The following is a 469,594-nucleotide window of genomic DNA, read 5'->3' as shown; positions in this document are numbered from 1 at the left end:
GAAAAATTAGTAAGAGAAAAGGAGATGACATGCTGGGAGAGACAGAGAGAGTTCTGAGTACTTGGTTCAGGTAACAAAATTTCCTGGATTGTCCTGGTTCTTGCTTTCCCTCAGCTGTTCAGTTCTTGCTATAGTTCTATGAGCTACCTCAATAAATTCCATTTTTGCCCATGTTAGTTCAAGTTGGAGTTCTTTTATTTTAGCCAAGAATAGAGTAACTATGGGAACACACACACACACACACAAATATATGTATCTCTTTTTCATCTATATCATCTCATGGAATTCCAATTTTTCGGTCTTGCCAATTTCCAATATTTGGGCAATATATTTTTCCTTCTACCTTCACTGAATTACCTCAGTGGGGATAGCAAAAGGGGCAGAGTCAATTGTCATGTTAAGAGCACTACCTGATTTTTAATGATGGCCATCATTAAAAAATCAGGAAACAACAGGTGCTGGAGAGGATGTGGAGAAATAGGAACACTTTTACACTGTTGGTGGGACTGTAAACTAGTTCAACCATTGTGGAAGTCAGTGTGGCGATTCCTCAGGGATCTCGAACTAGAAATACCATTTGACCCAGCCATCCCATTACTGGGTATATACCCAAAGGACTATAAATCATGCTGCTATAAAGACACATGCACACGTATGTTTATTGCGGCACTATTCACAATAGCAAAGAGTTGGAACCAACCCAAATGTCCAACAACGATAGACTGGATTAAGAAAATGTGGCACATATACACCATGGAATACTATGCAGCCATAAAAAATGATGAGTTCGTGTCCTTTGTAGGGACATGGATGAAACTGGAAAACATCATTCTCAGTAAACTATCACAAGGACAAAAAACCAAACACCGCATGTTCTCACTCATAGGTGGGAATTGAACAATGAGAACTCATGGACACAGGAAGGGGAACATCATGCTCTGGGGACTGTTGTGGGGTGGGGGGAGGGGGGAGGGACAGCATTAGGAGATACACCTAATGCTAAATGACGAGTTAATGGGTGCAGGAAATCAACATGGCACATGGATACATATGTAACAAACCTGCACATTGTGCACATGTACCCTAAAACCCTAAAGTATAATAAAAAAAAAAAAAAAAAAAAAAAAAGAGCACTACCTTGGAGATACACAAACACATATACAAATCTGGATCCATATTTTAATGCTAATTTTCTTTCCTCCTTTCTTTGTGACTCAATTCTCATTGTCTTCTTTCTCTTTCTAAAATATAAACAAAATTCCCCTTAAACCTAAGATTGGGAGATAGTGAAGAAGCTCAGCTTTTATAGTAGGGATGTAATAAGATTTCATTCTGAAACACTATGTAATCAGCCATTACTACCATACAAATGTTATTTTAGAAAAAATGTTGAATGTCTAGTGACTTCAGCAATTTAGTTTTTGGTCTTGGACCAGTCATAAGTACTATATCAGAGCCTGGCATGATCTGGGTTGACATTCACATCCTGAGCTGAACTCCTGAGCAATTCTTGCACTTTGATGCAAGTCAGTTATTTACCCAATCTTTTCCATATACCATTTGACTTTCATTTCAGAATTGCAAAAAGTATTCAATGGTTTTGGAGGCTAGATATTCTCCTTTGCCCCTGCCGGCAAGCAAAAACTATACTATGAAGTGATAAAATTTGAACCACAACCTAAAGTATTATCTTTGTTCTTGATCAAAACAATTTTTTGTTTTCAAAAACCTGTGAGAGGCCGGGCACGGTGACCCACACCTGTAATCCCAGCACTTTGGGAGGCCGAGGCTGGTGGATCACTTGAGGTCGGGAGATCGAGACCAGCCTGGCCAACATGGTAAAACCCCTTTCTACTAAAAATACAAAAAAAAAAAAATCAGGTGGACATGGTGGGGCATGACTGTAATCCCAGCTACTCAGGTGGCTGAGGCAGGAGAATAGCTTGAACCCGGGAGGTGGAGGCTGTAATGAGCCAAGATCTCACCACTGCACTCCAGCCTGGGCAACAGAGTGAGACTGTCTCAAAAAAAAAGAAGAAAAGGAAAAAAAAAACCTGCGAGAAAACACCACAATTAGGATAATCTCTTTTGATTATATATTTGAGCAAATTTTATTGAAACAGAACTTCATTCATTGGCTGTTCTATTGGATGTGCTATTGATAATAGCATCTTCTTTTTAAAGGATAAAATACACACAACTGATGAAGTTGCGGTGAAGTTTAGTCTTTGGGATTAGCTTCACCACCATTAAATACACATCCCTTTCTGACAACATCTACAAACTTCTGCTTTTCCTATAAATAGTCATTGGCCAAAAGAATCTTTCCATTGACTTGCTGTCTCTAGATAGTTGCTGCAAGTCTAAAATAAACTTGAAGTGTACCCATACCAAATCTATCTGAGAGGATTGCTCTAACACGCTGTAAAACTTACATTGGGAGGAAGAAGGCAGGCAGCCTGGGTTTCTCTGCCTTTCCCTTACATCCTAACAATGACCCCCACTCCTGCACCTCAGTGCTTGCACTCACCTCCAGATTTTACATGATACTTTTTTCTTACTTTCAACTCCCTATATTCTTTAGAACTACCACTTCAAGTCCATTCCAATTAATTTCTGAACTCTGAAATTTCACCTCTGTAAAAAAAAAAAAAAAAAAAGTCTTTCCTAATTAACCTCATTTGATTCTGATTTCCTACTTAGCAGCCTTTCGGAAATCTCCAACATGTTACATCTTTGGATGCATCACCTGGTCTTTCACTAACTTCTCCTCTGTGCATTTGGTACAACTCCCAGTTGGCTGCAAACTTCTTTGATGCATCTGCCAAGCCCTTTGGTAGTAATAATACTAATACTAAGAAGCTAACATGCAGGTCTTATTATGCTCCAGACAAAATGCTAAGTAATTTAATAGCAAAGTATTTGAATACTGTCTGGCACATAGTAAGCCATTAATGCAGGTTTGTTATTATTACCATTTATAGCCCAATTAACTTGGCATTATTATTCTCTCCATTTCAAGATAAGAAAACTGTGAGGCACAGAGAATTACATAAATTGCTCAGAGTCACAGAGCTCATTATGTGGCACAAACAAAACTTAGTGCGCATCTGTTTGACAGGAATACCCATCAATGTTCTTAATCATTACAAAAAATTTGCTAAACACACACACACATGCACACACACATACACACACACACAAATCAATCCTTTTTACAATAATACCCTTCCAGTTTTCAGAGCAGTGTAAGTTGTACTCAAGGGAGGTTTTACTTAGGAATTCGTTCCCCTTTTAAAATTTAACTGTCTTAGAGACATAAGAAAAAAGTCACAAGTATTTGTATCTCCCTGGAGATTTTCATTTTAAAATTTAGAGGCCACTGAAGTATGTGTCCTTAGGGAGAACAATGGGTTTTTCAAAACTTCTAAGTTTCTAAGGAGCTGTGTTTTGCTTTTTAACTATGAATATGCTACTTCAGCCAGTCATCAGTACGTCATATTTGCTTCGGTAGAAAGAGCTAGGCCATGTCCAGGGCTGAGCAGTAGAAAAAGTTCATGAGTATATTGCTAATATAAATGATTAATAATACATTACAGGCTGAACCCTGATCATACCGTGCATCTTCTTCCAGTTATTTTGAGTACATTTACATCTGATGCTCACAACTGCTCTCTATTGTAACAGCTTTTCTCCTGGTCATACTGTGAGATTATACAGGGAGAAATGCCCACTTCTGATGTTTTCTTTCCTGAGTTCTAAAGAAGGCTTTCCCTTTCCTCCCATCTCCTTTCCTTTTTCTCTGCCTTCTCCCTCTCATAGGCTGCCCTGCCCTTTTCTTCCTTCGCTGTCTGAGCTTTCTTGAAGGGAACCAAGGGTCCTAGATCCCCCAGGCCTGGGCCCTTCTGAAAGGCTCCAGGGTCTCTGGAGAGCAGTCAGGTGACAGCCTGAACCCAACCAGGCCCAGTGACATAACTTCCCACTTAGGCAGCTGCACAGCGCCCAGATCCCATCCCTGGAAGCTTCAAAACCCAGGGCTCCGCCACAATCAGGCACAACTGCCTCCCTCCAGGTTTCCACTTGGGTGAATGAGTAGGCTTGAAGGCGACTCCAGATGCAGGAGGCGCGTCGAGGAGAAACGTGTCATTTAGGAGAAAGTTTGTTTCCTACAGAGACTGCAGTTGGCAGCTGCAGCCCCAGTCGGTTGCGAGAAAAGCTTCCCACCTGGGGAAGCGAGGCAGCTCCCGTGTGCGCTCGGCGGGGAGGACGCGGTGGCGGGGGGACTCGAACTCGGTCTTCGAAGGGCGCCCTGCAGGGTCCCGTCTGTAGCCCGGACGGCGGGCCCAGGTTGGAGTGGGAGGGAGCCGGCGTGCACAGCTGTCTTTGGTCGGGCTCAGGCTTCCGCTCCCTGCCTGCTCCCCTTTCCAGCCTCCCGCCCCAGAAACGATCTCGAGCGTTGCCAGTTTGATTCCAGAGCCCCACTCGGGTGAGTTCTTTTGTTTCTTTGTTTTAATGACAGTTCTCAGCCCTTCAGCATGTCATGCGCAATTAATTCCCTGGCTCTCACGAAGGCAGCTGGGGTGAAATTTCTTCTGCATCATCCTTTTGGGGATAATTGTTTATGATGTGACGTCAGTCGGATTGATTTTTCTGTCTTGAATGAAGGGTGGGAGGGGAGAGAGAGAGACGCACAGATGTGCACGGAGGCCACAGACACTGACATTTGGAATTCCTTCAGGGTAAAAGGACACCGGAATGGGAGCTTAAAAGTATGTTGCTAAGATTTCAGGCTGCACGGAATTATTAAGTTTTTCTTAAAAAAAAAAAAAAGAAAGAAAGAAAAAGAAAAGAACCCCCTCCGCAGCGAGCCACTTAGGTGCTCCTTTCACGCCAGAGTCCCCTGTTAAGGTGGCAGCCCTTGATAACTAATCTCGGGCACCCAGCCGCTGCTGTAAGCTTAAGGAGACGACGAGGAGGGGCGGGGGAAGTGCGTCACCAGGTGGGGAAGGGGCTGTATATTTGGTGACAAGCGGGAGGCGATGGGGGTGGAGGGGAATGGGGACGGGAAATAGGTTCTGTGTGCTCTCCGGCGGTATTGTGTCAGGAGATGCAGGCTGGCTACCATGTGACGCGGTCCAAAGCTGAAGGGATTGGCCGAGGCAGCGCAGGCGGTGCACTCGGCCGGCTTGCCGTTCCTCTCCCTTTCTCTCAGCATCTTCCTGGTAGCCTGCCTGTAGGTGAAGCAGCACCAGCAGCATCCATGGCCTGTCTTTTGGCTTAACACTTATCTCCTTTGGCTTCGGCAGCGGATGGAATAGACCTCAGCAGCGGCGTGGTGAGGACTTCGCTGGGACCTGGAATCCTATCCTCCTGTGTTTTTTCAGACTCCTTGGAAATTAAGGAATGCAATTCTGCCACCATGATGGAAGGTAGGATGCTTTCTGCTGTGGTTGACTGGCTTCAGGCAAGGTTTGGGCAGGACAGCATTAAAGAATATGTGCAGCCAGTGTATGTGGCGGTTCTAGAACCTGGTTGCCAAGGTTTTGCAAGCAGAAATGCTGCAGTTTGCTTGCAGTGGATCTGGGCTCAGACTAATGGAATCAAACCACAGGGCTGCTGCCTAGCTCAGAACCTACAGAGCTCCCAGCTCCTTTGAGAGAGAAAAGCCTAAAGTGTTTGCAGGCAGCTGAGATGGAGCTAGGAAAGAGCTTGCAGAGCAAATAAGTTGAGCAAGAAGATAAGGTTTTCTGTTCTGGGTTCCTGGGACTACACTGATTAAACATTTACAATGGAAACTTGTTTTCTGAAATTGACATTAGACAGGAGACGTCATTAACAGAGTTATCCATACAGACATTTTCAGTGAACTGTTTAAAATTATAAAAATTCTCATAAGGTATTTTTATCTCTGCTGTTTACATCATATTATTGGGATGGGGAGGGCAGCAAATTTGGTCCATAAACTGTAGTTGTATGAGAATGTCATTGCCACAGAATGAAAAATATAAGGAAAATATCCGGGCCTCTTGCCTCCTGATTCGGGGTCTTATCAGGTTAAAAAAGAATTTTGTGCTCCCTAAATGCTTTCCCTGTCCAATGGTTTTTAGCCAAGTATCAAATGATTATTTGCTGATGATCTTTTTGCATATTCAATATTGAGTGTCAGGAGGAACTTTCCCTGGGGAGATGCTGTTTAAACTATATTTTATTCTGCTAAATTACCCTTCCCAGCCTGAAACTGTGACAGCCAAGATTGTCTCAAAAAACAGCAAGCTGATCAGGAAAGAAGCAAGCAGCTCTATGCAAGCATTGATTTTCTGTTTTCACACTATAGGATGGTGCAAAACTCCTGGCCTTTCCTAAGATGACAGGCAGAAATTTGTCCCCAGCCTGGATTTCACAATGCAGAATTGAGTGCATAATGGGTCTCAAATCAGCCATGAAAATGGCAGAGAGGCCACCTCTTAAAGCCAGGGTTTGTCCTACGGATTTTAACTATTCCTTAGAAATTTACCAAAATGGAATAAGAGGAGGAAGATTTCATAAAAACAGCAGTGTAGCCTGTACTTATTTGGCAGAAATGAATTCTTTTTGCTCCCCCTGTCATCATGTCAAACATTGTTCATGTGATTTGGGGGAGTGAAGAATTCTAGAGTCAAAACCCACAGATTTTCGAAGATAGCCTTAAAAGAGAGATTGGGTAGGATTTTGTTATGGAGCTGAGTCTTGTTTGCAAAAGGCTCTCAAGCTAGCCCTTTAAATCCAGGCCTAAATAAATTGAGATTGCTAACACTCTCAGATTAAATCATTTTCATTAATTCAAATGGATTTAATCTTTGAATAACAAGGCAAGACAAACAGAAAGAGTATTATTTATGCACTTTTCAATTAAAAGCTCATGTGGATTATCTTCTTCAGAAAAAATATCTTGCCTGTAGATGTACTGTATTTCTCCAGCTCAATTTCATATAGCATGTCTTAAAAATGCATCTGCACACATTCTGATTAGATTTCAGTCTTGCATAGAGAATTGGGTGCTCTTTCTTATCACTTCTTGCCTTGCAAACCATGACACTAAAGTATCTTTTTTGAAGGTTGTAACATTTTTTGATGCTCATTAATGATTCTCCTGGTAATATGGCCTATTGTGCCAACCAAGAATGTCAGTTCAAAGCCCTGTGATAAGCTTATCCAGGCTGCCTAAACCAAAATGAGAACTGCAACAAAGACTTGTGCTGGAGCTGAATTAGCACTATTGCTCTGGGTTTGCCAAATTTATCTAATGAAGGATGTTATCTTAGCACTGGTATGAATTAGAGGTTATACTATAGATACAGTTGTCTTTCACCAGCTCTTTTGCAAGAGAAATTGGACAGGTGTTCCCACTGGCTTAAGTAGCTAAATGAAATTAACATTTATTTCTACCCATAGCTCCTACTTAAATGTTCTTAAGCCTTATTATCTTCATAGTTCAGTGACCTTAGAAAACCAAATAGGAGCTTAACCAAAAATCAATTTGCTATCAGTTGCCTTCCAAGTTAGTTGACAGTCTTTTTGGCAATATACATTCATGTTTCTGGTATTGCATGGCAGAATTTCACCTCTGAATTGCTCTTATTCTGAAGGTGTGGTATATAATTATTATTTGCACTTAACTCATCTCTAGAGATTGCCAGGCTCTGTACATCTACCACAATAACCTTGGAAAGATAAGGAACCTCATAAAAGGCACCCCAAATTTGTCATGGCAGCTCTTTGTTGAAACATTAGTGGACTCTGAGAATGTGCCACCAAAACAGCTAGTTAAAATCATATTTCTTCTCAACTAGTGTGTCTCACACAAACACATTTCTGGAAAGGAAGAAAACATATATTTGCACTTGTGTGTATGTACATTTCTATATTGCCAAAGTGTTTTAGTCTGCTGCTCAGAAAAAGCATGGCCATGGCAACTTTTCAAAGGCACTTCTCTACTTTGTGTAAAGCAAGAGTAAACAAATATTCAGCAGAATGGGTCATAGTAAACTACGTTTTGTTTGTGTGGAACAGGATATAGGCTCCATTCATTCAATGCCTATTGGAAGTCCATCCAATCATAGATGATAAATGTTACTACCTCCTCAGTGATCCTAATTTCATGGAAGTCAACGAAATAATTCCCCAGGGACCACAAGCAGGTGATTAGTAGTTTGTGGATCCATGGTTCTTTTAACATATTTTAATTAAAAAACATATTTTAAGGGACTTGATTTGTTGCTTCCTGCATACTTTATCTTTTGGCAGTGGTTGGCATTGAGTTGTTTCTTTTCTGAAGAAAGCCACATTATCTGGAGCCTTCTGTAGTATAAATGTGATGGGAAAGATGATGAGCAAAGGGAATTATTAACTAAGGAGTGTACGTATTGGCTAAGCTTACAATGAAGTCTATGTGGTTAGGGCAACTATTCAAGGACTATTTTTTGATATATTATCATTAAAGTTTGAAAATGGCATTCTTTAGCTATCCTTTCTAAGATAACTGGAACTAAGTCAGAGTTTCTTGGGCTGTCTATTCGTGAGGGTGTCTAGAAAGTACTTTCCTTGTTCACGTAGGCCCAACTGAAGGCGTTTTGTGTTTTTAGTTCCATATTCAGGCTCTTAGGTGCTATACTAGAAAGATAAGTTTCTGGGTGCCAATGGTTTCATTTTATATGATAATTTAAAAAATTAACAAGTAAATATTTTAAGGGCTTACTGGGTTTAATTACAATATTCAGGATAATTTAATATATTTTATTATATTTACTACTCATAATAACCTGAAAATAAGTATATTGTATATACAGTGCTTTTTTCAGTCCCTTTCTACATTTCAAAAGTAAAAATAATGCATTGAGGCAAAAAAATGGTGGAGTGGAATTTGAACCTACATCCGTTTAACCACAAAGCTCATGTTTTTGACCTTCTAGGAACCTCTTAGTTTCGCTTTGCATCAGGCTGGGCATGTTAACCTAATTGAAAAATAGGCTGTAGTGCCTTTTGGTGCATATTCTGTGTGTCTCTGTTTTAAATATGAATATTCACAGAACTATACTCTTTTATTTCTTATTAATGCCTTTTATGTCCAAAATCATTATTTTAAAAATTTTGCATAATTGAAGAGTAACTAAACTTCTGTTGTTGCAATAAACCTTATAAACACTAAGAACTTCTTCTTTTCCTAGCTAGAAATAGAGTTTTACTAAAATAACATTTGGAAAATTCTTTGGTTTGGTCAGAAAAGAGCAAGACACCTTGAAGCTGGAGCTGTTCATTTTGTAGTTAGTTAAGAAGTTTTAAAGGGAATGCTTCTAATTTTCCTACTGATTCTCTTCTTTAAATGATGAAATTACTTTAGAAAATCTAAACATGCAGATATAAGGTTCCAATATATGTTCCATCACTTGTGTAATTTCTCATCTTCTCCAGTGTTCTGTGTCATAAAGAACCTCTTTAGATATATATGTTCCCATCCAAATGTCAGGGGTCAACTTTAAACTTCTAAAAAGAATATGGAGTCTTTAAAAAAATTAAATTAGATAAACCATGCTAGAAGACTCTGGATCATTCTTTCTGTTGGATGGAGCACATACACTATCCATGTTCCAAATAAACAAGGTACAGGAAGTTACCAACTCACAATCTTTATGTTCCTGAAAGTTTGTTTGTGAGTTGGTTACTTGGAGCATGTTTTCCCATTGGAATAATGATACAAATAATAGAGTCTCACACAAGTCCATCAAAGGCTATTAACCCAATATCTAGCTAACATACAAATATTTGCCATAAAATGTGTAAAGAACAGTATGGTTCCCATAGTAATCAAATAGAAGAAAATTATGGCATTAAATGTGTTTTTAATTTTGGATGCTGCTGTTTGAAGGAAAGAAGCTTTAACTGGAGGACAATGAAGAGCTGGAGAAAAAAATTGGATGGTATTTTTAGAATACCGTCAAATACTTTAGGTATTTTCAGAAGTTTTAGATATTCATGACACTGAATTTTTCAATTATGTTCAATTTTACTTTCATACTTGTGGCTTACCTTTTCTCAATTCCATTTTATCATACGAACTGCTTTTAAATTATGAGTAAAGTCATGATGTAAACACACAGACTGAATTAAAAGTGAGAGAGAATTTACTGAGATAATTCTAAAGGAGTTGGAAGAGAGAAAAATGATAAGGGATTATAATGAATTTGGGCTCATATGTCTGAGTAAGTCCCATTTGGAGAAATTAACTGAATAAGAAAGAGGTCATAGGTAGAACAGAATTGAGGAACATAGTAAAAGCAGGAAAAAGTAGGGTGTGAGGCAGAGGTATCGGGTCTTACGGGTTTGTGTGCTAACTACCAAATGTAGGTACGGGCACACAATGGCAAGCTTTCCATGGAAGAGAGACTGGGGAAGTGCATTTAGACTTGGGAAGCGATGGGCATCTATTCTTGGAACTTGTATGTTAGTTAACTACATCTGCAGGATATTAGAAAGATCTGATATTAGAAAGATATTAGGCATCTAGAATTAAATACTTCACATCACACGCCTTCCATGTTTACGAAAACTTCTATATCTTCCCATTTCTCTTAAAATCCATAGGCTACAAGACCCTGCGTGCTCTGACCTGCTGTGCCTTTTCAAGCTCATCAAATACTTCACTCACACTGAAAGCCACACCGCCTGCCTCCTGGTGTTTAGAATAAACACTTTCATGCCTCAGGGCTTTTTCTTTGCCTAAAACACTCCTTTTGCAGGTCATGGAGTTACCAATTCTCTTGTGGTCCCAGCAAAACTGCCACCTCCTCAGGCAGCCTTTGCTATCATCCTTGTCATCTCAAAGGTATATCCTGGGCTACTGAGTCTGTCTCAGCCCGCTCTCTCTCCTCAGAGCTGTTTATGGCTTTGGTTGCTTTCAGTGCATGGGCTGAATCTCTCACTCAAAGGTAAGCTCCACGAGGGCAGAAATCTGGTCTACCATATTCATCTCTGTATCTTTAGCTTTTGGCACACTATAAATACTTAACATGTTTATTAATTGAATAAGTGAACGAAACTAGATATAAATGGCTCAGATAACTGTATACTATTCATTATTAGGTATTATTTTGGGCATTATGATGGACATAAGAAAAAAATGCTCAAATGTGTATTCTCACTGGAGAAATAAAATCAATAAACATGAAACAATTAGGAAATAAGACAATATTCTGCAGTGATAAATTGTGAGAAATAGATAATATATATTGAGATGCAAAAATAAAAGAAATAGTTCATTTGAAAATAGATACTTGGGCTTGAATTGTTTTGGTGATGAGCTCCTAGGAAATGATTTCATAATGAAAAGAGGCACATTGTAGCACCACCATTCAAAGAATTCCCAGAGTCAGTTTTGTCAATATCCTGGATATGCTTTTTTTCTTTTCTCTCTTCCTTTGCCTTCCTTGCATTTCTGCCTTTCCTTTCTCTACTTTTCTCATTCTTCCATCCCACCTTTCCCTTTCTGGGTTCTCACTCCTTTTCTCTGGTTTATGGCCAAGCCTGAAAATGGTGGCTTATAAAGCCAGCAGGTTTGACTTGGAATCTGGGGAAGTATTTTTAAATAAATGAATGAATGTAAATGAGTGTAATGTTGTTCTGTGTATTTGTGTGTACAGTGGCAATGTCATGGTATATGAGATTTTTCAGATGCAAATTACTCCTGATTGAAGAATTTGTTAATCTTAGGAGCTCAATGTGTTAGCTGATTTTATGCAGTTGGGCTTTTAGTAGAAAGAACATGAACCCAGAAGTCAGACTTGAGTTTTGAGTCTAAGTGTTGCGACTGCTTGGCTGTATGCCATGAGAAAGTTACTTTACATTCCTGGGCTCTGTTTCTTTGCACACAAAATGAGATAATTGATCTGCCATACCTCTAGAACTTCCAGCTCTAACAGTCTCTGGCAATGGCTGAATGATTGGGATTCCTCACATCTACTCCCTCCAAGGTTTGAATTCTAATGATTGACTCCTTTTCCTCTCACCTCAAAATATATTCATCCCTGACACACAAATAATTGAAATGCATTACTGTCTGCCTTTTATTAGTTTAATTTTTCTCTATGTTTATTTTGCATCCACAATTTAGTTTTGTCTCTTTGCTGTACTGGAACACAAAAAGTGCATTTATGGCAACCTCTTCTGCAACTCCTAGTCTAGAGCTGTCTATTTAGTCATCCAATATTCTGTATCGAATGCACACTAGGCACTATTCTAGGTGCTATAAGCTCAGTAGTGAACAAAACAGATTAAAATGTCTGCCCATGTAGGCATCCTTTTGCAGAAGTCAGTCAGCATGAGCTTATGTGATCCATGGATCAAGTGACAGGTGAGCATTCAGAAGTCTAGCATTCAGATACCGGTTCTGTGAATGTCTTATGACAGTGCCCCTTGGGCTCATTCTTCTCACACATTTAATAAATGAATGAGTATCATGTCCTTGTCTTAGCTCACCATTCCAAACCCAGAGTTACAGCTGAGAGCTCAGCAGCAACTCTAGGCTTGAACATTTTCACAGAAAAGATGTAAATGCCATGAAAGGGTCATTCCAGGATCAAAATTACTCATCTACTCACGTTTTTTGGTGTATACCAAAAACTTTCATTTTTATTTTTGGTTCATATCCACTTCTGTTATGTGTCAGGACTAGTGTTTTAGGATTTTTGAAAACCTGTGTGGAGTTACCTATGTTTCTTTTCTTTAACAAACAATATAAGGAGGAAAATATTGAGCTCACTTAGGGCGTTGTCAAAGATTATGTGACATTTGCACATGCTTAAAAGTTTTAAAAATGCTTTATTCATCTAACAGATACACCTGGAGTGTTCCTGATATCTCAGTTGCTGTACTAGGCACAATGAAAATGACAGCAAAACACAAGGCAACAATGTCCCTCGTCTTCAGAAGCACAGAGTCTAGTATATGATACCACATTTGCATGTACATATTTTATTCGTGCCATGTCTCTGTGTGGTAGAAAGAATAAGTACAGTAATCCTCCCTTATCTGCAGAGGATATGTTCCAAGATCCCCAGCGGATGCCTGAAACTGCAGATATTACCAAACCCTATATGCATTATGCTTTTTCCTATACATATATATGAGATAAAGTTGATTTATATATACGATTATATATATACCTTCATAGGTATCAATCAATAGGTATCAGCTTTACCTATGATAATTTTACCTTTATCATAGGTAAAAGAAATTTACCTATGATAAAGTTAATTTGTAAATTAGGCACAGTAGGAGATTGGCAACAATAACTAATAATAAAATTTAGAACAGTTATAACAATCTGCTATAATAAAAGTTATGCGAATGCGGTGTCTGTCTCAAAATATTTTGTTATACAGTACGCACCTCTCTTCTGATGATGTGAGATGTTACAGTGCCTACATGGTGAGACGAAGTGGAGTGAATGACGTAGGCATTGTGACACAGTGTTAGGCTGCCATTGACCTTGAACATAAGCACTGTGATATGCAACAATATGATGACTGAGATGACTACTAAGTGACTAAGAACAGGTAGTGTAGACAGCGTGGATACACTGGACAAAGGACTGATTCATGTCCCAGACAGGATGGAGTAGGATGGCACGAGATTTCATTACACTACTCACAATGGTGTGCAATTTAAAACTTATGAATTGGTTATTTCTATAATTTTTCATTTAATATTTTCAGACCACAGTTGACTGTGGGTAACTGAACCCACAGAAAATGAAACCTTGGATAAGGAGAGACTTTTGTATTACTATCCTTATTTTAAACAGAAGGAAACTAGGGCCCACCAAGATTAAGTGACACTCAAGGTGACCACCTTACTAGTGGCAGAAACAGCGCTTATCAGCCAGGCTTGACTCCTAGTTAAGTGCTGTTTATTTGTATAATGGTGTAACTGGAAAATCTTGCTCATACCTAAAGTGTTTGGCCTAGGTCTCTGACTGGCAAGTAAACAGCAGATTGTTTAAATCTGACTGGATGTTTCAAAAGCCTTCTTCAGAACTAAGCAAGTTAATTTTATTATCAGGTCATGATCTTTCAGAACAGTCATCAACTTGAAGAAGGCCACCTCACACAGAAGGGTTTTATCCCAGTGGGCTCTTTTCAGTAGCTCTCCCTGTTTTTCTACAGTTTTCTGAGGGAGAGGGTCATGATGTGATGTCACTAGTCCAGTGGACTCTAAACTTTCACAGCTTACCTTCTACCACACATTTTATCAAAAAGCCTGGTTCCCACCAAGAACAAAAGCCCCTTTTTTCCCCTGAGAAGGACAGCTCGGTGTTCACTGATATTTTATGAAAGCTGTGGCTGTTATCATGAAAACATGATAATGTGTGCCATCATTTGAAGATTAACCAAATGGGTTCAACCTCATTTTATAGTTGCAGAAACCAAGGCCAAATGAAAAGACTTACCTAAGGATTTTTATTCTTTCTGTAACAGGACAAGTCAAAGTTTATTTTAGTAATGATTCCAAAACTGTGAATAGACAAAGACTTGGAGCCCATGGTGTCTTTCACGTTCAAAGGTGCTGAGGCTGGCTGGGTGACTGCCAAAAGACACAAATGAATGTGTCCCCAGGGTCGTCCTTCTACTGAGTACACATACAATGTGACCATTTATAGCTTTCTCCCCTGATTTTCTCAGTGAGTCAGTACAGTGTGGGGGGAAGGGCCAGGACTTGAAGAGGGACTATACCGCCTCTGTGACTGGGTGACCTTGAGTGAGTTCTGGAACGGTTGGCCTCAGCTTCCCCATTTGTAAGGTGAGAATAATGCTGGCTACCTACCTCATCGAGTCATTATGAAGAGCAAATGAAATAATAAATATACATCTGAGAGAGTGTGGTGCAGATGCCAGTTTTTTCTCAGACAATTTTCTCTCAACCTATATACCCATGATAAAGTTTAATTTATAAATTAGGCACAGCAAGAGATTGCCAACAATAACTAATAATAAAATAGAACAGTTTCCATTGTTGTATTGGGTGTTACTTGTGGATTTCTTAGCCTTTGGAGGCTAGACATTACTGCTTGCTGTTTTGCTTTTTCTGTAGATTATTGCTGTACCTCTCCTGAAGACAGGCCTTACAGATTTCTTTCTCCTCTTCACCATACTATTAAGTTACAAGCATACTCTATCATCCTTTATTCTCAATGTCCATGTGCTGGGCCACCCCTTTCTTGAACATGTACAGCATCAGTAATCAATCACAGCCATCTTTCTCCCTAGCTTTAGTATCTATCTCAACATCATATTCCAGGAAGTTCCTGTGAATTGATTGGAATTGGCACATGAGATGATATTACCTTGCATTCCTTACCACAAGCAGTTTCCCAAAGTTGAAATACAGGGAATAAAACTAGAATACAGGCCGGGCGAGGTGGCTCATACCTGTAATTCCAGCCCTTAGGGAGGCCGAGGCAGGTGGATCACTTGAAGCCAGGAGTTACAGACCAGGCTGGCCAACATGGCAAGACCCTGCCTCTACTAAAATTACAAAAAAATTAGCTGGGCATGGTGGTGCACACCTGTACTCCCAGCTAATCAAGAGGCTGTGGTGGGAGAATCACTTGAACCTTGGAAGCGGAGGCTGCAGTGAACTGTGATCATGTCACTGCACTCCAGCCTGGGCCACAGAGGGAGACTCTGTCTCAAAAACAAACAAACACACATACAAAAAACTACTAGAATATAGGTTATCTACCTGTGCACCCACCTTTACACATGCCCTTAGTGAATCACCAAAAATGACATGTCAAAAATTGCTCACAGCAGCAGTTCTGGTAACAATGGCAGGAAATGGTCTCTAAGCCCGATTGTAGGTAGAACCTTACTCCTATGCTATTGACTGTAACCATTGAATTTCTCTTAGCCTCCTTGTGCCCTAATTTGAAGAACTATGTCTACCAGGTAGCCAAGCTAGAGTCACTGCTTGGATTCATTCCTAATTCCTCCTTCCTTCCTGTCCTACATCAGTAGGTCCTTAAGATCTGTAGATTGTCTTTCCTAAGTAGCTCTTGACTCTGTTCTCTGTCTTTCATCCCCTGCTAACACATCTGATCAGACCTTGCTGCTTCCACCTTCCAATGAATCCTCCTCACAGCCACCAAAGACATCAATTTCCTCATCTGCCTTTGATTGTTTACCATGCTTCTAAGATGAAGTCCAAATGCCTTAGTGTGCTGTGCAAAGCTTTCACACACAGGCTGCCTTCAGCCTCATCTCTCACTGGCCCAGCCAGACAGAGCTCCTTGCCATTCTCTTGCCCTTGAACTTGCCATTCCTTTCCTTCTCTATATGGAAACAGTCTGTTCTGACTTTTCAAGTGGACTAAGAAAAGACTGCCTGCCCTCAGTGAAGCCTTCACATATGCAGCAGGTTGAGAATGAGAGCACTAGCTTTGGAGTCAGGCTGATCCAGCTTAAACCTGTGTGTGTGACTCTAGGGAGCTAGTGAACATGTTTCCTTCTCAGGAAAGTGGATGTGATGATAACAGTCTTTCTCATGGGTAATCTAAACATGTAAGTTTGCAAAAATTAAATCAGAAAGTGCACTTGTAGCACTTGGAGTTCTCCAGAGAGACAAAACTGAACAAATTGTGTGTGTGTGTGTGTGTGTGTGTGTACATACACACATACAGAGAGAGAGAGAGAGAGAGAGAGAGGAATTTTTAAATAAGGAATTGGCTCACATGATTGTGGGGACTGGCACAGCAAGTCCAAAATTTGTAGGGAAGGCTGGCAGGCCAGTAACTCAAGCAGGGGTTGATGGTGAAGTCTTAAGATAAAATAGTAAGCTCCCAATAAATCTTAATTACTGTTCTCTTTTAGGCATAGCACATTCTTATACCTGCTTTTTTCCTTGCTCAAAAACCAAGGACTATGCCACAGTAGAGACCACATTTTACTCACTTTAGGATTCCCAATGTGTGGCATGTGTGTAAATGCTCAATAAATACCCAGTTTTAATAAATGAATCCTGTGTAAGGATCACAAACTTTTGGTGAAAAGAGTCAAGCCACCCAGCATATGGTTATTATGAGAATTAAATGAGTTAAAATATGCAAAGCATTTCGAAGAGTATTTGGTCCATAGTAAAAGCTTATTAAATGTTAATGTCATGTGCACATCAAAGGTCCCAGTAAAGTTCCTGGATGCCAGGCAATACCCTGGATTGTGCTTCCTCTGCTCTTCCCAAAGCACCCATCTGCCACGTAGGATCACACTGGCTGAGAGCCACATTCTGGTTCCAGGAGTGTGCAGTTAATATAGTATCTCACACATGTCTGCCTGACTCCTTTAATCATTTCCTCTGATTTTAAGAGGACAGGTTTCATTGCAAAAACTTGCAAAATAAGAAGATACACAGAAGAAAATTAAATTCCCAAATAATCTCATTGTTATGAAAGAACCAACCATTACTACAGTTTGTTGAGTGCAGAACATGAACTTTGGAGACAGACAACCTGAAGTTCCTTAACCCTTGGTGATCTCATCAGCATCATAATTTGTTTTACTATTCCTCTGTCATCAAATATTTAGGCTTGATTTATATATTGAGCAAGAATTGATTAGATTAAGGAGTCTTGTGGTACGGTATGACTTCTTGGCTCCTATTTAGTAAGTTACCCTGATGAGGTGGTAAGAATTCTGCATTGGATTCTAGTCCTGGCATTGCCCCAGCCAGTTGAGTGACTTTAGACAAGGTTTCAAGACTGGGGAAAGAAAGCAAGGTAGTGAAGAGAAATTGATTTTAATTAGAAAAATTCTAATATCTCCTGGCACCTTTCTTTATTAGTTATGAGGATAAGACCAAGAATTTGCTAGGTGGGTAAGAACAGATTTGGAGTGTCCTTTCTGCAAGCCCTGACTGTGTCTATTGGGTTAAGTCATCACCTCTCTATTTTCCCATCTGTAGACTGGTAAATTACATGAGTGTTTCTGACTTTCTTACTGGGTTGAATATTGAAGCATTAAAATATTTTGAAAGCTGCAAAATTTTTATGTAAATATAATGTAGTATTAGAGCATTATTAGTTTCAGTATCTTGGAAATTCTGGAGTTGAAGAGTTGGGTTAGATATTTTGAAGGCACCAACTCATTTTAAAACTCTATGATGATGGTGGCTCACGCTTGTAATCCCAGCACTTTGGGAGGCCAAGGCGAGCGGATCATGAGGTCAGGAGATCGAGACCACGGTGAAACCCCGTCCCTACTAAAAATACAAAAAATTAGCCGGGCGTGGTGGCGGGCGCCTGTAGTCCCAGCTACTCGGAGAGGCTGAGTCAGGAGAATGGCGTGAACCTGGGAGGTGGAGCTTGCAGTGAGCCGAGATTGCGCCACTGAACTCCAGCCTGGGCGACAGAGCGAGACTCCGACTCAAAAAAAAAAAAAAAAAAAAACTCTATGATGAATCCCTGCTACAGGCAACCCCTTTCCACATATCATCAAATTTCCATGTCTACAAATGATTTTTTTTTCATTTTTGGATACCAGAAGATAAGCACCTTTCCAAATTTAATGATTTATTTAAATGGAGAAGGATATACGGAATTTTGTTAAACTGAATAAAAATATTGTTAGCAATAATGGATACATAGTGGGACAATTTAAAATGCAGTTTAAAGTGTGTTCAACTGAAATCTATCTTGGCCTCGTTACAAACCCAAATATAGTTCTGTATACAATTTCAGCAAAGTCTAATCCTCTTCATCTAAATGCCAGATCAAACGATTTCATCTGGATTTCTTCTCTCGAGTTTCCTGCTATCTTCTGTCTTCATGGCAACCCAGTTCAAGCTGGCACAATGAAGAACAGGGCTCGTTGCACTCTTGATCAAATTTTGACTAAGACACATAGGAAGTGTTGTAGTGACAGTGCAGGGCGATGAGCTAGCCAGGGGTCTAGTTGTGAGACACAGGCGAGCAAGACACATAGAGACCTTGCTGTCATGGAGCCTGAGTTCAAGTATGAGGACACAAGATTAACAAACCAAATGAATGAACAAGATCATCTCAGATTACCTGTAAAATCAGTGAAAGAGGCAAAATAGAATCATGTGGAGGAGAATGGGAGGGGTGGTGGTGAAGCCTACTTTACGTGGTAAGGGAAGGTTTTTCTGAGAAGTGGCACTTGAACTGAGACCGCTATATCTTGTGACCCATGAAGCTCTGGAACAGCATCTCAGGAGTGAAAACAGCAGGTGAAGTGCCTAGGCCTTGGTGAACTCAAGGACAAGAGGGAAGCCAGCATGGCCAGAGACCAGTGAGGAAGGGAACAGAGGCAGGAGAGAAGAACAGGAGATTCACATCAGGCATGGCTTTGTGAGCAATGGAGGTGGATCTGGAATGGATTCTGAAGCAATGGAAAGCCACTGGAGAGGGTGAAGGAGAAGGTCATGGTTTTGCTTACATCTTTAGACAATTACTTGGGTTGTCGGATGGACTTTAGTAGCTACAGATGGCATTCTAGCTTTTTTTATGTTTTATTTTTTTTTTGAGGAGGAGGAGGAGGGATTGTCTTGAATCTATGTTTGAGTAATAAATATTCTGATTTTATTTAAATTTTATGTTTATTTGTGGGAAAGCTGATGGAGATTGGAAGGGATGGTGGTGCCCTCCCCCAAGCCACTCATTAGCACCATCACTATTGAGGTCTGCAGGCTCAAAGTGAAGGTTTAATTTAGCTATTGAATAAACTCTTTCTAACCCAAACGATTCTGGCATTAGGCTTTTCCAGAGACGTGCTGACAGCTGAAAAAAATGAAGATATTAGAGATACAAGGGTATCATGCACTTTTTTTATGTACTTATTTTTAAATGGCTTTGAAGCACTTCAGTTATTTGATAGCCGTTCTGATACTGAATCAGTTTGTTTATTAGGGGGGCTTTCATCATTTCATCACTGAGGCTTTTTCTCTCTAGGCCAGATCAGAAAGATAGAAATACTTAAGGGATCTTACTGCTGACAGAGGTTGACCTCTCCATGTTTCATTTTTCTCTCCAAATGTTTCCATTAAAACATTTTGTGTCCTCTCTGAATGTCATCTACTGAGATACCTACTGTTCACCTTAACTAGATTCACCTGCACACTTCTCCAATTCATAGCCGTCTCTTCCTACCTGCAGGTGCCAAAACTTACTATGCCCTAAATTGCATTTTTACCCAAGAGGAAAATATATGCAAGGCTTCCTGTAGGCAGGAATTGTTCCTGGTCTAGTTTCCTTTGGGACAGGAACAGGCCTCTGGTTTTCTTTTATAATTTCTTATATAATATAGCAGCTAAATGCACAGGCTTGGAAGTTAAAAAATACTTGGGTTCAGATCCTAACTCTGAGACTTGCTGGCTGTGCACCCCTGGGCAAGCCTGAGCTTAAGCTCCTTCTGCCTGCCTGCCTGCCTGCCTTCCTCCCTCCCTCCCTCCCTCCCTCGCTTCCTTCCTTCCTTCCTTCCTTCCTTCCTTCCTTCCTTCCTTCCTTCCTTCCTTCCCTTCCTCCTGTCTTCCTTGCTTCCTCTCTTACTCTTTTTTTTTCCTTTTTAAACTATCACAAATTACAAGCTTGTCAGCAACTATTTATTGAGGTTTCAAATATTGTGCTAGGTACTAGATATACATAGTGAGCAAACCTCATGAAACAGACATTGTGAAGCTTACAGTTTAGTGACAATGACATTAAAATAACACAGATAACTAAATGATTATAAGTGAGCAAAGTTATGTGAAGGAAGCATTGAATGGGGTTCTCAAAGAGCTTTTTAAATAAGGACCTAACCTGGTAAGGTGAGAGTAAGTCAAAGTGGCAAGCATTAAATGACACTACGTGTGTGTAGAGTCAAACACATTTCCTGTTACTTTTACATTCAACTGCTCATGTTATTCTTACTATTATCACTGCCATTGGCATTGTTAATATTATCAGCACCCCCATGCTTGTGCACATCCTTGATTCAGTGAACTTCCCCAGAACTTGCTACAAGATGATACCAAAATGTCTTTTTACAATATTCTTGGTCACTTGCCTTGATGTGCTCTACATCTGTGCTTCCCGACCCCTGCCAGCTTGCCTAGTTTCTGACCAGGTATCTGAGCAGTTTCTGGGGCTACACACTCATATTTTGGTTTCCATCCATACATTGACTCCCCAGAATCCTTAGAAGACCTCTGATCTTATTGCTCCATCTCCTAAATAAGTGTCATCTAAACCCAACATCACAGCTGCCCTGTTGCTCTGTTGTTCCAGAAGGAAGCAGGAATCTTTCAGGGAATTTTCCAAAAGAAAAGAAGAGTCCCTCCCAGTATCTTTGAGTTCTTTTGAAGAGCTCATTGCTATACCCACCCTGCTCTCTAAGCACCTGCTCTGGCTGAATTATGAGACAGAGGGATATTCCTTCTCATTATTCTTGAGAAAATCTTTCTTGTTCACCACTGGCCTAGGTCCTAGGCCATAAATCTAATCTTCAGACTTCATCGTTTCTCCACACCAAAGGCTGTGAAATTATGGTTTATTTTTTATTTTTTATATTGTCAGTGCATATGTGTTACATACACCTATGTATGGCGAACGCTTGATTTTCCTAGCAGATTGGTGAGAGGAAGAGCTCTTAATAGCCAAAAGCCCTGAATCACCTCTTCTACTAAAGTTTCTATAACTGGCTTTAGTTTTCCTTTGCTTTTCTTCCCATTCTCTAATTAGACCTCACCAAAAGATAGTTGCCCTGTAACTTACCAAAACACAGCTGCCCCAGAACAGCCCTAGATCTCTGGATATTGCATAATAAAAAAAAAAGACTGAGAATAACATTATCCAAGAAGTGTTGCATAATTTCTCTTAACAAGTAGATACAGCTATTACCACAATTGCATAGATGAATGCCATATGTAAGGCACCTGCCTCCAACGTGTGCAAAAGTCCAAGATTGTAGATTCTGAGATGAAATTAACTCATAGAAGATGACCCAAGGTTGGTAGTAATAATATTCATTATTAATTATTCTGCACAACTTATCAGTGTACCAGGCTCTGAGTGAGGGGCTGTATAAAATGGTGGATCACCTATCTCTCACCATACCTCTATGAGGAGTAGTCTTAATCCCATTTGATGGATGAAGAAACCGAGGCTCAAGATCACATGCACAGCTAGGGAGTAGCAGAGCAGGATGGGACCACCGGGTCCTAGCTGGTGTGATCTCTGAACCACTGCGTTTACCACCAGACGTCATGATGGGCTTGTTAAGAAAGCTGAGTTGGAGAGGTCCTTGTCCCTTGTCATGAGCAGAGACGTCATGCGGAGCCGCTGGATCACCTCTCATCATCTCCTCTGAGTTCTTGGACATGCCCACTTTGTTGGCTATTGGCTATGTATCTTAAAGGGTCTTTACAGACTTCAGAAAATTCATTTAACAACACAATTTCTGGGGCTATGCTACCCTTGGTGCTTCCACCTCACCTTTCTTTTCTGCACCGTGTGCTCGTTTGCGCCATCACACTGCTCCCTCTTTTCTTCTGCTCTTACCTGGTTGGCATAGTGCTGCTGCTGCTTCCTGTGTTCCTCCTGTTCTGTGGTCTCTGCCTTCCTTCTTCCCTCACACAGGCAAGTTTATGTAGCAGCAAAGCATAGATAAGACAGCAGCCTTTTGAGCTAGGCTACTTGACTTTACACCTTAACCCAATTTCACTTACTACTCCACTATTTTGGCTAATTTACTTCTCTTTTCTGTGCCTCTACTTTCTGTTTTCTCAGCTTTGAAATCAATACCTATCTCATGAAGCTATTTTGAGGAATAAATAAGTTAACATATGTAAAGTACATAGCTTAGTGGTTGCCATATAATAATTGCTCGCCTAATTAATCTTCTTTTTTTTGTTTACATTTCCATGATAAGAGGTAATTTACATCAGGAAATCCCATTATTTGGGTGAGAGAGAAAATGACTTCAACCACTATAAGTAAAACGCTTCCTTCAGGAAGAAAAAGCAGATAAGTTTTCCCTTTAAGGTACTTCTCATTCCCTAATTTTCAAGCTCCCCTTGGCCACAGCAGTGAGTTGGCTGACTGCCACTAGGACCTCAGAGACCAATACATCAGCCAAGTTTTGTTTTTCTCTTAACTCTTGCACTTCCCATCTCTCCAACTCCCAGCTGCCCTTATTCACAATGCTGGGACGACAGCTCCATGTTTGGGTCACGGTTGACCTGAGCCTTGCAGTCTTCAGCGGGTAGGCAGAAAGCTGGGGGAATGGTGGCTTCCTGTTCATTTGCACCACAACAGTCAGGCACTGGGGAATAGATGATAACTTTATGTGCATGCAGGGAACAGAAACAGTAAAGAAGAATTCAAAATGACCCTCAAAGCCAGCTGCATACGAAACTTTTCATGAAGCATTTAATTTATGCTCACTGCCTCTTGTTATAGATGGCATTTTTTTTTTTTTCATTTTAAAAATAAAGTCATCGAAAATGAGGCCAACGGCCGGGCGTGGTAGTTCACACCTATAATCCCAGCACTTTGGGAGGCCAAGGTGGGTGGATCATTTGAGGTCAGAAGTTTGAGACCAATCTGGCCAACATGGTGAAACTCCACCTCTACTAAAAATACAAAAATTAGCCGGGTGTGGTGGTGGGCACCCGTAGTCCCAGCTACTCCGGAGGCTGAGGTAGGAGAATTGCTTGAACTTGGGAGGTGGAGGTTGCAGTGAGCCAAGATCGCACCACTGCACTCCAGCCTGGGCGACAGAGCAAGACTCCAGTAAAAAAAAAAAAAAAAAAAAAAAATGAGGCCAAGGAAAGTGAAATAATTTGTTTAAGAGCTACAGGATTTCAATACCTATGCTCTTCATCACCTCATAGTGCTGCTCCCTTCACTTTGCTATGCATCCTTCTTCCTACACTCCCCTCTCCTGGCCTCAGTGACTTCATCTGTAAAATGATATGTTTGTCACAGTGATGTTGGAGTTTCCTTCCAGCTCTGACATTCTGGCACTCTTGGGTTGGCATCCAAGTTTAGAAACACTGTTGCCAGTGGTCACTTTCTGAGTGTCCAGCAGGATGTGTCTGGACAGGCCTCATTTATTCGTTGCTGCTTGGTTTATGCGGCAGTCATCTGTGACTCTCTCACTGAATCACATTACAGCTTACATTATCCTGTCTCCTGTACCAACCAAACGTACTTTGTTCCATTACCACTGAGCAAATCCTCTAAGGAATCTAATACAGCTCCAAGAATTCTCTTCTGGTAGTTGCTTAATGTGTGTTTCCTTCACCCACAAGTCAACACAATTTCAGAACAAGATGCTCCACAAAGTCTAAATGAGGTTGGGGTCAAGTATAGACAGGAAGGAACCCAACAAACATTGAGCTCTACTGAGTTAAAAATCTTTTTCTTTGCTTTTTACAATCTTTTGAGATTAGATGCTTTCTCTAAGGTTCAGACAGAATAAGGTCCTTAGCCAATGCAAATAATGCAATTTTGAGTCTGCCTATATGTTATCCATACTACTGTAACCTTTCCCTTGGTATAACACGTTGGGCATCCCTAATCCTAGAAAATCTGAAATCTAAAATACCTTAAAATGTGAAAATTTTTGAGCAGTAACATGATGCCATAAGTGGAAAAGTCCACACCTAACCTCATATGACAGGCCACAGTCAAAATGCAATCAAAACTTTGTTTCATGGACAAAATTATTTAAAATAGTGTATAAAATTACCTTCAGGCTGTGTTTATAAGGTATGTATATAAAACATAAATGGATTTTGTGTTTAGACTTGGGTCTCATCCCCAAGATACCTCCTAAGGCATATGCAAATACCCAAAAATCTGAAAAAATTCAGAATCTAAAACACTTCTGCGTCCCAAGCATTTTGGATAAGGAATACTCAACCTGTAATAGAAAGAGTCACAAATTGGAAATATCATTCCAACTTTGCTACCGATTTTTAACATATTGTTTTGATTAAGGCACGCATCTATACAATGCGTCTATAAAAGTGATTATCTTTAAACTGAGTAATCTTAGAGATTCTCTATCTGGAGCCAAGTTAATGCTTAAGTCATCTCAACTGATTAGGAGAACATTAAATAATCTTTCATTCTTCTTTCTCCTTTATCTCATAAGTTCAGTCACCAAGTACTATCAGTGCTCTATTCAGAATGCCTCTCTCTATTTTTTTCCCTTTCTGTCACCACCACTGTAAATCTGAACATTATGCTACTCCCAGAATCCTGAAATAGATTTCAAGCTGCACATATTCCCAGGCTCTACCCAACTTCCCTCCTAGTCCTTCATTTGTGCCCTCCTCATATACATAGTGCTCACTTCTTGCTCACATCTTAAACCTCCATTTTTCCTTCTCCATCACTTGTGTTATCAAGTTCTCTGGGTTTCAATAAACAGAACCTACCCAAAATATATTTTCTGTTCTCCCATGTCCACCATCTTTATCTTATATCTGAACCTTTACCAGGGCTGTTTTCTGCAACTCTGTTCATCTAATTCTTCCAAATCTTTCATGGCCCAGCCAAAGTACAGAAAAGAGCCCTGTCCCTCTTGTTCATCAAGAGGGATGTATCCTAAGCACTAGTACAATCCCAGGCTCATAATAAGAGCTTAGTAAATATTGGTTGAATTAACAAATGACTCCCTTCCACAAAGGTTTCCCTGACTAATTCAGCCCAATTCATGTCAGAATTTTCTAAACCCCAATGGCATCGATTTAGCAGCTATATGGTCTTATAGTTTCAGGGAATTGCTTTGTTTTCATCCATTTAAGGAAGACCAAAATCAATGAAACTATAAGAAAGTGTTGAACTGGATGAATCCTAGCTCTGGCCATACCTCTTATAGGGTAGAGGAGAAAAAAGCACTACCTATGTATCAGGCCCAGTTCCAAATGCGTTATCCCTACTGTTCCCATTAAACTTACAACAGTGTGAGGTAAGTGCTAAATTATCCCCAATTTATTGATGTGAAAACTGAGATTCAGAGAGGCTAAGTAACTTGCTTAAGTTAAGAAAGCTAGAACGTGGTTAAGCCAGGATTTGAACCCAGCGATTCTGGCAACAGATGTACAATCATTAGCATTATACTATGCTACCTCTCACATCACTGCAAAACACAGGAAAATATTGAGTATCTCACCAGAGTAATGCCAAGACTAAAACAAACAAACAAACAAAAATAGCTCCTCAGTCAGCCTCTCTGGTCAATGGAGCATAATATAATCATCTTATTAGGAATGGACAGCTCTTTAGATTCAGCTCTTGCTTATTCATAATCCCCGGTAAGATGCTCTCCTGGCTGCTTATAAATAGGTCTGCTCTTGTGTTTTGGCCCTCAGTGATAACAACCTCGCCCTAGCTGGAGCTCTCCTTTTTTCCTTTGAATTCTCGGGCCCTCTGAAATGCCACAAGGCTAACGGCAGGATGTGCCTTCTTTAAGGAAGCCCTACTTCCTGGAGCTTCTCTGGCAAGCTGTCCTAGGCAGCTCTTCACTGCAAGCCTCTGATCAGCTGAATGAAAATGAAGTGGGCATTTGTATTTCCCCACTGATTGAGTTGGCTCAACTTGACGTAGGTTCAAATTCACAAAAGCGTGTGCAGACTTGCTTCCAGGCTTGCAATGGAGCTGGAGGAGGGCAGGCTGTGCGCCCAGCTTTCTTGCAAAGCATGGCCTTGGATATGTGTCACTGGTACCCTCAAAAACCAAGTCTCCAGAATCCCCCACCCCCACCTACAAGTCATGGGATGATTTATGCAAGGTGCCCTACTTCTGATGCCAACTGGACCCTGTTCAAATGAGCGTGGAGATCAGAAAGTATTATTTAAAGGGTGAGTGAACCCATCATGGCTAAAATGATCTGTAAAACAAAATATCTCAAACTGTCCCCCCGTTGGTTATTTAACCTTAATATTTTTGCTTTACTTGAAAGCTTTTCCCTTAGAAAAACCTAGCTCTTGGTCAGTGAATGCCAGTTATTTAAGAGAATGTCAGCCTGGTTAAATTGTTTTCTGAATTCTTGCTTGACAAACAACAATTATAATAGTACCTTGATATTTACAAGTTTAACATTCAGATTTTTTGTATTTGTACAATGCACTTTAGGATCACAACAAGGAGTAATTTGTAGGTGCCCTGAGATGTGACTATAAATCATCCACTTAGGGATGCAGAGGTTGAGGTGAGGGTCAGTCAGAGAATATACCTAGCTGAGCGCCCAGCATCCACATCTCAACAGGTCCGTTATTCTCTAGAGTAGTAATTACAATTTAGGGATTCTTGTCCAAATGTCAAGGGTGAACTCTATTTCTGAATCAGTGAAATAGCTTTAGATTTTTGTACAAATGATTGTGACATAAGGCTTTTGGAATTTTCCCATTCCACACTCAGAGCAGACATTGCTAATAAATCAAGTGCTCTAATCAAATGCAGCCTGAATCAGAATTTTCTGCAAAAGGTTAATTGGATTTGGTGCTTGAAAATGTGAAAATTGCTCAGTATTGCTGGGCTTTGGAAGGTCTAAAGTAAGCTGCCTATTTTTTTCCCTTTAACTCGAGCCTGACATTAAATTCGGATTTCTCTATCCTCTCCTACTCATGTTTGGGTCTCTCAGACAGAACATACCAAGCATTCTCCAAACACATCAGGGAACTGGGTCACTTCATTTGGTCTGCACACCTCTGGCAATGGGATTGGGATAAATGTTTAGGGAGGAGTAGGTAATGAAAAGGAGGAATAATGATCAGATTTCATGTGGAGAAAAATAGCTAAGCACAGGCTAGACAAAATTTCCATTAGGCAAAATAATGTCCCAACCAGAAACTCACCTATTGTTACCAAAAACAGTCTACTTCTTGGCCTAATTTACGAATTGCGCCACACCTGAAATTAACTTTTGTTAGAAGTGGAAGTGTACTAATCTACAGAAGACACTTACACTTTGTGGATTTGTGATTCAATTTTAAATACTTAATACTTATTGAATTCTTCCACTGTAACAATCAGATACCTTATATGGTAGGCCTCTTTGCATGTCAGTTTGCCTGCTGGAGCATGAGCTCTGTGAGGATGGGGAATGGGAAACACTTTTTTTAAAAACTTGCTTCCAGGAAACTATCAGTATGCCTTCGATGTGGTAAGCGTGAATGAATAACTGATATTTAGTATGAGTGGTTTTAATCACAGAGTCTTATTCACCATGGAGCAGTAATAGACCTGTTCCAATGACAACTTCTCTTGATTCCAGGTTTTCCAAAATTGGAGACAATGGCATTCATCTCTCTCTCCTGCTCATTTTACCCTGAGAGTTGGGCTGGCTTCATGGGTCTGTAATCTGCACATAAGGGCCCATGCTTAGAGGGGCCCTACACTTGGTTTAATACTCTGCCGTCACTTTCCTAAAATTTGTGATAATTTTTGACAAGGAGCCCTGCATTTTCATTTTACACCAAGCCCCACAGATTTTGTAGCCAGTCCTGCCTGGCTACATAATCTGAAGACTAAGCTAACCCACAACTGCCCATCTAGCACAGTGAGTATATTAGACTATATATTATATTATATAGTATATAATACTGAAAGTATATAATACTAAACAACCCTGAAAGATTATGTCGTATTGCAAATATCATTAATTAATAATAGCTAACATTAATTGAGCACCTACTATGTGCCAGACACTGTTCTGGCTATCAAACAGGCATTATCTCATTGAAGCCTCAAAACAAGTCACAGAATTAGACTATATTATATAGTCTAATATATTCACTGTGCTAGATGGGCAGTTGTGGGTTAGCTTAGCCTTCAGTTTGTCTTTTCTCACTTCAAGTTGAATTCACAAATAATGTCTGGTTTTGTGGGTGTGTAGTTCTCTTTTTTTAGAAAAAAAAAAAAAAAAACCTTCTACAGCATCCATTTTATCAGAGAGAGACATTCTTTGTCACTTGGGTTCCAGATTAATAATTCTAGAATCCTACCATTCAGGAGTTGTGATTTGGTTTCGAAGAATCAAAGAGAAAAATTTTAAGAGGAGGGAACCCAGAGAGGGGCTAGCAGGTGTAAATAACTTTCAGGCCCTTTCTTTCATCTGGGGTTGAGGGAAAGGAGAAGGATGCTAAGCAAACTTGAAAGCTCCTCAGGAGATCCTTAGGAACCCCGTACTGCTGGGCCTCTTTCTCCTGCTTCCCTTCCAGGGCTCAAGCATCCTTGGACAATGCTTCTTCAACTTTCGTGTGTGCAGAAAACATGTACCAATCTTGCTTAATATATATTCTGATGCAGAAGGTCAGGGGTGGGGTTTGTGATTCTGAATTTCTAACAGGCTTATAGGGGAGGCTGATGGTATTGTTTCATACTTTGGGTAGCAAGCTGACAGGCTTGCCATTTTTCAGATATTACGGCAGATCCTGAATTCCTGTTTTATCTGACTTATGGAGCTACTACTTTTCCTATAAGTAGCCTGGCTTAACCTATCTTATAAATACAAATATCGACACATGCCTATATAAGCACATGCATGAATGCTATGACTTAGAATGTTTAGTGCTTCGAGGAAGAGAAAACTCGAACTCAAACTGCCTTAGGCAAGGAGGACATTTATTATTTTATACAACTGAAAGAGCAGAGGGAGTCAAAAGCAAGCTTGAGGAGCAGTAGAGTACATGACTCCGCAATGTCTTCAAAGACCTGGGCTTTCGTTTCTCTACTCTGCCATCCTCTGCCTTCAGTACCTGGCTGTGACTGTGACGGACATCACTTTCAGATAAAACAATGTCCAGAGGCAGAAAGGAGCTGTCTCTGGTGTCTCTGTTTAGAACCCAGACACATTTCACAGAAGCCCCAAGCAAACATCTCACACTTCATGTCGCTGGTCTGTTTCCAACCTAGTTATTTAGCCGGGGGGTGGATGACTGGGATTGGCTTAGCTTAATGAAGATAATCAGAGTCCACTTGCTGGAGCCAGGGAGGAGGGGGTCAATGTCCCTTTAAACATGTAAATATGCAGAGGAATGTATATCTGAAATAAGTCCAAATTAGGTTGGAAAGAGGAAATTCCTCATAACTGAGGGGAGAGAGAATAGGTGCTAAGTTGGCAAATTACCAACGTAGTGTATGTGTCTACTCACATATACTCCCCAGCAAAGAGGCTTTATTTCAAGAAGAGCAATACACCATCTTATCACAGATCTGCAGCAGAGCGGTCTGGAGGCTCAAACCCTTCTCTTTGCTGTCATTGCATTTTCCCTCCCTGAAGCTGCCCTCTAAATGTTTAGTTTGACTGTGCAAAAATAACCTTTACCGCAGCTTTCTACTGGGAAGCTAATCATTGATGCATAATTACAATGTAGGGCAGAAATAAGTACCCAGTTGATTTTGTTGTTGGCTTGACTTAATTGAAATACTGTATGTTTTTCAGGCCCACCCTCATCAGGCCCACTCTATCCTTGTAGTTCATCCCTAAACAAATAGAGGCAACTCTGATGCCCAATGCTTTCTTGATCCAGTCCTTGAAATCTCATGATTGATTTTTGCCAGCATTGTACGATGTGTTTCCTCTGTTTAGACACTAGATAAATTTTACAGTAAGCAATTATGAATAAATTTTACCATAAGCAATTAAAAAACAACCAGGTTTCATAATCACATTCCTGGGAGACCCAGTGAACTGCCAAAAACTATTTTTAAAAGTGCGTTAAGAGAATTTAATTCTTGACATAAATTCCTATAACAAGAGATGCATTGAGTGAAAATTTTTCCTCATTTACTAATAAACATTGACTAATAAATGTTACTTTAAAGAAAAAAAAAAGCAGGACAACATGGTGGACAAAAACACAGACTCTGAAGCCCAACTACCTGGGTTAAATCTCAGTTATGCCACTAACTGTGTGACCTTAGGCGAGTTCTTAAGCTTTATGCTTTGGTTTCCTTTTCTGTGAAATGAGGATATGAATAGCATTTACCTCTCTTGGCCTTTGTGAATGTTAGGCATGCATATAAAGAAAAGTGCACTTAGCATAGGGTAAGCCCATTGTAAGTGTTAACACATTTATATTTTTATATGCCTGCTTCCTTGAAGTAGCACCTGTATTTACACATATTTTCTCTAATCCCCCAAACAACCCTGAAAGATTAGATAGTATTGCAGCTATTATTAACTCATAATAGCTAACATTAATTGAGCACCTACTATGTGTCAGACACCGTTCTGGCTACCAAACAGGCATTGTCTCATTGAAGCCTCAAAACAAGTCACGGAAATATGATTTTTCTCCTTTTACAGATGACAAAACTGAAGGACAGAAAGATCAATTAAATTGCTCAGTGACATTCACTTTGTTTGGTAGTGGCATTATTGAGACTGGAGCTCAGTCAACTTGACTCTCGCATGCTTAACTTTATGCTACTTTTGATATGGGTGAACATAGACTATGATGTTAAATGACTTGTTCACAATCTTTCCACTACCCCTTGTTCCCTTCTCTCAGTTTGGTCAATAAGCATGGTAAAAAATCTACTCTATGTCAGAAAGTGTGTGGGAAGTCAGAGATTGTGATCCGTAGACCATAGCAGAACTTGAGAAAATGAAGAGACATGTTTAAAAGGGTACTAATAAGTATTCAATCGAAATTAGAGTCTACAGAGCACTCTCATATTGAACTGAACAGAATTAAGGCATTAATTGTCTCATGAGCAGTACCTGCTTTATAGAAGCTTGCTAAACATGGTGCTTGTGGTAGGATGCAAAGTAAAATACTATGTTCATAGCACAAATGAGGAAGACGCTCGGTCCCACCTGTCGGACTCTCTTGCCCCTCAAGTATTACCATGTCATAGTCTTCAACTGACATTGTTACTGCTTTAGATGGCAGAGCCCTTTTATTCAAATGAAATATTATAAGGGAAGGCCAATGTCTGAAACAGATACATGTTTTATTAGTACTCATTTCTACATTCAGCATTATAGAAAAGTTACAATAAAGCCCACAGACAAGACCAGTTAAAATGCACCAGGCTTAAAGTTTGCTTCCCGTTTTCATCATTTTGCTTTTGGTTGCCCATTTCTGATAAAATCTTGAGTCACAGATAGCAGTAGTCATACATCTAACAGCTCCTGACTTCCCATATCGAAGATTTCTTCTGTATCAGTTTAAATAGGTGTGGGAGTTTCTTTTAGCCAAAAAAAAAAAAAAAAAAAAAAAAAAAAAAAAAAAAAAAAAAAAAAATCTGGCTTTCATTCACTGACATATATTAGTGAGCACCTCCTATATGCTAAGCACCCAGCAGAGTGCCAGAGTACATGACAGACAGGGTAGACACAGTCCCTTCCTTTGCACTTTTGGAGAGTGGCAACTTCTAATCTAGACTCTGCACGACAGCTAGTTTTAATTTTTCATTTCATTTTTCCAAATGCAATAGATATTAGAGGAAATTTTAAAAGAAGAATATTTGCTAGATGAGGGTTTCAGGGAGATAAAATTCTCTGCAAAGGTGGGAAATTCTGTATCTGATAGAATTTTAGAAGGGACTAAAACAATAGCAGGGAAGAATTCTGGGGGATGCAAAAGAGGGAGTATATGAACAGTAAAGACTAGAGACTGCAGTGGAAGCACCAAGCTGAGAAAAGACAAAGAGGACTAGTGGGTAGGTTCACCAAGGAGGGGTGGCAAAGTATTTTACCACCAGTGGCAGAATATGCTTAGGACCGAAACTTCTTGCTCAATTTGTTTTTTTGTTTTGTTTTTTTTCTTTAGCAAAAATACTTTGGGCCTTCTTAGATGTGGAAAACTTGCCCCTGGGCAGAGCCAAGGAAAATCAAAGGGAAAGAAAAAGTTGAATTGCTCTACAAAAGGAAGTTGGAAAATTTTAAGTATTTAGGAATCGCCCAGGAGGGGACACGGGAAGGAGGAGCATGAGCGAGATTCTGGAACAAGGTGATGCACAGAGGGGCGAGGCAATTTGGCAGGTGAAAGGTTCTCTGTGATAATAATGGTCTGGATTTTTAAGAATAGAAATGTTTAAAATGTTAGCTGCCTTGCTGTAATGTAATCCTGTTATTCCTTATTTATTGTTGCTGTTGTTAAAATCTATTACCTACACTCTCTTACATGTGGTATTTATGAGAAATTGAAGAAAAAAACAGGGAGGCAAGAGCATTGTCCTGAATTATCGGAAACATTAGTATGAAGTAGAAAGAGAAAAAAAAATCAGCTACAAGAGGAAAACCACAACATCAAGAATTTGGCATAAATAGACAATCTGAACAAGAGATGCCTAAGAGGAATATAACCCACCCAGTAAACCTTGGGATAATAGAGGAGGGTCAGTGTGTCTCAGGGCTGGCACGGGAGGTACTTCTACTTTAGTACTGCAAAGTGTTACATAAGGCCAGAGGACTTGGAGCTGTCCATCTGGCTGACTCCTGGCTTATTTGGAGAAACATGCCATGTTGCAGCAAGAAGAAACTTTCAAGACACAAATCTAGTCCAGAGCCTTCCTTTAACAGATTTGGTCACCAAGACCAGAGAAGAGAGTGACTTGCCCCATTCCACCAAGGTGAAGGGGAAGAAAGACAACTACCAGATCTCCTGACTGTGACCCTGGCTCTCCGTCCACTCGGCTCCTCTCTCTTCACAAGGGAAGACTGTGCTTTGATGGTGTTTTGGGAACGTGCTAGTGATTTAGAGTTCTCCAGCAGGCTGATTGGCTTAGCAGCTGGGAAATTCTGAATCACATCGGATGGAATGTTTTGTTTACTTCCTCCCAGCAGTGCTAAAGGGGAGAAAGAGTTTGTTCCCCCACCCCCCTCCACCCAACTAATTTGCTGGAAGCAGTAAATAATTTCCCAGTTCATCTGATCTCCCTTCTAACCAATGTCTTCCTGTGGTAGTTGAAGAGAAGGAATATCATTTGAAATACTTGACTTCTTTTCAGAAGCTAGCAAAGAGAAAGATGAATGTCTCCTCCTTAACTCTTAGAAAGCTACTATCCCTTACTGTTAGGGGCAAATTGTAACGCAGAAGTCCTATCTAGGGCAGCCAGTACTGCCATGAATAGATGTGTGTCCAGAGATTGTTAAACCCAGACTGTTAGCAATCATATAGTTCAACAGGTCAGAAGCCCTTTCTTAAACCAAATTAAAGTCAACATTCAATAAACAAAAACTGATAAAATTGGAGTGGCTTAGGTTGAAGTTAGGAATTGAAAACTCTTAATCTGCCCCTTACCCTGCTGTAATAGTCTCTGAGACAGAGAAGCAATTTGGAAATGACCAAACTAGTTCAGCTGACTCCCTCTATCAATGGTGATTTCAGAATGATCTTCCCTATGTCCCATGGCTAAGGAGTGGCATACCTGGACTTGCACTCAGGTCTCCTCAGGCTCAGTCCATTGACCCTTCTGTAATTCACTAACATGGTAAAATGCTCTCATGACTTATGCCTCATCTGGAACCAAGATCTCCTTGGAGGCAGAAAGTGACCGGATGAAGTTAGGCAGTATGTTACTGTATCCAGTAACCAGGGAAAATTCAGTGACATCAAGTCAGAGGAAGCTGTGGTTTGACCTGACCAATATAAAGAAATGTACACAAGCAAAGCAGGCATGGAAAAATATATATTTCATGTGGTTCTTGAGATACTTAGGATGTCTGTGTCATCTGCCATTTCCTCTTTACACTGGTCCACATAAACAGCCCAAAGATGCCCTGTAGTCCTGAGCAGACAATACAAGCAGGAAATCATGCTGCATCTGTTATTCTTCTTGTAAAAATGTAATGGTAGGAGGTGTTCACCAGTCCACACAAAGGTAAAGAAATTGACTTTGATCTAGTGGTCACCAAGAATCACACAATCTGCTATCTGGGCTTTTAGGGTAGTTACTTCAGTCCCCTCCTTCCCAAGGAGGAAATTAGAGGGAAATGAGATTTTACACCTAGAGTCCTCAACTTCATGTCTGGGGTATAGTAAGCATGCAATTGTATTAGTGAGTATTTTTGTTACGTAACTAGCATAATAGTAACACTTCTTACAATAACCCTGTAGGGCTTATAATGATCAGTCCTCATGTTCCACGTGAAGAAAAGCTGAGATCTGGAGAGTTTAAGTGCCTTCCCAAAGTCATGCAGTCTGGAAAGGGGCAGACAGTAGACATAAAACCAGGACTACCTGACTCCACTGCCACTTTGCTTTATGCTACAGTGATTCCCCCACTAAATTTCTACTTGATTTCCATGTCAGGGGAAAAACATTTCTGCCAGTGCATTGTCATCTGACATGTAATTTGGGTGTCTCCCTTTTCAGTTTAGTGCTAGAAAACTTGTAACCAAATTTATCGCCCAAGTATAATACTCTAACTAATTCTGAAATAATTTATCCCTTTTCTTTCATTTACGTGGGCTCTTATTTTTGATGGCCTGATTCTCATTTATTTTATGTTTGAAACATCTTACCGTGTCACTCTTGGGATGTCTTTACAAAAACTGTTGACATTATCAGAAATGAGTAGAAATTCAAACTTAATTACGTTAGAGTTGTATTAAGGGGTAAGGGGCATAAACAGGATAAACCAAGGTTTCTGGCATCAAGAAACTTACAGATTAATTGGGGACAATAGAGCTATACATGAAAATGATGAGGCAGTAAAAAAATTCCAAGTGAGAGAGGTATGGGCAGAAAGTACCTCTGAAGAGAGAGAGATTTCTAAAATTGGAGATTGTATTGGAAAAGACTTTCTGAAATTTGGGCTTAGATTTCCAGAAAAAGCTGGTCATGGTGGAATCCAAAAGCTAGAAGACTCTCGCTCCTCTAAGTTAAATAAATCATTTGCTTACACATTTATTCAACACACTTTTGTTCACCTCCCTCTGCTAGACTCTGTGTTGGCACTGGGTAGTGAATACAATAAGAATTGCCTTCACTCTTGTAGAAAATAAAGTGTAGGTTTTCAAGAAAAACATTATTAGTGCTACCATGTTATATTTCTAGAAGAAAGCAGAGAGCAGGAAATACTGAAACCAAGTGTAGTGTGAATTGTAAGCAATCATCTCATTCTCATTTGCCAGCCCATTTAATAGTAAATTTTATTTCAAGTAAAATATTTTAGATCCTTATGGCTTTGGTTAGATTCAACCCAAACTAGCCATTACACTGAATGAAAGATATATTCACTTAATGTCTTACTCTTATTGGGAGAAATTAATCATTCCACTAGAATATGTTGGAACAACCAGAAACCGTAAATCCTGTTTTTAGAGGAAGACCAGGGTGGTTTCCCTAGTGGTAAGCAACCCACCTCGACGCAGTCTGTTGATTTGCAATTTGCATTGTAAGATCTTTTAAAGATCGATGTGAATAATGAGCGAGAGTGATCCCTAGGGGCCATCAACTTTCTTAGGCGCTGATTCTTATTCCATCCATCATTTTTGTTTCAGAGACATTAGGAATAACAACTAATAATTTGGAAAGGATAACTTTTATATATTTGCCTCCAAAACCTTTTATTTTATCCATCAAGAAAAAAATGCACTTTTTCTGTGGGATGAGTTCTTCTATCACTTTTTGAGTAATGAACATTAATCCTCGTATGCAGCAGAATCTAGTCCAATGGAATAACACCACTTAAGAGTGTGTTGACCTGAATTGCAGTCCTAACCATACCACTCGATGGGTCTAGTTTTTCATCTGTCATGTGGGGATTGTAATGAAAACATGATAGCTATGAAAATACAGTATAAGACATAGAGTGTTTTATTGTTTTTGCCTTCCTCAGATGCATTTACTCTTTTTTATTTATTTATTCTACTTTAAGTTCTGGGATACACGTGCAGAAAGTGCAGTTTTGTTACATAGGTATACATGTGCCATGGTGATTTGCTGCACCCATCAACCCATCATCTAGGTTTTAAGCCCCACATGCATTAGGTATTTGTCTTAATGCTCTCCCTCCTCTTGCCCCCCATCCCATAACAGGGCCCAGTGTGTGATGTTCCCCTCCCTGTGTCCATGTGTTCTCATTATTCAACTTTCACTTATGAGTGTGACCATGCGGTGTTTTGTTTTCTGTTCCTGTGTTAGTTTGCTGAGGATGATGGCTCCCAGCTTCATCCATGTCCCTGCAAAGGACATGATCTCATTCTTTTTCATGGTTGCGTAGTATAACATGGTGTATATGTACCACATTTTCTTTATCCAATCTATCATTGATAAGCATTTGGGTAGGTTGCATGTTCCTATTTCTCCACAGCCTCACCAGCATCTATTGTTTCTCGACATTTTAATAATCACCATTCTGACTGGCATGAGATGGTATCTCATTGTGGTTTTGATTTGCATTTCTCTAATGACCAGTGATGATGAGCTTTTTTTCATATGTTTTTTGGCTGCATAAATGTATTCTTTTGAGAAGTGTCTGTTCATATCCTTTGCCCACTTTTTGATGGGGTTGTTTGTTTTTTTCTTGTAAATTTGTTTAAGTTCCTTATAGATTCTGAGTATTAGACCTTTGTCAGATGGGTAGATTGCAAAAATGTTCTCCCATTCTGTAGGTTGCCTGTTCACTCTGATGATAGTTTCTTTTGCTGTGCAGAAGATCTTTAGTTTAATTAGATCCTATTTGTCAATTTTCATTTTTGTCATGAAATCTTTGCCTATGCCCATGTTCTGAATAGTATTGCCTAGGTTTTCTTCTAGGGTTTTTATGGTTTTAGGTTTCACATTTAAGTTTTTAATCCATCTTGAATTAATTTTTGTTTTCTCAACACCATTTATTAAATAGGGAATCCTTTCCCCATTGCTTGTTTTTGTCACGTTTGTCGAAGATCAGATGGTTGTAGATGTGTGGTGTTATTTCTGAGGTCTCTGTTCTGTTCACTTGGTCTGTATGTCTGCTTTGGTACCAGTACCATGCTGTTTTGGTTACTATAGCCTTGTAGTATACTTTGAAGTCAGGTAGCATGATGCCTCCAGCTTTGTTCTTTTTGCTTAGGATTGTCTTGGCTATATGAGCTCTTTTTTGGTTCCATATGAAATTTAAAGTAGTTTTTTCTAATTCTGTGAAGAATGTCAATGGTAGTTTGATGGGAATTGCATTGAATGTATTAATTACTTTGGATAGTATGGCCATTTTCACAATATTAATTCTTCCTATCCATGAGCATGGAATGTTTTTCCATTTGTTTGAGTCCTCTTTTATTTCCTTGAGCAGTGGTTTGTAGTTCTCCCTGAAGAGGTCCTTCATGTCCCTTGTTACTTGTATTCCTAGGTTTTTTATTCTCTTTTTAGCCATTGTGAATGGGAGTTCATTCATGATTTGGCTCTCAGCTTTTCTATTGTTGGTGTTTAGTAATGCTTGTGATTTTTGCACATTGATTTTGTATCCTGAGACTTTGCTGAAGTTGCTTACCAGCATAAGCAGTTTTTGGGCTGAGATGATGGGGTTTTCTAAACAAAGAATCATGTCATCTGCAAAGAGAGACCATTTGACTTATTTTCTTCCTATGTGAATACCCTTTATTTCTTTCTCTTGCCTGATTGCCCTTGCTTGGACTTCCAATACTATGTTGAATAAGAGTGGTGAGAGAGGATGTCCTTGTCCTGTGCCAGTTGTCAAAGGGAATGCTTCCAGCTTTTGCCTACTTGGTATGGTATCAGCCATTGGTTTGTCATAAATAGCTCTTATTATTTTGAGATATCCACCACGATCAAGCAGGCTTCATCCCTGGGATGCAAGGCTGGTTCAACATACGCAAATCAATAAATGTAATCCATCACATAAATAGAACCAATGACAAAAACCACAAGATTATCTCAATAGATGCAGAAAAGGCCTTCGATAAAATTCAACATCCTTTCATGTTATTAACTCTCAATAAACTAAGTATTGAGGGAGCGTTTACTATTTTTTAGTAATACTATCCAAAATTTCTCTTGGGAACTAGCTGCTACCCCATATAGCACAGAGCATGTGGCACAGACCTGGCCAATCAGAATAATAAATGAAGATGCTTATGAAAAAAATAAAAAGATCTCAGCAATTGGCTCAGGAATGCAAGTATTATTCAAACTGGTTAAATAAGAATGAATTATGAGAATTGTATGGGATGAGGTACTTGATCTCTTCTCCTGAGCTTATACCTGGAAGGATACAAGCCTGAGGCTACAGTCTCCAAATGGTGAAACTTGAGAATGAGGTACCCAGAGAGAAAGAGTTTTATTTCTTCCTTTTCAGTGTGTATCTCTTTTATTTCCTTTTTTTGTCTTATTGCATTAGCAAGGGCTTTGGTGCAATGTTGAAAGGGAGTAGTGAGAGAGAACATCCTTGCTTTCTTTCTGATCCTAGTAGAAAAGCTTTGAGTTTCTCCCCATTAAGCATAATGCTTTGTTAGCTGTAGGTTTTTTGTAGATAGTCTTTATCAAATTGAGGTGGTTCTCCTCTATTCCTAGTTTACTGAGATTTTTTTTTTTTAATCAGAAATGGGTGCTGGATTTTGTCAGATGCTTTTTCTGCATCTATTGATTTAAGAATGTGATTTTTCTTCTTTAGCCTGTTGATGTAATGGATTATTTTAGTTTAACATTTATTTAACATATTTCAAATGTTGAACCAGAATTTCCAACCTGGTGTAATTCCCACTCGGTTGTGGTATATAATTTTTTTATACATTGTTGGATTTGATTTTCTAATACTTTATTGAGAATTTTTACATCTATATTCATGAGATATATTGGTCTGTAGTTTTCTTTTCCTGCAGTATTTTTGGTTTTGGCCTCATAAATGAGTTAGCAAATATCCCTTCTTCTATTTTTTTGGAAAATATTATAGAAAATTAGAAAAATTTCTTTTCTAAATATTTGGTAAGACTAATCAATGAATCCATCCAGGCCTGGTGCTTTCTGTTTTAAAAGTTATCAACTATTGATTCAATTTCTATAATAGACATAGACTTATTCAAATTGTCTGTTTCTTCTTATGTGAGGTTTGACAGATTGTGCCATTCAAGAAATTGGTTCATTTGATCTAGGTTATCAAATTGTGGGCATAGAGAAGTTTATCATATTCCTTAATTATCCTTTTAATGTCCATAGAATCTGTAGTAATGTCCTCTCTTTCATTTTTGATATTAGTAATTTACGACATCTCTCTTTTTCTCTTAGCTAGCCTGGCTAGAGGCTTATAGGTTTTATTGATCTTTTCAATAAGACATTTTTTGGTTTTGTTCTATTATTTTTTTTAATGGTCTTAATTTCACTATGTGAAATGCCATCAGTGAGCATGCATAAATTCTGCCATTATCATCCTAGGAACTTTTTGAAACTTCCCCTGTTTGGTTTGGAAGGGGGGTGTAGAGGGAAAGCAAAGTTGATTCCTCCATCGCTATAATCCAGGTATGCATTCCAAAGAGTACACTCAGATTCGTTTGGGTCTTTCTGCACATTCCTGGGCTGTGAACTGTATAAAATACTTTACAACGTTAAGCATTTTCCTGAGGCACTAATAGTCAATAGACAAATATCTTGCAGGTAAGTTAAATTTGAAGGAAGTTTCATATCCTCTCCCCAACTATTTGATCTTTGTTAATAGTGTGATATCCAATAGTTTCCTATTTTAGAAATTTCAGTGCCATCTATCCATCAAATCATTCATTATATATGTATTTAGCAAATGTTTACTGAGTGCCTACTGTATACCAAGCACTGTGCTAAGCACTAAGGATTTAGTATTGAGCAAAACATATGTAGTTCCCTACTGTCATGGAGCTTAGTCTTTTTGTCCTCATCACTTGCTCATCCACCATGATTCCATCCTCCATTTAAACTTGTAGTAAATTTCCAGTCTTCCAATAATTCAATTTGAGAATTATTGCTTGGGTCTGTCATTCTGTTTCTTTGCTATTCCTGTCTCAGGTCATATCCACTTCATCTCCCCTATAAGATGGTAATTCCTGATCTCCCTGCTACCAAAGTAACTTGACCATAGTCCACATCTCATACAGCATTTGTAAAATCGTCCTCTTGGAAATAAATCTGATGATAAGTCTTAGTGTAACTGTGAGTGGGTCAACCAGATAAGTGCCTCCCAATGTGATGCAATATAAAGTACACAGCACCACCTGGGAAGTATTCCTGCCTTTAACAAACTAAAGTTGAATCGGATTAGGCCTTTTAGAGTAAACTACCAGTTATAGGAAACAGAAAAGGTAGAAGAAAATGTTAAATGAAACCAACAAGGAAGCAAACAGACAAATGGAGTATATGAAATAGTCCTAGGACATTACATCAGGTTTCTCCAGTAAGTCAATGTTAAGAGGGTGGAGGGAAGAGAAAGTGATCTCAATTAAGATCTCTAAGAATCATTACAACGTAGTACAACATGAGACAGTGATTGGGGTCTCAATTTGAGCAAACATACTATTAAAAAATATGACACATATGAATGTAGACCTGATTAAATGATGCCAATAAAATATTTTTAATTTAGTTAGCTTAGAAAACTGATTGTGGTTGGATAAGAACAAATTCATATGTACATATCTAGAAATGACATGAGGTGAGAGATTTGCTTTAAAATCATTCATCGTGATAATTGAGTGTTTGATGTACATAGGGTAATTTTTATATTACTCTCCTTCATGTTTGTTTAAAGAGTAAAATTTTTAAAATTGTTCAGTCATGTAACTCTTAAAAATAATCTGCAAGTTCTCTGCTGGCTACAGAACACAATCTAAGCTCATAAGCTTGCCATTCAATTCCATTTATAAACTGGCCCCAAACTAGTTTTTGACCTATTTCTGCATTCCCCATGATTCTTCCTTGCATAACGTTCCTTTTCCTAAACCCACCATATGCCCTTTCATGACTCCAAGTCTTTGTGAATCCCATTCCCACTGTCCAGAATTTCCTTGCCCTTCTTCTCAGATGACAAATGTACTCATCCCTAAAGTCATAGCACAAAATATTTTCCATTGGGACAAACAACTTGAACAGAATTAGTCATTTTCTTCAAGCTGCTTCTTTTTCCATGGCTCACTTAGAGGATTCACTACATTCTGTTGTAATTATCAAGCCAATGTCTCTCTGTCTCTGTACTCCCAGCACCACCACAGTGTCCAACAAACAAGGGGTGCATGATAATCGCTGTCAAATGAATGCCTGCAGAGTGAATCCTTTCTCTGTGCATGTCCTCCTCATGATCCAAAGAGAGAGAAATACAGAAAGACCATTTTTCTACCTTGCAGTGTTTTTCTCCTATTCTGTAAATCTCAGAGATTTGACTTCCCTAAAATGGAAAGACGATCACAGTTCTAAACTCCCAGGTGACAGAAATATGCTAATATTTCACTTGTAAACACCACCAACAAATGGACTCTGTCATTAAGATTTAATGATTTTTATCATAGCTGGGATTTATCTTTAGAAAAACACCGAGACTTGATTCCTTTAATTAACTTTTTTTCCTGACCCAGCAATACCTAATTTCTACCTAATTGCTTTGTGTTGACATTCAGTTTAATTCCTTGGGTTCCTCCCCAAAATATGTCCTTATGGAGGTTGCTCCCAGGCTATTTAGCTGCAATGCATTATTTTGTCCTTAAGTCTTGAATTCAAAAGCCTGAAAACATGCACTTTCCTTTTGTTTTTTTCACTCTTAGGGACTTTGTGTATCATCAACTTATGATAGTAGTTTCAAGCTTTCTGAGTGATTTTAAGTTCATAATTTTCGGTAAAATATAACCCACAAGACTGAATATGCAGCCCCTACATAAAAGGGTCTCCTCTTCAGTGTGGTGCTAGGATATTTTAAAGAGCCTACAACAGAGAGAATAACAATTTGACATGAGTCATCAACTAATGAAAGACAACTACAATGCGATATATCCATAAGATGAAATATTATTCAGCAATTAAAAGGAATGAAGTACTGATACATATACACATTATAACAGGGTAAGCCTTGAAAATATTGTGTCAAGTGAAAGGACCTAGTCACAAAAGATATATTGCATTATTCCATTTATAGTAAATGTCCAGAATAGGCAAATCTATCAAGTAGATTAATGGTTGCCTGGAGCTGGGAGGGTTGGGGGGAAATGGAGAGAGACTTCTAATTGGTTAGGGTTTCTTCATGGAGTGATTAAAATGTTCCAGAATTAGATAGTAGTGATGGTTGCACAAGTCTGTGAATATACTAAAAATCATTGAATTATACACTTACAGGATATGAATAATATCTTAATAAAGCTGGTTTATCAGTCAGAATGGCTATTATTAAAAAGTCTAAAAATAACAGATGTTAGTGAGGTTGCAGAGAGAAAGGAATGCTTATAAACTGTTTGTGGGAGTGTAAATTAGTTCAACCATTGTGGAAGACAGTCTTTCCTCAAAGACTTAAAAACAGAAATACCACTTAACCCAGCAATCCCATTAATGGGTATACACCCAAAGGAATATAAATTATTCTATCATAACGACACATGCACTCATATGTTCATTGCAGCACTATTCACAATAGCAAAGACATGGAATCAACCTAAATGCCCATCAGTGGTAGACTGGATAAAGAAAAGGTGGTACATATACACCATGGAATACTATGCAGCCATAAAAAAGAAAGAGATCATGTCCTTTGCAGGAAACTGAATGGAGCTGGAGACCATTATCCTTCACAAACTAATGCAGGAACAGAAAACCAAGTACTGTATGCTCTCACTTATAAGTGGAAGCTAATGAGAACACATAGACACACAGAGGGGAACAACAGGCACTGGGGCCTATCACTGAGCAGAGGGTTGGAGGAGACAGAGGACCAGGAAAAATAATTAATGAGTTCTAGGCTTAATACCCAGGTGATGAAAAATAATCTGTACAACAAACCCCCATGACAGAAGTTTACCTGTGTAACAAAGCTGCACGTGTACCCCTAAATTTAAAATAAAAGTTAAATTTAAAAACAAAAATAAAGCTGGTCTATTTTTAAGCTTAGGCATGATAATTGGATACAGTATTTTTAGGGTAATGCTTGCTGGTCTATCAAACAACCCCAAACCTTATAGTGGCTTCACACTAGCACATTTGTTTCCTCATTCACATAACAATCCAATGCAGGTATTTCTGGTAGGTGAGGAACCTCCCACACAGTCATTCAGAAACCCAGGTTCTTTCCATCCCTGTATCTCTTAGATCTCAGAGTCCTCTGCAATCATCTGGCAGATGGGGACAGGGAGCGGAAAGAGGCATATCTATTTCTCTAACCTCTCAGCTTGGGAGTACCCCATATCACTTCCACTCAAGTTCCACTGTGTTCCATGGCACACCTAATTGCAAAGGCCTCTTGGAAAAGTAACTTAATTGTGTATCCAGGAAGGAGAGTAAGCTGGTTTGGCAAATGGCTAGCCATTCTCTGCCATGGTGTCCCCATGATCCTCCCTACTTATTGGTGCTTATCTCCAACTCTTTGCCATGTTTTATTCATCACCTAGTATAATTCTGGATTATATACATTCTCATTGTTTAATTCGGCACAGGTGGTATACATCTATGAGAACAATTAGATTGTTTTGGATCCATTAAGGGAAAGGAGAATATGCTTTATATGCAGAACATAGGAGTTATCAACCTGTTCCTTCACTCTCCTTAATTGACTGCCTTTGTCACCAGACATATATTTCTTAAGCAAATCTATCCTTGTTACTTCCCCTTCTCAGGACATTCACTGGCTCCCCCTTTCTTATAGCTGTTGTTTTCACATGTCTGTCTGTGTATTGCTTGAATGTAGAGTAAAATGATAAAAATTAAGACAATGTAGTCTGTTGCATGTGTGTGCACGCACGCACACGTATATGTGTGTATATAGTTGATGTCAGATTGCCAGCTGCGCTTGCTTAAGAAATTTATTTAGAGATTATGTCCCTCTGATATTTTGGAGTGTTAAACTATTATTTTCTTTTATGAAACCATGTTGCTAGCTGATTATTTTTAAATGTTCTTCCATTCCAAAATAGATTTAACCTTATACTTTGTCAAAATATGGGCAAGCATATGACTTGAGAGAAATAGAACTTTTTAAGATGTCTTTTGAGCAAAGAGTTTATAAAGTTGCCACTCACAGAGCATGTGGAAGGCATATCATCTCCATCATCGATCGATCACATGGTGTATAATTTTGTCCTTCTGCTTAGAAGGCTTGGGTATATATGTGTTCATGGAGATAACAGCGAACGGTCTTCCAGGAATTTAGAAAGCATTGCAAAGAGGATGGGAGGATTTATATTAGGTCCTGTGTGAATTTCCAATAAGACTGCTGGTGATAGAACAAATTAAGATCCTAATCACCATCAATAATTTGCATCTACAAGACCCCATTTCATTTGGCCAACTTTTTCACTCTTAAATTTACTTGGCCCTACATTTAGATCCAACTTGGATCTTAAATTTACTTCTAGATGCATCCCCAAATCCTCTCTACCTGCTGTGGTTTTGGAAAGAAGCCATTTTAAAAACCTCAAAATTGGACCTAAGTATTCTGGGCACAAATTTAAATTTAGCAAATATATAACCTATCAAACCTATGTGTATCGACATTCTGTGTGTGGCTCATTGTGGGTCTTCAGGAAAGTCATGCTGGCCCACTGGGGTTCAGTTTTCACCAATAGAAAAATGAGAGTGGTCCAGTCTGACTTCTAAAGCCTCTTTACTTCTAATGCTGTATAGCCTAAATTATTCATGCCTGGCGCACGCATAGTTTGTGGTAATATCATATCAAGGGCTTTATTTTCCATTCACAGTTAGAATCTGACACACTCCAAAGTAAATAAAATGTGTGGTGTGTGTGTATGTTTAAAGCTTAAATAGAAACCACCTGTCATTTGAGTGTCTTGGAAAGACAAGTAGAGGCAGCATTTGCCTTTGTTATCAGTGACTCATGCGCCAACAGATCCAGGCTTCAGTAGCAGTCTCGTCAGTACACTAGGAGCCATGTGCAACATGTCTAGACTGCAGGACCCTTTTTCCTACGAACACATGTGCACTGCACTGAGATTGAAGGTGGAGAGATCCAAAGTGAGCCAGTATTTATTTCTGTATTGCAGCAAGAGGTCAGAAAATAAGAATTCACAGTAATAAGATGCAGATGGGACATGGGATGGAGTCCTAAAGATAAATATTGCTTTAAAGTTGTTAACAAAGAAGGAGGTACTGTGTTAGCATTGGCATTTTTCTTCTTGAAAAGAAGGTGTTAATGTAGTATCAAGTTAAAAATCACTGAAAAGGAGGAAAAAAATTGGAACATCTGTCTTTCCTGTGAAGTGAAATAATTGTAACCATGTAGCTTTCCATTGCTGAGCCCAAGTAGTTGAACATTGTAATGTGGGGTTAGGAGCATGGGCTTCTGGAGTCAGCAGCCTGGGTTCAAAGTCTGGCTGAGCCGCATAAAAGCTTTATGAAACACTTCAAGTCATTTACCTTTGTAAGCCTCAGTGTCCTCACCTACAAAATAAAGATGATAGTACTGGGTCATGGTAAGAATTTATAGAGGTAATAAAACCAATGCACATGTGAACACTCAAGGAATTGATAGCCATTTTTCTTATTACCTCAGCCTTTAATATTAATACATATCTCAAGATCTCCCAGATCAACCCCTTCTATATTTTTACTCCAGAAATCTATCTGTTTAAATTTTCTAGAAAGATTTGCAGTGTGTTTCTTTTCTTCTCCTTCTCCTCTTCCTCTTCTCTTTTTCCTGATCCCTCCTCTCAGAGTAGATAAGAGTGGTACTGGCCACAAGCCAGACTCCTCTTGAAAGAATATGCTTTCAGATTAGCCATGTGTCATCTGAAGTTGTGGATCTGGGGATTAGTCTTCAGTGATTACAAATCAGACAAAGGGTATTATTGTCTTATTTTCCCTCCCAGCTCCTCCCCAAGCAGAGCTGCTGCCTGCTCAGGGTGGCAGCTTCAGCTGTGTCGTGCCTGGTGCTTGGCATGCAGCTGCAGCAGTGAGAGCTGAGGATGCTTCAGGGCGTTTTTGATGTTGTTCTGCTTTGTTTTTGAGAAGGGCAACTTTTAGTTCATTGGAACCCAGTGTCTTGAATAACTACCTGCCTGTTAAATGCTGGCAAGGTATTTTGTCCCAGATGAAGTGCAGGTTGCTACTGAGACCATCCTTCTCTTACTTCTGCCTGTTAAATGTCTTGCTTATTCTTCGAGATTCGTTTCATCCATCTATTCCTCCATGAAGGCCTTTCTTAGTCTCTCTTCTAGACCCCCTTTCACACTCAGTTCATGGCACGTGCTTACAGCCTGGATCCTTAGGTCTCCTTGATTAATCTGGTCAAGTATCCAGGTCTACATCATATAACCTCCTTAAAAGAGTGTTTGTTGTTTATAGACTGACCCTGAACAATTTCTTTTAATTTACCTGTATCTTGGTTTGATAAGCATTTCTGCTTTTAATCTAATCTAACTCTGTTGCTTAACTAATTAATTTCATCCTTCCTGGCTTCTGATTCTGACCACAATGGGGCCTGGTTGCACGTAAATGAAGGACAAAGAGGAAAGAGGTCCATGGGACTATTTTAACTGATGCGTGTTACCTTCATTTATTTGTATTATAGTGACAAGTGTATTTATCCTATTTCTTTCTTGTAAACATGATTCCAGGGATATGTTTTTCTATGTAAAATGGGGCTTTGAACATAGGAGGTGCTCAAATGGTTAATAATTGGAATAGATACGCTAATTATCAGTTTAGAAGAGTGATACTAATGCAGTCCTGTGTGTGTGTGTGTGCACGTGTATTGCATACCCAAAAAGAAGAGGAGGAGGAATAGGACAATGACAGCAGGCTCAACCATAAGTTACATTTTGAAATTTTTCTTTCTTCCCTTCTTTTTCACTTTCCCTTTCTATATGAAGTCAGGATTCAAGACCAGATGTTTAATTTTAGCATCAAGGTTGGTTTCTATGAATCATTGCTCTATTAAAACCTATTCTAACCAAAATATCTCGATGTTATTTAGAAGTTGGTGTGACTTTTTAAAAAATTTACCTCTTGCAGAGATATTTATATTTTAATTTTTTTCCATTTTTAGAAATGCATTCCTGTTACTACTGGTACTGGGCATTATTGGGGGTAGAAAATATCCAATGTCATGTAATAATAGTTCCCCAGTCTGGTCGATCACCAGAGTCACATGGGGGCTCCCATTCCTGAGCCCATCCCTGGAGATTCTTAGTCAGGATATCTGCAGGAACTGGAAATTTGTAACTTTAAAAAGCTTCCAAAGTGGGGCTAATGAGCAATGGATGTAGGAACTGGGGTGAAAAGATTAGGTCCTATCCATTAGGAGTTTATAAGCTGCTCAAGAAGATCAAATCATAAGAAACGCTAACTCACAAGCTTGAATTATACTATGAAATGCCTTACATATTTAGCCTGCTTAGCCATATGTGAAGCATTTCATAAAGGGAAATTTCACATAGCCCATCCCTCCTACAAGGTAGGTAAAGCAATTGTTTTTATTCACTTTTCTCTTAAGGGGGTATTGAGACAAAGACATTAACTGACTCACTTAGAAACTCAAAGTCCTGACTGAACCCAGCTTCAAACAGTACATATCCCATGCCCTTAATTGTACAAATGGACTCACTGGTTCAAGGTATTTTTTTTTCTTTTGAGATGGAGTTTCACTCTTGTTGCCCAGACTGGAGTGCAATGGGGCAATCTCAGCTCACCACAACCTCCGCCTCCCAGGTTCAAGGGATTCTCCTACCTCAGCCTCCCAAGTAGCTGGGATTATGGGCATGCGCCAGCACACCCGACTAATTTTGTATTTTTAGTAGAGATGGGGTATGTCCATGTTGGTCAGGCTGGTTTCAAACTCCCAAACTCAGGTGATCCACCCTCCTCTGCTCCCCAAAGTACATGGTATTTGTAGTGAAGCAAATAGCTAGAACAGCAAGTAGAGAGAATTAAGGGGTATATCTACAAGTCAGATGAGACTGATGATTCAGAGACACATCTGTAACCATATGTTTTCCTCTTCAAGTATCCAGGAAGTGTGGTTTCACTTCTATTTATTTTTGGGTCTGTAAAATTATATACACATTTACTGATAGGAGTAGCCAAGTCTTGTTATTGTTACTGTTTATTTTAATTTTCTTTTAAGAAGCTAAGGTGGAGAGAAGTAACTGCCTATCCTTCCATGTCAGTACCCAACATGCTGTTTCCCAAAGCTACATGTACTCAGCCTCACCAATCTCTCACTGTCCCAGACCTTCATGTTAGTGTCTGTAGAGACACCATTAAGGTTTGAGATGATAGGCGTAAGATGGTAGACATGGGAATGCCTATTATCAGAAGTTTTTATAAGGTTTCATAAGATGATAGACATAGACATTTCATAGGATAGAAAAAGAAACCCACATGAGATTATGGCAGAGGGCAGACTTGAAATGAAAAATTTTTAAAGCTGTGCATCTGGACCATATTTCTTAAATTCTGTGCATGTAGCAAGGCACCTGTAGAATATTGTCCTAGTTCGTTAGATCACATTATTTGGATTCAATCTTAACATGTTCTGTTTCAATTCTAACAGACTGCTTGTAATTCTCACAATATTCTTACTTTTTTGTCCAGCCTTGCCTTGGCTCCTGGTACCTATACTAATGGAAATAATCCTTGTTCATGCTTCTTGGATCACCTTTCCTATCTTTATAATACCTAATGAAGACTTTCCTCAAGCATCATTTATTGTTACAAAACCTTTATGGGCAACATCCCACCCAAATACAACTGGCCATTCTCTCCTCTTCCCCATCTTAGTAAATGCCAACTTTGTCCTTTCAGTTGCTCTAATCAAACTTTTTTTATTCATTCCTGATTTCTCTCCATTTTTCATATTCCAATTTCAATCACCAACTATTCTATGATCTCTACTGTCAGAATATGTCTCAGATATAATCACTCCTCACCTTCTCCAAATCTTTCACTCTGGTTTAAGGCACAATACACACACAGCTGTTTATTTTAATAGACTCCTAATTATCTTCTCTGTTCCCATTTTAGCCCCACTTCTATGAGTTACCTACATGACAAGCAGGGTGACCCTTTCAAAATTTAAGGCAGATCATGTCACATATTTTCAATATACTTGAATGGCTTCCATCACACTCAGAAAAAGACCCAGACTCCTAACCATTGTGTCTGCAAGGCCCTATATAACTTAAGGCCCCACTACAACTCCAATTTCCACTTCTACTTCTCTCCAACCACATGAGGGTTTTGCTGTTTCTTGTACCTTTAAGTATTTTCTTGTCTTAGGGTCTTTGCGCTTACTCTTACCCTTGCCTGAAACCCTCTTCCCCTGATAACTACATAGTAGGTCTCTGCTCAGATATCACCTAAAAAGTCTTTCTTGAGCATACCACCTAAAATAGCAATCACTACCTCAAAATTCCCTATCTACCTGAATCTGCTTTTTCCTATTCGTAATACTTCTCTCCATCCGACACAAGATGTTTATTTGTACATCATCTGTCTTTACATATACAGCAGGAATTTTGTTTGTTACTATGTCTTTAACACTCAGTGTGATGTCTATGTAATCAATAAATTAATAAAAACATCCAATATAGCAATTTACTGTAGATATTTCTTTATATATTTGTTTTATCTTAATTATGCAAGAATTCCTAATTATTTTATCTTCAATATCTGGTACATAGTAGGTACTCAATAAATGTTTTGATTCATGCATGACTACATAGCTCTTTTTATGAAGCACCACGCAATGCTGAAATACTTAATTGCTAGTTTTACTAGCAGAATATATAACTTTATTCATACAGTATAAAATCACAACAGCAAACATACATCACTAAAAAAATGAGCTGTTGTAACTAAGAATCAGCTGTTTCTAAGTGTTTTGCTAAAGCGTATTTATTTCTTCATTTGTTTGGATCTGTGCACTCTAACCTATAGAAAAGCCATCATATATACCAAAAGCTTAAGCAAACGTATGGAAAATTTGGAGAAATTTTGTAACATTTTCTCGTCACAATTACTTATCTTCTTAGTGGTCAAAAACTCAAAATCTCACTCTATTGAAACACTAAGACATGAGAGTATATAATTAAACCTCACTGTTTTAGACCAATAAACCCAGTCTGTTTAAATTGCCACTTGGTTCATTTAAGGCAGCATAGTACAGTGGTTTAAGAGTCCAAACTCTGCATTCAGACTGTATATTTTTAAATTCTAACTTGAAAAATTACTAGTTATGCAAACTCAGGCAAGTTCTCAACCTTTCTCTTCTTGTGTGTAAATAGGGGTAATAATATCCCTAGCTCATGGTGTTAATGAAAGTATTTATGATGTATCCATTAAACCCATAGAATAGTGCCTTATAAATAGTAGGAGCTCAATCTTAGCTATTGTTACTGTTATTATAAAATATAGTTTTTATTACATTTGATTGTACATAATAACTCTTAACAAGGTATTTCCTAATAGGCTCTGCCAATCTTGACTCAAAGAATAAATAAGAACTATTTATTATTAAATCCATTTCTATAAAAATAATTCATGTGTTGAGGTTCATACCTTCTCTTAAGTTTAAAATGCTTTGCCTGGCACACCCTCAGCTCAGCTCAAGATGAGTTGTTGTACATGATTCGTGAGAAAACTTCAAATTAAGTTTTATTTTGTACTCCCTGCTGAAGACTGAAGAGTGATTACCTTAGTAATACATGACATCAAATGTGAGTTAGGTCTTGATTTATTTAACAATTCACCACTAAAAAAGAAGACTGAATACTTTTATCAAATTTTACTTCAACAAATGAAGACAAAGAACACTAATTAGAATTTGCTTCACAAATTGTTACTGTTTATTTTAATTTTCTTTTAAGAAGCTAAGGTGGCACTTTGGCATGAGGAAAATTATACAAAAAGAAAAGGAGAGGCATTGAACTATATCTCTGAGACAAAGATGATGGATTCTAAGTATCTTACCTCACAAAAAGAAGTGACTGCCTAGTTAGTGGTGGTAACAGGATCAGTCAGAATCCATGTCTTCCACAGTCTACTCAACGCACTTTCCATTCTGCCATGCTTTTAGAGGTGGGAAAGAGGTTGGTTGTGGGTTATCTGGAAATTTGGGAAAAGGTCATCTTGATTTTAAAAGGGCTCATGAATTCTGAATGAGACTAAGTGGACTAGAATAGTAATGGGATAGATAATGTAAAACATCGTTTGTATAACGTTGCCTCTGAAAATGAAAACCTTTGCTCGGAAGTATTTGTTCTCAGAGGAAGTGGCCAGATGAACTGGTGAATAAAAGTAGAAGAACCTTACTGTCAGCATCCCTTCCAGGGATACTTTGTATGAAAACAGGTCAGGTCTTAGCACCACAAATATGAATGGAGAGTCATTGCTCTCTGGATGATCTGAGGAAAGCCATTTTGATTAAGGTTTTGATTAAGTGAGAGGAAAATACACTTCAGTGGCTGAAGATTTTTTTTTTTGTAAAGGGCTTTGCCAATTTATGTCAGTGGAAAAGGAGTTAACAGTTTACAGTCAAGGATGTAGGAAGTAATTAGAGTCATCAGTGCATGAAATAAACATCATAATTATATTAGAAATAATTGATAATTGATTCATAAAAATCTGAATTACACATGGCTTTTTAGATGCTGCCTAAAAACTATTTATCAAGGAGAATGTGAGACAAATATGCTTATAAGTATATCAAAGTATATGGTTCTTCAGAAAGATGATCCACCTTGAATAATTTAGGATTTTGTAAAGATAAATTAGCCCCAGTTTCTCATTCTTAAATCCTTAGATCTTTATTTAACAGAGTGGCAACAAGATGCTCTATGCCAGAAAAAAAAAGCAACATAATCTGCAGGCGTATGTTGCTTTTAAAGCAAACTCAACTTAAATTTGGATTTGTACAAAAATTAGATTTTATTTCACACATATTTATAACATTTTTAAATATATCAAATCTCTGATGTGTTTGACATCAATTGATTGATAAATATCTGAATTACACATGGCTTTTTAGATACCACCTACAAAGTATTTCTCAAGGAGAAAGTGAGATATGTCTATGCTATATAAATAAAAAATTCAGCTATAATAGTAAGTCAGAAAAGTATAAGTGGTTTTGATGAGACTGAAAGATGAATTGTGCAAGAGATGAGCCATCAGCTCTTTTCCTACTAGTAGGAAAGTTGGGATACATCTAAAATATTCTCAAAGTGTAGTCTATGTAATGTTTGCACTAGAAAATTTTAAAGTGCTTATTATAAATTCAGATTCACCCCATCCTACTGAGTCTTGGGGAGTAGGCCCCAATAACTGCATTGCACTAACTTCCTTAGTTTGCTCTTATGCACTCTCATTCTTGTCAACTACTGGGATTAACTATTTGCTTAAAGGCTGGTTTCACCTTTGCAAAAATTCATGATCCTAATTTTTATTTTCATAATACAAGTTCCTTAGTTCATAAACATCAAGCACAATCCTTTAAGCCCAAATACCCTTTAATTAGGTAAACTAAAGAGGAAACTCTTTGGCAGCCTCAGCTGTGCTTCATTTTACATCATTGGATAAGGCTTCCTATTCCCCATCTATTTCCCTCCTACATCCCAATTAGTAGTGTCTTTCTTCTGCATACTCCTTAGTCACTTGGTATTGCATTTGTTCACATAGCTTGCTCCTGTCTGCATCACTGATTATGAGCCCCATAAGGGGAGGAATGTTATTCATCTTTGATGCCATCTCTCCTAGTACATTAGTCACACATAATAGCTGCTCAATAAATTTTTGTTGCATGGCTTTAGCTTTGGTTCATAAAGGTTAATGTTTCATCTCTATGGTGAACTAAAAGTTGTACTTGGCTAAACTTGGGACATTTTTGCTGAAGAGTCTAGCTCCAACAGGAAGCCAGTGATCCCAAGAAATGCATTTGAGATAAATTAGTAAGTAGAATCTTCAGAGTCCTGTTTTGTTGTTGTTGTTGCTTTTATTTATCTTTGAAATGGTACCAGAGGCTTGTCTGATTAAAGTGAAGTTGTTGGTTTGATGTCTACTTCCAATTAGACTATAAGCTTCTTGAATTTATGAATTGTATCTCAATAATCTCCATATTTTCAATACCTGTATCTAGTATAGGTGCTAAAAAGAAATAAAGTTTAAATTAAGCTGAATGTTAGTAAGCATCAGCCATAGCCCTTGAAGATAATAAATGCTTATCAGATGCCGTTTAGATTCTCCAACACCTAGATAAATAAATTTATGTTCCTTAAAGAGAAGCAAATCTCTGAATTTTTTTTTTTTTTTTTTGAGATGGAGTCTCGCTCTGTCGCCCGGGCTGGAGTGCAGTGGCGCGATCTCGGCTCACTTCAAGCTCCGCCTCCCGGGTTCACGCCATTCTCCTGCCTCAGCCTCTCTGAGTAGCTGGGACTACAGGCGCCCGCCACCACGCCTGGCTAATTTTTTTGTACTTTTAGTAGAGAAGGGGTTTCACCGTGTTAACCAGGATGGTCTCGATCTCCTGACCATGTGATCCGCCCGCCTTGGCCTCCCAAAGTGCTGGGATTACAGGCTTGAGCCACCGCGCCCCGCCAAATCTCTGAATCTTTAAGTTGGAAAAGACTTCAGAGGTTATCCATTCCATTGCCTAACAGTGCAAATATCTCTTCTGTAGCCCCTGTTAAAATTCCTCTATCCCCTGTTAAAATTTATCTAGCTCCAGGAAGCTCAGTAACACCAAATGCAAACAAGTACATTTAAACTGATCTAAATGTTCACAAGTTGGGTTTTTTCTTCTTTTTTCATGAACTAGAATCACTCAGGTCAATACTGTACTATGTTAGCTTCCTTACCAGGTTGTAATTTTCAAGGATTCCCATATTGGTGTACATCTAGGGATATCTGAAACATGATAGTAATTTTAACAGGTTAACGCACTATGTTTAATTAACAGAGAGCAGCTTTAAGATAGTGGTAGGTATATGAAGCAAGCAAAACCTTCTTCCCTGTGGCCGAATTTTTGTGCTCTTGGGTATTATTCAGCAAATATGATAGATGAACAAGTGGGGATTTCTTTCCTGGTGCTTAGTGTTTTCCTGACACCAATGCTGTGTTGACCTTTCTTCATGCCCTTCTCAAATGTTTCACACAACTATAGACTGGCAGCTAAGTATACCACCCTTCTCCCTCAAAACAAAAAGAAAGAACAAGCATTGTAAATTCTTACTCTTTCCCTTGAACTGAATTCAGGTAACATCTCTACCTGGAAGTCTTCCTTGAACTATGTTCCAATCACATGTGTTTTCTTCCATTATCGTAATTATTTCTTCCCTCTGGGTCTATCTCCCGCTCTGTGCCTTTACCTCTGGTCATAGGATGATTTTCTATCTTGCCCGGAGGCCTTTCCTTATTAATCATTTCACACGTGCCCTTCTCTATGGTGCTTCTTGCATTCTTAGCCATGTTTTAGTTTGTTCTGTTCTGTTTTATTGTTTTTGACAGTCCTCTATAATCTTACATTTGTTTTGTGCTGAACTCTGCATTCCTGAGACTTTGATCCACTGTCTTTGTATCTGCCTTAAGTTTAATGTCTATTAGGCCTTCCCTCATGTAGTCTGAGACTTTACTTTTGTGCATGACATGTCACAACATTTCCTCTGCATGGAATAGATCTAGGATATCAAGTTATGCTAACTTTGGATCTGTAGATTTTAAAGTCTGTGAGAAAGCAGGGTGACTCTTTAAGCACTCCCACTATGGGCAGTGCTATTTTGAGAAAAATTTAAAAGAGCTTTGGAGTGTGTGTGTGTATGTGTGTGTGTGTTTTGTTTTGTTTTGTTTTGTTTTGTTTTTTTACACCCAGCTAATTTTCGTGGTTTTTGTTTTGTTTTGTTTTGTTTTGTTTCAGTAGAAACAGGATTTCATCCTGTTGGCGAGGCTGGTCTTGAGCTCCTGACCTCAGGTGATCCACCCACCTTGGCCTCCCAAAGTGCTGAAATTACAAGCGTGAGACACTGTGCCAGGCCAAGAGCTTTGGAGTTTTCTAAGGAATCCAGTGAATACCAAGTTCTATGCTTATGAAAGAGTATGTGTTAGAGAAATTCCAAGTTTAATGCTGTCTCCAAGTGCTCTGCGAAAATAACTTAGTGATTTTCTGTCTAATTGATTTACCAATTCTTGAGAAAGAGGTCTTAAAGTCTCCAACTACAATTGTGGATTTGTCTTTTTCTTCTTTCAGTTCTATCAATTTTTGTTGCACATATTCTGCAGCTCTCTTGTTTAGTGCCTAAACATTAAGAATTGCTAATGTCTCTTTTATCATTATATAATTTTGCTTTATACCTCCAGCAATTTTTCTTGTTCTGATGTCTACGTTATCTGATACTAAGTTACTCCTGTTTTCCTATGATCAATGTCTTCATAATATATTTTCCCACATTTTGCCTTCAATTTGCCTAGGTTATTATATTTGAAGTGAGTTTCTTGTATACGTTATATAGATGGGTTATATTTTTAAATCCCCTTGGCCAATCTTTATCTTTTAGTTGGTATATTTAGGCCACTTACACTTAATATAATTGATTAGAGTTTAACTATGGCAATTTTTGTTTGTTTTCTGTTTCCTCATTTCTGTTTTCTCTTTCCTGCCTTCCTGAAGGTTACTTGAACATGTTTTTTAGAATTATATAATGTTTTTAAGTGTATCTCATTGTATAGAATTTCTAGTGGCTGCTCTAGATATTACATCATATTTACATAACTTATTACTGTATACCAATGTCATCATTTTACCAATTTGAGTAAAGTATAAAACCTTACTTCCCTTTATGCCCTTTAATCCTTCCCAATTTATAATACAATTGTTTTAAATATTTCCTCTATATGCTTTTAGCACATCAGAAAGTATTATAATTTTTGCATAAACCACCAAAAATAATTTATCAAGCTCAAGAGAAGATGGAAAGCCTGTTATATTTACCCATATTTTTGTTTACTGTGCTATTTTCTTCTTTCCTAATGTTCTACATTTTCTTCTTTTATTTCTTCCTTCTATTTAGAGAATCTCCTTCAGCTATTTTTGAGAGTAGGTCTGCTGGTGATAAATTCTTAGTTTTCTTTCATCAAAGAATGTCTTGATTTTCATTCATTTCTTCAGGATGTGCTCACTGGGTGGTAAGTTCTGAGTTGCTGGTAGTTTTTTGCTGTTGTTTAGTTTGTCTTGGCACTTAAAAGATATTGCCCCGCTTTCCTCTAGTGTCCATAGTGTCTGATAAGAAATCCTCTGTCATTAGAATTGTTTCTTGCCTACAATTGCCATATCATTTTCTTCTGTTTTCTTTTAAGAATTTATTCTTTGTATTTAATTTTCAGAATTTCAATCACAGCATGTATCATTTCTTTGGGTTTATCCTTTTTAGAGTTTGCTCAGTTTCTTGAATCTGTGAGTTTGTGTATCTCGACAAATGTAGAAAATTTTAAGCCCTTACTTCTTCAACTACTTTTTCAGCTGTGCCTTCTTTCTTCTCTCCTTCTGAGACTCCAAGTGATAACTATTTTGTTATAGTCCCACATGTCCTTAAGGCTCTGTTCATTTTTTTTTCTCAGTCTATTTTCTCTATTTTCTGATTTGGTAATTTCTTTTGTTTTATCTTCTGGTTCACTGATTCTTTTCTGTTATTGAGCCATCCACTGAGCTTTTTATTTCAGATTGTATTATTCAGATGAAATAAATCAACTTTCTAAACCAATCCCTGCAGTGTTTATATGACTTCTTTTGGGCCTCTTGTTATGTTGAAAACCTCTGTTCATAACAGATTAGAATTAGGCTTATTATTGCTTAATCCTAACTAGGTTCCTAGACTGCCAGTGCTTATGTGGACATTCTAGGATACTGCTAATTCTAGTTGACATTACCTTAACAAATTCTGGGGAGTCATCTTTCTGACAGTGGAACAAAGATCCTGTTTAATTAACCACATTGCCTCTACCTTAAATAAGCCCGCTTTTTCTAATTTGATCCTCTGTCAATCATCTTCACAAAGGTAAGGAAGACAAAGGCCAGAAAGGGAAAGGAGGAGAAAGAAAGGAAACAACCCTTGTAAAACTTGGTAGTACTAAGTCTTCTCTCTCAATAAAAGCATCTACTGCCTTTAACCTTTACCTGGAATCTCTATTACTTGCACTTTTTGGTTTTTGATCTTCTTTTCATTAAGACAATAACAAGAAGGGCAACAACAACAAAATCATGGGTGTATTACTTCATCTGAATTACAATATTAGCTCTTAAACTCAAAAACAAAATCTTCTGAAGTATTTATGGAAGTATGCTCTGTTTGTTATTTAGACCCTCTTTGTAATAATTTCACTTATTAAACTTCCAGTGGGGCCATGTTTTATTCTGTGATTCGGGAGATTGCCAGATCATCTTTTAGGATCACTAACTAAAGAAAATGGAATAGCTGCGTATATATTTGTCTCCTTGAAAACATGAGAGTATTAAGGCAAGTACTGCTGCTGCCTATAGCCCAAGTTGCCCCTGACTCACTGTAGTATCTCTGGGAAGAGACTTGCCCTCATTTTCCTTCAGCATCTCTATCTGCAAAACAAAAAAATATTAGAACCACCCCTACTTCATTGGACTGTGGAAGAAAAGTAGAGCAACAGTGTTTCAATGTTCTATGAAAGACAGATTTGATCATATGTAATATTTGTCACTATTTGAGACCATGTGCTCCAAGGCAGAGATGTAGTCAGTCTAATAGAGTCTGTCTAAAATTACTCTATAGTAATTTGACTTTTACAGCAAAATAAAAGAAATAATAATTAATTAAAGAAGTTAATTTTTCACTCTTTCTAGTTAGTTCTTTTTTTTTTTTTTTTTGCATTTTTAAAAATTTCACTCCAGACCTGTGATCTACAAAGCTCTAAGTGCAGTTAACCTTCATGATGTCCTATTTGCATTCTTCATTCTTACCACCCTTTTGGTTTCACATTTAGTTTGTGTCTTATTCTTTGCAGATCATTAGCAATATATTCTCAGTTGAATATCTTCTTAGAAGGAACCAAAACTTCATTAGTAGCAGTAGCATTTGAATTTTAAGGTTTTAAATAAGGCAAACATACTGCCTCCTTGGTTTGAGAACTTTAAAGGTAAAATTTGGTAGAAAGGTGATAAGAAAAGAAAAAAAATTCTCTACTTAGCACAAGAAACAAAAACAGAACTCTTATCTTATTTTTTCTTAAATTTTCTCCAACAGTAAAACATGGGATTATTTTAATCAATATTAAATTATATCTTACTTTCTGTTTAGCATCTGAATATGTCATCATAATTTTTTTTCCACTTAGATTCCTAATACCTACATGGTATTAGGTAACTTTTTTTGGTAAGAGTTTATATATATAAATATATATATTGTATATATATAAATATATATTATATATATATAAATATATATTATATATATATAAATATATATATATGTAGGGGTTGGGGTAAAGAGAAGATGAAGGATTCAGAAATTTCTCATGACTAAATGGAAAAAGAATGAATCAATTTAATGTTTGCTGAAGAGGCTAAGACCTGCCTATTTTAGACTTTGTTTTCTTAAATAATTTGGGCACAAAAAAAAAAAGAAATTCTGTTCTTAACCCAAATTTCTCTTCTTTTCTCAAAAACAAACAAAACAAATTCCCTAAATACTCAAGTAGAAGGGCAAGAGTCCCTGAAGAAATTCAAACTGTTGGCTTTTCTGGGCCATAAATTCCAGAAGAATGGATGTTCCCAGGGGCTCTTGAGCTTGTGATGGGACTCTGTGCCTCCCCACCAACCAGCTTCCAAACAATGCCTGTGGTAAAAACCCAAATGCCTGTGAAAAACACTCTCCTGATGCCACATGTGTTTGTATGTAATTACCTCCAACCCCTGAATTCTCAACAAATGAGAGTGTTTGACAGCATATTCCTAAGATATTTTCTTTAAGTAAAGGTTTTTTTACTTAAGGAATCATATTCAGGTGTCATGGAAATATCTAGCTATTTAAACCCTCCATGGCCTATACAAATCTCAAATATTTTTCTGACTACCGAGGTTCTACTCCATCCTTTGGCCTGGCTTAAGTCTCATCTCTTCAATAAAATTATTATCCATTGTCTTGTGAAATTTATGTTGCATTTATAGACAGTGACACACAATTTGTCACATGATGATAGAATACTGCAGATTCTCTCTTTGTTCCCTGTGTGTGAGTTGCCCCATTCCGATGTTAAATTCCTTGAGGCAGGATTAGGCTAAGACCTCAAGTGACTCTAGGTACTAAAGGGATTTTGGCATCCCCTACAACCACCATGTCTAATTCAAAAATCAAAATGATGTCATTCAGTCACATAAGGATAAGAGAGGCTAGCAAATTTCGAAAATTTTCATACTCATTTTGAGAAATGTCATTTTTTAACATTGTTTCCCATTTTTAGTGAGACAAGCAAATGTATACATAAGCCTACTCACTTTGGAGATAAAAACATATGTTATTTTTCTTGTGCATTCCTAGGAACAATTAGAATCTACCCACATCTGTTTGTTTGATTAAGGGAGTCCTTGAGTAAACTGTATGAAATTGGATGACATGTTAGAAAATAATTTTCATCTAATTATTGGTTGTATAAGTGTGGGTTCTGTATATCAGAATTTATTTTATTTTACTTTTTATTTTTACTTTTTACAGAGATGTGGCCCAGTCTGGAGTGCAGTGGTGTGATCCTAGCTCACTGCCACCTTGACTTCCTGGGCTCAAGTGATTCTTCTGCCTCAGCCTCCAAGTAGCTTGCCAAAACCTGGAAGCAACCATGATGTCCTTAGTAGGTAAATGAATAATCCCTGATACATCTAGACAATAGGATATTATTCAGTGCTAAAACGAAATGAGCTATCAAGCCAGGAAAAGACATAGAGGAAGCTTAAGTGCATATTACTAAGTGAAAGAAGCCAATCTGAAAAGGTATGCATCACCACACTTGGCTAATTTTTCAATGTTTTGTAGAAATGGGGTGTCCTTAGTTGTCCAGGCTGGTCTCAAGTGATCCGCCCCCCTCAACCTTCCAAAGTGCTGCGATTACAGGCCTGATCCACTGCACCTGGCATATATCAGAATTTCTTAAAATGAGAAATACATTTTCTTTCTGCAGCCCAGCTGTCAGTGGCTCACTTGTCCTCCTTTTCAAACCGCCCCAACAAAATATCCACTCTTACCAACATTTCCATATTAGTAATCAATGTAAATTTTTTAAGGCAATGGAGGTATTTTTATATCATGCACCCACAGTAAACTTGACATCGTCTGTGTTCATTGACTTTTCCGTACGGTTGAGCACTGACCATCTTATTTCAGGAGTGAGAAGAGGTCTCTGACCCTTCCCTCTACCTACAGCCTTTCTACACTTTCTGAATTTGGTCTGGAAGTATCTTATCAAACCATTTCACCAACAATGCCATATTCCTCCTAACAAGGTATCTTGATCCAATTGTTAACAATACAATTTTCTCAGATAATTGTACCTTGTTTAGGCCAAGAATCTGATTCTTAGCCTCAACATAAGCCAGTTAGAATGATCTAGGTGATGAACACAGATTCTTTCTCATCCCCATTTTGATAAAGTTCCTTCTTTTTCCAGTCCTGCTTACTGTATTTTTTCTTTTTAATAGACTTTTTAGAGCACTTTTAAGTTCACAGCAAAATTGAGCATAAAGTACAGAGTACAGAGATTTCCCATATATCCCCTGCCCCCACACATGCATAGCCTCCCCCATTATCAACGTCCCCCATTACAGTGTGAAGGGGGCCAGCCCCTCCACACCTGTGGGTGTTTCTCATCAGGTGGGACGAGAGACTGAGAAAAGAAATAGGACACAGAGACAAAGTGTAGAGAAAGAACAGTGGGCCCGGGGGACTGGCGCTCAGCATACGGAGGACGGGGGGGGCCACTAGTCTCTGAGTTCCCTCAGTATTTATTGATCACTATCTCTACCATTTAGGTGAGGGGGATGTGGCAGGACTATAGGGTAACGGTGGGGAGACAGTCAGCAGGAAAACATGTGAGCAAAGATCTCTGTGTCATAAATAAGTTTAAGGAAAGGTGCTGTGCCTCGATGGGCACGTAGGCCAGATTTATGTCTGACTTTACACAAACATTTTGGTGCAGTAAAGAGCAGTATTGCCGCCAGCATGTCTCACCTCCAGCCATAAGGTGGTTTTTTCCTATCTCAGTAAATAGAACGCACGATGGGGTTTTACACCGAGACATTCCATTCCCAGGGATGAGCAGGAGACAGATGCCTTCCTCTTATCTCAACTGCAAAGAGGCCTTCCTCTTTCACTAATCCTCCTCAGCACAGACCCTTTACGGATGTCGGGCTGGGGGACGGTCAGGTCTTTCCCTCCCCACGAAGGCCGTATCTCAGGCTATCACATGGGGAGAAACCTTGGACAGTATCTGGCTTTCCTGGACAGAGGTGCCTGTGGCCTTCCGCAGTGTTTGTGTCCCTGGGTACTCGAGATTAGAGAATGGCGATGACTTTTACCAAGCATACTGCCTTCAAACGCATTTCTAACAAAGCACATCCTGCACAGCCCTAAATCCATTAAACCCTTGAGTCAACACAGCACATGTCTCTGAGGGCACAGGGTTGGGGCTAGGGTTACAAATTAACAGCATCTCAAGGCAGAAGAATTTCTCTTAGTACAGAACAAAATGGAGTTTCTTATGTCTACTTCTCTCTACATAGATACCGTAACAGTCTGATCTCTCTTGCTTTTCCCCACGGAGTGATACCTTTGTTACATTTATAAACCTACATAGACACATCATTCTCCCTCAAAGTTCATAGTTTACATTAGGACTGACTCTTAGTGGTGTACATTCTATAGGTTTGGACAAATGTGTAACAACACGTATTCACCATTATAGAATCATACAGAATAGTTTCACTATCCTAAAAAGCTGTGCTCTGATTTCCCTCCCTGACCCTAACCCCTGGAGCTACTGATCTTCCTATTTTCTTCATAGTTTTACTTTTTCTACAATTTCATATAGTTGGAATCATACAGTATGTATGTAGCCTTGCCTTTCCTTCCTTCCTTTCTTTCTTCTTTTTTTTTTTTTTTTTTTTTTTTTTTGAGAAAGGGTTTCACCACATTGCCCAGGCTGATCTCGAACTCCTGGATTCAAACGATCCTCCCACCTTTTCCTCCCAAAGTGCTAAGATTGCAGGCATGAGCCACTGCAACTGGCCTATGTAGCCTTTTCAGATTGGCTTCTTTAACTTAGTAATATGCATTTCAGCTTATTCTATGTGTTTTCCTGGCTTGAAAGCTCATTTCTTTTTAGCACTGAATAATATTCCACGGTCTGGATGTACGATGGCTTATTCATTTATTCACCTACTGAAGGACATCATGGTTGTTTCCAAGTTTGGGCAAATATAAATAAAGCTGCTATAAACGTCCATGTGCAGGTTTTTGTGTGGACAGAGTTTTCAACTCATTTTACTAAATACCAAGGAGCACAATTGCTGGATCATTCAGTAAGAGTATGTTTAGTTTCGTAAGAAACTGCTAGATTGTCTTCCAAAGTGGCTGTACCACTTTGCATTTCTACTAACAATGAATAAGAGTCCCTGTTGCTCTACAATTCTGTTTACCTTTCCCATGGATTGATGGTCAATTGTCTCATAGCACTTACTACAACATGCGGCTGATTTGACACACAGCTCCCTTGTAAGGGTCTATTCTATTCATTTAGAAAACATGGAATACTGGTATGAGCTATAAGGCACAATGAATTTCCCTTGATAGGTCGAAAAGAGACCCAACTTAGCAGGCACAGGGGCTCATGCCTGTAATTCCAGCTACTCAGAAGGCTGGAAGGATTGCTTGAGCCCAGGAAGTGGAGGCTGCAGTGAGCTGTGATCTCCATGCATTCCAGCCTGTGCAACACAGCAGGACCCTGTCTCTAAAAAAGATATAAAAACAAACCCAGCTGCGGCGCATTTCGGGTCCTCATTTGCTCTGTAACTTGCCAAGTTTTTCTTTTTAAAAAATCTCTTATATTTCCTCTTTTCTAAATACGATTAAGAGATTCCAACATAATTGAAAGAATATTTATCTAATATTATTCTTAAAGAATACAACACATATTCTGATTAGCATTGAATGTTTCTCAATGAATAATATTACAAGAAATGAAATAAGGCTATTATTCATGGTTACCCAATAACAATAGTGTGTTTTTCTTTCTTCACAACTTAAAGTTATAAAGTGGAAAGTGAGTATGTGTTTAGAAATTTATAAATATTTTGGTAGCCATAAAATCTAGAAGAACAAAAGTTGTTCATAGACTATTACACTGGGAATAAACAGCTATGTGAAAGGAAAAAAATAGAAACATTTTTTCATTTTAATGTAAAGGTGTGTACCTATCTAAAATTCCTAACACTTATTTAGTCCCCCAAATTATTTCTTTGTATTTCCTTATAGGTCTCCTTGGGAAATTTGTGGCAATTCAACTATTAGACATATTGTTATTAACATTAATTTATTTTCTTACCGTGTAAATGTAACTTTTTTTCAGTAGTTTTATCATCTGTGATGAAGATTTGTTCGGTGGTTTGTTAGTGTGATGAAGAAGAGTGTGGTTTAGGAAGGTTGGTTCACAACTAAGCAAATTGGCTTCAGAAAACTCACTTGGGTCTCTATTTCCCAGGTCTGGCCCTTAGCCCTGGAGATCCAGGTACTTGGTTTTGTCAGTGCTCAGAGATGAGCAGGCTCTGGGAATGTGGGAGCAGTCATGCGGCCCAGACTCACCAGAGATTTGCATATAAAGATTTGAATATAAAGTAAACTCCATTTTATTAACTTGCAATAAGAAAGAAAAGGCCAAGGAGAAAGAGTGGCAGTGGAGACGCACACCGAGAGCATCTCTCTCCTAGCTTGGGTGGGTTGCTGATATTCTCAAGTCCTCAGTCTTCATCTATACATGGGGATAATGATAGGACCCAACCTCACAAGATTGTGGGAGACTTAACGAAGTAATGTACAGAAAATGCATTAACACTCTGCTTGTCACTTTCTAAACATTCAAATATTAGGAGAAGAAAATATTTGTAGCTCCTTTGGTCAGTGCTTTCTCTCTCAGAATAAGATGTTTCCTGAATGTGTGTGGAGTCAGACTAAAATGGAATCAGGAGATTGTAATGAAGGAGTTCCTGGCTCGAGCCATCCTTTCACACTACAGAGATAAATTTGCCAGGGGCATGCTGTTTACTGGGAGCTCCTCACCTGAACCATGCTAAAGACACATTTATCAGATTGGTTTTTCTAAATATTGTTTTCGTATACTTCGTGCTGATCATTGACTTTTCAGCTGGTGTGAACTTTCCTTAGCTCCGTTAACACCACTGTTAACAAACAGCTGGTACAAATGTGGCAATATCTTTGCCAGTGCCTCTGGCAGACATCACGCGTCAACTGGGTTCTCTTCCTGCTAAGTCTGAACTCACCCTCCGAATTCTTCTCATCACTGACCTCCGGGCAGTCACTACCAACGGCTCATAGTTTTTACTGGAAGTAAAACGTATTTGTGATCCGGGGAATAGGCCACAAAGAAGTCATCAGTCCCTACTTATAGCTGAAAACACTTTATTTCTCATCAGTGTGCTGTTTCTATTAATCAAGTTTTCACCACACTAAGGGTGATAACTTTCAAACCTTCCACAACCTCACAAAAAAGCAGATAAAGATAAAAGTTACATTGGTGAACTCCTGAGTTCCACTCTCAGGTTTTGTGCATGTAAGGGAGCTTATGCTTTTAACATTTCCATTTACTAGCTTTTCTAAGCTCTTCATAAAATGTGCATTAAGAGTGATTAATTAAACAAGCCATAATATGGAATCCATATTATGGAATGTTGCTTAGTGATAAAAGGAATGAAATACAGATGTATACAACAAACTGGATCGATCTCAAGGGCATTATGCTGTCTTGAAAAGATGAATCTCAAAATGGTACATACTTTATGAGTCCATTTGTTCATATTCTTGAAATGACAAAATTAGAGAGATGGAAGAGAGATTAGTGGCTTCCAGTGGTTTGAGGAGGGAAAGGAGGAAGGTGGCTTTGACTATTAAAGGGCACCACAAGGAATCCTTGTAATAGAACTATTCTGTAGCTTAACTATGGCAGTGAGCAAAAGAATCTACATGTGTTATAAAATCTCATTTAAAATACAAACCTACACAAGTGCACAAGTGCACATAAAACTGGTGAAATCTGAATAGGTGGGTGTATTGTATTGATGCAGGATTTATCTTCTCAGTCACTTTGCAAGCCAGCTGGCGTGCCCCAGCTAACCAATGTTATAGCTTGTACCCACATTTAGCAGTTCCTGAGTTCTTGTACCATACCCAAGAAGAATGAGGATATGCTGGACATTGAAGTATGAAGAGGGCAGAAAAGAATTTTACTGAGTGATGGAACAGCTCTCGGCACAGAGGGTATGCAGGGTGGGTGGGGTGGTTCCCCTACCAGAAGGCAGGAAAGTCCCCTGTGTGGCTGGGTCTGGGACCTTTTATGGGCTCAGAATGGGGAGTGTGTGCTGATTGGTTTGTGCGTATGCAGAAAAGGTAAAACAAAGACATCACTCAGATGTGGGCACAACAGTGTAGAAAAACCAATTAGGAAAGGGTAGGTATATGTAAAATAGGTGAAAGGTGGAAACAGATCAGAGGAAAGCACGCCAAAGGGGAAGACAAGTTCTCAATCTGGTCCAAGGATTTAACTTGTGGCTTGGCTTTCAGGCTTTAAACGGTCTTCTCCTTGGAGGTGGGATTTCACTGGGAACCTGCCCCTGTCAGCCTAGGCATTTGGCTGCCTTCTGCCGCTCTAAGTATCAATGTCAATTTCCTGATTGTGATATTGTACAAGATGTTAACACTGGAATAGGAAATTGGGTGAAGGGTGTGCGGGGTCTATTATTTCTTACAACTACAATTATCTCAAAATATTTTTAAAAAGATCTGCAATGAGCATTTCAAGAATTGCAATTGCATCTATTTCAATTAAGTATCAAATAAAGGGAATTATTCCTTCAAGATAGGAAAGACTGCTGCTCAAATATTTTCAAACTCAAGGTAGCTGTATTCTTAAAATTTTGTAATATTTTTACTTTGAAGACAGTCCTGAAAGATGTATCTACTCCCTCATCTGGCCTGACTTATCAATATTATAACAGAAAACTGGTTTAAAAAATTTATTTTAGTACATGTGCAGGTTTGTTGTATAGGTAAACTCATATCACCGGGGTTCGTACAGATTATTTCATCACCCAGGTACTAAGCCTAGTACCCAATAGTTATTTTTTCTGCTTCTCTCCCTCCTCCCAACCTCCACCCTGAAGTAGGCCCCAATGTCTATTGTTCCCTTCTTTGTGTTCATGAGTTCTCTTTATTTAGCTTCCACTTATAAGTGAGAACATGCAGTATTTGGTTTTCTATAACAGAAAACTGTTTATCCAACATTCTATTAGCCTGAGCACCTTATTTAAAACTTGACAGAATGTTAGTTTATGCTATTTGTTTCATTTTCTGTTTTAATATGAAATGGTAAAATAACTAAGCAAAAGTGAGATCTGGTGCTTTTGTCCCCTTAAAAATGGGAGGTAGGGGGAGTATTCTACAGTACTATATATTTTCTGCCAGAGATAGCAAACATGCAGCAAGTATGTTTCCACTTAGCCCTGATTCTCCAGTCTATGACAGACATCATTGATTGATCATTGCACAGAATTTTCTGAAGATCTTACTTCCTCAGAATCCTTCTCAACACACACTCAAGGTAGCCATTAACAGTAAGTTGCCATTGACACAAGATGGAGCCCCCGAGTCAGCATTTAGGTACTAATTCTCCTTCTCAGAGCATGGGACTTTCTAGAGTAGTCTATCCCCTGTCCATGCCAAGTAAAAAGGATTTTACGCATTAACATTTTGTTTCCTTTCCCAGTTTCACCTCTTCTAAGCAAGATTCACAGGCTTGCTGAATGTTTTTAGCTTGCATAAATAAAAAGTCAACAAATTGAGTGATTTTGCATTGAAATACAACCGTCCTGAAAAAGTAGTACCATATACAGCTGGTAAACTGTGAACAGATTTTAAAGTCCTATATAGTTCAAGCAGAAACGGAACACAACTGGTCAGCCTGGAGAAAAATAAGTTCTCCTGCGCAAGTATATATTTTTAAAAAGGCATTTGTCCCTTTTTGCAATAATTAAAGTTGCAACCTTAAGTGTCAAAGATTATCAGTATCTAGAGGCTGACACTAGTTACTTGATTTGATAGTAAAGGGGTCTTTTAATCCAGAAGCAAGAGAAATGAGTGATTTTAATTTATTTTCTTTACATGTACTCTATCCAGACTAGTATAAGGAAAGCAATAAAAACTAACACATCATAGAATGGTTTACCTGAAAGAGATAATTCATCTACTTCAGAGCCCCTGAGTACCTACCGTGTTAGAGCCACAGTTTCCAAACTGTGTACCTAATTTAAATTTTAACTTTGGAATGCTTTAAATTTCCAAGGAAAACGAAGTGAAATCTGTCAGATGCTGAATGAGCTTAAGGTACTTCACACTTTCAACCTCTGGCCACGTGTATTAGTTTGTTCTCATGTGCTATAAAGAAATACCTGAGACTGAGTAGTTTATAAAGAAAAGAGATTTAATTGGCCCACGTTCTGCAGGCTGTACAGGAATCATGGTAGCATCTTCTGGGGAAGCCTCAGGAAACTTACTATCATGGCTGAATGTGAAAGGGGAGCCAGCACTTGACACAGCCAAGCAGGAGGAAGAAAGGTGGTGGGGCGGTGCCACACGCTTTTGAACAACCAGATCCCATAATAACTCAGTATCACCAGAACATCACCGAAGGGATGGTGCTAAACCATTCACGAGAACTCTGACCCCACGATCCAATCACCTCCTACCAGGCTCCATCTCCAACACTGGGGATTACAACTGAACATCAGATTTGGGCAGGGACACAGATCCAAACCATATTACCATGGCACATTCCTTTAGGTGACGTCATATCCTTGCAAAGCTGAGTTTTAGAGGCTTACTGGGATGAAATGCAAGCACAGCCCAAAATGTAGAAAAAATGTACAAAAAAATGTAGAACGAGAAATGAAGAAGGCAGTGTTCTACCCAAGGCTCAGCAAGCAACATACCCCTCATCAGTAAATAATTATGGTTAGTTACAAATACAATTCAGTTGTTATTTTTCTTTCCATTTGTGTGTATTTTTTTCAAACAACTACTAAGTTATTAAGGACATAAATCCTCAAGTTATTCGAACCTAACTGCTTAATGAATGAAACTGTTAGGTATTTCTGTTTTATGAAAATATTACTTAAACATCAAGTGAATTTGGGAACCTCTGTCCTAGGGCATAGGGGAACATATTTCATCATGTTATTTCATTTACTCTTCATAAAATCCCATAAGATAGGTATAATCAGCCTAATTTTATACTTGAAGAAATTGAGATTTACAGAGTTTTAGTGGCTTGCCCAAATCTACACCACTGGCAGGTGACTGGGGCTACAGGAGCTAAGTGACATGCCTAAAAATTCACAGAGAGTCAGAGGCAGAAATAAAACAAACAAAATCCTGGTGTCCTGATTCTCCTCCCAGGAGAATCCCTTTCACAAAGCCGGACTCTCTCTCCAAATCCTCACACACCTTCTCTCTTCTGAGTCTGAATGTACAGTATGAAAAGATAGACTTCCATGCTACACGTCTTATTTAACTACAGGGGTATTTATGCTGCCTTAATAGCTGCCCCACCTGATTTTGAGTATGCAAGGAAAATGTACAAAATGCTATGACTGAGGATTTTTGTTCAGTCTGAATAAATGCTAAAACAATATTAAAACAACTTTAGGCTCCTGTAACCAAAGAGACTCTGAGGTCTGACAGAGAATATTACCCTCTCCTCAGGTTTCCTGTGGCTAGATGGCTGATCCAGCCTTTCAGGAAACTGGACACTTGGGATCTATTTTCAACCTGATGAACTCCAATTGAACACTAAAGAGAGTCTAGATTTTCCCTTCAGCCTTCACAGAAATGATCCCTGATACCATCTTTGTAACCCAGAGGGGCGGGCAGTATTAAAACCCAAGGTCCGGTGAATGCTGATAGAACTTTTACAAGATTTGACACATTGGTCTCCATTGTAATGGGTATTTAAAACACAGCTTTCTCAGTGAGTTTTTGCTTTGCCTTTGTTCAGTGGCATTTAACACACAGCCTTATGAACAGCACGTTAAACAGTCAGCCTTTGTGCCTTTGGGCTCATTTCAATAAGTTTATAGAAATTTAACTTTTTAAAGAAGATTCATTACAAAAGTTGTGTTATTATGACTCACATTTAAACAAAAATTTTTATCCAAGGTTGAATCTTTTTTCAATTTGAATAGATTTCATTTGTTCTACCATTCTGCTAGAAACTAGAGATTCAAAGGGGAACTAGCACAGAGACCCCCTCCTAGAAATGGAAGTCATGTCAATGAAAAGTCACACTCATGGTAGATGTCATAATAAGGCATTTACAAGTTCTGATGGTGGCAGCAAGGAAAGAATAACCAGTTCCACCTAAAGGATGCTACCAAGGCAACGTTCATAGAGAAGGCGATGATTATGTTTTATCCCGCAGCACAAGTAGTTTTGCTGGGTGAACATGTGAGAAAGGAATTCAGAGCAGAGAGAAGAGTGTGCTCAGAAACGAGAGGCTGAAACAGTGTGCCGTTAGAAAGGATGCAAGTGGTTGAATGTTACTGGACTATGAAGTGTCAGAGAGAGAGCAACCAGTAAAGCCAGCGGGTACATTAGGTCATGATAATAAGCGGTCCCCTAGGCCATGCAAGCCTGTGGGTTTTACCAGAAAATGTGCTGATTTTAGGCAGGGGCATGACATGACTAGGTTTGCAAACTAGAAAACTCATTCCACCAGTAGTGTGTAGAGTAGCTTGGAACAGGTAAGATACCAAAAACAGGAAGGATGTCTTGGGATGGTGTTTAGTAAACACTGTTTACGTTGTGAAACCTTACTAATTTAGACTCGTTTGTGAAAATTTGTGGTGCTTTAGTGCTCAAACCTTTCCCTACTAGTGAAAACGACTTCTCCACGTGAACACAGATTGTAGTGCTTCACTTTCCAATACACACATGCTGGTCCTACTCAAAAGAAGTAAAGGCCGGGTACGGTGGCTGACGCCTGTAATCCCAGCACTTTGTGAGGCTGAGGCGGGCGGATCACGAGGTTAGGAGATGGAGATCTATACTGGCGAACACGGTGAAACCCCGTCTCTGCTAAAAATACAAAAAATTAGCCGGGCTTGGTGGTGGGCGCCTGTAGTCCCAGCTACTCGGGAGGCTGAGTCAAGAGAATGGCGTCAACCCGGGAGGCGGAGCTTGCAGTGAGCCGAGATCGCACCACTGCACTCCAGCCTGGGCGACAGAGCGAGACTCCGTCCCAAAAACAAACAAGCAAACAAACAAATAAAAATAAAAGAAGTAAAAAGATTCTGCTAAAAGCAACCTTTATAGTGCTTCAGAAAACTTATACAGTTTTCTCTGTCCATTATTTTTGTCAGAGTTGGGGAGGGGTTGTTTGTTTTTGAGTGTGTGCATGTGTGTGTGTGTGTGAGAGAGAGAGAAAAAAGAATAGAATAGAATCCTAACAATCTATAATGGGAAGAAAGCTAAATGATCTGGTCCAGTGTTTTCAAAAATTTCTTTACTTAACCCTCACAGTAATGAAAACATGTTCCACTGGACCCAGAATACAGATATACATATAAAAATCAAAAGTGAAGTATTTTACAAAAAAAAAAAAGCAGAAACAAACTAAAATACCTATTCTTCCTGTATATAAGGAGCCCTACTTTTTACCGCATTCAGTTTCATTTTTAGAATGCTTGTCAAGACCCTGTAAATTGATTTCCTGACTGATTAATGAGTTGCTGCCTGCAGTTTGAAAAATACTAATTTAGTTCAACTTTGATTCTGATTCAGAAAGCTTTTCCTAATAACATATTAGTAAAGCAATATCCCTAAATTAGTACATAGATCCCTTTCTCTGTAGACCTCACCTTTCTGATGCAATGTCCCAAACATATCTGCCTAATTCCTTTGCATACAGACCACGGAGCTGCTAACATCAGGTGTACATAGAAGAGACCTCACTAAGCTGAGAATCAGTGATCTGGAGAAGGCAGAATATTGGCCTCTCAGACCTCAGGGATTTTCTACTGGAAAAGCTTGAAAGTCCAAATAGATCCAAATTTAAAGTCCAAATAATAGATCTGAAAGATTCAAAGTTTAGGTGGGTGACAGAAAGAACCTTGTCATAGGATTTGAGAGACCTGAAACTCGACCCATATGACCTGAGCTTCCCAAATACTGAGCCACGGAGCAGTTGCATCAGAATCATCTGGAGACCTTTTTAATGTGTAAATTCCTGGGCCTCGATCCCAGAATTATGATGGAAATATGAACATTTTAAAAGCTCCCTGCATGATCCACATGTGACCATGACTGGTAACTTCTGATTTGGGCTTTCTGAACCCTGGGAACTTCTTCTCAAGAATGGTCGTGAGATTTGCCTCCCTGCCATGATTGTTATGGAGAACAAATGAAATACAGTATGTATGACGAGTTAATGGGTGCAGCACACCAACATGGCACATGTATACATATGTAACAAACCTGCACATTGTGCACATGTACCCTAGAACTTAAAGTATAATAATAATAAATAAATAAATAAAAAGAAATACTGTATGTAAAAGCCCCAAAACAGTCAAAAGCCCTACAGGTGCAAGATACCAATGTAAAGATATATCTCATGCTCTCTCCTGGCTCACCTTGAAAATTACTAATAATAACTGGATGTCTAAAAAGAGAGATTCTTTTCTTGTAATAAGTTCGCACATTTAGCTCATGGTATTACCAGAAGTTTCGTAGAACTTAGTAAGAATATTTCACATAAATTTTTAGAAATGTTAGAAAATTAAGCCCTCAATTAAAACTTTGGCCTCTCTGAAAGAAAATAACACGCTGTGCTCTAGTTATTACCTGTGGGAAACAATGGAGTTTGTTTTCGTTCTTGTTTTATCTGCCTTACAAATATATATCAGGAGAAAGATATAAGAAAGTTCATCTTATATATCCTGCAAGTAGGTGAAGCCTAAATGAATCAGTCCTAAAATAGATGATAAATGTTAAGCTAATGCTTTTTGACAAGCATTTGTCTTGGAAAAAGAGAAAGAAATAGAATGTTCAGTTTTTGAGGACAAGGTATTAACGGTTTCTCAGGCTATTTATGGAAAAAAACTTATTTCAGTTCTTTCATGGTGCTTATCAAGTAGAGATTTTTATTTAATAAGCATTAGATGTGTACTAGGGTTTATATAGAAATCACATCCTATGTAAGAATTATATATCAAATCCCATACTTTCTGAGTAAGAGAATTTGGACAGTGTCTATGGTTAGTGATCCACAAAGTTAAATTTTCATTTTAAAAATAAGCAAACAGTGCTTTCTCAATGGTTTTATATATTATAAAGAATTTTTTTTTACTGAAACTAAAGGACTAGAATTAGAATATTCACTTGTATTGCTTCTGATAGAGCATCAGAAATATAAATCTAGAACCAATCACACAGACCACACACTGTACTGGAAACACATTAAGAGCTATGAAACACATTGAGAAATGCTTGATTAAAAGTTTAATATAAATTTTCAGGGTAGAAAGCCTAATTTTTTTAAGCAGAATGATTAAAGCAAGGTCTAGAATGGAAGAATAAATTAGTTAGAAAAAGAGACCAATCTTTTGGTTAAGATTATTATCTTTGATAGACCTATGTCTAAACAATTACTTTCCAACTTTCCCCCAATATCTTAATAACAAAAGTTGCTATGGAGTATTTTCATTTTAAATAGCTAGATATAATCAACACCTAGCTGCTTTATCAACTTCAGATGAACTTTGGAATGTGCTAATAGAGGGAATATACTAAGAATCGGAAAGGAGTCCAGAAGATATTGACTACAGTTTTTTGTCTTCCTTCTTTCCTTTTATTCCATAACTGATCAGAGAATAACAATACAGAAATATGTGTTGGGCAGCACATTATAATTTATGAATCCCCGTTATATGTGTTAGCTTATTTTACTTTCATGGTAACCTGGTGAAATAGGTAGCATCTGTCTCTGGAAAAATACCTCTAAGATATGCTAAATATGGTAAGATGTTTAAGAAGAAAAAGTGCTGGGGAAGGAAGGGCATGTTTCTACTGATCAAAGAAGTTACTTAACTTCTCACCCCTTGGTTTTATTACCAGAGTTCTGAGTTTCATCTCATAATGTAGCAAAATATTCCATGCAAGAAACCACTAGAATGCACCAGCAAAAGAAAGATGCCAAAATAATGAATGAAAAAGCATTTCCATCATGGTCGTCTCAGACAATGAGATTCCTCCATAGAGAAACAACATAGCATACTGCCAAGTCAAATAACATGAAAATACCAAAAGAGTCAAAATGGACAATTTATATGGTTTAATTTTTTATAAAGTCATTTTCTACATTAAGCTGTGTAAACTTGAATCTGAACCCTCACTCTACCATTGCTTTGTTATGTGACCTTGATCAAGTCCATTTAACTTTCTCTCAACCCATTTTCCCATCCAATGGTAAATAGACAAAATAATGCTTATCTTGCATGTTCTCACTCATAAGTGGGAATTGAACAATGAGAACTCATGGACACAGGAAGGGGAACATCACACTCCGGGGACTGTTGTGGGGTGGGGGGAGGGGGAGGGACAGCATTAGGAGATATACCTAATGCTAAATGACGAGTTAATGGGTGCAGCACACCAACATGGCACATGGATACATATGTAACAAACCTGCACATTGTGCATATGTACCCTAAAACCTAAAGTATAATAATAATAAAAATAATAATGCTTATCTCATAGGATGGTTGGGATGATGAAATATGTGATGTAATGAATATCCAATTCACAAACTATCACCACTTTGTAAAAATGTGAGTTACTGAATTGGATCAGCAGTGGATTAACTGGTTGTTTGTACACTCTGAGACGTCTCAGTCTTCTCTGGTCAACCTGTAGCCCCTTACTTCTGACTGTGAATCATTTTGAGTTCTTTCCATTCCCTCAACCCAACATCCAATCATTCACTGAGTTTTTCCTACTTTATCTCCTAAATAATTCTTTAATTCGCTATTTTTCTACTTCTCCATTTCTATAGCACCATCCTCTTTTAGGGCTCCCATCGTGTATTTTGACTAAATTATCGCCATGTTCTCTAAACTGGTCTCCTTATGTCTAGTCTTTGCTCTTCACTTCATCTTCCCTGCTACGTACAAATCTAATCCCGTAAATGTTTCACTAAAACATTATATTTGCTTCCCGGTGACTTTCAGATTGAAGTCCAAGCTACTTCCATGGAACAAAGGGATCCCCATGACCTGACCCTTTAGCCCCATCTCCTGTCACTGTTTTCTTCTTATTTAGTGTTATTTACAAATAGCAAATGTTTTTAGTTCTTCATACACAGCATCCATTTCATCCTTCTGTGTATGACTTTGGGAGGCATCCTCTGAGTAGACATTAAAGGCTTTTCATCTGACCAGCCAATTGCTCTATGGCAGTAATTCCCAGATAAAGCCCATTACCTTACCCCAGGTACCTCCCTTAAGGGGTAGAGAAATTAAAAAATGTATAAAGGGGGAGTTGTTAAGGCAGAAAAGAGAGATGTGACACCCCCAAGTCATCTTCCTAAAGAATTGTGATGTGGCTTTCTTTTTAACCTGGATACTTGAATTAAGGAGATTGATGCCACAGTCATTACACCAAACTGTGTTTTAAAGGTATGTGAGAGGAGGCAAACAGTCTGGATGTCACAAAACTACTGTGCTATCTGGTGTGTCTCAGAGCTCTTAACAAACACAGCCCAAACAATGACTCATGACCCCTTTATAGCCCAAAACAAGCTGGTATTTTTGTCATGACAGTTCATCAAGGTTTTTATTTTTGATCTGGAAGGACATGCCGGTGAAGGCTAATTTGGTGTTTGAGGGTGAATGGAAAGAGGATACAATGTTTTAGCATTATTGCTCAATACCACTGATTATGTCTGTGGTTCAATTAGCTGTGTCTTGAGAGAAAAGGCAGTCTGAACGCTCCTGGAATGAGGCCCAGCTTTCCAGGTAAGGTTTCGATTGCTTTGCAGTTCAGCCAAGACCACCTAACCTCAATGTTGGAATTCACCTGAGTATTCTAGAAGGTATAAGTCACCTTTTTTCTCCCTCCATGCACATCTTTTCATCTGGGGAAGATCTGAGGTCTCCCAGAAGTAGATAATTTCAAAATATAGGAAGCATGAACCTAAGTCTCAGATTTTTTAAAAATAGGTATTATGTAGTAGGAAAAAATACTAGGCCTGTAGTCAAGCTCAAATATATTTAAATCTTAGTGCCATTTATTCATCATGGGGCCTTACATGAGTCAGTTAATCTCTCAGAGCCTCTGGCTACCCACATGTAAAAAGCGCATGGATAATACCTATCCATCAGGATTGATAAGGATTAAACAAGATAAGGTGTGTGAGAGGGTTTAGCATTGTATTAAATAATTAGCACACAGTAGGAACTATGTCTGTTTTCTCCTTTATCATCATTGGTAATGACCAAGCTCTTTATTTCTATTTCTGCTTCTGAAATAACTGGTTTGGGTTTTTTTCTCCTTCTATTTAGCTTTGAAAGCTGCAGGCCCAGCAAAAGCACTGTGGCTGTGTAATAGGAACAGACGGATGACTAGACCAGCCAGAGGAAAAATAGGAAGGCTCCATGAGGGAGACATGACAGAGGGCTTGGCTGATTGACTGTAATTTACAGCATCCATCATCATGAGTCCAGGGACAGATACTGTGTATTCTAAGCCTGACTTAGGCTCTGATTCCTTCCAAGGTGTTAAGCAATTCATTTAGTATCTGACAAAGAGTCATCATAATGCTCAGCATAGCTGGGTTGTCTCTGCCAAGATAATTTATCATTCACTGTTTTTACACATTAATGCAAAAACTATATATATTGAGTTCCTACAGAGTGAGGGACTTAAATTGCGGTTTGCGGATACATTTAGGCAGCCTGTAAACTCCCAGGAATGTTATACATGGATTGGAAGACATGTTCTTGCCTGTATTTTATGAGCGGATTTGTAGCTTTTATTAGATTCTCACTGGAGTTTGTGACCAAAAAGAGATTAAGAGTCACTGCTACATGATGTAAGACTTATCATACCATGTTCATGAATACGTTTTTCCTACAATCTTAAAAGACGTACCCTGATGAAAAAGGGATTGGAGCCATGCACTGTTTCTGTGAACTGTACTATGTTGTAATAGGAATTTTACTACATTTGATTCTCAGTAACAGAACTCGAGCAGACATTCCAAGTTGTTTCTTAATTGCTGGTGAAACATGCTTGAGTTTATAGTACTCTTCTCCTAACCATAAACTTTTCCTCACTCTCTCATATTTCAAAAATGAAACACTGTTTAGTTATCTCAAATGAAAAGTGCCTCGAGGACAAAGAACCAGGACTTGGAGTTTTATCACCCACAGTGTTCAGGTAGCCCAGCATCCTTGCATATGCACTATCTATAAATAAAATCTGCTAGATACTGGGGAGTGGCCTCAGGCAGACATGAACAGCAAGCTATGTCAGATGTGGCCCACCATTGGCCACTAGCTGAATGACAGAGGGTGTACCATAGTGGCGGAGTGGGTTTGACTGGAAATTGATGGCTGAAAGTATTTGAAGTGAAAAACCAGAAGTCACCTCTGTCACTCTGTCACTAAAATAAAAACTGACAATTCCGAGATAGAAACAGTACTGCTTTTCCCCTTGCCCCCTGGCTGGATATATTCTGTGACAGGGGATTCCCTGAAAGGTCTAGAGTAATGCCCCGCCCCCATCCACCATCACCGCCAGGGGAAACCCTCCACAAAGATGCCTGACAACTGGCCTCTTCATATGCTTTAGAGGTGAAGCCTACTTAAAAAGCTAGCACTTGGTGGAAAGGGGATATTTGGTTCCCATTTGCCATCACTGACAGTTCTTGCTATTGCTTTTTGTTTTCTCTCTTCATTTAAATTTCTTTCTCTATAACAACCCTAGCAAGAAAACTGAGTAGACCAGAGAGAACAGACCAGATAAAGCGGATGTTCCCAGGAGTGCTGGGAGAGGAGAATAGGGGAAGCATGAGGGGATCACCAAAGATCTTGTGAGCTGAGTTCAGCGTGTACATGTTCAAGGCATTGCGTAGCCCTCATCCACCCATCCAGACAGCGCGAAAATGGGGCAAGAATACTGGCCTTGGGTTTCCATGAGTCCAAATGTGACCCAGGCTCATCACTATCTGTCCATGCCATGTTGGCAAATCGCAGGACTTCTCAGAGAGTTCTTCCTCATCTGCAAAGTAGAGATGATTACACCCACTTCACAGTGTAGTACTGTGAGTTTCATGTGATAATGCATGAAAAGTACATGGCAGGCATTTAATAAATGCTAGCTTACAGTTAGCTCTTCTTATTTCACAGAATCTCATTTTCTGGGAGATTAAGATGTATCCTTTTAAAACTTCTTATCTGATGATAATATTTCTAATCTGTAATATATGTATATATATTCTTGCTAATACATCTCTTAAGCAAAAATAATTGCACATAATTTGACCTATATTTCAATGATGAAAAGTTACACTTTTGTAACTATTTTAAACCATTTTAAAAACACTTTTTACATTGATCATTGTTTAGAATATCAATTAACACACTGTGCTATAATTCAGCAGAGCTACCGGACACCGTTGTTCTGCTTCGGGCTGCTGGCCTGAAGATAAAAGCTCTCTGGTTTTCTGAAGTATATGATGTTTCATTTCCCCTCTGGCAGCTCCCATTAATACTTATGTTTAACTTTGCCCCCTTGGCTCATTCTGATTTTCTGCTGTTTTTCTAGTCTGGAAAAGAGATTAACAAGATTTTCGCTGACGAAACAGGAGGGAGGAGGCACTGAGTGAGAGTGTGAGGGTCTCTTCAGTGTTGTATGGACTCACCATGCCTTATCTCACCTTTCCTTCTTCTTCATTGACTTTGCTGTATTTTTAGGGTGTTCGCTGTATTTATGGTACATGCTCTTTTACAAGTGTAGATTAGCAAGTAAGTATTTAGTCGAGGATTTTTTTCTCAGTAATGGAAAAAGTCTTAATTTAAAAGCTCCTGGTCTGGTCACTTATATCCCACTGGGATGAAGGTCACGTTTGACACTTGAGCCTTTGCTTGGCTTGGAGCCCTCTTCTCAGTATAGTGAATGTTCCATCTGCAGTCAGGACACTGAACTAGGATCACCAATGGGCACAAGATGAATGAGATAAAACAAATACCTTCAACTGGCTTAAAATCTCAAAGAACTAAGACAATGTAAACTGTAATATGAGGCAATATTTGAGAAGTTTTATAATGAAGTCTTAAGTGAAATTTGGAAGAAAGGGAAAAATATCCATTTTGAAATCCAACTTCCAGCAGGTATAGTGGGGCATTTCTGAGTCAGCTTGAGAAGGGGAAGGTTTCTGTGGCCATAGTTTGAAGACAAAGTCATCCAAAGAGAGATTCATCCAAACAGAAGCAAATATGTAGACCACAAATGTGCAGTCTTGTTTAGGGAATAGAAAGAATTTTTGTTTGGTTTCAGAGTGGAGTGCTTAGAGTTACTGTGACAGATAAAACTGGAGAAATATAGCAGACCAGGTCCTAATGCCACACCAAGTAAGGAGTTCTGTGTTCTGGTGACTTCGTAACAGATTGAATTCTGTGAAATCACAGAGGTTTGCACTACTTAAGCCAAATGGTAGAACTGAACAAGATGCGTGGATGTATTTAGATGACTAGCAACTCAACAGAAGGGACTAGAGCTAGCTTCTGGTTTCAGCTGAGTTTCAGAGGAGAAATATCTGGGCAAACCTGACTAGGATGCTAGCAAACTTTTGAATTCAGCATATAATTTATCTTGTAAATGTGACTATTTTAGAAAAAAACAAAATACATTTGTGGAGAGCACCACACAATTAGCTTCATTCAGATTCGGCATTTGGATCTTGGCTTTTCTAGAGACCCCATTTCTAATGATATCTGATTCTGGGGGCTTTTTTTTCACCATTATTAAAGTCACCCTTTACTTTCCTTCTGCCTTTGAAGTTACAATCTCATCAGTTCAACGTCTTTTTAGAGCACTTAACAGAAAATTTAATCAAAACACTAAGCCAAATTTCAGCTAAAAAGTTATTAGCGTCACTGGAAATGTGAGTCAGATTTTCAGATAATGCTATTCAGCCAAATAGGGTTCACCACACTGTTCTAGACATTTAGAAAATAATTAGATATATTTAGTGTAGAAGTAGATACAAAAACCATACTCAAAAAAACTAAAACTACTCTATATGCTGGAGTACTGCAGAAACTAGGTATAAGTTTGTGTTCTCTCTAGGTAAAGATATCAACATTTGTTTTTCTATGTGATTATATATAGTTACTTATTACACATATATACCCACTCATATTTAATGAAGCAAGTTGGTAAAGCATACCAAACTGAAGTAAAGGGATGAAAGTTTGAGACCAGGCTCCTCCAAAATTTTCTGTATGGCTGTGGGCCTGTTGTTTGAATTTCCCTGGAATTCAGTTTTGCTCATCTTACCGAACCAGACATTGATCTCTTCCCTGATTTTATGTAATTTAGCTACCCATTAGTTGTGTCTTATCATTGCCCCTTTCTAATCCTTCAGTGGAAACTGATTAAAAGTCACCATACAAGAACAGGAACTTTTTGCTTAAATTAGGATTTTAGCAGGAAAGAGAAGGAAACAAAACACTTTAAAGTCTTCTTCAACCATCAGCTTTAGGGGAAAAAAAGAATTCAGTAAGTCATAGTAGAGATTTTTTTTTAATCCCATCGATTTTAAGGATTATCATGGGGTCAAATTTTACATTCATATTCAATTTCTCAAAAATATTTATTGCATGAAAAAGAATTAAATAATGGCATTTGTAGTTACCTGGATGGAATTGGAGACCATTATTCTAAGTAAAGTAACTCAGGAATGGAAAATCAAACATTGTATGCCCTCACTCATAAGTGGGAGCTAAGCTACAAGGATGCAAAGGCGTAAGAATGATGCAATGGACTTTGGTAACTCGGTGGGAAAGGGTGGAAGGGGAATGAGGGATAAAGCACTACAAATTGAGTACAGTGTATACTACTTGGGTGATGGATGCACCAAAATCTAAGAAATCAACACTAAAGAATGTATTCATGTAATCAAACACCACCTGTTCCCCAAAAACCTATGGGAATAAAAAATAAAAATTAAAAAACCAAAATATTTATTGTGATAAGTGATTGATTTTGCTAAGTTTCTGAATGCATGATTTATTTAGTCTTCATAGCTAACTGGTGAGATAAGATCCATTTCGTGGGTATGAATACTGAGGCTGAGAGAAGCATAAGTTTTTTCATAGTAACATGAGTAGTAAATGGTAGAACCAGTTAATTATGTGGGACTAGAGCTCAGGGCTGCAGAGAAGGGATAGCGGGGTTTGAAAACAACAGCTAGTTGACTTCCAAAGAGCCAAGCTTCTCTTCTGTGTAGTGCAGAGCTGTTGCTGGGGAGTGGCTTCACAGCCAGGGACTTTGTTTCCAGTGTCTCCCATGTAGGTGAGGCCACATGGTCCATAAGCCAAACTCCTGCTGGCCAACAGTATACAGCACAATTCTGTCTCTTCCTGGCTGAAGTTGTAAAGTATCTGAGGTGACTTCTTCACATTCTCTTCCTTTTCCATGGCAATCTTGGAGGCCATGTATCAAAGGTGATAGCTTCATGCGATGGGAGAAGCCTATGTGAACAGGTTGGATAGACACAAGAAAGAGACCTAAGAGCACTCTCTGATGGTTTGGCTATGAAAAGAAAGAATCAAAGATACTTCTTAGGTTTCTGGATGGAGCATCTCAGAGGATGATGGCACCAGTTTACTTGGAGAGGGAACCCTGGCAAAAGAACTGGCTGGGGAGGAAGATGACAGATTCAGCTTTAGTTTATACACGCCTCATGTGAACACTAGATTGTCTTGATAAATTACTGAAAATTAAAAAAGCTGTTCCAGAATCTTAGAGTCAATGTTATTCAACAGAAGGTGTCCTAGTCCACTTGTGTTGCTGTAAGGAAATACCTGAGACTGGGTAGTTTAGAAGGAGAAGAAGGTTTATTTGGCTTTTGGTTCTGCAAGCTGCACAAGAAGCACGGCACCAGCATCTGCTTCCAGTGAGGACCTCAGGCTGCTTCCACTCCCAGCAGAAGATGAAATGAAGCCAGTGTGTGCAGAGGTCACATGGCAAGAGAAAGCAAGAGAGAGGAGGGGAGAAGGTGCCAGGTTCTTTTTAACAACCAGCTCTCATAGAAATTAACAGAGTGAAAACTCATTCACCACTTTGAGAATGACACCAAATCATTCACGAGGGATCCTCCCCCATGACCCAAACACTTTCCACTAGGCACCACTTCCAACATCAGGGATCAAATGTCAACATGAGATGTGGAAGACAAACATCCAAACTATAACAGAAGGAATCGGAAAGCATACTGTTAGACGCTTTGTGAAGAGATGTGGATTTTCCTCCCCTTTCTGTATTAACAAAGGAAGAGAAAGACCTTACCATTTGAAATGGGTTGGACTCTTTACTTTTATATGATGTGTACTATGACAGTTTACTATTTCTCAACTCTCAACTAAAATGGTAATAATAATTATATCAACAAATGATATTAATTTTTGCTTGGGTAGCACTTTATATATATATCCAAACCCATTTTCCTATTTAATACAATAGTCATGTGAAGAAGGCATAGAAACTGAACTCTTGAGAGATTAAATGATTTTTTTTGATATTACACAGTTAGTGGTAAAACTAAAATCTGATGTCATGTCTGACTGGCAATGTAACAAAACTCTGTGAGGGTTTGAGTTCAGGAATTATGGAGGTTTAAAAAGAAGGCTCTAAATTAGTTTAAATCCCAAATTTACAAGAAAAAAACAAACAACCCCATCAAAAAGTGGGCAAAGGACATGAACAGACACTTCTCAAAAGAAGACATTTATGCAGCCAAAAAACATATGAAAAAATGCTCATCATCACTGGCCATCAGAGAAATGCAAATCAAAACCACAGTGAGATACCATCTCACACCAGTTAGAATGGCAATCATTAAAAAGTCAGGAAACAACAGGTGCTGGAGAGGATGTGGAGAAATAGGAACACTTTTACACTGTTGGTGGGACTGTAAACTAGTTCAACCACTGTGGAAGTCAGTGTGGCGATTCCTCAGGGATCTAGAACCAGAAATACCATTTGACCCAGCCATCCCAGTACTGGGTATATACCCAAAGGACTATAAATCATGCTGCTATAAAGACACATGCACACGTATGTTTATTGTGGCACTATTCACAATAGCAAAGAGTTGGAACCAACCCAAATGTCCAACAACAGCAGACTGGATTAAGAAAATGTGGCACATATACACCATGGAATACTATGCAGCCATAAAATATGATGAGTTCATGTCCTTTGTAGGGACATGGGTGAAGCTGGAAACCATCATTCTCAGTAAACTATCGCAAGGACAAAAAGCCAAACACTGCATGTTCTCACTCATAGGTGGGAACTGAACAATGAGAACTCATGGACACAGGAAGGGGAACATCACACTCCGGGGACTGTTGTGGCGTGGGGGGAGGGGGGAGGGACAGCATTAGGAGATATACCTAATGCTAAATGACGAGTTAATGGGTGCAGCAAAACAACATGGCACATGGATACATATGTAACAAACCTGCACATTGTGCACATGTACCCTAAAGCCTAAAGTATAATAATAAAAAAAAAGAAATAAAAAAAAAAGATTGTCAACATTGGTATATTTACATATTGTCACAACTGGAAAACTCTGAAGTGTTAAAAACTCAGAATTGGCTTATTACTGTCAAAACTAGAAGATTTTTAAGAGTTAAAAACTGTTCAGGTATTCAGCTGTTCTGGTAAATTAAATATTCTAGTTAGGGAGAATTTGCATTTCATAACTTGAATATAGGTCATAATTTAAATGCTAGCTTTTAAACAAGTATACAGCATAGTACTTTTAACACTAAAACAATACTCAATATAATTTTGTCTTTTGGTGTTGTTGAAAACACTCTATCATAGTAAGTATTATAGAAATTAATTACTATTGCCCTAAAGTGTTCTGGCACTAGGTAATAGACATTGCTGATAGAGAAAAAAATCAGAGGATGTCACTTTCTTGTCCTTCTACTTTGTCTACCTCTCTGGTACTTTCAACGACTGCCCATTCCACTTAGAATTTGAGTTTTTTGTATGTTTTGTTTTGTTTTGTTTCTGAGTCAGAGTCTCACTCTGTCGCCCACGATGGAGTGCAGTGGCACAATCTCAACTCACTGCAGCCTCTGCTTCTTGGGCTCAAGGAATACTCCCACCTCAGCCTCCCAAGTAGTTGGGGCTACAGGTGCATACCACTACCTCAGCTATTTTTTGTATTTTTAGTAGAGATGGGGTATTGCCATGTTGGCCAGGCTGGTCTCCAACTCATGAGCTCAAGCGATGTGCCCACCTCAGCCTCCCAAAGTGCTGGGATTACAGGCATGAGCCCTGCACCCAGCCTAAAATCTAAGATCTTTAACTTGACTTTCTAAAACTTGCATAATTGGCTCCTGGCAACCTCATCTCATGTCACTCTTCACCTCAAACACCACGCAATAATGCATATATGCCCCTTTGATGACTAGATGACTACAGTGTGTAACAGTGACCTAATGGAAAGAGTGTTTCAGGTTTTTAGTAACTGGTCTCTGATTGCACATAATTAGAGGGTAATATTAGATGTTGTATCTCTAGTCTAGAAAAGTCTCTGGCACATGATAGATGCTCAACAGGTTCCTTTTCTACTGACCACTGAATGAGAAGATGAAGATATCTTCTGATAGTGATGCCAAATACTCTAGAGCTTGGATGACTCTAAGCATTGAATGAAATGCTAGAGTTATATCCCTGCCCAATACTGGACAATTGGTGAAGAAAATACCAGTGATGAGAAAAATTATCTTCTAATCTTGCCAGGTGAATATGAGGACCTAGGATCTGAGAATCATTAGTAGAGCAACAAATATGTATTTAAATGTTTGAGATAGAAGATCTGTAAGTAAAGACAGAGAATAATGACATGACTGTTTAAAATTCTGAGGGGATGGCTTAATAAACCTGCAAGCCTGCCAAGGGTTAATTTTCCAAGAGAGTTGACTTGAGGAAAGACTAAGGGAGAGCACGTGTTCACTGTAACTTGATGGATTTATGTGATCCAACAGGATGAATTTCATGCAGTGAATTTATGTTACCGATTGTGATTTACAGCCAAAGGATGGATGGATGGAGGACAGATGAATAAATAGATTGATGGTCATTATTATTATAAATCTTGCAAACAGGATCACTCTACATGCATCCTGGTAGCCTTTAAGGCCTCTCCAAAGAATTTAGAGCATATACTGCATATTAATTTTCCTTTAAAACCTTTTATTTCTATGTGTGTTTATCTGATGGCTGATTTTTTCAACAATAACTTCACATTTATATATATAATTTTTAACTTTTTAAACCATTTATATCCCTTTTCAGAAGTAGACTTCATAGATCCTTATCAAATAAGGTTGGCTAATAGCCTGTGGTGTATAGAAAGGGCAGTACCATGTAATCTCCTACTTTATCTACCTCTCTGCCTCCACATATTAGGTTAGAATTAAACAGAAGAATTCTAATGGGGGATATGTTCCAGCTGTCTTTTTTTTTTTTTTTTTTTTTTTTTTTTTGAGATGGAATTTCGCTCTTGTCACCCAGGCTGAAGTGAGTGGTGCGATCTCAGCTCACCACAACCTCCAGCTCCCAGGTTCAAGTGATTCTCCTACCTCAGCCTCTCAAGTAGCTGGGATTACAGGCATGCGCCACCATGCCCGGCTAATTATGTATTTTTTTTAGTAGAGAGGGGGTTTCTCCATGTTGGTCAGGCTGGTCTCGAACTCCTGACCTCAGGTGATCCACCCACCTCCGCCTCCTAAAATACTGGGATTACAGGCATGAGCCTCTGTCCTGGCCTTTTTTTTTTTTTTTTTTTTTTTTTCGAAACGGAGTTTTGCTCTTGTTGCCCAGGCTGGATTGCAATGCTATGAACTTGGCTCACTGCAACCTCCGTCTCCCAGTTTCAAGCTATTCTTCTGCTTCAGCATCCTGAGTAGCTGGGATTACAGGCATGCGCCCCACTCCAGGCTAATTTTCTATTTTTAGCAGAGATAGGGTTTCACCGTTTTGACCAAACTGTTCTTGAACTCCTGACCTCAGCTGATCTGCCCGCCTCAGCCTCCCAAAGTGGTGGAATTACAGATGTGAGCCACTGCACACGTCCACCAGCTTCCTTTTTAAATTGATCTTTGAATAATTTAACTTGAGTGATTAAATGATATATGTAGTAAGAATTTATAGATTTTACCAAAGGACTGGCCCGCTATTCCCTGAATGAAATATAAAAAGGAAGGGGCATATAGAAAAGCATTTCTGGTATTATCCAGTACATTTTCTTTTGAATTCATTTTCTTATGGAAAATGGAGAGTTTTTTAAACCTCATTTAGTTTGGTGAATTACAATTCAATTGATTTTTTCTGTTTATGCCTAAAAAGTCTATCTGAGCAGGACCATTAATTTAAATGCTTTCTACAAGTCATTGTCAGGCCAGGGTGGGACTGGAGATGGAACGATGTGAAGAAAATAAATGACTGTAGTGGGAGAAAATGGAGGAGAGAAAAAGAAAGTAACCTTTTTACAGATGAAGGTTCTAAGGGAACAGGTCAAATTAATTTACCTAGTGTTTAAAGTATGCTCCTTCATGCAGAACTTGTGTGTCTCCCAAATAGGCTAGGCAGGAAACTCCAAATTCTGTGATATCTTTAACCCAAGTAGAAGGAGCACTGACCTACTTTCAGATCACACTGGAAAGACCAACCGATCAATTGAAGTTTGTAACAGACCTGCACAAAGAGAAGGCTTCATCAATGCTGTATTTTCCTGCTGCATGAAAGAGTTATATTTCTTGTTGTGAGTGTTGTAATCCCCACTTATCTTTTATGATAGATGTTAGTCAATGACATCTCTTGAGACTGAGTTTGGTTTTGTTATTATTGCTCTAACAAAGAAAAGCTTGAGGTTTTGAAATTTTGATTATTTTCAAATTTTGATGATTTTCAAATTTTGATGTCATATTTTTATTTCTAAAGGAATAGAGTTATGAGGCTTCTGTAAGTATCATTTAGTGTCTTTTATGTGATCTGTTAAAAGAGCTGATTTCTAGTTGTTTTATAACTATCAAAATTCTAAGAAAAGCAAGAAAAATCTGCATAAAGTGATGCACAATATATTTTAGGTGTTGTACTGGGTTTTTATACTTATTTAAACCTTACAAAAACCTTTTATGATGGATAGCTGAGAAAACTGAGACTCAGAGAAGTCAAGAAACTTGTCCTAGGAAGTAGTCCTAGGAAGTTCCTAGGAACTTGTCCTAGGAAGAAGTTTCCCATCTCAAAGCTCATACTTTACAACTATGTCTGCTTCTCATGGATCTTTGTACAGTTCTTATAGCTTAACAGAAGTTGACCACCTGCTTAAAATTCTTCCCAATTATATTCAACTGCATCATTACATTAATATTGGCACAGCAAACACCTAGTCCTTTTGTAGCAAACCTGTTTCATGACCATTTTCTTTAACATTTTCTTGTATGTCACCAAAAGAAGAAATATTTCTTTTTTAAAGTCATTTTTAGCCCCTTGAAGTTGAGAATTACCCTCTAGAAATCTCCATTTTAGTGTCTCAGCATGAATTTTTATATATCAAATCTGAATTTCAAGTTGTCATTTATATCAGACCCTTTTGCAATCTATTGCTAACGGAGTGTGTCCTTAAGATTTCTCCCAAAAAGTTCAGTGCTCAGCTCAGAATGGTGAGATATTATCTTTTAAAGAGGTTTTGTGCATACTTAGTACAGAGATCACCTGGATTTCCTTTAAGTCAAGCAAAAATGTAGGTGAAGCATTTAGACCAAAACCACATGCCGACCAACTTCAAACAGTTCATTTTGGTTAGAATTGCAAATATGTAGAATGGCTTGTAAACATTTACTGAATGACTACCTTGCACCAGGTACTGCTAGACACTGAACTCTGCATTTTCTGCTTCCTGGCACTTGCCTTTATGAAGCATCTCTTATACCCTAGGCAGTAGTCTATGAACGGGAAATCATAAATATCATTAAAAAAATCATTGGACCAACTGGCCTCCATCTTAACTGGTCTTACGTCTTTCTGTAAGAAATTCTGATGACAAAGAATCTGAATTGGATTACAGTGACTATATTTAAAACCTAGAAGAAAAGCTGATACACAAAGCGCCTTAATCTTTTCTGACAGAAATACAGTGAGCATCGTAATGAAAAGATATAGTCAGTCTAGAGTTGCTGTCAATATGCGGCATTGTGCCCAGGGCAATTAAATTTGCCTGTTTTTTATTACTGAGGCCAAATATTTGGCCTGGGTTCCTGCAGAAAATAAGTAATTCCATTACATGTGATTCACCTTTGAGTAACCCTCCAAGTTAATGAAGACTGAAGCTGAAAATTTATATTTATTACAGAAATAATCCATTTAGCAAATATTTATGGGGTCCCTTTATGCTCACTGGGCAGTATATAAAGATTTAAACATGCAAAATAAAGCCTTTGTGTATTAGAAATGTGCAGCCTAACTTGCCTAAAAATATCTCTCCATTTTTTCAAAAAAATCACATTCTTGTTTTTTGTTTTTTATAAGAAGATAAAATGAATTATGATGACTAACAAAAGATATTCCAAAGTCATGAGGAGCCTGGACTCTGGAGTCAGGCAGAGGGTGTTTTAAATTGTGATCTGCTATTTATCACCTGTGCGACCTGGCATCAGGTGCTTCTCATGCGCCATGATATAGAATCAATTTGATAATAGCTCCCATCTTATTAAATTGTGTTGAACTGAGATAAGAAAATTCCTGATAAATTTCCTGAAACATTGCAACTACTCAGTACATTATGTCTATTAATTTTTTATGATACATGTTTTGAGCTAAATTGAGTTTTTAGTGTATCATTGTGCACATTTCCCTCCTAAAATGTAATGTGGTCTTAGTGCTTCCCTCAATCTAAGTCCCTGCTCTCTGGCCGAAGGCCTGTGTACTCAGGTTGATCCATCTGGTATAGTTTGGGGCTCCTTCTCCTTCTTCCCTAATACATCTATATACACAAATAAATATCAAAAAATTGGACACCAATGGAATGTAGATTGCAAACATTGGCAAAAGTCATTAGTTTTTAAAAAATGATTATATAAACACTAAGCAGCTTTTTAAGAAATTGTTAAACAAACATTGATGACATGTCTTCTGCGCACTAGGTACTGCAATAATCATCATGACCATTCTGAAAGAAGTTGCTTAACTCTGGAGCCAAACAGACCTAGCTCAACATCTTGGTCTTGTTACTCATTTGTTTAGTGACTTTGAAAGAGAAACTTACTCACTTTGAGTCTGTTTCTTAATCCAAAGACAGGGAGTTAGTAATACTTACAGAGGTTGTTGAAAGAATTGGTCTGCATTAAAGTGCTTGACACAGTGCCCGGCACATGCAAGGCTCTCAGTAAACAAGAACTGCCTTTCCCTCACCCCTAGTGATTACAGAGAGATAATTAAGATTGTCCCTCCAAACTGCATATCTTGTGAGAGCACGAAGCTTATATGGAAAGTAGCACAGTATCTCTTACTCTCTATCAGTGTTGCTGCAAATGACAGCTGGAAGGCAGTCAAACTGGGTTTTCAACCCAGATCTTTGGATTCTGAGTATGGTCACATATTTTGTTCCCTTCCACCCTGTCACCCTACTTCAGTTTTTGGAAGCACGCATTTGCATGCTTCTGGGGGAGATACGTGAGGAACAGATTGCATTCCACTATTAACTGGGTTCTACATATTGATCCTGAAGAGCGGTCATTGCCAACTTACCTCCTCTTCTTAAAGCTCCTCTTCTTCTCCAGAGCTCTAGGTCACTCCTAGAGCTGGCTTTGTTCCTAGTCCTTGTCTTGTCCAAGCTCTGTTTAAAAGCACAGTGAGGGATGAGAGGCAGGAGGAGCAAATGCACGCTAGGAACATGATCTCCAAAAGTGGTGCCTTTTCAACAATTTTAAAGACAGTACATTTATATAGAGGTTCTAACACCACAATAAAGAGCTATTAGAGAAAGCAATGTGTAGCAAGACTGTGAGGTGAGTAAGGAAGGTGGGCAAAAAAGAAATGCTTTCAAAGACAGACCGCCCTCTCCCGCAGGCTCCTCCTGCCCCAGTGTTAAAACCTGGCTTTGTCTTTGGCTCTTCTCTGGTTTGTACCTGCCCCACCTCTCTTCCCACCCCAGTCCCTTTAAGTTAGCTTGGGTGATAAGCCCATTTCTGCTAAGATGCTGATAGGAAGGTGACCATTCTACATTTGGCTTCTCCATGTTGTTCTGTTACCAGCTAGCAATGGAATGGTAGGAATACAGGACAAGGAGAGAAAGGAGGGGTTATTGGCAGGACTCTCCACTTACACTTCTAGAAGACAGTATCGTGGGTTAAGGCCAGCAGTGTCTTGAGTCTGGTCCTCAGTTTCTGCCTACAGAATGCAGACACCTCAGTGTCTTCTGTTTGGGACTCAGCTCCAGGAGCGTGACCTCCCCTTGGCGATCTACAGAAACAGTCTTCATTTGTATGGAGAAAAATATTTCAGGTGTGTTTTAAAAATAAAATAAAATAGAAATAAAACTAAACAAGCAAAAACTCTGCAGGTTCTCTGGAGTATCAGACTTTGATGTTTTACCTAAAATTAGTATAGAGTCCAAGTTTCCTTTCTAAAGGTTTTCTCTAAACAATTCTCCTTTCAGTGTAACATTTAAAAGTGGCTCAAATTCAAAATTTGATGTTTACTTAATGAATCCCTACAATTCCTATCAGTTGTACTCAGGAGAAGAGAAAATGGATAAAGATAGTTTATTTTTTCTGCTGTATTGTTTCTTCTTCACCTGCAGGTCTGTATACTCTTAAAGCCAGGAAATTCTAAGGTACTTTGTGGGAGATTTTTTAGTTAGTTTAGGGAAGCTTCAGAGAAAAACAACAGTAAACACACTAATTTTTGTTTCAAGTTAAAAGGGTTATTTTTAAAAAGATTTTTTTTGTTGTTGTTGTTGTTTTTTGAGACGGAGTCTTGCTCTGTCGCCCAGGCTGGAGTGCAGTGGCGCAATCTCGTCTCACTGCAAGCTCCGCCTCCCGGGTTCACGCCATTCTCCTGCCTCAGCCTCTCCGAGTAGCTGGGACCACAGGCGCCCGCCACCACGCCCGGCTAATTTTTTGTATTTTTTAGTAGAGACGGGGTTTCACCGTGGTCTCGATCATCTGATCTCGTGATCCGCCCGCCTCGGCCTCCCAAAGTGCTGGGATTACAAGTGTGAGCCACCGCGCCGGCTTTAAAAAGATTTTTTAAAAAATGTCTTTCAAACTATTTTTGACCTGCAATCTATCATAATGTACTAGCTGTTCTGACACTGTTATAAAGATACTACCCAAGACTGGGTAATTTATAAAGAAAGGAGGTTTAGTTGACTCACAGTTCCACATGGCTGGTGAGGGCTCAGGAAACTCACAATCATGGTGGAAGGTGAAGGGGAAGCAAGGCACGTCTTACATGGCAGCAGAGGAGACGGGGGGGCCAGGGGGATGTGCCACACTTAAAGCATAAGCTCTCATGAGAACTCCCTCACTAGCGTGGGGAAAATTGCCCCCATGATCCAATCACCTCCCATCAGGTCCCTCCCTTGACACGTGGGATTACAATTCCAGATGTGATTTCAGTGGGGACATAAAGCCAAACCATATTACATAAGAAATGTGTTTTATATCACCATCCAATTTGGCCAGGAGTTTCATGAAACAGTATTTATCCTTTCTATAGGCAATGCACGTTTTTCTGTTTCATTTTAAAATTGAGGTTTTGCCCTAACAAACTACCTTCACAAGCTTCCAATGGGGCCTTATTTGCAGTTTGAAAAGGGGATTGAGAAACACTGCCTCTCTTTTAACACAATTGAGCCAATGATTTTAAAGAATGTTCTTTTCATGCGACATGGGGAGGTGAAAATAAACAAGATGCCCACATGGATGGAGCTGCTGACTTCACGGAGTTCACCATCTAGTGGGATTAATATAACATTGTGATTTTAGGAGAACAGATCAAAGGAGCAAGCATCATGACAAAAATGCACTTGCTTATGAAAAGCTTTTTGCAAACATCTGATACATGAGTGAGAAAAGCTGGATGTCTATTGTAATTTCTCATGGAAATATTACTTTCTTGATACTGAAGGTCACTATGAACAGGAATTTGTGATCGTATTGATGTCTTTACTAAATATTTGACAACTTCGGCAAAACAAAACAAAAACCAAAAGCAGTAACATGTGCCACAAACTTTTAAGCCAATCTGCCTTGTTTCTTCCTTTTCTTCCCCACTTGTTCCCATCATTGTCCTCCTTTGTCACAGAATAATCTGGCTTGAACTATTCCATTTCTTTTTTATCATGGTAAAATACATACAAAATAAAATTTTCCATTTTGGCCATTTTACAGTGTAAAACTCAGTGGCATTTAGTACATTCTTAATGTCGTGCAACATAACCACCATCAAGTTCCAGAACTTTATATCACCCCAAAAGGAAATCTGTGCTCATTAAGCAGCCACTCCCCTTTCCCCTCCACTCGGCCTCTGTCAACCTCCAGTCTGCTTTCTGTATTAATGAATTTGCCTACTCTGGAAATTTCATATAAATGAAATCACGTAATATGTGGCTCTTTGCATTTGGCTCCCTTCATTTAGCACAGTATTTTCAAGGTTCATTCACATTGTAGCCTGTATCAGTACTTTTTTCCTTTTTATGGCTGAATAGTATTCCATCGCATAGCTAGGCCACATTTTGCTTATCCATTGTCTGTTGATAGAGAGCCATTTCATCTTAAAAGGAATTTTATTTACAAAATAATTAGAAACTAAATGATTGGGCACATCTTTACAGCTTTTATTACATATGTATTAAAAGTAGGGTCTGAAGGTTTTTGAAGAAATCTGGTGTCTCTGTAGGAGCCTGAGTATGAGAAGTACTCTGTATTCAGAAGCTCATGAGATTGTGCTGGGCCTCACCTATAAATTCAGGATTTATCTGCATACATATGATGAATGAAACCACGTGAGTGGATGAAATCACCCTCAGAAAAGGATATAGAATTGCCTAGGACAAAGCCCTGAAGAACCCCAACATGCTGGGGAGTAGTGGAGTAAGAGTAGCCTCCAGTTTCCTCACTGGGGATGAAGATAATAAAACCTAACTTAGGCAAACTCTCAGGCTCACTACTTTAGGGAAAAATACTACCTACTTTTTCACAAAGTTTATAAGAGATTTAAATGAGGCAACATACGCATCCAGTGCCTGGGCAATAGGTAGGACCTCAGCAGTGGTAGCTGGTAGTATTCCAATGACAAAACTTCTTTCTACTCTGTATTTTTGATGCTATCACTATTATCGATTTCCACATCTGTTACTTTATTTATCTTATCTGGTAAGATATTGATGATATTTGTCTGGTAACATTGTAACCGGGCTGCCTAGTTTGAAATAAGTTTTCAACCTTTTAAAAATCCATCTATATTTAATTGTATGTGTGTGTGTGGTTGTTTCCCACAACACCAAAAGAAGCTAAAGGAATCTGAATTTGGTGGAGAAGTTAGAGGCACAGGCCAGACACACAGTGTGGCAGTTTTGGATCCACATAGGAAAGTGTTCTCAATTCCATAGCTTGGGAGAGAACCATTCTAACCCCAGATTATCAAGACAGTAAACTTCTTTCCCTTTAGATGTTTTTGTTTTGATGTTGGCAAGGGAAGAGTCATCACATTTCTTAAAGCACACTTAGTTTTTGCCCTCCCATTTTTGGTAAAAAATAGTTGACAAAAAGATTTGTGCTCCACCCCAGATGCAATTATATTGTAATCATAACTACCTGAAGTCAAAAATCACTGGATATACTGTTTTTAAAACTTATCAGATTATTGAACATAGTGTCTTAAATTTGTTATTCCTATAAGATCCTTGACTATTGTTGCTCTCTGTTGAAGAGTTTCAATATTTTTTGATGAATTCTCAAAAGACATGAGCACACTTCCCTTCACTCAATTTTAACGCAGCTGGTGTGATTGTTTTCTCCTTGGATCTTCTGAAAGATTCATTAAGATATGAATAACTTACTTTCATAACTTCATTTGCTTTAGTCTTTCAGTTTTCTTCATATTTTTTGTAAACTTCTTAAACCTTTCCACTTTTGAAGAACTAAAAAGTTTTCAACCTTTTTTTTGGAGATGAAGTCTCACTCTGTCACCCAGGCTGGAGTGCAATGGCATGATCTTGGCTCACTGCAACCTCTGCCTCCCAGATTCAAGTGATTCTCCCACCTCAGCCTCCCAAGTAGCTGGGACTAGAGGTGTGCACCACAATGCCAGGCTAACTTTTTTGTATTTTTAGTAGAGATGGGGTTTCACCATGTTGGCCAGGCTGGTCTCGAACTCCTGACCTCAAGTGATCCACCCGCCTCAGCCTCCCAAAGAGCTAGGATTACAGGCATGAGCCACTGCACCTGGCCCAACATTTTTTTCTTATTCAACAATTTGATTAGGGCATTTTTTTTCTAGAATTTCACATCTTGTGGTGTATGCCTATTGACATTCTATGTATAAGTGTATTTCATGTGTTAAAAACATGATTTCCAGTGAAAGTAAAGCTACAGATATAGGCATGGCATTTTGTGAAGGTGTGCAGTTTCTTTTGTCTCTTATCGTTGGCTGATTTGTTATAGGCTGAGAGGTTGAAACATAAAGGTAATGTAACTTGTATTAAGCTATGCAATTAGAACTGTTGCTGGGGAATGGACTCTCTGCCTCCTGGATCCTGATTCAGTGCATTTTTTCCACTGGAAAGTGGACAACTCATGATATTCATGACCTAGTTCATGTTGGCTATTGTCCAAACTTGGTGGTCAAAACAAGCACAGGGTTTATGGAAAACTACTATTTCCTGTTCTGTTACCAATTTAATACAAAAAGTACTGGAATGTGTGTGTATTTTCTGATATATTTGGTAAGGCATGCTATTTTTTATCTCATAGGTCAAGTTACAGGAAATAAAGCACTTGAAACCCTGAGATGATAATAGCATTGGTTTTACAGTCCTGTAAAAACCAGTGGTGATTGCTGAATATGGCATTCATTGTGAGCTCAAAGCTAAAACAGAAGCAAAGAGAAGCCAATTAGGAGACTTGAAACCCAAGGAAAATCGTAGGGATAGACTGATGATTATGTAACTATGATACTTTGTCCTTATAAGGGAAGAAGACAATTAGAGGTGAGAAAGAAGTTTTTAATAAACAAAATTAAAAATAAAAGGGGAGAAGGTGTTTCTAAATATTATGGGTGGGTAGTTTTAAATGTCAATACGTTTTTCTATAAACTCATCATGTGGAGAGTAACAGAAAATAGTTTTATGTGGGAGGAGTTTTAAAAAAAATTGACATTTTAAAGACCTAAATGTCTTAAATGGATGACTATTAAAATACAAAATTAGACAGAACAGAGACATTTTGAAGATTGTATTTGAGTAGTATCCTAAGAGGCAGATAATGAATGACTCAGATAGTCTGAGTGGTTTGGGCTGACTCACATGTTTTGGAAAAACGTATTATCAACTCACTGATTCTGTCATTGTTTTTCCCTTTGTTCCACCTGGTAGTACCAAACAAATCTGAAATATCAGTGACTTTCTCAGCTCCAATTTCTCAAGAAGACTTTCCAAACCACCAATAACAAGTCTAAGGTTTGAATACATAAACATTTAGTATATTTGGATAATACTCACTAACAGAAGCACAAGGCATGTCTGTAACTATGGAACATGTGAGGGATGGGAAACACAAACAGCCTTGACAGGAGAAGTACAGAAGAACCAAGACTGGGCTTGGCTTGTCAGGATGGAAGAAAAGGGCTTTCTTAGCCAGTGCTGCTTGAATGGTGCTTCCTGGAAGATATTTTAAATCACAAATATTATCTGGTCTTATAAATGAGGGAGCCTTGGCCTTTGTTCAAGAAAGGATCACAGCCTACTAGGAAACTGACACAGGGACTAATAGGTGATACCATTTGATCTATCATAATACATATAAGAGCAACATTTTGGGGGGAGCATAGAATAGTCAGTGTCTTACGCCTCTAGGATTAAGAAGCCCTATAGAAGGAGAGACATTTGGCCTGGGCCTTAAAGGATGAATTGAAATTCTAAATGTCCACCAAACAGGGAAAGCATTTCAACTGTAAGTAAGGACCGAACAAGAAAGAAAGAGATACAGGAGTGCAAATTTTGGGGGTGTGTTCAGAGAATGATTAATAATTCAGTGCAGCCACAGACTGGAGGAAGTAGTAAAAGATAAGATGGGAATACGAGACACAAAGATGTGTCAGATCTGTGCAGTTCTCTTGTCATGGGTCACATGATCCATGTCTTGGCATTATCCTAGTCTAAAGAATATGTCTAACCTGAAAATGGCTATTCTTCTAAATCTGTGATTTGGCTTCTTGGCAGAACCCCAATATGGGTGACGAACAACAGTAGTCTAAGAAAATCTTGCAATCTCTTCTATACCCATGTATCCTTATGTTGCTTATAGTGCTAAGAACTTATGGTATGAAGTCCTTGATAAATAACTATTGAAAAATGTAATCATGAATCATATGGACATGCAGACACACATACCTATACATACAACTTCAGAAACTTCGTTGTTTTCTAAACATTTAAGTCTAACTGGTGTGTTACAACTCTCAAAATATGTTTACTTGAATGTTGCTGAGAGAGTTTTTGACCCTTTGCTGTTTTCCTACAGGATTGAAAAAACGTACAAGGAAGGCCTTTGGAATACGGAAGAAAGAAAAGGACACTGATTCTACGTATGTACTTTAGGAGTTTGCCTCCTTGAAGAATCTATTTGCATAAGAGATGTTCTTGTCACAGTCAATATAAGATTGCCACACAATTTTCTCGGATATTGTGTACTATTTGCTTTCCCCATTTCTGAGTAAATTGTAATTATTCAGTATAAACAGTTCTTAGATTTATGCTAAAAAGGTAAAAATTTTTCATCATGTGTTCAGTTTTTATCATGTCTTTCTTTTTCTTTCTCTTTCTTTCTTTCTTTCTCTTTCCTTTTTTCTTCCTTTCTTTCTTTTTTTTTTTTTTTTGATCATTACACTTCCCAGCAGTCTCAGGAGGCAGAAAATGTGACTGTTACTTTTATGAAGGATAAAAAGAATTCATTTCCACATATAGGGTTGACCTTACGATCTGAACTGAAGAAACAATAAAACACCTGTTTGGATAGATTAGTCCTAGCCAGAAACAGAAATGTAGACTAGATAACATCTCAAAGCTCTTACTTGAGATGCCAAGATTTTGTACAAGCCAAATTGTAAACCAACCAACAGAATTCAGGAATTATTGGATATTTAGTAGTGAATAAGAAACAAATGCCAGAAACAACTGTGGGGATGCTTTTACATATTTAAGTGATTATATCCAAGAGAATTAATTGCCCACAGACACTGATAGACCCTGAAAATGTCCAATGACATAACAGTGTCATTCCACTAACTTCCTTCCACTTATCTGACCATCTTGAATTCTCCTGCAGAAGTATTTGGCTCTGAAACAAAATCTCAGTTGCCTTTTGGAGCCAAGCAGGTAACTTATATATGTGAAGTCCACTGGCCAGGAACTTGAGACTCCAGCCCAAGACCAGTGTAGGGAGAGCACAACTATTCAGCTGCAGGTGGTTGTGACCAGGTAGAAATGCAGATCTGATGTAGTTTGCTGTACGTCAGAATCGAGCCCATTATACCCCTCATTTGGCTAGAATCTCTGAAAGAAAGTTAGAAAATGGGAAAAGCAACAGTTGTATGGGCATAGGTGAAAATGAAGAAAGTCACATTTATTCTCACCTTTAGCTTTTCATTCTGTATATTTTTATCATGCGTCAATTTTATCATAAGATCCTGAGTATTTCCCTGGGCCCTTGTCCTTTAAGAATTTCTGATTCATCAGATAAAATATCTACTACATTAATTAAAGTATTGTTTGTACAGCTAATGAGGTAACGTATTTGAAATGACTAATATGGTACCTAATACTTAGTAAATGCTCAGCAAATGGCAGTTGCTGGTACTCTTATTATTACTGACACAAATTAGTATGTGTAAGTTCCTTACAAGCAACTAAGATGGGATTTCATGGGAATTTGAGGGTGAAAAATCTCATATTTGGATTTATGATCAGTGATGCTTCGGGGTGGGGGAGGAGACTTGAGTTTGGCCTTCGAGAAGATGAGGATGTGTATTTCATGCAAAGGGAACAACAAAAGCAAAAGCAGAAAGGTAGAAAAGTCCACTAGGCATTTACTGACAAGACAAATGAGGCAGTTTGTCTACTTGGGGTTACAGGTAAATGTGATAATGGAAGGCAAGACTGGAAAGGAGACCAGGACCAGATAGGAAGGGCCTTCAGTACCAGGCTGGAGTGTGTAGGCTGCTTCCATAGACACTGGGCCACCTTGAAACCTTGAAAGTTTTTAAGCCAAAGAGTGGAAAGGATTGGGCGAACAAAGTTATTTTTTGTCTAGATGCCAAATATTAAGTTCTTATATTTTCTTTTTGCATTTTCTTTTGTAACTATTTATTTCAAGGATATTACATTTACTGTTGTCCTGTAAATTTTTCTAAATAATTAAGTTAGCAATATTTTTCTGAGGATTATGTAATTTACATTGTTTCTTAAGAAGTTTGCCATTTTCCTTTTTTATTTTTTTTTTTATTATACTTTAAGTCCTAGGGTACATGTGCACAACGTGCAGGTTTGGTACATATGTATACATGTGCCTGTTGGTGTGCTGCATCCATTAACTCGTCATTAACATTAGGTATATCTCCTAATGCTATCCTTCCCCCCTGCCCCCACCCCACAACAGGCCCCGGTGTGTGATGTCCCCCTTCCTGTGTCCAAGTGTTCTCATTGTTCAATTTCCACCTATGAATGAGAACATGCAGTGCTTGGTTTTTTGTCCTCATGATAGTTTGCTGAGAATGATGGTTTCCAGCTTCATCCATGTCCCTACAAAGGACATGAACTCATCATTTTTTATGGCTGCATAGTATTCCATGGTGTATATGTGCCACATTTTCTTAATCCAGTCTATCATTGTTAGACATTTGGGTTAATTCCAAGTCTTTGCTATTGTGAATAGTGCCGCAATAAACATACATTGTGCATGTGTCTTTATAGCAGCATGATTTATATTCCCTTGCCATTTTCTAATCATTAACCACCCAGAATATGTGATGATGCCTTCACTAGATCTGAAGACCTGGGCTGTAGTCCCAGCACTGCCAAAACTCCATGGCTTTGGGAATTACCCTTTACTTTGCTTGGCCTCAGTTTCCACACCTGTAAACAACAACAAAGAAATTTACACTAGATGGAATCGAATTTCCCTAAAGGGCCAGACACTATATGAGTCACATAAGGGAAGGCATTATAGGACTCGTATAGTGCCAGGTGTTGTGTGGGACACTATTCGATGGAGCTCAGGAGAACATTGTTAATGGAAACCAAATCCATTTCTGAATGAAGACAATGTCTGTAACTGACTGCACCAGAGATTTCTAGCATGTGAGGAAAGTTAGAATGGAAAAAAGCTTTCTCGAGACAGAAGAGGTTGAACAACCTCTACAGGGCAGGCTGAACTAATTTACATGTAGCCAAAGCACTACTCTTCCATCATCATTTCTAAAGTTATTAAAATAACTGAGTTATTCCTCACAGCTATGGGTAGAGGCCCAATATTTCTCTGAGGTACTCTAACGAAACATTTGTTTAAAGAATCCCAAGTATCCTTCCTTAACTTCTTGTCATTTGAGAGTCCCAAATTACTTATATGATAGCAAAATAGCTGAAGCTGTTTCCACCATCAGTGATGGTCAAAGGACGAGCTGTTCTGTATGTTTAGTATAAGCCTTTGCTTTTCATGAACTCACTAATGCTTTCGTGAACTCTGTAATTGGATCACATATCATTCTCAGAAAAGAAATCATAAATGCAAAGGGGTTGGGAAAGCGCTCTAGCAATTGGCTGTCCCTTCAGCTTTGGTAAATGCTTGTGTTTGTCTGTGATCATTGAAGCCTTGTTGATGCAAACTGTTTTCAGGGCTGCTACAACTCACTATGGGTTGCTCAGCAACCTGCTAGGGTAGACACCATCACCAACTTCAGCTGATTGAACCTCCTTAGATATACAGTAGGTTTAGGACCAGAGTCTCCTGATTTGATCATCATTACAGCAGCTGATAGAGGAAGGGAGAGAGCTTGTGCTAAGTGGCAGGCCCTGTGCAGGACATATGTTGCGCTGATATCCTTTTTAGTCTTCCTAGTAATTAAATAAGGTTAGCAGTAATGCATCAATTTTAAAGAGAAACATCAGTGCCAAAGGGGGTTAAGTAACTTTCTGAAGCCTACCCAGAAAGTAAGACTTGGAGCCCATATTCTAGTCTAAAATCCAGTGTCTGTGCTTTCATCATCCAAAAGAAAAAATACAGTGGGTAGAATTAAAATCCAGACAGATAGGAGGGTAAAAAAAAAAAAAAAGACAGTAGCTACAAAAGGTAACTGAAACTTTAAAACATAGATGCCAAAAGTCCATGGTAGATGATTCTTTTTAAAATAGAAGTCAGCAAATACAATAAGTCTGCCATGAAAAAGAAAAAAATTATTTTAAAATACAATATAAAACCTCATTAGAGGGGGTTAGAAAGTGAAATTAGAACACATGTCCAAGTGTCTGAGGCTGCTAAAACCTCTTCACTCTCTATCCTGGGTCATATTGTATAAAAATTATTATTCTAGAAAACATTTAATGAGTATTTACTGTGTTCTAGGGACTGTTTCAGGTTCTTCACTTATGTTAGTCCACTGAATCCTCTAATAGCCCTATGGGATATATGCTGTTATGATGGCTATTTTATAGATGAAGAAACTGAGAGACAAAGGGGTGAAGTAACTTGCCCAAGCTTCTGCAGCTAGGAAATCGACATTGGTTGATCTCATGCAGTCTGGCACTGGAGCCAGTGCCCTTAGCCACCATGCTCACTGACTCCACAGGACACATGAGCCACGTTTCCATCAGTCGAGAAGACAAAGGATCAGAATAGGACTCCAGTGCTGCTATGTACAGTCACAGTTTCTCTGATTAAAAATTGTGAAAGACCATCCCAACAGCTGCAATAAGCATGAGGTCAAGTGCTTCCCATTTAAGATCCCCTGCTGATATGACCTTTTACCTGGATTCACAGTGGGCAACACCACAGCCAGGCCAGTCGCTGAGCTTTTGCTGCATCTATTTCTTGCTGTTCCCAGAGGCATCCCCGCATGGGTCAGTGCCTCTAAACACATCCTACCCAAAAGTTGATGAAATCACTACTCTCCCAGCTCCATTAGCAGAGGTTGAAGTCCTAGTAAGAATTACTCATATATGGAGATATTAAGTCCTAGTAAGTTGAAGTCCTCAGTATATTGGCCAGGCACCGTGGCTCACACCTGTAATTCCAGCACTTTGGGAAGCTGAGGTAGGTGGATTACCTGAGGTCAAGAGTTCAAGACCAGCCTGGCCAACATGGTGAAACTGCTTCTCTACTAAAAATACAAAATTAGCTGGGCGTAGTGATATGTGCCTGTAATCTCAGCTACTTGGGAGGCTGAGCCAGGAGAATCACTTGAGCCTGGGAGGCAGAGATTGCAGCGAGCTGAGATTGTGCCATTGCACACCAGCCTGGGTGACAAGAGCAAAACTCCATCTAGAAGGAAAAAAGAAAGAGAGAGAAAGAAAGAAAGAGAGAGAGAGAAAGAAAGAAAGAAAAAAGAAAGGAAAGAAAGGAAAGGAAAGAAAGAAAGAAAGAAAAAAAGAAGAAACGAAAGAAAGAAAGAAAGAAAGAAAGAAAGAAAGAAAGAAAGAAAGAAAGAAAGAAAAAGAAAGAAAGAAAAGAAAGAAAGAAGGAAGGAAAGACTAAGTATATAGATACAAAAAGAGAATTGGCTTTGATGAGTATGGATTGGTACCTATCTTCAGTGCTCTCCTACTAGCCTGGGCTTACTATGACCGTGATAACCCACTGGATTTACTCACCCGTTTCATTCTCTCTGTGATTAATATGTTTTCATTATTTTTATCCTTTGGTCCTAACCAATCACCTGGCTCATTACAAGCACTTTTGTCAGCCAAGATTCTTCTTATCATTCTATTTTAAATAAAATTTTTTCAAACTGGTTAATTTCCACATCCAGGTAATGTCCAAAAGTCTCAAGATTTCTATCAATTCCCATGGTCTTTCAATATCAGAATCTTCTCTGTTTCTTGCCCCTGTATCACTGATTCACCACTGCATCTGTGTGGACACAGAACTCACTAGTTATGAAAAACATGCACTCTGTCAAGTGTATTATAATCTAAGTAGAATATTCTGCTAATTTTGAAGGGATATTGGTGGGGAAAGGGAATCACACCTTGGAGTCCAGATGGCATCCCACCAACTCTCTGCATTGCTCGCTGTCTCTCTCTCTCTTCTCACTGGCTCCCTGCCATGAAGCAATAATTTTCTTACCTGATTACACCTTCTGAAGAATGGTTCCAACCCCACACCAAACTCCTCAAGACATCACAGTTCACCTCAAGCACTTATTAAGGTTTTCTTCCAAATAATGCAGCTCCCTTTCCAAGCATAATATGTATCCCTGTATGTTTTAGCCTCTTAAAAACTGAATTAAAATAGGAAGTTATAAAATTACAGTGGCTACCTTCTAGTTTCTCCCTCTGCTCTTCTAATCCAGTTTTCCAAAATACCTCTAATACCTCTCCTACACTGCCCTAAAGTCCAGTGTGGCTGCAAGTGGGCAGTTTTGTGTTCCTAGTGAAGAAACATCTTGGAATAGAAAATAAATTATAATCAATTCACAGTTTTGAATACCATGTGTCAGGAACTATTGTAAGTTCTCTCTATATATTACCTTATTTAAACTGGCTTAAAGAGGTTAAGTGTTCAAGGTCATAGAACTATTTGGACACCCAGCTTCATCTTACTCGAAAGCCCTTGCTCTTGACCACTGCAGCATAGTGCCACCATAGAATAGCTGCCCTGGGCTTTAGTCATCAGAAGGAGACATTTAGCAAAATGTTGCTCTCCATTTCCTGCTCTTCTATAATGGAAGGAGAGGTAAATAGAGAAATATGGAGGAAAGTACCAACTCTCAAAATAAAGTTGAAAAATACCACAGAAGCTTTTTCATCTAGGAGGCAATTCAGGACCATTCGCAGAAGAAAAGATAAAAGGGCTGGGCTCAGTGATGCTCTCCTGCAATCCCAGCTTCTTGGGAGGCTGGAGCAGAGGTTTGCTGGAGCCCAGCAGTTTAAGGCTGGGTAGTATGCTTTTGATTGCACCTGTGAATAGCCACTGCACTCCAGCCTGGGCAACATAGCAAGACCCCATCTCTTAAAAATACATAGATGAGAGAGCAAATTGGTTTACTTGCCTCATGAGAGTTTTAAATGGAGCCAGCTAGAGTGGGACAGTTAGCCAGCTAGAGTGGGATAGTTTTAAATGGAGCCAGCTAGAGTGGAGTCTCTTTAATAAACTCTCCTCTCAAAAATGAACCAAGGCACTACGCTTCCCACATGTGGCTCTGGGCTGCAATTTTTTAATGAGAATTTCCTTCCCACATACACATACCCCACACTTAAATACCACTCAACCAATTTGTTTTGATTTGGTTTTCATTAGCCAGGTTTACTGGGGCAGGAATGCTGGGGAAGGGGAGGATGGTGGTTAATGGTTCTTACTGTTGAACTTTAGTCTATGTGGCAAGAATGATTCCTTATCATAACAGCTATCAATTTCTTTTTGTTACAGAGGTTCACCAGATAGAGATGGAATTGTAAGTATTTAAATAGCCACTTTTACTGAGTTTGTGCTTCAATATATGTTATGTTTAAATTTATCAAAGCCCCATTTTTTTTCCTGTAGGGAAAAAATAGCTTGAATGACTTTTTAGACCTCTCACTATTGTAATTTTATATTAATTTCTATATTAATTGCATGGGACATGAGCGTAGTCTTGGTCAAGCTAGACTTATTTATGGCATTTACCTAAAACCCTGCCCCAGAGCAGGCAGGAAAACAGAGGGTGGGTCACAAGCCAGACAGTTCACGCAGGGGCTGCTCCCATCAACTGTTATTTCATTTCCAATTTAATGATGTAAAAGCTCATTATGGGAGAATGTTTTTCTCCAACAGAGGCCACAAAGTTGTAATGAAGCTGAGATCCAAGAAAATTGAAAGAAGCTTTTCCCCTTTAGTAGTTGTGCTGCAGATACATTTTCTATATTAAATTCAAAAGTAGGAGATGGTCTTGAAAACCACTTAAGCCTGAATTTACAGCCTGAAAGAGGAAAATGTGTCCACTGGGTTTAGATTTAACAGTTAACTCTGACTCCTTGCTGGCCGCCAGAATTCTTGCTTTTTAAAGAAGTCCGTGGTGCATGGGCTTAGATTTATCCAAGTTGTGCTTACGGGAGTCTGCACCGACTCCTAAAATGACTTCCTTCAAATCTAAATCAGATGCCTATTCAGAAGGTTCAAAAGAACAGCTGTTACTGAAAAAAAAAAATGGACTTACATTAGGCTCATTGGGCTGGAGTGGGAACTAAAATAAACCTGATGGTTAAAAAAATTTTTAAATCACCCTTCACAATATTATATATAAACTGGGGTGTTAATTGCAGCTATAGCAGGAATTTTCCTTCCACACTTGACTCAAGGTTCTTAGCTTTGGGGTGCCTTTTGCTTTCATGTGGTTCTCACCATGAAATGTTAAGAAAATAGACTGAAATTGATCAGACATTGGGTAACACTATAATCAAGGCTCTATTCAGCAGGGGAAAAAAAAGACCCAGAAGACTCAGCTTCTCCTCACCTCTTGCTTCTGGCTCAGAGCCCTCTCGTTAACTCTGTCTCAGGTACTCTCTGCTTCTGTGTCTCTTCTTTGCTTCCCGCTCGGTCCCCTCCCTGGGTTCTCTGGTCCCCTCTGACCTTTGCAAAGCTCTGTTAGCTACTCTGCTTTCTATCCTCGCTCTTCCCAGACTGGATTGCTATTCCTTGCGTCTCTACCTCTGCCACTCTCAGTCTTGTCCTTATTTTCTTTCTCCAAACCCCTGCTCATTGTCTCCAAGGCTCCCTTGCTGCCTCACTATTCTCTGTGTTCTGAGCAGCACCAGTTTAAATCTCTGGTAGAATGTGCACCCTGGTACCTGGTATAGCAGCTGACACGTGGCAGGCAATGATGAGTATGTGCTGCATTAATGAACCCAGCAGTCATTCTGGGGATGCATCCCCCCGGGGCAGGGCTTCATGCCTGAGTCCCCCAAGTCCTTCACCATTCCAAATCATATGAAGTTCTTTATTAGAAGTTGTGCCCACTTTGTTACTTAATTAGAAATGCCATAAATGTTACTGATCATGATTATTAGGAAAGATAAATTAGTTAATTTTGATTTCTTAGGAAATAACACAGACCTGTTCTGGAAAAGGCTACATTCAGAATAAATGCACTTCCTCAGAAACAGGCTTTATAGGTAATTGGACATTATTAGCCAGCTGCTGGTTTTACCATTTAGAAATGTTCTCCAAGTTGTCCACGTTTACTATGGTCACTGCATTTTGGAAACCAGTGCTGAGTTTCTGTCTGCATTCAGTTCTCAGAGATACCAACCTGATTTTCCTTCAAACTCAGACTGATTTCCTTCAGCCCTTGTTTCTGTAGACCCAGTCCACTTTTGCCTGGCTGATATAGCTTTCAAATTATTGCCTTTTGAATGTCAAGCGTTGAAATGTGTGGTTTCATTAATGTAGTTCCACAAACTACAGGTGGTGGTGCACCCACCTAATGCTTATAAACTACTTGGTAAACACAAGCTTTAATGTACCGTTGTTTATTTAATGCCAGTTTCTCAAAATCCAACGAAGCTCATCTCTGGTGACAATGCTTCTGAGGTTTAACCTATAGAGGCTTCGCGGCAGGGCTGCATGCATGAAGGTGGGCCTTGCTCCCCACTGGCTGAATGTACCCATCACTGGCAGAGCTGTCTGTCATGGTGTCCGAGTGTGACAATGCATCCTAACCTAGACACAAACTCTAATTTATGCAGGGCAAACTAACTTGTTTCCAAGCAGTTCCAGTTTCCCTCCACACATAGACTTGGAGCATGAGGGTCATAGCCTTTGCTGTGAGAAGGTCATTTTTTATCACCCTGAACAGGTGTGCAGGAAAGGGCACAGATTTGGAGCTATCAGCTCTGTGTGCTGTGTGTATTGGTGACCCGCAGGAAGGCTTTGATCCAGGCTAAACTGAACTTTTCCTACTTAGGTTAGAAATACAAACATTTTTATTCAGTCTCTTCTTGTGTGTCCTCGTGCCTGTTCTTTACGTGTAAATTAAATGCTGGCTGTATGAGAAACAGATCCACATGGTCCCTAGTGCCTGGGACATACCTTCCTCCTCCTCCCTTCTTCTCTTGGCCTAACCAAGCTGGCCTGCTGAATAGAGCCTCATTATGGGCCCCAAAGTCCACTCTTTGCTTAAGGAACCCTGCCAAGATTGGTAGGCCGTACGATTTGGCCTAGAGATGGTTTCTTCTATGGTATGTTTGCTGACTCCATGTAATTCTTTATATGTGTCTTGAAGAACAAGCAGATCTTTTAACCACTTTTTTCTACATGAAAACAATCAATTCCAGCAGCCCAGCCCACACGAACCACCCTACAATAGCAAAGCAGAGTGTGCGCGTGAAGGAGGAAAAAAAGTTTCGGTAAGGAAACAGATTTTAGTTTAAAATTTCCAAAGGGTTATAAAAAACAGTGAGTAAAATCCCAATTTAAAATTTGGAAAACACAGTAGTTTTCATTTACTCCATTTAAGAAAACTCAGGTATTTCCAAATGACTTCTTGACTATCTGGGGCCAATTTTTAAATTAACCATATAGACTTTACGGACTGACATCTGAATATACTTTTAAAGAGTGATCACACATAAAAGATGTGTGTTACCTGTTTCATCGACAAAGGACAGGAATTCAAATTTTAAAAAGAATCTACTATCTATAAAGAAGCCTTTGGCTATAATAGAAATATCACCACATAAATTGAGTAGTCATTTTTTAGGATGAGCACTATCTCAATAACATCAGGCATTTGGCAGAAACTTGATCTATAGGAACCAGTGTATTTGACCAAAGGACATTGAGTCAGGGATGCTGACCCTAGCCCAAACTCTGTTGTACCTATAGCCATGTTGTAAATTATGGTAGCCGCATGTGACTATTTAGTTAAAATTCAGTTCTTCAGTTGCACTTGACACATTTCAAGTACTTCATAGCCACTTGTGGCTAGTAGCTACCATCTTGGATAGCACACAGGTAGAACATTGCCTTCTTCACAGATATTTCTGTTGGGCCGTGCTGTTCTATGGAATTATTTACAAAGTGAGTCAAGTCTACCTCAGTGGAGAAAAGATAATATTTAGGCAGTACATCATGTACCTTTAACACGCCCCACCCAAGGATCATTACCTGGCCATGAGCTGACCTTGAAAACCAGAGGCATTCCCAGTGGAAACTGACAACTTTGATGAATGTATAATTGAACTTAACTGTCACTATATTTATCTATTTAGCCCATCATATTATCTAAGAACAGATAATATACGCTTAACCAAAGTAAAATACCTATGAAGACATGATTAGCATCACTGTGAGCCTCAGTTATCTTTAAATAATAATCATATTCAAGTTATTAAAGTTACTTGTGTTAAGGTGGGATTTTTGAATTTCAAGAAATACAAAAAAAAAAGGAAAGGTAAAAATCTATATAATTACAATTCCAAGAGAAAAATCATTGTTTATATGTTGGTGCCTAACTGATACTTCCTTCAGTCTTAAGCCTGGTTTTTAAGTGGTGTTTCCCCACTTCACTGATATTCTTTCTTGCTTCTTCTTCTTGAAAGTTTTCCATTTGAAAATCAATAGAGTCATTATCTTCACTGTTACTAGTACTGCAGTTGCACCTTTCTCAATGATTAAACCAACAAAGAATTGTTTTTTTCTTGGGTTTGAACCAGAAGAATTCCATCCAGGCTCTGGCCTAGCTTTAACTTGATAATTTTCACTTGGGAAACCAAAGATATTTGTAAGAATCCACTGGCATAACTGAGACCAAATTCCTCTAATAAAGCCATGTATGTGTGTTTGTGTGTGTGTGTGTGTGTGTGTGTTGAATATCTGCCAAAAATGGTGTATTGTTATGATTTGTTGTTTGTTTTTAGTTTTTGTTTTTAAAGTGTCCCTATTTTTGAAGAAAAAATTTCTACAAGTTTTGTTTTCCCTTTATCTCAATCTTCCTTTGGTTTTCATGCAAACTGGGAAATTTTCACGCTGCCTAGATCGCCAAATTTAGAACTCACTTTTCTTTCTACAATATTAGATATATGTTGTCAAGAATGAAAGAAAAATAAATATATATATATCTGTGTGTGTGTGTAGGTATCTGTGTATGTCTATATATGCATGTGTATGTATGTATGTGTGTATGTATATATGTATGTACATATACATACACACATATATACTTACACACATACATACACACACATACATACACACAAATATATATATATATGATATATATATATCATATATATATATATGTATATAAACTGTTTAGCTGAACATATAAGCCATCTTGGTTTTTAAGGGCCTTAGTTACAACGATGAGATTATCATGGGAGCAAACTATAGAACTTTGAAAATTTTAAACTCAGTAATTTATCTAATCTGTGGTTTTGGGTAACAATCCCAGATCACAAAATTCATGAGTTTACTTCTCTGGAATCTGCTTAGTCCTTTTGATCTTCTATTAATATAAATTAAATGTCTATATTGAACTTGTTTATTACATATACTTTCTAAGAAGGAGCGGAGCACTTTGCAAAGAAGTCATATACAAACAGACTGGTAAAGCAGGAATTAAAAGAGAAAGTAAATATGATAAAGAGAAAATAGGAGCCCTGTCTATTCCCAAGTGAGAGGATAATTTTTATTAAGTGATACATTATGTAATGGACCAGTTCTCAACAGTGGCTTCATAAGGTACACACAGGCAGAGTTCATATGACAGGTTTTACAAAGACCATTGTTCAAAGTAGAAAAAGTACCACTGAAGCACTAATTCAATGAAGGCAATTATATGGGAAGATTAAAATGATGTAGTCTGCATACAAATAATCTATGTCAGGAGTGGGACAAAGGGGGAGATGGTCACAGACCTTATGTCCGTGGATGCTGGTCTGTGGAGGCATGGCCCAGTTCTTATATTTGTAAATTCTAGTGCAGTGGTAGTGTATTGGAAGAAAGAGGGGATGAACACATTATCTATTTCTTGTGCATTATTCACCCTTGCCAAAGCCCTGCTAGTCCATAGAATGCCCAGTCAATATTCACTGTTATTCAATGATAATGATTATTCTGGGTTATCTAGCGATCCTATGTGCACACATAAAAATCTAATTTCTCCACCTATTTGTCAAATTGGGTATTAGTTGTTTACATTGCAGTTCAAGTGGCCTTTATTTGTTATTGCAAAATTAGAGGTCCTGTGTCCAAGCCTCGTGCATCCCCATTTGATGTGTGTTGTTCTGAGATCTGCTATGCGCAGTGACATACCCTTGCTCCATGTGCTAAATATAAGAATGTTGAATGAACCCTCCATTACCAGCCTGATTTGTGTTTGTCGTTTGCTCACAAGACATAGAAAATCTTGGCAATATCTATTTGGGTGATGCCACATCTTTGCTCAAGTGCTTGTGGCCATGTGTCATGGTTGTACTAGGGGACAAAGAAAACTTTAAGATAATTAAAAGACAGTAGTGCTGATATCCAGTAAACTTGCAATGACGCGTGCTCATGGAGGCACAGATCACACGGATGATGAAAATCCACCATTAATCCTCAAATTCTATTTTTAAAATTTGATAAGAAAAGCCATTTTAGAAAACATTATTTTTAATAACTAGGAGCTGAATGAACTGATTTGGAGCTGACTTCCTCTATGTTTTATCAAGGGGATAGTTACAAAAAAATTGAGTCAGTGCTAAAATGCTAAAAGATTAGTTAATGACTTGGATGAGTACTCTTTGAATATGTTGTAACTAATTGGATATAATAGCAGCATGGAGGTAAAAATGTTTCCATTTAAAATACATATGTACATGGCAATATCTCCTGTAGATTTAGAGGATTCCATCATAATAAAGGTGCTGCTAATTCTTCAGTAATTGAATAAAATTTGAACAGTGCATCGTTAATATCCCTGTGCCTCAGTATCCTACAATCTTTTGTGAAATAAGTACATAGGCCCTTTTATGCAGTGTCACGGCAGCTAGATTTACCATTCCATTACACAAATGTGCCTCCTTAATAAACTGCTCTAATATGTCTTTCCAGTGCTGGATTTTGATAGCTCTTGCTAAATACAGATAAGAGTTAAATGTTCTTTGTTCCTTTGTTTTTATTCAAATGTTTTCCTTCTAAATTCATTTTCGAATTTATTACAGAAGAAAAGCAATGGGGCACCAAATGGATTTTATGCAGAAATTGATTGGGAAAGATATGTGAGTATCAGAAGAGTGTTTCTCTTTATTAAGTATTTTACAGCTTAAAAATGAGTTGAGGCATTCTTATAATAGGACTTAGAAATAAGCGAAATGTTCTCCATGTCATTAGGAATGCCTGGCATATTTAGGATAGGGCTAAGGGCAATACAGTCTGTCAGAACTGGGTTTAAGATCTTGTCCAAGCTTGTCTACCTTTATGGGGTTTTTTTGTGATTTATTTACTTATTTTAGCTGATCAGCTATGTTAATGTTAGTGTATTTTATGTGTGGCCCAAGATGATTCTTCTTCTTCCAATGTGGCCCAGGGAAGCCAAAAGATTGGACACCCCTGATCTAGCCCCTACACATATTAGCTGTGTGTGGCCTTGGAGTAGTTATTTGCTGGGTAGCAAAAAAGAAGTCAGTAGTTACCGCATGTCATTGTTGCGAAGATTCAAGGAGCTAATTATTTGTAAAACATTTCAGTAACCTGCCTAGCCTGTAGTATTTGTTCAAAGAATGCTTTTCTAATATTAAATCTGGGTGTTTCAGCCCTGGTTCTACTTCTTAGAAGCTTTGAGAATAGAGGCAAGTCAACGTGATTTTGGCAGGAAAGGCTTCAGGGAGGATGTGACCTCTGGGCAAAGGCCTAACATATACATAGAGGCTAACAGGCTGAACCTTTGGGGGAAGAGAATTGCAGGCAGAGGTAACAGCATTGATGAGGTCCCTGAAATGAGACAGTGCATGAAGCACGCAAATCACAAACGTTGGGAAGGAGAGAACATGTGGCTGAGAGGGGATCAATGGAAGATAATTACAAATGCGAGGCTAGAGAGAGGGGCAGGAGCCAGCCCTGCTGGGCCTTACTGGCTACACAGAGGTGCTTGACTTTTGTTCTAAATGCAGTGACAAGCCAGGGACGGGTTTTTAGCAGGTAAGTTACCTCAGTACACTTGTATTGAAAAAAAAAACAAACAAACAAAAAAAAAAACAAAACAAAACAACTCTGAGAACTGAAGAAGGAGGAAAAGAGGAAGAGCACAATAAATGCTCAAAAAAATGGTGAGTTTCAGACATAGAAAGAAAAATACTGTATGATCTTGCTTATATGCAGAATATAAAAAGAAGTCAAATATGGGAGGCTGAGGCAGGAGAATTGCTTGAACCCGGGAGGCAGAGGTTGCAGTGAGCTGAGATCGCACCACTGCACTCCAGCCTGAGTGACACAGAGACTTTGTCTCAAAAAAAAAAAAAAAGCAGTCAAATACATAGAAACAGTAGAAAAGTAGTCAGCAGGGATAGAAAGAGAAAGGAAATGGAAGAAGTAGGTCAAAGAGTACAAACTTGCAGTAAGGTGAGATGAAGTCTAGATATCTAATGTACTAAAAATTTGCTAAGAGTTTAAGTGCTCTTATACACACACACATAAAAAGGGCAACTATGGAAGGTAACAGAAATGTAAATTTAACCGTAGTGGTCATTTTACTATGTATATGCATATCAAAACATGTTGTACACCTTAAATATAGACAATAAAAATGATTTTTTTAATGGGGGCTTTTTCCATGGTATGTAGACCCTCTTCTCTCTCCATGGTTATGGCATTTTTATTGCTTTATTAACTCCCAAAACTAACTCTCCAACTCTGCCTTCTCTCACTGACAGACCTATAACCTCAACTGCAACAGGGCCATCTGCAAATACTTCATTTTCCTCCCCTCTAGGACATAGCGTATAGTCTGAGACACCCGGGGGCAAAACCTAGATCTGACATTTGCTGGGTGTGTTTCCTTGAGAAATGGCGTCTGATTTCTCTTATTTTCCCCCTGATAAATGGGATCATTCTTTTCACATATGCTTGTTACGTGGTTCAGTGAGGTAAAATATGAGTCACAATGCTTACCATATAATAAGAATCCAAATATGATCATTCTAATCCCCACAATGCAAACTGCCTTTTTATGTTTTCTGCTTCTTTCCAAAAAATGTTAGTTGTCTACTGTTAGAATTAGTTCAACTGGGAGTACCAGCACTCTCCCACAATTTGAGGGTAGAAATCTTGGATTCCTCTTTAACCTTCCCTCTGCTTTTTCTCCTATGACTGACGGATCTGTTACCAAGAACCAACAATCCATCCTTTCAAATATCCTTGATTCATCCCATCCCACCAATAACTCGATCCATATCCTTAGCACATCTTGCCTCAATCGATGCACATGTTTTAAATTAGTTTTTCTTTCTCCAGTCCTTCTGCCCCAAGGCTATCCCGGAACATACTTCCAGAACTCCTTAAGATTCTGCTTTCAGTATGCCGCACCCTAGCTGAGAAGCTGCAGTAGCTACCTCAAGTCCAAACTCTTCCCCTGGCCTGTTGGTCTCCATAGTCTCATCTCCCCATCTCCCGCTGTGCAGCTTCTTCTCTAGCCATGTCATCTTTGCTGTTGCCCTCTGTTTCCCCATCTGAGTCACCCAGTGTCCACTCCCATCCTGGTGTCTCTGAACAGGCTCTTCCTTACCACCTAGAAGGAGCTCCTACTCTACCCTCTCCTGTCTGTCCTGAAAGACCCATAAAGACCTCCCTGATTCTTTTAAACCTCACTAATTTCCTTTTCTTTGAACCCTGTCTGACACAGGTGTTTTGTGTTTTGTATTTTCTTTTTAATTTTTACCTACCGAAACACACTTCATTTTCCCTGAGGACAAATAATCTGCATTTCTTATCACCCATGTTGCTTAGCACAGTCCTTGGCTTACAGGAAATGCATGTTAAATTCTGTTTGAATGCTTTCTTTCATTGATAGTTGATTCCTCCTCATTTATTCTCCCAGTAGGAGGACTCTCCAAGTATCCTTGAGTAAATATCTAAACATATTGCTCAGAATTCACTTCCAAAAGTTAAAAGCTTCATCTCCTAAAAGAAAAGACTTTTCTATATCCTTAAATAGAAGACTCTAGAAAAAAAAATAATTTCTTGATCACTGTTAGGGTAATAATTACTTCATGTGCACTTGTGTTTTATAGAACTCACCTGAGCTGGATGAAGAAGGCTACAGTATCAGACCCGAGGAACCCGGTTATATCCTTTCTTTATTTTTTATTTTAATTTTCATTCACTCTCAGGAAACAGTAGGATAAATTCAGGTTTTACAAAAGTAATGAAATAACCTAATCTTCACAAGTTCTGTTATCCCTAATATTAGAGATGAATAAACAGCACTGAGAACACCCTGAGCTCTAGCAAGCAGGCATTTTGCCTTAATCTATTCATAGAAAAGAGAGAGGAGAAAGAGAAAAACGTGCTAAAAAAACAACTGTGGAAATGGTGGGTACCGGGCTGTCTGCTAATCCCTGATACGACTGTCATCTATAGTGACTAGAAAATAGCTCTTACTGTCCTCTCCCTACAGTCCATCTCTGGGCAAAGCATGTCACACTGATGCATTTAAAACTCATCGACGATCATTCATAAAGCAGCCTTCCTCTCTCTGTAGATGAGTAAGCTCACATGTGCTTGTCTGTGTGTGCTGAGTATGACACAACAAACGGTCAACTGCAGCAAAAATGTAGGATATTAGAACCATTGATCATGTTCTGAGGAAAAGTGAATAAGTTCTAACCCTTTCCTCCTTTACTTTTGTATGTTTTGCTTTGATTTTCTGCTATCTAAGGATACTTTTGCTGTCTCTATATGCAATTGCTCTTGTCTTGGGGTCATTGCCTCCCAGTAGAAGAAAGAGTTATGTATCTTTAACTGTGTTCTACCTACCAAAGGAAAGCACTTTTATTCTTCGAGTGAATCAGAAGAAGAAGAAGAATCACATAAGAAATTTAATATCAAGATTAAACCATTGCAATCTAAAGACATTCTTAAGAATGCTGCAACTGTAGATGAATTGAAGGCATCAATAGGCAACATCGCACTTTCCCCATCACCAGTGGTGAGTGTTGTGTGTGTGTGTGTGTGTGTGTGTGTGTGTTAAGCTTTAGTGAGACTGAACAGAGCTATGTTCTGCTTATATGCATTAAGTCCATCAGAAACTCCTTAAATTGAAGCCTGCATATGGTCACCATATCATGAATTCTATAAATCTTAAGAAGCTCATTCTAGCTTGAGAAAATTGTACTTATTTTATATTGCAGTCCTTGTGCTTTTCAAAAAGGTGAAAAATATATGGAATCACATTTTCTTTTGACTTACTTTCCTGCAAGCATTTTAAAAAGAAAAAATAAATAAAAAGATTATCCAGACTTATCTCTCATGCAGACTTAGCAACTAGAAACAACATGAAGTTCACAGATTTGCTAACAGTGATTTTTAAAAACACATCTTAGTTTCCTTTTCTATGATACACCACATGAAAATACATGGAAGGAAACTGGTTATTTTTTGTATTGCTATGCTCTAAAGCCAAAAACTAATCAAAATCATAGTCTAAATCGAATTTAAAACTCATATCCTTCATTCTATTGTATTATCAAATTGACTTAAATAATCTCAACTTAGGCCGGGCGCGGTGGCTCACGCTTGTAATCCCAGCACTTTGGGAGGCCGAGGCGGGCGGATCACGAGGTCAGGAGATCGAGACCATGGTGAAACCCTGTCTCTACTAAAAATACAAAAACTTAGCCGGGCGTGATGGCGGGCGCCTGTAGTCCCAGCTACTCGGAGAGGCTGAGGCAGGAGAATGGCGTGAACCCGGGAGGCGGAGCTTGCAGTGAGCCGAGATTGCGCCACTGCACTCCAGCCTGGGCGACAGAGCGAGACTCTGTCTCAAAAAAAATAATAATAATAATAATAATCTCAACTTTAAGGTACCTCAGATATGAGTACTGTCCTATTTATATTGTTCAAGTAGGTATTTTCCTATAGACAAGCTAAGACTTGGGGTAAAAAAAAAAAAAAAGAGGTATTTTTGCACAATTTGTGCTTTCATTCCCCAATTCCCAGCTATTAAATTTCTTTAATTGCTGAATTCTGGGTTCCAACATTTACAGTCTTTTCTCTGTTTGATAAATGCCACCATTGTTTTCTAAAAATGGTTGTGAGGAACAGATGAAGGCTCTCAAACTGGCAGCTAATATGTTCTTGACATCTTCTTTAGAGAGATGTGATCTCCGTACAGCATTCCCCCGAACAGAGCAGTTAATAAATGCTGAACCATTTTCGAGATGCTTCAGGAAACATCTCAACTAACCTTTCTAAATGAATTGTAATCATCCATCTTTTGAGAATAAACTTTTGCCTCCCTGGGATGAAAAATGTCTATAATGATGCTTTCTTTAGTGTTTAATGCGTATAGTGGACTTGATCGCTACTGTTGGTGACAACCAAAAAGATTGCTAAGAGTAACTAACCACAGTAAATAATATTTAAGGTAATTTTTAATCATATACTCCCCTGCTACATTAAGATGTCTTCTTGAAAAGGGAAGAATGAAATGTATTAGTTTTCTTTTCCTTCTACAATGGAAGGTGCAGATTTTAAAGTTACATATTGGCCTGTAGTTCTAGTAATGGTGGTATTTTAAAAGCACACTCTTTCACTTTTCAGTGGCATCTTTCAAATTATTTTTCACTTACTGAATAACATTTTTTACTAAAAATCTCTTTAAATATCTAAAACCAATTTATAGCCACGTCTGTGCAGTTTATTTTATTCACTCCTCTGAGTTTGTTCTCTGTGTAATAAACTGGCCCTTTGGAAGCTACCTGGGGTAAGTAAAAGAAGGCAAGTTCAGAGGATTAAGTGAACACATTTATGTGAAAGCAAATGTACTGGGCACAGTCCCAGAAACATAGTGGATGTTCGCTGGAATATAGCTGAATCCAGGAAGGAAGAGATTCCCTCTGTTGAATAGAATATGTATGCCTAAATTATCTGGTAGCTATTCCTCCAACCAGATACATTGCTAAGGATGCAGCAAAAAGTGGTGGTTTACTGTGAGCTCTTCTCAACATCTATTTTTAAGGAAATATATTGACATGATGTGGTTAAGATTCTGATGAAAAAATGTTGAGGGAAGCAGAGTGAAAACTAGATGGAGACACCCAGAAAGAGTGACCTCGGAGTTACTCTGTTTCTGCAAACCAACACCACCACAGACCAAGGGACCCTCAGCTCCCGTTCCTAGCACCCACACCCCCAGTTTGTTCCCTGTAATGTGAGAACCTGGATCTCCTATTTCTGCGATTCCTAAATATTTATAATTTTTCATAGTTGGTGTGGAAGGGTGAGCTGTTATTACTTTAGGAAAAGGTGAGCATGTTTCTGGATGTACATGAGTTTAAAGAGAGGTTATAACTGAAAACATATTCTTGGCTTTAGAATCCTTGCCCTCTCCTTCATAACCCATGTGTAAATATAGATAAATATAGATATAGATAGTTTTGTTGTTGTTGTTGTTATTGTTGTTTCGACAGAGTCTTGCTCTGTTGCTCAGGCTGGAGTGCAATGGTACGATCTCGGCTGACTGCAACCTCCACCTCACGGGTTCAAGCGATTCTCTTGCCTCAGCCTCCCAAGTAGCTGGGATTACAGGCACGTGCCACCACGCCTGGCTACTTTTTGTATTTTCAGTAGAGACGGTGTTTTACCACATTGACCAGGCTGGTCTCGAACTCCTGACCTCAAGTGATCCGTCCACCTCAGCCTCCCAAAGTGCTAGGATTACAGGCGTGAGCCACCGCGCCCAGCCATGTACATATATTTTATAAATGACATATGCAGCACTTCCTCTCTAGAACCAGATAAGTAGAAATAACCTAAAATCCAGCTGGTGCCATGACAAAAATGACAATGATTTTGGACTTTCATGTTTCCAGCCAAAAGAGCAGACAATTATACATCTATACTTTCTTCGGGTACTAAAAAAGAAATAGGATCTACACAGTTAATGATATATCAGAATGTTTTATTTAAGCTATGGTTTTTATACTACAAAAGCATCAATCATTACATTAATAGAAATGAGGAAATTTCAAATAATAAGTTATTCATAACAATGGTTTACGTTGGACTTCTGATTTATGTTTCTTTTGAAGTTTTTAAGATAAAGTCGTGCCTCACTTATTCTTTTCATTTATTTGTTAATATGTATCCATGAACTATAACCAATTTAATCTCTTTTATCATGAGTTGGTTTTATTTTACTTGAATAGTTCTGCTATATATATTGGGCGGTCGAATTAATGAATGAAATGCAGTGGGAGGAATGAATGAATCATATAATTATGTGTATATACAATATAAACTTATCTGAAATTTACTTCTCAAGACAAAGTGTCAGCAGCAAGATAAATCAAGATTTTAATTGCTGTCAACAATTCTACAGTATAGTTAGACAAATAAACAAAATTTTAGTCCAGATTTTGCCTTAGCCCTTGATTTTTATATAGAATTAAAATATAATGTGGGCCAAGATAAGGCAGAGCACCAAAAAGGCAGAAGGCTAATGCAAGAGTTAACTCACAGGTAAAGGATAATAATTCTTACTCTTATCATGTTCCAGTCTGCTGATAAGATACCATGCTTATAGGGCAAAGAATGAACATCACCCAGGGTTGAGATGCTGATTTGGCATCTGCGTAAGTTAGAATATTTGTTAAGCTGTTTTAACAGAGACCAAAATAATAATGGCTTAAACAATATAGGTGGCTTCTTTCTCTCCCAAGTAAAAGTCAAAGCTGGCAGACAGTGCACAGGTAGAAGAGTCTTACTCCAGTGGTCATTCAGAAACCCAGGAATTTTCTGCATTATTGCTTCCCCTTTCCTAGAGTAGCACTGCTGCCTTACCACTGCAAGTACTTCCATGTACCAGCCTTGGGATGGAGGAAAGAAGAAATAAAAAGCAAGTGGTTTTCTTTAAGTGTTTAACTCAGAAGTTGCATGCATCACTACCACCCAGATCCCACTACCACAATTTAATCACATGGACACATTCGCTGCAAGGGAGTCTGGAAAATGTAGTGTTTTGCTAGATAAACATGTAGCCAGCTAACATTCGGGATTTTATTACTAAAAGACAAAAGAAAAAATGGCTATTGGTGGACCTTGACAGTTTCTGCCACCGGGTCCTGAATTATATTTTATCTGCATCTTAAGGTTAGAATTAAGTAATCTCAGATTATTTCAGAGAGTTCATTAGGAAATGGGATTTCTTCCCATATATGTTTAAAAATATTCCCAGTACCTATTGAATCCAGAATGTTCTAAAATAATTTTCTAATCACTAATTTATAAATGCTAGTGATACTGTGCTGCTTGTTAGCTAACAGCAGGGTGAACAGAGACACTCCAGTGTCCCTCTGCTTATTCAGGTTCACTGTTTTTTGAGGCAGGCTGTTCCACTGTTGAAAGAAAAGTCTTCCTTTTATTAAACCAAATGTGTAATTTTGTCCTTGATTGTAGTTGTACTCTTTAAGGGATGAACAAAGGGTAAAGCCCCTTCTTTTACCAGTGAGTTTTCCATGAAGCAGAATGACTCTAACTCCAAGTTTAGTGTGCGGGATGTTTATTAAGGAGTGACCTTGGACTTAATACCTGTGGTGTGGGGTGGGCAGAGGGAGAAGTTGAGCTGTTTTACACAACCAACAACAGCCTGAGCTGATCCCAGGGAAACTCAGGAACTAGTAGGAGTCTTCAGAGTTAGTGTGAGTTTGGCTGAGTTGAATAACCTTGATACTGCTCAACCCATCAGTGCTCTGATGTGGACCACACTAGGAAGGGGCATGCCCTTGGGTTAGGTAGCTCTCTGCAGTTGAGGCAGATCCTGAGGTGCTGACAATTGAAGGCTGCAAATAGCCCTCCAGGCAGCTGTTGCAAGGAACCCATCTGAAGAAGATTCTGCATGGCGCATTTTGGTGTCCATCCCAAATTCTCTGTTCTTGACATAAGGCCTAGTATATCATTGCCATTCCATTAATGCTTACAAGTGAGTGAGTGAGTGAGTGAGTGAACAAATACATGAATGGGACCAGGCCAAGGACAGAGAACCATGGCATGCCACCACCCTCCAGTTTTACAACTATCCACTGATAACACCCTTCAGCCTCCTTTGTTCACCACACAATGATTCTCCTAACTGTCCCCTAATCCTGGGCACATATTTTCATTCATTTTTTTCCAAAACAACACTGCATTTGAGAGACCTGGGGTGTCTATGGCATTGCCTGGATCTATCAGGCCACAAACCCTATCAGAGAGAGTGATACGTTCAGTTTGCCCTGTTTCTTTGCGCTGGCACCGAGGGTTATCACCTTCTTTTCCAAGTGCTCTCTGGCTATCTGTTTAAATATTTTGTTCTAGAATTTTGGGTTAATCACAAGCCAGTGTGTAGTAACAGAAAGCACATATCACATGGATTCAGACTGTCCTGGGCCCCAGCCCAGGTTGACCACTTTCTACCTGTGTAACCTTAGACAAGCCCCATAACTGTTCCGATCCTCCATTTCTGCCACTGTAAAGGAAGGATGATAAGAATCCTTAAAGACTTTTTGTGCAGAAGATCCTAATAACAGTACATGACGTGTAATTGGTACTCTGCAATTGTTCATTTCTTCATTACTTAACCTAGATTCTTTTAAAAAAAACCACTTCTCTTTTTTCAGGGGTCATGCTCTGCTTCCCCACGTTCAGCCTTCTGACCTAACAGCATACTGTGTTTTCATGTCCTGGGTTAAAATCTATCTACATCTCGAGGCTAGAATTCCGTTAAAGCAGCTTGGAATTCTCTTGCCTGTCTCAGACTTTAATTCTGAGCCAAATCTGATCCGCCTTTTAGAGGAACTACTTTTAAGTTAGTTTTCTCCATCTTGGACAATTGTGGTTGATTTCTCTTTAAACACAAATAGAAACTTTGTACATACCCACTGAAGGAACTGAGGTACAGTGGGAAAAGTGCCAGCTCTGACCTCAGCCTCTTGCTAGCAGTACTGCTTAGGTAAGGTACTTAAACCTCAGTGACAGTCTCAGTTTCTTTCTGTCTGAAATGGGACAAACAAACAGCTACCTTACAGGGTGGTTGTTGGCATGGTCATCTCTGCTAGTGCAGTGTAAAGACCACTCTCCCTAAAGGAGGAGATAGAGACAGATGCAACATGAACAGTTCTGTGGTTTGCTTGCCTTTACACCACACTCCCTACATTTGGGGTAGAAGCAAACCTCCATTATATCATACAAGAAATGGCTTTGTTCTTAAAGAGTAAAATAATTTTTGAAGGAGGCTAAATAAAATAATCACTGCAGGAATGAATTATAAGGAAATATGACTTCACACACACACACGCACACACACACACACAAAAACCAAAGTCAGAATTCAACATACAATTGAATTGAATTGAATACAATTCCCTTTAAGATAATTTGAGGGAAATAGAAATGACACTTATTCCAATGATGTCCCAATTACTCAAACAAGAGGGTTCTACCTCCTTTTAGTTGATGACCTTTGGTACGCTGCAAACCCAGTGCCTTGGTTTCTTCATCTATTAATGGGGTGACTCTCATACCTACTTCATTGGGCTATTTTGAGGGTTGAATGATTTAATGTATGTAAAGTACTCCTAATAGAAGCTACATGTAAAGATTGTCTCATTGCTATAGAGCCTAGGGCACATTTTAAAGAATATCATTAATAGTGATAAATAACTCAAATTTCCAAAAGTAATTTAGAGCCAAGACCAGTAATTAATTACCCTAAGCATCAAACTGGGAAAATGTGTTTTTTGTGATGCCTTTTGAAGATAATTCCAGAAGGAAGCATCTCTAAATTGTTTTGAGTATTATCAACATCCCCTGAATACATATGGTACTTCTTCGGGAGACTTACTGAAGGCTAACATTCACAATGGCACACTTCATTGTGCCTCATGGATAATTGACTTTGTTTCTAATTCCCCCTTCAAATCATTTCACCAAATATAAGTTGAGCACCCTCCATGTAGCAGGAACTGAGAGCTAATACCAGAAATACTGAATAGACTGAGAAAACCACATCTAGCAGCAACCAGAAGCTGAAATTTGTCTTGTGGTTCAAACCCTTGCCTGTCTTCACTTCAGTCTCCTGATTGGTTTTCTGCAGCCCACATTCTCTCTGGCCTCCATTTCCAGGTCTCCTGGCTTGCTCACCCTTCCTAGGGTCTCAGATACGGACATCTCCATTCCTTCCAAATCCCACACGGAGCACTGTCTGACACATCTGCACCATGTGCTGTGCTCACCAGGTAACTTAAAACCTGTGGCTCCCATGGCTTTTGTGGAAGTGAGAAGACAAATGCTATGGTTTAATCTTTGATGTGATCTTTTCCTTTTATAATGTGCTCCCATGGATTCCTTTATTTTTGTTTTTCAGAGAGCCAATAATCCCTTCTGGCTTACCTTGAGAAGGTGTCTTTTAACTACAAGCATTTTGTTCCTTACTAATTAAGATATCGTGCTCTGGAGTAAGTCAGAACTAAGTTTGCATTCTGGCTTTGCATTTATTATCTGTGTAGCCCTGAGCAAATTGCTTAACTCTTTAAGCCTCAGTCAAGGCTTAATTGGGTATAAAATAAGTTAATAATACTGCCCACTTCAGAGGGTATTTGTAAGAATTAAGGAAGTAGTGCATGTAAGGTGCTTAGTACTTTGTAAATACATTTATGTAAGGTCTAAAAGAGGTGCTTAGTAATGATAGCTATTATTAATCAGGATAACAATAGAATATCAAAGTCATCCTTTAAGATCATTGATGACTTTGAGAACTTATCATGGTGATGAATTTGGTAGTGGCAGCTGTGAACACGAGTGCTGTGTGTCAGATGCTTCACATACATTAATTCATTCATCCTCCCAACAACCCTGTGAAATCAGTACTATTGATATCCCCACTTCGCAGATGAGAAAATTGAGACATTGAGGGATTTATTAACTCACTCAAGGCATCGCAGCTAGTAAGTGAAGTTGCTATTCACTTCACTCAGAAAGTTCAGTTTCTGATTGAGAACTCTTAACCACTATATTATATTTCATCAAAACCACTAGTTTTGATGAAAGCTATTGGCTCTCTTTCTAGAAAAAAAAAGCTCACTAGCTCATTCAAAATATTTTACATACAATTTCTGAATGCTCACATGAAATAAACCCTTTGAAGGATATTGATGGATGCCCAAAGGGCCCAGGATCCCAGCCTAAAGGGCCCACCTCATAGACGTTCTCCCCACTGAGTCCATCCACAAACACTCTCTTCTATGGTACAGCACTTCATATATTGTAACACATGACAGGAGAGCGAGGCTGAGTTGACACCTTGGCAGATCAGGCTTAAATGCTGCTGTGTGATATGTGATTTCTCATTTATTAAAATTACCTTATTATATATGCAGATTGTCTACACTTTTGTTTTAAATGTTAAGGAATGATGTCCATTTTTATATGACTCATTTATTTCAGTTCCCCTAATCAATTAATCAATTGGCAAGCACTTTTTACGTCAATGGCACATTATAATAATGCTGTATGTTTTATAAATGCCCAGTCACGATCAAAAGGATGAAATGAGTAGCAGCACTATTAAGCAATCTGGGAGGTAGTGATGCCCCTATTTTACAGAGAAACCAGCATAGAAAGATCAAGAGACAAGGATAAATAGAATGAACACAGGCTTTTGAGTATATATCTTATTACCTATGTGGTCATAGGCAAGTTCCTCAACTCCAAGCTTCAGATCTCATGGCTGTAAAATGGCAAAAAAAATGTGTCTACCTTCTTATGACATGAGAAAATATTGTAAAATACCCAGTTCAGTGCTGTCTCCCAGAAGAGGTGCCATTAAATATCAGTCACCTTCTCAGCTTTGCTTTCCTTTTCCTTAAGTTCAGAGACTTGTAGGAGGCAGAAGGAAAATAAAAATAGCGAGGGAGGACTTGAGCAAAGTCACAAGGGCTGGGAGAAATGATGTGAGGGCAGGAGCTGACCTACCCTCGCATGTAGGCCAGTGCCTTCTCCCTTCCTCTGGAAAGTAAGTGGTGCAGTGATAAAGAATCTGACACTGAGCCATGAAGGAACAATTAGTTTAATCTTCATCCTGGAGATTTGTGATGCATAACTCTTTAACCAAAAAGACATGAGGAGGGGGAAATAGCTTTGAACTGGAGACAGTCTGGTGTTGTTTGCCTGTTCCATGTGGCCCACCCACCCTTCCACCCCCAAATTAGCCTGCCAGAGAGCAAAATTCATGAATTTGCTGCTGCTTGGTAACACCACCCCCTTTCCTGTACTCACTTCGGCAGAAGGTTCAGCACCCCATTGAGTTCATTGAAAACAAAGAGTCATCAGTGGAGGAGGTGAGCTCCAGTCTCCTACACACCAGTATTCTCTCCTGGTAGAAACAGTGCACGGTGCAAGGAGAGGCTAAAGATTGCATGAGTTCTGGTGCTAGGCACTCAGCCCAGACCTCTTATGCAGTGAATTAGAAGGCAGAGGTTCAGCTTGAGTTCTGCTCACCAAGGAAAGCTTCATAGGGTAAACGTGATTTGGATTGGTCTATACCAGGGATATGAAACTTGGGGCATATAAACTGCCACTTCATCCCCAAATCTTCCACAGACATTGCCACTAAATCCCAGATATGGGCTGAGAAGCCAGCCCCCTCTAGACAGACCTGCAGGCAGCTGGACCAAAATCAGCTAGAGTTAACACATGAGACGCAACTTTTGTTTTCCTGGGCCTTATAGAGGATAGATGGCAAAATAGGTGGAAATTTTCTTTTTCAAAATATATTTTTTTCTTCTCAACATTTTAATAAACCATGGACTGTGTGCAGAAAATTAGTTTTGTATCTGATACATGTATTTTCTTTCCTTCATTACCAATTTTTTTTTCCCTAGGAAATTTTCTGTTGCTTCCATTTCCTGACATTTAAAATCCACACCTTTCATGCCCACCTTACTCTGGTAAAAAGAAATCGCTGAGCTGTATGAATATTTAGTATTCAACCTGGAGTGCCTTTGTCATGATTTCTCCAATTCATCAATTCATGTTGGTTGTACCTTCTCAGTAGATGGTATTTTGCTCTCTTTGTGAAATGTACGGGTTAGATTTTTCTTGCATAAACACAATTCCTACATCGTTTTATACTGTCTAGGCAAGCTGACCTGATTTGGGGGTTCTGGAAACATGATCACCATGGTTGGAGATCACAAACACTGAATTTCTGTAACCAACGCAAAATTTCATTGAATAAGGCTATGTACTCACAATATTGACACATTGTATAAAATGTTAGGATGGCCTCAGTAGAAGTAGCAAATTATTGAATTATATGTTTTTTATTATAATGTTAATTGCAATCAAAAAAGGCTAACTTTTATACCTTTAAGGTCTGCCTTGATTTTAAATGTCAGTAGCATTTAGAATTTAAAACTATTTTGATTAGCTAAGGGCCATAATCAGGGTAGAATGTGCTCTGTAAAGAAGCAATCAATTTTGAAAGTAAGTTTTTAACAGAAGCCTGCTTTGTGAGCAGTTTACTGAATGTTGGATTTCTAACAACTAATCCTGCACCCAGAGCTTGTAGGTTGTCTACTTTTTCTCTAAGGAGGCATTTTCTCCAGGGCCCACAGCAGTGAATGACACATAGTAGGTACTTAGAAAATACTTGTTGATTGTCTGGGTGGATGGATGCACCACAGGACATTATATAAAATGTATGCCGTATCTAGCTCTGCTATAATGCAGCTTACATTACTCGCATTACTTTACAAACAGAGCAAATTTATGGTTCTCAGTTGCTTTGATCTTTTCCTCTTCAACTTAACCAAGTTTCTTTTTCTACTACTTGATGGGTGAACAATAAGAGTAATAATTTCCTGTTTCTTCCTCTACAATGTGTAGGTTCTTTTAAACAGTTTATTAATGTGTTCTTTTCTGTGGGTCCTAGTGCACCACCAGTGAGACTGTTTTCTCATCTAAAGCCTGAGGTTTTCATTTAGTTGTCCTCAACCTTGAGGGTCACGTATCAATGATTATCTTTCTTATACAATTATACTTATTTTTTTTACTAAGGAGTTTCTACAAATATGTGAATAATAGTATAAACAAGCATAACAGTACAAGAAAAAAAAAATCTATCCCTTTGTCCTCTGAAGGAGATTTTGTTTTAGTGGCAGCAGTTTACAGCAGTAAATGTACTTTTTATTGTTTTAGAAAAGAAAATCTTAGAGTGTGAATCACTCACATTAATTATGTCAAAAAATTTTTCCTCAAAGACTGGGGAGAATTTTGTTTCTTTTTTTTTTTTTTTTTTTTTTTTTTTTGAGACGGAGTCTTGCTCTATCACCCAGGCTGGAGTGCAGTGGCCCGATCTCGGCTCACTGCAAGCTCCGCCTCCTGGGTTCACGCCATTCTCCTGCCTCAGCCTCTCCGAGTAGCTGGGACTACAGGCGCCCGCCACCACGCCCGGCTAATTTTTTTTGTATTTTTAGTAGAGACGGGGTTTCACTGTGGTCTCGATCTCCTGACCTCGTGATCCACCCGCCTCGGCCTCCCAAAGTGCTGGGATTACAAGCGTGAGCCACCGCGCCCGGCCCGAGAATTTTGTTTCTAAACAGAATGAAGGTGATATTTCCTTCCGACTTATGTCTGTCTGAAGGACAGCCTCTAACTGCTCATGGGCCTTGGAGCTGTAACTTGAAACAGCGGCCAGCACAGAAGAGGTGCAGAGCTGTGCCTGCCAGCCGAGCTGCCTGTCCCAATGCGGGCAACAGAGACAGAGGGCAGATGGACTGGCCTCAGTGCGTTTTGCCTAACCGAAACTCCTTTCCACTTTGTAACCTATTTGAAGCCCATCTTTATTTCATTATTTTTTAAACACAGCACAGGGAGAATCAAAATGAGTTTCCAAAGAGAAATGACAAATGACAGCACATATCATAACCGGGTATTTTCTGATATTTTTTCACCCAGCCTCTTCTCAACACCAACAGTTACTAAATGTCCACACCTCAGAACTCCTGATAAGTAACAGCAATAAGCTGCATTGGAGCAGAGTAAAGCCAAAATCTTCACGGTGGTCTTCAAGAGCCTCATTGTCAAGATTCCCCCTTCCCTAAACTAATGCCTGCCCTTCTTCCCTCTCCTTCCACTCCTCCCTGGCTCCCTGGGAGCCCTCTTCCCCTAGATAGCTGTATTGTGACCTGCCTCATCAACTCATTTGTTTGCTCAGTCACTTTCTCAAGGAAGCCTACCCTGACCACCTTACATAAAATCGCAAAACCCTTTACCCTGGAATTCCTGAACCCCTTTATTTGCTCTACTTTTTAAAATTGCATTTGTCATCTTCTAAAATACTACTTTCCTTATTTAATTATTACACAGTCGTATGTTGCTTAATTGTTGTTAGGCAATTTTATCGTTGTGTGCACAACACAGAGTGCACTTAGACAAATCTAGATGGTGTAGCCTACCACACACCTAGGCTGTATGGTATATAGCCTGTTGCTCCTAGGCTACAAATAACGTATAGCATGTTACTATATTGAATACCATAGGCAAATGTAACACAATGGTATCTGTGTATCCAAACATAGAAAAAGAACAGTAAAAATATGGTATGAAAGATTTGTTTAAATGGTACGCCTGTATAAGGCATTTACCATGAATGGAGTTTGCAGGGCTCCAAGTTGCTCTGGGTGAGTCAGTGAGTGGATGTGAAGGCCTAGGTCATGACTGGACACTACTGTAGACTTTGTAAACACTGTACAATTAGGTTACCCTAAATTTATAAAATTAGCCTTATAACTCTTTTACTTTGTAAACTTCTAAATTTTTTTTTTTTTTTTTTTTTTTTTTTTGAGACGGAATCTCGCTCTGTCACCCAGGCTGGAGTGCAGTGGCGCGATCTCGGCTCACTGTAAGCTCCGTCTCCCGGGTTCACGCCATTCTCCCGCCTCAGCCTCTCCGAGTAGCTGGGACTACAGGCGCCCGCCACCACGCCTGGCTAATTTTTTGTATTTTTTTTTTAGTAGAGACGGGGTTTCACTGTGGTCTCGATCTCCTGACCTCGTGATACGCCCGCCTCGGCCTCCCAAGGTGCTGGGATTACAAGCGTGAGCCACCGCGCCCGGCCGTAAACTTCTAATTTTTTTAAAACGTATTGACTCTTTTGTTATAACATTTAACGCAAAAACATTATACAGCTGTATGAAAATACTTTATACTCTTTCTTTGTAGTATTTAAGGTATTTTAATACTCTATAATACTTAAAGTAAATACTTTATACTCTATTCTACAAGCTTTTTTCTATTAAAAATTTTTCATTTCACTTTTTAAACTTTTTAGTTAAAAACTGAGACACAAATACAAACATTAACCTAGACCTACACAGGGTCAGGACCAGCAACATCACTGTCTTTCCCCTCCACCTTTTATCTCACTGGAAGGCCTTCAGGGGCAATAACACACATGGAGCTGTCACCTCCTCTGGTAACAATGCCTTCTTCTGAAATACCTCCTGAAGGACCTGCCCAAGGCTGTTTTACAGTTAGTTAACTCGTTTTTTATAACTGGAAGGAGTATACTCAAAAAATAACAATAAATAGTATAGTAAATACATAAACCAGTAACAGCCATTTATTATCAAGTTTTTGTACTTAATGATACAGCAGCACAGGAGGTTTGTTGACACCAGCATCACCACAAGCACGTGGGTAATGCGTTGCACTATGACATCACTAGGCAATAGAAATTTTTCAACTCTATCATAATCTTATGGGACCACCATCGTATATGCGGTCCATCATTGACCAAAGCGTCCATATACAATGCATGACAGTATTTATTACTGATTATCTTTCTCCTTCCCCTACTCCCAGATGTAAACCCATTGGAGCTTTTATTGCCTTTTCTGTTGTTCACTAATGTCCCTAAAATAGTGTCTAGTATTTATTAGGTGCTCAATAAATATCTGTTAATGGCTTAATAAATGAATAATCCTTTTGCTCCTTGTGAATACCCAACTAGTCATAAATAACTGAGACAAAGTGATTATTTTGTAATAGAATCCCATTTATTAAAATATAAAGATTCGGACTGGGCATAGTGGCTCATGCCTATAATCCCAGTGCTTTGGGAAGCCACGTTGGGAGGATTGCTTGAGCCCAGGAGTTTGATACCAGCCTGAGCAACATAGCGAGACCCCGTCTTTACAAAAAATAAAATAAAAATAAAATTAGCCAGGGATGGTGGCATGCACCTGTAATCCCAGCTACTCAGGAGGCTGAGATGGGAGGATCGCTTGAGCCCAGGAGTTCAAGGTTAGAGTGAGCTATGATTACACCACTGCACTTCAGCCTGGGGAATAAAACTAGACCCTATCTCTAAAAATATATCGTATAAATAAAAATAAAAAGAGAAAGATTCAGGATACAGCCATCCTATTTTTAAGGTTCAGTGATTGCAGACTCTTAAAAGGCTTACAGATTCAACCTGACTTTTTATGTCTTGATCCCACTCTATGATGCCTGATGTCAAAAATTCCCATGGCAGCTCAATTCCTTGTTAAGCCAGGAAGCAAGCAGGGATGTAATCAGAGCAGGAAACCTTCATGTAAGTGACCATCAAAACTGGTTTATATTTTCTTCATTCACCTCTATTAGCTTTGATTCTCAAACACAATTCAATTTTGAGTTGGTTTCTAACCCCTCATGCAAAAATGTAGTCCTCAACAAAACCTAACTTGAGTGCATATTTGCATTTTACCATGTTATTTGGAGTAATAACAGCCAGAGAGAGAGAGAGAGAGAGACTCTCCAGCTGCAGAGGACAAGGGTCTATGAGTTCCTTGAAAGCTGTTGATTATAGGATAAGCCACCTTTCAACAAGCCTTGTCGGTCAGAAATTGTGTTTTCTTAGACTATTGGACAAAAAATAATCCCTGTACTTCGTAACCATTCAATGGTTATATTTTAGGTAAATTTATATTTTACTCCAAAAATTCACTTACTCTATTTCTATTTACAAGTAAGCCCAGAGGGATATCGCTCCCATTTCTCTTATTTATCTTTTCTATATTTAAAAATAAACTCTGATGCTATTAGCCCATTTTAAATTGAAAATATCTTTGTTTTTTCCTATCTTTGTTTTTGTTGTTTCTTTCAACATTCTGAAGAAACCTTTAAGCTAAGAGTTCAAGATGATAGCTTAGGTGTTGATAGCTGCTGCCGTAGCAAAACAGCATATTAAATAAAGATGGTTTAATATATGAGGTAGCCTGAGGTGGAGAGGTGGAGAGGAGGGGAGGGGTAACCTTTATCATTTGTGTGTTCGTGTTTAGTCTTCTGATTTTAATTAAATAAGATGCATTTTATTTTTTAAAAGGCTGAGAAATTTACCTTATAAATAAGAGTTTTAGTTCAAGGACTGAAAACTACAAGGATGTAGTCCCTTTCTTGGCCCTTAACTATTCTGAAGCATTAGTTTTTGCTCTAGGAGAAAATTCTGCCCTGGAGATCTGAACACATAATCTACACTAATGTACAAAGCTGTGCCACTTCTTTAGAACATCTGCAACATGTGTAAGCACCTGAGGTCACTAATAGGCAGAGAAATTAACAGTTAAGTAGGAACTAACTGAAATATTTATGGAGCTGGTGAAAGAACCATTACAACTGAGGACACATGGCTTGTGCCATATATAATTCAACCATATTTTAGAGAACAATTTATTTTTTTATATTTCAAAAGGCACTGTGCTTCAAACATTTGTATAATGTTTTAATGGCTCCCCAGAAAGGGAATTTATAAACATGTGTTGAGTGCCTCACTCCGTGTTTGGGGCTAGAGAGAATCCATGCATAGCCATTACTGTGAGCTAATAATCGAGTGGAGACATCTAAATAATACAGAACAAAATAAAAATTGCAGAAATGTACTAGCAATGTGTGTCTTTGTTCCCCTGAGGCTAATAAATGTCAGGCCAATAGAAAGGCCTTCAATATTTATTATTTTGAACAAAAGGAATGGGTCAGGATCAAACCAGAGAAGGGAACAATTTATTTTCGCAGGCAAATCTGGGAAAGGTCTTATGGAAGAAATGTTACTGACTTTGAAGAATGAGTAATTTTGATTGCGGGGAGAGGGAGAAGCAGCATGGGCAGAAGACAGGGAAGCGTGTAAGTGCACGGCACATCCAAGAGAGCCAGGAGAGTGCAGGGAAGTGCAGGCTTCATAGAAAGCCAGTGGGGGAGGATGAGGGTGGGAAGCGAAGCTGGAGCCCATCACCAAAGCATTAAGTTCCGTAGAATGGAGTTGGCATTCTATTTTCTGGATGATAAGGAGGTTTTTTAAGGGCAGAATGATATATTCACTTCACTATTTTTGGAAAATGATTCCGAGGATAGTGTGAAGGATGGATTAGGAGATGAAGCTGGAAATAGGACCATCAACTAGGAAGAACATGTGCTGTCAGTGAGGGATAATGAAGGCCTCATTAAGATAGGTGCTGAGGAAGTAAGAGGGCATTCTGAGGGGCCATTGACCACTCACAGGGGGAGGAATTCATAATTGTCTATGGAGAATAGGGTAAAATTAAGGATGGGATCAAAGAAGAACTGATGGCTCTAGCCATGGTGACTTGGGAGAAGATGATAGGTCCTGGGTTCCCTGGAGAGACTGGGGTTTCTGGAAAGTCTCATGTTTTCATTTCATGACCGTGCCCAGCTACAATGCATGAGTAGTATTCTCCAAATCCTCTCAATATTACAAGGCATAATTTTCTTATTGTCAAGCCACAAATCTGTTTGATAAAAGTAAACCATTCAAAAGAAAGATTAGGCCAGGCACGGTGGTTCACACCTGTAATCCCAGAACTTTGGGAGGCTGAGGTGGGAGGATCACTTGAGGCCAGAAGTTCAAGACTAGCCTGGGCAACATAGCAGGACCCTATCTTTACAAAAATAAAAATAATTAGCCAGAGACTGTTGTACATGCCTGTAGTCCTAGCTACATGGGAGGCTAAGGTGGGAGGACCTCTTGAGACCAGGAGTTGAGGTTTTCAATGAGCTATGATTATGCCACTGCACTCCTCCCGGGGCATAGAGCAAGACAGACTCTGTCAGAAACCGAGAGAGAAAAAGAGAGAAAGAGAGAAAGATGAAGAAAGAAAGAAGGAAGGAAGGAAGGAAGGAAGGAAGAGAGAGAGAGAGAGAGGGAGGGAGGGAGGAAGGAAGAAGGGAGGAAGGAAGAAGGAAGGAAGGAAGGAAGGAAGGAAGGAAGGAAGGAAGGAAGGAAGGAAGGAAGGAAAGAAGGAAGGAAGGAAGGAAGGAAGGAAGGAAGGAAGGAAGGAAGGAAGGAAGGAAGGAAGGAAAAAGCAAGCTTAGAATGTGCTCAGATGCCCAGATGAAGTCCACACCTATGCCCTCTGTAGCTTGAACTAAAGACAGCAGCCTAGGAATGACCATATCAGACCCCCACAGGAAGCATTTATAAAAGCAGTGCCTTCAAGAGCTGCCTTAAGTAAGGTTATCCCAAGCCTTGACCTGTTTCTTCTTGAAAATACATTTCACCTCTCTCATTTTCTCTTTATTCTTCCTCCCCATGCCTACGCTTTTAGAGGAAAAGTCCGGTAAGAAATAAGTCCTTCCCACTTTTGGGGCAAACATTATTTATTCTGTTTATTTTCATTATCTGCATATCTAATAACTGACTGTGTTTAACACCTAAACAAGGTTTTGAACTTTAAAAACAAATCTTTGTGATCCATGACCAGGTCTCATTATGCCACATGGGAAAAAAGGAAGTTGGTTGCTAAGCGATTTTACAACCCCGTTATTAAGGGCCCTGGGGTCATTTTGTAAAGATTCACCTCTGCCTCAATCACAGCCATACGATCAAATATTTTTGGTACTAAGTTTCATTTATTGCAGTTCCCACTGGAATTAGTCAAGCTACTTATACATATTATGAGCTAAGCAAAGGTTTTTTAAGTTAATTTTTGATTAGTGTACTACATGGTAGCATCTGGAATGCCTATGAAGCTGGCCTGGGAATGGGGAGTTGTAGGGAAGCTGGGGGGTTTTATTTTGTTTTTGTTTTAGTAAATCAAAATACTCCTTCCTGGAATTGTCAGAAACTGGAAAAGAGGATCTTTATAAAATGTAAATTACCTCCTGGATGTTAATTTTTAGTAGCAGTGGGTGATTTTTAGTGGCAACACAAGTCTGATATGATGTACCTACATCATTTTATTTTAGAGCAACACAAGGAACAGATTTCAAAAAATAAAATGAATTTGTTCTCTTCTTGGTTGCCTGGTTTGTTGGGAACATGTTCTCAGGATGCTGATGCATGGCTGACAGAGGTGACCTCTCTGCTGGAAAACAGGAAGATATTATGTTCCATGTTCACAGCACCAACAAGTGGCTGGTTTGCTGTTAACGCAGCTAGGTGGATGGTGCAATAAGTGCTTTCACCTCTTATCCTTCCCACCGACCAAATCCTGGCAGCCACTGCACCACATACAGGATACTGTGCTTACAGAAAAGCCATAGGATAGGAGGGAGGCGGAACAAAGACACAGGAAGGACAAAAATATGAGACCAAAACATTAAAATGTCTCAAAATGTGAGCCCAACTCTTTTGGTTTCCAAAAATAAAATAAGCAGCTACAATTATGATTATTACTAAGCTAAATGGCCCGCTTCTGAGTAATTCAGAATCAACTATGCATCGCCTGTTCTGTGGCAGCAAAATATTACTGGTGCTCTTTAACAGCCTCTCCTTACACTTTACCAATTTCATTTATTCTTGTAGACCCTGAATATTTTCCTGAATTAGCCAAATTTGGCCACTTTAAATATCCACAGGACTATGTGGCCTGAAGTTTGCCTATGGTGTTTTAAAAATTCTCTCTTTTTCATTCGCTTTTCTCCTGTTGTCCTTCATGGCAATTTTAACTACAAGAATCTCTCCCCTGTCACTCCCTCACCTCATTTTTCTTTGGAAGCGTCCATCTTGATTCCTCAGCCTGGTCAGCCTGGTCATCTTGGTGGTACCTTGGTTACTAGCAGGTTCTTTGTTTCTCTTCCCAAATGAAGTTTTAGAAGATCATCTCAAATATGTCTGATTGAATATAATGGACAATCTCCGTAATCTAACTTGTAATATGTAGTCGACCCAAGTTTAAATACAGATAAACACCTACAATAGTGTGGCAAATTGATGCTTGCCAAATAGTTTGTCTTCACCCTAAAGCATTTAAAAACAAAGAGGAATCTTCGTAGGAATCTTAGTAATAAATGTAGTGATCATATATTCTAATCCTTTCCTAGAAAATTCTCTAACATTAATCAGTCAATTTGCTAAAACGAGACTATAGAAAAATCGTATTTGTTTAGCGCTTTATAATTTATTGGCCATTTTCATCTTTGTTTCCCCGTAGCACTAAACTTAGCAAATTAGGATGCCATAAAACTTCAAAATCTGGGTTATTTAATGAATCTGACAAGGGGGATCGATTGTTTGGTTAGTTGGAAATGATAAACATATTAAAACACTTTATTCACATTGACTAAGAGTAAGGTATCATAGTTAACTGAATTTAAATTAATTCTATTATGCAAAAGGTAATAAAACAGAACTGCCATGTCACATAAGAACAGTGTGAAGGCTGAGAACATAGGCTGCAGTGTTTTCTTTTAGGTAGACATATTCATTTTGAAAATTATATAAATTTTAGAAATATACCACATTCTAGATCTTCATTCCAGTGACAAAATCATAGATTAGCAGTGTTTATCCACTTTGAAAATAGCCTCCACATATAAAATAAGAGTTATCTGTAAGTTGAACACCAAAATAAAAGAAGGGAAAATAAAATGTTTTCCGCATTGGAAGACCAAGAGAAATCTAGGTATTGAACACAGTATTTAATTAGGAGTGAAGGAAATTTGTTCAGAAAACAAAGTGGACCACTTGCAAAGTCTCTGAGTAATCAGACATAGAAATGAAGCAGTAATAACAGCAGATAGAATTTACTGAGAGCTTATTATGTATGATACAAATGGCTGCAACCAGAGATGAATTAACCTCCTGCAGATTCTGAACAACTGAATAGGTGTTTTGTTTGGTTGTGCAGTTAAAAACAATTTTAGCCCACATTTCAAAACTAGAACATTTCAAATTAAAAACAAAAAATCTGGATGCTCATCATCTCTCTGAAGACCTGGCAGGACTAAGCCCACATTCTCACGTGGCGCACATGGGGTGCACTGAATAGTGGCCAGTTTTCCAGAATCTCATAATGTGTATGTGCCTGACTCCCAGCACCCCCTCCCCATCCCTCACCCACTTTTTACTCCTGCAAGCATTTGGGTTTGCAATTCTGGACATAGATCTCTCAGCTTATAGAATATATCAAGACCAGATACTAACTTCGTTTTCTTCCGCCTTTGAAGAAAATTCTGTACGTTGGTAAACTAAAAATAGAACATTAAAGGCTTTGACATTCTTGGGAAATGATGGGAGAAAGGGTAAAGTAAAATTTTGAATAGGAAAAGACCCTTCCCTCCTGGCTGATAATAATTTCTCTGTCCTTGTCCAGCATAGCCTAAGCCAGTTTTTGGTCTTCAGTGGTGGTAATTGACATATATAAAGCCCTTCCATTTGCTTCTGGAATTATTTTCCTTTTGAAGCTTTCAGATAGCTCTTAATTATAGACCTTGAGGCTTTCTGGGTCTGCACTTCGCACAGCTTCTAGCTGTGTCTTTTGGGTTCTGTTTAATCAGCCTGTGGCTACATGAATTTGAACAGCAATTCCCTGCTGAAGGCATTTTGCAAATGGAGTTTCCAACATGCTATATTACAAGGTTGTCTTTTACTAGAAAAAAAATTAAACCTTGAACTTGTGATTAAAGTATAGGTTTATAACTCACTGGAAATTAAGATATGACTCAGTTTGGGAGGATTAATATATTTGAAATTATTTTGAAAAAGTGTTCTGTATAACCTTAAAAGTAATGGCAAAAAAACACAATTCCTTTTGCACCTACCTTAATAATAAAGTGTCCTATATGTAAGGTTTTGCCTCTGAATGCTTGCAATCTAGAGTCTATTTTGCATATTTCTCATAATTTCATCTTGGGCCACTTTTAGTCCTCTAATTGCTATATTTTAAAAGTGAATTGTTTGTCATGAAATTCCTGTACTTCTTCCAACACAAAAGAACTTTTTAATCTGGTCACTAAAGAATAATAAAGTCTAAATTTTCATATAAAAAAGCGTTTGAATTTTTCTAAAAACACAGTATGGATTAATCAATAAGATAATTTAAGCGCAGAAATAGGTATTTATGTGGCCTTTTTTCTTCTAATTTTATTTAAGGTGCATCCAGGCAGGTTTATAAGAAAGGTGGATTCAATACGTAGTGGTACCTGGAAAATAAGGCAAATAATAAAGTCTATAATATTACAAGTAAATTGACTAGAATAACATGTCTAGAATCCTAGCTACTTATAAACTGGTCTGAAAAATAACCACTCCTGGATGTTAATCACAATGCCTCTCTGCTTTTGGAGTCATTCAGCAATGCCATGCTTGGCATCATAGAAGGAATGAGAAAATGAGAAATCAAGAATCTGAATTCTGTGTCTGGTTCTACCTGCTTACTAGCTGTGTATCTCAGAGCCTCACCTTCCTCTCTATAGCATGTAGCCAGTTGGACTAGATATCCGTGGAGGCCTACCACATGTAAAAAGCTACAAGTATTTGCTTCCTATCTATGTTCTAGAAAGAATATCTTCTACATTTGAACAAACTCCTAGCTTTCTTTGTGTTTGTGCTCCTAGTTTTGGTTTTGGGAGGCAGCCTCTGGTGAATCCATGCATTAGCCCACATATTGAAAGGGAAACTGACTAACAGCTCTTTCCCCACTCACATGCCAGTCACTCATGTTTACATCAGAAAGCTCCTAAAGAGGCAGAGCTATCAGAGATTGTTGGAATAAATTGATAGCAGCCATAATCAAGATTTGAAAAGCAAAACAAAGAAGTCATACATCTGCTTGTTGTGTGTTTTTTTTGTTTTTGTTCTTGTTTTTTATCATACTTTAAGTTCTAGGGTACATGTGCACAACGTGCAGGTTTGTCGCATATGTATACATGGTGCCATGTTGGTTGCTGCACCTATTAACTCGTCATTTACTTTAAGTATTTCTCCTAATTCTATCCCTCCCCCATCCACCACCCCATGACAGGCCCTGGTGTGTGATGTTCCCTGCCCTGTGTCCAAGTGTTCTCATTGTTCAATTCCCACCTACGAGTGAGAGCATGTGGTGTTTGGTTTTCTGTCCTTGCGATAGTTTCAGAATGATGATTTCCAGCTTCATCCATGTCACTACAAAGGACATGAACTCCTCCTTTTTTATGGCTGCATAGTATTCCATGGTGTATATGTGCCGCATTTTCTTAATCCAGTCTATCATTGATGGACATTTGGGTCAGTTCCAAGTCTTTGCTATTGTGAATAGTGCCTCAATAAACATATGTGTGCATGTGTCTTTATAGCAGCATGATTTACAATTCTTTGGGTATATACCCAGTAATGGGATCACTGGGTCAAATGGTATTTCTAGTTCTAGATCCTTGAGGAATTGCCACACTGTCTTCCACAATGGTTGAACTAATTTACACTCCCACCGACAGTGTAAAAGCATTCCTATTTCTCCACATCCTCTCCAGCACCTGTTGTTTCCTGACTTTTTAAATGATTGCCATTCTAACTGGTGTGAGATGGTATCTCATTGTGGTTTTGATTGGCATTTCTGTGATGACCAGTGATGATGAACACTTTTTCATGTGTCTGTTGGCTGCATAAATGTCTTATTTTGAGAAGTGTCTGTTGATATCCTTTGCCCACTTTTTGATGGGGTTGATTTTTTCTTGTAAATTTAAGTTCCTTGTAGATTCTAGATATTAGCCCTTTGTCAGATGGGTAGATTGCAAAAATTTTCTCCCATTCTGTAAGTTGCCTATTCACTCTTGATGGTAGTTTATTTTCCTGTGCAGGACCTCTTTAGTTTAATTAGATCCCACTTGTCTATTTTGGCTTTTGTTGCCATTGCTTTTGGTGTTTTAGTCATGAAGTCCTTGCCCATGCCTATGTCCTGAATGGTATTGCCTAGGTTTTCTTCTAGGGTTTTTATGGTTTTAGGTCTAACATTTAAGTCTTTAATCCATCTTGAATTAATTTTTGTATAAGGTGTAAGGAAGGGATCCAGTTTCAGCTTTCTACATATGGCTAGCCAGTTTTCCCAGCACCATTTATTAAACAGGGATTCCTTTCCCCATTGCTTGTTTTTGTCAGGTTTGTCAAAGATCAGATGGTTGTAGATGTGTGGTGTTATTTCTGAGGTCTCTGCTCTGTTCCATTGGTCTATATCTCTGTTTTGGTACTGTACCATACTCTTCTGGTTACAGTAGCCTTGTAGTATAGTTTCAAGTCAGGCAGTGTGATGCCTCCAGATTTGTTCTTTTTGCTTACCTTCACTGGCAGTGAGGGCTCTCTTTTGGTTCCATATGAACTTTAAAGTAGCTTTTTCCAATTTTGTGAAGAAAGTCATTGGTAGCTTGATGGGAATGGCATTGAATCTATAAATTACCTTGGGCAGTATGGCCATTTTCATGATATTGATTCTTCCTATCCATGAGCATGGAATGTTCTTCCATTTGTTTGTGTCCTCTTTTATTTCACTGAGCAGTGCTTTGTAGTTCTCCTTGAAGAGGTCCTTCACATCCATTGTAAGTTGGATTCCTAGGTATTTTATTCTTTTCATAGCAATTGTGAATGGGAGTTCACTCATGATTGGGCTCTCTGTTTGTCTGTGATTGGTGTAGAGGAATGCTTGTGATTTTTGCACATTGATTTTGTGTTTTCTAAGGTCATCTGGTCCACCAGGGTTCTGTTGCTGCTGGACAGTTTTCATCATTCCCAACTACGTTTTTCAGGGGCTCCTCATCTTTCCCATCACATCTCATCATTCACATCACATTGGTAGAGGCTGCCCAAATCACTAGGCCAAGAACATTAAAAAAATCCTTACAGGCACACCTTCCATAGAACACCAAAGAAAAAATCCAGACAAGGAAAAGCGCTCTCTAAATCCTGCCTCTGGTTTTTTGTAAGCTCTTTTTGTACCCTAACTATGTGGGAAATGCATTATTGTCTATATTTGCTAACATCCTGCTCTGTAGGGAAACAGTTTACTTCTCTAATCTCTAAGTAACCCCTCCTCAAAGTATCTGGAGAAAAACTTCTACGGCAAGACATTAAACATTGTCAGTAAAGTTTTCTTGTATGTTTCTGCCTTGTTCTTATGTACACATAACTAAAACTTATATACCCACATTAGCAAAGCTGTATTGTACAATGGATAGCCTCTCTTTAAGGTTCTCCAAAGCCTCCTGTTGTTTAAATAAGCCCTAAACACTAGGACTGCCTGTCTTCCTTTGGCCTGATTCTCTGGAGTGTATGTTTGGTTAGCTGCTTATGAAGTCTTCTATTACCCAAGACTGTTGACTGATCCATCATTCTCTGACTAGGTGTCTGTTCTCTCTTCCTTTTTGCTGATCACAGAGGCGCAGCCCGGTAAGAACTCTCAACATTTTTACCTTAAACATGTATAGAGAAAATTGCTGCCAAGGCAAGGTGGCCAGGTTGGTTTCCCATTAAATTTATGATAACCCAGTGTGAATGAGGCAGATGAAATAGGTTTACTGATTGAAAGCCTCTGACCCTCTTAAGTATCAAGGGCATATTTTTGAATTGTCAGAGCACTTTCCCATAAGTAACTAAATTAATACATGGGAATTCCAACTCCTAGTACTAAATTTGGAAAATATATGGAGTGTGTGTGTGTATGTGTGTGTGTATGTGTGTGTGTGTGTATGTGTACATAAAAGGCCTAGAGATTCACCAAAAAGTACCATAGAAGTTGATAGCAAAGAGATAATAAAGAATAATAAAACTAATAAGAATGTAAGGACACCATTTTTAAGCCATCGTTGTTTTTAAGCCTGAATTCAAAATATTTTCCTGGACCATAACTTACAATGATCAGAATATGCTGATACATCATTATAATTTCCATCTTGGGAGAGGGAGACACACTTTCAAGTCAATATTCCTAGGCTATCACATAATTCTAAATAAATTTCATCACAGAAGACAAACTTTGGGAGGGTAGATCAATATAAATTTGCATTGTTCAAAGTGAAAACTGTCATTTTCCTCAAGTTGAAAAGTATCATGAATTTTTTTTTTTTTCTGCGACAGATCTCTCTCTGTTGGCCAGGCTGCAGTGCAGTGGCTCGATCTCTGCTCACTGCAACCTCCTCCTCTTGAGTTCAAGCAATTCTCCTGCCTCAGCCTCCCGAGTGGCTGGGATTACAGGCGCCTGCCACCATGCCCAGATAATTTTTGTATTTTTAGTAGAGACAGGGTTTCACCATGTTAGCCAGGATGGTCTTAATCTCCTGACCTCATGATCCACCTGCCTCGACCTCCCAAAGTGCTGGGATTACAGGCATGAGCCACTGCACCCAGCTGAAGAGTATCATGAATTTAAAGCAACAAAAAGGAGGGTTTTGTTATGTTTGAAATGATCCCCACTTACCTGGTCAGTCCCTTAAGAGAGGAAATGGAACTGAAAACAGCGCTCTCTGAAATGTCCCTAGGCCTGTGCCAATCCAATTAGTCAATTATTATTTGATGCAAATACGCTGCCCCAGGTGACCAGTTGGTGGTTCTCTGCTAAACTACATAGCTAATGCCATTCAAAGATGGTATCTGCAGAGACTGCTAATCTACGGATTATTCCAACCCAGCTGTTAAGTGACATCACAGATTATGAAAAGAGTGAATTCAATCATTCAAAGTGAGGAAATTTATTCACAACATACATATAACAACAAACAAGCATTGAAAGGGGGAAAATACAGTCACTTGACAAGGGGAGGTTTTTGAATCCAATGGGCTTTTTTCGTGAATGTGGTTTGTGTGGTCAACATCACCTCAGTCTTTTTCTAGATATGTAATGCTGCAACATTAAGGTCATCAGAGATCTGTATGCCCATCCAGCAGATAGCAGGACTTTCTTTTCTGTTGCTGCTGAGTTGCTGCGATCTTTCAAACATTTGTTGCTTTCTAAATTGATACTAGCTTTGTTCTTCCTAATTTCTAAACAACAGAGTGTTCTTGAATATTTCTGCCATGTTTTGGTTGTGCTTAACTTGAGATTGTTCATTCATGAAGACTATTTAATAAAAATGTTACAGGGACTTCTTCTTTAGTGCCTTTCAACTGTGAATATCCATTGAATGAATTGACACACCTGGGAACTGATGACTACAGAAGGAGCTCTGTACCTTTCTTGGTTTCATGGATATTAACATTTGAATGAGCAGGACAGAGGGACAAAAAGATCTTCAGTACAGCCTCTGGGACCTCCTGGGTTTTAGGCCTCACGGTACTAGGTGGGCTGTGTTCCCTCAATGCCATTTATTAATCTTGTGATTGACTGCTTGGAACTAAAGCCCCTCTATCTCCTCCTTCAGATCTTATTAATGGAATTCTATCTGAGGGTTCATAACCCAGAAAAACATCTGTTATCTAATTATTTCTGCTATCTAATTTCTGTCTATGGAGCCTTCTTTTCCAAAAGAGAACCTGTATCCAAACTTCCATAATATCCTCAGCAGATTTACGTGGCCATATTTATTAGAAAGTATTTATAAATAATGTAGTAATTCTCTATATGGCAAACTTAGTAGGGAAAAACAGATCACATTATTAGACAAAAAGCCAGAAAATGTAGTTTGAGAGATTGAGAAACCATCAAATGGATCATTGTTCAGATTGAAACTGCTCCTCTAGCATAAATGGGTTCAAAATGGGACAGAAAATGCTTATATAGCCTTAGGAAGAGGGAAAGAAGCTTCTTATAGGTCAATTACAGAGGTGCTAAACCTTGTCCTAAGCTGTTAATGTTATACTTTGAGAGAAGAAAATGTATCTGTGACCACCAGATTGAGCCTTCACTAAAATTAAAAAGTAGGAAAAAATGTGTTTGGTGGCCGTCCAACAAATGTGTTCATGGTCTCACCTTTTGGAATGCTTTCTTACATGTACTTCAGCTTTCCCTGTCCTCAACTCTGCCCCTGTCATTCTCCTACTGCAGGCATCCCAAGCCATGCTGTACCCCACGATGCAACCATCCTGGTGGTCTACTTTTCTGGTGGCATCCCACACTAAGAACTTTTCACAACTTCTGGTTTTTAATCAAAACTTTTAATCTAATCAATCCTTCTACTATCTAAATAAGTTTATGCTAAGGCATAAAAACTGGAGATGACCGCTCAGATTATTCCTGACAGGGCTATTTGTATTCCAATAATATCACAATACCTTGAGCTAAAGACATTACTTCCAATTCATGAATTGATGACCCTAGCGGCAGGCAAGTGAAATAAATTCAGAGGATGAGTGCATAGGGTGGAATTCCCTGGCTTTCTGAATAAAACAGTTCATTCAATGGCAGATGGTTCAAGTTTCCCCTGCCTTTTACACTTGCTATCTATACCTTTTAAAATCACATTTGTAAACTGATGACTGTTTCCATTAGCAACCTGGGGACCACACCTGACAAGGAGCATGCACCACTCCTAAACACATTCTGTAATTTTTAAGCATCAAATATATGCTAAACTTCAATTTACTTTCTTATCTACTAGAGTTCTAGAGGTTTTTTTTTAATGGACTAAACAATATTTGAATTTAATTTACCAAATCTACCCAGGTAAGGGGTTTTTCTTGTTCAGAAGACTTATGATTTACCCTTCCCTCCTCTCTATAATCTTTGAGTGAAATAAAAAACTGATTTCTGTGTGTGTATCTACAATTTCCTACTTAAATGCGGTTCTGAGAAAAATTTCATTTCCCTATCTGCATTTATTTGAGTTCAGTTTAATTGCAATGACAGAAATAATACATATTGTACATAACATATATGTGGTCTTAAACCTTATAGTGTCTATTTCTAATTCTAGGGTGCAATTAAAAGGAACTTATCCAGTAAGTATATCTTAGCTACCAGAAATAGCGTATGATTTAAAAGAAAGAACAGTTCCTTGGATCTTGGAGTATATATACATATGAATTATACATTCCTGGGCTTAATTTTTAAGACTTACAAATTTTTTACTTTTACAGCAAAGAATTCTTGTAATGATAGAGGGCACTTGTGGGTTCTGAGTGATTAATGTTTAAGTTCCGAAAATAAATTTGTTTTTGGAAAAACATTGCTATTTTCTTTCTACATTTGTCAACTCTTGCTGTATTATTTAACTTTAGAAACAAATTTAATCAAGTGTGTATTTGTTGCTGCGGGTGGGAAGAACGGGCGGGCAGAAGGAACTGAAAGTAGAAGCAACTTACCCATTCTTGTGTTATTTGATATGAAAATTTTAGTCAACCAAAGTGATATGATATAGGTTATAATACACATAGGGCACAATTTTCCTCTGCTGCATACAACATTTCCTAGGAAATTCTAAATTCATGTTTCATAGTTAAAGATACAACATTTTCTTGGCATTTCAAGAAAAGAACAGGCAGAGAATGCTGGATTCATGTATTACACATATGGCCTGGCTTAGTATTCTCTTAATTGGAAAGCAGAACCAGTCAAGGCAGCAGACATTCCAAGAATGGTGTGCTCTTTCACTAAGTGCTGCACTATACAAATCTTATATTTGATGGCTTGTCATGGAAGTTCCTTAGTTAATGAGGTTTTACAAATGCCAGAAAAAACACCACTACATATGCCTAATATATGGCTGTTGCATTGCCAGGGGAGAAGGTTTGTTTTTCAAAGTTTTCATACTGAGCTGCTTATTGATGGGACTTAAATCTCTAAGTGTTTCCAAACATAGGTTATAAGACATATCAGGGAATGGTAAAAATTTGTCTAAAAAGTTCCTTTGTCCTGTGCATCAGGTGAAGAAGTGGCAAGACCCAGGCGTTCCACACCAACTCCAGAACTTATAAGGTGAGTGTGAAAGACATTAGTTGTGTTTTATGCAAGGCATCGTGAACTTTTAACAATTAAGAAAATCTCCTTTGAACTAAACTCTCAGCTCCCATTAACAAAGGCTCTACCAAAACATGTCAGTTCATATGTCCATAGCATGGTCCAAATATGTTATTATTTTTCATAAGTGCAGCCCAAGGGAGACCTTTAGGGAAATATTCTGCACTTATCTGAAGTAACTGTCTATCAGAATGTGCAGGCCCCTTCCTGATGGGACAGCTAAAGTTTCTCTCTAAAGAGGTCTTTTGGTGTCTGGAATGCCGAGCTTCAGTATCATTATATTACCCTACGAAAAGAAGCCTATTTAGTTGGATACCATCTCATGATACATTCCACCTGCCACACACCAAAGGAACCTTCCATTCTGTTTTTGGTTTTTGGCAAAGCATTGTATTTTACAGTGTATTCTGTGGGTTAGGTAAGTATTGTACAAATGGGCATTGTTTTATAAAAAGACTCTTATTTCTGTTTTAAAACTGGATTATTTTCAATCTTTATCCTCCTCCAACCTCTCCCCTCTCCTCTTCACCCCTTGCCCGTTACCATACTACATATACCTCATTGGGATCAATCAGATTTGGAGAAGAAATGAAGATAATTACGCATCGTTTTCTTAACAATCAGTCTGGAGTAATAATTAAGAGAAGGGATGCGAGTTTAACTTGATTCCCCTGATTTCTTAATACTTCTCTTTCTGAGATTTACTGTATTGGGGTATTAGGAGGTTACAACTAGTCTATTAGAGGATGAAACTTCTCGGTGGCTTTTTACTTAATATCACTATGCTTGACTTTCACTAATTATAAGTTGCATTAACTACAACAAAGAGATGTGGTGAAATCAAATATAAATGGTACTTGAGATCTTAGGGGAGAAAGGTGCTTTGCAATAAACTCAGCTCTAGTATTATCTCTTCTAGGTATAGAGAATCATGATGCTCTGAAAGAGTTATTCTCCTTCAATTTATTTCTATTGGATGAGCACCTCAGCTCTCCATTGAGAACTAAGGATCTCACCTTCTACCAATTCTTTTGTCCTATAATACATCTGACATCCTTATAAAATACTTTCTAGTCCTAATGGGGCTTGTATACACATGCATGCATGCAGTAGTGCACACACACACTTGTTTTACTGAGAAAAATATTTGAAAGTTTGTATATCTTTTTGAGTATTAATTTTTGAGCCCTTTCCCTGTATTTTGCCTTAATGTGTGTGATTTAGCAAAAAGCCTGCAGATGACACTACGGCCCTCGCTCCCCTCTTTGGCCCACCACTAGAATCAGCTTTTGATGAGCAGAAGACAGGAGGTAGGAAAAGAAACTCCATATATTATAGATTTGTTTTTTCTTTTATTAAAGTACAACTCTTCTAGATTAAATGTGTGTACTTTGAGGTATATTTTTAATATATTATCTTCGTGGGAAAGAAAAGTTTCAATCTAGGTGTGCTGTCAAGAACAGAAGTTTAGTTTGCAAATCTCTATTATTTTAGGATTTGAAACTTTACTTCCAGAAATATCTAATAGCTAACAAGCTCATTCTTCAAAAGAAGTCAGTAAAAATTACCGCAAATCTACACAAATCCCTGTCATGGAGTAAACACTCTGGGAACCAGACCATCATCATTTGAGGTATCAACAGAATCACAAATAGAGACAGACCTTCATACACCCATCATTGTCGCTGTCATTGCGGTCTGGCCTCCCTGACCATCTATTCTCTTTCCCACCTCATAACGAAGGCATCAATTGGATTGCTCACAGCAGTCATTGTTTGTTGTCTCAAGACCCAAGAATGACCTTGAATCATTCAGAAACTTAGAAATAAGGCCAGGCGTGGTGGCTCACTCCTTCAATCCCAGCACCTTGGGATGCTGAGATAGGAATGCTTGAGCCCAGGAATTCGAGACCAGCCTGGACAACCTATGGAGACCCCCATCTCTACAAAAAAATTTTTTAAATTAGCTGGGCATGGTGACGCATGCCTGTAGGCCCAGCTGCTTGGGAGGCTGAGGTGGGAGGTTCACTTAAGCCCAGGAAGTCAAGGCTGCAGTGAGCTGTGATCACACCATTGCACTCCAGCCTGAGCAGCACAGCAAGACCCTACCTCAAAAAAAAATTAAAAAATAAAATGCTACTGAAGAAATATCTTTATTTGTGCCATTGAGTTTACTTATTAAATATTTATTCCTAGAGTTAAATATTTAACTTTTTTAAATTAACCATATTTTTGGATGGCTGTAAATACCGTGTACTTTACTGACATAAAATCAGCTGTCTATAAAATGCATCTTATCTATCCCTGAAATGTGTTTATGTCTAATGCATGTATCTCCAGTAGCTATGTTTGGTAATATAGAAGTTTGTATAAAAAAATATTTGACTTAGGGGCACCATGGTAAATGTATAACATGTTATCCTTCTAGGACCTATTGGTGAAGGTCCTTAAGTGTTAAAGATGGCAAGAATTGGAAGCATGATGGGTAGACTAAGCTACATTAACAAAGAGACCCCAAGTACAATAAATTAAAGAAGATGGAATTTCATTACTCTTTCATGTTAACAGTCTAGAAGTAAACAGTATAGGACTGGTAAAGTAGTTCTGCTGTCTTTAAAATGTTACTACTATCTCTGGCTCCAAGGTGGCTGCTGCAGCTCTCCTCCCCTCCCATTCAGAAGAAAGGAAGTGGGGTGAGGACCACTGGAGCTCACTGCTAACTATTCTAAGAGCAAAACTAGAAGAGGCACAGTTCACTTCCTGCCAAACCCCACTGAAGAGAATTTGGTGCCATGTAGCCAGCTAAAATTCTGTTACTACAGAAGAACTGGAGAATGAATTCTGGGAGATAGCCAGCAGTCAGCCACACCTGAATATTTTGTTAGGAAAATGTACAAAGAACATTTCTAAATACTCCTTTAGTGATTTAAATGTCCATAACTTAGAATCCCTATGAAAAGGTGGCCTTGCCATGAGGCTATCAGTTTCCTTATTAACTCATCTGTGATCAGTCTCACTTTTAATGACATATCATATGGCCACTGGAGAGGGGATTTGATTTGTTGCACCTATATCTGCCCGTTTAAGGAATCCCATAACTCTATGGAAACTTTATATATAAAAAAAGAAATCACTCTTAAAAAAATCAAAGCTGTGTTCCACATTGAATTCATGAAGAAAATGCTGCTTCATATCTTTGGAGAATGTTTGCTTTTATGTTAAAACAGAGCAAAGTCCACCTTTGAGGCTTGCGGTGGAGAGGAGATACATACCTAGACCTGTCCGTGATTGTGGCCTCAATTGTTCTTTAGATGATTTCAGCCCCTGAAATTCTGTAAAGTTCCTGCCTTTGCACCAATCACACTAGCTTTTTCAATACTCACACTTCCCTTTTGTATCTACTCATTCTTCTTTAGATTGATTTTTCTTTTTCTTTCTGTTTTTCTTTTTCTTTCTGTTTTTCTTTTTTCTATTTATTTATTTATTTATTTATTTATTTATTTATTTATTTATTTTTTGACAGGATCTCACTCTGTCACCCAGGCTGGAATACAGTGGCAAGTTCTTAGCTCACTGCAGCCTCGACCTCCCACAGCGATCCTCCCACCTCAGCCCCCCGAGTAGCGGGGATCACAGGCACATGCCACCCCACCTGACTAATTTTTGTATTTTTTATAGAGACTGGGTTTCACCACATTGCCCAGCTGGTCTCAAACTCCTGGACTCAAGTAATCCTCCCACTTCAGCCTCCCAAAGTGCTGGAATTACAGCTGTGAGCCACCATGCCTGGTCTAGAAAGATTTTTCTATCACTAGTTGAAATGCTCTGGGGAAAAAATATGTATTTTAGAGTTAAGTCTGCTGCATCAGATCTTAGCTCTTCTTCTTTTATCGTGGACACCTCATTAAACTACTCCAATCATTAGTTTCCTCTCCCAGAAGTGGAACTGGTATGAACCACATGGTGGTGGCGTGAGTATTCAAATAGATAGTAACAGCTACTGGCCTTGTGATACCTGTTTCATAGACATTTTATATATACTCTATTAATATATCTTTCCTCTGTTAATCCTGTTCATAACTCTCTAAGGTTGCTTTTATTATCTCCACTTTACACTAAAGGAAGGCAGCGCAGAGAAGTTAAGCAACTTGCCAACGTCCTACAGTCAGTGCAGACGATAGATTCAAACCACATCCAACTGACTTCCCAGCCGGTCCTAGATGCCATAATGAATTACGGCAGTACTTGCATAGTCCCTGCCACGGCATAGGTGCTGAGAAGCACTAACTAATTGCATTGTCATAGCTATTTTTAAAAATCAGAACAGGAAGCAAAAAGAAAGAGAAGAAATGTTAAATTCAGTGTCCTTAGGCCCAAAACCTAATTGCCCTGTGTTAGGTGTCTAAGCACTCATTTTTCTGGTTCTCTTAACATATTCACAAAGCATTTTTAGAATAATTTAGTTTCTTTTCATGATGCCGTAAAAAGCTTATGTAAAGACCCTATAAAGCCCTTCAAGGATAGGAACCACTGCATAGAATGCAGGCATTTTCAGTTTTGAAGCATATTCATAGGAGGCTTTAAATCAACCAACTTACAACAAAACAAATGTTCGTGGGGTTAATGTCTGGATTTTCAAATGGGTACCTGAAACAGAGCCAGTACATGTACTGATGCTCAAAATGTCCTTAAGTGACCATCCAGGAAGAAAATGCAGATTCTTCTCTGAAAGTTTTTATGTAGCTATATGTACACACACAGACACTCTTCCCACCCACACTCACACCACACTCCTATTTCTATTCTCTGCTTGAAAAGAATAAGGAGCAGCACATTTCCTAAATTAATTTTTTAGTACTGAGACAAGAGGAAAATAATTTTGTAAAGCTCAACTTGAAATCGAAATTTTAAGTTCTAAAGTATGGGGTTTTTTTTAACTCACCCTGGGAAATCTTTTTTGTTTCCAGTTCTTTTAGATCAGCCTGAGATATGGGGTTCAGGCCAACCAATTAATCCAAGCATGGAGTCGCCAAAGTTAACAAGGCCTTTTCCCACTGGAAGTAAGTTATGTGTCTGCTCTGTCTGGAAAAATAAGTGACTCATTTTACTGTCTGTCTGCATAGTGAAATTAGGCAACTCTTAGAAAGTCTACGTAAGCAACGTTAGAACTGAATTATATTCAGAAGAGATGTTATTCTAACAGGCTTTCAAGTTAAAGAATTCAGGGCAGGTTATGAAGACAGGAAGAAAATAATGCAATAAAGCAAATTATTAACCTTGAATCATAGCCTTTTCTGAAATCCCACATGCTTATTCATGCATTTATTCATTGTATATATGTAAGAATAAGAAGCAAGTGAGCTAAAGATCCTACTGCGTTCCAGGCATTAGGCTATCATATAACACAGAGGTGAACAAGTCTAATATGGTCTCTGCTTATCCTATAGAGCAACTGAGGCTGCACAGGACAGAAAGGACACATTGATAGGAAAGAGTGACAATTGGGGAACAAGAGAACTGGGGCTATATGGTAGAGAGAAGCTTAGACAGTAGATCAGAGTAAATGTATGTGAAAGTTGCCATCAGTCTGGCTTCTTCCAGCATGACCCAGGTGGCTGGGAAAGGAGGTCCTGAAGATCTAGATAGCCCTTCGCTGGTGGTGGGCTGGGCTATTTGGACTGAATGGATTGTTCATCAGGTCAAGCCACCCTTCTTACAGATTTATTGAATTCCCTTTTCAGTAGACTGCCTCTGAAGCGTGCCTGTGGAAGGCACTCTTTTCAAAAAAAGGTGTTTTGGGAGGAGAGAGATGCAGAGAGTATTTTTACTCCTTTGGGCTCACATACAGACAAACCAATACTTTTTCCAGTTCAGCATCTCCAGAGCTTGCGCCTTGGTGCCTAAACATGATCATGAGAATTAACCAAGGGGATTCATAATCAAAGGCCAAGAGGTTGTTTGTTGGAAATATTATTGCTATAAAGCCATGTGATCTAACCTTTCCAAAGATATTTCCTTCATTAAACAGGATAGGAAAAACATCATTATCAACAATTTTTTAAAAACTTCTGAACTTTGAAAAATGTATTTTTAAAATATTTAAACCACAGTGGCATGATTTTGAATGTTATTCCCTGCAAAACAAAACCAGTGTAAAAGCTGTAACTTCCTTGAAAAGCTTTCTTTAGAGACCTGAGCTATGCAGGTGATCCCTAGAAAACCCTTTCCTAAATGCCAAGAAAGTGAATGGATTGTTTATGGAGGTGACGTATTGGTTTTAACTACTGGTATTTCAGAGTTGTGAGTCTTAACGTGCTGTGGTTACACTTAACACAGCACAGGCTATTGTTTAGTTGACATGCATTGTATTATTCTGCTCATGTTGTAGTTTCAGCATAAGTTTTCTATTTTAGCTTATCAGGCTTTTATGGTATTTTATTTGTTTTTATGGCATTTTGTTGATTATGACCTTGATTTTTGGCAGAGATCCTTAATCAGGAGCAGAGCCCCTGATTGACTCTTAACTTCTGTGGGAAAACATGATCCACTAGAGGTGTAGCTTTCAGAAGCTCATAATTAAGATTAAGAACCACATATTCCTAGGCTTTAGGATGAGGGTTGTTAGTCATACTTATTGTGTGGAAGAACAGGATGCTACCTAAAAATAATAAATAAAGTACGGGAAGGGGAGGAAGAGGGAGGAACGACAGAAAAAACTTCTTCCTAATTTAGGCAAGTGGAAGGTACCAGCAAGCACTCTCCAGCCATGTGCCCACCTGCCTCCCTTTGCGTTTAGGTTAGGAGAGATTGGACGGCATTCAGATTCACAGCTAAGCTTTGGGATGGCCTATGAAATTAGTGTGAACTCTTTGAATCTACCAAATAGGACCAGTGACAAGAAAACACACACTTAAAGAAAGAGAAAGAGGAAATGAACGAATTGAAAGAGTAATTCCAAACTTTGCCCACAAAGTGACAAGTCCAGCTCAGAAAGGTGAATCTCTTCGTAAGGACCATGATACTTGTTTTGGCTGTAATTTTTGTCAAAGGAATCTGTTCATTCCTCCTTGACCCAAGGAGTTAGTTTGCTTCTAACTTTAAAAAATGTACTAAAATTTAAGAAATATAATTTTGAGAAATCTTTTCCAACTCAATCTGGACACTAAGATCCTGATCGGATTAAAAACCCCTCACAGGAGCCCCCACCCAACCTGTTATTTCCGTTATCAAACCCTCGACTGTAACTGTCAGCTGACATGATTTCATTCAGTCAGTCATAAATCCCTTGAGGCCAGAGGCTATTTTTATTCAACCCTATGACCCTAGTTCCTAGTACAGGAGGTAGGACATAGTTGTTGCTTGAGGTTTGTGTGTTGAATCATATTTAAATGAATAAAATGGTGATATTATTATTATTGTCCAACATTCTCTTGACGTTCTCTTATTCTCATAAAATGGAACAATCTGAATGGGTTCTGCTTCAGTTCTTTGGCTTTGAACTTCAAAAAAATAGACCATTAATTGCTATTCCATTTCCAATAGCAGGAATATAACTGAAAGCCCAAATCCTGCTTATTTAAAGTGTATTGTATGACTTAGGAAGAACATGACCAATGATACTTAATTTCTCATCTCTTTGCAGCACCTCCACCACTGCCTCCAAAAAATGTACCAGCTACCCCACCCCGAACAGGATCCCCCTTAACAATTGGACCAGGTACGCTTTTGTTTTTTCAGTTCTGGTATGCTGTGTCAAACAGAGCAGTGGCCCTGGACGAACATGCCCTTGATGTGTTGAAAACTGTAGGCTACACAAAAACATTACAATGTTGGCATTCAGTTTTGCTTTCACTAGAATTTCTTATGCAGACTTATTTTAAAGCACCACTTCCAGGTTTCACACATACAAAAAAGTATTAATTTCTTAATTAATTTTTCCTTGGTATAATTTTGTTGAATGAGGGCCGTTTTGTAACATGAAAGGAAAAAAATCTCAATATGAAAAGTCACTGTTTAATTAATCCCTCACTTTATTGGATCTCATTTTAATGATTTACAAATTCATAGTCTCAAAGCACAAACTGGCATTTTTTCAAGACAATTTTGCTAAGACTAAAACTATCTAGTCTATGAAGACATAAAATTGTTCCCAGGGTGTGCCGCATACTGGTGGTCGGGAAATTCTTTTTCCAGTGGTCATTCAAGTATTTATTATCCCATGGCAAAGAGATATGTAAAGATTATGAAATACGGCAAGGAATTGCTACATGCCTGTAGACAGATAATGCTTAAGGCACACCTTTACCATCTATTAAAATCAATACTATGTATTCGTACAATTTATAGTCTGCCAAGTCTTACTGGACTAGCAAATCAAAAGTAGTAATAACTGTTTTATGTGCCTGGGCTCTTAGAATGTGGTTCTTTATCACTTTTGGAATACTATTGCAGCTTCATCCTTTGCTATTTATGCAGCCCGGTGAGTTTGATAGCTGCAGAGTGGGGCATTCATCAACAAAAGCAAAAGCAGGATGTAGTCATTTATGAAATTTATATTGACTTGAACCCAATAGAGAGTCATCCAGAGTTTCATAAGTAAAGATGTTTGCAGGTTCAAGATATTTTGCCCCCTTGTATTTCCACAAATTGTGTTAGATAGAAATATACCTACCAGCACAAGATTATAAATATTGCAGACCGTGCAAAATGCTTCCCAATTTATCTATAGCCTTGGAAACTTGAAAGTTACTTCCTGTCAAACGAGAAATATAGAAATACTAAGATGGCTCATGTAGCCCAAGAGTTATATAAAGGTAAAGTGACTTCTGCTCATGCCTTCCAGTTATTTAGGTAACAATTTGTAATGTGAATAATCTCAGTTTTTAAAAAGTACACGTCTTCATACAGAGCTGTAGAAGATCGTTTTTAATTTTTTCTCTTATTATTGCTATGAATTAAAAAGAATAGCTTATGCTAATATTTTGGCAAAACAGACTTTTCTGTATCATGACAACCTATAGATAAATATCACAGTTATACCTATACGGTTGACAGGTTAGACTTAATGGGAAAAGAAATTATTTAAAAATTTTTTAATTATTTTCTTCCCTGTTAAGCAGGTATATATGTAACAGTTCTAATAAGTAGCAAATGCCTCCTCAATAATCTATGTGTGTGTTGTGTGCGGGGTGTGTATATCTGTATTTGTAAGTATATTTGTGGTGACACCTTCTTAATCTTTGTACTGTTTTTCTGGTGTTTTTTAAGGTTGAGGGTATACAGCTAAATATGATGTGATCACTTTTTAAAATTAACAAATATTATAATCAGTTTTACCAAAGTCTGGATTTAATATACGAGAGTAGACAATCTTTATAAAATATGAGGCCAACTTTGACTTCTTAATTCTTTTTATATTGTGTGATGTGTATTTTAGTAGGCCAGATTTTCAGAAGGGACCTTGCTTTTGGAATTTGCCGTCCCAGAGCCTGTACCTCTCTGTGAATCTAATACTGCCTTCTCAAAATGACCACACTTTGTGCACCTGTAAGCAGCCTTTGACAGCAGTATCATGCACAGCACTTTACATGCTGGTCAAAGTAGCTAGCTGTGCTCAGCTTGCAAAAAAGAGTAAATAATAGCACAAAAATATGATGCTCGATTTATGGAGGGGGGATCTCTCTCCTCACCTTAGGCTCCTAATCCGATAAAGATATTCTTACATCATGAAGTATGCCCACTGAGGCACCTCACACAGCAATGTATTTTCCAGTCTTTGCCTCCCTCCCTCACTCCCCTCACAAATAATAAGTCAATTAAAGTTTAAAATCAACTACTTTAACCACAGGAAATGACCAGTCAGCTACAGAGGTCAAAATTGAAAAACTACCATCCATCAATGACTTGGACAGCATTTTTGGGCCAGTATTGTCCCCCAAGTCTGTTGCTGTTAATGCTGAAGAAAAGTGGGTCCATTTTTCTGATACATCCCCGGAACACATTACTCCGGAGGTGACTCCAAGGGAAAAAGTGGTGTCCCCACCAGCTACACCAGACAGCCCAGCTGACTCCCCAGCTCCAGGCCCTCTCGGCCCCCCAGGGCCTCCTGGGCCTCCTCGCAATGTACCATCGCCGCTCAATTTAGAAGAAGTCCAGAAGAAAGTCGCCGAGCAGACCTTCATTAAAGATGATTACTTAGAAACAATCTCATCTCCCAAAGATTTGGGGTTGGGACAAAGAGCAACTCCACCTCCCCCACCACCACCCACCTACAGGACTGTGGTTTCGTCCCCCGGACCTGGCTCGGGCCCTGGTACGGGGACCACCAGTGGTATGTCTTGTGCTTGAGTGTGCTTCTTGTGACGGGGAATGGCCGTGGCTGCTGCAGTGTGAGCAACACCCTCCTCCTGCCTGGCAGCCGGCTTCAGAGCTTCAGCCCTCGCTCCTCTGGCCTGGGTGTCCTGTGGCCCCGCAGCATGTCCTAGTCCATCAGATGCTCACAGTAATGGTCCGAGTCTGTGGATGTGTTCTGCCTTGCACTCCCAGCCCTTAGGTGTGCCCTGCCGTCCACGCTGCAGTTAAGAGGTCTTGATTTCTCAAACAAAGCTGTCATGTCATTGTTTGGAATTCAAGAAAGTTCTAGGAAGACAGATTTCACAGAGAGTGGGTTTCATGTTAAATGTCTGATTTCCTTGTCAGATGCCCCTACAAGGACACTAGGTTTTGTGGGCCAATGTGTTGTGTCTGTATGTGGGCAGGCAGGAGGGGGTGGGTGGGCTTCTTTTTTTTTTTTCTATTTTTTATTTTCTTTTTTGGTTGTGGGAGAACCACGTTAACCCCTCTAATTTCTTTAAAAAGATGTAATGTTTGTAAAGGAGATTTTAGGAAAAGTCAAAAGAAAAAAAAAAGGAATACATATATTGCATCTGTAATCCAATCAAGCTGTCACTGAAGACAAACTTGTTCTCTGTTCTCACCAGATGACACACTCATCAGGCTATAGGTCAACCCTAAGTGTGATGACAGGTGATGGACACTATGCCAGTTCTGATATTGAATTTTTTTTCCTTATTTGAAGCTTCATTTTGTGTGTTTTAATTATGAAAGTATAGTAACGCCTACCATGTATTCCAAAGCAATATCAATATTTTCAAAAGTATCTTCCCCCATGTAATTTATTCCACTGTTGCCCAAGTTTGTCTGACAACATCCCCCAGTGCTTTCCTTCCTGTGCATGTGGGTTCAGTTTAGAGGCCTTCAGGGGGTGCCATGCATTTGTTTTTCATTTGCTATGAAAGAGGCAATAAAGTGTAAGGTACTTAAATCTAGTAAGAGACAGAAATTCTAATATTCGGTCATCATCACTGCCTCTTTCAATGAGGTCTTGCAGTACTTGCTCTGTGCTTGCAAATGCTTCTGTGCTTAAAGTGAGAGCATCCCTGGTGATCAAGAAGAGTGCTAGGAGTTCACCCATACCACACACAAAACCAGTGTTTTATATCTTTAGGTGTGTATGCTTCCAGGTCTTCTTCCCCCAAAAGGAAAACTATTCAAAATCAGCAAATATTTTTACCATAAGACCTTTGGGAGCCTTTATTTTGCAAATAGTAGAAACTACAGTTTCTTATCCTGGGCACCAGGATTTTTTTTTTTTTTTTTTTTTTTTTGACAAGGTCTTGCTCTGATGCCCAGGCTGGAGTGCAGTACATCTCAGCTCACTGTAACCTCTGCCTCCTGGGTTCAAGTGCTTCTCCTGCCTTAGCCTCCTGAGTAGCTGGGATTATAGGTGTGTGCCACCACACCCGGCTACTTTTTTCAGTAGAGACAGAGTTTCACCATATTGGCCAGGCTGGTCTCGATCTCCCGGCCTCAAGTGACCCACCTGCCTCAGCCTCCCAAAGTGCTGGGATTATAGGCGTGAGCCACCGCGCCCAGCCCTAAATGCTTTTTGGCCCTAAATGCTTTTTGTACATTATTTCATACAACAACACCATGTGGTAGATACTCTTATCTTTCCCATTTTACAGATGGGAAAACTGAGGCTCAGAGATGTCAAGTAATTTGCCCAAGTTTACAAGCTGGAGGCAATGAACCGGATTCATACTCAGGTCTGTCTGATCTGGAGCCTATGTTGTTAACGAGTGTGCTCTCCAGGCACTTTTGTAAGGTTTGGTCATAAATATTCCAAACTTATTTGACTACTGACACCCATCTACACTGCACAGTGTCATCAACAAGATCACCGGAAGTCTTCTCTCAAAATGTACTCGTCTGTGCTCCTCTAATTCTAGAGGGTTACAGCATCCATCTCCATCCCTCTATTGTTCTTTCAGGTCTTTGGGGGGATACAAACTCCTTGTCTATCTATAAAGACAATAAAGAACCACTATGTAAATCCTCCAAACCACAAACCCAAAGACATTAGTTGTCTATTATAAAAGAGGGGTGTGTACTTTTATTTTCTATGCAGCTCTCCTAAGCCAGGCTCTCAGTCTCCTGAAAGGACATTTAAAGAATACCCATCTCCCTCCAAGGGTAGGCCACAATGCTCTCCTCAAAGGAAACACCTTTATCAGGAGTGGAGAGGACAGGTGGCTTTGGTAATTCATCTGTGTTTCCTCTAACACCTTTCATAAAGTTCTCGAAGATATTTGCTCAATTGAATTTACCACTGATCTAATTAGGAAGAAAGGAACTTCTGTTTTCTTTCTGGAATTTTTGAGAGTTTTGTTGTGATTTTAATGTTTAGCTTCCATACCCTTATTTGAAATTATTTTAAAACATCACCAGTAAAGACTCTTGATTCTTCGTAATTGAGCTGGAAAAAGCTTGACTTTACTGGTATTAAGAGATTGGATTTCTAAGTAGAAAATTGAACCGGGCCACTGAAGTTTGTGAATAAATAAAACTCTGCAGCATTATCTCCTTAATTAAGTCCTAGTTTATTTGCTGCTTAATCTTTTATTGATGGAACATATACAAGCTGGAAGAAATATAAATTTAAGATTGAAACAATAGGGTATGGCCTCATGTTTTAAAGATAAGCAGTGCTTCTCATTACCTGCTTTTCATAACATTAGGCCTGATGAAACTAACTTTCTTGTACTTCCCGAAGCATATTTAATTGTATTCCACTGTGCACTCATTTTTAAAAGTTTATTCACAGCAAGGTGACTGTCACTGACCAAGTATAGACAGTACTGATAACCTTGTGAATCAGAAGAGGTACCCGCTGTTGAAAAGCAGTTGGAAGTTAAGAATTTGTTCCAATAACTTCAATTTCCTTATGGCAAAAGTCATAAATGCCTATTTTCACCAGAACAGTACTTTACTGGAATGCTGGTTCTTGGCAAAGGCTATCTCTTCTCCCATGTGGGTTGTGTGCCAGAGGCTGGAGGGAAAGAGTTTTGTTGGCTTGCACCATGTTTGAGGGCCAGGGAAAGAAAGGAGTAAGTAAAGAAAGAATGTTCAGTGCAACATTTTCCAACTTGGGAAACTAAAGATGTTACATGCAAACACACAGTCGATAAACAAATTAGTCTGAGCTAGCTGGGGTTGAATTAACTGAATATATTTGCTAACTACAAGTCTTTTAGAACAGCGATGTCCAGTACAGTAGTGCCTAGCTGCATGGGGTTATTTTAATTATAATTTTAGTTGCTTAACATTAATATAAAAAGTTCATTCTTTAGATACAGCAGCCACAATTCAAGTGCTCAGTGGCTATATGTGGCTAGCAACTATCTTATTAGACAGTTCTAGAATATTTTCACCATTGCAGAAAGCTCTATTAGTAATGCTTCAGGGCTTTTAATGTGTTAGTCATCAAAAAGAGAAACATAGCATATAATCATTTACATACATATTTAATGGTTTGTTCAAAGAAATGGTATCATTATGGTCTAAGAAACACAATTTGGGAAAGGTTGTTTAGTTTTTCACATATCTCGAAGTGCGTATGTTTTAATTCACTTGATTTTCCCAGCAACAGCATGAACTATTAGCCTCATTTTGTGGATTAGGAAACTGAAGCTCAAAAAGGTAACTTAGCTGTGGTCACAAAGCTAGTAAGTAGCAGAGCCAGGTTATGGTCCCAGATCTGTTAGATTCCATGGCCTGTGCCTTGACCACTTCTCCCAGCTGCTTCCACTGCTCCAGCCCAACACACAGATAAAAAAAAAAAGAGATGAAAGTTGAAGCGGTAGACATGTGGTCTTTGGGGGTTGCCAAATAAATTGATTAAACCAGGTTGAGAACAACAAATGGATTGAGAGCATTTCAGTCATTGCCAACCTTTTTTAACTCACAAAACTCAGTGCATTTTGGGTTTTAAAGTTAAATCTTAAACAGTGTTACTGTCCAAATCATTTTCCAGCATTGTTCTGGAAATAAACACTTTTTTAAGGGGGAAATGAAAATGCAATTGAAAACTGAACAGTGAGGATACAGATGCGCAAATGATAGCCATCTACACTCTTAAAATGTGAAACAATGGAGTAATTTCACAAAAGTATGTGAAGCCTTAGTTCAGCTGTGAAATACCACTCAGGCCCTGAACACCCTCTGCTAAGCCTCAGGGTTTGGTCAAGCAGGGTTTTAACTGAAATATCCTTTTGCTTCTTAGACATTCTCTTAATGTCATTCTAGCTGCACAACAAATCAATTACTTGAAATCAGTACAGAAAAAGTGATTCCAATGGGGCATCCGTAAAGGAAAACAATTAACTTTTCTTTTTTTTTTTTTTTGAGACAGAGTCTCGCTCTGTCGCCCGGGCTGGAGTGCAGTGGCGCAATCTCGGCTCACTGCAAGCTCCGCCTCCCGGGTTCACGCCATTCTCCTGCCTCAGCCTCCGAGTAGCTGGGACTACAGGCGCCCGCCACCGCGCCCGGCTAATTTTTTTTTTTTGTATTTTTTAGTAGAGACGGGGTTTCACCGTGGTCTCGATCTCCTGACCTCGTGATCCGCCCGCCTCGGCCTCCCAAAGTGCTGGGATTACAAGCGTGAGCCACCGCGCCCGGCCAACAATTAACTTTTCAATGAAAAACAAACTTTCTTTTAACTTTTTAGTTGTATTTGTATCAAAAACCACAATCTTAATCATCATCACCGGTATCTACTATTTTCTATTTGTGTAACATTTTATATAGTCAACATTTTCACAAGCATTTCCAATTTCATTTGTTACAAATACCTTGTAAGGCAGAAACAATGTCTCAATTTTTAAAACAAGGAAGCTGGGGTTTCAGGCCAGCAGGGCCAGAACTCAAATCAGCTGGTTCTTCATCCAGTGTTTTTCAATATTCCACACTGCCTTGATGATGGCTCCTTAGTACCTTCCCAGGCATCACTGAAAGGAGTTTAAATTTTTTTTTCTGGAACATGTAGGAGAAAGATAAACAGTTGGCTTTTTTCTTTTTTTAGATCAATTCAAAAGACTACTTCTTGGAAACAGTCCTACAGATAGACATTTTGGACCTTTCCTATGGCATGGTTTTCATGAAGCTAAATAGAACACCTCCTCCTCCATCAACACCAAAAAAAAAAAAAAAAAAAAAAAATGTCCTGAGACTTCACTGTTTAAAGATTTATTGATCTCTATGCTGTTACTTCTGTCTTCTGAAAACATCCTGGGTGTAAATCTAACACAATAATCAAAAGAAAACTTTGTAGTGGGGCCTGTCAAAACATACCTTGTTTTTTTAAGAGAAGATTAGCCAAAGACTAAAAACATCTATATTGAGAGACAGATGTGCAAGCCAAGCAAAAATAAGAACAGACTTTATGCAAAATGTGGGACTCTACACCACAGTCCATCTCAAGCTATAAGAGATTGCATTTAAGAGCGTGAGCTTTGGAGGTACATACACAGTTTGAGCTATACGACCTGAGACAAGTTACTGAATATCTCTGAGCTTCAGATTCCGCATAGATACCTAACAATACCTGCCTCCAAAGCTTATCAGGGGAATAAGATCATACATGTAAAGTGCTTAGCGTAGACCTTGGCCCAGTGGAGAATAAAAAGTAAGAATACGGATGGTAGTGGTAGAGGAAGGTGGAGACAGAGAGGGAGCGGGGGTAATAATTAGTAAGTTTCACACTAATGTAATTACACATAGAATAAACAGCACAGAGAAACACACTCTGGAGTTCAGATTATTTAAACAAGAGGAGCAAGGTTTAATCCCCCAGGGACTCTCCTAAAACACAGCAGATTTCTGAAATGATAGGTTTTCCTGCTCAACTTCAAAGCTTTTGAGAGTCTGAGAATTTGGAGACTGAGATGCTGGTATAAAAACTCTCCAGAGATCCCAGTTTTGTGGTGTGTTGTTTGGGAGGTGGTAAGGGGGTGGCAGGTGTGGGGGATGAAGTGTGGATATTTTCCCAGGGCAGGATTTCTCAGAATTTTCTTGGGATGATTTGAGACCTGTGCTTCTAACGGAAGTGACAAATACCTCAGAAGTAGTCACAACTTTTCTGAACAAGAATGGCTTGAACATTGATTTGACTTTTTAAGGGTTTTTGGTCAAGTTTCCCTGTGTATCTCAGACATATGACTGAAGTTAGGCAGATGCCTGAATCCAGAGACCCCACTGGTGTGCTGACTGATGTGCATGCCAGCCTCTGTGTGTCTTCTGTGTTTCATACGTTTGTCATTGACAGCCAGAAAAGTAAATCCAACAAGCTCTTTCAAAAATCATCATGAGCAAACTCTGCATTGACAGATTCCTAAGCAGCCTCCTTCACAAAATAAAATCCTCTAAATTCAGTGCATTTCTGTTATTAAGATTCTAAATACGAAGTATTCGTGCAACATCTAATTTATTTTCTTATATTTTATCTTTTGCTCACCATCCAGTGTTTGGGTACATTGATAAAGTTGGCACTGATAGTTTGAACACAGTCAAAAGCGTAATTCTCTTAACCACATTTAAAGAAGAAAAACCTAAAGTGGAAAAATCATTCATCTTCCTTCAAGTTCTAACTTCCATTTTCATCTTGGACATAAATTCTAAATGCATGCAAAATGCAAGAGAATTTATTATGTGTTTAATGTGTATGTGATGATAATGAAAGGTACCTACCATGCAGCAGAGAGTCTTAAGAGCTTACCTCTGTCATAGAGCAATAAAAGGATTTACCTTTCACTGAATGTCACATGACAACAAAAGGCAATGAGCTTCTGCCATCAACCATAGCTGAAATAAGTAATTTTTTTTCTTTATTAAGAAAAAAAAAGAGAAAAAAGAAAGTGCTACAGTGTTTGGTGTAGTAACTGCCAAGGCAAAAAAAAAAAAAATGTCCGCGACTGGCATTGTACCGTGATAACAGGGCTTTGGCCCCCTGTGTTTCCAGCCATTTTTAATACTAGTTTGTTTTTCAGGTGCATCATCCCCTGCTCGACCAGCCACTCCTTTGGTTCCTTGCAGCAGTACCACTCCACCTCCACCTCCTCCCCGGCCTCCATCCAGGCCAAAGCTACCTCCAGGAAAGCCTGGAGTTGGAGATGTGGTATGTTCCCTTCTACCCTGGCTTGCTCAGAAACAGTGAGGATGACAAACAGAAGCTCCAAATGCCTTCAGGTCTAAGGGTTTAGAGAACTCTTACAAACAGCCCTGACAGGTGGCATCTGAAAGACAGTCACTGCGGTATGAGTGTACATTTCAACCCTCCTCAAATTTCTACCATCTTTCAAGCCAAGGTCTAAAATGACAGGAATGGTACCCTTGGACCCTCATCTCTGCTACAGTGGGTTAGATGCAAATGACGATGGTAACATTCAGTTGCAGTAAATCCTTTAGAAAGAGAGGTGTTTCACAGCATTTGTCTGATATCAGAAAACTCCAAGAGAGGGAAAATCCTGGTTTCTGATCCCAGAATACAGATGACTTATTGCTAGTAGGCACACTATGTGAATATACAGTGAAGGAGTGGTGGCTTGAGGAATTTGTTGCAGAAGTTTCTTGCCTTGTGTTTTAAGTCTGAGGAGTGGAAAACATTCTGTGTGAACAATTAAGAGAGACTTGTGGCAGAGGTAGATTTCTTTGGCATTTGCACACAGGAGTCACAAACAAGTGATGTCCGTATTATTTGGCTGGGCTAACACAGTACAGTATTTTTGAATTTGGTTAGCTTTAGAGGAGCTCTGTGTTACCTGCTGAGTCCCTGAGGGCATGTGACTTCAGTCCTGAAACAGACCCACTGACCATGTCACAGATCCCAGTTTTGCTAAGCTCAGGTTTAGCATGTTATGTTGATCGTTTCTCCAGCTCCATTCTACAAACTCTCATATAGATATAATTAATTTCAGTGTAAAAATGGTGTCGTCTATTCTTCAAATACCTAAGTTGTCGTATCTGGGGCTGGGAGACATTAAAAATATGGAACAAAAATACTGCAACCTGCGTATTTAACTTTTCATCTCTTTTCTTCTCCTTACAGTCCAGACCTTTTAGCCCTCCCATTCATTCTTCCAGCCCTCCTCCAATAGCACCCTTAGCGCGGGCGGAAAGCACTTCTTCAATATCGTCAACCAATTCCTTGAGCGCAGCCACCACTCCCACAGTTGGTAAAAATTCTCTCCTCTCTTTTAATCCATTTGTGGTTTTGACTGGCTATTTTTTATGATCTGAAATCCCCAAGGCCCTGTGTTTCTGGTTGAAATTGTTTTGCTGTGTGTTTTGCTACTGTTACCTGACTCTTCTTTTAAAACCACCTTCTCAGCAAAGGAGGCAAAGTGCTTTACCTAAGCAAATAAACAAAAGAACATTAACACCAGTGTTTTGCAGGAATTTTCTTATGCTGTTCCACACAGAGCTATTCAAAAAATAAGGAAGAAATCGCCAAAGAAGGTCTTGTAATTTAGAAATTATTTCTTAAAATAAAAATAGTCTCCTTTGAAGGGAAATGTTTGTTTAAATTCCAACCATGTACCACTTCAGAAATCACAAAAGTTAGAACTTGTATTTTCTTGAAGCTTTCATTTCTTCATTATTTTTGGTTGTCCTTATGTTGACAGATGGTATAAACATCGGCATTGTGAGACTTGAGCAAACTTTTCGACATTTTTTTTTTCTAGTGCTTTTCAGTGATGTGTGGTCAATTTTCCCAGAGAAATAAGCTGTTGGTGGCATTTTCAGGAAATGCCTTTATGCCTCTTTCCTTATACTATGATGAAAGTGAAGAGTTGAGAATGGCTGTTCAGCTGGATGGTTTTCCAAGGTTTCAATGCTTCATTTTGCCTGGAGCATCATCCCCCTTTCCAAAGCTGGTCTCTCTCTTTTTCTGCCTCCCAGCAGGAGACAGGCTCCTGTTGCCTCTCTCATTTTTGCATGGTGTCTCCCACCTAGGGCTTTCCCATTCCATTTTTCCCATGGAATCCCCATTCCCCATTGTCTTCCTTTATTGTCAGAAACTCCCCTCCAGCTCTTCCGTAGTGTAAACCACCTGGCGCATCCCACATTGCTTGGGAGAATCCTTAACTAAAGCTAAATAAGTTCCTTCTGCTACCCTTGGAAGAGCAGACTGCACAGTTGCCTATGCGAGAAGTAGCTTGATCAAAGCCTGAAGCTATTGTGGAGAAAGAACTGCCTATTTTCCCAGATAAATAAGTTAAGTTGTGCCTTTTAAGGCCCCCAAAGGGAATTTCAACTATATCACATGCCTTTATATCTTTAATCAAATCCTCCCAAAAGAACCTTTCAAGTTTGGTGAAAATAGAGCCAGTTACCTAGTTTCACGTGACTTAGCAACAGACAGATATTTAACATTATTTATGTAGCCAAGTTTGCTCCTGTCTGCAACATCAACTGGGGCAATTTGGGGCTTCCTATCTTTCAATGCCTAGTAACTCATATCCCTCTGTTTTGTTTGTTTCTGTAACTTTTTTTTAAATTCTGTCTCCTTAATACTCCTCGATTGCTATAAGCCACTCCTCACATTGCCACTCTTTTTCTAGATTAGTTGTTTCACCTCCTTCATGTGATTTGACTTGTCTGTCAGAGAGGAAAGTAAGAGTAAACTGTCACTCAGAAAGCTGACCCCAAGTGACCGCAGATAAACCTGTAACGTGTTCTTTCAATGCACTCTGATTCATAGAGAAAATAGCACACACAAAGAATTTGAACTGGCCAAGTGCAGTGGCTCACGCCTGTAATCCCAGTGCTTTGGGAGGCTGAGGTGAGCAGATCACAAGGTCAGGAGTTCGAGACCAGCCTGGCCAACATAGTGAAACCCCTTCTCTACTAAAAATACAAAAATTAGCCGGGTGTGGTGGCGGGTGCCTGTAGTCCCAGCCACTTGGGAGGCTGAGGCAGGAGAATCCCATGAACTCGGGAGGCGGAGGTTGCAGTGAGCCAAGATCGTACCACTGCACACTCCAGCCTAGGCAACAGAGTGAGACTCCATCTCAAAAAAAAAAAAAAAAGAGAGAGAGAATTTGAACTTTATGTATGTTTGTACAATGTGTTTCTATACTCTCTGCTGCAGAAATCTCAAATCCTGGCCAGAAACTTTGATTCTTAACACATCTAGTATGGGTTCCTTCAGGATGAACCAGAGTGGGATTAAAAAAAAAAATAGCCACGTAAGAGGATAGTCACATTGCTTCATTACTAAGGAGCATACGGATTTAATCTGTTTGATTTTGTTATGTTTATTTGGTGTCCATCTTCCTGCTGAATTCCTCACCCTCCTGCTTTGTCTTTTCACATGCTGTGGATCAGCTGACAGCCACTTTTCTCTGAAGTAAATATATTGTCAAGACTGACTGTCCCCAAGCTTCCTGTGCACTGCTCTTCCTCTCCAGAGAGGATGGGCTGTTCAACACCAAAAGGCCTAATCATAACTGACTTGGAATGTCAACTTAATGTAGTCAAATGGTGTGAGGGAGGTAGAGAATTTCAGCAGCAAATTCTCTGAGGTTGGTAGCTCAACATTTCCCTCCCACTGCAATACTTTTTTTTGACATTTCCTATGGTACTTGAACCAAAATTGGGGCAAATCTAAAGTAATTCAAGAAGTAAAGTTTTAAGAGCAAGTCTAAACCTTCTACACAGCAATTCATATAAGAAGATGCCCCTAAATGACTTTGGATATGAAATCTCTCATGACAGCTGTGATTACACAATAGCAAATCTGATGCCACAGGTGAAGCTAGGACATTTTGTGTATTGTCACACTTGAATGAAGAAGAGCTCCTATATAACTGCCTTTTATTGAATTGAAGACACCCTCGATTGAAAAATGTACCATTATTTTTTATATGACTAAGAAAGGGGAGAAAAACTACTGGTTGAGCTAAGATAAAATGCTTTTTTATTACATTAATTATTTCAGACAGGTTATAATATGAAAAAGTGCACAGTTTAGAATCAATGAGCCAGGTTTGGTGGTGTGCGGTGGTAATCTGGTGGTAATCCCAGCTGAGATGGGAGAATTACTTGATCCCAGGAATTCAGGACAAGCCTGGGCAACTTAGCAAGATTCTCATCTCAGTTTTTAAAAATAATAAATAAATAAATAAATGAAAAACAGTAAGTTTTTTTGCACTAGTAAAAGCTCACAGGACCTCTACTATATGATTTGGGGGAAAAGCCTATCAATATTATGAGGATAGGGAAATTGTTTAAAGTTATTCTAAGAAACAAGCACCTTGACATTTCAAGATACAGAGATAACAATAGAGATAATGAGGAATATTATCATTAAATTGTAAATATGGAGTCAAGCTAATAGAATATTTTCTGAGGAACATTATTATTTGTGGAATATTTTTTCTACCCTCATCCATCTCCTTCTCTGCATTTTTCTTTCTTACTGGTCTTTGTACAGATTTTATTCAATTTTCTGTTAAAGTTGTAATAGTATGCATAAGACCTGTAGCACTGAATACTTTTTTAAAATCACAGAGTCAAATATCCCAATTACTTGCATTTCTAGTTGCTGAGAAGAGAGACCTTATAAAGAGCTGAATTGGTTAAAGTCCAGAGCACCAATTCATGATGTTGTGACCAATTTACAAAGACATTCAGACACAGCTGGATACCATAGACAAAGATGAAATTATGATAATGCTGTTCAAAATTAACCGTCCGTAACTATCAAAGGCAGCTGCAAGGCAAATTGCATTTGGATATTGATGAGGCTGAAATGGGATAGTTCATACAGGGACCTTGGATTTATACTGTTGCTTTTTTATGGCCATGTTAAAAGCATCTACTTTCCCCATGGAAGGAAGGTGCATGCTGAGTGATCCTGTTGAGCTGTCGGTTCTCTGTCGGGAGATTCTTGTTGATGGACATGTGTCTGGCCACTTGAGAACTGTATTGGAGTGAAATACACTTGCATAAGTCAATTATTAATGACAGTTCCTTTAGCAACTCCCAGAAAAGGTGGGGCGTGACTTCTTCCCTGGAGCTGACTTTCAGACAAATTCACAGATGCTAAACCCTAGCTTTTTTTTAACATTTTCATTTCCTCTCATAGAATCATCACAAAATAAGAAAACACTTTTTTATATCGCAATCATAATTCCAGTGTTTTCAGTTTTATTTCCTTTTTCCATTAAAACCACTCCTGTGTTTCAGTCAGTAAAGTGGGCTTCTTGATTTCATTTGGGATTTGTATTTGTGTTTTTGTTTTCCATTCGTTTATGTTTCTTTGGTTCGTAGTGTCAGAAGATGATGTTTTTTATGACAAACTGCCCTCGTTTGAAAGGCGCTGTGAAATGCCTGCAGGTATGGTGCTAGCCAAGTGATCTCTAGAGACCTAGATTCCAAAAATCCAAGCCATTATCCATCTGAATGCTATAAACTTCATGGACATGCCCTCACCTCATGAGTGTACCGTGCCTCTCAGATGCACCCTATATATTTACTGTTCATCGTGGAACTCATGCCAGTGAAAATTTTTAAGTGACTATATTCAAAAACAGCAGGTTGCATGACAGTTTCTCAGTGAAGAGGTTCAAAAAAGGTGAGATGCTATTGCTTTGTGAATTTACAAAGGAAAGAATAATTTAACTACTCAGAATTACATGTCCGGTCACTGCTTTTTAATTTAAAAAATAATAGAGCATCATTAGTAAGCTTGTTTTCTCTCTGGTACATAGGGAAAGGGTGTTTTGTGTCTGGATGCCTAAGGTGATTCCAGGGGAGGGGATGGAAGATATGTGACATCTTCCCTGAAATTTATATTGATATGCAATGCTTTGTCATTTAAAATCCAAGCTAATGTTTTCTACAATCCATAACTCTGAGTTTATCTTTTTGGAAACACAGAAGGGGATGACATTGAAGATGAAATGGATACAGCAATTGCTGAATGACAGTTTGCCCAAATTAGTGCAGTTAAAATATGCTGACGCCCCTGCATGGCCAGGAAGACTTCTGCTCCATGCACACAAGCACCAAGTATCAAGCAACCACCAACACGCGCCCATTCCTTTAGGCCTCCATAGCTTTGCTTTTGCTTTCTGTTTCCCGAACTAAAAAAAAAAAAAAAAAGTGTAGATTGCCAGCCTTCCCTTTTTCCTGCACGCTAATGGCATGTAGTGCCTCCACCCTTCCCTATAGTGAGGTTAATGACCTGCTCTGTAACTCATATTGTGTCCTTCTCTCTCCCTTTCCTTAACCCTTCCCATCCCGCTTCAACTCCTGGCCATACAGAGAATGAACAGCCTTCCCTCGTTTGGTTTGACAGAGGAAAGTTTTATTTGACTTTTGAAGGTAAGTAGTGCATAGCATACCAGATTCTAATTTACACTCCTCCTCATCCTTATTTCCCCATTTGCATTTCCAAATCCCAGTTCTCTTCAAAAGTTCTGGTCTCACTTTCTATATGAAAATGCTATGGCTACTTAGAAAATATTAAACACTAAAGGAAATAATACATGAATTTGGTTTGTATATGATCTTCAATTTTTTCACATTAAAAAAAGTTCAAGCTAATTTGCAGTTAATATTGCTTATTTAATTAACTATGGTCAATTGAAAATAAAACAAAACAAAACACACCTTTTTTGGCCAAGGAACTTAACTCTGTCAACCAGGGCTCTTTCCTAACTCTTTTGCAAATGCAGTGCAACAAATATAAGGACATTTTTGGTTGGTATTGGTATTTAACTTGTTTTGGATAATTAATATTTTAGATGCAACATCCATTATTGTAAAATCTAAATATGTAAATACATTCTTATGACAAGGAATGCTATATAAGAGATCAGAAAAATTGGGAAAAGAAAAAAAGGAGTTTATTAGTAAGTTTGATCTGCATCTCCTGAAATTGCAATTGAGATGACTGCAGTAAAATGGACAACTATTGCTGGACTTGACATTTTAGAAGATTAAGGAAAATATACATAAATATAATGTCAAATATCTAACCTCACTGTTTGATCATTTGTTATATTCTGCATTAAGGGTAAGCATTCTTCTGTTTTATATTTAAGTTTTAATCATCTTAACAGGCCAGTCATTTGATTAAATGGTCCATTTAAACTAATGGTGGGGGAAGAAGTTAAGTAATTTAACTTAATTTATGGACCATCTTACACATAAAAATTTATCTCATAAAATCCTACTTTCCAGGATTTTAAATAGCTACATTTATCCCAGGATCAAAAGTTGGCCAAAACACATTCCACTCTAGATTTGAATCTAAATATTGAACTTGTTTTTGTGTTTCATGGCAACAAAATAGAATTTTCGTAACTTGAGTGTGTGTTTTAATGCAACTTTAAAAATCAGAATGGTTGATATACATAAACAGTTTGTATAGTTGTGGCTTTTTTCTCTCAATAATAAATTTTGATGCAAGATAGTCATAGAGATGGAAGTTATTAGCTAGAACTCATCCAGAAATAGTTTGGGTAGTATTAGGAAAGATGGTCTGATTTCAAATTTCTCAAACATCCTGATTTCTTGAACTAGCCTGGTCAGAAGACAGGTAAATAAGCAGTCTTCAGGAGAGGATGTATCTTCTGCACATGAAGTCAAAGCCTTCATTGCCTTGGGTCATTAATTTTGTGATAACCAAGATGCAAAGTCCACAACTTGTGACCCCCTAAACTTTCTCTTTGAATTAGATGAAATTAATGAGTGCCCAGGTATTTTTTTTTACTAATCAGCATGTTGCCAAAGAAGAAACTACAGTTGCATAGGTTGGTAATCCTGAAGTAAAGCAATACCTGCATACTTAAAGGCACTTTGGTTCCATCTGGTCACACCAGATGATGTAGTTTACCTTCTTTTAACTAGGAAATTAAGCAAGGCACTTTGCCAACCCTCATATAATTGTCTGGGGCTCAACAACAAAAAAACAACTGACAGTTTTTTGTTGTTTGTTTTGGCTAGCGTATATGTCAGCTTATTTGTTTATGCTTTATTGTAGACCTGTTTTGAGAGACAAAGAGAGATCTTTTTTGAAGAAACCAATCTAAAGACATCTTTGGTTGTCAGTTTGTTTGTTTTAAAAATACATATTTTCAATCAAATATAAATATTTAATAAATGTGTGGAATAACATAACACATTTTATGAAAATATATTTGTCAGTAGATGTCTGGGTATTTAAAGTTGGTGACATTGCCATTCTAATTAGTGAGACCCAAATTCCTTAAGCATCTCAATTTGGGCCAAGAGAAGTCACGCAAGAAGAGTTTTAATAGAAATTAATTGAAATCGCCTGTAATCCCAGCACTTTGGGAGGCCGAGGCGGGCGGATCACGAGGTCAGGAGATCGAGACCATCCTGGCTAACACGGTGAAACCCCGTCTCTACTAAAAATACGAAAAATTAGCCGGGCGTGTTGGCGGGCGCCTGTAGTCCCAGCTACTCGGGAGGCTGAGGCAGGAGAATGGCGTGAACCCGGGAGCCGGAGCTTGCAGTGAGCCGAGATCGCGCCACTGCACTCCAGCCTGGGCAACAGAGTGAGACTCCGTCTCAAAAAAAAAAAAAAAAAAAAAAAAAAGAAATTAATTGAAATCTCTAGTACTGTATTATCTTGTTCTTGGACTTTGTTCAAGTTTAAGTATAAAGAAGGCTTCTTGAAATGATACGTGAATAGCCATATCACCAATGTTGGTGTCACTATTTCTCTCGCTAAAAAATGTTTATGCAGATACAAGTATATTCAAATGCACTCAAGGGAAGCCTTAGAAGAAACTAAAAATGATGCCTTGCTATCTGAGCAAAAACGGCTATATTTTTTAAATGGAGATTTGTTTTCATCATGTATGTACATTAGATTTGGGTATTTTTAGCTAGTAAAACCTAGAAGAATTTTTTTAATGTTTCTGCTGTGATGATAAAATGACATAGAAATGGTGACATTTTAATTTACCTTGAGAATAGTGTCCCCACCTAAGTTTTTATACTGCAAAAACATTTTCCTTCAACATGCTTTATTGAGTAGGATTTCTAACATATTCTTGTAGGACACTCTGGTTTTACCCGCATTTGTTATTATTAATATTAATTATCATTATCTTTAATTCTTCATTCAGGGAATGTAGAAGAAAGATTCCTACGTCAAAATAGTCATCAGTTCCAAATAGCTTTTCAATTTTTATTTTTCGACTTCTAAATAGTATTTTTATAGTGTTCAAAACACTATTCTGTCTTATTCATCATTTTGTTCTTACAAAGCTTTAGATACCATTGTCAGTCAATGTTTGAGCTACTGATCAACCAATCAACTAAGAGGCATGTGACTTTATTTGAGGATAACATGAGATGCTTCACACTTCCAAATTTAAGTTAATAATGGAAATAGAAAAGTGTTAGTGATTCTAATTCACAAGTCCCAGTGCTTTTCTGAATGTTTTTACTTTTAGAAACAGCTTCACTGAAATATTAATTTATAATAAAAATTCAATTTATTTTAAGTTGGGAAAAAACACAGTGAAGATTGCAAATGGTGGTGACTTTTTTTTTTTTTTTTTTGAGACGGAATCTCACTCTGTCACCCAGGCTGGAGTGCAGTGGCTCAGTCTCGGCTCACTGCAAGCTCCGCCTCCCGAGTTCACGCCATTTTCCTGCCTCAGCCTCCTGAGTAGCTGGGACCACAGGCACCCGCCACCACGCCTGGCTAATTTTTTGTATTTTTAGTAGGGACGGGTTTCACCGTGTTAACCAGGATTGTCTTGATCTCCTGACCTCGTGATCTGCCTGCCTCGGCCTCCCAAAATGCTGGGATTACAGGCATGAGCCACTGCACCCGGCCCAAATGGTGATGACTTTTTAAATTCATCAAAGACTGTATTCTATTGAAGCTATCAAGTATTCTGAGGTGGGAGGGCAAGATATTTTCATGACAAATATTAAATAGAAGATATGACTGCTAGATATTTGAACAATTCACTAGAGTGTTTGAACATCAAGATGTTTCTGGAAATGTACTGCACTTCTCCTTAGTTAGCTTTTTTAACTACAAAATCATCTCGTATGTGGTGGTGAAAAACAAACAAACAAAAAGTCTGCTACCTTAAGTACTTAAGTGGCCTTGTGTGGGAATATAAGCTCTGTCATCTGCTCATATAGCCTCTTACATCTCACACTCTCTCATCTCTAGACTGCTTTGTGCTCCTGTTTACTGGTCTTCCTCCCTTCATTCCCACCAGGAATGCCACATCCCTAGCAGTACCCTTTTCTACATTTCAGTCTCTCAGATGAACTTGCCCACCTGTTTCCTGATGAAATCCTTACTCTTAGGAGCCATCACTTCCATAGCACTCTCTATGGAGACCTCTCTTCAGTCTTCTGTGGATTGTTTATCCATCATGTTTGAATTCCCTTAGCTCCCTATTGCTACTTCCAAAGCCTACCTGATTGCGAGAGCAGCCGTCTGATAATTCCACCCTCTTCCACTCCTTATTGCTGTTAACAGTTGACTGCAGAGCAGTCCTCTGCATTTATCTTAGAGGTGCTGGCAGCTTGCGTGTCATCCTCTGTGCCACCTCACTTCCCAGCATCATCCTGTGACATAGAGTGTATGTGTGTGCGACCTGTCTCACACGCTGGCTCCAGGGCCTCTTGATTTTTGCCCCAAGAAGCTTTCTCTCCACTTTATTCAGGACTCCACACCTCTGGCCACACCCTGGAAGTCGTTCCCCTGGCAAGTCTCATTTCAGCTGTTTCATCATTAAGAATTTGTCACCCTTTTTGTACACCTGGGACTTTATGAAGCAATATTCTTTCATTCAACAAATATTAAGTGACTGCCTACTGTGTACTAGCACTGTCCTGGGCACTCCCCACTAGTGAACAAAACAGAAAAAAACCCTGTCCCCACAGAGGTTATGTTCTACTGTGGAAGGTTAAAAATAAAAAGATAAATAAGTAAAATATATATAGTATGAATATGGTAATGAGTTCTATAGGAAAAATAAAATAGGAAAGGAAAATGGAGCATAGTGAGGGTTGCAGTTTTAAATTGGGGGATTTGAGTTTGAAAAATGAAAAATAAAATAAAAATAATAATGAATATGAGTAACTACCATCTGAGTATTTACCATGTGTAAAGCAGTCTCCATCTATTATCTTATTTCACCTGCACAACTCACTGATGCCGAAACTGAGATTCAGGTGACGTAAGTAACTTTCACAGGGTCACACGGTCAAAAGAGATAGAGTGATGGAATGCGGTGGCTCACGCCTGTAATTCCAGCGCTTCGGGAGACCGAGGCGAGTGGATCACCTGCAGTCAAGAGTTTGAGACCAGCACAGCCAACGTGGCGAAACCCCGCCTCTACTAAAAATACAAAAATTAGCTGGGCATGGTGGCACGTGCCTGGAATCCCAGCGATTTGAGATGCTGAGGCAGGAGAATTGTTTGAACCTGGGAGGTGGAGGTTGCAGTGAGCCAAGATCACGCCACTGCACTCCAGCCTGGGCGACAGAGTGAGACTCCATCTCAAAAAAAAAAAAAAAAAAAAAAAAACAAAAAACAAAAAAAACAGAGTAATGATTCAAACTCTGGCCACCTAGCCGGAGGCCACTCTGCTCCACCACCTCACCGTACTGTACATACCTAATCTCATTCAGTCCTTGCAACAAAGGTTTTGCCCTAATCTTCTAGCCTTCCAGCTCTCTAATTTCCTGATACTACACCTTATTTTTCCCTTTTATTTTTAGTTGACAGCTAATAATTGTCCTATTTATAGGATACCAAATAATATCTCAATACACGTGTGTTGTATCATAATCCAATCAGAGTAATTAGCATATCCATCATCTCAAATATTTATCTTTTTTTGGGTTGTGAACATTCAAAATCCTCTTTTTGGAAATATACAATAAATTATTGCTTTCCCTATTTACCATACAGTGCTATAGAATACTAACATTTAGTCCTCCTATCTAGTTGTAATTTTGTACCTATTAACCAGCCTTTGACCCCACTGAGACCTCTGTCCTCACGTTCTTCCTGTTCTCAGTCCACTAACCCAGGTGGAGATATTCAAGTTCTTTCCATTATCCAGATGAGACCCCAGAGAGGAAAAATACCTTTCTGAAAGGACCTTAATCATTTACATAATAGGAGCTACATTTTTTCTCTTTGGTTATATTATCTCTGTGAAAAAAATAAATGCTTGGGCATTTTAAATGTCTGACCTTCTTAAACAGGTTATTAAATGCCCCTACTTAGTCATCGGCAAGTCACAATTATAGTCATAGAGCATTCAACTTTCCTTACCCTGACATAGCAATAAAGTAAGAAATGAACAGGTCAAATTTCTCACACGCAGCCACAAGGATACTAATTCATTCATTTGAGAGTCACTAAAGAAAGGAAAATTGGAAGATATGACTAATTTTCTGGGAAGCAATGGCTATGCTAAATTCACATTATTCTCAAGTGGGAGGTGTTCGCTAACAGCAATTACCCCACTGAAGGCCCCTTTCAATCAATAACAGGAAAATTATTAAGTACCCACTCTGCAAATCACAGCATTAAGTACGACCAGGTTGGGGAAACAATACAGAAACATTAAAAGCAGTTTTACAAGACTGTCTTCATTAGAAATATTAAAACCACACTCCTTAGCTATTCTGAGTTTTTATATGTGGACGGTATTGTCTATCTAAAATGAAAACTTCATTCTATTAAAATAACTGAAGGTCACAGAGAGTTTTTTTAATAGCCTCAACCTGTTAAGAAGATTAAAGTGGAGCTGAACCTGCAAAATGTTCTATCAGGCAGTTCTGCCGAGGATTTCAGTAGTACACTTTACCTCTTCATAATAAATTAGTTGCCTGGTTCTGAAAATGTTGACATTGACCAGCATGCTGATCATACTTGGTTTCCTGCTCTTTGAGGCAGTTGTCCTGTCTCATTCATGATTAGTGTACAACTGTCATGCTGGTGATAGAACAGAAAGCCAGCAAAGTGTCCCCTGTTTCTGGCCTGAGGTCTAGGCCAAAATGGAAGGAATAGGCTTCTAGGGAGGACATAAACGTACAGAATTCATGTTAGAATTCTACTGATGGGAAAGCTGAAGAGCAGGTGTTACCTTCTATTCCAAGCATGTCACCATGCAAGGAGTACCTACTTGGTGAAAATATCATTTTGCTTGGGTTCAGCATATCTGGGGTGCTGCTGTTTTACCAGTAATGCTGATGCAGTGTATCACTGATGAGCCCTTCACATGGGCTACATTCTGAGCTAGTTACTCTACATCCATAAGTTCATATCATTCACACAACAGTCCTAGGAAGTGGGTACTATTGTTAATCACATTTTACAGATGAGTAAACAGAGGCTGTGAGCACTTAGGTAACTTTTCTGAGATTACACAGCTAGTTGGTGGTTAAATCAGAGGAGAGTTACTGATAACACAGCTAGTCAGTGGTTAAATACATTAAAAGGGAGTTACTATTATGTCACAAAACTAATGTTCCAAACCACTATGCTACTCAAGTCTTGGTTGTGCCACTCAATAACCGCGTGATCTTGAGCATTTAATGTCTCTGAGTCTCTGTTCTATCATTTTTAAAATGGAAAGCATAATACCCACCTGCTAGGATAATTAGGAAATTCAGATAAGACACATGGTTTTTGTTTAATAAAGTACTATACATATGAAAGGTTTTAAATTATCCATGCTTTGAAGTTGCATTCAAATTAAATAAGAATTAAAGGAAGAGACCAAGAAGGTATTGCATCCGAGATGCATTTGTTCCTCATTTCTGCTATCTTCCTGGTCTCTAAATTGGCCTCTTGGGTGTCTGGTGGTGACTATACTTAGAAGCTTCTTGTGTCTCTATCAGACTCATTGATAATGTAGTTTCTTCCTTTTATGGCCATAATGGTCCAAAACACACAGTTGTTTCTGAATATGTCGCTCATGCAAAGGAAAATCCACACAATCTAATAGGTTTAAAATAGATAAACATTGGGCAGCATTTGCTTTGCTCAAGATTGAAGCCTTTCACTCCCAAGAGAAGAACGGAACCCTGAGTGTCAGCTGCACTTCCCTGGGTGCAAAAGTAGATTCTAGAACAGGACTTCTCATCTGACTGGAGTAATCAAATGGGGAACCAACAAGAACAGCAGAAAGTCTTGAGCCCCACAAAAAGAAGGGTTGCTATGTGTGGACAATTTTAAAACCTGAAGCATAAGTTAAATAGTCCCCTAGAGCAGGAAAATGAGTAACAGAATAGAAAAGTTAAAGAATATTCACTCATTTATTTTTGCATTCAATGCTTCACAACCAGTCCATGAGCTCTTCTTAGCTATAAGCCCTTGTGCTGGAATTATGGAGGTGAAATAATAAAACTTCTGCCTTCCAGTAATTCACAAGAAATGGAAGCATAGAAGAAATAGAAGAGTTTGGCACTTCCTATACAAAGCATCCTGTAGCAAAGGCAATGGTAGAATTGCAAAAATGTTCTAGTAGGGTGATGGAAGAAACGGGAGCAACATTTATACCTACACTGACTCTACTTTGAAGCAATATAACATGTTGCTATGTTAGAGTCTAATAGAAAATCTTAGGTGATATGTAAATGTTAACCTAAGGTATGTTTGGTATTATCCTAGTATTAGAAAGATTCTTTAATTAATGCATATCCACTTGCTCTCAGTACACATATACATACCTATGCGCACACACACACACACATATAGAGATAATAGAGAAAAAGATGTGGAATATATATATATGGAATATATATATCATATATATGATATGATATGTATCACACATATATTCTATATCATATTTAGGATATATTGACATACTGATATAGCATACATATTACATATTGTATATCAGCTGTATCACATTTTATATATAATATATATCATATATATTATATATGATCATAACCTACAGTATGACATCTATCATAGGTTTTCATATATGATATATAATGTTTTTGTATATGATGTATATGAAATATGGAATATGTATGATATATGGCATATCATAGATATTTCATATCACATATATAAAGAGAAAAAGAACTCTGTGTGTGTGTACGTGTGTGTGTGTGTGTGTGTGCATTTATGCATGAGCTCTGGAATAAGCCTTCTAGATCTTAGTTATAACCTCAGCACAATGTGTGACTTTAGGCAGGTTACCTAAGCTCTCTAAGACTTAGTTTCCTCCTCTGAAAATTGGAATAATAATGGCACCTCTTTCATAGGGTTGTGGTCAAGATTAAAGTCAAACACTGAGTACAGTGCATGCAAAGCACTCAAATATAAGCAACTGCTGTCCAACTTCATGCATCCTCTGCTTGTAACATGGCTGTGTTTTACTTAGTTCTTGCCTGCTTTGGAGAAGTTTCAGTTGTGGCATTCTTGTATTCTTCCACATACAAATCTGACAATTTGATTCTGCTGTGAGTTGCTACCTGGTCTCCCTTCCTTGTCAGCAGGGATGCTAAGCAGTGTTTTCTCTGCTGGTATGGAGCAAGACAATGATTTGGAAGCATCATGCCACTGCATTGCTGTACACCCTTAGCCTCCACTAGAGCCCATTCTTAAAGCTGACTTGTTGAGACTAATGGTCTGCCTGCCAGTGTACTCCTGGGGGTTCTGTGTTAACACTGATGGGAGATGTGGCAGAAAATCTTTTATCCTCTCTTTCATTAAAGGATTTGTAAATCATAGCATTTCTGCCGATTTGACAAATAATTTCAAACTTCCTGAGAAAAGGATGGAGAAGCTGAGAATTCCAGGGAGGAACTGCTTCATCTTTGGATGGTTCTGAGCCTTCAACATGCGATCGCTGGCTGATGACCTCTATAGCGTTTGTTTCTATTATGTCTTTTGAGAGGAGCTGTCCACAGACTTTGGCTGCCTACCCTATTTCAAAATACTCTTCTTATCAACCTCTGACATAAATGAATGAAGTATACTAGTGATTCAAAGAGATTTTATTAAGGCTCAGGAGAATCTCCCACTTGTAAGCCTTTTTATGTGTCTGCTGTGGATATATTTATCAGCACCACATATACTCCAAACAAATTTTAGACAATTACTTGTGAAAGGCTTTTGCAAACTATAAAGTCCTGTTCAAAAGTAATCATTTCCTAAGATTATAATCAGTATTAATGAATATTTAATATGTGCTAGGCATGTGCTAAGAATTTTATATTAATTGCTTCATTTATTAAATCAAAGATTGGCTGAGAGACATGACCATAAGGCATTAACATAAGTCACTGTCCTTAAGATTTTAACCTTTTTATGTCTTCAACTATTTTGCACTGTGTGTGTAATCATTTCTGCTACAGCGTGGACTGTCAGCAGACAAAAATATTTCATGGACTTTGTCTTCTCTTCTGCTGACCTTGCTGTACCAAGTCACCAGGACACATGTAAATATGGCCTTGGGGCTTCTTTTCTTGCTGACGCACATTCACCACAGGCAGCTTGTGCTGTTTACAGCTGTGTTTCTTGATCTTCTATTCAGAGTAATAACAGCATGACTTCCCCTAAGATCTGATTCAGAGAATTGAAATATGCCCTGAGAAAACAAGAGAGGTTTCTCTGGAGAAGTGTCCCAAGGGTAATATTAATTGTTCAAGGATGTTCCGGAAAAGTTGCAATCATCACTGTGGCAAATGAATCTAGGGAGAGGAAGTATGAGTTATTTAATGTCGGTTCCTCCTTTCCTTGGGTTTTTGCCTCTTTTGGACTTTCCACACAGCCCATTTGCTATGAAACTAGCAGCTCAAATAACAGGCTTTCAGGCAGTCAAACAATGGCAGACTGCATTCTTCCTGCTTCTCCAATCATATTTATCAGTCCCATTGGGGGAATAACTTTCAGTAGTGCTCAAAATTACCAGCATCCAATTTGTAACTGCAAGGAACCATTCAAGAAATGAAAGAAAGTTCTCACTCATAAGTGGGAGTTGAACAATGAGAACACATGGACACAGGGAGGGGAACACCACACACTGGGGCCTGTCGGGAGTTGGGAGGCAAGGAGAGGGAGAGCACTGGGACAAATACCTAATGCATGTGGGGCTTAAAAACTGGATGACGGGTTGATGGGTACAGCAAACCACCATGGCACATGTATACCTATATAACAAACCTACACATTCTGTACATGTATCCCAGAACTTAAAGTAAAATTTAAAAATAAATAAATAAAAAACAAAATGTTTCTGAATTTCATTTATATTAAAACAAAAACAAAACAAAACAAAAAAACTTCTTCATTACTTTGGTTCACAATTTATTTCTTCTTTTTAATGAATTATTGTTTTTGGTCTAATCTGAAACTTTTTTGTTATAATTTGCTTCTTGCTATCAAACCATTTATTTTAATTTGGTCACTCATCTTTATTACCTTTATCTCACATTTTAATCAAATATTTTTAATTTTGTATATGTTTTATATTATACATAAAATGTAAACTATATATTATATAATATGTAAAATATTCTAAATAAATATCTATACTATAAAATATATTTATATATTTATAATATAAAACAGTTATATATAAAATATATATTTATATATCATATAATTTATATAGCAATATATTTATATATAATATAAAATATTATAAATATTTTAATAAATATAATAAATATTTATAATAGAAGACATTTTAATCTAAATATTATCTTTTCTCTTTAATAAATGTAAAGATGATAAGAGAAAAAAGAAATAAAGGAAAAATGTAGAAATCTCAATATTTAAATTTCCAAAGTAATTATCAATATGTACTTATATTTTTTCCTCAATATCAAAGTAACACTTACACATTATAGAAAACTTGGAAAAACGGAAAGGTATTTTTAAAAAGATCTATAATCAAATAACTGTAGATGACTACTATTATCATTTTGATGTTTTTCAGTTCTAAGATTTTGCGTGTGAATGTGAGTCTGCGTGTGTGCATGTATAGTTTATATTATCACACAGTGCAGTGTATAATTATGCATCCTTTTACTTTAACATATGCTAATATTCCCCTTGACACTTCAAAGTATTTAGAAATAGCTCACAGTTGGCTTTATTGTGATCATGACATTAATTTAAGCATATTATTACTTTTAAAAATTCAAATATGGGAAGTATAAATAAAAGAGTAAATATCACCCCAAAATCACACTATTCAGAGAGTAGTAGAAATAACATTTTTGATGTTTTGGTGAAAATTCTTGATGAAACCCTCTCTGCATGTATCTACACACACATGCACTGACACACATACACACACAAATATGTGTGCTGCATTTACTTGATCCCAAGAAGCCATACATTGGGATATGCTCCATTGTTTTCACAACTTTTTGGGCACAAAATAAACTTTGTCAAGTGTAGAAAAGCATTTTTTTTCTAACCAATAATAATAGACAAAGTACTAGCCACTATCTTCAGTATAACCATCAGAAACTGAGCCTAAATCTATTTCATATTCAGAATCTGCAGACACATCTGAATCACTTCTGGCCATCAGCAGTTACAATTAATATCATAGTGGTGTGATGATTTTTCTATACCACATGTTTATAACCTTGACCTCTTTATACTCTTTGCATTGATAGTTTAATTTTGTGACACATCAAAAATTCCAGAATTTTGTTTGCATTAGTTTTCCAGAATTTACTTATAAATTGTTGCAAAGTAAATAATTTCCTTGAAAGTCAACAAGAAATTTTTGACAGATACAGTTTTAGCACCTGAGTGTTCCTTTAGGATGCATGTCAGTCGTAAACTACTTGTTTCATCTTTCAAAATTCTGTAGCTTAGATTCCAAAGAATGTGGCAGTTTCTCCCACCAGCAGTTGCATAGTCTGGTAGATGACTGTTAATTTTCCAAGAGAGTTGATGAGTTGTCCAGGGGCATTCACATCTTTGGCCCTTTAAAGCCTGTAGGTCAGTGCTTCTCAAATTTTTTTTTCATTATCCCTCTTTCCTTGCCCAGAGAACCTCTATTAGACCTTGTTTTTCCCTAATTGCTCCCCAAGTCAAATTCTAATATCACAGATGTACTGTACAACTGGTCATGTGCTATATGTATATTTGTGTGCTTTATATATTTATCAAGTAAGATTTTTTTCACCTTCCCCAAAGAGCCAATTTTTACTCCCTTTGGGGTGATACTTCCGCTTTGAGAATGCATGCCACTCCTGCAGCTAGATCTCGGATCACAACTTCCTTGGATGTAGGGGCGAACATCTTTAACACAGGGTAGGATTTAAGAATGCAATGGAAGTTAGACCTGGTTTTCAGTCCCAGCTCCCCTACTTACCATAGAGCAAATTACCTTGAACAAGTTATTTAATTTCACTAAGGTTTAATCTAAAAGAGTGTACCTCGAAGAGATGTTTTGAGATTAGAAGACTCGAGGCATGTAATGTGTTCAGCACAGTGGCCATTGTATACAAGTGCTTTACATAAATTAGCTTTTGATATATTTCTTCATATTCTTCATAGTACCATGCTATAGCTGGCTGTTTCCGATGCTTGATCAAACTCTCACCACTGTCTATGTGAAAGTGTTTAAAATTTGGCTGTATGAGTCTTCATACAAAGACAAAGAAAATCCTAAGTTTTTAGACTAACTGAGGAAATCAATTTGAGCAAGTGTACCTTCACTTTTCTTTCATTTTTATTATGGCTTTGTCTTCTGTCTTATGTTCATATTTAACAATAGCATTTTTGTTGAATACACTTATTCTGACTTGGATAATAAAAAGAAAGTATAACTTTCTCATTTTCTGAGCCAAACATTTCAGGAAGTTAATTCAATTGGGCATTAATTTTGGATGACAGGTTAGGTGCTCTAGGCAAAGACCCAGGTTGAAAAAAAATTCTCTACAAAACATGGAGAAAAATGTCAATTGATTGTATGTTTCTGGACTGAGCAGAATTTGAAAAGCAAAAAAATATATATGCACGTGAAATATATATATAACCAGGGCAAGTGAGCAGACTTATGAAGAGGAAGACTGGAAATAACTCTAATCCTATTTACATACTCAGAAATCCAGTACTCTTAATTCTACTCTATGAGAACTGACTTTCTTATTTATTTATTTATTTATTTATTTATTTATTTTGGGCATCCATGCATGTTTATTAATCATTCGAATTTTTTTTCTGTTTGTTTTTACTGTTATGCTTTAAGTTCTGGGATACATGTGCAGAACGTGCATGTTTGTAACATAGGTATACATGTGCCATGGTGGTTTGCTGCACCCATCATCTACATTAGGTATTTCTCCTAATGTTATCCCCCAGCCCCCTGACCCCCGACAAGCCCCAATGTGTGATGTTCCCCTGCCTGTGTCCATGTGTTCTCGTTGGAGAACTGACTTTCTTAAGTACACTTTCCTCATTTTCATGAAGGAGAACATGTAGCACTCTGAAAAGCATGTAGCAAGCATAACTCACCCAGTGCTACCATGGGTGAGGACGAGGCTTATGGAGCTCTTATATGGAAAAGTGTGGAGTCAAGTGAATCTAGATTTGAATTCTGACTCCACCATTTACTGGCTGCAAAAACATGGGTAAATGGTTCTCTCCTCTCAGACTCAGTTTCTTGATCTATAATATGTAGTAATGCCTATCTCGACACATGGTTGTAGTCGAAATGATGCACTATGTGTAAAGCATGAAAGACAGTATCTAGCTCATAGCAGGTACTCAATAATATTGTTCCTCCTCTTTCGAGGTTTGCCCTTTTTCCTCTGTATTCTCACTCAGCAGGTCAACTGGTGCTACTTACGTCGGGACAGGAGAAGCCAAGGCAGCACTTACAGAAGCTTCTTGACTTTTTTAAGCTTCAGTATGTCAGCTGTAAAATGGGGATAACAATACATCTTTCTTAAAAGTGTGAGGATTTAATAAGAGAATGCATGTGGAACATTTAGCACAGTCCCCAGAATTCAGAAAGTATATGTTCTTTTAGTTCTCATCATAGCATTATTATTAATTAGATTAGGTGATAGTATAGGACTATCAAAACACTCAAGAAAATATTATATAAAGATAGATTTTTATATGCAGCATGCACACACACAATTTACACACATACAAGATATATTTTATATATATTTTATATAATCTAAGCCAACTTCAATCATAATATTCCAAGATTTAGAGAAAAGGGAAAAAATTAAAAGTTAATATGTAGTAACTTTATTTTGACTTCTTTTCTCCCAAACCTATCCTAAACATTTTTGAAAAGTTTTTGCCGTGATAAAAAAGTAACTTTATTAATCATCACTTCAGCCAAGATTCACAATGTCACAGGAGCATACTTGCCTTTTCAAGTTAAGCTCTCATGATACAGCTCTTTCTACTGAACTATATAGAAAGAATTTCTACTTTTCTTTTTATGCTTCCCTCATTTACTAAATGCATCTGGTGCGGAGGAGAGCCTGAAACAGTTTGTTACATGTCATGACTGTAAGGCAAATTCTTCTTCACTGCTAGTGATAATGGCTGCCAAGTTATCGAGTTTTTACTGTGTGTCAGGCACGGTAATTTACATAAACTAATGAAACTCTTTGTCCCAGTGTTCACTATTGGTCTCCTTGCAGTTACTGGATTCTGAAGACAAGCAAAGAGCACAGCAACATGAAAGTATTTACTTATAACCTTAGTCCTCATTCTGATACACTTTTTCCCAAATTAACGCTAGTGTCCATCCCCACCCATTACATGAATGCAGAACCCAATAAGTTTTCCCATAAGCATCTGATCATATAAACAATGGATATACCATGCAAATACAGTGCATATTTATTGCAAGTGAAATTGCCAGTCTTAGGAACGATATAGGATTCCATGAAGTCAGTGAAACTGATGATGTAAAGCTTTTCATCACACCCAAAGTCATTGTCAGTTTAGAATTTAACAGAAATTAAAACTATTAATTACTAAAGAAGAGGGAAAAACAAAAGCTTACATCAGAGCCACTTCAGAAGAAAGACAAGAAACTGAGAGACCCTTGGAATAATGTATAAAACTCTCAATTAATTCTGCAATGATGGCTCCATTTATGATCCTGAATCAAAGCCAAACCTAAATCTTGGGTGGTGTGTAAAGCTATAATATCATTGTGTCAGAAAAATGTACCCTTCCCAAAAATATCAACACAAATTATTTTTATTCATTCTAAGAACTCAGTTATTAATGTAGCTTAAATTTTGTTAAAAGATCGTTTGACAACTTTAGTTTATGACAGCTTAGAATCTCAAACCTTTCTATCATTATGTACTATGAAATTTTAGTATCCATTTTAAGTACCTTAATTGTTAAATGATTCCTCTGTTATTGACTATCCTCAAATAACAAGAACACAGAACATCCTATATCATCATATTTCATCCTCCCAATGTCTGTAAAAGGTACTAATCTTCATTTTACAATATGATGAAGCTGAAACTCAGAGAGGTCAAGTAATTTTTCAGGGTCACAGAGTAAGGGTAAAACCCAGATTCAAAATTAATTCAATCTCTTTCCAACATTCTTTCCCTTTGTCACTGCATTATATATAACATATTCTATAAATTATTTTAGAATTGGGTCTCATTTATCTTTTTCCTAATTCTAACTAATATAATCAGCTTTTAAAGAAAAAGCTAGTCTAATGTTCACTCTTTGCTGCTTCATACATCTTCTGGAGCATCGTCTGTCTTCCGTGCACTCTGAGGCTTTCTGATGTCTCCATCTGTTGGTTATATCCCCGGGTTATATCCCTCTGTTGGTTATATGCCCTGCATTGTCATCCCTGGGCATAAGGGTCATTTGCCCCTTGCCTGCGGCAGATCTGGTAGGGTGGGCAGTTGTTTGGCCTGATAGCCTGCAAAATGGGGACAGTCTTTAAACAAATCAGACCACTCTCTCCTGCTGTCCGTGCTTCAGATTGTGTTTTTGGGGTGACTGTTTCCAACCTCAGATGAACAGAAGGTAAAATATGCAGCTCTCATGGCATCTGGCATTCGTGGTGCAGATCCTTCCTGCATTTGGATAAGATTGGGAGCACTGGTTTTTTTGTCCTAATTTAACAGAGTGAAGCTAGAATCATTGACCAGCTCAGGTCAAATATTGAAGAAGCACAGTCAAGACTGAAGCCCACACCCTCTGACACCATCCTAGACTCCTTATTGCAGGCATTTGTTATCTGAATTTGAGCAGGTTACTTAAGCACTCTAGCTTTCCCCACATGTAAGAAAGAGATGTTTAAAATAGCACCTTCATGGTGAGATGGTGGTGCAAATTAAGGGAGATAACACATGTGAATCATTGCACAGAATTTGAACACATTACATAATAGATATTACCATTTATTGTTAATTTTGTGACAAATGCCACAACACCCCTGAGGGAGCCACTAGTTTGACATAAATTCATACTAAATGTAAAACAACTGAAAATACATTGTCTTCATGAGCTGGCTTTGATGAGAGAAAGGCTAAACTTCAACATTGCGAAGTGGAAGAGATATATGGAAGATGGAGAAAGTGCACAGGAAGGGGAGACCGGCCTGCCCCAGCGCAGGCTTGCTCACTGCACATGATGGGCAGAAGTGCATAGGAGGCACCTTGATTAAACTCAGGAGGTAAACACTCCTTTATTTATAAAGGAAACCTTCTTATACTTGTATTCAATTGCTGTACCTGTGCATTTTGCTTTTTTTTCTCTTTCCTCTTTTTTTTTCTAATTTTTTCTTTCTCTTCTAAAAACTCTCTTCTTTAAACACTTACATATACAATCTGTACTCCTTCCCCATGTTCATTTTTCATTTGTCTCCCCATGAAATGCTTTCATAAATTAAGGACCTCATCTTTTAAAGATGTCAGATGTCATACTGCTGTTAAGAATTTAAATTTTTTTAGCCTCAGGCTGTCTACATGTGTACATCTGTGTGACCTTGCTTGGTAATGAGAGTCACAGAAAACTGCCTTTCAGAAACAGTCACACACTGGTGACTCTCTGTGCCCTCTTCCATTCCTCAGAAGCCCCTCAAAGTGTGCATGTCAATTGCTTCCCAGTACTCTGGAGATGCTTTTTTGTCAGAGGTCCACAGGCTCATGGCAGCAACTCATCCTTCTAGGGGTACCACATACACATTACCAGGTTCCTAAGATAAGTACCAGGTTCCGAAGATAAGTCCTTTGAATAGTGGTTGGTATGCAGTAAGAGATAGAAATTTTCATTGCTGCCACAATTACCATTAAGAGAGCCAGAAAACCTGGGATTGAATTTCAGCTTCGCCACTTACCAGCAGGGTTACTTTGGGCTAGAGATAATTATACCCAACCTGTGTACACTCCAGTGTACAAAGAACATAAGGCCACGTTAGTGTTTGATTTTTGATGTTATTGAAGGACAGACATAAAAGCCATGTCAATAAATACTGCCTCCAGTTGAATTCTTTGTAAATTATTATTAACAACAATAATATAACAATTACAATATTAAACTGTTCCCTAACTTCATTTGTAGTTAATATTATAATCTCCTTTTATACAATAAACTCCATAGAGGGAAGCATATGCCTCATACATTTCTGTGTATGCCTTGGCACCTAACACAATGTCTAATTATTATAGGAACTCACATTTTAATAAATTAATTATGATTATTCAAATAACAATTTGAATAAAATAAACATGCATTCAACCAACTTTATCTCCTATTGACACAGTATTATTATCAAGCCACTGAAATCAATATAATAGCCACCTATGTGATATGTGAAAAATTAGGCACACATGTGCAGATTATATGATAGAATTTTAGTGATGGAAGGAAGCTGAAAGAATTCTAGGCTAACTCCATGCTCAGTGAAGAATCCTATTTGTTTTGTATCTCCTTTTGTTTCTGCGTAAAAATCTACTCAACTTCAAAGAGCCAACTCTAATTCAACAACCTCAGTAAAGCTCACCCTGACAAAAATGACAGCAACAAAAACAATAATATTAGTCATATGTTTTCAAGTATATACCATGTTAAGTACTTCACAGATGTTATCCTGTTCGATGTTCACCATGAGCCTTTAACATTGATACTATCTTTATACCATTTTAAGATGAGGAAACTGATTACAGAGAGATTTAAATACATTGTCCCTCGACATACAGATGGTAAGCCAAAGAGCCAGGATTCACACCCAAGTCCATATGACTCTACAGTCCAGGTTTCCTTTATTAAATCAACTAATAGCATCTGCTATACCACTCATTTGGTAATTAATCTTTCAGTGAAATAATCCCATCATGATGTCACTTGAACTATTGTCTTACCTAACCTCTTGTTGGCATACATTATTGTTATGTAGTTTTCCATATGTTTATGTCTTTTTTCCTGAAAGACTACATATTTGTGTTCTCACCATCTTGTACATGGTAGTGTCTCAGTAAATATGACAGAGCCACCCAAATCTCCAGTGAAGTTATGCTGTTTTCAGGGCAGTTTATTTTTCTGTTAGAAAGTTGTTCTCACTGTAAAAATTCTAAACGCCCATAGACAACTTAAAATCATAGAATCTTAAAACACAGACACTATGCAGTCTATTGCCTTCATTTCATGATCGAGAGAACCTTAGTACCTAAGTTTAAGAGATTTCCCCAAGGCCACAGAGCTATTAACTTGCAGATCTATAGCCTTGAACTCTGGTCTCCAGAGTCGCTGTTAATATTATTTCAGTTATTAGAAAACAGTTTCCAGGCCCCTCTTAGTCCTCTTAGGCCATAAGGCTTGAATTTCTCATTATCTGGGACACTTTTCTGGTTTTAGCCCTGTTTTCCAATAATGCTACTAAAGAAAAACTCTCTGAGGTGCCATGGGCGGATGAAAGCATTCACTTATTACTCATATCATTTTTAGTGAGTATAATCTTTATGCAAAACACCTGGTATTTTTGTCAATTAAACATTGATCTGCCTTTTGATTTGGTCATTCTACTTTGTAGGAATAAATTACATCTTAAGGAAATTAAAAAAGGAACACAAGACCAGTCTAAACAAAGATGGATTTAGATTGCTATCTAGAAGTGGTTCAACCTTTGGATAATATTTGTAGAATAACAAATAGTTGTGGAAAATAATATGTAGACCAAATAGCAATAGGGAATATTGTAAGTGGGAAAAAGTAAAACACAAAATGGCGTATCAATTGCAATGTATAGGGATGTGAAGAAATTACGGTTGTAAATTTTGGACCCTTAAAGATAAGAAGGTTCTTTAAATGTTTGTTGTTTTGTGTGTTTCTGCTTCCCCGGCATCATTGATCAGTTCTACAATAAGGACTATAGTGCCCAGAAGTTAACATAGCTAGAGGATGTGTTGTTGTTGGGGGCCGTGGGGGGAGGTGGGTAAGGAGAAATGGGTCTTGATCGTGCCACAGATGGCCTTGTGTATCATTACACTGAAGAGTGTGGTCTTTGACTTGTGGGTGTGTGTTCTGATTGCCATCTGCGAGCTTTTAAACAAAGCACACAAGCAAACAAAAAGCACAACAACCATCATTTCTAGTCATGTGTCTCTTACTCATCCTTTGACATAGCCCAAGCTAGGCAAGATGTTTAGAACTCAACAATAGAAAATTGATGATCAACTAAAACTTCCAGTTGCTTTTTTTTCACATATTCTTCTACCAAGCAAGTTCTCACCAAACCACAATTGTTTCATTGATTTTAAACCTTGATATATAAGAATTTTACATTTGTTTCTGCTGAGATTTTTCTTATAAGTTCCAGTTCAGTACCTCAAAAATATAAGAAAATTTTTAGCATTTTTAATGAATCTGCCATGATGATCATCATAAAAGTAGCTAATCATTACTGAGTGCTTACTATGGTTCAAGCGTGGTGCTAAATGCTTTGCCTCATTTTATCCTCAGAACAGGCCTACAAAGTGGGTATCATGACATCATCCCTGCCAAAGATCATTTAGATAACAAGTGTCAGAGACAGGACTCAATCCCAGGTATGTCTGATGCTAAATCCCATGCTCTTAGACACTACAGTGTGCCATTTCTGAGCACTTTATTCAATTTCATCCAAGCCACGAAAGAACCCAGACTAGGGACCAATCTCTGAGATAATCCACTAGAGAGTTCCTTCACAATGGATGTATAGCTACTGATTCATGCTCATTGGATATTGTGATTTATCTAATTGTCAATTCACTTGGCAAGACTATGATCCACACAACTTTTACTATTTTATTCATGACTATCATAGAAGACTATTAAATGCTTTGCAGAGTTGAAAAATATTATGATGATGACATTCCCTTTATATACTAATATCTGCTTTTCTCGTCATTTTTATCTTTTTTCCTAAGAAATCTCACCTACATGATTGTCTCCTTCACTAAATGATGCACCACACTTTGAGCCTTGGTTCTATCAAACTGTAAAATGAAGACAATACTTACTTCATACATTTATATAGCTAGCATGCTCTAAACTCAAGTCCATTTTTTCAAATACTTCAGAGGCCTCCCATCTTCCATTCAGGGTGTTCTAACCCCAGTTCCAGGACCCCAAGAACCTCAGGAAATTTATAATTCTACTTTAAATAATAAAAATGATGTATATATGTGTGCTTTGCTCTGAAAAGTATTCTTAGATTTGTATTAGATTATCAAAAATGAATTATGATTTTAATGACTATAAAGACAAATTTTCCTAAATATTTATATAAAACTCTTCATGACCTAATTGCTAACTCCCCAAGCCTCATTTGCTTCCACATTTCACCCTTCGATACCCACCACACTCACATACACACACAAATGCCACACTTCCTGTGGTTTCTTAAAATGTGTCTGCTCAGTTCCACACATACATACAAGGTGGATCTCCTTCCTTCTACCGTTTGTAAGATCATCTTCATCCTCAGACCTCAGCTCCAATATCAGCTTAATGAAACCTTCCCTGACCTATACAAGCATCATTAAGTGCTTTCATAGAGCTTTGCTCCTTCTTTTAAAGAATTTATCAAATCACTGTATTTGATTGTAGATTTATCTATCCTCCTCACCAAACACCAAGGTTCAATCACATAGTGGCAATGACCCTGATGGAGTGGTAACAGTCCAGCCCTCTTACCACTGTGGCTTCAACAGTTAGAGAAGCCATTCTTCTCCAGAAACTGGTAGTTGCTCAATAAACATTTGAATTAATGAGTGATGAAATAAACTGAACAACACCATTACAAAATAATGGCCTGTGTTTATTGTGCCTTTATTGTTTATAAATGTGCATAAATCTTACTTTTCTGATACCCAACAGTGGATAATTCAACATGTATTTAGTGAAAGGCCAATATCATCCAGGCTGGGTTTTAGGGACTGTCAACGTCTCATTAAAGAAGCTAATGCCATTGTTCCTTCCTCTTAAAATTTAGGGCTCCACGGGCAGCAAAGACTTAGCCATGCACACTCCAACTTCAGACTCACCCAGTGGCACTGTAATTGCCCACTTGGTACTATAATTGCCCACTAAGAAGGCAAAATAATAATGTCCTCAGAGTCTAAACTCATACATACCCCAGTGCCAACCTTAAGCTTTATGCATACCAGCTTGCAGGACTGAACGAGTTGTATAAACTCTTTGAGCCTTGGTTCCATCACACTGTAAAATGAAGACAATACTTACTTCATACATTTACATAGGTAATACATATAAAACACTTAGTAAGTGTGCAACAAATAATGTTAATGGAGTTAATTAAGATTAGTGAATGTTGATGATGTTGATGATGGGAATGCTGCTGCTGATGGTAACTCATTGAGGGCAAAGACTACGTGTTTTTGAATCCCCAGCACCTACCATAATACCTTATACATAGTAGATATTAGATATTAGATAACAGTTTGTTAAATTAATTGTCAATTGCCAAGTCCAAGATACTGAAAGCCAAGAGGAGATAGAAAAGAGACTAGTATGAACTAGAGTGATCAAGGAAAGCTTTATTGAGGAGGGAGGTGTACAAATGGTAGATTATTTTCAGACCTGGAGAAGAGGACAAAAGTTATTGAAGGTGAAAGAAAACAAGCCTAACACTAAAGTATGTAGTCTATGCAGGGAGTGGGGTAGAGTAAACGCATTTTGTTTGGCAGGAAGGGGAAGCAGTGAGTATGTGACATAATTAAATACTTTATGTAATAATTACCAAAACTTTACTGTTCAATACCATGCCTAGAGATCAATAACAAAAAAAATCTTAAACGTTGATACTTTTCAGAAGCTACAGGTTACAGCAAAATGATACAGGAAACTGTTTCATTTAGAACACTGCATGGTATAGTGAGAAAAACATGAGTTATATAAGGAGATAAATCTAGGTTTGAATTTTTGTTTTGCCATTTAACTAACTATATTATCTTGGACAAGTCACTTACATGGAGCTTCTGTTTCCTCTTCTATAAAATGGGAATAATCATACCTATCCCACTGGGTTGATGTGGAATTTGAATGAGATTATTCATGTAAGGCACCCATGTTCATACAGACATGCCTTGCCCATGCCTGCATGAACACCTGTATATAGCTGCTGTTATTTTTAATAGTGTGAGCTGCTGTTATTTTTAATAGTGTGAATTAGTACATTTATGTGTTGTGCTAAGTCAATGTGTATAGTTTGGTTGTGCATGTTTTTGGACATGTAAACTTGAGCTTACTTGATCTGAGAGTAACTGGGCTTTTTGAAATGGAAATAATCCAGAAAAAAAAATGGGTAATGTGATACCACTTGGCTGCTATTCAAAACGAAGAAATGAAAAAAAGTTTTGAGTATGGGCAATTGATTGGACTGAATGCTCAAATAGGAAACTAATAATTGTCTTTATTAACCACCTGCTGTACAAACTGTCATGCAAATACTGCCTTGTGTTTTATGCAAAACATTTGAAAACCCCTGTGACTTTGTTCTGCTTGGATTTTCTTCTCTGTAGCAAAATACATAATTGAATTAATTTCAAGTGTGTTTGTCTCTAAACCAGCCAAATATTTCCTTTTAAATACTTGAGCTCTGTGTTGAATATACAGAGTTATGGTTCTCAGCACATTTTTTTTACATTAAGGGGTAGATTTTATTCCTTAATCCTTTAATGGGCTTTTAATTTCACATATACTAAAGTGTCTCCTATTTTCATAATAAATGAAAATTTTTCATTTCATGCAGGTTCTTCCAGGGGACCCAGCCCCCTAACCATGGGAGCTCAGGACACTCTCCCTGTTGCAGCAGCATTTACAGAAACAGTCAATGCCTACTTCAAAGGAGCAGACCCAAGCAAGTAAGCCTGATACTTGGTCCATTGTATTTTCTGAGTTCTGTCCCATTGAGTGTGGAACAGCCTAAATACAACCTTTTCATTCTTTATTTGAAAAAGCAAAAAATAATTCTGTTAGCAATAGTAGATGGCACAGCTAGAATAGAGGTGAAAATGTCATTAGGAATATTGATTTCGTGCTTTTAAAAAATGTATCAAGAGAATTCACTCTAGAAATCTTTGATTCCGCTTTGGTTGCAAGTAACAGAAAACTCTCACCCAGTCTGTCAACAATGAGGAAGTTTATTGTCTCACAAAAGTAAATGTGCAGATCATGTCTTTTATTGTCTTAATCTTTCCTGGACAGGAATCACCCACATATAAATTAAAACAATGGTTCACTGGAATGAGAACATGAAAGAAAAAACACCTCAAAACACACAAAGTAGCAAGGGAACAAATTTTCTGTGACCCCTACTAAGTAAGGAAAAACTGGCCAAAAATGAAAGAGAAAGAAAAAATTATAATCAGAGCAAAGTAAAAATTCTAGGGAAAATTCACCACTTTCTATTTACATGAGCCTGATTTCACTTATACATGTACATACTGACAATGGACTTGGTCTGAATGTATATGTGATATAATTAAATATTTGACCTCTTGCTAAGGAATTCCATGGATAGGATTCAGAAAATCAGTGGTTTCCCTGAAATTATATTGTGTATTTTATGTGTGTGCATGTGTGCATTACTCTATAAAAAGAGTCTATAATAACATTTATCACTTAACCAAGAGATTTGTAATCCAAAAAAAGATTAAAAGTGACTAGTGATCTACACCAAAAACTAAACAACTAAGTCAGACTTATTTTCAATAGTGTCATTAATATAATTCCAGGCCTGAATTTGATCAATAAAGGGAAAACCTCAGTGAGGAAACAATTGCTCTTAATTTTCTTACTTACAAAGACTAGGGCTTGGAAAAACTTAATATTTATGACAATAAGAACTGGAGACCAGGCATGGTGGCTCACACCTGTAATTCCAGCACTTTGGGAGGCCAAGGCAGGAGGATTGCTGAGGCCAGGAGTTCGAGATCACCCCTGGCAACATAGGAAGAGCCTGCCTCTGCAAAAAATACAAAAACTGGCTGAGTGTGGTGGTGCACACCTGCAGTCCCAGCTACTTAGGAAGTTGAGGTGGGAGGGTCGCTTGAGCCTGGGAGGCAGAGGCAGCAATGAGCCATGATTATCACACCACTGCACTCCAGCTTGGGTGACAGAGCAAGACCCTGTTTCAGAAAAATAAATATAATTTTTAAAACCGGAGAAGAAAATGTCAATGTGTATGTAGAACACTAGACTATATTATAAAAATTTTTTGAAACAGTGATAATTAAATATAATTAGAACTTGGATCTCCATATATATTTTAAGTGGAAATTGGTGTAACTAATCATGAATCCTCTTGACACTTCAGAAACACTAGTTTTAGATGTAAAACTCGAAATCTAACAATATTATACTGGAAAACTAATATAATTAGTAACTCCACCTTTCAGTGTACTAGCCAGCCACTAGGATCCATCAACTTCATGTCTCTTTAAACAACATCTAGGTTGCATTCTATGCCCAGAATATTATAGACAAACAAGCACTGTGGACTCTGGATTTTCCACGTCTTTTCTCTTTCCTCTTCAAAGCAGAAAGGCCATTTGCCACATCCCCATATCAATAGAAATCACAAGCTACCTCCTATACACATACATCTGAACTGTTAAGGCAAGTAGACGCCATGAGCGTTAGCCGTAGATATGCTTTATTCATATATATTTGCTCTGTAGAATCTTCTTTGGACAAAGAATTTGCATAATTTTCTGTTATTCCAGTTCTAAGAAATATTTGTCACTGACTACTGACCTATACCTTAGAAAATCAGGTTGGCCTGAATTGCAAAAAGCAGACAAACATCCTTCTATGTTTTTATTTTATTTTTTGAGATGGGATCTCACTTTGTTGCCCAGGCTGAAGCACAATGGCACAATCACAGCTCACTGCAGCCTCAACCCGCCAGTCTCAGGCAATTCTCGCACTTCAGCCACCACGCCCGGCTAATTTTTGTATTTTTTGTAGAGACGGGGTTTTGTCATATTGCCCAGGCTGGTCTTGAACTCCTGGGCTCAAACAATCTGCCCACCTTGGCCTCCCAAAGAGCTAGGATTACAGGTGTGAGCCACTGTGCCTGGCCAGAATTGCCCTTTTGAAAAATCAGAGTAGTCAGGAGGGAATATATATATCTGAGTGAAAACCACTGGGGATCACACAAGAATGAATTCATCTTTGTCTGCTTCCTAATTGGCTTTCATTCATTCATCCACTAATTTATTCAGAGAGACCTAATTGGTCTCCCTTCTTCCACTTTTGCACCCCTACAAAGTCTCAACATATCATGTCACTCTTCTGCTCAAAATCCTCTCATCTTGTTCAAAGTAAAAACAAAATGCTTCATAGTAATCTTACAAGACCCTCCATCATCTGCCCTTCGAGACTCCCCCAGCCTCACCCCGGTGGCCATTTCTCTGATCCCATCTCCATCACTCCTTTCCTTATCCCTGACCGTGCCTCCAACCCTCACCTCCATATTCACTCTACTGGAGCCACATGGCCTCATGGCGTCTCTCTTCCATCACCCCAACCCATCCGGACCTCAGGGACTTTCATTTGCTTCACTTTCTGACTTTGTGAAATCTTCTCCTAGGTTCTGAGTGACTTGTCCCCTCATTCCCTTCATGATTCTTCAGTAAATTTATCAAAGAGACCTTCCTTGTCCATCCTATAGAAAATAACACCACTCCCCACCCCGTCAACATTTTCTTCCTCTTTACCTCGTGTTCTCTGTCTCCATAGCCCTTCTCTCTAACATCTTTTTTGTTGTTGTTGCCCATTGTTTGTCTTCTCCCCACTAGAATGTAAATACCATGAGAGCCAGATTTTGCCTGTTTGGTTCACTGTTGTGTCCTCAGCTATACAGGACAAGGCATATTTGCTGAACAAGTTGAATTGAATTACTCACCTAACATTTACAAAATGGCTACTATGTACCTGCCATTGTGCTAGACAGGAGATATATTGGTGATAAAGACAGTTCATATGGAAAATAGGACTTGTGCATAAATATAATACCAAGTACACCAGAGAACAGGTGTAAATATGGTGCAATGGGAGTCAAGAAGCCCTTATTAACGTATTTTTTAATTCCAATAAGTGGTATAGCAGCCTATCCCATCGGCCTGTCACAATATAAGCCAGGGTTTTCATCCTGGTTCAGTTTCCCAATACACTATGACAGGCGTGTAGGGTGGTCTACACCTGTAAGTCCACTGTCTGTGGCCTTGGCATTCCAATGACATGGCACTTGAGCCAAATTAATATTAGTGTTTTTCCTATACCCTTCTAAATTAACTGAGTCTTTGACTTGTGGATGTATATGGAATCTGTTTTTAATTTTATTGCCATAATAGTTGTAGGATATCCTATATATGCTGATAGATGGGAGATGCAATATATTTCATTAAAATTTTGAAATCAGAAACTTGAATCATGAAGTGACACTCATATCTTTAATTTCATCTTCAGCAACCACTTTAATTGCTCTTCCTTTATCATTCACTTTCAAGGAAAAAACTCAAGTTCTTTCACCAGGTGGAAATAATGCCAGCCAAGGTACCAAACAGAGAAATGATTCGGCAAAGGCATTTGGGTTTGATTTTGTCTATAGTTTCCTGTCATCCTGCATCATAGCCATTTGTTCTCAGATCATCCATTGGGAACAGAAATCTACTGTCTTAATTATTATATACTATGATATGTAACCCATTTAAATATAGTTATACTGTAAATATTCAGAGCACCTGTAACAGGTATTCTGACATGTAAGACTTTCTCAGTAGCTCACAGGCAGCGAATTCCTTGACCTTTGCTACTGATTGGGGAAACACATCTCCCACTATTAGTTCCTATTTAAAGAACCTTGGTGCTTAAAAATAAGGGTCAGAGATTAATTCTCTAATTCCCTAGAAAAGCTTAGGTTTCTCAGCTCTCTCTTATCCTTCTTTATCATCACATTTTAATTATTTATTCAGTATCTGTCTTCCTGTTTAAACTAGAAGTTTGCACAAGGACAATTTGTCCAATTTGGCACTGCCAAATCCAGCACATTACATTGTACCTGGTATATTGTGTAGGCACCCTATAAATAAATAAGTAAATGTATGAATTTATTTTTTAAACAATGAGTTCTTACTCTGAGTTCTACATTATGCACCGTTGCCTTCCCAGAACCTATGACACAGAACTTGTCTACACAACAGTAGGCAAGATGTGCGTGAAACTGCAACATAATTTTCTAGAAAAAGACCTGTACCTATCTCCAAGCGAACCCAGAGAAAGGAGAAACCAAGGAAGGCTAAATGGAGAGGATATTAAGAAATGTTTCAGGGCCGAGCGCGGTGGCTCACGCTTGTAATCCCAGCACTTTGGGAGGCCGAGGCGGGCGGATCACGAGGTCAGGAGATCGAGACCACGGTGAAACCCCGTCTCTACTAAAAATACAAAAAAATTAGCCGGGCGTGGTGGCGGGCGCCTGTAGTCCCAGCTACTCGGAGAGGCTGAGGCAGGAGAATGGCGTGAACCCGGGAGGCGGAGCTTGCAGTGAGCCGAGATTGCGCCACTGCACTCCAGCCTGGGCGACAGAGCGAGACTCCATCTCAAAAAAAAAAAAAAAAGAAAAGAAAAGAAATGTTTCAGAAAGGCCTTCTTTGGACTTAGTCTTGTAATATGAAAAGCAGTACATAAGCCAAAGAAAGGGAATTGTAAAGAAAAGAATAGAAGCAGCCAGGCGCGGTGGCTCACGCCTGTAATCCCAGCACTTTGGGAGGCCGAGGCGGGCGGATCACGAGGTCAGGAGATCGAAACCATCCTGGTTAACACAGTGAAACCCCGTCTCTACTAAAAATACAAAAAATTAGCTGGGCGAGGTGGCGGGCACTTGTAGTCCCAGCTACGCGGGAGGCTGAGGCAGGAGAATGGCGTGAACCCGGGGGTCGGAGCCTGCAGTGAGCTGAGATCGCGCCACTGCACTCCAGCCTGGGAGACAGAAGCAAGACTCCGTCTCAAAAAAAAAAAAAAAGAATAGAAGCTACATCTACACAGATGTACACTGAGAAACAGATCTGGGGGTTTAGTTAGCAGTACATATAAATCATATTTTATGAGAGGGATGCATCTCTGATGACCTCACACATTCCCTAAACAAAACTGGCCAGTGTTTCCGTGACCAGCTAATGGATGCTGCCCACGGCACTAGGGAAAATCCAGTGTATAATTCACTTGGCTGGTTGACTTTGAAGTTTTGCCATTTTTTGACAAACGTTTCATTTGTGAGGATTCACATGATTTCTTATTTTATCCATGAAGTAAGCATCTATTCGTATTTCCATCTCACATTATTTCCACAATTCAAACTCACATGAAATGTAGCCACCTTCCATACTGGTAGGAACAATTCTTAAGTTAAAAATAAAATTCTGTAGTGAGTATAGAAAATATTAAATTTTTATATAGAAAATTTCAGGCCAATTTAAACACTGGATGGATTAACAAGTCAACAAAAGTTCTGGCTCTGACAATCGTGATGCGGAAATGTAATTGAGGCCTCAGTGCTTCTTACACAGGGCTACGTGGACTACTTCTCCCACCTTCTACCCAACACTGTAAGCCCTTTGAAAGCAGAGACTATTTTGCTCATTTTTAAATTATCACCCCACTAGAAAAAATAACAGGAACAACTTGCATAGTTAGGAATGAATAGACAGATGCCTGTTGAGTTTCTAAATGCCACCTCCTCCCCTGTCTGACTTGCTTTCAAAACAGAAACTTTATCTCCTACCAAGACACCATTTAGATCTCATTTTGAGCAACCTGGCAAGAAAACTGAGAAAATTCCTTACCAGTTAAAGAACAGTTGAGCCACCACTGCTAATAACAATATTCTGAGTGATGGTAGCTGCTGAAATCTAATTTTATAAGTGCTCTAATTGTTTTCTAATAGCTGCCAAACAATATTCTACATGTCCACATATGGACAAATATCAAGAGTAGACTCAGCTTGAGGGGAAGTCAAGGCTCAGAACCAATTCGGCCCAGTATACAAACAGGGTTAATGGATCTAAAAGGTAGAGAAGGAAGACAGCAGTTTGCTCCCGAACTGGGAGGTCAGCAGTGTTCTCCAGGAGAGATGGAGATGCAAACTTCCAGAAACCAAAAATCCCATTCAGAGCACTACAAAGTTATGGATTTAACACCTGAGTGAGGGAGGCTCACATGGCATCATTAAGAAGCTCATCTGCTCCCCGTCTCTGCCCCAAACCCAGCCTTATACCTACAAGGTTATAGCAGTTCCTCATTTAAGCTATTTTGAATGTATGCCAGAGAGCACCCCACCTGAACCATGTGCGTTTCATCCATTAGAGTTACACAATATACAAGGTGACTATAGGACAACGTGGAGTCCTCATGCTCCAACGTGAGCAAAGTTTTCATGTATTAACATCAATTTCCCCAGAAAGTACATACCTGAACTTAGAGGTGAAGTACTACAGGAGTCAGTCAATGTGGAGACATTGGAGGAAATCATAAAGAAGCTCACTCACTTTAAGCATTTGCTGTGTCCCAAAGAAGAATAAAAGCCTTGTGAAATTTTGCTTTAGCCAAGGTAGAGTAACAGACCAATTTACCCTTCTACCTCAAACAGCTTAAAAATGAGCAAAATATAGAAAACAATGACTTGCAAGACACCGGACCTCAGGCGAAGGCAGTGATCCCTAAAAGGGGAGGTGTGCCCTATGATTGCTCCAGCTTACCTGCTTGAGAGTTTTCAGGCCTGGCATAAGGAGAGCCCAGCTGCTCACGAGGAGGTGTTTCACTGAGGCACTCTACTACAAAACTGGCCGAGGGAAGTGCCAGGGGAAGCTAAGGTCGATGGGTGCTGCCGCCACCATGCACCACAGAAGATGGCAGTGGAGAAGGTGTGAACATGGCAGGAGGCTGGAAAAGAATCCATCTGCATTGCAAGATCTGGGCATTGTGGCAGCCCAGCCAGCTGTACTACATGAATCAGATGACAGGAAAGCTGTCTGTGCTACCAGGCACTGGCAGAGCTACATGACTTGCAAAACGTACACTCTGGGGACACTACATGCACTGCAAGAACCACACAGAAGCCTCTTGTAACTGCAACAGCCTAGCACTACATAAGCCTTGTGCATTGCAAGAGCCTGCATTTGCAAGCAGGCTGGAAGGGAGAAAGAAAACCCCTTTCTCCTGCAATGTCTTTCTAGCGCCCTCTACTGCCAAAACTAAGCATGGTTCCTGCAGGCAAAGAGAAAAATACAATAAAGATCCATTAATTTTCTCAGAGCAGTTAGTAAAGGGTGAATTGGAACGGAGAGGCAATGAATTGATTTTATATAGACATTGACACGATGATCATAAACCTCATGTGGAAATTCAAAAGGCCTACAATAGCCAAAACAACTATGAAAAGGAACAAAGTTAGAGGACTAACATTACTTGATTTCAGAACTATCATAAAGCTACTGTAATCAAGACAGTGCAATATTGGCTTAAAAAATAGACCAAATAAATCTATAGAACAGAATGAATCGTGAATCCAGAAATAGACTCACACAGATGAGGACAATTAGATTTCAGCAAAATTTTCAAGGTAATTTGGTGGAGAAAGACAGTCTTCTCAAAAAAATGATGCTGAAACAACTGGATATTCATATCCACACACACACAAAATGAACTGAGATCCATACGTGACACTATATACATTGTAAGACTAAAATAGGTGAAAATGGGTAATGAAGCTAAATGTAAACTCAAAGTTTTTTTTAAACTTCTAGAAGAAAATATAAGTGAGCCAATTGCAGTGGCTCATGCCTGTAATTCCAGCACTTTGGGAGGCCAAGGCAGGAAGACTGCTTGAGGCCAGGAGTTTGAGACTACAGTGAGATGTGCTCACACCACTGCACTCCAGTCTGGGTGACAGAGAAAGACTCTGTCTCAAAAAGGAAAAAGAAAATACAAATGAAACTTTTGTGACCTTGGGTTTGGCAAAGATTTCTTAAATGAGACACCAAAAGAATGACTGGATTAGACATAACCCATAAAAGAATAAACTGATGAATTAAAAACTTCTGCTCTTCAAATGTGCTTTTAAGAGAAAGAAAAAACAAAACAAGCCACAGACTGGGCTGCAAATTATATATATCTGATAAATGACATGCCCAGAATGTATAAAGAAACCTTAACATTCTATAAGAGAACAAACAACTCTATTTAAAAACTTGGCAGACAGTTTAAGCAGAACTTTGTCAAAGAAGATAACTGATGACAAGCACATCAAAGATGCTTATGATCCTTAGCCATTATGGAAATGCAAATTAAAACAAGAAGAAGATATCACTACTCACCTATGAGAATGGCTAAGATTAAAATGATCGATTCTACCAAGTGTTGGTGAGAACGTGGAAGAACTAAAACCCTCATGCACAGCTGTATTTTCCACTTTAGAAAACAGTTTGGGAGTTTCTTTGAGAGTCTACACCTATTGTGTGAGCTAGTGACTCTCCTCCTGTGAACTTACCAAGAGAAATGACAGGATATATTCATACTAATACCCATACACATGTATTCATTGCACCTTTATTTGTAATAGGCAAAAACTGGAGAGAAGCTAAATGTTCTTCAGTAGGTGAATGTATTTTTAAAAACTGTGGAATACCAATACACTACACAGCCACAAAAAGAAATGAACTATTAGTGCACACAACTACATGGACAAATCTCAAAATAATTATGTGGAGTGAAAGAAACAAAAAAATCACACGCCTTACAATTCTGTTATATAAAATTCTAGAAATTGCACACGAAGTTATAGAGAAGCATATTAACTCTTGCCTAGGGACAGGGAAAGGAAGCAGTGGGAGAGATTACAAAAAGGGATTGCAAAAAAGCATAAGGAAACTTTCAGGGATGATGGAAATGTTCATTTTCTTAATTGTATGATGATTTTACATCATATAATCTCATGGAGTTTTGCACTGTATATAAGTTCAGTTTATTATATATCAATTATATCTTCATAAAGCCTTTAAAAAAAAAAAGAATTGTTTTTCCTTCCATGCTATCATCCCATTGTGTTAACTTATATGACTGATTTTACAATTTTGACCAAATAGACAAATTAATGGAATGAAGAACTACTTAAGTGCAAGGCAAAAACTTTACCTCATGAGTACGTAAAAGAACATGCTAAAGGCATTACTCATATTACTCGAAGAACTAAGTAAGACAAGTCCAGGAAATAATGTGATAACATTGTACAATTTACTATCTTCAAATATGCTGCCAAAGATTAAGAAATCAAAGTGAGGGAGAACCATCAGAGTAGAGGATTCTATTCATGAGGCGAAGCTATAGACTTCTACAGAAAGAGAAAAGCTGTACTTTTCTTCTTACATTTCAAAACACATAAAACAAAATAGTCACTTTTTAAAATAAGTGTTGACCATTGAGTTCTCAGATAAGTTAGAAATGATACACTGCTGGTGAGAGTGTAAATTAATTCAACTATTGTAGAAAATAGTGTGGTGATTCCTCAAAAAGCTAAAAACAGAACTACTCTTTGACCCAGAGATCCCATTACTGGTTATATTCCCAAAGAAATATAAATCATTCTATCATCAAGACACATGCATTGGTATGTTCATTGCAGTACTATTCACAATAGCTAAGACACAGAATCAACCTAAACGGCCATCAGTGATAGACTAGATAAAGAAAATGTGTTACATATACACCATGGAATACTATGCAGCCATAAAAAAGGAATGAGATCATGTCCTTTGCAGGAACATGGATGGAACTGGAGGCCATTATCTTTCCCAAACCAACACAGGAACAGAAAAACAAACACCACATGTTCTCACTTATAAGTGGGAGCTAAATAATGAGAACATGTGGACAGAAAGAGAGGAACAACAGAAACTGGGGCCTGCTTGAGGGAGGAGGATGGGAGAAGAGAAAAGTTCAGAAAAAAAAAACTGTCAAATACTATGCTTAGTACCCAGGTTACAAAATAATCTGTACACCAAACCCCCAAGTCACATGTTTACCTATATAACAAACCTGCACATGTACCCCCGAACCTAAACTAGAAGTTAAAGTATTTTTTAATGGAATTGTAAGAGCCTGCCTTTTATCTCTTCCGCTGTTTAACATTGCCTCATAAATTGTTTTTCACAGCAGTTTTGATTCAGTGTATTGACATGGATTTTCTCTCTCTTTCCTCTCTGTGTTTTGATATGCCAGATGTATCGTTAAGATTACTGGAGAAATGGTGTTGTCATTTCCTGCTGGCATCACCAGACACTTTGCCAACAACCCATCCCCAGCTGCTCTGACGTTTCGGGTGATAAATTTCAGCAGGTTAGAACACGTCCTGCCAAACCCCCAACTTCTCTGCTGGTAAATATGATTTTGCATAAATTTTTCAGAGACATATGTGGCTTAGTACTTTGTACTTAGATGAGGGATATATCTTAGCAAGAGAGCCGCACTATAGTGAAATTACCACCACTCAGATATATTTGTAGATTCAAGCACAGAACTTTTACCAGCTATCAAAATTTGTTGTGGGTGATTGTGTGTGTATGTGTGACTGCATATGCCTATAAGTGTTTTAATGGCCGACTATCTCAAGTGGTTAGAGAGACAGAGTAAGAAAATCTGTATCAGCAACAGTTTATTCATTGTCTGTTTTACTCATTATCAACAGATGACAATGGTGGGAAATGAGCCAAATAACAAGAATAAAATCCTTTCATTGTATAAGCATCTTTTTATTTTTATTTTATTTCATTTTATTTTATTTTTGAGATGGAGTCTTGCTCTGTTGCCTAGGCTGGAGTGCAGTGGCACCATCTCAGCTCACTGCAACCTCCACCTCCTGGGTTCAAGTGGTTCTCCTGCCTCAGCGTCCCAAGTAGCTGAGATTATAGGCGCCCACCACCACACCTGGCTAATTTTTGTATTTTTAGTAGAGATGAGGTTTCACCATGTTGGCCAGGCTGGTCTCAAACTCCTGACCTCAAGTGATCTGCCTACCTTGGCCTCCCAAAGTGCTGGGATTACAGCCATGAGCGACCACGCCTGGCCTTCTTTTTAAATCAATTGTGTGTGTAGGTGTGACTGTGCATACGCATATGCATAATAAAGACATCAAATTCAGGTTTAATAGTTAATACAATTTCATTGTAATGATCATTGTTTTGATAGAACTTTACATGTATGACATAAAAGAAACTTATGCAAGTATGTTTATATAAATGTAATTTTTCACATTTTCTAACTATCAAACCTGAATTTGATGTCTTTATTATGCATATGCACAGTCACACAAACCCACATGCATGCATGCTATTAAAATGATCAATTATACAAGTTAATTATTTGCAGTGAATGAGCTGAAAGGAGTCTTCTTGACAGCTTCTCCGTCATGAAGTCCTGATGTTCATCTACAAACCTCTCTCTGAAGTGGACACTTTTTTCTTTACTGCCACCTCCCTTGTCCAAGTGACCACTGTCTTTTCCCTGTAGCACTGCAATTGCCTTCTCTCCCTGAATCCAATCTTGCCCCTCTCCAATACATTTTAACAGCCAGGTGGTCTTTTATGAGTAAATCAGGCCTCCTTTTTTCACAACTCCCTGGTGGCTTTGCATTACACCTGTCCCAGAATCTAAACCTGTTACCATTGCCTTCGAGGCCTTGAGTTGTTTACCCTTGTCTGCCTGTCCATTCTCATCTCCCACCATCCTGCCTCAGAATCCTTTTAGCTCCAGCCAGACCTGCCAATCTCAGAAACAGGCTGAGTCCTTTCCCACAACAGGGCTTTGTAGTACTTGTTTCCTCTGCCTCGAATACTGTTTCAACCTTCTTCACCTGACTCCAACTCATCCTTTAGTCTCAGCTCTACTCTGCCTCCTGGACTAACCCATTCTCCTCCCCAGACCCCCACCAACGAGCCCCAAACTAGTAGCTTGGTGCAGAAGTAATTAAAGTAACTGCAGTTGCTACCATTACTTTTAAATGACAAAAACCGCAATTCCTTTTGTGCCAACCTAATAAATTCTGTCCCCTTGTTATTCTCTCTAAAGGTACCCTGTTCTTTTCCTTTGTAGCACTTACTACAGTTAATAATGACATATCTATTTGTGTTTCTTCATTCATCCATCTCCCCCACAAGACTGTGCAAGCCGTGAGAGAATGGAAAAAGTCTCTTAATTCAAATTCTTGCTTCAGTTTCTCTCCATGTTTTGGTTGTGCACGTTGAGCCAGTTTATTTTTCAAGGCTCCTCCATCTGAAATTAGGAATTATGTGCCAATATCTTGCCAGTTTGTTTGTAAGTATGACTGGTGTCATAGTTACAGCTTTTGTTTGCATTTTTAGGCAGTTATGTTGCCAAGTTCTTAGGCATATGTGCAAAAGTTGTATACATATATTAACATGTTGGTCTTATATATAGAATCAAATATCACTCAAAATGGTTTTGCTTAAGAAAATATTATATAGACCCTTAAATTATTATTTGCAAAAGTAAAAATAAAAGAAATAAAATATATCCCATTAATTTGGGTCTTATGAACTCTAAATACTTGATCACTGTAACAGGGCTGTGATGAGTGACCCTTTAGTCATCTATAGATTCTTTAGTTTTGTTATGCAATGACACTCCACTACCTCGACCACCACAGCCATCCCCAGTTTTTTAAAAAAGCATTGTTGACCAAGCATGATTCTAGATTGCAGTACCAAGCTTTAGTGTCTATCATCAGCCAGTTGTTTCCTTAACGATTACTGAAGAAAGATTCATATGTCACCATGGCCCCTGGAGACATTTTGGTTTGCAATCACTATGACAGGGGCCAAATTGAAGTTTACATCTACTTTTTTCTTGTGAAAAAAGTTTTCTTGTAAAAAATATGCGGGAACAATTGTCAACTCAAGTATGAGACTGAAGAATGCTCAAGGCTTCTTGAGCATTTAAGAATTCCATCTCTGTGTAAGCATTTGATTGGCAAAGCTTTCTTGAATATTTATTAAAGCAGGTTCTCTAAGAAATTATCACAGACCTATGACAGCTTATTTTGCTATTAATCGCAGCAAATGTATTCCTTTAAAATAGCATTATAAAATTGAGGGTTTCCCAATTATTCAAATCTACTTAGTACAAATTAATGACATGTTGTTAGATATTAATTCTGAATCTCCATTTTGGCATAGTGGGAAAGTGTTATTTGTAGAACTGATATGGGCTGGAATCTGGCTGTGTTTCTTATTAGCTGCATGACCTTAAGCAAATTATTTAATTTCACAGACCCTCTGTTACTCTTACCTCCTGCCTGCTTATGTAGCAACAGCTCTGGGAGCTTGGGTAACTTAGATGCTTTTCAATTTAAAAAAACTCAGATAGCCCTTATCAGCATCCCTAGCTCAACTGAAAAGGGGCAAAGTCTTAAGAACCAGGTGTATTTTCCACCCCCTTCCTCCATTTCCAGGGCCAAAGAGCTTTGCCTCATCCTCAATAACCTTATATCCAGGGACAGCAAAACCACACTGGTCACACTGAGACTTGGCCACTCTTTCCTAACAGATCAGTGACTGTTTTAAGGCCCTGGTGTTTTTTACTTAGCTTTCTTGATTTATGAGACTTCTGGAGGCTGAATCATAGCAACTTACTTTTGACTTGTCTTTTCACTTTTTCACTGTATCAGCCTTCTCTCTTCTCAACCCCTAATTTTCTCTTTTTATAACAAGTTTGCTCATCTTTAAAAACAAAGACAATAATTCTTCCTTTGCAGGGTAGATTCTAATGAAATAGTTTATAATGCCTAGCATATAATAGGTGGTTAAGAAATTATTACTACTGTTATTGCACTATATAGGATATTCTGAAAGTGAAGTGTCAGCAAATATGTGTGACAAGTAACTGAATCACTTGTGGCCTCAGCTTCCTCATTGTATGGGAGATGAGTTATATGTTTGTACACTCTTGCCTGATTCTTTTTACCATTGAGATGAGCATTTGCAAGATAGATTGGGTAAGTGGTCTGTATACAGGCCTCTGAGCAAAGCTAAGACTCTCAAAGGGGTATAAAACTTCTTAGCTTATTAAGACTCTACTCTTCTTCTGTATTATAACTACCATGATTATCATTTCAACTCCAGGATCATCTTATAAGTGAAGTGAAATCTCTGATGATTTAAATGCTCATGGATGAAATATTATGAATGCTGAAAAGGCAGCATGGTAATTTTAGTATCACTCTTTTCTGCTTAGTTGGTGATAAAGGCCAGGTTTACATTTGGCCAAATATTTCACTGGATAATTTCTGAGAAACTACTGGTCAAAGTAATTCAAAAGTCAATAAGTGTATTCAGTTCCTTAATTGCATTAACTGACTAATTTAGACAAAGCTGGTGCTGTAGAAAGTGCTATTAAGTTTGAGTTAATAAATAATTCACTCTTTAAAGCTCCCAATTATCATCACAATCAGTAAATATTACTGAGCACTCACTGAGACTGATAGCAACACAGTAGCTCCTCCCCGTGGATATTAATCTACCAACACAATAGCATTCAGAACTGTATTTGTATGAAAACCACACTACTGTTAATAGATTCAAAATAATCTCTACAAATTGTCAAAAGATGGCTCTACATATCAGAGGACAATTTGGTAAGATGCTTCTTGTAGGGTTTATATTTGTTTTAAGATGCTACTGAATCATTTTTCTTCCCAAATGAACAGTGATAATACACAAAATGATGCCAATACCAAGGAATTCTGGGTAAACATGCCAAATTTGATGACTCACCTAAAGAAAGTGTCTGAACAAAAACCCCAGGCTACATATTATAATGTTGACATGCTCAAATATCAGGTAAGCCTATTTACATGATCAGTATCTCTTTCACATGACATATTTGTTTTCTAAAGTACCTACCATTGAATAAAAGTAACTAAAGTAACACTTCTTTTAACATTATTTAAAAGCTATAACTCATTTTTTTAAGTGGAAACTTTAAGACAACTTGGGGACTACTGACAAAAATATTCATACATATTCTTATTAGTTTAAGCTTACAAGTAAAATATTTTATCACAAAATTAGAGAAATGTGCCACAAAAAATGAAGTTGCAGAACATTATACTAATTAAGATTATAAGTTTATATTGATAAACAAGATGATTATAATTTTGTTAAGAACATTACTATACTAAAACCTCTTATTTTAAATGATTCAATGTACACAATCTGCTTTTGTTTTTCTAGTAAGATAGTCCTATGAAAGAATTCTAATAAAATCTAACATTAAGAAATAGTTCAATAATAAAGGAATGTTTGATGCATACAATATATGAGAACTTTCTTTTTGTATCTAGAATTGCCCTTACCTCAAATTATTATTGATATGATAAATAAGCCTAATTCATACTAGGATGCTGATAGTGCCTGAGTCTCTCATTGATTCCCAGCCACTTGACGGCCTAGATTTTTTTTTTTTTTTTTTGAGACGGAATATCACCCTGTCACCCAGGCTGGAGTGCAGTAGCACAATCTCAGCTCACTGCAACGTCCACCTCCCGTGTTCAAGCGATTCTCCTGCCTCAGCCTCCTGAGTAGCGAGGATTACAGGCGTGCACCACCACGCCCTGCTAATTTTTTGTATTTTTAGGAGAGACGGGGTTTCACCCCGTTGGCTATGCTGGTCTGGAACTCCTGACCTCAGGTGATCTGCCCGCATCAGCCTCCCAAAGTGCTGGGATTACAGGCATGAGCCACCACACCAGCTGACTGCCTAGATTTTTTTTAACTTTTTTATTTTTTAAATTGACAGGTACAACTGTATGTCTGTATTAGGTACAACGTGATATTTTGAATATATGTACGTTGTGGAATGGCTAAACTAAACTAACATATGCATTACCTCACATCGTTATTTTTGTGATGAGAACACTTTCCATTCACTTTAGCGTTTTTCGGGAATACAGATATGGTTATTACCTATAGTCACCACATTATGCAATCAATCTCTTGAATTTATTCCTCTCATCTAACTGAAATTTTGTGTTCTTTGACCAGTATCTCTCTAAACAAACCCCACCCACCCCACCACCACCACCACCACCACCACTACTACCTCAGCCTCTGGTAACCACCATTCTACTCTCTAATTCTATAAGATCAACTTTTATTTTTATGTTTATTTTATTTTATTTAGTTTTTTGAAATGAAGTCTCGCTCTGTTGCCAAAGCAGGAGTGCAGTGGCACGATCTCGGCTTATAGCAACATCCACCTCCTGGGTTCAAGCGATTCTCCTGCCTCAGCCTCCCAAGTAGCTGGGATTACAGGCACGCACTATCATCCTAATTTCTGTATTTTCGATAGAGATGGGGTTTCACCATATTGGCCAGGCTGGTCTTGAACTCCTGGCCTCAGGTGATCCCCGTGCCTTGGCCTCTCGAAGTGCCACTGTGCCCAGCCAAGATCAACTTTTAAATATTTCACATAAGAGTGAGATCGTGTGGTATTGGTCTTTCTGTGCCTGGCTCGTTTCATTTACCACATTTTCAATGCATTATAATTTTTGATTAAATATGTTCAGATTATTTTTCTTCAAATGAAGGAAATTGTACTTTAATAAAAATCAGGACATCTCAAACTTAACTGTATTTCTCAATCAAATGCTGGTTCTGAATTGATGCTAAAAAGAAATATACATGTATATATATTTAAATAATATAAATATTTATTTTTAATATTTATATAGACAATCTATAATATATAAAATAACATTATATTTATAAATATAAATATTTGTATATGTAAAAATATTACATAAAATATACAAATATATAAATATGATATATTATATGTGAATATAGTAAGACATATTAGATGTGAATATAATATACAATATATGTGAATATATTATATGTGAATATAATATATATTATATGTAAATATAGGTAGATATCATTATTAAATATACATATATGTGTATTTGGGGGTGTTAGGACCTAGCAGATATATATATTAAATATACTTTTTTATTTTATTTAATTGGCTTAGAATGCCACCCAGGTATCTGTACTTTGTATAAGTTTCTCAAGGGAGTCTATGCATCCTATGCCTTGGAAAACATTTATTTAAATTGTTGTAAGAAAACCATTTAAAGTGAAATATCTATAAAATGGTGTATTTTCCAGAAATGCAAAAGAATATAATTTTTTCTTGTGAGAATAGTATATACTCTTCGAACATTACAGATAATACTGAAAAAATATATAATGTGGCATAAATTCATCACTTACAAATTAAAATCTAATGGAAAACACATTTTATTTAACTTTTTCCCAAAATATTTAAACATGCTTAGTGACTGCTTTATGCTTTGAGAGAAATGAAAGGAAATAAGAAAGGAAAACTCTAAATGTAATTTTTTCTCTGAATGAGAAGTTAAATTTCAAGGCAGAAGTTAAATTTCATGTATGGTTTGCATCCCCAAAGTGTGAAAATAAGTTGGCAGTTCTTTCCCTTCGTGGACTCCAATTATATACACTGCATGTACATCTTCACTTCAGATAAAAAAATTTTTTAAATTATTAAATCCTATAGAGTTTTTTTCATTTCCATATTTGTTATTAAGTAAATCTAGAAATTAGAATTCACCTATTGCAGTATGAGCTTTGTGTAAAGTATTAAAGTGTAGGCAAGGGCTGGGCACGGTGGCTCACGTCTGTAATCCTAACACTTTGGGAGGCTGAGGCGGGAGGACCACTTGAGCCCAGGAGTTCGAGACTAGCCTGGGCAACATAGTGAGACCCCGTCTCTACTTTTTTAAAATAAATAAATAAAGTGTAGGCAAGATACTGAATTCTAGAATTAAGTCAGCTTTCTACTGGCCACTGACCTCAGGTGCTTAATATCCCAGAACTTCAGTTTCCTCCTCTACAAATAAGGGTAATAATGATATCTACCTGTTTTATAGGTTGCTATAAGAAACTAATAATAGCCTAATATATTTCAAAGTACTTTGTGAAATGTAAACAGTCCTAAACTTGCTGTTTTATTTTAACGTGTTCTCTGAGGAATCCCTTTTGCTGTTGTTTAGCTGTGTTTTTGTTATTGTTTTTCAACAATGCAAGAAATTGGGTGGAGAAGCACAACTAGCATTTTGTGGAATTGCCCTTAAATCTCAGCATGTTTAGTTTCTGGCCCAATAGCATCCCCCCAGAAATTGGGATGATCAAAAACACATTTTCATATATCCAAAAAGCACCTTCCCAGGTAGAGGAACTGTAATCAGGTTGAGAAGTACTGCTGAGGACAGAGTCCAGAAAAAGGGGTGGGGGAGGGGGATTCTGCTCTGCTTTTGATCTGCTTTAGTTAATAGATTTCTAAATAAATGTTTGCCTGCAGAAAGCATTATGCTGCCAATAATATTTAAACTTCAAAAACTATAATGGTTAACTAGCTTAAATTGTCATCAAAAGCCATATCTGTCATTTTATAAAAGAATCCATTTTGGGGCTTGTTTCTGCCACAACCACTCCTGCCTTGAGAGTTCAGTCTACCTTCAGGACCCTTATCCATGGTGATCATATGTGCAGGCATTTCCTAGACAGTTGTTTATATCCTTCAAAATCAGCAAAGCTCATCACACTCCATGAATAAAAATCCAAGGGCATAGACACCACTCATCTGATCCCTGCAATGTACATGTCCTCGTGAGAGGTGACTTTCTTAGACACCTATTCACCACCATAATGAAGGATCGAGAAATTCCAACACTGTGAATTTTTCACTGTGGCCCCAGAATTCACATCAATATTATTGTCTTTAGATAAATGTTTGTTGATTCTTCAAACCTGGCTTTTTCTTGGTCAAGCTCACAGCTGATTCTAATTAGTATCGACAGTAGATTATAGCACTGTAGCACTTCCAGCTAAAGGAATCCCAAAGGAAGTAAAAACTAGAAGTAACTTCCAGTTACTCTCTTTGCGATTTGCCAAATTAAGGCCTTGAAATCAGGTGTGAAATCCCAGAGCAGTCATAATAACCTACCCCAGTCTAACTCACTGGTTTTTTGTTGAAGAGCAAATATGGTAAGAATATTAATAGGTGACATTTATCAAAATGTAATTCCTAGTGTGTGCTAGGCATCCTGCTGAGTGTTTCACAAAAAAACACCTCCTTCAATCTTCCTGACAACCCTGTGGGTACATATTATTGTTGTAATTCCCATTTAGCAGATGAAGAAAGAACAGAAGCTCAGAGAGGTTTAGGGACTTGTCCAAGATCACTCAGCTTGTAAGTGGAGCGGCAGAATCAGAACTCACACCTGGGACTGTCTAGCTTCCTGGCCTCAGCTCCTGGCCGTGATGCTATTCCACCTCCTTAACTGACATGAAGTGTACTGAAAACTCCAAAGTGCCACCGAGACTCTAGTCGCTGCTTTCATGGTTTTCGTCTCTAACAGTTTCCCTGAAGCACCCAGCTCTCTCACAGCATGCTTCACCGTGCCTCTCACTCACGGTTGCTTGTAAGCAGCATAAACAACATATGACATTTTGCTTGATGTCTAAGAACATCCCTGTGGGAGAAAATCATAGCTTCTGGTTTTGTTTCAGATTAATGGTCCAGACTTACATATTCTCTTTCCTGCCATTTGTCTGGCAAGGTGTCTGCCCAGGGCATTCAGTCCACACCTCTGAACCTGGCAGTGAATTGGCGATGTGAGCCTTCAAGCACTGACCTGCGCATAGATTACAAATATAATACAGATGCAATGACGACTGCTGTGGCCCTCAACAATGTGCAGTTCCTGGTCCCCATCGACGGAGGAGTCACCAAGCTCCAGGCGGTGCTCCCACCAGCAGTCTGGTATGAAGCCTCCTATTCTCTCCACCAAAGGGCTCCTCTGGGTCAAGAGGTCACAGACTTCTTAGTGCTTGTGTGTCCCGTAGGAGGAGATGACAGCAGGCCTGTGTATTAGGGTTCAGGGCAGGAAATAGAAACCGCTGGTAGCTATTTTAAGCAAAAACTAATTCAACAGGGACTTCAATGCTTACACAATGGTGGAAGTGCTAAAGGAACAGGCTGGATCTCCAAAAATGCCTCCCAGAGCTCTGCAGAATTGGCCTGCCACAATCCGGGGAAGGAGAGAAAGTAGAAGGCTACCGGTAGAACCACTGAATTCAGGAAGCCACAGCTGTAATTCTGATCCTAGGACCAGCAAGCTCCTTTTGGTACCTCCTTAAGTGCTTCTTGGCACCCACAAACTGGAGGCTAGAGTGGCCTCCTGTTGTTAGAAGATCCCCACATCTGAGTTAGATTGCTGGTCAGAGGAAAACAGTCAAGAAAGCTGCAGGAGAATGGCCTCTGCCTCCCTTCTGTCTTCTAAATCTCAAACCGTGCATGCAATTGGGAAACCTAATTTGTGCCTAGGACCCTAACTGCAAAGGCCTCTGAGAAATGTAGTGTTTCATTTTGTAGCCTCTGAAGTATAAAAAGGCACACTAGAGAAGGTATGGGACCAGAAACTGAATAGATACATTGTGCCTATATCATCTGTTATAAAGGACTTGTTCTACAAAGAGCATTTCACTTTTTCCATACGACTGTCAGAAGCAAAAAGTGGAATTTGTTTTAAAAATGAATGTCAGCCAGGTCATGACCCCAATTTAAATTACCTTAATTAATTGATTAACTAATGCTCCTATCTATCTTCCCATGTATCTGTCTTAGCAGATTTATTTAAAAAAAAAATTAACTCGACTTTGTCCTCTAAATGTTCATCTCCTGGTGTTCTAGCTAGTTACAATAAGGACAGGGAAAAAAGAGATTTATGTATGTCTGGGAGGGGAGAGAGAGAGACAGGGAATTTTTAAATGGTAGTGAAACTTTTCAAGCTCTATTTTTAAAAATTAATACTATCCGGAAAAAAAAAACATGGCATCCACTAAACAAAAACTCTTGGATATGCAAAAACCTTTTACCTAATTTATTTTTAGGAATGCTGAACAACAGAGAATATTGTGGAAGATTCCTGATATCTCTCAGAAGTCAGAAAATGGAGGTAATGGAATCACAAGCTTGTTTTCTTTAACATGTAAAGCTAAAATGGCTTTAGGCATTTGCCAACTATTACCCAAAACATGTAGCAATAAAAACAAGCAGAATATTTCACTCCATTTTTGCATTTACTTATTTCAATTAATAAAAGCAAATAATTCTTCAATGAATTCTCTTTTTCCCCTTTTCTACAGACTCCACATCAAACAAACTATCATTTAGGCCTCTTAAGGAGGCATGTTTCCATCCTGTGTCAGATTCCACACTCGCTGATTAGATACTTTTCACTCTCCTCAGATGTTAATCATAGGTTGGAAAATACGGGGGCTTCCAAGTAGCACATCTTCAAATTTTGAGGTACCATCTCACGGAAGTACACTTTTACCAGTGTGCAAATAGAGTTGCTCATAATATTCAATGATAAACTTCATTTAATCACCATTTTGTCAATGAATGGTGTCTGATTTTGTATGTTAACTTTTGAATGCAACCTCCAAAATTATATCCAGATTATTGTGTTGACTGTTACCTTGTAATAATGTGGTTTTTTTTAGGGGTGGGTTCTTTGTTGGCAAGATTTCAGTTATCTGAAGGCCCAAGCAAACCTTCTCCATTGGTTGTGCAATTCACAAGTGAAGGAAGCACCCTTTCTGGCTGTGACATTGAACTTGTTGGAGCAGGGTATCGATTTTCACTCATCAAGAAAAGGTTTGCTGCAGGTAAATGAGTATCTTGATTTTTTCATTTGCGAAAATAATGTTGCCTTGGCTACCCTTAAGAGGAATAGGTTGTGATTTTCTCATCTTTTTCCTCCACCTCTTTCCCACTCCCAACCCCTATCCCAACTAGAAAACAAACCAATTATTGAATGGAGTAGAAATAGGACAATACACTAGAAATCGGAAGTCAGGAGGCTCTGACTTCTGTTTCTTAAGTGGGGCTAGTTGTTCCCATTATATAGATGTATATACTGAGGTTAATGGAGTAAATCCTACTTTTATTATATTGACGAACAAGACAAATACTTTTTGCCTTTTTTTTTTTTTTTTTTTTTTTTGGTGAGACGGAGTCTCTCTCTGTTGCCCAGGCTGGACTGCAGTGGCACGATCTCCACTCACTGCAAGCTCCGCCTCCCGGGTTCACGCCATTGTCCTGCCTCAGCCTCCCGAGTAACCAGGACTACAGGCGCCCACCACCACGCCTGGCTAATTTTTTGTATTTTAGTACAGACGGGGTTTCACCGTGTTAGCCAGGATGGTCTCGAACTCCTGAGCTCTTGATCCACCCACCTCGACCTCCTAAAGTACTAGGATTACAGGTGTGAGCCACCGCACCCAGCCTTGCCTTTTAATTTATCTCCCACCTGAAAACTTTTTGTTCCCTGACAGGACTTCATAGAGTTTCGACTTGTCAGGTTTAGCTGAGACCTGGGAGAATCTATTTTTCACTTTAATAACAAACTCAAAGAATCTAGGCCACAGATCAGAACTGGTCACCCATAAGCTGAATGTGGCCATGAGACAGGTTTTATTTGGCACAAACAATGGGGTTTTGTTTTGTTTTTCAATTGGGAGAGAGGAACTCTCTAACACTAGAGTGATTATACTTTTCAGTGATTTGCTGGGATAAATCCTGGTTTTTTTATGTCCATTGTACTGATGTAATTATTAATTATGCCCTTTTCGCTCTCAAAAATGATCCAAATTGGAATATAAGTTATATGAGCACCCTTTCTAACATAAGTTGGATTCTCACATCCAGAAATAAATCTCCCAGTCCATTCTGGGCAAACCCCAAACCTCTGCAAATTGTTGATCTATGGAAATGTGAAAAGGCCACTAGCTGATCTGAAAAACTGAAAATTGATTTGGAAACTTTATGTATCTTTTATTCGTATTGCACCTCTAAAGTATGCAGTATCTGGCGCATAGGGGTAGGGAAGGAGGAATAGAAATGTTACCCATATAATAATTACATTATTGAATTAGCAGATAAACTGTTGACATGTTGTTTTGTTTTGCAGGAAAATACTTGGCAGATAACTGATGAAATCTTATGCAAGGATTTGGAGGATTCATATAATGGAGAACTGATGTATGAGAAACAGGTTTTAATTTTGGTTTGATGAAAACAAACCAATATCTGCACTTCGGATATATCAGGTGGAAAGTCAATGACTTTCATCTGTGACTTCCCTCACACACTACCATGATGACCAGTCCTACAGTATTTACTTCTAGGTGTAATATTGTTAATGGTTTTAAAATGTAATTATTGTATTTGTAAATTGTACTCTCATTCCAGTAAGGCAGTTAGACACTTGAGTTTTAGCATTTTACCATTCCTGAAATGGATGTAATTTAAACTGTGGTATGTAAATTTAATAGTAGTATTGTTGAATGGCACAATGCTTACAGAGGTAGATTGCATTTTGTCAATATATAAAATTTAAATATAATATTGATAGCTATCATAAAGGGGGTGCCACATGTTAAAGAGACTTAAGTGGAACCAGAAGAAAAAGAAACAAGCTTACTTTTCTTCAATCCTTAGTATGTTTTACTCTAGTGCTAAAAATTCTATCTTCAAATGTTTAGTGGGTTAAATTGAGAAACTATTTCAGAAAAAAATTCTAAGGTTACAGCATATTCAAAGAAAAGCATTAGTTACCACTTTTTAAAAAGCTTTTTTTTCAAACCGCAAATTTCATAAAAATGCAAACTGTGTAAACAGGGCTTCTTATTTTTATAACTTGTGTAAAAAGGGAAAGCAATTCATATTTAAAGTTTGAGTATATTAAATTATAATCAAGAGTAAAGAAGATGTTGAAGTCTTAACTACTTGCCCCTCTCTACAGTTTCGCAAATGTGGGGATTGCTGAATAATCAGTCAGACTAAAACCAAAATTGTGATTTTAAGATTTCAAGACTTTCCATAGTTGAACTGGTTAACAACTTTTGCTTAATTACTCTGAATAGATGATCTTACTCATCCAGTATGGGGGAATGATACCTCGCGTCTTCCTCTTTACCGACAGGAATCAAAATGCTGAGACTGAGAATTTTAGGGAAAAAAAATTCCCCTGTTTAGATCCAGAAGGAGAGTTTTAATCATTGTGTATATCATTTGAGAATGAAAAAATAAGGTTTATAAATGAAATTCTATTCACATTACTGTGTAATAAATTTCCTTTCGGATGATTAGGATTCATTGCATAAAACTGTAAATCTTTGCCATTCTTGGAGAAGCAAGAGGAGAGTTACCAAAAATGTATGTCGTTTCATCGTTGCAAGGTATAATAAAAACTGTAATTATTCACTCTAGCCCTGCCATATGAACATTTAGAAAGACAAACTTCTTCGGGAGTCTCAGTTGTAAAACCTTCCCTCATTAAGATCTGAAAATGTTAGTCTTCCTTTAAGTCATAGAACTTATTTAAACATAATCCAATTTCTATTACAGGTTATGCTATTAAATAACTGTAATTATTAAGTTATTATTTTTATAATTAGTTGTTAAATTTCATTTTATACCCACTCAAATTTAACAAAGAATCTTTAGCCCCTTTAAATTTTAGAATTAAGTTAAATTTTTAAAGTCTTACTTCTAAAATGAGATTGTGACTGGCAATTGTTTATAGTGAAACTTTTTAAATTAATCTTTGTACTCCTCTATCAGTGCTCGCTACCAAGAGAATGTCCAAAATGATTTGTTTTACCGTGGGAAAATTCTTACTATTCAACAAATTCTCATTTGGCCCCATACAGCAGTCTGGTGTTGAAGTTTCTTTGAACAAACTAATTAATATACTCATTTTAGGTAAAGGTATCCAATTTCATTTTGAAACCAAAATAGAAAATGCAAAATTCTAAATTCCATGAAACATGGAATTTATGACACCAAAATTAATGGAGAGTAAGCAGCAGAAAACTGAGAATTATCCAGCATATGAATATAACGATGTGTTTTTAAGTAATCAATTCATTTAAAAAATTGAATATTAATACAAAGCATATTAAAAACGTGTAAATATTACTGGTTCTCATGTCTTTGTATTTACATTTTATTTTGTTTTGTTTTGTATAGATCTAGAATGAATTAGTAATTAAACACAAGGGTTTTTTCCCAAAAAATAATTTTATTGATTTTTAAAAATGTCATTAAAAACATAGATTACGGTAATCTCTAACATTATTCAAATCTTTCTAGGGACTAAATTAAAAACTATGAAGAAATCCTATAATCCCTTAATTGGCCTTTATGAAACAGAATGGGAGTCAGCAATTTCAAAATCATTGAACTATGAATAACCAGAATCTCAATAGAAAATGTATCCCTTCACCTTTCAGAAAAGAGATCAAATAATAACACAATAAGCTGCTATCAGGGATTTGCATTTTGACATTCTGTTGTTTCTTTTTAATTTTGTAGATTATAATCTCCTGTTACATCTATATCCACAGTACTGTAGAATAAGAATTCATGTCCTGAAAATGGTCCTAGGCAATGAGTCTCAGTTATCAAAGACATTAAGTCAGATTCATTTATTCATTTTATTCCCAAGTCAGAATAAAATGAACTAGTAGGTATTAAAACTATTTTCAGTACTAGGGGTTAAAACAAAAAGAAATGGTTCTAGTTAACCAGAACACCATTTCCTGAACGTTATGATCTTTAAAATGTTCTGCTTTAGCAAGATAAAAAGTATAAATGATGCTACTTTATTTTGGCAACATGGAAATTATGTTTTTCTTTTTCCAATAAAATCCATATTTTCATGAAATTTTTAAAAATAAATTTTTATTAAGAATTAGTCTGAATTTTATCATAATTGAAATTTATAATTACTAAGAATTAAATTTTTAATCATTTTTAAGCTGTGTTCTTCTCTACACCCACAGCCAAAATGGAAATTCACTGTATGGTATTTGGGAATATATTTCACCTGTGAAAGAAAGAATGTCCACAATTCAAACGGTTTTGAGTTAATAGGAATCCCTCAGTCGAACTACAGAATTTGTTTTGTTTTATATATTCTTAGTCAGCAAAGTGTTTGAGCCATAATTACAAATATTTCCATTTCTAAATCTTCTTTTGGAAAAGCAGATGACTATAATACGTTGGCTCTGCCACTGACTCCTGCCTTGTGATATTGGACAACTCACTGCCCTTTTCAGTTTCTCATCTTTAGAATGGGGAGTTGGGATTGACAGTGGTTTTCAAGCTTTCCTTAACAGCAGGGCTTTTTTTCTAATAAAATTGCACATGGAATCCTGGTAGGCAAAACAGCTCAAAGCAATGCAGGAGTTTCTCCAACAGTTTAAATTGGAGCTCCCCAGAGCATGGTTTAAATACCACAACAGCACACAATCATCTATCAAGTGTCTTCCAACTCTGAAGTTCCACAGTTGTAATTTACTCAGATAAACCACCTTTTGAGGCTTTATAAGCAAACTTGTAAAATCACAGTAATTGAATGATATACAATAAAAATTGACAGTTTGCCATGTACCAGTCACTAGAGATATTAGCTCATTTAATGCCCTATCAATCAAAAAATTGTAAGTACTCTCTTTAATTCCTGTTTTACAAGTGATGACACTGAGTCTTAAATAGAATAATTTCCCCCAAATGACACTGCAGCTGAAAGTAACCCAGTTATTCTGACTGCAAAGGAAACGCCTTAATTGCTTTGTGCATCCTGAACAAAACAATCTGTTTTATGTCACTACACATAATCCATTTGAATGCCAAGGTAAAAGGCACCATGAAAAACCATTACCAAAATAAGGATAATTCCAATAACAAAACTGTCAAAAAAGAATCACTGCTTCTCAAAGTATGATTGGTATCATCACTTATTAATGTTTTGTATCATCACTTATTAATGATTTTGGCTTGGTCACCACTATGCCTAGAAGATAGTAGGCACTGATAAACATTGTTAAACACCGTAACAACACACAGTTATCTATCACATGTCAATGTCTTCCATCTCTGAAATTCCATGATTCTACTTTGCTCAGATAAACCACATTTTGAGGCATTATAAGGAAACATGTATAATCAAGTTCATACAAGCTATACACAGTAGGCCTCGATAAATTTGTATTGACGGCATAAACTACTAGGGATGAGATTTGGGAACATACATTTTGATAAGTGCCCCAAATTTGAGAATCATTGCTCTAGTAGATCTCTAAGGTCCTTCTTAGTTCTGACATTATATCAGATTTTAAGCATTAAATTCTAAGATGAAAACCATTTTTCTAGTCAGTTTATTTTTCATTCAGTCCATTTAATTTCCTCCAATCTTAAACAATTTTTTTCCCTAGGAAAATCGCTATCTTTTTCTTAAAGTTACTCTGTTATACTATCTCAGTCTCAAAGTAGCCTGAAACGCATTTTCTCATTTTCATAATTCTGTCCTTTTCTTCAATGTCTTAAAAGACTTGAAGTAGAAGGGAGGTTGCAAGCTGTTATTTATTCAAATACAAAATCCTAATCAATGTTTCCTTTTTTGCAAGGGACATTCAGATCTCTAACTTGTGAGTTGAACCTATTTATTTTGTAAGCTTTTGACTTTACAAACATGTGGTAGCCTCATTCTAAAGAGTTGCACCATATTTTTTCTCAAAATAACCACAGGCTGTAAATTAAATTGAACAATGCAGTAAAATATGCAGATACATACTAAACAGATGAGTGTGTGTGTATGTGTCTGTGTTTAAGCTTTTCCTTTTCCAAAAGATTATACATTTGAGCAAAATCCCATTCAGTCTAAATGTACTCATTTTGCCACATGGTTTTCTGATCAGCAATTTTAAAAAAATGGAAGCGTTACATTATATTTAATAATATCAAAAGAAGACTGATCTCTAAATATAGCTTTGAAAGTTAATATAATATGATGTGTCCATGCAATGAGTCAGATTAGATTGTTGATATAAATGAACAAATCAATCCAAGTTACATTGATTGAAGGGACTATTCGGATGACCAGCCTCACCATCTTTTACTGTGTGCACTTTCCTCTTAAGGCTTTATTGTATTTTCCTTGCTCCTTTAGGCTTTCTTTTTCATGTGGAAAACAGTATCTAAATGCCATTCTCTCACTTATGAATTAAATATGGCTACCATTAATGTTCCTTTTTGTCAGTGGAGTGTATGGAAGGAAAATGAGATAGGAGTACATTGCTTAAGTCTCTAAATATTAAAAACAAACGACAACAAAACACTTGCCTTTCTCTTGTGTCATTGCTTCAATGTTCTGTCATCTTCTGCAAGCTAGAGTTGCATTGTTGACGTCTAATTAAGATCTAAATATCTTTTATGAAGGAATGTCAAATGTAAAGTCTGTTGAGTTGACCATGGTGAATCTCTTGATGGGCCCTCACGTTTAGTATCTGATTTCTCTCCTAAATGGATATGTCTATGAGGAAAAGACACCTATTTGTTGACATTGACCGTGGGTATAATAATTTATTCTCTAGGTTTAACTTCTAAAATTATTTTTCCTTTGATTTCTAACTGCCTCCTTCTACCCCTAGAGTAATACCTTGCCTACCTTAGATACATCTTTATCCTTGTAAAAAATGTTTTGGCAAAAAGCAAATATATTTTTTAATGTCCCATAATGTTTTAAAGAAAAGAAGTAAAGTGTATTTGGGCTATGCTCACCAATATTCCAGTATTTTACAAATTGTGTTCTGGAAGACGTTCATTGTGGTCTGAGAACAAATGGTCCTATACTATAATTCTCTCTCCTTGGACATTAACAATAAATGTTAGTGTTTTAATGAAGCTTAAGAAAGTTATTGAATCAGGTAAAAAAAATTTTTTTCTAAGCACACCTTGAGAAACCTTTGGAAAAGTTTTCTTTTAACACTAGTTTATATATCCTTCAATAATTGTAAATAAAATAACCAGGAATGCTTTGAAAAAAATGCTTCTGGAATTTTGTTTTAATTTTAAGAGAATTCCTGTCATTTCAAATGAATTGTTATCTATTTTAAATTTCATTAGTATCTCTTAGTGAATTTAACTTTATAATCTAAAATATTCAAAACAAAACAATAAAATTATTTTAATTGTTTTTGTATTATTTTTAAGGCTTGCACCTATGACCAGCATATCAGACCCCTATCTGTTGAAGATGTTTCCAATTCTCTGCCGTGTGGAATTAATGCCAGTGAATAATCTCCAGTAACGTTTTACTAAACAGCTTTAGGAAACTGAAGCATGATAGACCAATGTTGACAGTATTTTTACATAAGCTTGTGAGAAATTATATTAAAAACACTTTGGGGAAAGCTAAGAGCAGTGCACTGTTTAGCACAGATTTTGCGAGATTCTATACTCTTTTAATGAGCATTTCACAGGTTGTTTTTGTTTTGTTTTGTTTTTTGCTTTGCTTTACTTTGCCAATCAGTTACTTTTACACCAAATCAACAAAGTTTCTTTAAAAACTTCCCGGTTAAATTGTCTGTTATCATATAGAAAAGAATCAAACTGAATCACTTTACATTTCTCTAAAGAAAATTCAGTTTTTAATCTATCCAGAGTTTGTGAATCAGCCTGATAGACCATAAGCCATTTATAATTTTTAAATGTTCCATTGAATGAGTATATCATACAAATGTTAATTCCATCTCATCTTGTTCATTCAGTTTTATATTACTTTTACGACTTTTTTTCTGGCAAAGTAAATGCTTGATATTATTCATACACCATCACTCTAAGGTATTTTAAATCATACAAATAACTATCACAAGACCTACTGTCCCAAGATCCGAAGTCAGATTATTTTTCCTTTTCAAGTTGCTAGAATGATAATTCATATAGCTGTGTTGATTTTTCAGGTCAGAATTAAGTTCTTGCTTTGTTAAATGGACGTACATGAAAGAGATTGGCTCCTATCTAATTCATATTCTCTCTCTCTTTATCTCTCTCTCTCTCTTTCTCGGTGTGCGTGTGTGTCTCTTTTCTCTCTGTCTAAGGGGAATTGGAAAATTGCTGCTGAATAATTTTTCTTGAAAAAGCCAAATGTTGATATGATGATATATTAATCTTATCTATGAACAGAGCTTCACTACAGGCCAAGCAGTAATGTATACAGCTGGCTTTTTAAGCTGTTTGAACCCTATTGTTTTTGATTTAAAAGAATTTTTGTTTGTTTTTCACTTGTATAGTAAAAGATCGTATGAATTAAATGCTTGGATATTAATTTTCATTCCTACTAAGTGGCCATGTAAGGCATTGATTTTTTAAAACTTTAACAATATAGGAATCTAGGACTCTCAGAAAGATTTTGCTGTGTTTCTATAGGTAATGAAATCCTGTCAATTAAAGAAAATGCGGTATGTAATTTGATTTGGTGGTAGACTTTATTTAGAGCTCTCTTTGATCTATGTAGCAAAAATAGACTAAATTTCTTTTTAATCTTGTACTGAGTACATAATTTCAAAAAAATACCTTAGGCATAAAATATTTATAAAATTGTGAATTGAAATACTCAAGATGCTTTTAAAATTTAGTCAAAATGTTGATTCCCGGCCTTTTTCCTACACATCTATTTCAAAAGAGTATACTTTATTCTGACAGCCATTACTGCTTAGTCTGTGCTGAAAGCTTTACTGCTTCTATGCTGTGCTCAAGAGAAAACCAACAACGGAAGCGAAGACTTGCTCCTCCACAGAATTGCAGCAAAGCTCTCTGCTGGGCAATGGTGACAGGAAAGTGTGTAATTGACTTGTTGAAGATAATCATGAGACCATCTTAACATTACTTGCCTTATAAGTTAGAAATAGTATGGATATCACTTTTTGTAAATAATATTTTTTGTAAATGTTTTTTGTTCATAACTTTCCGAATCATCTATTTCACAAAATCCTGAATATGCAATTATTTATTATAACACATTACTGCAACTAGGGCTCCCATTCCAGAACAAAGTTTAATTCTATATGTAAATTGTTACTGAAATGTGATTTCTTTTTCTGGAAAATAAATGAAAAATATGAAAATAAATTGAATTGTGAATCTCTTTTACTGTCAGCCTCTTAAAATTTTACCCGTGTTTCTGGAAAACTTCATTCCATGTTTAGGGTAGGGATGGTGGGCCAAAGGTCTGGCAAAGCTCAGGTGTTTAGAGTTAGACAAATCTCAGGTCTGTGATTTAAATATCGACTTGAGCATGTTACTCAACGATTCTACATTTCCTTATCTTAAAAAAAAATAGAGTAATGTCCCCTATGTCATAGTCACTGAACAGATTCAGTGAGATAATGTTTATCCATCACCTAACAGTTCCTACCTAGTCCATAGTAGATATTCAATCAACAATCCTTTCCTGTTCTTATCTTTCTGTGAGTAGAGATTGGGATGGGCAGAAGTATCTATTTCTCTTCTTCCAACACTATGCTAACATTGTGCTCCACCGGCATCCCAATGTATTACTGTCAGCTAATGCTAATTGCAGCAGGACACTCATCAAGAGCCACGCCCTTGGCTAGATGCTTGGAGGCATCTTGTTTCTGCTTCCAATGATTGCCCACTACAGGAGGGTCCCTATAGTGCTTATTTTGTTTGCTTTTGGTTTGGGGAGGCCCAATGGGCTTAGGCTGGGGATAGTCGCCAAAGAAGAGGAAAGGCCCATTCATACCAGCAGGTAGGTCCTCAACCCCAAACAGCCTCCATTTCAAAGCTTCTTAGACATTAACAGGCTCAGAACAGTCTTGTTAAGGAAAGCGAAGGAACCCAGCCCGGTTTATAATGTATTGGAGTTAAGACCATGAGTTTCAGGGGCCGTGGGCATATTATTTAACATTTTAGAATCTCAATTTTCCAAATCCTTTAAAGGGAGAACATTCCTTTCTTGACAGAGTTATTGGGACGACTAAATCCCAATGTTTGTCGGTATCTGGGGTATCTGGCCAGTGTAAGTGCTCATTTACCTCCACATTCCACCGCCTGTGCCTTGGAGGGGGAACGTGCAAAGCAGCGTTAGGGGCCTGGGAAAGGGCAGGGGCTACTTTACTTTGTCTTTGCGCCTCGGATTTCCTGTCCTAGGAAACCGCAGCATTTCCCACTCCTGCCCCTGACGTCTGAGGGAAAAGGAACTTGATGAGGGGCCCTCGGGGTGCAAATGTCTTTAGTACCAAATGTCTTCCTCGCTGCAGAATGAACCAGTTCCCCTCCAGCTCGCCGCCAACCCAGGACGCAGCCGGGCTCAGGGCGACCCCCAGTGGGCAGTGAAGCTGAGATCCCCTACATCCTTAGGGCAGCGCAGAGGGCCACTCAGCGGCCAAGTCCGGCCGGGGCGGGCCGAGGACGCTGTTTGAGGTCACCCTGGAGACCGGCCTCAGAGTCCAGGGGTAGTGCGCGGCGGCCGCCAGCTGAATGAGGCCTGGGAGGCTGGAGCCGCGCCGCGCGCAGTGTCTGCAGTGAACGAGCCAGAGGTCTGGGAGGCTCCGGGCGAAGCCTCCCTGTTGCAGGTAGGGTCGGCTCTCTCTGCAGCGCATCTGGACCCCAAAGGAAGGACAGGGGGCAAGGGATCGGCCCTTTGTTGAGAAATGGCCCTACTTGGCCCCGATCTCTCCGCCACTTTATTCCTCCTCTCACCAACAAATAAGAAAAAATGATCCCAAATTTGGGAACCGAAAGTCGGTCCCAGCCGTTGGTCCCCTGCCCCATTGCGTGGCTGGGCTTCAAGAGTGATGGCCAACGCAGAGCCCGCCAGCAAGGTCCCCTGACCTCGGGCGGTCTTCCTGTAGCTGGCCGCACCCATGAGGACCTCCAGGTCCCAACTCTGGCCTTTCTTGGGGGGCGGGGGGCGGCCTGCAGGGCAGCTTTGGAAACAGCTGAGGCCGAGATGGGTCTATGTGGCTTTGCAGCGAAACCTGAATGACCCACCTAATCAAGCTGTGTGTCTTTCCACACTCATAAACACACTCACCTTCATACACACGAATACAGACACACTTATACACACAGGCACCTGCACACACAGAGATGCACACTCACAGGTACACACTCAAGGACGCTCACACTCACGTGCACACACACACCACGCTGCCTGCCTCACCCACACACAGCACCTCTGCTCTGACATTGATGCCACTGAGTTTTAGGGTATGTTCTTGTGTGCCGTACCTACTCAACTGCCAGCTCCTTGAAGGCGTGGATTCTCTTTTATTTTCATGCTTTGGTGTCTGGCACAGTATTTCCTTATTGGGGCTCTCACATTTATAGATTATGAAATAATTTAAATGAATACCTTAATTTGTAGGTAGACAGTGAGGGCATTAGATTTATAGTCTAAGTTCTGGGAAGTCCATTGCTACTACCAGCTTTTTAACAAGTATTAGTAGGAAGGAGGGAGTTTTCCAATAAATTATTTATTTAAAAGTTAAGTCCTATTTGCTCCTTACAAAGTATGCAAATGTTGCTCAGGAAAACAAAACAAACAACAAAAAATCTTTGGGAAAGCAAGGTTAATTTTAATTTTTATTTATTATTTATTTTCTAGCCCCCTACCCCTAATTTTATATTTTAAAGTCATGGCTGGTCAGGCACAGTGGTTGATGTCTGTAATTCCAGCACTTTGGGAGGCAAAGGCAGGAGGATCACTTAAGGCCAGGAGATTAAGACCAGCCTGGGCAACATAGAAAGACCTTGTCTCTACAAAAATTTTTAACAATTAGCCAGTCATGGTGGTGCAGGCCTGTAGTCCTAGCTACTAGGGAGGCTGAGGTGGGTGGACCGCTTGAGCCCAGGAGTTTGAAGTTACAGTGAGCTATGATCACGCCACTGCACTCCAGCCTGGGTAACAAGAGCTAGATCCTGTCTCTAAAATAATAAAATAGGCCAGGTAGAGTGACTCACGCCTGTAATCCCAGCACTTTGGGAGGCTGAAGCAGGATTGCTTGATCCCAGGAGTTCAAGACCAGCCTGGGCAACATAGACCCTATCACTACAAAAAATAAAAAATAAGCCCAGCTTGATGGCATACACCTGTGGTCCCAGCTACTCAGGTGGCTGAGTTGGGAGGAACGCTTGAGCCCAGGTGTTTGGGGCAGTAGTGAGCCATGATCATGTCACTGCACTCCAACCTGGGTGACAGAAAAAGACCCTGTCTCAAAAATAAAATGTAACAGTGACAGCAAATATTAATTAGCAAAGTTGTATTATGATTAAATTTGGGGGGCAATACAAATATTGGTTTCTGATGTAGGATAGCATCTTTCTGCTATACAGGCATATCTTTTGTCAATGACCTCCCTCTTCATCAGTTAAGCATTTTTGCTATAGCTTAATATCTGCTTATGTAAATTAAGTATACTATTGCATAAATAAGCATTTTCAGAGTTATCATAGTTCCAGTTTTACTGATCAGAATAACAACAAATACTATATATTGCTCTTGAGGAAACCCCACTTCCCTGTTCAAAAATGGTAGGAAAAGTATCTGTATACTTTGAGATTAGACCCTGTTATACTAACTAAAGTGTTTCCGGATCTTTCTTTTGCTATTTTACAAAAGTATTCTTCCATAGGTTATGATGATGTCAGACAATGCTAAAGACAGAGCAGCTCATTCATGGAAGAAAAGAGGGAGTATTTCTTCTCTAAGTAATCATGAATTTTGGCAAAAGGAAATTCACGGGCGCACCAAAGAGTGAGTAACTGTCTAAAATTGTAAATTCATTTATTGAATAAATAGGTTTGTAATATTTATTAGGAGAAAAAGAACACTTCCTCAGGGATATAAAAAGAGATAAAACAGGCAAGTACAAGGTGCAGGTCATCTTTAGGGGCCATATTTAAAAAGAAAGAGAAAGAGAGAAAGCTTAAGTGATATGTTAATCCTAGCAGGATTTTTGCTATTTCAAATACTACCCCAAAAACCCCCTGCTCAAAAGAAACACCACATGCAGTGTAAAGCAGACACACTCATATGCCTTTTGAGTTCTTCTCAATATTTTATAACATAGGTTTTGCATTTTTGTAATCAATACATACATATACAATGTGCTTAACATTATTTTATATAATTTTGTCATGTATTTTCATAGCTTTTTCCATATCCTCTTAAATGACTGCATAATATTTTGTCAGTTTATGATTCTGGGTTGCTTAGCCATTCTCTAATTATTGGACATTTTAAGTTTGTTTCCATTTTTTTTCTTTTTTACTATATGTCTCTGCTTGGTCGTTTCCCAGAAGAATAATTAGTAGGTCAAAGGGCAGTGAGTAGATTTTTTGGCTCTTGCTACATGTTGCATCTTTTCTCCTAAAGATATACATCAATTTTTAATATTTTCATGGCATTTCCTTTTGACTGCTGTTGGGAAGAAAACAAAACAAATTATCGATGTAGCAGTCAATTAATAAGAGACTTTCGTTCTTAGTTTCTATAGCATTTGAGGATGTAGTGTATTGGGTATATATTGGGAAGCAGGAGCTAGGGTGTCCTGCAGAACAGAGAGTAGAAGAACTGGAATAATTCGAATTCTGAAACCAAAATCTTTCTATTCTCAGAGTGTATTAATGCCTACTTACAACTCCACGTTCCAGCCCTGGAAGTCTGTGGATTACACATACAATGTCTTTTACAGGTGGGAAACTGACTATAAAGGAGTAGCAATCCCAGCACATGTCAGAAGTAAAGGTGGGAGAATAATCAATCTTTGTAATTTTTGCTTCTAAGCTCTTCTGGCTGCTATTTCCAATAGTTAAGTGTAAGAGTTATTTTTTAAATTATTTAAAACTGATTGTTAGCTTAAATTCAACTTACATTTTCCAAGAAACTATTTAAGTAATAGTCTGACATAAATTATGTACCCATGATATTTTTTAAATACTGTCTCCAAAGATTAAATTGTAATTCCTATTTGCATGATTTTTATTTATCTTTTCCCCTTCAAAACAAATTTGTCATATAGAATCAGAGCATGGCCACGTTTGAAGAATTAGAGATCACTCTTTTTAACCTATTATTGATGAAGTATAAATACATATTAAAAATAACAAGAATACAAAAATCATATTTATCAACACATTAGGATAGATTTTTCACTGACAACTACATTTACATGATAACTATTTTGGTTTTGGACTCCCAAACAAAACATTTAGAATGGATCCTCTATTTGTACTTTTTTTCTTAAATAGCAAATGATCAGCTTCCAAGTCCCCTTGCAATGCAGACTGTTTAAGAGGGTCCCCCCACTCCATGCTAACTTGTATTAGTACTTGCTTTCCGTTGGCTTCCTCACTGTCTGGAATTAGACAGTACAAGTTATTCTCCTTCATGAATGAGGCTTCAAATAGTAGAAAAATTCTGAAAGCTTAGTGACTATCAAATGCAGGCATTGTTTTGAAATTGCAGTGTTTTACAGAAAAACATATAACTTTCATTTGAAAATTACTTTAAAACAATCTTGAAAATATAAATTTCAATAATGTAAAACATTCTGAAGTTTATTAAGGACTGAATACATTATCTCACTGAATCTCCCCAGGATTAATCCTACTAGGTAGGCATCATTTCTACCACTTTACTATGAAATAACTAAAGTTTACAGGTCAAGTAACTTGACTTAATGATTAGGATACAGTCCCAAATCCTGACTGTGAGATACAAAGTCCACAGACCCCTATCTACTTCCATAGCACCATCTTCCCTACCATCTTGCGGGCATCCTCCTCTCCAGCCACACTCAATTATCCCTCAGTGCTCCATCTGGCCCCCAGCCATTGCCCCGTGTTGCTTCCCCGTGGGGTACCTGACTCCTTGCCTGCAATGCTCTTCTTACACTATTCCCCTGGGTTTCTTCACCTCTCCCATCAGAATTTCACTCCATCTCCACCTCTTTGGGAAGTGCTCTCTAATTACCCATCTATGACCACCTCTACCTCCAGACTGGGTTGGATGATCTGCCTTTCTTCTCCTACTGCTTTCGCCTTCGATATGCACCTATATTTGGCGATTTGCTTGTCTATCTCTTTCAATAGACTATGGACTTATTTGTCTTTTTAGCAGTAACCACACTTATAAGGAAGACAAGAAGAGTAAAGGGAGACCTCCTTGAAAAGCTGCTTCTTATATGTGGGATAAGATCAGCACAGATTTAGCCCTACAGTCTTAGTCTCCACGTCTGCAGTCTTCCACACTTGTAACTAATGCTTAACAATGATCCCAGACAGAATAAATGTCTGAAATGCCTTCTGAATTACACAAAGAAGATTAAATTTATATTAAATATTATTGTGAACTGTTTTCAAGATTGGGTCTACTTTTAGGTTATCTTTTCAATTTAATATAATTTTTATGTTTTATTAAAGACAAAACAGAAACATCTTAAGCTGGATCTTATTATCCTAACGTCGTAACTGTTAGTGTGTTGGCATATTTCTGTTAGACCTGGACATGCATGTATCAGACCCATACTATCTGAGTCCAGACAGTACACTACACAGTGGTCATCATACTCCATCTGTAATTTCAAATTATTTTTTACCTGAACAATTTATAATAATAAGGATGATAATAGCTAACATTTATAGGGCCCTTACCATGAACCTTTTTTATGTATCAGAGAAGCTCCATCATAGGAGTTGGCAAACTACGACCCAAGGGCCTATTCCAATCTGCATCTGTTTTGCTAAATACGATTTTTACATAGGTGAAAAAAATCAAAAGGGGAACAGTTTTTTTTTGCAGCATGTAAAAGTAATAAGAAATTCAAATCTCTATATGCATAAAGTTTATTAGGACACAGCCATCCCTATTCACTCGTGCATTGTCTCTGGCCACTTTCGCACTGTAACAGCAGAGTTGAGTAGTTACAGTAGAAACCGTAGGGCCTGCAAATCCAAAAATATCTGCTATTTGGCCTTTTACAGAAATGTTTGCTGACTCCTGCTCTATAAAGATAGATGTTATTATCTCCCCCATTCGACAAATGAAGAAGCAGAAGCTTAGAGAGATTGAGGCTCCAAAGCTACAGAATTAGCAAACAGCAAAATGGGCTTTTATTAGTCGAGTATTTTCATTTCCTGAAAATTGGCAATCCATGTGTGATTTGCATTAATAAAAACTATTCTATTCATTCACCAGAACCTTCTGTTTCCCATCCACAGTAAGAGCAGGTCTTGACAATGACATCTTTCTCGTTGGAAGCTCAGGCTTTGGCAGACACTGAACAGTGTTTGAACAGATGTGCTTCTCTCATTTTCTTAAAATGGAAACAGAAGCTATGAGGTCAAGTTACTTTCACAGGATCATGTGACATGATATCCAGGCTTTTTATCTGTGAGGCCAGGAGTTCCACTAGTAGATTAGGGACAAGGTTGGGGGCTGAACATTCTCTCCTTTGCCTCAAACCAAAATTACAGTGATGTCATGTTACCAGAACTTCCTGTATGGATCCCACAGCTCCCCGTGTGAACCCACTGATGGCATCTAACATACCAGTTAGGCCACACTGTATGTATTTCTTCATTTATTCAGGATTTATTAGCTTCTATGTGCCAATTACTGTGCCACATATTAGGCATATAAAGGTGAATAACTATAGGTTTCTAATTTAGATAAGTTCATTTTTCAGGGAAACTGAGAGCTGCCTGGTAACTTTTTTCACATTGTCTAGGTCTTGCCAGTAAAAGTGACCAAAATGGAAATGAGTGCATTCATTACTTCATTTCAACAGTGATGAATTTATTCTATCATTCAATCTATACTACTGTGAGCTGTTTATGGGCAATTGAAAATGGTGTTTCCAGAACAATTTCTTCATTTTGATACCTAAGGAGAAGGCTAGAGATTAGAAGATCAGAGTTAGGAGATAAGTTGTATCACCATCTACGTTAAACTAAAGCCCCCAACAAGACCTACCTGAGATATAGCCTCCCCAAAAAAGAGAAAATAGTTTGGGAAAACTGAAATGGCCATGTTTCCAAATGAAACCACAATAACAACTAATATTGTATTGTACTTTATAGGTTATTAAGCCATTTAACATACAATATCTGTGTAAGTTAAATAGAGAAGATATTTTTATCCCCATTTATGTTTGTAAATGGGGAAATGATAGATTGTGTTGGCAGAAAACTGGCTCATTATATGGAGGAAAATGAAGCTGGCCTCTTCCCTTACATGCTTTGCATAGGTAAACTCCACATGGAAGACCAAAATGTGGAAATCTATTAACAAAGCTAAGAGAAGAAAGCACAGGCCCATATCTTTGTGTTCTAGGAGTAAGGAAAGATTTATGAAAGAAGATCCCAAAATGAAAACTCAAACCATAGAGCAAAATAATTTGGGGATAAATATAACCACAATAAAATCTAATGCTTCTGTTCAACAAAGGATACAACAGACATAGTTAATAGGCTGGCCGAAGATACATACACGTTTTTTTAAATCCTGCACATTAACAACTTGTGCTAGGAAAACAATTTTTAAAATAGTCAAAGAAGACAGCAATTTTCAGAAACAAAGCCCAAATAGCTAAGCAGAATATGAAGAGGTGCTAAAACTCACTTTCAAGCAGAAAAAATATAAATTAAAACAAGATACCATTTTGCACCCATCCAAATGGCAAAACATAAGAAAAGAGAATAATACCAAATGTTGTCAAGGCATGTGAGAGTAAAACCTGATATTGCCATTTGGCAAAGAAAGTTAGTGGTTTTTAGAAAGTACCGGGGTGTGTCTGCTTTATCAGAGTAAGAGCTTACAGAATAATGGCTCGCAAAGCCCTACATCGTCTAGCTACCTGATACCTTTGCAACTTTATCTTCTTTCACGCCTTTTCTTCTTCCTCCCTCTGCTACTGGTCTCTGTGCATTTTCTCAAACACACTAGCAGCCTCCTGTCTCAAAGCCTTTGCATAGGCTGTTCTCTCTTCCTAGTATACCTTTCCCTCGGCCATCCATGTGGTTCATTTCCTCACCTCTTTTCTTTGTTCATGAAGGCCTACCTTGACCACTTCATTTGAAATTGCACATCACATCTTCTCCTCCACCCACTTCCAAACTCCCTTAACCTGCTCTATTTTTTCTTTTCCCTGAGGCATGTATCACCTTTTATCATAATATATAATTTGCTTGTTTAGTATTTTATTGTCTATTCTCTGTCTTTCCTTACTAAAGTAACAGTTCCATGGGAGTAGAGATCATAGTTTGTTTCTGTTTTCGTTTTTGTTTCAGTATTGTATCCCAAAGACCTAAAACAGTGCCTGGCATGTAGTAGTCACTCAATACATATTTTGTGATCATCGAATGAATAATTGTTGCATTTTATCAATTCCTGAGCAAGCAAGTTTCTTTTGTTCACAAACAAGTTAGGTTCACAGGTCCGTGCACGTGTTAAGTCCAGAGTGACTAGGGGCTTTCCTCTTATAGACATAAGATGCATTTACAGCAAATAGAAAAAATGCTTGTTCAGATTTTCTTAATGTATACTTTTACCTCCATGCTGACACATTCCATTGTGCATCTATTTTTGAAAAACCCAAAAGAACAGTTTTATTTGTGTTGGAAATCTGTTGTAATAGGCCACACTCCTCCTTGATGATCTCCACAGCTTTGTAGAGGTATTCATGGCACCCGCACTCCCAGCATCACCTCTCTGATGATTGCCCAGCGTGACACAGCTTTGAACCAATGCATTTCATCGAGGAGCTGCAACAAAAGTTCATCAGCTGTGCTTAACTATCACCTCCGTTGCTCTTGGACGAGCATTAGCTCAATAGGCTTCAGACACTAACTCTGATCTTCTATCCACATACTTAAAATTGTTGTACTTTGTCAATCACCATTTCTGGATTACCTTCAATTACTCCAGAGCTGTGCTTTTCACAGGTTGCATGGTTCATTCGTTATCCTTCAGCATCACTTCTACTCGAAAAAAATATGTTCCACAAGACAGTGTCATTTGTCACGTTCCTGCCTTTCATTTTTGAAAATTATATTTTCTTTCCATTATAGCCTTTCTCTTACTAGTAAAATGGAGCAAATAATGTGAGTAAAATACCTAAAAACTACAGGCATACTTTGGCAATATTGCAGGTTTAGTTCCAGACCATTGCAATAAAGTGTATTTTGCAACAAAGGAAGTCACATGAATGTTTTAGTTTTCCAGTGCATATAAAAATCGTTTACACTGTTCTGTATGTAGTCTATTAAGTATTCAATGGCATTTTATCTAAAGAAAAAATGTACATACCTTAGTATAAAAATCCTTTATTGCTAAAAATGCTAGTGATCATCTGAACCTTCAGCAAGTTGTCATCTTTTTGCTGGTGGAGGGGCCTGCTTCAGTGTTGACATCTGCTGACTAATCAAGGTGATGGTTGCTGAAGGTTGGGATAGCTGTGGCAATTTCATAAAATAAGACAACAGGCTGGGCAAAGTGACTCACGCCTATAATTCCAACATTTTGGGGAGCCAAGGCAAGAGGATCACGGCAGCCAGGAGTTGAAGACCAGCCTGGACAACATAGTGAGACACCCCCTTTCCCTATGAACAAATCAGCCAGGCATAGTAGTACCTGCCTGTAGTCCTAGGTACTTGGGAGACTGAGGCAGGAGGATCCCTAAGCCTGGGAGGCTGAGGTTGCAGTGAGCTTTGATCATACCACTATATTCCAGCCTGGGCAACAGAGAGAGACACTATCTCAAATAAAATAAAAATAAAATGAAATGAAATAATAAAATAAATTTTAAAGCTTGCCACATCAATGGACTCTTCCTTTCGTGAAAGATTTCCCTGTAGCATGTGATGCTGTTTGATAGCATTTTGCCACGGTAGAACTTCTTTCAAAATTAGTCCATCCATCTCAAACCCTGCCACTCCTTTATCAACTAAGTGTATGTAATATTCTAAATTATTTGTTGTCATTTCAACAGTATTCACAGCATCGTCACCAGAAGAAGATTCCATCTCAAGAAACCACTTTCTTTGCTCATTTGTAAGAAGCAACTCCTCATCTGTTTAAGTTTACCATGAGATTGCAGCAATTCAGCCACATATTCAGGTTCCATTTCTTTTTTAACCATTTTAAATTTTATGTTTTAATTGAAAATTTCAATTATACATATTCATGGGGTACATAGTGATTTTTCCATACATATAATGTATAGTAATCAGATCAGGGTGATCAGCATATCCATTATCTCAAACATTTAGTATTTCTTCATGTTGGGAACATTCAATGTCCTCTTTCTAGCTCTTTGAATCTATGTATTATTTTCACTAGAACTTATTTCTCCTAGCTAGCTATAATTTTGTATCCTTTAACAGTAATTCAAGTTCTCTATTTCCACTGCATCTGCAGTTACTTCCTCCACTGAAGACTTGAACCCCTCAAAGTCATCCCTGAGGGCTAGAATCAACTTCTTCAAAACTCCTGTTAATGTTGACACTTTGACCTCCTCCCATGAATCATGAATGTTCTCAATGGCATCTAGAATGGTGAATCCTTTTCAACTTACTTTGCTCAGATCCATCAGAGGAATCCACATCTATGACAGCAGTAGCCTTACAAAATGAATTTCTGAAATCGTAAGATTTATGGGGTGAAAAGAAGTTGGTGAATACATACAAAAATACAATTAGATAGAATAAGTTCTAGTATTCAATAATACAGTAGAGAAATTACAGTTAACAATAATTTATTATATATTTCAAAATAGCTAGTGGGGGTTAGGGGGAAAAAATAGCTAGAGGAATTTTAATGTCCCCAACACAAAGAAAAGATAAATGTTTGAGGCAATGGATATCCCGGTTGTCCTGATTTGATCATTACACATTTTGTATGCATGTATCAAAATATCACATGTTCCCCATAAAAATGTATCACTATGATACATCAATAAAAAATACAAAAATAAGTAAATAAATGAGACGAAGGTCGAAATTGCTCCTTGATCCATGGGCTGCAGAATGGATGTTGTGTTAGCAGGCATGAAAGCAACATTAATCTTCTTGTACATCTCCATCAGAGCTCTTGGGTGACCAGGTGCATTGTCAATGAGCAGTAATATTTTAAAAGGAATCTCTTTTTCTGAGCAGTAGGTCTCAACAGTGGGCTTAAAATATTTAAGAAACTATGCTGTAAAACAGATGTGCTGTCATCTAGTCTTTTTTGTTTCATTTATAGAACACAGTAGATTTAACATAATTCTCAAGGGCCCTGGGATTTTCAGGATGGTAAATGAGTATGGCTTGAACTTAAAGGCACAAGCTGCATTAGCCGCTACCAAGAGAGTCAGTCTGTCCTTTGAAGCTTTGAACCAGGCATTGACCTCTCTAGCTATAAAAGCCCTAGGTGGCATCTTCTGAAAGAAGACTATTTCATCTACATGGAAAATCTGTTGCTTATTGTAGCTCCTTATTGTAACCCCTTAGCTTATCCAATGATCTTAGATCTTCTGGGTAACTTGCTGCAGCTTCTACCTCAGCACTTGCTGCTTCACCTTGCACTTTTATGTTACAGAGATGGCTTCTTTCCTCAAGCCTCGTGAACCAACCTCTGCTAGTTTCAAACTTCTTCCATAGCTTCCTCACCTTTCTTAGCCTTCATGGAAGTGAAGGGAGTTAGGGCCTTGCTCTGAATTGGGCTTTGGCTTAAGAGAATTTGTGACTGGTCTGATCTTCTATCCAGACCACTAAAACTTTCTCCATATCAGCGATAAGGTTGTTTTGCTTTCTTATCATTCATGTGTTCACTGAAGTGACACTTTTAATTTCCTTCAAGAACTTTTCAGGCAGGTGCAGTGGCTCACACCTGTAATCCCAGCACTTTGGAGGCTGAGGTGGGTGGATCACTTGAGTTCAAGAGTTTGAGACCAGCCTGGGCAACATGGCAAAACCCTGTCTGTACAAAAAATTAAAACACAATTAGCCAGGTGTGGTGGTGTGCACCTGTAGTCCTTGCTACTTGGGAGACTGAGGTGGGAGGATCACCTGAGCCTGGGAGTTCGAGGATGCAGTGAGCCAAGACCATACCACTGCACTCCAACCTGGGTGACAAAGCCAGATTCTGTCTCAAAAAAATCAAAAACAAGCAAAAAACCTACTTAGTTGTAGTCACAACTTGACAAATTGTTGGCCCAAAAGGCCTAGCTTTCAGCCTATCTCAGCTTTTGACATGCCTTCCTCACCGCGCTTGGTTATTTCTAGCTTTTGATTTAAAGTGAGAGATGTGGGACTCTTCCTTTCACTTGAACACTTAGAGACCACTGTAGGGTTATTAATTGGCATAATTTCAATATTGTTGTGCACTGGAAATAGGAAGACCCAAAGAGAGAGAGATGGGGAAATGGCTGGTCAGTGGAGAAGTCAGAACACACACACATAACACTTATCAATTAAGTCAGCTGCTTTATGTGGATACAGTTTGTGGCACCCTAAACCAATTACAATAATAACATAAAATATCACTGATCATAGATATCCATGACAGATGTAATATGAAAAAGTCTAAAATATTGCGAGCATTAACAAAATGTGACATAGAGACATGAAGTAAGCACATGCTGTTGGAAAAATAATGCTGATCGATGTGCTTAATGCAAGGTTGCCACAAACCTTCAACTTGTAACAACACATTGTGTGCAAAGCAGAATAAAGTGAGTCACAATAAATGAGATATGCCTGTACATAAAAATCCAGCAAATTTGGAATAAACTAAATAACTGCAAAACTAACTTACCTTACCAGACAAATAACATCATCTACTGCTGGGGACAAGTTGGTATGCTTTGCTCTTGAGCATAACACTCATAAAAATATCCATGGATAGTCTTAGGTGGAAAGTTCCCAAGTAAAGGAGTTTCTATGCATATTTAATCTCATATTCTACATCCTGTTTTTTGAGCAGAAGGGCTCTTATTTTTATCTGTGTTACCAGTACTTCACACTGTGCCTGACATATTGTGGGCAATAAATATTTGTTGAAAGAATGAAGAAAAATGGAAAGTACAAATGTACAAATTTATACCCTGAAGACCTTGTTTTTCTCTGTGCACTCTGAAATATCACCACTGGGAGGCAGCACATGATTTTAGTAACAGCTTATCCCCCCTCCGAAAAAGACACACTTAAATGATGCTATATTTATAAATATGGTGGTTCCAGGCATTTCATGGTTACAAATAGAAGGAAAAGATGATATTCTGACCTTTAAAGATACTACTTTAATGTCTCTAAGGTCACTTATGCATTCAATATTATCTCTTCCTGCAGCTTCAAAACATCTAGGTATAATAATAATAACTTTGAAAATGTATGGAAATGAGTTCTCAATAATAATTAGATGCTATTGTGGCTGATGGGAATTAACTGAAATTATGGTTACCATCTCTAACCGTCATAATAAAAAGACATGCCTTGTGTTTATCTGTGTAATTCAAAGACTGGTCAGCAAGCAAATTTGCAAGATGTTTTTAAGAAAAAATGAATTTCATTCAAGAGTAAATATGTTCTAACTTCTTTTCTTTTCTTTTTCTTTTTCTTTTTCTTTTTTTTTTTTTTTTTTTGATGGAGTCTTGCTCTGTTGCCCAGGCTGGAGTGCAGTGGCGTGATCTCGGCTCACTGCAACCTCCGCCTCCCAGGTTCAAGCAATTCTCCGGCCTCAGCCTCTCAAGCAGCTGGGACTACAGGCTCTAACTTCTTAACTAATTTTTTTTGTCTTTTTCCTGCAAATAATCAGAATGCATACTATTGGGTTAGCATGGTGCATTTCCAGTGTCAGCCAGGTACATATAAGGAGGATTACTTTTGTTATTTTGGACCAATTTCATGCAGCTACTTCTGTATGCAGGCTGTCTGTCCTCAGCAATAGCATATGTGGTTTCAGATATTCACTGAATTTTTCATTGAATTACAAGTTGTTAATCTTCCATCTGCAATAATATTAGTTAATTTGTTAAATGTTCTCACCAGTGGTTTATGCTAGACTTTCTTTTATTACATTACTTTTCATCTACCTTTCTTTCTAAAACTTTATAACTCTCTGGGACATGTTTTGCCAATTGAATTTTTTTCTCCATAAATGCCAACAAGCTGGTAAAACACACAGACAGCAAGAACATTTTTTATATTTAAAAAATAAAACTGTAGCATTCACTTTACAATGAGATTACGTATCTAGAAGGGTTATCATTGTAAACTAGGAAAAGTCTGATGATAGACAACTGAAACCCGTCCATGTGTAATATTGTGATATATACCCCCAAAATGTATTGTGCCAGGTATATAGCACTGGCAATTAAAATTATAAATTTACTTTTTGGGTATCTCACATATTTATCTTTAAAGATTTCAAAGGATTTGAGTGAAGCTGTTTATCAATAGAAAATATGCCCAGGTTCTCCTAAACCAGTATTCTGAACCAATATTGGCAATTCCCCAATTTTAAGACATAAAACTGTTTTATTTCTAAAAATCTGCCAAGCCCATATTCTGGTTTAATGCTATTTGCCCATACCTGCAAGCATTTTAAATATTTTCTCTTTTCCCTTTTTCTTTTCTCAAGGAAGAAATATCTTTTCTATTCAACCTTTTCTTCTTTTTTGCTCTCTCCCTTTTTCTAACCCATCTCATTCTAACGTGGGAACTATCAGATCTCAGATTTTTATAATACCATAAACACAGGTTTTAAAAAGTAAACATTTCCTATACTGTTTTATGACATTGTAGTCTTAATTGATGCATAGTCAGCCTTCCAAGGCACAGAAAGCAATAGACTAATTATTTTCCCTCTGCATGGTAAGAATTTCAAGGCTTCACATGTCCTCACTTATCAGTGGGAGCTAAATGATGAGAATTCATGAACACAAAGAGGGGAATGACAGATACTGGGGCCTACGTGAGGGTGGAAGGTGGGAGGAGGGAGAGGAGCAGAAAAGATAACTATTGGGTACTGACCTTAGTACCTGAGTGATTAAATAATCTGTACAACAAACTCCCGTGACACAAGTTCACCTATATAACAAACCTTCACATGTACCCCCTAACCTAAAATAATAGTTTTTTTAAGAGAAGAATTACCAGGTTTCCAGCAAAATATTGAAAATCTGCTCCTCAAAGCCCCAGTTCCTTTCTAAAACTAATTCCAAGTTTTATGGGTTTTTACTGGTTTTTGTTTTGTTTTGTTTTTTGAGACAGAGTCTTGCTCTGTTGCCCAGGCTAGAGTGCAATGGCATGATCTCGGCTCACTGCAACCTCCACCTTCCGTTCAAGCTGTGCTTGTGCCTCAGCCTCCCAAGTAGCTGGGATCTCAGATGTGTGCCACCACACCCAGCTAATTTTTTAAAATATATTTTTAGTAGAGATGGGGTTTTGCCATGTTACCTAGGCTGGTCTTGAACTCCTGGCTTCAAGTGGTCTGCCCACTTCAGCCTCCCAAAGCACTGGGATTACAGGCGTGAGCCACCACTGCCAGCCCCAAGTTTTACGATTTATTGATTACTTGTAGCATCCCACTTCCAGGTAGCAAACTCTGTATTACACTTGCTATCAGCTAGATCTACTGCTGCATATAATAATAAACATTAGTTGAAACAAAATAGAAATTTATTTTTCTCTTACATAAAGTAAGTCTGAAGAGAGGAAGTTCAGAGGCTTCTTTCTTATCTGTAATCTACAAGGTCACCTCAAGACCCAAGACAGTGCTGAGCTCTGGAATATCCACATTCCAGTCACCAAGAAGGGTCAAAACAGGCTCCTATAGGCTGCACTAGTTCTTTTGAGGAACCTCTCAGAATTTCCACACAACAGTTCCACTTACATCTCATTGACTCATAAGCCACATAGGCCACAATAGCACAAAAAGAGACTGATAATTTGTCTTTAGTCTGCACAGGAATATTCCTACAAATGTGGGATTCCGTTACCAAGGAAGAAGGAAAGAACAACTTTAGAAAGTAAATAAGAGTCCCTGACACAATGTTCATTACAATTTTCGGAGAAACCCCGTCTCTACTAAAAAAAAAAATACAAAAAAATTAGCCGGGCATGGTGGCGGGCACCTGTACTCCCAGCTACTCGGAGAGGCTGAGGCAGGAGAATGGCGTGAACCCAGGAGGCGGAGCTTGCAGTGAGCCGAGATTGCGCCACTGCACTCCAGCCTGGGCGAGAGAGCGAGACTCCGTTCCAAAAAAAAAAAAAAAAAAAAAGTAGAATATTGGAAATAGCCTAAAAAGCACGGACGATAAATGGTTAAATGAAATCCAGAATGTGCATATATTAAGTACTGTCTTGATATTTAAAGTATTGTTTGCTATTTATTGACATGGAAAGTTATCCATGTTACATTTTAAATTTTTTTAAAGCATCTATAATATGAGCCCATACGTAAAATCAAATGTCTGAAATGATTTTCTTAATGTTAACAGGGGTTAAAGAACCACTGGGGTTAATAATTTTTTGTAATTTTACTTTCTTCTCTATGTTTTTCTATATGTTTTGAATTTTTAAAACGAGCTTACACTGTTTATATGATTACTATGGAAATAAAAGGGCACTGAACAAATTCATCTACAATAACTCAAAAAAAGTCAATCTGCAAAACTTTCTATTTGCATACCAACCTTCAACCAGTGAGATTTTTAAGCTGCCCTTATGACACTTACCGGTTTCATAATGATAATAATATTAAGTGCACTGATTGTCAATCTGCAGTAAGTGATAGTGAAGACAGTTTATAAAAATCTTTATTTGCTTTTTTGTCTTGGACTTTTCACTCCAGCTAATTTGAGTTTTGCACTACCTCTTCTTCTCCATGAATTTTTAATATGGTGTTCAGTAGAAAAGAAATTGAGTTTTTATGAATACCTTCTGTATGTTTGTGAAAGTAAGTTTTAATTGCAGTGATTAATTATTTCATTGCCCTTATTTTAATTCTGTCAGTTATAATCATACTTGGGACTTTGTCACTAAGAGGGAAACAGGACATTTGAAATCTGTCTGCCTTTTATACATGTACATTAAGCCCTTTGCCTCATTCCCTTTATCTCTGAAATGAGTAGAATAATGAATCTTTTACTTACCTCAAAGGATACTGTGAAAGTAAAATGATATAATTTATGGGAAATGTTTTACAAAGTTAAAAGTAGCATATATAGTAATGGGGCAGACTGGCTTATCTTAGAATCAAGGGGTTTATGTAACATTGGGTTTTTTAAGCAGCAGTAATCATCTTTGGTATTGCCCACAACACCTGCAGCCAGGTGGCCAAACAGGTTGGCTTCTACTTCAAAGGGCAGCAGTAAATTGAGGAAGGCAGGTGTTATAAGAATAAAGACTAAGTCACTCATCCAGAAACCCACCATGAAAAAAGCAGCCAGAATTTCTTCCATCATTTTCTTGGGCTGAGTGGGTAAACCCTAATTTATCATGTAAGTTGTATTGCATTAAAGGATTTTTAAAAATAGATTACCCGTGATTTTCTTAAAATATCAATCTGCAAGAAGTTTATTAATTCCAAACAGGATAGAACTAAGTATTTTAAATTCCTTGCAAGAAAAAAGATCCCCAAAGATTAAGAGCAAATATCTCTTTTTTATTTAATTAAAGCAAAAACATGGACTGCTTAGAAAAGTGGTCACTCTGAACACACACACACACACACACACGCTATTATATCCTCCCCTTTGAAATGACATCTGTCTTAACGTTCATTTTCACAGGTGGAGAAAATTGAGGGTGCAGAGTTCTGAGACCGTCATTAGTTACAGCTGAATTTCCTCTGAACTAAATTGAATTAAGTAGTGCTGGAGAGACACTGGGGGCTCCTCTTTGCTTGCGTCTCCTGTTTAGCACCAGGATAAGCTCATATTGCCTTGATAACAAAAGCAAAACCCTTTTTTAATGTTGAAAGGGCTGATTGATGCTTATTAATTTATTATAGTTTTGGTGAATTGCGGTTTCCTTTACCACGTAGATGAGGTTCTCATTTTTCTTTTTCATACTAAAGGGATTTTGTGAACTACATATAATAGTGAACTCTTTATAATACTCCATGTGTATATAGAGTTGTTGCCCAACATTTTAAGCTTCCTCATATGTCCCCCAGCCCTGTTCGTGAGCTTTGTCTACTTTGAGGAGAGGCTTTATATCAGTGGTGGAGATGCGATTGGCAACGGATTTTGAAGTATGTACTGTTACTCCATACACATACATCAACCCAGGATCACTTTCTGGATAATTTGATGACCTGGCTAACTGCCCTGGGCTTCAGCCATCACATTGAGACCTGCTCCAAATAACTCCTCTGCATCTTAATATTTCCATCTCTAAGATGTTTTGGACTTTCAATATGCCACTAGGATATTTACGTAGGATTTAGTTGAAATTTTCGAGAAAACTTCATCTTTGTAACATTTTAGCTTAAAGTAATATTGTATTTTGTTATTATTGTTATAATAATGACTAAAATTTGTTTTCTCCCTTGTTTTTAGTTCTACGAGTACTGTGTCTTATATGGATGAACCTAGTCAGCGTGATGATGTGTCTCACCTTACAGTTCAGATGGAAAACACCTATCAGTTGGGTGTGTTCTTTTATCTCTCACTCCTATTTTAAACTTCTAAATTGGTGACTGAGGCTCTTAAAAATGACATTTGATAACCTGGCATTGTCTTCAATTCTAGCACAATATAAGGGACTTTAATGAATTGAGTGATTTGATGTTGCTTTAGTTTCTTCCTCAGCAAAAAGGCAACAACCCTTGCTGTCTTACTTTTCTTTATTAATGTTTCCCAAATGCCAGGCAATTCACTAGGTGGCAATGATGTATACAGTATACTACTGACTTAACAAATTCACTGAGTATTTCTGGGTACATAGAGAGATATGACTTAAATGAAAGAGATAAGTATTGATGTTTTATCCAACAAAACCAATCAGTGTTGTTAGTAGGTTAAGGAAAAAAAAACTCAAAGCAAAGGCAAATGACTCATAGTCCCCTGTTGACAGAGATGTTTATCCATTACCATTGTGGTTTTGAGTCTTTGAAAACAAAGATCTTTGCACCTGCCCCTATACTCCCAGGTGGAGTCCACGGCAAATATCTTTTCCCATCCATGTTTCCTCATAGACCCACTGGTTTTCTCTAAATGCGTACCTGCCCACTATTACCTGAATTCATATATAATTACTGCTATATAGAAATTCCACAGAGATTTACCAAGGGGCAAATAAAGACTCTATGGGCCAAGGTGATTCCATCTGTGGCCAGTTAACCCCAGGAAAATTATAGACCATCAGCATGTCCCCTTTGGCCTTGTAGCCAGTTTTCTACAGGAATCCCCAAGACTATGGTTACTACTCCTGAAAGTGACTGACTCAAGGGCCTTACTAGAGATCACTAAGAATAAAAGCCTTCCATGATATTCATTGTAACTTCATATTAAGACTACATGGATTACACGGCTCCATAATTAGCCAATCTACTGATATTTTCACAGTGCCTGTGGTGGACAGCTAATATTCCTGCCATCCAATATACTTTTATACTTCTCTGGTAACCTTACTAAATTTCCTTTGAAATTCCACCATCATCACCACTTTTGATCCTAGCATTCTGATGAAGCTGGCACTGGCTTTATAGATACAGCAGTCACTGATTCTAGAATGGCATATAACCATGGTCAATCCAATCAAGGCCTTTGAGATTAAATTCAGAAAATGTTGTTTGGCCTGTTGCAGAAGAACATAAAGCCCTGAAACTTGAAGGAATGTAGGGGCTCTGGCAGTATCTGCCGCCTTGCCCTGACTTGAAACTGAGAGAAAACAACAGAATCCTGATGTCATCATTGGAGTCCTAAATGCAGTTGACTACCCTTTAACTTTTCAGTTAGGCAAGCTAAGTTTGGGTCAGGTTTTCCCTCACTTGCAACTAAAAGTTCTTAGCCATGGGGTGTCTATGACTTTTAACTGTGCATGCTGGAAGGGTTTGAATCAGATTTCAACAAGATAGGGCACTTGAAATGTGAATCTCTGTGTTTCTACATAAGGATATTTTTTGCAACTTGTCTTCTCAAATAAAGCATCTTATCAGTTTTAGAAGTACTGAGCATGAACCACATCAGAAAAGTAATTTTAGAAAAAGCTTAGTATAGATGAAATACACCTGTATTTTCCTACAATAGTCTATGTGAATTTTTTAATAATTAAAGTATTTTATGCTTGACAATTCACTTTTTATAGCATTCAACCAGCCATTTTATTAATACTTAATCAAAACTGTGTTTCCACTTCTACTTGTTTCTGGGTTTATTTCACATATGAAAGGTATTTTGTGGGTGTATTAGTCCATTTTGCATTGCTATAAAGAAATACCTGAGACTGTAATTTATAAAGAAAACAGGTTTATTTGGCTCATGGTTCTAGAGACTATACAGGAAGCGTGGTGCCAACATCTGCTTCTGGTAAGACCTCAGTAAGCTTTTAGGCATGGCAGAAGGGAAGGAGAGTTGGCATGTCACATGGCAAGAGAGGGAGCAAGAAAGGTGCCAGGCTGTTTTAAACACCCAGCTCTCATGTGAACTAATAGAGGGAGAACTATAGAACAAGAACTCAGTAATTACCGCTGGGACAGCACCAAGCTATTCATGAGGGATCCACCTTCCTGGCCCCAACACCTCCTACCAGGCCCCACCTCCAACACTGGGGATCACATTTCAATATGAGATTTGAAGGGGACAAATATCCAAACTATATCAGTGGGACTTTGGTAAATAGTTTATCATATCTTTACAATCTAATACTGGCCAGAAAAGTAGAGGGAAATATCAGCCAATCACCAGCACTATTATGTTTAATTAATTTTTCATGCTGTTCAATAATGTTTGCATCATCTAAACACATCTTAAATGAGAGCATTTATGTAAATAATTACGGCTACAAAAAATGAGATGAAACATGAGTATAATTCATGAGAGGAAAAAAGGGAATAGAAAAGGAAACTGTGTTTCTTATAATAAAATACCATTTACATATTTCTCATTAATTACTGAAACAAATATAAAAGAAAATGCAGGCTGTGGCATCTGTCGTATCTGAATTTGAATACTAATTTTGCTAATTCCTTGAGCAAGGTATTTAGCATCATTGAATCTCAGTGTCTTCACTTGTAAATAGGGATAATAGTCTATACATCATATGGATGCTATGAGACTCAAATGATGTAATATGTTTAAATCTCTCCATTCATCATGTTACTACTCCTAAAAGTGACTGACTCAAGGACCTTACTATAGATCACTAAGAATAAAAGCCTTCCATGATATTCATTGTAACTTCATATTAATTGTGGAATAAGTTTTCCACAGGACTTTTTCTGGAACTGAGTATAGCGGCACCTGGTTGTTTGCAAACATGGACTGCGAGCCTAACTAGATTGGCGGCCATCTTTGCTACCACATCAAGACAGCCTGCCTTGAGAATGAAGCCAGCACAGTAGAAAGTAGATCCAAAATATTGAGAGAGAAAGAGAGAGATTATTTGAGTTCAGCTTCCATGAAGTGCTCAGGCCCTGTCTCTATGTCATGTTTTCTTAGACCCCGTCAATCTCTCAGCATTGAGAGATTGGGTGGGACCCACCCCATGGGGTCCTTCCTAACCCCACAGGCCTCACTGTCTCCCGACTTACGTCCTCTTTCATCTTGCTGCCTTCTCAGCAAGGTAAATCCCCAATTCTTCCTTCAGCATGCAATAACTACAATAACAGCAATAACACTAATAAGATCACATATCTAAGGAGTGTTTTATTGTGTGACAAGCACTGTTCTAAACATATTCAATATATTGTCTCATTTAATTCTAACAAAAAAATATGTAGTAATTCTTATTATTACCCTCAATGTGGGGTAGTGGAGGCCCACATACATTAAGTAAACTTATCTTTATCTATTTTTTAAGGACAAGTTTTGTTTGTTTTTAAAATTATTTTTGTTCTGATCCTTCAGGTCTTTGCCTTTTGATTTCTAAAACATGTTTTTTCTCCTAAGGAAAAAAAAAACCTCAAAAAAGAAGAAAAGCTTTGCCATTCACACCAGTTTACTCTGAAAGTAGTTTTAGGAGCTTATTTCAGAAGTCAGAAACCGAACATTGATGGATGATTCTGGATGTTTAGGGAAAAGGTAACAAAGAAGTAAGAAAAGAATACTTCATTACCATATTTCAAAGTATATTCAAAACAGGATCTGGTTAATGACTTTTTTTTAATCTAAGCAAAGTGTGGAAAGGACGTTGGTAGCACCGTACAACGGGAACTACTGGAAACAGACTCAAGTGCCACCAGGTCCCTCTTTCCAGCACTAACCTATGTGCACTTTCTTCTCTTTTGGTGGCCTGGCCTCCTTTCCACCATGAAAAACATGGCCTCCAGCAGGTCCTCAGAGTCACGTGGTAACTTTTGCCACCAGAAAGAGGCTGACTCTTTTTTCCTACTTGCAGTTTAAAGTAAAAATTCCAAGAAAAGGCACTCATTGTCCTGGCCCAGAGCATTGTCACCCCTGGGTTAATCAACCATGCCCTAGGCTTGAGTTCACAGGAGATGATGGGGAGATCTTTAAGAACCACTTTACCTATCTAGATTCACTCTCCACCCCCACCCTTCCATGATTTAAATGGAATTCAGCAATTTCTATATTGTTGAATCAAATAAAAATAACCATTTATAGAACCTTAAGAGGCTCACCTAACTGAACTGCATTCAGAGGCTGTAACCTTCTGGTTAAGTTCAGCCAGTGGGAAACCTCAGCAGAGAGGCAGAGGGAGTGAGAAGTGTGAGGTGGAGCTCTTTATTTCCCTGGCTCCTGCCTGTGAGTTCATCACAGCCTGGTTACATTCCTCAACCAAAGGACAGAAGCTGCTCCCAAGGGAGCCCTCTCCACATGACCCTTCTGGGATCTATTAAAAGCTCTTCCTCTATTCCCCAATCTTGGGGTTGTGGGGGTGGGCTGACAACCTTACTTTCACTGGCTGAGGGGTACTGCACTATCTCTTGTGATTTTCTACAGCCCACTCAGAACTTCCTCCTGGAATTATTTTAACTATAGGGTGCCATATGTTTCCTTTGACCCTGACAGATGCAGTCATCACAAACAAACACTTATTAATAGATACCGACATCTATTAAAAGAGAATTGAATAGAATTCTTGATCTCATTCCTTCACCTTTATCCATTCAACAAATAATGATTGGGCTTCTGTATGCCACGCCCTGGGCACACGTTCACATCATGCAATGACATTAGTATATGATCAAAGTGATGATATGGCTAATATTCCTGGGATGCAGGATAAAGAAGATTCATTTGAAGCTTCTCCTCTGAACGTGGATGGAATGTGGTCGAGAATATAAGCTCTAGCATCAGATAAACCTGGGTGTGCAGCCCAGCTCTGCCTCTGTGTGTGATTCTTGGCAGGTTACTCAATGTATTTAAATCTGTTTCCCCACCTACCAAATGGAGATAACAGTGAGATTCACCTCAGAGATCTATTGGAAGACTATACAAGGTAATATGAAGTGCTTATCGCACTGCCTGACATGTAGCAAAAGCTTAATAAAAAGCATTCATTATTATATATGTATACAATATACAATCATATGTCACATATAATGATTATTATCTATAAAATTTAATTCTATTTAAATTCAGAAATCATACATTAAAAGTTTCTTACGCCTTTAGCATTGTATTAGACTCTGAGGAGGATAAAATCCGAGCTTGCTTACCATTTCACTGGAAACGCAGGTATGCTTTAGCCAATATCAAGTGGATTAGGAGCCAGGATGGCAGTGGGGACCCAGTGCATGGAAAGGAGGGACATTTTTACCTAAGAGGAGGTAGAGTGCTACCTGGAGAAGAAGACATTTGAGATGGTATTGAAACATGAGTGGCTGTTTCTCAGATGAACAAGATGGGGAAAGGTATTCCATCTGAAAATTAAAGAGCAAGAGTAAAGACACAGGAGCACCTTTATAGACAGATGGAGCCTGTGAGGCTGGAGCAGTCCGCAAGAGGGGCACTGTGGTAGCCGGAGAAGGGGCCGTAGGGAATCACACCTTGGACCTCGCTAAGGGGAATGTCACTTAAGATCTGGTAGATAGATTGGAGCTGGAGATATAAGAGGTAGAGGGCCAGTTAGAAAGCTGTTGAGACTTTGAAGTACGGCCATAACAATGGGGCCTGGGAAGGAAGAGACTTTCAAGGTCAAACCCCAGCAGTATTGAACACACTTTTGAGATAGTCATGTAAATGTATGAAAATATTGTCTTCTTGTCCTCTCTCAGAGCACTTGACGGGAAACCTAATTAGAGCCACTTGTTTCTTTTAATAGAGTCCACCCAGAAGATTAAATCCCTCCATGTTTCCATACTCTTTTGATTAGCCTATGGGGTGAGTGGGTGTGATTTGCAATTAGTTTTTAGAAATAAATATTATGTGTATTTTCAGGTCCTCCCAAACATTTTCCTGTGGTCGCTGTCAATCATATTTTGAAGGATGTATTAACCAGCTATCTACAAGTAGAAGAATATGAACCAGAGCTCTGTAGACAGATGACTAAAACCATTTCTGAGGTACATGTGTGATTTGCCCAAAGTGTTAACAATAGCTAGAATATTTGCTAAAGTACAGTGAACCCTCTACTTTTTTGATGAGGGGAATTAATTTGCAGTAACAGTTAAAATGCATATTTATAATTAGGTCATATTCTACATATATGAATGTGTGTGTGTGTGTGTGTATACATAAAGCCTTTGTCTAAAACAATCAGATGCATCATTTGCATGCATTATGTAAAAGTGTATAAAACTGCCCCATTTATAAAAGTGTTTATTGTAAAAGATACAACATTTTAATGATTATTTTCTCCTCACTAAGGCAGCTTCCTTGAGTGCCATCAAATACAGATATCGTGGTCTTCAAGCACATTTCTATTTTTACAAACCCCAGGGCTGCACTTCATCAAGGTTTCCTCTACTTTTTTTTGATAACAAACTCTTTAATGAACATTAATGATTAGTTATATTACAGGAGACTCCAAATGTATGGTTCCTTAATTAGACATGAACAAGACAGTGTAATTCCAATGCCAACATTCTTTGACGTGAAGCCATCTTAACATAAATTTTCAAAGAATGTAATTTATCAAATTCTGTGCTCTGGATTATAATTATTTCATGTATCTTAAAAAAGGTTGATTTATTGCTGGTGTTAAAATTTTGTCCCTGAATGTTCTATCTCAGGAGGACCATGCTTGAAGGGCATCATAGTTACGGTTCTACAACAATCACTCGAAGTATCTACAATGCATCATGCTATTAAGTTAAATCCCTTATATTTACAACAAAGGTTAATACTTTTGAGTTTCAATGTAGCTGAATGAAGACCCTCCCTTTTTTTAAATTTCTAGGTTATTAAAGCCCAGGTCAAGGACTTGATGATTCCACGGTATAAACTAATTGTGATTGTTCACATTGGACAACTGAACGGGCAGAGCATACTTATTGGAAGCAGATGCCTCTGGGATCCTAAAAGTGATACCTTTTCATCTTATGTTTTCAGAAATTCTTCTCTCTTTGCTCTTGCAAATGTCTATGCAGTTTACCTTGAGTGATTGAAAATAAGAAATCTAGCTCTTACTTTTGAAAATTCTGAGGCAGGCTGTATGTCTGTACACAAAAGTTTTACTGCCAAAAACTTTGAGAAAGAAACAACACTGATAATTCAAGCAACTGGAAGCTTTTGAATTTTTTCATATTCTAGTAAAGATTGGGGGAGGGGAGGGTAGCCACAGAAAGAATCTTGTTTATCTAAAGCAGTAACTTGGTCTTGGTTTTGCTGGATTGCTTTCCACAGACATAGATTCTTATTAAATATTTGTTTTGGTACTAATTATTTTAATTATTCTTTAATTAGAGTGTTACAATTTCCTGCATTTTTTTAATAAAAAGAAGGTTTAGAAAAACTATGGCTATATACCCTGACCAATAAATGATAGTAGAATATTCAACATGGTATACACAAATGATAAATAATATTCCTCAGTGCTGCATATAAAAGAATACTGGTTTTCATTTTGTACTTAATAAATTGAGCAGCATTAAGTGCAATTATTGTTACATGTACCTGACAGCTGAAACTGCTGAGGTAGAATTAATGGCTTCATAACAGTTATCATGGTCCCACGGGCTGCAAGCTAAAACTAGAAGCTCTTGTGGCTTGCCTGCACTTTACACAATTGTGGGAGAACCGAATGTTGCCTCTTCAGTAATGGAAACTATAAAGTGAATAAAGGCTTTTTGGGACACTGAAGTAGACATTGTGATATTAAATATACATGATGCTTAATACTAAATGTGTCTGTAACACATAAAATCATTTATTGGAAAGAGACATTGCTTTTAAATATCCTAGGCTAACAAACTTTTTCACAAAATATATAGCTGGCACCTTAACAAATAAAGCATGTGTATTTACCATTTTACTCCTATGACTTTAATACTAAAGTGACCCAGTGAGGTTTTGAATAGATGGGCGCTAAAATTTACAGGGCTGAAATAGCTTATTATTCTGCTGGTTAATGTATCTTACGCCACGGATCATTTATTTTTATGAAGCTTTCAAGTCTTTGTGTGCAAGTAAAATGATGTTGTGGCGTTGTTCTTGGATGGTAAGTGGACTGCCTAGAGGACATTTGTTAAAGGTCAAAGACAAATTGTACACATATGGAGAAAATTGGCAATGCTGTAGTCTTAAGGAAAAAATGATTTATCATTCATATCAAAAAGAGTTTAGCAAATGGAAAACCAGTCAATGCTTTAATTTTAAAATGTTTTGGTGTCTTACTTTTCCCCAAAAATGACATGTAGTAAAAAGTGGATACTTTTAAAATCCCTTCCCTTCTGCTATTTTCTGGCTTTTAAAGTGATTATTCAAAATGAATTTGTCAATTTTCACTAGTTTTTTCCTGTTAGTGCATTAGTGGGAATATGTCTATGTAATAATTTATCACAACCAATGTTTGTCAGTCTCCATAGAACAGTTTCCAATCTGGATTAGATCACAGCTATAATAAGTAAATGAGCTTCATATTTTCATTACACATTTGTGACCGTCTCCCTTTGTGGAACAACAGTGGGGGTAATCGTATCACAGTTTTGTATGAATAAATGAAAATGAAGAAACTTCTTTAACATATAGAAAGTCTATCGTAACAATGACTGTTTGTTTTAGGGTTCTAAATTCTAATCCATGAGATAATTTCTTACTATCTTCCCCAGGCTGTGTTGAGAAGCGAAACTGCAAAACACGACGGCAGTTAAAAAACAAAAATGAAAGCAGTTTGCCAGCATATTGCTACACACTGTAATTCAGATACTCAGTGATGAATTTTAGCAATTATATAGCAGTATAAGAATACATAGTAAAAACTCACTCCTTGCAACTAACTTGGGAGAAGCTAGTTATCACACAGAACTTTATCATGAGAAATTTTTAAAGAAATTATCACACAGAACCTTATCGTGAGAAATTTTTAAAGCAATGACACTATAAATTTGAAGGAATTGTTTTACTTTGAAACGCCCTGAACTTCCCTGGTATTCTTTTTCCTCTCCTAAAGTGCCATCCTTCTTCCCAGACCAGCCATGCCCATCCCTGCCCCAGAGCCTTCACTCGTGCTTTCCTACCTCGGAACACCCCCTCCCACTTAAGCCACTTTCTTCACTTTTCAGGGTCACATTCAGGTCTCACCTTTTCTCTCAGTCCTTCTCTATTCATTGCCTGCCTCCTGCTCTCTCTCTCCTCTGATCATTCTCATGGTCGAGCTCTTGACTGTTCTCTAGCTAACTTTTGAATTTTAGTTTTGTTTCCCTTACTATTAATAGACTGAAGACATATTGAGGACATGGACCACATAACTTGACAGTGCCTAGCAATAAAACTCATTTTTACTTTTAGAGTTATCATTATGTGCATTGCACTGTGCTACATAACTCCCAGCTGCACAGATAATAGCAAACACAGTTCAACCCCTGAGGAACTAGGATCCGATAGGGGTGAAAAGGGAAGTACACAAGTGATCCCAGTATAGGCTCAAATATGTTGTCATAAGAAAAATCCAGAATATCTTTATCCAATTAACGGAATCGTGGAAAGCTTCATGAAAGGAAAGAAAATTTAAGCTAGACTGTGAAGGAGAGATTAGAATTTCAACAGGCAGAAGATTACAGGAAGTCTAGGCTGGATAAAACACAGTGTTCATGAAGATAACTGGTTAGAACTAAGATTAGAAGAATACTTTGTGAGTGTCTGGGTAAGAAAATGAGTAATCATTAAAGGTTTTTCGTTAAACTAACAGTATAAGTGAACGGACGCTCTAAGAAGATGAATATGTCGGGAAAGAACAGAAAGACTCTTTGGGGAGGTGAGAGGTAATAGAGGCTGGAAGAGGCCGTAGCATTGGACATGGAAAGGAGAGGACAGTTGTATGAGACACTATGGGGGCAAGGTCTACATGAGTAGGCAAGGGGAAGGAGGAGTCAGAAGTGACCCCAACACGATATGAAAAGACTGTTGAAAGTTTTGAGCTCTGGACGTTTGCAGACGTAGGTCTGAGTCCTGCTGTCCCAGACACAAGTTAAGTGACCTCAAATAAATTACTAATATCACTAAGCCACAGCTTCTTCATTGTAAAGGAATGATAATACTGGTACATACCTCATAGGATTTTGGTGAGAATTAAATACATATGTTTGCTAAACTCTTAACATCATAATTCCTGATAGAAAGCTCTCAATACAGTAGCTCTTAAGATTGCAGTTGAAAGTTTCAATATGGGTCACTAGTTCAATGGGCCTATTAACAAAAATAAGGAAGTCAGCAGGAAGAGTTTGAGGAATAAAATATGAAGTTTGATTTTGCACTTGTTGAATTTAAGTTAATGATGGGATATTAAGATGGGGTTAGCCCCCGGCAGCTGAGAACGTGGGGCTGGAGCTGAGCTACAACATCAAGGTGAGAGATTTAGACTTGGCAGTCATTCAAATTGAGACCTAACATCCTCTTGCTTTATAAAATATTCATTAGCATAATCTTCAGCAAGTATAGTGAGTACTAATAGCAAATTACTAAAAATTCAGTTAACTCTGGGAACATCAGCCGGAAACCACCCCTCAAAAATTAATAGGAATTTTTTTTTCCAAAACTAAAATTAAATGATGCCTTCTTTTCTTCATTAAAAAAATTCCTAGATGATCCATTTATGTTGTCAGACATCATAAAAAATGTAAGTGTTCTCTCAAAAATACATTAGCATCTTGAATGGAGGTGTCAGTGCTGTCATCTGCTGTCATTGTTAATAAAATGGCTTTAAAGAAAATACATCATAGGAGGTTCTTCCAACAGAGTTCAACATATTATATGTTCGGAAATTAAGTGCTAGTTCAACTCCTTTATTAAAAAAAAAAAACTCTTAAGAATTATCCAGTATATGGGAATGATTTTAAAAACAACAACAGTTGAGAAATTAGAGCTTGTAAATGTAGCCATCCTAGATAATGAACAAACTCTTTGTTAGGACCATCATTTGACCTGTGTTTCTAGATATTACCAAAAAATATATTAAGAAAACTCAACATTAAATAGTTATTCATAATTTACTATACATTTTGCTCCCAAAATTCTTCTAAAGGAGTAGCCTGCGCCCATTACCTCTGATTTTCTCTGCCACTTCTTTCTATGCTACTTTCACCTTCTGAAATCTAGTTCTCATCGCCGCTAATGTGTTACTTTCATAAGTATTCAAAGTGGTCCCCCAGGCCAATCTGCAAAACATTTCCCCAGTTGCATCCACCTCAGCTATCATCTGAATTCATTTATTTTGAGTGGCGTTGTAATATAGTTGGTTAGGTTTTGGTTGCCTTTTTTTTTTTTTTAGCATACGTTTGACAAAAATCTCCTTTAACGGCCACACTTACTAGCTGTGTCTGACTTTGGTTTGTGGTGGCTAGTGTCTTGAGCCTTCGTTTCCCCAAAGGTAAAGATGATTATGATTACTACTTATGTTCTTGTCATGACGACTAAAAGGGAAAGTATGCATAGAATATCTGACCCACAATAGATGCTTACTCTCAACCTCTAATTTTTTCCTGCAGAAACTCTTTTCTAAAAAATTGAGCAGATATTTTTGCAATTCTGCTCACTACCCTAATGTAATACCATAGATTACATTTTTTCTTTTATCACCTTTAATCATCTGCTGCTGCCTTCTTTGAATGACAATTTCTTCTCAAGTCCACATTTATTATACAGTCCTATATATCTCCAAATTTAGCTTCTCATGGCTCATGTCTACCTGTTTTTTAAATTTGTTTCATTCAGATGTCTTAACTGTCACTTCAGTACTTTCTTGATTCCTTTGAACATTTCTGTTTACTTCCACCTATTTTATCCTGTTAGTTCCCATGTGAATTTATATATTCCTCTAGTATGTTCATATAGAATAAACACACCAAAGGTTTATTTAGGCATATATATTAAATATCTGATTAAAGTCTCCTGTAATCTCTTCCCAATTTCTTTCCTTGCCAATTTGAGTACACTTTTTTTTTTTATTTTAGTGCAGGATATAACTTGAAACTTGTGGTTTTCCACCCACCCACTAGGCTATTTCCCTACCTAGCAAAGCAAGGAACCAGTATAACCAGTACGGGAAGCACTAAGCTTCACTTTACATTTGTGATCAGAAAAGTTTCCCACAGACGATGATGAGGGTGAATCATCTAACCATTAAAAGGACAGAATATCCAGCCAGATTTGTTTAGGGGTTGCTGGAAATAGTTTTTTAAATTCCTATGAAAAAATCAAGCTTAAAGACTCATAATTTCATTTTGAAACTAAAGGAAAATAAACTGTATGTTGTTAGTTAATTATATTAATTATATTTATTTTTTTCCTTTAAGGAAATGTATTATATAACAAGAACTTTACTTTGGTAGGACAGGTTAATAATTTTTTAAAAATATATAGTAAAATTGCTTGCTTGCATCCCAATTCACAAGCACAAGTAAAAGCCATTTATGGGCCCAATCATTCAAAGAAGAAATAGTATCAATCTGTGTCCCTACAAAGGACATGAACTCATCATTTTTTATGGCTGCATAGTATTCCATGATGTATATGTGCCACATTTTCTTAATCCAGTCTATCGTTGTTGGACATTTGGGTTGGTTCCAACTCTTTGCTATTGTGAATAGTGCCGCAATAAACATACGTGTGCATGTGTCTTTATAGCAGCATGATTTATAGTCCTTTGGGTATATACCCAGTAATGGGATGGCTGGGTCAAATGGTATTTCTAGTTCTAGATCGCCACACTGACTTCCACAATGGTTGAACTAGTTTACAGTCCCACCAACAGTGTAAAAGTGTTCCTATTTCTCCACATCCTCTCCAGCACCTGTTGTTTCCTGATTTTTTAATGATGGCCATTCTAACTGGTGTGAGATGGTATCTCACTGTGGTTTTGATTTGCATTTCTCTGATGGCCAGTGCATCAACATGGCACATGGATACATATGTAACAAACCTGCACATTGTGCACATGTACCCTAAAACCTAAAGTATAATTAAAAAAAAAAAAATAGTATCAATCTGAAACATTCTGAGATTAAAGAAAGAAGGACCACTTTCCAACTCATTTTATGGAGCTAGCTTAACCCTGATATCAAAATCACTGAAGTACATTACAGAAAAAGCGTCAATGTTATTTAAAAATTTATTAACATAATATTATAAAAAACATAAATGTTGTTTATGAAAATATATGCTAAGCGAAACGTTAACAAATAAAGTGCAGTGGTATATAAAAAAGAGAATACATTATTCATAACTGGAAATATTTTAACAATTCATTTGTGTACAAATAAGTAAAAATTCACTTAAAAGTCATGTACTTGATTGTATGTGTATTATTCTCCAGTGATTTTTTTTTTAAGTCACGAGGCTAAAGATACTATTACAGCTTTTTTCTTCCATATTTTTAAAGAACAAATAATGCCTTCATTTTATAAAGCTAGAATAATCTTTATTGGCAAAACTATTATATAGAGATCAGTTTTATTTATGAACACAGGTACAAAAATTCTAAATAAAATATTAACAAATGCAATGCTTCTGAGTATTAGAAGAATATTATACTACGATCAAATGGATTTATTCTGAGAATTAGAGACATTTCAACATAAGAAAGATTATCAGATGAGTAGGTTGCAAAAATTTTCTCCCATTCTGTAGGTTGCCTGTTCACTCTGATGGTAGTTTCTTTTGCTGTGCAGAAGCTCTTTAGTTTAATTAGATCCCATTTGTCAATTTTGGCTTTTGTTGCCATTGCTTTTGGTGTTTTAGACATGAAGTCCTTGCCCATGCCTATGTCCTGATCATCTGACAAAGGGCTAATATCCAGAATCTACAATGAACTCAAACAAATTTACAAGAAAAAAACAAACAACCCCATCAAAAAGTGGGCAAAGGACATGAACAGACACTTCTCAAAAGAAGACATTTATGCAGCCAAAAAATACATGAAGAAATGCTCATCATCACTGGCCATCAGAGAAGTGCAAATCAAAACCACAGTGAGATACCATCTCACACCAGTTAGAATGGCCATCATTAAAAAATCAGGAAACAACAGGTGCTGGAGAGGATGTGGAGAAATAGGAACACTTTTACACTGTTGGTGGGACTGTAAAGTAGTTCAACCATTGTGGAAGTCAGTGTGGCAATTCCTCAGGGATCTAGAACTAGAAATACCATTTGACCCAGCCATCCCATTACTGGGTATATACCCAAAGGACTATAAATCATGCTGCTATAAAGACACATGCACACGTATGTTTATTGCGGCACTATTCACAATAGCAAAGAGTTGGAACCAACCCAAATGTCCAACAACGATAGACTGGATTAAGAAAATGTGGCACATATACACCATGGAATACTATGCAGCCATAAAAAAGGATGAGTTCATGTCCTTTGTAGGGACATGGATGAAACTGGAAAACATCATTCTCAGTAAACTATCGCAAGGACAAAAAACCAAACACCGCATGTTCTCACTCATAGGTGGGAATTGAACAATGAGAACTCATGGACACAGGAAGGGGAACATCACACTCCGGGGACTGTTGTGGGGTTGGGGGATGGGGGAGGGACAGCATTAGGAGATATACCTAATGCTAAATGACGAGTTAATGGGTGCAGGAAATCAACGTGGCACATGGATACATATGTAACAAACCTGCACATTGTGCACATGTACCCTAAAACCTAAAGTATAATTAAAAAAAAAAAAAAGATTATCAACAGAACTCTTCACGTTTACTAAAGAGAAAAATACCATATGATAAAATTAAATGTGTATTTTATGAAATTTAGAAGAATTTCCAACAAAATAAGTCCTTCAGCAATATGTAATGGAATAATGCTTTTAAGATAATTACAAATATTATATATACATGTGTAATATAGATTAGTTCATTATTTATTGTTTTATTTATTCATATTTCAACCAACAAATGTCATACTGAGTAGTGAATGCTAAAGCCATTTCCATTGCAGTGAGGAACATGGGAGAGATGTCTGCTGTCGTTATTATCATTTAGATCGGTGTGTCCAATCTTTCGGCTTCCCTGGGCCACACTGGAAGAAGAGAAATTGTCTTGAGCCACATATAAAATACGCTAACACTAACAATAGCTGATGAGCTAAAAAAAAAAAAAAAAATTTAAAAATTAAAAAAAAAAGCTATAATATTTTAAGAAAGTTTACCAATTTGTGTTGGCCAGTATTCAAAACCGTCCTGGGCATCATGCAGCCCACGGGCCACAGATTGGACAAGCTTGATTTAGATTTTTTTAGTGATCACCTTCCCTGTGAGGCCTTCCATGGCCACCCTGCTTAAAACTCAATTCCCTTTATCTCCCCACCCAAGATTTCCTATCCCCTTTTCATGGTTTATTTTCTTCTCAGCATCAATTATAATCTAATATTACTCCTGTTTACATGTGCCATCCATTAGAATATGCACTTTTTCTATTCTATTCACACCTTTATTCTTACTACCCAGAACCATGCCTGGCACATTACTCTCTCAATAAATAATTATTGAATAATGAGTAAAGTAATAAGTCAAGAATATGAAACAATCAGCTTAAATCCTGCAAAAGAAGAGACAGAAGTATCTTTTCATAGTAGATGATAATATTGTGCACCTCAAAAATCCAAAGTGAACTAGTCAAGCAGCTATTAAGTTTAATAAAATTACTTGACAAGGTGCTTGGAGATAAGATAATGTTTTAAAAATCAAGATTTTTCTTTGCACTGCAACAAATAATTAGAAATGAACATGGGAAGAAATTTCTCATTCATAGTGGCAAAAAATTCCAGCATAAGTTTAAATTAAAAGGTATAATACCTACATAAATAACATTATTTAAATATTTAAAATAAACTATGTTATTATAGTAATATATTCTAAATAGGAATTCTTAACATCATGGAATGTAAATGTTTCCTACATTTGTATGCATGTAATGCAATTCAAATCATAATTCCAATGAGTTTTTTTAGTACAGAATAACAAATTCATATGGAAGTATATAAGTCTCATAATAGTCATAAAAATTATTTCTAGAAAATCTATAGAGATGGGCAACTTTTCTTACTAGATATTAAAATTTACCACAAAGCTACTACAGTCAAAATAGTATAGAGTTAACCCAGGGTAAATAGATCAGTGAACAGAATAAACAGACTATAATAGTTCAAAGTATAAAGGAAACAACATGTGACTAAACTGACGTGAAATTTTTACAGGAAAAAGATAATTCATTTAATAAATGATGCAGGCAAAATTTGCTATCCACCGGGAGAAAATTAAAATTAACCACCTCATGCTACGCAAAAATAAATGTCGGATGAATTAGATATAAATTCAAAAGATAAACGGTAACATTGTTAGAATAAAACTTAGGAGAAGTCTTGTGCAACCTCACGGAAAGGGCAATCTTCCCAAGCAAAGCAGGAAATTCAGAAACTGTAAAAGAAAAAGACAGACATCGTTTGTCAAAGGACATCTTAAATGAAGTAAGGACATAAAAGACTAGGAGAAAATATTTTACCTGGAGAGCAGTCAATAAGTTAGTATTCTTAATATAAAAGCTTTGAAATTTGATAAGAAAAATACATAGAAAAATGGGCAAATCGTATGGACAGATTAATTTATGCAAGAGAAAGTACAAGTGGCCGATAAATACACAAGTTAATGTGAGACTCCATCTCCAAAAACAAAAAAACTCCACAGTCAAGTGAATGCAAATCAAACCAAAAATTATGTTTAATATGTCAACTAATTTCACCAAATTTTTGCAAGTGTAATCACATCATAGACAGGTGAAAATATAGGCTCTCTCATAAATTTCTAGTGGAAATGTGAATTAATGCACACTTCGTAGATGGTCATCTCTTGCTATATGTTTAAACTTAAAATACATATATTGAGATGTTATTGAAATATATGAAGATATATTAAATAGAATGACAACAATGAGATATAGGACACTGTGTGTAATCCATTTTGGTGTAAAATAGGATGATAGATTCAGTAGATACTGTATTAGAGTAGGTTTACTACCTTAAAAATAGGCTCGAACATGAAACAACTCAAAGGCTGTTGCTTGTTAAGTTAAGCAAGAGGGTGGGGATTTTATGGACTAGTCTTGGAAGTGGCACATATTACTACTACTCGCATTTAGTTGACTGGAGCTCAGTCACAAGACCAAACAAAACCACAAAGGAGGCTGAGAAATGTAGTCTAGCTGTGTGCCCAAGAGGAAGAGAAGAAGAAATTTTCGGTGGACAGTTAAAAGTCTATGCTATAGAGATAGATCCACTAGATAGATTACATAGATAGCTAGCTAGCTAGACAGATGATAGATGATAGATAGATAGATGATAGATGATAGATAGATAGATGATAGATGATAGATAGATAGATAGATAGATAGATAGATAATGATAGATGATAGATAGATAGATAGATAGATGATATAGATAGGTAGATAGATGATAGATAGATAGATAGATAGATAGATAGATAGATAGATAGATAGATAGATAGATGATAGATAGATATAGATAGATAGATAGATGATAGATAGATAGATAGATAGACCTGTCTAGCTGTATTTGCAGTTACACCACATGAATTCATTATGAATATGATTTTTACTTCTGGCAGAAGTTATAAGAAACTCTTAATAAGGGTTATATTATTACTTGAGAACCAAATAAAGGAGAGTGAGGCTTTTGATTTATTTTATGCTTCTGTGGACTGTTTGCATTTCCTAACCTTATGCATATATTCTTATTTTCCCTGCAAAAAAAAGTGGTTACAGGATTTATTGAGAGACAATGTTCCATTTTTCTTCTTTGTTTCTCCATGTACTTAAATTATATAAATACATTTATAATAACTAATAAATATAAATAAGAATATAGTAAATAAATAATAAAAATGTAATGCAAATATATATTTACTGCTTTCCCCAGCAACCTGGTAAGCTATGTACTGACACAGAAATAAGTGTCAGTACATCAGGACTGTTGGTGGGACTGTAAACTAGTTCAACCATTGTGGAAGTCAGTGTGGCAATTCTTTAGAGATCTAGAACAAGAAATACCATTTGACCCAGCCATCCCATTACTGGGTATATACCCAAAGGACTATAAATCATGCTGCTATAAAGACACATGCACACGTATGTTTATTGAGGCACTATTCACAATAGCAAAGAGTTGGAACCAACCCAAATGTCCAACAACGATAGACTGGATTAAGAAAATGTGGCACATATACCCCATGGAATACTATGCAGCCGTAAAAAATGATGAGTTCATGTCCTTTGTAGGGACATGGATGAAGCTGGAAACCATCATTCTCAGTAAACTATCTCAAGGACAGAAAACCAAACACCGCATGTTCTCACTCATAGGTGGGAATTGAACAATGAGAACTCATGGACACAGGAAGGGGAACATCACACTCTGGGGACTGTTGTGGGGTGGGGGGAGGGGGGAGGGACAGCATTAGAAGATATACCTAATGCTAAATGACGAGTTAATGGGTGCAGCAAAACAACATGGCACATGGATACATATGTAACAAACCTGCACATTGTGCACATGTACCCTAAAACCTAAAGTATAATAATAAAAAAAAAAGAAATAAGTGTCAGTACATCAGGATATATGAAGGAAGTTGTTTATTGCATCTTTATTTGTAATGGCAAATACTGAAAACAACCTGAATATCTACTGTTGTAATAAAAAATATGGCAATACATATTATAGAATAGCAGTTCTCAAATGTTTTAGTCTCCTTTTCACTCTTAAAAAATTAAGAACTTCAAAGAACTTCTGTTTATGTGGGTTGAATCTATGAATATTTATTGCATTGAAATTTAAATTTATTAACCCATTTAAAAATAATAAATCCACCATGTTAACACAAATAACATATTTTATAAAAACTTGACCATGCATGATGGCTCATGCCTGTAATACCAGCACTTTGGGAGGCCGAGGTGGGCGGATCACTTGAGATCAGGAGGTCAAGACCAGCCTGGCCAACATGGTTAAACACCATCCCTGCTAAAAATACAAAAATTGGCCAGGCCCCGTGGCACATGCCTGTAATCCCAGCTACTAGGGAGGCTGAGGCAGGAGAATCACTCGAACCCCGTTGCAGCAAGCCGAGGTCATGTCACTGTACTCCAGCCTGGGCAACAGAGTGAGACTCCATCTCCAAAAAAATAAAAAAATAAAAAAAATAACAACAACAAAAAACTACTTACATTTCACCAAAAAAAAAAAAAAAAAACGGTAAGAAGACTTGCATTGTTTCAGATTTTTGTACGTCTCTAATGGCCGGCTTAGTAAAGACAGCTTGATTCTCATACCAGTTTCTGCATTTGATCTGTTGCTGTGTGTGGTAGTGGTTGACATATGTGAAGGAAATCCAGCCTCATATAGATACTTACTTGGAAAGGGGAGATTATTTTAATAACGTTTTCAGATAGTTTTTAAATTCTTTTTTTGGTATATCCCCAAACTCAACAAGCAGTTATTTATTATAGTTAGATTGCCATGTAAAACTGAAGTCATATCAATGAATCATTTGTACTGTTAGATTAAAACTTTAATTTTGCACTTTGAGTGGATATTTTACCCATTCATTATTTTATAATATCATGCATTGATCACTTGGAAAATATTGTTGTGCTAAGTTATACATATCTTCCAAATGTTGACACACAATGTCAAAAAATCAAATTCATTGATATCATCACTGATGCTGATAGTAGGGGATGAGTTTCCCAAAATTTCTCGAAAGCTTAAATTTTGTCATCAGCAACAAATACTGTCAGTTGTTTTCCTTGAAGTGAAAGTTTCACTTCATTCACTTTTCAAATCTTATTTCAATTCAAATCCCAAAATCCGAATGACTAAATTTTCACTCTTTCTTTAAAAAAAAAAGAAAAACACAGTGCTTCATGGAAAAAGCAGTTCACAATTTAATTACATAAATTTTAAGTTTGTAATTTAAATACATAAATGCTTACCCTTGAGACAATCATCATACTTCAGTATGCTGCAGAAATGCTTCGTCCAGTCTTCCCATCACCCAGAATATTGAAAAGACATGTACTCAAGGGTTGAGATTAATGTAATTTTTACTACTTCATCAAGGATATTCTTCAGTGAAACTGACTTGCTTTTTTTTATTATTATACTTTAAGTTTTAAGGTACATGTGCACAACGTGCAGGTTAGTTACATATGTATACATGTGCCATGTTGGTGTGCTGCATCCAGTAACTCGTCATTTACATTAAGTATATCTCCTAATGCTATCCCTCCCCCTTCCCCCCACCCCACGACAGGTCTTGGTGTGTGATGTTCCCCTTCCTGTGTCCAAGTGTTCTCATTGTTCAATTCCCACCTATGAGGGAGAACGTGCGGTTTTCTGTCTTTGCGATAGTTTGCTGAGTTTGGTTTTATTTTCTTGCGATAGTTTGCTGAGAATGATGGTTTTCAGCTTCATCCATGTCCCTACAAAGGACATGAACTCATCCTTTTTTATGGCTGCATAGTATTCCATGGTGCATATGTGCCACATTTTCTTAATCCAGTCTATCAGTGATGGACATTTTGGTTGGTTCCAAGTCTTTGCTATTGTGAATAGTGCCGCAATAAACATACATGTGCATGTGTCTTTAGATTCTAACTATTGTTACAACCCACTGGGGGAGTTCGCTGTCAGAGTTAGAAATAAAAGCATAGTTTTGTGATATCCTTACTCGGTCTTTTGTCATTTTATCTGGGAAGACATCCAATTGCATAACAATGACTTGCTTATCTGGGTCTTTGTTTCACAAGTTCCAGAATGAGAATAGAATGCAGTAGAAAGGCAAAACCAAGGTGGCCCATACTACAGGAAGAAGCTTATCACTTAAACGTATTCTGGGTTTCAGCTGTTTATGGGACCTGGTAGATACTTATATGCCCCCTGGCTATTCTCAAATATAGTGTTGAAGGACTATATGATATTAGGAAACATTTATTGAGCACTTTGGTACTTTTAGAAAAGCACTTTGTTTAGATTCTCATATTTGACTATTGTGACAGGAAAATAAATCTCAGGACTCAAAAATCACTAAGCCAAAGGGAAAAGTCAAGCTGGGAAGTGCATCAGGCAAACCTGCCTCTCATTTTATTCCTAACTAAGATAACTACAAAGATTTAACAAGCTACATACCTCCCTCACAATTTGCCCACTAGGAAATTTTTTGTGGGCCCCAAGATCTTTACCTTAAAATAGTTCTGTCAGATTTCACTCTGACAATGTAAATTGATAGCTTATCTTCACAGGTGTGGGACAAAGAACAGAACTCAAAATCATCCCTCTGCTCACCTGAGACAAATGCATGTCTGATTGCTTCCTCTCTCCTATGTTTATCTTATGTAAAAATGCAGATCCACTGAGCTAGATTAATGCACAAGTGACTATTTCTCTACTCCCCTATCACATGTGAATGGTTGATCAAAGGCTCAAAAGAATGCAACCCTTTGCTTCTCACCTACCCACACCTCTTAAAAAGTATTCCTCGGCCGGTTGTGGTGGCTCACACCTGTAATCCCAGCACTTTGGGAGGCAGAGGCAGGTGGATCACGAAGTCAAGAGATCTAGACTATCCTGGCCAACATGGTGAAACCCCGTCTCTACTAAAAATGCAAAAATTAGCTGGGTGTGGTGGTGCGCTCCTGTAGTCCCAACCACTCGAGAGGCTGGGGCAGGAGAATCACTTGAACCTGGGAGGCAGAAGTTGCACTGAGCCAAGATTGCACCACTGCACTCCAGACTGGCAACAGAGCGAGACTCCGTCTCAAAAAAAAAGTTATTCCTCTTTCCCCAATATCCACCCTTTCCCCTTTAAATAGTGAAGGCCTCAAACTCATCTTTGGAGAAAGACACAGAACTGTCTCCTGGGTTCACATCCTTAACCTTAGGAACATAAACTTCTAAATTGATTGACAACTGTCTCAGATACTTTTTGGCTTACACTATGAATCAATGTTTAAGTTTTCAGTAACAATACACAGTAACCCAAACATTAAGCATGAATAGTTATTTCTGGATGATAGGATAATAGCTGATGTTAATTTTTTATGTATATTCTTAGATTTTCCCATCACCAGCATTTTCGGTGTACTGTTTAAAAGTTGTTTACAATTTTTAAAAAACAAAACAGCACAGCGAGCTTGGTTTATAGCATTTTTATTGCAATTTTGCACAGCATTTGAAATTTCAAAGCATTAGTAGAATTTGAAAAGAACAGTTCATTAACCTTGGCAAAGGGACAAAATAGAGATCACTGTGGTTCAACCACTCAGCTATACCTTTTAGAAAAGAAGTTTTGCCTACCCAAAAGCCATCATTTTAATAACATAGTATTAGTGTTCTACCAGGCAGTAAAACACTGTAATTAAACATGTGATAAGGCTCTGCCACCCATTGGGTATTTGCTCTTGTCTTAGCAAAGAGCACTCAAATCAGTCATGGAACAGCCATCAGTGCAACACAAAGTTTGTAAATCTTGTCTTGACATCACTGAATGCTTCTTTGACTTCCAAAGCTCTTCCGTGGGCATCTGTCCATCCCAAAGGCGGTCTTCCCCTGAGGCATCCACCTTCAGAAGGTTTTGCGCTGGATTTTCCTCAGAAAACTCACGTTTATTTGGGAGCTGGAAGGGGTTTCCTGTCTCAGCTGTATGGAAGAGAAAAAAATAATACATCCTTAGACAGCTCCTACAAAGAAGGCAGCAACCACATTCCACTCTTGGGGAAATGAACTGGATCCCTGAAATGAAATAGAATCCTACACATAATTTTTTAAAATGTTGGCCTGGTTTCAGAGAGATTAGACATTTTGGGGAGAGCACAGTCATCTCCACTCTTCTCATTTTACAGAGGCAGAAACTTGAGTGCAAAGACGAGGAGTGACAGCCAGTGTCCCTCAGCTAGTCAGGACTTGACTTCTTTTACTCGCTACCTCTGCTGGATGACCGCAGCTTCCAATATTAGTTATGTGCTATAAACAAAAAACACATAAACGAAAAAACAACCCTGCGTATGCCCTGCAATCTTGATCTGTAAAGAAGGAAATGGAGATTTAAACCTCTGTATCTGAAAATAAAAAGTGAAATTCACAGTTTTTTTCCTAAGTGTTGTTTCCAAAGTTCACATATAAGCTTCTCTCACTTTAATTTAGTTCAAATTGACTTATCAGTGCCTCAGCACACCAGCAGGCGCCATGAAAAATTAGGTGAATGGATGCTGGTTAATAAACCAGTAATTGATCAGATAAATAAAGTATGGGAAAACACTGAAAATCTGAGAAAGATTTAACAAGTAGTAGTATGATTTCTGTGATGTCCAACAGAGCCAGCCTTATAGATATCCACTCCACTGCCCTATGTGTTTCAGAGATATCCCAAATGTATTTTTTATAGTGCATTTTGGTTTGCTATTACAGCGATTGTTGTAAATCCTGGTAAATTATGCTTACTCTCTTAAGGTTAAAAACCCATATAATTTTTGTTAGCATCTAGTCATATGAACCTCAATATTAAAGTGGTAGTGAAAATGGAAAATACATGCTTTTTCAATACATTAGCCCACCCAAATATGAACAGTTTAGGTCATTTTCTAAAATGTTTTTATTGCTAACATCATTTTAAATTAAATGGAAACCTTAACAATCATACATATGGTCGCAACATTTATTATGTAATCACATTTTTCATTTTTAACTTTTTAGTATAAAACAAAGCAAATATAACCAATTATTAAAACAGACTCTTAAGCAAGGCACAGAAAGACAAACACCACATGATCTCACTTATATGTGAAATCTAAAAACGTCAAACTCAAAAATGTATAGCGGAGAATGATGGTTATCAGAGGGTGAGGGTGAGGGGGATGGTTGGGGAAGAGATGGTCAAGAGTACAGAATTTCAGTTAGGAGGAATAATTGCAAGAAGTCTATTGTACAAGATGGTGACTGTAGTTAATAACAATGCATTGTATTCCTGAAATTGCTAAAAGAGTAGATTTCAAGTGTCCTCATCACAAAAACGTAAGTATATGAGGTAATGCATATGTTAATTAGCTTGATTTAGCTATTCCACATGTATATTATATGTATACATATTTCAAAACAATATGTTATACACAATAAATATATATAATTTTTACCAATTAAAAAAATAATTTTTAAAATAGGATTTTTAGCCATGCCCAGTGGCTTATGCCTGTAATCCCAGTGCTTTGGGAGGCCGAGATGGAAGATTGCTTGAGGCCAGGAGTTTGAGATCAGCCTGGGAAACGTTGAAAGACCCCACCTCTACAGAATATTTTAAAATTAGCCAGATGTGGTGGCACACACCTGTAGTCCTACCTACTCAGGAGGCTGAGGTGGGAGGATCACTTGAGTGCAGGGGTTTGAGGCTTCAGTGAGCTATGATTGTGCCAGTCTGGGTGAGACAGCAAGACCCTGTCTCTAATCAAATAAATAAATAAATAAATAAATAAAAATTTAAAAATAGGATTTTAAATAAATTCTGCCTCATACTTTAATATGGAATTAACAGAAAGAATTTCAGTCAAATTTTTAAGTTAGTTGAATTGAATAATAAAGAAATATAGTGAAGTCAGTCAGTGAAGTACTGTTTCTGAAAGACATTTGGTTCATTTCTACCTTCAAAATCCTGATCAGACAATTCCTACTACTAGAATTCCCACCCTGCTTCCCCACCACCTTTCATAATCGCCAAATCCTTCAGGGCCTCTGTCAGTAACCACCACTTCCATGATGCTGTCACTTATTACAAAAGTCCACCACCTTCTCTTTCCCACCCGAGACTCAGTATGGAATTAGTAAAGACCTTGGCTCTTGAAGCCAGATAGACCCAGTTTGCTACCTAGCCACATTTTCACCAGCTGGGAGAAGAATTTTCTTCTTGGTAAAATGATAAATGGTGGTAATTTTGCTTGCTTCCCAGGATCCTTATCAGAAAGCTGAATGAAATGTTGCACATGTAACTTCCTGGCACTTAAAAGTGCTCAGTATTAAGGTCAGCTTCTTTCCTTGCATCCATATTTAACAACTGCCTGAATTCTAACTTATTATATTGTATAATTATTCATGGGTGAAAGTCTTGCTACTTCAACATGCTCCTTGAAATCATATGCTTTGCCGTAGCCTCCAAAGTACCTTCCATAGATGCTGAGCTCATTGAAGTAGTCATGCAATCAAATGATTTCAAGCAGGGGACTAAAAAAATGAGGTCCTTATTTTTTGAAAGGTAGCATGCTCATCACTTTCCCAAGCCAAATTCAGTATATTTTGATAACTAATCCCTTAAATTGACATGAAAGATGCCTCAACAGTACTTAGAGAAACACTTAATAAAATAATCGTTTACAACACAGCTTGAAAAATAAAAGGGACATGTGAAAGGAAAATAGAGGAGACACATGAGCTACTGTTACCTTGCTGAGCTTGAGGGATCCCCTCCAGATGCCTTCTCCACCTGGAGCTGGCACAGATGTAGATGACTGTCCGTATGTATTCTAGCCCACAGAGTCTCACAGACTCCTTGCTCTTCACTTCTGAGATGGCAAATAGGACAGAGAATAGAAACAGAGTGAAAATGGAGCCCTTCATTTTGCTGAGGACTGAATGAGAATCTGATATGGTAAATATGGTCAAATCAAATTCTGAAGTGACTGTCACTCTCTTGACCAATTTATACTAACTTTCCTGACATTTCATTGGTCAGAACCTCATTTTTACAGTATTTGCTAAGCACATAGGGTTACACAGTAAAGTTTTGAAAATGTGGTTTTATGATTATTGCCAGCTATTCAGTCACTCCTTAATACCATCAATGCATCTGTGAGATGATAAAAACAGATGCCCTCTTGGAAGGCATTATGGAAAACCCATGGACTTTGAAAGTTGCCAAGGATGAGTTTCAATCTCAGCCTTGCTACTTACTGAGTGACATAAGTCAAGTTTTAAACTTTTTGAGTTGAGGCAAAGCCTGGTGGCTAACACCTGTAACCCCGGCACTTTGGGAGGCCAACACAGGTGGATCACTCGAGGAGAGGAGTTCAAGACCAGCCTGGGCAACATAGCGAGACCTCCATCTCTACAAAAAATTTAAAAATTACTCAGGCACAATGGAACACCAGAGCCCAGGAGCTCAAGGTTACAATGAGCCATGACAGTGCCGCTGTACTCCAGCCTGGGTAATGGTGAAACCCTGTCTCTAAAAAAAAAAAAAAAAACCAAAAATCTTTTTGAACCTCAATAACCATATCTCTAGAATGGGAAGACTCATCTCACGAGGGTTTTTTTGAATATTGAAAACAACATGAATGTCAGAACAATGGGATATCACACTTAAGTAGGCAATTTCTTATGTCCTGAGTTTGCATCCTGGCCGTTGCTGTTACCTGGCTGTTACTTACCAGATCTAGACTCTTAAGCAAGTTTTTTAAAGCATCCTTCTTTGTAAAATAGTGTTGATGATTGTAACTACCTCGTAGAGCTAACGTGATAATGTGTGTCCCACTTGGTACAATAAACAGCTAATAGGCCAGGCGCAGTGGCTCATGCCTGTAATCCCAGCACTTTGGGAGGCCGAGGCGGGTGGATCACGAGGTTAGGAGATCGAAACCATCCTGGCTAACACGGTGAAACCCTGTCTCTACTAAAAATACAAAACATTAGCCGGGTGTGGTGGTGGGTGCCTGTAGTCCCAGATACTCAAGAGGCTGAGGCAGGAGAATGGCGTGAACCCAGGAGGTGGAGATTGCAGTGAGCTGAGATCGCACCACTGCACTCCAACCTGAGTGACAGAGCGAGACTCCATCTCAAAACAAAAACAAACAAACAAAAACAAAAAAAAGCTAATAATTATTAGCTGCTTCTCCTCTCACCATCAGAACAGAAGACTAGAAAAGATAACTTCAGAATTCAGAAGATTTTATCTGACTAGGATCTTGTTATCCTTCACCTATGACGTAGGTACACTTTTCTCAACACACATATCTATGACAATAGAAAGCTGAATCCATATCCCAAAAAGCTACATAATGAAATTTCTCTTTTGGTAAAACCTCTGAAATCACTAGTTCTTGCAAAGGTCTTACCTAAACAGAGAATCCCAGAGTTTGAGATCTTAAAGAACTGTTGACTCAGGTTTCAGCAAGTTGAACAAATAATGGTTCAGTTGATTCTGTGAAATCCTTGTCTGTGATTCCTGGTTGGAAAAAAATTGCTAAGTCTGTGGCCATGATCATATCATTTGTACTTCTTGAAAAATCACTGTTCTTCTGTAGGGAAGCTGGAAAATAAAACAAAATAATCTGTTCTCTAATTGAAAGCATTTTTTGCTCTAAAAAATAAAAATTATTTCCAAGAGTCTTGCTTTCTCCATTTCTTTGGCTGTAGTGTGAAAAATGGATTAAGAAAGGCAAGACTTGAGAAAGGAAGAACAGAAAAAGGCTGTTTCAATAATTTAGATATGATGGTGGCCTAAACTAAGGCCATGGCAGAGAGGATAGGGCACATGTGTATTCAAAATATAGAAGGGCTTGGTACTGACTGGGTATCGGGGCAATGGAGAGAAAGATGTCAAATATGATACCTTGATTTCTGGCTTGTTCAACTGGGAGGTAGGGGGGTCATTTCGTAAGAAAGGGACCAAAGAAGCAGAAATGGTTCTGTCATCAGACAAAGCTACTCCATCTTTGGATGGGTCAAAATCAGCATCTTTCATCAACTCCAGAGAGACATCTGTATTACCACGCTTAGCACACCCACAACATAACAGCTATTGAGCCATGTATTACCAAACTTCTTCCCTTCTTTGGAGATTTATACCGCATATCTTGACAATGCCAGTTTTAACATAGCACTGCAGTAGATCTATTGTCAGTGGCTATGGATTGGGCTTCTGCACAGCCCCCGGGATATTCAGCCAAGAGACGATCCCTACCTTGGATGTCAGATGGACTCTGGCATGGTCCTGCTATCACCACACTTGATGCCCCTAGGTGCAAAGTAGTCCCCTCTTCTGCCAGATCTTAATACCTCATTAGGGCTCATTTAATTTGGGATGAAAGGCTGGCAGTACTTGAGCTCATTCTGTGACCTAATGGAGGCAAGTTAGCCAGCCAAGTAGCTACCCAGATGAAAAAGCCCATGACAGTAATAAAAGCCCTAGATGTGAAGCCTGAAATCTGGGGGCTTTATTTTCCCCATTTGTATATTGAGAGGGTTGAATTTGTTAAAAGTCTTCTCTGCACTTGAAATTATCAGTCTTACTGTAATTGTCTGATTATGTTACTCCCACCCCACAAACCTTCAGTGGCTCACCATTACCTCCAGAAAACAATCCAAACAATGTGACATTTAATGCTTTCTACTCAGGTACCCAAACATCACTCTTTTCACATACCTCAAGGTCCATGAAAGGCTAACCAACTGAAAAGGAATCTTTCCATCTTTTGACCAACCACAGTTTCTTGTTTGCACCTCTCACAGGAGCACTTAATCCTTTTCATTTGGAGATGGACGTGATTTTTCTTCCTCATTCTGGTCTGTAACTCAGTTTACTATCTATGTGGCAATTATTATGTGTCTTATTTCAGGTTTCATTCAGGTAGCTCTAACAAAATACCAGAGACTGGGTAGCTTATAACAACAGAAATTTATTTCTCTCAGTTCTGGAGGCTGGGAAGTCCAAGATGAAGGTGACAGCATGGTCCGGATTCCAGGACCTCTCTCTGTGTCCTTTCACAGAAGATGGGGCAAGCTGGCTCTCTGGGGTCTCTAAGGTCATCAATCCCGTTCTTGAGGGTCCTGCCCTCATGACCTATTCACCTCCCAAAGACCCCATCTCCTAATTTCATCACCTTGGGGGTTAGGATTTCAACATAGCAGACACAATATGTAATTTTCCTCTCTAAGTTTTAATTTCTCCATCTATAAGGAGATAATAATCTGTGTTTTATAATGTTATTGTGAAGCAGAATGAGTTAACACAAGTACAGCACCTAGCATAATATATAATTCAATAAATAATAAATTAACAATGTCATGAACAAGGGATTAGAAAATAATATTTTTGGTTGGGACTAGCTACTATAGATGACTTTTCTGTATAATTCTTAATCTCAAAACCATCCATAAATTTGCACTGCTGTAGTCTTTTTCTTTCCTCCCTTCCTTCATCCTTTCCTTGCCTTCTTCTTTCCTTTCATCCTTCCACAAACAAGTTCTAATAAAGAAAGGTCTTATGGTACTGTTTCATAAAGTGTTTTCTTCAGAACATGAGTCTTTGCAGATGGTCTTTGAATATTTTTTAAAAAGGATTCCATGATAGTAGTCTCTTTCTTTGAGATTAATAATGCCTACTAATATAGTAGAGCCCAGAGAAGACTTATAGTTATGAAATTTCTTTAACTTGGTTTAATCCAATGTTTTCACAACTTATTTGATGTTGGAAATAACTCCGTTGTGAAACTGATTAGCATCTGAGACTGCTGTGAATTTCTAGAGTAGACGTATTTCTAGTTCTCCTCTGTCCTGACACATGGTAGGGTTGTATTTCTCTGCTCTTTAAAATTGGGCAAGACCATGTGGCATATTTTGGCAAATAAAGTATGAGTGGATGTGACATATGTCACTTCTGCCTGAAATTTAAGGATTGGTGTATGATCCTCCAGTTCTCCCTCTCCCCAGCTGCGGTTACCAACAACATTCCTGATGTGGGAACCTAGTCACTGAGTCAGAATAATATGGAGCATAACTGCCCACTGATGTGTAATATGAATGGAAAAGGAACCTTTGTCATTTGAAGTCACTGAGATTTGGAGATTGCTGGTTATAACAACATAACCTGGCTTATCCTGACTAGTATAATTATCTTACAGTTATTTACATGTTACAGATGCAGAGAACGTTTATAATGATTCAAGTTTCTAGATCAAAGCAAAGTAAGTTATTTGGCCTTAACAATTGGAATTAATTACCACATTTTCAATATGATTGATTATACGAAGGCCTACAGTTAATGTGTACCAAAACCCCAAATTAACAACCAAACAATGAATTCAGTAAATATATCACTCACTTCTATACTATTTGTCAAGGAACTATGATGACAGTATACTTAATAGATGGTGTTTGGAGTAGGTTGGCATGAATTGTATATACTGTTTGTGGCATTGGATTTTGGAAATCAGATATCAGTTCTTCCATTTAATATCTATGTGACCTTAATACTTTAGATTTTAAGACATACCTAAAATCTCTGAATCTCAGTTTCTTCATTTGTAAAATAGAGATAATAATACAAACTTCATTAGGCTAATTGTAAGGATTAAATGATGCAAAGAGTGCTGATCAGAGTCTCTAGCACAAGGAAACTTTCAATAGACTGATCATTGACGGTAATTATAATGGGGGGAATGCCACCAAATAGAACCTTGGTGTTAGAATGTTAGACTTTTAGGATTGCTACTCTAGTTTCCAGCTAAGAGATCTTGAGGATGTATTTAACCTGTAATTTGGTTTTCTGATTTGTTACATTGAAAAGTATAACAGGATCAATTGCGGTAATGTTAATTATAGCTCTGATAAATTATAAAGCATATCACATATAATTATTTGATGATAATTATGATTATGATGTCACTATATATAAATTCATTAGCAAATACTAATTTATTTTTGTTATTTTCTGACACAGATAGTAGCTGCTCATCGTTGGCTAATACTTATTTTTAATGCTTCTAGACAGAGTTTTCATTAAAATGCGACGATTCGTCCAGCTTTTCCTGGAAGTCATTCCCAACTCCTCATTTTCTCTCACACTCCATTGACTAAACCTTTTCCATACACAAACATCCACTAAATCACCACGTCTCTTTGGTTCTACCTTCTAAATTTCTCTATGATCCACCCACTGCTCTCTATCCCCTCTACCATGACCTCAAGTTTCATTGGCATTGCTGCAATGGCCTCTCAGTTGGCGCTGTCATCAATCCATTTACCATACTGCTGCCAGAATGATCTTTCTGAAACTCATGATTATCACCCATCTCTAAAACTCTCCAACAGTTTCCCTGAAGAAAATTTCCAAATTTCTCTAACATGGCCTGCAAGACATTTCATGATTTGGCCTCTCTCTACTTGTTCAGGTTTTAGATATCCTCGAACTCTAAATGGTCCAGTTATATCAAACGCCTTGCAGATATTGAAGTTCCATATTCTCTTTTCCCCCATCTGAAACTCCTTTCCCTCGACTTTTTAAATCTGGTTAACTTATGAGGAATATGTGTGGAAGGGATATTGCAATAACATTATCTAAAAAACTTTTTGCATGATTTTATAGATTAAACTTTCTTACCACTCATTACAGTGATTTTTTTAATGCCCTATCAGTAAGGATTAAAATGACCAGCTGACATACAACTTAATAGCAATAATAATAATAATAACCTGAATAAAAAATAGGTAAAGGACCTGAACATTTTTTTCAAAGAAAGCATAAAATAGCCAACAGGTATATGAAATGATGAACATCACTAATCATCAGGAAAATGCAAATCAATACCAAAATATTACCTCACACTTATTAGGATGGCTATTATCAAAAAGAGAAGAGACTAATGTTGGTAAGGATGTAGATAAAAGGGAACCCTTGCACACAGTTGATAGAAATGTAAACTGGTACAGCTAATATGGAAAATAGTATAGCGAGTCCTCAAAAATTTAAAAACAGAACTACTATGCAATCCAGCAATTCTACTTATGGGTATATACCCAAAAGAAATAAAATCAATATGTCGAAGAGATTATCTGCACTCCCATGTTCATTAAAACATTATTCATGATAGGCAAGATATGGAATCAACCTAAATGTCCACTGGTGGATGAATGCATAAAGAAAATGTGATACACAGAGACACAGATAAATATTATTCAGCCATAAGAAAAGGAGGATATTCTGCCACTTCTGACAACATGGATAAATCTGGAGGACATTGTGCTAAGTTAAAGAAGTCAGGCACAGAGAGACAAATACTGTATGATCTCACACATGTGGAATCTTTTTTTTTTTTTTTTGTACTCTTTTTTTTTTTTTTTTTTATTATACTTCAGGGTTTTAGGGTACATGTGCACAATGTGCAGGTTTGTTACATATGTATCCATGTGCCATGTTGATTTCCTGCACCCATTAACTCGTCATTTAGCATTAGGTGTATCTCCTAATGCTGTCCCTACCCCCTCCCCCCACCCCACAACAGTCCCCGGAGCGTGATGTTCCCCTTCCTGTGTCCATGAGTTCTCATTGTTCAATTCCCACCTATGAGTGAGAACATGCGGTGTTTGGTTTTTTGTCCTTGCGATAGTTTACTGAGAATGATGTTTTCCAGTTTCATCCATGTCCCTACAAAGGACACGAACTCATCATTTTTTATGGCTGCATAGTATTCCATGGTGTATATGTGCCACATTTTCTTAATCCAGTCTATCGTTGTTGGACATTTGGGTTGGTTCCAACTCTTTGCTATTGTGAATAGTGCCGCAATAAACATACGTGTGCATGTGTCTTTATAGCAGCATGATTTATAGTCCTTTGGGTATATACCCAGTAATGGGATGGCTGGGTCAAATGGTATTTCTAGTTCGAGATCCCTGAGGAATCGCCACACTGACTTCCACAATGGTTGAACTAGTTTACAGTCCCATCAACAGTGTAAAAGTGTTCCTATTTCTCCACATCCTCTCCAGCACCTGTTGTTTCCTGATTTTTTAATGATGGCCATTCTAACTGGTGTGAGATGGTGTCTCACTGTGGTTTTGATTTGCATTTCTCTGATGGCCAGTGATGAGGAGCATTTCTTCATGTGTTTTTTGGCTGCATAAATGTCTTCTTTTGAGAAGTGTCTGTTCATGTCCTCTGCCCACTTTTTGATGGGGTTGTTTGTTTTTTTCTTGTAAATTTGTTTGAGTTCATTGTAGATTCTGGATATTAGCCCTTTGTCAGATGAGTAGGTTGCAAAAATTTTCTCCCATTGTGTAGGTTGCCTGTTCACTCTGATGATAGTTTCTTTTGCTGTGCAGAAGCTCTTTAGTTTAATGAGATCCCATTTGTCGATTTTGGCTTTTGTTGCCATTGCTTTTGGTGTTTTAGACATGAAGTCCTTGCCCATGCCTATGTCCTGAATGGTATTGCCTAGGTTTTCTTGTAGGATTTTAATGGTTTTAGGTCTAACATATAAGTCTTTAATCCATCTTGAATTAATTTTTGTATAAGGTGTAAGGAAGGGATCCAGTTTCAGCTTTCTACATATGGCTAGCCAGTTTTCCCAGCACCATTTATTAAATAGGGAATCCTTTCCCCATTTCTTGTTTTTGTCAGGTTTGTCAAAGATCAGATAGTTGTAGCTATGCGGCATCATTTCTGAGGGCTCTGTTCTGTTCCATTGATCTATGTCTCTGTTGTGGTACCAGTACCATGCTGTTTTGGTTACTGTAGCCTTGTAGTATAGTTTAAAGTCAGGTAGCGTGATGCCTCCAGCTTTGTTCTTTTGGCTTAGGATTGACTTGGCGATGCGGGCTCTTTTTTGATTCCATATGAACTTTAAAGTAGTTTTTTCCAATTCTGTGAAGAAAGTCATTGGTAGCTTGATGGGGATGGCATTGAATCTATAAATTACCTTGGGCAGTATGGCCATTTTCATGATATTGATTCTTCCAACCCATGAGCATGGAATGTTCTTCCATTTGTTTGTATCCTCTTTTATTTCATTGAGCAGTGGTTTGTAGTTCTCCTTGAAGAGGTCCTTCACATCCCTTGTAAGTTGGATTCCTAGGTATTTTATTCTCTTTGAAGCAATTGTGAATGGGAGTTCACTCATGATTTGGCTCTCTGTTTGTCTGTTATTGGTGTACAAGAACGCTTGTGATTTTTGTACATTAATTTTGTATCCTGAGACTTTGCTGAAGTTGCTAATCAGCTTAAGGAGATTTTGGGCTGAGACAATGGGGTTTTCTAGATATACAATCATGTCATCTGCAAACAGGGACAATTTGACTTCCTCTTTTCCTAATTGAATACCCTTTATTTCCTTCTCCTGCCTGATTGCTCTGGCCAGAACTTCCAGCACTATGTTGAATAGGAGTGGTGAGAGAGGGCATCCCTGTCTCGTGCCAGTTTTCAGAGGGAATGCTTCCAGTTTTTGCCCATTCAGTATGATATTGGCTGTGGGTTTGTTGTAGATAGCTCTTATTATTTTGAGACACGTCCCATCAATACCTAATTTATTGAGAGTTTTTAGCATGAAGGGTTGTTGAATTTTGTCAAAGGCCTTTTCTGCATCTATTGAGATAATCATGTGGTTTTTGTCTTTGGTTCTGTTTATATGCTGGATTACATTTATTGATTTGCGTATGTTGAACCAGCCTTGCATCCCAGGGATGAAGCCCACTTGATCATGGTGGATAAGCTTTTTGATGTGCTGCTGGATTCGGTTTGCCAGTATTTTATTGAGGATTTTTGCATCAATGTTCATCAAGGATATTGGTCTGAAATTCTCTTTTTTGGTTATGTCTCTGCCAGGTTTTGGTATCAGGACGATGCTGGCTTCGTAAAATGTGTTAGGGAGGATTCCCTCTTTTTCTATCGATTGGAATAGTTTCAGAAGGAATGGTACCAGTTCCTCCTTGTACCTCTGGTAGAATTCAGCTGTGAATCCATCAGGTCCTGGACTCTTTTTGGTTGGTAAGCTATTGATTATTGCCACAATTTCAGAACCTGTTATTGGTCTATTCAGAGATTCAACTTCTTCCTGGTTTAGTATTGGGAGGGTGTATTTGTCGAGGAATTTATCCATTTCTTCTAGATTTTCTAGTTTATTTGCATAGAGGTGTTTGTAGTATTCTCTGATGGTAGATTGTATTTCTGTGGGATCGGTGGTGATATCCCCTTTTTCGTTTTTTATTGCATCTATTTGATTCTTCTCTCTTTTCTTCTTTATTAGTCTTGCTAGCGGTCCATCAATTTTGTTGATCTTTTCAAAAAACCAGCTCCTGGATTCATTAATTTTTTGTAGGCTTTTTTGTGTCTCTATTTCCTTCAGTTCTGCTCTGATTTTAGTTATTTCTAGCCTTCTGGTAGCTTTTGAATGTGTTTGCTCTTGCTTTTCTAGTTCTTTTAATTGTGATGTTAGGGTGTCAATTTTGGATCTTTCCTGCTTTCTCTTGTGGGCATTTAGTGCTATAAATTTCCCTCTACACACCGCTTTGAACGTGTCCCAGAGATTCTGGTATGTTGTGTCTTTGTTCTCGTTGGTTTCAAAGAACATCTTTATTTCTGCCTTCATTTCATTATGTACCCAATAGTCATTCAGGAGCAGGTTGTTCAGTTTCCATGTAGTTGAGCGGTTTTGACTGAGTTTCTTAATCCTGAGTTCTAGTTTGATTGCACTGTGGTCTGAGATACAGTTTGTTATAATCTCTGTTCTTTTACATTTGCTGAGAAGAGCTTTACTTCCAACTATGTGGTCAATTTTGTAATAGGTGTGGTGTGGTGCTGAAAAAAATGTATATTCTGTTGATTTGGGATGGAGAGTTCTGTAGATGTCTATTAGGTCCACTTTATGTAGAGCTGAGTTCAATTCCTGGATATCCTTGTTAACTTTCTCTCTCGTTGACCTGTCTAATGCTGACAGTGGGGTGTTAAAATCTCCCATTATTATTGTGTGGGAGTTTAAGTCCCTTTGTAGGTCACTGAGGACTTGCTTTATGAATCTGGGTGCTCCTGTGTTGGGTGCATATATATTTAGGATAGTTAGCTCTTCTTGTTGAATTGATCCCTTTACCATTATGTAATGGCCTTCTTTGTCTCTTTTGATCTTTGTTGGTTTAAAGTCTATTTTATCAGAGACTAGGATTGCAACCCCTGCCTTTTTTTGTTTTCCAGTTGCTTGATAGATCTTCCTCCATCCCTTTATTTTGAGTCTATGTGTGTCTCTGCACGTGAGATGGGTTTCCTGAATACAGCACACTGATGGGTCCTGACTCCTTATCCAGTTTGCCAGTCTGTGTCTTTTGATTGGAGCATTTAGCCCATTTACATTTAACGTGAATATTGTTATGTGTGAATCTGATCCTGTCATTATGATGTTAGTTGGTTATTTTGCTCGTTAGTTGCTATAGTTTCTTCCTAGCCTCGATGGTCTTTACAATTTGGCATGTTTTTGCAGGGGCTGGTACCGGTTGTTCCTTTCCATGTTTAGTGCTTCCTTCAGGAGCTCTTTTAGGGCAGGCCTGGTGGTGACAAAATCACTCAGCGTTTGCTTGTCTGTAAAGTATTTTATTTCTCCTTCACTTATGAAGCTTAGTTTGGCGGGATAGGAAATTCTGGGTTGAAAATTCTTTTCTTTAAGAATGTTGAATATCGGCCCCCACTCTCTTCTGGCTTGTAGAGTTTCTGCTGAGAGATCAGCTGTTAGTCTGATGGGCTTCCCTTTGTGGGTAACCCGACCTTTCTCTCTGGCTGCCCTTAACATTTTTTCCTTCATTTCAACTTTGGTGAATCTGATAATTATGTGTCTTGGAGTTGCCCTTCTCGAGGAGTATCTTTGTGGCGTTCTTTGTATTTCCTGAATCTGAATGCTGGCCTGCCTTGCTAGATTGGGGAAGTTCTCCTGGATAATATCTTGCAGAGTGTTTTCCAACTTGGTTCCATTCTCCCCATCATTTTCAGGTACACCAATCAGACGTAGGTTTGGCCTTTTCACATAGTCCCAAATTTCTTGGAGGCTTTGTTCATTTCTTTTTATTCTTTTTTCTCTAAACTTCCCTTCTCTCTTCATTTCATTCATTTCATCTTCTATCAGCGATACCCTTTCTTCCAGTTGATCGCATCTGCTACTGAGGCTTCTGCATTCTTCGCGTAGTTCTCGAAACTTGGCTTTCAGCTCCATCATCTCCTTTAAGCCTTCTCTCCATTGGTTATTCTAGTTATCCATTCTTCTAATTCTTTTTCAAAATTTTTAACTTCTTTGCTATTGTTTTGAATTTCCTCTCGTAGCTCAGAGTAGTTTGATCGTCTGAAGCCTTCTTCTCTCAACTCATCAAAGTCATCCTCCATCCAGCTTTGTTCCGTTGCTGGTGAGGAACTGAGTTCCTTTGGAGGAGGAGAGGTGCTCTGTTTTTTAGAGTTTCCAGTTTTTTTGGTCTGTTTTTTCCCCATCTTTGTGGTTTTGTCTACTTTTTGTCTTCGATGATGGTGATGTACAGATGGGTTTTTGGTGTGGATGTCCTTTCTGTTTGTTAATTTTCCTTCTACCAGACAAGACCCTCAGCTGCAGGTCTGTTGGAGTTTACTAGAGGTCCACTCCAGACCCTGTTTGGCTGGGTGTCAGCACCGGTGGCTGCAGAACAGCGGATTTTCGTGAGACCACAAATTCAGCTGTCTGATAGTTCCTCTGAAAGTTTTGTCTCAGAGGAGTACCCGGTTGAATGAAGTGTCAGTCTGTCCCTACTGGGGGGGTGCCTCCCAGTTAGGCTGCTCAGGGGTGAGGGACCCACTTTAGGAGGCAGTCTGTCCGTTCTCAGATCTCCAGCTGCGTGCTGGGAGAACCACTACTCTCTTCAAAGCTGTCAGTCAGACAGGGACATTTAAGGCTGTGGAGGTTCTCGCTGAGTTTTTGGTTGTCTGTGCCCTGCCCCCAGAGGTGGAGCCTACAGAGGCAGGCAGGCCTCCTTGAGCTGTGGTGGGCTCCACCCAGTTCGAGCTTCCTGGCTGCTTTGTTTACCTAAGCAAGCCTGGGCAATGGCGGGCGCCCCTCCCCCAGCCTCGTTGCCGCCTTGCAGCGTGATCTCAGACTGCTGTGCTAGCAATCAGCAAGACTCTGTGGGCATAGGACCCTCCGAGCCAGGTGCGGGACACAATCTCCTAGTGTGCCGTTTTCCAGGCCCGTTGGAAAAGCGCAGTATTAGGACGGGACTGACCCGATATTCCAGGTGCCGTCTGTTTCCCCTTTCTTTGACTAGGAAAGGGAACTCCCTGACCCCTTGCGCTTCCCGAGTGGGGCAATGCCTCGCCCTGCTTCGGCTCGCGGACAGTGCGCTTCACTGACTGTCCTGAACCCACTGTTAGGCACTCCCTAGTGAGATGAAACCGGTACCTCAAGCAGAAATGCAGAAATCACCCGTCTTCTGTGTCGCTGGTGCTGGGAGCTGTAGACCAGAGCTGTTCCTATTCGGCCATCTTGGCTCCACCCCGGAATCTTTTTTAAAAAGTCAAATTTATAAAAGTGTAGGGTAGAACAGTGGTTGCAAGGGGCTGGAAGATGATGGAAATGGGGAGATGGTCAAAGGGTGAAAACTTTCACTTATGAGATGAATAGGTTCTAGGGATCTAATATGCAGTATGATGACTGTAGTTAATACTGTATTGTTTACTTGAAATTTACAGAGAGATCAGATTTTAAGTGTTCTCACCACACACATACACACATACATGCACAAGAAGATAACTAAGTGTGATGATGGATGTGTTAATTAATTTAATTGTGGTAATCATTTCACAATGTACAATTGGAATACATACAATTTTTATTTGTGAATTAATTATACTTTAATAAAGCTGGGAGAAAATCCAAAACAAATACATCTAAAATAAAATAAAATGAGCAACTAAAAATGTTTTTAAAAATATATCTTAAAAACAATAATTTATATTTAAAGCTTTATTTTGTATGAACAGAGCAGCAGCTTTCTTACTTTTTTGTTGTCATTTTAGGCTTTTAGAAATAAAGACTCAATAAATAATTGGAAAATTCAATAAAATTATTATCAGTGAGTTCTGATTTAAAACCAACAGAACATCCTGGAATCCTCTGTTCTCCCAGTATAATGGCACCATGTCTTTTAATAGTTGACTTATTTGAGGAAAATACAGACATGGTGAAAGTACATTTTTCATTAGTTGTTCTGGATGTTGCATAAACGTCTCACCCATTTAGAAAATGCAGTGTTCCTTTTTTGTAAGATTCATAACAATGTTTTATATGTTCCAAGTTAAGGGATACATTATGCTTTCTATTTAACCCAGGAATTCGTTTAATGTAAACTGTCAGCCTTTTAGTTTTATCACTAAATGGATATGTCAACCTAAAGAAATGAAGACTAATAGCCTAGTAAATGTTCTATGGATTTGAGGGTGGATTTGACATTGTACAAAATCCTAAACAAACAAGAAAAAACACCCTAAATATTGTGTGAAGGAACAAGTGAGGTCATCAACATAGTCTGCAGGAGGAGTGGAGCCTTGGCAAAGACCCAGTCAACCACAAAGGGCAAAGAGGTTCTCAGACCAGAACATGAGGATGTGGTTCTGGAATAATCAGAATGAGAGCTGCCATTTTTGAGTGCCTACCATGTACCAGGCATTTTGCTAGTGCTTTACATCAGAGACAAATTGTTCCCCAAATGGCTGGCAGGAACACAGTCTTACAAAGTAGCAGCAATACTCGCTCTTTAAAAGAAGGGATCATAGGTTAGTTTTTGTCTTGAAGGGAAAAACTGATTTTATATTGCTGTAGAACCAAAGACAACTATGACTGTGTTAACCAGCTTTCCAGGCTGATTTTATGTTTTGTATGTTTTCCACACTTAAAATGTTTTCTTTTCCTTCTGTGATGGTCAAGATATTTTGTTAGGATTTTTAGAAAATTTAATTTAAAACGTTATGCCATCTTGTGATAAAGGGCAAGCATGAACCTATCATTTCCCCATTAATTTGATAATTCATTTATTCAATAAATACTTGTTGCATTACTACTCTGTGAGCCACTGCTCTAGGTGTTGTAAATATAGTGCAGTGAGTGAAACACATAGTTCCTACCCTTAAGGAACTTACAGTCTAGGAGAGAGACAGGCACTAAGCAAATGATTGTACAAATAAACATTTAGCACAGTTGGTATGAATCTTCATTTAGAAACTCAGTTACCCAAGAAATACATTTGCTAGAATTCTGTTCAATTTTTGACTCCAAGTTTCCACACCACTCAGCTGGCAGAAATAAACAACAACCAAACAAGCTAATGTCAGCCCAACTTGGGCTTGGTTTCCTTCCTCTTCCCTGGACATAACTAGAGCATCTTACTCTGGCGTGCCAAGGCCCTTCTGTCATCAAAGAGTTGATGCCTCCTCAGTTGTCTGGCTTCTTTGGTTCTAGTGGTTCTTTGCTGCTGCTGTTGCACATCACTCATGGCATGAGGAATAGCTTTCAGAGTTCCTGTGGTCCCTCACAGGTCTTACTACTTCCTGGACAATGGTTTTTAGAAGTAGGGCATGGATCTCCTCTGCTCTAAGGATCCACAGGCCTCCCTCTTTTTCTCATCCCCCTACCCTTTCCAACCCTGAGGAAACTTCACATTTCTCTTTATGTTTAAGATACTTGGTCTATGTCTCAAATACCTTTTCCAAGTCCTATGCTTTTATGGAGCAAAAATGGATGTATTTGATTTATTGTCATTTTATATGTCTCCTTCAACTTATAAACATAGAGCTACTAACTTGAGAAGGGAAAGGTAATGAAGAAAAATAAGGATTAAAAATATATCTCTTAATATTATCCCTCAATAATAATTTCTGAAATAATGCTATAAGGGAAATCCATGGTGACTTGAGAACAGTTATCAAAGCAACCAAATTTAATTTGATTGGGTGGTAGGTCCTATGAAAGGGAGCTCAGAGAGGGTTCTTCTGAGGAGATGAGATAGGAACTGGGATCTGAAAGCCATGTAAAGAGTTAAGGGTTTATTATTATTATTATTATTATTATTATACTTTTAGGGTACATGTGCACAATGTGCAGGTTTGTTACGTATGTATCCATGTGACATGTTGGTGTGCTGCACCCATTAACTCATCATTTAGCATTAGGTATATCTCCTAATGCTGTCCCTCCCCCCTGTCCCCACCCCACAACAGTCCCTGGAGTGTGATGTTCCCCTTCCTGTGTCCATGTGTTCTCATTGTTCAATTCCCACCTATGAGTGAGAACATGCAGTGTTTGGTTTTTTGTCCTTGCGATACTGAGAATGACGGTTTCCAGTTTCATCCATGTCCCTACAAAGGACATGAACTCAACATTTTTTATGGCTGCATAGTATTCCATGGTGTATATGTGCCACATTTTCTTAATCCAGTCTATTGTTGTTGGACATTTGGGTTGGTTCCAAGTCTTTGTTATTGTGAATAGTGCCGCAATAAACATACGTGTGCATGTGTCTTTATAGCAGCATGATTTATAGTCCTTTGGGTATATACCCAGTAATGGGATGGCTGGGTCAAATGGTATTTCTACTTCTAGATCGCTGAGGAATTGCCACACTGACTTCCACAATGGTTGAACTAGTTTACAGTCCCACCAACAGTGTAAAAGTGTTCCTATTTCTCCACATCCTCTCCAGCACTTGTTGTTTCCTGACTTTTTAATGATAGCCATTCTAACTGGTGTGAGATGGTATCTCATTGTGGTTTTGATTTGCATTTCTCTGATGGCCAGTGATGATGAGCATTTTTTCATGTATTTTTTGGCTGCATAAATGTCTTCTTTTGAGAAGTGTCTGTTCATGTCCTTTGCCCACTTTTTGATGGAGTCGTTTGTTTTTTTCTTGTAAATTTGTTTGAGTTCATTGCAGATTCTGGATATTAGCCCTTTGTCAGATGAGTAGGTTGCAAAAATTTTCTCCCATTTTGTAGGTTGCCTGTTCACTCTGATGGTAGTTTCTTTTGCTGTGCAGCTCTTTAGTTTAATTAGATCCCATTTGTCAATTTTGGCTTTTGTTACCATTGCTTTTTGTGTTTTAGACATGAGGTCCTTGCCCATGCCTATGTCCTGAATGGTATTGGCTAGGTTTTCTTCTAGGGTTTTTATGGTTTTAGGTCTAACATGTAAGACTTCAATCCATCTTGAATTAATTTTTGTATAAGGTGTAAGGAAGGGATACAGTTTCAGCTTTCTACATATGGCTAGCCAGTTTTCCCAGCACCATTTATTAAATAGGGAATCCTTTTCCCATTGCTTGTTTTTGTCAGGTTTGTCAAAGATCAGATAGTTGTAGATATGTGGCATTATTTCTGAGGGCTCTGTTCTGATCCATTGATCTATGTCTCTGTTGTGGTACCAGTACCATGCTGTTTTGGGTACTATAGCCTTGTTTTAAAATAAGTAGTTCAATTAAGTTGACTAGAACTGTCTCCAATGCTTATCATGGTGTTCAAATCTAGTATGTTGAGAGGAATATAATGGATCATCAATAAATATTTGACAAAAATTAATTTAATTAATATTTTGGGATTAAAAATTAAAATATTAGACAACATACTTGTTAATATTATTTTTGACATATTTTAACATACTTTTTAGAAATAATTCTTAGTAATTTTGATGTTGCTGTAATAAATGATATATTTATCTGAAAAAAAAGAGTTAATGCTTTGAAGGAGAGTGAGGAGTGGGGAGGAGGGTGTTCTCAACAGAAAGGATACAGGTGGCAAGGCCTCACAGCAGGAGAACATTGAAAAAAAAATCTATGAGCATTATCATTTATGGATAAAATCTTAATTATAGATTATACACACTTTCATTTTGGTGTATGAGGCCTCAGCAAACTATATAAGGCATCAACCATTTATTATGCCAAAATAGAAAGTGTATAAGAACTGGTCAGAGCTTTGGACTTGAGTTTAAGCCTGACCGGTTATAAGTTGTATGGTCTATGGCATATTGTATCACCTCTTCAAGCCTTAATTATATCATCTGGAAAATAGAGATTATGATAATATTACAACTACATGCCCCATTAGTCTCATAGGATTGCTGTGATGATATACTGGGAAAATGGATGTGAAAGTGTTTGGCAAACTGTAAAGAACTTTCATGTGCATAATTAGTATGTTAATAACTAAATCTATTCACAGTAAAATTCAAAATTTTCTTTTAAAGAGACTTCTCCTGAGATAAAATGGCAAATACTAAGTGTTCCATTTTCTCACTTATAATTATATGTAACTACATAGAGGTGAACCAAGTGAACACACTAAATATGATACACAATTATATAGCAGTGAATACAATCTTCCTTTTCTGCCTCAACTGAAAGAGCAGCTAACAATTTACTATCAGACAACAATAATGTAAGTTCTATATGAGAGACGCCTGGTAGAAAATGACCAAATGAAGTAATGAATACCTAGCACAAAATAGAAGCCTAAAGTTAGCACAGTCACCACTCTCTCCTTAGATCCCTAACCAGCACACTAGGGTGTGTGTGTGTGTGTCTGTGTGTATGTGTGTGTGTGTGTGTATGTTTAAGGATAACATAAGATGGCTAATGGCAGGACAGAATTCTTACTCAATTCTTAAAAATGTGTGGTAAACAGAGTTTACTAGTAAAGATTCAAAGCCAGTCTATAAAGCAAGCAAAATAATTCCTTCCGAAGTCCCCAGGAGGAAAGATCTTAGACTAAAAATTTGATGCTAACCTATTAAGTATGGGAAAATCACTTAAAGCTGCAGAAGCAGGGGTGAGAAGGGTAGAATAAAATAGGTTCAGTGCTTTAGGAGCAGTTTCCCAGGATCCAAAAAAAATAGCTTTATTTTATATGCAGGCTTGAAGAACAATGGGGAAAATATGTGAATAATTTGTAAACATCAAAAGTACATAATAAAAAGGAACACATTTTTTCAGTTAGATCAAGTTTTTATTTTCTTACACAAGGTGTTATAGAAGTCCAATCTTTCAGAAAGACAAAAACAAAGATTATCACAACGACATACCAGTGGAAAATTTATAATCCTTATAACCTGACCTAGGCTCTAAATCCATGTAAAATTTGCCTTGCTTTTGTTTAAGGGATGGCTCCAAACAAATGGAGATTATGAAGCAATGGATACTTGTAAAAGGTACTTCCCACTGTTGCACTGATTCCAGTCTTGGTTTTTAATATATACATATATTTTTTTTCCAGAGAGTTTAGTGAATTTCATATGCCCTATCCTCTCCTCTCCACTTAGAATGCTTTATAGAACAGCCCGTAATGTCCTGTGGCCTCAGTTTAACCCAGGATTTGTTAAAACAAACTGTGTAGAATAGCCTGTTAGCAATGGATATTTGGAGGAGTCACTGCTCCCCATCTCCACCCTGATTTCCACAGCCTTGCTCTAGAACTCTTCATAAAATAACATCCTGACGTGGCCTATAGATCAGAGACTTTATATTTTCTATCTGGGTCCACCGAAGTCTGGGCTTAAAATCCAGAGGTGATTCTGGGCAAACAGAGGAGAGTACCCTGTTGTGTCCCAGATTAATTTTTCTCACTGAATTGGGAATGTGATAAGCGCTGGCCAAACAATAAAATTCTGATATTTACTGTCATATATTTTGCTTGCCAAATAGTCTAACAAAGTTCTATAGCTTCGGCTCTTAGATCTAAGAGGATAAAATGTTAGGTACAAGAATCCATTATTTTCATCATACTAAAAACTACGTAATTATAAACTTTGAAAAACAGAGCCTGGAAAGCAGAAGCTTTAAAATCAATAGAATTGTGTCTTATAAAGATTTTGGTTTTAGTGATTCTAATAATTTCCAAGTTTCGCTTCTACAAGTATAATAATTTTCTAACCCATTTAGACATTGTATAAGAATGTACATGTACTCATATGTACTTAGAATATGATCAAAAAGTAGAGTAGGAATATCTTTAGAAAAATTAAGAAAATTCCACTGAAACTCTTAAGGATAACTCTTAGATTGTAAACTAATCAAATATCTCTGAAATAAAAGTTTATTAAATTTAAATTAAGTGGAAGTTATACATCAAATATTGTTTTCTGAAATCAAAATCTGGTGTACAGTATATAATACAGAATATTGGATGTTAATTCATTTTTTCAAACAACTACAAGAAAAATATTAGGAATGATGAATTATGCTGGTTGGTTTGACTTGGATCCAAGCAAAGTATCTATTATATCTCCCTGAAAAAAAAAAGTCACAAAATTACAATGCAATAAAATGCAAATTAAAAGGTAAAGTAGTCTTTAAAATGCCATTTAAAATTTATAAGTTAGTGATACACATATCCAATAAGATTGTAAAAGGGAAACAAGCAAAGGTAAGTTTAAACAGTAATGGTTATTTCCTAGTATAAACCTACTCTTTCCATGAAAGACTCTTTTTTTTTTGAGACAGAGTCTTGCTCTGTCGCCAGGCTGGAGTGCAGTGGCGCAATCTCGGCTCACTGTAACCTCTGCCTCCTGGGTTCAAGCAATTCTCCTGCCTCAGCCTCCCGAGTGGCTGGGACTACAGGCACGTGCCACCACGCCTGGCTAATTTTTTTTGTATTTTTAGTAGAGATACGGTTTCACCGTGTTAGCCAGGATGGTCTCGATCTCCTGACATGATTCGCCCTCCTTGGCCTCCCAAAGTGCTGGGATTACACGCGTGAGCCACCGCGCCTGGCTGAAAGACTCTTTTAATGAATTCTGATAAATAATTTTATAAAGATTCAGTAAGAAGAAAATTTTGGCATCTCCTATTTAACCTTAATGCTTAAGCCTAAACTTTCTCATTTATACTGTTCTTCCTTTTCCCTCACGTCCCAGGGGCAGCCTTTATCATAAATTTGGTGCACATCTTTCATATAGAATGAAATCATAAGGCTTCCAAAACTTTGATTCACTCTTGGTTAAAATTAATGAAAAAATTATAGGTCATAATGTTACTTGACAAGATATCTTGGTAGGAAATAATGTTTTTGACATTACTTTGGAACTTCAAATTATTATTATGACTATAATTCTCTATAAGCTAAGAAAGAAAAGGTATTGTCCTTAACATTTGGCTGTAAGTAACAAAAAAAACTAATTAATGGTTTTTTGTTGTTGTTTAATCTCCCCAAAAATATAACCCTAAGCCTTTCAAATATAGTGACCAAAAACATGAAAAACATATTTGTATCCAAAAATTATGTTTATTTACTAACAATATGGAATTGATTTGTTAAGCAAATTATTCTTACCGGCCTTGAAATCTCTCTCACACACACACACACACACACACACACACATACACACACACAGGTTTGCCAAAAATGTTCAGATTCTCTCAGCTTAGCTTTCTGCTTGTAGAGCATACTGTTCAAATTAAAAGATTGCGTAACCAATTCAAACCCAAACACAAAAATTAAGTATTTTTCTTCTATATTCCAGTCTATACTTTATACTTTTACCAACTATAAATGTGTCTACTAAGAATATGTTTTTATTTTTGTGTTTAAATAATACTTACATATATTATAACATATTGTACTTACCTTATGGAAATTTGCTTTTATCACTCAATGCTGTTTTTTAAATGTATTTAAAATTTGTCATATTAACACTTTAAGATATAGGTCATTTAAATCTCTGTATTGTAATTACACGTGTGAAAATGTCATATTTTATCTATCCAGTCTTCCACTGATAATCATTTGGGTTGTTTTCAATTTGTCAGTATACAAACAAGGCTACTAAACATTGTTTTCTCATTAGCATGTTTTTCACACCATTACCCATGAGTTGAACAAAGCCCTAAAGATGTACAGAATCTGGGCTAGGCCTGGTAGTTCACGCCTGTAATCCTAGCACTTGAGGAGGCTTAGGCGGGCAAATCACTTGAGTCCAGGAGTTCGAGATGAGTCTGGATAACACGGCAAAACCCCATCTCTACAAAATATACAAAAATTAGTTGGGCATTATGGTATGCACCTGTAGTCCCAGCTACTTGGGAGGCTGAGGTGGGACAATTGCTTGATTCCAAGAGTTTGAGGCTGCAATGAGCCAAGATCAGGCTACTGTACTCCAGCCTAGGCAACAGAGTGAGACCTTTTCTAAAAGAAAAAAGAAAAAAAAAAACGGATAGAATCTAATCTAATCAGATGGCATTTAAACATCTACAAAAGTTGTAATCCTACTGCATAGGAAAACTGTAATAATTTAGAATTTAATGATACAGTAAATCAATGAACTGAAGTCAATCAAGTGATCCAGCAACATAGGCAGGGTTGCAGACTTCCGTGAGATGATGGAGGACTTAGGTAATGTGTAACTAGACTTTAGGAGACATGGGCTGGGAGACAAATGCATTGGAGCACTGACAAATCAACAGTAAAACAGGGCTCAGGCTGGCAGCTAAGGTAGTTAGATAAATCCCCTTAAATGTTCACAGTGTCAGGCCTGGCTAAAATCTTAAGTCAAGATGCATCTTGGCTAGTTGGGAAAATAATCTTCAAAACTACTTATAATGTTAATCTTTTTTACCCTGAGAAGAATAAACACTGTGTACAAAAATGATGCAGCAAATCAAACAGATAACTTTAGTATTTTCTGCATTAAGGAATGTATATATTTTTAATATTTTAAATATTCATTATGTATATGAGAAGTTGCCATATTGGAATGTCTAACAGAAACATTTGCTTCTTATATAAATGTATAATTTGGGTAATTGATTTACACTTACAATCATGGATTGAAATCTTACTAATTTGTAAACGGCATTGGAATATGTAAGAAAATATAGTATCCATCACATTTAAAATTTTTAATTTATGAAATTAATAAGAATTCCTTAAGTATCTGAGACTTGTTTGTCCATAAGAAAATTGAAGTGCTTAAAAACCCAATATATTAAATTTATAAATGAGATTTAAAATATTTAAGAAAATTTAATTAAGTTGCAAAAGCTCATTTAGCATGTATTAAAATCTGCTAGACTTAAAAAGAGAATAACAAAATATATAATCTAAATGTAAGAACTTAAGATGAACTGTTTGTTTTTTGTAAATCTTATATCATTTGAATATGAATTTTTAAAATCAAAGTAGACTGAGTAATCTTTTGTACATATAAAGGCTACCGTAGGGAACATTAGAAATAAGAAATAAATTGGCCAGGTGCAGTGGCTCACACCTGTAATCCCAGCACTTTGAGAGGCCGAGGTGGGCGGATCACCTGAGGTCAGGAGTTCGAGACCAGCCATGGCAAAACCCTGTCTCTACTAAAAAAGTACAAAAATTAGCCGGGCGTGGTGGTGGGCGCCTGTAATCACAGCTACTGAGGAGGCTGAGGCAGTAGAATTGCTTGAACCTGGGAGGCAGAGGTTGCAGCGAGCCAAGATCGTCCCACTGCATTCCAGCCTGGGTGACAAGAGCGAGACTCCGTCTCAAAAAAAGAAATAAGAAATAAATTTTTAAAAACACCTCACATTGATATTTCCTTATACATGTCTCCCATTGTGCATGTGGAAGATGTGATTCTGTATGGCTTGTATGGTATTTGAATTTTCCATTTTATTTCATTGCTTTCTGAAGAGGCTATTTTAATTTCTATTACCAGTATATAAATTATTAAATTACTCTTATACTGGCCCCTTTGCCACTTTTCTCTCAAGCAACTTCCTTACCAGTCAAAAAAGTCAACCTACCAGTTCCTTAAGATGACACAAACCTTTCCAATTCCTTATCTTTGCTCGAGCTTTTCCCTCAGTCAGGAATAACAATTCCAATTTTTCCCTATCTGCAAGGAAAAATCCTAAACCTCCAAGCATAGTTGAAATTTAATCTCCTTTGTGAAAACCTTCCCAAAAGCATTCTCTTATTTTCCTTTTCCTCTTCCCATTCACCTTCCAAAAGTCAATTATTCTCCTGCTCTGTGATTCTATAGTAGTTCATTATTTCTGTTCTTTATGACTTGATTATAGTTTCTTGAATATCTATTGTCCCTTTCTTAGAAACCATGTCTTTTGCTTGTGTGTTTGCTCATTCAGTCATTCAGTATTCACCGAATGCCCATTATGTGCTAGTACTGAGCTAGACACTTACATATATGTTTCCAAAGGGCTCAAACTAGTAAGAAAAATAAGTATACAAAATACTGCAACTTATTATTGATAGATTATTGTCACACTTGATAGGTTTTATATATATAAAAATACACACACAAATACATATATATATACATTCGATGAAAAGAAAAGAATCAACATGCCAATATTCACAGATTTCTCTTCCACCACTATCTCCAACACACAATAACAAAAATTTTAAAACAACTCAAACAACTCAATTCCCGCTCTCAACCACCGCAAATTCAGAGTTTGTGGGCAAGTTCTTAGAGCTCTTGTGAGATGGACTAAGAGAATCACAGAGATTTTTTTTTTTTTTTAAAAAGATGAATTTAGGCTTTGAGGCTACATTTAGAATTGGAGGCTTATGGACAAAAGAAGAAAAAAAGATTACTATAAACTATGTATTTGGATTCACTTAAACATTTTAAGACATTTGAATAAGAATGGAATTTTCTTTTAATTTCTTTTGGTCATTGAGTTGTGTATCTTAGGCAAGTTTCAATGTGGAGATAAATATCCCAGTACCTGTTAAAATATCTGATACTCAATAAATGTGTGAGAAATGAAAACATGTTTAATATCATGAAAAAGCCATTAGGATTACATTCCTCAGAGTAGACTAAAATTATTATGTAAGAAAACCAATGCATTTTGCGAAAAAAATACAGATGATATGGAAAACAGGTAAGTAAAAAGAAAAACTAAAATTTACCCATGACTCCACCACTAATAACTAATAGTTGTAATACAAAGCATGTTAATTTTTTCTCTAGTTTTTCAATGCATATTTATTCAACAAGCATTTGTTGAATAACTACTATAAGCCAGACACTATACTAGTCCATGGTAATACAACCCAAAAAAAGAGATAAAAATCACTATTTTCATAGAGTTAACATTCTAGATGTGGGACACAGGCAATTAACAAAATATATAAATAAATTTTGCTATAATGCATGCATACATTTGTATATAAATAAATATAAAATGCATAAGTAAGTTTATGTATATTCAAAGATGGTAAATGTTATTTAAAAAATAAGTCGTGAAAGAGTATTGAATAGGGAATGTGAAAGATAGTAGAGGTTGCAATTTTAAATAAGACAATCAGGAAAGACTTCACTGAGAAAGTGACACTTGAGCAAAGATTTGAAGTAAGTAAAGAAATAAGCCCCATGAATTTTAGGCTGGGGAAATGACAAGCATTTTATTTATTTTATTTATTTACTTATTTAACATTTGTAGTCCATATGGTTGGGACAGAACTCTACCTCCTACATGTGACCCAGATCTAATCAACCATCTGATTTCCCTGGCCACATTTCCTTCTTGTTGGATATTTATGTTGTTCTGTTTTCCCTTTCCTTTTCTTTTCTTATCATCTCATGAATAATGCTACAGTTAATTTATTTTATTACATTTATAAACATTTCTATAGGCTAGTCTCAGAAGTGGAATTGCTAGTTAAAAGGAATCAATATTCTCTAAACATTTCTTTTTTGAGTCAGAAGTTTGCTCTGTTGCCCAGGCTGGAGTGCAGTGGCGCCATCTCAGCTCACTGCAACCTCCGTCTCCCACGTTCAAATGATTCTCGTGCCTCAGCCTCCTGAGTACCCGGGACTACAGGCACCTACTACTACACCCAGCTAATTTTTGTATTTTTAGTAGAGACAGAGTTTCACCACATTGGCCAGGCTGGTCTTGAACTCCTGACCTCAAGTGATGCACCTGCCTCGGTCTCCAAAAGTGCTGGGATTACAAGCATAAGCAACCATGCCCAGCCTTCTCTAAACATTTCTAACAGTCTTGATTCAGATTGTCAAATTACTTCCAAAAAGTTATACCGATTTGTATTCCAACCACCAGTATGAGAGGACTCATCAAATGTTTGCCAGTACAGAGTAGTCTTATTAAAAAATTATTTTTAAATAAACCTTGTAAATCTGATATGTGAGAATGCTATTTGAATTTAATAACATTTTATCTTTTAAATTATTAGTGAGGTTGGATTTTAAAACATAGCTACTAGTCATTTTTTGGGAATGACCTGTTGCCGACCATTGCCCATTTTTTTATTGAAGTCTTGGTGTTTTTTCATATTGATTTGTGCATATTTTTAATATTTTAGTGTATTAATCATATTTGTGCTAATATTTACCAGATTACTGTTTATAATAACAATTTAAACATAAGAAAGAGAAAAAATGGAAATTTTAAATTGAAAATTGAAAACTTTTTTTAAATAATAGGCATCTATTGACACTGAGTTGTCTGTCAAAGTTCGACACAAAACTTGGGTATTCAAAGAATGTGGAATAAGAGAATACGATAATGCTAACCCAACAGAAATAAATACCCATTTCAGGAACACTGGAAAATATCTGAAAATACAATTATTTTATGTAACAATCTTTTAATATATGACGTAAATTTCTCTGAATATCTTTAAGAATTATTAAGTCCCGATTACATACCAAGCACAATTTTAGTTTCTCCCATATAATATTTACAATTATTTTGCTCACCAACATTATTATTCTCATTATCTTTTACAGATAAAGAAGATGAGGCTGAAAAAAAAAAATAACCCTGGTAGGTCGTGTCTAGAACCCTAGTGTCTAGAAGTTAGCAACTCTTGGAATTTATGTTCTTTTATTATATTACACTTAAGATATTGAGAAATGTAAATCCTTTGCATGCTACAAAAGTATAACTGAATAGACTAATAAAATGACACAAACTTTTTTACTCTTGCATCTTACCCGGCCAGATTCCAAAACAGTAGGCATATTTCTCAGTTCATACACAGAAACCTGTCCATCACTGTCTCCTACCAGAAGGCAATCTGTTTGTTTGGCAAAGAGAATGGTTGTGAACTTGATTCCAGGGTTAGCAGTATTCACAATCAGAGGGTCCAAACTGTAATGAAATATTTTATTTGTAAATTCAATTGTTATATTAATATGGTCTTTTAAATAGACAAAGAAAAATTTGACATTTTTTAAATTTAATGTAACAAAAACCATAAGCCTATTTAAGTGTTTCCAAACTCAAAATAACTGCTCCTCACTCCTTACTCAATCAAAACCTTCATTTCTTCAATGAGCTAATTTCAACCAGGTAAATTAAAGTACTTCACAATTAAGATGTGAACTCATAAATTTAAACTTCTGTGATGGTTAACTTTGTGTGTCCACTTAGCTAGGCTATGGTACCCAGTTGTTTGATCAAACTTCAGTCTATTGTAAAGGTATTTTTTTTCAAATACAATTAACATTTAATTCACTAGAATTTGAATAAAGCTGATTACCCTCCATAATGTGGGTAGGCTTCATCCAATTAGTTGAAGGCCTTAAAAGAAAAGAATGATATCCACCAAAGTGGAATAAAATTCTACCTGCAGAATGCCTTTCTACTCAAGACTGCAACATGACTCCTGCTGAAAATTCCAGCCCACCAGGCTGCACTGCAGATTTCATACTTGATAGGACCCACTCCTTAAAATAAATGTCTCTCTCTCTCAAGAGATAGATATAAAGATAGAGATATATAGAGACAGAGACAACAATAGATCTAAGTAGATACATACATCTTATTGGTTCTGTTTCTCTGGAGACCCCTAACACAACTTCTTAAATAATAACTGTCTTTTAACAGAATAATGTTTTTATCCAAATGAACCTCTGGAACGTACAAGTACATTTTGAACAAGAAGTTTTCCCATCTTCGTCATCTAAAGCAATCTACCTCGTGTCCTCAAAAGAAGACAAGTAGCAAGTTTGTATACTTCTTTTAAAAATGTGCTGTCCTGGGAATTACAGCTTTTCCAGAAAAATTAAAATCAGACATGGGATTGTTTAAGAAGCCACTTTATACATTAGTCACCTCATACTTGTAATCCTTGATTTTTGGTTCATACTGTTTTATAAAACAAACCAGGGCAAAATTTTAAAGTTACTGAATTATTAATTCCCAGCAAAAAATTTTCTCATGAAGAATAAATCCATTGAATTTGACATCATTTCTTTCAAACAAGAATTTATTTTCTTGCTGCTTTTGCTAAAAACTAGCATAAAGATATATTATAATTTCCAACTGAAAATGTAGAACCATTAACCTTTTTATTTCAACACTGTATTAAGCTTTCATATTAGGAAGAATAAATTAATTTAGACAATCCTCTAATAATTTTGGTGTAATATCTTAAATCAAATATTTTAATTAAGTTCATACCCCTTTGAATATTTTTGAAACAAGGTAAAAGCATAAGTAAATGTTGCAAAAATAATTACTTTGTCCCTTTTTTCTATTGTAGAAAACTTTTAGTTAAAAATGTAAAAATGCCTCTGTATGTTTCTCTAAACCAGGCAATGAATAAGAACTCAAGATAGCTATTATATCCTATATCGTCCTAGAAAAGTTTGAGGAGATGAGTAAGGTAAACTACTTTCTTTATTCTCTTTTTTTTTTCTGAGACAGAGTCTCACTATGTTGCCCAGGTTGGAGTACACTGACACAATCTTGCCTCACTGCAACCTCTGCCTCTTGGGTTCAAATGATTCTCCTGTTTCTTTCTCCCGAGTAGCTGGGACTACAGGTGCATGCCACCACACCTGGCTAGTTTTTGTATTTTGGTAGAGATGGGGTTTCGCCATGTTGGCCAGGCTGGTCTTGAACTCTTGACCTCAAGTGATCCACCGCCTCAGCCTCCCAAAGTACTGGGATTACAGGTGTGAGCCACTGTGCCCAGCCAAGGTAAACTACTTTCATTCAAATATTTTTAAAACCACATACGGTATAAATAATTGACATTAATATAGCATCCTGGCGTTATCTTTATTCAAAAAGGACTCTCATAAACTATTACTTATTTTAAAGTAACTGCAGTACCCTCTAACTGGTGTCAAAACTATCAGGTATCATTTAGTTTGAACTGCTTCTACTATAAATACACCCAAGAAAAATAGTAACACTTACGTGTTGATATGAAGGTCCCAAATCTCCACCCTGTTCTCATTTGCAGCTGCAAATATATAGGATGATTTTGGAGACCAGGCAACATCGTAAACAACAGAAGTAGTTGGATAAAAACTCAAAAATGGCTTGACATTCTCCTGTTGCCATATAATAACACCCCAATCTGCAGAACAGCTTAAAAATACATCATGACAAAATGGATTCCATGTCACTTTATACACTGGACCCTAGAAATAAAAAAAAATACATAGGTAAATAATATTTAACATCTTTTATTTTAAACTTGACCAGCAAATTAAAAATGCTAAGATTTCTAGATTTTCACACTGTTCATTATTGTGTGGGCATTATTTTAGCTGAGAATAAGATCATAGATTGAATCTTCCCTAAATTATTACATTTAGAAACATAAAAATATAGTTGCTACAATATTCACTAAATTTAACACATATTATGCATACTTTGAAAAAATAAAGAGTATTAAGAAAAAAAAGAAATGAGGGCGAAAATGAAGAAAATGTGGCTGAAACAATCATGACAAGATATACAGCCAGGTGCAGTGGTGTTTGCCTGTAGTCCCAGCTACTTTAGAGGCTAAAGTGGGAAGATCAAGTGGAAGATAAAGTGAAGTTCAAGGTCAGCCTGGGTAACAGTGAGACCCATCTCTTAAAAAAAAAAATTATAAAAATAAGCTATAGAGACCAGGTATGGGTGAAAGACAATTTTACTTTAGGATCAGCATGTTATCATAAGCAAAATCTTTTAGAAACAAAACTTCCAAACTTTCAAGAAGAAATCAAGGCTATCTAGAAGTCAAATAAAATGCCCCGTACATTATTGGTGGTTTCCATAGAAGAAAACACTTAATTCAAGATGGTATTTTTAACTCTGAAGTTGTAAATTTATTGCATATTACATATTCTGTGTATAATGGTACTATTTTTTCAGAAATACAAAATAAATGTTCCAACCTACTATAATTAAACTAACCTTATGTCCTCTGTAGGTATCTAAGTATTGTTCATTATATGAACAAGAACACTTGTGAATATGACCTTCTTCAGTGCCAGCCAAATAGATATTTGTGTCCTACAACACAAAACATCGAAATGCATTGGCTTGTGATACATTAGTAAGTGTGATGAATAGAAGATTAGATATTTCTGGATCTATTAAAATCAATTCAAGAACCCAAAATAAAAACACTATCTTGAATATACCAATCTTGTCTTTTTCTTTTGTCATGAATTTGTAATAATCAAACTACCTGAGAGACTACTGTGCAAAAGAAAATATAAATTGGTCCTTTGCTGGAATCGGGGTAGCATTTAATATCCTGTATGGAAATTACATAGAAAAACACTGGCTTAAAATAAATAAGAAACTTTCTAACATTTAGAGCTACCTGACAATGGAACTAGCAGTCCAGGGAAATACTAAGTGCTCTTTCATTACAACTAGTCAAAGAAAAGACAGATATACACTTTTAAACTACATGATATTGAAAAAAGAAAAAAAAACTACATGATAAAGTATAATTTCTCCCAAATTCGTATTACCAATACATATTCCCAGACAGTCCTATCTAAAAGTTATCTGACTCACATTCTCTTCAACAGTTGGTTACATCAGAAATCTTAAATGTTGCCATTCTATTAGATGTAAAATTACATCACCTGTTTTTAATTCCTATTTATGTGAGTATCAGTAAGGTTGAGCACTTTATGTTCATTGGCCACTTGTGGTTCCTCTTCTTTTGTGTCCCGATAACTTTAGTAATAATACATCTTGTTATTTTTCATTTGTTTGAGTTCTTTATATACTCTAGAATCTATTGCTTTGTCTATAACATGTTATAAATATCTTCTCCCAGTGTATGACTTACCTTTTTATTTTCTTTTTACTGTCTTTGATGAACATAAGTTCTCATTTTCTGTTATATTTAGCATTTTTTGTGCTTTAAGAAATCTTTCCCTACCTTAAGGTCCTAGAGATATTTTCCTACATTTTCTTCTGAAAGGTTTTTGTGTATGATAGGATAGAAATCGAATTCCTTTTTTAATATGGATACTTATTTTTCTAACACCATTTATAAGTGGTCATTTTTCGCTAGCGATCTTCAAGGTCACTGTTAAAAGTTGGGTTTCCCAGCAAATAAACTCTGAGATTTCATGCCAGAGTGTTAGGGAGTGCTCTCAGGAACAACCTCTATGTGGAAAACAGGAATGGGCAGATATTTCAGTTGAGCCGTGATGCAGTTGCAATCAAGGGCTCAGTCCAAAGTTTAAGAAGCTCTGGAGAGAAGATGGCCCTTCAGAGTCCTGTCTCAAGATAAGGAAGGCAGATATTTTATATATGCCCCCTTCAAGCAAGATGTTAGACTCAAACCTAACCATATTAATAATCAAACTAAATGTAAATGATCCTAGCAGCATAATTAAAAGGCAGTGATTTTAAGATTGTATAAAAAGGTGAGACCCAATTATATGCTACCTACAAAAAAATTTAAGTATAAAGAGATAAATAGGTTAAAAGAAAAAGCATAAAAAATGATCAACCAGGCTAACACCAGTTAAAAGTAAGCTGAAGTGGCTATACTAATATCATACTAAGTAGATTTCAGAGTAAAAAAATATCACAAGTTATAAATAGGGCCATTTCATAGTGATAAAGGAGTTTATTGATCAATAGGACATAATAATGTTAAATATATGTATGTACCTAATAAGAAAGCATCAAGATACACAAAGCAAAACTGATAGAATTACAAGGAAAAATAGACAAATATACAATTATGGTTGGAGACTTTAATACCTCTTTCTCAATAATTGAAAGAAGTAGGAAGAAAATCAGCAAAGAGAAGTAATCTTGAACAACATCATCAGCCAATTTAACCTGAATGACATTTATAGAATATTCTAACCAAGAAAAGCATAATACATATTTTTCTCAAGTATACATGGAATATTTACCAATATAGACCACATACTGGGCTTTATAACAAATCTTAATAAATTCACAGAGTTCAGTTTATAAAAAGTATTTTCTCTAATTATGATGGGATTGAATTATAAATTGGTAACAGAAAGACCTTTGGAAAATCCCCAAATATCTGGAAACTAAATAACATGCTTCTAAATAACCCACCCATCAAAGAAGAAATCAAGGGTGAAATCGGTAATTTGAACAGAATGAAAATGAAAATGTAACATATCAGAATTTTTGGGATGCTGCTAAAGCAGTACTTAGGGAAAAATTATAGCACAAATAACTACATTAGAAAAGAAAAATGTCATAAATCAATGACCTCTGCTTTCATTCTAAAAAATTAGAAAAACAAGAGCAAATTAAAACCAACGTAAAGAAAAGAAATAATAAGGATCAAAGTGGAAATTGATGATAAAGAAAACAAAAAAAATAGTGAAAACCAATTAAGTCAAAAGCCATTTCTCTGAGTTCAATAAAATTGATAAACATAAGTCAGACTAATCAGGAAAAGAGAGAAGACACAAATTACTAATATTAGGAATCACAGGGTGGTGTCATGGCTTATGCTTACAACCCCAGCACTTTGGGAGGCCAGGGCAGGAGCATCACTTGAGCCCAGGAGTTTGACACCAGCCTGGGCACCATAGCAAGACTACATCACTACAAAAACAAAAATAAAAATAAATTAGGCCAGGTGCAGTGGCTCAAGCCTATAATCCCAGCATTTTGGGAGGCCAAGGCAGAAGGATCACTTGAGGTCAGGAGTTTGAGACCAGCCTGGCCAATATGGTGAAACCCTGTCCCTGCTAAAAAAAAATACAAAAAATTAGCTGGGTGTGGTGGTGCACACCCGTAATCCCAACTACTCCGGAGACTGAGGTGGGAGAATCGCTTGAACCCAGGAGGCGGAGGTTGCAGTAAGCCAAGATCACTCCATTGCACTCCAACTTGGACTATAGGGTGAGACCCTGTCTCAAAAAAAAAAAAATGAAATAAAATGAATAAAATAATAAATTAGCCAGGCATGGTGGTGTGTGGCTGTAATCCCAGCTGTTTAGGAGGCTGATGTGGGAGGATAGCTTGAGCCCAGGAGTTCAGAGTTACAGTGAGCTATAATCATACCACTGCACTCCAGCCTAGATGACAGAGGGAGACTCTGTCACACACACACACACAAAAATAGAGGTGAGATTACTATATATTCCACAGTTATTAAAGGATGCTAAGGGAATATTATGTCAATAGATTCCACAACTTTGATAAAATAGACAAATTCCTTAAAAGACACAAATTACCAAAGCTCACTCAAGAAGCAATAGATAACCATAATAACCCTACATATATTAAAACTTGAATTTGTAGCTAAAAATTAAAAATCTCCCCACAAAGAAAACTCCAGGCCCAGATGGCTAATTCTATTAAGTATATAATGAAGAAATCATACTAATTTTATGAAAATTCTTTCTAAAAGGAATTCTATGCAGCCATGATTACCCTGATAGCAAAGTCAAAGATGTCACAAGAAAACTATAGATCAATCTCTCTTCTAACCAAAGATTCAAAAATTCTAAATAAAATTTCAATATATCAAATGTATTCGTATATTAAAAGGGTAGTAAACAACAATCAAATAAAGTTTATTCCAGGGATAAACATTCAAAAAATCAATCTAATTCACCATATTAACAAACTTGAAAAGAAAAACTATATGATCATCTTTATATATACGGAAAAGCGTTTAACAAAATCCAACGTCCATTCCGAATAAGAACCACCCAACAAAGTAGGAATGTAATGGAACTTCCTCAATCTGATTAATTGTGTCTACAAAAAGCCTTCATCTGACACCATACCTAATAGTAAAAGACTAAATGCTTTTCCTCTAAGATCAGGAACAATATAGGAATGCATGCTTTCATCGTCTTTACTCATCACTGTACTGGAGGTTGTAACCAGTGCAATCATACAAGAAAGAGAAATAAAGGCAACCAGGTTAGACAGAAGGAAGTAAAACTGTTTTTACTTACAGACCATATGATCATCTTGTATTCCTTATGCCAAGGACACTTCAGGACACTAGACTAGGTTGTCTCAACCAAGCATTATTGACATTTTGGGCCAGATAATTCTCTGCTGGGGACTGATGTGCACTGGGAGGGTGGTGGCTGCCTGTACATTGAAGGATATTTAGCAACATTTCTGGCATCTTCCCAGAGATACCGGTAGCACTTCCCCACCCTCACCTCAATTCCTGACAGCTGCAACAGCCACAAATATCTCCAATCATTGCCAAATGTTCCCTAATGGGAAAATTCTCCCCTCCCTGCCCACATTGAGAACTAGGGTCAAAGTTAAGGTGAATTAAAGGAATTCAAGAATGAAGGAAGTTAGAAGATGGCTGTAGTAGTAAAAGTAAAAAATAAGAAAGGTCTGAACTACATTAGCAATAGCAGGCTTGGGCTGGAAGGGATGGGACAATCAAATTTAAGTATCATTTGGATGATAGGGTAGAATAGAGGAGCTCAAGTTTTGGTTTGCATAATGAGGTAGATGATGGTGTCACCAAAGAGATGATCATATTACATGTAACAGAAAACATGGAATACATGTTCTGAAAAAGCCTATCATAGTGGTTGAACATTCTGATTCCAAAGTATCTCCAGACTGATAGAGAGTACAAGGATGTTTACCGGGTAGGGGGGTGGTGGGGATGGTTAATGGGTACAAAGAAATAGAATGAATGAATAACATCTAGTATTTTATAGCACAACAGAGTGACCATAGTCAATAATAATTTAATTGTACACTTTAAAAGAACTAAAAGAGTATAATTGGACTGTTTGTAACACAAAGGATAAATGCTTGAAGGGATGGATACCCCACAATCTATGATGGGATTATTACTCATTGCACGCCTGTATCAAAACATCACATGTACCCCATAAATATATATAACTTCTATGTGCTCATAAAAATTAAAAATAAAAAAAAGTATCTCCAGATAAAAGAAAAAGGAGGACTTCATTAACTGTGCTCTGATTTGATTCTTGGTAAACATGAAATTAAGTAGTCTTTCTAATCCCCAAATCCTGAGAGTCACCACATGAATTGAAATGTAGAAGACTATATACAAGGGGATTAGGTTTCTGTAAGTATGATAGAGCAGCAGAGTGGCCAAGGGGGGAAAGGAGAGGCACGTGAGTTAAGCACAAAGTTGTAAAGAGAATTTTTCCATAGTTCCTCAGAAATATATACCTCTCATCTATCTACCTGCAAAAGTAGATAAAGATCATAGTATAGCCAGCTGGAATGTACCATTCCACCTTAGGTTAGCAGCTAAATCTGTGCTTATTTTTTCACTTACAAAGCACAATTTTAAAAAAAAGCTTTACTGGAATATAATTCACATATCATATAATTCACACATGCCAAGTATATAATCCAGTAGTTTGTAGTTTGTTCACAGAGTTGTGCAACCATCACCACAATCAATTTTAGAACAGTTTCATCATCCCCCAAAAAACTCCATCATCATTAGGAAGTCAAAATTCTACTATGATTCTTTATATTCATTCTTCCCTATTTTTCCCTCCCTCCTCACCTATTTTTCCACCTGCATCCCCTAGCCCAGGCAATCATTTATCTACTTTCTGTCTCTAATATATTAGGCACAGTATTCATTAACAGGCTAATATTTGGTCTTGTTTTATGACTTAATACACTTCAATTTTTGGAAATTGTTATGTCCAGTGGTAAATAAGAGTGAAATAATTTACCTTGGGATGAAAAGCAAAACACATTCCAGGAGCCTGTCGAGATATCAAAGCATCATCTTTCTTTTCCTTTACCCCTCCCTTTTTGTTACTGGCAGCTGTAGTTCTCTTTAATCGCATCAAATCTGTATTTAAAGAAAAACACATATAACTTGTTATTTACCACATGAAAGAGTACTGCAAATATCATGTGTGTTTCTCCTGCAAATAATAATATTAGTTCTGCCAACTTTTGCATGTAATTAGGCTAAAATTAGCACACACCAGAACTAGCTGCTTAGAAAAACCGTGACCAAGCCCAATTTTTTTCTTATTGGCCAAACCAAAATTTGTCACCTTTCACACATGGTTAACTAGAAAATTTTAATTCAGCACGTAACAAGAGAAAGATAACTTGATTTTTCTTTTACCATAACAGTCTAGTCCTTTTCGTATAACCCATTTGGAGATTCTTCCATCTGCTGATATAGAAAGTAGTATTTCTCTTTTGTCATCTCCTGTTGTTCCTCGATCTTGTTCTATCCACTGTAGTTGCCATACAGGTCCCAAATGTTTTTGAGGTGATTCACTAACACAGTAAAAATAATACCAAACATATAATCATTATAATAATTTCTTAAAGGCCTTGGAGTATAAGTGATAAGATCAGCTTTCTAGAAGATCATGACCTATTTATATAATCCTTTTATTGTTCAAAAATAGACTTTTATTTTAAATATTTTAAAAAATAGGAAAGACAACCCCTTTTCTATTTAATAGTCACTGTTATTTTTTCTACTTCTTACAAAAGAAAAATTGTACTGGTCTTTAACTATATTAGCTATCATAACAGGAATACAAAAGCAAAAATGTTCTTTCTTTTCAGAATCTACTTTTCTTACTCTATTCATTAATTCTTTCTTAGTTTAGTTGTATAAATTCTGACTTTTACTTTATTTTAGACACATGGAATATAAGTATTTTCATCTTTATGATGTTCTTATGAATTAAGTTGTTAATCATTTAAATCTTATCCAGGTAAACAATTCTTCTTTCTATATTTCAGTCTTCCTCCTATGCTTCAAGATTGCCCATTGGTTTGACTCTCTCTATGGATTACAGTTAAAATTTTTCTGAAAAATTAAACTCACTTCTCAGATTACTGACTCTTTTCCTATCAGATTAATGTGATGTTCTTTTCATGGTACTGACTACCTTGATTTTTAATACAAACCCTCCAATGCAATCAATTCTGAACATTTTTAAAATCATACATATCTTTGATTTTTTGGTGAAAATTATGGACCCTCTTCCCAGAAACAAGCACAAAGGCCTATGCTTACAAAACTGCAAATAATTTGAAAGTTAAGTTTAGAAACCTCTGCTTTAATGGTTATTTCTAGTTCTAGCTAAGTTTATTCAAACACTTTTACAAACATCCCCCATTGGTATCTTGTCTATTACAAAAATCTAGCCTTTTTAATATCTTTCACCTCTAACTTTTTGGCTTTCCTCATATAACTCATTTATTCATCAATTACTCATCAAACACTTACTGGACTCCTGTTACATGTCCAGTATTATATGACATGCTGATGATAGAAAGTATGTAAGATTCAATCCTTGCTCTCAAGGAACTTATACCCTCCTTAGTTAGATAGATAGATAGATAGATAGATGATAGATAGATAGATAAGATAGATTTACATATATACACATAAATAATTTTTATATATAATGTGATAAGCGCTATGATAAAGGTATGTATAGGTTGCACAAAAGAAAGAAATGGGAAGATTTCCTGGAAGAAGTGAAACCAAAGCAATAGTTTAAGAATAAGCATAAACTGTCAAGCCAGAGGAAGTTCGTTAGTGAGATGGGCAGAGAAGAAGTTGAAGGAGCTATTAGGACAGACCATTCCAGCTGGAGAGACAATATGAGGGATTATTAAATGTTTCAAAAATAATGGTATCACTCACAGTAACAACATAAATATTTACTCAAAACTAAATAACATTAGAGTAAATCCTTCTGAAAAAGCATGTATTATACATTTATCTAATCCTCAGATTCTTACCTACTATCCAGAAGTGGAACATTACTGTTGCTCTGTACATTGTAAATTGCAATTGTGCCATTGTAGTAGCCAACTGCTAAAAGGTTAGGTGCTCCAATTGAAAAATCCACAGCAGTAACTCCATATGGACTCTGATAAATACGTTCTGGCCACTAAATTTTAAAAAATTACATTTTCAATTTGTTTTTGTAGACCACAGTAAGGCAGAATATAATGGTGGCTGAGATTTAGTTTGGTGGCAGTGGGTATGTGAGCAGAGTTAGCCCACATTCAGTTACTTCTGTCTTCCTAATTTCCAGTATAGAAAATAATAAAACCTCACTTGGTCATTTCCTTTGATCAAGTATGAATCCTCCGCACTCAATGGCTTTAAGAAATAGAGTGTTGGGCATGGGGGCTCACTCCTGGAATCCTAGCTACTAGGGAGGCTGAGGTGGGAGGATCACTTGAGACCAGCAGTTTGGGACCAACCTGGGCAACATAACAAGACCCCCATCTCAAGAAAGAAAAGAAAGGAAGAGAGAAAGAAAGAAAAAGAAAGAAAGAAAAAGAAAGAAAGAAAGAAAGAGAAAGAAAGAAAGAAAGAAAGAAAGAAAGAAAGAAAGAAAGAAAGAAAGAAAGAAAGAAAGAAAGAAAGAGAAAAGAAAGAGAAAGAAAGAAAGGAGGGAGGGAGGGAGGGAGGGGGGAGGGAGGGAAGGAAGGAAGAAGGAAGGAAGGAAGGAAGGAAGGCAGGAAGGAAGGAAGGGAGGGAGGAAAGTAGGAAGGGAAGAACAGCACAACCTTCTACAATAATTATATTTTGGTAATCTTTCAGCAGGATTAGTATTACCATCACATGTCTACCTTCTCATGGGAACAAAAAAACTAATCATCTAGCACATATTCCTGTCTTCTAGTATTTGTTTTGGATGCTTGGGTTATCTAAAGAATGAACAGAAAAAGTTCCAAAACTCCCCAAGTTACTCTGTTCTACAACCCCATGAAGAGTTTGTTTTGTTTGAATGTCGAATTTAAATCCTTTCCTGTTTTTCCACCTACATAAAAAAGAAGACAGACTACTGATGATGAATCCAATGTCAATCCCTCCACATTTAAAATTGCTTCTTTTCTTTTATGCTATATAAACCCAGATCTATATGACATATCGCTGTTTATTCAAACACTGTTACAGATATTACAGACTAGAGCTATTTATAAAAATTTTAGTCATTTTTATATGCTCTTCTGGCCCTTCTCTAAGTTTTCCACTTTGCATTTCAGTCGTGAATTTAAACTAAATGTAAAACTTTAAAGTGACAGATTGACTAGGGCTCTTTAGCAAAATTACTACTATGATTCTTTATATTCATTCTCTTTCAGAAATGTATGACAGTAAGAAGGTTATATAAATCTATTTTATATCTGTTAAGAATAACAGTCAGGTGATAAGGAGGTGTTCATATATTAAGAAAAACCAGGTATTTAAAAAACATAATTTTCAGCTGGGTGCCAGTGGCTCATGCCTGTAATCCCAGCACTTTGGGAGGCTGAGGCGGGCGGATCACGAGGTCAAGAGATCAAGACCACCCTGGCTAACATTGTGAAACCCTGTCTCTATTAAAAATCCAAAAATTAGCTGGGTGGGGTGGTGGGCACCTGTAGTCCCAGCTACTCGGGAGGCTGCGGCAGGAGAATCGCTTGAACCCGGGAGGCAGAATTTGCAGTGAGTCGAGATTGCGCCACTGCACTCCAGCCTGGGCGACAATGCAAGACTCTGTCTCAAAAAAAAAAAAAACCATAATTTTCAAAGGATTTTCATTTAAGATTAATTTTTTCTTTATAATTAGCTGTGAAAATCAATAATGGTTCAACTCTTCATCATCATATATAACAGCAAATAGTACACGTTCAATAAATATTTACTGAATGAATTAATAAATGAATTATCTTTACCCTATGTCAACAAGAACAAATTTTAATTGCTATGAAGTTAAACCAAAGAAAATAGTCTCGATTGATAAAATTTTCTAGACTTTATTTATTACACATAATTATATACTTTACAAGAATTTTGTCAACAGCCAGATAAAAATGCTTATTATTCTTGTTTGGGTTACCATGGGATTCTTTATTGACCAGCAGCAAGCCAATCCTCTTTTTTGCTCTTTAAATCCAAAGTGCCCATAGCCAACAGCCAAAAGATCCTGAAAACCAGAAAAATACATTTAAAAATAAGAGAAGATAGCATTAAAATATTGGTAAATGTATAAAGATATATATTAATGAGCTGTGTTAAAAATAGTAGTAAGATATTTCAACTGAGAGGAAAAAATGCCAGTACACCATCTGTTTTTACTCTATACCTCCACATTCCTAAGCAAAAAAATTAATCAGTATAATGCTTCTCATTTGCAGACAGAAAGATAAGCACCTAAAAATAACCAATTGCTAACAAGTTCTTTTACATATTGAGGTCGTCTTCTGAGATTGTATTAATAGGTTATAATATATTTTGAGTTTTTGAGGATGACAATTATTTCAAATGTAAAATAAAGGACACTTAAGTTAAAGGTAGCTGCCATAGATTGAATTGTGTCCCCTTAAAATTCATATGTTGAAGGCCTAACCTCCAATATGATTGTATGTGGAGATAGGGGTTTTAGGAGGAATCTCAGGTTAAATGAGATTATAAGGATGGGGTCCTAATGTGACAGGACTGGTGACTTTATAAAAAGAGAAAAACACACGAGAGGTCTCTCTCTGCCATGTGAGGACACAGTGAAAAGGCAGCCACTGCAAACCAGGAAGAGAGCTCTCACCAGAAACTGAATCAGCAGCCCTTGGATCTTAGACTTTCCAGCCTCCAGATTTATGAGAAAATAAATTGCTGTTCTTTAAGACACCCAGTCTATAATATTTTGTTATGGCAGCATGAGCTACCTAATACAGGAGGTCATTTCAAGAAATGCATATGTAAATACAAATAGGCAAAAGCTTAATAACTGAACAAATCCAGCCTCTGCTGGGTAACCAGAATACCTTTAATTTTAGAATACTGTATTTTCTTATCACCACCTTACTTTCAGGCCAATGTAATCTCTCCACAATTCCCTCTGTCTTAAAAACAGTCTTCACTACTATACCCTTTCACCCTGACATTGACAAATCCCTATTTATCTCTTCTAGACTCTGCAGAGGCATTACTTTTTCTAAGAAACATTCAAGAGCTTCCTGTATGTGTCCCCACAGCACCATTTATTTTCCTCATCATAGCACATTCAAAATTATTATATAGGCAAGGTCTATGTATAACTTCATTACTACTGTATCTCTAGCGCCTTAACAGTGTGCCAGGCACAGAGTTAATGTTCAATAAATATTTATACAATGAATTAATAAACATTATAGACTCCATCTGTAATATGTTTGTATTTAGGCTCATTCAAAATTATTTAATTTAATCTCCATAGCAAAGCATTAATTTTTAAAATGCTAGTATATTGTTTCTAAAAATGTTTCATATATCTTTATTACAGATTTATTAAATCGTATTTACAGGACAGGAATGGTAGCTCACACCTGTAATCCCAGCACTTTGGGAGGCCAAGGCGGGAGGATCACTAGAAACCAGGAGTCCAAGACCAGCCTTAGCAACAAAACAAGACCCCCATCTCTCCAAAAACTTAATTAATTAAAATTAATTCCACTAATCGACAAGACAGTCCCAAATATAGTTTTATAAAGATAAATTCATAATAAAAGTACTTTACTTTGTTACAAAATAATACACATAATTAAAATAATGCATTATTTAGGCTTCAATGGAAATGATTATAGACTTTCTGTTTTTTAATAACTGACAACTGTCATGTTTGCACATAGCACCTGATAAGGTGTGGCAATAAAATAATAAGGCTAATTCTTAAACATACAAAATATAATATAATTTAAATAAATTGGTTTTGACTGCTTCAACGATATAAATATTTATATCAAAGATACTGCCATTACCTGAAAAATTGTTGGAATTGTTAACTGGGAAATATCTTCAGAACCAGTTTATAAACCCCAGAAGAAAATTAGTCTAATTACTCTATAATTATCTCTTTTTTACAATCAAACATATAATTCTCCGCCTTGAAAATTCATCTTATTTGCCTCAAGATGACTTTTGTCAGTGCAGCAGTTAAGAGCAAGAACTATGGAGCCAGATGTTTGCATCTGAATTCTGGCTGTTTCACCTACTAGTTGTGTGACTTTGGGCAAATTATTTATGCTTTTTGTGCTTCAGTTTCCTTTCAACATAATGAGAAAAATAATAGTATTTAATTCATAGGGTTGTTGTGTTAGTACAGTTAAAACACAATAGTGCTTGCTACATACTAAGTGCTGTTTAAGCACTTGCTAATATCGGTGGTAACAGTATTTTAAGGAATCTCAAGATTATTTTGCACACTTGTAGGGTCACTAGATTAAGTATACACTTCCAAATATGACTACTTTGAGGCTAACATAAATTTGGGCACATGAGTTTTGGTATACATTAAATAAATCTACCAATCTTATAGTTTACTTATCCATATCTAACATGAATTCAGAGAATGTCATGTCCCAAGTAGATCCCCTAAAATAAAAATGGTAATGTTTTACATATTAAATGTTTACTATATTAAAGGAGAAAAACATTATTTTGTAACTATTTGCATTTCCCCCTTTTTAAACTGGAACTTATTTTAGGGGCATTCTAAAACTCAAAGTTATGGTCAATTTAAATTCCTTGTCCCATATCTAAGGAAAACAATTCTTCATTATTCAAACTTGATAATTTCCCTTCAATGCTAGAAACAGAATTGTTCAAATGTTTGATAACTTACTGGATTTGCTTTATTCCAGGCAAGGCTGCTCACATTGAGGCCTTTGGTTAAGTCACAGGAAAAAGACCAAAGTCGTTCCATGTTGGCAGGTATTGTTGATTCTTCTGCATGTATTTCTTCTTCCTCCTCCTTCTTAGATTCCTCCTCTACCTCTTCATGTTTTGCACTTTCTAAAACATCTTCAGGCTCTTCAGGTTCAGGTTCTAAAGTTTAATCAAATAAAAAGATCATTGTCCTCTACGTCTATAGGGACCTGCCAAAGGCTCCAAACAGCATATCTACCCACCACTGACACTTCAAGCACCATCAGATCTGCTGGATCATATGGTGCAAGTGGCAGGGCACCATGAAGGGCGGCCTGGACCTGTAGCAGAGTCTTCCAACTCAAAGTCTTCTGGGTTCCAACTCAAAGCCAGCAGCTTTTCTGTTTACTCGGTAAATGGGCCAGTGCAGCACATCCAAATGATAAATATGTTGTCTCTAAAATGTAAAGAGACTCACTAGGCATTGTGCTTCTTTTTGGTTGTAAAAGGTGCCAGGTACAACAACTTATCCTTCACCTTAGAAGATACAGCTTAACATATCCCACACCACACACACAGGACACCCAGAAACTTCATTGAGGTAGAAGTCCCCTGAAATTTTGTCAGATTTACTTCCCACCCTCTGACAGGAAAATTTCTTACTGAAGCCTGCGTCCTGTTTACTAAGTTCAAACAGCATATCATCCATGTAATGTGCTAGTGTGTTAACTTGTTGAAGGGAAAGAGCCCTGCAGACTAAATTACGATACAGGGCTAAAGAATTGATATACCCCTGAAGTAGGACAGTGAAGATATATTGCTGGCCTGACCAGCTAAAAGTAAATGGCTTCTGGTTGTTTTTTACCAATAGACATTGCAGAAAAAAAAAAGCATTTGCCTTGTCAATAGCTATGCACCAGGTACAAGGGAGACGTCTTAATTTCCTTAATGAATGTCTTATGGAACAATAGTTGCAATTGGAGTCACCACCTGGTTAAGTTTATAATAATAATCCACTGTCATTCTCCAAGATCCATCTGTTTTTAAATTTATTTATTTTTATTTTTTAGAGATGGGGGGGCGGGGGTCTTACTATATTTCCCAGGCTGGTCTTGAACTCCTGGCCTCAAGCAATCCTCATGTCTCAGCCTCCCAAACTGCTGTGATTACAGACATGAGCCACTGCACTTGGCCAAGACCCATCTGTTTTCTACACATGCCACATATGTGAGTTGAATGAGAAATGTGGTGGTTATCAACATCCCTGCATATTTCAAGTCCTTGACAGTGGCAGTAATCTCTGAAGTCCCTCCAAGAATGTGCTACGGCTTCTGGTTTACTATCGTTATCAATTCAAAGTCCATAGTTTTACATTTTAAATTTTAGGGTTCACTCGTGGTATTGTATATTCTATAAGCTTTGACAAACGTGTATAATGACACGTATCTGCCATTGTAGTACCATACGGAATAGTTTCACTGCCCTACAAATCTTCTGTGTTCTTCCTGTTCATCCCTCTCTGGTCTCTTGTCCCTGGAGACTACTGATCATTTTACTGTCTCCATATTTTGCCTTTTCCCAAAATGTCATATGGTTGGAATCACACAGCCTTTCGAATTGGCTTCATTTGCAGAGTAACATGCATTCAAATTTCCTCCAGGTCTGCTGCTGGCTTGATAACTTAGTGATGAATAATATTCCATTGTCTTGATGTATCATAGTTCATTTATCCATTCACCTACTGAAGGGCATCTTGGTTGCTTCTAAGTTGGGGCAATTATGAGTAAAACTGCTATAAATACCCATGTGCAGGTTTGGTGTGGACACAGTTTTCAGCTCATTTAGTTAATCAACAGGAGTGATTACTAAATCATATGGTAAGAGTATGTTTAGCTTTTTTTGTTTGTTTTGTTTTGTTTTTGAAGACAGAGTCTCACTCTGTTGTCCTGGTTGGAGTGCAGCGGCACCATCGTGACTCACTGCAACCCCTACCTCCTGGGTTCAAGCAATTCTCATGCCTCAGCCCAATAAGTAGCTGGGACTACAGGCACCTGCCACCACACCCAGCTAATTTTTTGTATTTTTAGTAGAGCCAGGGTTTCACTATGTTGGCCAGGCTGGTCTCGAACTCCTGTCCTCAAGTGGCCTGCCCACCTCAGCCTCCCAAAGTGCTGGGATTACAGGCATGAGCTACCATGCCCAGACAAGAGTATGTTTAGCTTTGTAAGAAAGTGCCAGTCTTCCAAAGTGGATATACCATTGTGCACTCACATCAGCATGAATGAGACTTCTTGTTGCTCCACATCTCCACCAGCTTTGAGTGCTGTCAGTGTTTTGGATTTGCCCATTTTAATTAAGTGTGTAGTGACACCTCATTGTTGTTTTAATTTGCAATTCCCTAATGAAATCTGATATTGAAAGATCAGGTGTAGTGGCTCACACCTGTAATCCCAGCACTTTGGGAGGCCAAGGTAGGAGGGTAGCTTGAGTTCAGGAGTTTAAGACCAGCCTGGGCAACAAAGCGAGACCTCATCTCTACAGAACATTTTTAAAAATTAGCTGGGTGTGGTGGTGCATGCCTGTGGTCTTAGCTACCCGGGAGGCTGAGGCAGGAGGATCCATCGCTTGAGCCAGGGAAGCTGAGGCTACAATGAGCCGTGATTGTGCCACTGTACTCCAGCCTGGGTGACAAAGCAAGACTCTGTCTCAAAAAAAAAAGGCGGGGGGCGGGGGGAGGAGGAGGAGGATGAAGAAGAACAAGAACAAGAAGAGAAAATAATAATATCATGTTGAGTATCTTTTTGTATGCTACTTTGGCATGTGTGTATTTTCTTCAGTGAGGTATCTCTTCAGGTCTTTTACCCATTTTTAATCATGTTGTTTATTTTCTTACTGTTGGGTTTTAAGAGTTCTTTGTGTATTTTGGATAATAGTAATTTATCAGAAATGTCTTTTGAAAATATTATCTTCAGTGTGTGACTTGTCTTCTTATTCTCTTGACAGTGTCTTTTGCAGAGCAGAAGTTTTTAATTTTAATGAGGCCCAGCTTATCAATTATGTCTCTCAAAGGATCATGCATTTGGTGTTGTATTTTAAAAGTCACTGTAAGACCCAAGGTCATCTAGTGTTTCTCCCATGTTATCTTCTAGGAGTTTTATAGTTTTGCATTTTACATTCAGGTCTATGATCCATTTAATTTTTGTGACAGGTATAAAGTCTATGTCTAGGTTCGTATTTAGTACCATTTGTTGAAAGACTATCTTTTTTCTATTGTATTGCCTTTCTTCTTTTGTCAAAGATCAGCTGACTATATTTTGGCAGATCTATTACTAGGTTCTCTATTCTGTTCTATTCTATATTTTTGTTTATTCTCTTGCCAATAGCATGCTGTCTTGACCATGATAGCTTTATACTAAGTCTTGAAATATTAAATACCTATATTAGACAAGAAAAAAATGTGAAATCAGCGATCCAGTTTTCCATTTTAAGAAACTAGAAAAGGAGCCAGGAACAGTGGCTCATGCCCATAATCCCAGAGTGGGAACAACTCTTATTTAAAATGGTGTGGAAACAACTGGAGATTCAAAAAAAAAAAAACAAATATTTAAACCTTACCTTAGTCCATTCATAAAAAAAATTAATTCAAAATAGATAACATGATAGATATGTTAATGTGCTTCACTGTAATGATCTTTTTACTATATATATTTATTGTAAAACATCATGTTATATACCTTAAATATACACAATAAATTTATTAAAAATAAAAATAGGCCAGGTGCAGTGGCTCACGCCTGTAATCCCAGCACTTTGGGAGGATGAGGCGGGTGGATCATTTGAAGTCAGGAGTTCAAGACCAGCCTGACCAACATGGTGAAACCTCATATCTACTAAAAATACAAAAATTAGCCAGGTGGTAGTGGCGTGCACCTGTAATCCCAGCTACTAGGGAGGCTGAGGTGGGAGAATCCCTTGAGCCCGGGAGGTGGAGGTTGTGGTGAGCTGAGATAGGGTCATCACACTCCAGTCTGGGCCAGAGAGTGAGACTCTGTCTCAAAACATGAATAAATAAATAAATAAATAAATAATCTAATATAGATAGTAGACCTAAACATAAAAGCTAAAACTATGCAGCTTCTATAAGAAAACTGAGAAGTACAAATTTGCAAACTTGGGGCAGGCAAAGATTTGTTAGAGAGCTCATGGAAAGAATTAATTACAAAAGAAAAAATTGACAGATTAGATTTCACAAAAATAAAAAACTTCTGCTCATCAAAAAAATTTTAAGAAAATAAATTGGCAAGCCACAGACTTAAATATTTGCAAAATATGTAACTGACAAAGGGTTTGTATCCAGAGTATATAAAAATAAGCTCTTACACCTTGATTTTTTAAAAGACAATTCAGGCTGGGCACGGTGGCTCATGCCCTGTAATCCCAGCACTTTGGGAGGCCGAGGAGGGTGGATCACCTGAGGTCAGGAGTTCGAGACCAGCCTGACCAACATGGTGAAACCCGATCTCTACTAAACTATAAAAATTGGCCGGGTGTGGTGGTGGGCGCCTGTAATCCCAGCTATTTGGGAGGCTGAGATAGGAATCACTGGAACCCAGGAGGTGGAGGTTGCAGTGAGCCAAGATTGTGCCTTTGCATTCCAGCCTGGGTGACAGAGCGAAACTCCACCTCAAAAAAAAAAAAAATAATAAAAATAAAAAAATAAAAAAAAGGCAACTCAATTTTAAAACTGGTAAGAGACTTGACCAAACAGTAAACAGAAGATATTCAAGTGACCAAAATAAACCACATAAACAAGAACTCAGTTTTTAGAACAACACTAAAAGGATTGTCAACATCAGGTGTTATAAAGAATGTGGAGCAACTGAGACTCTTATACATTGTTGTGGGAATGTATTTCACTGTTTCTTAAAAAGTTTGGAAAAGTATTTCACTGTTTCTTAAAAAGTTAAACATCTACCCAATAATCCAATAATCCCATTTGCAGGTATTTTCACAAGAAAAATTAAAACATCCATTTACCAAAAGGCTCACACAAAAATGTTTGTATCAGCTTTACTCTTAATATCCCCAGACTGAAAATATGCAAGTGTCCCTCAATGTGTGAATGGATAAACAAATCATTATGGTATATTCATATACTAGAGCATTACTGGGAAAAAAATGCACTACTTATACACGCATCAACCTACGAAATCTCAAAAACATTAATATTGAATGCAAGAAGTCAGACTCAAAAGAATACTTACTTTATGAACCCACCTATATTATATGACATACCAGAATAGGGAAAGTTAATCTATATTGACAGAAATCAGAGCAATGCCTGTGTGTGTGTGTGGTGGGGGTTGGGGGGTGGGGTTAATGTTTACTTGGAAAACAGCACAAGGTAACTCTTAGGGTTAATAGATACGTCCTCTGTCTTGATTAGGGTATTGGTAACTCTGGTTTATACATTTTCAAAATGTATTTTTATATACAATTTAATATATATATTTCATCGTATATAAATGTTACCTCAATAAAACATTTGCTATGGTATTTTTATTTCTTAGATGTGTCGAAAGAAGTGATGTGCCAACAGTAACATTTACATTGTTACATTTACATTTTGTTTTGTAAACGTCAATATATACAGTACTATGTGAATTGCAACCTTACAACTCTTTAAATATAGGATGAAAAATCTATATATATAAGTGATAAAAATCTTTAAATATCAACCTAATATGAGAGAAGGAACACAGTTTTTCAATATTCTTCTAGATGCATGCAGGCAAAAAGATTTACAACCATTTGTCACACATACTATTCTGTAACCTTTTTCTTTTTAAATGTAACCATATAGATTAATTTTGACTTGAAGAATCAAGATAAATTTCATAAAGGAAGTTTCCTTAACCTATATTTGAAAGCCGGGAATACAATAAGCAAACATGGGGTGGGGATAAGGGTAGACTGTCAAGCAAATTCCAACTAAAAGTACTAAGGCAGGAAAACGTAGGTTCTATTTGAGGATTACCAGATAAGTCTAAATATAGCTAACTTTTAGAGTCTCCAAAGCAATATGATAATACAAAGTAATCTGTGGCCATATTGTAGGTATCTTTTGAATGATACACTTTGAGCTTTGTAATTTATTCTAGGCAATGGGAAGGCATTGAAGGTTTTTTGAGTGGTTTAGGATATATCAGCAAAGTGGGCTGATAAAGTAGAAAGAGAACTGGAACTTGAGATCAAAAGACCTTGGTTGAATGCCTAGCTTTTCCATTTACTATTAACCTCACAAAGTTTCTGTAGCCTTCATTTTCTTCATTCACGTATTTTTTAATACATGATTAAAGGTTGATTAAGATAATCTCTAAAATCCTTTAAAATATTCTGTGATCATATGAGATGGGATTTGTAGCAATGAGAATGGGAAGAATGCTCCTGCAATAGATTTGGGAGTAGTAATAAAAGTAAGAACTTAGAAAGTAACAACGACAATGGAAAAGAAGAGGTTGAATATGAGAGATATTGTGAAAATGAATAAGTAATTGAATGCAGGAATAAGGGAGAACAAAGAGCTATAGATGCTTAAGAAGTTTTGAATCTGAGACAATCTGCTTCTGTGGGCATCCTAGTCTGGACTCTAGCGCTACTCACGCATTTAGTGCTGAAAGCTTTAGAAACATGTCCTCTGATAATGATAACTCAACCTGGAGATTACATTTAGAAATATATACTAAAACCCTTACATTTTAAAAATTATTTGAGGTTGTCTAAACATGATATCTTCTTTTTCTTTTTTTAAGAGACAAGGTCTTGCTCTGTGAGTGCAGTGGCATGATCATAGCTTGCTACAACCTTGAACTCCTGGGCCCAAGCAATCCTCTTCCTCAGCCTCCCAAAGTACTGGGATTATAAGCATAAGCAACTGCACCCAGTCTAAACATGTTTTTTTTTTAAAATACCTTTTAAAACAGGAAGCTGACGATAAGCTGCAAGTTTTGGCTGAAATATATTTTCCATTAGAACTCGTTCCATAAAAAATAAGTCCTGATGAAATTTGTCAGACTTTAATATTGCATCTGAGTGGTCTTCCCCATCTTCATGGATTTTTGCCAGAATTACATTTTCTATGTCCATTAGAGAACTAGTTTCACTATCTACAAAATATAAACATGATACAATGATAAAATATTCAAATGGATGGTTCATACATTCTAAAGATTTTAAAAATGACATTTCATCATTTGTATTTATTTTCTTCCAGTTTCCAACAACTTTAACAGACATTTATTGAATATCTTATGTACCAAGCACATGAAAGATGCACATATCTCATTTTGGAATTCTTAACCATCAAAAACTGTACTATTTTTCAGAAGATAGGCAATGATAACCTCCAGAGGTAATTTTTGTCTTTATTCTTTTAAAATTCAAGTTGAAATAAGATGATCAGTCTTCAGAAAAAGGTCTGATTTGATTATTGCTATATAGAAATACTATACTATTGTATTAAGTTTTCTATTGCTGCTGTAACAAATCACAGTGGCTTAAAACAATGCAAATTTATCTTACAGTTCAGTAGATTAGAGGCCTAACAGATGTCACTGAGCTAAAACCAAGAAGTTGATAGGGCTTTGTTCCTTTCTGAAGGTTCTAAAGGAGAATTTGTTTCCCTCACTTTTTCAGTTTCTGGTGGCCACCACAACCTTTCCTTCATCTTCAAAGACAGTAACATTGATTGCATTCCTGCTGACCTTCTTCTGTCATCACATCTCTCTCACAGACCACAGCTGGAAAAGGTCTTTTACTTTTTAGTACCCCATGTGATTAGACTGGGCCCAATAAGATTATCCAGGATAATCTCTCTATCTGAAGATCCCCATTGTAATCACATCCAGAAAAATCTCTTTTGCCATGTTAGGTAACACATTCACTGGTTTCAGGGATTGAGGTGTGCACAAATTTCCGGGACTATTATTCTGCCTACCGCATTACTTAGTAAACTCTTATTTTAAAAACAGAATGGAGGAAACTCTTCCTTCTTTATCTTTATAGATAGAGGGAGCATATTTTTCCCTATTCCTCCTGCTAAATTCAACTAAAAACACTGGAAATTTTAGAAAACAACAAACATAAGCAGTCTTTGAAAGGTGAAGAGAAGGAATGGTATATATATATTCCAGATACGGAGCTGAAGAAGTCAACAACCTGGGAACACTGATGGGCACAGGCAAGAAAAAATCCTGAAAAGAAGCCTCCTCTCTTTAGCCAAAGGATGAGGAAAAGCACAGCCTTGAAAGAAAGAAAGCTTTTAGATGGCAGCCATTCTACTCCAGCCAAGCACAGAAAAAATTGTAGCCCCACCCATGTGACAAAGGCCAAGTGGGAGCCTAGTCTTCCACCCTCACTAGGCTGTAACAAGGCATCCCAAATCCCTGACCTTTCACTCTGTATGGTGTCAGAGAAGGCCCAGCAGGCAGGCAGGACTTTCATCCCTACCAAACATAATGACAGTGGTCCCCTTCCTACAGTGTCAGTGGAGACCATCTGGGGGTCCTGGAATTCCAACCTATCCAGTAGTAACAAAGTATACCTCCCTCTTCCCATTGGAGTAGTCAGAGTTGGACTGGTGAAGAGTCAAAACTTTTATCACTCCCCAGCAGTAATGAGAACAACCTCCACTCTGTTGTGTCAGTGTAGGCCACATGTGTAGCACTAATGAAGCATTCTTATACCTCCTAGCCATGGTGTTGTCAATGGAAACCCGAGCTCCTATCACTGACCCATGGTAATGAAGACACCACTTCCCCTGATGTCATTGGAGGTCAAGTGGTGAATATAGACTTCTACTCTCACCTGGAAATAATCAGGCAGTGAATCCCACTTTCCCCTGCCAGAACGGTGTCAAACAAAGCCCGCGAAAATGGAAGTTTAGGAAAGATCCAGACTTTTACAATACCCCAAATGTCCAGGTTTCAATTGAAAGTCACTCATAATACCAAGAACCACGAAAATCTTAACTTGAATGGAAAAAAGTCCCTATACACCAACATCAATGTTAGAATTATCTGACAAAGAGTTTAAAGCAAACATCATAAAAATCCTTCAACAAGTATTTATGAACACACTTGAAATAAATGAAAAAATAGTATCATCAAAGGAATAGAAAGTCTTAGCTAATGAACAGAAAGTCTTACCAAATGAAAAGAAAAACCAAATGGAAATTTTAGGAGTGAAAAACATAACTAAAATTTAAAACTCAATGGATGGGCTCAACAGCAGAATGGAAGAAAAATAAATCAGTAAACTGGAAGAGAGAACAATGGAAATAACCCAATCTTTAAAACAGACAGAAAAGTCTGAAAAAAATGAGGAGTCTCAAGAACTTCTGCAACCATAACAACATATGTACCATTCACATCACTATCATCCGAGAATTGGAGAAACGGAGTGAGCCTGAAAAGGTACTTAAAGAAATAATAGCTGAAAATTTCCAAAATTTGCCAAAGGACAACAGCAAACATATTCAAGAAATGAATAAATCACAATGAAGATAAACTCAAAGAAATGCACACCAAGACACACCATACTAAAATTTCTAAAAACAGAAGGCCAAAAAAAAAAAAAAAAATCTAGAAAGCAGCAAGAGAGAAATGACACCTTATCTTTAGGGGGAAAATACTTTGAATAGCAGCAGATTTCTCATTAGAAACCCTAGAGGCCAGAAAAAAGTGGCACACATTCTCTGGGTTCTGAGTGGAAAGAATGGTCAATGCAGAATTCCGTACCCAGTGAATTTTCCTATGGGAATAATTCTATACCCAGTGAATTATCCTATAGGAATAAAGAGGAAATTAAGATATTGTATTCTCAGATGAAGGAATACTAAGAATTTGTCTCAAAAAAAAAAAGTCTTCCCTAAAGAATGGCTAAAGGCAGTTCTCTAAACAGGAAGAAAATGAGAAAGGAATTTTAAAACATATGAAAGGAAAAAAGAACAATGGGAAGAGAGAAAATAAGAATAAATAGAATATACTTCTTATTCTTTTGAGTTTTCTTAATTACATTTGACAGTTGAAGCAAAAATTATTACATTGTCTGATATAGTTTTAAATGTCTAAATATTAAATGTTTATATATCTAAATATCTTTCCAAATACTTAGAAGAAATATTTAAGGCAAATATAAATGGGGGTGGAATCTAAAGGGAGGTAAGGTTTCTACACTTTACTTGAACTGGTAAAATGTCAACATCTATGAACTATTGTGTATGCATAATGGAATATGTAAATTAAATAATAAAAAAGCTGCACATAAATAAACTCAAAACACGACAGGTAAATTAAAGCCGAATGGTAAAAAAAAAAAGTTTGAAAAAGCAATAAGAAAGCAGGAAGAAGATAAGAGTGAAATATAAGATAGATAAGATAGAATAAGCAGAAAAGAACAGCAGACTTAAGGGCTAACATGCCAATAAAAAATTAAATGCAAATGGTCTACATATACCAATTTAGAGATAAAGACTGGCAAAAAATTTGGATTAAAAAACATGACTCAAACATATGATGTCTACAATAAATTTATTTCAAATATACAATGTAGATAGGTTGAAAGTAAACAAATAAAAAAAGATATAGCAGGCAAACATTAACCAAAAGAAAGCAGGAGGGGCTATATCAATATTATATAAAGTTGACTTCAGAACAAAGAAAATTACCAGGGATATATAGCAACATTATGTTATGATTGTACCAAGAAGACATAGCAATAATTAATGTTTATGCAAAAAAACAAGGCTATAAAATATGTAAAATAAAAATTATTAGAACTGAAAAGAGAAATAACGGTTACATAAAATTTTGATGGAATAAAGAGACAGAAAATCAGCAAGGGTATATATGAACTCAACAACATCATCAACTAAAAAGATGTAACTAACGTTTATATAATATTCCACCTAATAACAGCAGAATACACATCCGAGGCCATATAACAAACCTTGACAAATTTAAAAGAAGAGAAATCATAGTGTATTACAAGAAGAGAAATCATAGTGTCTTCTCCAATTACAGTGGAATCAAGCTAGAAATCAATAATGGAAAGATAACAGGAAGATCTCCAAACACTTAGAATCTTAAAAAAACAAAATGCTCTAAATAATCTGTGTCAAAGGGGAAGTCTCAAGGGAAATAAAAAAATGTATTTAATAATGAAAATAAAACACAACATATCAAAATGTGTGGGATACAGATAAAGCAGCACTGACAGGAAAATTTACAGCATTAAACGTATGCATTAGAAAAGAAGGAAAGTCAAGTCAATAATCTAAGTTCCCAATTTGAAAATAAAGAGGAGAAAAAAGAGCAAAATAAACTTAAAGCAATGAGAAGGAAGAAAATAGAAGAGAAGTAAATGAAATTAGAAACAAATCAGTGAAATAAAGAATTTCTTCCTTGACAAGATTAACAAAATTGACAATCTTCCAGCAGACTGACAAAGATAAAAAGAGAGAAAAAATAAATTACCAAAATCAGGACTAAAATAGTAGATACTACAGATCCTACAGACATCAAAGTGATAATAACAAACAACCCTACATCACATAAATCTCACAACTTAGATAAAATAAACCAATTACTTAAAAACTACTATTACAAATTATATTATACTATTAATAATATAATTTGAATATTAAGAAAATTAAATGTGTAATTTAAAAAACTCACCCACAAAAAATCACCAAGCATGGATGGTTTCACTAAAGAATTTAACCAGAAACTTAAAGAAGAATTGTCACTAATTCTACATAACCTTTTCCAAAAATAGAAAAGGAAAGAATACTTGCTCATTCTTTTTATGAAACTATTATAATAAAGTGAGATAAAGTGCAAAAAAGAAAGCTACAAATCAATATCTCTCATCAACATCAACATAAAAATCCTTAGCAAAATATTACAACATAGAATTCAGCAATATATAAAAAGAATTATTATACACGACGACCAATTGAAGTTTATTCTAGGATAAAAGAGTTCTTCAATATTAAAAAATCAATCAAAGTAATCCATACGTTTAGGCCAATGAAAAAAAATCACATGATCATATCAATCAACGCAGAAAAATCACTTGACAAATCAACCACTTATGAAAAAAAAATCTCTCAGAAAAATAGAAACAAGCAGGGTGTGACGGACAGAATGATTGTGTCCCTAGAAACTCGTGTGTTGAAATTCTAACCCCCAATGTAATGGCGATTAGGAGGTAGGACCTTTGGGAGATAATTAAGTCATGAGAGTGGAGCCCTCATGAATGAGATTAGTGTCCTGAAAAAGATACCCCCAGAGAGCTCTTTTGCTCTGTGTCTGCCATGTAAGGATACAAGAAGTTAGCAATCTGCAACATGGAAGACGGCTGTTATGATTTTTATTGTTATAACTTCTTTCTAATTTGGTCTTGACTTCTCTCGGTCAAGTAGCTATAGGCCAAGATAGCTACTCTCTAGAAGGGCCCTGACCAGGAGGAATGGTAAATTCAGGTGTATTGGTCAGGTGAGACACCATGAGGAAGTGAAACCAAAATGCACAAAACAGCAAAAACGTATTACTCACAGGTCTCAGAGAAATTATTGGTTATTATTCTCCTAACAAGAAGCTGATGAGAAGCACAGAGGAGGCAAAGAATTCAATCACCAGGAAGGGAGTGAGAGAGAAGACATGCAGAACTATGCCTCATGGGCATTACCCCTTAGGCTTTCCCACAGGTTTATGGATTGACGAGCTTAAAGAAAACATGCCTGAGTCAGGGAACTCACATGATTCTAGTGTTGACCATTAGGCTTTATCATGGTCAGCAGCTGTGGGGTATATTGAGTTTTAGGACTGTGAGATGAGGAACAAGTGGGCTCTATGGCACACAACCACACAGCAAAGGGAAGTTCTAACTAGGCTAAAGGTGATGGGGGTACAACACAGTTTCAAACAACTTATGTCAGACCTAACAGTGAATGCCAAGGCAGAAACTATATTAAACAAATTTCCAACAAGTGTCCCACACCAGAACCCAACCATTCTGGCACTCTGATCTCGAACTTGTAGCCTCTAAACCATGAAAAATAAATTTCTGTTATTTATAAACCCCCCAAGCCTAGGGTACTCTGTTGCAGCAGCCCAAACTGACTAAGATATGGATGTCCCTCAACTTGATAAAAATCATTTACAAAAAAACTACTGGTAACATTATACTTCATGGCGGAAGACTGAATTGTTTCTTACAATCAAGAACAAAGGCAAGAATGTCTGCTGTCACCACTCTTATTCAATATAGTGATAGAAGTTCTAGCAGAGCAATGAAGCCAAAAAAAGGAAATAAAAGGCGTGTGCAGATCAGATAGAAAAAAAAAAGATACTGTCCCTAAATGCAGTTGACATGACTGTGGATGCTGAAAATCCCAAGGAATACAAAAATACTCCTAGAACTGATGTGTGTATTCAGCAAGGTCACCACATACAAGAAAAACATACAAGAATCTACTGTATTTCTAAATACTACCAATAAACAGGTGAACACCAAATTAAAAACACAATACTGTCTGGGTGCAGTTGCTCATGCCTGTAACCCCAGCACTTTGTAAGGCCAAGGCAGGAGGATTAGTTGACCTCAGGAGTTTGAGAACAGCCTGGGCAACATGGTGAGACCTCGTGTCTACAAAAATTTTAAAATTAGCTGAGAGTTGTGGTAAACACCTGTAGTCCCAGCTACTTGGGAGGCTGAGGTGGGAGAACTGCTTGACCCTGGGAGGTTGAGGCTGCAGTGAGCCATGATTGTGCTGCTGCATTCCAGCCTGAGTGACACACCAAGACCCTATCTCAAACGAAACAAACAAAATACTGTGTACAATTGCTTAAAAAAAAACTTAGGTGTAAATCTGTCAAAACATGTACAGAGCTTGAATGCTGAAAACTACAAAATGCTGATTTTAGAAAGGTTGAAGAAGATCTTGGCTGGGTGCAGTGGCTCACACCTGTATTCCCAGCACTGGGAGGCAGAGGCAGGCAGATCATCTGAGATCAGGAGTTCGAGACCAGCCTGGCCAACATGGTGAAAGCCCATCACTATTAAGAATACAAAAATTAGCTGGGCTTGGTAGTGTGCACCTGTAATCCCAGCTATTTGGGAGCTGAGGCAGGAGAATGGCTTGAAACCGGAAGGAGGCAGATATTGCAGTGAGCCAAGATCACGCCACTGTACTCCAGCCTGGGTGGCAGAGCAAGACTCTGTCTCAAAATAAATATGTAAATAAAAATAAAAATTTAAAAAGTTCAAAGATCTAAATAAATGAGATCTAAATAAATGGAAAGACATTCCATGTTCACAGATTGAAAGACTTAACACAGTAAAGATATCAATTCTTTTTGTACTTAATGCTTTGATATCCTGGGGCCTTGCTAACCCTGGAGGAACTGCCTCCACTAGCATTAGCCAATTCCTAAAGATAGTAAAGGATCCACGTGATAGCATACCTTCCATATGCAAACCAATCAACCAGAGACCGTAACCCAACTGCCTCCTTAACAAAGCTTTCCCACTCAGTCACTAGTTTCCCTTGCCCTAATTACCCAGGGCCAGCTACAAGACAAGTAGGAATATCTGCTAAACCCCAGAGCCCACTGCAATTACTCAAACTAGCCAATCCTAAACTTGCCTACCTTGCCTCACCATTCCTTTCCCTAGTAACCACAATAAAGGCTCTTGCCCATGTTTTCCCCATCACTCTCTCTGCCTTCTGACCAACTCTGATATTTATATATGAAGTTCATGGCATGAAATGCCTCCTTCTGAGATCTGTGAGTATAATAATAAGCTATCTTTGCAATGGCAATCATCTCCTGATTTGTTGGTTTTGCCATACCTCAGTAAGAACAAATCACATTTTAAAACAATGTTGTCTGCTTTCAATATAAAGATACAAATACAATAAAATTAAAGAAATGGAGAAAGATATACTATCTACACACTAATCAAAGAAGCTGGAGTAGCTATATTTAATTACAGATGAAGCCGACTTCAGAGCAAAGAAAATTATCTGAGATAAAGAGGGGCATTACATATGAAAAATGGGTCAATTCTCCAAGAAGACATAATAATCTTAAATGTTTATGGTGCAAAAAGCAAGACTACAAAATATGTAAACCCCACTGATAGAGCTGAAAGGACAAGTCCATTATTATAGTTAGAGACTTAACACTCCTCTATGTCAGTAATTAACAGATCAACAGACAGAAAATCAGTAAAGATATAGGTTTGTTGTAGTTGTTGTTGTTTGAGACAGAGTGTCACTCTTGGTTGCCCAGGCTGGAGTGCAATGGCGCGATCTGGGCTCATTGCTATCTCCATCTTCTGGGTTCAAGCAATTCTCCTGCCTCAGCCTCCCAAGTAGGTGGGACTAAGGGCATCCGCCACCACACCCAGCTAATTTTTGTATTTTTAGTAGAGACGGGGTTTTGCCATGTTGACCAGGCTGGTCTTGAACTCCTGACCTCAGGTGATCAGCTCGTCTCGGCTTCCCAAATTGCTGGGATTACAGGGTGAGCCACTGCACCTGGCCAAAGATATACTTGAATATCACCAGCAATCAACCGAATCTAAATAACATTTATAAAATAGTTAATCCATTATCAACAAATAAACATTTTTCTCAAGCTCACATGGTGCATTCACCAAGATAGACTATATTCTGGGTCATAAAACACATTTTGAAAAATTTAAAAGAATAGAAATCACATATAGTCTCAGAACACAAAGGAATTAAACTAGAATTAAATAACAGAAAGATAGTTGGACAATCCCAAAATATTTGTAGATTAAATAAAATATTTATAAATAACAAATAGGTCAAAGAAGAAATCTCAAATGAAATTTTAAAGTATTTTGAACTAAATGAAAAGGAAAAAACAACTTATCAAAATTTGTGTGGTACAGCAAAAACAGTTCTTAGAGAAAAATTTTAACATTGAATACATGTATTGGAAAAGAAGAAAGCTCTAAAATCAGTAATATAAGCTTCCACCTTAGGACACTAGAGAAAGAAAATAAACATAAACCTAAAGCAAGCAGATAAAAAAGAAAAGTTCGAAATCAATGACATCAAAAACAAAAAATCATTAGAGAAAATTAATAAAACCAAAAGTTAGTTCTTTAAAAATATCAATAAAATCCATAATTTTTAGCCAGGCTAACCAAGAAAAAAAGAATATTTAAAATTGTCAGTATGAGAAACGGAAGAAGTGTCATCACTACTGATTCCATGGACCTAAGAGAATTCATGTCCTTTGTAGGGACATGGATGAAGCTGGAAACCGTCATTCTCAGCAAACTATTGCAAGGACAAAAAAACAAACACCGCATGTTCTCACTCATAGGCCGGAATTGAACAATGAGAACACTTGGACACAGGAAGGGGAACATCACACACTGGGGCCTGTTGTGGGGTGAGGGGAGGGGGGAGGGATAGCATTAGAAGATATACCTAATGTAAATGATGAGTTAATGGGTGCAGCACACCAACTTGGCACATGTATACATATGTTACAAACCTGCACGTTGTGCACATGTACCCTAGAACTTAAAGTATAATTTAAAGAATAATAATAATAATGTTAAAGACTGCCCACAAATTTTTTTTTTTTTTGAGATGGAGTTTCACTCTTGTTGCCCAGGCTGGAGTACAATGGCACGATCCTGGCTCCCCGCAACCTCTGCCTCCCAGGTTCAAGCGATTCTCCTGCCTCAGCCTCCCGAATAGTTGGGATTACAGGCATGAAACACAACACCCGGCTAATTTTGAATTTTTAGTACAGACGGAGTTTCTCCATGTTGGTCAGGCTGGTCTTGAACTCCCAACCTCAGGTGATCCGCCCACCTCAGCTTCCCAAAGTGCTGGGATTACAGGCGTGAGCCACCGCACCGGGTCTTCTGCCCACAAAATGTATAACTTAGATTGAAATGGAACAAAAGGCAGAAACTACCAAAACTCACTCAAGGAAAAATGGATAATCTGAAGAGGCCTATTATCTATTAAAGAAGCTGAGTCAATAATTAATAACCTTCCAAAATAGAAAGCATCATGCTTTCACTGGTGAATTCTACCAAACACTTAAGGTAAAAATATCATTTTTATACAATCTATTTCAGAAAATAGGTGAAGAGAAAATACTTTCCAACTTGTTTTATTAGGCTAGCATTACCCTACCTCCAAAACCAGATGAAGACATTACAAGAAAGGAAAATTACAGAACAATATCTCACATGAAAATAATGCAAAAATTGGCCAGGCACGGTGGCTCACGCCTGTAATCCCAGCACTTCAGGAGGCCGAGGCCGGCAGATCTTGAGGTCAGGAGACCCAGACCATCCTGGCTAACATGGTGAAACCCCGTCCCTACTAAAAAAAAATACAAAAAAAATTAGCTGGGCGTGGTGGCGGGTGCCTGTAGTCCCAGCTACTCAGGAGGCTGAGGCAGGAGAATGGCGTGAACCCAGGAGGCGGGGCTTGCAGTGAGCCAAGATGGGGCCACAGCACTCCAGCCTGGGCAACAGAGAAAGACTCCGTCTCAAAAAAATAAAAATAAATTAAAAAAGAAAATAATACAAAAATCCTCAACAAAATATTAGCAAATAGAAACCACAGAACCCACCAATGTATAAAAAGAATTATACAACATAATCAAATGGCGTTTTTTCAACATGTGCAAAGCTGGTTCAACATTCAGGATCCAATTAATGTAATCCATCACATCAACCAGCTAAAAAAGAAAAATACATCAATAGACACAGAAAAAGTACTTGACAAAACTCATTGCACATTCATGATAAAAACTCCCAGCAAATTAGGAAGAGAAGGGGAACTTCCTGAACTTGATAAGGAACAGCTAGGTAACACCTACAATTAACATCGTACATAATGGTGAGAAACTGAAAACTTTCCCCTAAGATCAGTAATAAGGTTAGGATATCCCTTCTCACATAGGAGAAAATGGTGATAAGTTTTTAGATATAGCATCAAAAACAGAATGTAAAAAAGAAAAAAATTGATAAATTGACTTTATTTAAATTAAAAATTTATCATCTATGAAAAACCCTGCTAATAAAAATGAAGAGACAAGCCATAGACTAGGAGAAAGTACGTACATATATCTGATAAAGAACTAAATTGTATGTAGGACCCTTAAAACTCAATAAGAAAACAAACAGCCAAATTTTTAAAAGGGCAAAACATCCACCTAGATCTCTCACCAAAAAAGACATAAAGATGCTCAATATCACATTAGGGGGTTGTAAATTAAAACAATAATGAGCTACCACTACATACATATTTGAGTAGCTACAATCCAAAAAAACTGACAATACCAAATGCTGGCAAGAATGAGAAACAGGAATGCTCACTCATTGCTAATGGAATGCAAAATAGTACAACCACTTTGGAAGACAGTCGGTAGTTTCGTAAAAGGCTAGGGATACTCTTAGTGTATGATCCAAAAATCGGGCTCCTAGATATTGACTCAAATGAGTTGAAAACTTATGTCCACACAAAAACCTGCACATGAATGTTTATAACCGTTTTATGCAAAATCACAAAAAATTTGAAGCAGCCAAAATGTCCTTCAATAAGCGAATATATAAGCAAACTGTGGTACACCCATCCAATGGAATATTATTCAGTGACAAAAATAAATGAGCTGTCAAGCCATGAAAAAACATAGAGGAGGCTTAAGTGCATATCGTTTAGTAAAAGGAGCCAGTCTCAAAAGGCTACACATATTGTATGACTCCAACTATATGACAGTGTGGAAAAGACGAAACTATAAAGACAATAAAAATAAAAATATCAGTGACTATCAAGGGTACAAGAGAAAAGAGAAATGATGAATAAGTGATCCACAGGAGAAATTTAGGACAGTGAAACTGTTAATTTTTTGCTGTATAAAACTGTAATGGGGCCGGGCGCGGTGGCTCACGCTTGTAATCCCAGCACTTTGGAAGGCCGAGGCGGGCGGATCACGAGGTCAGGAGATCGAGACCACGGTGAAACTCCGTCTCTACTAAAAATACAAAAAATTAGCCGGGAGTGGTGGCCGGCGCCTGTAGTCTCAGCTACTCGGAGAGGCTGAGGCAGGAGAATGGCGTGAACCCGGGAGGCGGAGCTTGCAGTGAGCCGAGATCGCGCCACTGCACTCCAGCCTGGGCGACAGAGCGAGACTCCGTCTCAAAAAAAAAAAAAAAAACTGTAATGGTAGAAACATGCCATTATGCATTTGTTAAAATAAAAAGAACTATATAACACAAAGAATGGAACTTAATGTAAGCTATGGATTTTAATTAATAATAATGTATCAACATTGGTTCACCAATTGTAACAAATATACCACATTAATGCAAAATATTAATAATAGCGGCCACTGTGCACAGAAAGTAGAGAAATGAAGGGATTTTATGGATCTCTTGGTACTATATGCTCAATTTTTCTGTAAATCTAAAACTGTACTAGAAAATTCTATTAATCAATTTTCTAAACCTACAGCACTATTTCAGAAGAAAAAATAATTTTTCTCTATCAACTGAGATACGGTCTTCATTCAAAGGCAAATATTATTGGACTTTTCCCCCCTTGAGTATGATAAATAGAAGGTTAAATGCAACTTGCATAATACATTCAAAGTTTAGATGGAATAAAAATATTTCTTAAATCAAATATGGATCATATTTAACTTTTTTTCCTTTCTGTTCCCACTATAAAAATCTCAGAGTCAAAAGGACCTTAGAGGTAACTAGTCCTAGTTTTGATCTGAATTTCCTTTAAATCTGATTATTCAGCTTTGTTCTCTATTTTTTTCTATTTTTAAATTTTCTTTTCCTAGTTCTAGTTTCCCCTATTCCCTTGACTGGCTATAATAGTAAAATAAAGTATGTCTTTATTTTCTATTGTAGTTATTGAATATGGTTTTATTATCCCTTTTGGTTTTTAAAAGCACATCCATACACACATGAAATACTCTGAAAGATTCACAAATTGAGATTTATTTTTTGTGGGGAACTTTGCACTCGCACATTTTTGTAGGTCAATGGCCTTAATGGTGTGGAAGAGATTGATCTAATATAAAGTCCCAGTGTAATTTCCAGTCTAAGGTTGGATTTTTCTGAGCAGTTTTTGATAGCTTCTACAAGCAAACCTATTGTATAGACATTCATGCTTAACAAAAACAATGTTTCTTTAGTGATAACGAATATTAAATAATTTATTGTTCCCCTTCATTGTTCTCTTAGAAAATTAACTATTCTTCATTATAAACAACTTTCAGTAAAACATAGCTCTAGTCTACATGACCACAAACGTAGTTAAAGAACTATGGAATATAGGCCACTTATTGAAAGTTAAGATTCAAAGAGACTAGGAAATGAGATTTTAAAAAAAGAACAAGTTGAAAGGTCTTTGGGATCTATAGTCTCCTAAGGAAATGTAGTCAATTATAAATAAGGGAATTGTTTTCTGGAAATTATTAATTCTCTTTAAACTTGTTATTTCAAAATACTTATACTTACTGATTTACTGAACTTGAAAATATTCCATTTGTCTTTGGGTCAAAATTAGTGAAAGTAGGAACATCTCCATTTAATTTTAAAAATTTGCCAAAACTTAAAAAAATGTATCAGGTTTTAGTTATTCTAAAATGAGAACCATCACCTAAATGCAGTAATATAATTTTGTAAGAAAAAGATACAACATTTCAGAATAGGAAAAGTAAAAGTAGATAACCATAAACTATTCCGAAGTGGAATTGAACTAACTTCTTATAACTAGACTTAGTAAAGGTTCTTCGACATTGCGAAGTTTATTTGGAAAGTTACAACTTTGTATTGATTTTAATTATAACATTTCATCTTAAAAATTAAAATACTAGAAGCTAAAGGTGTAATGTAGGGTTTCTCAACCATGGTAGTACACGTACTGACATTTTGGGTTGAAAATTCATTGTTGCAGGGACTGTCCTGTGTACTGAAAGATTTTTTGCAGTATCCCCGGTAGATGCCCTCAGTCATGAAAAACAAGAATGTCTCCAGACATCCAAATGTCCCCAGGGGAAGTAAAATAGCCCCAAATTAAGAGCCACTGTTGTTAATGTATAAATCCATTTTAAGTTGTCATAGAGCTAGTATACATCCTTTTTCTCATAAGTAATCTAATTGAAAGAAAGGGAGATAGAAAATGATGGAACTCACATGTACGAAAGGGAGCTTAAGAGCAAGTAAAGGTGCACTAGAGAAAGAGACAAACTGAAAATTCTTGACAGATATCCAAGAAAAATGTAAATTTTTCAGTTAAGTCCAAGACCATGTGATAGAGTAATAGTGCTATTTCTGAGTAAAAGTTGTACTTTTCATGGTCCATCAGAAAGAAAACATTGTTAACTGTCAAAAAAAGGATTTATTAAAAATGCCATGTGAAATTCATTCAAAAACACTGAAATAAATGAAATCTTACTTTTTTCTGTAGTGCTCCCCGGCACTCTTTGGTCCTGATCTTTAGGAAGTGCATTTGCTTTACTACTTGACTCAACCACAGATTGGTTTACTGATAAAGATAGAAGTTCCATAGCATTGTAAGAATCATACAAATCCCAGGCAGTGGACATTATGCCTAGATAAAGAGACAGAAAGGTAAAAATTGTTTTAAACCAAATTCCAACATTTTAGCTTTACACATAACTAGTCACAGAAAAATCTAAGATAAGAATATCTACTGTTGCCTGATGCAGTTGCCAATGCCAGCTACTTGGTCCACCTGAGGCAGGAGGATCACTTGAGGCCAGGAGTTAGAGGCAGTTGTGTGCTATGATGACACCTGAGAATAGCCACTGCACTCTAGCCTAGACAACATGGTAAGACCCTCTCTTTAAAGAAATTAAAAATTAAAAAAGAATCTACTGTTTATTTTTAAAAACACTATTGTTTTACAATATAACAGGAAGTGGATAGAAATGATGAAGAAATACATCATGAGGATACCTCAAGAGATCCTTAGTCATCACACTATTAGTATCTACAAACACTTTAATGCTTTAAGGATAACTCCAAATTATCTTCACAATATGTTCTGACCATCACACCTCCCTTCCCTCTACCCCACACCTGTACAGTATAATCTCATTGGTCTGTCATTGTAGGGCTGCCTTGGTGATATGCATATGGACAAATATGTTATAAAAAGACTTTTATGTTCCTTTGCTTATGATTAATACATAATATATTGTCAACAGATATTTGCAAGCATCTGATTCCATTTTTATCAAGTAAAATTTCCTATACACTTATTATGTGAAAAGATTGTCCCTGCTGGGAAAATTGATAGACTCTGATCTCAAGAAGCTTGTATAGTAGTATGGCTATTATCTTCTCTTTCAAAATTATAGTTTAGGTTAAATTTATTCAAATCATCAAAAATATAACAATGGCTTGCAAACAAATATTGGCAATGTTATTTATCTTTAAATAATAAAAACTGCAAGTCTCTTTCACTGCTGATTTATGTTTATGCAGCAATTATTTTATCAGCGATCATGTAACAATATATTTGTACATGCTAAATTTACCAATTTTTCAGTTAAAGGATGGTGATTTAATAAATAATTTTTTTCCTTAAAAATCAAAACAGAATGTGGATCTAATAAATGCAGCCTCTTAATTGCTACAACTATTATTTTCCTAATACAAAATGGAGGAGCTCTAGTAAAGCAATGTTTTCAATGGGTAATAATCGGGTTTTTTGTTTGTTTGTTTGTTTGTTTGTTTGGTTTGGTTTTTTTAAGACAGAGTTTTGCTCTGTTGCCCAGGCTGGAGTGCAGTGGTGCAATCTCAGCTCACTGCAACCTATGTGTCCCGGGTTCAAATGATTCTCCTGCCTCAGCCTCCCCAAGTAGCTGGGATTACAGGCACCCACATCACACCTGGCTAATTTTTGTATTTTTAGTAGAGATGGGGTCCACCATGTTGACCAGGCTGGTCTTGATCCCCTGACCTTAAGTGATCCACCTGCCTTGGCCTCCCAAAGTGCTGGGATTACAGGTGTGAGCCACCATGCCCAGCCTCAATGGGTAAGAATGTTAACTCAAATTTCTTAATGATATTTATATCTTAATGAACTTATCATAAGGCCATCTAACAAAGTCATGCACAGAATACCTAGTATATTTTGTTCAATTGAAAAAAGTACATTTTCCATGTTCATGAAGAGAACTTAGAAATTACATCTTTGAACACTGAATTACTCAACTTTCTTTTTCTTTCCTTTAACTGAAAGTTTAGTAAGTTTAGCATATAGGAACATACTGTTACATGGTCATTAATAATTGTTACATAAACAAATATGCCTATTATAAATAAGCAATACAATATGTTTGGATAATTAAAAGTTGACTCTTATTTGTAGATAACCAATTACTGCTCATTTTAGTTTGGGTGCTATAGTTACATTTGTTCATTTGAACAAGTTTAATTAACCTAAGAAACAAACTTTCAAACCTGTCAAATTGTATACATTAATAAGTGCAGTTTTGTATATAATTCTAACTCAATAAAGCTGTTAAAAAATAAAATCTCAAAGTTCATGCCTTAATGTTATGTAAAAGATGGGTAATAATGAATGATTGTGACTTCCCAATTTTATAATTATATGCTATTAAAGAAAGCTTATTTTAACTGGTATCAGAAAAGAAGCATTTCAAACTGTGCCCTTTTTTGTAAGCATTTCTCAGTGTAATACACGTTTAAATAGTTGTTAAAAGGCAAAGAAACGCAGGTGTCGACAGATGGAGATTGGCTAGCAAGAGGTAATGCAGACGTGATATGGGCAGTTCAGTTACAGAATCTGCTATAAAAGAAAAAAACATTTAAAAGAGCAAGGTAGGCCAGGCGCGGTGGCTCACGCCTGTAATCCCAGAACTTTGGGAGGCCGAGGCAGGCAGATCACGAGGTCAAGAGATCAAGACCATCCTGGCCAACAAGGTGAAACCCTGTCTCTACTAAAAATAGCTGTGCATGGTGGCAGACACCTGTAGACCCAGCTACTCCGGAGGCTGAGGCAGGAGAATCGCTTGAACCCAAGAGGCGGCGGTTGCAGTGAGCCGAGATCGTGCCACTGCACTCCAGCCTAGGCAACAAAGCGAGACTCTGTCTCAAAAAACAGCAAGGTAATGATCAACCCAAAAGTTAGGAGAGTGGATACTTCTGTTAGAGGTGGCTAGAAGAAAGAGGGTTGTGATAGGACAGTGTACAGGGGGCTTCTAATCAACTGGGGATGTTCTATTTCTTATCCTGGCTGGTGAGTACATGGTATTGATTTTTTCTTTACACTACACATGTATGTGTTGTATGCTCTTCTGTTTGCAGTATATATTTCATAATAAAGTTTTTTAATAATGAAAGAGTTTACACTAAAGAATTTAGATGCAAATTAAGTAAATATTAAAATTTTATGGATGCCAGCCATGGTGGCTCACGCCTGTAATCCCAGCACTTTGGGAGGTCGAGGCAGGCAAATCATTTGAGGTCAGGAGTTTGAGACCAGCCTGGCCAACATGGTGAAACCCCATCTCTACTAAAAATGCAAAAATTAGCCCGGCGTGGTGGCATGTGCCTGTAATCCCAGCTACTTGGGAGGCTGAGGCACGAGAATCACTTGAACCTGGGAGGCAGAGGTTGCAGTGAGCCAAGATTGCACCATTTCCCTTCAACCTGGGTGTGAGAGCAAGACTCCATCTCAAAACAACAACAACAACAAAAAGATTCTATGGATCAATAAAAGTGTACCTTTTCCCTGCCTGATTTTGGATGAAACTGGAAGAGATACAAGAATCAGAGAAATGGAGGTCAACATATTAACTTTATTACTGATAAGTCTAATTGAAAAATGTAGCCTTAAATCTGCAACTAAATGGACTTGCTAATTCTTCCTTCCAGAATATAGGGAAGAATTACTAACCAGTAACTGTCACAGCTAGACAAGCACAGACTTCCTCCACAGGGGTAAGAACAGCCCAGATTGCATGCTTTCTGCAAGTGAACAGACTTAACAAAAAGTGACTCAGCCACAAATGACTGAGCTTCATTCCTTCTCCTAAATTCTCTTATCAAATTAGTCACTTCTCTTTTCCTGGGAATGAGTAAATAATGTATAGAGAGAGGCCAAAAGTGTTAATTTAGCAGAAGTTCTTTCTGTAAAGGTTCACAAAAAGGGAGGAGTAAGTTTTCCCTGACAGTATACATATAGTCACTTATGATAAAGGTGGCATTTCAAATAATTAAGCTTCAACTTAACTATGGAGGCCTATTGAAAAGGAAAGCAGGAACTGGATTAAGAATGGTAAAGGCGGTGTGGTGGCTCATGCCTCATCCCAGCACTTTGGGAGGCTGAGGCCAGTGGATCACTTGAGGTCAGGAGTTTGAGACCAGCCTGGCCAAAATGGTGAAACCCTGTCTCTAGTAAAAATACAAAAATTAGCCAGGTGTGATGGCAGGCACTTGTAATCCCAGCTACTTGGGAGGATGAGGCAGGGAATCACTCGAACCCAGGAGGTGATGGTTGCAGTGAGCTGAGATTCCACCACGGCACTCCAGCCTGGGCGACAGAATGAGACTCTGTCTCAAAAAAAAAAAGAAAAAAGAAAAAAAAGAATGGTAAATGCAAGCAAGGTGCAGAAAAGAATTCAGACCGATAATGTAACTAAGTATTCTGTCCTCAGGTTAAAGAGATTGTATAATGTCAGCAAGCATCTAGGTTATGGTAGTGATCAATATGTCAATCTCAAGTTTTAATGTAAATAGGTTGCCTTTTATGTTTGGTGAACAGCTGGAATCCTAGGCTATCCAGTCATTATCCTTCCGGGAACTACTATCACCTCACTCCTATGTCAGATCTCCTGTTCAGTGTATTTTATTGTCTTCTTCCTTTTCAGTTTCACAGTTGGTTTTGGTTGAGCACATCCTTGACTTCTTGAAAAAATATACAGGAGAGGTAAATTATTTTGATACTTTGCATATATGAAAATGTCTTTATTCTACCATCATACTTGACGTTTGGTTGGATGTAGTATCTAGACTGGAAATTATTTACCTTCTAAATTTTGAAGGCAGTTGTATTAGTCCATTTTCATGCGGCTATGAAGACATACCCAAAGGTAATTATAAATTAAAATTAAAAATTACCAAGGGTAATTTATAAAGAATTTTAATTGACTCACAGTTCCACATGGCAAGGGAGGCTTCACAGTCATGGTAGAAGGTATGTCTTACATGGCAGCAGGTGAGAAAAGCAAGTGACGAGAGAAGGGGGAAGCCCCTTATAAAACCATCAGATCTCATGAGAACTCACTCACTATCAAGAACAACATGAAGGTAACCACCCCCATGATTCAATTATCTCCACCTCTTCCCTCTCACAACATGTAGGAATTATGGGGATTAAAATTCAAGATGAGATTTGGGTGGGAACACAGCCAAGCATATCAGCAGTGTTCCATTACATTCTTGTTTCCAACCAGTCTGATGTCTTGTTCTCACACTGACCTATTTATTTTTCTCTCTGGTAGTTTGTGGACATTTTCTGTCTCCCACATTTTAAAATTTCATTTATTGGTAATATGCTGGCACTTTTTGTTCCCCTTCAATCTTCCAACTTTTGACTTTCAAGTCTGAGAGGTTTTACTGAATTAGCTCCTCCCCTCCATTTTCTATTTTAGGAACCATTATTGACTATTGAACTTTCTGGATTGGTCCTCTAATTTTATTGTTTCTCTTAGATTTTCCATCTCTTTGTTTTTCTTCTCTACTTCTTGGAAATTTTTTTTTTTGTTATCTTCCAAACATTTTATTAAGCTATCAAGATTCTTTTGTTCTTTGGATTTTTTTTTAAAGAACATTCTGTTCTTGTTCCATGAATGCAACAGATTCTGACAGCGTTTGCTCAGTTTTAGGAGCATTTCTGTGGAGGGACACGTTGTCAGAACTACCTACTCTGCCATTTTTGTTGCATCATCCTAGAACTATTTTTTTTAGTTGATGTTCCTGAGGTAGCTAAGTAGACACTAATGTCACCTACAAATAATGACTATTTGTTTTTGAATCCTTATAAGTATTAATATCTTATATCTGTTGCTGTCTTACTGCAATAGTTGGAACTGCCAAAACAAACTTGAAGAGTTACTGTGATAAGTGACATTATGTTCTGGTTCTTATATTTAATGGATCACAGCAATTATTATCTCTAGTGGTTCACCTGCAAGCAAAAATTTTGCTTTTTAAATATTTTATCAAGAAGATCCATACCATTCCTATACAGATAATTTCATCACAAATGAAGTCTGAATTGCATCAACTACTCTTTTTGGCATTTACCATTCTTGTTTTACATTAAACTTATAAATATGATTTTGTAATGATGAATCATAGGTTTCCTGATATTTAATAATCTTTATACTCCTAGAATAAGTTGTTACTATAGGGATTCCTAATGCCTTGAGGGTTCAAATTTAGTACTACTATATTTTTAATTTTTCCACATATCTATGAGATTAGTCTATATTTTCTTTGTAATGTTTTAACCTTGTTTTAAAAACTAGTAAATATCCTCATATTTTATATAACTTGGAGCAATTTAAATAACATGGTGTGATGGTTAACTTTATATATGTCAACCTGACTGGGCACAGGATGCCTAGCTAGCTGATTAAATGTTGTATCTGGGTGTATCTGTGAGGGTGTATTCACAAGAGATTAACATTTGAATTGGTAGACTGAGTAAAGCAGATGGCTCTCTCCAATGTGGTGGGCATCATCCAATACACTGACGGCTGAATAGAATTAAAAGGTGGAGGAAGGTTGAATTCACTCTCTGCCTGAATACTTCAGTAGGGGCATCAATCCGCTGCCCTCAGTGATCCTGGTTCTCAGGTGTTCAGAGGTAGACTGGAACCGATACTGTTGGCTCTTCAACTCTCAGGGCTTCAAACTACCACATCAGCTTGCCTGTGTCCCCAGTTTGCACATGGCAGATCATGGTACTTCTCAGCCTCCATAATTACATAAGCCAATGCCCTGTAATAAATTGCTTTATAAATAAATACTAGATATAAACTATAAATCGACCAGGTGCAGTGGCTCATGCCTGTAATCCCAGCACTTTGGGAGGCCGAGGTGGGCAGATCATGAGGTCAGGAGATTGAGACCATCCTGGCCAACACAGTGAAATCCCATCTCTACTAAAAATACAAAAATTAGCTGGGTGTGGTGGCGTGTCTGTAGTCCCAGATACTTGGGAGGCTGAGGCAGGAGAATCGCTTGAACCCAGGAGGCGGAGGTTGCAGTGAGCCGAGATTGTACCACTGCACTCCAGCCTGGGTGACAGAGTGAGACTCCATCTCAAAATAAATAAATAAATAAATAAATAAATCCTAGATATGAATATATATACATATTCTATTGGTTCTGTTTTTCTGAAGAACCCTAATACACATGAATATTATAAAGTATTCTCACATTTACAGAATAAACCTCTAAAGTAATTGATCTTGATCTAGGCCATTTTAAAGTGGTATATTTTGGTAAAATTTTCCCATTTCTTTGAGTTAATGTATAATTCTATTACTTCTTGGGAAGTTTTGATTATTTTGAGTTCCATAAAGAATCATTCTTCTTTTGTTTTCAAATATTTTAGCATCAAGTTATATACAGTAATCCATTTAAAATACTTAAACCCTTTACTTTTGGAAAAAAATATGAATAGGTTTGCTAATATGAATTGGAAACCTAAAGTTACATACAGTAATCCATTTAAAAATATTTAAACCCTTTACTACATATTAATATTTGGAAAAAATATGAATAGGTTTCTTAATACGAATTGGTTAAGGACTAGAAAAAGTTACTAAATATCATCTAGTAATTCACTTTTCTGGGTCCATCCAAGTTTGCACCAATTTAGAAACTGACAAGGAATAAAACAGAGATCAAAATTACCTTTATTACTGATAATGTTTAGATTGGCTGATACAGTTTAGATGTGCAGCAACAATGAGCTTGATAACCACAGGCCTAACAATGTGGAGTCCTCCCCCTATAAAATGTATAGCATGGAGAAACCAATCAGAATTTGTACTCCTTTCTGCCAGCAGGCTACCAGAAGAGGGAAAGCAGGGGAATAACCATACATCCCCATGTATGGTTATTTACCAATCAAGTAAGTCACACCTCCACTCCTAAGTAGGAATGAGTGAGAGAATAGAAAGAGATGGAGATAAAGATATCCACTCATGTTCTTCCACATAAAAGAAAACATTAGGAGTAAGGAATAAATGCTCTCACCAATAAGATGTATGTGTGTTCTTTGATTAAAAGCAATGGTTAATTTTTTTGCTAGGGGTTTGTTCTGTTAATCTTTTGTAAAAACTAGCTTATAGTTCTGCTGCATAATAAAGGCAATTAAGAATAAAACCGGCCGTGGCCAGGTGCAGTGGCTCATGCCTGTAATCCCAGCACTTTGGAAGGTTGAGATGGGAGGATCACCTGAGGTCAGGAGTTCGAGACCAGTCTTAAACATGGTGAAACTCCATCTCTACTAGAAATACAAAAATTAGCTGGCCATGGTGGCAGGCACCTGTAATCCCAGTTATTCGGGAGGCTGAGGCAGGAGAATTGCTTGAACCTGGGAGGTGGAGGTTGCAGTGAGCCAAGATTGCGCCATTGCACTCCAGCCTGGGTGAGAAGAGCGAAACTGTGTCTCAAAAAAAAAAAAAAAAAGAAAAGAAAAGAATATAACTGGCTGGGCACAGTGGCTCATGCCTGTAATCCTAGCACTTTGGGAGGCCGAGATGGGTGGATCACCTGAGTTCAGGAGTTCAAGACCATCCTAGCCAACATGGTGAAACCCCATCTCTACAAAAATACAAAAATTCGCCGGGTATGATGGTAGGTGCCTATAATCCCAGCTGCTTGGGAGGCTGAGGGGGAGAATCACTTGAACCCAGGAGGCAGAGGTTGCAGTGAGCCAAGACTGTGCTACTGCACTCTAGCCTGGGTGACAGGGTAAGACTCTGCCTCAAAAAAAAAAAAAAAAAAAAAAAAGGAAGAAAATAACTTTGCTTGTAATTACTTCTTTGGCTACACCTTACAGATTTTGGCTATGCAATGTGCTCAGGGTTGTTAATCTGTACACATTGAGAGGTGGTAAGTATAGTAGTTAAGTGCACAAGCTCTAGAACCAAAACAGTTAGCAAACTTCTCTTTGCCTGTTTCCTCATCTATAAAATGGGGAAGCATAATAGTATCTACCTCATAGGGTTGCTTTAAAAATTAAACCAGTTAATATATGTGAAGGACATAGTGTCTGACACATTTAAAATGTTAATAGTTATGGCTGACATTCTTTGTGACATAGTAAATAATCAGTTTATATAAATATTTAAAGAGTATAAAGTTCTATGATATAGTATGCATAAAAATCAAGATGAATAATTATGTTATTCAAATCTATATATTACTTAGCATGTCAAATTCTGAAAGCTATAGATCACAGTGTCCAACTACTGTTGTGGTTTGGCCAAATTATTTTTATTTTTGCTTTATATATTTCAATATTCACTTGTTGATTGACAGACTCAAAGAATGTACATGAGAACATTATAGTTTATCAAGCAGAATGAAAGAAATTACCTTTATCTTCCATTATGATTTTATCACATTGAACATCTTTATTCTTTGGTGCTCCATTGAAAGTCTGCATCATCCTTTCAACATATAGGTCGTTGCCTAATCTATTTCTACAAAGGACTTCATAATTCTTGTTTCTCTGACTGTAAAAAATAAAGTGTATCCAACTCATTAATAAGAATCATCACCACACATATTATCTCTTTATATTATTCTTTTCCTTAAAATTACTTTCATTAATGTGGCTTGCACCAAAAAGTGAACTGAGAGTTCAAAAAAAGCCTTAGGAAAAGACTGCACTAAATGACCTCCAGAGGACTCTTTTATACTGTGTCTATTTCCCAACATCCCTACTACTTTCGGTACCTTATCAATAACATGCTAGTACTAACTCCATGTAGGTTTTAGTTCTGAATATTTTTAAATTTTCCATTACTTCTTTGATGACCCATGAGGAATTTAGAAATGTGCTTTTGAACTTCCAAATGTGTATGTAAATGTGTCTGTTTTAGTTGAGATTTATGTTATTAATTTTTAACTTTATTGCATTGTGGCCAGAAATTTTCATTTGTATAATTCTATTCTGAAATTTTTGAGACTTTGCTTCATAGCCTTATGAATAATTTTTTATAAATGCTGCATGTGTGCTGAAAGAGAACGTGTTCTCTAATTGTTGAGTGCAGAAGTCTGTATCTGACCATTAAGTTTTTATTCAAATTTTCTATATCCATACTAATGTGTTCTCTGGTTGACCTACCAACAATTAAGAGAGGTGTGTTTAAATCTCCTACATTAACAGGATATGTATCAAGTTTCCAATTTTTGCTTCACATATTTTCAGGTTATTTTATTGATTGATTGACTGATTGATTGAGACGGAGTCTTGCTCTGTCACCCAGGCTGGAGTGCAGTGGCACGACCTCAGCTCACTGCAACCGCCGCCTCTCAGGTTCAAGTGATTCTCCTGCCTCGGCCTCCCGAGAAGCTGGTACTACTGGCATAAGCCACCACACCCAGCTAATTTTTGTATTTTTAGTAGACACGAGGTTTTACCATGTTGACCAGGCTGCTCATGAACTCCTGACCTCAGGTGATCCACCCGCCTCATCCTCCCAAAGTGCTGGGATTACAGGCATGAGCCACCGTGCCTGGCCCATGTTATTTTATTAGGAATATTCAAGTTCAGGATTACTATACCTTCCTATCATTATGAAGTACACTTTATCCCTAATAATGCTGTCAGTTTAATTGTTCCTCTGTAGGTGACATGATTTTTAAAAATATTTTTTCTATTTTTATTTTTTAATGAAATTACTTTTATATTCCAATGCTCTTATCTATTTATTATTTATACATAATAATAATGAGAGATGTGGTCTCACTGTGTTGCCCAGGGTGATCTCCACTCACTGCAACCTTCCCCTCCTGGAGAAGCAACTCTTGTGCCTCAGCCTCCCGAGTAGCTGGGATTACAGGTGCATGCCACCATGCCCAGCTAATTTTTGTATTTTTAATAAAGACAAGTTTCACCATGTTGGCCAGGCTGGTCTCAAACTCCTGACCTCAAGTGATCTGCCCGCCTCAGCCTCGCAAAGTGCTGGGATTATAGGCACGAGCTACCGCACCCGGCCTGACAGTTTCTTAATGTTAATCATGTTTTAACTCTGTCTCTTATTTGTTTAAACATTTCACACATATTTTATAGTCTATATCTGATAATATAATTATCTATAGTCTTCAGGATCTATACCAAATTCAACCTAAGGGAATTCTTCTCCTTCTCCTTCTCCCTCTCCTCCCTCTCCTTCTCCCTCTCCTCCCTCTCCTTCTCCTTCTCCCTCCTCTCCCTCCTCTTCTTCTTCTTCTTCATCTTCTTCTTCCTTTTTTTTTCTTTTTTAGACATGGTCACATGGTCTCTCTCGGTTGACCAGGCCAGAATGCAATGGCGTGAACATGGCTCACTGCAGCCACACTTCCCGTGATCAATCAAGTGATTCTCCTATCTCAGCCTCCCGAGCAGCTGGGACTACAGGTATGTACCACCATGCCTGGCTACTCAAAAAAGAAAAAAAAAAATTGTAGAGATGGGGCTCTCGCCATGTTGCAGGCTGGTCTCAAACTCCTGGGCTCAAGCCATCCTCCTGCCTTGGCCTCCCAGAGTGCTGGGATTACAGGCATAAGCCACCACACCCGGCTGATCTGAGGGAATCTTAAGAGCGAAAATGGTGGTATGCTTTCCTCCAGAGATTTGTGTTTGCTTCTGACAGTAGGGAGTTGACTCTACTGGCCTAGGATCAGTTGAGATAACTGAGCTCCTTTTGAGAGTCTTGGCTTAACACAAGAATCTCTCTTTCAGCTCTTTCAGTGTAAGGGTTGGGAGAACCCAAGACTCATCACTGGTCTCCAGATCCATATGTTAATATTAACATTTCTTCCCAGCATTTCTCCCTTTCTGATTTCAAAGCAATTATCTATCCCTTTCTTTTTTCCCTCTTTCTCTTTTTTTTTTTTTTTTTTGGTCCTGGGAACTTTCCCTTCCTTCTTATGAGCTTTTAAAGGTATGCTATTCATGATCTAATATGTACTATGTTTTATAGTCCAAACCATATTATAATATTTTATATTTTGAGAAGGAATAATACCCTAAAATTATTTTAGTGATGGAGTTTTTAGTACTATAAATCCTATTCAAATAATACTTTAGGTAAAATAATCAGAATAACTATTAATAATCTACTTATAGTAGCTATATTAATTTTAGATGGAGGAGAGCAGAACAAGAAAAATTATCAGGGACAAAGAGGGATAGTACAAAATGTTAAAGGGGTCAGTTCTTCATGAAAACGTAACAATCCTTAAACGTGTATCTGCCTAACAACAGGCTATCAAAATACTTGAGACCAAAACTAACTCTATTTATATTCATTAATAAAGAGAAATGGAAAACTTCTCTAATATAGTAAATTCATTTATTTACCCATATTTTGCCTTCCTGTTTTAAATATTAGGTTGGTGCAAAAGTAATTGCGGTTTTGGCTATTACTATAAAAATATCAGTTGTTTCTTTTTAAATTGAAAATGATTTATATATGTATAAAAGTAAAAATAATTAAAACCTATATAGAGACTTGGAAGCTTATTTTGTTATTTGGCTTAGAAGTTCGCCTAATTATTTAAAAATATGGTAAAGCTATGGGCTCTTCCTCTAGAAAAATTTACACACAACATAAACATGAACATAAAAGTTCACATGGCACTTATATAACTTTGTATATAATTTTGTAGGGAATATACAGTCTCCCCCCAAACCCCATAGTGTATATCCCAGAATCCCCAAGGACCCTTCACAGAAACAAGGATAAGAACCCTTGGCTTAGCATTTGAATTACAGAAACAATGTAGACAACTGAACCATACATACGTTACTTTCTCAGCTTCTTCAGATTCTACAGAGACCATGACTGTGGGCAAGTCAAAAAATCTCAGTGTTTCTGTCTCTGTGAGTATTATCTGTATATTCTTCTCCAGGTCTTCTTTTGTTACAATTTTTTCAGGTGCTGCCCTTGTAACTTGCAAATCTAAAATACATGACTTAATTAAAATCATTTACTAATTGCTATTTTTAATTTGCATTTTTCCTTCTAGTCACCAAAATACCATAATGGGTAATATATTGCAGGTGGTTTATATAGTCAAGGAACAGGCCAGGTTGTGAGATGTAGTATATTCAACCTTTCTGAAGCCAAATTGGATCTTGTAGGCCATAAACAGCCTTCCTTGCTGACATAACAAGCCTACCCCAGTTTAATACCTATAGTCATAACTCTAAGGGTATTCCATTATAACTATCCCACAATATTAATTGGGAACTGGGGTTAGTGACTGTTGGCACTACTCAAGAATATGGAGGCAACTATATTTAGTAAGCAACACTTCTTTGAGCCGTGAAGTTAACTTCTAATTCGTTGCTTTAGCAAACTTTTATCCTTCATTTGCCCTCCTTATTAGCTGTCTTTTAATTTAGATGTCATTCCACCTCTAATCATCTTCACCAGGGGTAAAGACTCTACTATATTAGTCCTGGTTGACTATAGAAAGAAAATTGGAACCAATGTCTAGGCAAATAATTGAGTGAAAATAATTGGCCATAAACCTTTAGGACAGTCAGAACTTGATCCAAGGTCCTTGGAAAATTCCATTGAGAATTGAGTTTCACAGCTAGGAGAGTTCGGAATTGGTTATGTGGGTAACAGCCATGAGAAAGTATATAAGTGAGAGTTCAATGTTTTCTATCAACAACAGGGTATACAGCAGACATTCATGAGCCTTTGGGATAGGTAAAGCTTGGACAGCTTTAGGAAAACTTAAAAACATCTCAGTCTCCTCTTAAAAAGGTTCAGAGCTGAGAAAAACACCTTCCTTATAATCTAAAAAAAATACAAGTTATTAATTCCAAAAACCAATCATCAACATTTTTAATGGCTAAATAAATTATGGTATACCCATCTATGACTATTAAATAGTAAGTAATGTAATAATAAAAAATTTTGAAAATATGTTCTAAAATGTTAAATGACAGAGCAGCCCAGAACATGATCTGCACTATGGTAATAAGAATGTAAAATATTATGCAGATAAGCAAGGTCAGGAAACAGAAAATTTTAAGTTGCAAATCTTCTTTAGTTTTGGGTGATTCTTCTTTTTTAAAAATATTCTTTAATTTTTTTCTATTTGTGTAATAAATTTTAAAAATAAGTAAAAGATTTTATTTATATAAGTAAATTTGACTAAGACAGACAAAATGAGTAAAGAAGTAAATGAGTTATCCACAAGAACAAAATTGGAGGTATATGTAGTCCAAACCTTTTGTCAATTAAGAAAATAAAAAACAGAAGTTAAGTGAAAAGTCCACACAGGAATACTAACAATTTTAAGACTAGCGATTTAGGTTCTTGATTCTCTGAGGTTTCTTACTGTTAGACCACCAGATCTTCCTTTGCAATTTAGTTATATATACTTCAAAGTAGCAATGTGGCACAGACATGCTAATTATAAAAATAAATGATCTTATATTAGATATATTACATATATAGAACCTAATATAGTAACATCTCAGTTATTATGGTTGGGAAAAGTAATAGTCTAGTCAACCTTCTTGATGGCAGAGGAACTACCATTCATAGACAAAGCCCTAGGATCGCAAATAGGATTTTTGCCTGGAGTTCTGTGTCACCCATTTCCTAAATGTTGCTTGAATTTAATATATATTCAGAAATACACCCAAACCAAACTGTTTACCCATAGAATCTGTCTATTTCATGAGTCAAATCCCCTAACTTTAGACTAGCTGTACCACAGATTTTGAGTACACCTCTCTCTCCACCTAGAAAAGAATCACAATTCTATCATCTGTTTTGCCTGCTCCTCTTCACTGCCGGTGATGGAGGGAACATCTACACTCCTGACGGTTCTTCCCAGAGGAGGGAGCTCTAGCCTAGTATGACAATCATGGCTCCTCTCCACACCTTTACTCACGAAGCCCCTTGAGAGGGTTAGGAGAGTCCTGAAGTGGTCTCAAACCTTTCATGAATGGGTGGGTAAGTCTGTCAAATTTGAGGGTTTAACAGGGGACTTTTATCCTTAATGTGATATTTTGGCTCCAATTCATCATATTTACCCTTATCATATTTTTCAATTAATTCAGAACAGGGTGGGGAAAAGGGATGCAATCGTTTGGCTATTCTCAGAGACCCCAGTAGAGAACAACCTATGAAGCCTTCCTTGGCCTCTACTTTAGCTTCAATGGGCCCAATACAATTACAGTATAATTGAGTCACAAAAGCAGTTTATTTTTCCTCCCTTCTCCTCACTTGTCAAAGGTATCTATTAGTGAGTTATTTATTAATTGAGAGCATCCAGAGACAACCCGTGCATGTGTTTGGCCCCTACCTTGCAATTAAAACCATAAACTTTTCTAAGCACAAAACTCCTTTTGGTTATATGGTAAAGCAATGGTTCTCAAACTTTACCGTGCATCAGAAGCACCCAAGGGCTTAGCAATAATTGCGTGGACTTACCTCTAGACTTTTTCTTAACCTTTGGTAAACTTTGTATTTTAGAATAGTTTTAGGTATACAGAAGAGTTGTAAGAATAATTAGAGTTTCTGTATACCCTATATCCAGTTTTCCCTATTGTTAACATTACTTTGGTACATTTAGTACAACTACAATATTGCTATTTTATTATCATATAAAGTCCAATTTCCTTAAATTTAACTAATGTCACTTTTCTCTTCCAGGATCTCATCCAAGGCACCACATTACATTTAGTCATCATGTCTCCTTGGGGTTCTCTACACTGTGACAGTTTCTCAGAATTTCCTTGTTTTTGATGACTTTGCAAGTTTTGAAAAGTAGTAGTCATGTATTTTGTAGAATGTCCTTCAATTTGTGATTTTCTGATGTAAAACAAGTGTTATGGGTTTCTGGGAGGAAGACTACAGAGGTAAAGTATCATTCTCATCATATCATATCAAAGACACATGCTAACAACATAACTTATCGTTGATGGTGCTAATCTTGACCACCTGTCAATATCCTCTGCTTTAAAGTTATTTTCCCCCCTCTCCTTTACATATTTTACTGTTTAGAAGAAAGTCAACATGCAAAGCCCATACTTGTAGAATGGGAAGTTAAGATCCACCTTCTTGAGGGAAGAATATCTATATAATTATTTGGAATTCTTGTGTAAAAAGATTTGTCTATTCTCTCCTCTTCATTTATTCAATATTGGTTTGTGTTACTATGAACTCATGGGTATTTATTTTATAATATGGGTTATAATCCAATTCTATACTATTTATTTTGTTGTTGAAATTGTTTTACCTTTTGCCACTGTGAGCTCTTTCTGTTGGCTGCTGGTTCCTCTCAAATACCCCTTTTTGTTGTTTGTTTATTGTAGAGTTTTGTTCTATTTTGTTTTGTTTGAACACTTCTTTACTTTCTGGCTCATCTTGTATCCCTGCCCCAACTCTAGAATCAGGCATTTCTTCAAAGAGCTCTAGTTACTTTTATTAGAGAATGGAATTAGAAATGAAAATCTGAGCACTGGGAGTGCTTGCTGCTTCTGGGGTGTCATTGCTTCTAGGCCTTCTTAGTGGACAGAGCTAAGAAATATTTGTATGTACACTAACTTGTATATACAAACGTATCTATACATCTATGTTCATCTCTATCTCTATTAAGCTAAACATGAGTTTACATTAATGTTTTTGACACTTGTTCAATACCACAGGAATAATTCTAGGTACCCTTCTTGCTTTCTGTAATCTCCCACTCCAACAATGGTGAGTTCCTACCATCTGCCCTCCAATTACTTACATGTTCAATCCCAGTATGCATGTACAATGATTCAGAATTATTAACCCATACCCCCATGGGAACTGACTATAAACTAGAGTGTTTATTTGCAGTTCCTTTTGTCTTTAATCTTACAGCCTCTACTCATTTTCAATATTATTTAGGTATATACCCTTTCCTCCCACTCTTTCTGGAGGGTTATATTATACATTTGTAAGGCAGTTTGATTCTTTCGTTACAGTCTGTATTCCATTGTAGGATCCTCCTATTTCTTAATTGTGATTTAAAAAAAAAACCTCCCAAATTTTAAGTCTCACTTTTTGTGCCGTAATATTCTATGGGTTTTAGTAAAGGCATGGTGCTATGTATCCACCATTACAGTATCTATACAGAATAGTTTTACCATCCTAAAAATATTCATTATGCTTCACCTATTCAACTCTCCCTTCTCTTCAAGGCCCTGCTAGCAACCATTGATCTGTTTTCTGTTTCTATAGTTTTGCCTTTCTCTAGACTGTCATATAAATAGAATCAGACAGGACATAGTCTTTTCAGACTGGTTTATTTGACTTAGCAATAAGTATTTAAGATTCATCAATCTTGTTGCATGGATTCATAGTTCATTTTTTTATTGCTGAATAATATTGCATTATATGGACATACTATTGTTTGTTTATCTATTCACCACCTAAAAGACATCTTGGTTGCTTCTAGTCTTTTGCATTTATGAATAAGCTGCTAGAAACATTTGAGTGCAGATTTTTGTGTGAAGATAAATTTTTGGTTCATTTGGGTAAGTATCAAGGAACACAATTGCTTGATGATATGGTAAGAGTATATTTAGTTTTATGAGAAATTCCCAAACTATATTCCAAACTGGATGTACCATTGTGCATCCCCACCAGCAAGGAATGAGCGTTCCTATTTCTTCACATCTTTGCCAGCAATTGGTATTATCAGGTTTTTTTAGCCATTTAAATGCATATGTAGTACTATCTCATTTTTAATTTGTATTTTCCTGATAACATATGAAACTGAGCATCATTTCATATGCTTATATGCCACCTGTATATCTTTTTTGATGAAGTGTTTGTTTCTACGTTTTGTTCATTTTTCACTGGGTTGGTGATATGGTTTGGCGTGTCCCCACCCGAATCTCATCTTGAGTTGTAACTCCCACAATTCCCACGTGTCATGGGAGAAACCCAGTGGCAGGTGATTGAATTAAGGGAATGAGTCTTTCCTGCACTGTTCTCATGATAGTGAATGAGTCTGACAAGATCTGATGGTTTTAAAAGTGGGAGTTTCCCTGCACAAGCTCTCTTTTTTGCATGCTACCATCCACATGAGATGTGACTTGCTCATCCTTGCCTTCTGGCATGATTGTGAGGCCTCCCCAGCCATGTGGAACTGTTAAGTCCATTAAACCTCTTTTTCTTCCCAGTCTCAGGTATGTCTTTATTAGCAGCATGAAAATTGACTAATACAGCAAATTGGTACCAGTAGAATGGGGTGCTGCTGTAGACACCCAAAAATGTGGAAGCAACTTTGGAAATGGATAACAGACAGAGGTCAGAACAGTTTGGAGGGCTCAGAAGAAGACAGGAAAATCTGGGAAAGTTTGGAACTCCCTAGAGACTTGTTGAATGGCTTTGACCAAAATGCTGAGAGCGATACGGACAATAAAGTCTAGGCTGAGGTAGTCTCGGGTGGAAATGAAGGACTCGTTTGGAACTGGAGCAAAGGTGACTCTTGTTTTAGCAAAAAGAGTGGTGGCATTTTGCCCCTGCCTTAGAGATTCGTGGAACTTGAACTTGAGAGAGACTTACGGTATCCGGCAGAAGAAATTTCTAAGCAACAAAGCATTCAAGATGTGACTTGGGTGCTGTTAAACGCATTCAGTTTTATAAGGGAAGCAGAGCATGAAAGATCGGAAAATTTGCCGCCTGACAATGCAATAGAAAAGAAAATCCCATTTTCTGAAATGAAATTCAAGCTGGCTGCAGAAATGTGCATAAGTAATGAGGAGACAAATATTAATCACCAAGACAATGGGGAAAATGTCTACAGAGCATGTCAGAGGTCTTCATGGCAGCCCCTCCCATCACAAGCCTGGAGGCCTAAGAGGTAAATATGGTTTTGTGGGCTGGGCCCAGCGTCCTGGTGTTGTGTGCAGTCTAGGGATTTGGTGCCCTGCATCCCAGCCACTCCAGCCATGACTAAAAGGGACAAAGGTACAGCTCAGGCTATGGCTTCAGAGGGTGGAAGCCCCAAGCCTTGGCAGCTTCCATGTGGTATTGAGCCTGTGGGTGCAGCGAAGTCAAGAATTGAGGTATGAGAACCTCCACCTAGATTTTAGAGGATGTATGGTAAGGCCTGGATGCCCAGCCAGAAGTTTGCTGCAGGGGCAGGGCCTTCAGGGAGAAGCTCTGCTAGGGCAGTGCAGAAGGGAAATGTGGGGTTGCAGCCCCCACACAGAGTCCCTACTGGGGCACTGCCTAGTGGAGCCTTGAGAAGAGAACCACCATCCTCCAGACCCCAGAATGGTAGATCCACTGACAGCCTGCACCATGTGCCAGGAAAAGGCATAGACACTCAATGCCAGCCCATGAAAGCAGCCAGGAGGGAGGCTATATCCTGAAAAGCCACAGGGGCGGAGCTGTCCAAGGCCACGGGAACCCACCTCTTGCATCAGTGTGACCTGGATGCAAGATATGGAATGAAAAGAGATCATTTTTGAGTTTTAAAATTTGACTGCCCTGCTAGATTTTGGACTTGCATGGGGCCTATAGCCCCTTTGTTTTGGCCAGTTTCTCCCATTTGGAACAGCTGTATTTACCCAATGCCTGTACCCCCATTGTATCTAGGAAGTAACTAACTTGCTTTTGATTTGACAGGCTCATAGGCAGAAGGGACTTGCCTTGTCTCAGACGAGATATTGGACTGTGGACTTTTGAGTTCATGCTGAAATAACTTAAGACTTGGGGGGATTGTTGGGAAGGCATGATTGGTTTTGAAATGTGAGGACATGAGATTTAGGAGAGACCAGGGGTGGAATGATATAGTTTGGCTGTGTCTCCACCCAAATCTCATCTTGAATTGTAACTCCCACAATTCCATGTCATGAGAGGAACCCAGTGGGAGGTGATTGACTTATGGGAGCAGTTCTTTCCTGTGCTGTTCTTGTAATAGTGAATGAGTCTCAAGAGATCTGATGGTTTTAAAAATGGGAGTTTCCCTGCACAACCTCTCTCTTGTTTGCGTGCTGCCATCCATGTGAGATATGACTTGCTCATTCTTGCCTTCCACCATGATTGTGAGGCCTCCCGAGCCATGTGGAATGTAAGTCCATTAAACCTCTTTTTCTTCCCAGTCTTGGGTATGTCTTTATCAGCAGCGTGAAAACAGACTAATACAGTTGAATTTTTTTTTACTGTGAAATTTATGAATTGTTTATGTTCTTTGGATAAAAGTCCTTTATGATCTATTTGATTTGCAGAAAATTTTCTCCCAGCCTGTGGTTTGTCTTATCATTCACTTAACATTTTCTTTCACAAAGCAAAAATTTTTAAAAAGTCCAATTCTACCAATTTCTACTTTTATGGATTGTGCTTTTGGTGTATCTAAAATTCCATTACCAAAGCCAAGATCATACAGATTTTTTCCTGATGTTTTTCAAAAAGTTTCATACTTTTGCATTTTAACTTTAGGCCCATGATCCATTTTGAGTTAATTTTTGAGTAAGATGTAAGGTCTGTGTCTATGCTCTCTCTCTCTTTTTTTGCATATGGATGTTCAATTTTTCCATCAACATTTATTGAAAAGAGAATTCTTTCTTCATTGAATTGCCTTTGTGTTTTCGTAAAAAATCAGTTGATTATATTAGTGTGGGTCTATTTCTGAGCTCTGTATTCCATTTTATTTATCAGTGTACTTGACTATGATAGCTCTATTCTTATGCTTGAAATCAGGTAATGTGAGTCCTTCAGTTTTTTTTTCCAGAGTTGGGCTGGCTGTTTTAAATCCTCTGTTCTTCAATATAAATTATAGAATCAATTCGCTGATATCTACAAAAAAGATTGCTGGGATTTTGATTAAAATTGGATTGAATCTATACATCAAATTACAAATAACTGATATATTTACAATACTGAGTGTTCCAATGCATGCATATGAAATTCATCTATTTATTTTTTTACTTTTCTTCCCTGTTTTGAGGCTTTCTGTGTATAGATTCTGTAAATATTCTGTTAGATTTATACTTCTTCTTTTCTGATGCTACTGTAAATGTTTTTTGTTGTTGTAGTTTAATTTCAAAGTCTAGTAGTTCATTGATGGCAAACAGAAAGGCAGTTTGCTTTTATATATTGGCCTTGTATCCTGCAATGTTGCAGGATACATGCCTACTGGTGCCAGGAAGTTTTCTTATTTTTATTTATTTATTTTTTTGTAGATTCTTAGGAATTTTCTATATAGACAATGATGTCATCTGTAAGTATAGACAGTTTTATTTCTTGCTTTCCAATCTATAAAAACTCTTTTTGAGACGGAGTTTTGCTCTTGTCACCAGACTGGAGTGCAGTGGCGCTATCTGAGCTCACTGCAACCTCTACCTCCTGGGTTCAAGTGATTCTCCTGCATCAGCTTCCCGAGTAGCTGGGATTACAGGTGTGCACCACCACACCCAGCTAATTTTTGTTTTTTTAGTATATATGGGGTTTTGCCATGTTGGCCAGGCTGGTCTTGAACTCCTGACTTCAGGTGATCCGCCCATCTTGGCCTCCCAAAGTGCTGGGATTACAGGTGTGAGCCACCATACTCGGCCCAATCTGCATCAACTTTATTCCTTTTTAAAAAAGTAAACCTAGTTTCATTTTGCCTGTGACATAATTTTTAAAATATCTTTTTTAGGAAGATACTTTTAAATATGTTGTATTTTACAGGAATATACAATTTTTAAATTGTAAAGTGACAATTTATAATTGTGTACATTTATGGCGTACAAAGTGATGGTTTATGAATACAATGTAGAATAAGTAAATCAAGCTAGTTAATATATCCATCACCTCAAATACTCAACATGTTTGTAGTGAAAACATTTGGAATTTCTCTCTTCACAATTTTGTAATATAGAATATTCTATTAACTATATTTATCACATTAGGCAACAGCCTTTTTAAAAAAACATACTTCTCCTAAGATTTTTCACTCTTTGATCATCATCTCCCCAATCTCCCAAATCCCTAGCCTTTGTAACTACCATTCTACATTCCACCTCTATGAGATCAATTGTCTTAGATTCCACATATAAATGAGAACACGTAGTATTTGTCTTTCTGTGTCTGGTTTATTTTACTTAGCATAATGTTCTCTAATTCATTACATCCATGTTGTCACAAATGACAGAATTTCCTTCTTTTTAAGGCTGAAGAGTATTCCACTGTGTGTATATACCACATTTTCTTTATCCATTCATCTGTTGATGAACGTAGGTTGATTCCATAACTTGGCTACTGTGAATAGTGCTGCAATGAACATGGGATGCAGTCAGAGAAACTGATTTCAAATCTTTTGGGTAAACACCCAGAAGTAGGATTGCTGGATCTTATGGTAATTCTATTTTTAGTTTGAGGAACCTACCTAGTTTTCCATAATGGCTATACTAATTTATATTTCCATCAACAGTGTATGAGAGTTCCCTTCTTTTTCTGTATCTGATGAGATGATCATACAGTTTTTGTCCTTCATTCTATTGTGATGTATCATATTTAGTAATTTGCATATGTTGAACCATGCTTGCATCTCAGGGACAAATCCCACTTGATCATGGTGGATGAGTTTTTTCAGTGTGTTGTGGAATTCAGTTTGCTAATATTCTGTTGGGGATTTTTGCATCCATGTTCATCAAGGATATTGGCTCATGATTTTTTCTTGTAATGTGTTAGTCTAGTTTTGGTATCAGGGTGATGCTGGCCTTATAAAATTAGTTTGGAAATGTTCCCCCTTCAGACCCCAACTGCAGCCCTGCCCAACTGCAGATACCAAATAGCGTAATTGCTTAGCCAAGGAATACATTCCTGTGACCAGATTAACCAGAAGCCATCAAAGTACCCTGTCAGGATCTCTGCCTGATAGCAGAGAACAGCCAGTTGCCTCAACGGACAGTGGAAACCTAAGTTATTAATTGTATATCTCTCTTCTTTTCTAACATATGGATTTGGTGTTATAAATTTCCCTCTAAAAATTGCTTTTTCTGCATCCTCAAATTGTTATAAGTTGTATTTTCATTTTCATTGAGTTCAAATTATTTGTTTTTAAATTTCTCTTGAGACTTCTTTGGCCCATGGGTTATTTAGAATTTTGTGGTTTAATTTGCAAATGTTTGGAAAATTTCCAGCTATCTTTCTGTTACGATTTCTAGCTTATTGCTATTGTCACCTGAGCACATACTCTGTATAATTTCTATTCTTTTGGATTTGTTGAAGTATGTTTTATGGACCAGAATGTGGTCTACAGAATGCCATCTATCCTTTCTTTATGTAGATCCAAGTTTCTGACCCATGTCATTTTTCTTTTGCCTGATGAAGTTCTTTCCACATTTCTTTCAGAGCTGGTCTGCTGGCAATAAATTACCTCAGAATTTTCTTTATCTGGGAAAATCTTCATTTCTCCTTCACCGTTGAAGGATAATTTTTCTGGATATAGAATTATAGAATGCCAGTTTTTAATTTCAACACTTTAAAGATTTTTGTTTCACTCTTTTCTTGTTTATTTGGTTTCTGATGAGAAGTCAAATGTAATTTATAACCTTGTTCTTCTAGTCAGGTGTGATGATTCATGCCTATAATAATCCCAGCACTTAGGAAGGCTTGAGGCAGGAGAATCACTTGAGCCCAGGAGTTCAAGACCAGCCTGGGCAACATGGCAAAAACCTGTCTGTACAAAAATAAAAGAGAAAAAAAGAAAACAATAAAAAATATATCCTTGTTCTTTGATAGGTAAGATGTTTTTTCCTTCTGGTTTCCTTCAAGATGTTCTCTTTGTCTTTTGTTGTCTGTAATTTGAATATAATATTCCTAGGTTTTTGTTTTTGTTTTTTTGCTTTGATATTTATCTTGCTTGGTATTCTTTTTGTATCTGTTGTTCAGTGTCTGACATTAATTTTGGAATGTTCTCAACAAGTATTACTACAAGCATTTCTTCTATCCCATTCTCTCTTCTTCTGGTATTCCAATTGTGCATATGTTACACCTTTTGATATTATCCCACAGTTGTTGCATGGCTGTTCTACTTTCATTGTTTTTTCTCTTTGCATTTTAGTTTGGGAAGTTTTTATTGACCTATCTTCAAATTAATTGATTCTTTCCTTAACCCCGTGAAGTCAATGGGGCTATCAAAGATATTCTTCATTCATGTTGCTGTGTTTTTGATATCTAGCATGTCATTTTGAGTCTTTCATATAATTTTCATCTCTCTGCTGACATTACACACCTTGCACATTGTATACTTTTTCCATTAGATCTCTTAACATATTAATCATAATTATTTAAAATGCCCTGTCCAATAATTTTTAAATTTATATCATAACAGTCTGGGTTTGATGCTTGTTTGATCTCTTGAAAATATTTTTTTCTTGCCCTTCAGCATTCCTAATGACTTTTTGTTAAAAGCCAGACATGTTGTATCCTGCAACAGGTGCTGAGGTAATAAGGCCTTCAGCAGAAGAATTGATAGTACTCAGGGTAGCAGTTTGGTTGTGTTTAATGTTGTTGTAGCTATAGGTATCAAAACCTTTCTTGTTTTTGTTTCCCTTCCTGGCTTTCAGGCTTCTCTTTGTATTGCTTTAGAGAAAGCCTATGTCTTGCAATTCTTTCATCTGTAATCCAGTATTGTTACTCTGGAGGTTCACTGGTAGTAAGTGTGGAGAAGGGTCTACAATCTGATTCTACAGAAGAGTCTACAGTCTGACTGAGCCTCAGACTTTTAGTTAACCTGTGTCTTGGAGACATGGTGTTCACAAGTATATCTATTCCTACTTCCAGGGTATAGTTGTCTTATCCCTGCCCCTACTCCCTTCCCTGGCTGCAACATTCCCAACGGAATTCCTTAAACGCTATTATCTTTCCTCCTTAGTTAAGAAATAAAGGCTGGTGCTAGAGTAGAATTCCCTTACCCTAACTGGGCTATAGTTTCAAAATTACCCTCTGGCAAATTTCCCCCATCCCCCATCCCAGACTAAGTCTTTGTTAGAAAAAAGAGGCAGGAGTGTATTAAGGTGGATATTCTTTCCCTCCCCTACCAAGGCCACTAGCTTATCTTCAGCTCAGATCCTTAGCTCAGATCCTCCCTGAAAGAATCCACTGGATTCCTAGAACGAAAGCCCATGTAAGTGTGGGCCCTCTCTTTCCCATGATTGTGCTCCCCCAGGAATTTTTTACTCTTATACTAGTAAAATACTCAGCCTCCAGCAATTCATAAAAATAATCATTCATGTGTTCCTCCAGCTTATGGTAAGTAACTCTTGGGAACTGTATTTCTCTGGATTGTCTGTCTCTCTAGATCTTAAGGTGGCAGTTTGCCCTTGTCACCACAGTTCTCTGATGAGCCCAAGAAAAGTTGTTAATTTTCCATTTGTCCAACTTTTTCTTGTTATAAGACAGGAGTAATGACTTCTAAACTCTCTACATATAAGAACAGAAACTGGAAGTCCACCCCAGAATTTTTTATTCAGTAGGTCTGGGAGGGGGGAAGTTACAAACATATTTTAATATATTTTTATCTAGAAGTATATTAGAACAGGCTAATTTCAGGAATTTTGTGAGTCAGTTGCTAAACGTAGACATTACTCAAAATTAAATTATATAAACTTATTATTAAATAAATCATATTAAAAACAAAGATAATAATTACTCAAAGATCATCACTTCCTAGTTATGCTATTAAATTTTACTACTACCGTCCAGAAGTGGTGGCTCACACCTGCAATCCCAGCACTTTGGGAGGCCAAGGTGGGCAGATCACTTGAGACCAGGCTGGCAAAAAAGGTGAAACCCTGTCTCTACTAAAAATACAAAAATTAGCTGACTGTGGTGGCAGGCACCTGTAATCCCAGCTACTTGGGAGTATGAGGCAGGAGAATCGCCTAAACTCAGGAAGCAGAGGTTGTAGTGAGCCGAGATTGCACCACTGCACTCCAGCCTGGGTGACAGAGCGAGACTTTGTCTCAAAAAAAAAAAAAACAAAAAAAAAAACAAAAAACAAACAAACAAAAAAAAAAACTACTACTACCTAATTCTTGCAGTTATTTAAAATATCTCTTGTATCTGTATGGTGGTGTGGTGGTGTGCTACTAAGTATCTATTTGTAACTTCCCATTCAGAAAATGAGAGGATTTATAACATGGAAATTGGCAAATGCTGCAAATAAAGGTTTCCTTGCCACCTGTGTAGGTGGTAAAACATTTATCAGCATACTAACTGCTTAGGCCTAAACCCTAGTCCCAGATATTGCAATTCAATTGACCTGAATTGAGACACAACTATGGGAATTTTTAAAAGGCATACCAGATGACTTTAATATGCATTCTAGAGTGAGGAAACACTGTTCTAGTCTAAAAAAGAAGCCAGTGGGTAGAAGTAGACTTGTTTAGGTGTCATTCATTTTAGAGGCTGACTTTGTAGTTAGAATTCACCAGCAACGGCCGGGCATGGTGGCTCACGCTTGTAATCCCAGCACTTTGGGAAGCCGAGGCAGGCAGATCACGAGGTCAGGAGTTCAAGACCAGCTTGTGCAATATGGTGAAACCCCATCTCTACTAAAAATACAAAAATTAGCCAGGCATGGTGGCAAGCGCCTGTATTCCCAGCTATTTGGGAGGCTGAGGCAGAAGAGTCACTTGAACCCGGGAGGCCGAGATTGCAGTAAGCTGACATCACGCCACTGAACTCTAGCCTGGGCGACAGAGCAAAAAAAAAAAACAAAAAAAAAACAAAAAAAATTCACCAGCAACTGGCCAAGATGATATAAATATCTAGATTGTTTTTCAAGTCTTCTGGAGGTAAATTTGTGTTACTTGTTTTTGTTTGTTTTTGATGTAGATAAGCAAAGAAAGTCTTCCAGGCAAATTGTTACATAAAGATTTAGTCTTTATGCTAAGAGCAATGCAAATCCTTTGAAGAGTTAGTTTCTAAGCAAAAGAGGATGCAATTAGTTGTGTTTCTAAAAAAATCACTCTGAATATAGTTTGGAAAAATAGATTGGAAGGTGGCAAGAATATCTATAGAGAAAGCTGGGGGAGGTAATGACAATAATCCAGTTTTCTCTGCCTCCAACTGAGAGAATGAGGGTCTCTCCTGCAGCAGACATTGCTGATTGGTTAGATTTTTGTTCCAAATCCTTTCTCTCTTCCCTTGCCTCTTTCTTTTAATAGAAACAATATAATTAATAGAAAGCTAAATACTTGATTTTCCAGGCTCTCTTAAAGCTAAGGGTGGTCATGTGACAGTTCTGGCCAATGAGATGAAAGCAGAAAAATAAAGAAAGCGGAATGGCTTCTGGGAAATTTTTTACCTTCCTGAAAAATGAGAGAGATAGGATGGTGCTATTGCCCTTCTCCTTTCTGTCTTTAATGTAGATTAAATGCCCAGAGTGAGCTGGAGAAGATATTTTGAGACCATAAGAAAAGAAGAAAGGCTTTAGGAAAGAGAACAGCAGAACGGCCAATCCAAATTCTGACAAAATTAAGCCAAAAAAATCAAAGCCAAAAGCTATCTCTTCTTTTAATGTGAGAAAAGTAAATATTTGTTTAATTCTTGTTAGTTGGGTATTCTGTTACTTGCTGTCAAAGTCATTCCTGTTACATCCCACAACATCAAAAAGAAAAGTCCATAAAGTACCATTTTTCCAACCTTATATCTTCACCAGTAACTCATTATCATTTTAAAGGAAAAAAATCCTTATTGCACTCCAAATCAAGTACCTCTCAAGTATGTAACCATTTCTCCCAGCACTTTTGATCATCCATTATTATTTCCTCATTCTTGTATCTTCATTTGCATAATCCCTTCTATTACCTCATGTTTTACCCTCTGCCTGGATTGGGCTTCCCCTACTTCTTCTCCAGACAAGTAACTAATCATCTTTAAAAACCTAATTCAAAAGTCGATAATGTTCTCGGTGAAGCCTTTTTTATTTTAGCTCAAAGGATTTAATCACTGCTTTCTAAGTGTTCCCATGACGTTCCACATATGTCATTATGGAACTGATCACAAATGTATCAGAATTATTTGTCTCCAATTAGAAGTTGAACTTGGTGGCTCACACTGATAATCCCAGTACTTTGGGAGGCCGAGGCACGCAGATCACTTGAGACCAGCCTGGTCAACATAGTGAAAACCTGTATCTACAATAATTACAAAAAATTAGCCAGGCATGGTGGTACATGCCTGTATTCCCAGGTAATTGGGAGGCTGAGGTGGGAGGATCACTGGAGCCCAAGAAACAGAGGTTGCAGTGAGCCAGGACTGCACTCCAGTCTGGGTGACAGAGTGAAACCCTGAGAAGAAGAAGAAAAAAGAAGAGGCCAGGCATAGTGGCTCAGGCCTGTAATCCCAGCACTTTGGGAGGCTGAGGTGGGCAAATCATTTGAGGTCAGAAGTTTGAAACTAGCCTGGCCAACATGATGAAACCCCATCTCTGTTAAAAATACAAAAAAGTTAGCCAGGCATGGTGGCGGACACCTGCAATCCCAGCTACTTAGGAGGCTGAGACGGGAGAATTACTTGAACCCAGGAGGCGGAGGTTGCAGTGAGCAGAGATCGTGCCACTGCACGCCAGCCTGGGTGACAGAGCAAGACTCTGTCTCAAAAAAAAAAAAAAAAAGAGGAAAGAAGAAAGAAGAAGAGGAAGAGGAGAAGGAAGCAGAGAAGGAAGAAGAGGAGGAGGGGGAGGAGGAGGAGGGAGAGGAAGAAGGGGAGGAGGAAGAGGAGGAGGAGGAAGAAGAGGAAGAGGAGGAAGAAGTGAGGAAGAAGAAAAAGAGGAAGAGGAAGAAGAGGAAGAAAAGGAAGAGGAAGAAGAAGAGGAAGAGGAAGAATAAGAAGCAGAAGCAGCAGCAGCAGCAGAAGCAGAAGCAGCAGCAGCAGCAGCAGCAGCAGCAGAAGCAGCAGCTGAGCTCTAACACAAAGCACCATTGGTTCCTCAGGCTGATGATTCAAAAAAGTCACCCAGGGAACTTAAAAAAATAGATATTCCCCTGGTAATTCTCTTGAAGTGACTTCACAAGCCAGCATTTGGAAATCAGTACCATATTTCTTTTATCTCAAGTACCCAACCAATAATAAGCATATTGACTAAATAATGGACTGTTACTGAAATAACAAGTATATTTTCATTACCTGTGAAACTAGTCAATCTTTCCCGTTTATAGGATGGTTCTTCCAGGTCTTCTGCTATTGATTCACTTGTTGATACACTTGACTTAGAAACTGTACTGCTTCCTAAAACTGACCTTTAATAATGAATAACAAAATTACTTATTTATTTAGATGTCCTTATAGGAAACTACATATACAAATTAGAACATATTATCAGATGGAGAAATCAAATATACTATGATCATATAAGCAAAATGGATACATTAATTTTTAAACAATGAGTTGGTTTTTAATATTTCTTAAATAAAAAGTTACTTAAAATTTATTTATTTGTATCTTTATTTATTTTTTGAAATGGAGTCTTGCTCTGTCACCCAGGCTGTAGTACAGTGGCATGATCTCTGCTTACTGCAACCTCTGCCTCCCAGGTTCAAGTGATTCTCCTGCCTCAGCCTCCTGAGTAGCTGGGATTACAGGCTTGTGCCACCACGCCCAGCTAATTTTTTTGTATTTTTAGTAGAGACATGGTTTCACCATGTTGGCCAGGCTGGTCTTGAACTCCTGGCCTCAGATGATCTGCCCACCTTGGCCTCCCAAAGTGCTGTGATTACAGGCGTGAACCACCACACCCAGCCAAAATGTATTTTAGAAGAAAGACATGTTAAACATGCTTAAAGTCCTTCAAGGAATTACCAATACATTTAGTATAAAAATCCAAAATACAGTGAACCTACCCAGCATATTCATCTTCATTATTAGTCTTCCTTTACTTTTTTTTCTTTTTTTAGTTCCTCAATCTTACAGAGCTCTCTAACTCAGAGCCTCAGCCTGGAATACTCTTCCTTTCATTTTTCACTTGGTTTCTGTTCACTGTTCAAATGTCATCTTAAAAATGTGACGTATTTCATTTTATAAAGGCCTTCTCAAGGTTTAACTAAAATATATGTACTCAGAAAGAAATCAATGGAAGAATCCAAAAACAATTTCCTTAAACATACGAACTTAACACTACTCCATGGTGTTACATACTTTCTTTTTTGTTCCTATTTATAGTCTCAACTGCCCATCAAAAGAGGATGTAAAGTTTATTGGAATATCCTATTTTACCAGGTACTCCAATATTTTTGTCGGCAAATTCAGAGGCAAGCTCCAGAGAAGCATATACTTGCTGTGTATTATAAAACAAGAGAGAAACTCTAGAACAGAGATTTGCATGGGAGAGGAGAGGAAAAAAGGAAAGCCACCTCTTCCTGTAAAATGCAGCTCAAAAGAAGCTGAAGAAACCTGAAGAAAAATGTCTAATGGGAATTTGAAATTAATTGTATGTGATTTTAGTCCCATCTTTTGGTTGCTCAGGAAGTCTTGAGTGAAATATATATATTTTTCACAAATGTTTTGTTGTGAGTGTATGGAAACTCTTAAGACATTAAGAGCTCTGCATTTAATTTAAAACATGAGAGGAACATAGAGATGGAACACTAGGATGATAATCAAAACTGGGTGGCCCATGCATGTAATCCTAGCATTTTGGGAGGCCTAGGTGGGTGGATCACCTGAGGTCAGGAGTTCGAGATCAGTCTGGCTAACATGGTGACACCCCATCTCTATTAAAAATACAAAAAATTAGCCAGGTGTAGTTGGGGGGCGCCTGTAATCCCAGCTACTTGGGAGGCTGAGGCAGGAGAATTGCTTGCACCCAGGAGGTAGAGGTTGCAAGCCAAGATGGCACCACTGCACTCCAGCCTGGGCAACAGGAGTGAGGAGTGAAACTTGTCTCAAAAAAAAAAAAAAAAAAAAAGAGAAAGAAAGAAAGAAACTGGGAGACTGGAGACAACTGATATCTAAGATACACATGTGCAATTTAAATGGAAAGGCAATATATATGATAGAAAAAAGGAACTATATAATAGTATACTCTACCTTGTAAACTGCCCTAACATACTAGGATTTATTGTATTCTGATAAAGGCTATAGGAAGATATAAATTCTGATCCAAGTGATCCTTCTTGTGATGTCAAGAGTTTATTTGGCTTTGCTGTACCAGTAAGTGGATCTGGATGGTAAAGAGGTCGAGGAGTAACATCAGTTCCATTTATGTCAAACACCTGTTAAAAATAGTTATTTAAAATGAAATAACTAAAAAAGACAGGGCTTCTAAATAACAGCTGCTAGAAAATATAAACAAATATGGTAGAAAAAAGATAAGTATAATGTTCCTATAATAGGATAAACATGAAAAATTGAATGCTTTAAAATGTCATGCTTAGAAAGTTTCTTAATTATGCAAAAACTTTCTTAAAATATTATTTGTGCTTTATCTATATGTAATTAATATATATTAACTTTAGGAAAATCAGAAAAGTGGAAAGATAATTCATCCAGATTGTTAATATTTTGGTGCATGTAAATTGTATGTACACGTTTTAAAGAAAACTCACTATTTTTCACTTAACATTTCATTAATAGGCATTTCCCAAGTTATTATATGCTTTTGGTTTACAGTTCTGCACCACAAAATGATTCAGTCAACAATGGACCACATATATGACAGTGGTACCATAACATTATAACAGAACTGAAAAGTTCCTATCACCCAGTGACATCACAGTCATCATAATGTCATAGCACAACACATTACTCACGAATTTGTGGTGATGCTCGTATAAACAAACCTACTGCACTGCCAATCATATAAAAGTATAGCAATACTATTATGCACAGTACATAATATTTGATAATAATAATAAATTATGCTTCTGGTTTATGTGCTTACGAAACTATACTTTTTATTATTTTAGAGTGTACTCCTTTTATTTTTTTGAGAAATAAAAGGAGGACAGCCTAGCGCAGGGCCTTCAGTGGGTACTCTAGAAGACGATATTGTTATAAGAGATGACAGCTCCATGCATATTACTGTCCCCAAAAAACCTTCCAGTGGGACAAAATGTGGAGGCAGAAAACAGAGATATTGATACAGTTGAACTGTTTTTATATATTTATTCCCATTTTGATTTCCGTTTGGAGGGGGAGAATTTCCTATTCAAGTCCTTTGCACACTTTTTATTGAGACTTTTTTATTATTGGTAATGTATGAGTCCTTTCAGTTGTATAAGCTGCAAATGTCTTCTTTCACTTTGTGGCTTTATTTTCTTTATGGTATATTTGATGAATATGAGTTATTTTTAATAACTCAATTGGTAAACATTTAGGCTATCTATAAAAAAAATCAAATAAATCAAATAAAAAAATCTATTAAAACCTGAATACAGTAAGAGAAACAAATATTATATGCCAATTTCACTTGCAAACATAGAGAAATCCTCAATAAAATATTATCCAATAAAGTTCAGTAACAACAACAACAACAAATGCCTAATACATCATAAAGAAGCTTGGTCTGTGCCAAGAAATCAAGATTGGTTTAACATTTAAAAACCTATCAAATAAAAAAATCTAATTTTTGAACTATTTGTTGCTAATAAATATTCAGTCCAAAATATTCAACATTTTCTTTCTTCCTTTCCAATTCTTATACATTCCATTTCTTTTTCTTACCAATTTGAACTGATTTATGTTGAATAAAAGGGGGCTCTTTTTTGAAATGCTTCACCATTTGTCATGATCACTACTGTAGGATTTTATAGATAGCCTAAATGTTTAAAGTTCCTTGTAATTCCCAGTTTCATAAGAATTTTTAAAATCATGAATATTAAATGTTATCAGATACTTTCTGTCTATATTGAAATGATCATATGCTTTTTTACCACGATACAATTATCAATTGTATCGTGTTTTCCATATGGATTGTGCTTTAGACGTCTCCTTAAAAAAGATTCCCAGCCCTGAAGTCCTATATGTTGCTTTTCATATTTAAGTCTATAATATACCCAGAAGTAATTTTATACATAGGATAAGAAAGCCAATATATTTTTGTTTCATAAGAACATCCAATTGTCTCAACAAGAGTTTTTGAAAATCCTGTCCTTTCCCCATTACTCTGCAGTTCACATTTATTATAAAATAAGTGTTTATATGTGCTCAGGTCATTTGAAGGCTCTCTAATTTGCTAATATTATATGTTTTATTAAGCCTGGTATCGAGGAAATCAAGTGCTTCTACTGAGTTTTTATGCAAGTGTCTTGGCTATTTTTAGCCTTTAGCATTTCCATATAAATTTTAGAATTATCTTGAAAAGTTTCTGGAAAAAATAACTTTAAAACTTGAGATTTTGATTAAAATTGCAAAGAATCTATAAATCAAAATTTAGGATAATTGATCTTAAAATATTGACTTTTTCTATGCACAAATATGTCTATGTCTCCTTTTGTTTTGGTCCTCTTTAATGTCTTCCAACAAACTTTTATAGTTTTAAAAATATTGGTATATGCATCTTTTGTTATATTTTTCCATAAGTGCTTGATAAATGTTAGTGCTATTATAAATTGTATCATTTTAAAATGTCTAATTTTTGGATGGGCACAGTGGCTCAATGCCTGTAATCCCAGTGCTCTGGGAGGTCAAGGCAGAAGGACTGCTTGAGGCTAGGAGTTTGAGACCAGCCTGGACAACACAGCAGAATCTCGTCTTTACCAAAACATTGAGAAAATTAGCTGGGAATGGTGGCACACACCTGTAGCCCACGCCACATGGGAGGCTAAGGCAAGAGGACTGCTTAAGCCCAGGAGTCTGAGGATATAGTGAGCTATGATTGTGCCACTGCATTTTCAGTCTGCATGATCAGAGCAAGACTCATCTCTAAAACAATTTTTTCAAATAAAAAAATCTAATTTTTGAACTATTTGTTGCTAATAAATATTCAGTCCACAAATATTCAACATTTTCTTTCTTCCTTTCCAATTCTTATACATTCCATTTCTTTTTCTTACCAATTTGAACTGATTTATGTTGAATAAAAGGGGGCTCTTTTTTGAAATGCTTCACCATTTGTCATGATCACTACTGTAGGATTTTATAGATAGCCTAAATGTTTAAAGTTCCTTGTAATTCCCAGTTTCATAAGAATTTTTAAAATCATGAATATTAAATGTTATCAGATACTTTCTGTCTATATTGAAATGATCATATGCTTTTTTACCACATTAAGCTGTTAATGTGGTAAATTACACTAAGGATTTTTAAATGTTAAACCAATCTTGATTTCTTGGCACAGACCAAGCTTCTTTATGATGTATTAGGCATTTGTTGTTGTTGTTGTTACTGAACTTTATTGGGTAATATTTTATTGAGGATTTCTCTATGTTTGCAAGTGAAATTGGCATATAATATTTGTTTCTCTTACTGTATTCAGGTTTTAATATCAAGGTAATGCTAGCCTCATAAAACGAGTTTTGGAGTATACCCACTTTTAGTGTTCTGTTTTCATCTATGTATGTTTGACACATACCACAATTGAAGTCATCTGAATCTGGAATTATCTTTGAAGGAAGGTTTTTAAATCACTCATATAAATTTCTTTAATAGCTTGCAGTTTTCAATTTTTGTTTGTCTGCTTTGGTAAAGTGTAATTTTTTAAAAGTTTTTTTACATTTATTTTACATTTTTTACATTTTACCTAAATTTTCAAAATTCGAAATTGGAATACAATAACATAACATGCATTAATTTCTTTTTTAAATTGCTTTTAACATGTACAATTCAATAGTTTTTAATATATTCACATATATGTGCACCAAAATTAATTTTGGAATCTTTTTACACTTCAAGAAGAGACTCTGTATCCGTTATGATCCCTGCTATGGTTTAAGGTGCACCAAAAGTTCATGTGTTGGAAATGTGGTCCCAGTGCAGCAGTGTTGAGAGCTTTGACTTTGGGAGGTGACTGTGTAATGAAAGCTTGTCCTCACAAATGGATTAATCCATTCATGAACTAATGGATAAATGGGTTATCAAGGGAGCGGTTTAGTTATCACAAGAGAAGTCTGTTATAAAGGCCAGTTTCCCTACCTTTCATAAAGTCCCCTCACCATGCGACACCCTGCACCACCTCAGCTCTCTGCAGAGTCCCCACTAGCAACAAGGCCCTAACCAGATGTGGTTCCTTGACCCTGGACATCCTAGCCTCCAGAACTATAAGAAATAATATTATTTTGTTTATTAATTACCCAGTATCAGGTATTCATTTACAGAAAGAGAAAACACACTGAAAAATTAATACCAAGAAGTGGGACTAATAACACACACCTGAAAATGTAGAAGTGGCTTTGGAACTGAGTAATGGATAGAGGCTGGAAGAACTTGGAGAAGCAGTCTAGAAAAAGGCTGCATTGCCATAAACAGCACTAAGGGTGATTCTGGTGAGGGCTCAGAAGAGCAGACTAGAGAAAGTCTGAATCTTTTTAATTGCTTAAGTGGTTGTGAACAGAATACTGGTAGAATTAGGAATAGTAAAGACTTCTGATGAGGTCTCAGACAGAAATGAGAAATTCTTATTAGAAACCGGAATAAAGACTGTCTTTGTTATAAAGTAGTGAAGAACTTGGCAGAATTTATGGAAGGCAAAATTTAAGAGTGACAAGCTAGGATACCTGGCAAAATAAATATTAATATCTAAGCAAAGTGTTCAAGATGCTGCATGGTTGCTTTTGCTTGCTTACAGTGAGATTTGAGAACCAAGGGATGAGATTTAAAAAAACAATTTATAATCAAAAGGGAAGCGAAGCAAAGCAGAAGGATTTGGAAAAGTCTTAGCCTGGCCATGTAAAGAATGAACCAAGGGTGTGGCCCACAAACCATTTGCTAAGGAGTTTAGTAGAGATGAAGGGATCATTAAGACAGTGGAAGAAGTCTCCAAAGGCATTTCAGAGATCTTCTAGGTAGCTCATCCCAACACAGGCCCAGAGATCTAGGAGGGCAGAATGGTTTCAGGGGACAGGCCCCGGGTGCCCTTCAAGAGCTCACTACCCAGAACTACCTTGGGTCCCCAAATTTTGGCAAGGAGTCAGTCACCCCAGCTGCGGCACAAGTGACCCCCACTGGGGCTATACCCACTACTCCAGAAGATGTGAGTCATAAGCCTCGGCAGCAACCGCATGGCATTAATTCTGCAGGCTTACAGAAAGCAAAAGCTGTGGAGGAATTAAAATCCATCTTAATTCCAATGGATGTATCAGATGGCCTGGGAGTCTATGCAGAGATTTATCACAGGGGCAAAACCACTGCAGAAGGCCCCTAAAGGGTAATGCCTAGTGGAGACATGGGAGCAGGATTGCCACAGGACCCCAGAACTACAGAGCTATCAGCCTGCAGAGCCAGCCTAGGAGAGCTATAGTGTAGAATGACCCCAGCAAAGTCACAGGGTCAGGGATGCCCAAGGACTTGGGGGCCCAATCCCTGCACCAGTGTGTCCAGAAGGCAGTACATGGAGTCAAAAGATATTATTCTCCAGCTTTAAGGTTTAATGTTTGCTCTGCCGAGTTCAGACTTTTTTGGGACCTATTATTTCTGGCCTATTCTCCCTTTTAAAATGGGAATGTATACCCCATGTCTGCCCAACCATTGTATCTTGGAAGTAAATAGCTTGTTTTGATTTCACAGGCTCACAGGTAAGACTCTGGGCTTTTGAGTTGATGATGGAATGAGTTAAGGCGTTGGGGCTATTGGGATGGAATTAATGTGTTTTACATGTGAAAAGGATGTGAATTTGGGGGCCAAAGGCAGAAAGTTATGGTTTAAATGTGTCTCTAAAAGTTATGTTAGAAACTTGGTCCCTAATGCAATAGTATTGAGAGGTGGGACTTTTGGGAGGTGACTGGGTCAAGAGGGCTCTGCCCTCATAAAGAAAAGTAGGTTATCAAGGGAGTGGATTAATTATCATGAGAGGGGTCTGTTATAAAAGCCAGTTTCTCCATCTCTTGTGAGCACTCCTCACCATGTAATATCCTGCTCTACCCCAGGACCCTGCACAGAGTCCCCCACTAGCAAGGAGATCCTCACCAGATGTGCCCACTTGACCCTGGACTTCTCAGCCTCGAGAAATGTCAGAAATACATTGCTTTATAAATTACCCAGTCTTGAGCATCAGTTATATAATAACAACAGAAAACATATTAAGATAGTCCCCTAACATCTCTGCTCCCAGCCCTAGGCCACCACTAGCATCTTCATGTCTCTATAGACTTCCCTATTCAGGAGTTTGATAGTGAATGGAACCATATACTGTGCAGTATTTTGTGACTGGCTTGTCTCACTTAGCATATTTTCAAGATTCATGCATCAGTGCTTCATTCCTTTTTATGGTTGAATAATATTCTATTGTATGGCTATACAACATTTTCTTTACCCACTTTTCCATTGATGGACATCTGAGTTGTTTCCACCTTTTGTCTATTATGAATAATGCTACTAGAAACATTTGTGTATACCTCTGTGTATGGAAATATATTTTATTTCTCTTGGGTATATACACCTAGGAGTAGGATTGCTGATTCATATGGTAACACTGCTTAACCTCTTGGGGAACTTCCAAACTATTTTACAAAGTGGCCAGTTTATATTCCCACAAGCAGTGTATGAGGGTTCTGCTTTCTTTACTTCTAACATTTGTTATGTGACTCTTTGATTCTAGCCATCTTGGTGGGTATAAAGTGAATATTTCATTGTGGGCTTGATTTCAATTTCTCTGATGACTAACCATGTCCACCATATTTTCATATGCTTTTTGATCATTTGTATATATTTTCTTGAGAAATGAGCATTCAGATTGTATGATCAATAATTATTTCTTTATTAATGAATTATAAGAGTTCTTTACATATGACACAAGCTCTTATCAGATATATGTTTCACAAGTATTTTCTATTTCTGTGGGTTATCTTTTCACTCTGTATATGTTTTTGATGCAAACATTTAAAAATTTTCATAAGGTCAAATTTGTCTACTTTTTATTTTGGTATGTATGCTTTTAGTGTCACATATAAGAATCCTATGCCAAATCCAAGGTCTTACCCCTATGTTTTCTTCTAAGAGTGTTACAGTTTTAGCTCCTAAATCTGTCTTTAATAAATTTTGAATTAGTTTGAAAATATGAGGTAAGGGTCTAAGTTCATTCTTTTCCAGGTGGCAATCCAGTTATCCTGGCACAATTTGTTCAACAGAATATCCTTTCCCCATTGAATGATCTCGGCACTCATAAAAAATCAGTTGACTTTAGGTAAATGGGTTTATTTCTGAACTCTCAATTGTATCCCATTGATCTACATGTCTATCTTTGTGCCAATAACACATTATTTTGATTACTATTGCTTTGTAATTTTTGAAACAGCGAAGTGTGAATCGTCCTACTTTGCTCTTTTTCAGGATGATTTTGGCTCTTCTGGGTCACCTGTGATTCCATATGAATTTTATTTTATTTTATTTTAATTTTTTTGAGACAGAGTTTTGCTCTTGTTGCCCAGGCTGGAGTGCAATGGTGTGATCTTGGCTCACGGCAACTTCAGCCTCCCAAGTTTAAGTGATTCTACTGCTTCTGCCTCCCAAGTTCAAGTGATTCTCCTGCCTCCGCCTCCGAGTAGCTGGGATTACAGGCATGCACCACCACACCCGGCTAACTTTCTATTTTTAGTAGAGATGGGGTTTTACCATGTTGTTCAGGCTGGTCTCGAACTCCTGGTCTCAGGTGATCCACCTACCTTGGCCTCCCAAAGTGCTGGGATTACACGCGTGAGCCACCGCGCCTGGCTCCATATGAACTTTAGAATCAGTTGTCAGTTTGTAGAAAGAAGTCAGCTGGAATTCTGATAACAATTGTGTTAAGTTTACAGATCAGTTTGGGGAGTATAATGATCTTAACAATAGTAGGTCTTTTGATCATGACCATGGGATACTTTCCCATTTAATTAGATCTTATTTAATTTCTTTCAATAATGTTTTATAGTTTTCAGAGCATACATTTTGCACTTCTTTTATTACATTTATTCCTAAGTATTTTACTGTTTTTGATGTTATTGTGAAGTAAATCATTCTTAATTTTCAAATGGTTCTATGCACGTATCTAGAAATATAGTTTATCTGCATATTGATCATGTATCCAGCAACCTTACAAAACTCATTTGCAAGTCCTAATAGTTTTTTAGTGAATTCCTTAGGAGTCTGTATATATAACATCATGTCATCTGCAAATAGAGACGTTTTTACCTCTTACTTTCCAATCTGGATGCCTTTTATTTCTTTTTCTTGTCTAATTTCCATGGCTAGAACCTCCACGATAATGTTGAATAGCAATGCAAGGACTTGTCTTGTTCCTGATCCTAAGGAGATTAAGTGTGATTAAGTATAATGTTAGCTGTGGGGTTTTTGTAAATCCTTTATCAGGTTGAGGAAATTCCCTTCTATTCCTAGTTTGTTGCGCGTTTATGTCATGAAAAGATGCTGGATTTTTTAAAATACTTTTTCTGTCAATTTTGTTGGTCTATTTAAAGAACCAGCTTTCGTTTTCATTGATTTTCTCTATTGTTTTTCTATTCAATATTTCATTAATTTCCACCCTAATATTTTTTATTTCCTTCCTTCTGCTTATTTCATGTTATTTTGTGTTATTCACTCTTTTTTCCAGTTTCTTCAGTTGGAAGCGTAAGTTATTTGAGATCTTTCTTCTTTCTAATACAAATGTATATCTACAAATTTCCCTCTAAGCAGTGCTTTAGCTGTATCCCATAAGCTTTGGTATGTCGTGTCTTGATTATCTATCATCTCAGAATATTTTCTGATTTTCCTTTTAATTTCTTCTTTAACTTACTGATTATTTACCTATCACCATCACAATAGTATATTATTTCTATTAGTGAATATTTTTCTAATGTAGATTTTAATTTCATCAATGATTTTTCATTATATTTTAAGGTTGAATATTTCATTGTGTGTATATACCACATTTTGTGTATCCAGTCATTTGCTGGTGAGGACTTTAGTTGCTTTCACCTTTTAGCTATTGTGCATAATGCTGATATGAAGATGGTTGTACAAATATCTGTTTGAAACTCTGCTTTGAAGTCTTTTGATATATACTGTTTCCTGAATCATATAGTAATTCTACTTTTAAGGTTTGGAGGAACCACAATACTGTTTTTCTTTCCTTTTTTCTTTTGAGAAAGGATATAGCTCTGTCATTCAGGCTAGAGTGCAGTGGCACAATCATAGCTCACTGTAGCCTTGAAATTCTAGGCTCAAGTGATTCTCCTGAGCATCTAGGCATCTAGGACTACAGGCTTTTGCCACCACACCTGGCTAATTTATTTTTTCATTTTCTTATAGAGATGGAGTCTTGCTATGTTGTTCAGGCTGGTCTCAAACTCCTTACCTCAAGCAATCCTCCTTCTTCAGCCTCCCAAAGTGCTGAGCCTGGCATCAAGCAATCTTCCTGCCTCAGCTTCTCAAAGTGCTGAGATTACAGGTGTGAGCCACCATGCCTGGCCCTACAATACCATTTTTCACAGTGGCCACACCATTTCACAATCCACTAACAGTAGGCAAGGGTTTCAATTTCTCCATGTCTTACCAACACTTATTTTGTTTTGTTTTTTTTAATAGTAGCCATCATAATGGGTATGAAGTGGTGTCTTACTGTGATTTTGATTTGCATTTCCCTAATGTTTAGTGATGTTGAGTATCTTTTCCTGTGTTTGTTGGTTACTTGTACATCTTCTTTGTAAAAATATCTAAAGTTCTTTGCCCATTCTTTTAATTGGGCTGTTTTCTTTGTTGTTAATTTGTAGTTACTTATATATTCTGGTTATTAGCATCTTATCAAATATATAATTTGCAAATATTTTGTACCATCCTATGGGTTGTTTTTTCACTGTTAATGTCTTTTGATAGACAGACATTTCTAATTTTAATGTAGTCCAATATATATATTTTTTCTTTAGCTGCATATGCTTTTGTTGTCATATGCAAGAAATTGTTGTCAAATAATTTCTTTTCCCCGTTTTCCTCTAGGAATTTTATAGAGTTAGCTCTTATTTGGGGTCTTTGATCCATTCTGAATTTATTTTTGCAGATAGTATAAGGTAAGGATCCAACTTTATTCTTTTCCATGTGGATATCCAGTTCTCCCAAGAAGATTTGTTGACAAAACTGTCTTTTCTCCATTGCATAATCTTGGCTTCTTTGTCAAAACCATTTGACCATATATGTGAAATTTTATTTCTGGGCCATTCCATTCCATTGGTCTATACTGTATGTTTGTCTTTATTCCACTACCACCCTGTTTGGATTACTATAGATGTGTAATAAGTTTTAAAATCAGAAAGTATGAGACTTCCAACTTTGTTCTTCTTATTCAAGATTGTTTGGGCTATTTGCATCTCTTGATATTTCATACACATTTTAGGATAGGTTTTTCTATTTCTGAAAAAATATCACTGGGATTTTGGTAGGGAATGTATTCAATCTGTAAGTCACTTTAGGTAGTATTGACATCCTAACACTATTACGCCTTCCAATCTATGAACAAGAAATGTCTGCTGTTTACTGGTGTATTCTTTCCTTTCTTTTGTGTTTCGTAGTTTTCAGTATACAAATCTTTGGCCTCTTTGGTTATGTTTATCCCTAAGTATTTTATTATTTTTGATGCTATTGTAAATGCAATCTTTTTCTTAATTTCCTTTTTGGAAATTCATTGTTAGAAATGCAACTAATTTGTGTTGTTGATTTTCTATCTTGCAACTTTGCAGAATTCATTTTTTAGTTGTGTGTGTGTGTATGTGTAATTTTTACAGTTTTCTGCATATAAGATCACATCAGAGAGAACTTTACTTCTTCCTTTCCAATTTGGGTGCCTTTTATTTATTTTGAGATAGAGTCTCGTTCTGTTCCTCAGGCTGGAGTACAATGGCGCTCTCTCTGCTCACTGCAACCCTCTGCCTGCCAGGTTCAAGTGATTCTCCTGCCTCAGCCTCCCAAGTAGCTGGGATTACAGGCACCTGCCACGATGGCTGGCTAATTGTTTTGTACTTTTAGTAGAGACGGGGTTTTGCCATGTTGGCCAGGCTGGTCTCGAACTCCTGACCTCAAGTGATCCGCCCGCCTTGGCCTCCCAAAGAGCTGGGATTAAAGGCATGAGCCACCATGCCCAGCTGGATGCCTTTTATTTCTTTTCCTTGCTCAATTGCCCTGGCTAGGACTGCCACTACTATGTTGAAGAGAAGTGGTAAAAGCAGGCATCCTTCTTTTGTTCTTGGACCTTAGGAGAGATGCTTTCAGTCTTTTACCATTGGAGAAAATATATATATATAATAAATATTTTCACCATTGGAGAAAACAATTTTTTATATATATATAAATAAATGAAATATACTTTATTTGTGTGTGTATATATACATATGCATATATATTTAAATGCATGTATTCATATATATGTATATGTATATATACACACACATAAATAAGTGAGATACATATGTGCAAATATATAGTATTTGTTTAATAAAATGAGAGTTGTTTTAGTTTTCCGCCATTATATATAAAGGTGCTATGAACATTCATGTAGTAGTGTTTATATAAACATATACTTTCTTTTCTCTTGGTAAATATCTAGACATGGAATAGCTGGATGATATAGTAGGTATATGTTAACATTTAATAAGTTGACAAATAATTGTTTTCTATTTTCCATGTCTACCAGCCATGTGAGAGTTTTAGTTCCTCCACATACTTGTCAATACTTGATATGATCAGTCTTTTAATTTTAGCCATTTTAATAGGTACTTAGAAGTACTGTATGGTTTTTAATTAATACTGATCATCTTTTCATGTGCTCCCATGCTATCTGTTTATCTACTCTGGTGAAGTTTTAGCTCAAACATTTTGCTAATTTTTAAAAATTGGGTTGTCTTAATATTGCTTCGAAGGTTGTTTATACATTTTAGTTATAAGTACTTTATCAAAATATGCTTTGTAAATAATTTTCCCCAGTGTGTCACATTTCTTTGCATTCTGTTATCAATGTCTTTCAAAGAGAAAAAGTTTTAATTTTGATGAAGTCCAATTTATGAATTTTATCTTTTATGGACTCTGCTTTTAATGTCCCATCTAAACAAATGCTGAACCCATTCAAAATTATATATTATATGCTTTTCTGTATATATATAATCATTTGATTAAAAGTTTAAAAGAGTCAATTCTTAATTATAAATCTTCTAATAAGGCAAAATAACTGACTTTATGACAAATAATTTTGTTATATTTTCAAGACTATATTGCTGACAACAGTGAAAGATAGTTGTAATGTATATAATTAATACCATAAGCAAATAGTTCTTAAGGTCATGAATAGATTTTTCTCATTCTACTCTAATATTCTGCTTATCAATAACTAGTTATAGGAGCCAAGTGTCAATATTATGTTGTATGGAATAATATGTGGTAAAAATTAACAAAATCAGTATTTCATAATTACGAGTGATTATCTGAAAGCAGCATGTTTTCTATCTTTAACATTTCAATTGAGTTTTTCATAGTGCCATTTTCAAATAAACTCAGAATTCTAAGAATATTACCTGTGTTGTCTTTATACTGGGATTTGTTTTTTCTACAGTTTTCAGTTCAGGTGGAGTAAGCATGGTTTTGGACACAGCCATTCTGCTTTGATTTGCACCAGTATATCCTTTCACTGAAGTTGCTTTCATTGTAGCAAAAAAGCTAATAGACTTCTTTGGTTGTGTGGCATTGTTCCTATATAAGGAAAATAAAATATAATGCAAAGGATTCAAGATTGAAAAGAAAAATCCACCAACAATAAAAAAGTAGATTTCCTTTAAAAACATGTGAACAATCTAAACATATAACAAGAAATAATGATAGCTACTTGAAATCTTATTATGTATAAACATAGTTCTAAAGAGTTGGCATATATTACATCACTTTCTCCTCATAATTCCAAGAGGTTGCTATTAATATTATTTTATATAAAGTCACAGAGGCTTTAAGGGGAAACATTCCTACAGTGGTTGAGATTTGAACCCAGGTGGTCAGATCCTAAGTCCATGCTGACCTCTCTGGGTCTTAGTTACTTTGTCTGCAAAATGAGGATAATAATAGTACTTAACTCACAGGTTATTATGAGGATTAAATAAATTAATTTTTGTATTATGGTTAGTAAGTCCCTGGCACAAAGTAAGCACACATGAGTGTGTAGTGCAGTTACATAGGCAGATTTAAACATGATTAATAAAGCCTGAGAAAGAATAGCGTGTTCCTTCCTGAATTGTATACTTTTTTTTTTTTTTTTTTTTTTTTTGAGGCAGAGTCTCGTTCTGTCACCCTGGCTGGAGTGCAGTGGTGTGATCTCGGCTCACCGCAACCTCTGCCTCCTGGGTTCAAGCGATTCTTCTGCCTCAGCCTCCCAAGTAGCTGGGACTACAGGCGTGCACCACCATGCCTGGCTAATTTTTGTATTTTTAGTAGAGACGGGGTTTCACCATGTTGGCCAGTCTGGTTTCAAACTCCTGGCCTCGTGATCATCCCACCTCAGCCTCCCAAAGTGCTAGGATTACAGGCATGAGCCACCGTGCCCTTTTCAATAAGAAGAGAAGTTACAATCAAAATATTTATATCCATGAAAAAATATTTTTTCACTTTTGGATTTACCCTGTAAATTCCTTAAAACAAGGACTTACTTTATCATTTTATTCCTTCTAGTACTCTGTGATATGGATTTCTATAAAATGGGGATGCTCCTCCCTGAGATTATAAAAATATGCTTCCAAAGAAAACATTTTAAATAATATATTTACTTTTTAAATCATACAAAATCTGACAAGAATAAAATATTTTTAAATAACGATCAATCCAGTTTTCATATTTTATTTTTCTTCATAGCATTTATCGTTACTTGGCATTTTGTTGTTGTCCACCACTCTACAGAATGTAAGCATGTTTAGGGCAGGAACTTTGTCTTGTTCACTGCTGTATCCCTAGCACCCAGCACAGTGCCTAGTACACCATGGACACTTAATAAATATTTTTAAAATATATGAGTAAATGAATTCCATTTGTGCACTATTTCAAATTTACATTTAAGTATCCTACCCTGGTCTCCTTCTATCTCTAAGGACTTAACCCCCAACATCTCTAAAAAAAAAAACTATCGTTCATGTAAAAATTCCTTCAAATTATTTCACCACCTCCTTTAAAGTCTTCTCCCACCTCCTACAAACTCACTTATCTCTTTTTTCCTTTCTCAGTAAAAGAGTTGCTGTTCTTATCTAAGACTAACCTTTTATGTGAACTCTAAAACCTGTCACTGGTGTCTCAGGGACTCTTCTCCATCCATAACTCCAGGTCTCCTATCTTACAGGCCAGGCGCGGTGGCTCACGCTTGTAATCCCAGCACTTTGGGAGGCTGAGGCGGGTGGATCACGAGGTCAGGAGATCGAGACCATGGTGAAACCCCGTCTCTACTAAAAATACAAAAAATTAGCTGGGCGCAGTGGCGGGCGCCTGTAGTCCCAGCTACTCGGGAGGCTGAGGCAGGAGAATGGCGTGAACCCGGGAGGCAGAGCTTGTAGTGAGCCGAGATTGCGCCACTGCACTCCAGCCTGGGCAACAGAGCGAGATTCCGTCTCAAAAAAAAAAAAAAATCCTTCCTTTAACTATGTCTTCCTCTACCTATTACTATATCTCTCCTTCCTTTCAGTCCAACTTCTTAAAATGTTAGTCAGTAATACTGCCTACTACATGACTTCTCTTTTTGCTCTGTAACTACAATCTAGCTTCACTCTTTCTTCTTCAGCTGACCATTCCTTCTTAAAATTGACTTCTCAGATTCGTTTCTCTCATACCGCAGCCTATTCTTCAACCTCCTTGAGACCTCTAGTCACCTGGCCTTTTCATTTCTACCAAATAATCAGAACATTTTAGATTTCTCTTTTCTCTATTAATCTTGAATCCACAATTTATCAACTGAGTCACTCTTTTGCCATTACCTTCAACTCTCTCATTCTCTTCCCCCTTAACATTTTGCCCTACTATGCTCACAAAAGCTGGTCCTCCCATTCCCTTTTCCTTTGAGCTCCCCTTTTACAGATTACGTTTAGGCTCAAATCTTAGTTATCTGATTTCTTACTATATACACTATCCCTGAGTAAATTCCATGGATTCAATGACTACATGTACTCTTCTTCCTTATGGCATTTACCTTTCTCTTCCACCATCCTCTGAAGATTTCATATCTTAAGTCACTGGCTCTATCTCTAATAGCTACTTCTGGCATAATTCTTGAGCATTTCAATATCCATGAAGGTAATCCTTCAAATACTCTGACCTCTTAGCTCCTTGAAATCTTCTCACATAAATGATTTTACCTGCCTTGCTACTTCAGACACTTACTCCCATGGTCATACATGTGGCTTTTGTTTTTAGCAAGGTCGATCAGCATTTCCTATTTTTCCAGCTTATATACCCTCTCAAACTCCAATCCTTCAACAATCCTTCGACCCTATTATGACCTTCAGGCCCTTGATTCTACCATGCTTTATTCTTCTACCATCTTTCTCATGCCATCTCTTCCCTCTTGAGGTTACAGTTAGTTACTTTAATTGATAGTTAATTATTATAATCATTCTTTACTTACATTCTCACCATACCTTTCCCTTCATTTCAGCATACTTGCTGGCAAAACCAAAATCATGGTTATTTCCAATTATCCTCTTACTTTGAGCCTATACCTGTATATTAACAATGTTTATAGTGTCTGTAAATTTGATACTGTAACATCTGACCTACATGCATGGGTCAAACACATGCCCTATTCTGGACAACCTGATGCTATGCCTAAGTTACCTTGTCTTGGCCTCTGGCCTCTCTTCTTGCCTTGCATGCTCTTTCCTAAGAGAAGTCCTCCTCCCAGGCACACACTTGTCAAATGCAAACTAAGCAATCCAGAATCCACACCATTATGGGGCTTTCACACTCTGTGCCATTATACCTGTCCTAATCACCCCGTGGCCAAATGTCAGACCAAGAGGGGCAGCTCCTGTGCCCCAGAACCTACTGAGATTATTCACAGTAGCTAATTCTAAAGTTGTCTACGCTGCCTCATTCACTACTTCTGGGTAGTCCCCTGTGGTGTGGTGGGCCTCCTCTTCCTTGGAACTGTGAATAATAAACTATTTTTTCAATGGCAATGACTTCCTGATCTATTAGACTAACTATACCCTAAATTTTGTAATAATACACTATATTTTAACTCAACCTGTGCAGCTAAATGAAACTGGAAGAAAAATACCCAACTATGATGACAGGTCTCACTTTAAATTATGGGTCATTAACTTAATCAGGGTCCTTAATGTGCCAGCAATCTGTATTTTCTTGGTCCATTTTTTACTACACTTTTTAAGGCTATCTTATACCTTCTCTTTCTTCAAATATGAAAACCTCCTCTCACATTTTCACTCTCAGCCGTCTGAATGAGAAAACTGAAGCAATCTGGTAACTTGTACATACTCCCACTGTCACATCTATGCACTTGCCTATATCTGTGCCTATATTCTCTATTTCTTTCTTGTTACTCTGAATGAATTCTCTATTACTGCAGTTTAGGTCACTCCCTCTACATGCATACCAGATTGCATTTCTTTTCTGCCTATTCACGGACATTGCGCTAGCAGTTCTCTCTCTGCATCATAAGTTTTTCTCTCTCTATTGGATTATTACCTTCAGCATGTAAACAAACTGTTATTTCTCCCATCTTAAACAAACAAGAAACTTCTCTTTACTTCACCTGTCTTTTCAGCTATCAGTCATTCATGTTTCCTTTAATTATAGCAACCCCTTGGGAAAAATTTCCTATTTATTGTTTCCACCTCTCTCTCTCTACACACACACACACACACACACACACACACACACACAGAGTCTCTCTTGAATAGAGTCTGATCAGGTGTTTGCCCTTAACATTCCATCAAAAGGATTATTACCAAGGTCCAATCACCTCCACAATACTAACTCTAATAATGGTCATTTCAATGTTTTCATCTTTCTTGTCTGCAGCATTTGACCCAGCTGTTTATTCTTTTCTTTTTTTTTTTTAACTTGGATCATAGGACACTCTCTTTGCTTGGTTTTCCTCCTCCCTTTTCTGTGGCAATCATCCTTGCACTTCTCTTTTCTATTTACATTCATAGTCTGGTTAACTCATCTAATGCCATGATTTAAAAGTAATCTATGCGAAAATTATTCCCAAATATATGTATATCTCTAACTAGACCTCTCCTCTGTATATCTGCTTGCCTACTTGACATCACTAACTGAAACTTAGCATGTCCAAAACTAAGTTCCTGACATTAACCTCCACCACCACCACATCACCCTCACCCTATCCAGCAAATCCACTCCTCTTGCACTCTTCCCTATTTTTGTTAAGGGCAACTTTACTCTTCCAGTTGCTTGGATGAAAAAAAATTTCAAACTACATCTGGAATCCATTCATTTTTCACCACTCTTGTTGCTACCATCCTGGTCCAAACACTATCCTATCTCTCTTGGATTACTGCAATAGCCTTTCGCTTCATCTTCCTACTTAACCTTGATCCCCTGAAGTTTATCCTCCACATAACAACCACAATGACCTTTTTAAAACACATATAAGGGTTGGGCACAGTGACTTATGCCTGTAATCCCAGTACTTTGGAAGGTTGAGGCAGGAGGATTGCTTGAGGTCGGGAGTTCAAGGTTACAGTGAGCTATGATTATGCCACTGTACTCCAGCCTGGGCAACAGAGCGAGACCCTGTCTCAAACAAATAAAGAACAATAAGATAAAATAAAATAAAAATAAATAAATAAAATAAAATATGACTACTCGAAATCCTTCATTTACCATCCCATTCACAATAAAAGCCTAAGTCCTTACTATGACTTAAAAAGTCTCACGTGCATATAACTAGGCCTCTGATTTCATCTTTCGTGATCTCTTCCTTGTTTACTCTGCTTCAGCCATAGTGGCATCCTTTATATTCATGCTGGGCACATTTCCATATCAAAGACTTGAATTTATGTTTCCTTTGCCTGAAATGCTCTTTCTTATACAGGTACATACTTAGCATCCTCACTTTCTTTAGGTCTTTAATGAAAAACTACCCTCTCCTCACCTGCCCTAATCACCCCATGGCCAAATGCCAGAACAACAGGGGCAGCCCCTGTGCCTCAGGCCTTCCCTGGCTTCCCTTTCTAAAATGTCAAAATTCTTTCTCAAGTACTTCATATCTTCTTGCCTCATTTTTCTCCTTACAACTTTTTACTATCTAACATAGTATATCTTTAACTTATTTATCTTGTGAATCAGTTATTGCTTCCCCTTGGAATCTACGTTCCATGAGGGTTGGAACTTTAGGCTCTTTCATTCCCTGTTGTATCCCTAATGCTTACAACGGTACCCAAGTGTGGAAAAAACATAAACTGTTTTTGCTCTGCTCTCACGCCACAACAATCAATAGAGATTTCTGTGGCCAAATGTGTAGGGTTTCTCCCCACACACCAACTAAACAATCAGTTCTGCAGTGGATACCATCTGGGTGTCCTCCAATTCAATTCCAGCACTATCTACCTGAAGATAGTCTCAGATCCTACAGGCAGAGAGCTCAGTCCCATAAGACTACCTCTGACTTCAAATGGCAGTTGAAAAAATAGGTTGTGGCCTGTTTCTGAATGACCTGCTATAAAACCAGGGTTCCCACAACCCCCTCCTTGGGTTCGGTTAATTTGCTAGAGTGGATCACAGAACTCAGAGAAACATTTACTTTTACTGGTTTATTGTAAAGTATATTACAATGGATACAGATGAAAAGATGCATACGGCAAGGGAAGAGCCAGTGGCTTACATGCTCTCTCTGGGCACACCACCTTTCAGAAACCTCCATGTGCCCAGCTATCCAGACGCTCTCTGAACCCAGTCCTTTTGGTTTTTATGGAGGTTTTATTAAGTAGGCATGATTGATGAAACTGTTGGCTATTGGTGATCAACTTAACATTCAGCCTCTCTCCCCTCCCTGAAGGTTTGGTTGGTGGGGCTGAAGGTCCCAATCCTATAATCATGCTTTTGTCTTCCAGATGACACCTCCATCCTGAAGCTACCTAGAAGGTACTAGCCATGGTCAACTCATTAGCATACAAAAAGACAACAGTCTGGAGATTCCAAGGACCGTTTGATCAAAGACCAAATAAATATTTATTTTACAATATCACAGTACATAATACAGTGGCTGTTTAATACATTTATTGAAACAATGAATAATCTCCAAATCATTATATCCAACTGAAAATATTGTCTTACTCTTCATACTTGTGAAAGGAAAATATCTTGGACTCCAAAATTACTAAGCTAAGGAAGCAGTCAAGCTGAGAAATGCTCAGGATAAACCTGTCTTCCATTCTATTCAAAGTCATCCCTCTGCTCACTGAGATAGATGCATTTTTTTTTTTTTGAGACGGATTCTCGCTCTGTCGCCCAGGCTGGAGTGCAGTGGCGCAATCTCGGCTCACTGCAAGCTCCGCCTCCTGGGTTCACGCCATTCTCCTGCCTCAGCTTCTCCGAGTAGCTGGGACTACAGGCGCCCGCCACCACGCCCGGCTAATTTTTTGTATTTTTAGTAGAGACGGGGTTTCACTGTGGTCTCGATCTCCTGACCTCGTGATCCGCCCGCCTCGGCCTCCCAAAGTGCTGGGGTTTCTCTTCATATCGTATAAATCTTTCGCCTTTTACTAAAGATAGATGCATATTTTTTTCTTTTCTTTGAGACAGAGTCTCACTCTGTTGCCCAGGCTGGAGTGCAGTGGCTCAGTCTTGGCTCACTGCAACCTCTGCCTCCAAGGTTCAAGTGATTCTCCTGCCTCAGTCTCCCAAGTAGCTGGAATTACAGGCGTGTGTCACCACACCCGTCTAATTTTTGTATTTTCAGTAGAGACAGGTTTTTGCCACATTCGTCAGGCTGGTCTCGAACTCCTGACCTCAGGATCTGCCCGCCTGGTCTCCCAAAGTGCTGGGATTACAGGCATAAGCCACCATGCCCAGCTGACAGATGCGTTTTCTGATTGCCTCCTTTGGAAAGGCTTATCAGAAACTCAAAAGAATGAAGCTGGGCATGGTGGCTCACACATGTAAACCCAGCACTTTGGGAGAAGATTACTTGAGGTCAGGAGTTTCAGACCAGCCTGGCCAACATGTGGAAACCTCATGTCTAAAAAAAAAAAAAAAAAAAAATTAGCTGAGTGTGGTGGCACACATCTGTAATCCCAGCTACTCGGGAGGCTGAGGCCAGAGAATCGCTTGAATCTGGGAGGTAGAGGATACAGTGAGCCAAGATCACACCACTGCACTCCAGCTTGGGGCGACAGAGTGCAACTGTGTCTCAAAAAAAAAAAAAAAAAAAAAAGAAACTCAAAAGACTGCAGCCGTTTGTCTCTCACCTACCTGTGACCTGGAAGCCTTCTCTCTGCTTCAAGTTGTTCCACCTTTCTGGATGGAACCAACGTACTTCTCACATATACTGAATGATGTCTCATGCCTCCCGAAAATGTATAAAACCAAGCTGTGCTCCAACCATCTTCGGCACATGTTTCCAGGACTTCCTGAGGCTGAGTCACACGGGTGCGCATCCTCAACCTTGGCCAGATAAACTTTCTAAATTAACTGGGACTTGTCTCAAATTTTGGGGGCTCACATTTTGGTAACCACGAAGGGATTGTGTGTGGATGCCCCTGACCTTTGACAAATTTCCTATCAGTGCTTGCTAACAGCATGAGCTAACTTTATGGCTCAAACTAATAGGGCAATTTGCTGAGGTCTGAGAGCACCCCCTCCAGAGAATCCCTGATCTCCCAAAATTTGCTAGAGATCTAAAGTTCATTTTGCTGTACAACTCCCTTTTTTTTTGGAGTTTTACTTGCTTCCAACACAAGAATGGCAAGTTTTTCCTGCTTCCATGACGATGGAAGACAGGTAACTCCTTTATGGAGTTTGAGCTTGCTTCCAACAGGGAAAATGAGGGGATTTTTTTTGTTTGTTTTTTCTTTCCTGCTTCTAAGATGGTAGAAAGCAGTCTTCAGCCTGAGACCCATCCCTAGGTAAGTAACTGACTTGGGGTTTTCCTTGGCTCAAGTTAAGATTAACAACCAGCTAGTCTTAATTTCTCCTTACAATTAGAGCGCTCAGTGATGATATTGTTGGGGATTTTTGTTGTTGTTGTTTGTTCTGGTTTGAAGTTGTTGTTTAAGGATCCTAATTCTAGTTCAAAGATGCATTCTACAAAGTCTTTATTGCTTTTTCTCCCAAATTTAATCTTAATTCGGTTTGTCTGTGTGCATTTGGATGAGGAACTGAACTGTTGTTTTCATATGTTAATGAGAGACTTTTCTCAGCTCCAAAGGAAAAGGGCATTTGCTCCTCCAAGCTGAAAGGTGCCCCTGGGTACCCTGGGGCCTCCTGGGAGTATCTGGGCAGTTGTGGCCCTGCAAGGAAATCCCCAACAAAAATTAATTCTAAAAATGGCTTGTCCAGGAAACATATATAAGGGCTGATGACCCAACATTTTGAGCCCTCTCTGAGGTCACAGACCTCTGGAGAGAGCAACTGAGACACATTAAGAAGGTGGAGGCCAGGCGCGGTGGCTCACGCCTGTAATCCCAGCACTTTGGGAGGCTGAGGCGGGTGAATCACAAGGTCAGGAGATCAAGACCATCCTGGCTAACATGGTGAAACCCCATCTCTACTAAAAATACAAAAAATTAGCCGGGCGTGGTGGTGGGCGCCTGTAGTCCCAGCTACTCGGGAGGCTGAGGCAGAAGAATGGCGTGAACCCGGGAGGTGGAGGTTGCAGTGAGTCGAGATCGTGCCACTGCACTCCAGCCTGGGCAAAAAAAAAAAAAAAAAAAAAAGCTGGAAACGACTCAGTGGTGACACACAGTGGAGTCCTGTCCACAAACAGCACACATCAATCCACCACACAAAAACCCCAGGCCACAGCTCCATTCCTCCTTTAAAAAAAAAAGGGGGGGGGGGTAAATAAATAATCTAAGAGTGAGGTGAAAACAAGCAGAATGCATCTTTCTAGCACTCCATAGGTTTTATGGCACCTCTACTTGCCAAACTGTATGTAAAATGGACATAATATGGTCTTTGTGCACATTTACAAGGTCAACCTGCAAATTACAGAGTTCCTAAGTCCTCTTTTTCTCTTTTTTTTTTTCCTTTTCTGCCTGCTCTAAATCTGCTGTTACTTTTCTATTAAGATAAAAACCAGTTTTGATACAAGTTCTTTTAGCAAGCCAGTGAATTTGTATTTATCTCGTGGCTAAAAGTTCTGAAGTAAAAGCTATAGAATCTGTGTGTATGTGCACTTAAAAGACTTTTATAATTTCTATTTTATGTTTAATGGCAATTAAATCTGTTTTCATTTCCTTCTAGCACATAAAACTTTTTCTCTCCGCATCTTATAATATAAATTTTGCTATCTGACTTTCACCTGAGTTTCCTTTAACATGCACATTTAAGGCTATTTAGCTGACAACTGCCCAGGGTTGTGAAACAGGTTATCAAGAATCAGAAAGCCTAAGATAGGAAAAAATGAAAAAAAAGGTTTTCATGAATCTATAAAATGTACTTCTATTTGCATGCCTAATATGTCTATGTATTTATGTGTTGTGTACACAATGTTTCACTACTAAAAATATATCAAAGGGCTTTAATTGGCTTAAAAAATAAAAGCACTTAAATCAGGTACTAAAAAGGAAAAGGCTAGTCAAATGCTTTTTCGAGTTTATGTAACTTAAGTAAAATCCTTAATAAATAAGCTAGCTTTAAAATTACTGGTAAAGTAACATTAGAAATGTCCTAAGAATTGCCAGCATACATTTTGTTTGCATTTATTAAGCAATTTCGTACTTATCCCTGACAAATACCATAAGGTGTCAAAATTTGGCAAAGGGTTTATAAAACCATAAACCCAGCCCAAGACAGAATGACCTTTGCTCTGTAATCTTTAACAAATAAGACATTAATATTGGCTTAATGAAACTACCTACATCTTGAATTAGTTAGTAAGATTACCATAACTTCTAAATCGGTGGCTTTAGGCAGTCTAGTCCACAGGCAGTAAGGAGGTTTGTTTTGGGAAAGAACTGTTACCATCTTTGTTTCAAAGCTAAGCTATAAACTAAGTACCTCCCAAAGTTACTTTCGCCTGTGCCCACGAATGAACAAGGACAGCTTGGAGGTTAGAAGCAAGATGGAGTCAGTTAGGTCATATCTTTTTCACTGTCTCAGTTATAACTTTGCAATGGCGGTTTTATAACTTTAAATCATGACTATTGCAGTTTTCATAGGTCATATAGGTAAACAATTAAAATAATTAGGTAAATGTAATGGGATAAATACTTATAGACAAACTTGTCATAATTTAGAATCTAAGGTTATATTAAATTCAATAATTGATATTTCATTACTTGAGTATTTTCCAATAAGTTTATATTGTGGAAAAACATTCTTGGTAAAAATAAAAAAGACTATCATTTTAAAAAAATGGTGAACACGTTTTGTCTAATTCAAAGTTTATTTAAAGGTTATATATAAAACAAGGTAAAAGGAACCAGGAAATAACAGAAACGTAAAGAAAGTTATAACAATAAAGAGGTTTTTGTGTGGTAAGAAAGCTTAAAGAGAATAATTTTATATGAGAAAAAAAATCTTTGGTCAAGCACAGTGGCTCATGTCTGTAATCCAACACTTTGGGAGGCTGAGGTGGGCGGGTCACCTGAGGCCAGGAGTTTGAGACCAGTCTGGCCAACACGGCAAAGCCCCATCTCTACTAAAAATACAAAAATTAGCCAGGCATGGTGGTGTGCACCTGTAATCCAGCTACCTGGGAGACTGAGGCAGGAGAATCGCTTAAACCCAGGAGGTGTAGCCTGGGCAACAGAGCAAGACTCTGTCTAAAAAAAAAAAAAAAAAAAAGAATCTCATATGGTAAATTTAGTACTAAAATAAAATGACTGGTTGTTTAAGAAGGAGGGATGTTCGGGACAAACCAGAAAGTTCAAGCATATCATGAATAATCGGTGTAAATCACAATAAGAGGATTTATTAAAAAAAAAAACTTTTATATGATCAAGTTGTCATATTGTTTTGGTTTGCTTACAAATAAAAAAACTGAGATTAAATTTTTTTTTAATTATTACATCCATGTATCTTTCTGTATGTGCTCCTAAAGTACTTGTGACATAAAGTTACAGGGTTTTGACTCTTGAGTCTAAAAGGACAAGTCCTCCTAAATCTTAACACTGACAGCAATTAAAGCCTTATCTCCAGGCTCCATAGAAGATGCTAATCAAAATAAACGGCATCCCTGAGACACAGGGCCAATAATTAAAGCCATTCAACTCTTTAAGGTCCGGGGACTATTGTGAAAGAGGTTGGAGTGTGGGATTTTAAGGGCTGATTTTAAGAGATAAAATAAGTTCAGTTTCTCTATAATAATTAATGTCAAAGGCACACTGATGCAAGACCAGTATATGGGCCCCTGTGTCAGATTAACAGGATTTTCTTGAAGAATTAACCAACTCCTTAATAAAGGTTATAAAAGGCATTTGGAAGCTCTATTGCTATATGTTATGGTCAAAATTAAAATTTTATAGTTTATAAAATTTTGAAAAACAAATTTAATTGGCTTCATGCTGTTTTAATTAGGGCTTGTTCGGAAAATTATGTCTCCTTTCTCAAAGAATGAAGATTTTTGCCTTTTTTTTTAAATTCCTTATCACTTTGGTTAAATGAATGACTTATTTTACAATGACCTATGATCCTATTTCATGGTATTAAGTCTTTTAAACATTTGATATTTTACAAACTTTCCAAAATCAATTTATAAATTGTCTTTTCCTGACCTAATTAATCCTTCAAGATATTAGGTCCCCTAAAGTCCAAAAATGACATAATTTGGCTTATTTGGTATAAAAATTAGACAGCAAGCACTGTCAAATATGAAATGATGTTTGGTTTTCTTTGGGCTATATTTGTATAAATCTCATTGGTATGTGTTCCAAAATGATGGGAAACTCCTATAATTCTGATTTAACTTGGTGTACATTTTCAGTAATTATAATTGTTGTTAAATTATTGTATGCCACAGAGGTAACACATTTGTCAATTGTGTCTTTGATTATGGCTGCCCTAAAATTTTTGTCATCCATGGACAATTGTTGTCTTGTTTTGGTCCTTTTTAGGTGTTCTATAATCAACTATGGAACTCTAACTGGTGTTCTTAAATGCAAGTTTCTGATAACTTTGCAGACTGTGACATTAGAATAGAGGGGGAAAAAAACTTGCAGGATTCTCATGGAGAGCTGAAGTGTTCATGACTATCAAGCAGAACAGGAGTTAACTCCATAAACTGAACTGACAGGAGACTAAAGCAATCTTTTTAACTCTTGCTTTAAATGTTGCTTATCCTTTGTTTTTTAGAGTTTTCAAACTTTTCTTTTGAGCTATTGACAGCTTTTAAGAGTTTCGTATACTTCTATGAACAAAACTTTAAGCATATTTGTTTTTCACTACCTGATTTCTCCAGAATTTGGAAATATTTGTGAGTATTCTTAACTTATGGTAATACAGTCACTTGCACAAGTGCAATAAGAATCTGTTTTAATTTGTAACAGGACACAATTGGAGAAACTGGTTATTTTACCAAGGCTTTGACTGAAATGGTGTGCTTTCCTTTAAGGAATCAAACGTGACTTATGGAACCAATAAAGCCCTTGGAAAAACCGGCCTCATATTTTGTGTACATAGTCCCTGTACAGGGTTTCTGACCTGTGTTAAGTGAGGAATGTCACTTTCTGACAGGCCCAGAAGCCTCAGGTTTATCTTGGAACCTCAAGAGGAGAGGAAATTCAACCAACTGATAGGTATTTGACTGCATAAATCCATGGTTGGGCTCAGCTTTAAAAGAGTCTTATCTGAGATTTCTCCTATGAAAGTCCAACAAAGCCAGTTTAAAACCTATGTAAAAATTTTCTTGTTGCACTGTATAGAAATAATTAGGCCAAGTATAATAAAGCAAACCAGTCGTACCATGATTTGTCTTTAGTAAAAATGGGAAACTGGAGAGAAAAATTATGTTTCAAAACTATAGCAGACTGTTGTTAAGAGTCTAGTCTTTCCTAATGTTTTCTCAATGTTTATTATTTTCTACAGTTTGGACCGAATTCTAATTTTTCTTGGCCACAAGTCTTCAAAATAATGTTTTCAATTTTCTTCCCTCTTTTTTGCCCCATTTTTCCTAATTTGGAGTCACTGAAAACTAAGCTGTGCTTTCTTAAAGCCCTGTGAACTGAAGCCAGACAACTTAAACTTCAGAAGAAAATAACAGCAACCTATTTACATACATAAGCCACTTTCATACCTACCTACTGATGTATGGACTTCAGAATAATATAGCCTATATCAGTTTTTCCAGGATTTTCTTTTGTTTGTTGTTGTTTTCCTCCCTTCCTCCCGTTTCCCCTTCATAGGACATGAGACTTCACCATCTGCTAAAAATGAGCTTTTGGGACCTAACCCATCTAGGAACAAACTGTCCTAGCCATGACAGATCAGATAAAACCTGAGACCAGAGACAGATTTTCTTCTAAAATGTTTTCTCCAAAAGATTTTTTAAAAAAGAAATGGGGGAAATGTAAAAGGAAAATAATTTGGGCCCCAAAATTACTAAGCTAAGGGAGAATTCAAGCTGGGAACTGCTCAGGACAAACCTGCCTCCCATTCTATTCAATGTCATCCCTCTGCTCACTGATACAGATGCATATTCCGATTGCTACCTTTGGAAAGGCTTATCAGAAACTCAAAAGAATGCAACCATTTGTCTCTCACCTACCTGTGACCTGGAAGCCCCCTCCCTGCTTCAAGTTGTCCCTGCCTTTCTGGATGGAACCAATGTACTTCTTACATATACTGATTGATGTCTCATGCCTCCCTAAAATGTATAAAACCAAGCCATGCCCTGACCACCTTAGGCACATGTTGCCAGTACTTCCTGGGGCTGTATCACGGGTACACATCCTGAACCTTGGCACAATAAACTTTCTAAATTAACTGAGACCTGTCTCAAATTCTCAGGTTCACATACTCATATGAATAATTGACTACTAGATAACTCTAGTCTAACAGCCATCTCAAAGTGAATACATGGACAATAAAATAATCTCACGTTAACTCATAAAACAGTTCTTCCTCTATTTAAGGAGAACAAACAACTACCTTGGAAATTGGAGACAAGTTGAAAACAGAGAATCACAACCTACTGGGAGCAGAAAATGCCACTGAAGCCAGCAACTTAAAAGACAACTAGCTAACTACTGAAGACTTGAGTGTAGACTAGCTTGAGAGAAAAAATACTCTGGGGATCCCATAGGGGGGCCCCTACAGTTTCATAAGCTTTACCTCTATGTGCCCACAAAGTTCTCAGGATAAAGATTAAAGAAAAATTTCCTCATGGTTCTAGCAGGTGGATAGGAAGTAATCTTTCTAAAATACACCTAGAATGTTATCTTCTCCTTAACAAACACCTGCCCTCAAGGACAACTACTTTACCAGAGCCTAACTAGAGTTTTATCAGGGCCTAACTGACATGAGGGAAAGGAAATATCCAACTCTGGCCCACAATAGCCATCTTTTCCCCCCAAAGAAAAAATGTACTGAAAAGCACTTGTCAAGTCTCATCCCAGGAACAAGGGCCCATTAAAACACTAAGAGCTAATCATAGGATTGTCCAATCCTTCCCCTCCCCCTACATCTTCCCACTGATAGGAATAGGAAGCAGGGAAATTGGGAAATTCTGGGCAGAAGGTGGCAGGTCCTGGCGAGGGCCCCACCCTCAAGCCTGGAATCATGGCCCAAAGTGAGAACATACATCTGTGTTTTCCTGCTTGAATGCTGCCTTTTCCAAAACCACCCATAGCCCGCCCTGCCCCACTATCCTGTGCCCATAAAAACTCTAGGCTCAGCCGCAGAAAGAGAAGCAGCTGGACGTTAGAAGTCAGAGAGAAGTGGCTTGACTTCAGAGGGACAGCTTGATGGTGTAGCTTTGAAGAGGAATCTGGCTGGGGATGGCTGAACTTCAGGGCAAGATGACCTTCCCATTCCGTCCCCTTTTCAGCTCCTCTTCCCACTGCGAACCACTTTCATCGCAATAAAATCCCCTGCATTTGCCAGCTTCAACTCTCATGCGACCTCATTTGGTGCAAAAGGCTGTCATGCTGACCCTACACTGAGCTGTTAACACTTACGCTGTCTGTAGATGGCAAAGCTAAAAGGGCACTGTAACACCTCCTCTGGGGTTTCAGGCGTTGTGGGTACTCTCCCCTAGACACTGCTGGGGAGCGAGTATGCAGTTCGCTCTTGAAGATGCCCAAAAGCACTCACCCTGGCTCCTGCACCCACTCACTTGTGCTCCACCTCCCTCGAGGGGTGGAGCAGCGAATGAGTGGAGTTCACCCCTGCCAGCGCCTGTGCACTCCAGGTCCCACCTGTGAAGCAGTCACTATCCTGCTTCACCACCATATCTACAGGGCTCCTGTATAATAATTAGATTACAATGGAAAGAACTGCAAAGCTGAATCTACTTAAGGAGTCCCTAGGGAAATTGTAAAAGACAGAAACGAGGACAATAGAGGAAACTGATGCCTTACACATTTACAACTAAACAGTAAACACAGCCTAATTCCTAGCCACACAAACATAAAACACACTATCAGCCTATTTAATCTCAGTTCATATTACCTATACAATATGTTCAGCTTTCAACAAAAAATTGTAAGGCATATCAAAAGGTAAAAAAACAGTGTGAAGAGACAAAGCAAGTATCAGAACCACACTCGGATATGACAGATATTTTATAACTGTTAAGACTATGAATTTAAACTAATTGTGATTAATATGCTAATGGTTCCAATGGAAAAAATGGGTAACATTCAAGAACAGGTGAGTAACGTAAGTAGAGATAAAAATATTAAATAAGAATCAAAAGGAAACAAGAACATGTAAGGAATATAAAGGCACTAGACAGAGAAATAGGATGAGGAGTTGAAGAATCAGCAGTTATTTTTATTGCAATGGGAGACTTGTCCACTATTATAAAGCTAAAGGCAAGAATCTAACACAGGAAAAGAGAAAGTGGAAAACTGACGAATATTTGCTTCATGAGATCCCTTCCAAGGTCAGGATTAAGTCCTAAAAGAAGGAAGATGAGAAATAACAAATTAGGCCAAACCAAAAGGTTGTAAACTTGTCTGTGAAACTTCGTTTTAATTAGATAACATGGCTACTGCAAAAAATGAAGGTTATACTACTTCCCATCTCCCACCCCATTCTTTCCTTAATGGATAATGTTATGAAATTGTCAACATTTAAGAAACTCCCAAAGGAATTTTTCTTACACACCATACTATGAGGGTTGGACAGTTTTTGTATTTTTCAATTTAATAAATTCAATTCAATTTTACATTAAAATTTCCATACCTTAAGGTGAAAACAAAAACCATACAAGATAAGCAGTAACCAATGTTACTGAAGTAAATATTCATTCAGCAAATATTTATTTAGCACCTTCTTCATTCTAGGCAATGGATACAGTAGTGAACAAAACAAAAATCTCTGCCCTTTCGGAGTACTATCCTTAGGTGAAGATGGATGAATAAGCAGGCATACAATAAACTTGTAGAATTTTTTTTTTTTTTTTTTTTGAGATGGTATCTCACTCTGTCAACCATGCTGGAGTACAATGGCAGTGATCACGGATCACTACAGCATCACCTTCCCAGTCTCAAGTAATCTTCCCACCTCAACCTCCCAAGTAGCTAGGACTACAGGCACACACCACCACGCCTGGCTCAATTTTTTGTAGAAATGGGGGTTTGCCATGTTGCCCAGGCTGGTTGTGGACTCCCAAGCTCAAGCAATTTGCCCACTGGCTGTGAACTCCCAAGCTCAAGCAATTTGCCCACTTCAGCCTCATAAAGTGGTGGAATTACAGGCATGAGCCACTGCGCCTGGCAGGAATAAATTTTATGGAAAAATTCAAGCAAAGGTGAGGGATTGAAGAGCTCCAAGGGGGAAGTATTATTACTTTATATGGGGTGGTTAAAGGACTCTTTGACACAGTGACACCTAAAGGAGGTGAGTCATGAGGTTATCTGGGGGCACAATATTCCAAAAAGCTGCATATGCACAGGCTCCAAAGGGGGAATATAGTGTGCCTGATGTGTCGTGGGACAACGTGGGATGTAATTAGGCAAGGGGAAGAGTCCATAGTGAGATCCTGTGGGGCCCTGCAAAGAGTTTTACTGAGTGAAATGGACAAAACTTGAGAAATGTTTTGAACAGAACCACATTGATTACTACTTGGAGGGTGTTGGCAAGAAGACTATTTAGGTGGGTATCACAATGTAACACAGTGATTTACATGGGAGTGGTAGTCTGGATTTATTTGGCAGGTAGAAATGGTAAAATTTGCTTATGGAGTGAGGTATAAGATAGAAGTCAAGGGTAATCCCAAGGTTTTTCCCCTGAGTAATGAAAGAGTGGAATTTGCCATTCACTAAAATGAGAAAGATTGCAGTTAATTAGAAAAGACAGAAAATATTATATATTTGGTTTGAGATGTTTATTAACTTATAAGTGCAGGTGTTTTTTCTTAAGGTCTGTTTTCTTGGGAGAGGTCTTGGCCAGAGATTAACATTTGTGAATCATCATTATAGGTGGTATTAAAGACATCAGAGTGAAGAGGTTTATGGACTGACCCAGCAATACCAATACAGTCCTGGATCATCAACTATGAACCACATATACAATGGTGATCTGGTAGCAGAGCTGAAAAATTCCTATTGTCTAACAACGTTGTAGCTGTCACAACATTCAAGCACAAGACACTACCTTTTCTATGTTTACATACACAAATACTTAGCATTGTGCTACAATTGCCTACAGTATTCAGTACAGTAACATGCTATGCAGGTTGGTAGCCTAGAAGCAACAAATGCATTTTCATCACTATGCAAAAATCATTTAGTGTACTTACACAAACCTAGATGTATAGCCTACTATAGCCTAGGTGTACAGTATACTATCCAATTGTAGCCTAGGTGTATAGTAGCCCATATATCTACGTTTGTGTAAGTACACTGGAAGATATTTGCAAAATGCTGAAATTGCCTAATAAGGTATTTCTCAGAAGGTATCACCATCGATGCATGACTGTATTTAGTTATGGTAGTGAGGAACAGATACCAGCAAAGGATCTGGAAAAGGTGAAACCATGAACCAAGACAAGAACTAGGAAGAGTGGTTTCTCAGAACCCAAATAAAGCTTTTCAAAGCTCAAGAAGCGATAAACCCGACCGACGCTGCTTCATTCAAAAAGAATGAAACTGTGGATCAGCCATTGTATTTGGTTGCAGAGCTATTGTTGGCTTTCATAGAAGCTGTTTTGGTGGAGTGGTAGGATGGACAAAAGCGTGAGTACCATATTCGAGAGAATGCAAGGTTCTCTCCCAAGAACTCTCAACAAGTTCCGCTGAAGAAAGATTAGCTGAGGTGGAGGAGATTGGAGAGGGGAAGAGAAAACAAATTAATTAGGGAATTTTGGGGGAACTTAGTGGGCAGCATTATGGGCAGCGCTAAGGAACCATTTAAAGTAAGACAAGTCCACATAGCTGTGTGCTTTTCTCCAGTCTTGTTCAACTGCTGCATAACAGTAGAATGTTGGAAGCAGGAATTAGTTTTAAGGTAAGATGGTATTGACGAGACGACAATAAAATACCTCTACTACAGAGCACAGCAATGTTCGGCCTGGTGGCTCACAGAAGCTGAGGCTCTTGAACGTCTGGGCACAGCGTGAAAGCATCAAGCTTGAGAGATTGCAGGCCTTAACAAACTAGAAGTGCTAGGAGGAAGGATGGTTCTAAACAAACCAGGTCTTTTCTCACAGAGCAAGCACAGCAGTAGAGATTTATTTTATCTTATTTTTTAGACAGAGTCTCGCTCTGTTGCTCAGGCTGGAGTGCAACGGCACGATCTCGGCTCACTGCAACCTCCACCTCCCGGATTCAAGCGATTCTCCTGCCTCAGCCTCCCAAGTAGCTGGGATTACAGGCATGCGCCACCACGTCCGGCTAACTTTTTGTATTTTTAGTACAGACGGGGTTTCACCATGTTGGCCAGCCTGGACGCGAACTTCTGACCTCAGGTGATCCACCCCCCGTCGGCCTCCCAAAGTGCTGGGATTACAGGCGTGAGCCACCGCGCCCAGCCCAGTAGAGATTTTTTTAAAGACTGCGGTAGGTCGATAAAGGAGCCATTGTGGCCTAGGAGCTTCGAGGTCTATAGACTGAACCCAGTTAGGGTAGGGCCCCTTTCCAAATCCAGAAATGGTATCTATTAATAGAAGGGCTCCCTCCGGGTCCCAGGGGGATGGACTACGGTTTTAGCGCCGGAACTTACAAGCCGAAGTTCTGCTGCTTGTGACTGCCTGCCGGAGAGACTGACATGGTGGCGACCAGCTGGGGAGTGGTCCACCACCCCTTTTTTGGCCGCCTCTGAAGTCCCTGTACCCCCAAGCTCCTGCGTTAGCGGCTCGGGCCGAGGCTCCGGAATGTTTGCCGGGCGTCATGGCGACGGTGGAGCCCTGGCTCAACAAGCGGCCGCGCGGTTGGCTGGCTGCACGAGGCCGAGGAGGAGGGCGGAGGCGGAGGGGAGGGCAGAGGGTTGGTGGAGCTGGAGGAAGCTCCGGACGACGACTGGAAGGAGGAGGCGGGCGGCCCGGGCCTCAGGCCCCTCCCAGGCTCTGAGTCTCCCGGCTGCAGGCGGATGGATGGGGCTTCTTCAGGCGGTGGCGGCAGCAGCGAAGGTGGCGGCGGCAGCAGCGGCAGCGGCTGTAAGTGCAGCCTCCACAAGCCATCTCTCCCCTTCTATTCCAGTTTGGGATGAGGGGCTCCTGAGGTGTCCTCAGTCCCCTTTCTCTCCTTCCCCTCCCCCACGGCAGTGTACCGCCCGGAAGACCCTTAACTTCCGGGGAGGGGCTGCCGCAGAACGCGCCTGGCTTGCTCGCCGCCGGCTGCCGAAGGCGCATGCGCGGCTCCCTCCCCGGCAGCCGCCGGCTCCCTCCCAGCGCCGCCTTTTTGCCTTCGCGGTGGCGGCGCAGCGCTCGGAATCCGCTGCGGAGTGAGTTCGCCTCGCCCCGTTCGCTTCGGTCCCTGATCCCAGTCGGGGTGGGGCTAAGCTGACCACCCCGCTGTGGCTCCGCCTCTTTCTCCTGTATTTCCCTCACTTGTGTCCCATCCCCGGGAGGCTCCCGCTTGCACTGCAGCCTTTATGGTGAGCAGCGCCCTGGGCCAACTTGCCCTTTTCGGATGGAGTCAGGGAGGGAGGAGAGACTCGAATAGGGTATTACTGTAAGGAAACCAGGTCCTCCTAGCGCGTGGGAGGATCCCTTGGGACAGATGCCTGCCGCTCTTTACTCTTGTTCTTTCAGCTTGTAGTGGCTAGGTGCCTGGCCTGGAGCCTATCTGTGGTCCCTGCATGCTGTGTGACCTTGAGCGAGTCACTATCCCTCTCTGGGTTTCGGTTTTCCCTATTTAAAGCTTCCTCCAACGCTAGAATTCTGTATTTCTGCAGAGGAACTTACCTAATTACAAGATTGACTTGGCTATTGAGGCCGCTTCACCAAGATGACGCGGAATTCACTGAACCTTCTTCACTCATGGGTGGAATGAGGCGACCTATTTATTGGGTCGCTTTTATTCCTTTATCATTAGTTACAACTTGCATGACTTAAGGCTCATTACATGTTTTTCTAAAATTGTCATGGGATCCTTGTCCTGATTCCCGACCATCTTTTTAAAAATGCGAAACAGGGTGGATGGTGAGCTTGTATCATCGTTTCTGTCTCCTTGCTACTGAGGCTGTCTTTCCTTTGATCCAGATGGTGTGGTCGCTCGATTCTCCCAGTGCCTGGCTGAGTTTCGGACGTGGTTAAGAACCAACTGGTTGAGGTTCAATGCAGACAAGACGGATGTGATGCTGGTAGGCAGGGGTACACTTGGAGATTAAGGGAGGGAAAATCCAAACTCCCTCAAGTAATATAAGATTATATTACTCTTCTTATATGTTCCAGTGTTTGAGAACTGATGGGCCAAAAATTTCCAGAATTTGGGTGAGATAAAAATAACATGTCATCAGTGTAAAAACCATAATCATAGTTTGTAATATTCTGGTAAAATGGGGCCACTGGATAAAACTGTGTAAAAATTATGAAAAGAAAATCCAAAACTGTTATTTGAAGAACCAAAAGCCTATATAAGTGTTTTAGAGTGGCATTAATAATAAAAAATGAAACTAATGAAAAGATGATGCTGATTGTCACTATGGATGTGGGGCTTCCAAATGTAATAGGCTAAGTTTTTTAGATTTAGGTATTTTCAACCAAATTAGTAATTATCCATAAAATTTTACCACCACATCATAAAGACATGGTGTAGGCTGTTGCTTTTACATAAAAATTTCAGGAAATAGTTTATAAACTAATCTCAAAAGAGACTCATGGACCCTGAAAATTGTTAGATATAGAATTTTTTAGTTTTGGACGTGTTGTATTAATCTATTTCAGTCAGCTAACCCCAGAGTCTGAATTGTTATAAGTACAGTATTTTCTTGGTGCATTTTGAGAGGTACCTTTTTGGATTGCATAACAGATTGGTTTATATGGTATATATATATGTTACTTGTATTTGAATCAGGTGTTGGTACTGAATAAAAGGTTATATTTCTTAGGTATATGTAAATTGCCAAAGAAGTTTGTTCATTGGTTCGTTTAAGGTACTGGTTGAAGTAAGATTGTGATCCTAAATGCTTTTGTTAAAAGCATAATAATAACTGAGGGGTTTGTGTGTGCGTGCGCCTTATAGCCTCTATAGAATTGTTTAATAACTTTTGAGTGGAAGATTCAGTAAATTGCTTACAAATGATTTATCAATGTAATAGCAGTTTTGAGTAGCTTAATGCCATAAAAATTAATGTTAGTTTGCCTGAAAATGAGGCTTTTAGGTGGGGAGTAGGAGCTGAAGAGGCATTTATTCAGGCTTTGTATAGCGGTTTTTTGTTTTGGGACATTAATCACAAACCTCACATAAAATTGGAATTCACCACACTTTTTTAGTTTAAAGATTTTATACACAATTCCAACAGAACTACTGTTTTGGATATCACATTAATAAATAACAAAATGTAATAATTTTAAGCAGACACAATTAATGGTGCATTTTCTCATGCCTTTAGCTCTCTCATGTCCTATTTTCAACTCTTCTAGTATGAATAGGCTTTAAAAATAATTTTTTTTGTTAACCCAAGTATAAATATTAACTGTTTGCATTTGGATTCAAAGAAGATATCTGTTGAATTAATCCAAAGTGCTGAAGAACTAAGCGTAATGGATGGAAACAACAAGGAGGTAGATTCTGGCATAATAAAAGAAAGAATGTTTTAAACATTTGAACTTTTTTTGAAAAGAGCAGCCTTTTTATGAGCTATAGTGAGTCACTAGAGGTGTTTAAACATAGGCAGAAAACCTGGTAGTAGAAGCATGATGAGAGATTACTCTCTTGACAGGGTAGAGAATTGACTAAAGGATCTCTAAGGTCCCATCCAACACTAAAATTCTATAACTAGTGAATAGTTAATTTTTATATATTTAATGCTGAAGAGGGTAAGTAAGTGTTTTGAGAAAGACTTCATTCCCTAAGGTGGCTCCTGAAAATTTTACAGTTAAGTGTATCACTAAAATAAAATAATACTGGAAGTATATTGAATTCAGTGGTAATGTGTTACCTATGAATTGCAGTATTAGAGCTGTTTCTTTTTTATAATATCTGAACCTAAAAAACCCACTGAATCCACATTTATAAAAAGGGGAAGGAGAAAAATGTAGAGAGATTTTTTTCCCTCAATAATAATAATACCATTTAAAGCTAGTAATATTGACACACAATATTAATAAACTTAAAAAGTTATTTAACAGTAAGATAGATACTCATTCAGAAATGTTTCAGACTTCCATTTTCCTGACAAGTTTAGGATTCATTCAGTAGGTTAATAGACTATGATCCCCTGCTCTTTATCACAGTTGGGATTTCTGTTGGTAATTTAACTGAAGAATCAAAGATTCAGTGTACTTAAGCAAGCAAGTTATTCCTGTACCTTGTATTGTAACACTTTTAATTTTCCTTTGGTAGCCAAATTTCATAAATTAGATTTCATATGTTAATGGAAAACCCTCCTTCATCTCCATGGTATAAAGCCTGAGTTTGTACCTCTAGGCCCCTAATTGTGTCTGTACCCCCCTCAGGTCCATGTATATCCATTGTTCTTTGCCTTCAGCTCTTTGCATTAAGTGTATTGATTGAAAACTATTTGGATATGAACTGACAGTTTTAAAAAGTCATTTTTATTTCAAGTCCAAAGGATTGACATAATTCAACAGGGTAACTCTTAAAAACTATATACCTCTGCTAAAATATTTATTCCCCCAAGGAATCCTGAAAAACACTTTTATATAAGTTTTCTAAAAAATAAAATGAAAATACTGTACAGTACAGTTAATGGTAAAAATTGTTTGTAGATTTGGGAACCTTAAAGTTTTCCTTTCTCTTCTTTCCCTTGCTTTTCTTTCAGTAGAAAATGTGCATCAGATGTTTATGTTTAATTGGTTTACAGACTGTCTGTGGACTCTTTTCCTGTCAAATTACCAGGTAATGTCCTTTCACTTAGCAGCTACTTCATATATCTGTAAATGCAGTTTATTCATGCACAGATTATTATTGGACATAACAGTTTCAAATTAACGTTGAATTTTTGGAAATAGGAAAATGCTTGATAGAGTCTAGAATTTTAAGGAAATAGAAATAATTAGCCTCCACTATATTGCATTATAAGTTAAGTATAAACTTTAAGAAAAATTGTATATGTACACATTTATGCAATATATTGTAGCATTGGTTCACATTATTTGGAAGGAATGAATAATTCTTGTATTTAAATGGTTGATTTTGGTAGCCACTTTTGAAACTGCATTAAGAGGAACCCTTTAAGATTAGAAAAAAAATTCCAGTCTTTTGAAATACTTTCAAATTGGTTTAGTAAAATATGTTAGTGACTGTTTTAATGTCACCTTTGTGTTATTCAGTATGTGCCTTAGTATAATGGAAGTGAAACATGTTAGTTACTTTGAAATCATTGGCTCTGGCCATCATCAGCATTGGCATCATTGCCAATTGGCAGCTGTAGGCTAATACATTAAAATAAACTTTCAAGTTACCGGCATTTCAGGCAGTGCAAATAAGTAGGTTCTCCCTCCATGCTACTAAATAGATGGTCTCCATAAAACAGTCAATTTTCAGTATTTTAAATTTTGTCTAGTTGTGCAAAATTCAACCAGTACATAACTGTGTTGCTACTGGCATGACAGAAGTGTGTGTGAAAACGCAAATGACATGAGGATGGCAGACTGCCTATCACAACCCCTTCCATTAATTTTTGCTCTGACCTCTCTAGAGATTTGAGGATATAGAATTTTACATTTCCTGTCGGGAATCTACTGATGGAGAAATATTTGTCAAGGCATAACCGCTTTCAAAGCACAGTTCTTGCCGCCGTTGCATCACAGCAACATCCGTTTTTCAGCAAATGCATTTCAAAAACGACCTACATGTAAAATATTACGTATTTTTCCCCTGCTGTGTCAATGCTGGATGTGGCTCCTTTGGCACTGTTCCTTGACCTCTCTGATCCGTAGACAACCCCCTCCGCCTGGAGTGGCGGATCAGCTGGAGCCAGCGAAGCGCCCCGCGCAGATGCCCATCTCCTCCCACACCCACCTTGACTCCGCCCCCTCCGCCCTTCCCGGGGAGGGCTGGCCGCGGGGCCGCGCGCGCGCCCCTGCTCCGGCGCGTGCTCCCTGGCCTTTTCCCTCCAGTCCAGCCCAGCCGGGGCGCCGCGAGGGGGCGGAGTGGGGTGTGGTGGGCGCGCTCGGGCGGCTCCTGCGCGTTCCCGCCGAAGCAGTGGCGGCGGGAGCGGCAGAGACGGCAGCGGCCGGAGTCCCGTTGCTGAGTCTCACATCCGGGTTCTGGCCGTGACCCAGCTGCGGCCGCCGCGGAGATGTGACCCGGCAGTACGGCAAATATGGCGGAGGTAAGGGAGCGAGCTCCCCCTCCCTGTCCCGGAGCCGGGCGCCCCCGGCCCTGGGCCGGGGAGGAGTAGAGTGGGCCTGGTCAGGAGAGGCCCAGCCCTGCTGGCGCCACTGCCCACCTGTTGTCCGGAACAGGCCGTGCTCTGGGCGGGAGCTTCGCCTGGAACTTACTTGGGATGGGTCCGGGGGTAGGAGGAAGCGGAGGCGTACTTGGACTTCGGGGGCAGTTTGAAGGGTAGTGCAGCGTAGTAGTGCGGGGCGAGGGGGAGGGGGCGCCCGCCGGGGAAGGGGTGCCTGTGGCGCAACTTCGCCGGCCGGTACTAGGGGCCAGAAGAGAAGCTGCTGCTTCCTCTTGCGAAGTTTTTTCCCTTCCTAACCGAGATGCTGTTGCGCCCTTCCGCGTCACCCCCATCCATTTGCGACTGACATCCAGTCTGTATTAGTGGGGAAAACGTAAGGCTGACGGCCTTTGATTAACTGTAATTTTCATGATCGTGGTAAAATTCGAGTGGGTAAATTAACCTGGCCAGCCGCAATCCAGCCCTCCAGGTTTGGGGGGAGTCTGCCCATTTATCCAGTTCCATCGCCCGCTCCCCAAGGTACAACCTCTGAGCTGCTTTTCCACCTCCCCCACCACCTTCACTTTCCAGGCTTCCTCCCCCTTTCCAAATCAAGGCTACCCTATTCTTGTTTTCTTTCTCTTCTAATTTTTCTTTCATTGGAGAAGCTTTTTCTTGTTTCTTTTTGCTGGTTTTATAGTAAACAAGTTCGTAAAGCCCCTTTTTTTGATTTTACATATTTGGGCCGCAGTTGGCGGGCATACAACTGCTGTTTTATCATTAATCGGAACTAAGTATAAGCTACTGGAACTTTAAATAACTGCAAGTTTAAAAAACGTTTAAAATATCTGAAGTTTTGTGGGGATTTGTTTTGTTTCCTTTTTTCCTTATCAGTGGAAGAATTTCAGTATTCTTTATCCCTGGGAGTTCGAGATGATGTATTTGGATTTTTTTATGACTCCTTTGAAATAAGCCACTGTAAATTTTGATTGATAAGGCGTTTCTCTTGTTTGAATTGCCATTTTCATGGTTTCACAGGCACCCCAATACAGATTTAGGAAGGAGGGTGAGATTTTACTGTAGCAGACAGGACTGTTTGCTGCCAGTATTATTCTTAAAACATTCAATATCTCTAATTTACAACTAAATTTAGATCTTAGATTTATTTTCACTTCTTTTGCTCTTGGTGGTTAAAGAATTGTATTTCCAGGCACATGAATTGGAGAACGTAGTACTTTCTGTTTCCCCAAAATGTGACTGCGTTTGTTCCAGTAGACTGAGAATCGGTACCTGGATTTTAGTCCTGGTGAGGTTCTTATTCTTAAGTGTTTCTTTCCTTCATGTTTAAGGAGTTGTGTGTAGCTGGATTTATACATTTTGTCAGTGTCTTCAGTGGACCCCTTTCAGTGAATATCGGATAAGCAGCAATGTGCTGCATAGGTAATGTGGTTTCTTCTCTCATGGTGTTGCTCATGATGGTTTGAGCTTTAAGGTGTGTAGTCATATACTAAGGCAAGATATTACTGAAGGAAAATAGCTTATACAGAGAAATTTAAGTTAAAAAAAACTTAAATTTATAATTTCTGTGTTTTTAAAAAATAAATTTTACTGCCGAGGGAACTAAAAAATCTAATATGTAAAAGAAATTATGTTAACTTTTTTGTTTTAAAAATTAAAGATGGTTGCATGATTGTAAGATAAAGGAAAAAATATTTTGATTCACTAATCAGTCATTTCCTAATATTTTCTAATGTATGTTTTAGTTTTCTTAAATATTTTATCAGTTGGAGAATGGAATGTTTTGTAGGAACGCATGGATGGTTCAACTTCAAGAAGGAAAGAACTGGAATTTTGTTTTTATTTTGTTTTTAGTGTTTATTTAATGACCTGATATCTTTAAACAATTTATCTTCTATATTCTTCAGTTACTTGTAGATAGTTTCATGTATAGTGAATTGGGGAAGAGTTAGAGGAACTTTCGTGATCTGTGTCCTACAAAAAAATCTAAGGTGAAGAAGTGAAAAGTACAATTGATTTATAGTTTTCCTGGCCTCAATACTTGAATAATTATGATGATTTTTGAGACCAGTGGTTTTAAAAAATTAGACAAAGGAGAAATGTTTGGTTGGCTTTTACTTTGAGCTCTCAGTAGATTCATTCTTTATGAAGCCAGTATAAAAACATGTGATGAAATAATCCAGATGCTGAATTATTGTGCTTTTGATCAAATAAATCTGAGGAGTTAAGGATAGCTTGTGAAGTAAGAGTAAGTGCAAAGCAACAGTATATATCTGTTTGTTAAATCTGAGGGGGAAAACAGGTTATTGAAGAAGTATGTCTCCAGAGAAAAATGTAGGTATTATGCTTCTCGGCTTTAAAAAAAAAAAAAAAAAATTGATGCTTCCTACAAGAGCGTGACCCTGACCATGTTTTTCCAGAAAAATATTTAATTCTTGAATACAAAGTGCTTTAAATGTGAATAGGATATACTAATTTTTTATATTTGATCTGATTATCTTTGTCCATAATAGGAAGTATATATTGGTTCTTCAGTTGTGATAACATTAAAGCCGTATTTAATGTACTTAGAATAAATGGCATATGCTCCCTTGCTTAATACTTTTTGGCAATATTTCTCATTGCTTATTATCTCTTAAAATTATTTACCAACCTTCTAAAAGGACGCTTTCCTAGTCACACTTAAAGGAAGGAAATTACAGGATAGTTGCAGTTTTACTAACTGCAAAAAATAAGAGGAAAATGAGAGAAAAAATAAGAGGAAGAGATAGTTAATCCTTTGGGTTTTATAAGGAATGTACTAGGGACCTTTGGGAACGAACAATTTGTCTTTTATTTTAGCGTTTGTAAACACGTAAGGGACTTTCTTCTCAAGGAAAAAAATCCATGGCACAATTCAAGACCTATCTTTTCACCTAGGCCACATTTCTGTGATATAAAGAGAAAATTAATGGATTTGCTTCTTTCTATTTAAGTATTTTAGTACTTTCAAAGACGGTATATAATCTGTTTATTCACATTCACACCTATCTATTCATTTCTCTTTAAAATGGATTCCTTGCTTAGTATTTTTTGAGTGTATTTGGATTTTGTTTTTTAAGGAAGGATTATGTTAAATGTTACTCATGAAAACGTTAATTTCTACTCTAAGCAAAATGTGTTTCACTGCAGTGAATTTAAGCTTCAAATAATTCTCGACACTAATAATGAATTTCTTTTTTCGTGTTTATACTTCAGAGCTATTAAGATTTTAAAAGTAGTCAAGATCACCAGTGTTTGAGAGTCCTAAAAAGCTTAATTCAGTGGCAGTTAAGAGTCAGGGTACTTGAATAGGTGGGAAAGGTTTGGTGGGAGAAACAATAAGTGAATTACTTTAAGATAATTCTAGTAAGTGAGACTAACCAGTTTTCTAAATAATTCAGAAATAAAACACTGCCATTGAACTTAAGCATGTCTTTATGAAAAGTAATCAGCGATCTAGAAATGCCTGCCTGGCCTGACGTTCATTCAAAATTCATTGCAGTAATTAAATTGTTCAAGTACCAGTCATTGCTTGGGGCTCGTTCTGTTTGTCTTATTCTGTGGCTTAGAACAATAACTGTTATTATGTAGGTATGAAATTCATGAAGTAGGACCCCAAAAAAGTGTTTTTGCAAATTGAGATTTTTTTTAACAGTCCTAGATTTAAAAAAATAAATTTAAACATATCCCATGCATTTAGCTGCATACTCCTTAGCAGTGTTACGTTTCTAGAGCAATTTATAGTAAAAGTAAAGTTAGGTCTTGAAGAAATCTTAATCTTTTGATCATAGAGAAAATGAAAGTGAGCAGAGAGTTTACGTAGTTTGTCCTAGGTCGTGCAATTCATCTATGGCACAGTTTAGACTGGAACCCAGCCTTCTGTATTCCTAGATTCCTAGTGCTTATTTTCTTTTTCTTTCTTTCTTTTTTTTTTTGAGACAGGATCTCTCTGTTGCCCAGGCTGGAGTGCTGTGTCGCAAATCATAGCTCACTACAACCTCAAACTCCTGGGCTCAGGTGATCAATCCTTCCCTCACAGCCTCTCAAGTAGCTGGAACTATAGGCATGTGCCATCATGCCTGGCTTTTTATTTTTTGTGGAGACACGGTCTCGATATGTTGATCAGATTGGTCTCGAACTTCTGGCCTTAAGTGATCCTCCTGTCTTGTGCTGGGATTATAGGCGTGTGCCACTGTTCCTGGTCCTTATTTTCTATGATATCATTTTACTTCTGAATTATTACTACTGTAGTAAATTGCTGATTTTAATTTCAGTACCTTCTTAACCTTTTTATACCCCAGAATTCCTGAGAGTAACAACAAAGTTAAGTACCTTAATTTTATTGGAGGAGAGGGATGGTGAGCCCTTGGCACAGTAACCATCTTTCACCCTAAAGTAGGACCCCTAACTCTTTCCAGGCTTCTATCCCCATCTCCATTGCTGTGAGAATCTCTGACTTAGAGTCTACATAACTAAGTAGATGACGGCAATACTTAAAGAAATGGTGGTAGAATTGGTTTGAGGGGAAAAATTTGTTCAGACAGTAATACTCATTGAAAATAAGCTTTTGATTGCCTGGAATAAAAAAATCTAGTAATTACTTCATGTTTTTACTATGTTGTTGTTAGGGTTTTTTTGGTGAAAATAATGGTAATGTTGTAGTTAGTTATTTCTTTACTCTCTCTCAAATTATAGTTTTCTGCTGTATAGGACATTTCCCACCATGTTCTAGAAAAATATAAAAGAGAATTATTTCAGCAAATCTGAGGCATTGAATATTCATTACAACTATTAGCAATTTTATCAACTAAATCATACAAATATGTGGGTGAGGGTCAACTTGCTATGAAAGTTACTAGAGTTTGTTTTTAATTTGTTTTAGCCCATTCATACTCTGTGTACAGTCTTTCTGTCTCTCTAGTGTTGTTTTCCATCTCAGATAAGATAAATATGTACCCCTGAAACACTGAATTTTTCAAAATTACGGCTTAAAAAATAGTAGCAAGTACTAGGTTTTCTTAAAAATCAAAATTTAGGGGAAGAAAATGAAAATGTCTCATAATTCCACAAGATAATCAGTCCCCAGTGACTTTCATTTTAAGAAAGAATGCATAGTGCATGAAAGTGGTTAGAAAAGTTCAACAGTACCGAAACGTATTAAATGAAAAAAGCCTCTTCTCCCTGACCCCATTCCCTAGAGGTAAGTAGTGTTAACAGGTTCTTGTATATCCTTTTGAGGAAAAAAAATTTATTCTATATTATTTCATATTCCAGCCCAGTTTACGCTGTGTTCTACAGTTTTCTTTATACTCCTAATTTTTTTTGCCATTTATTTCTCTATCAGCACAAAGAGATATCTCATTATTTTTAATGGAGTCATAGTGTTCTATTGTTTGGAAGAACTATATATGGAAGAACTATGTATCATTTCTAATCAGCTAATGGATGGACTTTAAATGTTCTTCTAACTTTTTGTTATGAACAACTTTGTGGTAGTGAATGTTATATGTATATATATATGTCTTGGTGTCTTTTTTTAAATATATATCAGTAGGATAAGTTCATGTTAGCAAAATGATCTCCAGCGTGGTTGACATAACTTATTTCTACTGATAACATTATGAGTACATGTAAAATATATTTTAATACCCAATTTTAAATCATCTTTCCTAAAAAAGGTATTTTTTCTAAAAATAGGTATTGTTATAAATAAGCACTTACTTAGCTTTAGTTTAGTTTAGTTTTGTTTTTGTTTTTTTGAGGCGGAGTCTCTGTTGCCCAGGCTGGAGTGCGGTGGCGCTTTCTGGGCTCACTGCAACCTCCGCCTCCTGGGTTCAAGCATTTCTGCTTCAGCCTCCCAAGTAGCTGGGATTACAGGTGCCCGCCACCAAATTTTTTGTAAAAAAAAAAAAAAAAAAAAAAAAAAAAAAAATTTTGTATTTTAGTAGAGACAGCATTTTGCCATGTTGGCCAGGCTGGTCTCGAACCACTGACCTAGGGTGATCTGCCTGCCTTGGCCTCCCAAAGTGCTAGGATTACAGGCGTGAGCCACCGCGCCCACCCTTAGTTTTGTTTTTGTCTCTCCTTTCTCCTTTCTAGTTTATGGTAGTAATTAATGGTAGATGTTGTGGGTTTTCCAGGAAGGTATTGTTAAGATAACAGTTTCTGAAGACTGATAACAGTCTGACATGACAGATGACTACTTGCAGTCACATTTTAAACATACTTTGAACTGATGAAAATCTTTTCAAAAAAGAGAGGCGGGGCACGGTGGCTCACATCTGTAATCCCAGCACTTTGGGAGGCCAAGGCGGGCGGATCACGAGGTCAGGAGATCCAGACCATCCTGGCCAACATGTGTGAAACCCCGTCTCTACTAAAATACAAAAAATTAGCCAGGTATGGTGGTGTGCGCCTGTAGTCCCAGCTACTCGGGAGGCTGAGGCAGGGGAATCGCTTGAACCCAGAAGGCCGAGATTGCAGTGAGCTGAGATTGTGCCACTGCATTCCAGCCTGGGCGACAGAGCGAGACTCTCTCTCAAAAAAAAAAAAAAACAGAAAAAGAAAAAGAAAAAAGTGAGGGTGAAGGAGGAGAGAAGTGAAGAGTGAAAAATTTTAGCAGTTATTTCTCTAGAAGGTACAAAATGACACTATAGAAGGTATAGAAGGAAGAGCCAGGGTCTAGACTTCAGGCCCGCCTTCACTACCTACCATGGAACCTTGATCTAGTCAGTGTGTCTCCTTGGGTTTACTAATTTATAAAATGAGGTAGGCGGGGCAGGTATTACTCCTATATTTATGATTATGATCAGCTACCTAGATGCTTTTGAAAATGTGTAGCACTGGGTTGGGTATCGTGGCTTACGCCTGTAATCCCGGCACTTTTGGGAGGCCAAGGCAGGGAGATCACTTGAGGTCAGGAGTTCGAGACCAGCCTGGCCAGCATGGTGAAACCCTGTCTCTATTAAAAATACAAAAATTAGCCAGCCGTGGTGGTGCGTGCTTGTAATCCCAGCTACTTGGTAGGCTGAGGCAGGAGAATCGATTGAATCTGGGAGATGGAGGCTGCAGTGAGCCAGTATCATGCCGCTGCACTTCTGCCTGGGCGACACAGCAAGACTCCATCTCATCTTCTTTTCTCTTCAAGAAAAGAAAATAAAAAATGTGTAGCACTATGTGAATGTAAGCTGGATGTACTATTTTATTTCATATCTAAATAAAAATTACCCTCATTCCACACCCAAACTTCCTCTATTAAGATGCTAAACTCACTTGTTATTTTGAAAGATCATCATTTTTGATAATCAGCTATACAAAGTAATGTTTACAGTATGCAATGTTTTCAAATACCAATTTTTTAGAAACTCATCTTTGATTTAATAGGATGTATTTAACTTTAAAGAATCTAATCTCAATCCTACCCCCAAACATATAGAACAGAATTTTATTTTGGAAGTAAAATACTAAAATATGTATGGATATTAAATGTATCTGTAGGCAGACCACTCCTAGTTCTCCGCTTGTGCTAATCTAGATGTGCCCTTAAATCAGTCATTGAAACATTCTGGTATGTCTGACATAATCACTAATGTTACCTTTGAACACTGGGTGTTCTACTCTGTATCAGCTACGCTTACAAATGCTGCTAGTCCTCAAGCATTTGGTATGTTAATCATTGGAAAGTGTTTGCAGCCTTTTTCAGAACTTTATTTACCAGTGAAGCTACAATCAGTAAGAGATTTATTGGCATTCAGTGCTCCTGAGGCCTTTTACAAACTGAAATATATGGACACCATTTACAATTCAAAATCTCTATTGTTAATATCTAATATCAATAAAAATGTAACTTTTATTCTTCGATAAAGTAACTTGTAATTAGAAAGCCGTTTTTTTTTTTTTTTTTTTTGAGATGGAGTCTCACTCTGTCGCCCAGGCTGGAGTGCAGTGGCGCAATCTCCGCTCACTGCAAGCTCCGCCTCCCGGGGTTCACGCCATTCTCCTGCCTCAGCCTCTCCGAGTAGCTGGGACTACAGGCGCCCGCCACCACGCCCGGCTAATTTTTTTTGTATTTTTAGTGGAGATGGGGTTTCACCTTGGTCTCGATCTCCTGACCTCATGATCCGCCCGCCTCGGCCTCCCAAAGTGCTGGGATTACAAGCGTGAGCCACCGCGCCCGAGAAAGCCGTTTTTTAAATCAGAGAACTGTTAAATGGAATAATTATTCCAATGTTCATAAGTCTTATTTTGTGTGGGTAGTGAGCCTAGGATTAGATGAAGATGATCATTAACATTGCTTGTAGCCTTACAGAGAAGGTTGTGCCAACAGTTGGGAAGTATAACTGCGTGAAACACAGGTGGATTAATATTTTAGAATATTGATTTACTATGTAATAATTTGTGTGATGGTTAACTCCATTTTGAACCAGAAATGTGTAGCTCTGCCCAAAAGATGTTAAGCAAGCTGGAAACCCTTTTTGTGGTTGCATTACTCTTGCCATGTCACCCTACTCTCCAAGCTTCCCATTAGAGGAATGAGATTTAAAAGTAGCACTGTATTTACTGTGTTCTGGCAGAGTAACTTTAAAATAATGATAGTGGTGTATCATTGGAATATGCAATATTGGTTATTGTCAGATTTTTGCTAGACAATGCTATAGGAAGGAATTATTCTCTTATAAGAATTTAGCAGAAAAAGTAGGACCTTTGAAAAAGTGTGCCACAAAAGAATGTGAGTCACCATATGGAATCTAGGATCCCATACTTACTACAATTACATAATATGTACAGTTTTAAAAACAGAAATTTTAATACCTTATAGGAATTTGTCTTAGACACATCGTTTTTGAAAAATAGAGAATTTCCCTCTTTCCTGTTTTCTTCTTGCCTCTCTTCCCCATTACTTAGCAGAAATAAAATACTGAAAGATCCCTATCTTTCTTTTGCTAGTGCTTTTGGCCTCCCACCATCTGTATTTTCTAATGGGCATGAAATAGATACTTCTGAATGAATTGGTGAAGTTTTAGTTCATGTTATTTGAAGCATCTTTTGAGTTTTTAATATTTGGTTTGTAGGAGTCTTATGTTTGTAGATGATTTGTTTATAATTGTGGATTAACTGAACTAAGATAAAACACAACTGTGCATTGTCAAGCAGTAACATTACTAAAATAAGTTGCTACCAATTTTATCTTTACATTTTCAAGTTGTTTGTGGTTAAATTTATGACAGGTAGAATGGTAGAGTGGAAGGAGCATTATAATTGGAAATCTGTGTAGTCTTGCATCAGATAACCTAAACTGTATAGGCTTTAGCTTGAATGCTTGCTAATTCTGTTATAACTTAAAAATATATTGTTTATCTGTAAAGTTAACCTAATATAGTATTTGGTGCTTAAACAGAATTTTAATTTTTCCTTTTGCTTTGTTACAACTTAATTTTTATTTGAGATAATGTCCTAAATTGTTTCTGTCTCCCATCTTACACTCACTTTTTTTAAGTCGGAGACCAGCTTGATAGCAAACTTTGTGCATAGTTCTGTGTTGATAGGAGAAAATCTATTTCAGAAAATTCCAAGATCTAAAATCATACTACTTAAACCACATATGTTATGAAGCCCACATGTATCTTTAAAATCTGAATTCTATATTATTGTCTTTATTTCTGGATTCAGGAGTGTTTGGAATTTTTCTTTATGCTTAAATATAATGAAAGGGAAGTGATTATATGGGAAGTTTTAGTTTGTCTTAGAAAATGCAGACATTAAAACTAAAATGCAGACATTAAAACTTAATATAGTTTTTGGCATCATAGTAGTCTTTGAATAATTTCGGTAATGTTTGTGAAGATACATTATACAGAAATACTAATTTTTCCTCTTTTCTCCCCTTCTCAGCCATCTGTTGAATCTTCAAGTCCAGGTAAGTATTTTCTATATTTTTTATAATCTCTATTTGAGTAACATTTGTCCTACTAGTTGCATAAAGACTAGAGGAGTTAGACTATTATCTGACTTGCTTTTCTTCTGAATGCTTCTTTTCTCTGGGGAAAAAGAAATGGATGAAATGTTTGACTGCCCATGAAAGTACAGGTGAGGCTACTGTGATTTCATCCTAAAAATGACTATTTTTGGGTTTTCTTTTTATTTTTGGTGAGTTGCCATATGTATTTCTCACAGTTTTGCGTTATTGTTTGACTTGTAGTATATATATAAAGTGTGCTTTTTAAAAAGGAATCATTAGTTTAGAAATATTTGCTTGTGTAGGGATTTCAAAGTATTTTTATTTGAGAAAAAATTGTTAGTGCATTACAGAGGGAGGGGAAAAATAAAGTAAGCAAAAGATTCAACAAGTGAATATTTAATGTAAATAAGGAATATTCTAAATAAGGAAATCATTCTTAGATTTGAATAGGATCAAGTTTTATGTTCTGACTACACATCTAGGATTTTTGTATTCGTTCTCAAATACAGTACATATTCATTTTTTCCTAACTTAGAGATTGCAAACCTGTGATCTTTGAATCAGATCTGTGCCACAAATTTTTTTTTGTTTGGCCACTGTAGTGATCTTTAAAAATAAGAATATTTTATATATGAAATCTGGATTTAGGGTTCCCATGGGCTGGCACCACTGGGTACAGTAGTTCTACATGGCAGTAATTCATTGGAGTTGAAGCAGTGAGGAAAGAGTCAAGTACTAGTCTTTTATCCTCAGTGTCCAGTGACTGTCAAGAGAAATGGGACTGCCTTTTGCATGGGATATGTGGGTTAAAGAGTAGTCCAATATAGGAGAGTGAGAAAGTGAACCCTCTGAGGCATAGTAATGTTTTATTTGAAAAAATCTCACATGTATTGAATACTTAGATATGATGTATTCTGTATTACTGAATTTTCCAGATTATTGAAGCAATCACCTTTCTGTGTTTAAAGTTTTAGGAAGAAAGCTTTTAAAAATGCTTAACATAAGATAAGCCTGTTTTCATGGTGCAAGGTCCTTTCTATGAACATGAATCATTGGACTCTGAGGGTGGGACTAAATCACATCTACATCCCTTTTAAATGACTAGTGTGCTTAGTTGATGTTGATTTTGTCCTTTTGATTTCAGCTGAAAGCATCTTACTCTTTTTAATATGCTTGAGAGTAAAGTACATTAGGCTTTGTGCATTTCTGAAACTCAATTTTTTTTGAACTTTCTGTTTTATAAGTATATCCTGGATGGTTAAGATTGGGAGTAATCTGGTCTTAGATAAGTGTTAGATCACCATATTCATTTTTAGGACATGGAATTATTTCCGATTTTTTTTTCAAACAGAAGTTGTTTTCATAGAAAAAATAGATCCTACTTGTTTTTTATAGTATTGTGATATTGCAAATAAAATTGAGATTTAGATATTTCTGATGAATTTTTGAGGCATTCATCCGATAGTACATAGATACATAAAATAATTACTCAGAAAGCGATATTAGTAATTGGCTTTCTCAGTTTCCATTACATTTGAATCAGCCTAGGCTGAACTGGAAGAATAATGGAGTTTGAAGAATACAAATGTTGGCCAGGTGCGCAGTGGCTCACGCCTGTAATCCCAGCACTTTGGGAGGCTGAGACGGGTGGATCACTTAAGGTCAGGAGTTTGAGACTAGCCTGGCCAACATGGTGAAATCCCGTCTCTTCTAAAAATACGAAAATTAGCCAGGCATGGTGGCACATGCTTGTAATCCCAGCTACTTGGAAGGCTGAGGTGGGAGAATCCTTTAACCTGGGAGGTGAAGGTTGCAGTGAGCTGAGATCATGCCACTGCACTCCAGCCTGAGCTATAGAGTGAGACTCCTTCTCTCAAAAAAAAAAAAAAAAAAAAAAAGTCTTTGATAGCTTTGCTACTTGTTGAATACTTAACAGATTGAATGTTTATATTTCTTTAGCTTGTTTTCAGACTGAAATAGATCTTTTGAGTTAGACAGTATTTGTCATTTGAGGCTTCTGCCCAGGGCAGTGTTTATTGTTCTTATAAATAATGTTAATTACAGCCAGTTATAAAAGTTGGTAGAGAAAATTAGGAATAGTCATGTAAAAAATTTTTCGGTCCCCCGGTGAAAAGGCTATATCCTTTGTAGCATCTGTACTTTGCAATCAATGCTAGTAATAATAGTCACATGACCACATTAATTGCTTTGTCTTTAGTCTCCACCAGTGTAAGCCAAAGTAGAGGCACAATGTAAGGCTTTTTACCTGTAAGACTAGTAGCCATTAGAGGTGGGGAATTAATGGAGGTGAAGATAATTTAAAAAGTGATTAAATGAGTAGACATGATACAAACTGAATTTACCTTTGAAAAGATGGAAGGTACCTTTTCTGCAGTAGGATAGGATTTCATGACAAAGCAGTGACATTTGCCTAACTCTGATGCAAAATACTTAATTTATACAAAGCACCAGACTCATTACCCCTAATGATTTATTATTGGGATTTTTTTTTTTTTTCCCTAGGAGACAGCCTAATGGTGGGCCTAGCTATTGACAAGAATAAGATGGTTAGTTGGTTCTAAGGAACAAGGCAAAAAGAAGTCAGATAAAACAGGTCAGATCAAGGAAAGAGAAAAACTGAAAATTGAAAGTTTATAGAAAAAAGTGTAGTGTGCATTAGGGAAAGGAGTTGGAGTGAGACAGGAAGTAGTTCACCTACACTTTGTTATTTGATATAATAAGGGAGTGAAATGGCAAGTCTTCATATATAATTGGCTTTGCAAATAATAACAAAAAATGAACTTAAGGTGAGTTATAACACATGCTTTGATGCTGTATACCTATGAACTTGAATTTTTTTAAAAGTCAATAGAGTATAACAAGTATAACAAGAAATTAAGCATAATTATTTTTGATAATACCTGTGTCTAATTACAATTATATTCTGATTGGGATAATAGTATACAAAGGGATGATGTGGGGATTTTTTAGGGTCTTTCTGCCTACAACGGAGAAAAGTATAGCATCATTTGTAGGGATACATGATTACTGACTACTCAGTATCCCAGAAGATTCCCGGGTGAACTGAAAAGTTTCAGGAGAGTTTTTTCTTGAAAACTCAGAAGAGAAAAGGATTGGGACAGAAAACTACACCTATATTAATGTTTCTCAAATTGTGCTCCTATAGAACCCTTGTGTCCATTCCCGCAAGCAGTACTAAGATGCACTGCTAAAATTGCACTAAGCTTTTCTTAATTTCTGGAAGAAAATTAAGATAATATGCTTTTCTAAATGTTTTTCTAAATTATTCTAAAACTTTGAAAAGTGTTAATAACTCATTTTTACTATAATCTGGTATAAGGTATCTGACTTGGCATATAATTACGTTTTTAGTTACTTTCTATTTAATATCAGTTCCTTTCCTTTCCTCCTTTCCTTTCCTTTCCTTTCCTTTCCTCCTTTCCTCCTTTCTTTTTTGAGATGAGGTCTCACTGTGTTGCCCAGGCTTGTCTTGAACCCCTGAGCTCAAGCAATCCTCCTGCCTTGGCCTCCTGAAGTACTGGGATTACAGACATAAGCCACTGCGCCTGGCCTAATATTAGTATTTTCTAATGCTTCTGAAAGGGCACAATGATGTTAAGTGCTTTGCCATGTGACCTGGCTTGCATTCACTCATCTTAGTACATAGACTCTCCTTAAGTATTCTTTGAGGCAGTATACTAAAATAATTTACAGGAGGCTTGGAGTCCAATAAAAGCATAGGTGTTGGGATTAGTATACCCAGGATTCAAATTCCGTCTTTGCCATCTACTGGCTTTGTCAGTTTAGACTTGCTACTTAAAATCTCTAAGCCTTGAGTTTTTATTTTGGTTTTTTTTCCTCTTTAAATGGGATGATAATACCTACTTTGTAGGATTATTTGAAGATTAATTGAGATAATGTATATGACGTGCTTGAACATACTATCTGGCATATAGTAAGCACTCAAAAAAATGATTCTTTTGAAAATTGTTGTGAGTAACTGAAGAACCCTAAGCTTTGGGCACTCCCTTATTCATAATAGTCAGATTTTCAAGAAGTCAGCTCTATCTCTTTGCTTTACTTATTGTTTATCTTTCTGGAGTGAAATGAAAGAATAGGTACATCTATTAATATCTAACCATCAACAGTTAAAACTTTAAAAATTGCTAATTTTTTCAGTGTTCAGTAACTCATCTGTTTATTAGTAAACAATGCTTTTGCAAATCTAGGTCCACATTGGCAGTAGTAAAACTTGGGGATATTTTACATAGTCATATCCCCAAGTTTTACTACTGCCAATGTAGTACAATATTTTACAGACTGTGTATGCCCAGCCTTTGCATTCTGCTATTACAAAGCTTGACCCTATAGGGTTCAGCAGTATTCCCCAACCACATGTCAGTTAGACATGTTTATTAGACTAGATTATTTTTAATGCCTTTGATAAGAGTTCTCTATGCAGTTTTAATAAATTTTGCTCTTCTACTCAGTCTTTTGCGTTATTTCTGATCAAAATCCACTAAGTTAAGGACAGCTACTCAAAATATTAGATTTTTTTTTTTTTTCTTTAAAGTCAGGGCCTCGCTCTGTCTCCCAGGCTGGAGTGCAGTAGTGTGATCATGACTCACTGTGGCCTTGACCTCCCTGGCTCAGGCATTTCTCCTGCCTTAGCCTCCTGAGTAGCTGGGATGACAGGCACACAGCACCACACCCAGCTAATTTTTAAATTTTCTGTAGAGACAGGGTCTCATTTTGTTGCCCAGGCTGGTCTCAAACTCTTAGGCTGAAGTGATCCTCCCTTCTTGGCCTCGTGAAGTGCTGGGATTAAAGCATGAGCAACCACATCCAGCCACTAGAATGTATTTTCAAGGAAGTACTTCTAGAATAATAATATTTGAGTGCAGCTGTGTCTTCACTAGACTGTGTATTCAGATGACTGCATATTTCGCATGACTATACAGTCATCCTTCGATATCTGTGAACCTCCCTCAGATACCAAAATTGTGGATGCTCAAATCCCTGATACAAAATGGTATAGTATTTGCGTGTAACCTATGCGCATTTCTCTTATATGCTTTAAATAATCTCTGGTGTGTGTGTATATATATATATAATACCTAATATAGGTAAACGCTATGTAAATAGTTATACTGTGGTGTTTGGGGAATAATGACAAGGAAAAACGCCTGTACATGTTGAAGACAGAGGTTTTTTTGGTTTTCTTTCCTCTGAATATTTTCAATCTGCTGTTGGTTGAATCCACAGACACAGAAGCCATGGACATGGAGGGCTGACTTACAGTCTCCTCATGGGCCAGAGGAGTTCATACTCATTGGTTCTATCAAACATTAATCAAATGGTTAAGAATTGTGATTTTTAGGGCCAGGTACACCTGTAATCCCAGCACTTTGAGACGCCAAGGCAGGATGATTGCTTGAGCCTGGGAGTTCAAGACCAGCCAGGGTAACATAGCAAGACCCTGCCTTTATCAAAAAAATATTAAAAAATTAGCTATGTGTTGTGGTCGTAGTCCCAGCTACTTTGGAGGCTGAGGTAGAAGGATCGCTTAACCATAGGAGGTCGAGGCTGCAGTGAGCTGTGATTGTGTCACTGCACCCCAGCCTGGGACAGAGTGAGACCCTGTCTCGAAGAAGAAGAAAAGAAAGAATTGTGACTTTTTTCCACACGAAAAGCCTGTTCTTATTTGATATGACCATTTATTATTTACAACTTGTTTCATATTTATAACATTATAAACACTTTTAAAGCTATAAACATTTTCCTCCCATTTTGCTGTTGTAACTATTAAAAAGCAATACATAATAGTTGCTGTGCGTAGCTTTTTCTTGGTACTTTTGACTTACATCCAGCTTCAAATAAAAATATATACATTAATATTAATAAGATCCACTTAATTTGGTTTACCAAACTTTTTGAAATATTCCTTACCAGGAGGTTCAGCAACATCAGATGACCATGAATTTGATCCATCAGCTGACATGCTGGTTCATGATTTTGATGATGAACGAACATTAGAAGAGGAAGAGATGATGGAAGGAGAAACAAACTTCAGCTCTGAAATAGAAGATCTCGCAAGGGTAAATAACATGTAGAGCTAGGGTATGAATTGGTTATGACTTTTTTGTGGAAAGGGAAGATCTGAAATTTTGATTCTCTGACTAGGAGAGAAATTGTGTTATATATTAATGACTGAAAAATTCTGTGTGATCATAGGTGGGATATTTAAAGTTTGAAATGAAAGGCTTTTAAAAACAATAACTTCATTATGTGAAATAACAGAATTCATATAGTTACTTTGGTAAAACATAGACTGTTAAATGATTCTGCTATAAAAGGTCTGGTCAAAAATGGACTATAAAAGGATTCTACATGGCCTGTTATATACCCTTTGTCCTTCCCCAGTTACCGTATCTTTACTTATTCTCCTTTGGAGCCAAAAATTCGTGAAATATCATTTTCCATTCATTACATAAAGTGCTCTAGATTATCGCCACCTCTTCCTGTCAAGGTGACCAGTGAACTTTCCTTGTTACATCCATTGTTATATTCACTTTTCTCTTATACCTTACTTTTTCTCAGCAGTATTCAATATAGTTTAACACTCCCTTCTTTTACTTGAATTCTGGAGTACACCACTGTCTGGTTTTCTTTATCTTTTTGTTCCTATTCAGTATCTTTTGCAGACTCTTCTTCCCTTACTTAAGGTTTACATGTTGGCAGTTCGTAATTCTCAGTTTGGACCTTCTTTTTTTCTCTCCTGTCTCTGTCTGGATCAGTGCTCCTCAAAATGTAGTATGAGGGTCAGCTGCATCAGAATCAACCATGTACTTATTTTAAAAAGCAGATTTTTAGACCTCTCCCCCGGCATACTGAATCAGAGTCTCTGGAGGTGGGGTTCAGATCCACATCTTCATTAAGTTGGCATTATATGTACACCAAATTTGAAAATCACTAAGCTGTGTGATTTAATTTATTCCCATGGTGTCTATATGCTTAGTATTCTTTAGTTTATATTTCTAGCATTAACCTATTTCCTGTCTCCAGTTTTGTTTGTCCACTTTGACATTTCTGCTTGCTTATCTCAACGGACATCTCTAAATTATAAATGTCCAAAACAGAACTATTGACTGTTGTTTTTTTCTCTACTTGTTCTTTCCCTGTCCTCTCTATCAGTAAAAAGTGGCACTACTATTTACCCTGTTGCCTAAGTCAGAGAAACCAGTGAGTCATTTTCCTTCTCTTTCAATATCTTATTTCTAAATAAACCTATCATTTGTATCCACAAGAATATCCCTTAGCCGACTCTTGTTCCATTGCTGCCTAGATTACATTCTTTCTAGCCTAGACTATTGCAGTAGCTTCCTAACTGGTTTCCCCATTTCCTCTTTTACCATCTTTCTCCTGATACATTTCCACCCAGGAGCTGTGATCTTCTTTTCAAAATGTAAATCAGTTTATGTCAACCTCCCAGCTTCCTGTTGTATCCAAAGAAAACCCAAACTCCTCAACCAGGCCAGCAAGGCCACCTGCATGATAATGGCCTCTTACCCATGTATCACACTACCTGTGTTATAGCCACACTAGCTGCTTTTGTTGTTAAATAAGCGAGTTTCTTCCTGCTTCAAGGATTTTCAGCTCATTCTCACTCTCTGGTATATGCATCCCAAGGCCGGCTCCTCATCCTCTGGGTTCGGTGTTGCCTCCTCAGAATAGCAGCCTTTCCTGCCCCCTAATTAGCTTTTAATTAGTTTTTTGTTTTATTTTTATTTATTTATTTTTAACCACTGTATCCTATTCAATGCTTTCTTTAGTGTTAGGACACAATTTGTAATTGTTTCTTTAATTTGTCTGTACCTCCACTGGTTTTGAGAAGATAAAATGACTGTTATTCACCAGTATATTTCATGGTACCTTGCAAGAGTGTTCACTCAAAAGTATGAATGAATGGATATATCAGTCTGATATGTTCTAATAAAATTTATCATGCATATGATTTCCTGTACTCCATAATAAAAAGAACATAAGAAATAAGACATAGTGCCAGTCTTTAAGGATTTGGAATACATAATGTCATGGAAAATGAATGCTTATACTTTTATGGTAATATGTCTCATAATTTTAGTTTATAACTTTTTAAAGTGTACATTTAAAGAGCTCAAAAAGGAGTTCTATTACTGTTTATTCAAATCTTGTCAGGTGATCCCACTGTGGGATTAGAGCTGGCTTTGGGATTAGATCATTTAGTGATTATAGCTGACTTAATCCACAATGTCTGAATAATTTAATGTGTCAAAGGTGTATATTGGCTATCACAGAAGTCTTTCAAGAATGGGTTAAAAAGCATATGAAGGGCTGGGCATAGTGGTTTATGCCTATAATCTCAGTACTTCAGAAGGCCAAGCCAGGAGGATTACTTGAGGCCTGGAGTTCAAGACCAGCCTGGGCAACATAGTGAGACCCCCAACTCTGCAAAAAATTTTTTAAAAAGATTAATTAGGCATGGTGGCATGCACCTGTAGTCCCAACACTTCATGAGGCTCAGGTGGGGGGATTGCTGGGGCCCAGGAATCCGAGGCTGCAGTGAGCTATGATAGCACCGCTGCTCTCCAGCCTGGGTGACAGTAGAAATGTTACTACTATTTACCCTGTTTTATTTTTCAGAGACTATGTCTCTGAAAACAGGGCACTTGAAGAACTTGGAGTCAGAACTATTGTTTAAAAGTAGGAGGCTGGGAAGCGATTCAAAAACAGTTGATTTAACAATCATAGTCACTTCATGTATTTGTGAAGTGAGAAGACAATTATTTTCAGTTTGCCTATATTCAGAGAAGATCTATCACTTTATATTTTTTGCTTCTGAATAGCCATCTGTGGGATAAAAGGTACAGTAATAAAATCTTGTATTTTCTGTCTTATATTCTATATTAGCTCAAGTACTAATTAGCAAGAGGAAATAAGTAGAGTTTTCATAATGGGTTATGAGAGTGATGTTTTTTTCTATTTCAGAAAATGAGGTATTTATTACATTTAATTAGTAGAAAATTACTAATGGGCTGTGCTAAAATTTTGGTTATATCATTGGCTTTTCCTGTTTCTGCTGTTCCTTTCCCCAGCCCCATATAGTGCCTTAAAACTTGCTTTCAAGTGACCCTGCCTTAGGAAATAGAAGTTAAAATAGAATTATTTATAGAGATAGGGAAAAAAAGACAGTTGAACGAATCCTTTATCATCCTTTCAACTAGGCAGCCTTATACCTTTTCAGATTCTTCTCTGACTTCTCCCAGAAACGATTAAAGCTTTAAGTAGCATAGAATGCTTTTCATCTATAACCTGAAGCTAAGCAATATTTCGGGGCCAATTTGTTGGATTTCCTAGAGTTAACTCTTTAGGTATGAACCAAACAAAATCCTTGTTGTGTTTATTTAAAAAGTGAGTAAGATTTTGTTGTGTTGATTATTGATTTGCTTTTATAGAAGCAAAACATTAGTTATGTCAGGGATTGATAAAGCGTTTTTCACCTTACACCTTGGTTGCATGAAATGAATTTTTGATGTATTGTGGCAGAACTCTGACATTCATTCAGGAAATATCAATAACTGTATAGCATGTGGTTTTAAGTTCATTCAATTTGAATTCTAGAATTTTTCAGTGAAAACTAACTTGATAGAAGTTTTGATGTGTATTGTTACATTTGTATGCATGGATTATGGCAATATAAAAGATAGTTAAGTGTTAAGTGTTTTAATAAAATTGGGTGTATAGGTTATTATTTATTGTGATCTTAGAGGGAATGTCAGAATCATTCTCATAGTAAATAAATAGACTTTTGTTTTGTTTTGTTTTTTTGAGACAGAGTCTCACTCTGTTGCCCAGGCTGGAGTGCGGTGGCACGATCTCGGCTCACTGCAACCTCCACCTCCTGGGTTCAAGCAATTCTCCTGCCTCAGCCTCTCTAGTAGCTAGGATTACAGGCATGTGCCACCAAGCCCAGCTAATTTTTGTATTTTTAGTAGAGATGAGGTTTCACCATGTTGCCCAGGCTGGTTTCGAACTCCTGGCCTCAAGTGATCTGCCCATCTCAGCCTCCCAAAGTGCTGGGGTTACAGGCGTGAACTACTGCACCTGGCCATAGATACACTCTTGTTTGCTACAAATAGAAACACTCGAGTTTAACTCTGTTTTCCAAATGAACTCTTTAAACTCAGAGACTCTAAATGGGCACAATTGTGGCAGTCCATTTGGGAAAAGAAAGATCAAGATTGCAATTTATTTATGTATTTAGATATATTTTATAAAAATCACACTAACAGTATCTGTATTTAATATATACTTTTAAAGTGCTAGATGTGTTCCATCCAGAGCTAGAGAATAATTAAAATGTGTGATTAAAATGTGAGAGATTGCAGTATTTTGAAGTATACACACAACATTAATTATATAGATAGAAAAGAAATCTCAGTGTGAGGATTATAAAGAAGAGTTCACTGCCTTCATTCCTATATAGTTTTATCTTCTAGTCAAGCCCCAGCGCCAAGAGGTTGGTTACCTTAGGAACCATCTCTGTAGTTCAGTCTGGATGTGGTCCCTTAGGCCTTTTTGGCTGGAAATCAGCCTCTTTCCTTCTTCCTATCTTCATTAGCATTTTATTGGTAAGTCAGTTTTGGTACAACAGGTGTAAGAGTACTATCAACATCCACCAAATGGCCCTGACTTGAAAGTCAGCATCTGCCATTTCTTAATGACTCACCTCCTGATGTGAGGGAGAAGGAGCTAGGAATTAGCACCTCTTCTGCAGCTAGGAGTTGAATGCCACTCCAACCTTATAATATGTTGGTGTTTGATAACTTTACCCTACTGTCTTGAAATTAGGACAGACTTAACTTGAGATATAGTATATGATGTTTATCCTTTTTGATACAGGGTCTTACTCTGTCGCCTTCCCAGGGTCATGCGATCCACCTGCCTCACCTCCTGCATAGCTGGGACTGTAGGCGTGCACCACTATGCCCGGCTAATTTTTTATTTTTTGTAGAGATGGGGTCTTGCTCTGTTGCCCAGGCTGGTCTTGAACTCCTGTGTGCCAGCAGTCCTCCCACTTTGGCCTCCCAAAGTGCTGGGATGATAGGCGTGAGCCACCGAATCTGGTCGGTTTATCTTTTAAAAGGTCCATTTCTCCCACCTTCAGCCAGCCTTCCTTTAGCTTATGCAGACATGATTGCCCCTCCTTTTGTTACAGTGTAAGACAGCTCATTTCTTAAAGTACAGTCTGCAAATATAGTATGTATTCCTGTTTTTTTTTTTTTTTAATTTAATTTTTTAGAGACAGGGTCTCATTCTGTCACTCTGGCCGGAGTGCAGTGGTGCAGTCATAGCTCAAGCACCCTGAACCTCCTGCATTCATGCCTTTCTCTCGCCTCAGCCTCCTGAGTAGCTAGGACTGCAAGTGCATGCCACCGTGCCTGGCTACATTTCTGTATTTTTATTCATCATGTACTATGCCCACTTTCCTTATTTCTCACAGTTTATCAGCCCTCTTATTTCACATTGTAACAGGATGCTGTATACTTAACCTGACGTTAGATTTTAAAGAAGGCAGTATATATGCATATGTACAGAAGGGCAGTGTAAAGCAGTGAGTTAGACTGCCTGGGTTCGTAATCTAGCTCTACTACTTACTTCAGTGTGTGACTTAGGATAGGTTACTTAACATTGTTAAACTTCAGATGTTATTACAAGAATAATATATCTAAAGCACTTAACATAGTATTTGGCACATAATAAACACAAAATAAATCTTAGTAGTTAATGTCATTCATAAGATTCTCAAAAAAGTCTCTGACCTGTAACTGAAAATGTACAACTTGACACATAATTTTTTCTTTCACTCTGTTCTCGCCTTTTTATACTCTTTTAACACTTACGTGAATGGGAATAAAACACTGTGCTGCTTTATTGTGATGTTTCAATTTAAGTTGAAGTAAGCCCTTGAGTAACTGGTAGAATGCAGACTTTGGTAATATAAGCTAATTAGAAATTCTCTGGAACAGGTGACTGACAGGCCCTGGCATAATAGTGTACTACTTTTGGCCAAGTTTTATTCATCCTTAAATCTTTTTTCAGAGGGAAATAACGGAATATTTGCGTTACACGATATCATTACTGTTTATAGCATCAGAATTTGGGGGTGCAGAGACAGAAATCTGTCTGTAACTAGATTACAGTCTAATCTCAAACCAGGTTAGACAAAATGAAGAATTTCATGTAAGTCTCAAGGAATTTCATTAAAGGAGGGATATATCTGCTCCCCAGGGACTCAAGTGCCACCAGAATTTATTTTCTCTATTTCTGCTTTTCTACATGGTTTACCTCTTTGTTTTTGAGACAGGGTCTCATTTTGTCACTCAGGCTGGAGTGCAGCAATGCAATCTTGGCTCACTGCAGCCTCAGCCTCCCTGGATGAAGCCATCCTCCTGCCTCAGCCCCACTAGTAGCTGGGACTACGGGCATGCACTACCACACCCAGCTAATTCTTTTTGTATTTTTTATAGGGACAGTGTTTCGCCATGTTGCCCAGGCTGGTCTCGAACTCCTGAGCTCAAGTGATCTGCCTACCTTGGCCATCCAAAGTGCTAAGATTACAGGTGTGAGCCACCGTGTCCCACCTGACTTGTCTTTTCAGACCAACTTCCTTCATATGATGCTGTCAGTTTGTAGGTCTCCCACATTTACTACTTGAGATAGTCTGTGCTTCTTTCTTAAGTTGCTGTTGATAAAACTCCAGAAACAAAGTATGGACAAGCTTGGGTCATGTGCCCACTCCAAATCTATGGCCAGGGAATACAGTGATTCCAATTATGTCAGCTACTATGGTCAAGGAGGTGAACTTTCAAGAAAAATAAATGCTTGGAATGGAAGAAAGAACATTTCGTGTGAGAAGACAAGTACAGAAGTAGAAGAGAGTAGGAGAGGCTTGGAAGGGAAATAATAAATAATCCTTACATGATGCTTGTTTATGCTTGCTAAATCTTTACTTCAGTTAGCACAAAGCAGGAACACAAATACATGCTATTGCAATTTGAAACAGGATTCCTCAGCAAAATTGATTCTGATTTTTATTGTAGTTGTAGCCCAGAGTTTGCTGCAAGATTTTCACTTTTACCTTAGATTAAGTAAGAGACTTTTTACCTTAGATTAAATAAGAGACTTTTTATACTGTCATGCTTCAACTTGTATTTTTGGTGGTGATGATTTTTTCTTTGTTGCTTACTAAGCTGATATTACTCACCTGATACTGGGTGACAGCTTGAGTTAATACTAGTAAGCAAGCATTTTCTTTTCCTTTTTTTTAATTTTATTTTATTTTCTTGAGACAGGGTCTCACTCTGTCACCCAGGCTGGAGTGCAGTGACACAATTTCAGCTCACTGCAGCCTCTGCCTCCTGGGTTCAAGCAGGTCTCCTACCTCAGCCTCCTGAGTAGCTGGGATTACATGCCCGCACCACCATGCCTGGCTAATTTTTGTATTTTTAGTAGAGTTGGGGTTCTACCATGTTGGCCAGGCCAGTCTTGAACTCCTGACCTCAAGTGATCTGCTGCCCTCAGTCTCCCAAAGTACTGGGATTACAGGTGTGAGCCACTGCGCCCGGCATAAGTAAGCATTTTCTTGATTGAATAAGTAAGGGTATTTTGTTTCCACGTGATAAAGCCCATCTAAAAATAACATTGTGTAAAAATAGACTATTAGAAGGTATATGAAAGTGTAGTTGGGTACAAGGAATATATGGAACCAGGGATTCAGCATCACCAGGACCTCCATCTCTCCTAATCCCCAGTTGAATCCTGTTGCATCTCTTCAATTTTTTCTTTTCCACAACCACTAATTTAATTTAGGTTCTGATCATAATACAGGTGAATGTGTAGTGAATGATAGCAGTGGATTCCCACTTGGCAAGCAACCTAAATCTTCCCCTGCCTAAGTTCACATTGAGTGTTTTGTTGTGTGTGTAATTTCCCCTGAATACTTCCATAGTGTCAGTAACTATTCAATACGCTCAAATTGAGTCAGGAGTATAACAGAAGCCTTTAAAAATTACGTAAAACTAGAGAAAGTAGGTAAAAATAGTAATCCTGACTTAATCTATAACTGATCTTTCAGTAATGTATGGCCTTCTGAAATGATACTTTTTTTTTTTAGTTACTATAAATGGTATGTCTGCTCTAATCAGGGTGACTGGATTATTCATTTTTGTTTCTGTACGGTACATTTGTCATTTGCTCTGACTTGAATGACTTTTCTCCATCTGTGCCAGTTCTATTACGATTGTAATTCAAGCATTTCCCCTCTAAATGCACTGTGATCAGGCTACTTTTGACTCTGTCTGTCCTCTGCTTAGTCAGTATTGGAGGTGTTGGAGAATTTTTCTTTGAGAAATGAATTTTTTTCTTTTTCCTTTTTTTTTTTCTTGAGACAGAGTCTCAACTCTGTCACCCAGGCTGGAGTGCAGTGGCACAATCTCAGCTCACTGCAACCTCTGCTTCCTGCGTTCAAGCAATTCTCCTGCCTCAGCCTCCTGAGTAGCTGGGACTACAGGTGTGCACCACCATGACTGGCTAATTGTTTTGTATTTTTAGTGGAGATGGGGTTTTGCCTTGTTGGCCAGGCTGGTCTCGAACTCCTGACCTCAAGTGTTGTGCCAGCCTCAGCCTCCCAAAGTGCTGGGATTACCGGCGTGAGCCACTGAGCTTGGCCTGAGAAATGAATTTTTATAAAGTGAGTCATACTTCTCATCTGTATATCCAGGAGGGAAAAACCTTAATACTAGTAAGCAAGCATTTTGTTTTCCTTTTTTTTTTTTTTAATTCTCTTGAGACCAGCCTGGGCAACATGGTGAAACCCTTCTCTATGAAAAATACAAAAATTAGCCAGGCATGGTGGTGCACATGTATAGTCCCAGCTACTTGGGAGGCTGAGGTGGGAGGATCGTTTGAACCCAGTGGGTTGAGGCTGCAGTGAGCTGTGATCATGCCACTGCACTCTAGCCTGGGTGACAGAGCAAGATCCTGTCTCAAAAAATAAATCTAGCCTTTTCATTATATTTCTCTTATTACACTTCTATCTCTTATTTTGAAGTTTTGTTTTAGTTCCTGAGTACTGACTCCCCAGATTCCCAAATACCAGTGTCCTGTACCAGATTCTTGGTACTTGAACACTTAAAGCACTGGTGGTATTGGAAACACAGTATAAGAACTGTCAGTTGTTTGCCAGCTGGTTATTTAGCTAGAGTGGCAATACCTTGCCTTGATAAAGTTACCACTTTTCAGGTTGTAGCTTCTGCAAATCATTAGGGGTCTTGGAATTGATTTATCTTTCAGAAATAGATTCACAAACTCATTCATAACCAGAATATCCATTTGTAATGTGAAATAGAAGTTTTGGATGACACTTTCTTCCTAGTTCTTCATAAGAAAATCTTTTCAAATTATAATCATTAATTTCTTCTCACACATGGATTTTGAGTGATGCAGGTTAATTGTATCATCTAATCCAGTCTGATTTACCCATATCCATTGTAGCAATGTGTTTAACACAGGAGCTAGACTGACTTCTTTCTTTCCATGACTGCTGGAGAAATATAAACCATATCTTATTTCATGATTACCCTTTTTTTCTAGCTTCTAAACTGACTGTTTTCTGACTGTTTTGCTTTAGACCATGTGCATTGTATGTGGGTGTGCATGAGTGTATAATATGTTCACATGATTTGGATTAAATTTTCTTTTTATAATCAGAATTCTGTTATGTTTCCCTGATGCTGTGCATTTCTTGTTTACTGGTTAGAGTCAGTAGTTTGTATAGAAAGCTGATTTCATTTCATTGCGTATGGACATTTCTTTTTCATCCACAGAGGGTGTGATTTTTGTGGGGATTGAGAGAAGTCCCTGGCCAAGGCACCATGGTGTATTGATATGAATATGGGCTTTTGGAGTTAGACTGTTTAAATCTGGCTCTACTACTTGTAACTTGTCTGATTTCTGAAGAAATGCTTAACCTGTCAGCCTCTGTTTTCTCATCTATGAAATGGAAATAAAAAACAAGTCTGTATGATAGATGGTAAGGATTGCATGAGATGATTTTATATGTAAATGGAGATAACCATAGAAAAGAATATATGGTTAATGTAGTCCATTATCATTTCTGTATATTACTACTGGTTTGTGTTTTTTTTTTTCTTTTTTTTTTCATGTGTTCGGGCTGAGCTCTGAATTTCATCTGCTTTTCTGGATTTGTTAACTTATCGTCTATTTCTCATTGTTCTATTTCTCCACCCTCAAATTAAGTATGGTACTCTTATTAAGAGTGGGCATCCATGCATAGCGTTAACTGTCATTGTGCATATACTGAATTGATTGCAAAAAGAATAGTCCATGTTAGACCAAGGCCACTGTTTAATTATACTTAAAGATCTTGTTGTCAGCAATTAGAATTGGTTAATTTTATAGAAATACTTAAAAGATTGGGATATTCCTGGGTTTCAGAAATATTTTCAGTTTTACTCTTTATGATCTGAGAATTCATAATACAGCTTTTATTCTTCAGTATAGAATGAATGCTCCACAGATTTGTGGATTATAGCCTGGGAATCAGAAATATCACTGATTCAGAGATTAACTTTTATTTTGATTTATTTAGGAAGGCGACATGCCAATTCATGAACTTCTCAGCCTTTATGGTTATGGTAGTACTGTTCGACTACCTGAAGAAGATGAGGAAGAGGAGGAAGAGGAAGAAGAAGGTGAAGATGATGAAGATGCTGATAATGATGACAACAGTGGCTGTAGTGGGGAAAATAAAGTAAGTCTATATACGTATATTTAAGATTGTGGTCTTTATTCTTGTTGAAGTTAAAATTTCACAATATGTTTTGATTACTTGTCTTTGTAATCTTTACTCTTCCTGATTTTAAAAGTGTTAAAAATTAAGATATTACAGAAATACATAATATAAAAATTGGAAATCCCCTGTCATCTACTCCTGAGGTAACAGTTTGGGGCCGGGCGCGGTGGCTCACGCTTGTAATCCCAGCACTTTGGGAGGCCGAGGCAGGCGGATCACGAGGTCAGGAGATCGAGACCACGGTGAAACCCCGTCTCTACTAAAAATACAAAAAATTAGCCGGGCGTGGTGGCGGGCGCCTGTAGTCCCAGCTACTCGGAGAGGCTGAGGCAGGAGAATGGCGTGAACCCAGGAGGCGGAGCTTGCAGTGAGCCTAGATTGTGCCACTGCACTCCAGCCTGGGCGACAGAGCGAGACTCCGTCTCAAAAAAAAAAAAAAAACAGTTTGGTCTTGTCATTTCAGGTTTCTTTTTTTTCCAGTGCTTATTCTAATTAATTTATACCAACTTTCTAAAAAATGCTGTTGCTTTTAAATAATAAAGGCTAATTGGCAGTTTGTGTTTATTTTTCTTACTTTATTTTGAAATAATTTTAGATTTATAAAAGGTTTAAAGTTAGTATAGAAAGTTCCTGTATACTCTTACCTCAACTTCTGCTAAGGTTAACATCTTGGTACAGTGCTATTAACTAAACTACAGATTGAATTATACCGGTTTTTCTGCTAATATATTTTTTCCTGTTGCAGGACCCAACCCAGAATACGATATTACATCTAGTATATTCATTTTAGTCTTCTGCTTATATTAGAACAAAATTTATGTTATGGTCTTTCATCTGCAACTGTTTTCCTTACATTTTAAAGAAATTTAATTTATTATTCCACAGGAGGAGAATATAAAGGATTCATCAGGTCAGGAGGATGAAACTCAGTCTTCCAATGATGATCCATCACAATCTGTTGCTTCTCAAGATGCCCAGGAAATAATCCGCCCACGTCGATGTAAATATTTTGATACAAGTAAGTGTTACTGGTTGATAATATTTGAATATAATTTTTACTATTTTAGGTATTACCTAAAATCTTCATTTTTTAAACTGGTCTTTGAATTCATTTAGTCTGAAATTCTTTTCAACAGTAAATGGATTTTGTTGTAAGTTATTAGTTTAGCAGTGCAGGGTCCCTGTTGTTAGTGAATATACTACGGTAATTGTGTCATGTACTACTTGACTTTGGGTGTATTTGTTTTTTCCTTGCCCTGTTTTTAAATGTTTGTTTCATGGTCATCTTTTTATTTCTCATAGTCTTTCCCTTAGTTTCCATTTTTTACTTTCTTTGCCTCTTAGCCTTTTTTAGGTATATTCATAAATACACCTAAATTTCTGTACTTTAAAAAGAAGAAAAACACTTGAAGAAAAACTGTCATGAAATATGTAGTAAGGTAATATTATCTTTATTCTAAATCAGTTTTTTCCCCTAAGTTTTTGTAGGAAATCATTTCATGAGAATACAATTATGTAGAATGTTTATGGTTTTTTTGTTTTTATTTTTTTTTTTAAGTGATAGGGTGTTAATTATTTGGTTAGAAATATCTTGGCTTAATGCATTAGATACCTTTGAGCATATCCAAATATTTGATGGTAGATGTAAAAATAATATGTAGATGTAGACAGGATAAGCAGTCATTTTATAGTATTGGTGTCTTATTTATTCTAGATAGTGAAGTAGAAGAAGAATCTGAAGAAGATGAAGATTATATTCCATCAGAAGACTGGAAAAAGGTAGTTAGAACAATATTTTCCCAAAATTTAGATAAATTAATATTTTTTTAAAAAGCCTCGTGTAATTATTATTATTATTTTTTTTTACTAACTATGTATATTGATAAAATCGATGTAAGCCCTTTTATGACATTTAAATGTTTGGTAAGTGTTCAGATTCCTTCTTAACACATCTAGGTTAGAGATATATTTATCTTTTTATAAAATAAAATGAATTCAAAGAGTTGGTTTTTGTTGAGGAAGTCAGCACTCAAACTAAGATTAGAAATCTATATTTCTGGCAGGGTGCGGTCGTGCACGCCTGTAATCCCAGCACTTTGGGAGGCTGAGGCAGGCGGATCGCTTGAGCCCAGGAGTTCGAGACCGGGCAGCGTTGCGGGACCCTGTCTCGTTTTATAAAACAAAACAAAAATGAAAATCCACATTTCTGATTTAGTCCTGAACTAGTGCTGAATTAGGCATTTGTTGCCCTGTGAAAAGTATCACGTATATATTTTTCAATATTATGGAAAGCATTTGTGGAGGCTTTGATATTTAAGTAAATTTTGTTTAGTAGTTCGTATCGCAAGTTTTTCATTCTGTATTACTTTATAAAAGGAAAACTCTCCAAATGATTGAATTTAATGTTGACATAACTGATAAGCTTATTATATGAAGAAACAGATTTGGCTTCATAACTATATACAACTTAATTTCTGAAATGAATCTAAAGATAATATATTGAGATTAGTTTTTAATTATAAAATATAGCATATAATTAATCATACAGTTAAGTTAAAGAATTGTAAGTTATTGTAAAAGAACTGAGCTCTTAGGAAAATCTATCAAAATGTTATGTAGAATTAGCTGGTTGCAGTGATGTTTCCCCTGTTGTCCCAGCTACTTGGAAGGCTGAGGTAGGGAGAATCACTTCAGCCCAGGAGTTTGAGACCAGGCTGGGCAACATAGTGAGACTCCATGTCTTCAAAAAAATTTTTTATGTAGAACTGGTTAAAACAAATCATTTATATAAAAGAAATAGTTATTTTTGTTGAGAGACAAGATTAGCCCAGTGTATGGTATATGTTAATTTGAGCAAATGATGGGAGTCGACAGAAAACAAGAATCACAAAAGTTAATTTGTGTGGCCTATTTGGGCAAGGGTTCTTTCATCCTGTTTTAAATCTGATTCCTACAGTTTGCAGAAATTAAGATGAAAAAAGGTAGAAACTTTGGAAGTCCTTATAAATTGCTGTTCCACTTCATATTCAAGTTTATGTATCTTCAACATACGTTGTTTTTTAATCTGGAGTGTTCAGTAGAGTATTTGATTAAGCATTCAGTGCTTTTTTTTAAATGAAAGAACAAATGCTCAGAGGTAGAACACCTTTCATTGCTGGGGGGTATTAATTACCCACACCTTACTCAGGAAGGGTATTAATTAACCACACCTTTCTCAGAAAAAAATTATGTAATAAAGCAGGCCAGAGTAAATGCAGATTGTTTTCTTTCAGTATGATTTTGTTGTTTTAAATAATTGTCAAGGTTCAGAGATTCATTTTTTTTAAGACTTATATGATGAAATTGAGTTTTTATAGAAACTTAAGGTAGGGGAAACAGTATTGAAGTCAAACCTGAATTTTAGTTATAGCTCTAGAACTTAATAATTGTGTGCTCCTGAGAAAATCAAATTTTTTAGCTTCATCTTCTCACATATAGTATGGGAATAACAATGTCAGCCTTATGGGGCTTGCTAAAAGATTAAAGGAAAATTACATATATGATATGTTACACATAATGATCTTCAAAGCTATTTCCCTTCCCTTCCCTGTACTACAGAACAAATTAACAGATGAAAAGAAATGTTCAGAACTGAACAGGAAAAAGGAAGTACCTATCTTTATACTAATCCAGATGTTCTCAACCCTGTTTTTATGTTAGAATCATTTGGATAACTTAGACGTACTGACTACCAGGGCCTTCATTCATAGATTCTAACTTAATTGTCCTGCAGTGGATCTAGGCATTGATGGCTTAGAAGCACCCCAGCCAGGGTTAGTAACTTGACAGTGTTCTTTGGTAGGCCTAGGTGAGTTAAGTTAAAAGAGGCACAAGATGTGACAATAAAGGACTCTTTTTATAGTAGAAGACATAAAGAGAATTCCATTGTAAGAGTAGAGAAAATTTGTTGTAAGTTTGATTCTTTTTAGAAAACTGATGATGAGAAAGATTGGTTTTTCTTATAGGTACAGAAATAACTTTATTACATAAAGTACGTCTTTGAAGTTGTACTGGATAAAATGAGATCCTCACATCAGTGGGGTAACAATAGCAGGAGAGAGACTTTCCAAATCCTAAGAGTTATCAAAACTTGTAGACCATGATTTTGTACCTTTCATGCCCAATTTTGAAAATGTCAGTAAATGTGTTCTTAATATTTAGCCATCACACAAAAGAGGGTTCATGTAATCTTGGTCTCCTTGCATTGTGAAATTTCACCAGTGGTAGTTTCCAGTTGCTTTTGAGAACAGCCAGTTTCACCTAATCTGTGATTTGACTATATAGATATGATTACTGGATTTCCTATTTAATTATATTTGTGGGAGGAGGTTACTTTTTTATTTTGTATTGTTTTAATGAAAGTCAAGCCATAACCTACTTATGTATTTCATTTACAGTTTCTTTCATTTGGCCCCTACTGAGCTTTATACAAACCCTTTTTGTTACTTTTCTTACCTTGAAGCTCTGTTTTTCAGACTTCAGTGTATGTCAGAATCACCTAGAGAGCTTGTTAAAATACCAGTGACTGAGTCCTGTCCCCAGAGTTTCAGTAGGTCTGTAGGTTGGGGTGGGACCCGAGCATTTGCATTTCTAACAGTTTCCCATTAGCTGTGTGTGGTGGCATGTGCCTGTAGTCCCAGCTACTCAGAGACTGAGGTGAGAGAATTGCTTGAGTCTGGGAGGTCGAGGCTGCAGTGACCCATGATCACTCCAGCCTAGGTGACAGAGCAAGACCCTGTTTCAAAAAAACAAAAATTTCATAGATGACACTGATGCTGCTCATACAGGGATCATATTTAAGACCACTGTCTTAAGTGTAGATACTCTGAAAGTATCTGAATTTGACTTTGTGTTTTATATGTCTTACTAATGGAATTATCAGAATTCACTTCTTTGTCTCTATATTTTGAAATAGTTTGTATTTATTGTTTACGTTGCATTTCACCTCATTATTATTACTCATATTTTCATCCAGTCATCATTTGTCATTCATCTTCACAAAGGTACCTCTGAGGTAGTTAATTGGTTGTTTTTATATTTTATGACAGAGAAACCAGGAACAGTTTACTAAGATGGTAAGGCTAGAAAATGGATATAAAATCTGTTACTAGATCTTACTAATGTTTTATGTTATTTTTAAAATAGGAGATTATGGTGGGCTCCATGTTTCAAGCAGAAATTCCAGTTGGCATTTGTAGATACAAAGAAAATGAAAAAGGTGGGTTATTAGTAAAGTTACCTAGCTGAATTTATGCTTTCAGTGTAATGAACTGTTACTTTATATGTAAAATGTGATAAGAACATGACAGCCTACTAAGTAACCCCATTGTAACCCCATTGGTTTGTGAAAGAGAACCCTTCATTATTTCTGTGAGAAGAATATGTTTACTCAATTTTTTCAGTTTGGTCTATAGAAGCCTAGCCAAAAAAGGAGAAAGTGAATGCTTTTTTTCATTTTAAAGTGACTTACAATGTCTCAACAGTTTTTTTTACTTTTTCCCCATATTTTCAGTGCTCTAAACTTTAACCCTTTTGTAATCTTTATAATTTAGTTTTTAGAAGTCCATTTTATATCAATGAAAGGCATAAAAACAAACGAGAGTAAATAACTGATATAAAAAGCTTATTTGCTCCTGAAACTTTCAGTAAGCAAAATGGAATGCTTATTAAAATGGAGTACTTTGGACCAGGCGCAGTGGCCCACGCCTGTTATCCCAGCACTTTGGGAGGCTGAGGCAGGCGGACCATGAGGTCAGGAGTTCGAGACCAGCCTGACCAACATGGTGAAACCCCGTCTCTACTAAAATTACAAAAATTAGCCCAGCGTCGGGGTGCGCACCTGTAATCCCAGCTACTCAGGAGGCTGAGGCAGGAGAATCACTTGAACCCGGGAGGCAGAGGTTGCAGTGAGCCAGTATTGCGCCACTGCACTCCAGCCTGGGTGACAGAGCAAGACTCCGTCTGGAAAAAAAAAAAAAAAAAAAAATGGATTACTTTGATGCTTGCGTTTTAAAAATAATTTGGGAAAACAACTTGTATACTTAAATTTTACATTTTTTTTTTTTACATTTCATTTCATTTGAAAGTCCTAAAGTAAGTCATACTTCCAATAACATACAATACTTGAAGATTTTTTTTTTTTTTTGAGATGGAGTCTTGCTCTTGTTGCCCAGACTGGAGTGCAATGGCATGATCTCGGCTCACTGCAACCTCCACCTCCTGGGTTCAAGTGATTCTCCTGCCTCAACCTCCTGAGTAGCTGGGATTACAGGTGTCCGTCACCATGCCCAGCTAATTTTTTTGTGTTTTTTAGTAGAGATGAGGTTTCGCCATGTTGGCCAGGCTGGTCTTAAACTCCTCACCTCGTGATCCGCCTGCCTCTGCCGCCCGTAGTGCTGGGATAACAGGCGTGAGCTACCGCGCCTGGCTGAAGATTTTTTTTAAAGAGTCTGTTTCAGATTATTCACTTCATTTGAGTTCCAGAAAGAATGCTGTGTATGTGTGCCTTTTTTTTTTTTTTTTTGAGACAAGAGTTTTGCTCTTGTTGCCCAGGCTGGAGTGCAATGGCTCAAGCTTGGGTCACCACAACCTTCGCCTCTCGGGTTCAAGCAGTTCTCCTGCCTCAGCCTCCCAAGTAGCTAGGATTACAGGCATGCGCCACCACGCCCAGCTAATTTTGTATTTTTAGTAGAGATGGGGTTTCTCCATGTTGGTCAGGCTGGTCTTGAATTCCTGACCTCAGGTGATTCGCCCGCCTTGGCCTCCTAAAGTGCTGGGATTATAGGCATAAGCCACCACGCCTGGCCGTATGTGTGCTTTTAATGAGTTAATGTGCAATGTGACATCACTCAGGACTAGAAATCTTTATTTCTTTTATTTCAGTTTTCTGCACATTTCAACTTAATATACACGAAGGCCTTTGGAGTTGTACTAATAGAAGTTTTTTGTTGTTTATTTCTTTTTAGCATTCTCTCCAAAAACTTAGTTTATATTCTAAGTATGCACCTACTCTCAGGGCAAGCAGCAGGTCAGAGGCAGTCAAGGGAACATCACAGGCCAGTACGGTTTTTGTGATAGCAGTATGTTTTAATACAGCATTTAAATGTTTAATAGCTACCACTTATTTCTCAAGGTAATTCCTGCAACATATAGGAACATTGAAGCTAGCAGTATGGAGTGACTTTATTACATATAGAAATTCTGTACATATGATATGTTCTGTGAACGCATAATTGTGTGCCAAAATAAATGATCTGTTGGCTTTTGTATTTATTTTTGTAATTGAAATGTCAATTTTGTGCTTTACTCATATAGTGGTTAGCAGTGTTCACCATTGAGGTTTTTCTTTCTGCAAATAAATGAACTGAAAGACATTTGTTTTTATTAAATTTCTTTTAAATTTTGACAATGAAAGATAATAGTGCCTATTTTATATTTATATTTTAGTATTTATATTATACATTTATATTATAGTTTAATATTTGTGGGTATATAGTAGGTGTATATAGTTATGGGGTACATGAGATGTCTTGATACAGGCATGCAATGTTTAATAACCACATCATGGCAAATGGTGTATGTATCCTCTCAAGCATTTATCTTTTGTGTTACAAACAATCCAGTTATACTCTTTTAGTTCTTTAAAAATGTACAATTAAGTTATTGATTATGGTCACCTGTTGTGCTGTCAACTATTAGGCGTTATTCATTCTATTTTTTTGTACCCATTAACCATCCCTACCTCTCTCTTACTTCTTTCCCGCACTGACCTTCCCAGCCTCTAGTAGCCATCCTTTTGCTGTATCTCCATGGGTTCAATTGTTTTGATTTTTAGATCCCAGATATCATTGAGAACATGGGATATTTGTCTTTTCCGTGCCTGACTTTTTGCTTAACATAATGACCTTCAGTTCCATCCATGTTATTGCAAATGACTGGATCTCATTCTTTTTTATGGCTGAATAGTACTCCATTGTGTTTATCACATTTTTTTTTTTTATACTTTAAGTCCTAGGGTACATGTGCACAACATGCAGGTTTGTTACATATGTGTACATGTGCCATGTTGGTGTGCTGCACCCATTAACTCGTCATGTACATTAGGTATATCTCCTAATGCTATCCCTCCCGCCTCCCCCCACCCCACAACAGGCCCCGGTGTGTGATGTTCCCTTTCTGTGTCCAAGTGTTCTCATTGTTCAGTTCCCACCTATGAGTGAGAACATGCGGTGTTTGGTTTTTTGTCCTTGCGATAGTTTGCTGAGAATGATGGTTTCCAGCTTCATCCATGTCCCTACAAAGGACATAAACTCATCATTTTTGATGGCTGCATAGTATTCCATGGTGTATATGTGCCACATTTTCTTAATCCAGTCTATCATTGATGGACATTTGGGTTGGTTCCAAGTCTTTGCTATTGTGAATAGTGCCGCAGTAAACATATGTGTGCATGTGTCTTTATAGCAGCATGATTTATAATCCTTTGGGTATATACCCAATAATGGGATGGCTGGGTCAAATGGTATTTCTAGTTCTAGATCCTTGAGGAATCGCCACACTGTCTTCCACAATGGTTGAACTAGTTTACAGTCCCACCAACAGTGTAAAAGTGTTCCTATTTCTCCACATCCTCTCCAGCACCTGTTTCCTGACTTTTTAATGATCGCCATTCTAACTGGTGTGAGATGGTATCTCATTGTGGTTTTGATGCATTCATCTATTGATGAACACTTTTTTTTGCCATCTGTATGTATGCTTTTGAGAAACGTCTCTTCAGATCTTTTGCCTATTTTTAAATCAGATTATTAGACTTTTTTTCAATAGAGTTGTTTGAGCTCCTTATATATTCTAGTTATTAGTGCCTTCTAAGATGGGTAGTTTGCAAATATTTTCTCCCATTCTGTAGGTCGTCTTTTTGTTGATTGTTTCCTTTGCTGTGCAAAAGCTTGTTAACTTAATGTGATCCTATTTGTCTATTTTTGCTTTGGTTGCCTGTGCTTGTGGGATATTATTCAGGAAGTCTTTGCCCTCAGTCCAGTGTCCTGCAGAATTTCCCCAATATTTTATTGTAATAGTTTCATAGTTTGAGGTCTTAGATGTAAGTCTTTATTTTGGTTTTTGTATGTGACAAGAGATAGGGGTCTAGTTCCATTCTTCTGCATATGGATATCCAGTTTCCCAGCACCATTTATTGAAGAGACTGTCTTTTCCCAGTGTACATTCTTGGCATCTCTGTCAAAAATGAGTTCACTGTAGGTATGTGACTTGTTTCTGGGTCCTGTGTTCTGTTCTGTATGTCTTATTTTTATGCCAGTACATGCTGTTTTAGTTACTGTAGCTCTGTAGTATAATTTGAAGTCAGGTAATGTGATTCCTCCAGTTTTGTTCTTTCTGCTTAGGATAGCTTTGGCTATTCTGAGTCTTTTGTGGTTCCATATAAATTTTAGGAACTTTTTTTCTATTTCTGTGAAGAATGTCATTGGTATTTTGATAAGGATTTCATTGAATCTGTAGATTGCTTTTGGTAGTATGGACATTTTAACAACACTGATTCTTTGAATCCATGAATGTGGAATATCATTCCTTTTTTTTTTTTTTTTGGTGTCCTCTTTAATTTCTTTTGTCAACATTTTATAGTTGTCATAGAGATCTTTCACTTTGGTTAATTTCTAGGTATTTGATTTTATTTGTGGCTATTTTAAATGGGATTAGTCTTTCGATTTCCTTTTCAGAATGTTGATTTGGTGGCATATAGAAATGCTACTGATTTTTGTATGTTGATTTTGTATCCTGCAACTTTACTGAATTTGTCAGTTCTAATAGTTTTTTGTGGAGTCTAGGTTTTTCCAAATACAAGATCATATCATCAGTAAATGGATAATTTGACTTCTTCCTTTCTAATTTGGATTGCCTTTATATCTTTCTCTTGTCTAATTGTTCTGATGTTTTCATGGTTTAAATTCTAACTTACTATTTTCCATTTTAACATGATTTTATAAAGTAATTATACATACGTAATTTTTTTCAGGAACGAGTGATTTATGAAGCTTTCTCATTTTGAGAATTTAAGTATATTAGTTTGTGTAAGGAGGATCAGACTAAGCAGAATGACATTGTTTTGGAGGGATCCCTGTGGTAAAGGAGCACTCCTCAGCTTTGTAGTTCTAGAAATTCAAACTTTTGTCAAGATACCCAGAATTGTCTTCTCTTAGGATACCCTATACCACAAACCAAATTCATGAAACTATTAGGTAAACTATGCTGTTAGAAATAAAACTTGTCAAAGGGACAGTGCTGATTAGTGCATTCTTATGGAAAACATTTCACAGGATATTTTTCATCAGTTTTGTGAGCACAGACCATTTTTTTTTTAAGTGCCACAAAACTAAGATATCCTGATATCTTTATTGTAGGGATTACTTAATGGATGGATCAGAATTCTCCTTTTCATTGATACATGGAAACCTCCTTACCTAGTATCTTGGGAGAGACATTGACAAATTTTTTCTCTCTGCCATCCGACTTTTTTTATTAGGCGCCATGCAGATTATATATTCTTCATTGGTTAGCACTCCTAATTCAAACAGTTAAGTAAACATGATTTGTTAGTTATAATAACATTCCAAGCATGCTCCTTTGGACTTGTATCTGTTTTGGTTACAAAATCTCCTGAGCTACCGTTAACTTTTTCCTAAATTCATGTAAGTTATCATTTATACTAACCACAGTGTATTTTAACCTTTTGTTTACTCATCTTTGTAACCTTACTGGTAAGTAGGTCGATCCTTGCCCCTAAGTGAATAGGTGGGTGAATTATTTCCGAATTAGGGTTTCCTTGTATGGCCTTGTCTACCCCAAAGATCCCAAGAATATAAGAACTTTAGTCTGCAGAGAACAGAGGCTGAGCAGAGAATAGAAATCAATAGCAGTATATCCAGATTCATTTTATCATGGTAGTTTTATTGTATTTATAATTTAGGATATAACTAGGATTGTACCAGCAGATTAGAAAAGGAATGATGTTTATTAAGGAAAATTTTCTAAATATTTTCCTTTGGGCTGTACTTTAAACAAAAGTATCTATTTTGGGAAACAAGGAAAGATAGAAGAAGGTTTTGAAGTGTGCGTTGGTGAGGGGACAAGATAATTTGTGTGAAAATAATATGGGCGGACATGGTGGCTCACGCCTGTAATCCCAGCACTTTGGGAGGCCGAGGCGGGTGGATCATGGGGTCAGGAGATCGAGAACCATCCTGGCTAACACGGTGAAACTCTGTCTACTAAAAAATACAAAAAATTAGCCAGGTATGGTGGCACATGCCTATAGTCCCAGCTACTCTGGAGGCTGAGGCAGGAGAATTGCTTGAACCTGGGAGGCGGAGGTTGAAGTGAGCCGAGATCGCACCACTGCACTCCAGCCTGGGCAACAGAGTGAGACTTTGTCTCCAAAAAAAAAAAAAAAAATTCATTGCCTGGTACATAGGATATGCTTAATTAGCTGTTAAATTCTTTTCATAATAAAAGAAACGTTGACACTGTTAGTTATTCTTTGTCTCTTAAAATCTTTCTCAGGCTGGCTCCTTCCTGTTGTCATTTACATGTTTGCCTCATCTTTGAAAACAAACCAAAACAACATAAAAACTTTCTTCAACTCTAATCTCTAGCTACTCCCCTATCTCCACCATCATAACGAAACTTTTCAAGAGTCTTATTTCTTCACTTTCCATTTATTCTTCAATCTTATCCAATGTGGCTTCTGCTTCCATCTCTGTACAGAAAGAGTTCTGACAACATTCACCTCCTTGTTAGTAAAGCTGGCATAACCTTTTTCAATTTTCATCCTCATCACTCAACAGAATTTAACCAGTCTTTGAAACTATTCTTTGAAACACTGTCTTCCCTTAGCATCTGTAATGTTACATTCTTGATATTTCTTCTATTTGTGACTTTTGAATTTTATCCATGTTTTCTTCTCATCATTTAGAATTCCACAGGCTTTGTCTTAGGTCATCCTCCTTTCATTACTTTTTGAGTTTTAATTAGATTTAGGCTTTCATCTTCTTATAATGGAAATTATGGTGGAACTTAAATACCTTTAAAAAAGTAATGACTTTTTTTGTGAAAGTGATTTATATACATTATACACTCAAGCATCACAGAAAACATAAAGTAAAACTTACCTCAAATCCCACCACCAGGAATTAAGCAGTGTTAACATTTGGTGAGCATTCTTCTAGACATTTTTTCAAAAATAATAGTTACAATTACAGGATTTTAATATGTGCCAGAATGATTGTAAAGTGCTTTAAATCCTTAAAACTATGTGGTAGAGTTATTGTTACCTCCTTTCACAGATGAGACAGAAGGGAAATAATTTGCCCAAGGTCATCATACACATAGTAAGTGGTAGAGATGGTATTCAAACCAAGAGAGCTTGGAATTTGGTAAACTCAAGATAAAGTCAGACTGGATCTGCAGGGGGCATAAAGTGGTGCTTCCTCTCTGTTTAAATTGTTTAATTCACTTAAACTATAGTTGTTGCCCAAGAACGAAGTCAGGCAAGTAGTAGAACCACACTGTACCTCAGTTCTCAGCATTTGGCTCTGAGTTGTTTATTTAGTAATATGTTTTAACACAAACTCTTACCAGTTTTTAGAAATTTGTTTAACATTGTCTTTTACTAATTTAGTATATGAAAATGATGATCAGCTCCTGTGGGACCCTGAGTACTTACCAGAAGATAAAGTGATTATATTTCTTAAAGATGCGTCTAGAAGAACAGGTGATGAGAAGGGTGTAGAAGCAATTCCTGAAGGATCTCACATAAAAGACAATGAACAGGTCTGTGAATAAGAAACACCTCTTAGAACCTTGCCATACACATTTATGTAAATGCTGTCACTTGCATTGTTGTCTGTCCACCAAACTTTTTATAACATTATTGACAAGGAATCTGAGGTTATAATCCCTGTAAGATACCCATTGTTACCACAGTGACTTCATTGGTGTGAAGCTCAAAAACGAAACAAAAACCTGATGTTTTATTTTGCCTATATATACTTTTCATTAGGCTTTTTAAAATTCCTTTGGCTATCCCTAAGAATCTGTGTATATCAAGTTGGAATTCTCACCCCGGATGTTATGTACATGGTAAGACCAGTGCCTACCATGAACCTATCTTTTTTACCTTTTTAATCATTGTTTTTCTTTTCTAATTTGTTTAAAATTATAGGAATCTCAAGAAGCCACAGAGAAGGAATTTTCATTGATATAAAATGAATTCTTTTTAGTTCCTAGGATACTATGGCCACCAAGTTTTCACATATCCTACTTTGTACATACTTAAAGGTAGTTAATTTATCAGGATCGAATTCATATTTGTTTTTCTTTGAAGTTCTCTATATATAATAACATTCACTAAAGTTATTTGCCCTCAAAAAGGATGAAAACACTGGATTTTTGAAAAACCTTTACTCTTAAGAAATTGTAGCATTGAACTGTTTATAGTCCTTGTCACATATTCAAGCCTTTTATTTTTCTAGGCTTTATATGAATTGGTTAAATGCAATTTTGATACAGAAGAAGCATTGAGAAGATTAAGATTTAATGTAAAAGCAGCTAGAGGTAAGTATAGTTTTTATTCATTTTCATGATTTGGCAGAAATTTTAAAATTAAGCTTTTCAGTTTACCTAGGTATAGCCTAAACTTAATAATACTGATTTTTCTGAGTTTGATAAATATTTACAAAATACCAAGTATTACACAAGTCGTTATGGGGAGTGGGATTAAGATTGTCCCTTCCTTCTTTGTGGGAAAATACAATGATGTAAGTAAAAATGTAAAAATTTATACTGCCTTATGCATTCAAGGCATATTTATAAATATTTTCTTATTTGATCTTGATAATTGCCCTATGAACTAGGTAGTATGACAGATAATACCTTTACTTAAAGGTAAAAATTGATGAGCCTGAGATCTCTGAACTAAAGTAACTTGGCGAAAGCAAACATAATTCATCAGTAATGAAGCCATGACTAAAATTTAGATTTTTCTTTTTTATACTATATCTGGCTCCTACCCCCCTTCACTAAGAGTTCTACATATATATATATATTTAAGTAACAAATGAGAGATATTTATTTAACAAAAACTTGAGTGCCTTCTGAGTTCTGAGGATGTAACTATAAACAAAGTCCCTTCCCCTCATGGTGCTTAGAGCTTAGGTAGGGAAACTGGAAAATAGCTGATGAATTCTTCAAGGAAAATTAGAGGGTGCTATTGAAACCTGCAGTAATGGGACTTAACCTATTTGCGGAGAGGGTAGTGCTTTTAGAAAAGGAAAGCATTCAGAATGAAGTAATATTTTTGTTGGGATGCAAAAGAATTATCTCAGTGAAAGGGGATGAGGTAGAGGCAGGAAATAATTCTAAGCAAAGGAGAGACACCATGCACAAAGTCTGAAGTAAGAAAGAACATGGCAAATTTAAGGAATTGAAAGGTGGCTAAGATAGTTTGATCAGTAAGAATTAAGAAGAAAGTGGCACAAGTTGAAGCTGGAGAGGTAGGGACCAAATCATTCAAAATCTTATTAAATAAGGAATTGTCACTTTATCTTTTGCAACAATTAGTAATAGAGCTCAGGAGTAAAATGCTTCCCTCATTTTTACCAGAAGGTTAAGTTTTCATTTGTAGTTTTGTTATATGCAATATCTGGGGGAATATTGCTTAACAGTTTGTTCCTCCCATCTTGTCAGAGGAATTATCTGTTTGGACAGAGGAAGAGTGTAGAAATTTTGAACAAGGGTTGAAGGCCTATGGAAAGGATTTTCATTTGATTCAGGCTAATAAAGTAAGTAATGATAATCTCTTTTTTGCAAAAAGAAATTTAGTTGAGCAACTCAAATGGTCATGTATCTTAATTTGCTATATTGTCTAGTGTTAAAGGTTTCATAATTAATGACAATATTTTCGTATTTAGTGAGTAATTATAGTAAAGCTGCCTATACTTCCTAACCTATAATAACCTGTTAGTGACTGTTTTCAGTGCATCATACTCCAAGTGTTTAAGAATTGTACTCATTTACAAGCATGTTAATCAGCTTCTAGTTGGGGTGTGTATGTGCAATGGAATTCTTTATAGCTGTTTTCCACAGTCTGTGACTATTTTATGGAGGGCCTTTGAAATAATTTGGAAACTTTAAAGCACTTTCAACATGACATTATTTGCAATTAAAATATTTATTACATTTGCTTAAATCCTGAGTGGTCTAAAATCAAATATTTAATATTTAACTTACTTTTAGTCAACATTTAATTTTCTAGAAGCTTCTATGTCGATAAATCAGCTTTATATTCTTATAATTTAAGGATTTTATTGAACATAATCATTTATCATTTCATGTTGATAATATCAGTCATGTAATTTATACTCCAAATAACTTTATAATTACTTACAGATTTGTTTTGGGGCTTAATTCTTATAACTGAAATTAGGTATGATTTTTAATAGTAACTATTTAATTATATAGAATAGAAAAATGTGTTGTTTCCATGAGCAACACATTAGGACAACAGATTAGGACAGGCAGAATTAAAGTCTTGGAGATTAAATGTAGGAAATTCCTAGGCTTACGATTATCACATTATTTTTAGTTAGTAGAAGCGACAAGGTATTGGTTTATGTAATTCCTGAAAGATAGCTTCTAAGTTTTGTGTCGTAGCTTGTCCAAGACCTTGTTGAAAGTACCTGGGCTTATGTCTGAGGCTTTGAATAGTCTTCTACCACATCTCTCTTTTTATACATTTGGATGTGATTGGATTGTATCCAGTTGATTTTTTTGACACATATTTAATATTTTTTGTTATTAATAAAATATTTACAAATCCTGTGGGTTCATTTCTTAAATTTTGTCGTGCATTAACTAGTTTATTCTTTTTTTTTTTTTTTTGAGCAGGAACTGGGCAGTGAAGAGCCCCACTCCCAACTAGTTCATTCTTAATTATTTTGTTGAACGTTGGCAGTTTACTGCAGATAACACTAATAGAGAAATTTTTAGTTTTAGCATTTAGGATAACTTAGAAGACAATGTAATTAGTTTCAAAAATGTATACCCCTAATGTTGTGTTTATATCATCTGATAACCTCAAATATAGTTAACATTCAAGAAAAGGAGTGCATTATGTGACTGGCCGTGTATGTTTTTGATTAAAAAAGAAAAAAGTTCATTGTTTCATGGTTAAAAGGGACAACATTTTTGGATGAGGTTTTTTTTTTTTGTTGTTGTTGTTGTTGTTGTTTTAGCACTTCTGCTTGAATTAAAACACTCTTAACCAAACCATGCTGAATTACCTAAGGAAGGGACTCTTGGAATGATAGTTGATGTAACAAGCAGCAGCAACAACCCTGACCAATATGGTTTTTTTAAAGGAGTTAAGAAATTATAGGTGACTTGAAACTTAGAGCCAAGTAACATAAGTATTAAAAGTATAACCTTGATTTCTTATAAATGTTTGGGACAGTGGCATTTAAATGTTACAAGGTAGAAGTCAGCTGACCTCTACAGAACACTAAATTACTCTAGTGAACAAAAAGAGGACAGTAATTCTTTAAAAGGGAGAAGAGTACTCTAGTGAGAATATCAAGTTTGTTTTTATATCTGGAATTAAAATTCAGATCTTAATCATAAGTTCTATTTTGAGGGCTTTTGTTGAAGATTTTTCATAATCTTAACTTTGCATGCCCCAAAATGACGTTATCTTTTTGCTTTCAGTAAAGTACAGTTGACTTAGTTTGAATCTATCTAGAAATAAGATCCTAGAGGAGACAAAAAAGAGCTTGAGAGGATGATTTTTTTAAAGTCCTGATTGCTGTCAGTCTCAGAGCAATATGGATCAGAGCTGTAAAGTGCAAATGGGAAGAAAGCAAAATATATGTTGGGTAAGGGAAGGTATCATCGACATTTGTCCTTTAGGTGCAATCAGTGCTACAGAATATTTACTTCAAGAGCAGAAATTTATGGGATGAAGAAGTATATTGCATCCAAAACACATACAGACATTGGATTTCCTTTTAAATTGTCAGTATTGCTGGTGCAGTGGCTCATGCCTGTTATCTCAGTACTTTGGGAGGTTGAAGCAGGCAGATTGCTTGAGCCCGGGAGTTCAAGAACAGCCTAGACAACATGGCAAAACCCCATCTCTACAAAAAATAGAAAAAATACCTGAGTGTGGTGGCATGCACCTGTGGTCCCAGTTATTGAGGGGGCTGAGGCAGGAGGATTGCTTGAGCCTGGGAGGGCAAGGCTGCAGTTAGCAGTTTGGTGCCACTGTACTCCAGCCTGGGCAACAGAGCATGACTCTCTCAAAAAAAAAAAAAAAAGGAAAAAAGTTACCAGTATTTTATTTATATACCTCAGCCCTAAATCCTTAGTATTTTATGTATATACATCAACCCTACCGCCAGTTCTCCCGGCTAAGTAACAAAAAGGGATTCTGTTAGCATCATTTAATTCTGTAGGCATTTAACATTATGTGAGGAGAGCCATTCAGTTGCACAAATAGGTACAGCACAGTAAGCCGTAAGAGTAACTTAGTAAACAAAGCATTAGCATTATTATGATACTTTTAACTCACTGTGGCATCTTCCCAGACTTTCTAGAGAGTAAATTAACTGAGTCTGGATTGCTGTTGGGACTAGTAAGAGAATCTTTCAAAAGGGAATTTAAAGATACACTCCCTAGGTACTTGTACTCTGTGAGTAAAAGTATTAGCAAACTGTTTATAACATTTATTTTAACCTGAATGCCACTTCCAGGCTTTTTGTGTGTGTGTGTGTGTGAGACTGAGTCTCATTCTGTCACCCAGGTGGGAGTGCAGTGGTGTGATCTCAGCTCAATGCAGCCTCTGCCCCCACCCCCACCCCCTGCTGGAGTTCAAGTGATTCTTCTGCCTCAGCCTCCTGAGTAGCTGGGATTACAGGCGCCTGCCACCACGCCCGTCTAATTTTTGTATTTTTAGTAGAGATGGTGTTTCACCATCTTGGCCAGGCTGGTCTTGAACTCCTGACCTCGTGATCCACCCCCCACCCCCCTCCTCGGCCTCCCAAAGTGCTGGGATTACAGGCGTGAGCCACCGTGCCTGGCCAACTTCCAAGCATTTTTAATACATGAGTATATTTTTCTAGTAAATTAGGATGATGGTAGCATTTTAAAAAGCACAGTGCTGTATATCTGAAGACCTGTTGCCAATATATTGTTTATCTTAACAGACGTTTAGAAAGAATAGCTTTCAACATAGCTACTACAGTGTTGTATGTTATATATAGGATTATATTTCAGTTAAAGACTAGCCAAATTTATTTTCAAACTTCAGATGTTTATCATGAAGTAACTGTTAAAAAGGAGATTCTTAAAAACAAGCATTTGTTTCTTATAGGTCCGAACAAGGTCAGTTGGTGAATGTGTAGCATTCTATTACATGTGGAAAAAATCTGAACGTTATGATTTCTTTGCTCAGCAAACACGATTTGGAAAAAAGAAATATAATCTTCATCCTGGTGTAACGTGAGTTAATTTTTTCCTTAAGAGCTATATATACATTTTTGCTAAGCTTTTCTAGATTTTTCTTGAGTTATTTTGATAATCTTGCTTTTATATACTTGATCTTAACCAGAAGGCCGAGAGCGATATAATCTTGCTTTTATAATATACATTAAACTTTACCATCTATTATATCTTCATAAATAAGGCATTTAGACTTTTCAGTGTCATGAAATATTGTAAACCACCGTTCATATTATGAGACAAGCATATCATTAAAGCAAGATTTAGAATGCATATTTTTAATACACCGTTGAGAAGAAATGGATCAGAACAGCTGTGAAAGCATGTTTTTCTTAAATTCAGTTCCATTCAGTATAAACACATACAGTTTTAATCTTTTTTTTTTTCTTTTTTTTTTTTTTTTTTTTTTTTTTGAGATGTAGTCTCAATCTGTTGCCCAGGCTGGAATGCAGTGGTGCAATCTCAGCTCCCTGCAACCTCCGTCTCCCGGCTTCAGGCGATTCTCCTGCCTCAGCCTCCCGAGTAGCTGGGATTACAGGTGCCTGCCATGATGCCTAGCTAATTTTGGAATTTTTATTAGAGACGGAGTTTCACTGTGTCGACCAGGCTGGTCTTGAACTCCTGACCTCAAATGATCCACCTGCCTCGGCCTCCTAAAGTGCTGGGATTACAGGAGTGAGCCACTGTACCCGGCATACAGTTTTTTTATAGAGGAAAAAAACATGCGTATGGTGACTTTCCTTTTCCTAGCTTTCCTGAATCTTTCCTCTAACAAGTAATATTTAAGAATTAGTAATGCAACTATAGCATAGTCCCAGTGACACAGATATAGGTTGTTGTATCCATTCTTTATGTAAAATGTCTGATATGCCTAATTTATTCCCATGTTAAGAGAATTTATTGTCTTCACCTCATTCAGTCTAGCTTTGGATTGAAACCTTCTACCACCACTGGCAATTTGTTACTTAAATAGAGTATTGAACCCCTTGTCTTTCATGAATTGCTTTAAAATGGTGATTGTTATGGTGGAATTAACTTTACAGTACTATCCTTAATTATTCCCTAATGTTTACAGAATAAAAAAATAATGCAAAGCTGTGACTTTGTCAATGTACTCCAGTAAAGATGTTCTTAAAGCTGACCAAATAATTACCTTCGAAAGATGTGCTTGGGCTAGGTGCGGTGGCTCACTCCTGTAATCCCAGCACTTTGGGAGGCCGAGGCTGGTGGATCACAAGGTCAGGAGTTCAAGACCAGCCTGACAAACATGGTGAAACCCCATATCTACTAAAAATACAAAAATTAGCCGATGTGGTGGTGCACGCCTGTAATCTCGGCTACTCGGGAGACTGAGGCAGAAGAATTGCTTGAACCCAGGAGGCGGAGGTTGCAGTGAGCCGAGATCAAACCACTGCACTCCAGCCTGGGCAACAGAGCAAAACTCTGTCTCCAAAAAAAAAAGAAAGATATGCTTGTATGTTTATTTGATCTTGCTCTTCAGACTCCTAAACTGCACTGTTTCTTGGTCAAGTTCATTTATAGGTGTCTCTGCTGGTCACTTCCTTAGAAGGTCAAATGCTCTAAAGCCCACAGTAAAATAATCCAAAAGGGAATAAATGGGTATGATTCACCCTTGGAAATCATGGGACAATGGAGTGTGTACCTCATCCCCCATTATTCAAAGCTGGTGATTGCTAAAGTGGAATTTCATAAATAGCAGTATTCCAAATTTTATCTAATTGCTTAATGTTAAATTTATAGTTAATTTTTTTTCCATTGGTAGTATTCAATCATAATAATACAGAATTAGATATAGCATCCAGTCTGCTGATATATCTTAAAATAGTCATGGTTTTCAAGCTATTACATAGGGAAAAGCAATAGTAACATCTTTTTTCAACCATTTCAGAAATAATGTTCACACGTGAGCTTCAGTCAGTCTGTAATCATCAGCAGTAACAACATAAGAATGGCCATGCTGGTCAGACCCATGGTTCATCCAGTTTTCTCTTTCAGAAAGCATCACCAAAGTGTGGGCTGGCTTAGTTGGTCCTCTGTGATGTCAGGCTCAACAGGTTAGGTAGCGATGTGCCACCAAATGTTCTAATTTCTCTATTGATCTCCCCGTAGCTTCTGAAAACTTTTTGAAGATACTTTTATCTGTAACTTTGATGACTTTTAAGGTTAAATATTCTGTAGGTAGAGTGGCCACAGTTAAAAGTAAACAATATCTTAATAGTGGTCACCTGGTATAATAGTATGAAGTGAATGAAAGTGTTTTTTCCCTTAGGCAGGAATACGATGGTTTTGTAGGCTTCAGTTGTAGCCCCACTGGGTTTTTTAAAATAAATTTTATTTAACTGAAAGAATCATACTTTTTTACTGAGACTCTTCCCTTTTAGCTGTGTTATATCTTCCGTAAGAAGCAGTGACCAAACAGTACATTTCTTTCCAGATGGGGATAAATTTTTCTGATTTGCTTCCATTACCATCTCTTTCTGTTAATAGCTATACTTTAAGTGACTTCATAAAACATTAAGCTAATGTGTTTAGAGAGAAATTTGAGTGAATTTTCTCATCCTCCTTTTTAGGTCAAAATCCATAATTCAGAGCACATTATCCTGAAAGTCATTTGTTCACCAGAATGAAACACATTTTCCCCTTTTCTGCCTACAAACAGCCTTTGAAAGATTCTGCTACACATTGTCCCTATTTACTACCTGGAAGAATTGGGAGCCCTATTGGAGATTTCATTGTAAAATATTCAGCTTTCCAAATAATTTTTCCAAAAACTAAAAATTAACTCAGCATAACTTTGGTTACCTGAATGCTGCTTCAGCTTTCTAGATGGTTTGTCTGATTCTGCCCTTTCCTGAACATTCTGGATACTATTAATCTTTAGGAAATAATGATAATAATAATTACCATCCTTTCATAGAAGTATGACTATATCCAGAAATTAAAAATAATTTTGATATCAACTCTTGTTTCCTTTACCTTGGCTTTTTTTATTTTTATTTTTTTTTTAAGATGGAGTCTCAACCTGTTGTCCAGGCTGCTGGAGTATAGTGGCGCAATTTCGGCTCACTGCAACCTCCACCTCCCGGGTTGAAGTGATTCTACTGCCGCCGCCTCCCAAGTAGCTGGGATTACAGGCATGCGCCACCACACCCAGCTAATTTTGTATTTTTAGTAGAGACAGGGTTTCTCCATGTTGGTCAGGCTGGCCCAAACTCCCAACCTCAGGTGATCCTCCTGCTTCGGCCTCCCAAAGTGCTGGGATGACAGGCGTGAGCCACCACACCCGGCCTTGCTTTGGCTTTTAACTTCCTTCATATTATCCATTCCCACCGTAACATATTTATTTCCAACAATTCCTCATCATGTGTCTTCTGTTAGCCTTAGCACCTGAAGTCCCTTTGGGACTCATCACACTTATTTCTGTGTGCTTCAAATTTGTTATGTAATTTTTCTATAATTATGAGTAGCATAAAGCTGAAGAGGTCTTCAAGACCATTTAATTCTATATAGATTTATAGGTATTCAAGACCATCGAATTCCCTTCATTTATAGATGAGGAAAAAAAGGCATAGAATGTAAATTGAGTAGGTCATGGTCATGTACATTTCTGTGATATGTATTAGTTTTATACCTCAGACTATTAGAAGTTTCCTGAAGTCAGGTATCACATCCCTATATTTGTTAAATCCCTATAACCTAGGAGACAGTGATGACCATATAGGTTGAGATAACTACAATTAATAGCATATTACAGACTATTAACACAGACTTTCAGAAAATTCCTTAGAGCTTCCACTGTTTCCTTCTTATTTACCCTGCTCACAAAATTCTAAGAGATTTGTCTTAATATTTCTATCATATTTATGCTGAAGGAATTTTAAGATAAATAACACAATTAAGATTTTATTGAGCTTCTTTCTGTTCTATGCCTTGCACAACTTAGGTACCAGTGGTGCAGGTATAAACAAAATAGACTAAAAATTCCTGTCCTTGGGGAATTCTAGTGCAGTATCTAGTATCAGCAAACTTTTTCTGTAAGAGGTAGAGAATAAATATATTATGCTCTGTAGTAAGAAAGGACTTAATTGCACTACTTAGTCCTGCAGTTGTTGCAGGAAAGCAGTCAAAGACACTATCTAAACAAATGTGTGTGGCTGGGTTCCAATAATACTTTATTTACAAAAAACAGATGGCCAGCCCACAGGCTATAGTTGGCTGACTTGTATTCTAGTGGTTTAGTAGCACTTTTTGGATTATGAAACATTTTTATGTACATATATAATACAATAACATGTGTGTTAGATAGGAGAGGTATGATTTATCTACATTTTGTAGGTAATACACTAAACCTGAGAGAGACAAGTCTCTATCCCAGATCTGCTCACCAATGTCACTTAACCACAGTTATGTAGTTCAGGAATGATTGGGAGAGAAATGAGCTCACATACAATGAGAAAGTGACAGGATAAAACCAGCAGATAATCCCAGGAATTTAGTTAGCATCTTATAGCTCAGATCTGGCAGAAATATAATACCAAAAATATCCAGGAAGGTTTTAGGAGGTCATCAGTCCTTTTTGTTAGGCTCAAATTTGTCTTTTAGGTATTTCCTTTAGGAGCTTTAAAATTCAATCTGTGTTTGTACAGAAATTCTTTTGTACTCTTGCTAGACATCACCCCTATCACTTCAGTTAAGAGATCTTCCAGTTCTAGTTGGGCCACTCTGAGCACCTGCCTACAACTTTACAAGCTTTAAAATTTCCAGTGGGTCTCTAAAATTTGCTACTTTAAAACCTTTATGTATTTTTCCTATAAACATGTAACCAAAAGGAGCTTTTCATTTAAATATTCAGATCCTGGTGTGATAGATGAAGCACTGGAATGAATGTTAAGTGAATGTTAGGATATATTTGTTAAGAAAGCCTTCTAAATTTAACCTCAACTAATTTTTAATTTTCAGTTCTTTTTAATATAAAAATTGTTTTATTAATTTTAAGGGATTACATGGATCGTCTTCTAGATGAAAGTGAAAGTGCTGCATCTAGTCGAGCACCATCCCCTCCCCCAACTGCATCAAATAGTAGTAACAGCCAGTCTGAGAAAGAAGATGGCACTGTAAGCACTACTAATCAAAATGGTAAGCAACCAGAGAAACATTTCTCTTTCTTCATAATAAGGGACACTTTCTTTCAGTGACTTGGGAAATTCAGTTTGGGTTTCTATTAAACTTCCAGAGCAGAAAGTAAAAACTGATAACACATGAGACAAACATAACATCAGCATACATATATACTAACAGAATACAAAGTGATTGGACATCACTAAAAAGTAATTTTAATAAAGCATACTATCAATAGTGACTATTTCTTGTAAGAAATTTGTTCTTTTTCAGTAGCATCTCTTTTCCTATCTAGTTGGGTTGATACCTAGATACAAGTATTTATGTTAACTCTTAGGTCAAAACCCTGCAGTTTCACATGAGATACACAGATCATTGTGAAATACCTTGATGTAAGGAAACAAGTGCACTGTTTTGAATATTTAAGTTCTCTTTGATAGCATAATAACCTTGAAGAATGAGAAAAGACAAAGCCGGTATCAACCTGTACATTAATATTCTACAGAAATATTTGTTTTTCTCTCCAAGAAAAAGAGAAGAAAAAGGCATACCAATTGTTTGAGGTTCAGATACTGTTTCCGTTTAAAATACACAGTGGACCAGTGATCACTGTGCTGATCAGTAGTAAGAGCCAGAGAATTATTTTGATTTCTTCTTTGATTAAATGGTCTTGTTAAGTAAAAGAGTTCCAAGAAAGTAGTAAGCTCCACCCCCAGCTCCTCTGAGGAAACTGGTGATAGGAGAGTACCAGTGAAGAACTGACTTCTTCCTGACCGAAACTAGAAGGGAAACACTGTGAAAGCCTTGATCCTCTTCTGACCTTTGGTCTCACATTCGTACTGCTGGAGTGTATATGCTTAGTTCATTTCATGACTCCTCTCTGTTCCCTCACTACTTCTAAGAATAAACCAAACAAACAAAACTTAGGGCCCATAACCATGTCCTGGTCCAAGAAGGTTTGTTAACTTGATGTCTAATGTCTGTCACATGCATTCTGAAGTAGAATAAGATGCTGAGACTCTGACCTTGGGACTAACGGTATAGGCTCAGGGAGGCAGACGGTACTACTACTGCTTTTCCTGTTTGTTCTTAACATATTAACAGCAAATAAATCATTTTCTTTTCCTTTTTAAAAAACTATTTGATGAGAACATGCTGTTAGGCTAGGAAAGTGTTCATAAGTTACTTATAAATTACGTGTAGCTCAAAAGCCACTCACATTACGTACAGTCAAAACTGCCAGCTTTTTCAAAGAAAGGAAGGAACTTATCATCCCAATATTGTATTACTTTTTTATATAGGGCTTTAATTAGTACTTTGAAATCTTAGTTATTTTTGACCTAATCACAGTCTCAGCTAGCTTTTTGGACTTGTTCCTACAGAATTGTTCTCTTCAATATATTATGATGCATAATCCCCATGTGCATTCATGATTTGAGTGCATTTTTGAGTTGGTCAAAATAGAATATTTTCTTTGATCAAAATACAGTATTTGAGGCTCATCCTTTATGTTGAATATTTTTCAAGCAATTAAATTGTAATTATTCAGTGATGCATCCTATATTTTACTTCCTATCACCAAAATTTGCATTCCATTTTACAGTCAACTCTAAAATGAACTTTTGTTTTCTTTTATTAGAAAAATTGTGCTTTTACTTTTCTCACCTATTACAGAATTTGTATTTACTTTTTAATTTGTTTTTACTTAAGTAAATAATTTAGCACTTTCAAGTATACGCTTGGATAGTGCGGCATTAGTTTTTTAACATTATGACAGATTATTTAAGTCTACTTAGGTAAATAATGTGTGATCTTCTTTTTTTTCTTTTTGAGGCAGAGTCTCGCTTTGTCTCCCAGGCTGGAGTGCAGTGGCATAATCTCGGCTCACTGCAACCTCTGCCTCCTGGGTTCAAACGATTCTGCTGCTTCAGCCTCCCAAGTAGCTGGGAGACAGGGTGCACGCCACCACGCCTGGCTAGTTTTTGTATTTTTAGTAGAGACAAGTTTTCACCCTGTTGGCCAGGCCGGTCTTCAACTCCTGACCTCATGATCCACCCGCCTTGGCCTTCCAAAGTGCTGGGAATACAGGCGTGAGCCACTGCACCCAGCCTTGTGTGATCTTTTAAAGTACAGTTCCCATAGATTTACATTAAGAATAAAGAAGTCATGACATCTTGCCTTTATATGGCAGTTTACTCAAGCTTTTATAAGAAAGGGCATTCATTTTGCTTTTACATGGTTTTAGAATGTTGAAAACCTTTTGTTAAATCTGAGTAATTTACTGCATTTTCCATTAATTCAGCTTATTTAGACTGCTGGATCCAGTGCTTATTTGCTGTAGCATATACCTAATATGCTTTTAACATATGCCAAATTCTGTTCTTAGTTCTTTACATTTATTAACTTAGTTTTCACAACAACCCTGTAAGGAATATCTATTATGATCTTTATTGTATATATGTAATGAAATGGAGGTACAGAAAGAGTAAATAATTTGCCTAAGGAGACATAGCTAATAAGTAATAGAGCAAGAATTTAGACTATGTATTTGATACCTTGCTTCCTTGATAACAGTAACTACAATAAGCTGTTTTATAATAGTTTGCAAATTTAACTTTTTTCTAATTGTGGTTTCATTTATATTTTTTTCAACTTAGGAGTGTCATCTAATGGACCAGGTGAAATATTAAACAAAGAGGAAGTAAAAGTTGAAGGGTTACACATTAATGGACCAACAGGTGGAAATAAGAAACCACTTCATGCAGATATGGATACTAATGGTTATGAAACAGATAACCTTACCACTGACCCAAAACTTGCCCATATTACTGCAAGAAATGAAAATGATTTTGATGAAAAAAGTGAGAGACCTGCCAAAAGGCGAAGGGTAAACAGCAATGGAAAAGAAAGTCCAGGTTCTTCTGAATTTTTCCAAGAAGCAGTCTCACATGGGAAATTTGAAGAACTTGAAAACACAGATGACTAAATTTTTGACCTATTTTACTTTCTTTGGAGTAAATTCTGGTGTGACTAAAATTTTCAGGGTTGATGGGTTACCTTAAAAAGTTGATTTCCTTGGTGCAGTTTGAAAATTTGAATTGAGTCTTAACTTTAGGAAATGAGGTTTCATAATTCTGCCTTTTGCAGATTTTTTTACTTTAAAGCTGTCAGACTCTTTTAAGGGTATTTTAAAAATTAGTAAATTTGAATGAACTAAAGATATATCTCTACCTTCTCATTTGAGTATCTTTAGTTCATTCAAATTTACTAATTTTGGTAAATTTGAATGAACTAAAGATATATCTGTACCTTCTCATTTGATGTATTAATCATAAAATTTCACTACAAGGTAATTTTTGCTTAGTTTGATGGATGAATGGGAAAAAACTCAAGTCCAAATTTCTGCTTAATACCAATTTCTCTGAGTTTCTTGAAATGTCTTTAAAACAGACATTTTTCTCACCAAACAATTTGAGTATCTTTATTAAGGAAACCCTTATGAATCCTGAAAATTATGCTAGCATGATTTTTTTATATATAGAAGTTTAAAAATAAACCAGGTCAGGTTTGTATATGTAAAATTGTTGACATCAATGATGTCTTTCCATATTCTTATCTGGGCTTAAGAAATACATTCTGTATTTTTCCAGATTCTTTGTAGCCTTTGAAAGATTTTTACAGTACATATGTCTTGACTGAGCTGTCCTTTCTTAATACAAAAGCTTGTATAATTTTCTTAACTTGTACAGTTGGTAAACTTTTATGAGAGGAATTGTTATTCTGAGTCTGTCAGCTTTCATTTTATTTTGCTAAGGTTTTTCTAATGAATTTTTAAGTGTTTGTGTAGTAATTAAGTCATATTTCTTATCCAGGTGGTAAAAGCATTCATAAAGGATTATAAATTTTTTTTTTTTTTTTTTTTTTTTTTTTTTTTTTTTTTTTTTCTTCAGATTTCTACTTAAGGGCAAGTAATTTGAGAATTCTGAAATTAAGCGTGATGCTTAGATTGCAGTTTGTTTTGCATTTGCTATAATTTTCAAAATTATTTTTGAAGCAAGGCAAAAGTTTAATGTCAGCTTAAGTGCTTAAATATATCATGCTGACCAGAATCTTGTTATTTTTATATGCATCATAAAATTTCCCATTTCTGCATTAAATAAACAGAGGAGGGGGTCAAGTGATACTTAGATATTGGCACACAGGGAACAACTGTTGGCAGGCAGTATCAATTTTATGAAGAGAAAGTGAAGTTTGAAAACTTTTCAAACTTTTCTAGTTACAATCCAGTTTTTCAGATTTGATGATGCTTTTCCAAAGTGAAAATAAGATACACAATAATCATTGCTCTGTGTGATTACAGATAGGATTATCCATCTGCATAGCCTTGTAAGAGTGCCATTTTATTTTTAGTGCTAAATTCTTGGTAAATAATGTAGTTTTATATAGCTGATAGACCAACCTATATCCAAACTTTTGTAAAATATTAATTATTCTTGTTTTTCTCACACAGGCATACTTCAAATGCTTCTTCCAGTTCATTTTTCAGCCAGCAGTTCAAGAGCCAATGCCTTTTTAAAATAAAGCTTCTGTGGTCTTGTTTTTAATGGCTCAACTGTCTGATGCAATTGAGTGAAGGTTTGCACTGAGAAATTATCGTTTAGGCCTTACCCCCATGAAGTATTACTGTTAACATACGTTCAGACTGCTTCCCTTCACCAATGTGAACAACTTTTTTTCCCAAACAGTGTTAAAAGCCACTTTGCAACACTTGACTTCATCTTAATGTACATTCACTGTTGTTACATACATATCTAAGTAAATCAAAGTTTTGGGTGGAAGTGTTGAGAAGTATGAGTTTTTTGTTGTTTTTGTTTTGTTTTACTTAAAAATTTAATTTATCCAGAATGGCAGTAGCTTTAGCAAGCAGATGGTCACAATCTGTTTTCTAAATCATTTTTTATTAAATGAATCCAAAGTATCCTAGCTCTTTGTCAAAGGTGGTCTATAGAAATGTTTTTAAAGATTAGGGATGCTGTACTTTTTGAATTATTGCAGTGTTGGAGATGCCATTTTCACCTTTTTAAAAAGATGCATTTTATTTGCAGATTTGTGAAGTTCTCGCAAACTCTTACTACAGAAACGTTTTAAGTAAATTCTCAGGCATGTTTGAAAAAAATATGGCACATGTATACATTTTAGGAAATGTTACTTTTGTTAATCTTTAAAAAATACACCTAATGAAAGACATTCCACTATTATGTGTAATGCTCAGCTTTTTGTAAAGAAATATTTAATTGTATTTTGTGTTTATACAGGTATTTCACACAATAATTTGTTCTTAATGCAGCCACTATAACTTGATAAGTCATTGCACTATTTAAAAAGTTTTAGTAATATCATGAATTTAATTTGCTTAAGATTTAGTACATTTCTGAACTTTTGAACTTTTGACAAATTGCATTGGGAAAAGAAGTCTGTTAATAGTGATTTAGTCTCCCCGCCTCATTCCCACCCCCAACAAAGCACTATCATTTTCATTTGGAATGGGTATTTTCTGTTTCATGATGTATTTTTAAATAGAGTTCAGGATCTGCAATTCAGTTCAACACAAGTTTGTTGAGCTTTCAAATGTATTTGAAGTAATATTTAAATAGGCATTTAAAATTTCAAATTAGATGTTAAATTTATGCATAGTAATTTTGCACTGTAAAATAATTCCCTTCTCCCATTCCTTGTCTGCCATTCTGAATATGCTTATTAAAATATTTTTTTAAACATATTTGCCTACATAATACTGTGTGAATATTTTCATTAATTCACTAAGATTTTATTAGAGATTGTTTGAATGATGCATGTTATTGACAATGCAAATATATATATGTACACACAGTCTGTTTCTTCGATTCCTAGACATATTGCACTACTTTTTCAGTGGTTCTTGGTCCCCTTTACCGCGTCTTGGGTGATGGTTGTTTGTCTTCTTCCCCTTTGCCACAAGAGTTCCTTTCAGTCCCTAGACCTCCATTCACTCTGTTTCTCTTCTGCTGGATTATATACTTTAAAAATAATTTGTTCCCTTATTTTGTAGTGGAGTTCATATCACATTATGTTTTGCAAAATAAAACTTGTTTTGTCACAATATTTTCTTTGCTATCGATGGATAATTAGGAGTGGGCACTTGGAATAACTGAGGGCTGGTGAATATAGTAGGCAATATTTACATGTGTGCTGATGACCCTAGGGGTGTGTAACTACCAAATCAGAGATAGTAAGGTTTTCCCAACTATAATCCATATTCATGAAAAATGCCAGTGTGGAAAACCATGTAACATACAGAAGAACAGGAGTTCCCAAATTTTAACCTTTTATTCTAAAAATGACTTTCTTCTCTCAAAATGACTTTTTCTGTATCACATAATTCTACTGATAGAACTTTTTACCATAAAAATTAACTCTCTTCTTTAATATCAAGTTCATCCTTTGCAAAATCTTAAAGGGTTTTCCACCCATCCATCCACCCACTTACAGACTCATTTCATCTATCTGGCTATCTGATTAATCTCTTTTCCAATAGCACTTTTCCATAAACTCTTGTAATATACCCTTAGTATTGTGCTGATCTTTTGACAACTATACGGACGTGGAGTTTTTCCTTTTCTGAATATGATTATTTTTAATTTCAGTTTGTCTTTAGTTTGTATAAAGAATTATAGAATGTAGAATGTAATTAAAATGTCATTCTGCTTGCTCTTGGTAAGAAGTAATTTGAACACACTTTTAAAGGCTACTTATTCTGTGAAGAATATCGAAGAATTGCCATGTAAACTGGAGATGGATTCTAATTGTCCAAATTGATGGTGACAGTTTCACATTTAAATGTCAGTGATGACAAGCTTTCATTATGTATCCATATACTCTAATATCCAGCAAGTACTTCGGCCTATACTTGGACCAGGTACTATGCTTGCTTGGCTTGTGGCTTCAGAGATGTGGCATGCCCTATTCTTCAAGAAGGCAGCAGATAAGTGTTAATGGTAGAAGTATATTCTGAGTACAGAGACAGCAAAGAGAGGAATAGGCATGATCTCAAGAAAATGAGTTTACCTTCCTCTTTGCCACATAAGTCTAGCTAAAGATTTTTCTTTTGTCAAACTTCGTATTTGCTGGAAATTAACCAACATGAAATGCATGATTTTCCCTAAGAAATTTTGTCTTTTAAAAAAATATTTCCTGCAGAGCCGGTTCTACCATAACAGTTGTGGATTATTGAGGACTCATCCCTTTTTTCTTGTCATTCACTGTCCCATGAGCACTACTATTAGGTGGAGAATCTCCTGATTTTCTGAAGTTTGTAAGAGAGGAGGCCTAATACAAATTTGGCCTGGTTATAGAACATTCACTTTTTGGTATTCTCATCGTTGTTAACATGAATGGTTGACTGAATGTAGAGTTGGCTGTTTTTCTGCACACTGACTGGAATTTGTAGAGTTCAGGTAGTTCTAAAATAAATGGTTTCACTCAGCAAAATTAGATGATCTCTGAAATTGACTTTGGATTAATATGAGGAATATTTAAAACTTCTAAAAAAATTATTTGAGACGGTCTCATTCTGCTGCCTAGGCTGGAGTGCAATGGCAAGATCATGGCTCACTGTAGCCTTGACATCCTTAGGCGCACGTAATCCTCCCACCTCAGCCTCCTGAGTGGCTGGGTTTACAGTTGTGCACCACCATGGTCAGCTAATTTTTTATTATTTGTAGAGGCGAGGTCTCACTATGTTGCCCAGGCCACTCTGGAAATCCTGGGCTCAAGTGATCCTCCTGCCTCGGCCTCCCAGTGTTTGTTGCGATTACAGGCGTGAGCCACCATGTCTGAGCTTAAACAAACATTTTTAAAAAGAAGATATATGGGCCTTGAATTGGGGGTGGTTTCTTCCAGAAACAAGATCAGGTAGAGAACTGCATCAGGATTGATCTGAGCCACTTTAAATTCTTGACCAGAAAATCTAGATTTAGGTTAAGAAGAGCTTGTTCCCAAGAGGGGCTTTTCAAATCCCTTAGTCTACTCTTGTCACCAGCTGTGCTTTAGCTGAGTGAACATGAGAAACTAGTTCTGCTTAGGAGCCAATAGTGGTGCCCGTCCTTCTAAGTATATTCTTATTATTTCTGAAAGGTACTCCCTTAATCCCCTCTAAGCATGTATTTGTACATGACAGAAATTTACTTGGGTGGCTGGTGGTTTTGAACTTTCAAACATCCTGAATTATAACCTTTGTGAACTGCTTTGCTGTGTGGCCTCCTTTGTTGTCTTACGCATTTGCCTCTAGTGGTTAGTAGACAAATGTTTGCCTTTAAAAAACACACTATGAATATACGTGAACTACATCAGCAATTTTTTTTTTTTTCGGAGACAACGTCTTGCTCTGTTGCTCATGCTGGAGTGCAGTGGTATGATCACTGCTCACTGCAGCCTCAACCTCCCTGACTGAAGGGATCCTCCCACCTCAGCCTCCCAGGTGGCTGGGACAGGTGTGGGCCACCATGCCCTAATTTTTATTTTTTTGTAGAGACAGGGTCTTGCTGTGTTGCCAGGGCTAGTCTCAAACTCTGGGTTCAAGCAATCCACCTGCCTCAGCCTCCCAAAGTGTTGGGATTACAGGTGTGACCACCACACCTGGCCACAAAATTCTTGTAGCTAGTGCTAGTAGGTTAGAATAAAACAACTCACTTAGGATTGCAGCAGATGGGAGCTGTAGTAGATACCTTTGAACAGAATGATACCAGTTTTGGCAAAAGGATCTATTTTCGTGTATATGTATAGTTAGGAAAAGTAATGAAGGTCATATGCCAAAAGTAACGGTTGTTTGTGAGTGGTGGACTTAAAGTGGCCAGACCCCTTATTAAAGAAGTCTCCTAGCACTTGTCCCAGGTGCCATTTGGTTTTGCATGACTATTTTCCCCTCCGACAGTAAGCCTCCTGAGGGGGAGGGTCGAGTCTGTTTTTCTCACCATCATACACCCACATCCAAGCACAGTGCCTCTTCCCTTACTCACTGAACATATTAGCATATAGGTTATAGCATAGCCTATAACCATTTGTCTCCTGCTTAGGGCCTAACTCTGGCTAGTCTTTCCAGTGATACTGTTCTGTTCTGCCTTTGGGGATACATCCTGAGTTGCCCTTTGTACCGCCGCCGTTCTTCACTTCCATCTGAGTAGTAGTGTAAGCGTGTTTTCATCCAGGTACTGCATCACTGATAGAGGGTACCAAGCGTGTTTTCATCCAGGTACTGCATCACTGGTAGAGGGTACCAAGCGTGTTTTCATCCAGGTACTGCATCACTGGTAGAGAGTACCAAGCGTGTTTTCATCCAGGTACTGCATCACTGGTAGAGGGTACCAAGCGTGTTTTCATCCAGGTACTGCATCACTGGTAGAGGGTACCACTTTACTTGCTTTTTGGGGGAGCTCCGACTCTAGGATTTTTGAAAACTTTTCTTTCTTCAAAGGGTTGCCTGGTTAAATTAGGGAAACCAGCATCTCCCATTGCTTGTGTAATCCTATACCTACACATTCTCCCACTCTCTAAAACCTGTTGATTTGGGGGAGGCTGGGGAGAAGAGAAGAAACAATTACATGGATGTCAATGACCACATTGCTAGCCTGAGTCCCAGTTGCCCTCTGGGTTCCACAGAGAGTCACAGTCCCATTTTTGTGGCATGAATACTAGCAGTATCAGAGCCCTTTATTTCCTTCCCTAAAGTTTGTCAAAAAGTCAACTCATCATCTATGTGACAAACTTAGGAAGTGTTTCTGAACCACTGTCATTCATATCCATGCTAGTCTTCACAAGGTATATCCTATAAGTTTAATGGGGAAAGCAGTGGATTCATCTAATACTTGGAGTCACATTAATGTTTATTAGTCCTTCTAAATATTCCAGAACAAAGAGCTGAAAGCCCACAGCACCTGCCCTTGCATTTCCTTATCTCCAACTATACCTCATATTGTTCCTCCATTTCAAACAAGGGATAGCCTAAAATATTATTTTATTCAGAATCCTCCCAATCAAAATATTTACTTTTTTTTTTTTTATGTCATACCAACTTTTTCCATACCCACTCATCCAAATTCAGCCACGTTTCAAGATTTCTCCTCTTCATCTGGCCATTACTGTATAATCTGTGGTAAGCAAAATCTCTAAACTGGCCGTCTGTAAAATAAGGATGATACCAACGTGCCAGTAGGTCTGTTGAGATTATAAATGAGATACCTCATAAGGAAAATATTTTGTCCCTAGAGAGTGCTGGCTAATGACCAGGTAGGTAATAGCACAGGTCTACAATCGCTTATCCAAAACTCTTGTGGCTAGCAGTATTTCAAAACACATCCACAGCACGTTCTCAAACAAACCTATGGCTGGATATATGGCCTCAATAAAATGTATTGACATGAATTTCAGGTCAGATTTTGTAGCCAAATTCGACAAGAAAAAGCTTGGTTTTCAGAGCCCTGTGGATTTCAGAATTGCAAACTTGTAGTGGCTTTCAAATTTTTGCTGGTGCTCACTTGGCAGCTGGTCCCAACTGCCTTTACTTTCTAAATAACTGGCAAAGAGACAAATTAGCAGGTGCACTCTAACCTGTAGAGCAGCAACAACAGAACCTTGCACACTCTGAGCCTTCTGCAGAGCAACCGGAAGCCTATAAATGCAGCAGGTGAGTGAGAATAGGCTGCCGAAGCCCAGATGCGGTCCTTCTGGAATCTCTCACTCAATCCTCTTGTCTTACGGAAGGGAAAATCTAAGGCCGAAAATGGAAAAATGACTTGTCCGAGGTTCAACAACTTTAGACTGAGCTTCTTTGACAATGTTGGATGCCTGTATCCTTTTCCTTCATGGCACTTAATGGCTCACATGTATTCATGGCTAGAGCCATGGGCTTAACCCTTGTCCAGTCAATCCTGATGGCCAGAGAAGTAGGATACTATTAGCTACCCTTTACCCAACTTGTCTTTGCGGTTAGGCAGGTAGGTCTTCATCATAAGACGGCAGCACCCTTTGGGTTTATTTGGCTACAACAGTTGGGGAAGATGCATTCCCTCAAAAGGAAAATAGGCTGGTCACAGAGAAAGACTATTAGGCAGATAAAACAAGTCTACTGCAAATATTATCTACCGTTGTTAAGTGATTGCTGTTAAAAGCATGGCACTCATTATAAAACAATCTTCACAACGTTATTTTCCCCAATTTACAAATAAAACTGAGCTACCTTAAGAAGTTTTAAGACTTGCTCTTTCCAATGATCTGGATTTTGTTTACCTATTTTTCTAAGTCAGGTCTTTGTGTTTAGGGAAGATGTGTGTTGTACAATAGAAAACATGTTGCTTGCAAACAATCTTTCTCCTAGCTTTTTCCCACAACTCTGAACTCTAGAAAAGAGAAATTCCCCCAGTTGGAAAAAAGATGTTAGTAGGCTCTGAGAATGGCAGGAATGTGAGCTTCATTCTCTAGAAAGACATCAGAGGAATGACTACATGGAGTACAAAACAGGTTGGACTCTAGGCACTGGAACTTCCAGTAGTAGAAACTATTACCAGGGCAAAGTTTGCAATTTGTTGTACCATCTGCCTTCAAAGGACACCTCAGAGTTGGTCATTAAGGAGTTCAGCAGTGACCATGATGGACTGAAGACAAGAGTCCCTCTAGTATCTTCTGCGCACAGGCAATTCTCCTGGATCTTGCGTAACCTTAGCGAAGAACTGGGACTGAATTTCCCGGTAGGTGGCAGGCAAGATGGGGACTCAGATATATTTTGATATAAAATAAAATGTACTGTGACATTTCTTTCACCCTCAAACATCATATACTTTACTGCTTGTTCTAGGAAGCTCCATGACCTCAGAGAAAAAGATAGGCTTTACAGAAAGGCAAATGTATATTCTAAGCAAAGACTGTCTCACAAATACCACTGTCCAACAATAAAACTTTCCCATGCTTGTTTCACCTCTAAAATAACACTAGGACTAACTTTAAAGGATTGTTTAGAGGATTAAAATGTGTCAATACGCAAGGTGCTAAAAAAATGTGTAGCATGTAAACATGGCTCAATACATGTATTTTTACTGTGGTATAGCAGGCACTCTGTTTCTTGCTACACTTCAAATATTACTTTTTAGGAAAACTCTTGGAAATGTAAGTTAGTCACCTCAAAAAGTTTCCTGCTTTTATACTCAGAAAGCATTGAGGTTAGGTGAAAGTACACCATTATGTTTTGTAAGTTAAAATAATTGGGTCAAAACTTACTGGTTTACCTAAAATGCAGGACAATCAGCATTCTTGTATTGGTAGATCAAAATCAGCTTTAAAAACATTTAGGTTTGCAAGCATGCATGCTTAGATGTTCATTAGGTCATGGGATGGCCATGTGCAGCACTGGACTCTCAGCTCTAGCACAGGTGGGCCATGAGCCCTTAGGGAAAGGTTCCGTTCACCTGACGACTCCGGGGAGATGATCAGCTTCACTGTCAGTGTCACGTGGCCATCTTAAGTCTACTTTGTCACTATTAGCGCCGCAGCACCCTGAGAACTGCCAGTTCGATCCAGAGAGAAGCTGAACTCGTAATTCTGATGGATGATGAAAACAATAAGATATTAAGAAATCCAGGCCAGGCGCAGTGGCTCATGCCTGTAATCCTAGCAGTTTGGGAGGCCGAGGCGGGTGGATCACTTGAGGTCAGGAGTTCGAGACCAGGCTGGCCAACATGATGAAACCCTGTCTCTAATAAAAATACAAAAACTAGCCAGACGTGGTGGCACAAGCTTGTAGCTCCAGCTCCTCGGGAGGCTGAGGCAAGAGAATCACTTGAACTCGGGAGGCAGAGGTTGCAGTGAGCCGAGATCACGCCACTGCATTCCAGCCTGGGCGACAGGGCGAGACTCTGTCTCAAAAAGAAAAAAAAAAGAAAAAAAAATCCAAAGTGATAATGAGTGAAGTCTATTCAGCATCCTACAGTGGATTATTAAATTTTTAAATCTTAGTTGAGGAAACAGGTGTTTCAAATAATGTTCTGGACACTATTAGGAAACTTGTTATCAATACAGGCCTCAAGTTTTAATTAAGTATTTAAGGTGGTTTCTTGAAAATAATTAAATAAAATGCTTAATTAAAAAAAGTTCCCAAAGTTAAAATGGTCTCCTGAAGACATATTTAGGAAAAAAAAAAAAGAAACAACTTTACTTAAAAAAAAAAAACAGTCTTATCACCTGTTAATTCTAATTCCTAAAATAACTCAAATCCCTTTTCTTTTCTATGAAAAAAGAAACAACTGTACTTTAGGGCCTCATCATTCTCACTAGCACAACAGCCTGCTCTATATGAAGCACTCACCTCCAGTCCTGCCCTTCCGTGATCCCCACCTGACAGTCATCCATGCAGCAATTCCAGTGATCCTGTCACAGTGCAAATCTCATCTGTAGTAGTTCAACTTAGTCATGCTGGTAGCCAGTGGGCTAAGTCTAGCTGGCAGATGTTTTGTTTTATTTCAATGCCTTTGAGCAGGTATACACCCCAAGCCCCACCACTCACTCTAGGCATTCACACCTGGCCCCTGTGAGACATCTGAATTTGCCAACCTCTGACCTACAGTATACAATCCAAATACTGCAGCTGGTGTGATCTTTCTAAAATGCAAATGAGGCCATGCTTCTGCCCTGCTATGCTAAAAAAAAAGAAAAAAAACAGACCAAAACCTCTGTCTTCATAGAGCTTGAAGTGCTATGGAGATGAAATAAGGGACAGAAGAGAACATGGTGTGGTGAGGGCAGGGGAGCCTATTTCAGATAGGCTGGTCAAGGAAGACCCACACAGATGAGGGCACGTACTGTAAGGAAAGATGCGCTCCAGTCAAGGAGTGGGACAGAGGCCCTAGAAGGTGGGTGGGCTGTCCCCGCCAGTATTTTCTCAGGCAAATGCTAGTTGTTTTTCAGGAATCAGCTCAAATGCCATTTCTCCAAGGAAACCTTTCCTACCGTTCCCAGGTGGAATGAAATTCCTCCTCCCATACATTCATATGCATATCTCAGCTATACTTTCATAATTCTGTCATCATTTGTGGACACTGTCCTCAAAAATGTTCACTGAAAAACATTATCTGAAGGATAAATAGGCAGATATGATAAAGCACTCTTCATGAAACCCTCCTCTTTAACAACGAGGGATGGTATATGAAATATATTCTTCAGAAAGAACAGGGTCTTGGAATCAAAGTCCAGGTTTACATTTCTCATGTGAGTGAAGTTGGACAAATTCCTTAGCCTGGCTGAAGCCACCATTTATGCACCAGTAAAGTGCTGGAAGGACCAAATATGAGAAGGCACATTTTAGCCCCAACCCAGTGAAAGCACATAGTCGGCCGTCAGTAAATACTGCTTTTCCTTCCTCTTAAACTGCTTTCCATCATTTAGCTGCCAAAAGCAGGTGTTGCCACAAGAGGGCACTTTTAGCACAGCTGGAAAAGCATGGCTGCTTTGCCTTCTCAGATTAAACCAGCCACCATCTCATGCTTAAGCTTTAAATCCACAGTGGGTGAACAATGAATGAAAAATAACATTTGACAAGTATAGAGCAGTGATGTGTTTGGTGCTGCCAAGTCTATTACAGACAGACTTAAGGGAAACGAGAACCTGGCATGGTGGCGAAGAGCAAGGGTGTTCGAAGTCAGACTGATTGGGGTTTGAATGCGGGTTCCCTGACCACACCGGGCAAGTGTGGCCTCTCTGAGCTTCATCTGTAGATGCCAGGCCTCCACTAGAGGATGGGTGCTGGCACCAGTGAACTCAGTCTGGCTTGATGGATGGATGAACCAATGGATACATAGGCCCCAAGTGATGAGAACTGTAGGAAAGAAGAATTGAAGTTACCTGGTAACTGCTGACCCACTGTGGGTACACAATTGCACTAGCTCTGTGCTTTCTCCTCTCAGCAGTGCATCATCTATAGTGTTGCCCAATACTGACAGCCTATGCTTCAAGGAAGCCAAGTGAGACAAGAAGCTATCAAAAAGATGAATTCTAACTTCAACAAATTAGAAAAAAATCAGACTCTAAGAGGGTTTAAGTTGATTAAAACACATGTGTTAAGGACAATCTCTTCAACAAATGGTGTTGGGAAAATGAAATATCCACATGGAAAAGAATGAAGTTGGACCCTTACTTTACAACATATACAGAAATTAACTCAAAATATATTCAAGATCTAAATTTAAGACGTAAAATTATAAAACTCACATTGGATTTGCCAGCGTATCTTGGATATGCCACCAAAAGCACAGGCAACAAAAGTAAAAGTAAATAACTGGACTACATAAAAATTTAAAACTTTGCTGTGCATCAAAGTCAATGGATATAATCAAAGGGGTGAAAAGGTAACCTGTGGAATGACAGAAAGTATTTGCAAATAATATAACTGATAAAGAGGCTAGGCACAGCACCTTACACCTGGAATCCTAGCATTTTGGGAGGCCCAGGCAGGCGGATTGCTTGAGCCCAGGAGTTTGAGACCAGCCTGGGCAGCAATGGCAAAAAAATTAGCTGGGTGTGGTGGTATGCACCTCTACTCCACTACTCAGGAGGCTAGGGTAGGAGAATTTCTTGAGCCCAGGAGATTGAGGCTGCAGTGAGCTGTGATCATGCCACTGCGCTCCAGCCTGGGCAACAGAGTGAGACTCTGTGTTAAAAAAAAAAAATATATATATATATAATTAAGCCCCTTTAGATATATCTCTCTATCTATATATATATTTAACCTCTTTAGATATAGATATATCTCTGTGTGTGTATATATATATATACACACACAGATATAGAGATGTATAAAGATGTATCTGTATATATATGCGGGTACCCTATATCTAAAGGGGTTAAATATGTATTTACAACATATACAGAAATCAAAAATATATTCAAGATCTAAATTTAAGACATAAAATTACAAAATTCTTAGAAAACAGGAGGAAAGCTGTTAAATATATATATCCTTAAATATATATTAATTTAATAATATAAATATTGTTATTTATATATTATGTTACTATTAAATATAAATATATAAATATATATATTTAAATATAATATATAAATATATATATTTAAATATATAAATATATATTTAAATATAAATATATAAATATATATAAATTATATATATAATTTATATATATGTGTGTATATATATGTATATATATATCCTTAGACATATATATCTAAGGGGGTTAAAATCCAGAATATAAAGAATTCTTACAACTCAGCAACACCTCAAGCATATGAAAAGATGCTCAACATCACTAATCATTAGGAAAACACAAATCAAAACCAGAACAAGATTATCATATCACATCCATTAGGACGGCTACAATCTGAAAAACAGAAAATAACAAGCGTTGGTGAGGATGTGTAGAAATTGGAACCCTTGTGCACTCTTGGTGGGATTCTAAAATGGGCCAGCCATAATGGAAAACAGTCTAGTGGTTTCTCAAAAAAATTAGAATTACCATATGATATAGCAATTTCACTTCTGAGTATATACCCAAAAGAAAAGGAAGTGGGATCTTGGCTGGGCACAGTGGCTCATGCCTGTAATTCCAACACTTTGGGAGGTGGAGGCGGGTGGATCACCTGAGGTCAGGAGTTCGAGACCAGCCTGACCAACATGATGAAACCCCATCTCTACTAAAAATACAAAAATTAGATGGGCGTGGTGGTGCACGCCTGTAATCCCAGTCACTCCGGAGGCTAAGGCAGGAGAATCACTTGAACCCGGGAAGTAGAGGTTGCAGTGAGCCAAGATGGTGCCATCGCACTCCAGCCTGGGCAACAAGAGTGAAACTCTGTCTAAAAAAACACACACAAAAAAGTGGGATCTTGAAAAGTATTTGTACACCCATGTTCATAGCAGAATTATTCACAATAGCCAAGAGGTAGGAGCAACCCAAGTACCCATCAACCAAAGGCTGGATAAACAAAATGGTACATATACAATGGAATATTATTCAGCCTTAAGAAGGAAGGAAACTCTGACATATGTTACACAACATGGAATAACATCAAGGGCATTATGCTATGTGAAATAAGCCAGCCACGAAAAGACAAATATGGTACGATTCCACTTATATAAAATACCTAGAGTAGGCACATTCATAGAAACATAAAGAATGGTGGTTATCGATGACTGAGGTGAGGGGAAAATGGTGAGTTTCTGTTTAATGGG

General features: G+C 37.5%; 5 protein-coding genes and 1 long non-coding RNA gene across 38 annotated transcripts; 3 read left to right on the top strand and 3 right to left on the bottom strand.

Moving 5' to 3' along the window:
• The first annotated feature begins 4,378 nt into the window (after window positions 1-4,378).
• SGIP1 (SH3GL interacting endocytic adaptor 1) lies at window positions 4,379-223,542 on the top strand. 12 transcript variants are annotated; one of them, XM_055233548.2, is made up of 26 exons: window positions 4,379-4,486; window positions 5,307-5,429; window positions 97,492-97,555; window positions 104,608-104,632; window positions 105,630-105,713; window positions 111,360-111,416; window positions 114,423-114,477; window positions 115,164-115,339; window positions 132,990-133,001; window positions 140,006-140,017; window positions 143,476-143,500; window positions 144,425-144,476; window positions 145,743-145,828; window positions 149,485-149,577; window positions 152,160-152,234; window positions 154,365-154,847; window positions 161,902-162,029; window positions 162,960-163,086; window positions 168,185-168,244; window positions 192,142-192,253; window positions 202,665-202,820; window positions 207,166-207,298; window positions 212,104-212,306; window positions 213,437-213,501; window positions 214,052-214,216; window positions 215,521-223,542. In XM_055233548.2, the coding sequence occupies exons 2-26, from the start codon at window positions 5,420-5,422 to the stop codon at window positions 215,541-215,543; spliced, it is 2,481 nt and encodes an 826-aa protein (XP_055089523.1). In that variant the 5' UTR covers window positions 4,379-4,486; window positions 5,307-5,419; the 3' UTR covers window positions 215,544-223,542. The 12 variants fall into 12 exon arrangements, with proteins under 12 accessions (XP_055089523.1, XP_063469372.1, XP_063469374.1 ...); XM_063613305.1 differs by lacking the exons at window positions 4,379-4,486; window positions 5,307-5,429; window positions 105,630-105,713; ... (1 more) ...; window positions 140,006-140,017; window positions 154,365-154,847 and adding exons at window positions 29,288-32,993; window positions 107,490-107,561; XM_063613302.1 differs by lacking the exons at window positions 4,379-4,486; window positions 105,630-105,713; window positions 132,990-133,001; ... (1 more) ...; window positions 214,052-214,216; window positions 215,521-223,542 and adding an exon at window positions 107,490-107,561 and having other exon boundaries at window positions 5,068-5,429; window positions 213,437-214,027.
• A 1,304-nt stretch (window positions 223,543-224,846) lies between these two features.
• DYNLT5 (dynein light chain Tctex-type family member 5) lies at window positions 224,847-251,625 on the top strand. The gene is made up of 5 exons (XM_055235041.2): window positions 224,847-224,992; window positions 227,054-227,175; window positions 242,969-243,060; window positions 248,975-249,099; window positions 249,936-251,625. Exons 2-5 carry the CDS (start codon window positions 227,057-227,059, stop codon window positions 250,137-250,139), a joined length of 540 nt encoding a protein of 179 aa, XP_055091016.1. The 5' UTR covers window positions 224,847-224,992; window positions 227,054-227,056; the 3' UTR covers window positions 250,140-251,625.
• A 13,782-nt stretch (window positions 251,626-265,407) lies between these two features.
• On the bottom strand, window positions 265,408-268,928 carry INSL5 (insulin like 5). Its single transcript, XM_055235278.1, has 2 exons — window positions 268,699-268,928; window positions 265,408-265,912 (listed from the first exon to the last, which is right to left on the bottom strand). Exons 1-2 carry the CDS (start codon window positions 268,871-268,873, stop codon window positions 265,680-265,682), a joined length of 408 nt encoding a protein of 135 aa, XP_055091253.1. The 5' UTR covers window positions 268,874-268,928; the 3' UTR covers window positions 265,408-265,679.
• A 19,157-nt stretch (window positions 268,929-288,085) lies between these two features.
• Window positions 288,086-396,138, bottom strand: DNAI4 (dynein axonemal intermediate chain 4). The gene is given in 18 exon segments (XM_055233448.1): window positions 288,086-288,294; window positions 294,970-295,126; window positions 297,185-297,411; window positions 298,175-298,273; window positions 303,949-304,070; window positions 304,356-304,513; window positions 306,002-306,153; window positions 308,098-308,184; window positions 310,855-311,057; window positions 317,849-318,043; window positions 332,422-332,577; window positions 341,640-341,779; window positions 345,058-345,214; window positions 361,388-361,500; window positions 363,287-363,471; window positions 375,880-376,054; window positions 395,864-395,951; window positions 395,954-396,138. Coding segments are annotated over 18 exon segments (2,544 nt in total). The 5' UTR covers window positions 396,033-396,138; the 3' UTR covers window positions 288,086-288,243.
• Window positions 392,443-395,856, bottom strand: LOC134731893 (uncharacterized). Its single transcript, XR_010114588.1, has 2 exons — window positions 395,184-395,856; window positions 392,443-392,596 (listed from the first exon to the last, which is right to left on the bottom strand). It is a non-coding gene; the product is annotated as an uncharacterized lncRNA (long non-coding RNA).
• A 33-nt stretch (window positions 396,139-396,171) lies between the features above and the next one.
• MIER1 (MIER1 transcriptional regulator) lies at window positions 396,172-458,110 on the top strand. Of its 22 annotated transcripts, XM_055233454.2 has the most exons (17): window positions 396,487-396,583; window positions 397,344-397,444; window positions 400,091-400,164; window positions 411,590-411,614; window positions 411,748-411,784; window positions 417,630-417,775; window positions 428,389-428,550; window positions 429,478-429,610; window positions 430,307-430,371; window positions 433,777-433,849; window positions 441,320-441,471; window positions 442,173-442,254; window positions 443,386-443,480; window positions 447,065-447,192; window positions 452,210-452,349; window positions 454,989-455,009; window positions 456,842-458,110. In XM_055233454.2, the coding sequence occupies exons 1-17, from the start codon at window positions 396,490-396,492 to the stop codon at window positions 456,910-456,912; spliced, it is 1,599 nt and encodes a 532-aa protein (XP_055089429.2). In that variant the 5' UTR covers window positions 396,487-396,489; the 3' UTR covers window positions 456,913-458,110. The 22 variants fall into 22 exon arrangements, with proteins under 22 accessions (XP_055089436.1, XP_063469384.1, XP_055089427.1 ...); XM_063613313.1 differs by lacking the exon at window positions 396,487-396,583 and adding an exon at window positions 396,187-396,296 and having other exon boundaries at window positions 400,130-400,164; window positions 454,989-458,110; XM_055233450.1 differs by lacking the exon at window positions 396,487-396,583 and adding an exon at window positions 396,187-396,296 and having other exon boundaries at window positions 454,989-458,110.
• Window positions 458,111-469,594: the final 11,484 nt, after the last annotated feature.

This window comes from Symphalangus syndactylus, chromosome 19 (genome assembly GCF_028878055.3).
Source record: "Symphalangus syndactylus isolate Jambi chromosome 19, NHGRI_mSymSyn1-v2.1_pri, whole genome shotgun sequence".
Classification (NCBI taxonomy): Eukaryota; Metazoa; Chordata; class Mammalia; order Primates; family Hylobatidae; genus Symphalangus; species Symphalangus syndactylus.
Note: the sequence above shows the minus strand (reverse complement) of the source record. Positions and strands in the feature narration are given on the sequence as shown.

Excerpts from the sequence above, each read along its gene's own strand:
- INSL5 (XM_055235278.1), bottom strand. The coding sequence starts at position 268,873 with ATGAAGGGCTCCATTTTCACTCTGTTTCTATTCTCTGTCCTATTTGCC. Across the intron at positions 265,913-268,698 it reads GATCCCTCAAGCTCAGCAAG|CTGAGACAGGAAACCCCTTC; the intron begins GTAACAGTAGCT and ends TCTTCCATACAG.
- SGIP1 (XM_063613300.1), top strand. The coding sequence starts at position 32,972 with ATGAGCGAGATTCTGGAACAAG. Across the intron at positions 32,994-97,491 it reads GAGCGAGATTCTGGAACAAG|GATTGAAAAAACGTACAAGG; the intron begins GTGATGCACAGA and ends GTTTTCCTACAG. Across the intron at positions 162,030-162,959 it reads AGCCTGGAGTTGGAGATGTG|TCCAGACCTTTTAGCCCTCC; the intron begins GTATGTTCCCTT and ends TTCTCCTTACAG.
- DYNLT5 (XM_055235041.2), top strand. The coding sequence starts at position 227,057 with ATGATGATGTCAGACAATGCTAAAGACAGAGCAGCTCATTCATGGAAG. Across the intron at positions 227,176-242,968 it reads ATTCACGGGCGCACCAAAGA|TTCTACGAGTACTGTGTCTT; the intron begins GTGAGTAACTGT and ends CCTTGTTTTTAG. Across the intron at positions 243,061-248,974 it reads GGAAAACACCTATCAGTTGG|GTCCTCCCAAACATTTTCCT; the intron begins GTGTGTTCTTTT and ends GTGTATTTTCAG.
- MIER1 (XM_055233449.2), top strand. The coding sequence starts at position 396,490 with ATGCGCGGCTCCCTCCCCGGCAGCCGCCGGCTCCCTCCCAGCGCCGCC. Across the intron at positions 400,165-411,589 it reads TTTTCCTGTCAAATTACCAG|CCATCTGTTGAATCTTCAAG; the intron begins GTAATGTCCTTT and ends TCCCCTTCTCAG. Across the intron at positions 411,785-417,629 it reads GACTGCCCATGAAAGTACAG|GAGGTTCAGCAACATCAGAT; the intron begins GTGAGGCTACTG and ends ATTCCTTACCAG.